The following is a 575,497-nucleotide window of genomic DNA, read 5'->3' as shown; positions in this document are numbered from 1 at the left end:
GCGACAGAGCAAGACTTCGTCCCAAAAACCAAAATCAAACAAACAAACAACAAAAACAGGAAGAAGAACATGATGAAGTGTAACACCAGTGCTTTCTGTTAGTGACTAGATGCATGCAGAATGCCAGAATTGTGGATAATCCTTATTTTGTAAAATCGTTTGATATGATTTTCTTAAATTTTCAAAAAATTAAATTAAAAACTTGAGCTTTATTTAAATAATTTTAAGATTTTGATATCCATTAATTATAATTATGTTTTCTCTTTCAATTGTAACAGAGAATTTTAAATATTTTAAAGAAGATTTCTATTGAAAGCATAAATTTTTAAAATGTTTTGATTCTATTTACCGTAATTTAGGGGTTTTGATAAAAAATAAATTCAAATTTTGTACACTTTAAATGCAGTCACCTTCTATTTTTCATTGTATAAGCTGGCGTTAGCAAACTTTTCTTTAATGGGCTAGATAATAAATATGGCAGGCAGGCAATATGGTCTCTATTACAAACACTCACCTCTGCCATTGCAGCATAGAAGCAGCCACGATAAAACATAGGTGATTTATGTGTCTATGGTCCAATAAGACTTTATTTACAAAACTATTTGTTTATATCTTGCTTCATGTGTAAAAACTTTTTTGATATTGAGAGTAATAAAAATGTTTGTTAATCACCTATGAATAAAGATAGAATGCCAAATCTGGCTATAGTGTTCACTGAATATTGATATTCAAAGAAGATCAATTTTGATGAAGTCTCTGGCAAACTTGCAGAAGTTAAAGCTCAAAATTAAAATCTGTGATGTTCTTGATTACCGTCACAGACCAATGTTTTTTGGTTTTTTTTTTTGAGACGGAGTCTTGCTCGTCGCCCAGGCTGGATGGTGCGATCTCGGCTCACTGCAAGCTCTGCCTCCCAGGTTCACACCATTCTCCTGCCTCAGCCTCCTGAGTAGCTGGGACTACAGGTGCCTGCCACCACGCCCGGCTAATTTTTTGTATTTTTAGTAGAGACGGGGTTTCACTGTGTTAGCCAGGACGGTCTCGATCTCCTGACCTCATGATCTGCCCGCCTCGGCCTCCCAAAGTGCTGGGATTACAGGCATGAGCCACCGCGCCTGGAGACCAATGTTTTTAAAAAAGATTCTTCCCTTTTTCAAAAACAAATGTGATTTAAAAGTATTAATTCATGATCTCTCTTTTGTACTGCATATTAATTTTACTTTTTATTTAAGAAAATGTTCAGCCAGCATGACATATATATTACATTTAGAAAGTTCACTAAAAGAAAATTTTCACTGTCTGTACCTCTTTGCTAGCCATTATTATTATTGACTTCATTTCATGGCGACCTTCTGAGACTCCTGTATATAATGGAAGGGATGTGAAAACATGAGCCACTCTGTGCAGTGGTGTGCTGGAGCCAGCTTGCTGTGGCTCATGACAACTGATGGTGAGGTCTCTTCCCAGTTCTATGTCCGTAGCTTGAAATTAGCCACAATGGGAGTATTTACACAGTGGAAATCTGCAAACACCACAAATGAGTGCTGGAGCCCCCAGAGAGCTGGTTGTTAAATATTTATCAGTCCACCTCTGACTCTGGTCCTCGACATGCCAGGTACAGGGTCCAGCCCTGTCTGGGTCCCTTAGGTAGTGACGGAATGCTGCAGGCATGCTCAGTCTTACTGTTTGGCGGAGCTGATAACACCCAGAGAATAAGGAGAGGTGCAAGGCCTCTCTGTCATCTGTCATCTTTTGGTCAGGTATGCAGTTTCTCTCTTTGGGCCCAGTATTCTTCCAGGAGCTAATTGACAAAAGAATAGGTGCTTACTGAACAGATCAGAGCTTTGCTCTGAAATGTTAGGGTTTCAGTTATGATATTCTATCAACGCTTTCAACCCGCTGACCTACTAAAGAAACTTAGCACCATTGGATCTATTGGGTTATAAGGCCCAATGGGGCAGAGCTGCTTGTAGCCTTGGCTAGCTTAAGAGCTTTCTCTTGCTGTGAGCCCCACCCAGACTGGGGAGTCTTATGGCTTACTCATAAATGAGTCGGAAGAACACAACACAACCAAACAGGGTGTGCTCCTTACAAAGTGTAAAGAGGTTCACGAAGCCTCATGCCTCCTTTTTGTACAAGGGGATAAAGTGAAACAGCTTCTTCAGTTTGGAGCAAATATCCCAATAGGCCCCAGACCACCAGAATCACGGAAACTTCAGTGAGGTGGCAGCCTTGTATTTGTATGGACTTTATCACCTATCTTACATCACACATATGCCTTACAAAGCATGTAAGTACATGTACTTTTTACTTTCCCTGGTTTCCTAGCTTGATGTCTGCAATGTAGGAGATGAGCATTGCATCATGGGAGATGGTGAGACAATTACAGTGAATTGTGCCACAAAGCCAGAAGCCTGATGTAATCGGAGAGCAGATCATGAAGGTGTACTGCTATCCTTTCCAGGTGAAATCAAACTACTGAATTCCTGATGCTTTTATGTTCATAGGAATTTTCTTTAAATGACCAACTGTGATGCCATGGGCTGTGTAAATTTGTAAAGGTTCCTCATCTTAAAATAACAGCTGCAATTGAGGTCACCACTTGAATACATTTACAATAATCTGTGGTTACTCTCCAAGATCTACCTGTCTTCTGTATCAACTAAACAGGCAAGTTATATGAGAACAAAATAAGAATCACTACTCTTGCACTTTTTTCAAATATTTTATGTTGGCACTAATACCTGAGATTCCCCAAAGGATTCGGAACTGTATGGACTAATAACTGGGTAGGGAGGTAGAATTCCAGGGGCTTCCATCTGGCCCATCCCAGTACTATACTAGGCCTGTGATAGCCATTATTCCACAAATCAAGGAGTCAGCGTAGAGATTCTGTCCATTTCTAAGCATTTCCAATTGTTCATGTGAAAATGGAAAATAAACATGGGATGGGCTTGGGTTCTCACTGCCTTCAGTTAGGTGAATTGAGTCAAAACTCCAATCACCCCCTTAGCCTCAAAATCCTCTGACTGATAGACCACAATGATGTTTTAAGTTTCCAGGAATTAGTCTTAGCTCAGAACCAGTGTTCAACAGTTCTTTCACCAGTGCAGAATTACCTGACAAATGGCCCAGGTCACTCTGTGTTAGACCTGGAGAAATATTCATGTTATTACAAGGTCCTGCCTTAAGGCCAATGGATTTATTCCTGGGGGCACTGAGTCTGGGAATTGAATCAAGCCTACCTAGGGATTGGTTGAAAAGCCATGATTTTCTATCATAATGACTCCAGTCAAATCCAAGGGAATCTTAGCAGGCTACCTATCTACTTCAGTCTTTAGGTTCCTAAAACCGAAGAGCCGTAACCAAGATCCACTTGGGTCAGACAGTTATCACTCCAGCCCGACTCTCTGGGATGGTCCCCTCTGATGTTCTCTGCTGCTGTCTTTGATGGTCATGTACCATTGCTTGTCTCTGCCCCCTAGGATCTTCCATCTTGAAATCAGGAGCCTGTTTCCACCACACTCTCTCTGACCTGCATCTCCAGCCCTCAGAGAAAGGCCATTATTCCACTTCCCCATGGGGCCAGCACTCTCCTCACCAACGTAGTTCTAGCGAAAGTTGTGTCCTCTTGGGGAACAAAATTAGAGAGAGCTTCATGCATAATAACTTCACTTCAGAACTATAATTCTAAAGAATTTCTGGTGTTTCAATGTAGGCCATGCCTGAGTCCGGGTTTCCATCACCCAGCAGAGGGAAAGACAAGAACGGCTCTCAGCTGGCCAAGGCTGCACAGTGAACCTGCATCTCTGGAAAGGACCCCGATACGGTCAATTTTACTTGCTCACAAGCCATTTGGTTTGGAAGGTGCTTAGAAATAGAATTGACAGGATTGGTGATAGATGTGGAGTGTGAGGAGAATAAGATTTCCAAAGTGACTCCCAGGTTTTGTCGAGTGACACTAGGTAGATGGTGAGGAGAATAAGATTTCCAAAGTGGCTCCCAGGTTTTGTCGAGTGACACTAGGTAGATGGCACGTCATCTAGTGACAAGGTAGATTTTCACACTAGGTAGATGGCGTGTTGCCTAGTGACAAGGGCAAAGCTACAGAAGCAGCAGTGGTGAGGTAAATGCTGGTGTGCCCACTTTGTAGAAGTGGAAACTAATGATTAAATGATTTAAGTGATGGGCCCCTGATCATACAGCTAATAAGTGGCAAAGTGGGGTTGAAGTCCATGTGTGCCTGGTCCCCGAGCCCATGCTTTTGCCACCTCACCCCTTCCAGCTCTCCTGCTTCCCCACTCTGCCTCCTCCCCAGCCCTGCCCATCCCAGATGCAGTCGCTGTGCCTCCATGGTCATTTTGAGCCTTCCATGCTAAGCCCTTGCGTACCTTTTCGTAGTGAATTCTCTCACCGCCCGTGTGTGATGGGTTCTGTAGGCCCCAGTATTACAGACGAGGCCGCTGAAGTTTGGGCATGCTAGTTAACTGTTTACACCTACCCAAGGACTGATGACAGCATTGAGACTTTATCTCACAGGGCGGTGAAGAGGATCAAAACAGAAAGAGTTAGTGAAAGTTATTGAAAAGTTAGCTGGGTATAATACAATATGACCTGTCTATAGTATGTCCTGTTGTAGTGTCCTGTTTGGTGACTCAGCAAACCTTGCTGAATGCCACATCCAGGGGGACCTTTCCTGGGGCTCAGGAATTGGGAACTGGGTCCACAGGTGAACTCGAGGAGGCACTAAATGCCCTATAGTGTGAAGAGAGGAGCCAAATAAGGAGGCCGGGCTCCTCCTCCCAGAAATAGAGCTGTAGCCTGCTATCATCATCAGCCTCTGCTCAACTTCTTCACTCAGGACAGCACCTGGAGATGGGGCAGGGAGCAGGATTGAGTGTGGCTTGTGGGAGGAAAGGTTTTGTGGTGAGAGCTTGCCCCCTGTTCCCGAGGGGAGGGGGGGCCACTTCCCTGCCTGACCTGCCACTGGCCATAGCATTGAGCCAGGTCAAGTGATGCAGGTTGCCAAGGGAGTCATCGGCGTTCTGCTCCCCACTTGTGGGCTCCTGCTGGCTGTTCATCAGCATGGAGCAGAGTGAGGGGCCACCTGTGAGAGCTGGTCAGGGTCCCAGCATTTCAGGAGGCCGTGAGCATAACCATGGCACTTTCTTCCCCTTTGGAATTTTCTGAAGCTAGGAGCTCCATGGGTGTAATCTCAGTAGTTGAGCAGAGAACCCCCTGCAGGCTGAGGGCTGAAGGGAGTGTGGGAAGTCCCTGCATTGTCCCAGACCCATAGAGCTCTGGCCAGGTGTGGAGAAAGATCCCAAGGGCTCCACAACTCCACCTGCAGGAGCACCAACATCAGAGTGGCTAGAGCTGTGAACTGCCTGGGTGAGGAGGCATCCCACCTAGACAGGGCCAGGGTGGAGGCCAGGAATGGGGACCACACATGATTGCCCCTTTGGGGGAAGATGTCAGTGAGAGAGGGTCCTAAGGTGAAGAAGAACATTTGTCCACGGGGATGAAGAGGGCACGTGGACTTGCGCCAGCCACAGACTGCAGTGGGGAGGCCTCCAATCACCGGCAAGGACCTAGTTCCCAGGACACAGCGTTTTCTCTCCTGCCCCATCCGTGCAGTAGCCAGATCCAGGAGGCAGGGTGGGGTGGGAGGTACCCTATGTCTCAGAAGAGACCACACCCTCCCATCTTACTTCAGGTCCTCCCCGCTATGGTGTCAAATCTGAGTAGGGGAGTGAAGGAAGGGATGATGCATTTGGGATGGAAGGTTTCGATCAGCCAGGTGTCTTTTAATAACCAAAAGCTATTTGATCCACTTGCCATGTTGTTAAGGATTTCACTTTCAAAAAGTTGCCCTGAACACAATGATGGGCTTCAGAGTGCAGCTCCTCTAGATGGAAACTCCTGGCGGAAACCACCTCAACTCATGAGGAATGCAGCCTGCCCAGGTGGACACTGCTTTCCCACGGCCCTGGACAGAAGGGGAAATGATGAGGAGTGAGTGCTGGGATCCCAGCTCCCCCGTGAGCATCCACTGTGACTCTGGGTCTTGCCGCCAGTGCAGAGAAGAGAGAAGGGGACTTGCTGCCAGTGCAGAGAGGAGAGAAGGGTACTTGCCGCCAGTGCAGAGAGGAGAGAAGGGGACACTGACTTGCTGACTCATAGCTCGATGACAGCACTCCCACTCTTGGTGACAGCAACCAGATGGCAAAGCCCTGTCCTGAGACCACCCAGTCCTCATAGCACAAACTTGCCTGTCCATCAGAAGCAAGCAAATTAGCCCTGCAGAGGCTGCTGTTTTCAGCCCAGCAGGTTGTTAGTTGAGGCAAGGTTCTTGTCCTCTTTATGGGTTATTAGTCCAGCAGAGATGGATTCAAAAAACAAAACAAAACACCTTACCCAGGAAGCACAGGAATAAGTCAGACATTGGTGGGTTGGGAGGACTCTGCACACTCCCTTTGGCACATGCCCAGGTTGCATGGCCAAATGCCCCAGATGGGCCCCAGCAGTCAGCAACAGGACTGTGACCACAGCCACCTGTAGTCAAAGCTTGAGGATGCAAACAAGGCCTCGGTGTTGAAGCACAGTGATGTCGGGCTGTAAGGAAAGTAATACTTTGTCCTCACTAGCTTCTAGCCCTTTCGGTCTTTAAGCTTGGTCTGGGATGGGGGCACAGGAACTGCACAGGCAGGGCCCCAGAGCTGCAGGCTTCTTCCTAGCTCTGCACTATGCTGGTGCCCAGCCTTTCACCCTCTGTAGGGCCTACACAAGGAAGGAAGTGCTCAAGGGCAGCCTGGGGCAGGCCCAGGCTCAGAGCAGGTATGGAACAGGAGAGGACGGGAGGTCAGAGAGAGTCTGGAGCCATCTTGGAGGATGTTGTGCAAAGGACAGTTGAGTCCCAAAGAATGAGAACATTTGGGGCAACTGAGGAAGTAAACAGGGCATCACAGGTGGGTGGTGGGGAGGTGTTAGGGGGTTGGCGGGACCAAGAGGGAGAGTCACTGATTTATTGAACAAAACCCCATGGAGGTATCTGGCATCAAGGCTCTGTGCTTCAGCAGAGAATCAGACCAAAAAGAGTCGGCAGCACTGAGCCCTCTGGAGCTCTCAGTCCAGGCAGGCACAAGGCAGGGGGCAGCCAGACCACGAGAGAGTCCTCACAAGGGTGTGTGCAGCTGAGGAGGGCAGAGGGCTCCAGGCTGGGCCATCTGGGAAATCTAAAGAGGAGAGAGGTTCTGGATGAGGCCCCCCCCCACACTTCTGGCTTGCCCTTGACCTTTCCATCCCCACCATGCCTGATTTCCTCCCGATCCACAACTTTGCTCCTCCGTGCCTTTGGCAGATGTTGTCCATCCCCTGGACCTCAATGCTCTCCCCTCTCTCTGCCTGGCAAACTTCTGCTTATCTTCAGCCCCCCTGGAAAGTGTTACCTTCCCTCCATCCCTCTACATAGAGGGCCCCTCCTCCAACTTCTCTAGGACTCTGAACTAGCTGTAATAAGAATATTAGCAATAATAGTAGTGATGGCCATGATCAATAACAGCAGGGAGAAACGGCCAAGCTTACCATTGCCAGTCACCTCTCTAGGTGCTTCACATCTATTAACTCAGGTTCTCCTCACAACTCCAAAAGGAGACATTATCATCTTCATCTTACAGGTGAGGACACTGAGGCCCAGAGAGGTTAAGTAAGTTTTCTATGGCAGAAAAGTGCCTTGCAATTATTTACAGTTGTGAATCTGCCCAGGGGGTGGGTCTCCAGGTGTGGGCTGGCCCTTCCCACCTGGCTATGACTTGCTTTTCTGGGCCAGAGTCCAGGGGGGTGTTTGTCCAGCAAAGAGTGACTAAAATCATTGCCCATGAAAACAAGCAGTCATCCCAGAACCCCTTGGTCAACTGCCACACCTGCCAGTTACATGACATCACCTCTTGGGTCCCTGGCTGCTACCCTCCCTTCCTAGAGAGAAGGGGAGGCTGGCATAGCCGCCAGCAGCAAGAAAACAAACACCAGCCTCACCACCTCCCACGTTTCTCGGAACTGGGGGCCCTTCGGACTATCAGGCGTTAAGGAATTCTTCCAGGAGGGACAAAAGAGGGTGAGAGAGATGTAGAAACACAAGTGACAATGGAAACGTTGGCCAGCACACATAAACCATGCTCTGCACCTACCCTCTGGCCACATGTTAACATCCACGATCTGCACCAGCAGACAGCCCTTCCATACTCATGGATGGGGAGCATCAGCCTCTCAGCCCACATGGCCTCCATCCTCAGAAGGGGCCAGCATCCCTGTCCCACCCCACTTAGGTCCCCAGTTCTCTTTCTTATGATGGCACCTTCCCAGATGCCTAGTTTCACAGAATTCTTGCAGTTAGGCGCTCACCATAGAGCCAATCTGATTTTAATCATATTTCTCCATAAGCCGGATGTCCCCATCTTGTCTTATTCTTATTTCCTTACAGATGGGCATACACAACTCGTGGGTAAACACACCCCCTTCCTCTCTCCAGCCTCTCCGCACACACATGCAGGCCCACACAGAGCCACTCAGGTGCACAGACACCCACACACAGCCTTGGGACTCCTGATTTCTCCCAATGCTTTTGATGGGTTCATTCTTCATGCAGAGCCCTGTGCAGCAAGATCAGGATGAGGAAAGGACTGTCAGAAGAATGGCTCCCCTGAGTCATGGGTGCCTTCCTCAGAAGTTGCAGCCTCAATAGACTCAGAATAACAGGGGAGGCTCAAGTTGCCAGCATCAGCAGGGCCATCATGGTCACAGTCAGTTAGAATTAGGTTCAGCTAATAACAGAGGCTTAAATCAGTGTTTCTCAAACTCTAATGTTCATACAAATCACTGGGGAACTTATTAAACTGTAAATATTGATTTAGTAGGTCTGAGTGCAACCCAAGATTGTACATTTCTAACAAGCTCCCAGGAGATGCCATTGTTGTCGGTCCTTGGAGCATACTTCGAGTAGCAAGCAGGTACACAAAATAGTTTATTTTTCCTAATGCTCTTGAAGTCCAGAAGTAGTCAGTGCAGGGCTGGCATGGTGCTCTGTAGTGTCAGGGACCCACATTGCTTCTACTTGTTACTCCCATGTGTGACTCCCATTGGACCAAGGTGCTTCCCAGGGTCCAAAATGGCTGCTGGAACTCCGGCCATTACATCTGCATTTCAGCCTGCTCCTTTCTCCAGAAGCCAGAACTGATAGCGGAAGAACATGCCCCTTCCTTCTAAGAATACATCAGAATTTGCACACTTCCACTAGTATCCCACTAGCCAGAACTCAACCACATGGCCTCACCTATGCCCCTCTGGAAAGGCTGCTGGGAAATAGCCTATTTTATAGGCAACATATGCCCAGCTCAAAACTGAGAGTCCTATTACTGAAGAATTAGGTAACGAATATTACCTAACCAGGGAGGCAATTGGTAATCCCCGGCACACAGCATGCTGGGCTAAGGGATGAGACCATACACATTCACGGACTGCCTTGTCAGCAGGGTCAGTTGTTTCAGTTTTCCAGGGACAAATGTGAAAATGAACCACATTTCTGGCCCTGACAGTTTTTGCTCACAATCCATCAGTACACCTTAAGGCAAGTCTTGTAAAACGACAAGCATCACATGCTCAGTCTCAGAGGTAGTGTATGGTGTGGTCTGGCTTCAGGCACTGGAGGCAGACTGCCTGGGTTCAAATCTTAGCTATACTCCCTACTGGCTATGTAATCTTGAGCAAGTTACTAGCTTCTCTCTGTGCCTCAGTTTCCCGTGTGTAAAATGGGGACCTAGTGTCTTTCTCAAAGTGTTGGTATAGAGATGAAATGAGACAAACTTGCACACCAGCCCTGAAGAATAAATGAGGCCACTTTAACACACTTTATCAGCCCTCCTTTGACCAGAGCCAGTCCAGCCTGTGTGTATGAAGGTTACAGGAGAAGGAGACCCAGGCCCATCTTGAGGCAGTGGAAAATCTATGGCTGTATCTAATTCTGAATTAATGACCTGGGAGCTGCACGTTAGAAAATCAGTCATTTATTTGGTGATAATCTCCATTTGCTAAGGAAATTTCAGAATGATAGTTTTTTCCCCCAAACTTTCTTTTAATGATTTTTTTACACAAGAAATAAATCATAACCACACTGTGATAGCTTTGTGAACTCTGTCCCCCAGAATTCCTTTTTTTGCATGTTTCTGATTAAGGTGGGCTAAAAGGGACGTTCTCATGAGAGATAATTGGAGGGAGGAAGGAAAGCAGCCACTGCTGTGTAGTACACAGAGTGCTGATCTGCTGACTTGCCTCACTGGTGTGAAGCAGCAGCTGGGTCACATAAGCATGTGTTAGATGAAGGGCCCCAGCTTCTGCCAGTTTGCCTTGTCACCAAGGTCAGAGGCAACAAGAATGGACGTAGGTTTCAGTCCATCCTGTGGGGTTCTAGTCCATCATGCTCTCGGGGTTCCAGCCTGCTTGAGGTCTTCCCTTCCTGACTGTTGCCCTGAGGACGTCAAGATCTAGCAAGTGACATGGAGACACTTAACCTGCCCCCACAATGGGTGTAAGCCAATTCCCTGTAATAAATCTATCTATCTATCATCTATCTATTTATGTACCTGTTATCAATCAATCTATCATCTATTTATATACCTGTTTATTATCTATCTATCTATCTCTATTTATATACCTGTTATCTACCTATCATCTACTATCATCTATCTATCTATCTTTCATCTATTTGTCTATCATCTATCATCTACTGTCTATCATCTATCATTTATCATCTATCATCTACTATCATCTATCTATCTATATATCCATCCTTCCATCCACCTACCTATCTAATCTATCTAAAATCTCCACCTTATTGTACTGATTTGCTCCAGTGATTTTGTGTTTGAACCCCTGGCTGATACACATACTCTCAGAAACATAGAAAAACTTCCCTGTCATCTGATCCCCTCTTTCACAGCTGGGCAAACTGAAGCACAGAAAAGTGGAATGCTTTACTTGAGGTCACACTGTGAGCTAGCGACAAAGGAGGAAGCAGAACCCAGCTCTCCTGATGCCTGGTCAGGTGCTGTCTCCATGGACACATCTCCATCATCGGCAGTCACCCACTCCACAACAAAAGCATCCTGGGACCCTCCTACCTAGCAGGTGCTGGGCTTATGAGACCCCCTACCTACTAGGCGCCAGGCTTGAGATGGAGACGTAGGGCCACATGTGGATCCTGCCCTCCAGCTGCCCAGGGCTGGTGGGGAGACAGGTAAGTCTGCAGACAATTAGGACAGGGGGTGGCAGGTGCCCCAGGTGGGGGCCAGCCAACACAGCAGCCTGTGAGGCCCAGAAGCTAGCCCTTCATGCAAATCAGAGGGGTCAGGGGGACAGGCAAGGTGGCTGCGAGATCTGCTCTGAGGCATCTCCAGAAGAGCCCTTCTCCAACACGGTGGAGAAATGAATCTATTGACCAAGAGCTCCTGGCAGTGCCAGCCCTGGACTGTCCTGGGGGTAGATGATGCTCCTCCTGTGCCCCTTGCTGTCCTGGGTCCTACTCCCTCTCCTGATGTAGGACCTGATCTCCTCACACCCTCCCCCTCCCATCCGTACAGCCTCCAGGAGGGGCTCCTGGCTGTTGAGAGCTCCCCAGTCTGCTCTCGGGGCCCAGGCAGCAGCCTCTGAGCCTCCCCTCTGGTGATGAAGGCTTTGTCTCTTAGTAAGCAAGCATGGGAAGCGAGGGGACTGGGGTGGGTTTCTGAAGGGGCCCCTCCCTCTCCACTGCCGGCTTGAGGTCTCCCCAGAGCGGGGGTTTCTGGGCCCTAGGCAGTGCTCTGTGTGAGACAGCTTCAACGGTGCTTTGCTCAACTAACCCTTCTCCAGTGCTGACCCTGTGTCCATCATCGCACTGGACGTTGGGGGTCCAGAAAACGCTGAGGCCCCAGGCCTTGCCTGCCCCCTAAGGCTGGCCCTGAAGCGTTCCAAATGCCCGGACTGACATCCCTAAACCTGAAGTCCTGACCTGGGGAATCCCGGAAACACAAAGCCCCCAGGGAACAGGCTGCTGTCACCAACCCAGGCTCAGGCCAAGCACTCTTTGGAGAACAAATGACACACTGATTTGGTGACTGATGAGCTAAGGAGCCAGGTAAGGGGGTGGCAGGGTGGGGAGGGACAGGGCTCAAGCTACTTGTCCCTGTTTACTCTCTGAACTTTCTGGAAAGCTCCTGGGACTTTGTTTTCCTGAAATGATATAAAAACAGGTCGGACTTCTCCAGTGTTTACTCGAAGACTTAATTACCTAAGTATGAGCTGGGCTGCCCGACACGCTGGCAGAGGTATGGTACGGTAAATACCTCAGCCTCTTGTCTGGCCCAAAGAAGTTCCAGGAGGTGGGCTCCCAACCCAGGATACAAGTGTCTCTGGGGAGGAGGCTGAGCTGGGGCTGGGAAGAGGCCCGGCTGTCTAGGTACAATGCTGTGTGGTTTTGAGCAGCTTACTTGACAGTTCTGTACCTGTTTTTGTTTGCTAAGTGGAAATAGCACTACTTCCTTTGCCAGGTTGTTGAAGGATTAGCACCCAGCCCTCCAAGTCCTCATTTGGTCAAGCTGTTGTGGGAGAGTGGCGGGGGTGCCCATCTATTCCGGAGACCTAGGTGCCACCCTCAATCTCCTTCACAGATGAGTGCTGTCCACACGTGTCCCCTCACTGCCCACCCGGTGCTTCCTCCCAGCCTCACTGCTGCCAGACATGAACAGCCCCCCTTCAAGATGTCTGGAGAGGAGGCTGGTGGGTATGAAATTGCCACAATGAAGTGGAAGTACTCCTGGCTGCTGGGAGAAAGTTCTTCCGGTTCAGCTCTGTGTGCCAGGGCTCGCTTCCCCCTGCTCTTCAGAGGTTCTCCAGGAGCCAAGCTCACTTCCTGCATCCCGATGGCATCCGGCTGCTTCTTTCTTCAGTTTCCCAAGACCACGAAAATGTTGCTGCTTGGCCCTGGCACCACGGATTGGAAAGAAATGCAGACCCAAGTACACTGAAATTCCTCATGGGGCTCAAGGCTCTGCAGATGGCCTAGAACATGTTTAAATGTGTTTTTAGACTAACATGAAAATGAAAACACAGCTTTTTAAAATTCTCAGAGAGAAGCTGCTGACCCAGTCAGAGAAATTCTGAGTTGGAATCCGCAGGCCCTGGTGCAATCCCACCCAAGCCCCTTCCCCACACGTGGCACCTCGTGCTCCTGCCCTTCTGGGCTTGCGGGTGGAACCGTGGGTGTCAGCTGGAGCCTGCTGGGGTGACCAGAGGGAGACCGCAGACGGTGGCCACATCCCTTACTTCTCCCTGACTCTAGTCAATGATGTTGCAGCACCTTCCTCAAGGGGGTCTGTTCCCAACTTTGAGTCCAGGCTGGCTTGAGGCCTTTGACAGGGAGACACAACAGAAATGAGGTGCTGGGTTTGTTGGAGCCAGGCCTTGAGCCAGGGTGGTGGGGTGGGGGTGCCCCTCTCTCGTTCATTTCCTCCTTTTAAGCCCAGTTTCCTTGACATTGGTAAAGTGACTCAGAAACCAGAGCTCTGAGCCCAGAGATGCTATGTCCCTTTCCAGAGCAAGTGACAGGCGGGCTGGGACCACCTCTTGCTCAGTCACTTCTCAGCCTCTCCCTAGGAAATAAATAAGGGCCCTGCTGCCAGTGCTGCCTCCTGCACCTCCCCATAAAACCCACAATAGCGTCAGTCTGAGGCACCGTCTTTGAGAGCCGAGGTCGTGTCTGCTTCGCTTCTCTGTCTTCCTGGTATCCAGCACCACATCTGGCTGGGGATGGGAGGGGCCCAGGACAAGGTTGCTAAAACAACAAAGGTTTTCTGATTTCTTATTACTAGGAGCAAGTTCAAAATCCCATGGCATGGCACATACACCTCTCCTGGGCAGTATTTTAAACATGTCTATAAGTAATTATTTCTGTATGTATATCTGTGAATAGATGCATGCATGTATATGAGGTAGACATGTGTCTGTCTTTATCTGCTTGATTGTGAATTCCCTGATTGCATTGACATGGACCATGAGGTAGACAGATAGACAGATGGGTAGATGGGTAGGTGGATGGGTGAATGGGAGATGATGGATGGATTGATGGGTACATGGAGGGATGGGGGATGGATGGGAGAATTGACAGATAGAGAAAGATGATGGATGGGTGGGTGAGTGGATGGATGGGTAGATGCACAGACGGATAGACGGACAGATCCATCCCTCAGATGCTAAGACAGTAATTTGTTCATAATGGGCTTAGTTAACACAGAAGGAAGAAAGGAAGGCAGGATCCAGGGCAGTTCTTTTCCCTAGGGGAGCACAGAGGAGCTGGGGAAGGGAGAAGGCACTGAAGAGCAAAGGTTCAGGCCTGGAAACCGGAGGGCCGAGTGTGGCCTTAGTGACCCCATTTGTTTGATTTTCAGTTTTCCTCTCGGTGAGAAGAGAATGGTGATAATAGGGCCTGCCTCGCAGGAGTAAGCAGGAGATGAGAGTAAGAGAGCACCCTGTAGAAAATTGCAGTGTGGGTAAACCAAGGGCCTTGAATTCAGGCAGTGACGAGGTCTGAGGTCCTGGCTCCACCACGTGTGGGCAGGTGAACCTTGAGAACATTTCTTGAACCCCCCTAAACCTAAACTACAAAATCAGGAGAGGAAGTTGCTCCTTGGCAGGGCACTGTGAATATGAAGAGATTCCGTGTGCCGAAGCCCACGCTGTGGCTGCTGGTGCTTGATGGTAACGGCCACTGTCACTGTGGAGCTCACCGCGCGTCACAGAGCTGCAGGTGGAGAGACGGTTCCGGCCGGTACACAGCGCTGCAGGGAAGGCCTGCTGGGGAAAGGCTCTGTGGGCAGCGCAGGGGTAGGGAGAAGGCGGGTGGTGGGGGAAGACTGGGGAGGTCAAGGAGCACTCCTTGGAGGAAGTGGGAAGGTTCATAAGGAAAACCCACCCCTGCCCAGCTGACGTCCAGAAAAAGGAGAGGGAGGAGGGGAGACGTTGGCAAGGTGAGAAGAAGAGAAATATTTTTAAAACACAAAAAATGACAGTTCTTGGGGAGATGCCAATATTTGCCACCAGTGGATGTGCTCCCCCAGGAAGGGGGTGGGACTTGGCCCCTGGAGACAGCTGCCAACACAAACAGAGGGAGGGGCAGGCTTTGCTGTGAACACAGGCCTGGAGCGAGGCCAGGTTTCAAGGGACCCTCGGGGGCTCTGCACCCAGGCAACTGGGAGTAGGCAGGAAGGGCCCGGGCATCCAGGGGTCCTGCATTCTTCTGAGCCTCGTGGGCCTCTTGCTCCTGCTCAGGCCTGAAATGGTTCACTGCCCTTGGCCACCATGTGCCCAGCTCCACACTGCGCTGTGCTTGTGCTGTGTGGGGAGGGGCTTAGCTCTTTCAGAGACATGGCCTCCTCAGCTCTCTCCCAAAGCTGCAGGGTTTGTCCAGAGCCTGCTCTCCTTCCCCTTCCCTGCCCGTGGCAGGAGCCTGACAGAGGGTGACCAACTCAGGCGTGGCTGCTGCCCCTCGGTGCTGTTTTCTGTGGATGTGAACTTGGAAAGCTTTTGCCAGCTCTCAGAGGAGATGAAAGGCTGGGTGTGAGGGCTGTGGTGCTAAGTAAAATGGTGAGGAGGGGAGGGGACGCAGGGGCTTTTTGTGGTGGACGCAGGAGAGTGGAAGAGGAAGGGTGCGAAGGAAGGAGGGGAAGAGGAAGGAGGGGAAGAGGAAGGAGAGGAAGAGGAAGGAGGGGAAGAGGAAGAGGACAAGGTTGCGGAGGGGAGAGATCCATCCACACCCAAAACAGCTTCCACAGGGCCCCAGTGTCGGTCCCCACAAACCTTACATTAAATCCCATTCTTTTTAAAAATGTATGAACTTTTTTTTTAGCCTTTTGTATTTTGAAATTTAATGCATAGAGAGAAATGTGCATAAAAATAAACATACAGCTTAACCAACGACTTAGCCAATTTCCAGGCCAGCTCAAGAGCTGGGAGACGGCACTCCCAAAGGCCCCTCAGCAGCTCCCCTTCCCCAGGCTGACCAGGAGTCCTGGCTTTTCTTTATAGTCCTATGCAGCCAACAAGGCACGCAACTGGAAACAGCACAGTTCATCCCTGCCACCTCCTTTAGCTTTACATAAATGGAATCATACCTACGTGTTCTTTTGAGTTTACCTGCTTTCACTTAATGTAAGTTTCAAGGTTAAATCCTGTTTCGCATGTAGCTAAGATGGTTCCTTCCAGTGCTGTACATGACTCCATTGTGTGACCACACTACAATGGACATGTCCATTCCATGGTTCCATTCCATCTATTCCATGGTTGATGTGCCTTTGGGTTGTTCCCAGGTGGGGGTGATTATGAATAACTCTTCTTGTGCTACCACAGTTTCCAAGAAGATGTCTGGTTTTTACCATCCAATAAGCAACTTGAACATGGGGACACCAGAGAAGTTGGAGTCCTACTGAGGGGCTCATTCCTGGGCCTCTCAGAGAATGGAGGTTCAGGGTCACGTAACCTTCTGGGCCAAGAGGTCAGCAAAGACTTTTTCAGCATCTGGAAAGTCTGAAGGAAGGGCATGCCCAGTACACAGGGGCCACAGGAGCATAGCGCCTCAGGCTCTGGGTCATGGAGGGCTTCCAGTCTTTGCGATGGGCTAAGGAGGAGGATTCGTTCAGAGGTAGTTGGAAATTATTTAATTCAGTCCTTTTTGTGAAAGTGCCTCCAAACACTCGAGTCTCCCGGTTTCCTTGTCTCCACCGGCCAGGCAGGTACCAGGGCTTCTTCTATCTCTGTCTAAAGAAGCACCTGGACTACACTTGTCTGGACATTGAAATCCAGTGTCCACACCTGGAGAGCAATGGGGGCCAGTACATACGTATACCAGACACTTAACCGCACAACTTATTTTTGACTTTGTATGTCAAGAACATCTTACTGGGTGAATACCTAGAGCTCAGACTTATAATCTGTAGAATGGATAGAACATAGCTTTCCAACCTATTAATGCACATACAGGTTGTTTTAGTTTTTTGCAAACAGTGATGTAATTAATAAACACCCATGGACATATGTTCTCATATTCAGCAGTTTTTAACACAGGTCAGCTCATGTCGCTGACTCCTTTAAGACAAAACACAAACTCCTTGCCTTTGGTATTCACGCCTGTGTGACCTGAGCCTGCCACGTGCTGCGAGCTCACAGTGTAACACCCTTTCTATGCTCATTTGGCACCAGCCATGCTGGCCGTATTGCAAGTCCTCAAAACTCACCAAGTCCAATCTTGCCTTCAGGCTGCTGCATGGCTGTTCCCTCTCTGAGAATGCTCTTCCTTGATTTTTAGAGACTACTTTATCCTTGGTTGGAGTTCGGGTTTTAAATGTCACCTCTTGGAAGAGGCCTTCCTGCCCATCCAAGTTTAAGTGACCATCCTCGCTCTCTTCTGTTCTCTAAGTTCTCTGCACAGCCTGGTGTGGGTTGAGTTGTGTCCTCTAAAAAGACATTAAAGTCCCTAGTACTTGTGAATGTGACGTTATTTGGAGACAGGGTCTTTACAGATGTAGTCAAGTTAAGATGAAGTCATACTGAAGTCATACTGAATGAATCCTAGTCAAATTACTTATGTCCTTATAAGAAGAGGTAAATTTGGACAAAGAGACACACAGAGAGAAGAATGTAATGTGACGACAGAGATTGGAGTGACGTGTCTATAAGCCAAAGGACGCAAAGGATTGCCAGCAACTTGCAGAAGCTAGGAGAGGCATGGAACAGACTCTGCCCCAGAGCTCCCCACAGGAACCACCCTGCCAACACCTTGGTTCCAGACTGCCGGCCTCCAGAGCTGTAAGGAACACGTTTCTGTTCTTTTAAGTCACCCAGTTTGTGATCATTCGTTACAGCAGCCTTAGGAGCCGAATTCACAGCCCTAATCCTGATGCAGCCATTTCTAGTTTCTTTCTTCCATTGTTGACTTGTGGTCTGCCTCTCACATGAGACCGTAAGCTCTGTGTGAGCAGGGCCTTCTCTGATCTGTCCATGGCCACACCTTCAGTGCCTGATGCAACAACACTTTTTGAATGAAGGGGCAATGTGTTATTTCTGAAGAAAATAGATTCCTCTAAGTGGGGTTGCTAAGTCAGAATGTCAGTGCATCTTACTTTGGATAAACTATCAGATTCCTTTCCCCAAAATGTTGCTGTTGCACTCTGACCAGGGGTGAGAATGCCCGTTCCCACATCCCTATCAACCCTAGGCAGCGTTAATTAACCTTTTAAATTCTAGCCACCAGGAGGTTGAGCATGAGATCCCACTGCTATTCCCAACTTCTGTTTTCCTGACTATTGGGAAAGTTGATCATCTTTTCACAGATTTATGTGCTATTTGTACTTTTGTTGTGAATTCCTTTTCCATAATCTTTGTTCGTTTTTCTGTTGGGATAGTGTGGCAGACAGAACAATGGCCCATCTAAATCATCCACATCTGAATCCCTGGAAGCAGTGACTATGTCACCTTGCATGGCAAAGGGAAAGTAAGGGAGCAGGTGGAAGAGAGGTTGCTAATCAGGTGACCCTGAGATGGAGATTTTTATCCTGGATGCTTGGGGTGGACCCGATGTGATTGCAAGCATCCTTATAAATGGACAAAGGGAACTACAAAGAACTAGAGAGAAGGCAGCATGGGCCTCACTTGACTTTGCTGGCTTTGAAGATGGAGGGAGAGGCCAAGAGCCGGGGATTACAGGTGGTCTCTAGAAGCTGGAGAAGGCAAGGAAGTGGATTCCCCCAGAGCTTCCAGGAAAAACACAGCCCTGTAGAAATCTTGATTTTCTAGCCCCGTGGGACCCTTTTGGACTTCTGACCTTCAGAACTACAGACAAATTTGTGTTGCGTTAAGCCCCTCGATTGTAATAAGTTGTTAGAGTAGCAGCAGGAAATTGGTACAATAAGTCTAGATTTTCTTACCAATTTTCAGAAGTCTGTTCCATATTAGGGATGTGAACTGTTCATTTTCTTACATCCAGGCTACCCTCATTTTCTGGTACTGGAATTATTGGCTTGTAATCTCCCCTCTCCTTGAGCCCTCAAGCATAGGGTCCATGTTTTATCTTTGTATTTCTAGTGAACCAGCGTGGAGGCGTCCCATGAAAGAGGGAACACATGAACTATGGGAATATCCCTGCAGTTTGTCATCTTGCCAACTGCATCCTCCCCATCTCAGCTCTCCACGAACACTGAGCCTTCAGATAATTGGAAAACATGGCTATCATGCCATCACTCAGCCCTGTTCCCAGCTTTAGCTTAGAGGAGAGTCCGATCATAGATGCGGCTGTGAGGGCAGACACAGACAGAGTGAGATGGTTCCTGAGTCCCTGAGTACACTGCATGCCACAGGCCACAGCAGGACATTTGCCCATGAGGATGAGATTGGAGTTGCTGTGACTTGGCTCTATAATTCAGCAAAATTGGAGTGGCCCAAAGACAGAGACCAGGACAAAGATGAAGACAACACAAGATGGAAGCCAGACCGGAAAGATGACACTACGCAGGGCCAGATATCCCACTCCAGGGCAGTTTTGGAGAGAAGAAAAGCCCAGGTTGGCTGAGATTGGAGGTCTTGGGGGCTAAACATAAATGGAGTTGACTTATTTTTAAAAAGTCACATCTCTTGCATGCCTGAGATTTGCTTCCACTTCAGACAATTGGAAAGAGATTGGACTAATGAAAGAGCCCAGTGGTATCAATTCTGTCCTGGAAATGGTCAGGAAGGCCAGCTTCCCTGCAGAGGCAGCCCTGGGGAAGAGCAGCACCCCAGTGGGGTCAAAGCAGGCAGGGCAGGGCCCAAACATCCACAGTGGAAATCTCTCCTTTCCAGGCACTGGCTCTAGGGTCAGACCCAGGCAGCGGAGTGGTGTGTGTGCGGGCAGCTGCAGCCCCTCCTCTCCTGCACACATCTGCTTCACAGGTGATGGTGAGGACTGACTAAGACTGGGGCTGAGAAGGGGCTTTGGGGACCACGAGCGCCCCACACTCACACTCACAACAGGAGTCTGCATCCACCCAGCATCCTGGCAGCTTCAGTCAAACCAAGCACACTCGGAGCCCAAATGTGGTTAGAGAAGTGGAACATAGCTAGGTCCATGACCTAGACTCGGTCAGGTCTACTCCAGCAGATATTTGGGTCTCCTCAGAATCTAGCGGCTTGGTTTACAGACAGTCATAACTTGCTGCATGTCTTGTTTTCTGATCTTTCACTTATTGAAAGTTCTAGATTAGAAGTGAGGGGCCAGGCACTGCCTGACCACTAGCTGCCTGATGCTTAAGAAAGAGAAGGAATTCCACTAGAAAGCACTTGAGGTCAGTTTAGAAACCATGGACAGTGCACCTACTATGAGCCGTGTGTGCTCCAGGTGGCAAGGCTCTGGCAATGAGAAAGCCAAGGAGGCGCACAGGGCCCAGTGGGAGTCGGAAGAAGTGGGAGGACACTTGGTCTGATGATGAGAAAGCTTTCTTGGAGGCGATGAGCCCTGAGCTCAGCCAGGAAGTGTACATGAGACTGGCCAGACTCTGGAGTGCAAGCAGGTCAGGGAGGGGAGCGGCATGGGCGAGAGCACGGAGGTGTGACTTAGCACACTTGGGCATGTGATGTACAAGGACAAACATCCTCACGCGCTTCCACAGGCCCCAGGAGCCTCACCATCCGGGCTGATGACCCCAAGCCGAAAGAGATGGCCATGTCCAATATGCTCTTCGTGTAAGAAAAACATTTGTTTGTTCAGACCAACATGCAGGCTTTGATTTATGGAACCCAGAGCACGCTGCGTGGGCTGTCTCTTCCCCTCTTGGCATTGGCCGGTAAGAAGCATAGGAATAAATTTAGCCCTTGATATGAAAGACTGTTTAAGCTTCCTGAAAAATGATCTGTTTTACTCCTTTTCTTTTTCCTTCTTTATACACCTTTTTAAGATTTTGTTGTGTGTATGTTTTTGATAAAAATAAAATCTTAAAAAGCTGTAGAAAGTGCCAGCTAGTTTTACCGAGTGTGTTAAGAAATATTAGTCACTTCCTGAGGAGGCGCATGAACTAAGTCATTACTTTAAAAGCTAGTAAAATAAAATGACAGAATCAAACATTTACCCTGTTTTTCCTAGAAGACCTCTATCACAATGTAGCCAAATAGATGAGAAGTGTCATTTTAGAGAAGTATTCTGAATAGGAAATGAAAGCCCAATGATAAAATTAGAGCATCACCCTCTAGTGAATTAATGAATCTAAGCTCTGATCAATAACTGCTAATATGACAAAATGAAAAACAATCCTGCCCAATAGGTCTCTTGATGGAAGAACATAAGATCCCCTATGATAAAGATCTGCCAAACAGAGACACTAACGCTGAAACTGATCAAGACTGCACTACAAGACTGCAAGCAAGTGCAGAGGACAGAGGAAGATGTTAGCCAAATTCATGAAGATACAATTAGAAATATCCAGCAAAAGGCTGGGCGCGGTGGCTCACGCCTGTAATCCCAGCACTTTGGGAGGCCAAGTCTGGTGGATCATGAGGTCAGCAGATGGAGACCATCCTGGCTAACATGGTGAAACTCCTTCTCTACTAAAAATACAAAAAATTGCCTGGCGTGGTGGCGGGCGCCTGTAGTCCCAGCTACCCAGGAGGCTGAGGCAGGAGAATGGCATGAACCCGGGAGGTGGAGTTTGCAGTGAGCTGAGATCGCGCCACTGCACTCCACCCTGGGTGATGGAGCCAGACTCCGTCTCAAAAAAAAAAAAAAAAAGAAAAAGGAAAAAAGAAATATCTAGCAAAAGCTGTAGGTAGGATGGCCTGTTTCAACAAACAAATAGCTGGCATGGAAGTGGAGAGGGATACACAAAAGTGAGAATGAGAACTAGAAAGAAAGAGAAAGATCCTTATTTGGATCTTGATTTAATTCTTTTTTTCTTTTTTCTTTTTTTTTTCTGAGATGGAGTCTTGCTTTGTCTCCCAGGCTGGAGTGCAGTGGCATGATCTTGGCTCACTGCAACCTCTGCCTCCCAGGTTCAACCAATTCTCCTGCCTCAGCTTCCTGAGTAGCTGGGATTACAAGCATGCACCACCATGCCTGACTAATTTTTGTATTTTCAGTAGAGATGGGGTTTCACCATGTTGGCCAAGCTGGTTTTGAACTCCTGACCTTAGGTGATCCGCCTGCTCAGCTTTCCAAAGTGCTGGGATTACAGGCATGAGCCACTGCGCCTGGCCCCTGATTTAAGTTCTAACAAACTTTTTGAAAAGGAATATGCATTCAAAAATTGAAATTTTGAACTGACTGGATATTTGATATGAGAGAAGTAATATATAAAAATGTATGCATGATATAAAAAGAACATATAGACATGACTTAAAGCGTTGACTAGATTTACTGGATTTGCTAAGAAGCTTTCTGCAGACCTCTTCCACTACCCTCTCCCATTCCCTTTTCACTACGTGCTGTCATGCCAACCCTTTTAGCTATTTATCTCTCCATCTCTACAAAGAACACGTGAGTATTGCTATTTCCTGATGCTTTCATTCTAGGCATTATCCATTGACCTCAACTCTGGGAGACAAGAAGACGTGAGTTTAGCTCTCCTCATCCATACATCGCCACCCTTTGTTCCCACCACACACACTTGCCTCTCCCTGAAACTCCCAGCAGAGATCTGTGGGATATTGGTTGGATAAAGGTTCAGTGTCTTTAGTGTTATGGCAATTTGTTCAGAACTGACCTATGTAATAAACTACATTTGTTTTTCCTTCCTGCACATCCCCCCTGCCACTACTGCAAGCGTTAATAATTATCTTGTTTTGTTTGTTTTCTATGTACTGATCACTAATTCAATACCAAACTCTCCATTGTCTAACTATCTTTGCATTTGTTCTTCCCCATCAGGTATTCTGTTCATTTTGTTAGCCTGGAGAAGACCTTCCCCAAGTCTTCTGACCTGCTGGGTACAAAGCTTCATCCTGCTATCTCTCTTCTCCATCATCTTGGGAAAATACCTCAGTCTCTCTTCTGGGGGAATCCCTCAATCTCTCTCTTGGGCTGGCTCTTCTGTCTCTTGGTTTACTCCCTTGTTTTGGTGGAGCCGGTCCTCAAGTAGCTTTCTTAAGAAGGGTGTTACAGAGGTGACATTTTTGAGACCTTGCATGTCTTAAAATACCCTTATTATATCTTCACACTGGCTTGATACTTTAGGCTGGCTATAGAATTCTCAGTTGGCATAGTATAGGCAGCCTTTAAAATGGCCCCAATGATTCCTACCTTCTGGTATTCACTCCTTGTGTAATAGTCCCCTGCACTATTGGTCTGTGACTACTAGGACATGGCAGAAGTGGTGGAATGTCACTCCCAAGATTAGATTGTAAAAGACTGTCTTGGGCTCCCTTGATCTGCTGGATCAGTCTCTCTAGGGGAGGCCACATCTGGAACAGCCCATGGATAGGCCAATGTGCAAGGATCTGAAGCCTCCTCAAGCACATGGGTGAGCTTGGAAGCAAAATGCTCAGCCCCTACTGAGCCTTGAAATGACTACAATTCTGCCACACAGCTTGACTGCCACTACATGGGAGACCCTAAGCCAGAACAGCCTGGCTAAGCTGCTCCTGAATTCCTGACCCTCAGAAATTGTGAGATAACAAATGTGTGTTGTTTTAAGCTATTAAATGTCAGAGCAATTTGCTATGCAGCAATAGACAATGGATCTAGTTGGAAATCCTTTTCCTTCATAGTTTTGAAAGCTTTATTCTAAGGCCCTCTAGCTTTCTGGGGCTGCTACTGAGAAAGTCAAACAATTCTGATTCCTGAATTTTTGCATGTGACCTTCTCTGTCCCAGGTGTTCTAAAAGTGCCCATTGGTTTGCCTTGTTGGGTCTGCATTTTCCATTTCCATTGTGCTGGGGCCCTGGTGGGCCATTTCAGTCTGGAAAGAGCTGTCTTTCAGTCTGGGGGAATTTTCTTGAATTGGTTTGCTGACAATTCCTTCCGCCTCTATTTCCTCTATTGTCTCTTTCTAAAATTCCTTACTCTTCACATTTTGGATTCTCTGGATGAGTTCTTACTTTCTTACTCACCATTTGATTTTTCTCTCCTTTCCATTTATGTGGTTTTTTTAACCTGCTTTCTGGGTAATTTCTTTATCTTCCCATCTTGTAATAAGATTTGTATTTCATTTGTTGTTCTGTATTTTCTGTATTCCCCCTTTTTATTCTTGCTTTTGCAGTGTTTCCTTTTGGTAGTATCTTGTGCTTATGTTATGGATGCAGTGTCTTCCCTTAGGAATCTAAAAATGTGAATACTATTGGTTTTGGTGGCTTTTTTTTTTTTTTTTTTTGGTTTATTTCTTTAAAAGTTTTCTTCTTTCTGCATAGTCTGTTCTTTCAGGTTGTTTTCTTTTGTTTATTTTCTTTGATCTATTTCTTTTATGTCAGAATTTTCCTCATGTGTCTGGCAATCTTAGTGTATGTGTTTCTATTTAAGAATGGAACAGTGGGCCGGGCGCGGTGGCTCAAGCCTGTAATCCCAGCACTTTGGGAGGCCGAGACGGGTGGATCACAAGGTCAGGAGATCGAGACCATCCTGGCTAACACGGTGAAACCCCGTCTCTACTAAAAAATACAAAAAACTAGCTGGGCGCGGTGGCAAGCGCCTGTAGTCCCAGCTACTCGGGAGGCTGAGACAGGAGAATGGCGTGAACCCAGGAGGCGGAGCTTGCAGTGAGCTGAGATCCGGCCACTGCACTCCAGCCTGGGCGACAGAGCGAGACTCCGCCTCAAAAAAAAAAAAAAAAAAAAAAAAAAAAGAATGGAACAGTGGAACATTGACAGGAAGCTCTTACCCTCCATTGGGTTGGATTTGTTCCCTGAGTTTCACCTGGGGTGGTGTGGGTGAGCCTTTGACATTTGTTCCAGCCACCTACCACTGTGGAAGAAACCACTCTAAAACTCAGTGGCTTAAAACAATATTTGTGTTGCTCACAAATCTGCAAACTGGGCAGGGCTTTGTGGGGGCAGCTCATCTCTGCTCCATTCAGCAGCAGCTGGGCAGCCTGAAGACAGGTGGATGAAGGCGGGCTCACTTGCCTGGTGTCTGGGCTTTGCGTGGCTGGAGCTCCTTGGGCTTCTCTCTGTCCCTGTGAACTCTCTCCACATGGTCCCTCCAGCATGGGGGCTTCGGGGCAGGTGGATCTCTAACACGCTGACTCAGGGCTCCCAAAGCGCATGTCCCAGAGAATAAAACAACCTGGGCAGAGGCCATATCAATGTTTATGACTGAGCATTGAAAGTCCCACTATTTCTTTCCTCAAAGCAGTCACAGAGGCCCACACAGTTTCACAGGAAGGAGAATAGACCCCACCCCTGATGGAAGAGTGCCGAAACTCTGGAAAAGCTAGTGGGACTGGAGATATTGTTACAGTCATTTTTGATACAAACTATCACAATACTTGAGTATGCCACATTCCGGAAAATCCATAGTATTCATTTCCTATTGCTGCCGTAACAAATAATCACAAGTTTAATGCTTATAAAAACACACACTTACTCCCTCACAGCTCTGAAGGTCAGAAGGCCAAAATCCAGAGGTGAGCTGGGCCAGGCTACTTCTGGGGGTGTGGGGGAGCATCTGTCTCCTTGCCTTTTCCTACTTCTAGGAGTCTCCTGTACTCCTTGGCCTTCCTCTGTCTCCAAAGCATGTCACTCCAACCTCTGCCCCTGTTGTCACACCTCCTTCCTCTGATGCTGACCCTCTCACCTCTCTCTAACAAGGATCCTCCTGATGACATAGGGGCCAGTTGGGTCGCCTGGGATAACCTCTTACTCTGCGAAGTCCCTTTGCCATGTAAGGTGACATATTCACAGGTTCTGCAGAGTAGGACGTGGGCATCGTTGATGGGGCCATTGTTTACCACATTCACGGAGGGGGAGCAGCTCATTCGCTAGTGACTCTGCAGCTCCTATGTGTGATTCCGGTGAGTCCTGAGGGGCTACTCCAGTGGCCCTAAAGACCCTTCACCCTTATCCCTGGGGTGCCCACCTACCTCTTACCCTCAGCCCTGAAGCTTCTTGCACAGTGTCCAGCCTGCCCTGGGGTCTCTAAAAGCTCCTGGCCGGCGTCAGCACTAAGGGCCCTTCTTCTCTCACATCAGCTCGCCTTCTGCCCCCGGAATTCTGAGCAAGTACAGCTCCGTGTTCCCTTGGCGGCCTTGACTAATCCAGAGATGCTGTCGGGCACCGTGGAAAGGTTCCGTTCACACATCTGGTGGGGACCTGGGCCGGATGCTGCCCGTCTTTGGGCTTCAGTTTCCATGCTTTTAACCTGGGAAGTTGGACAGAAGTTGAGAAGGGTGACCAAGGAAGGGTCACGAGTCCTTACACAAGAGATCAGCTTAGTCCTAGCCATGGCCATTTCTCACCCACTCATTGGTGACAATTGCAGCAGTGTTTGCTTCCAATTTTTTAGACACAAAAAATTACAGGTACATTTGAAGTCCCCTGTGAATCCCTTCTCAGTTCCTTTCCCCTCCCTACACTTAACCCCGCTGCCCCGGAGGAACCACCATCTCAACTCAAAACAACTGTCTGGGGTTTTATTCTTCCTACATATGTTTGTGACCATAAATAATAGATATGATTGTTCTGTTTTAAAAGATTAAATACATAAGCCAAAGCCATGTACACATTCGGTGCAATCCCTATTAAAATTTCAATCGCTTCTTTACAGAAAAAGAAAAGCGGATCCTCACATTCCTATACAACTGCAACGAGCCTCAGTCAAGCTACTCGGGAGGCTGAGGCAGGAGAATGGCGGGAACCAGGGAGGCGGAGCTTGCAGTGAGCTGAGATCCGGCCACAGCACTCCAGCCTGGGCGACAGAGCGAGACTCCGTCTCAAACAAAAAAAAAAAAAAAAAAAATGGTTGAGAGACTCACACTTCTTGACTTTTAAACTTACTGCAAAGCTACAGTAATTAAAATTCTATAGTGGGCCAGGTGCGGTGGCTCACACCTGCAATCCCAGCACTCTGGGAGGCCGAGGTGGGTGGATCACAAGGTCAGGAGTTCGAGACCAGCCTGACCAACATGGTGAAACCCTGTCTCTACTAAAAATACAAAAATTAACTGGGTGTGGTGGCGGGTGCCTGTAATCCCAGCTACTCAGGAGGTTGAGGCAGGAGAATCGCTTGAACCCGGGAGGCAGAGGTTCCAATGAGCCGAGATCACGCCATTGCACTCCAGCCTGGGCGACAGAGTGAGACTCTGTCTCAAAAAAAAAAAAAATTTTAATAAAAAACAAATAAAATGCTATAGTGTTGGCACAAGGACAATCGTATATGCAAAAACACTGTTAAAAAATGAAAGAATAGAGAGTTCAAAAATAAACCCTTACTTATACGGTCAATTGATTTCTCTTTTCTTTTCTTTTTCTTTCTTTCTTTCTTTCTTTTTTTTTTTTTTTTTTTTGAGACAGGGTTTTGCTCTGTTACCCAGGCTGGAGTACAGTGGTGTGATCATGGCTCACTGCAGCCTCTACCTCCTGTGCTCAAGCAATCCTCCTGTCTCAGCCTCCTGAGTAACTCGGACTGCAGTTTTGCGCCACCATGCCCAGCTAATTATTTTTTGGACAGATAGGGTATCATTATGTTGCTCAAACTGGTCTCAAATTTTTGAACTCATGCAATCCTCCTTCCTTGGCCTCCCATAGTGCTGGGATTACAAGCATGAGCCACTGCGCCCAGCCCGGTCTTAGTTCTTTAACTTGCAGAATTATAGGGTTTTTTTTGGTAGTAATCACTTCTTTTTATCTCTTAATATCTACATGATCTTCTTCATTGCTGATATTGGTAATGTGTTGTCTCTTTGCTTGTTTTTGGGTTTATCAAGTTTATTATCTTTTCAATAATCCACTCTTTGCTTTGCTAAACTTTTCTGTTCTACATCTGCTTTATATTTCATTAATTTTTGTTCTTATTTTTATTTCCTTCTGTCTTCTTTCCTTGGGTTTACGTTGTTATTTTTCTAGCTTCTTGAGCTAGAAATTTAGACACTGTTTTTAAACTGTTTTCTCCTATTATGTATGCATTTAAAACTACAAATTTCTAATCTCTGCTTTTGCTGTTTATCTCAGGTATTTGTATATAGTATTTTTATTTGCATTCAGTTCAAAATATTTTCTAATTTTCTGTTCAATTTCTTTCTTGACTGTAAGTTATTTAGAAGTGTTCTGTTTAACACACAAACATTTGGGGTTTCTAATAATCTTTCCTTTGTTCATTTCTTGTTTATTTCCACTTTGGTCAGAGATCATCCCTGCATGATTTCATCTTTTGAAGTTTGTTAAGACTTGCTTTACAGTCCAACACGTGTTCTATTTTGGTAAATATGCACTTGAAAAGAATGTGTATCCTCTAGTTGCTGGGTGTACTGTTCCATATAAATGTCTGTAAAGCCAAGTTGATTAATTCTGTTCTTCATCTTTTTATATACTTATTGACCTTTTATCTGATTTTCCTATCAGTTGCTCAAAGAGCTTTGTTAAAATCTCCAACTATGATTACAGATTCGCTTGTTTCTCTTTCTTCTATTTTCTGCTTCATTCGTTTTGAAACTTTCTTACTAGATACACACAAGTTTCTGATTGTTATGTCTTCTTGTTGAATTAACCCTTTTATCATCAGGAAATGTCACATTTCAACTCCATTACTACTTCTGGCACAAAGTCCACTTTGTCTGTTATTAATTTAGCCACACCTTTCATCTGGTTAGTGTTTGCACGATACAACTTTTGCCATCTTTTGATTGTTTACCTTTCTATATTTTTGTATTTAAAGTGTGTCTCAGCCTGGGCTTGGTGGCACGTGCCTGTAGTCCCAGCTACTTAGGAGGCTGAGATGGGAGGATGGCTTGACCCCAGCCAGGATTTCAAGACCAGCCTGGGCAACACAGTAAGACCCCAACTCTACTAAAATAAATAAATAAATAAAAATTAGCTGGGCATGGTGGCATGTGCCTGTAGTTCCAGCTACTCAGGAGGCTGAGGTGGGAAAATCACTTGAGCCCAGGAGTTTGAGGCAGCAGTGAGCTATGATTGCACCACTGCACCACAGCCTGGGTGACAGAGCAAGACCCTGTATCAAAAAATTAAATTAAATTAAAAAGTGAATCTCAGAGACAATATACAATTTTTTTTTCAGTCTAGCCTGTCAATATTGTCTTTTAATAGGAGTGTTGATTGAGGGCAGGTTAAATGTACCACCTTACTTTTAAAAAAATGTATCCCATCTCTTCTTTAAACTTTCATTCCTCCTTTTCTGCCTCTGGTTGCATGTGTTCCATTTTACCTCTTCTGTTAAGTTTTTGATTTTTTATAATTAATTTTTAGTGGTTTACTCAGAGACGCATCATTGACTTTTGGAGTCTACTTTAAATTGGTACTTTTACCGTTGCACAAATAATAGAGGAAACAGAATAGTTGACAGCCATGTGTCCCCATCCTGCCTTTGGCAATTCTGTTGTTGTATATTCTACTTCTACATATGTTGTAAATCCCACAAGACGCAGTTATTGTTGCTGCTTCAAATGATCACTCCTCTTATATCTGTTCACATACCGGCCTTCCTGGTGCCCTCTGCTCCATTCTGCGGCTCTGTGGCTCTGTGTTTGCATTTGGGGTCAGTTTCCTTTTGTTTCTTGCAGTGTGAGTCTGCCAGTGATAAGTTCTCTCAGCTTTTGTTAGTATGACAATGTCTTTACTTTGCCTCTGTTTTTTAAATTTTAGCCTTTTTTAAATTTTTGAGACAATCATAAAGTTATAGAAAAGTACAAAGTCCAATACGAAGAATTTTTTTAGCCCAAACCATTTGAGAGTATTTTGCCAGCCTGATGCCTCATCACCCTGAAGGCTATAGCATATATTTTCTTTAAATATTCTCTGGCAAACCAAGGTACAACCTTAAACATCAGGAAATTAACAGTGATGCATTATCATCTTAGCTGACACCCTGTTTAAGATGTGCCAATTGTTCCAATGATGTCTTTAGAAAAAGAATCGTGCTTTGCAATCATTCGGCACGAGTCACCATGTCTTTCTCGTTTCCTTCAGTTTGGAACAACTTTTTGATCTTTCCTGGGCTTTCCTGACCTTGATAGTTTTGAAGTCACAGGCTAGATACTTCACCGAATGGCCCTCGACTTGCAGTTCTCTCCTAATCTGATCTGCAGCATTATATTCAGGGAACGCGTCTTCAGCAGGTCCATCAGGGAAGGGGGGCTGCATTCTTCTCATTGCATCCTAGCAGGTATTGCACAGCAATTTGTCCCATCCCTGGTGATGTTTACTTTGATCATTTGATTAAGATGTGGTCGGCCAGTCTTCTCTAATATAATGTTATTCTTTTCCCCTTTAGAGATGCTTTTTTTTTTTCTTTTTTGAGATGGAGTCTTGCTCTGTTGCCCAGGCTGGGTGCAGTGGCACGATCTGGACTCACTGCAACCTCTGCCTCCCAGGTTCAAGCAATTCTCCTGCCTCAGCCTCCTAAGCAGCTGGGATTACAGGCATGTGCCACCACACCCGGCTGATTTTTGTTAGTAGAGATGGGGTTTCACCATGTTGGTCAGGCTAGTCTTGAACTCCTGACCTTGTGATCTACCTGCCTCAGCCTCCCAAAGTGCTGGGATTACAGGCATGAGCCACCATGCCTGACCTATTTTCTTTATAGTTGTATCAGCTCATGTTTTCCTGTTTTATTGAAAAGGTTATGATCCATTGTTACTATTTATTTTGATGTTCAGATTGTGCCTGGTTTGACCAGTAGAGGACACTTTGAAGTGGCTTCTGTGTCCTTTTGATGTGCCCCCATCCTTCTTTGGGAGCTTCCTTGCATTTTGGCACCAGGTATGGTGGACTCATCTTATACTTTCCCTGCCCCAGTCCTGAAATCAACCATTTATCCAAGGGTTTCTGGTTCCCTTTTAGTGAAAAATGTTATTTAGAAGCCAAAATCTGGGTAATAAGTATGTATGTGTAGGTGTGTATATTACATATGTGTGTGTATATATTTATAAATCCACACAGATATCCTATTCCAAACCAATATCACAGAGTTCTTTCTATTTTCTCCTTTATAACTCTCTCTCTGACTCCCCAAGTTGAACCTACTTCCCCTGACATGAGGATTCCCGACCAGAAGCGGTGGCTCACACCTGTAATCTCAACACTTTGGGAGGCAGAGGTGGGTGGATCACCTGAGTTCAGGAGTTTGAGAGCAGCCTGGCCAACATGGTGAAACCCCGTCTCTACTAAAAGTACAAAAATTAGCCAAGTGTGGTGCCACATGCCTGGAATCCCAGCTACTCGGGAGGCTGAGACAGGAGAATCACTTGAACTCAGGAGGTAGAGGGTGCAGTGAGTTGAGATCGTGCCATTGCACTCCAGCCTGGGCAACAGAGTGACTCTGTTTCAAAAAAAAAAAAAAAAAAAAAAAATGGATTCCCTCCTCACCCTGCTTGGGCCTTGACTCTCCACACCACACCAAGCCAGCCTCTCTGAGTGGATGCCCTCTTCATCCTGATGAGTCACTTGTATCCCACATTGGGCTGCCCCTATCTGTTTGACCCTGACAGCCTGCTCTGAGCTGTGGTGACTTCCTCCACTCTACCTACCCCAAAACCACAGATACTTACCTTGCTCTGCCCCATCTAATGACTTTAGAACTAGATTGATCAGGAAAGGAAGAAAAGGGAAGGCAATAGAAAGAGAAACATGAATTGCCCTCATTTTTTGAGATAATTTTCACTGGCTACAGAGTTTTTCTGCATCTAAAGATGCCATTCCATTGTCTTCTGGTTTTCATAGTTGCTATTAACAAGTCAGCCATAACTCATTGTCACTTCTTCAAATGTAATGTGTTTTATTTTTCCTGGTCGCTTTTAACATTTTCTTCTCGTCTTGGTTTTCACAGTTTGACTATGATGTTTTTATGTGTAATTTTCTTTGTATTTATTCTCCTTTGAACTTACTAAGCTTTCTAAATCTGTGAGTTGATTTCTTTATCTGATTTTGAAAATTCTTGCCTATTAGCTCTTCAAATATTACTTGCCTTATTATTTCTTCTTCCTTTCTTTCTAAGAACCCAGTTATATGTGTGTTACATCTTTTGATTATGTCCCAATATGTGTCTTTTACTCAGATATTTTATTTTCGTTATTTTCTCTCTCTGTATTTCAGCTTAAGTATTTTCTGTATACCTGTTTTTGAGCTCATTAATCCTATCATCTTCTGTGTTCAAGTTGCTATTAAATCCATTCAACTAATTCTTAATTTCAGATTGTTGTCTAACAACCCATTGTTGAACTATTTGAATTTTATAGATTTCAATTCTCTGTAGAAATTCTTTTTATTTATCTTGTCTATCTTTCTATATTTTATTTATTTATAATAGCTTTGTTCAGATTCTTTCATAATAATTCCAATAGCTGAATCATCTGTGTTGTGGTGGTGAGATAAACACCTTCACCCCAAATTTGGCTTAAATGTCAAGACTGATGACATCACACACACACACACCCCCCCCCCCCCCCAAGAGGATATGAAAATGTTATTCATATTTGAGGATTTCTGTGAAGAGCCTGGAAACTTCTCAAGAAAGACCAAAAATGGCTTCAGATAGCTGAAAAGGGAGACTGGCCTTGGGATTATTAGATGGTGGAGCTGAGGGTGAGGGTTTCCCTGCATGGACCAAATCTTGCATGGTTTAAACTTCCTGCTGAGGCTAAAGGAGGGAGCACCTGGGATTTCTTACTAGTTGGCCCAGATGTAAGACCTGATGTAAAAGAAAGAGAAGGAGGTGGAGCTTTAAAACTGTCAGCACTCAAATATCAAAAATGGAGTCAGAGTGGTTCGAGTTCAGTGGTATGTACAACTAATTGATCATAATCCATAACAGATTTACTTGCTCCTTCTCCACTGCCACTGCTTCTTTTGGCTAGCCATGAAAGAAATAAAGAGAGAGAGAGTAAGGGGCAGAGAGAGGGAGGGAGAGAAGGCAGGAAGGAAGGCAGGAAGGCAGGAAGGCCTGAAGGCAAGAAGGCAGGAAGGCAGGAAGGAAGGAAGGAAGGAAGAGAGGAAGGGAGGAGGAAAGAAATAAAAGAATAGAAAAGAAATTTTAAAAATGTTTAATGGAGTCAGACTCTTTATGACAATCTGTATTATAGATTGAGTGTTTATGTCTTCCTTAAATTCATATGTTGAAGCCTTAACCCTCAATGTGATGGTGTGTGGAGGTGGGACCTTTGAGAGGTAATTAGGTTTAGATGGAGTCATAAGGGTGGTGTCCTTGTGATGGGATTAGTGCCCTTATAAGGTGAGAAATAGACATCAGACTTCTCTCTATCCACCACGTGAGCACACAGAGAGAAGCTAGGAGGCTACAAGCCAAAATTCAGCCCCACACCAGGAACTGAATCTGCTGACACCCTGCTCCTTGCATTTCCCAGCCTCTAGAACTGTGAGAAACAAATGTCTGTAGTTTAAGCCACCCAACTCATAGGATTTCGTTACAGCAGCCTGAGTGGACTCAGACAAACTTGTAATCTGTAAGTTTATTTCTATTGTACTTTTTCCCTATGCGTTATGCTTTTTGGTCATGTTTTCTTATTTATTTCCATCTTGTAATTTTTAAAATGAATTTCTGACATTATGTATAAAAGAATCCTAGAACTTAAAGTCATTATTATTCTTCCACAGAGAGCGGTCACTTATCTCCTATTAAGCAGATCAGGTGAAGGTTGATCACTCCAATCCTATCAGGAGCTGAGCCCGGCTGGAGGTGGATTCTGGTGTCAGAGTCAGTCCAGCTCTGGTTTCTGATATCTCAGGAAGGAGGTATGTCATGGGCTCCTCGCAGTGTCCTCCTTCTAGTAGGACTTTACCTCCCAAATGCGAGTCTATGAGGTTCAGCTTCCTTCTCAAGCATGACCCTCCTGAGTTTTTGACTGTGAGACCAGACTTTGTCTCTTTGACCTTGAAAGTTCTGTTCTTCAACGGTTCTGAGCTTAGCTCTTTTGCCTCCTTGCACATGCAAGGAAAATAGCTGGCAAATGTTTTAAGGAGGATATTTATGACATGTTTCTTCAAGGCCTTTTACTCTAGTTGAATTTTTCCTTCCAAGGACTGAAAACTGTGCCTTGGTAGCCCAGACCCCAGCATCATTGTACTCCCATCCCTAGCACTCTGTGTTCCATGGGGACAGCTGGCAGTGAACTTGAGGCTCCACTGCTCTCTGGCCAGCCAGGCCAGTCCACATGACTGTCAAAATCTCTGCTGTTATCTCCTTCCTCCAGGAGCCCTCCTTGCTTACAGCAAGCCCAACACTCAGTCAGCAGATAGCCTCATGGAAGAAAAAGGACCAGTAATGTCAACTCAGCTAGCAATGCTTTTCCCATCTCTGAACTTTAGTTTTATCTTGCCCACTTAACTTCCACTGATCTCCAATGTCTTCAAAATACATTTTATGTAATATATTAAAATTTTTCTAGGTGCCAGGGCATGAGAAGAGGTTTGCTGCTACCTACTACATTCTACCCTAAAGTGGAACCTGTCTAGATGCTTTATCTTCACTGTGATCTATCACAGGACTATCCTTATTTATGTAGGAGGTGGTGAAATGGTGATAGTTGTCCAAACAATAACATAATTCAGCAGATGCTTTAGCTAGGTGAATAACTCTAGTGGAACTTCCAAACATTTTTTCTTTTCTCAATCATGCTATGGAATTATTGCCTTCCTCCCATACAGGGAAGTTTGCATTTTAAGATTCTCAGGGCTGAATGTTTAACCCAACAAAACAATCGTCAATGGTAGTGTTTCACCCATCTACAGTGAGTTGAAGGGGGAAAATGTATTTGGGGGCATAGGGCCTTATTGTCATTCCCCAAGTCTTTCTCATTCAGTAACTACTGACTTCCTCTATTCCTCAGACTGGCTCAGGATCTGAAGGAACAGTAGAATAACTGATTGAAAGAGAGTGCATTTGGAGTCAGGTAGAACCTTGCTCTTAAACCCCCATGCTACCTAAGGAAGTTCTTCAACCTCCTTGAGTTTGGTTTGCTCCTCTGTAAGATAAGGCAAACAATGCCTACCTCCTTGGGTTGTGGTGAGACTTACCTGAGATGTAAAGTTCCCCAAATACAAGAAACAGTACGTTGTCCTCATTGGTCTTCATTAGCCTTTCGTTTAGTCCTCTGCAAAATTAGGACGATGCCAACTTTACAGAATTGTTTTGATAGTGTAGTTAAATGAGACCGTGGAGGTGAAGGGATTTTCAGATGTAAAGGGCTGTGCAAAAAGAATATTCGGTGCCCATGTCAGTGGTGACTCTGGCACTGACTGAGTCGCCAAGTGACTGATCTCATGGGAAAGCCTATTCTGGCCAATTTTGTTCCTATGGCATCTTGGCTGTCAGTGTCACCCTAAATTCCACTATGTCTCCAAAGAGCAGGTGAGTGCCATCTCCCTGGGACGTCATTTCCCTGGGATGCCTCCTCTGAGCAGACCAAGCCGGTACCTAGTGTGGCGGTACCTCTGTGCACCCTCCGGCTGTTGTCATCCCTCCAATCCCTGGGATAGGCCCACCACTCCATTAGGTGCCACGGGGGTGCTGTGCTTGAAATCACACACAAGAGCGATCAAATCAGACCTCTGAATCGTGCTAGTTGTGTGACCGTGGGCAAGCGCATTAACTCTCAACCACCACGTTGCTCATCTATAAACCGAGGGGATAATAATATCTGTTTTGCAGGGTTGTCGTAAGGGCTGAATGAAGTAACGGGAAATCTGGGGTGCGTGGGAGATAGTAAATAGCAGCTGTCCCTGTGCGCCCTCTGACAGTCCTAGCCCTGTGCTGGGTCAGTGTCAGCATCCTTCCACGCGTGCTGTCTGCCACCGTACATCCAAAGACCGCGCTTCTCGCTGCTCTCACCTGCGGAGCAGCGGAGGGCGCAGAGCTCAGGCAGCTGCGGGGAGGGCTCGTGAGAGCCAATGAGAGAGCGGAAGGCAGCGAGCGAGCCAATGGACGCGGCGGAGGGGCCGGGGGCGAGGCCTGGGGCGGAAGGCGCTGAGTGCCCTCTCTGAATGCGGGGAGCGTCTGGGCCTCCCCGCCTAGCCCGCTCTTTTACCGCGGCGCCGGCCGCGCTCCAGGCCAGCCACTGGCCCCACCACACCCTGCTTCGCAGCCCGAGCGAGCGGGAATAAATTAAGCTATCTTGGTAGGGCCTGAAAAGGAGCCCTTTCTGACTACTAAAAAAACAAAGTTGCGTCCGTCTCTAGTTCTCAAACCCAAGCACAGTGATGTGGGTCGCCCGGTGCTGCAAGAGGTGGCCCGAGCAGCCGCCGGATTTCTGGGCTCCCAGAGGAGCCTCCTGGCCAGGAGCCAGGTGCTCTCTGCTCTGCTAAGCTATGGCGAAAAGAGAATCGGCTGGGTTGGGGCGAACCGGGATGTTGGCGGTAGGGAGCTTCGGCCCTTCTCGCGCTCCGGCCTCCCCAGCGCTCTCCCTGGCGCCCGAAGAAGGGACCAGGAGGCAGGACTGGCCCTGGCACTGCGGACGTCAGAACCTCTCCTGTAGTCCCGCCTTTGCTCCAGCTTCTTCAGGGCTCACTCGCCCACCTCTGCCCCTCCTGTCCACCGCCCACCTTCTGGCCTCCTTTCTGCACCCCAACCTTTCCCCACTCTGCTTCAGGCCTCAGGCTCTCCTCCCCTTCACTCTCTCTGCGTCTCCCCTTCACTCACTCTGCGTTTCCTTTACGGGCTAATGTCAGTCATGAATAATCATTCATTCATTCGTTTGTGGTCTACCAGCTAGATGCCAGCTCCACCAAGGAAGCACCGTGCAGCCTGTGCACAGGTGTATACCCTGGAACATAGTAGACGCTCAGCAAATACCTGTTGAATGAATGAACAAATCCAAAATATGGCACTAGGTGCCCTAGACCCTTCTGGAACCATTCTTGTTGCTGAGTGATGAATCTGACCAACAGCCTTATTCTCCATAGCCACCTGAAGGAAAATCCTCATTGATGGGGGGATATATGAAGGTGGGGTCCTTCTACTAAATGCCAGCCTGAGTGAAGCTGTGGTCTAAACGTGCTTGTGTGGCTCTTGCACACACCTAAAAGGAAGACGAGCTCCTGCCAACATTTCAGGCCTGGAGAATTTTCTAGAGCCTTCATGGTCTAGATGCCCAGAAATCCCTGAATATTATACTGATATCTTATCGAGTTAGAGAGTTCATGCTTATCAAATTCATAATCAAAACGGCTTTGCATGTTCCCCACACTGACGATAACCTCTACAGAAATGCCACAAAATAAATGATTCATCTCATTGAAAAGGACTCTAAGGCCCAAGGAGTTGAAGTGACTTATTCAAATTCACGCAATGAAACCACAGCTCAGTGACCTGCTCTGTAGCAAGCTGCTCTTCACACCCACTAGCTAAGCCCGCCCCACAGGGGTTGCACAACAGGCCCCAGAGACAGCAATTAATCAGGGAATTGGATGTCGAAAAAGGAGTCTCCAGAAGATGAGATCGTTGATGGAGCAGTACACTTGGCCCGAAGCATCACACTTCGGATTTGCTTATTTATTTGTTGAGCATCTGCTATGTGCCGGGGATACACCCGTGAGCAAGACAGCGTGTCCCTACCCAGGCCTGGTGGCGCTGACACTCTGATTGAGGAGTATACCATAAGCAAATGGATTCATAATTACCTATTGGGACGAGATCATGAAGGAAACATGCAGAATAACAGAACGGAGTGACAGGGAGGGAGAGCTCCCCCACAAAGGGGTGTTCCAGAGGGACTCTCTGAGCAGGCAAGAGGACAGGGATCTAGAGGACAGGCCTAGTGAAGGTCAGCACATTGCTCCTGAATTTCAGAATCTCACATATGGAGCCCAGGGCCCTCTGCTCAGGGCGGAGAATCGGGAAGGGGCCCCATCCCAAGCCGGGGTGTCTGCCACTTCCCTGCCACCTTCCCACAGTGCCCGGCACCGCCCCACACTTCCCCTGGGCTTCTTTATTTATTTTACCACATCTGAGGAGTTTTTAATGGGGGAAAGGGCCTAGGAATGGGGTTGTTTGAGGACAAGGAAATGAGCCACTTGCTGTGATGAATGTTCTTGAAAAGCAATTTATTTTTTCACGGGTAGCTCGCCGGGCTTGGGAACAAAAGTGCTTTGGCTGCCTATCAAATATGAACAGAGGCTAACTGTTTCTTCGGCATTTCTCTTTCCCCGCACACGCTCACCCGCGCCTCTCCCTATGCATGACAGAAATGACATCGGGTTCAAGGGCTCCCTGGGGTCCCCTCCTAAGATAAAGTGGCAGCTGCTTTCATGGGGCCTGAGGCCCCCTCACTCTCCCTTCTCTGCTCACTCTATTCCAAGCAGCAATGGCACTCGGAGGATGTTCTCCTTCTCATGGTGGGATAGGAAAGGGTGGGTGCCCCGGACATCAGAGGTCAGGTGGGATCCCTGAAAATGCCAATGCTGCCCACAGCAGCCAGGAGCCCCCTGTGCTCTCCCCACAGTTTAGCAAGAGAGGATATAAGCCTGCACCTTTGCCCCTGGTCTGCACCCGCATCCCCCACCGCAGCCACCATAGTCACATCTGCAGGCAGCTCTTCTGCCGGTGTTCTCAGTCTACCTGTGCCTCTTACCCATGCACAAACATTTCCCCCAAAGATGGGCTCTCAGGTGTCATGGGGCATCAATGGGGAAGACCTCGTGCATGGTGGTGACAGACGGAACACCGATATTCCTAACAATCTGCTGAAAACGTGCATTTATCAAGTGATGACTGTGCTTGGCTCTCTGGGGGAGTCCTTTAAGTCCCTGGGAATTTTGATGGCTAAAGCAAAATGAGGGATTCTGTTTTGAGCTGGGCCTGGAAAAATGATTGGGGAAAAATTACAGTGTTTGAAACTTACTATTATGAGAGTCTGAGTTTTAGCAGGAATTCCAGGAAGCCAGGAGTCTCCTGCTACCGTGAGCCTGGCAAGGAAGACCAGGCCAGCTCACCTCCGAGCTGACTCTTGCTTTTAGATTTGCCAAAGGGGCAGTTGTCAAAAATAAGAGGCCAGCTTTGGATGACTCTCAGCCTGGACAGGAAAGCAGATATCCCTGCTTAATTACAGCAGAGATGTATTTGGAAATGTGACTGGCCCTCTGAGCAAGAGGGATGTGGGTTTGCTCTTCTGAAAGGGTAGTGGCATTTTAAATCTCACTGTTTGTGTAACAGAAGCCTTTATTCTCTATAAAAAGAACTTTAGACAAGTAGCAAGGGGTGGACTTCCATTAGCCCATTCTGAGGACTCCAGTTCTGGAGCCTGGACAGTTCTTCATCGACTGAGACCCCCAAATCCAGCTTCTCACATGTTTCCAGAGGAAGGGCATGTTCTCTTCCTTCCTTCCAGGATGAAGATAGCTAGATTCCAAAGATGGTCATCCGAGGAGCTTAGTCTATTGGTATTCACTTTCATAGTCCCCTCCCCTCCAGCATGGATGGACTCACCTTGTAATTAGCTTTGGAACAGTAGGATGTCATGGAAGTGATGCCTGTGACTTCCAAAACTAAGTCATAAAAAGTCTTGCAACTTCTGCCAGGGTCTCTTGGATCACACATTCTGGAGGAAGTCAGGCTGCATGTGAGAAGCCTAACTACTCTGCCTCCACCATGCTGTGAGGAAGTCTCCATAGCAAGGACCCATGGAGAGTGCTACCTGGCTAGTCTCCAGTCCTCCCAGTCATCCCGGCTAGGGCGCCAGACATGTGAGTGACAAGCCATGTGGGAAGACCCGCCTGGGTAAGGCTCAGGACTTCAGCTTTAGCCACAGCCTAACTGCAAGTTAGCCACAGCCTAACTTTAGCCACAGCCTAACCAAGGGAAAACCACTCAGCTGAGCCCAGTCAGTCCACAAAAGAGCAATAAATTGCTAATGTAAGCCACTAAGTTTGCAGGGGTGGTGTTGTAATGCAGTGATAGAAAATTAGAACAGAGGCCCTGGCATGAGAAGCAAGAGGTTTTCAAGGAGTTTCCTGCCCAACAGGCCAAAACTTTCCAGCAGCGGTTTCTAAACTTAGCTAAGGAATCCTTTGCCCGCTGGAAATCATAATTAGATCTCTGATATGTCAAAGAAACAAAAGCACAGTGGTTCTCTTTTTGAAAAGGCGGGAGGCCTGACCAAGCTCTCCTTTTGCCATGTGCCCCTGCAGCAGTCCCTGGGAAATGAATGAGATCTCCATCTGATCTCCCAGATCTAACTCTCTCTCTCTCTCCCCCCTTCCCTAAAAAGAATCACAGCAGACTTTGTTCATCCACACTCCCCTGGTCCAGAGAGAATCCTGGTCACAGTGTGGAGTTGTGCTCCTAGCAGCCCTGAAAAGTTACATACTCTGAGGACCTTCCCTTCTTCAGCAGGTAGGCAAGGCCCTGGGTGTCCCCAGTACCCACATCCTCACTGATGGGCAACACTCTGCCTTCCTTCTCCAAAGGACAAAGGGTCATGGTTCAGCAGGCCCTCCTGGGGTGCTAAAACAACTTTTCTGCCAAGAGACACTGTCATCAGCCTTTGCTTCTGGCCCACCTTTTTGGTGGAGAAGGAAACTAGTATATATAAGCCCTGTTGTCCTGTAACGAAAAAAGAGACCCAAAGAGGTTCAGGCTCTCAGTAAAACAAGAGTAGAGATTTCTCCAGCCTCAGTCCAAGCCTATCTTCACAGCCGTTTCAGCCACTGCATGCATGAAGATGGTGTGGGAGCAGGGATACACATCTCTCTTCCAAGGCCAGGCCACGCTGAACCCCAACTCTTCCCTCAGACCTTTCCAGAGCAGAGTGACCTAACGTGGTCCTTCCCTACCTGGGTTATCCTAAGTGATGTGGAGACTGACTTGCTCTAGGTGGGCTAGTGTCCAAGAGCCACAGCTCTCCCCGTGGAGACGGTATGTACTGCGTAGCTCTTGTTTCCTTTTTGTCCTTATTACCAAATGCCCCCACACTCTGTTTTGCTCATCGTGCTGCCTTCATCTGAGGGAGAGCAAGGACTTGCATAATAAGCACTTGACTCTTCTCCAAAGCCAAGGTTTGTTCCAATGGCTTTGACTTTCAACCTCTCCACGTCTCCTTGAAAAGATGAACCGCACTTTTGTACCACAGGACACGCCAGGAATAGCTCACATCGAATGCTTTCGGGAGGGGCGCCCACGAGGAAGAGGCCGCAGGTCAGCCGGACAGCTCAAAGGTACCATTAAGATGATGGACGCCTTTTTCCATGGTGCTTGGGCAGGCTGCTGAGCTCCATTACTCATCTCTTCCGCAGGGAGGTCACCATGCAAAGGGGGCGTCTTGTGCTCCTCTAGCCAGGATGCAAGCCCTGGGGACCACATTCGCATCCTTGGGAACAGAGGATGTGGGAGCAGAACTTCAGATGCTCTAACTCGAAAAGAGCCCAGCTGCTCAGTGTATCCCTGCCTGAAAGCAGAGCTCAGGCTAAATGAACACAGGCCCCTTCCAGGCCACTGCAGGGAGTCACAGTCTCTCTCCCCACCACTATCACCTGTCCCCCAAACCAGCAGATTCTCAACAGCCTGCAACTTCCTATCAAGGGAAAACCTTCAAAGGCAAAGCCAGATTTCTGACCAATTTTGAAATGCCTGAACAGGCAAGGCATAGTGGCTCACGCCTGTAATCCCAGCATTTTGAGAGGCTGAGGCTGGAGGATCATTTGAGGCCAGAAGTTCGGGACCAGCCTGAGCAACAGAGTGAGATTACATCTCTACAAAAAATAAAATGAGCTGGGCATGATGATGCGTGCCTGTGGTCCCAGTTATTCAGGAGGCTAAGGTGGGAGAATCACCTGAGCCCCTCTCGGGAGGTCCAGGCTGCAGTGAGCCAAGATTGCATCACTGCACTCCAGCCTGGACAACATAGCAAGACCCTGCCTTTAAAAAATGCCTAAACACAACACACAAACAATACCAATAATAAGGGCCACCAACAACACAGTCACTATAATGACCAAGTGCTGTGCAGGGCACTTTACCCCACCTGCAAAGTAGGTTTGGCCACCTTGTTTATCCAGAGGCTTGGAGAAGTTAAAAAGTTTGTTACTTGGTAAGTAAGTGGCTGAGCTGGGAGTAGAAACGACGCCTGTCTTGTTCCCAAGCCCACCATGCTCTTTCCATGAGCAACGCTGCCCACGTGATTCAGAGGGTCAGAGTTTGCTGTGACAGAAACAAAACCCAGAGACTGGTTTCAAGGCCGGGGAGGAGCTGGGTCAGGCCTGAGCCAAATAACGGGTGGGCCACCTCTGTGCCTCCCGGGTGGTGTTCCTTGGCTGGCCTCCAGGTTGGGGGCAGGGCCAGGCAGGGGTGGAGAGTTTGAAACTGGGCGTGTCCTCGGGAAGCACCCAGCCCCTTCTTCAGTGACCCGCTGGGGAGTAGGTTAGGAGCAGAGGACCTGCTATATTTCAGGGCTGTCGCCGCAGGATCTTGGTACACCTTAGAGAAAGCCCATGAGAAAGCCTCACCCATCTCATAGTCGGGGAAACAGAGGATCACAGGACCCCAAAAGATATTCAGATTCCATCCCAGATGTGCTGACTCCACGGACTGTGCCTTCTCCCTGTTGCCGTCCCTCTGTGTGGAAGGAGCCTGCCTTTGACTGGTAGCCAGTGCTGCGTTATTAGCTGCCTGGGGCACTGACCGAATAGGCCTACATCCTATCTGCCTCATCCCAGAAGCCCCTTTAGGATGGTATGGGATCACATCTGTGCAGTTGTTATCAAAAAAGGACAACCAATAATTCTGTCATTATCCAGAAATGGGTTTGACTGCTGTGCTGGAAAAACCCCCCCTCCTTTGGTACATTAAACCCTTTCTTCTGAAATATTATAATTATCCTTGTTTACACAATCGACTAGCGTTTTAAGGTCTTTCTGTGTAAATACAGCAAAGATAAATTTCAGCCAAACTCCCGTCTGAATTATTCAAAACCCGAAATGCTGAGGGTCAGCAGCGCGAGTGGGCTTTGTGCATCGAGTTGTGAGAGGAGGAATACATTACCCCTGACCTTTCCAAGAAGAACGTGATGGTCGAGCCACGCCCACTGGGAAACAGCCCAATGGGACAAGCCTTTCTCAGACCCACGCGGGCTCTGCAGCGACCAAGGCTCCCTGCCAGAGCCTGGAGATGCACTGCGTGCTAAGTGGGGTAGGCACATGAAAGAATTCGCTCCTGGTCTGTGCTAGGCATCCACAGTTTGCAGCTCAGGGTCACTCTCCATCCACCTTGTTCTCTGCCCCAGGACGCAGACTTGGCTGGTTTGAACCAGCAGGCGTCCTGGCCCTCGGCCTCCCAGTTGGGTTTGGCCCTGGGAAGCCCCTGCAGGGATGGAAGGGAGAAGATTGATACTGGGGTCTTTATTTCCTTGGGGCCCTCTCCCAGCAGGCCCCAAGGCTGGCAACCCTGTCCACACAGGCTGCCACTCAGCCTCTCCCCAGCTTCTGTATCTGGATCTGCATTGTACTGAATCCCTTGGACTTTTCCTCTCCTCATTGACCTGACCTCCTTCTCTTCTCCTTCTGTCTCCGTTTCACAAAATTGTTCACATGGTTCTGATAGATTAACAAAGAACTCTGTCTGCATTTTAGACAAGGAATAAGGAAAATTCTCTAGAGAAATAATTCACACAAAGGAAATCAAGGCCATGTTGAAACCAACGCTTAAAGTAAAAAGCACAGTTGACCAGTGATTGAATCTTCCTTAATAGGCAAAGACCTGCACAATGTGAACAAAGGGCATTGGACTTGGCATAAATAATGGCTAACACATGCACACACTCATGCACACTCTCACGCTCACATGCACACACCTTACATTCATGCACACATGCGTGCATTCCCATATGCACTCTCAATAGCAGAAGCTATAATCAGTAAAATTATAAATGGACAAAACCAATCGATGAACTAGTTGCAAAATTTTCTTATAAAAATTAAGTAGAAAACTTACGTGATGAAAACCATTTCAATAAAATGTCAAAAGAAAGCATAACAGAAAGGGTAATCGTACTGTACTAAAAACCCAGGATTAAATTAGCATGGGATTTGGTTTGAAAAATAGTTTCTTCATGAGAGTTCATCTGTGTTGGCATCACCTATTAAAATATAAATATTCAAGTGGTTTTTGGGTCACAGCCTTGGCATCGAAGGAGCAGAGCCAGAGCAAAGATGGAACACCTCACCTCATCCCCTACTCTGCAGGACCAGGCAGCCAAGGGGCACGCAGTGTCCTGCACTGCCACTTTCAGTCCCAAAACTCCACCCCAGCCCATTTTCTGCCACTCAGCCTGTCTCCGACGCAGGCTGGGCCCCTGTGTGTGACCTCCTGACTCATTTTCCTTTCTCAGCCTCCACTCAGCCTCAGCCTCAGCCTCCTCATACACCAGAGTTCTCATGGCCAGGACCTGTCGCCCTTCCTGTGAGTGTGAACTGAGTTCTCTCTCGGCCTGTCATCACCCACCTCGCCAGGCCCAGACAAGCCCCAGTGACTCCTAGGTGACGTTAGTCCAGGAAGCATGATTTCATCAACTTCACCCCAAACAAAAAGGCTCCAGCCACTTATTACTGCCCCTAGAAACTTCCTGGACCTTCACACGAACAAAATCCCCAGGTTCCATCTCAGACACCAGAGCTCTGAGGAAGGAGCCAGGCTGACTAATTAGAACATCAACAGTAACAAGGTAAAAGTCGTGAGTACCTGCCACTTGTCAGACATTCTTAAGTGTATCACATATACAATTTCTTTTTCTTTTTTTTTGAGATGAAGTCTCATTCTTTTTGACCAGGCTAGAGTGCAGTGGCGCAATCTCTGCTCACTGCAACCTCTGCCTCCCGGGTTTAAGTGACTCGGCTGCCTCAGCTTCCCGAGTAGGTAGGGTCACAGGCACCTGCCACCATGCCCAGCTAATTTTTGTATTTTTAGTAGAGATGGGGTTTCATCATGTTGGCCAGGATGGTCTCGAACTCCTGACCTCAGGCAATCTGCCTGCCTTGGCCTCCCAAAGTTCTGGGATTACAGGTGTACAATTCTAAACCTCGAATCAATCCTGTAGAGCAGGCATTTCTCCTTCTTATGGAGTGATGGCTGGGGCTCAGAAAGTTTGAACAACATCCAAAGTTACTCAGTTATTGAAAGGTGGAGGTGAAATTTGAACTCATATCTAACTGGATCCTGAAGTCCATCATGATCTCTACTCTAGTGATAGCAGACTCCTGCTGAGAACCACCAGTAAAGCTAGAAAAATGGAAAGTAAACATCTGTGGAGAAGGCTTTGGTGCACTCCCAAGCAGTGGGGAATTGTAGTTGTAAGATCTGGGAGTGCAGAGAGGCCCAGGGTGCTGTTTCCTGCCAGTGGTTGCTTTTCTCCAGGAGCCCCTGAAGAAACTGAGGACAGAGATGAGAGGCTGACTTGGGCTTTTAGCAGATTCACAGGGATCTGGAACAAATATTGGAATTCAGGGCCCACTGGCAAATATAGTAGGCCTCCAGTTGAAACCTAAAAGGCCATACCACAAGAGTAAGAGTGAACCAAATACATTTCCCACTTTCACTGAGTCTGAAGCCCAACATTAGATTGGATTCAGGTGATCTAGAATTGTGGGACCCCTAGCCTAGTAGGTTGCTAGAATCAAGCATAAATCCTCTCTTAAAAATTATAACATCAACCAGGGGTTCAAATTAAACTAGAGTGTTTAAAATACAGTGTCTGGCATACAATCGAAAATAATGAGGCATTTGAAAAGACCAGATGACATAAACAAAAACTAGGAGAAAAAACAGCCAATAGAAACAACAGACCCACAGGAGATCCACATAGTGGAGTTCTCAGACACAGGCTTTAAATTCCTGTTGCACATGCTCAAGGAAATGAAAGACAATATTAAATTTTCAGCAGAGCATATAAACTATAAAAACTTCTAAAACAAAAAAAGGAAATTAAAAATTTGATGGATGCATGTAAGAGCTAATTAGGCATAGCTGCAGGGAGGATTGGTGAAATGGAAAATACATCAGAAGAAAATATGCAGAGAAAAGTCCAATGAAACAAAGAGATGGGGCAAATAGAAAACAGCATAAGAAACATATGAGATATGGAGAAGATACAATGCTTCTACCTGGAATCTCAGAAGATAAGAGGGAGAATGGAGCAGGAGCCCTATCTAAGGGGAAAGTGCTGAAAATTTTCCCATGTATGTGCTCTTCCCATTTAATCCATTCAAAATGGTTCAAGCTTCTGGATTCTTTTGTCTTTGCCTTCTCCATTCTATTTCCCATAATTTTTGTTCCTAATTGTCACTTTTACATTACAATTATGGTTCAGAGATTAGCCACATACAACACCAGTGAGACAAGAAGCAACATTTTGTGGGGGCTTCTGGAAACTTGGAAGGGATGATCTCATCTTCCCTGGGAAGTAGAATGTGAGGTCTGGAACTGCAGCAGCTATTTTCTGAACATAAAAGAGTAGCTTTGGGAGGAAGGTGACACCATAAGAGAGAGAGAAAGTTGGTCCTGTTCTCATTAGATCATCCAATTAAGGCATGCTATGAAGCCAATGATAGCCCCCGTTCAACCACGACCACCACCACCACACACACACACACACACACAGAGACACATACACATACACATACACAACTTTTTTGACTATTGGGACAATAAATTCCCTCTTAAGCCAGTTTGGAAATAAAATTGCTTTCCAGAAAATTGGCAGCAATCTATAATCTACCCTACAGTGACCACTCCCCTACAAGGACCTCTTTACTCTTTACTCTCACCAACATTCCATATTGTCATTTACAAATTGATTGACAGGCAAAACAGCACAATTTTATGTTTAGTTTTAATTCACCTAATTTTTATTTCCAGTGAGACTGAATTTTTAATGCATTTATTAACATTGAATTTCCTCTCTTATGTTGTTTTACTATGGCAGTGATTTACTAAGATGTTAGTTTTCCATTTCTTTCTTTGCTTCCTTTGTTCAATTTAATTCAAATAAATAAGCAGGTTTTTTTTAAAAGACAAACCTAACCAGACTGTGGGCCAGGCACTGTGCTACATGGGGCGGGAGCCACAGAAACGAATGGGACAGGCTTCACTCCTGGAGAGCCTGACCTGTAGTAATGGTGAGAAGACAAAGAGGCAAACATTGGGCCCACAACTCTGATACAGGCATGAAGGAAGAGATACGAGGCTGAGAACTATAGGAGATTTTATGAGAACTATAGGAGATTTTATTCATGGGAACTATAGGAGATTTTATCTGGAATTATTTCCATCACCTAATTTTGTGATTTCTTTATATGTCCTTTTCCATTGCTCATTTTTTTTCTTTCTTTGTCTTCATTGTATTAAGTTCCCTTAGTTCTTTTCTGTTTCCCCATTCCACTTGTTTGAAAGTTATACCTTCTATTTCTATTCTTGTAGTGCAAACTCCTACATTTTAACATGCATATCTAAGGCTAATCAACATCTTTATCCTTCAGCCAAATGATAAATAGGCTTTACAATTATTCAACTTTAATCATTCTTTTAAAATTTTTCATGTTATTCCCACATAGCATTTCACTTTCACCTGACTTTTAACTGTCCCCATAAATTAGTATTTTTTAAAACAATAAATGCTTATTTAGACTTACCAACATGCTGACTCATTTCTTTGCTTACTTTGCCACCTTCATCATATTCCTTCTTTCTGGGTTCAGTTTTCTTCTTACCGAAGAAAATCCTTTTCTAATTCTCCAGTGAAAGGTTATGAGTATAAATCCTTTCAATCTTTGTTTCAAAACTGTCTATTTCATCCTCATTCTTGAATGATTGTTTAGTGGACGTCAGTGCTCTTCAGTCAGATCTTTAGTTCTGTGATGATCTTATCCCATTGTCTCCTGGTATCAGTTGTTGCTGCTGAGAGGTCTGCTGTTGGCTTAATTATCTTTCCTTTTTCGTCAGCCTGTCTCTTCATTCACTCTGTCTGCTGTGTTTGCAACTTTATAATGATGTGTCTACCTGTTGTTTATATTTCACCAGCTTGGAACTTGATATGCTTATTTAACCTTTTTCCCCTATTCCCTCATTCTGGAGAGAATATACATCTGAACCATCTCATTCTGTCCACCAGTCTCTTCATATCACTGCCACATTTTCCATCCCTTAACTTTGTGTTTTGCAGTTTTTTTCAGATCTACCAATCAACTCCCCACTTCTCTCTTCGGCTATACCAAATCATCTCTTTAACTGATCTATTGAGTTGTTAATGTTATTTGTTTGTTTGTTTTTGTTATTTTTTGTTGTTTTTTTGTTTGTTTCTTGAAATCTGATTATTGTTCACATTTGTCTTTTATTTTATGATTGCTTTCTTAGTTTATCTTTTTAATGTTTTAATCATATTTATTTTACTATTTTTCTTTTACATTGTTAAATTCTAGATTGTTCAATCATTTCTAGTTCTTGGAATAAGAGTTTTCTTTTTGTTGACTCTATTCAAGATTGTTTTAATTGTAAGGAACAGAAAAGCCCACATAAACAGATCTAAGAAAAAGTGAATTAATTGTCCTAATAACCAAAAAGTCCAGAGTTGTAGTTATAGTTAGTCCATTTGATTCAGGACAAAAACCCGGGGCCTAATTTCTCTGTTTCTCCATCTCTTGGATCCACTTCTTCTGTGCTGGCTCTGTTCTCAGATAGATGACTCCTCATGGTGACAAAAGAGCTGCGGAAGCAGAGATTCTGCCCTCCTCCGGGTTCAAATATGGCCAGCAAGATAATTTTCTTTCTAATAGTTCCTTCAAACATCCTGAGATCAACTCTGCTTAGTCTAGTTTAGATCACATGCCTATCTCTGCACCAATGACTGTAGTCATGGGAATGAGATACCCTAGTTGGCCTTACCTGTGGTGGGGCCCCATCAGTCTGCTTGGTATGGAGGAGTAGGATCACCAAATGGGCCATTGGAAGAGGAAGGAACAACAGACGCTAGGGAAGTTTTGTTTGAATCATGAGGTCCCCCTCTATACCCTGTCCCGCTACGTACCCGCCTGCACATACACCAAGATGACTGGTCCCCAACAGCTCCATCAATGAGCACACTCGGCCCAGAAAGTTCTTTTCCTAGTGGTTCCCACTACAGCCCTGGGGCTAATTCTTTCTGACTAGATTTCCCTAAACTCAACATGGTCACTCTCCCTGGCCATGCCTGAGTCATGTTCCTTCTTTGCAGCCAGGGGGCAGGGTCAATCTCATAGAGCCACACAGTCTGAGAGTTGAGGAGGGATAGTCCCTAAGGAAGAAGAAGTGCTTACACCAGATAAAGGAGATGGATACTGTCAAGCAGAAAAATTTGCTGTCCTTTTCAAAAGGGAACCCACCTCTTCCTGAAAGCCTGTCTCTTCCTATTGGGCAGTCCAGCCTGCCAAGCCTTGATCAGTCTCCTTGTGCCTCCCATTCAGAATCTCTCCTTGCCACGGACATTTCATGGTCTCTCTGGTATCTCCTATCCCATATTTATTTGGAAACCTTTCTCTGATTTCCAGCCTGTACTATTTTCTATAATAGTGAGCTCCAAAATGGGTCATGCACTCTCTAAAATAGTGCTTTGTTATTTACTGGCCATAATTAATTCTCATCAGTACCTCTTTGGGAATCCCTGGTCTAGAAATGATGGATTCCATGTTTCTCTAATAAAATGTCTTCCGAATTCTTGACCTCAGGTGTGCCCCTCCTTTCCAGAGAGAAGCCCATCATTTGAGTCTGTCCTCAAGATACAGACCATCCTCCCATGACTACCGACCCTTGGCCAGTCCCTTCTGTAGCCCGACTTCTCACTCTGTTGTCACACAGACCCTGTCACTTAGAAGCTATGAGACTTTTAGTGAGTTACTGAGATTCTCTGAGCCTCAGTTTCTTCACCTGCAAGATCAAGATAATAATGTTCATCTCCCAAGGTCAGGAGGAGGTACTACTAAAGGAACCACGAACAGGAAGCTCAGGCACGGCACCTGGCTCAGAGATAGTCCTCCAAATGTGCACCCTCCCTTCCCTCCTCTTGCTCGCAGCTCCTAGCTCAAGGTACTCTTGGTCACTCTTCCTTGGTCTCTGGCCTGCCTTTGACAGCTGGTAACTGACCAGTCCTTGGCCTCTCGTCCTCAGCAGCCTTTGCCATGATATAACTTTGCGTCTGAGCCTTGATTCCTGACACATGGCACCTGCTGCCCCCACCCTGAGATCCACCATCGGCCCCTCCCCTCCTGTGATTCCTGCCACAAACTCCAGGCATGGGTGTGGCCCTATTGGAATGTGCTGGGGGAGAAGCAGGAGGCGGGGACAGGTGACATAGAGGAGGTGATGAAGGTCACACCAAGAGAGGTCCCTGGTAGTTCTTTTTATCTTGAGAGAACATCTGTGGCTTCCATGTTGTCACAAAACAAACAGAAGTGAGTTTGAAGTTTCCCAATCCCCGTAGCTGGTTTCATGGCTCTTTGACAGTCCTTTCATGTCCCTGACAGGGGTGAGCTTTTTCCCTTGGGAAGTTAGGGGGCCTGTGTTGCACCCCCGCAGCCCACCTCGCCCCGGTGACGTTATCCTGGCACTCCCAGGTTGATGACACTTAGCTGTCACCTTTCATGCGTGAGCAGCTGTTGCCACCTGTGTTTCCAGGTGGCCAAGCCCAGTCCCTGTGCCTCCCCTTCCTGCCGCACGGGGGACCCTCTGACGGGCTGGCTCACCCGGTTCTGCTGCCCACGGAGGGCTTCCCGCTCCTCTCTTGGGCAACCTTCCCAGTTTTCAACAAATGCCTTCCGCTCACAACAGCCCTTTCCTGGGGCGTGTAGGGAACTGCGGGTGGGGTGGGGGCGGGTTCACCCTTCTGCTCAGGTTTGAGTGACAGCCTGCGGGTGCCCAGGTCTACGCTGAGATCTCAGACTGTCCCTCAGTTCCAGGGCCATTTATGTTTCTGACGTTCATTTCTTCCTGCTGCCTTCACCTCCCCGCTCCCACGTCTCCTCTTTGACAAAGCCGTGATCAGCCCCCCAGCAAAGGCCGTGTGCTTCTTGCCCTGACTTTCCCATGCTGGGAGCTGGGCTTGCATTGAACCCCTCCTGCTCCCTCAGCGGCTGCGGCACTTCCCGTCCTCCTGCTCGCAGAGCGCAGGAGAACCAGGGAGAGCTGTGAGGCCAGAAAGAGCCCCCTCTCACAGCTGCAGACTCGAGTTGTCAATCCTCAGGCAGCTCTGCCCTTCCTTGAGCCTCAGTTTCCTCATCTGAAGAGTGCAGACAACCATCCGCCTCCTGCAGCGTGGCAGTGACAGCTCTGTGAGGAAAGGTGCCCAGAGTGGCGTTTAGCAGCACATCATTATTACACTACAGGATAAAACGGCTGCCGATACTACATGCTCACAGTATCCCGGGCCCACGGGGCACAGATCAACTCATCCAATCCGCGCTGCAAAAAACAAGGAAGATCCCACAAGAGGCCCAGGCAACGATGAGGAAATTGATGGGCCGAGAGACCAAGTGACTTTCACAAGGTCACACAGCTGGTCAGCGGCAGAGCTGGCTGCGATCCCAGGTGGGTGTCCCCCCCTCCCTCCAGGAAGAAGCCACCCCCATCCTCCAAGGATATTCCTTTTCCATGTTGAGGGTATCTGGCCTTCAGAGACTCCTCACTACCTGGGGGCCATTGCTGGGTCTCCCTGGGCCCCATCACCCCAGCCTCCAGCTCTGAAGGTCACACCGACTCCGGGAGTTTGTCTGGGGCGGGCACTACTCCTCAGACTGCTCTGAGTGCCTCTTCCATGGGGAGGCCAGTGGCTCAGGTCTTCTGGCCTCTGTTGATCAGGAGGCTGAGTTTTTTAGAAGGCCTCCCAGTCAGATCTGGGACAGGAGCCAAACAGTGGCTCTCTGTCCCCTCCTTCCCCAGACAGGGCTCTGGAATTGGGTGCCACCCCAGGAGCCAGCGAGGGGCCGCCATCCCTGTCCCTGGGCTGGCCCTGAGCCTACAGGTGCTCTCCAGGAGCAGGGGGAGGAGGGCAGGGCCTCGAGGACCGCAGGCAGAGCCCAGAAAGAAGGTGTCTGTTGTTTCCTTCTTCATCTCTGGGAACAATTCGCCTTTTGAGCTTCTTGGCTGAGCGAGTTGAGAGATTCTTTCTCCAAGGCATCTTGACAGAGTGATTTATCTGTTTCAGTAACTTGGCCTTCCTGAGAAAGGGTGCCTTCATGCCAGGGCAGGCGTGGGGCACCAACCTGGGGGACCTCCTCCGAGGACGGCCTTGGACCTCAGGCTGAAGTGTGGACCCCAGGTCCCTCTCCCTCCCCTGGCTGGAGACCGAGCGGGTGAGAAGGATTGCCAGTGGGAGCTGCAGACACCCACAGGCAGGCATTTCTTCACCCCCTCCTCCCGGGCCCTCTGCTCCCCAGGCGGCTCTTCCTGGACCCATCTTGTGACTGGGAAAATTGAGTCACTGAGAGGCGACTGCCCTAAGCAGTAGGCAAGAAGCTGAGATCAGACTTGAACTCGGGGTTCTGAGGCCTCCACACCTACCCTCACCTACCTGAAGAAAGAAGTTTGACCCTCGAACTCCAAGGAGCTGCAGGGCCTGGGCTGAGAAGGCCACGGCTGGCGGCCCTCCTGGGGCTCCTCCTGCCTCCTAGAAGGAAGGCCTGCTTCCTACCTCTGCTGTCCACCTGCAGTGCCCCACAGCGCATGGCTCACCTCTGTTGCAGCGCAGACCCCATCACTCACCTGCCTTCCCATCGTTCTGCCCACTCCGCCAGGCAGGGCGCCCAGGGCTTGGCACTGAGTAGGGGGCTAAATTGAGATGGGAAGGGAAGGAGGAAAGAAGGAAGTGAGACAGGGAGAGAGGAAGGTGAGGGGAGGGTCCTCACACCCTGTGGGTGTGGGTGATGCTCCAGGGGTCCTAGGGCCATTATGAAGTCCATAAGGCAAGCTGTGCTTTAAGAATTCAAGTGGATGGGCCAGGAGCGGTGGCTCATGTCTATAATCCCAGCACTTTAGGAGGCTGAGGCGGGTGAATCCCCTGAGGTCGGGAGTTCGAGACCAGCCTGACCAACATGTAGAAATTGCGTCTCTACTAAAAAATTACAAAATTAGCCAAACGTGGTGGTGCATGCCTGTAATCCCAGTTACTCGGGAGGCTGAGGCAGGAGAATCGCTTGAACCTGGGAGGCGGAGGTTGCAGTGAGCCGAGATCGTGCCATTGCACTCCAGCCTGGGCAACAAGAGCGAAACTCTGTCTTAAAAAATTAAAAAACATAATAAAAGATAATAAAGAGAATTCAAGTGGCTGTATCACAGTTCACTGTAAGCTTGAATTCCTGGGCTCAAGCAATTCCCGTCCCCGCCCCCAACACACACACCTTTGTACCCCCACCCTCCCACAGCCTGTTCTGCTGCACTGCACCACCTCCTCACCCCCCAGCACCCCATCACCCCTCCCACTCCATGCCATCTCAGCCTCCTGAGTAGCTGGGACTACCAGTGTGCCACCACACCCAGCTAATTCTTAAATTTTTTTGTAGAGATGAGGTCTCACTATGTTGCCCAGGCTGGTCTCAAACTCCTGGCCTCAAGAGAGCCTCCCACCTGGGCCTGGTAAAGCGCTCGGATTATAGGCGTGAGCCACCCTGCCCAGCCATTAACCATTTTTAAGTGCACCATTGAGAGGCATTAAGTACATTAGCACTGTTGAGCAACCGTCACCACCACCCATCCACAAAACTCTTCATCTTGCAAAACTAAAACCCTGTGCCCATTAAACACTAACTCCCCTCCCCGCAACCCCGGCAACCGCCATTCTACTTCCGGGCTATGACTTTGACTACTCCAGGTGCCTCATGTGAGTGGAATCATGCAGGCCGTGCCTTTTGTGTCTGGCTTATTTCACCCAGCACAATGTCCTTGAGGTTCATCCGGGTTGCAGCGTGCGTGAGCATCCCTTGCTCTCCAGGGCCAGCACTCCACTCTGGGCACTTTCCATGAGCCGTCCACCTCGCATGGCCCTCTGCATGACGTCCACGTTGCCGGGGGGCCCTGCCCTCCAAGTTGAGCCCCCAAGACCAGCCCACCCCCATCTGTCAGGCCCCAGTGTGGCCCACCCACCCCTGCCTTTCCCTGCAGAAGGGACGCTGCTCAGGGCCAGGCCCTCTGCCCCCTTGGCCCTCGGGGTTCCAGAGGAAGGGAGTGGTGGCTGTTTCAGGTAACCCACGGCCATGCTCCGCCTGCTGGCCTCCTTTCCCCGATGCTGCTGCCCCCAGGACCCTGAGTAGCACATTGGTGCCCTGATGCTTAGCTTCTCGGGGACACGCGCATGGGAGGAGGATTCAAGGAGAGGGCAGATGGGTGTCGTGAGGGATCAGTCTCTAATGGTGGAACTTCAGGAGTGCATGTCAGCCAGTGCAGGGCTCCTGGACCATGCCCTAGCGTCCTGCGTGGTGTGGCTGCCTCCAGCTGAACCTCTCCCCACATCACCACGCTGCTCCTGTCACTGGAGGCGGCCCCAGGTGCTTGGGGCAGCACTGACCTCACACCCAGTGGAGGGGCTCAGGTCCTGGCCTGCCATTTGCTGACTGCCAGTACTTGGCAAGCCCCTCCCAGAACCTCAGTCCTCCATCCCTCGAACAGACCAAGCTCTCACCCACAGGGTGGCTGTGCGGATGAGCCCACAGGGGTCTGGCTGGGCCTGGCCAAGCAAACGCCTGTCCACTGCATCTGAGCCTTCCGCTACCCAACTGCCTGGCTCCTCTGGCCCAGAGCGAGCAGAGCAGCCCTACACCTCAGCAGAAGGAGAGAGAGCACAGACCAGGACTCAGAACCCTGGAGGAGGAGTCCCTGAAAGCCAGGTCTCAGCTGTGAGGACTATGTGCATCCCAGGCTGGCGGCCCCTCCCCTGGCCGTGGATGCCAGGCCCACACTGGTGACAGGTTGTCAGTCAGTCCTCTGGCTTGCACATGTGCCCATTTCCAGCAGTCCCCAGATGTCACTGCAGGCAGAGCAGCAGCACAGTCTCATACAGCATCTTCACCACGGACCCAACAGCAGATGTCGCTGTAAGAGCACAGACAATGCAGAAAGGTGACCGGGAAGGACAGGGAGTGGAGTATTCACTACCTTTGTGTTTAATACAAGTTATTGAATCATCCGTTTGTAGAATTTAATTTGTAACAATGGCTATCAGCATGCTTAACGTTTAATGACAGTCAGTATTAGTGACCGCCGGCACACCACTGTCTCAGCCCCAGACCAGGGTTCTCCGGGCAGCACATGGGCATGGAGGGCAGCTGCTGGGGGCACAGGCAGTCCCTGACTCCCCAGGTATGTGGCAGGCCAGACCCAGGGCCTCTGGTGGCTCAGGCCTGCTTTCAACTTCACCCTCTTACGGCCTGTCCCGCAGACACCACTGATGACCCCACTGCGCAGATGAGAACCCTAAGGCTCAGAGAAGGGTACCACCTGCACAGGCCCCAGAGCCGGTGCTCTGGAAGGACAAGGCTCCCATCCTCAGGGCCTTGGGTTTGGGCGGTGTCAGGGGTAGGTCTTGCTGACATCTCAGGGGCTGTCAGAGAGCCCAGTCCGAGCAGCGCCTAGCACAGCCCTGGCTAGCCAGAGAGCAGCCCAGGCCCCAGGCCCCATGAGGCAGGGCTGGAGATGCGAGGGTGGAGGGGGCTGTGGGGGATTACTCCTTCCCCCTGTTCAGCCCACTCTCCAGGCAGCCTCTGTGTGGTGCCTCTCATGCTGATTTCCACAGAGGGCGAGGTTGTGCCAGCCAGAGACGTGGGTCTAGGATGCTTGTCAAATGCATTCCCTGCTGTAATTCATAGGCGGCATGTGGGGTGCACTTTGAGCCCACATTCTGGAAACCCTTGGGCCAACAGGGGACACAGTGCCTTCCTCCAGGGCACCTGCAATACTCACCTTGACTGATGGTTTTCCTTTGGGACCTGTCCGGCCCTGACTTCACAGGGTGTCCAAAGGAGGCAGGCATCAGCACACCCTTGAGAGAGGGCCACCACGTGTCAGAGGCTGGTGTGTGCCCTGGAGAAAAATGAGGTGAGAATGAAGTTGGGGGCTGCATGTTCAGTGATGTCCTGTGATCAAAGAAGATGCCTGCAACCATTTAAAAAGGGGGACTTCCCGCTTCTAATAGGACCCGGGACCATTTGGGGAGTTTCATTCTTATTAAATATGTTTACCTTTTTAATAAAAGGCACTCGCCTACAGAGGGGTCTGTAAAAAAATCACTTCTGTCCGGGCTAACTGTTAAGTCTAAGACGACCCCCTCACTGTCCTTTAAAAGCAAAGAGCTTCTCTTTATGACATATAGCCAGGCCCTGACTCACTTCCCAGCCCAGTCTGTGCCAGGCCAGGCATGGAAGAGGCCGGCGGGTGCAGGGGAGTGGAAGGAGAGGGGAGGGCCGGACCCAGGAACCTGGTGCCAGTGGAGACAGCCGCCCTCAGTCATGCCCGCTCCTTCCCTGGGCCCACGTGACCATCCTTCCCTGTGAGCTGGAAGACACCCCGTCAGCCCCACGGGGTGCAGTTTACCAAGAAGGGGGTGGGTACCCCTGCGTGGCAGACACCGGCCTGTCCCTGCGGCCATATCCAGGTAATGACCGAGACAAGAATAGTCGGAGAAGCGGGGAGGCCGCCAGACAGCCCAGCCGAGGCCAGAGCCGGTTCTTGGGGAGTAACACCCCCCTCTACCGGCCACCTGGGACATTACAGGCAGGAATTGCAGAATCCGTTGCGTTTTCACAACAGTAACTGAGACGTGAAAACCTCTCCTCCAGCTCCCGAAGACTGGAAAGGATGAAAACAAGGATGGCCTGACCCACCTGCTTTAAGGAATTAGAAACTCTGTGCAAATCCCCAGGGGTAGGTCGATACCCCAAAGTTCATCAGGAGGAAAGGAACCCCCATTTTAGACAAAGAGGCCAGAGCTTGTGCAGAGGGAGTGGCCCAGGGCTCGACAATATCTGGGAGCATGCTTAGCGTGGGCCCTGTGGACACACATTTGGACCTACACAAAAGTTATCTTTGCTTTGCCGAGGATCCCTTTAAATTCTGGGTCTTTTCCCAAGAAAGCAAACTTGACTCCCATCAAGCCTCCCAATCCAACGACTCATTAAAGAAAAGACAGGGCAGGGCGATGGGTGACGCTCCACTTTGCAGGTACAATCAGCAAAGCCCCAGCTGTGGGAAACCCCACAGGACAGACTGCCAGTTTCTCCAACAACTCAATTACACAGGGGAAATGGAAGGGTGGAGGGGAATATTTGGATTAGAAGAGACTTCAGGGTGGGGCGATTCCTAGATTATGTCGTTAAATACAAAAGCGAAGTGCAAAAGAATATCTGTAACATGCTACTTTTCATCCAAGGAAAAGGGGAAGGAAAATAAAATATACAGAACCTGTTCTTTTGTGCAGAAGAAACAGAGGAAGGATAAATCAGAAACCAATAAGACTAATTGCCTGTCGGGGTGGCTCCCCGCGGCGGGGGCATAGGTGGGAAAAGGGTGGATGATGGGAAAGATACAGAAGAAGTAGAGGGAGTGGCACTGTGTATACCTTTTGAATTGTTCTGACTTTTAGAATCATGTGCATATTTCATGTACTCGATTAAAATTTTTTTTTAATTAGAGGAAACCCAAAATAGAATACAGACAGAAATAAGTGACACTAACAGTTTTACAAATGATGTATATACTTCCACTAAAAAGATGAGGGAACTAACCTAAGAAACGTTGGAAAGCAGTGTTTTTATTGCATCCTCGAAGGCTGAAAATGAAAAGACCTATATACACATATCATACCGTCACTAGTAGGTCAATTTTTCACAAGGGTGTGGGTCACTGATTCTGAAACTATTTTACGTGCCTTCTGGAACTGAGCAAATCAGTCAATAGATGATGGATAAAGAGATCAAAGATACACCAAGACGGAGAACCCTGTGATACTGGATTGGAATTAGGGGTGTCAGTAAGAATTCATGGTTTTTAACTTGTATCCAGGTGTGTGTGTGTGTGTGTGTGTGTGTGTATTTTCTAGTCTAGCTGCTGGGAGGGCCTAGAGGTAATGAGACCCTGGTGGCAATGAGCACAGCCAGCACCCAGATCTTGATTTCTAAACACCAGTCTCAATGCAATGAACCAGGGCTTCCAAGAGAAACAGCCCATTCCAGGGCCTGGTCAGAGAAAGGAGAGGAGGAGCCGGCAGCATCTCTTGGTGCTATAGAGCAAGGAAGCTCCCAAAAATGATACGGCTGCGGCAAACCACACAGGAACCATGGGAAAGGGGTCCCCGAAAATGATACGGCTGCGGCAAACCACACAGGAACCATGGGAAGGGGGTCCCCGAAAATGATACGGCTGCGGCAAACCACACAGGAACCATGGGAAGGGGGTCCCCAAAAATGATATGGCTGCGGCAAACCACACAGGAACCATGGAAACGGGCTCCTGATGGCCACAGCTGGGACAATTTGAATGACAAAAGTCATGGTCCATAGCCATAGCCATAGAATAAAATAAGAATCCATAAGCCTATATGGATATGGAGAAATGAATGAATATGCACATGAGGCAGAAAGGAAAGCTTTTACTTGTAGAAGAATTTCACTAATGAAATATGGAAGGAATGCTGAACATAGAAAAATCTCTATTCCGTAAACACCTCAGCAATCATTGTTTTAAGCAAGAATCATGAATGGATGTTAAAACTAGTAGGCAAAAATATGATAAGAAATAAGCTACTTACATAGCCTTAAACTATCTCCCCACAGATACTTGTTAATTACAAAGGGAACGAATGGTTAAGTGTACAGTGGAGAAATTGGACGTCCCAGCCCTCCGAGAATGAGAAGGACAGCATTCTTTCTGTGAGATTCCTGCCAAAAATGCATAACCCAAATCTAATCATGAAGAAACATCAGACAAAACCCGATGGAGGGACATTCTACAAAATCACTGGCCAGTACTCAAAAAAAAAGATAAAGCGAGACTGGGACTCTTTCAGACTAAAGTAGACAATTAAATGGGTAAATCTAAATGAGATCTGTCAATGAGATCAATCTAGGTGAGATTCGTAGGTTTGGTGATAGTACCGTGCCCATGTTCCTCTCCTAATTTTGATCATTGTACTGTGTTATGTAAGATGTTAATATTTGAAGAATCTGGGTGAAGAGTATAATGGGAATTCTTTGTACTATTTTTGCAACTTTCCTGTAAGTCTGAAATTATTTCAAAATGAAAAGTGAAAAAAGAAAGAGAAGGAGAGGCTGGAGAGACCTCGCTCAGTCACTCTGGGTGGAGCCGGTATGGGGTCTGACTCAAGCAAACTGGAAAGGAAATTCTGCCAACCTCAGACGAAACATCTGGAACCTGAGCTCTGATGATGCTGGCCTGGCCCTGCCGCCTTTTAGAGACGTGTACTGGCGTATTTCCAGATGAAATGCTGTGAGGCCTGATTTTGCTTCTAAGTAATGCAGGAGAGGGGAGTTGGTGGGGGAGGCAGATGGGGCAGAACTGGCCAGGGGTTAGGGGGTTAGGGTCGGTGAGGTTAGAGGGTGGGTGCCCGGGTCTCATTATTCTCTTCTGTCCACTTTGGTGTAGGTTCACAATTCTCCAAAATAATTTTTTTGTTTTTTAGTACTGGCCAGTGATTTTGTAGAATGTCCCTCCATCAGGTTTTGTCTGATGTTTCTTCATGATCAGATTAGATTTGGGTTATGCATTTTTGGCAGGAATCTCTCAGAAAGAATGCTGTCTTTCTCATTCTTTAAAAAAAAAAAAAAAAAAAAATCCAGAACAGGCACAGTGATTCATTCTTGTAATCCTGGCACTTTGGGAGGCCAAGGCAGGAGGATTGCTTGAGGCCAGGAGTTTGAGACCAGCCTGGGCAACATAGTGAGATCCCATCTCTATGAAAACAAACAGAAAAAAACAAAACCCTCCAGAGGCAGTTCTTGGCCTGGTCAGAAGGGGAAGGAAGATGCCTGAGGAATGGCCAGTTCTACTCCCTGCCATGCCCCTCAGACCCTCCCCTCTCAGTGTCTGTCCTCACCAGGCCCTGTCCAGCCAGCCTGGGGCCTGTTCAGATTCCTCTCCAGGCTGAACCCTGATCCCCCAAACCCTGATTCAAGAGGCACATGCCCTCAGTGGAGGGTCCTTGTTTCCACCCACCTGCCCCTGCCCCTATGGGAGAAACAACCTCTAACCTGAGGCCCTGGCCACATCTCCCTGAAGCCCCTCCCCTGGGCCTGCTTCCTCTTCCTCCCCTGGACCTGCTTCCTCTTCCTCCCCTGGACCTGCTTCCTCTTCCTCCCCTGGGAGGGACGCTGCAGCAAGACAGGCGAGTGTCCTGTTGGCCCAGCCGGCTCCCGGTAGGGGTGCAGAGGAGGCCTTCTCTTTGTAGTTCTGATCTTCCTCTGTATTGCAGGGTGCTCTGCACCCCTGGACACCCCCCAAAAGCCGTCCACACCTTAAGTCGCGGGGACCACCAAAAATGTGTCCACACCATGGGGAACAATGCCGGCCTTTCCTGGTCTTCGTCTGCCAAAAATCTGCTGTCGCAGGAGGGAGCACGTACCTGGTGCAATAAAATGCTGGGGAAGGGGCAGCAGGAGAACATCAGCCTCTCCACCCTACTCAGACCCGACCATGGGTGCCCAGGCCGAGAATGAAGAGACAGGAAGGGTCCACAGGAGGAGGCGTGTGGTGGGTCCTGAGATGCAAAGCCCAAGATGGGCTTTCAGGACCCAAGGGCAGAGGGGACCTGAGCCTGTGTCCCATGGAGTGCCCGAGTGTCAGAAGATGACCATGGCACTGCAGAGATTCCTGTGCCATCAAGGGGCACGGGAGTCATCACGTGCTCTCCTTGCCCATGCCCCTAGGCTGGCCGAGAAGCTGCAGGGGAATTTCGGGGCCTGAAGGGCCCGTGGGCACAGCCACAGTGGAACTCATACACGGATGGATGCCTCTGAGGACATCCAAGACCAGGCCCTCACACACGCACGTGTGCTCCTCACAGCTCCTCACGCTCTGCGGCATCACCCAAGGCCCTAACCACAGAGCCCACGGCAGTGAGCGGCGGGAACCAGAATGCACTCAGGCCCAGCGTCTGGTGCAGCAGACACAAGAAATAGAATCCACGTCCAGCTCTGGGAGATACACAAAGTGCCCCCTCTGGCACACCTGCGTGTGTGCTTTCTAAAGGATTGGAAAGCAGGGGGCAGCATCTTGCCATGAAATGCCTGCCATGAAGCCGGCGGCCTTCTGGGCTCAGCACTGAGCCAGGAACACCAGACACACAGGCGACCAGGAAACGCAGGCCAGCCAGGGGCTCTCGGCCACATGCGCAAGGCAGAGGCTATGTAGGCAGTTTTTTGTGGGTTGATGTATGCAAATTTTGCTTGAAAAAAGGTTAAAGTGTGTTATGGGTTTTGGGGTGTTTTTTGGCATTTTTGTTTTTTGTGTTTTTTTTAACTATTTTTTCATATATTGTGGTTTTTGTGATTCAATATGTTTGGGGCAGTGTGGATGGATAAAAAGTGTTGAAGGGTGGGGATGTGGGAACACATAAACTGAACTTTTAAAATTAATTATTAAAGGAATAATTCCCACATTGTAAAGCCTTCCTTCTGTAAATTCCCATTTCCTGGAAAGCAACCAGAACATAGATCATTGCAGGTGAAGCCCCTGTACTCGGTGTCTGTTGCTGTGCTGGGTTCATCCTGACTCAATTCTCCAACACACCTGGGTTCTTGGACAAGGGCTAGGTCAGACACACAGGACCCAACTGTGGCATTGGGGCGCCACCTGGTGGTCAATATGCATAGTACTATTCCTCCTGAACCCATCTGCGCGCGCGCGCGCGTGTGTGTGCGTGTGTGTGTGTGTGTGTGTGTGTGTGTCCGTCCCCATTTGAGCTCAGTGGGCTACTGGCCAGGAGCAGCTTGGAAATGAGCAGCCTTTATTGCCTGGAAAACCTGATTTCAAATCCCAGCTCTGCTACTTAGTAATTGACCTTGGACAAGCGACTTAAATTCTATGAGCTCGCTTGTTCATCTGGACAATGGGCATAGTAGTATTCCTTCCCTCGAGCTGGGCACAGTGGCTCATACTTGTAATCCCAGCTACTTGTGATGCTGAGGTGGGAGATCACTTGAGCCAAGGAGTTTGAGACCAGCCTGGACAATATAGCGAGACCCTGTCTCTAAAAAAGCAAATGAACTAGCTGGCTGTGGTGGTGCACACTTGTCGTCCCAGCTACTAGAGAGGCTGAGGCAGGAGGATCACTTGAGCCCAGGAGTAAGAGGCTGCAGTGAGCTATGATCATGCCATTGCACTTCAGCAAGGGCAACAAAGTGAGACCTCATCTCTAAAAACAATAATAAAATAAATAATAAGAATATGCCCTCCCTTACTGGATTGTTGGAGGGTGGTCATAAGCTGAAACCACCACCGATTCTTCCACCAGTGGTCAGCAGTGCTGTTTTCACATGGGAGGCCAGCTCCTCCACGAGGGCACAGGTTTCATGATGGATGGCTCTTGTTTCTTCCTGCTGCCTCTCAATCATGTTCCTACCTCGCATGTCCCCCGACTGCAGTATTGAACTCACAGCAGGAGCTCGCTAGAGTCAGTGGGCACCCATCCTCCGCCCAGCACAAGCCCTGGCTGCTGTGCTTGGGCTAGTGCTTTCTTTGTTCATACTTTTAACTGAGGGCTGCAGTCTGTTTGGAGCTGGTTCCATACCAAACAGCATTAATGGAGGCTCGGCAGGATGGGAGCAGGGCCAGCTCAGGGTGGGGTCTGGTCCGCCTGAACAGGGCCTGGAGTGTGCCTTGAGGGGGTGTTCAGGCCTCTGCAGATGCACAGAGCAAGGGAAGGGTTGGGGAGCAGTCCAGGGGCTGGCCAAATGGGTCACTGCCAGCTATTGAGGGTTGGGCTGGGCTTATCCCAAGGGGCACAGCCAGTAAAAGTGGGCCCCAGTTGCAAAGCCCGGATGTGGAGTGTGCTTTCTTTATGAGCTTCAAGGCCCCCATTCCTGTCCACAATTATACCGCATTAGAAATGGATGAGCTGGCCAGCGGCTTTCAGAGGGCTCCAGGGGAGGTTTTCCCTGTGGTAATGAGAGTACACTTGCACACCAAAGGGAAGAAGGCAGGCGCCCCCGGAACCAGCCAACCCCACTCTACAGCTCAGGCCGCCCCACCCGAGCTTGCAAGAACTGCCCAGGAGGGGAGATTGGGTCCACACTCCACCCACCAGCCAGACCCATCCTGGAGATCTCACCATCTTCCACCCTCTCTCTGCAGCACCTGGTTGGCCCCATGCAGCGCCTGCTCACATCCTGAGCAGCAGGGAGGAGCTGCTCCTCTGCAGGACTCAGGGAGCTCACTAGCTGGGCAAGGCCAGGACAGGCATCCACAGCAGAGGAAGTCACGCGGGCCAACGCGGGGGGCAGAGGTCATGCAGGGGAACAAGGAGGGACTGTGGGCGCAGTGAGAGGCTGAAAACCTACCACCTCAGACACCTGCTCGGGGTTTCTGCCCTGATCTACCTGGGGGATAATCGGATGAGACCCCAGGGGTAAACTTGTTTGTGAATTGCAGACACTGATCAGTGCTGAGCGAGTATTCTAGCTCTAGCTCTGGTAGTGTCAGACCTTGGAGAGGTACTGATCCTCTCCTTTCTGTCATCCTCCTGATGCTCCCAGGCTAGGCCATCAGAGCATCATAGCAAAACTGCAGTTGCCTCCTGCTATCTTCTCTCTGGCCCTGCCTCGGGACTCTTGGCCTGCCCTGTGTCCTGGAGCTTCTGACCCCTCTGGGAGCCTATGGTGCCCTCCTCAGATCAGTGTGTTTAGATTCTGAAATGACACAACGACGGCAAGGGAAACCAATGATCTTCAGAAACAGTTGGCAAAATGTTTTACGATTGTGGCACAGACTTATATGTGCAAAGCAGGAAAACCACAAGTGGTATTCTGAGCCACCTAGAAGGATGATACTTTGAAATGAACCTCTTTGTGGTGGGAACAGAGCCGTGGGTACTGCTAATGAAACTGGTTTTGGCCTTTTTTCTCCCTTTGCTGTGGATGTCTGTCCTGGCCTTGTGCAGCCAGCCTGCTCCCACCTGTCCTTGCTTCCAACTTCCTCCCAGCTGCTAGAGATTTGAGGAGGTGTTGCGTGGGGCTAGCCAGGTCCCAGGGACAAGAGGCGCAGGGTTGTGAGGTTATGGATTGGTTTTGGTGATTGCTGATGGGGGTCATGCTCAGCTCCTACCACATACTCCTCCCCCCCCACCCCCCACAGGGCAGCTCCCTTCTTCACAGCCAGCAGGGCGGTCTCCCAGACTTCAGAGCTCTTCCTTCTCATCACACTCCCTTTTCAGTGCTCACCTGATTAGGTCAGGACCACCCAAGACCATCTCCCGGTTGATGAGCTCAAAGTCAGCTGATCTGGGACTTCAATTACGTCTGTGAGATCTCTTTGCCTTTGTCATATAATGTAGCCTAATCCCAGGAGGAAATCCCGTCATATTCACAGTCCTGCCCACACTTCAGGGGACAGGATCAGATGGGGCATGTGTACCGTGGACCATAATCTCGGAATTCTGCCTGCTCCGGCCTCTGCCTTTAACACCTCAGAATTGGAGACTCCGTGTCTCCCTTTTGTGAGTTAGGTCCATTTAATCTTTTCCCACTTTGTCAGCTCCCTACGCATCCAGGCCTGACTGCTGAACAATTCAGTTACAATTAGTTTCTTCTCCGTGATCTGGAGACTAGCGTGTTTTATTTCACAGGGATTTACATAACTTTCTGGAGAATCAGAAGCATAACATAACTGAACTGGATTGCATTATCCATCCTGCCAAAATCTCCACCCATTGCACAGAACAGCAAGTACCAAAAAAAAAAAAAAAAAAAAAAAGGCTCACTTTACACAAATTATTTCCCAACCTTCATATTTACAGCTGACGATCAAAACATGGGCCAGCATTTGGTTTATCTGACTTTTTATTTCTTTCACATCTGATGTGCTTCACTTATATTGAGCTATAAATTGTCATTTTTTCCAGGGTAAAAAAATCATTTCACGAATGCTGTGTTGAATAAAATCGGGCAGCATTTTTTTGAGTGAAAATGTTCACTTTATAAATGCTGACTTGTTATTCACGTGGTTGTTAACTCATGAAAATTCCCAGGACATTCCTCCTAAAAGGAGCCACCTCTCAGGCAACAGAAGGATCTGGCAGCAGTGATTCGGAAAGTTTTATGGGTCATATGGCTGGAAGGCAGAGCAGAAGCCACGCCACGCTGGGGTCCAAGTCTGGTCAGAGACGAGATTGCACACCCCAGCGTGACAGCACCTTTCCCGTCTCTCCCACCACAGGTCCCAGCACTGTAACAACACACAGGACAGGGACTGGGGGAGAGGCTGCAGGGGTGCGTTGGGCCGGGGGAGAGGCTGCAGGGGTGCGTTGGGCCGGGGGAGAGGCTGCAGGGGTGCGTTGGGCCGGGGGAGGGGCTGCAGGGGGGCGTTGCGCCGGGGGAGAGGCTGCAGGGGTGCGTTGGGCCGGGGGAGAGGCTGCAGAGGGGTGTTGGGTCCCAGGGCCGCCTCTCCCTGTGATCCTAGTGGAGTCAATCACCATCCATGACCAAGGCCAGGCGTAAGATTAGCTTGGGTTATGAAGGTCCCAGGCAATCTGCATTTTATACACAGGGAGAGAGCTGGGAGTGTGAAGCGGGCAGCAGGGGTCCCAGCTGAGGGCCAGAGAAGGCCCAGGCAGATGTTGCAGGGCACAGAGCTTTCCAAATCTTCTCACTGGGGCCACAAGCAAGCAAACCAGGCTCTCCCACGGCCCCAGCCTCTCCCACAGCCCCAGCCCCACCTCGAAGTGCCAGCCTGACAAGGGGTCTTCAAGTCTCTTCAGTCCATGTTCCAAGGCCACACCTAGAGTAGGGCCTGGCCCACGGAGGTGCTTGGCAGGTATTGATGGATGCCTGCAATGGCAGGCTTTTCGAGGCTCAGTCTGCTGAGAAAGCAGCAGAGCCACCAAGGGCATGGAGAGGAGTCCATTTCCAGAGCCCCACTCCTCGGATGCACATCAGATCCTTGCAGCCTCAGCTTCTCAAGTCTCTATTCCAATATCCTTCCACAACGAGTGCTGAAACCCCTTCCTGGCATTCGGCCACAGAGTTCCTCCCCTGTCCTCTGCCCTGTGGAGGGCCGGGCGGAAGGCATTGGCCCTGGAGAGAATGATCTGCCTTGGAGTTTGTGTCCCTCAGCATCTTATCAGCCTCACCACAGCCCATAAGGTCAATGCCATCACTGTGACCAGTTCACAGGTGAGGAAACTGAGCCACAGGGTGGTGACTGCCCCTGCCCAGGGCCCAGGCTTGCCGGCACGGAGCGCGAGTGGCACAGAGCCCACTGCCTCGCTGCCACTGTGCCGCTTCCCGCACGTGCCCTGGAGCCTATCCCCATTGCGGCACTTCCCTCTGACCAGCCCCTTGGGCTCTCCCTCCTGTCTGTCAACCCACCTGGGGCTGCTTTTTTAAAATAATCATAGACTGAGAGTGGTGGCTCATGCCTGTAATCCCAGCACTTTGGGAGGCTGGGGCGGGTGGATCATGAGATCAGGAGTTCAAGATCAGCCTGTCCAAGATGGTAAAACCCCGTCTCTACTAAAACTACAAAAATTAGCTGGGCGTGGTGGCTGGCACCTGTAATCCCAGCTACTCGGGAGGCTGAGGCAGAGAATTGCTTGAACCCGGGAGGCAGAGGTTGCAGTGAGCCAAGATCATGCAACTGCCCTCTAGCCTGGGCGACAGAGCGAGACCCCATCTCAAAAAAAAAAAAAAAAAATCATCATTTCTACCCTTTTCTTCTGATAACAAAACAAGATGGGGTCATCTGTGAAAAACTCGGATAATACAAAAGATGAAGAAGAACATGATAGTCACCATCGTTACCATCCCTCCTGCCACAGCCCATTCTTTGATGATCGTTTCACAGGCTGTGAGCACGGCTCCTCAAGTTTTTCAGGGGACATGATTAAGATCAATGTTTCCATCTTCAGACGTTCCTGGGAAACAGCACCCTGTTCATGGCTACCCAGTGTTTCATCATATAGAGTTATAATCTACTTATCCAGGCTCACCCTACAGGAATTTTAAATTGCGTTCAATGTGTCAGGAGTATAAATAACCAGCCCCATGTCTGGCAATACCCAGGGTGGGAGAGGAGGCCCTGGGAGGAGGGAGCTCGCGAGCCCCCTAGTGGGAGGGTAGATTCATGCAACTGCTTTACAAAGTGTTTGCACGTTTGCGGGTAGCTGAAGATGAACATCTGCTAAAACCTTAGCAAAACCCTCTCGTGTGCACACTGGCAGACAAGTGCCCAGATATTCAGAGCTTCCTTGTTTGTAATAGCAAAATGTTGGATCCAACCTAAATGACCACCATCAGTAGAATGAAGGAATACATTGTGCTGTATTCACACAACACATCGGTTCCGTTAGATTACTCTGCTTGTCACAGAAAACTAAAATGACAAACACTAAAATCAGATGGAAGTCTCTTTCTTTCTCGTAGTGAAGTGCAAAGATGAGCAGCACAGAGCTGGTAAGGCAGCTCAGCTCCAGCAAGTTTTCAGGACTCGGGTAGCTTTTCCCTTTCTGCTCTGCCGTTCTTAGGGTATCACCTCATGGGCCACATTGGCTGCTCAAGCACCAGCCATCACATCCACATTCTAGCATGTAGGAAGTAGAAAGACATCAAACAAGGTAAAACTCCTCCCTTGAAGACACTTCCTGAAAGATACATAGAACACTATCTTTTACATTCTGCTAAGCCATTTGGCCACACCAACCCTAAAGGAACTTTGGGTAATGTTCTGTTGTGTTTATTCTGGATCACCATAGGTCCTTCTGTACTGTTCACAGATCTTCATGCTGTCATTTGTGTGGGCAGGGTGGTTGCTTATTGATGGGCTATGGATTGGAACCCTGGCTCATTACTTTCAAGCTGTGACATCTTTGTGTGCCTGAAGGTTGTAGGAAGAACAAGCTAAGGTAACAGATAGAAAGCACTTACGGCAGCATGTACACACAGAAAGTAGCTGGGCTCCATTCCTCCAGCAACGGTGGATGCCCTGTTCTGTGGAGCAGCCTTTCCAACCTCAGCAAGCTCTGACTAGGAGAACGTTTTTCTTTATATTGAACCCATGGCTGTCACCCTATGCTCTCTGGTTCAACCCTGGGAGAAATTTAGAATGTGTCTAAAAACTAATACTAGAAACATAATGGTAGTTAGGCTTATTGAGCTCTTGTTATACACCAAACCCCATGCTGTGGGCTTAACCATCCTTTAGTTCTAAGAATTCAATCCTTACTTAGTTAAAGTGATGACCCAGAGGAGGAGGGGGCCATTGGAATTCTCTAGCCATGTGGTGACACCACATCATGAGAATGGGGCCATGTTCCCCTTTAAGGCTGACTTGAAGCAGAGATTTTGCTAGGTTCTATGAGTCTTCCTGTTGCAGGGTCTTCTCCCAGTCAGGCCCTCATGTGACCACCTTATACACAGCATGGGGAAGGGACATTTCTGATGTACCATTACATCCTCACCCCATCTACCAGACCACCAAAATGTCCTTGACACTAAATTTGGTGTTTGTGGTAGAAGAATTCCAGAGCAACTGAATTCCACACTACATCAATCAGGATTGGTTTCCTTCAGAATATCCAGTTTTGCAAGATTATGGCAGGAGTAGTTCAGACCATATGAAATTGTCATTTTTGCAGATCAGCAGTTGAGTATCGATAGTTCCATATGGTTCCCCTAAGAGCTACCAGACAAATGTCTGCCCATTCAAGCACTTCTGCCCTCAGGAGTCTGAAACCTACAGAGAGTGGGAAAGGGACTGATTCATGATTTTCTTGGTTCACCTCCATGCGCTCTCATTAATTTCACACCTCTCCAGCTGCAACACCTTCATTTCAGCACTCAGGATTCAAATGTTGTGAAGTTTGCATTGTCCCAGGACAGATGGAACTATGATATGTTTCACCAGCTACACAGTCAATTTCATGAACTTTTGCTGGTTCAATCATAAGTCCTACTGCTATGTTTACCACCACTTGGTTTACCTATTGGAGTGTTAGTCCATGAACGATGGGCTGAGGCTATCTTGGTCACAAGACCCCACCCTACCAGCACCCACTGTGTTTTATTTCCTCTCTTCTTTCCTTGGGCTGGGAGTGAAGATATGAAGAGATCTGTAAGGCAGGGACAATAACAAGCGAAGCCAATACAGAAGCAAATTTTAGGAATCTTTGTGGAAACCACACCAGTTCTAAGTCCAGGTTTTGAAAATTAAAGGCTTAGAGTCAGGGTAGAAGCCTAGAGGAGAGCACTGGCTGCTAACTGGACTGGGAGCCTCCTGTGAGCAGAGGCCATGTCTGGTTCAGTGATGGATTGCAGTGTCTAGCGTAGGACCTACCACAGAACATGGAATCCAGTTTAGTCAATATCAGCTCAACAAATATGGACGGTCTCATGCAATGTGAGATTCCATGACTGTACTAAGAAAGAGGAAAGAAGCAAAGGGCTGGATTTTTAAGCCTCCAGATTTGGATCCTGACTCCCATCAATGAAAAGTCCTGGGTAGATCCACGGCTTCAGGTATAGCTGGATCTGAGTGTACAGGTGGGTCAGGCACCAGCTCCGATTCTCTCCCCCTCTTGCCTCTGCTTTTCTCTGAGATGCCTTTGGTCTCAGGCAGACTCTTCTCATGAGGGATGAAGAAGACCCACAGCATCTCTTTGCTGACACCCCAGCACTCAGCAACCCCCGCAGAAAGAAAGCTGCTTCTCCCTAGAGTTCCAGAAAGAGGAAGAGATGTACCAGGAAGCTGAAATAATTGAGGTTCCCCCTGCAGATTTTTAAAAGCAGAAACTTAAGTCAATTTCCACAGGAAGTTGGACACATTGACAGTGAAGAAACCCTGCAAACAAATGTGTATTTTGGTCTTTTAAACATAAGTGAGTTAGGAGCCAGGGGCGGTGGTGCACACCTGTAGTCCCAGCTACATGGGAGGCTGAGGCGGGAGAATCTCTTGAGTCCAGGAGTTCCAGGCAAGTCTGGACAGCATAATGAGACCCTGTCTCAAAAAAGAAAAAGAAAACCCTAAGTGACCACAAGACTGACTGTCCACGAGAGCTGCTCACTAAGCTCATCTCACCACAGGGTAAGTGCTAAGATGGAAATGATGCCAAGAAACTTCATTGTGTCAGAGTCCCTCCCCCACAGCCCTCCCCCACACACCTCTCCTCCCTCCAGCCCCACCCCGGGGCACAGGGATGACAAGGTGGCAGACAAAGGCAAGGGGCTCCTGGTGGAAGGAGAGAAGCAACTCCGCTCCCACCCACCTCCAGGAGGCCAGAGTGTCAGGCTGGGGATGGAGAAGCATGCCTATTAATGAAAGTTTTACTCATTACATTGAACTGAACACATTCACGTTGAACTGGGTCTGTTTTGTATGACTTAAGGGAACCAGAGTACTTTTTATTACCTAAGGGTGACAAGAAGAGTCATGGGGAAATGCCCTGAAATTCACAAAGGGCTAGGCAAAGAATTGGCCCCCAGCATGGGTTTGGAGTCAAAAGGAGACAAAAATTGCATAGCGACCATTACACTGTTATGATTACATATATTCCATGATGGTTACATTGGAAACATGCCACTCCTGCCTGCATGAGGCTGCTTGTCCTAGCAACCATTCCAGTTTATTCCAGGCTTCCAACCCAGGAGCACTTGACTTCTGCTTCGTTTGCTTCCCTCAACTTGTAGACAGCCCACTGGGCCTTCCTCGTCCTGCACCCTTAACCATGTTGGGAGAGAGAGGCAGCTGCTGGGGCATCGCCGTTGGAAGCAGCTGCGAGGAAGGGCACCTGTGCCTTTGTGCTTGAGACCTGATCTGTAACGAGAATGGACTCTGTGCACATCTAGCGTGCTCACCCAACACGGAGCACAGCAGCCATCTTGGTAGGGACCACGATGTGTTTACTCCACCAGCCTTCCAAACCAAGCACTCACTTATGTTGCCAATAGTAGTGGGAGGGTGGTTCGACCTCTGTGGAAGGCAGCTTCAGGAATTAAATTAAATAACGCCTTTGAATCAGCATTTCAACTTGTAGGAATGTATCCCAAGACAAACTCTTATGAATGCACAAAAACCCATGTACAAGAATATTCATCAGAATACAGTTTGTAATAGCAAAACATTCAGGGAGCAGCCTCAATAGCCACCGATAGGGTGCTGGTTGGATAAAATTGGATAACATTTGGCAAGTCCACACAATAGAACCCTGCGGTCATAAAGAAGCTTGAGACGCCTCTCTGTGCAAAGACACAAAACAACCTCCAAGGTGCGCTCCTCATTGTAAGAGTGCTCCTCTCTGCTGGCCCTTCTGCTGGGCCTACCAGCTGTGGCAGATCAAAGTGGAGCCCCAATTTGTGTTGGCTTGGGACCCCTTCCCCTCCACGGAGAATTTTTGGCTCCCACCCTGCTTTTGTGAGTCCTAGAAAGCTGGTAGTGATGCTCGGACTTGTGTTTTTTGTTTGTTTGTTTGTTTGTTTGAGACAGAGTCTCACTCTGTTGCCCAGGCTGGCATGTGGTGCACAATCGTGGCTCACTGCAACCTCTGCCTCCTGGATTCCAGTGATTCTCCTGCCTCAGCCTCCCAAGTAGCTGGGATTACAGGTGCCCACCACCACCCCTGGCTAATTTTTCTATTTTTGGTAGAGACAGGGTTTCACCATGTTGGCCAGGCTGGTCTCGAACTCCTGACCTCAGGTGATCCACTCACCTCAGCCTCCCAAAGTGCTGGGATTACAAGTATGAGCCACCGCGCCTGGCCTCGGGTTTGTTTTGATGTCTCTTCATGGGGGTTCCAGCTGCAGGGGTCCCACGGGGGGTACCACCTCACCCCTCCTTCTTCTCTGACTGGCCCTGGACTTCCTCCCCAACCCACTCCCAGCTCTAGCACTGACCAGGAAGGGGTGATCATGTACAACCCACCCATCTTAGAGGCTGACTGAGTGGTACAGGCCCACGTTTCCTTCTGCACCAAGGTCTCAACCTCACAGCACCCCAGAGCCTTTCTCCCAGCCCTGCTCAGAAGTTAATAATTTAGACATCTTGCCACAGGCCCTATGGAGTCATCAACTTTGAAGTCAGGAAAAATCCCAAAGGTGGCGCCTATCAGCTCTCCCAGCAACTCCAGACCTTCTCAGACCCTGGTTTCTGACACTCAGCCAACACCTCTGACTATGCCCCTGCCCTGGATCACACACCCTCTTCCTTGCATACACATCCACTCCTGAGTTAATATACCCATTGCCCAGCTCTGTCTACTAGTGAGGGCCACAGTTAGTTCCCAGTCTTGGATTTTTAAATACCCTTCTCCACTCAAAGAACCAGGCCTCCCTGGAGAAATGGCTGGTTCCGGGTCTGAGCTGGAAGAGACAAGGCGAATCTTGGATGTCTGGTGCCGGAAACAAGGAGTATGTTATTGAAGACTAATCAGGGCCAGGACAAATGGACATAGGAAGTTGTCTGACGGCTCCCACTGACTAGTGCTGGGGCCATGAGGACATCAGAAACGATACTGATGGGGATGACACATGGATTTGCCTGCCATCGCCCTAACCAGGGTGTGTCACCCAGCATCACTGTTAGTCCAACAATCTAGCCTCATGTGCCTCTGAAGCTGTGCACCAAAAAGGACCCCACATTCCCCACATAGGATTTGTGCAGAAAACCTGATTCTAGTCATGAAGGAAAAAGACCCAACAGTCAAAGTGACAGAATGCCTGCAAAATAATTGACCTGCATGTTCTGAAAATGTCAACGACATGAAGATTTCTTTTTAAAAATAAAAAAGGCTAGAGAACACTTTTTTTCTTTTTTCTTTTTTTTTTTTTTTTTTTGAGACAGAGTTTCTCTCTGTCACCCAGGTTGGAGTGCAGTGGCACAATCTTGGCTCACTGCAACCTCTGCCTCCCAGGTTCAAGTGATTCTCCTGTGTCAGCCTCCCGAGTAGCTGGGATTACAGGCGTGCACCACTATGCTGGCTAATTTTTGTATTTTTAGTAGAGACAGGATTTCACCATATTGGTCAGGCTGGTCTCGAACTCCTGACCTCAGGTGATCCACCCGCTTTAGTCTCCCAAAGTGCTGAGATTACAGGTGTGAGCCACCACACCAGGCTGAATCCTTCTAAATTAAAGGGGACTAAAGATAAAAGACCATAACTGGCAAGTGTAATGTGTGATCTTGATCCGATCCCAGCTCAAAAAAACAAAAACAAAAACAAAAACAAAACGGCCATCAAAGACATTTAGGCAACAACTCTGAAAATTTGAAAATGGATTGAATATTAGATATTACTGAACTGTTGGTGACTTTCTTAAGTACGATAATGGTCTCACGATTACAGAGGAGAACATCCCTATTCTTAGCAGATGTCTGTTAAAGAGGATGAAATGTCACCAAGTCAGCAACTTTCAAACTGGCCCACACACATAAAAACAGGTGTGCATGCATGTGTGTGTGTATCTACATATATCTGTGTTACACCTATGGAAAAGGTGGAAAGGAACCAAGCATGGCAAAATAATAAGAATTGTAGAATCTAAGTGACATAGACCTGTTGTTTCAACTTTTCTGGATGTTCGAAACCATTCAACATCAGTTTTGGGAAAAGCCCAGCCTTCCTCTGTTTTCTAAGCAGCAGCTCCCAGAGGAAGCAGCAGCATTTATAACATCCTCAGTAATGGCACTGATTTCATTAATAAGACATCCTGGCGGGGAGGTGCTCTCCAGGCTGCCTGGAAAGGGCTTTTGACGCTGAGTGGGCTCAGGTAGGCAGAGAAGCCATGATCAGCCCCTCTTCCTTGGGCTGTACCAGGGTGTCAGGTTTGAGGATGTTCCTCCAGGGCCCCCCCGTACCCACACTCCCATCTGCTCCGGTGGCAGGGGCCCGGGGGGAAGGCCTTCCAGCCAGTACTCTGATTCAGGGCACAGACATCGCCCATGGAAGGAGGTGGGGACAGCCTGGAAATCAAGTGCAAGGCGCCCCGTCTCCTGCTCCCAACCATGGCTGGTCGCGCTGATGTCCTCACACTGTTCTTCTCACCACCTACTGCCCAAAAGGAATGATCCTACGAGGCAAATCACAGAGACCTGTTGGCTCAGGTCCAAAAGCTGCCAGGTGGCCACCCCAGAACACCCCAGGCTTATTAGATAACAGCATTCCAAACAGGACCCCAAAATGTTCCAGGCAGTGTTCCACTGCTGGCTCCTCTTGGAGGGTCATCCGTTTCTAAGAGGAAAGAGTGTCCCATCACTCCACAAGGTGTCCAAGTCCCCTGACTTCTGTTCTAGGGCATAAAGAGCCTAGGACCCATTGGACGGATTGGGGAGTTGGCAGAGCTTCTGTGATCTCGTGGAGAAGCCTCCAAACCAGGCCTCCAAGGAAGGCTGTTGCCTCTCCTAAGGGAGTAAAAGAGTGAGAAGCCCCCCATGGAGACCCGTCAGCCCCTGGAAGACCCAGGTTTCTTTTCTTTTTTTTTTCTTTTCTTTTTTTTTTTTTTTTTTTTTTTGACACGGAGTCTTGCTCTGTCGCCCGGGCTGGAAGGATCACTGCAAGCTCCGCCTCCAGACCTGGGTTTCTTACTCCAGTCCACGTGGCTCCTATCCTTCCCTTCTCTTTCTCCCATCCTCCTGAGCTCTGGGCACAGAAAGCCCGCTGGAGAAGAACACCCCAAATCTTCCGGTCCTGCAGCCTCACAGCTGTGTCTATTCCGCTGGGGAGCTTTCTGGGGGTTTGGGGAAACAGGAGAGTCCCGGAGTACAATTGAAATAACTAAGAGGGTGGATGGCTATAGGGTGTAACACTCTGACTCCAGTCTTCAAATTGCTCTGAGCAGGGCATTCAAATTGGATCCCAAAAGCGCATTGTAGCAATCCGCCACCAGGTGGAAGAGTCGAATTAAGAATAGAGTCGGTCCAGTGTTGTCCTCCGACAGCAATAGTCGGGACCGCAAAAGCGGTCGGGGAATAGACGGGGATCTGACCGTAGAGGGAGCAATGCGCTTTCAGCTTAGCGTCATATTTCCTGGAGTATTTTGGCCTTTGCACCCTGTGACCCTCTTTCCGTACCGGGGGAAATAACCCAGCATTTATTGGGCATCTACAGCATTTCAGACACAGTGCTGGGCCCCGGACAACTATGAGCACATTCCATATACAGCAGCCCAGCAAAACGGCATTTGGAAGCCTATGTTTGTGGCGGAGGAAACCAGGCCGAGTAACGCCCCGCCGCTCAGTGGCAGAGGCGGAATCGGAAAGCCAGCCATCTGCATTCGAAGTCCAAGCTCTGCCCGGCACACTTTGTGCTGCCTCCTAAAAGCACGAACTGACAGGGATTGATCGCCTTTCCCCTTCCGTGGTGGCATCAGAAACGGAGCTGCGACCCAGCGGCAGAAAGCAGCTAGGAGTGCAGAGGGATAAGCTGAAGCCTCTAAGGGAAAACACCCCAAAACGACAACTAACTGGCACACTGCAAACGACAAGGCTCACGTTGCATGTCATTTCAGCACTACATTTTAACTCCCTGTGGTCTCACCACCCCGTTGCTTCCTCTCATTTTGTGGAACAGCAAACTGAGCTCCAGAGTGGTTGAGTTTCTTGGGCAAATGCCTGAAATCTCACACTCAGACTCAAGCCTTCAACCCTAGCATCTGATTCGTAGCCTCAGTACTCTTGTTCTACACACTCTATTGCTTCCCTTGGCTGCTTACGTCAGTGTGGCCATCACTGAGTCCCACTAGAACCTGGTTCCGGGTTAGTGAATTCAGACAGGATGGGTGCCCAGGCGAGGCAAGAGAGATGGGACAGGGACTGGGGAAGGGAGAGAGGGGCTTCCCAGAAGAACTGGGGAATTTTGAGGGATCTTCAGTTCCAAGGAGCCCCCACTAGGAGAGACTGGTGATTGGCAGGCCTGGATTTGAATTCTGGCAACACCACTTACCAGCTTCTCTTCTCTTTAGTTTTATTTTTTCTAAGACTTGGGTTGATCATCATAGTAGGTATCTCAAGAGATTTTCTCAAGATCAAATATAAATAAAATACATTTAGTCACTCACACCAATTAAGATGACACATCAAAAAAGCAGAAAATAACATGAGTTGGCAAGGATGGAGAGAAATTGGAACTGTTGTGCACTATAGGTGGGAACGTAAAATGGTGCAGTTGCTATGGAAACCATATGGCTATTCCTCAAAATATTAAAAATAGAACTCCTGTCAGGCATGGTGGCTCACACCTGTAATCCCAGCACTTTGGGAGGCTGAGGTGGGCGGATCACTTGAGCCCAGGAGTTCGAGACCAGCCTGAGAAATATGGTGAAACCCTGTCTTTACTAAAAATACAGAAAATTAGCCAAGCATTATGGTGCATGCCTGTAGTCCCAGCTACCCAAGAGGCTGAGGTGGGAGGATCACCTGAGCCTAGGAGGAAGAGGCTACAGTGAGCAGTGATCATGCCACTGTACTCCAGCCTGGGCAACAGAGAGGCATCCTGTCTCAAAAAAATAAGAAATAAAAATAGAGTTACCATAGGATTCAGCAATTGCACTTCTGAGAATATACCCAAAAGAATTGAAAGCAAAGATAGAAGGGACGTTTGTACACTGGTGTTCATAGCAGCATTGTTCACCATAGCCAAAAGGTACAGCAACCCAAGTGCCCATCAATGGATGAGTGGATAAACACAATGTGGCCTCCCCATACAATGGAATATCATTTAGCCTTAGAAAGAAAGAAATTCTGACACATGCTAGAACATAGACCTTTGAGGCCATGATGCTGAGCGAGATAGGGCAGCCACAAAAGAACATATTCTGCCTCATTCCACTTGTGTGAGGATCCTAAAGTAGTTAACATCATAGAGACAGAAAGTAGAATGGCAGTTGCTGGGGGCTAGGGAGATGGAGAACCAGGTGTTGCTGTTTAGTGGGTGCAGAGCTTCAGTTTTACAGGATGAAAGAGTTCTGCAGATGGGTGGTGGTGACCGTGGTATAACAATGGGAATGTGCTTGATGCCATTGAACTGTGCAGTTTAAAATAATTAAAATGGGCCGGGCACGGTGGCTCATGCCTGTAAACCTAGCACTTTGGGAGGCCGAGGTAGGTGGATTACTTGAGGTCAGGAGTTCAAAACCAACCTGGCCAACATGATGAGACCCCGTCTCTACTAAAAATACAAAAGGTGGTGGCGGGCACCTGTAATCCCAGCTACTCAGGAGGCTGAGGCAGGAGGATTGCTTGAACCTGGGAGGTGGAGGTTGCAGTGAGCCGAGATCGCGCCACTGCACTCCAGCCTGGGCAACAGGGTGAGACTCCATTTCGGAAAAAAAATTAAAATGGTAAATTTTATGTTACATATGGTTTAACACAATTTTTAAGAATAAAATGATTTTTCACATTATGAGTAAACAATGAAAGACTGAAGAAAATTCGTCTTTAGGTAAAAAAATAATTTAATGGGGTGACTTAATCCAGAGCCGTTTGTTCTTCCTTTGTATGATTACAAATTCTTCGAGTGATCTCTACCCCCTGGAGCTTGAATCTGGATGGACTTGTGTGACTAATCTGTCACCCAAACAGTATGGTACATGTGACACAGAGTGACTTCCAAGCCTGGGTCCATTTGAAAAGTCCATTAGGCTTCTGCTTGTTTGCAGGGTCACTAGCTTTTGTGTCCCTGAGCTGTCAAGGATGAAGTCTGAGCGTCCCCCAAGGCGGCCATGCTGGGAGGATGCCCAAGTGTCACAGATGGCCCATGGGAAGATGCTCGACTCAGCAGCTCCAGCTCAAGTCCTGGCATGGAGTCTTCCCAGCTAAGGTCCGGACAGCATGGAGCAGTGATGAACCATCACCTGCTGGGCCCTGACCAACAGGGCTGAAGCCCTGACCAATAGAATCTGTGAGCATGTTGAGGGTTGCTCCAAGCTGTGAAGTTTCTGGGCAACACATTATGCAGCATAGTAAGTGGCACATGTAGGTGGAAATGGGTGTGGAAATGGGTGTGGAAACGGGTGTCCCTTTGAAATATCTCAACAGATAGCACGTTTTATCTCCCCATTCATGTCTCCTGGACTTACCTCCTCTCTTCTCGTTTTCTTGTTTTTGTTTTGTTTTGTTTTTGAGATGGAGTTTTGCTCTTGTTGTCCAGGCTGGAGTGCAGTGGCATGATCTCGGCTCACTGCAAACTCTGCTTCCCAGGTTCAAGCTATTCTCCTGCCTCAGCCTCCTGAGTAGCTGGGATTACAGGCGTGTGCCACCACGCCCGGCTAATTTTGCATTTTTAGTAGAGACGGGGTTTCACCATGTTGGTCATGCTGGTCTTGAACTGCTGACCTCATGATCCACCCGCCTCAGCCTCCCAAAGTACTGGGATCACAGGTGTGAACCACTGTGCCGGGCCTCTCTTCTCGCTTTCTACAGCGATAGATGAGAAGCAAATTTAAAATCTTTTTTAAGAGTGACCCAGATTGGATTTTCAAAAAACATTCTAGAATTCTCTGCTCTGGAAACATCCTTTGAGTCAGTGCTGGGAAATGAAGTTGGCCTTACTCAACTTTAAAGATGCTTTCTGGGGAAGGCTGTGAGTAGATTCAGGGCTCTATAATTTTCTATAATTAGAATCTTCTTTTCTCATTGATTCCTGTTCTTGTTTCAGAGCTGTGTTCTGTTCATTTGGCTTTTTCAGGTTAAGCTCTGTTGGACAATTATTTCTAGTAGTTTAAACATCCCTTACCCTTCCCTGGAAGCTCAGAATCTCTCTGGGAGGTGAGGTATGTATGACTTTGCTGCCAGGCCCAGAGAGAGTGCCATGGTTGTGACTGTGCTGCTCCTTCAAGGGGCTTGGATGCGGGAGAATTGTGGGCAGGGCAGGCACAGGGGCTTCACTCCTGCACAGTGGCTGTGTCATCCTGGGCAGGTCACTGAAGCTCGGCTCCTCCTCCTTGTGTGACAAAAGCCAGGACGTGGCACATACCAGCTGACTCACAGTAATTGACATCTGGTTATTCACTTGACAGATGTGACTGTTAACACTTAGGCTCCTGAAGGGGACAAAACAGGCCCAAACCTCACCCTCGTCAAGCTTGGGTGCTGGTGGGGCAAGGCAGACAACAGAAATCCATTGAGTAAATAAGTACATTCTGGAGGGATTTGTGGCATGAGACGTGCAACGGGAAAAACAAATAGGAGTGAGGCAGGGGCCCAGGCATCCTGGGGGTGTGGTCACAGCGACCCTTACAGAAGGTGATATTTGAGCAAAGACATAAAGGCAGTAAGGAAATTAGCAATTGACAAAGAGTCTTTGCTTAACCAAACTTCAGTCCATCTCCTGAACCTTCTCTGGGCCCGTTAGTGTATTTCTTTGTAAAATCCAGTTTTAGGAAGAACCGTGCTAACCTAGTTTAGCAAGAACCCCCACTTTCAATATATGATCTCCTTTAATATTCAGTAGGGTTCCTCCTCCCCCAGGTGATATCTGAAGGTGATATCTGATCACCTTGGCCTGCCTTCAGCAAGAATCCTGTTGGCTGGGTTTAGCCAGAATCCCCCTTACCCTTGAACTTGCCTCGTAGTAATTTTCCATCTGCTGACCCCACATGGCTCCTCGGCCACACAGCACCACTTGCCTGTGCTGCTTTCGGAGTTGAGCCCAATCCCTCCCCAGCTGCAGTGGCCCCTCTACCTCTCTCAGTGGTCCTGAGTAAAGTCTTCCTTACGGAGCTTGAAGAAGTGTTCTTGAATAAATTTTTTTCCTTAACACCATACAGAAATCTGTATATTTCCACTAAAATTTTGTTTGTTTCTTTGCTTGTTTTGAGACAGAGTCTTGCTCTGTTGCCCAGACTGGAGTGTGATGGTGCAATTATAGCTCACTGCAGGCTCAAACTCTTGGGCTCAAGCCATCCTCCTGCCTCAGCCTCCCAACTTGCTGAGAGCTGGGACTGTAGACACACATCATGACACGTGGCTAATTAAAAAAATTTTCTTAGAAAGGGTGCAGTGGCTCATGCCTATAATCCCAGCGCTTTGGGAGGCCAAGATAGATGGATTGCTTGAGCTCAGGAGTTGGAAACCAGCCTGAGCAACATGGTGAAATCCCATCTCTACAAAAAATACAAAACTTAGCCAGATGTGGTGGCACACACCTGTAGTCCTAGCTACTTGGGGGGTTGAGACGGGAGGATTGTTTGAGCCCAGGAGGTCGAGGTTGCAGTGAGCAGAGATCACACCAATGCGCTCCAGTAGAACAAGACTGTTTCTCAAAAAAAACAAAAAACAAAAAACAAAAAAAAAACTTACTTTTAGAAACAGGGTCTTGCTATGTTACCCAGGCTGATGTGAAACTCCTGGGCTCAAGCAATCCTCCTGCCTCATCCTCCTGAGTAGCTGGGACTCTAGCCACCATGCATTAGTTATTTTTAAATTATTATTATGAAGAGAAGTACCAGATGCCTTAGGAAGAGCCTGAACTAATCCCCCAACTCCTCTGCCAGAATCAAATCTCCCCTGGGGATTTAACCCTTGCCTTGTCAGTATTAATATTTTATTACAAAGGTAGAATAAAGTCGTGTCTAAATGATCTAAGTCTCCTAAAAATCTAAGTTGTATGTGGAGCCTGAGAGGGTCTCGCTGTTATCTGAACATTTGGACTCCCAGCCCGGTGGGGAGAGAAGGGGGTCACTTCTCAGCCTCCTCACCTTCTAAGGGAATTCCGGAGTCCTCACCCTCGGGTAACAGTGGCGGGGGAGCTGAAGCCAGCTTCTAACAGGTCAACATTGGGATCCCGTAGGTTTCAGCCCTCCCTGAAGTCCTGCGTCTGGCCAGAGGCTATCTTCCCCAGCTCTGTTGGTTAACCTTCTTCTGTGACTGGCTTGGGAATGAAAGCTCCAAAAAGCCCTGAAAGCTCCTCAGGCCTCTTGGGGACAGAATTGGGTCCAAGCTCTGCAGACAGAGCTGCTGAGGTCTGGGGCTGTGTGGCACCTCCATACAGGCTGCAACAGATAAGCTGGCCACATCACACTGCACGGGCAGCGCCCTGGTGTCCCTGCTCGGAGACTTTGGATTTTAGACCCCTCATTCAGATGGAAATCTTGTGGGAAGGAGGACTGGACTTTTCCCTAGCAGCCATTAGCACCTCATGTGAATGTAGCATCTCCCAGTGGGTATGACACACTGGGGCAGGGACTATTTGAGGGCTCTAGACCTGCATGTCCAAAAGGGCAGCCACCAGCCACCTGCGGCTATTTATGCTTACTTGTAAACTAATAGAAATTAGTGTAAAAATTCCACCATCAGCCCTATTCAATAGCCACAGGTGGCAAGAGGCTCACAAGCCAGACAGCCCAGGTATGAGACCTGCCTACCATCACAGAAACTTCTACTGGCCAGCACTGCACCCAGAGGAGCCCCTGACCATCCTGCAACCTGAGGATGGGAGAGGGGGCTGCAAAGGTCCCTTCCCTACCCTGCCTTCCAGCTGTTTCTCCTCCTAGGCTCACCCTCCCTGAATGGACAGAAGGTGGCCTTTTTGCCAGATTGGAATCAGCTCTTTCTAACTCAGGGTTTCTCAACCTTGGCACTACTGGCGTTGGGCCCAGATAATTATTTACAGTGAGGGCTGTCCTGTGCACCGTACGATGTTTTCCTGCATCTCCATTCTCTACTCACTGATGCCAATAACCTCCCTCTCCTGAGTTGTGACAACCAAAAATGTTTCCAGACATTGCCAAATTGCTCCGAGATGGGAGTGAGGGTGGGAGGAGCCAAATGCTGTGTGTGAGAACTACTGGTTTAACTACAGGCCTGTGCCAATACTGAAGACGGAACATCCCTGGAGGGGACAGGGTGCCATTAGCATTTGAGGGGAATTAATTGCTCAGTGGGTCTCTCCATGGACCCTAGCCAGGCCTTGAGGCCAGGGGTCCTTGCTTAGGTCAGCTTTGATGGAGGAGGGGCGGACGCAAAGGGCTTATCACTGGGGAGGGGCTGCTGTGTAGTGGGAGGGGATGTGACAATGGAAGCAGCCCACATTCCTGACCTGCTGTGGGACCCTGTGCCTGGCCTTGACAACTTCCCTATGGACTGCTTGCTCACAGCTCACCAGTAAAGGGGCAGTGTTGGTAGGGATGTGGGTGGCACCCCCAGGTCCTGGTGGCCTGCAGACCCTGACACATTTCAGAAGAGGAAAGAATGCAGACGGGCTCCAGAGTACCCAGTGACTTCCCCCTCGAGGGATCGTGGGCAGAAACACTCAAAGTTTCTGACAAACTGAATGCCGACCTCATTGTGCTCCTTCCTCTGCTGTGGTTGGTTCTGCTGCATCATATATTAAAGCAGAGGCAGGGGAGAAGTGGTTAATGTGCCCCCACAAATAATTCCCACATGTCCACTTTCTGCACCTGCAGAGCTATCATCGGCTGACACCACAATGGACGGTCATAACAGGAGGGCCTGAAGTGACCTGGGGGCCGAGCCACCACTGCAGAGTCGAGGGTGAGTGAGGAATGGCTCCTTTACAGCCTAACAATTCATGGAGTAATGACCTAACATCGCTCCTCTGGGAACTGGGCCCACGAAATATATTTTTGCAGGTAACGGCAAATAAGAGCCAACTCGGCAAAGAGGAAGACTGAATAAATCTCCCCGCCCCCAGGAGAATTCACACGTTTTGACAAAAGCAATCTATAAGCACTCTACTGAATCTGAAATGCCTGAGATGGGATTGAGAATGGTATTCATTGCCAGACTTATAAAGCCGAGCAGAGCCCAGGGGAGCCAGAAACCCGTCCTTCCCGGCAGACAACTCAAAAAGGCACATTCTTCTGCTCCAAGTAGGTGGGGGCCTTCGTCTGGGATTCGGGGGTCTCTTAAAGGCCTGCACAAATTTCCCAGCTGAGGCATGATGGGGGACAACTGAAGAGAGCGGTAGGAATAACATCCCTCATCTGGATCACCGGCAAACTCCTATTCATCCTTCAAAACTCTGCTCGTGAGTCACCTCCTCTGGGAAGCCCTCTGAGCCCTGGCCTTCCTCCCTCTGCAGCTGAGTCCATTCTGATTCCACCCTTCACCTCATCAGTTCTCTAGCCTTCAAGGCCATCCTTCCCTTTAATGCTCAAGGAGTAATGGGCTGAGACCCCAGGAAGGCCCACCGTTGCCTGGTTTCCTTTCCCCTGACTATTTCTGAGGACAGCTTCAGGCCCAGCTGCTGATACTGTCATTGCTGCTGTCTACATTACACATTGCTGGAGCCACCTTTTCGGTCCTGCCATCTCTCACTCCTCACTGTTCCTCGCCTCCTTGTCCTACTGCCACAGGTGGCTCCATGATTCCCCAAACATGGCAAGCACTAGACAAACTTTTCCAGAGGTTTGAGAATGGCAGGAAGGAATTACAGTGCAGAAGAGAAAAATCTTCAAATTGGACAGGGCCCCTGCTTCGTGGCCTGCTGGCCAGGCCCACCCAGCAAGCCCACGGGGTGCTCCCCAAGCTGGTCTGCTGTCCTGCACTGGGGCAGCCAACCACCTGGCTCACATCCCTGGGACCAGGATCCTGCCCTGCCCCGCCCCCGGCCCTCTCTCTGCCCATCAATGGCCATACATAGTGCCTACCCCATTCCCGGTGACAGGTTCTCCTCCCTTGTCATCAAATTCGCGTTCTTGGATCCAACAATGTTCCCAGTGAGAATGACCATTTACAGTGACAAACAGGACAACTGATCTCGGGGTGAAAACTTACAGCTTAGAAATAGGATTTCTAACTTTGACTTTTAAATGTTGTTCCCAAAGCAAAGAGCAATCTTTCCCCAATTAGAATCAGAAGCTGTTGGGGTCTGAAAATGGGCCTCTATGGCTTCAAAAACGCAAGGTCCAAGCTTATGCCAGGGACACGGCCCCCTCTGGGGAAGTGCATCTTCACTCTCATAGCTGCGTATCGGTCCCTCGGCTAAACTCTAGGCCCCTGAGGGTAGGACAGGATTAACAACTATTTATGTGTTTGCCAGACTCTAGTCTAAGCACATTACACATGTTAACTGGTTTAAGCATGGTGTACATGTTAATGCATTTCCTTTCAAGGAAACCTTAGGAGGTAGCTTCTAATATATCCTCATTTACTGGTGGGAAAACTGAGACAGAGAAATCAAGTGACTTGTCCAAGTCACAGGATTAGTGTATGGCCACGTTTGGCCCCAGAGGCCATGCATGGAAGCATTCCACCGCCTCCCCTACAGAAGCCTTTATCTCTGCACTCCTGGAATCCGGGGTTTCCGGCTGTGGCTCGGAACCTGGGCTTTTCGCTTTTCACTAGGCCACGCTGAAAGACACCAGGTCACCAGGATCTCTGCCAAGGTCTCTCAGTGACCCCACAGTGACTTGCTGTGCCCCTTGTAGGTCTGCTCTGTGCCAGGTCAGGCTCCAGTGTGGTGAGGGAAGGGACAGGTGAGTCCCAGTGGAGGCTGGTCTTCCAGCAGCATACACTCCAGGGAGCTAGCAGGTGACAAGCCTCCAAGGGTCACCTGCATTCGGAGGGGCCTCACGTGCTGACTGCCAGGACAGTGAGCATGAGTGGCTCAGCTGAAGACAGAGGTCAGGGCCCTGAAGGACTCTTCTGTAGTTGGACATCTGGAAAGACCTCTCAGGCCAAACCTCTGAGAGACCAGAGAAGGGTGAGGAGACTCCAATTAGACCTGGGTTTTGTTTGTTTGTTTGTTTGTTTTGTTTTGTTTTTGTTTTTGTTTTTAAGATAGAGTCTCACTCTGTCACCAGGCTGGAGTGCAGTGGCAAGATCTCCACTCACTGCAACCTCTGCCTCCCAGGTTCAAGCCATTCTCCCCCTCAGCATCCCGAGTAGCTGGGACTACGGGTACATGCCACCACGCCTGGCTAATTTTTGTTATTTTTAGTAGAGATGGGGTTTCACCCTGTTGGCCAGAATGGTCTCGATCTCTTGACTTCGTGATCCGCCCGCCTCGGCCTCCCAAAGGGCTGGGATTACAGGTGTGAACCACCGCGCCCGGCTGCTCCCTTCTTAAAGCAGCTACCTCTTGCAGGGCTGCTTTGAGCATTACAGGAGGTAATGGGCGCAGGGACCAGTTTGATCTGTGATGTCAGATAGGTTCTGCAACTGCATTTTGCAACATTTTTGCCGAGTAAAGTTGGAAAACCTCTGCTGTGTTTCCTGGGCTTTTGGTGGGCAGAGTGGAACGGTAGGGAAACCCTGATGCCTCCAGGCCTACTGTCCCGCCTGGCTGGTCCCTCCAGTGTCCTTTCCCTGCCCTTCTCCAAGGACAAATGGAACACACATCCGTGGGCCCAGCACTGCGGTGGCTGGCCGCCAGGAGCTCTTTTCCCAGCACTTGCCCATTTCCAAGGCCACGGTCATTTAATTCTAGCCCCACGCCAGGAACACGGGAGGAATTCAGATGATCCAGAGGAAATGGAACCCAGCAAGTCTACTGCCCAGGGTTTCCTGGCTTAAGCCAGTGTTGACCCCCGGGCTCCTTCCTCCAAGCCCGCAGTCAACTGGCCCTTCATGTTCCTGAGCAAATGTAGGTCTCTTTTAGTATCACAAACCAAATCCTGTTCCTTGACCCTTGCTTAAATTCTTCAGCGGCTTCTCAGTATTCTTGGGACGCTTTTCAAAAGCTGCGGGCCCTGGCTCTGCCTACCCTCCTCTCACTCCCCACATTCTGCACTTCCCACTTTGGGGCTAGGAACACCCTCTCCTTGCTGCCTGCCATCCCTCTTTTTATTTAATGACTCTGCATCCCAAAGTCAAGCACAGCGTCTGGCATAGGAAAGCACTCAGAATTGTTTTAGGGGTGAATGGACTGTTTAACGAACGAATACATGAATGCAGGAACATGAGACCCCAACACAGATATTCCGGGCTGAAGCCTTTGTGGCTGCCACCACCAGGGTCCCCACCTGCCACCTCCTTTGACCCACCGGCAGATTCACATGCACATTATCTGGGCACCTGCCACTTCCAAGGCCACAGAAATGACAAAACAAAACCAAAAGGCATTAGCAAAACCCCCGCGGGCCAATCAGCAAAACAAAGGGTTTTTCCATGAAGTACTAAAGGTCTTGGGTTCCTCTTCTAATCCCCATCTCAGTTGTACCCCAGCCCCCTAAAGACAGTCTTGGTCCTAAAGCCCAGAGCATCCCTACTAGGGGGAGGGAGAGGAAAAGTAACGGGAACTCAACCGCTAAGAGACACTGCCAACTAGCCCTCTCAAAAGGGGGTTCCAGTTTTCAATTCCAACAGGCGTTACTACTCAGCCTTGAAGTAGTGAAGAAGTGAAGGCCAATTCGCAATTGGTGGAAGTAAAAACAGGTACTTAACATTTTCGAGAGCACTTGGGAGTTGCTTTTCAAAATGTGAAGTGTGCACAGACCGCCTGACGCAGCAATTCGACCCTCAGGTTTCTATCCTAAACAATTCTCCCACATCTGTGCAGAGGTGTGCGCTCACCAATGGTCTTCGCAATATTCTCTGTACCAATGGACATAGAAACAACTGTAAGTGTCTATCAGCAGGGGAATCAGCCACTACCTCATGGTACTTTGTTTTCTGTGGGATACCAGGCAACTCTGAGGGGTCAAGAAAAATGTCCAAAAGAAAAGCAACTTTCAGAACAATACAGATAATGCAATCCAGTTTATATATTTTTTGAAAGGATGGGTAATTCTGGAAAGTGGAGGGGAAGACGATGGGAGCACTTAAAAGGTGAGGCTTCCAGGGATGAGTGGCAGACATCTCGGCTGATGCTGGAAGGGGGAAATGTGGAGGGCAGACCAGAGGATCCCGTCAGGGAGAACGGAGGCATGAAGCCTCTGAGGTGGGAGCACAAATGACCCAAATAATGGGCCTGGAGCTTGAGGTAAGAGGGCAGAGGCAGGAGAGGTGAGTGGGAGGGAGGGCTAGGATCCTATGGGACCTGTGTCTGCTAAGACCAAGATGGGGCTTTATAGAGATTGTAAACGAAGGGATGACAGGGTAAGATATAGAATTGCTGGTAGGTAGCTGGAAAAAAATAATGATAATCTCTCTTTAAAAGGAAAAGAGAAACAGAAGCGTTCTGAAGCCTGGGCAGGCTGGAAAGGCGAGCAGGAGCTGTCAGGAGGACAAGCTGCTCTGAAGCAGGTCCGGAGACCCTCCATCCTGCCAGGGCCACATGCTTTTGCTGCTGGTATAATGCCCGTGACCCTTGGGCCTGCGGTCAGGTCTGTAATGCAGGGACATCTTGGGGGCAGACTTTGTAGGACTTTGCAGACAGGACGTGCCAGAATTGAGAAAGTAGGGAGCAGAGAAACTTGTCCACTAAAACGAAGCTGGTGGTTCTTTTCCGCAGTGAGGCATTGCTCAAGCGAGGCTCTCCCCTCAGGGGCTTGCTTGACCCTTTCTCCATGACTCAACTGAGCTCTCTTGATCAGCTCAGTCTCCTGGGGCTGGAGCACATTTCTGCCTCTCTTGGAAGAGAAAAGACTTCCCTATCCTGACTCGTTATTAGGATGTCTTGATTTTCAGGGAGTGTGTGAGCAGATACTTTTTATACCGTAAACATCACTGAAACCAACTCATATCTCTTAGAGCACCTTTCTAAAGACCAACGCAGATCATCTGTGATCAGTATAGTGGATATTCAACTTGCCCCAAAGGAGGAAAAACAAGGATATTATTCCTGTACATTTCTGCATTAGTAGAAAATGGAGAACACCCAACACATCACAAGTGGTCACTACCCGGGACCCTGAAGGAGATGGAGGCCTGTAACCTGGTCACTTTTTGCAATGAGTGTGTATATTGCTTTTATAATAACACAAAGAAAATATGGCCAGGCATGATGGCTCACACCTGTAATCCTAGCACTTTGAAAGGCCAAGGTTGGAGAATTGCTTGAGTCCAGGAGTTCGAGACCAGCCTGGGCAACATAGTGAGACCCCATTTCTACAAAAAATAAAAAATTAGCCACACATGTTGATGTGCACCTGTAGTCTCAGTTAGTCCAGAGGCTGAGGTGGGAGGGTTGTTTGTGCCTGGGAGGTCGAGGCTGCAATGACCTGTGGTCACATCACTGCACTCTAACCTGGGCAACAGAATAGGGCTCTGCCTAAAAAAAAAAAAAAAAAAAAAAAAAAAACAAAAAAAAAAAAACAACAACAACTAAATAAAAATTGGGCCTGGGAAACCTGTTTTAGCACCACCTTTTCTCGCTCTTAGTCCATCCATGCTGTGCTGTCTGAAGCTCGTCTCTGGGACCCTAAGCCTAGTATAGCTGAGCATGTGTAAACACCTGCCTCCGGCGACGTGCCCACAAGCGCTGACAAAAACTTGCTTCTCACTCACTCCTTTGAACAGAAATGCAATTCAGTCTCACTTTGCATATGTGTTCCCTATGATTTGGGATTTGCACAAGGAATTATGGCACTCCTTTTCTAGTCCAGTACAAATGTGAGATTATAACAGTAGAGCTAATATTTAGAGGGGATGTGCCTGTGTGCCAGACACAGGGCTAGGTGCTTTTTGGTGGATTTGTGTGTTTAACCCTCATAACCATTCTTTGGGGTAGGTACTGTGATCTGCCCACTTTACATGTGAGTAAGCTGAGGCACAATGAGGTATTACCACTAAAAGTCTTTGACCTTACTTTTATTTATTGATTGATGTATTGTTTTGTGGGTTTGTTTGTTTGTTTGTTTGTTTTCTTGAGACAGAGTCTTGCTCTGTCGCCCAGGATGGAGTGCAGTGGCGCGATCTTGGCTCACTGCAAGTTCTGCCTCCCAGGTTCACGCCATTCTCCTGCCTCAGGCTCCCATGTAGCGGGACTACAGGCGCCGCCACCGCGCCCAGCTAATTTTTGTGTTTTTAGTAGAGATGGGGTTTCACCGTGTTAGCCAGGATAGTCTCGATCTCCTGACCTCGCAATCCACCCGTCTCGGCCTCCCAAAGTGCTGGGATTACAAGCGTGAGCCACCGCGCCCGGCCTATTGTTTTGAGACGAAGACTTGCTCTTGTCCAGGCTGGAGTGCAGTGGCACAATCTCGGCTCACTGCAACGTCTGCTTTCTGGGTTCAAGCGATTTCCGGCTAATTTTTGTATTTTTAGTAGAGATGGGGTTTTACCGTGTTGGCCAGGCTGGTTCCGAACTCCTGATCTCAAATGATCCGCCCACCTTGGCCTCCCAAAGTGCTAGGATTACAGGCATGAGCCACAGCACCTGGCCTCTTTGGCCTTATTTTTAAAACAAACAAAAATTTTCAAACCCCTGAAAGAATAGGATATCAACCAACACGGTACTAATCTAATGCTCAGTACAGAGTGTCCATGCTGGTGTCCATCCAACAGTCGATTTATTTCGGAAATTGCTTAGGACAATGGTTCTCAAACTGTGGATGAGCAACACATCATCCTCATCCCTTGTGAACTTTGAAATGCAAATTCCCAGGTCCCTCCAGCCCACAGACCTACTGAATTAGAGGCTCTGAGGGTGGGGCCCAGCAAGCTGTGCTTTCACAAGCCCTCCAGGGATTCTGATGCAGCTAATGTTAATTTTAGGACATCTGGTTTAGGCTTGAATTAAAAAAGAAAGCAAGCCATTCATTGTTCCTGTCCTGATTCTCATAGGATATTTCAGAACTAGGTAATTCCTCCAAAGCTGTAGGTTAGGACAGTGCTTCTCAAGCTGGAAGAAGCCTCCGGAGGGCTGCCGAAACAAAGACTGCTGGGCCCCACCCCAGAGACCCCCATTCAGCAGATCTGGGGTGCGGCCTGAGAGTCTGCATTTCTAGTGCGTATTCCAGGTGATGACAACACTGCTGTGGGCCAGGAGAACGTGCTTGGAGGAGGACAGAGGTCGTAAATGCCCAGATAGCACCTTGTCAAATCCAGAATGCCTCCTTCACACGAACCCTTCTTTATTTTTTGTTAAGAATTTGAAATTTCTGTCTGTGGGACGGCCATCTTTGAACTGAAACTCTGAGGCAAACGTACAATAGGATTTGATACCCAGCAGAGAGACGCTGCTCTCTGCCGAAAAGGGCAGGACGAAGATGGTTTTGAAGAACACTACAGAGCCCTCAATAAACAGGCAGGAACCCATTGCTTCAAGCGGGCTTTCCTCGTCATCCCACACACAGACGGCAGAGTGAAGCGGAGACAAATGCCTGAACAGGCCCATGATGTGTTAGCCGTGGAAGGACCACACAGGGCCCTCCAGTGTGATTCATGAGCATGAATCACACGGCTAAAATCACACAGCAGGGTCAGGCATGGTGGCTCACCCCTGTAATCCCATCACCTTGGGAGGCCAAGGCGGGCAGATCACCTGAGGTCACGAGATCGAGACCAGCCTGGTCAACATGGTGAAACCCTGTCTCTACTAAAAATACAAAAAAAATTAACTGGGCGAAGTGGCGCACACCTGTAGTCCCAGCTACTGGGGAGGCTGAGGGAGGAGAATTGCTTGAACTCGGGAGGCAGAGGTTGCAGTGAGCCAAGATCACATCACTGCACTCCAGCTTGGGTGACAGAGTGAGACTCCATTTCAAAAAACAAAAATCACACAGCAGGTCCCTGCTGAGGAGGCCTAGGAGCCAAGTGTCCTGGGAAAGAGAAGAGATGATAAAGAGAACAGACAAATGCTGAAGGCCTACTAAGCATCAGATGCTGGGACCTTGGTCCTATGGTTGAGGGAGGCAGAGCTGCCATTATCGCACAGCTGTGTGTCCCAGGGGATGTGCTAGAGGTCAGTACAGAGGAGGCAGTCGAAGGCAGAAGGGACAGGGGTGGCCGGGCCCTTGGTAACAGTGAATTTTTGAGCTGAGCTTCCTTAGAAGAAGACAGGGAAGGGGATTACAAACAGACAGGTGCCCTGATCAGAACTCTGGTCCTTGGAGAAGGTCATAAGCATTTCCCACTCTGGAGGAGACTGGGGCGATCATGGAGCTGGGGGCCTAGGCCAACACAGGGCAGGACAGACGAAGAGGAGAGTAACCCAGCAGCCGGGCTTAGGAGGAAGAGGCGCAAGGACTCTGGCTTAGTTGGATGTGCTGCATGAGGGAAGAGAAGGACACTAAGGGAACTCCTGGATTCACTGATCACACCCCGTCTGCTTCCTGAGCTCCGCATTGGCGGCCTGGGATTTCTAGGTTGGAAGGTTCCGCGGCTGCAGTCTGGTCCAGGGCTGTGGTTAACGGACCTGTCTTGAAGCAGATCCACTGTCTTCTTATTTGAATTGACTGTTTATTTGGAGGTAGGAAAGAGCACGGGGTGATGGAGAAAATGGATTCTAGACTCCCTCAAACTATCTAAAGTAAGCCCTCTGCTAGATCGTGAGATTCCCAAAACTTAAGACATTGCTCCTGCCCTCCAGGGCCCCACAATTTAGTAAGAAAGACACGCCAACAGATCATCAAAATGTAAAATATTGAATGCGTCAGACAGACACACACGATGGCCTGGAAGTTGTTGGAGATGGGCTATGATCCAGGAGATGGGTTGTGGTCCAGGAAGGCTTCCTGGAGGAAGTGACAATCCGTTAGTTAGTTTTACACCTTTCTGCCCAAGGCGTCAGGTGTGGAACTTGGCAGGTGATGGGGCCGTTTACTGAATCAGAGGAGCACGCTTGCGGAGGAAGATGTCAAGTCAGTTTTGTACAAGTTGAGTCTGAGGTTCCTGTACAACCCAAAGGAGTGATGTCCAGAACGTATTGCATAGAAGCATCTCAACTAAATACCCCACTGACAGTGACACAGCTGGCTGATGGCAGAATTGAGCTTCAAATCTGAGTTCAGTGGTATCAAAGGCTGTGAAGCTGTTCTGGGCCCTTGCAGAGATAGCCCTTAACACGTGCTTGCCAGCCTAACTAGCTTTGCACTGTCTGGTCCTTAAAAGCCTTCCAGAGAGCCTCTGAAGGTGATCCACAGAAGGGAGAGGATTTAATTGATAGGAACCAGAAGGGCAAAAAATGGCTTCTATTAGCATGAGCTCATGCTCTCTTGTCTGATTTCCTTCTGATGATGAGATAAGAAGGGAAAATGGCAGAAATTCAAGTTACACCCAAACCACCAAGAATCTTTCCGTCTCCAGCACCCACAGGCTGTTTCAGATCAGCTCCTGCCGTTCAGCCCCAAGCCTGCCTTTGCCCCCTACATCAGCCCTCCCCGCTGCCGTCCCACCATCACTCCACCCTCAGGGGCCTCCGCAGCCTGCTCCCCATGACTGGGGCGGGCAGGATCTCAGAGAAGGGCCAGGAGGCTCCACCCAACCAGCTTCGGTGTTGTGCCTGCCTTGAGGAGAGGGAACCTTAGGCCCAAGTTGCAGGGACTTAGGTTTGGCACAGCCAAGCCTCCAGCCCATCTCTTTCTCAGGTCATGAGCCCTGGATATCCAGCCAGGACAGAGCCACCACCTGTGCCAACATCCGGAGCCAGGTCATCCATCAAGAAGGGACCAGGGTTCAGGAGATGGCAGCATACGAGCTAAGCCTTTGGCCAAGTCAGAAATAGGAATTATTGTCTACTTAATTATTCCTCTCACGATGAATGTTTGGCTCCTAAAAAGTAACCTTCAATTTTTTAACAAAAACCAAATTTTTCATTTTCCCACGACTGTACTATAAAATTTTTTCGTCTCCATTTTTGCTAGTGGTGTCTGTCTTATTAAACAGGAATACCCTCAGGGGACCCCATTTGGAGCTGGCGTGTTGGCTGCATACCTGTCTTCAGCAGCAGGAAGCTGGCATCTCTGCAGGAAGCCCCTGCTATGCACTCATGTGAACCTCTGTCCTGCCTCAGTGGGCCACCCAGTCCTGCCTCCCTCAGTTGTGGGCAGAGGGTTGGTCAGGAGGATATTAAATGGGCAATTGCCTTGCCAACTTGAGCCAGTTCCCCACCCTGATGTCCTCTACCTGAACACACAGAATTCAGGGAACATTCCCAGGTTCTGATTCAGAGGGCGAGGGTGTGGCCTTTGATCTGCCCCACCCCCAGTTTCCCTGAGTCGTTTTAATTATACCCCCTCTTGGTATCTTCCTGCTCTGCTGGATAAGCCTCTCTGTCCTCTCCCCTGCCCCTTAGTTCCCGACACTAAGAGAAAAACTGAGTGCGAATACTTTATTTGTCAAGCTGGAAAACACCAGTGTGGCGGCTGAATTAGTAGGCTGGGGCTGCCATAACAGTGTACCCTAAACTGGGTGTCCTGACCAACAGAAATTTACCATCGGATAGTTCTAGAGGCCAGAGTTCAAGATCACAGGGTCGTCAGCATTGGCTTCTTCTGCAGGCTGTGAGGGAGGACCTGCTCCATGCCTCTCTCCTGGCTTCTGGTGGCTGCTGGCCATCTTTGGCATCCCTTGGCTTGTGGATGCATCACCCCGATCTGTTGTCATCTTCCTATGGTGTTCTCCCTCTGTCTGTGTCCAAGGTTCTCCTTTTTAGGACACCTGTCATACTGGATTAAGGCCCACCTTCATGACCTCATCTTAACTTTAACTGAGCTAATTACATCTGCAACAAGCTTATTTCCAGATAAGGTCACATTCTGAGGTGCTAGGGATTAGGACTTCATAATAGTTTTGGGGACACGATTCCACCTGCAGCAGGGGTGAGGGGAGACAGGGAGGGAAGGGAAGCTGGTGATGAGCTATTATCAAGCAAGTCTTCATTGTGGGCAGCTGGGATCCCAAGGGCAACTCTGAGAAAGTGAAGAACCCGAGCGGTGAGGGAGCCGATGTATTTATCTGCCAGCTCCCATGTGTCAGTGGTGGAAGCTGCTCCCATGAGACAATTCCCTGTGGCTTCCAGCTGGTGTGCAGGCAGAGTGGCCTCCAGTGTCCAGAGAGACCTTCCAGGCAGATACTTGGAAGTCAGACCCAGGCCAGAACGTACAAAATGGAAAAGGTCAGGGAATGTGGGCAGGGTACCCACATAGCACCTCTGCCCACTGCCCCAGTTCCCAAAGCTGTCTGGGTCATGCAAGTCCATGAATACAATTTAGCAGTTGAGACCACGACACTGGGCTCGAGTGATCATGAGTCTCACGGTTCCTCACCAGCCCTGTCCAGACTTGATCAATATTCACCATCAATATGGCCACAACTGGTGCTTGTGTCTCCTTTTGGGGAATTGCACTCATAGGGCACCCATAGGACTTCTGTCCCCAGATCTCCACAGAGGCCTTCCTGAGGCATCCCCTGGCCGTGGTCATGGCTAGCTGGCCTTCCTTGCTCCCATACATATTGTTTGACACTTGCCTTTCTTCTTGGATGCGTTTCCATATCAGCACATAGATCGGTACCATTTGTTTCAAGGGCTTTGTAATAACCTGCCCCGTGGATGTAACATGATGTGTTTCATTATGCTTCTGTTGAGGAACATATACATTGTTTCCATTTTCACTATTATTAGGAATGCCACAGAGGACACAAAGTACACTGATCCACACGACAGGTTTCCAGAGGTCCAACTATTGGTGAAATGACATCCACCTACTTTAAATGTTGAGAGAGAACCCCACATGGCTTTCTCCAAAGTTTCACACCCACCTGGAGAGTAAGGAACGTCTGCTGTGAGCACACAGCATAGGGAGAGGCTGTGGCTGAAGTTCAACAACAACCATACTTTTCCACGCTGCACAAGAAGCCGTGGCAGACACTGGACCCAGGATGTGTCCCCAAACCTCCCCTGTCATATGTGCCAGCTTTACTGTGTTTTCTCATAACTGCAGACCACCTGTGCACTTAGTAAACATCATATTGTTCTTTTAAAAGGGAAAATTCCTGGCCAAGGAAATTTTACATCACTTTTACAAAATGAAAACCAGCGTGAGATCCGAATCCCAGGTGAGCCGCCATTTACAGGACAGCAGGTCTGTGTCAGCCTCCGTGCAGATACTATTTTGCTTAATTTTCACCACACATCTCCAAAGCAGGGATTAGTATTCTTCCCTTTTACACAGACGAGGAAAGTGGGGTTTGGCATTTCCGCAGCCTCAGACCCCCTCTCCTGGAGTTCTGCCCAGAGCCCGGGCCTGGCCTCTTGGATGGTCACACCCCGGCTTGCTGCTGACTGCTCACCTGGATCTGCAAAGCCGGTCCATCCCTGGACAAACAGTTTCCCTGAGCTGCCCACCCCGATGGTCTGTGCAATGGATGTGCTCTCACACATGCCCACACGATTCACGTACTCATTTATTCATGCAGTGTTCACTGTTGCTTCTTTTATATGACAAGCGTTTCTGGCAGGCTCTGGGCTAAGCGCCGTGAACAAAGATAACGGGGTGCCAGCCCCTGCCTTTGGGGAGCTTGTGATCTGTGAGGGAGATGGATCCATGTAGGGGAAGCCGAGAGGGCATGTACGGGAACTTGGGAGAAGCATTTAACCTCATCCGTCCAGAGGGGAGAATCAGGGAGTCACCAGTGAGCTTTCCAGGGGAGGGGAATTTTGTAGGGGGTGAGGGAGATGCACCCCAGGCAAGTCGAATAGTGCACGGAAAGACAAAGAGAACGAAAGGAGTGCTGCCTGGTTGGGACGTGGAATGATGGGCATGTTTCCCATTAAGAGCAGGGGCAGGATGTGGGGAGGGGCAGATCCCAGCCGTTATAGCGTTGGGACTTTGCCCTAGAGAAGAGGAGGGCAGAGCCAGGGACCCTGATGAAGGCTGACCCCAGCAGCACCAGTCCCCAGCCTGCACAATAGCTCAGCTGAGCTCGCCTCCCCAGACTTCCCCACTCCCCAGCCGCCATCCCGGCCAAGCCTGCAGGGTGCCTCGTGAAGACAGGCAGGGGCAGGCGCAGGGGAGTCTAACATGCTGCCAGCCCCAGTTTTCTGATGGGGCCTCCCAGGCAGCAGGCAGCAGATCACGAACCAGCCTCCTGGGGGCTGCTGTCTCCTCAGGGCTCTGTCCTGTGCCTGACGCATGCCTGCTAGACTAGGAGGTGGGGAAACTGAGGTAGCCCGAAATCTCAGAGGCAGGCTGGGCTCCAGAAATCATTGGCAAGTCCAGCTCACTCCTGTTAGATGCAGAAACAGTCCCGGAGAGAGAGAAGGGAATTGCCTAAGTGCGTACAATGAATTAACGATTTGGTTAACACTATAATTAATAATGAAAAAGTTGACATGTATTGAACATTTACTTATGATATGCCAGGCACTGGCACATTAAATGCCCCTTCGTGATGTTCTGATTCTATCATTGTCATGACCCTCTGAGGTGGGTGCAATTTAGTATCTCTGCTAGACCCTGGGGAAACTGAGGCTGAGACTCTGGGATCTCACTCTGAGAAGGGGCCCACGCGCCTGCACGGGCCACCCCAGGATGAGGTGTGCAGCTTGGGCAGGGTGTGCAGCTCCAAGCCAAGCAGGCTTCCCACATTCTACCTTGGCTCAGGCCCAGCGACAGGAACAGACAGGGAGCACCGGGGGGCCTGTCTGCGAGGATCAAAGCGCTGGGTGGGAGGCTGCAGAGCAGGGCAGGGCGGCGGCTTCTGGGGCGCCACGGAGAGCCACCCTGCCTCCCCTGGCCCACGCCAGGCCCACCCTCTCACTCGGTACCCCAGCAAAGGTCTGGGAGGACAGTGAGGTGAGGCTGTTGAGCCCCAGCAAGTCTCTTTTAGGGACTCTGCTTGCTCAGCAGAAACCTGACCGCCCTCAAACTTCTACTTGTCCCCCAGCCCCATGCTCAAGCTGGCAGCAAACTGTGGGACAGTCTAGGAGCATCTGTGAGCAAATGTTGACCTTACCTTGAAGTGCAGGTGCAGAGAACTCAATGCTTGGCCAGACACCTGTGGTCAGAGAATGTGGCCCTTCCTGGCAGCTCTGGGACAGGAGGCCCTGGGCTCTAGTATTCTCTTGCCCCTGTCCACACCCCACACATCCCACATAATGAATAAGGCTAGGGATCCTGGGCTTTGCAGCAGGAAAAACCCCTCTTCTTCTTCAGATTTCAGGGCCAATGAGGCACACATGCAAAACCGAGGGTCAGAGCTGGGAGGAGCTAAGGGGTCACCCCACACCATGTAGAAGGAATCCCAAGAACCAAGGGCTCACCAAGGATGCACAGACTCCCAGTGATGGAACCAGGCCTGGATTTTACGTCCTGACTCCCAGCCCATGCTCTGCCTGTGTCTGAGTTCATTTTCTACAGTTGCCATAATGAATTACACAAATGTAGTGGCTTTAAATGACACACTTTTTTTTAATGTCACTGTCCTGCTGATCAGAAGTCCAGCACAAATCTCACCAGAGTAAAATTCAGGTATCAACAAGTGGAGCTTCGTCCCAGGAGCTCTGGGGGACATCCTGCTTCGTGTTCACGTGGGTTGCAGGCAGAACTCAGTTCCTTGTGGTTTCAGGACTGAAATCCTCATTTTCTTGCTGGCTGTAAAGTGAGAGCGGTTCCCAGCTGTCATTGATTATTATTATTTTGAGAGATAGATTCTCACTCTGTCACCCAGGCTGGAGTGCAGTGATGTGATCTCAGCTCACTGCAGCCTCAACCTCCTGGGCTCAAATGATTCTCCCACCTCAGCCCCCTGAGTAGCTGGGACTACAGGCACCCGCCACCACATCTGGTTATTATTTTTTTTTTTTTACTTTTTGTGGAGGCAAGGTCTCGCTATGTTGCCCAGGCTGGTCTCAAACTCCCGGGTTCAAGCAATCCACCCACGTGGGCCTCCCAAAGTGCTGGGGTTATAGGTGTGAACCACTGTGCCAGCCAGTTCTCAGCTTTTAGAAGTCACTGCATTCCCTGGTCCCTTCCTACATCTGCAAAGCCAACAATGGCTGCTAGAGTCCTTCTCAGTCGTATTTTCTGAGCCACTCTTGGGCGTGTGCTTCCACTTTTAAGGACTGAAGTGATTGGGTTGGGCCCACCCAGCGAATCCAGGATGCTCTCCCCAGCTTAAGGTCCTTAATTTAAACATATCTGCAAAATGCCTCTTGCCACATCAGGTAACTTAATCACAGGTTCAGGAGATTCAGGCATGGACATCTTTGGGGACCACTATTCTGGGGACCACACTGCCTTGTTCACTTTAAAGAGGGCCAAAAACAGAGTTGACTCCCAGCCTTACCAAACAGCTTCACGCAGCTGCACTGGGTGACACAGCTTGGCGCAGGACAGTGGCCACTCCTGGCTCTGCCCACATGGGTCTCCCTGGCCTTCACCAGGCTGCTTGCTGAGATTCAGAGAATGATTTTTTCCCATTATGAAAGAAGTATATGAACATTTAAAAAGTTTAGAAAATACACACACACAGAAAAAGCAAGAAAACATTTTCCAGCCCCCAAAACAATCACCGTTAGCATATTGCTGAATTTCCTTTGAGTCTCTTACTCTATGCATGGGTTGGTTTTTTGGGACTAGAGTTGTAATCACATTATAGAAATCAGGTTGTACTTTGGTGTTTTTTCACACAGCATTATATCATACCTACCTTGCCACATTGAAACAAATTATTTGTAAAACCTTTTAAAATGGCTACCTACTTTTCTGTCATGCAGATGGGACGGCTATACTCTAGCTGACTGATGACTCTCCTGTGGTGGGATCCTTGGGTCTCGCTCTGTTGCCCAGGTTGGAGTGCAGTGGCACACTCATGGCTCACTGCAGCCTCAAACTCCTGGGCTCAAGCAATCCTCCTGCCTCAGCCCTCTGAGTAGCTGGGACTATAGGCGCATGCCACCAAGCCTGGTTAATTTTTACAATTTTTGTAGAGACAGGGTCTCACCATGTTGCCCAGGCTGGTTTTGAACTCCTGGCCTCAAGCAATCCTCCCACCTCAGCCTCCCAAAGTGCTGGGCTCACATGTGTGAGCTGCCACACTCGGCTGTAAATGATACCTTTTTTTTTTTTTTTTTTTTTTTGAGACAGAGTCTCGCTGCATTACCCAGGCTGGAGTGCAGTGGCGTGATCACGGCTCACTGCAAGCTCTGCCTCCCGGGTTCACGCCATTCTCCTGCCTCAGCCTCCCGAGTAGCTGGACTACAGGCGCCCGCCACTGCGCCCGGCTACTTTTTTGTATGTTTAGTAGAGATGGGGTTTCACTGTGTTAGCCAGGATGGATCTCCTGACCTTGTGATCCGCCCACCTTGGCCTCTCAAAGTGCTGGGATTACAGGCGTGAGCCACCGCGCCCGGCCCCAATGATACTTTGATGGACATATTCTTCGTAAAGCATTCCCCAGTTTAGGATGCATTTCCTGGAGGTAGGATTGTTGGGCCTAAGAGTACTACCCATTTTAAAGTTCTTGTAACTTAATCATCCCAGGTTTTCCAGGACTGTTCCATTTACAAATGCTCTGCTGGCATCCTTCACGCTGTGTCCTAACTTGGATGATATATCATATGGTCATCCCACAATAGGCTGCCCTGGAGATTCAAAGGGCCCCTCTCCTCTGTGCCACCGCACTCCAGGGTGGGTCTCTAAGGCTCCGGCCACACTTCCCAGACTGCTGTGCTTCCAATGTAATGTCTAAACAGCAGGCACTTTGCCAGGCCGATAGCTGGGTGCCCATGAGAGCAGAAGTTGCACCTCACCCTGCCCACAGCCCCTACCCAAGGCCCAGCTTCTTCATGGATCCCACCAACCTCCAGAGGGCCTTTGTGGGGTGCCAGCACCCACCCTGGTGCTGGGATGCAGTGGTGAGCAGCCCAGGAAAGGCACACCATGGGGGGCTCAGGAAACCTCATCGCGTGAGTGAATGAGGCAACACCACCGCAGGGTGTGTGAAGGGAGCCCAGGGTCCTGTTCATGCCCCCATGGAGTTAAGAAGACCCTGATTACAAAGGGCTGCTGGTGGGATGGGCTCCTTTCAGAGACAGGCTCTAGATGCAACTCCTGGGTCATGGAGGCATCAGTGTTTTCCAGAACTAGGCAAAAGAGACATGTGAAGTGCAAAGACGCAGAAAGAATAGAAGGTTGTCTCAGCTGCTTAAAAACCGCAGACCAAGGCAAGAGACCCAGTTCTGCCACATCAGCAAGGAGCTTCTGTAGGGACCCGTTAACAAAGTCAACGAGATTTCCTGACTCTGTCCAAAGAAAAGAGTTTTTCATCCAAAAAGTTGAAAATTTCTTTCACATACATTAGCAGTGTCCTCTGATGTCTTGTAATTTACAATACAAGCCTCCCAGCAATCACTTTTGGCACTTTGGAAATGGGAGCCTGAGAGAAGTAGAGTCCAGGCCTGGCCACGTCCTTAGGGCCAGAAAGGGGCAGTCCCAAAGGGCACGTGGAGGACTGGCTCTGTACAGTGCATAGCAGCTCTCCAAGTGCGTCCTGCTGGTCCCAGGAAGAGCCCCATGCCAGGTGAGGGCTGGGCAATGCACTGGCTGAGTGGCTTTTCAGGTAGGCAATCTGGCTCCTTCTACAGGGGCGGGCACTTTTCAGAGCCAGCTGGGCGCTGCTATGCCGAGAGGCAGGCCTGGGATGACCACAGCTTTTGAGTTTTTCAGGGGATTAAAGAAATCTGTGTATGTGTTTATTCCTCATTTTTGAATGTTGTCAAGAAATTAAAAATAGAAGCCAGGCAAGGTGGTGTGTGCCTGTAGTCCCAATTACTTGAGAGGCAGGAGGACTGCTGGAGTCCAGGGGTTTGCGGCCGTAGTGAGCAGTGATGATGCTTGCATGCCAGCCTGGGTGACAGAGCAAGACACCATCTCTAGAAAAGTTCGTTTGTTTGTTTATTTTTTAATAAATTACAATTGTTCAGTGTTATTCAGGCCAAGCAAAACCCATCTGTGGGCCAGATTCAGGCTTCAGACAGCCAGCAGCCTGCGAATTGTCCCACCCGACTTGTGGTGTTACGGGTGAGGAAACCGAGGCCATGTGGGTGGGGACACATCATCGGAGTGCACAGCGAATTTTGGCATCAGAGCTCGGGTGAGCCTGGCCCAGGGCTCTCACCCCAATGCCATCCGTCCCTATCAGAGGCACCAAGAGGAGGAGAGGGGGGAGCCTGCACGCACCCTGTGAAGACAGACAGGCAGGGGTCTGCAGGGCCTGTCCAACTCTCTGAACAAGGTAGGTCCCTCTCCCTCTGCTTTTTCTGATGAAGAGCCCCGGGTTTGAGCGGGTGAAGTGACCAGATGCTGGTAACCAAAGTGGCCTGCTCAAGATCACTTGTCCGTCTCTCTGTTCCGGTCCCTTCCACTGCTGGCCATGGCTCAGAGTTCTGAGCCATTCTCTTCCAGATCAGTGTCAGGGCACTTCCAGTGTGTTAGCCTCCTCTTGGGATGCAGCCTCTCCCTGAACACAAGACCCCGGGGACTGGTCTGACAGGCAGAGAGGAGCAGGCACTCACTCCCCGGGGTCAGTTCTCTGTTTCCCAAGAGAGAGCACACAAACCATAGGTGGCAGGGGAAGCGACCTGTAGGTGTCCACAGACAAATGCTTTAAAGGTAGCAGTTTGGCCCTTGGATGTCTGCATGCTTCCTATTTATGACAAGCATTCTGGCCTGATCTAACATTTCCTTTACAAGGAACTGAGTTGACCTAAAAGTTACCAAGAGGCCGGGCGTGGTGGCTCACGTCTGTAATCCCAGCACTTTGGGAGGCTGAGGCGGGTGGATCACTTGAGGTCAGGAGTTCAAGACCAACCTGGCCAATATGGTGAAACCCTGTCTCTACTAAAAATACAAAAATTAGCTGGGTGTGGTGGTGGGCTCCTGTAATCCCAGCTACTCAGGAGGTTGAGCCAGGAGAATCTCTTGAACCCAGGAGGCAGTGGTTGCAGTGAGCTGAGATAGCGCCATTGCACTCCAGCCTGGGTGATGAGAGCGAAACTCCATTCTCAAAAATGAAATAAAGTAAATAAATAAATAAACAAAGGTTACCAAGAGCACAGGTGGTCTGCATTCATGGCAAGCATCATGGAGGTGGCCCTTGGAAACAGAGGTTTGGGATGCTGCTCTAAAGTGCAGCCCACCAGCTTTCATGACAGTGTTAAAAAGTCTGGGTTGAATTGAGAACACTCAGTTTTTCTCCGCCCGCTGCTACCTGTACAAGCATGGTGTTGAGCCAGAGCTCTCCATTCTTTCCTGATGGCGTGGGTTGTGTGACACTCAGAATTTTAGATTCTACTTTGCCAGTTTCTTCTTATTCTTCCAAGGTGATGGGTCTTTATCTTTGCAAATCTTGATTCTACATCCCAAGAATTAGATTCCAGCTTTGTGTCATCCCCACGTACAATCAGCAGTCTTGCTCTGTCTTCATGTAAGTCACTAGCAAAACTGCAGAACGGGGCAGGGCTGAGCAGAGTCAGGTGACACTCCTGCCTGGCTCCCTGGGGCAGCAATTCCTTGCCCAGCCCTCACCCACCTACAGTTGTTGGACTATCTCCAGTTACAGATCCACCGACCATGTCTCTCCCGATCCTGCCTGCCCCCGGGTGAGCAGCTCTGGGAGAGGCTCCTACACCATCCCCCATCCGGGACTTGCGTCAGGATCTACCATCAAGCAGTCTGGTTATCTGTTCTCAGTCTGCATCTTTGCCTCGTTTGAAGAAGCAGACAGCATTTCTCCCAGACATTTATTCCATTTTCTGGCCCCTCTCCCAGGCTTTGCACTTCCTGGGGAGTTGTAGGGTGCAATTCTGCATCCCTGCCCGTAAGTTTTCATGGTGCTCTGGACTGTGATTTATCTGGACGTGAGGAGAAGATATTATTCATCTTGGCTCAGTTCTCTGACGACCTTCTCAGCCACGATGAGGCCACTTTCTTCTTACTCCTATTTGTTCAGCCCCCTTGATGCTGAAGATCATTAGTATTGTTTAGAATGGTGCAACGTCAGAATCAAGTAATTCTCTCTTTCCTCTATGTCTGGCTTAACATTCCTCAGGGAGCACCCACTGGGGGTCATCCAGGAAATGACACAACAAAGATAAACGAGACAATGTTCCTGCCCTTGGGAACTGCTGGCCCCAGCACTGCCTCTGTCCCCCTGAACATGCTATAAAAAGATACTGTTCCCGGTCTTTGGAATTTCAAACTGTGGTCATGCCTGTGAATACGCCTAACAGCCAGGCTGTGAGGAAATGAAGGTTTCTAGACTAGAGTCAGGCGAGATGTAGCAGGGCTGGATGTGTTAAACAAGGCGCCGAAGGAAGTGGAAAGAAAGCTGCAGTGCCCTGCAGTCAGGACTGAGGGGCTGGTTAGAGTGGGATACCTGTTTACTCACTCAGCATGGACGGAGAACCTTCTGAGGGGTAAGCACTGTCCTGTAAGCTAGAGACCTCAGCAGAGATCTTAACAGGATCTTGCTTTCAGAGAGCAAGTGAGGGCGGCACCGTAGGGGTGGGGCCTCCACAGATCAACAATACATTGTCACAGCTGCTGCAAACTCCCTAAAGAGATAGAGTGAGGGACTGCCTCACTTTGTCGGGAGTAGTCAGGGAAAGCATCCCAGAAGAGATGAATATTGAGCAGGGTTTTGAAGGCTGCATAGGAGCTCTCCAGTAGAAAAGATGGTGAAGGGCCTTCCAGGGAGAGGCAGCATCCGTGCAAAGGTGTGGGCACAGGGCAATCACAGTGTGCTCCATGAGACAGCAACGCAGGACCCCATCCTAAAGCCCCTTGCATGCCTTCTAAAGAATTTGGAGCAGGGAAGTAACACTTTCAGGTGGAAGTTTAGGTCGCCAGGGTGGGGAAAGGTGATCCTGTGGCCAGGGAAACCAGTGGGCTGTTTACTCCAGAACTCCTTTTTAAAAATCTGATTCACCCATTTTCATTATTTATTTCATTTTTTTTTTAATTAAAAAAACTTCTACTATTGAAAATTTCACACAGGTCAGGCACAATAAACTGCATAAACGTATCACTCTGAATCAACCATCAGCTCATGGCTGATCTTATTTTATCTCTATCTCCATCACTCACTCCAAGATCATCTGGAAGCCAATCCCAGACATTATATCATTTCACTCATGAATATTTCAATATATATGGCTAAAAGATAAGGACTCTTTAAAAAAAAACAACACCCAAATATATGACTATCTTTGCTTTTGTGTTGCTATAGAAGAAAACCTGAGGCTGAGTAATTTATAAGGAAAATAAGTTTATTTGGCTCATGGTTCTGCAGGCTGTACAAGAAGCATGGCACCAGCATCTGCATCTGGTGAGGGCCTCAAGCTGCTTCCACTTATGGTGGAAGGGAAGATGAGCCAGCGTGGACAGAGATCCCATGGTGAGAGAGGAAGCAAGAGAGAGATGGGGAAGGTGCCAATCTCTTGGAAACTAACAGAAAACACAGCCATTACCTTTAGGAGGACTCCAAGCCATTCACAAGGGATCCACCCCCATGACCCAAACACCTCCCGCTAGGTGTCACCTCCAACACTGAGGATCTAATTTATTTTCTTTCTTTCCTTCTTTCTTTTTCTTTTCTTTCCTTTTCCTTCCTTCCTTCCTTCCTTCCTTCCTTCCTTCCTTCCTTCCTTCCTTCCTTCCTTCCTTCCTTCCTTCCTTCCTTCCCTCCCTCCCTCCTTCCCTCCCTCCCTCCTTCCCTTCCTTCTTTCTTTGTTTTTAATTTTTCCACTGACTTTGTTTTCCTGTGGGGGTCGAGTTTCAACATGAGAGTTGGAGGGTCAGATATCCAAACCATAGCAATGGCCACATCTAAAGAACCAACAATAATTCCTTATTATTGACAACCCTCCAGTCAGGGTACAAATTGCCCTATTGCCTTACACTTTTTTTCTCTTCAGTTCATTTAGTTTAAATGAGATTCATCAATGCAATTGGTTGCTATGTCTTTTAAATCTCTACATTTTTAGCTTTGCCTCCAACTGCTTTTTATGCCCTTGAAATTTATTTATGAGGAAACTGTATTGTGTCTCTGTGGTAGTGTTTAACACGTTCCTCTATCCCTTAAACTTCTACTAAACTGCAGTTAGATTAAAAGGCTCCATAGGATGACCAGAAACAAGTTTGCTTTTTTTCAACAAGAATACTTCACAGGTGTGCCGTCTCCTTCCGTCAGGAGATTCACAGGTCCCTGTTTGGGGGGTACTGGCAGCCCAGATCCATCAAGTCATTAGGAGTTGCAAAACGTCTGATCCTGTCATTCCCTCCTCATTTGTTAACTAGAATACTTCTTCTAAAAGAAGAAATTTACCTTTATCAACTATTTGGTTACTCTGAGGTACAGTTAGTAGAGGAAAATCAAGACAAACATTTGATTTTTCCACTTTATTTCTTACATGATAGCATCCTCTAAGACAACATTATGCAACAGAAATATAATGCCAGCCACAAACGTAATTTAAAATTTTCTAGTTGCCTTATGAAAAAATGAAAAACAGCTGAAATTAATTTTTTTTATATATATATATATATATTTTTTTTTTTTTTTTTTTTTTTTGAGACAGAGTCTCACTCTGTTGCCCAGGCTGGAATGCAGTGGCACGATCTTGGCTCACTGCAAGCTCCACCTCCCAGGTTCACGCCATTCTCCTGCCTCAGCCTCCTGAGTAGCTGGGACTACAGGCACCCGCCACCATGCCTGGCTAATTTTTTGTATTTTTAGTAGAGGTAGAGTTTCACCGTGTTAGCCAGGATGGTCTCGATTTCCTGAACTCATGATCTGTCTGCCTTGGCCTCCCAAAGTGCTGGGATTACAGGTGTGAGCCATCGCGCCCAGCCAATGACATATTTTTAACCCAGTATTTCCAAAATACTATCATTCTAATGTGTAGTCAACATAAAAAATGCAATTTTCCATCTTTTTTTGTATTCAACCTTCAAAATCTAGTATTTTACACTCAATTCAGATCTTAAATGTTCATCAGAAATAGTTGACTTGCATTCAGATTTCACAAAATTTATAGTGGAAAATGTAAAGTCATATACCCAGGTTGTTCCAAACACACTTAAAAGATTTTCTTTTACATTTAAAGTTTTAAATGTGGTTCTTCAGTTGGGCTAGCCACATTTGAAGGGCTCAGTAGTCATGCATGGCTAGTGGGTAATGAACAGCACAGATCCAAGGAAACCACTGAGAAGAACTTTTTTCCAAGTGGCTTTCTATGTGCATGGATCTAAAGACATGCAATGTGTATCAATCCATTGCCAAACTCATGTGTCCTACCTGTGGTCAGGGAAGCCTCTTTAATAGGCCCTGAGTCCTCTGACGCAACTCTAGTTGTCTTTGACAGCTGCCTTCCTTTATGGTATGACAGTATCAGGTTTTGTCTTAGTCACCTCTGGCTGCTGTAACAAAAAACCACAGGATGGTGGCTTAAACAACAGAAATGTATTTCTCACCATTCTAGAGCTGGGAATTGCAAGATCCAGGTACCAGCAGATGTGTTTCCTGCTGAGGCCCCCTTCCTGGCTTGTACACGGCAGCCTTCTTGTTGTGTGTGCACGTGGCCTTTCCTCAGTGCTTATGCATGGAGAGAGATGGAGAGAGGGAGCAGGAAGAGAGAGGGAGAGATAAAATCTCTTGGTTTTCTAATAAGGGCACTAATCCCATCATGAATCCCTCATCTCAACCTAATTACCTCTCAAACCTCCATTACCAAAGAATGTCACATTGTGGGTTAGGGCTTTAACATACAAATCTTGTGGGGAACACAGACATGGGTACATAGCAGGCTCCTCTAGGTTTCTTCCCAAACCTAGAATCAATCATTTCTCCAAGGAGCTCTGGTTCTTTATAGTGAGAAATGGTATTTAGAAACCAAATCTAGACTCTCATTGCTATTGGGTTGATCATTGTTTTTAAGACTTTTCAGTGGACAGGGCTCAGAAAAATAACTTTTAAAAAAGATAAAATACTCATGAGTTCATAATGATGTTTCCAATTCAAATTTAGAACCACAGAGTTTAACTTTATTGATTTTACTTCTCTATCTCCTTTCTCCTGTACTGAATGATTCTAATTCTCCATCATACTAAGATAATTACTAATTTGCATTGTTTCATACTATACATTCTTTAGCTGAGAATAATATCAACACTTTACCAACAATGTAATTACTGAAAACAGTTTGGTTCCCTCCTAACAAGTTCTTTTTGTCCTAAAAGCATATCCACAGGGATGTGCAGTCAAATTATTACGTCTGAAAGTCACATAGAATTTTTGTCCCTTTGTATCTACTAACTAGATGCACATTTATGCTCATTTGTTTCATTTTATTTTCACTTTTGGGGATTACTTTTAAAAATTAATCATATTACTTTTATAAAATAAAAATAATATATTGCCTTTATACTACAAAAAATAAAATTTTAGTATTATAATCATGTAAATTCTTTTCATGGTTCTGAAGTCAAGTCTAAAAACCCAAGATACATTCAAAGAAGTCTAGCTTCCATTTCTGTTCCTTCCATTTTATTCCCTCACTGCCCCCATAGATAATTTTTTTTTTTTTGAGGCGGAGTCTCGCTCTGTCGCCCAGGCTGGAGTGCAGTGGCCGGATCTCAGCTCACTGCAAGCTCCGCCTCCCGGGTTCACGCCATTCTCCTGCCTCAAGACTCCCGAGTAGCTGGGACTACAGGCGCCCGCCACCTCGCCCGGCTAGATTTTTGTATTTTTTAGTAGAGATGGGGTTTCACCGGGTTAGCCAGGATGGTCTTGATCTCCTGACCTCGTGATCCACCCGTCTCGGCCTCCCAAAGTGCTGGGATTACAGGCTTGAGCCACCGCGCCCGGCCCCCCATAGATAATTTTAAAACATTCTATGGTTTATCTACTTAAGAATATAAAAAAATCCTGTGTGTATAAACAGTAGTATATGGCCAGGCACAGTGGCTCATACCTGTAATCCCAGTACATTAGGAGGGCAAGATAAGAGGATTGCTTGAGTCTAGGAATTTGAGACCAGTCTGGGTAACAAAGAGAGACCTCATCTCTACAAAAAATTTAAAAATTAGCCTGGCATGGTGACAAGCCTATAGGCCTAGCTACTCAGGAGGCTGAGGCAGGAAGATTGCTTGAGCCCAGGAGGTCAAGGCTACAAGTGAGCCAAGACTGCACCACTACGCTCCAGCCTGGGCCATAGAGCAAGGCCCTATTTTTTTAAAAAAGCGCTAATATACTATATACTTTACCCCACCTTACTTCTTTCACTTAACAATACATATAAAGATATTTTCTCCTTTCCTTATACAGCCGTATAATATTCCAGTGTGAAGATATACTATACTGTAACTATATGGCACTTATAGTTCAATCTACCCTCACATGAAGATATTTGGGTTGTTTCTAGTTTTTTGACATTATGAGTACGGCTGTTATTAATAGTCTTCTCTGTATGACTTTTGGTATTGCATTTGAGGTAGATACCTAGAAATGAGTAGGTCAAAAGAGTAAATGCATAAGTGATTTTACTAGACTTGCTAAATTTCCCTTGATAGGCATTGTCCATTTTGCATTTCCACCATCAGTGTATGGGAATTCCTGTTTCCCTACAGCCTCACCAACAGAGTGTGTAGTCAAGCTTTCCCCTTCCCTTCCCTTCCCTCCCCTCCCCTCCCTTCCCCTCCTCTCCCCTCTTCCCCTCCCTCGTCCCCTCCCCTCCCCTCTCCCCTCCCTTCTCCTCCCTTCCTTTTCCTTTTTCTCCTTCTTCCTTCTTCTTCTTTCTTCTTTCCTCTCCTTCTCCTTCTCCTTCTCCTTCTCCTTCTTTCTTCAACAGAGTTTTGCTCTTGTTGCCCAGGCTGCAGTGCAAAGGTGTGATCTTGGCTCACTGCAACCTCTGCCTCCTAGGTTCAAGCGATTCTCCTGCCTCAGCTTCCCAAGTAGTATAGGCACCCATTACCATGCCCAGCTAATTTTTGTATGTTTAGCAGAGATGGGGTTTCACCATGTTGGCCAGGCCAGTCTTGAACTCCTGGCCTCAAATGGCCTGCCCACCTCGGCCTCCCAAAGTGCTGGGATTACAGGCATGAGCCACCACGCACGGCCGGGGTTTTCTGCATTTAATATGTGAGAAATAGTATTTTGGTCTAACTTTAATTTGCATTCCTCTTATGAGAAAGTGAGCATCTCTTCATATACAGAATAGCCATTTGTAGGTCTTTTTCTAAGAATTGACAACTTGTATAACGTTGTTAGACTTTTTTGTATTTGCAGAAGCTTTTTAAAAATATATGTTATAGTAACTTTTCTTTGTAATAAGTTACATATAGTTTTTACTAGTTTGTCATTTGACTTTTTACTTTTTTAGTATTTTTAGTATTTCCCATGAAGGTGTTTGCATTTTCTTTTTAAAAATGTAATCTAACATTAGTATTTTTCCTTTTATTTCTAGATTTTGAGTCATAGCTAGGAAAATTTTCCCCATTCCCAGGTTCTAGTAGAATTTACTCATGCTTTCTTCTAGTATTTGAAGTTTTTTTCCATCTAAATAATGATGACATTTGGAATTTATGCTGGCGTACAAGGTGATCTAAGTTTTACTTACGCAGGTGTACAGTGTGATGCAAATTGTGTATATGTATCAAAGTTTTCATTTCCATTTTGTTATCTGGTTATCCCAATATAGCTTACTAAGAAGCACGTCTTTCTCACTCATTCAGGATGCTGCCTTCATCAAAATGGAAATATCCATACACAATTAGGTCTGTTTTTGAATTTTGTGTTCCATTTCATTGGTCTTTTTATTCATTCGTCATTACCTAGTGGTTTTAACTACGGAAGCTTCATAACGTGTTTCAAGGTCTGGTAGGGCTGATAGGACTCTCCCCTCCCTCCAAGTTTCTTCTCTTTTGAGGAATTTTCCTGGATATTCTTCCTTTTTTCTTCATCCCAATGAACTTTACAATTAAGATATCTAGCCTACTCCTCCCCTCCAAGAAAAGATGGTATTTTTATTTTTTGGATTACAATCACTTATATATTAATCCAGGGAGAACTCCTTTATGATGCTGAATCTGCCTAAATAAGAATATATATCTTTCCAGTTGTTCAAGTCTACTTTTATGTGTTTCAGTAATGTGTTATCATTTTTCTCATATAGGTTTTGGACTTCTTTTTAACGAGTCTAGTTAGTTTACGCTTTCATTCTCTTTGCTGTCATAATTGGGATCTTCTATTTTATCTTCTAATTGGTTTTACTTATTAATATAAAAACCTTTGATTTATATGTTAATTTTAAGGGAGAACACTTGCTACCCAATACACTCATGTGGGCTAGCCTTAGCTGCAGACCAACTTCTGCCTTTCTGAACCAATGTTCTGCCTCTACTTTGCTATCTGGGACTCTTCCAGCTCGCTCTCTCCTTCTTCACCTTATTCAAAAGACAGTGAGAACTTGCCTCTCCCCATTTGATTCCCAGCAGAACAAAGCTCACCAAGTAACACAGACACAAAGCAAACCTCTGACACTGAACATTTAAGGACAAGTTGAAATGCTGATAAGATAATGAATAACAGAGGAGGTGCTGAAGGAGAAAAATGATCTATATAAATTTGGGGGAGGTTCCAATTTAAATGGCTTTAATGAAGTCCTCCAGCGACTTCCATGTTATCTTCCTTCTGCTGGAGATGAGTGGAGAGGATGGAACCCAAGTGGGAGTATTCGAAACAGACCATCTCCCACGCTGCCTCTTCATTGCTCCCTCCTAAGAGAGGTGACTCACTTACATGCAATTTGATACATCGCAAACGGGCAGGGAGTGGCTATCCTTAGATTCATGTGGTGGCCAGTCTAGTACCTTATAACTATTCCATCATGTTTTCAGTAGATGTTTCGAATTATTCCTTTTTACATTGTCTTGAAATAGTACCTGTCATTATCATGTGGTAGTGAGGACGTTGATATTTCTTAGAATCATTAGTGGCTGTGAGAAGAGGCTATCTTCTTCAGTTTTGTTAAGAAACCCATTGTATCTTGAGAACAGTTATTGGGATCTGGATCTCTGAGCCCTGCTGATTTTGCTGCCTCCCTTCCCCAGGACACCTGCTGCAGCAGTGTCCTCTGGCTCACTTCCCTAGTCCCTCCCACTTCTAATCTGCCCTCATGGCCCTTCACTCTGGACTGACAGAGGGGCCTGTAGGAATATTACCCAGTCAGGGGATTACAGGGTAGAGACACCATAGCTTATTTATTTATGTATTTATTTATTTAATTTTTTTGAGACAGAGTTTCACTCTTGTTGCCCAGGCTGGAGTACAATGGCGCGATCTTGGCTCACCGCAACCTCTGCCTCCCGGGTCCTGGTTCAAGCAGTTCTCCTGCCTCAGCCTCCTGAGTAGCTGGGATTACAGGCACACACCACCACACCCAGCTAATTTTTGTATTTTTAGTAGAGACGGGGTTTCACCATGTTGGCCAGGCTGGTCTCGAACTCCTGACCTCGTGATCCACCTGCCTCAGGCCTCCCAAAGTGCTGGGATTACAGGCATGAGCTCCTGTGCCCGGCTGATCTTTTTATTTCTAAAGTGCAAAGCACATAGTAGGAGCTCAACACAGATGGTTAAGTGAAATGAATGAATGCATGGATGCATGCATGAGTTCATTAGCCAAAGAGTTCTGGTACATCTGCACTTGACTGTCTCCCAGCTGTGTCCTCTAGGGCAATCCTGAAGAGGAAAGAGGTTTTGCCAGTTGCTTCTGTGGTGGGGTGGGGGTGTCCCTAACATCTTCCAAGTTTGCACAACTTCTTGTGTGTATCTCTACATTGCTTTACTCCACAAAGTTGTCTGTGAAAGGGTTGAAAATTCAGGTTGCAAATGAGAAATGCTTGTTGGTGTTTGGCCTTCCTGGCATCCTCCCTTTGTGTAACTGTCCCTGTAGTAGTGCCCCTGCAGGTGGCATCATCATTTTTCTTACTCCTTTAGAAGCCCACTCTTTGGAAAAGGTCTGGTAAATTTCCTCACAGTGGTAAGTAGTATCACCCAAAAGGTTCTGGGTTGCCCTTCCCAGATGTACTTGCACTGTGATAACAGACATAGCCTGAGACTAGTGGCTCCAGACTCTGCAGTCTGTGGGAGGTGGAGTGGAGGGTGAGACTGAGGGCCATCTCAGGAGCCCTGAAAGGACAGCAGGACAGGATCCACACTGGGGACTGGTCCTTATTTGTTGTATGGACACCCTCCCTGCCACTCTTCTCTGGCCACTGAGTGGCTGTTTAGTCCACCCTGTCCAGGTGGGAACTGGCCACCCAGCCCACTCCTCACTTAGTGTACCATTTCGTGTCCTTTAATTATGGCCAAATCTCTGTGTCTCTTGAGAGTGTAGATTCCTTAAGGGTAGAGATTGGGTCTCCTGATTCTTTCTAGTGCTCCTAAGTGCTTGCTATGAGGCTGCAATAGTCTGAATGTTCACGTCCCCATGGACTTGGGGGCATGTCCAGGGAATTCACATATTGAAACAATCCCCAATGCAATGGTATTAAGAGGCGGGGCCTTTAGGAGGTGATTAGCTCACGAGGGCAGCGCCTTCATATGTGGGATTAGTATCCTCACAAAAGAAGGTTCTTGGTCACCCCTTCTGCCACGTGACGACTCACAAGAAGGCGCTATCTACGAAACAGGGCAATCCCTCACCAGACACTTAATCTGCTGGCACCTTGATCTTGGACTTTCCAGACTCCAGAACTGTGAGTAGTAAATGTCCGTCATTTATTATTATTATTATTTTGAGACGGAGTCTCGCTCTGTCACCCAGACTGGAGTGCAGTGGCGCGATCTTGGGTCACTGCAAGCTCCGCCTCCCAGGTTCATGCCATTCTCCTGCCTCAGCCTCCCAAGTAGTTGGGACTACAGGCGCCGGCCACCACGCCCAGCTAATTTTTTGTATTTTTAGTAGATATGGGGTTTCACCGTGTTAGCCAGGATGGTCTCGATCTCCTGACCTCGTGATCCTCCCATCTTGGCCTCCCAAAGTGCTGGGATTACAGGTGTGAGCCACCGTGCCCAGCCAAATTTCTGTCATTTATAACTTACCCAGTCTAGGGTTATAGCAGCCCGAGTGAATGAAGACACAGGCTTTGTAGCCAAACCACGAAGCAGTACACCTATCTCAGAGCCTATCTAGTCTTCCACGGGTCTCCAGTTAGCCATATGTAGCAGACTGTGTTTTCCAAAAATAGCCACAGCAGCCTTTCTGCTCCCAGGTGCTTCTTCAGAATCATGCCACTCGCCATCAAGAGGTGGAGTCTGGCCGGGTGTGGTGGCTCACGCCTGTAATCCCAGCACTTTGGGAGGCCGAGACACGTGGATCACTTGAGGTCAGGAGTTCGAGACTAGCCTGGCCAATATAGTGAAACCCCATCTCTACTAAAAATTACAAAAATTAGCCAGGCATGGTGGTGCACGCCTGTAATCCTAGCTTCTTGGGAGGCTGAGGCAGAAGAATCCCTTGGACCCCAGTGGCAGAGGTTGCAGTGAGCCAAGATGGTGCCACTGCACTCTAGCCTGGGCAACAGAGCAAGACTCTGTCTCAAAAAAAGAAAAAGAAAAGAAAAGAAATGGAGTCTATTTTCCCTCCCCTTAACCTAGGCAGGTCTCTGTGTCTGCCCTGATGAATACAGTGCAGCTGAAATGATATGATGTGACTGCCGAAATTTCAGAGAAGACCAAAGGTCTGCTGCCTGGCTGATTCTTGTTAAGCTCACCCTGTGTATTAGTTACCACGGTGCTGTGAACAACCCCAACTATTCTGAGTAACGAGACCACACGGAGAGGTGCATGGAATGGAACTGAGGCCCCCCACCAGCCAACAGTCGGCACAGATCGCCAGGCAGGGGAGCCAGAGTCTTCAGAGGATCCCAGCCCTAGCCCTGAAGCTTTCCAGCAGAGGCCTGACACTGTGGAGCAGAGACAAACTGTCCCTGTTCTACCTCGTTCAAAATCCTGATGTGCAGGAGCCGCAGACATAAGAAAAGATTGTTTCCTTCTATTGAGTTTGGGGGTGATTTGTTCTATGACTCTAGTCACTAGAACACTGGGAAATAATGAAGAAGCTGCTTCTTTGTGGGCCTGGTTTTTCTCGTCATTCAGGTCCATTTCGCAGAAAGGGAGAAGAAAGAACTGGTACACTCCACTTCCCGTTCTCCTAGTCCACCCTCCCTCATTCCTCGTTCCTTCTTATCAGTGCAACCTCATTCCCCCAGGAAAGCCTTCTCCTTCTCTGTACCACTCCCCTCCCCAAGCTCACCTCCTAGCTTGCTCAGGTCTCCAATTACCGGCTCCCACAGCACGCTGGATTTTCCTTTACCCAGTTTGTGATTATATGTTTGTTTGTGGTTATTAATGAAACATAAGCTCCCCAAGGGGAAAGATCTTGTAGGTGTTGCTCACTGTGGTGTCGAGCCACTTAGCACAGTGCCTGGTACTGATTGAGTGAACCAGACTGGTCAAAGGTCATACACTTAGTACTAGATCTAGGACTAGAACCTGGTGTCCCAGCACTCAGTCGAAGGCTTCCCTGGCCACACCAGTTTGCCTCCACTCCAAACCTTCTGCTGCTTTTTTCAGTGCCCAAACTTCTGACCATCTAGAAATTCAGGCACGGTGTCTACAGAGTTCTCCTCCAACCAAAAACACTCTTGTCTTCATCTCGACAGCCATCTTCTTGCCAAAATAAGCCAGGAAAGGTTATGTGAGTGTCTGGAGTCCAGCAGGAGTTGAGCTGGTCTGAGAAGAAAAACAGAGAAGAAGGAAATATTCTAAAACGTCGATTTGTTTAAACTTCTTCACAAACTTTACAACACAAGGAAATCAACAGAGACAAGCCCGTAATGAAGTAATCAGCCAACGTGGCTAATATTCCAGCAACGAGGAATGATTCCCTACATGTCATGGGGCAGATATGAATAGGGTCATTAAAATATAGCCAAGTTGGGGAGCGAGAGTTTACTTTTTCTGTCTCCTTAGAGTCTGTGTTCTGAAAGCTCAGCAGGAATTTAAACAAATAGCACAGAGGAATGGTGAATCTGATCATACTTAAAGAAAAATCCCCTTTCAAACTTCTCTTTAAATCACTGGCTTCTGCATGTTTCGCTTTTTAAAAATGCTGCTGACTTTTTTCCCCAAAAACAAAATTAGCATCAAATTGTTCTAATATTTTTCTGCATTTTTTTTTCTCTAGGTCAAGAAGAAATTGTTGCTCCATCATATAAGTGAATGTCAGGAGGAGGAAGGAGGATGTTAAGGAATGAAGCTCTAATGCATCCTCTTTGATTAAAAAGTAAAAGAATAAAGTTAGCAGAGGATAAAAGGTACATGGAGAGAGCTACCCACGAAAAGGGTTGCACTGGTGAAATGGGCCTGTGTAGGTAGGTCATGTCCCCTCAGGAAGGGTAGCATTTGGTCCCTTGCATTTCAAATAAAATGCAATTTTAGGAACAGGGGCTGAAGGGAGAGACACTTCCACCACCTGAACAGGGCAATTTTTAAAAATTTAACTTAATTAATTAATTTTTTTGAGACAGAGTCTCGCTCCATCACCCAGGCTGGAGTGCAGTGGCGCCATCTTGGCTCACTGCAACCTTTGCTTCCCGGGTTTGAGAGATTCTCCTGCCTCAGCCTCCCAAGTAGCTGGGATTACAGGCACGTGCCACTATGCCTGGCTAATTTTTTGTATTTTTAGTAGAGACGGGGTTTCATCATGTTGGTCAGGCTGGTCTTGAACTCCTGACCTCAGGTGATCCCCCTGCCTCGGCCTCCCAAAGTGCTGGGATTCCAGGCGTAAGCCACCGCGCCCGGGCCAACAGGGCAAATTTAACTGAACTTACAGTACAACCACCCGAAGCTCTGGGAGGATGGCAGAGTGCTCTGACCTTAGACAAATTACTTCACTTTTTAAAGCCTCAGTCTTCCCACCTGTAAAAACACGAGAAGAGAACCTTCCTTACAGAGCTGTGAAAATCCAGTAATACAAAGAAAATATAACATCACCTGGCACTTGGTAGAGTGTTCTACAAACGTTAGGAAGACAAAAACCCGAAATTCCCCCCTAAGACCCTCTTTGGGTGAGACCCCGGGGGCCCTGGAGAGGGTGGCAGGCCCGGGGGTGTGGGGAGGACACTTTAGCCAGCTGCCCCCAATGCTCCTCCAAGCCTGGCAGCCCCGTTCCGGGCTGTGGTGTGACTTGAGGGCCCAGGGCTCCTCACCGAGTTTGCTTAAGCAAGTTCTTTCACACACAGCCCCACATACAGTTTGGCTAGAAAATTCAATGAGGAGTTTCTTTCTTCCTTCTTTCTCTGTTGTTGTTGGGTTCTGATTACTTCCATCTGGCTTCAGCGGCTCGAGTGGAGTCTTTAAAACACAAAACACAACAAAAACCCACCCTGCAGGACACATGCACCAAACCTAGAAGGGCTGCTTCGCTTCTCGCCAGCGTGTGCTCAGATGGCGACGAGTGCTAGCCGCGGCGGGGGGCGCCTCAGGACCCCCGGCACCTGCGCTCGCTGCCCGCGGGAAGAGGGTCCGCTTGGACCCAGCCCCCGCGTCCCCTCCCTGGCGTCCCCGGCTTCCGCGCCAGCGCCCAGAGAAGCGGGCGCCCTGGGAACAGCGACCCAGGCATCTCCCCGTGGAGGGAAGTGGGAGGTGGGGAGGGCGGGGGATTTCAGAGATTGAAAACAGAGCAGCCCTTGCGCCTCAGCCCCGGAGCTCATCTGACTTGAGTTAGCGACACCCCCAACCCCCCACCTCGTCGTCTAAAAAAAAGTGTCGGAGATTGGCGCGTCCTCTGGTTCCTTTCTCGAACTTTCCTTGTAGGTGCGTTTTCTTTCCTTGGTGCTGGGTGGGGAGAGTCCCTGTGATCCCCGTTTCCCCTCCCCCCGCCCCGGCGGCGTTCGGATCCCCCTGCGTCCCCCGGCACGGAGCTGGCGGGCAGGCGGGCGGGCTGGCGGGTTCGCGGGGCCCTGGTGTGCCCGCACCGTGCGCGCGGGGGCGCTGCGCCGTCCGGCGGCGCTGACGGATTGCGGGAGTGCCGGCGCTCGCCAGCCGAGGCAGCACGGCTCCGCGGACTTTTTTTCGAACTCCCATCAATGAGACTTCGAGGAGGAGCGGGCGGCGGCGGCGGCGATTGCGGGCGCGGAGGAAGGCCAGGAGCCGCGGGAGGAGCCGGAGGAAAGAGCGCGGGCCGCGCGGCACGCCGGTGCCTCGGAGAGCCGCCTGCTAGCCGGCGGTAGGGGCTGAGCGGCGCCCGCCCGCCTCTCGGTCCCCTCTTTCCTGGCTCGCCCCGCCCCGGCTGGCCGGAGCCCCGGCACAAGGCAGCCAGCCGAGGGTCGCCGCACCAGCCAAGGTGGGATGGGGGCCCACAGCCACCGCCCGGCGCCCGAGAGGCCACCTGCGTGCTAGAGGCAAACTTTTGTCTCCCTCGGTAAAGTTACATTGGTCTTCTTTTACTTGCTTTTCGTGGCGAAGCGCCTCCCACCTCGGCCAAGCGCGGGCCGACTGGGATGCTGTGCGGTCTCGGAGGGTCCCTCGGCCGGGCACCCGCGCCTCGGCCTTGGGATTGGGGCACTGGGCTTCGGGGGACTCGAGGTTATTGGGCGCGACCCCGCTTGGGGCTCTGGACAAGCAGGGCGGGGACGTAAGGAGGGTCCTGGGGCTTGGAGCTCGTGGTCCGGGGTCGATGTTGCACCCCCTCCCTACCTGGGGGAGAGCGCCACTCTTCTCGGGGTGCACAGCGGCCCGGCCTTCGCGCGCCAGCCGGGGGCTGTTTTTTCAGGGGGTGGAGGATGGGATCGGAGGCTGGGATGCTCCGAAGCTGGCGTAGGTGGGCATGGGAGCGTGTCTGCGGGCGTGCTGAGCGCGGAGGGGCTGCAGCCAGCCACTTGAGAACTTCGAACTCCACTTCTCCGCGCTGCGCGTCCCGAAGCCCTGCCTTTCTTTCTTCCTTCCACGCTCCTTCCTCCCCCTCGCCGGGCCCGGCCGCCCCCTCCCCCTCCGCTGGGCTCTCCTCCTCGGCACCCCCCCTCTTTGCCTCTCTCCTCCTCCTCTCCTGCCCTCGGCCCTGAGATCCGCTTGACTTCCCAAAGGGATCCGCACGTAATCCTTTGCCGGGTCCTCCGGTTCCCCCACACCACCTCACTTTCATCCCTGCCCCCCTACTCATCGTCTCCCCCCACCCCCGACAATCTCTCAACAAGTATATTTGCTGAGGAATTTGAAAAATCCACTACTGCAACTTGATCTGTATGTGATGGATGGGGAGAGGCGCGGAGAGAGTTGGGCGCCAATCCTATTAAGGGTTTAGAGAGGGGAGCCTTTTCCCCGGACGGGGCGGGGGCGGGGAGCTGGGAGGGAGCGTGTGCTTGCGTGTGTGAGTGTGAGTGCGCCCGCCGCTCCGGGGAGCTGGGAGTCCACCCAGCTCGGCGCCTTTCAGCCCGGCGGTAACTGCTGTCATTTCCTAGGAAACCTGACTTTTACCGCGTGGGGAGCTGGGGATGAAGCCCGTGCGCCTCACCCTGGGTGATCGGTCCCTGAGGCTCTCGGGGACCTCAAGCCCCCCACGCAGGGTGCCTCTCTCCACTACCTTCTCTTTTGTGTAATTGTTCTGTGGCTCCTAGAGTTGATCCCAGCTGGAAAAGTAGACCTGTCCCTAGTATCCGGTCCCGCGCCCTGGGAGTCTTGTAGGCGCCCCTCTGTCCCCCAGCCCGGGCATCTCACTCGATGCGCGATCTCTGGCACGGGCTTTGCAGCTCGGTGGCCGCAGCGGTGTCCCGGGCCCCTCTCCGCCGCCCTTGCCGGGCGTGTGAAGGTTTAATCCCGACAGCTTCAGATAAAGGGAGCAGTTGTAAAACGCTCATAGGCTGTTTGCAGATGAGGCTCTGGGGGATGTAGGAGAATTTGAAAGTAAACGTTTCCTTCGCAAGCGGCATAAAATAGTGTTTAAACAAATATTGTATTGGCATGCTCAGGGGGCTCGGTGCCAAAAAGTAAAGTAAATAAACTGTGAAATCCAAAATATACAGCGGGGAAAGCGGAGGAATAGGCGGGTTTGTCACAGGCCTCCCTGATGAGACCAGTTTGTTCCAGCCACCTCACCTGCCAGCCTTCTCTCCGCCCATTTCCTTACCTTGCTGGGAGTTCCCTTGGCTGGGTTTCCCTGTGTCTGGGGGCAGGCCCTCCCTGGGGCCTGGGAGCGGCTTTGCAGTTGCTTGTTTAGGGGGACGCTCACGCTGTGGCTACCTGGGCCAGACTCTGCAGGGAGGGGAGGACACCCTGGCTATGCCTGGCTTCTTTGAGTTTGGAGGCTCTTTATTTAGGCTTTTCCCAGCTTCTGGTCTGTCCTGGGGCAGTCATTCTAGAATGTGGAATCCAGATCCATCAGGGATCTTCTCTTCTCTTTGACTATGCTTCTCGTGCCTCTTTCTTCATCGTTCTTGCTTTTGTTTTCCTAGACTTGCCGCTTCTCTCTTGAGGGTTAGAGGAAATTGTGGAGATGTTTTCCCTGGGATTCAAATTCCACTCAAACCCAGCCATATGGAAAGTTGTCGCTTGTCTGATGAGTTTAAAGTTAATTATATTTGGTAAGATTTAGGGTGGTTTTATTTTCCCCTCTGCTTCGAGAAATATGCCAGTTTCATGAAATTATTTCGTGATTTTAGGGGGATTTAAGCTAATAAAGGGAAGATCCTACATTTGAAAGAGCCCAACTGCCCAGGAGGTATCCCTCAGGTGAGCCAGCCTTCAGCTGGGCTAGCATCTGAGTGAGCGACTGTGGTCAGAACAGTCTATTTGCAAAAAGCCTCTTGGAGATAATTAGAATAATAGGTAGAAAGAGCCTCCCAAGTCAGGGAGCCGGGCTCCCAGGCTCACCAAGGAACAAGGTAAGACTGCTAGAGATGGTTTTATCCTCTGTGGGAATTGACTTGACAGAATTTGCAGAGGGTTCAAATTCCTTCAGCAGAACCTTCTGGGCTGCTCCCAAACTCACTCTGCTCCGGCCTTGAAGGGAACTCTTGACTCGTGGCTTCCTTGGAGCTTGTGTGGAGTTAGTGAGGCCCTCGTGGCCAGGCAGCCTTGGAGTGGAGTGCCACCTCACTCTCTCAGGGATGCTCTGGTCCACTGGTGGAGAGAGCACTGAATGGAGAGTCAGTCCTTTGAGTTGCTTGGTCAGAAGAGGGGGCCGCAGGGCTTCTGGTCAGCAGCTCATTGCCTGGCTGTGGGGTTCTTGGGGGCTGTGTACTGTAGCTGGCTTGTTTGCACTGCAGACTGAAAAATACACAAATACTTCACGCTTTTTGTACTCCCACAAGTGCCCTGTACACAGTGCAGCCCCTGGGGCTGGATTAGCAAACCAGGGATTCAGCAGGCAGGCGGACAAAATTGGATATTTGCCTAATAAACACCCTTCTTCCATCGCCCCCCACCCCCGCCCTGGGGGTACTCCAGGGGAGAACTTCACTCACAGATGCCAGCAGTTCCCTTTAAATGGGGGTAGGAGGTTGTCATGTGCACTTTGAAAGCCTGTGTGACCCCCTCACACCCAGCTGCCTTGTTAAAGCCTAGAATCGGAGTCCTACATCCTTGTGTACTCTCTGGGTAGGGCAGCTGGCCTTTTCCTTGGGAAAGTGTGTTTAGCCCGGCTTCCTTTCATCTGCATGGCGCTTGCTGCAGGGAGGTGGAGCAAACCAGCTTTGCTTCTTAGAGGCTGTGGGGAGGAGAAAGGGTTTCTACCTGGGCCAGTGCCTGTTTCCTAGTGGACAAGGGGCAGCCAGGCCAGGTGGACCTCGCTGTGGATAGCTGCAGCTGTTCCCGCTGGGCCAGGGCCCTTTGAAAAGGAACCCGGGTGAGCACTTCCCCCCGCTTCTTCTTTTCACTAAGTGTCAGAGGCATGGACAAGTGAAACACGTGAAGAATGCCAAAGAGAAAAACAGTGTTCTCAGATTCCAGAAAATTCAGAGGCAAAATAGGTGACTGTACCAAAAACCAGAATGTACGGCGATTTCGGTTGCTCCTGAAATTGCTCCTGCACTTCTAAAGAAATCGGGGAGGAAAAACTGCTAATTGTTTCCTCAGGCTTGTTTAACAGATTTGAGAAAGGGTCATCGGACATTGATGTTTGAGAGTGTCCTTGGAAAAAGAATAGCACCTTCAACACTTTTCTGGTTTTCAAATAAACACACAACACCGGATTCAACATTAATCATTTTCTCTAAAATTAATTTGAGGGTTTGCTGTGGCATATCAATAATTAAAAAAAAATCATTGATTTTTTTTTTTTTTTGGTTTAGAGGATGACAAAAGCATCCTTAACCCACAAAACTGTATTTAAAACCTGGGAAAATGCACAGATGATAACAGTATACTTTCTGCACATTTAATGTCTTATTTTCTCCCCAATTCTTTCATCAGCACAGTAATTCTCAATAATCCTGTTTGTGTTGTTTCTGGTTTCTTAAAAAATATACACATGGGGGAAAGTAACTCATTTAAGATGTGACCAAAGAGTACTTATTAAACTGTTTTGGGGATTTGGGTTTAAATTGAATAATGTTTTGTGTGTGTACTTGCACATGTGTGTTGTTTAAAAAAAAAAAAAAGGTTGCTGGGAAGTGTGTTTTAACTGTGAGTGCTGGGTTTCAGCTATTAGCATAAGAAAAAGTTTTAGTGCGTTTGCCATTGTCTTGAATGAAGAGTTCAGCAAAGGGAAGGAAAGCCGCAAAAGGGTGATGGTCCATTGAGATTCTTCAGCAGCCCCGAGCTCGTCATCTGCCTCTGAAATCTGTGATCGGATATCACTTTTATCTCGCTTTTCCATTCTCTAGCCTTTTTCACACGTTCACTTTTGTCAAGGTTTATTATGTTTTCTTCTCTACAAATCTGTGGAAAATTTAATGAACCAAAAACAGTAGTGAAATAAAGGGGACTTTTTATTCATTAGCACGGGATTGGGACTGATTCCCCTCTTTGGGCAGCCGAGGGCCCCAGGCCTCCTGCAGGCAGCTAGAGGGAGGAGGGAGGGTGGCCCGGCTGCAGGCTGAGGCGGGGACTCCACAGGCCTATGGCCTCCAGGCTGAGCAGCACGGGCGCAGCCCTGCACTCCCGTCCCAAGTGAACTCTGAAAGCTTGTCCGCGATGGCTGTGCTGGTTGAACCACGCCGCAGCCCTCACCCGCCATGTCCTCCTGGATCCTGGCTCAGTGGGCTCGGGGGAGGTGGGAAGGGGGGTGTTGTTTGTATTTCCCAGACTTACAAACCATTTGAGTGCTGGGCCTTCCCTGGGACACAGTTAAGTATCTCCCTTCCTCCAGACCCAGCTCAAACCTGTAATTAAGCAAAGCCCCTGATGTGATTACGCTTTGCTGACTCGGCTGGGTTTGGAGCCATTCCCTCTAGGAAACAGGGTGAACTCTTGCTCTTCCCAGAGGCTTCCTGGGCAGTTTGTGGTGCGCCTCTATTGTACACATGTCCGCCTGTCCCCCTCCTTTGGCTCTCTTCCTCTCCCTTCAGCCATCCATTCTTTCTTTCTTTCTTTTTCTTTCTCCTTCCCCCTTCTCTCTTTTCGTCCCATCCCAATCCCCTCTTCTCTCTGAGTCTCTCCTTTCTCTCCCTCTCCGTTCACTCTCCCAGTCTCCTTTCTTCTCTCTCCCTCCGTTTCCCCCTCCTCCGTTTCCTCCGCCTCCTCTCTCCCTCTCTTTTTTGTCTTTTCTCATCTTTTCCCATCTCTCCCTCCCGTTCCCTCCGCCCCCTCCCCGCCCCCGCGGTCTGGACCTTCCCCTCCCTCCGCGCCGGCTTTTCCGCCCGGCGGAGCGCTGGCGGGCGAGGCCGCGTGTCCGGGCGGCGCCGACCGTGCCGCGGCCGGGGAACATTCCGTGCCCCGAGCGCCCCGGGCCCGCGGCTGCGGCCCTCCCACCTGCGCGCCGGCCTGGTTTGCAGCTCCCGAACAATGGCCACATTGTACCGGCCGCACACCGGCCGCCGCTGGCGAGTGGCGGGAGGCCGGACCTTGCTCGTGGCGAGTCGGGAAGAAAGCCAGCGGTCCAGGTCCCCATAGCCGCGCCCGCAGCGCGCGAGCGGCTCCCACCCGGGAAGGGCGCGGGTTCCCAGGGGCGCCGCGGGTCTTCCTCGACCCCTGCTTCCCATTGGCCAGCCCTCTTGCCCGCTTCCCCAGGAGGGGCTTCCAGTCGCCTTTACAGCTGGCGGAGTGAATGAGAGCACTCCACGGGAGCCGGGAGAGAGAGAGGCCCCGTGACCAAACTTTTGGTGGCGTCTGAAACTTTTTCTCTAAGGCATCTGCAGAGAGTAATCACGAAGGCCGCCTTGTGCCCTTGTCCACTCCCGGCGACGGCAAAGGAAGGGTGGTCCTCTCTTCATTCGTCTTGACCTGTAGGGATTCGAAACCTCTTAGCGCTCAGAAAAAAAGATCTTTGAATGCCTGATGTTAAAAGAGCATCCCTGGGTCCAAGCTAGCCCCTTCAGCAGACGCTTAGCAATGCTTCTTTGTGTGCTGGACAATGCAGTAAGTCAGCCAGACTTTTGAGCCACATTTATAAGGAACTGTAAGGGCCGCTCAAGTACACTTGTACTAAGTTGAATTGATTGAAATTTAATGGCGGTTAGTGGCGATGAATGGTAATGATTTTCCAGCGTATCTTTGGCATACTTGACATTAATAACTGGAGTGTGTGTGTACGCACGCCGAGAGCCCGCCACACACGTGAGGCCGTAGCATTATTCATTTTCCGAGATGCCAGTCCTTTCTCTCCTCAAATCCTTTCCCTTCTCACCATAATTCAGTTGTTAGGATGACTTTTTTAAAAAAAAAGGAAAGAGGGAAAGAGAAAAATCTTTCTCCGTTGAGCACGTACATCATGTCAACATAATTTTGAGCTCATGATTTCTTTTCAATTCCTACATAAATCAGCTTCTAATATACAGAATGTGATGAATTTGTTTTAGCTGCCACCATGAATTAATGTTATGCAAATAGAAGCTTTGCAGGTGAAATGATTTACTTAATAATTTCAACTTCTAATATTTAAACCCATTCATTATGTTGGAGTTAAAAAAAGCAAGTCCATATTTTTAAACCTGAGATGGGGAGATTCGTATGCAAGTATTTGCAGTGCAGCAGCTCTTGATGACCAGAAAATAGCTCTTAATTTGTTGATTCTCTGGGAATCTGCAGCTCACCATGCCAAGTGACCTAAGGAACAGGTAATAGAAGACTTACCAAATTTTGTCTGGGGGAGGACACAAATGCATTTACATAATTCCATCGTAACCATCAATGTACCATATCCAGTGGGACAGAACTTGCTCTGCTCTGGGGACCAAGGAAGTCTTCCCATTTGACCTGGTCTTGAAGAATACCTGTAACTGCCAGGTAGAGAAAGGTAAAGGGCTCTGATGTGCCGCCTCCTCCCTCCCCTTCCTGCTTTTATGTCCTTTGTCCTTTGCTAGTTAAGACCATCTTAACACTGTAATTCCAGGGTTTTGGGAGGCTGAGGTGGGAGGATGGCTGGAGGCCAGGAGTTCGAGGCCAGCCTGGGCAACATAGTGAGACCCTGTCTCTAAAAAATAAATAAATAAATAAATAATGATAAAAAAAGAAATCATCTTAAGAGCCAGTCATTAGATACTTGCCTGTGAAGATGACCATGGCGTAGAAAGTTGGGCCAGAGGACTACCCAGATAACTGTTAGGAAGACTTTCTTTTTTTTTTTTTTTGAGACGGAGTCTCGCTCTGTAGCCCAGGCTGGAGTGCAGTGGCCGGATCTCAGCTCACTGCAAGCTCCGCCTCCCGGGTTCACGCCATTCTCTGACCTCAGCCTCCCAAGTAGCTGGGACTACAGGCGCCCGCCACCTTGCCCGGCTAGTTTTTTGTATTTCTTAGTAGAGACGGGGTTTCACCGTGTTAGCCAGGATGGTCTCGATCTCCTGACCTCGTGATCCACCCGTCTCGGCCTCCCAAAGTGCTGGGATTACAGGCTTGAGCCACCGCGCCCGGCCCAGGAAGACTTTCTTATATATACCATCCTTCCCGGCTGTTTTCCTCTGAAAGAAGCTGAGGAAGAGCACAAGAGTGATGGATGGCTGCACTATAAAGATAATTAGCCCGAACCCCTTGGAGTTATCCCCAGGGACAGGGAGACCCAGTCACTCAATAGTTGGGTGACCCTGTGCAAGTTGCTTTGCCTCTCTCTGGGAGGAGGGGGCGCTTGGTGGATGTCATCTCTCAGGTCCTCCCAGCTTCAAAACCCTCTGAGCTAGCACACCCTGCCTGCTGGGGTCTCTAAGGTCAGACAGCAGGTAGGGTGGGAGGATCAGAGTCTGGAGAAAGGGAGGGTCTTGGGTACCCCCTGGGGAGAGTTGGGTGCCTCTCAAGGAATATGTCCTGCTGCTTCTTGCTGGCCACTCTTCCTAGCCAGCCCCTGTGCTCAGGTACCTCTGGGATGTGGTCACAGGGTCAGTGTAAATGGGGGTGGCCTTGGGGACATTGGCAGAGAGCCGGAAGCCCGTGATGGTCTTTTCAGACTTTCCTGAAGGCTGACGATCAGTGAAGGAAGGGCTGACACATAAATTTGTCTTGGATCTCTGAAGATGATAAGGGTGGAGTTTTGACTTCACTTCTCAAAAAATTGAGGTCGTTGCAGTCTGATGACAGGTTGAAGGTACATCACTCATACATTTCTGCAGACAGCTGTGGGTTGTGCTGTCATGATACATTGTGTGTGTCCAGGCAGTGACAGTATATTTAGGGCTGGCCCTCGCTGTCTGTGGAGATCAAGGTGAGGGGACATCTCTGGTACTCTTGGGCTTGAGAGTATGCATGTGTTTCCTTATGTATGACCTGAAAGAAAACATTGGACTTAGTAGCTACTCAGTTACTTCCATACCTTTCAGGTATGTGAATCAATAGTTGGAACAGGATTGTAAGGTTTGAATGTAATTCAGGTACATTCATCTACAGAAAATGTGGTACATGATATAGCAATTTACATACACAGTATAATACCTTAGATTACCCTTCCTGCTGTTCAGTGTGAATAAGGGATGTGCAACATGTATATTTATGCTGATTGACATTTATATGGCTAAAACTTTAACTGCCAGATTCCTTTAGAATTAGATTTTTTTCTTCTCCTAAAATCTGCTTGAACCCAAGAACTAGATATTAGTTAATAGAGGCACATCTGAGAATAAGGCCGCCAAGGTCTGTATGTGGGGTTTGTGGGCCTCCTGGATGGGATTCAGGCAGGAAGCTTGTTAAATACTGCAGAATCTTGGGTTCCCCAGGGAGAACCCATTGAATGAGAATTCCTGCAGAGTGGGTCCAGGAATCTGCATTTTATCCAGGATTTTTAGGGAGGGGTGATGAGGAATAATGTCTTTTTACTATGATGTCCCTCACTTCTGGGACAGTCCAGGGCTGGATTTTCAGCCAATTGCAGCACTTTCAGCTGCCTGGACAGCTGTTGCAGCAAGGAAACTGGCTGAAAACAGAGGCGCTTCTGCTCCAAAACAGCTCTGAGAAGTAGGCTCTAGGGCAGGGTCTCTCTTTCACAGGACAGTGGCCAAGACTGTAAGGTGGCTCTGGTGGTTACTTGCTTTTGCTGGCCTCCAAGAGAAACGAGAGAGTATATTAAGTCAACATGTTGGTTTATGTGCCGTGGGTTCTGTCCCAAGTGTCCCTGGGATGCCTCCTTTCTTTTTCCGTGTAAGGAACTGCAGAGCCACCAGGATGCTTTGTGGCTGAAGTGGGACCAGTTTGGCATTGGACAGTTTGAGTAGGTCTTTTGGAAGTTTGACCCCCACTTAGGTTTGGTTGAAGGGCCTACCTTGTGGACATCTTTATGGTGGAGCCTGCCCTGAGGATGAGCAGAGCCCTCACTCATGATCAGGGGCCTGGGAACAGGCTTTTCTTGTCACTACTGTCCTGCAGGCCTTGAAGACCTGGGCTCCTTCACACCCGCAGCTGTGACCATGTGGGGTGGCTTCTGAGGCTTTGATTTGTATAGTTCTGCACTGCAGACTTCATTTGCTTGATGCTAACATTACAAGTGCACCTGGGCCAGGACTTCAAGAGTGCATGGAAGAACACATTGGAAACATTTGAAATTGTGATGTGGGTGGATCCTCATCCACCCTGCAGCTGATTCATCTGGTGGCCATGTGGTGGGATTTGCTGGTCTGAAGAGGCTCAGGATTCCTTCTGTCCACATTTTTGAAGTTCTTCTGCACAGGCAGATGTGTACAGTAGATTGTAGGCTCTTGCTGGCACTGGGGGGCCCGTGAGAAGGGAGGTAGGATGTGGGCTGGTGCCATTTCCATCTCCTCTGGGTCTCTGGTGTGCAAGACCTGGGTGCCACATCCTTCTGCAGGTGCGGCCCTCAGCCCCTGGGCCCGCAGGACCTGGTGCTCAGCCCAGCTGTTTTACCAATAGCAGCGGAGGCCCCATGATCCAGTGCATTGCTTCTTCAGTGCCATCTCTCCGTCTTCAAGGGGCCATCTTGCATGGGTGGTCAGGAGAAGCTGGAGTGGGGCTCAGCTTACGGAAGACTGACAGCTCCTTTGGAAGCTTAGGTTGGCTGGGCTTCTGGGTCCCAAGCCTGCCCTGGTGGTGGAAGGCCTGTTCTCATGCTTATAGTGATTGTAGCAGTGAGAAGCGAAGCTCCCAGACCAGTGCCTGGCTGTGGGCATCAGGAAGGCAGCTTTGTGGAGCACCTGTGTCCACCTCGAGCTGCACCCCCCTGAAGCTGCCCAGCCACCTGCCCAGCCAGAACATAGAGGACCTAAGAGAGGCCTGGGTCTCTCCACTCCCTGGCCAAACCTCCTCCCCTGTGGGTGCCTCTGGTTTTCCCAGTGGCCCAGGGCCATGACTATCCCTCTTTCTTCTGCTTCTGTTTTCTTGGCTTTTCCTTTATTTAAGTTTGAAGATCCATCTCTTTGCTGGACTCTAGTCTCTGTATTCAAGGTCTGGATTCTGGTTTAGCACTTGGATTCAAGCAAACCTCTTTCTCCTCATGTAAAAATAGTAAAAACAGCAGCAAAACATTATTTGCCACCCAAGATCTTAAAACTAAGACATGCCTTTTTACTGAAAATGTAAAATAAGGAGAAGCAGAATTGGTTAAATTTCCTGCCGGTCTCTATTTTTTAATATAAAAATTTTTTTTGCTCTATCCTTTCTTATAAAATTGAGGTTACATTAATACAGTCTTGTAACTCCTGATTTATTTAACATTATATCATGGAGATCTTTCATGTTATTAATAATTTTTATTAGTGTGATTTTTATTGGCTACATAATATCCCTTTGTCTGCCTCTCTCATATTTTATTTTATCATCCTTATACCATTGGGCATTTAAATTTTCCTAGTTTTTGTTATTATAGATAATACTGGGATAGACATCCTTGTGTCTGAATGTTTACCTGAAATTCTGTTTCCTTAAATAGATTCCCAAAAGTGGAATAACTTAGCTAGACTATTTGGACAGCTGTTTTTCAGGCCCTTGTTAGGCCTTCATGGAGTTCCAGCAGTATGTACCTAACTTTGGGGAAGAGATGGGAGGTGCTAGCTAGAGGTTTTCAGAACAGCTATGCACAAATCAACGCAAGACAATTATTGAGTGCCTTCTGCATGCTCAGACACACGCAAGCCACTTGCCAAATAGGGCCTCAATTTGCAGATGGGTGAGCAGGGCCTCAGAGACTCTGGCGAATCTCCGTGTTCACCTGGGCAGTGGGGGCAGAGCTCTGAGCAGAGGCAGGTTTGCCGACCCCCAAGCCAGGACCCTCTCCCAGAGTTGGCTCCTGAGGGCTGCCCTGGGAGCAGCTGGTTTGCCTCAAGCAAGGGCTATAGCACTGATTTCTCAACTGGGCAGTGTCTCCAGGGGGCATTTGACCTGTTCGGAGACATTTTTATTTGTCACAACTAGGGGAATGCTATTGATATTTAGTGGGTAGAGCCCAGGGATGCTGCTAACCATCCTGTAAACCACAAGGCAGCCCACGACAAAGAATTTTCAGCCCAAATGTCAGCAGTGCTGCTCTCCAGAAACCCTGAGTGGGGGCACATCATAGGCAACCCCTCCCCTACTGACAAAACAGGACTCTGCCACTGGAGCTTTCCAGGGACTCCGACAGTGGGGCTGTCAAAGTAGGCAGCAGTAGTTTATTCAAACCTACTTCTTACACCAGGCCGGAAATCTTAAACCTTCTTTTCTGTGTCTTGAATTTGAAACAGTGTGGCAGGTGCCATCAAGAGGAATTCCTTGTGTAATCCATCAGTCAATCAGCCAGTACTTAATGGAACATCTGTTATGTGCCCAGCACTTATTAAGCTCACGGCTGTAGGCACACCTTGCTAACTTGGTTATGAAGCCGGCAGTCTCTGAAATCCCAGTAGGTTTCTCAAATGTGCATCTTCCTCTTCATCCCCCTTGCCTAGGAGGGAGCCTACTTTAGGAAAGGCATGATCTGGAAAGGCATTGTGGGAATATTGGCCAGGAGCAGGAATTGCCCCAAACTGTTTTCCCCAAGACCCTGGATAGGTCTGTTTTCCTATCTCCAGGCTGACAAATTTCCACTTCACAGTGAATTTTGTGTTGAGCTACGCCTGCAGCTACTAGTTAGAGAATGCAGAGTCCTGTCAGTGTAATGAAAAGCCCCAGAGTGAAGGCCTATGAGCAGTGGCTCTTTTAATTAACCAGTATGCCTGAGCAGTTTGGAAGGCTTCCTCCAAGAGAGGGCCAGACTGGGTCTTCCAGGAGGAGGATTTTGCCAGCAGAGGGGTCAGGGAAGGAAGGGCCATCTGGGCAGAGGACCTCATAGGGCAAGTGCTGGAGAGGGTGTGGCATTTCTGGAGCCTCTGGTGTGTGGGAGGGTCAGCGAGGGGTTGCCTCCAAAGGTGGCTTTGTGGTCCCCCGGGATGACTCCTCTGACTTATTGCCTACCCATGGTTTAGCTTCAGGTCATGGGACATAAATGTGCAGAGAGCCCAGGTTCTTTCCGAGGCTGGAACATTTGGGATCCTGATGTGCAGCAATGCAATTGATCATCATCTTTGCCTTCTCATTCTCCCCGTCTTTGGTTAGGGCTCAGTTTCTTTTCTTTTTTTTTTTTTTTTGAGATGGAGTCTGGCTTTGTCGCCCAGGCTGGAGTGCAGTGGCCGGATCTCAGCTCACTGCAAGCTCTGCCTCCGGGGTTCACGCCATTCTCCTGCTTCAGCCTCCCGAGTAGCTGGGACTACAGGCGCCCGCCACCTTGCCCGGCTAGTTTTTTGTATTTTTTTTAGTAGAGATGGGGTTTCACCGTGTTAGCCAGGATAGTCTCGATCTCCTGACCTCATGATCCACCCGCCTCAGCCTCCCAAAGTGCTGGGATTACAGGCGTGAGCCACCGCGCCCGGCAAGGCTCAGTTTCTAAAGTTATATCTTTCTGTCTGGTGGGTGGTGCTTCTCAGAATGCTCTCTACTATGATCCCCAATCAAGATTATAGATTGAGATTAAGATGATAGTGACCTTGCATTCTCCATCCATCCATCCTCAATCCATCATCATCCATCTATCCATCCACCCATCCACCCACCCACCCATCCACCCTTCCACCCATCCACCCACCCTTCCACCCATCCATCCATCATACATTCATTGACTGCAAGGATTGTAAAGGCCTTTGCTGTTGGCCCTTGGTGTACCCTTCCTCCCATTCATGAAGCCAAGGGTCATGTCCTCTGTGAAGTATTTCCTACCACAGCCCTAGGCTCTCACTTGTCTCTGGGGGTTCCCTTGCTTATAACCCTCATTAATACTGCCTTGCCATTGTCTGTTTATTTGTGTGTAACAAATGTTTGTTTATAAATAAATTTTGGGAATGTTTCAAGGGAAGACAATGGCATTTGTTCCATTTTCTTTGACATCTCTCTTAAAAAATATAAGTTAACCAGGTAGTCTCCAGATTGATCTCCTTGATTTGAGAAAGCGAGCACAATTGTTAATTAGCGATTAGTTTTAACATAGTAGAGCTGTATTTTTAAAAAATCTAAGCGTGTGTTATGGTTCATTTGGACCGCACACATAATCTCTTTGTACGACATTCTTATGCCCTTTGGAGGGATTTTAGGTAGGAGGCAGGCTGTTTTGGTGGGTGAGGAATTGGAAACTTGGTGAGATAACCAGAGTTCCAGGCTGGCTTTGCCTATGAGTTAACATGAAACCTCAGGCGGCAGGCCGTTGTGCCTCTCTGGTTCTCTGCTTATTCATTTCTCAGGACAGATCTGTTCTAGGACTCCGTAAGCTATGACCGTCAGAGCCTAGGATCACAATTCCTCTGTTCGTGATTACAGAGGGCTGTATTTGGAGTTTTTAGACTCACTGACAGTCATCTCACTGATGTACTTAAATAAGGCAGCAGCCCCTGACCTTAGCAGTCCCTCGGGAAGTGCTCTTGTCTTTAAATGTTGCTGTATCATCTCAAGAGAGGGGCCTTGGAGACCAAGTGCCGCATCAGCCCCCACCACTAGGTATAGGACATGTGTCGTGCAGTGGCAACAGCCTGATGCAGTCAGTATTATCACTAGCATTTTACAGATGCCGCTGAGACTTTGTGGTTTTATTGGAGTTGCTCTAAGTCCCAAAGATAGAACATCAACGTCACAGCTCGCTGTCCTCCCTGGGGTCGGTTTCTCATCCACCAGGATATCCACAGGGACACGAGGCTCTGCCGCATCCTCTGGGGGGAGGGCAGGGCGCAGGCTTTGTCTCAGCAGAGATACCCTCTGCCTGGGTGGCCCCACGTGACCCTGTCGTCAGCCTCAGCACTTCCCGCTCCAGGAGGAGGTCCACTCACTTGTTCCTTCTGTGTCCCCAGCTCTCTGAGGGAGGGCTGAGGCTAGTTCTTTCCCAGGCTAGCTCACCACCCCCTTCTGGGAGCAAGTTTGGGTGCTGCACTTCCGCACAAGCCAGCAGGGCATCAGTTTGGCCCCAGAGCCAGTGCTCCCCTGAGGAGGACTGTCCAGCTGTGGCACGGCCATTGGGAAGGGACAGGTGCATCAGCCCCTTCGCTGGGAAGATTCTGTGGAGCTAGGGGCTCAGAGCAGGCACTGGAGACAGACTGCAAATCCAGCTCTGGGCTGCCATTTTCTCATCTGCAAAATGAGGGTAACTCTAAGACCCATCTCAAAGGGTTAGAGGTAAAAGAGTTAGTATGAGACAAGTACCTGGTGCATAGTAAGCGCACAATAAATCTTGGTTATTATTATTAAAAAGGCAGTCTGTGTGGGCACGATATATTTGGCAGCTACCACTCAAGTGACTCATTTGGGCTCTCGTTAAGCTCAATCCTCCTTCTCATTTAGCACGCGCTGCTGGTCTACACCATAGTTCCCATCTTGCTGGGTCTTAACAACTCAGTGTCTGCAGAAAGACATCCTGGCAGGGAACAGAGCTTGCCCTTCCCAGAACCTGGGTACTTCTGTGCCCTTTTTTTTCTGTGGCCAGGAAAGGGGTCCGTTGTTTACCAGGGAGTCCTTCTAAGAGGTGCCTGGTACAGCATCTTACCTTTCTCACCTTCATGCTGCTGGAGGCTGCACTGGGCCGGAGGGGGATGCCCTGGTACCACCTGCCTCTGCCTTGCTCTGCAGAGGCCTCTCTGAAGCGGGCCTTCCTGCCAGATCCCTCCGGTAGCCAGGATGGTGGCCCCCAACTCTTGGACCCCCTCCAGCTGTGGAGACTGTTGCTGGTTGGAAAAGGTACCTGTGGCCTCCTGAGGGTATTGACTGTGTGGCTCCCACAGGGCCAGCCCCCTGCAGCTGCTCAATGCGAATTCTTAAGGATAGAACAGCTGGAAAGGGCGCCGGAAGGATCCCTTGCCCCAAATTGGCCTTTTCCCATCTTTACCCCAACTTAGGGATCATGATGGCCCAAATATTAAAATAACATTTGTTCTTATAGATTTTTTTTTTTTCTGTTTTATCTTTTGGGTCTGTTTAATTCTAGTCTTTTTTTCCTGTGAATATTTATCCTCTCCACTGTTCTCCCCTTCCCCCCAAACTTTACAGATTTTAGATTGTATGGTTTACAGTTTTGCATCCTGTACTTTTTTGCTTCAGATTTTTTGGTAAGCATTTGTCGTAGCCCTGACAAAATGATTACTCTATTTTGAACATAAAAACTAACTTTTCTTTATCATAAGTAATTATTCTCCAAACACCCTTGAGTACAAATACTCTGAGATTATTACTATGTATAACTTTCTCTTTTAAATAAAAACAGATCATTTATAAAATAATTATGAGAAAGTACTTTAAAAGAGGAACAGAAGGCCTTCTGGACTCCAGGCCCACGTTAGCGTTCTTTGTGGGTAATGCGTTAGCATCTTGGTGAGTTCCTTCTAGGCCTTTCTCTCTTTATGTTTATGAATACCTTCTGGACTCATGGGATCATAGCACACATATTGTTTTGCAATCTTAACACTGTATTAGTGTGCATGTTTTCCCACGGATATGTCTTTGACCACATTCTTTGAAAGCATTTCCAGAGGTAGAATTCTTGATCAAAAGTGAGATCATGTTTAAGAGTCTTTTTTCATATTTCTGGGCGAGTGATTAAAAATGTAACTACCCAGGGGAGGGCAGCCCGTGAAGCCAGTTTCTTTCTGATGCAAACGTAATAAAGATACAAAAGGTTAAACATGCAGAAATGTATAGTGTCGAGTGAGCAGGACCCACACTAGAGAGAACCACTGATAGTGGGTATGCCTGTGTCTCCATGTCTCAATTGATATAGACCAGTGTTTTATTATTATCGTTTATTTTTACACCAGTGGGATCATACTACTACTGCAGTGTTTGGCAGGTTGCTTTCTTTGTGATCATTTAGCGGTATGTCTTGGCATTCTATCCACGTGTGTACATGTATGTATACGTGTGTAGATCAACCTCATTCACTTTATTTCTCGCCTATCTTTGATTTTTTTTTTTTGTTTTTTGGAGACAGAGTCTCTCTCTGTTGCCCAGGCTGGAGTGCAGTGGTGCGATCTCGGCTCACTGCAACCTCTGCCTCCTGGGTTCAAGCTGTTCTCCTGCCTCAGCCTCCCGAATAGCTGGACCGCAGGCACATGCCACCACGCTTGGCTAGTTTTTTGTATTTTCAGTAGAGACGGGGTTTCACCGTGTTAGCCAGGATGGTCTCAATCTCCTGACCTCGTGATCCGCCCATCTCGGCTTCCCAAAGTGCTGGGATCACAGGCATGAGCCATCACACCCGGCCCTATCTTTAATTTGTATTTACACTTATTTATTGAATAGTAATACATCTAGATGGTTAATAGTTTCAGAAAGCATGAAGGTTATACATACATTATAAAGACTTCGTACCACTGCCATAGCCCAGCCACCCAAAACCTCTCAAGGATGCTAGTTTTTTTTTGTATCCTTCCTGAAATAAGTTTTGTGCAAGTGGCATGGAAATGAATATACAAACTTTTTTACTTTTTTGTACACAAACGAAAGCATATTTTACAGCCTGTATTGGAACTTGCCTTTTTCACTCACCTTTTTGTGTGAACACATACACAGCTTCCCCTTCCCTGTGTCTGGGTGGGATACCACTGTATGGTTATACCATCGGTTATTTTGTAGCTATTGATGAACATTTGCCACTGTAAACAAGGTTGCATTCAATAACCTTATGTCATTTCACATACATGAATATCTCTTTGTAGTTAAATTCCTAGAACTTCTGGGTATAAGGGTATGTGTTTTTTTTTTTCCTCTGTATTTTTTTTTTTTAATTCTTTTTTTTTGAGACGGAGTCTCGCTCTGTCACCCAGGCTGGAGTGCAGTGGCCGGATCTCGGCTCACAGCAAGCTCTGCCTCCCGGGTTCACGCCATTCTCCTGCCTCAGCCTCCCGAGTAGCTGGGACTACAGGCGCCCGCCACCTCGCCCGGCTAGTTTTTTGTATTTTTTAGTAGAGACAGGGTTTCACCGTGTTAGCCAGGATGGTCTCGATCTCCTGACCTCGTGATCCGACAGTGTCGGCCTCCCAAAGTGCTGGGATTACAGGCTTGAGCCACCGCGCCTGGCCTTTTTTTTTTTTTTTTTTGGAGACAGAGTCTCACTCTGTTACCCAGTCTGGAGAGTGCAGTGACAGGATCTCGGTTCACTGTAACCTCTGCCTCCCATTTCAAGGGATTCTCATGCCTCAGCCTCCCAAGTAGCTGGGATTACAGGCATCCACCACCACGCCCATCTAATTTTTGTGTTTTCAGTAGAGACAGGGTTTCGCCATGTTGGCCAGGCTAGTTTCAAACTCCTGACTTCAGGTGATTTACGCGCCTTGGCCTCCCAAAGTGCTGGGATTACAGGCATGAGCCACTGTGCCTGGCCTCTCTATGGATTTTAATCTTTGCAATTTGATAGAAGAAAAAGTCTGGTTGTTTCAATTTTCATTTTTTAGCATCAATAATATTAAATATTTAAATACTTTATTTTCCATTGTATTTCCCTGTGTGTTTATTAGCTGCTTGTGTGTCTTAGTAATTTTTGTTTCAATTTTCATTTTTTAAGTGTCAGTAATATTAAATATTTAAATACTTTGTTTTCCATTGTGTTTCCCTGTGTGTTGTTAGTTGCTTGTGTTTCTTAGCAATTTATCCATCAGTGTCTTTGTTTTTTCTTAAAGATTTGTGGGTTTATCATAAATTAAAGCTATTTCCTCTGCTTCTCACATGTTACAAACATTTTTGTTCTTTTGCCATCTCTATTAAAATTGTGTTTATTTTTCTAGATTTAGGGGTACAAGTGCTGTGTTGTTATGTGGATATGTTGCATAGTGGTAAAGTCTGGGATTTTAGTGTAACCATCACTGGATAGAGTACATTATACCCATTAGGTAATTTCTCATAAGGGTGGGTGAGTTTTTGTACTTTAGATAGATATTGGTAAATCACTTTCCACAGAAGTTTACACTCCCACCAGCAACGTACGAGAGTGCTTATCTGCCCATATCCACATCAACAGGGAGTGTTATCATACTTGTTGGTCTTTGCCAATCTGATAGTTGGAAGAAAAACTACGTTTCAGCGGAGTTTTAAAAAAAATGGACAGTTCGATAAAGTTTGACTTGTGTGTGCAAACCATCACCATAATCAAGATAATGGACATATCCATCATCCGCAGAAGTTTCCTCATGCCCCTCTGTAATCTGTCCCTCCACCCCACCCCCTGGCCTTCCTCAGCCACCACTGATCTGCTTCCTGTCATTTTCCAGAGCTTATAAAAGTAGAACCATACAGGATGTCCTCATTTTTGTCTGGCTTCTTTCACTCACCACAATTATTTTGGAATTCATCCATGTTGCTGCACGCATCAATAATTTATTCATTTTTATTGCTGAGTAGTAGTTCATCATATGGATATATCATAATTTGTTTATCCGGATGACTGTTGATGGACATTTAGGTTGTTTCCAGTTTCGGGTTATTACAAGTGAGGCTGCTTTGACCATTTCTGTATAAGTCACTGTATGGGCATATGCTTTCCTTTTCTCTTGGGTAAACATCGAGGAGTAGAATGGCTGGATCATACGGTAGGTGTGTCTGGCTCAGAGGGTTGGTATATTTAACCTTTTATTTTTTAAGGCGGACTTTCACTCTTGTTGCCCAGGCTGGGCGCAATGGTGCGATCTTGGCTCACTGCAACCTCTGTCTCCGAGTTCAAATGATTCTCCTGCCTCAGCCTTCCAAGTAGCTAGGATTATAGGCACCTGCCACCATGCCCAGCTAATTTTTGTATTTTTAGTAGAGACGGGTTTCACCCTGTTGGCCAGGCCAGTCTTGAACTCCTGACCTCAAATGGTCTACCTGCCTTGGCCTCCCAAAGTGCTGGGATTACAGGCATGAGCCACCACACCCAGCCTATTTAACTTTTATAGTAACTGCAAAACTGTTTAATAAAGTGGCTGTACCATTTTATATTCCCACCAATGGTATATGAGAGTTCCATTCCTACCACATCCTAGGTAACACTTGCAATAGTCAGTCTTTTGAATTTCAGCCACTTTTATAGGTGTATAGTGATATATTATTGTGGTTTTAATTTGCATTTTCTTAATGACTAATGATGTGATTCTTTTGGTGTGCTTTATTGCCACCTGCATATTGTCTTTAGTGAAAAGTCTAAGTGAATCATTTGCTCAAATTTTTTTTTTTTTTTTGAGACGGAGTCTTGCTCTGTCGCCCAGGCTGGAGTGCAGTGGCCAGATCTCAGCTCACTGAAAGCTCCGCCTCCCGGGTTTATGCCATTCTCCTGCCTCAGCCTCCGGAGTAGCTGGGACAACAGGCGCCCGCCACCTCACCTGGCTAGTTTTTTGTATTTTTTTAGTCGAGACGGGGTTTCACCGTGTTAGCCAGGATGGTCTCGATTTCCTGACCTTGTGATCTGCCCGTCTCGGCCTCCCAAAGTGCTGGGATTACAGGCTTGAGCCACCGCGCCTGGCCTTGCTCAATTTTTTTAAACATGGGTTGGTGGTTTTCTTATTGCTCAGTTTTGAGAATTCTTTATATATTTTGGATAGAAGTCTTTTGCAGATGTCCCAGCCTGTGGCTTTTTTTTCATTTTCTTAACAGTGTCTTTTGTAGACTAAATGATTTTAGTTTTGATGAACTCCAGTTCATCAAAAGTAAACATGATCTATAAAAGTTTTTCTTTTATAGATCATGCATTTGGAATTGTATCTAAGAAATATTTGCCTAAATGGAAGCAGCAAAGATTTTCTCTTATGTTTTCTTTTAGGTTTTAAATTTAATATATGATGTATATTACATTAAGTTAATATTTGTATATAGTACAAAGTATGTATCAAAGTTCTTTTAAAAAATTGTTCCAACACCATTCGCTGAAAAGATTATTCTGTCTGCATGAAGTTGCCTTAGCACCTTTGTAAAAAATCTGCTTCCCATATACGTGTGGGCCTATTCTGGACTTTCTGTTCTGTCCTTTTGATCTATTTGTGTATATTCACACTGATGGCACACTTTCTTGGTTATTGTAGCTTTATAACAAATCTTGAAGTCAGGTAGCTTAGCCCTCTAAGTATTCTTTTTCTTTTTGGGAGTTTGCATTCTAGGTCGTTTGCATTTTCATGTGAATTTTGGAGTCACCTTGGCAATCTCTCCAAAAACCCTGCTTTTAAGATTTTGATTGAGATTGTGGTGAATGTAGATGTATTTGGAGAGAATTGACATCTTAATAATATTGAGTAATCTGGCCCATGAATAAGGTATGTCCTTCCATTTATTTATATCTTCTTCATATTCTCCTAGCAATGTTTTATAACTTTTAGTGTACAAGTACTGTACATCTTTTTTCAGATTTATTCTAAGATATTTTATGTTTTTGAATACTGTTGTGTTATTTTAAAATTTCAACATGCTAATATTAAAGAATATAATTGGTTTGTATATATTGTTTTTGTATCCTGCCTTTTGTAGATTTTATCAGATTTTATATATAAGTGATTATGTCATCAGTGAATACAGATAGTTTTACTTCTTCTTTTATAATCTGAATTCCTTTTATTTAGTTTTTTGCCTTTCACTGGCTAGAACCTGCAGTACAATGTTGCCCAGAGGTAGTGAGAGTTCTTATTCTTATCTTGTTTTTGATCTTAGATTGGATAACATAATACATTTCATTAATTGGTTTTCAACTGTTAAAACAATTCTTTAAAATTTCTTTCGTGTATTTTGAATCTCTGTTATTAGGTGCATAGATGTTTAGGATTGTCATGGTATCAAATGACTTTCTTTATCATCTCTGCTAATATTCCTTCCTCTGGCTGCTTTTATGATTTTCTGTGGGTTTGTAGTTTTTATCAAATTTGGAAAATTTTTAGCTTCTATGTCTTTAAATATTTCTTCTTCCAATCCTTTATGTTCCGTTTCTCCTTTGGGGACTCCAGTTACATGTGTATTAGGCAGCTTGAAGTTGTCCCACAGCTCATATGCTCTTTTTTAATTGTTTTCCTTGTTTATAATACCGGATAGTTTTTATTGCTATTTCTTCAGGTTCACAGATCTTTTTTCTTCAGTGTCTAATCTACCACCAGTTCCACTTAGTGTATTTTTCATCTCTAGAAGTTTGATTGGGTCATTTTATATCTTCCATGTCTCCACTTAACTCTTTGGACACAGGAATTCAGTTATAACTACTCTTTTCACGCCCTCGTCTGCCAATTCTAGCATTTGTACCAGCTCTGGCTCAGTTTTGATTGATGTTTATTTTCCTCATGTACTTTTCTGCTTTTTTTGTTGGCATGTTTGGTAATCTTTGCTGGATGCTAGAATATTATAAGTTTTATCTTATTGGGTGTTGAATATTTTTATCTTACTATAAATATTCTTGAGCTTTCTTCTAGGATATGATTGATTTACTTGGGAAGTTTAATCTTTTTAGATTTGTTAGATGGGCCCAGAGCCTAGGGCTAATTATTCCTTGCTATTGAGGTAAAAATCCTTCAGAGTTCTCTACCCAAGGCTGTGTGACTTTTGAGGTTTTCCAGTCTGGCTGATGGGCATAGGCACTGGCCTTGTCTACACTGGGTACCCCGTTCCCTCTCATCCTCTCAGCTGGTTCTTTTCCTGGCCTTGGGGAAAGAACAGTATGTGCTGATTCTATTCTGCAATGCTCCAGGAGGGCCCCCTGCAAGTTCACCAACGCTCCCCTTCTGTTCAGCTTTTCCTGCTGGTCTGGTGTTCTGCCATGCAAAACGCTAGTTACCCTGGTCTCCCTCCCCTCCAACTCCACCTCCATCTCCTTAACTCGGGAATCCACCAGGCTCTGCTTGGGTTACCCCTCCCTGTGCCGTGGTCTGGAAACACTCTCTGGACAGGAAGCTGGGGCAGGCTAAGGCTCACCTCTTTGGTTTTCATACCTTCATTGCCTGATGTTCATTGTCCTGAAAAGCCATTGTTTCCTTGGTTTTGACTGGTTATTTAATGGTTTTGGGAGAGAGGTTAAATCTGGTCCCTGTTATTCCATCTTGGCCGAAGCAGAGAGCTTACCTTGTACTTTTCTCACTAGCAGGACCTTTCTGATTTTAAGTGGTGTAAGTGTTCCACTGTAAAGATAGTCCTCACCCCGATGTGTTTATGACCTGACAGGAGAGGCTGGTGTGGCCAGCAGGTGGGTGTGAGGAGGGATAGCTGGGGAGGGGCCTGAAGCTGACAGGGGCAGGGACATCTCACCACTTATCCGGGCCGCCTGGCCTTGAGGGACTAGGCCTCACAGAACATCTGTGTGGGCTGGAGGTTTGCATTTTACTCCTAGCACCACACACAATCTCAGCAGCTTTTCCGAGGGCTTTGTGCACAGCTGAGCGTGGGAGCTGCATCAGGACAGAAAGCCCCAGAGTGCTCAGGCTTGCCAGCAAAGGCACTCTTCCACGATGCTGTCATGGGGAGAGGGGAAAGCGGAAGTGGGAAGGGCCTGTGTGAATGGTGCAGGCTGGGAGGCCTAGCTTCCTCCCCCTGACCGGGCCTCTCAGACCTGGCTGCAGGACCCAGGACCCTCCCCTGTGAGGGAGTGCTGGGGCCTAGGCACAGATGTTCAGCCTGGGCCCCTGGCCTGCCTACATCCCTAGGAGAGGGGAAGCCATGGCCAGGCCCAAGGCCTAGACCTAGGGCTCCCTGTAACGTCTGAGTTTGGCTACACATGGAAAATGGAAAATATCTGCTGGGCCTGCAGCCTTGGGTGGGGTGGCCATAAATCATCCAGGAGGCTGTGAGAGCTGCCCTTGGGCCTCCTTGGCCTGGAGGTAAGGGCCGTGGGTGGGCCCTGGGGAGCCCACCATCCAAAGGTCAGGCCAGGCCAGCCGTGGGAGAGGCAGAGTGAGGGTCAGTGGGCCCCAGAGACTGGCCACTCCTACCCTCACGTTGCACAGAAGGGGAGGAGCAGTGGTGGTGACTTTTCCAGGGACATACAGCCTGATCCAGGCTGAGGCGCAGCTGGCCTTCCTCTCCCCACTGGAGGAAGGGGACATGATGACTGGGGGCCAGGCCCTTTCTGTGCTCAATCCTGCATGATCCTCCCTGCACTCCACCCCGCCACACACTGGCAGGTTTCCTTTTGCTCATGGAGATGTGGTTGGCCATGCGAGGCCACGCGAGCAAGTGCAGCAGTAGAGCTGGTCTGAGGATGTAGGAACAGACTCAGTTTTTCTTATGCTCTCACTCAGTCCACACAGAAAACATGCGTGACCAGATATGTGGGGGTTTTCCTCCATACCCATGGCCAGCAAGCACATCTGTGGTGAATACCAGCTAGGTGTCCTCCAATTCAATTCAGTTTTGACCCTGTCTACCTGGAGGCAGCATCAGATCCCACAGGTTGCCAGCTCAGTCCCACAAGACCGTCCCTACTTCAGATGCCAATCTCAAGTACAGGTTCTTCAACTACCTGTGCTTCTGACCAACCAGCTATAAATCTGGGTTCCCATGCCCCCTTCCTTGGGTTTGATTAATGTGCTAGAACAGCTCCCAGAACTCGGGAAACACTTCTATTTACTGACTTGTTGTAAAGGATATTACAAAGGATAAAAATAAAGAGATGCACAGGGTGAGGCATGGGGGTGGTGGTGCAGAGCCTCCATGCCCTTCTGGGTGCACCACCCGTTAGGAACCACATGCTCAGCTATCTGGAAGCTCCCGAACCCAGTCCTTTTGGGTTTTTATGGAGGCTTCATTACATAGGCATGACTGATTAAACCGTTGGCCATTGGTGATCAACTTAACCTTCAGCCCCTTTCCCCTCCCCCGAGGTTGGAGGCAGGGCTGAAAGTCCTAACCCTCTTCTCTGCCTTGGATTTTCAGGTGACCAGCTTCCATCCTGAAACTACCTAGGGCCTACCTAGTTACAGTCAACTCATCAGCATACAAAAAGACACTCATTTCCCTGGAGATTCCAAGGGTTTTATGCCAGGAAATAGGAGGAAGACTGAATATATATTTTACACTATCACAGCTGGACTGTTCAGCCTGTGTGTCCTCGGGTGAGAGACCCGTGGGAGCTCTTCGATGAAGGAGGGGCTTCAGCCCTGGGGCTGCCCCTTGTGAGATTCCCCAGTAGTGTCCTCCGGCCTCCCTCCCTGCAGTGTTGGGCCAACCTCCCAAGGGCAGGGTGATGGGCCAGCTCTGCCACTTCAAGGGAGGCCCTGGCCCCCCTGGGCCTCGGTTGCTGTCTCTGTCTGGTGAATGGGATGTGTTAGATAGTCTGGGGCCCATCCCAACTCTACAACTTCTCGGAGGTTCTCCCTTTTTCCTGGGATATCAGTCCTCCCAGGGATGCCAGGCCAGTGGGGTGGCCCTATGTGGGGTCCAAGGAGGTCTGGGGCCTCCCAGGTGCCATCGCTGTGCTTTTGAGGGAAAACTGAAAGTCTGAACCTTCCCAGGACTGGAAGGGACAAGTGATTTCCCAGGAAGTGGAGGCAGGGTGGACCCTCGCCTGGGCCTGGAGTGACTTCTGGAGGTTGCGTTAGATTTGGTGGACTCTTCCCCTTTGGCACCTGTATGTGGAGACACATCTTTAGATGTTTCTGGGGAGGTGACCACATTTGAATCATCACCTGGGCTCCTTGGTGACTTGTCTCAGGCCAGGGATGCAGCGTCCCCCTGTCTGCCTGCCTGCATGGTTGGTGCCACTGAGCCTTGGTTAGCTTTTGGACCACAGAAGTCAATCTTTTCCAGTGGCTTAGGCCACATCTCTGTCTCTTTTGGCTCTTTTTTCTCATGCCCCAAAGTTCGGTGTCTGCCTCCTTGCAAAAATCAAAACAAAACTGTCATAATGTTTTCAGGTCCTTGTGGAATGCCACCCTTTAATTCCTCTTCATTAGGCATGCTTTTCTCCTCCAAGCCTGTCCCGGGAAGGTTCTCCTGACCCTGAACGCCCTCTTGTGCAATCCTGCTGGGCAGCCCGGTGACTGTGAGGTCTGCTGAGGCGGGCCTTGTCCTGCACAGGAAAAGCGGGGCGGGAAGGAGAGGAAAGTGGCTGGGCCTGGACCACACCTTGGGGTTGCTGTAGTGAAAGCTGTGGCCAGACATTTCTTTCCATCTATGGCTGGTTTGGATCTTGGTGTAGTTTCACAGGTTTTCAAAATAAAGGGGAATGAAGTGGCAGGAGAAAGGCAGGTGGCCAGGGAGGAAGATCACCTTGTTTACCAGACTCCACCGGCTGTATTCAGGCTAGAATCTGGGCTAGATGGGAAAACTTGGGGCTTGACCCAGGGATGGGGACACATGGGCTGGGTGGGGACATAAGTGGACCTGAGTGGAGTGAAGAACTGGGAAAGCAGCCCTGGGCTTGTTGAGATCTCAGAGCCCAGGAGGTGAGACCAAGGATTCTCACGGCCCGGTCCAGGAGGTGAGACCAAGCCTTCTTATGGCGCAGCCCAGGGGGTGGCTGCTTCTCTCCCTTTCTTTTCTCCGTGCCTCAGATTGGCTCTAGACAAGGTGGACAGAGGAATTTGCAACTGGAACCCAGTGGGGGTGTGTGTGCAGAGATGGAGGGCGCAGTGGGATAGAGAGAGCTAGGAGGGGTGTGGAGGCAGAGGCGGAAGGGTCTGGGGGTCGGGGGTTGGGAGAGCACTTGGTCCCAACCCGGGAGAGCCACCTCCTCTGCCTCCCTCAAGCCGCCGGCCCGTCGTTTGCTCCTCCGGCTTCCTGCCTGCCCCATGGTGCCAGGCAGGAGCAGCTTGTGGCTTTCTAGGATGCCAGGCCCTTCTCTCCCCAGGGCTCTGTGTTGCTCCAGTGCCGAAGACAGCTTTCTTGGTATATGGCTTGGGACAGGGACAGGGACTCTGGGGAGGCAAGTGATTGCTTGTGGGGAGATTCTGCACCCTCTTGGTCCTTAGCCAGGGGGAGCAGCCTCTAGAAAAAGGTTGTTCCCCTTCTGCAGGGCCACATTAGAACATTAGGCAACAGAGTCATTAGAACATTAGAACAGAGTCAGTTCCTGGTGCCGCTTTGCTTCAGCACAGCTGATGGCACACATTCATGTAATGAGAGGCATCCACGGAGCCGGGCCGTTCTGGTGCCATACTCTGCTGGGGGCACAGGGAAGTGGCTGCCACCCATAACCAGGGACCTAATGAGACCGAGTAGCCTAAGCTGGTGGCAGTCATGGCCTCTAAGGAGGGGTCTCCAGCTTAGGGGTTTCTATTGGGGGAGGGTCCCTGGCTCTGGGGGATGGATGGGCCTGAGGCTGGCCTTTGCAAGGGGTCAGAGCTTGCTAGGGACTTTGCCCGCGTTTCTCATTGAGTGACCTCAGCACCTAACTTGCGTGGTGGTTACTGCTGGTGGACCTGTTTCAGAGATGAAAAAATGGAGGTGCCACATCCTTAAGGAACCCATCTGGGACCACACAGCTGTAAGCCTGCCCACTGGAATTTGCAGGCAGGTTGGCTGGTACCAAGGCTGGGCTCTCTCCCCAACACCAACACCAGGGTCCACAGTTGAGTGACTGAGACAGGCAGGAGGAGAGTCACAGGAAGGGACAGGTCCCAGGAAGGCACAAGCACACCTCTTCCTTATAGCTGGTGGGGAGCCCTGTCTCACCTGCAACAGACTCAGCCGTTCCCTTCCTGTTCCTCCGCGTCTCCCTGAGAAGGTCACAGGCCTCTGCATCGAGGGTGTCTAGGGCCTGCAGCTAGCGTAGACTCAGCACGAGCCCCCAGGCCTGGGTCCCTGTCTTTGCCCACCCCACCATGAAAGGAAGCCCTGCAAAGACGCGGCTGGGCCCGGCTGCCTTGGGGCTTGACGTCTTTCCCTTTAGTGAAGGCATGGGGCTAAGGAGACACCCGAGGGCCCTTGATTTCAGTGGACAGAAGTGGAGTCCTGAGCTGAGCGTTGTGAAATTTCAGCGCTGGAGGGATCCGAAGAGGAAAGGCTTCAGTGGCTGGGCACTTGGGAGGACTTTGAGGCCAAGGTTAGGGTTTGGCAGGATGAAGAAAAGGACAGGGCTTTCCAGATGGGGGACCACATGGGCAAAGCCCTGGAAGGTTCTGGAGCCTGGCATACGCGGACTGAGGGCCAGCCCTGCCCCTCTGTGATTCCCACTGTGCTCTGTTGTCACCTGGACTTGTCTTGGGTTCTCTCAATGTGCCCTTCCTGCCCCCACCACAGGCTCAGTTGACCATGCCCTTCCTTGTGCCTCCTTCTCCCCCAGGTCTGACTCCTATCAGATCGCTGCTATGGTTTTGATTGATTAACTGGCTCTCAGATCTCTGTGTTTTCTTTACCTAAAGGAGCCCCTGGCATCTGTCGTCCATTATCAGTGTTTGCTGATTGAACGATTGAATGAATGAATGAGTGGATGGATGGATAGATGGATAGATGGAATGGATGGACACATTTGTTGGATTGAGGGGACTTGAAGGTCTCCACAGCTGCAGGGCCACTGGGTAGAGAAAGCCTGGGGAAGTGGGGATAAAGGGAACTGTCTCTTGGCAAGAATCTGATCCATCACTGTGGATGGGCTTGTCCTGAGCAGCAGGCTTGGTGGCAGCCAAGACCAGGCATTCAGTGGGTGCTCTGGGGGGCTCACTGCTGTCTGGCCCTTGGGGAAAGCTGTAGGGGCCAGCTCAGAAACCCCCTGTGCTGCGGGTCCACCCACCCACTTCCCTGCAGATAGGGGGGCTGCCTTCTACTCACAGCCCTCTGGGCAGAATGACAAGGAGCCACGCCCTGTAGCCACTGTGCCCTGTTGCCCACGCCCAGAAGCAGTGCCGGGTTCTCGGGACCGACCGCTTTGCTGAAGGGGCGGAGCATGGACTGGGCCTGCTACTGATGTGTCTGCAGGTGGAGCTGTGAAAAGCAAGTCAGGACCAAAAAACAAAATTATTTTCAAAGGTTTTGGGGCAGGTTCCATCAAAGGAGTGGGTTTTGTCAACAAGTGGGCCTTTTATGCTTTCCAAGCCAGCCAGGCCTTTGCGAAACCAGTGTGTCCAGGGAGATAATTGCATAGCCCTGTGAGGACATCGCCCTCTAAGAACTTTCCTACTGGGTCCCAAGAAGAGCCACACTGGTGATGGGGGCCCTCCATGTCCCCCAGGCCTTGTGCGCTGGGTAGAAGCCCCCTGGGTTCTCCTGCATTGTCACCTGGACATGCCTGCTGACTATCAGGGCTTCAGGGAGGGTAGGTTCTGCCCTGATGGTGCTGTGCACAGAAGAGGTGCCAGCAAAGTGGCGTAGCTGACTGGCAGGCTCACGGTGCAGCCGGAGGCTGCAGGGGACACCTTCCACTGTGCTGGGGATGGAGGTCACAGGATCTCAAGACTGTCCAGAGGAGACCCAGAATTTGCCTCCAGACGGTCAGGAGCAGGGTTTCTGGTCGCAGCTTCTTGACACACTTAGGAGATGTGTCCCCAGCAATTTGCTAAGCTAGGTACACTTCAGGTGTTTCTGTGAATGCTTTAATTTTTTTAAAAAAACAACTGATGACTTCCAGGTTTGCCTTTTCATGTCACCCTCACTTGTACCCCTCACTTGAGTGGGAGTGAGGGTCCGGGTCACAGCTAGGTATTGGAGGGCCCCTTGGCTGCAGGCAAGCCTGGATTGGCGTCCTTTGCTGGGTGTTGTAGAAGGGAATAGGGTTGCCCAGAGTTTGCTTTTCACTCGCCTTTGCACAAGCTACTGCAGGTAGAAAGGGCTGGGGCCCATGTGAATTTGGGAGAAGCCACATGCTCTGTGGTTTTTCTAGATCTTTAAAGTGCATGTTGCTATTTCGAAGACTCTGAAAAGTCCTGTAGTCAAGAAACTTTTTGCCTATTTGCCCGGCATTTCTCAAATTCACATAATATGGAACATCTGACTGGGAACGGGAAGCTGCTGTGTCCCAGAGTGTTTCAGTGCTTGTCTAATGAAAGGCTTCTGAGTTAGCTCTAGTGTCTTTGTGTTCGCTCTGCCTTTGTGTCTCTTGAGGAAATGGAGAGCTGTAACATTTTGTTCATTTATTCACCCGTCCATTATTGCAGCATTTGCCCAGCAGAAGTGGCAGAGGTGGCCATCACTCCTCTTCCCGTTTGTGGTGAGCGCCACCTTAGTTCCAGGCACCGTGATTCCTGCCCTCCCTTCCTCCTGCCCGCTTCAGGAGGCTTTCCCTGAACCTCCCTCTGCCCCTGGGGTTGAGGGCTCCTCTCTACTGATTCCACTATCTCTCTAGACCCCAGTCTGGGATCCCTGGGCCTCTCGCATGGGCCCTCAGGGCACAAAACCCCACTTCACACCCTGAGCCCAGTCCTAGATGCCACTGGGAGAGGGCAGAAGAGCACCTGTCCTTTTCTCTTCACCTCTGGGGACAGAGTCTCCCTGGGCTGCATGGCCCATGGCTGACTTTGGTGGTGGCCTCTTCATGCCTTTGCATGAGGCCAAGCCTGGAGGTATGAATGAGTGGCTAAGGCTGAAGAGTGTCCGCGATCAACCCAGGGGAGCCTAATGCAGGAACTCGAGGCAGCAAGAAGGCCTGGCGTTGGGAGAGCCGGAACAGAGGGGCGCCACGGGACAGGGCCGGATGGCTTTGTGCCCAGCTGACTGGGCAGGAGGCTGGTCTGTACCCAGGCCAGGGCTGGAAGGGCCCCTCAGGATGGAGAGGAGCCTGAACCCTTTCCCCCTGCCTGCCAGTGACGCCTTGGAGCTGATGCCGCCTCCATCACAGCCCATTAGCGCATGTCTGGGGAACAGGCTTCACGGAGACAGGAGATTCTGCAGGGTGGGATGGGCCCCCTTGGCTTAGCAAAGCTCTGTGTCCATTGCATTCAGGTGGAGGTGAGAAGGGCCCATCAGGCGTCTCCGACACCACTGTCTCCTTGTGCTTTTGGAGTTCGGGGCCTGATTTCCTTTTGGCATACACTGAGGCGGCTGCAGGAGACTCGGGGAAGGAGATAGGAGATGTTGATGTGAAGAGAGAATGTGGAATTTAAAGAGCAGCAGGAAAAGCACTCCTCCTGGAATCCAGACAGCATCTGTCACAGTGATAACGCCTGTTTTCTAAACAAAAGTCCCTCTGTGGGCAAGGTCCCGGAGACGTCTGGAGCTCTTGCCCAGCTCCCCTCTCGCGTGGCTGGATCGCGTTTCCTTGCATCACGATGGGGAGGGTTCAGAGGTTCACGCGGCAAGGCTGGGGCTGGGATGAGTTATCCCTGCTGTTCTTCAGCATGTCTGCAGCCAGCTGACCCTCTGTGACCTCGCAGCCTTCGGTCCAGCTGTGGCGCCTCGGGTTGGACACATCAGTCTCTCCAGAAAATGCAGTGGTGAGCGCGTCACTTCCGTCCCCCAGGCAGTGTGAAGAGCGTCCAGCATGCCCTTGCAGGTCCCATAACGTGCCCACCTACTGGACGGAGAAGGCCTCATGCCTCTGGGGCTGACCCTAAGCTCCCCAGCTGTGGAGGAAAGATGGCTCCTGGAGCAGCTTCCTGGCTGGAGAGGATTGTTGGGGAAGCCCTTGAGTAGAAGGGTATGGAGGCTGCCTGGCGCAGAGAAGAAAAGGCAGTGGTCAGGAGGGACCACACCACAGAAATGGGAAAGAAAGGCCCTTCCCTGATAGCCTGAGGTTCTGTGTTCACCAGAAGCAGGAGGAAGCCGGGAGGTGGTGAGGACAGCTGAGGAGCATTAGCTCTATGCTCAGACTGGCCTGGGGGCATCCTGGCTCTTCTGTTTCAGCTCTTTATGCCTCAGTTTCTGCATCTGTAAAATGGGGACATAATGGTGAATCCTTGCAGGGTGGATTTTAGGAGTCACTGAGAAAACATGACATGAGAGATTTGACATTAAAGAAACCAGTGGCCATCATCATTATATTAGTATGTGAGTAGATTCTAAAGAGTTTGGCGAAATTCCTGGGACTAATTCCAGAGGCTGTACTTGGGGGAGTTCACTGTGGAGGGCCTGTTCCCAGGTCTGCAGTGACACTGGGCAGGGACCATGACAGGGCAGCTGGAGAGAGGCTGGGGAAACTGACAGGGTCAGACCAAGGCCACACACGTAGGAATGTGGGCACTTGGCTTTTGGTCCCCTCACCTGCCCAGGGCTATAATCATGCCCTTCTCTTGCGGCTTTTGCAAGTCTGAGATGCGAAATTGCCAGAAGGCCCGACAGACATACGGCAGGCTCTAACCAACAGACATACAGCAGTCTCTAACCGACCTCTAAATAACTTGTTCTTTTCTCCAGAGGGGCTGGGCTTGCCTGCCTTCAGGGCAGGGGCTGGGGCCCGGTGGAAGCCGCCCCCTTGCTGGGAGAGGCTGGGCCAGGCAGAGCCTGGGGCTCCTATGGAGATTTCTCCCAGCACTGATCGCTTCTCCAAGGGTAGAGCTGGTGAGAGGCCGGGCTCTTGGATATGCTGAGCAGGGTGCAGGGCTGGGTGCTGGCGGCTGGAGTCTGGCGCTGGGGGCGGGGGTGGGGGGCAAGCTGTTCAGCCCCTGAGGAGCCAAGCCCCCTCTCCCAGTCTGCCGCTGGTGAGACGGTCCAACAATTATGGGTCTCCTCATTTCCAAGCCAACTGGGAAATTAAGTCGCATCTCCATCAGAGCACTATTAGTAATTTTCAAGAAAGAGGTAATTGAAAAGAAACTTTTTAATACACTCACTAAATTGGCACAGGGGCACGGGAGCAGCGGGAGCATCTCCCCACCGTCTCCCCACACCCCCTACCCCCGGCTCTGAGAGGCCGTGCTCCTCTGCCCAGCCCCAACTGCCTCGCCTGGGTCACCCTGCCCCCGCCGCAGTGGCCTGCATGGGCTCTGGCCCCACCTGGGCGTCAACCCAGGCCCTTGTCCAGCAAGCCAGCTGTGTGACCCTTGGCAAGTTCTTCGCCTGTCTGTGCCTCTTGTCTTCATCTGGAGAAGCAGACATCAGTACCACTTCAATTCCCATGGACATTGTGCTGTGGGAGGGAGACAGTATCTAAGAAGTGCAGGCTCCTGTCAAGCACTTCAGAAGGATTCGATGCCTGGTGGCTGCCACCACTGCAACCCTCACCCCTCACCACGGTCAGTGCTGCTGATACTCCTTAGATTTCAGTTCATGTCTGTCCTGACACTCTTGGAACCTCAAATCCACCCCAGGCTCTTCCCCAAACTATTTTTACTCTTGTCTGAAGCTCCAGTTTGTCATATTTTTAAAATTAAAAGCTGCAGCATCTACCCTGGAATATCAGTATTTCTACTAGTGCTGATGATCACAGAAGCCCGCCTTTACCCAGCGTCAGCTGCCAGGCCCTGCGCTCAGAGCCCCTGTGCCTTTTCCATTCGATCCTCACAGCTGCCCTATGTGTGGGCAGATTTATCCCCATCTCAGAGGAAGGCACTGAGCCAGAGGAGAAGCGCCCTCAGAGCTGGGGTTCCTGGCGAGGCCACTGAGCTCTGCTTGTAAGACTTTCCATGGGAAGGTGGCTACTGTGGGTGGGCCTGTTGAACTGCAGGTGAGAAACTGTGCTTTCTGTCCAGCTGGCCTGCAGGCTGAGAGAGGGTGGAGACCACAAAACTCGATTCTGGGCTGCTGCTGGGAACAGAAGGGGCTTCGTCTACACAGTGACTTGCTGCACAATGAGGGGCCGTTCTCTCTAATGCCTTTGGCATGACCTGAGCACTCTGCCTGCCTCTGAGCTTGTTTCCTCAACTGTGGAAGGGAGGTCCTGTTGGTGCCTCACAGGGAGTCTCGAAGATGAAATAATAGTAGTGGCTTGGACAGCCCCTCCACCCCTGTCTTACCTGGCTGGATGAGCCCTGGAGCTCTTGCTCAGACCTCTGGTCCTGCTCCCAGGATGTCAGGGACTGGGTCAGCCTCCTCCTGCCTGAAAGAGGCCCCTGCCCCGTGTGTGTGTGTGTGTGTGTGTGTGTGTGTGCGCGCGTGCACGCATGTGCATGTGTGCACCCTGCCCCACCCCGCCTCACCAAAAGCAGGCAAGTTCTAGGGGTGGGCTCTCTGGAAAGGTGGTGGGCTGGCACTATTTGACAGATTGGTGGTGAACCTGGGGAGCTGACCGTTCTTTTAACTCTTCATTCATTCAACCAGGAACTTTGACGGCCTTCCCCAGGCTGGCCAGGCCCTATTCCTATGGCTGCTCAGTGACGAAGACTTGGACAAGGGTCCTTATTTGAAAATGATCCAACAGCAAGAGCATCTCTGACAGGAAGTAGCTCCTTCCTCCCAAAGAGCACCGCTCACTTCCTGAATCCACTCTCTCTGGAGCCCCCACTTGGTGCCCAGCCTGGTGGCCTGGCACTAGCTCCTGCCACCAGTGTTGACTGAATGAAAGGACAAAGCCGTAGATGGGAGGAATAGAGGAAAATCAGGAGAGGGCTAAAGCACACAAGCCCTAACTTTTTGGTGAGCCTATGGCCAGTGCTGGGCAGCGAGCACTGTCCCAGTCCAGTGGGCCCTTTCTGCTGCGGGATGGCGGATTCCAGGGCTCCATGGGTGCCGGGGCCTGGGGGCATCCCCTGAATCTCAGTACCCTGTGCATTGAGCCCCTTCTGTCCTGGAAGTTGTCTCTGCAGAAGGACCCCTCCAGGCCCTAGAGACCTGGCCCAGTCCTCCCAGCTACTGGGGGATTGTCCGTGCCCACCCTAGGTGACAAGGAGGGTTTAACACTAGGTCCTTCTAGGAAATAACTTACAGAAGGCAAGCTCAGAGTCTTGCCCCTGCAGTGCTCATGCGTGTGCGTGCGTGTACACATGTGCTGTGCGGCTGTGTGAGAGTGTGTGTGTGTTTGGGCAATTTGTGAATGTAGGGGTGTGTCTGTGACTGTGTGTGCATGTGCTTGCATCTGTATGTGAGTGGATTTCTGAGTGTGCGTGTGTTTGGGAGTGTGCGGTTCTGTCCGTTTGGGAGTGTGCGGCTCTGCCCGTTTGGGAATGTGTGTCTCTGCCTGTTTGGGAATGTGTTGGGAATGTGTGTTTGCTTGTGCATGGGCTTTAAGCGTGTGGAAGTTTCCGTGGACAGACAATGTGTATGTGTGTGTGTGTGTGTGTGTGTGTGCATGTGTGGGCAGAGCCTCTAGAAGGCAGCATGACTGGACAGGTCCTGGCTGACAAGTAGGTGCCTTCTGCCTCCTGTCCCCTCATTTTGGCCCTGCAGAAGGAGGGAGCTGCCTGGGTCCTGCTGACTGAGAGGAAGCCTGGTGCTCAGTTCTCCTAGCCCGAGCCCCTAGTGATACTCACTGTTTTCGGGTTGTATTCAGGGGTCCAAATCACATAGAATATACTTTGGCGGCTCCTAAAATTGAACACCTTGGTGGCCCCATATGAGGCTTCCATGTTCCCAGCACCTAGCTCCAAACACAAACGCATCCACTGTTCTCCCTGATGGCTGGCTTTCCATCCCCCACCCCCAGTCTCCGCCTGTCCAGGCCTTGCCTGGCTGTCTCCTGCTGGAATGCCTTGTCTGCCCCCATCTCCTCCCTTTCCATGCCCTGTGGTGGGTCCCTGAGTGCCGGGCCCAGCTTCAGGATCCATGGTGGTTAACTGTCTGTCTTCCCAGTTGGACCAGGAGTGCACTGAGGGTGGGAGCAGTGTTTTGTGTGTGTGTCTCGTCTTGGTGCCTGATGCAGGCATCAGAGGACCCAGGAGCTGTTGCTGATGACTGGGTGACACAGGGAAGGTGCTCTGTATTTGGGATTTGGGCTGCCAGTGCTGGACGACAGCCACATGCTGCCTGCTTCCTGATGGCTGGGAATGATGTGAGGTGGGACATGGGTGCAGTTTCTGGCATGCCTCTCTCCTGCTCTGAGGTCTTGGGCAAGGCAGTGAACCTCAGGGACCCTCAGTTTCCTCCTTGTGAATTAAGCTGGTAACACAGAGTGTTGTGCAGCTCAGGGACGGTCATCAATGGAAAGCGCTCGGCAGTGGGCCAGGTGCCTGGTGGGTGTTCTCAAAGTATAATGGTTATGGTTGGGCTCAGCCATCGGTGCTGACCACCTACCCTCCAGGCTGCTGGGACCTGGTGGACGGGGCCTCCTCTGCATGCCCACCACACCGTCCATGCCCCTGGACTCCCACCTGCCGAGCCTGAGTTAACTCTTTGAGCTCAGAGCCTGGTTATGACATCCATCTTTGCCCCACTTGCCCAGGCCCAGACTCACCAGGAATCTGCATTTTGCCTGGCCGCCTGTGGCTCCGTGGCAGCGAATCAGAGACTTTTGGAAAGCCTGCCCGAGTGAACCTGAAAGGCAGCCGTGGATACCACCCTGGGGTGTGTTGGTGGGCTCCACGTGTGTCCTGGCTTTGCAGGATCTCAGCCCTCTCCACTGTGCTCTGCACGAGGAGGCGGGCCGGCGCAGAGGGTGGTGGCAGCAGCTGAGGCAGGACCCTCCCCTGTGTCGCTCAGCCATTCGGCAGGTGTCCAGCACGTGCCGCTTGGGTTCTGTGCTCTTCTGGGCCCGAGGAATGAGAGCTATGCTGTGCGATTGGGGCAGACACTTGCTTTGCTCCTCACCAGCTCTGTGACCTCGGGCAAATGACTTCATGTTTCTGAGGCTTGGCCTCTGCATCTGTAAAATGACTGGTGAGGCTGGCTGTTTTTCAAGCGTCCTTCTTTCCAACTTAGAGTTCTTGATTCTAAGGGGTCGATCAAAGGCCTTCCTTCTCAAAGACTTTTGCCATCTTCTGTGAAGACAGGACATATGCTGTTGAACGCCACTGCTCTGGGAGAGTAGAGTGACTTAGTGTGGCTCTGACTGCCGTTCCAGTCGGGAGGCTGTGAGTCATTGGGTTGGAGCCCAGAGCTGTCTTAGGGGGCCTTCTGCCTGTCCCAGCCTTAGGCTTTCTGATACAGACCTTGTGGCCACAGGGGCTGTGACTAGCAGCATTCAGATGCTCAGCCAAGCACTGAGTCTTCTGCCTTCCAGAGGGGCCACTGGGTTTGCTGGACCAGGACTCCTCAAAGTTAGAAGGGGAGTGGATCCAGCGACTAAGTAGGTGGTGTGGCCCTCCCGCTGTTCCTCCATGGCCGACGCCCACGGTGCCTGCAGACTGCACAGTCATATTTTATGCCTCCAGTGCTTGGATTTGTATAACTCTCTCCTGACTGGCCTCCCTGCTGCCAGGCCACCCTTGTTGTCGGAGTGACCCCTGTCAAATGCTGTGAGGTCATGCCACTCCCTGACTTAGACTCCCATTGCACAACCTGCACAGATGGAGAGGGATGCAGGAGGATGCAGGGGATGTTTTGTCTCTGTGCTAGGGCAGTTTGATTGATAGAGATTGCCTGGGGCCCTGAATGAGAAGGACCCCAGGGGCTGCTGGGAAAAGCACTGTGATTGATTAGCAATGCCTGCCTTGGGCCAGGAGAGGGTAGAGAGTGCTGATCCTGTGCGAACCTCAAGACTGGATGCCATTCAAATTCTTGGGTAACCCGCAAGGTCTCCTTTCTCTGAGGAGCCTTCCCTCCCCATCTGCAGCTCCCCAAGACTCAGCACCCTGTTCTGCAAGTCACTGCTGGTCTTGTTTTCTGTTTGTTTCCACTCAGCAAGCCTTCGGAGGTCATAGAGCACACTTGTTTTGCTCTCTGTAGGGGCTAGTGTGGAGCCTCGCAGCCAGGGAGCACACCATCAATGGCAGAAGGAATGTTTTAGCTCTGAGTCCCCAGGAGCACCCCGGCTGCCCACTCCTGGCTGAGTGGTAGGAAGGAGCCCTGCTGAGCCCTTCACGCTTGGCCATGGGCCCAGAGGCTCCCAGTTCTGCCTGCCTGGGCCTTGGCCCTTGCTGGGGAGGGCGGAATGAATATCTTCTGCTGTGGACAAATGTTTTAGATTATATTTCTAATAATTATAAACAAACAATTTGTGCTCAAGGTAATAATGTAGAAAGTTCAGGAAAACACAGATGAAGAAGAAAGAAGCCATTGACCATGCCATTCTTCAGCAGCAATGCTGGTGAGAGGCGCATTTCCTTCCCGGGCCTCTTTTCCAGCATGCAGCCACCCTTAGGACAGCCCCCTGCGTTTGCAACTTTGTATCTGGGTTTCAAATTCTCGGGTAACCCACAAGGTCTCCTTCCTCTGAGGAGCCTTCCCTTCCCCTCTCCTTGATATTTTAGCATAAGCCCTTCCCATGTTATTCTATCAATGTGTAAATATTGCTCTCAATGTCTCATATCCCATTGTGTGGACATGCTGTGATTACTTAACCAGCCCCTTATTTTTGGCCATTTGGAGTTGTTTTCACTATTTGGACAGTATGTGTTTTCCTGTGGCACACAACTTTCTGGTGATAGCTCTTTTGAGGTCTCTGTGGGGTAGATTGCTCAAAGGGTAACAAGTGGGTCAGAGTGAGAACTTTGTTAAGCTCTGAATAAGTCTTTTGGGGAAAAAGAGGAGAAAGAGCCAGTCTTACAGCGTGGGCCCGTAGCATCCGGGACCGGGTGGGATATCGGTGTGCCTGATGGTGAGCGGCATTCTGAGACTCTGCTTTTCTGAGACGAAAGCCAAGCCCTGCAGCATGAGGGGGAAGAGTCCCGCACATCATGTGTGGCATCCTGTCACCCGCGGTGACAGTCTGGGCAGGGATGGGAAAGCCGCTGGGGGCTCCTCATTCAGGCAGTGCAGCCTGATGTGCTGATGTGGGCCTTGTCCCTGCTGTCAGATGCCGTGCTGGCCCCTGATGCTGTCTGTGGCTGCCAGCTGTGCCAGGCTGGGCATTGGTTGGTGCTGAAGAGGGATGATGGGCCCTGCACGTCTGTTGTGTGCTTGGGCACAGGAGCAGCACGGTATCTGCCTTCAGGTAGCCCCCAGTTGACTGTGGGGTGAGGGAAGTGATTGGGCCAGCAGAACTGCATGTGCATAGTCGCAGGTGGCAGGTGGCAGGTGGCAGGCAGCATGGCCTTGGGGCTCAAAGTGGGGCAGGATAATGAGCTCAGCCAGGCCACTTCATGGAGGGGGAGATGCACTTCGGTGGTGTTGGAGGCTCATTAGGAGCTTGCTGGGTTGGGCCTCCTGGCCAGGGGGACCTCACCTACCTACCTCTCTTCCCTCCCTCCCTGCCTTCTTCCCTCCTTCCCTCCTTGCCTCCTTCCCTCCTTCCCTCCTTCCCTCTTTCCTTCCTTCCTTCCCTCCTTCCTTCCTTCCTTCCTTCCTTCCTTCCTTCCTTCCTTCCTTCCTTCCTTCCTTCCTTCCTTCCTTCCTTTATCCTTCCTTCCTTCTTTCCTTCCCTCCCACCCTCCCTCCTTCTCTGGCTTCCTCCCTCCTTTCTTCCCTCCCTCCCATCATCCAACATCCTCCACTTACAAGCAACCCAATTTCAAGGTGAGGAGCAGGCACCCTGATAGGATGTGAGGATTTAGAAGTGCACTGGAGGCAATGTGGATGTGGCTGCCCCACTGTCTGTCCAGATCTCAACTCAGAGCCTGGCTGAACTGGGCCTTCCATTCGCTGATGACAAGTACAAGTGAAAGATGCTCTGCTGAGAAATCTGGCAGCTGTGGGTGGGTTTGAGGTAAAGACTGCATCCTCTCCCTGCTGTTTTTGTAAATAACTGCTTTATTGAGATGTAATTCACATACCATCAAATTCACATTCTTAAAGTGTACAATTCAGTGATTTTTAGAATATTAACAAAGCTGTATAACCACCACCACTATCTAAACCACTATCACCACGTATCTAAGTGTTCTAAACATTCTTATCACCCTCTCAAAAAACCCTATACCTATTAGCAGTCTCTCCCCATCCTGGCAGCCACTCATTTACTATCTAAGATGACACCTTCTTATGTATATTTATTTGCACAAATTCCTAGACAGGAAGTGGAAAATTGGTAACCCATGGCCTGGCTATCACCAGGCTGTTTTAATATACAGGAAAATTGAAATAAAACCCATATTCTTGACTTTTTTGAGGGTTTGGTTTACTGGGTCCTCATCCTTGTGTGGGAAAAGCTGGACACAGGGGAGCAGCATCTGTCTGCTTTTGACAAGGCCTGTGTGCTCCAGTTTGCCACAGTCCTCACCACTCTCTATTGCCCCAGGCTTGCCAGCCCTGCTGCGTGACTCCATTGGCATGGGAACTGGCAGTCCTTGGCTGAGACCTTTGCTTCCTCTGAGGGGTGGCACACTGTAAGCTGTTTGCCAGCCTTTGCACCCCAGATCCTATTCTGTGATGTGGCCCCCTGCCCAAAGCCCGGGTTCCCATGAGAGCCCACTAGACTCATGCCAGCCTTAAAACCTCTTTTCCCAAGAGCTAGTCCGTGTGGTTGGTCCAGGAAGCATCCTCCATGTCCATCTCCACACTTGGAAATGCTGCCCCTCGCCAGGACTGGTCGACATAGGGACATGGGTGTGCCGGGACCTCGTTGTCTTGCCCACTTTCCTGCCTGTCACCTCCCGTTCTGTGACAGCTCCTCCACTCCACACTAATTTAAGCTTTGTGTAGATATGGACCCGCTCAGCATTTCAAGCCATTTAACCTGCTGTGATTGAAGCTGTGGCAATTAAATTTTAATTGAGATGCACGCTGCTTAAGCAGACACAAGACAGCTACAGCTATTGCTAATTAATTTTCTTCCGAAATGACAACATTTAATAATTATGCTTCATGACGCGTGTGTTATTTATGTAGCCTCACCTCTCCCAGCGCCGTTCAGTGGTGTCCATCAGGGGTAGTTGGTGGTGGTCTCACGTGTGCCTGCTGGATGGCTTCTGATGCGAACAGTGCGCTAGTGCTCCCGAGGTGGCGAGACGCCCTTCTCTGCATTTGGAGGAGCCCCCCAGTGCCTGCCTCGGGGCGGAGGCATTTTGCTTCCCCATGCACTTCTCAGCAGAGCACTGAAGGGTTCTCACTAAGGAGAGTACCCCCCAGAGTAATTAAGGGCCCCTGGTTTGCTTAGTTAGGAATGGCCTTTCTACTTAAAAAACCGGATCCTCCAGGGCAGGAGAGCAAAGCGCTAGAGAGAGCCTGGGGTCTGGAACACTCTGTGGACTTGGGTTTGGAACATGAGAGTGGGCATGCTGTCACCGATAAGGTGGGACGGGGAGCTTTCCTCTGGGGGAATGTGAGGCTGGCAGATCCCTTATGCCATGTTGTACAGGGGCACAGGGGATGGGCAGGAGGCATCAGCCAAGGAGCAGCAGACCTGGCCTTCCCCTGGGCTCCCACCCCTTTGCGTTCTGCGGCCCTGGATCCCAGGCCTCCTCTAACGCTCTCGCCCTGGCTGGCCCAAATCCCTTGCCTGGGCTTAGCCTGCCCAGGGGCTGGGATGATCCCATCAGCAAGGCAGGGCCCCACCTAACCCTTTGAACTGGATGCTGTTTTTCCAGGGATGGAAACTCCTGAGCCTGGGCCACCCCCATCAGGTGCCTGGGCAGGTGAGGGGTGGTATAACAGGAGGCGATGACACGGAGCACCTTCTGGGCATTGGGCCTTGACACATACTGACACATTTAATCTTCCCAACATGGGACATGTGTTCCCGCTTTCTAAATGGGAAACTGAGGCTCAGAGAGGTCGGGTTGCACAGCTCGTAAGAGGCTCTATTAGCTTTGGAACCCAGCTCCTGACTCCTTCCTGTCCGTCAACTTCCAAGGGGAGGCCCAGTGGGCTCTGGGACGCCTGGTTGTCAGTGAGGTCCAGGGTGTGCTGAGTCTAGCCTGCCTGCTTGCTCTGGCGTGTTTGGTGGCTGTACAGATGCATGTTTTTCTTCTGGGTTCCCAGTAGACTCCTAGCCCTCCCTCTGCCTCGAGCCCCTCCCTTGCCCTAGACACATTTGCCTGGGCAGTGGAGTGGGGTCTGATTGGGTGGGGGCACCACAGGGAGCCTTGGGTGGAAGCTGGGGTCATCTCACTAGGAGGGTGGGATGCAGGGGGCCCTCGCCAAGATCCGGGACCCGGGATGATCCCTGGGCTCTGGTTCTCCAGTCCAGCTCTCCTTGTGAGGCTGCGAGGGCAGAGGAAGCAGCTGGGTGAGGGGGCTGTGGAGGCCTGGGGCTGAGCTGGGGCAGAGGCATCCTAGCCAGCGTTCTCCTGAGAGGAGCCAGAGGGCCAAGTAGGGGCTTGAGGGAAGGCTCCAGTGGGCTGGGGACTGCCTCTGAGCTACCCAGTGAGTGGAGCGAGCAGGAGGCCCAGGGGACTGCGTGGGGAGCCCTGGGCCAGGGCCACTCCCACCTGCAACCTCCCTCCTCTCACAGCTGGAAGCTCCTGTCTCCAGAAGGACCCACTTGCCACCTCCCCAGCAGTGAGAGGTGGGCACCTGACATGGGGCAGGGGACAGTGCTGTCCGTGGAGCTGTGTGCACGCGTGTGTGTGAGTGCATGGCTTTTTGAGTATGTGTATGATGTGCGAGTGGATGAATGTGAGTGGGAACTAGGCTGTGTCTTTAGGAACATATGACTATGCATGTGTGTGAAATTGTGCAAGTGTGTGTAAGCGTGAGCCAGTGTATGTCAGTGTGTGTGCTATGTGAGTTTGAGTCTACATGTGTGAGTGAGGGTGAGAGCGTGAGTTCCTGTGAGTCCAAGGAGATGTGTGAGAAGCCGTGTGTGAGTGAGTATGGGAGACGGAGTGGGTGTGTTTGGGGGTGAGGCGTGTCTGAACGAGATGAGGGACAGGGAGACGGTGGCACCAGTCCCTGTTTCCAGTGCCCTTTGGGCTACAGGCTCAGGGGGTGGTAGCCCGTGTGGATATGCAGACCTGACATGTGCACCCGCACAGCCTAGGGAGGAGCGCAGCAGGGAGGAGCATGGCAGGGAGGAGCGCGGCAGGGAGGAGCGCGGCAGGGAGGAGCGCGGCAGGGAGGAGCGCGGCAGGGAGGAGCGTGGCAGGGAGGAGCGCGGCAGGGAGGAGCGCGGCAGGCAAGTGCAGCAGCGACTGGAGGAAAGCTTGGGGGGTCTCGGCAGACATTGCCTCGGGGGGGCTACTTGTTTGGGGGGACAGTGATGAGTGGCCCAGGGTCTCTGCTGCCTGAGACTTGGCTGTTGAGGACTTGCATCTGGGGTGCAGACTTGGGTCATTGAATCCCAGGCTGGGGTGCAGAGCCCAGTGTGGTCAGAGTGGGAGCACGGAGACTCACTGGGGGTACAGAAGTTGCTGGGAGGCCATGTGGGGGCAGGCAGCCGCCACCCGGCTAGGCCCAGCTGTGCTGGTGGCGTCGAACATGGGGTTGGCAGCGTGCGGCTGGCTCAGCACGGTTATGATGGAGCAGGGCTTGTTTTTGTTTGGAGGAGGGAAGGTGGCCCAGTACCCACTGTAAACAGAGCCGCTGCCCCCCAACGGATGAGTTCTGCTGCTGAAGCCTTGCAGCCCCCACAGCTGATGGCCAAGAAAGTGGGGGCTGGCAGGGCTGTCCTGGCCTCCTCGCTCCCGACTCTCCTCCCTATGTTGTGAGATGCCTCATTCCTGGGCAGCCCCAGGCTTCCTGGCCCGCTCCTCCTCCTCTTCCTTTGTATCCCAGAACTCGACGTTAACTCCTCCCAGCGTCCCTCCTTTCCTGTGACTCAGAGTGCTCCCATCGTCGGTCCTGATTCAGTCCCTGCAGCTTATGCCATCACCCACACATAGCCAGAGAAAACAATTAGGGGCACGGTGGGTTACCTGCCAGGTTCCCAGGGCAGGTGACGTGGCGCAGGACTGTGTGACGTGGCGTGTGAACGGCGAGGGCAGGTGCTGTGCCCGAGTTCTGGGGCATCTGAGTGACAGGCAGGCAGGAGCTTCAGATTCCACGTGGCTGGTGGGGTGAGACAGGGTGAAGTCACCCTAGGACCTGTCTAGCTGTCTGTGCCCAGGGGGTATACAGCAGGCTGGGGGCCTGTGCAGGTAGGCAGGGCACAGAGACCTCCCACATGGCCAGGTAAGTGCTGGAGAACCTGGCACACCCATGGCCTCTGGCCCGCTTGTCTTGCTCCTGAAGCTGCGACAGGGAAGCCACCAGGTTGGCTGGCAAATACAAGAGACTTTGTAAAATATGCGTCCGGCTTTGCCGGTGGAAGTGCTGGGTTGAACCAGAGGAAGGTGTAACCCTGGGTTGATTTGGTCACTTGGGCCACCAGGCTTGCCTGGCAGATGGGATTGGGGATGCTTCAGGGGAAATCGTACAGTGGAAAATTTGAGTTAAAAGGCCCCAGCATGGCTGTCTCAGGAGCCAGGCTCTCAGGGCAGCGAAAGGAAGGAAGAGCGTAAACTTCTCCTCCCTATATACCCACACCATTCCCATGTAAAATAAAAACCAAGGTAATATCCGCTGTGCACTGTCATGAGCCTGCACTGCCCAGAGTACTTACGCACACCAGCTCATGGGAAACCTTTACAGACAGACAGATGGCCATCTCCCCATCCTACGAAGTCTGCAGTATCATCATTCCATTTTGCAGATCAGGAAACTGTGACGCGGGAGGTTTGAGCTGTTTTTTCAAGGTCCTATCTGGAAAGGCCAGCAGGTCCCATTGCCTCCTAAGACAGACCTTTGGAGTCCTGCCGACAAAGGATCTTACACAGGGTGTGTGTGAGCTCCTGGCCGGTGCTGGGAAGTAGGGCCAGGACCTCCTGCAGTTCGTTCCTGGCCTAACAGGCCACCGAGGACAGGCTTGCAAGGTGCAGGCATTGAGCACAGTGGTGCTTGACAGCAAAGGTGCCACAAAGTCCACACACCTGACTTGGAGAAGGAACTAGGGTGGATCTGCCGGTAACATGGCCCAAGAGATGGGAGCCATTGCTCAGAGGGTTTGGGCCTAATCCCTGTCCAGCAAGAGGATTTAGACTCTTGTGGTTCAGTCATAATAATGGTTGACATTTACTGAGGGCTTTCTCTGTGCTAGGCATGCCATATCCATTATCTATTCACAGGGAGGAAACTGAGGCACAGAAAAGTTAATTACCTTGCCCAAGGGCACACAGCAGATTAAGACAGGGCCTGGGTCAGACTCTAGGGCGGCCTGACCCCCTCAGCCTTGCTCCTAACCACTCCAGCATCCTGCTTCCCCCGGCCAGGACCGGCAGCCCCGGGCTCTGTTCTCCTTCCCAGCCCTCGAGAGCGCAGGTCTGAGCTGTGGCAGCTCAGGGAGTGTATGCGTGTGTGAGTGGGTGTTTGAGTGTGTGTATGTGTCACGGGTGTGTTTGTGTTTAGGCAAATGGAGAAAGAAAACAACACCCGCATTCTTTTGCAGCCCTGTAGACATCACTGCATGGTGGAGGAATGTGGATTCAGTGCAGCAGGTTGTTTTCTTTTTTTTTTATCATGGCACATAAATACCTTTGGGTTTCTCGGTTCTCAGAAAGGCATCTATTACTCAGGTCTTACTTAGCAGTTATCACTGAAGAGGGAAGCCTGGAGTGAGCATGTGGGCGGGCGTGCCACACACACTTATAACGCCCCCTTCAGCTGGAAGGCAGACTCTTCTTGAATTCAGATGAGCAGATGTCTTGTGACCAAGAAGGTCCACTTGCTGAGCTCCAGCTGGGGGTTGGGAGCTCACCCTGTCCTGGGAGCCGGCATCTTCCCCTCTTTCTTGCTGAGAAGCAGAGACCACCATTCCCACTGAAATGTAGGGACCCTTGCCCAACGTGAAAGGAGGAAGGAAGGGAGGAAGACAGGGAGGGAGGGAGGAAGGAAGGAGAGAGAGCAGCTCAGCACAGCTCCAGGCCGAACCTGTGGGAGTTTTTCCAGCAGTGTGGGGGTGTCATTTGCTCCCCTTCCCAGCAGGAGGAGGGAGTTTCCAGCAGGCAGAGTGGTGTGGGATGAGGGACATGGCTGGTGGGGAGGCCTCTGGCCCCATGGTGGGTGTCCTGTGCAATAGATGGTATCTGTGTCCACTACGCTACAGAGACACCAGCTGCAGCCTGGAGACCATAAGCCTGCCACCCAGGTTCCCAGCTGGTAAGTGGCAGAGCCAGTCCTGGGTCGTTTGCAGCCTGGAACTCTGGAGCTTGCCGGTCTGATGCATGTTTATGGGAGACATGGTTCTCTCCTCCCCCAGCGATGTCCTGTGAAGGCTCTCTGGGAGACTTTCTGTCGTGTTTCTGAGCTGTGTTACAGCTTCTGGAGGCCAGTGAGGTGACCCCACCCCACCTCGGTCCATGAATGTCAGGGTCATAGTCTTGGCGGCCCCAGCTGCTCTGGGGCTGCGACCTGGCTCACCTCTCTGTCCCCAGCATCCGAGCTCTGAGGCTTCACCACGTCAGCTCCCATATCTTCCACTCTGCATGGGCCCTGGGCATAAACCTTTCTTTGCCCTTGTTCCATAGTCTGTAAAAGGAGACACGAGCTGTCCTTACTTCTGGGCCTGGTGGGAGGCTGAGATGAGAGAGTAGGAGCCATGCCCCTGGCCTGCAGTTGCTGCCGGGCCTGGCCTGGTTCTGCTCCACCCTCACTGCCCAGCACTGAGGGCCAGTACTGTGAGTGGGGAGGGATGAAGAGAAATGGCCTCTGATAGGGTGATGGTCATCATTCCCAGGAGGAATGAGGCTGGGGCTTAGGGGCCAAAACCAGGTGAGCAGAGGCAGATTCTCCTCCCTCACCCTGCCGGGGTCAGACCAGCAGCCCCCTCCTCCCATTCTGAGGCCCGGGATGCTCCCCCGGGACTGGCGGAGCACACGGTCAACTTCTGAGATTTTTCCTACACTCTTTCCCTTCAGGTCAGGAGTCAGGCTAGATTTATGGTTTCTCCTGACATTTTCTCTATATTTATTAATAAGTAGCATTTGAATGGAAAAAGCAGAATAACCTTTTACATTAAAGAACATTACCGGCCAGGCTCAGTGGCTCATGCCTGTAATCCCAGCACTTTGGGAGGCTGAGGCGGATGGATCACCTGAGGTCAGGAGTTCGAGACCAGCCTGGGAAACATAGGAAAACCCTGTCTCTGCTAAAAATACAAAAATTAGCTGAGTGTGGGTGGCACACACCTGTAGTCCTGGCTACTCGAGAGGCTGAGGCAGGAGAATGGCTTGAACCTGGGAGGCAGAGGTTGTAGTGAGCTGAGATTGCACCACTGCACTCTAGCCTGGTGACAGAGTGAGACTCCATCCCAAAAAAAAAAAAAAAAAAAAAAAAAGAAGAACATTACCAAACTTTCTGGCATAACTCAAAATCCCATTATTCAAACACAATTTATTTTCTTATATACTGTCTCCCTTGTACATATAGTTCATTTTCCTAGTTGGACTTAGAGTGTGTGTGCAATTTTGTTTTATTTTCACTTACGTGTGATCTTAAACATTTCTGTATTTCTCGAAGTCTTTATAATAATAACCTAAAATAGGCACAGTACTGTCCCATTGTCTTGCTATGACAGCGGTATATTAAGAACTATTTCCCTCCTGTTAAACATGTGGGGTGTTGTCAGGGTTTAACGAGTGGACTTAACGCTGCAGTGAACATCTTACATGTTTCTTCTTACCTGTGACAGTGTCACTGAGGCAGGCCAGGGACTTAGCGGGTGTTTTATGGCAGGTGGTAGACTTCCTCCAGGGATAGCTGGAGTTCTACTCTTCAGTATGTTTTAAAACCAGAAACCCTTGAGCAGGCCTCCTTTGGTTTAAGTGCCTTCTGTGTGTGGGGTGCAGTACTAGATTTTTTTTTTTTTTGCCATGAACTCATTCATAGCAATCCTGGAACATCAAATTATTAGCTCCATTTTCCATGACAAGATACCAAGGTGTGGTGAAGCTGAGTCAGTTGCCCACAGTTTGCAGCAAGAGGCTGACCCAGGCTTTAGATGCAGTACGCACCACTGCCTCTTTACAGCTTAAGGTGGTGAGACCTCCATCCCCGGGAGGATATTCGCTCAGAGCCTGGATGACAGTGCCTAGAATACGCTGGGTGAGGGTTTCTCGACTTTGGCATCATGGACATTCTGGCTGCATAATTCTCGGTTGTGGGGACTGTCCTGGTCACTACAGGATATCTACCAGGATCCCTGGTCTCAACCCACTGGCCACCACTAGCACAAATTGGAGACAGTCAAAAATGCCTCCAGATATTGCCAAATGTCCCCTGGTGGCAAAGTCACTCCCAGTTGAGAACTGCTGCTGCAGAGGATTCCTGAGTAGGTCAGGGGGTTGACTGCAGGTTCTCTTACAATCCCTGGGACCTCCATGAGGCTCCCCTACCTGGCGGGCTCCCTTGGCAGACTGTCCCCGTCAGTGGGCCATTGATCGGAAAGACTTGTTGGGGTGGCCGTCGAAAGGAGAGGGGGAAACAGCAAGCAGCACACTGCAAAGACTCATGGGATGCAGGCTCGGGAGAAAGCCTGGAGCACCTCTTTCATACGCAGACGCAAATTTGGGGCACACAGCTTCACAATCATCAGCTCTGGGGCAGGGGACCTGGCTCCCAGTAATGACCTCGCCTAGCAGCCTGGTGGCCAAGAGACACCTAAACCTGTCACCTCCTCTGCAACTTCTTGCCATCTTGGAGGACTCTCTGGTGCAAGGAAATCTCATGTGGCACCCTGGCCTCCCACATGGGCTGGGGACATCCTTGAGTATCTTTCCAGGGACCGTCCTGGCCAAGGAACCCAGAACCAAGCCCACCTGTGGCACCTGGTCTCACAAAGCCAGGCCACAGTGGGGGCTGGCAGGGAGGCTGTGATTGGATTTGCAGGCTCCGTGTAGACTGGGCTTTAAAGAGCTTTCTCATTTCCTCTCCGGAAGTCTGCAAAAGGCCACAGGAACAAAAGAGGCTTGATTGATTGTGTCTTGGAGAGAGTCATCAAAAGGAGAGGGGGAAGAGCAGGCAGCACACGGCAAAGACACTTAATTCTGTACACAGTGTCATGCCAAGAAACCACGAAGTGCAGGAACAAGCAGCAGACATGCTCCTTTTATCAGTAGGGTATGTCCTTAGCGGACATGCTCCTTTTATCAGTAGGGTATGTCCTTAGCAGTAACAGCCAGGGACAGCTGGCAGGACAGAGTTTTTGGCACCTTGCTTTCCTCCTCCTGCTCCCTCCATCCCTCTCCATACTATCCACCTTGATTTAGAGAAAGGAACTTTTTAGATGAAAACCACTTAAAATCAGATCTTATTCCAGGGCAGTTTGCATTTCGAGAGGCTGTTCTTGAAAACTAGCAAGCTTCAAAGAAGTGACTCTCCAATGGTAGAATTTCAGGTAGGGAGTTGCGGTGATTTTTGTTTAGCCAATGAGATCTGACTGGTACCTTCCAAGATACCAGCCATGAGCTAGGCTGCAGCTTCCTGGGAGGCTCTCTGGGGTCAGTTAAACATCCGTTACCAGCTGTCTACTGGGTGGCAGCCATGGGTGGACATGATGTGTGGGGTCAATCCAGGAGACAGCTGACTTTAGAACACTGGGTTCACGCTGATGGCCCTCACGCATGGCATGCTTACTGGATGCCAACTGTGTGCCAGGGGCCTAGGAATGAAAGCCAAATATCTGAGCCATCCAGCGAAACAGGCAGTGAAGCACACTGTGGAAGCTTCACCCGGTGCTGTGCTGTGGGTCTCCCAGGCCAATACAGGGCCATGTGGGAGCACCAGGCCCTTGCCTGGGGCAGGAGGGCTGGGACACATGTGCTAGGGGGAGGAGATCCCAGCCTTAGCTCTTAGGAGTTCATTAGACAGGTGCTTTTTGAAGGGGAAGGGCATGAATGCAAAGACCTGACAGGCAGTGTCTGGGGGTTGCAGGCTTCTAGAACTAACATAAAGGGTGAGTCCTGAGTTGGTGGCAAGTGAGGCAGAGGAGGCAGGGAGGGCACAGGCCTTGGGGGTTTTGGGGGCCCAGATAAGGAGTTTGGTTGTCATTCTGCAGACAGTGGGGAGTCCCGAGGGGTGAGCACACCCTTCCAGTCTGCTGGACACTTGACTTCCGGGACTTAGAACCACAGGGTCCCACGCTTGCCCTGCCTCCTGCTCGCTGCCCAGACGCAGACTCCATCTGCTGTGGGCCTCTCTGCTTTAGCAGGCCTTTCTGGACCGGAAGTGTTCTTCCTTTGAAAATGCTCATTCATCCCTGCCTCCAGGAATCCTTCCTTGACTCCCTCAGGTCAGCAAGGTTGGCAGCCCCCGGGAGCCGGGAGGCTTCTTCTGGGTTGGCATGGCCTGTTTCCTCTGATGCCGGTCTCCCCACCCCACACCTGGACTGGAAGCTACTGGAAGCTCTGGGGTGGTAGTACTGTTTCCCTCACCTCTGTGGTCAAGGTCGGAGACTCAAGATGGGCACATAGTAGGCCCTCAGGAAACCTGTGCCACCCGAGTGAAGAACGTCGAGCTTGTCTCAAGTCATGGAGCTGGTCGAACCCTCCTGACCTCCTTGAGCCAGCGCATGTCCAGGCTGCAGCAGACCATGTTGTTGGATCCAGGGGCCCAGACACCTGGCTTGGGCTGCAATGTGGTGGCTGCCAGGAGGGAGGGTGGCTGAGGGCATGTGGCCTCCTGGGCATGCAGAGGAAGACCAGGGCCTGGGAGAGGCTGGACCAGGTGGGAGCGAGGCTCCCCTGGGGCCGGCTTAGCACGTGAGCTACCTCCTACCTCATCATGAAGATCCCAGCTGAAGGCAGGGCACTCCTGTTGGCTTCATTGCAAGGAAAAAGTGGTGTTCTGCTGCCCAGGGTGGTGCTGGCTGTTGGTTGCTGGCAGACTTGGAGGAAAGCCGGTGGCTGAGGCTGGCAGAGGCACAGACAGAAGGGCTGGGTGTAGGCATCACCCGGGAGGTGTGGGGAGGGTTGCAGCTGGGCAAGTCGGAGCAGGAGACCAAACCAGGAGATGCCAGGGCCACACACCAGCCCGGTTCTCCCTGGAGCCTTGAGAAGCAGAGCTGCCACCCTGGATGTGCAGTCAGCGCTCCCACCCCTGCCCTGCCCCTGCCCCAAGCCCAACACCACCCATGGAGAGGGTGACCTCAGGCCTTGGAGATTGTTGGCTCGTGGCTGCAGGTGGCTCGGATCCATACACTTGGATCCTGGTGTGCACCCCTCACATGTCAGAATTCCTGTTTCCATCCAATCATGGCATGACACTGTACTCCCCGGGGATCCAGCCTGCCTATCTCACACCCAGAGTTGCGCTGCCAGTCTGGGCTGGGATAGTGGTGAGGTTAACTGCAACCAGCTGCTGTGGTTATAAGCCAGGTAAGGGGTCCAGTGACAGCTCTGCTGCATCATTGGCAAGGGACTGCTTGGGGACTGAGCTGCCCGGGGGCTGAATGAGATGACCCCTGGAGGCCTTTCTGGGTGCCAGACTCTGGCATAAGAGGGAGAAGACAGAGGGGTTAGAAACACATGGTTTGGGCTTGGGGTGGCTCCTGGCAAGGCAGCCTCACAATCCCAGGATCCATAAGAGGGCAAACTTAGAGGAATCAAAATGCAGCTCTCCCCACCACCCTGGATGGGTCTCAGCGAGTGTCAGAGCCCATCCCCAGGTTCTGAGGAGCAGTGTAATGGGCCAATGAGAGGCTCCTCTCCCTGTAGCTTGCCCAGAGTGCTGCCAACCAGGCAGGGTCCCACGTCAGCCCAGCTCCTTTCTCAAGACTTTGTGACTTGGTGTCACTTGGATCACATTGTTTGGAAGAGGTGAGATTTGTTCTTGATCTGCAGACATCTCCCCCCACTGCCATCATCCCTGCTGTTTGGGTCCTAATTGGAAGGGCCTGGAAAGGCCACCTGCACCATTCCCCTGACCCCAAAATACCACCCCAACCCCAACCCCCACCCAGCCTGCAGTTCCACTGAGAAAATAGCCCTTTTGAGTGTGTCCGTGTTCAAAAAGCGCTTTTAAGAGATAAACACTTTTTAATTCATCTTGAAAATGGTTGTGCTTAGAGCACAGCAGGTACCCAGTTAATATGTATAGGCTTCAGTGCTAAGGACTATGCATGGCAAATCTTTTGCTCTCAAGGGGTTTACAATGTAAGGGAAGGAAGGCATTCTTATGCAGTGATGGCAAACACTGCCCATGGCAGACAGTACAAGCTGATTAGTGTGCCTCCTGCAGCAGACATTAGGAGTCGATTACTGCACTTTTCCTGACCTAAGAGATAGCCTGATGCCTTCTCCAACCCAGCCCTCCCTTAAGGGTGCTTGTGAATCTCAGGGTCTAGAAGCTGCTTACCACCTGGACTTTGTGAGGCATTGAAGCCTGAGAGGATGCTCAGAGAAGAAAAGGATTCTTGAAGACTTGAGTGCCTGAGAGCATTTATGTGTTCAGTTGGTCTCTGAGTCAGTCAACAAACATTGATGGTGTCTGTGCCTAGGGTGACCATAAAGGGAGACGGACACGTAAACATGTAGTTAAAACACAATGAGACAGGAGCCTTGACCTCGGTGGGCACACAGGCAAGACAGACGCCTGCCTGGCCTGGCAGGGGGTGGTCCCAGGGAGGCTTCTCTGAGGGGGTGTCATAGTGGGTATTGGGGAACTAGCATTCCAGCCAGAGGAACCGCGTGATCAGAGTCACAGACAGCATGACTGAGGTGGAATGGGGGTGGGGCAGGGAACCTGGGAGTGCAGATCCTGAGGCAGGGCCTTGGGGCCATGACAGCGACTTGGACCTTATCCTTTGGGCACTCGCTGCCTTTGTGGTCCTTTGTCCCCTTTCAGAGTCTGCTGCAGGGATTTTCCACCCTCAGTGGTCCTTGGTCCTTGCCCCCACACCCAACTCCCTGCCTCCTCAGCCTCGGATTAAGGGGACCTTGGCATGGGTCTGGGTGCCTGTGGCTCCCATGTGCTAAGCCTGTGGCTCCCATGTGCTAAGCTGCTGGGGTCTGTTTCTGATGTCTGCTGCCTCCCTGGGCCCCTGAGAGGCCTTCGCCCAGCCCGCAGCCTGCTCAGGGCAGTCTGTTTTCCCTCCTCAGGGCAGAGGTCAGCCTTGCTTTTCCTCCACACTCAGGAATCGTGCTTCAGGAATACACAAAGCAGCTGTTAAAATATCTGGGTCTGGCGGGCCCGCCGCACAGTGGGCCCCTTGTTCCCCTTGCAGACAGCGGCCTCAGAGCACGTCCCAACCCTCTGCTGGGTCGGGGGTGCTGGGGGAGTGGTGTCAGGGAGAGACCCTGGCCCTCTAGGCTTCAGGGCTCTCCAGGGAGGAAGGTGATGGACAATGGGGATTTAGAACCGAGTGGAACAGGCACGTTAGAAACAGATGCCAACCTGAGATTTTTGATGTCAGACTGTAGAGGCGCTGGCACCGGGGTGGGTGGAGGAGGGGGGCTGGATGTGACTGTCGTGTCCATTCTTGGACAGAGCCTTCTGTTGGTGGGGCAGCTTCCAGGCACTGCTCAGGGGCAGGCCTTCTCCAGCTGCAGGGATGATAAGGCCAGGCCTGTGTGTGCCAGGCCCCACGAGAGACATGCTGTTCATCCCCATTTAACAGATAGGGAAACTGAGGCTTAGGGAGAAGTCGATTCTTGTCGACAGCCCCTGATAGAGCTGGGAGGCGAACACGGCCGCTCCTTCTCCGGAGTCTGCACTCACTGGCCTCCTGCTGAATGTGCCAACCACTGACATGTGCAGAGCATAGTGTCAAAGTTCAGTCACAGCACAAAGAGGTTGGTGAGCTCTGTCTAGGACTCTGGGAAGAGGGTGTGAGAGCAAGCTCCCTGGGTTTTAAAGCATGGCATCCTCAGTAGAGCAGAGGGAAGAATGTTCCTGGCAGGAAGGCATGGGGGTTGGAGAGGGCCTGCTGGCTTTCAGGGAGTAAACCCAAGTGGAAACAAACGGAAGTCACGAGGCCGTCTCAAGTGTCAACCTCAAAGTAGGTCTTCCCCACAGCCTCCCAGAGGGAAAAAGCCCTCTTGATACTCATCAACTCTTATCGGAGACTGGCTGCCCCTGGAGGGGCCTGCATTTCCCATGGGGGCCCTCCCTGGCCCTTGTTCCAGCCCAGCAAGTCAGTGAATTAGGGCTAATTATCTGTTTTCCTGGACACCAGCAGGCCCAGGAGCTGGGCAAATTAGGGGAGCTTTTGTACTTGGAAAAACAAATTCAAGGAGCGATAAAGAAGCAGGTGCACCTGCTAGGATGGGGATTTTGCATGGTGCCCACCCCTGGCCACACCGGGAGGGTGAGGGCTTTGGCCACCCCCTCAACTTGTAGGCCCCTGGGCTGCATCGCCTGGAAGAGGTGGGGGCAGCAGGCACAGGCTGGGCAGGCTGTGCTGCAGAAGCGTGTCAGACACCCAGGGGCTGGAGGCCTTCCTAAACCTCAGTCTCCTTCTAGCCTGCCCTTCCCAGATACCCTCACGGCCCCCATGGTTCCCCTTCAATCTGGCTTATCACCTGTTTCTTTTCTTTCTTTCTTTCTTTCTTTGAGATGGAGTCTCGCTCTGTCGCCAGGCTGGACTGTAGTGACAGGATCTTTGCTCACTGCAACCTCCGCCTCCTGGGTTCATGTGATTCTCCTGCCTCAGCCTGCTGAGTAGCTGGGATTACAGGTGCCTGCCACCACAGCTGGCTGATTTTTGTATTTTCAGTAGAGATGGGGTTTCACCATGTTTCACCAGGCTGGTCTCAAGCTTCTGACCTCAGGTGATCCGCCCTCGTCGGCCTCCCAAAGTGCTGGGATTACAGGTGTGAGCCACCGCACCCGGCCTCACCTACTTCTGTCTCCCTGTGGGAACACTTTTTTTCTTGCCTTAGAGTGTGCCAAGGGCATCTCCCTCCCTTTGCTCATGCAGTTCCCGGACCCTGGAGTGCTCTTCCCTTTGTGCTGTCTGGGCCAAGTTCAGGATCCTTTCATTCTCTGACTGGAAGCCACACGGCAGACTGGAGGGTCACCAGGAAGCCTCCTCTGACCTCCTCAGGCAGCCCGCCCTTGTTTAACTCCCACAGGTAGAAACTCACTGCCGCTTCTTTGACATTTAGCATATACTGCCGTGGACTTTGAAGCACTCTCTACACAAGTGCCTGCCTCAACAACTCTTTACATGTGTGTCTAGAGCTGTGCTTTTGTACATTTTGACACCCCTATAATAATTCTGGAGCCTGGCACGCATCTATGCATACAAAGAAGTTGGCCATGATGGAGAAAGTAGGAAACTAGAATCCAGCAGACATGCCCTGGACCGCCAGCACTGCCGTATCTTAGCCGTGTGACTCTGGGGAGCTTACCTATCCTCTCCGGACCTCTGATTTTAAGTGAAAGCAAGGTTTGAGATATTGGCCCAGCAGGAGTAGCTGCTGTGAAAGGTGAAATTACTTGAGGAGAGGAGCTAGTCGGCTCAGGACACCTATGTGTGCTTGAAGGTTTTGTTGTCTTTCTCTGGTCATGGGGCTCCCAGTGTAGACTCATCCTAGGTGGAGGAGGGGGTCTCAGGAAGGACAGAGCAGTTCAAGAGGACCCTTCTTCCTCTGAGTCAGCGTGGGAGCCATGGATCCCAGGGGATTTTGGAAGAGTGGTTTATTTTCTTCCAGATGTGTCTCCCTTCATTGTCCTCACGGTCTACTGGGTACCAAGTGGAGTGGTGGGCCATGCACCAAATCCTCAGAGAAACAGGGGAGTCTGTTGAGAGCAGTGGCTGTGCACTGGTGCCTCACAAACATCGCCACCTTCCAGTTTCTGGATAACCTTGCTGGGGGTGCATCCCCCTCACTGTCTGGGGGAAGCCAAGGTCAAGGTTTTAGAGCCTGAGGGGCATGGGGCTGACCCCGGACCCCATGGCCCTGTGTCCCTACATCTGACCAGTGCAGGCATCGTTTGTAGGGTCTGGGCTCCCCTCCTGAGTTTGCCGTCTCCCCAAAGGACCCAGAGTGGAGGCTGTGAGCTATGGGAGTCCCTGGCTGGAGTGGTGGAAGAGGGACCAGCACAGGTAGGAGCTTGCGGTTCCCCTCCCGGTGTGGTATGGCTGGAAGAGGAGGAGCCGGGGACGAGGCCTTTGACACAGCTGCCCACCCCTCCACACTCCGGAAGGCCTGGCACACCTTCCTGAGCTCTGCCTGGCCCCAATCCTGGAGCTCCTTGTTGGTGCTGCTCTCTGGGGCTCTGCGGAGTGGTTATCCTGCTGGACCGTAATGAAACCATGGCAGGCTTCGGTTTCACGTACAGTGATGGGAAGGTGGACAGAGAAGGCAGAAACTGGCGCTGCCTAGGCCTCAGACCCCACAGGCAGGTGACCATCCCCCCAGCGCCCTGCAGGCAGGTGATCTTTTCTTGGAGAAGAAGAAAATGGGAGAAGCTGCCCATGTAGGGCAGCTGCTGTAACAGGTGTTCTGGGCCGTGCTGGGAAGGCTGACTGTCTTCCCACTCACCTGGGAAGGAGGATACTCGGCATCACTGGGAAGCAAACTGAGCCTCCGAGAGGGGAAGTAACATGGCCACAGACGCACAGTGGATGCAGACTATGCTGGTCCAGGCACACACACACCTCTCATTGTGGGAGAATTCAGTGCCTCATGTTTTAAAATAGGATTATTTTGCCACTGGCAGTAAAATGCCAGCAGTCCTGGGGAACCCTTACGTTCCCCACGTCCCTATCTCCTTCAGGGTGGAGGAGTGAGTGTCAATTTGTCTGGGTGGAACAGTGGGGACCGACCTGGGGAGTCAGAGCCCCCTGTGCTCCTAGGCTGCCAGCCTTGGCATTGTGGCATTGGGCTGGTGTCCCTGAGGTCATTTTCCCAATGGAGACAGTGATGTGAGGGGAGAGGAAAGGACTGGTGCCCAGCCCCTGGTGGATATAGGACCAGTCCTCAGGGCCTCGGGCCGTGAGTCGGCTGCTCCCCTTTTAGCTGTCATGAGGTTACAATGACGATTTCCCTTAATCCCGGCGGCTGTGTGCTCTTCACTCCAGGAGCTTTCACTTTTTATCTCATTGGATCTTAAAAATAAGTCTGCAATCAAGGCAGGGCACATGTTGATCTCTCGTGTATGTGCACGTGTTTGCCTGGGTCTGTGTCCTTGTATATATACATATGAGTGTTCATATACCTCTGCATGTAACTACATGTATCTTGTATGTGTGCATGTGTGTGGCTGCATATGTGCTGTGAGCGTATGTGTAGTGCATGTGACCATGTGTGACTTTGTATATGTGTGTGCCCATGCACACATTTATGACTTTAATGCGGTGTGCACGTGTGTATGTGGCCTGCGTGCATGTGTACGCATGTGTGTGGCTGGGTATGTGGTTTGTCGGTGTATGTGCGGTGTGCTGTGTGAGTATGTGAGCCTGCGTGTGTGTGTGCATCCGTGTGTGCCGATGTGTGTGTGTGGGTCCTGGGCACGCATGCCGCACGGCTGACATCACAGCACAGATGAGAACACCGTGGCTCTGTGGTGTCTGTGATTGCTGAGAGGCGAGGCTTCCTCTCTCTCCTGGAGATTGATTTTGCCTGGGGAACAATGCTCTAATTCCTGTGAGTCACTCGTTAGAGGAGTTCAAAGAAACCAGGTGGCGGGAGGGTGTCTGGGATTTCAGGTTTCAGGGTGATTCGCTCATTCTGCTCTGATTATTAATTTATTCGTCAAGCCAGTCCTTTAACTCAGAGTTCTTAACCTTTTCTGTGCCATGGGCCCCTTGGCAACCAAATGCAGTTTGTGGACTCCTCCAATAATGCTATAAATGCATAGAAGAAAAGACACAAGGACTATGAAAGAAAGCGATGATGCGATGTCTAAAATGTTCAGGGCACCGCATCTGTGATCAAGAATACATGTGCTGCTTTACCAATACATCAAAGGGCAAGGTCAGCGGTGGGGGCTAATGAATGGCCGGCGTAAGTCAGTGAGCATGGGCATATCTGCGACTCATGCCACTGGTAGCCCGAGGGAGACACCAACTTCAGCTCCAAACTAGCAAAGATAAAAATGTATTTTTTTAATCAGGTTAGACAGTCTGCTTTAACTGGAACGTGTAGATTGTTTGTTTATTTATTTTGAGAGAGTCTTGCTCTGTTGCCCAGTCTGGAGTGCAGCGGCATGGTCTTGGCTCACTGCAAACTCCGCCTCCCAGGTTCAAGTGATTGCCCTGCCTCAGCTTCCTGATTAGCTGGGACTACCGGTGCATGCCACCACACCCAGCTAATTTTTTGTATTGTAGTAGAGACAGGCTTTCACCATATTAGTCAAGACCGTCTTCATCTCCTGACCTCGGGATCCGCCTGCCTTGGCCTCCCAAAGTGCTGGGATTACAGGTGTGAGCCACCACGCCTGGCTGAACTTGTAGATTATTTGGAAGCCAGAAGGGACCTTATAAGTTCGGTTTTTCATATACCGATTCTGTGTCAGAAACAGTTGTAGAACTAACAGAAATGCAGCTCTTCTTGCCACCCCCTGCCTAGACTTGGGGAATCAGAATCTCCAGCGGAAGGTCCCGAAATGCTCTCGAAGCTTCTTGCTGTCACCAGTGCCCCTGCTGAGGCCCCAGAGAGCAGGTGACCTGGGTGAACCTCCTAATGGACAGGGGGCTCCTCCAGGCCCTGGGTCCCGGGCGCCCGCTCCCACCCCCTTAGCAGAATTTTGGAGAGTGTGGCTGTTTCCTTTGTGGTTGTTTGGACAGCGGCAGAGCCGTGTGTTTCGAAGGTAAAGTGAGGAATTGACTCTTCTCCTCCCTGTGGTAAGTGCTGTGACTCCCAGCCCCTCTTTTTCTGGAGCCCTGTGGAGCCTGTGGGAACCATCCCTGGAGAGACCCTCCCTGCTGTCGCCAGGCAGCTCCTGGGGACCCAGGCGAGACTGTCCGCTGGGGCTGCAGGGCTTGACGGGTCTGCTTCAGATGAGCTTTGGGGAGTGAAAGTGGCTGCCTGGGACCCTGGGCGCCTGGTGTTTACCTAGAAATTGTGCTAATCCCATTAATTCCTGTGATTTACACAGCCTCTTGGCTCTGTGTACTATCTTCTTCTCTGGGAAGGGGTGGGAAGGCGAGGCCATGGATGCAGTGGGCACTGCCTGGAATCCCCCTGCTGCATCTGCTCCCCACAGGCGTTCACGAAACGTCGGGTGCATCTGTGTGCACATCCTTTCCCCGAGCCACAGTCTGGGAAGTGGGCTTCTGAATAAACACCCCTCCTCCCTCACTACATTCACCCAGTTTCTGGAGCGACCACACCCTGAGGCATTTGGGCTGGAGGATCTGACTGTAGGCCTGGCCCTGTGCCTCCCTGGGGAGTGGCCTTGGGCAGCTCACTCCCCATGGGGGCCTCAGCTTCCTGCCCTATAAGAATTGGTGATGACATCCGCTGTGCTGAAGTGAATAGGTGGAATTGCCATGAGGAAGCTGCAGCTGCTGTGTTTTGGGTCTGTTCTTCATGGATGGAGCCTTCTAGTTACCAGCTTGGGCTGGGCCTGGCTATGGCAATGCTGTGCTGAACAGCTCCTGGCCTGAAGGTGATGAAAATAATCCGGGGACATTGAGTTAGGGACATGATCTGACTGCTTCAGGGCTCCAACCATGGGCCAGGAGGGGAAGGGGGGCTTCCTGGAGGAGGTGACATCTGAGTGGCACCTTGAAGGAAGAGTAAGAGTTCATCAAACACAGAAAGGTGAAGGGTTTCCAGTGAGTGGCATAGCTTGGGCAGAGGCCTGGCTCTGTGCAAGGGCAGAACCAGTTATCCCTGTTAGGAGGGTCACGCAGCCAGGGAGCTGGCAGGGAGAGGAGGCTGTAGGTAGACATGGGAAGACTTTACCTGAAGGCCAAGGGGCTCAGCAGGGGAGGGATGGAGTGATACCTGGTTTCTGGGAAGGTCCCTGGCTGAAGCGCTTGCAATGACCTGGAGTGGACCAGAGGTGTGAAAAGTGCCAGGACCCAGAGGGAAAGAGTGCCTGGCACAGAGCAGCCAGTGGGAGAGGCAGTGCTGGTGAGGCGTGCAGGTGCTGGGGGGTGTGGGGTGAAGTGATGGAGCTCACAGTCTTCGTGTGTGGGGGGGGGAGAGGAGGAGGGTGGCTCAAGGATGCAGCTCGGGTGACTGGTGTGGTGGTGCCTATGACCAGGTAAGGGGCAGAGGAACAGCAGGCACGAACCAGTGCATACTGCTGGTGGCCATTCAGATAGCCAGAATCTTAAGGGGCGGATTTAAAAGTAGGCTTAAAAGAGCAAGCAGCAATCCCTGAATTTCTAGGTCACAAGGAGGCCCCTGACTCACCAGCAAGGAGATTTTTCTCTCTCCCATCTTGACTTTCTTGGGCTTTTTGGGCAGGGAGTTTTGAAAGATTGTGGAAACTGGCCAGACTGGTGTGTGCAGATGAGCCAGGAGCTGACAGGAGCTGTGGACATCCTTCATGTGGCTCCTCCATTGTTCTTGTGTACTCATTTTTTTCTACTTAAAAAGATGTGGAGTATTGTGTGGATTTAAAAAATAAAATTCTAGGCCGAGTGTGGTAGTGTGCACCTGTAGTCCCAGCTGAGGCCGGAGGATCGCTTGAGCCTGGGAGTTTGAGGCTGCAGTGAGCTTTGATTGTGCCACTGCACTCCAGCCTGGGCGACAGGAGAGACCCTGTCTCAAAAAAGAAAAATTCTTGGCTGGGCTTGTTGGCTCACGCCTGCAATCCCAGCACTTTGGGGGGCCGAGGCAGGTGGATCACTTGAGGCCAGGAGTTCAAGACCAGCCTGGCCAACATGGTGAAACCCTGTCTCTACTAAAAAAATACAAAAATTAGCTGAGTGTGATGGCACACACCTGTAATCCCAGCTACTCGGAAGGCTGAGACACGAGAATCGTTTGAATCTGGGTGATGGAGGTTGCAGTGAGCTGAGATCATACCACTGCACCCCAGCCTGGGTCACAGAGTGAGACTCTGTCTAAAAATAAAAATAAAAATAAAAATAAACAAACATAAAGACAGAAAAGTTCTAGGGCCTACTAATGTAGATTTAGCTGAGGGCCCTGGCAGTGGAGCTGACCGCAGGTGTCTGCACAATGTGACCCCCGTCCCCACACTCTCTGCAGGACCTTCACACAGCTGCCCGCAACCTTTCTGCCCCACTCCTCCAGGTGTCCAGCCAAAAATGCCAGCTATCTTCCTCACCACCTTCTTTAAAACATCTGACCGGCCAGGTACGGTGGCTCACGCCTGTAATCCCAGCACTTTAGGAGGCCGAGGCGGGCAGATCACCTGAGGTCAGGTGTTTGAGACCAGCCTGACCAACATGGAGAAACCCTGTCTCTACACAAAATACAAAATTAGCTGGGCGTGGTGGCGCCTGCCTGTAATCCCAGCTACTCGGGATTGCAGGAGAATCGCTTGAACCTGGGAGGCAGAGGTTGCGGTGAGCCGAGATCGCGCCATTGCCCTCCAGCCTGGGCAACAAGAGCGAAACTCCGTCTCAAAAACAAACAAACAAAAAACAAACATGTGACCTTCAGATTTCTCTTCTGATATAAAGGCTGGATTGCCAGTGTCTGCTCTGACCCACAACCCAGCTGGAGACGGAAGTTGCCTGTTTCCCGAATCCCTCTGGGTGTTCCTCCCTTGCTCACAGCCACTTTCCGTCCCTCCTTATCCAGTCTGTAGCCCGGCCTTTTGGCTCTGCCTTCAAAGTAGGTCCACGTTTCACCAGCTCTACCGCCACCTGCTTAACCCAAACTTTATTGTCTCTCCCTGAGTCAATGCCGTAGCCTCCACTCCCCCGAAAAGCCTGTTCTCCGCACAACAGTGGAGTGATCCCTTTACACAGGGAGTCAGTCCTGCCCCTCCCCTGCTCAAGACCCTCTGACGCCTGCACTTCCCTTCTGGTCACTACTCAAAGAAGCCAGCCTCTTCCCACATGGCCCCTGGCTCCTGGCTTTGTCCTCTGGCTGCAGTGGGGTGGCCCCTCAGGCATCCCATCCCTATCCCAGAGAGGCCCAGCAGTGCTGCCCCACTGTGCCCCTGCAAGCCTCTCTGTCCTGCTTGCTTTTCCTGAGCCACCTCCCACTCACTGAAATTAAATCTACATTTATTTTCCCCTTGTTTGCCCCCAAGGAGAATGTAAACTCCACATATTGTATCTTCAGCGCCAGGCGTGATGCCTGATGCATACTAGGGGCTTAAAAATATGTTGACTGAGTGCATGTGAGTCAATAAAGGATGAACATTTATTGAATGAATGGGTGAAGGAATGAGCGAACATGCAGATGAATAAGTGAAAGGTTCTGGTGAGCAGGGAAGCAACCTGAAAATGAGGGCCTTTCTTTGAGGACCTCCAGGTCATTGTCACCATATTTATTTTTATTTTCCCCATGATTTGCAGACAGAGGTCGTTATTTCTGACTTTACTCCCCCATCAGAGGTTACCTGCCATTCGTATCGGTAGGAACTTGTTACTTAGATTTTTAGAATCTGGGTAGAAGATGATGAGAAGGGCCTGCAGTTGTCCGTGAGGTCGTTCAGAAGACCAGGCGAATCCCAGGACTAATAATTCTCAAAATTAATTAAACCCTCCTTCCTAATTATAAGAGAATTAGAACGAAGTTGGTTGCTTTAGAAGCGAGTGGCGGTGTGAATCTGGGTCGGCGTTTCCCGGCTGGGTTTGGGCGCAGTGTTGGTGAGTGTCTTTGTCTTCTCTTTTAGGGTTGCCACCTAGGACGATGAGCGGCTGAGATGGAGACGTCTGCCTCAGCCACTGCCTCTGAGAAGCAAGAAGCCAAAAGTGGGATCCTGGAGGCCGCTGGCTTCCCCGACCCGGGCAAAAAGGCCTCTCCTTTGGTGGTGGCCGCAGCAGCAGCAGCAGCGGTAGCTGCCCAAGGAGGTACTTTCTGTTTCGCACGCTTGGAGGGCAGCAGGGGTGTTTTTCATTAGCCCATTAGGATTTAATTAGAGTGGTGGCCTATGTCATCAGGGAGGCACGCTGGGTTTATGGAAGGCGAAGAGGAGGGCGCCTCTGCTCCCAGGAATCCAAGGCACCATGAAGGTTGCCTGTGAGTTTGCGAGGAGGTCTGGCCACCCCAAGTCCAGGGGGCAGAGCTGCCTCAGACAGCGGCGGGTGGGGCCTGAGTACTGGGAGGGGAGAGAGGGAGGAGGGGTGTGGTCGCTGCCAGGCAGCCCTGGGGTGCGTGCAGCTGGCACATTCGAGATGTGCCCAGAGAACTTCTTGCTTCTTGCCTGCCAAGGACTGTTTTGGAAAGTAATTGTCTCCTGATGCCTTCTGGCTCAAATTAGAGGGTCAGGTACGGCATTTACTATCTTAGGTGAATTTTTGGCCAACTTAATTATAACAAAAGAGACTACACGAGCCACAGCCTCTCATTTTACTGCCCCAAAGAGAAAGAGTCTCTGGTTTCCACTGGGCCGTCCGTGCCAAGCATCCCGTTGGGAAAGTTTGGCGGGAAGAGGAGACCTCCCCTGTGTCTGCACAGTCCATCTGGAGGCCACAGAACTATTTCTGTCTCGGAGGAATGGAGAGACTTCGATTTCTGTTCCTCCCTTTTTGTTCCAGTGCATTTAGTCAGGCCCTGTTGCTCTCACGGCTCAGGCACAGCTCAGAGAGCAGCCAGGGAAGAGAAAGCGCCTTTTCTTCGGCCGGCGCTCGGGTAGCGCCTCTCACACTTTGATGTATACGCAGTTGTGGGGGGCTTGTTTCGGTGCAGACCCCGATTCAGTAAGTTGGGGCGGGGCTGAGTTTCTGCATTTCTGTTGGGTGGCAAGACGATGCTGGGGCTGCTGGTTCACAGGCCACGCGGAGCGTGCTAACACGGAACGGGAAACGGAGATCAGGAACACGGAAAGACCCTCGGAGGGGTTTAGGAGTTGGTGTTTCTACGAGTGGACCTGAGGGTCTGCGAGGGGTTGTTACTATATTTGCTTTTATTTGTCCTGTGATTCTAAGTGGGAGGTCATTACTGGGATGTGTGGCCCATGTCAGGAAAGGGAGATCTGAGGTCAACCTTCAGGCCCCCTTGGGGAGGTGGCCTTCTGAGCTGGATGATGCCTCTCCACCCTGTGCCCCTTGGACAGGGACTTTCTAGGCCCTCCCTCTGTGTGGAGGGGCCGGCTGGGAGTGGAGGAAGAGCTCTTAGGTGGAGCGGGAGGAGCCAAGCGCACAGGGAGGGAAGAGCAGGTGGAGGGGCCCTGGTCCTGGGGCCACATGGCCTTTTCCTTCCCCTGGGTCAGAGCCATCCCTGGCCTGTGGGGACGCCCCAAGCTGCCCCTCTGTCCATGCTCTGAGGCCTTGTGAGCTCCAGGAAGCCTGGCCTCCGTGTATGTCTGGCCTGCCGCAGGGTTTTCAGCGGGAACCATCCCCCCATCCCTCCGCCCTGCACCCTGCCTCTTCAAGCCATGAGTGGATCATGAACCACCGTGGTGCAATTTCCTGATGTGTCACAGCAGTAGAGGACAGACGTAGGCAGTAATTAGACAGTAATTAGAATGTAATTGCGGGGGAGCCCCTCTAGTGTCAGGCTGAGTTGTCATTATTGGTGCAATAGCAACAGATGCTTGAGGGATTCTTGATCTGTGGCGGGAGTAGGGGCCAGGCAGGAGGCCCAAAGCTTGGAGTACAGCACCTCCGCAAAGGCCTTCACCTCCCAACGCCACCCCACTGCACCCCACCCCCGATGCCTTTCCTGCCCACCCCACAGTCTCTTGTTGTTTGACTTCAGGGTGAGTTGGCTGGTGAGGTTCCAGCAGAGGGTGGACCCAGCCTTCGTGAGCATAGTTGCCACAGGGCAGGTAGCCTGTTGACAGTCTTGGGCCAGTGTCTGCTGCTGGAGAGTCGTGAGGACCCCAGAGCCTCCTTACCCATCGCTGCTCCCTGCACCTGTCTGTGAGCAGCTTTTTGGGGAAGGGTCCTCCTGGAGTCACGGGAGAGCAGCTGTTCCTGCGTGGCACAAAGCAGGGACATTGTGGGCTGAGTCTCCTGGTGCTGGTGAAACGCGGCGGCTGCATTCGCGGATGGGATGGGAGGTGCGCTGGCCTGGGTCCCAGTTTTCCTAATCTGTGTCGAGAGTGGATTTGAGAGGTGTTGTCCACAGTCTTTATGATTTTGGAACTTCGGATCTTCCTTAAATGTTACTGGATGGTGGCAGAGGTGTGTGAGTGAAAATCCTCATGTACTTAGCAACCCTGAGTCCCCCAGAAGACTCCAAAGAGCCGCGGATGTGGGCCTCGCTGCCTGCAGGAGTAAAGACCTGTCAGCAGTTGAGGAGAATGTGTGGAAAGAGGTGCCTGGCGGCTGCAGGTGATTGGCAGTGGGTACCCCTCAGGGCAGGGATGCTCTTGCGCTCATCTCTAGGTCTCAGTGTCTGGTGCTGGACCTGGCATAAGGGGTACCCAAGGGTCTTCTGGGACCAGAATGGTGTAGGAGAAAGGGTGGCATTGGTGAAGCCTGAGGAGGTCCTCATGGGCCAGAAGCATCTGCTGCAGCCACTGAAGAGTTGGGCACTCAGCCTTCCGGCGCAGGGCTGGGTGTGGACAGTGGGTGAGGAGGGGCCGTGAGGGACTGTGCCAAGCCTGGGAGAGGGACAGTGCTGCAGGGTGCACACTGGGTGGCTGCAGGGGTGCAGGGAGCTGAGAATTCTTGCTGAGGGGCCTCTCTTCTCAAGTTATTTCTGGGAAAGACAAATCATCTTGGTCTGGGCAGCTTGTCTGAGACCTGTTTGCTGGGGGCAGGAGCAGACTGAGTCAATTCCCCTGTCGCTGCTCAGGTGACCACTTAGACACCGGCTCCTCTGAGGCCTGGCTTGTTCCTCCAAATCCCCTGACACTGTCCCCATGGTTCACACCGGGATTTGCTGTCTGGCAGAAAGGGATGATTTATATGAGCTTGGTGTTTCCTGACTTATTACACATCCGAGGAGGAGTGGGGTGGGTGGGTCCTGTCTGAGGATGTCAGGGGCACAGTGGTGAGGAAACAGCCAAATCCTGCAAGCTGTCAGGGGCTGTTTCCCGGCATCTGTAAGGTATCCAAATGTGGGGGCACCCTGCATTCCCCTGCAGCTCATGGCCCTTCATCCAGCCTCCCCCACCCCTCACTGTCACCAGTTCCAAGAGCTTCCATTCCATGGCTAGAATTGTATGGCTTCAGTTGGTTCATACAGTACACATACCTGCAGGCAGAAGGATTTCACTTTTTTGTTTGTTTGATTGTTTTTTGAGACGGAGTCTCACTCTGTTGCCCAGTCTGGAGTACAGTGGCATGATCTCAGCTCACGCAACCTCTGCCTCCTGGGTTCAAGCCACTATCCTGCCTCAGCCTTCTGAGTAGCTGGGATTACAGGTGTGCACCACCATGCCCGGCTAATTTTTGTATTTTTAGTAGAGACAGGGTTTCACCATGTTGGCCAGGCTGGTCTTGAATTCCTGACCTCAAGTGATCCGCCCGCCCTGGCCTCCCAAAGTACTGGGATTACAGGCATGAGCCACCGCAGGATTTCACTTCTGAGTTATTTATATCTGTGAAAAATTGAAGACAGCCTACCTGTTCATTGATAGAGGATTGGTTCATCTATGGAACATCTTGAATGGAACACGATGTAGCCACTGAAAATGTTAATTAAGACTTTTCAATTACAGGGTGGGAATATGCTTATATTCTAATATTAAGTGGGATAAAAAGACGGTGCAACTGATCTCAAGCCCTGCTAGGAATGAGATAGAAAGTGAAGGTTCAGAGTGAGGAGAGAGGACATGAAGGAGGTGGGAGACCCCAGCAGCAAAGCTCGGAAAACCCAGGCAGGAGCTCCTGGGTGCCAGGCTGGTGCAGTCAGAGCCTCTCCTTCAGTACCTCCTGTACTGTAGATGAGACTGAGGCCCATTTGGGCATGGGGCTTGCCCAAGGCTGCCAACTGCTTCAACCATGAGCTGGGTCCGGGGCTTGGGGCTCCTGCCTCTCACATGGTGAGAGTCTCTTTCAGGTATTTGCTTTGAGATTGTTGTTTAGCTTGCTGTTAGACTTGGGCCTTAATTTAGGTCCTACTGCTACCCTGGGGTGAGTGTCCAGCCTTGGTAAGCTCTCCTCGTGTGTTTTCGTGTCTCAGTTCCCTCATCCATCCTAGGCCCCGATGGCACCTGCTCTCTTCCAAACAGCCAGTTTGTTGAGGTCTGGGGCTGTGACCTATTTGCAAAGTCACCTACCTCGACTGGCCTCTGTTGCCTGACTTCCCCTAGGAGTCCATGAGGCTGGACCTGTTGGGGGCTGGGTGTTTCCACTCAGAGTCACTATTTCCCTGGGCCAGAAAATGCTTGAGAAACATATTTGCAGAGCAGAGCACGGCTGGGCTGGACCAAGCTGGACCAAAGGAAAAAGCAGCCCTGTGGTCAGACTGGGGAAAGGTTAGTTTAATCATCTGGCTGGAGCAGTTCATAAGAGCAGACAGCAGAAGCCTGGGAGGGCGAGTTCTTCCCCAGCCTCTTTTGCTGTTGTGCTAACACTTTGGAGGCCATAAATCTTTTAAAACACATTTTGGCCCAGAGGTTTTCCCCTCCTTTAACTTCTAAAATGGTGTAATTTTAAAAGCAATTTGATTCAGATGTTTCTCATTGCTTTATACTGAAACTGTCCAAATTCTGTTGTATTTTCCTCCTCCGCTGTGGGTTCTCTTTCAAAAATATTTCCGAACCTCTCTGTGTGCCTCACTGAGCACCAGGGACTACTCAGAGCCTCTGGGATGATATGAAAGGCGGAGCTATGAAACCCGGAGCTGGGTCTGATCTCATGAGCTTTGCTAGTTTCTGGAATCAAGTAGCCAGACAGACTTTGGACATCCTGGGATGTACCTGCCATGGCCAACACCCACCTCTTCCGTGGAGCAGCCAGTGTGTGCTGGGCCAGGTGTCCTCCCAGTGTGGGCCTCGCCAGCAACATCAGCATCCCCTGGGAATTGTTAGAAATGCTAATTCTTGAGCCCCACCTTAGACCCACTGCATCCGAGTCTGTGGGGGTAGAGCCCAGCAAGCTGTGTTTACACAAACCCTCTTGGTGATCTGGATACACTCCTAAGTAGGCGAACCACGTGTTCTGACTCCATGAGGTAGGGTGGATCTTTCCATATGTAAGATGGGAGTTAGACACAGAGCTGCAGTGCAGATGAAGCACTAGATGACTCTCATCTCAGTGCTCCAGTGTTCTAGGAGGCCTCTGTGCTACCTACTCATACTGGCAGCCCTCCTATCTTCTGCATTGGCCTTACTGGGTTCTTGGAAAGTTTTTCTGAGGCACAGTTTTGTAAGATGGGAGTTAGACACAGAGCTGCAGTGCAGAGATTTCTTTCAGGAGACTTCTGACGTACATACACAGGCCTGCCAGGGCACTTCTTGGATCGTAGCTGTAACACTGCCTCTCTTCAGGCAGTGCCAAGGAAGTAGTGAGAAGCAGCCCGGGCTCTGGAACCAGGCTGCCTGATTAAGTCCCAGTTCTGCTGACCTTAGGCAGGTCTGTGCCTCACTTTTCTCATCTATAAAATGAACATGATCTTGGTTGTGAGCATTCCTTGAGTTAGCACATGAGAAGTGCTTAGAAAAGTCCTGGGCACAGAGGTGGCTTTGTGTGAGGTCCAAGCTGAGTATTTGCTTTGTGAACTATTGCTATTCTTCCTACCAGTTTTCCTTTTCTAGATCTGCATACTGTGCCTGACTTAGAAAGTTTCCCTTTCCCTGGTAACCCTTGCCCCCTGACCCACAGCAGGTGGGAAGCCCAGGTTTCTGGTGATTTCCTACTTGACAGTGGTGGGTGCCCTGGGCTGGAAATCAGACCTGGCTTCCTGTCCTGCTTTGCTTTGCTCCCAGGGCCTGTCCTGGGTATCTGTCCTGAGTGGGCTCCTGGCCTGTCTGACCTGGTCTTTTCCCTAGCACACTGGAGACCAGACCAGACCAGACCAAAGGTTACTAAAGCTGGCCAAGCCGTAGACTCTCGTGACAATCACTGTATAAGTGCAGGGTCCAGGGCAGCCCCTGGGCTGGGGCCTGGGAGTATGTATTTTTAATACGCTCCACAGGTCATTGGGTGCAGTCGGTCCAAGGCATGAACAAGATCCTTTGGAGTATTAAAGAGTCTCAGGTTGGGAGACGACGGTTTGCAGCTGGTAGTACTGGCGGGGCTGTGACCAGGCTAGCATAGCTAGGGTCAAGCACTAGATGACTCTCAGCACAGTGCTCTAGTGTTCCAGGAGGCCTCTGTGCTACCTACTCATACTAGCAGCCCCTCCTATCTTCTTCATTGGCCCTTCTGGGTTCTTGGAAAGTTTTTCTGAGGCATAGTTTTGCTTAGTGGCGAGGCACGCATGTCTATATGGGAACGCTAAGCAAATACCAGAATATTTAGATGACTCATTTTCATTGAGTTGGCCAGAGCTAGAAAATCCCCTCCCACCACGTGCCTTACCGCACCTAGGAATCTGTCCAATACCCCTCCATTGATACGTACCTCCAAGTCCCTGGTGTCTTTGCACTCTGCCTTTTTCTGTGCCTCCAGGATGTCCATGTGGGCAGGGCATTGCCTCTTCACCACTGTCCCCACATCCGCCCTTGCAGCAGACATCCCATAGGTGACTATGGAATCTGATGCTATCATGCCAGAGGCGTTCCCGGTGGGCTGGTGTGGTCAGCTGTCTCTGGGTATATGGGTCAGTTGAGGCTGGCCCTGGTCTTTGGCTGCCCCCTCCCAGGCCCCATGGCCAGCAGGGAGCTGAGTGGGCCAGCTTCTCTGGCTTATCCGAGTTTCTTTGCTGGGGCCACACACTTTTGCCCTGGGCCTGAAGATGCACCCAGGTGTGACTAAGTGGGCAATTACTCTTATTTAAGTGATTTTCTGGATGGCTGTTGATGCTGCTGGGCTTGTTTTATGGCCCAGCCACCCAGAACAACCAGTTCTCATCAGACTTTGTCCAGAGAGCAGAGCTGAGTTCCCCTGACAGCCTGGCTCGCCCAGGAAGCGGGGTGCAGGCTGAGCACCCAGGTGTTTTTCAGGTGGTTCAGGAGTGTACTGCAAGGTTGGATGCCTGGGGTCGGGGGATGAGGTTGGAGACTTCTTCCTGTTCCCAGCAGAGTCTAGTGGGAAGAGCATGGCTTGGGGTCAGGCAGATCTGGGCTCTTCTTACCCTCTGCTTACCAGCCATGTGTTCTGGGCAAGTCACGGAACTTCTCTGAGATTCGTGCAATGGCAAGGGTAGCGGTCACTACTTCTGGCTGCCATGGAACTAAGCGAGACAACGTCTGCAGGGTGGCTAGCAGAGCATGTGGGCACGGAGGAAGTAAATGTCCACATAACGGAAACCTGGACATTCCTCTGGCCTGTCCTGGCCTCCCACTCACTGCCACTCGGAACGACTGCCGTCCAGAATCAGCCTGGCCGCCCCATTTCCCCCGGCACAACAGGTTTGTTCTCTGCTTCTGGCCCCAGCCTGGGTTCTGGACTCTGGGAGGCTCTCCTGGCCCCTGCCTGTTGCTCCTCTTGGTTGCAGAGACTGGCACACATGTTTGCACGTCCCCTCTGTGTCACTTTGTTTTCTGGCTGGTGCCTGTAAGCTGGTGAACTCTACCTGCCTGGAATGACAGCGTCAGAGGACAGTGCTGGTGGCTCCTGCCCCTGTGTGCTCCCTGGGGCCTTGGCCATCCATGCCTGGCAGGCACTCCTTCATTTCTCATGGTTCACTGTGAATGTTCAGCTGATGCAGAGTTGGGTGAAACTTCAAAGTCATTTCCACTTACAGAACTGGAAGAAGCTTTTGAAATCCTTTAATCTGAATCCGTTCATTTTACAGATGTGGAAACTGAGGCCCAGAGACACACACTGCAAAGGGTTGCCTGGTGATATTACTTGGACTGGAAACCAGCTCCCCAGGAACATTCTATCACGTGGGACACAGCTGTCCCTTAACCTGGCCCAAACCCCAACTTCCCAAGTGACTGTGTTTATGTTGGAAACATTTTTCTGACGTTTGGTTCTGTCAAAACTAATTTTAGCATTTCTAAAGCTTGGTGAAAATACAACCTCATTACTTTGATGTCAGTGCATAGTTTACTATTAGTATATTCTGGGGTTTATCATTTTAGTCATGTTTAACACGGCTGCACCAGGCATGCACTATTAAATCTGGCTTATTTTACATTCCTGTCCGGAATTATTTATTTGTAACAATTTCCTCTCTATCAAAAGACACAGCTAATGCTGTGTTTTAATGTGTTATTTACACACAAAATAACCTATTTACAACTCAGTATGCGCCGGAGGGAGAATGGATGGGCCCCCGTTCCCTGCGTTCTGTTATATCAGAGTTTAACAATCTGGATTGCTAATAGAACCATTTATCATTGCTTGGGAGGGGGGAAAACAGATAATTTATTTTATGTTTGTGGCCAGGTCTCACCGCCTCTGATCTTGGGACCATTTTGAGGATAATGAAATGAAGGCCTGCGTTTGGTGGGGGCTGTGGGGCGCCCGGGCCTGGGTGCCTGGGGGTTCCCTGCGTTCATGTGCACATCCTATAGATGGTCCCGAACTGTGGATCAGAGAGGTGGTGGTGACAGGGACGTTGCCTCTGCCTTCTAGGAGCTCCCAGTTAGAGGTGACACTCAGGAGATGGTGATGAATCCTGCCCATGGGGCTTCACGGGGGAGGCGGTATCTGAGCCTGGGGACATTCAGGGTTCCACCAGGTGGAAAGAGGAAAGGGCAGGTGGACCCTGGTGGAAGGAGGAGGAGCATAGTGGCCCCCTGGGAGTGCAGGGAGAGGGGATTGGGCGCCATCGGCTCAGTCCGTATGTCTCCTGCATGAGTCCGTATGTCTCCTGCCTGGCATGTGGGGTCTGAAGGACAAGGCTCCTGGTGCCCTGCAGGGAGGTGCAGAGGTGGCTGGCACCCAGGTGGGTGCATGGCTGATCCAGGGTACAGACCGAGGTCTCGGGGGCTCCACTGAAGTCTCTTTGAATGGACACTGAGGGGTAAGGAGGGAAAGCTCCATTTGAAGCTACTGTCCTCTATGAAGCTCTGTGTGGACACTAGAGGGGGATAGGAAGTGGGGGGAGATGCATTTAAGAAGCAGGGGCTTGTCCTGTCCCCAAAAGCTTGTGGTTCCCCCATGGAGAAACCAGACACCCTAGTTACGATGCTGGTGTAGGCATTGTCTGCTGCCTGCAGTGATCCAGGAAAACATTAGGGAAGGACTGTGGTCTCAGGACCTGGTAACGCTGCTGTGTACAGCCCTGTGACCTGGCTGCTCAGTCAGTCCCACAGAAAGCCACTGTACACTCAGATCAGGGGGCTGGGGAGGGGGTCACCAAAGTGTGATTGCAAAGTGTGGCAGGGCTTGGGCAAGCCCCCTGGAGACGATGCAGAGAGCCATCAGCCCCAAGATACTAGCATGGTCTGGGGGCTGGGGCCTAGGCTTAGACAGGTGAGGTCTGAACCCTTGCCCTGCCCCTTCTCGGTTGTGTATCCTGTGCTGATCCGAATCCCAGTGCCCTCATTTTAAACACAGGCAAAAATACGTATTTTTAGAGGGCTAGGGTGACCAATAATGGGACTCCAGTGCTTAGAGAGCCCCTGGCGCACAGTAGGCATTCTGTAAATGGTAGTGGCAACTGTTAGTATTATGATTCTTGCTCTCATTATGATTCTTCAAGAACTGTTTTCTAAGGGTAGTCGTACGTCCCAAAAAACAGTTGAGAGAGCAAATGAAGGAGCTGAGTCTCTGTAATGAGTTAGCAGTTCACCCATGATGTGCAAGGAGGAACCACACGCTAGCCTGAGGAACAGCATGGACAAAGGTCCTGGGGTCTGAGAATGGCTGGCGAGGCTGAGCGGAGCAGGAAGCACTGGCAAATGAGGCTGGTTCTGTCTGTCAGCCTCCTTGTGAGGACCCTCCCAGATCCCTCACAAGCTCACATCTGAGGCCGAGTCTAGTGGCCCCTCCTAGTGTCTGTGTCCTCCCTCTGCTCACGGCTACACGTGGACACTGGTGACTCAGCCAGGCCCTGTGTGCACGGCTTGCTTGGACCCCCACCCCCACCCCACCCAACCCTCAGCATCTGGCTGCTGCTTCTTCTGGGTGGGCAGGGTGGGGAGGGAGCCAGAGGGGCTCTGTCTTGAGAAGCCGCCCTTGGCTCTTTCCCCATGAGTATGTCCTGGCTGGCCCTGCTCGCGGAGGGCGTGGACCTCTGCTTTGTCTTGTGGAGGACTGTGAAGCCTGAAACCCTGGCACCAGACAGTCAGGCCTCTGGGCAGAGCAGGGCCTTATCCGCCGTCTGACTTTCCATCTCGTTTTCAGCAGCGATATTTGAAGGAGGTTTTGGTTTGGTGTGGAGTGGACAATGCTTTGCACCTTCTGTTATCCCTGCAATTCTAGAAATGGAAGGACGTCCAGGAGAAGCCCCTTGCAGGGCTGAGCATGTGGTCTCTGCATGGTGTGATGGTGGCCAGGGTGGGGAAGTCCCTGCCCCCGCCGAGTGCTGCAGTCCCACCATCAGGTGTTTACCCCCTTACTGTCACCTTACCTCTGGATTTGTGCAGAGGCCCCTGTTGTCCATCATCCTCCTGTGACCTCTCCCCAGTGGCTCCTGGATCAGCTGGAGAGGGCCAGGCTTCCGAGCACTGGAGTACCTGTGCCTGGGGAAGCTCACCCAGGAGAGAAGAGGGTCAGGGAGGGAAGAAAAACTTGCCAACGACACACTGTGCTGACTCGGTGAGTTGCTGAGGCTCGTTGTCAGCGAGATCTTTGTCCTGTTGCCAGTCCCCAGACTGTGAGGTCTCCACACTGGAGTCAACAGCCCTCCATGCCATGTTGGTGACAAGAAAAGCACCAGGCACCTTCACTTAGAGGACAGACAGGTGTGAGTTCACATCTAGGTGTAGGAGCAGGGGCCACCCTTGCCTTGTCTGTCTGTGAAATGGGGGTGACAAGGCTTCCCTCAGCCAACTCTGTAGGGCAGGGGGGCCTGGCATGTGGGCAGTGGGCTGCTGTTGTTATGGGATAGTGGCAACCCTTGCCTGAAAGTGCCTGAGGCTGTTTGTGTCGTCAGTGACTGGGGCACTGTGGAGCTTCCCAGCTGCCCATAGTTCTCAGCAGCACCCACCTGCCTGGCCCCCCGGATTTTCTAGCTCCAGGACAGCAGGGAGGGAGGACCCACCAATTCCACTCTTCAAGAACTACCTCGGATAATTGAAAACCTATGTGCACACAAAACTTTGTATATGAGTGTTTATGGCAATGTTAGTTACGATAGTCCCAAAATGGAAATGACCCAAGCGTCCATCTGCTAATGAATGGATGAGCAGAATGTGGTATGTATGTAGAATGGAATATTACTGGGTCATAAAAAGGGGTGAAGTGCTGATCAATGGTATACACAGATGAACCTTGCAAACATATGCTAAGAGAAAGAAGCCAGGCATAAAAGCACAAATATTGTAGGATTCCATTTCCATGAATTGTCTAGAACGACAAATCCATAGAGACAGAAGGGAGATGAGGAGGTGCCAGGGGCTGGGAGAAGAGGGAATGGGGAATGACTGCTGTGGACATGGGGTTTCTTTCTGGAGGGATGAAAATGTTCTGTAATTAGATAGTGGTGATGGTTGCAACAGCCCTGTGAATATACTAAAAACCACTGAATTGTAGACTTTAAAAGGGTAAATTTTATGGTATGTGAATTATATCTCTGTTTAAAAAAGAAAGGAGGGAGGAGAAAGAAAGGACAGAAAGAAGGAAAAGAGGAAGGAAGTGCCAGGGAGGGAGGGCGCCTGTGGCGGCATGGGGGCCTGGCCATGCTACTGCCCACAGCCCCTGGGATCTCCAAGTGCCTGGTGCACCGCTGCCCCTCAGGGAGGACCCTGCTTCCCCTGGCCAATGAGTAGCCTTCCCATCTAATGTATAGGCCCCAGAAGCTCTAAAAATAACTGAAGTGGAAGGAGGGTGTTTAATGACAAAGTAAATAATTACATTAAGCCTGTGAGTTTGGAGGGGAGCTGAGTAAATCACTGAGAAAGAGCGCCAGCCTCCAGCTACCTTCCACTCCTTTATCACCAGATTATGTCCTCTTTAGAACCGGAATCATTGACTGTGGCTGGTGGCAGGCTCTGCAGTGGTGGGGGCTGCAGTCAGATGGGGGCTGCAGTCAGGCGGGGGCTGAGAGAGATGCCCTGTGAGCATTTCAGGGTGACCCTGCTGGCCCTAATTCCAGGTGGATGAGCCCCAGGGGCGGGGTCCCTGTGCTGCTGAAAATTAACTCTGCTCGGGGGAGCCAGGTCTCAGGGATGGCCTCATAGCCTTGCTGCCCACAGCTGGAGGGGCCCAGGCTTCTGAGCCGGAGTGGCTTCAGTGGCCATTGGGTCCATTGAGGTCCAAGGAGGGGAATGGTCTTGCCGGTGCTACGTGGTGAGCATCTGCCAGATCTTGGTGGGAAGATTTCTGGGACTGGTGTTCCCAGTCCGGGTGTGCTGGGCCGTCTTCTGTGTTGACAGCAGCATCTGCAGTGGGCAAGCCCCAGGCAGACTGTAGCCCTGGGAAGTGGCAGCGTTGACCAGCTTTGGCATGGTGTGGGTTGGGGCTGTCTGGCACACCTGCCCACCTCCCCTGTCCTGGCCTGGAGCCCTCAGTAAGTCCCTTCCCTTTGCTGTCCCTCCTCCCTCTACCTCATGGCCTCATCCTGTCCTCAGGGAGGCCCAGCTGACGGCCTCTCTCTTCTCCCTCGCCCTGTGCTGCCCCTCAGGATGTGGAGGATGAGCAGGCTCCCAGGCTTATGGGATGCTCTAATAGGAGCGCTTGGAAGGGACGAGGATACAGGGAGACAGCAGTGCGTTGGCCTGCAGGGACAGATCTTCTCAATGGAAACTGAGTTAGGACGCTTGGTGCAAGCGACAGAAGCCCGCTCTGGCTCTCTGAAGCTTACGTGGGGTTGTGGTCCTCCATAACTCAGAAGTTCAGGGTTAGATTTGCTTTTAGGACTAGGTAAGCTTGAGGCTCCAGTGACGTCACTGGGACATGTCTCTTTCTTTCCGTGATCTCGATTGGCTTTCCGCTGGCCTGGTGTCCGGCAGCTGTGATCGCCAGAGGGTGGAGCTGGTGCAGGTGCACGTGGGCCTGACACCCGTGAGCTCAGATGGAGGAGTGTCTCATTTCAGGTGATTCCAGCAAAAGTCCTGGGGGCAACTTATTGGCTGGGCCTGGGTCCCATGCACCCTTGTGAACCATCCACTGTGACCCAGCCATGTAGTATTTTGTGGGGTCCCATGCATACCCGTGCAAAGTGAGGCGGGTCAGCCCTCTTATCTGCTGGAGCTGTGTGTAGAAGGGTGGCCCATGTGCTGCTGGTGAGGCCAAATACCAGTGTCTGCCTCCCTGAAGCCAGATGGCAGGAGGAGTGGGCAGGAGACGCAGAGAGGCCTGGGCACCTGTAGACATCCACTGGTGGATGGCAGGGTCAGAGCTGGGCCCTTCAGAAGCAGCAAGGAGTCCTCTGGTCATTCTGTCCCCCCAGCCTCATCCTTTGGGTTGTACCAGGGGTGCCCAGGCCTGTCCCCCTCCCCTAGTTGTCCTTTTGAGCTCCCAATAAGGGTACACACACTGCTCCCTGAGAAGCGCCAGACCAGTGCCTTGGAGAGGAAATGCCAGAAAGTTCCAGGGGTGGCATCGCTAAGGAGGGCTCCTTAAAGAATGAGAGAGCTACTGGGAAGGTGGAGGTGAGCAGAGGCTCAACGGGGAGTGGGTGACAGGGCACACGCCAGGGCAGGGAGCAGGGAAGGGAGAGGAGGCTTCATACTAGGGGTAGGAGGAGAGGTGCAGCTGGAAAGGGAGGTTAGAGTCGCTGTGGGGAGCCTGGGATACCCTGAGAGGAATTTGGACTGGGGGTAGTAGGGAGCCATTGAAGGACTTTGAGCAGGGGAGGGGCATTTAGAATCAGCCCGTCTCTTTGCTGATTGATTTAAAGCATTCCATACCCACAAAAGAAATCCTGCTGGACAGCTCTGCTTTTCAGAAGATTCTTCTTCCTCCCTCCCTCCCTCCTTCCCTCTCTCCTTCCTTCTCTTCCTTTTTTCCACAAGTGTTCACTGGGGGCCTACTATGCACCAGGCAGTGTAGTCCCTGGGTGCTAGCAGGGAACACACAGGCAAGGTCCACTTCTCTGGAACTGACATTCTAGTTAGGAGACATAGGCAAGTACCCAAATCAATGACCATGCGAAACAGGATGTAAGGTGGGTATTCCGGCAGGGAGAGATGGGGGCTCGGGGGCCTCAGCCTTCCTCGAGACAGGAACGCTTTTCCCAGGGTTGTTGAAGCCACTGTCTCTCTCAAATGTGCTTGTTAGGGCACAATAGAAAACCACTTCCTCTGCTGTGGGAGGAGAAGAAACTCATCCTGAAGCCAGCTGCAGGCTGAAGAGCGGGTTCAGGTCACCCCCCGTGCAGCAGGGCAGGGCCACACACACATGTCGTGGCCCGGTCCCCGCACTGCCTCTGGAGTCGGGCGTCCCCAGGAGCCACTGGATGGGCCCTTGTGCAGGCAGATGCCCTGGGTCCTGGCCCTGCTGTGGGAGCTGTGGTGGTTCCCGTGCATTCTTGTCTTTCACGGGGGAATGATGAGGACTTCCCCACTAGGGCCGTGGTCAGGGCTGAAACTGAGACGCAGGCCGGATACGATCCACAGGGTCATCCTCACAGGGGCTTTGGAAGGACTGACCGTGCTGCCACCATGGGGGACCTGAGGCTCTTCTTTCCATCACTGGGGTCATGACTCCCAGAGTGGTCTTCTAGGGGCATGTCTGGCCTCTCCCCACCCTCACGCCCTGGGGTGTCGTGGAGGATCCCATGGTCTCTGTCAGGGCACATCACCCTTCTTGTCATTCAGGCTGCCAGGGAGACCCTTTCTCCTGTTGCCATCCTTGGCATGCGGGCTCTGACCTCTCTTTTCCTGGAACTTTTTCTCCTGGGCTGTGTTTTCAGGTCTCTGAACCTCTGGGACTGGCCCAGGTGAGCGCCCCCTCCAATCTTGCCAGTCTGTGAGCTCTGTCCTCCCTCTTCCATGTGGGGGATGCTTCACAGCAGTGAGGGTAAGAGTCTTCTGTTCCTTCTGTGTGTCCCCACTGAAGAAGGTGGGGACACCTGGCCATGTTGTGGAGCCTTTCCTGGGTAGGGAAAGAGGGCTGGTCTGGGGTGGGAGATGGATGCCCAGCACTGCGAGGTCCCCAGACGATGGCTGTGAAAGGGTCCTGAAGAATTTTCAGCGTGCCACACACAGGATGTGAGGTGTTGGTGTTCCTGGCCAGTGCCTGAGCACCACTAATACGGACAATGTCCTGGCAGGGCTGGGGTGGCCAAGCATGTTCCTTTTGTGCATCTGTCCCCAGGGAGGAATTGGAGGCTTCTGAAGACTTAAAAACCACACCAAAACAAAATAACCAGAGAAAATGTTTCCCTGTGCTGTGGTTCTAAGAGCTGCATTGCTTTGGGGAAGAGAGGAGGGCAAGAACCGCCTTTGAAAGCTTTTCCCAGAGGAGGTGGGGGATGGTGTGGGTGCCTGTGGACATGCAGTCCACGTGATGGCTACCATCCTCATCCCAGAATGGCCCAGCTGCACACAGAGGAACAGCCTGGGCCCCTCAGCTGTGTTGAGTCTTGGGAGAGGGAGAGCCAAGCCCCAGGGGTCGATTGAAACTCTGAGTCCTGCTTGTGCAAGGACTTTGCAGCTGCGTGACTGCCCGGGGCAATGGGTGCTGCCGCACTTGTCTGCCAGGCCATTCTCCTGGCGATGTTGTCGTACATGCAGCTGTAGCTGGCCCTAGATCCCCAGGTCCCCCACCACCACCACGCTGGCCCCCCCCTGCCGGTTTCTCTGCCATCGCTTGCCATTCTTGCATGCAGTTTTGTCCCCAAGACAAGTGGGGAAGATGGTGCCAGCCTAGTGGGCTACCTTGTCCTAAGAAGGTCATGTTCAGCTTCCCCACCATCCCAGGGAAGTCTGTGCCCCTGATTTGAGGGGAAGATGCATTTCCTAAGGTTACTTCCATTGGTGGTGTCTCAGTTGTCATTCTTAGAAGCAGGTGCTTAAGAGAAAGATTGCAGTGTACCTGGTTTATTTAGAGTTGTAGGGAAGGGAGTGGTGAGATGAGATGGGAGGAAAGCACCCATAAAGGGAGCGCTAGGGAGTCAGCTGCCCCCAAGAACAACTGGACCTTCATCCCTGAGGGGATTCTGGGCGCTGGCATGGTTATCCCATCCCAGAGGAAGGAAGCAGCTCTAAACACCAATTGTTAGCAGTGTCCCACTGAGGGCTCCTCTCCCTCTCTAGGCCTGTTACACAGCTGGGCAAAGTGGGTTTTGGAGACAGAAAACCCTCAGTTTACCATGATGCTGGTGGTTGGAAAGGATGTGTGCACCAAAGGGGTAATACAGGCACTGGGATTTGAGTGGGAATCAACAAAGATGGGGTGGTAAGTACTGATCGCCATGATTTCTGGGGGCTTAGGAAGCCTTTTCTGTGTCTCTGTATGATTTTGTGGTTAAACATGAAAGCTGATGACTGAAAGGTGTGTGAGTGTGGTAAAATGGATACCTCTAGGTAGACCACCTGGCTGTCGTCAGATATCAGTGGCTCACTGGGAATGAGTTGATCAGATTTCATGTTAAGAGCAGTGTTGGGTAGGGTAGAGCAGGGGTCCAGCCCCCCGGCTACAGACTGGTACCAGTCCATGCCCCGTTATGTGCAGGCCGCACAGCGGGAGGTGAGCAGCAGGCATGAGGATTACCACCTGAGCTGTACCTCCTGTCTGATCAGCAGCGGCATTAGATTCTCATAGGAGCAAGAACCCTACTGTGAACTGCGCATGTGAGGGATCTAGGTTGTGTGTTCCTTATGAGAATCTCATGCCTGATGACCTGAGGTGGAACCGTTTTGGGATTCCTGCCCCCTGCATTGGTCCCTGGAAAAATTGTCTTCCATGAAACTGGTCCCCAGTGCCAAAAAGCTTCGGGACCACTGGGGTAGAGGGCAGGACGGAGACTGCCTCTTGGAGGATGAGGCCAGAAATGGGCGTGATGGTCCTGGAGATCCCCTGTGTGTATCCTCAGAGACAAGGGCCAGTGTCCTGTCCTGTCCTGTCAATGCCAGCGTCCAGGGGTCCTGAGACAGGGAGAGGGCGATGGTTCTCCCAGCTAGACCTTTTAGAATGGAGGAGACCCCAGACCCTGAGCCCCAGGGACGAGCCTGATCTATAACCAGTCAGTGAAAATATATACAGTGAAAGGGAAGTCTCTGCCATTGAGCAGGCTCTCGCTGACCGCTGTAAAGATAAGTAACGACAGTTTTCAGGCCACTTAAACCCTTACCTTTCGGGTATAAAGGGGTCTCTGCAGACAGTAAGTCTTTATTGGGAAATGTTTACTCGTAAAAAAACACAATGAAGCTGGGGAGAGAAAGCACCTCAGCCTTTATGGCACTGCAACCCATCTGTAACAGCAGCTGCAAATCACCTGTGGGCGGCAGACGACTCTGTCCAAAAAGTTGGGGGCGGAAGTGAGAGTAAAACCTGACTTGCTACCATGCAGACAGCATTGCCTGCCCCGCCAGCCCCCTCCCTCCACCGATAGAGGGACTGTGCTGCCCTGTGTGTGGCTCAGCCGTCTTGCTGTGGCTCCCAAGTACCACGGGATTGAGCCTGAGCTCTGTGTTCACATGCGCCCGGGCCCACCTCTCTGGCCCTTGTGTCTATGCACCTCTGACAGTGCTCCCCGCTTCCAGAGCACCTTCCCCTGCTTTTCTGCCCATGGGAGGGCTACCCAAATGCCCACCCCATACCAGTTACAGTCCGATCAGTGGAGTAGAATCACCGTGAGAGACTTGGAACCAGGGTGGTGATAGGATCAGCTCCTGCCCAGTCATGGGAGCAGTGATATCTCTGCAAAGCTATGGTCTCTGCATCTCATGCTGGGCTGAAGTCGCTGTAGGTCAGTGGCATTGGCAATCCGAGGGGGTGTTAGGTGTGACGTGGGGGAGAGCAAGGACAAGCTGGGACCCACCAGGACGGTTAGAGCTCACGTCTGCCTTCCTGTGCTTCCAGCTTCATGACAGATAGGTGGATGCACATGGGGTTGGAGGGGGGTTGCATAAGCCTCCCCCTTGGAACTGTATCCACTCCTGGCTCTATGGGAGAAAGAACTGGCTCCAACTCCCTTTGCCCCACAAATCAGTGATGATGTTTGGGGACTGAGGGAGCCTCTGGGATCCTACACTAGCAGTTCCAAACCTTTTGGTCCACAGATCCTTGTACACTTAAAAATTACTGAGGACCCCAAAGAGCTTTTTTTTTTTTTTTTTTTTAATGAAACTGAGTCTCACTATGTCACCCAGGCTGGAGTGCAGTGCAGTGGTGTGATCTCGGCTCACTGCAACCTTCGCCTCCCAGGTTCAAGCAATTCTCCTGCCTCAGCCTCCTGAGTAGCTGGGATTACAGGTGCCCGCCATCTTGCCCGGCTAATTTTTATATTTTTGTAGAGACAAGATTTCACCATGTTGGCCAGGCTGGTCTCAAACTCCTGACCTCAAGTGATCCGCCCATCTAGGCCTCCCACAGTGCTAGGATTACAGATGTAAGCCGCTGTGCCCGGCCCCAAAGAGCTTTTTTAATGTGGGTTATATCTATTGATATTTACTTTATTTGAAACTTTAAAAAATGAGAACTATTTAAAATATTTTGTCTTCAAATTCATTTGAAAATAACAATGATACAACTGTTATTTTTATGAAAAGAACTTTTTCAAAATTAAAAAAAAATAGTAAGAAGAGTAGGACTACACTTCTGCAAATATCCTTAATTTCTGTCTTCATGGAAGACAGCTAGATTCTCATGTCTACTTCTGCATTGAGTCTGTTGCACTACGTTGTTTTGGTTAAAATATATAAAGGAAATCCAGCCTAACGCAGATCTAGATATAGAAAAGAGAAGGGTATTTTAAAAGCCTCTTCACCTAATTTGGATATTCTTTGATGCTGCACCAAAACACAACATCATGGAATCTGAAACAGATCAAAGACCTTTCCATACTGTTGGTTAAAATCCATGGGTCTGTCTCGCACTTTGAATGGATATTTTTTTTACCCATGCGTTATTTTGTGTGACTGTGCATCGATCATTCAGAATTGAAAGCTCACAGAGTTGTCCGGATCTTCCAAAGCTATAGTGGAAAACACGGAGACAATGAGCGAGGAAGACAAATGAGGTTTAGGATTATTATGAAAATGTGACTTTGCCCATCTCTTGAGAGGACTGCTGCTCTATGCCATCCTTCCTCCTAATCCCATATAGATTTCTGCTGTGGCCAGCCCTCACCCGGAACCACACAGGGAAGTGCAGAGTGTCAGCTTGGCTAAGTGGCTTCAGTATGAAGCTACCCCCACCGCCTCCATGGGGTCTCTCCCCGAGCTCCCAGTCCCGCAGTCTGGCTGCGCTCGTGCCCTGAAGGAGCAGGCCGTGCTCACTGCCCACCTGCCACCCCTCCCATCACATGCCCATCATGAGAGGTCCCCCACTTCACCCCATTGGGCCCGCTGATGGGGTCGCTGTGGACCATCGGGGGTCCTCCTGCCTCCTTCTCTTACAGTCTCTTCACCACTCTGCCTCAGCCCTTTCCTTTCGTGGCTTCTAAGCTCCCCTTGTGTTCTGCCTGCCCCTTCTCCCTCAGTGGAAGGTCCCAGGCTTTGTCCTGCGTGCTCTTCTCTTCTCACTGGAAACTCATCGCAGGGGCACCTGGGCAGCGAGACCTGCTCAGCTGTCTCTGCCCAGGACCCCTATATCCATCTCATCAGCTCCATCGGCTCATCCAGTGGCCTGCCTGGTGCTGGATGTCCCAGGCTGTGTGCACAGTGCTCCCTCCCCACCCATCCCACATCACCTGGCCCCGCTCCAGGCTCCTTTGCGGGCACAGCATCCTCACCCACTCGCTTGCACGGAGCAAACTTAAGAGACCCAGCCGGCCTGAGAACCATGTGGCAAGGCTGAGGGGATGGATCCCCACGGAACCTTCTGATGACAGCTTCCTGCGGCCTCCATGTCCTGCCATTACACATGAGGCCCAGAAGGGTCCCCTGGCTTGCCCAGGGCCTCACATGGGATTTGATGGGATCCTGTTTCTAAACCCTGTGCCCCGCTCTTTCCTGTGCTTTTCCAGGCACCCTGCTCTTGGTTCTAGGGCCCTGTGGCCCTGTGCCTGCATCTGGCTGAGGTCACAGCTGCCTGAACCCTGGGGCCTTGCAGAGAGGTGGTGGGAGGAGCTGGAGAGCTCCAAGGAGCCCAGCGTTCATCCCCAAGGGGTGGCAGTGCCTGTTCCAAGCCTGTGGGGCAGGGGTGTGGAGAGTGAAGTCTGACACCAGGACAGCCAGTGGGTACATTTAGGGCTCTTGTTTGCCATCCAGGAAGAAACGTCCAAGAAGAAAATAGCATCTGCCTCTGTACTCAGCCCCTGGGAAGGAGTGCGGACGTGCCAGTGGCCCGAGACAGAGACAAATGGTGTGCACTGACCCTTTCAACTGGCTGGCCTAGTCTGGGTGCATTTAGTGCAAACAAAGCCAAGAGCTAGGGAAGACTGAACCAGACAAGGCCGAACTGGGCCAGGCATTGGCATTGGCTAATCCTTACCGAGTAGGCGCCGGGCACCACAGGGAGGAAGCAAGGGTGTGTCTCTCCTCCCCCCATCCAACCCCCCGCCCCAACACGAACCACTCCTGAGTCTTGAGAATCTTCCCAGTGAGTCTGGACCCCAGGCATGTCTCTCCAGGAACCCTCTAGTCCCCCAGTGTCTCCCTCCAGGCCCTCTGCCCTGCCAAATCCCAAGATTCCTTCAAGGCCAAATTCAGTAGTCAATTCTGTTTCATTCAAAAAGCATTTAGATGTTTATGAAAGGCCTACTGGTTAGCCTGTTGCCAGGGCCACCCGGCTAGGAAGTGATTTGAGCCAGGATTTGAACTTGAGTCCTTCTGAACCTCCCCCACCTTATGCTGATAACCTGCTTATCTGAAGCGGCCACAGCCCCCCACCTCCTTTCACTGATACTTCTAGGTTACGTGCTGGGAAACATACCATTTTGTTAGAATCGCTTCTAAACCAAGAATCCAGAGGCACTGAATAAGGGCCTAGGGGCTCTTTTATCATACACTCTTAGTGCAAAGCCTCCGACGTGTAGGTTTAGGGGCTCAGGGGCTTCTTGGCTCTTGTTGGGTTCCTGGCTGCAGCTGGTAGAGTTGCCTTTTAGAGGTGAGGGACCCCCAGATGGGTGAGGTTTGTGCTGCACTTTAAAAGTACTGATAGTAGATATTCAGAGTGACAGAGTGCCACTAATAGAGGTTTTTTTTTTTTTTTTTTTTTTTTTTTTTGAGATGGAGTCACTCTGTCGTCCAGGCTGGAGTGCAGTGGTGCGATCTCGGTTCACTGCAACTTCTGCCTCCCAGGTTCAAGCAATTTTTCTGCCTCAGCCTCCCGAGTAGCTGAGATTACAGGCATCTGCCACCATGCCTGGCTATTTTTTATATTTTTAGTAGAGATGGGGTTTTGCCATGTTGGCCAGGCTGGTCTCGAACTCCTGATCTCAGGTGATCTGCTTGCCTCAGCCTCCCAAAGTGCTGGGATTGCAGGCGTGAGCCACTGCGCCCCACCGGTTTTTATATTTTCTGTCCACCCTCCTTTTTATCTTCCTTTGCCATTCCTCCTTTAGCAGCTGAAAGCCAGTGGCAGGCACAGAGACTTCTATAACCTGAGCCTTGTTCTCAAGAATTGGAAATATGAAGGACTTTGCCACAGGCAGTTTATTCATCTACTTGCAGTCATTTACCAGTTACTGTGCCAGTCCCTTGTGCTGGGGCAAATACCCACTGGCCAAGCCCCCAGGGAGCTCACCGGCTGAGAAGGATTGATCAGTGCAGGGACAGCATCGTAGCGTGGTAACGACCCCAAAAGAAGTCATTTCCAGACACTTCGCCCTGCTTCTGGGGAAAGAGAGTCAGGGAAGACTTCTTGGAGGAGGCAAGACCCAGCCTGAGCTGGGTCTTGAGGGATGAATAGGGGTTCACTAGGCAGAAAAGTGGGGCCCAGAGAACAGAATATGAGCACAGGCAGCAGGATGGGCAGCAGCCAAGGCCAGGGGAAGACGGTTGGCCGCTTTGCTGAAGGAAACCTCCAGCAGCATCTACTGAGGCATCCACCCCAAGAAAGACTGAGGCTGATGAAGGCAAGTGAAGGAAAGGTCCAGGCTGGTCCCTTTTGCTTTCTGTCTGGTTTTCTCTTAGCTGATATAGTTCTCTCTGGCTCCCTTAAAATCTGGACAGTGGAGCAAAGGTGGGTTCGGGGGCCAATTTCTCCCCTTCTCAGGCATCCCAGGCTGTGCTTTCTTGCTGACTGTAAACTCTCAGCTGTCGCCCTCGTATTTGCTCAGGGGCCCCTATTAGGGGGACTGTGCACTTTCATCTGGTTGGATGCCGGAGTTCCCTGGAAGCCGAGAGGGTTAAATCACCAAGCCAGCTGGTGAGCATTAGTTCCCCCCTCTCCAGGCAGTAACGTCAGAGGCTGATGCTGGCTGGCGGCAAAGAAGCTGGTGGCAGGAAGAGGCGGAGAGCTGCCTTGAGGCACTCCGGGGGTGGGCTCCTGGCCTGGGACCCTGCCCCCCCCACCCAGGTAGGCTGGCTGTGCATGTGTGGGCTCTGGACGCCCTGCGAGGACGGCCGCTGCTCGTGCCGGCGTGTGGATGTGTGTGCACACCGTGTGTGTGTGTGCGTTTCTTCTCTTTGTGAGAGTTAGCCTTCTGCTGTGGCAAAAACTTCAGTGGAGAGGGAAAGAGTGAGTGCTGGAGAGGTAGCTTTTGTTTCTAGTGGGAAGGGGACTGACTTCTTTCAACAAACACTCAAGTGTTCCAGCGGCCACAGAGCAGGCAGACATGGCCCACCCTGCCGCTTCCAGGGGTGCTCTGTGCCACTCGGGATGCAGTCTTGAGTGACCAGAGGAGCAGTTTGCTGAGGTGGCTTGAGAACATGTTTTCTCATCTGTCCGTGACCAGGAGGCATTTCGAAGGGCTTGCCATGTGCCGACTCAGTAACTAGTGTGTGGCCTCCCCGTGGTTTCAGACGCCTTGCCAAGGCCGACCCGCCCCCCTCCTCGAGGAAATGCAAAAAGTGTTTCCAGGGCCCAGAACACGAAGCCTGGGATGATCTGCTCCTCCCTGACTGGCAGCCTGTCTTGGCGTGGGCAGCCGAGCTCACAGCCACCAGCACCTGATGGGGACAGCGTTTCCTGGGGCCTCTGGGCGGGGGAGGTTCTCTTGGGTTGCAAAGGTGCAGATGCGCCAGGGGAGTTCTTGGCTCCTAGGCATCAGGGATAGAGTTTACTAGGACAAGCAAAGGCCTGGTGTGTGATCTGTTTCCCTATTTGACTGGATGTTGGGAGAAAAATGTCCAAATTAGGGATGGGCCCGTGGCTCAGCTGAGCAGAACGTTGGGTGACCTTCTACTGTGAAAGAAATAGCAGATCTGGCGGACATTTATGGGCAACAGAGAAGGGGAGCTCAGCATTGGGGAGGGAGTTTGGTCTTGTTCTGGTCGAGACTGTCCAATCCTCAGATGGGCTTATAAACCAGCTCCTGGCCTAGCCTCATCAGATGTGAGCATGAGGAAGAGAGAACCTGGCGGGCCCTGGGGAGGGGACCTGCACTCTCAGTGGGACACCTGGTGCCCAGTAAGCCTGGTCCATTGCCCTTCCTCACCCTCTTGTCTTTCTAATAAACAGAGGGTAGGTGCCTGTGCATAGGAGGCTGACTTGGGGACTCTTACATTGACTCGGAAAGACCTTCTTTTCCCTTTTGCCCCAACCAGTGCTTTACGAGGTTGCCTAAGCCTGTGTTGCGACCCCCAGAGGCAGGTGCAACACTATTTTACAGATGGGGATGCCAAGGCTCTTCACCAGAGCTGCCCAGCTGGATGGCAGTGGGGTGGGTCACACCGAGCCTCCTTTCCCCTGGGCGGGGCTGCCACCCGAGGCCCCTAGTATGTGTTCCTGTTTGTCTTTGCCTCTACGGGGGCCAGGAGAAAGTGGCATTGGGGAAGCCACGAGGCTGCTTGTCAACTGGCCTTTGCTGTGTTCCACGCCTCTGACATGGAGATGAGGCTGTGGTGGCTAAGATTGGGCAGTGGGCTGAGTTCATGTTCCTGCTCTGCCAGTGACAGCTGGACGAGACCTAGAGCAAGGCCATGAACTCTTGTGGCCTTGGAGTTCTTGTCTGTGCAGCATCCTTTCAGGTGCAAGGATTGTCACACGGATTGAGTGAGCTGTTATCAGCGAAGCACTGAACAGTGCCTGGCAGGTGACAAACTCAACAAAGTGTCTCTGGAGTTAGGGCAGCCTCCTCGTGGTCCCTGGACCCGGCACTGTGCTATGGGCATAGTGCCCTGCACAGTGGGTGCAGCTCAAGGGACAGGGACAAAATGACCTTTTCAGAAGCGTGTTAGGAAACAGCCCGGTGGGCTCTGAGGCTCCAGAACCTTTGTATCCGCTGAATCCTGACCCTCACAGGGTCCTTGCGTGAACTTGACACAATTAATGCCAAGAGAGATGGTGCTGCTCCCATTCCACCCCTTTGCACGTGCCTGAAGATCACAAGAACAGCAAAAGAAAATGCCTCTGCAAATCACCTGTTCGCTATTTTTCTGATTATCAAAGTGATTGAAAATGTGAGGACTATGGAAAAGCCCAGTGAACATATCATTATGTTCTTCCCTGATTCCACCTCCCAAGGATGACCCTCACTCACGTTAGCATGTTTCTTTCCAGTTCTTTCTTTCCATGCAATACAACCCTTCCAATGGAAGGTTCAATTAAGGACGTTAAAATACAACAACAACAAAACACACAAAAATAACTCTCTGGGCTTTTGAAATTCAGAGCTTCAGAGGAAATGGTACGAATGCAACCCAAATGGCAAATTGCCCACCTGATTTTATTTTCAGTACACTCTGAACCCATCTTCTTCCCCTTACCCTAGCTCTTCCTCAGGCAACCGTGAGTTTCCTTCTCCAACGGGCGTCTCCCAGGGGTGTTCTAGGACTGGGATGCTGAGGGGGCATTGGAGGAGACACCTGGACAGGTGTGCACAGAGGCAGGTGTGAGAGGCGAATGAAGGACATCCCAACAGGAAACCTGCTCCTGCACCCCGCACCCCCGCCACCCGGCTGTGTGTTTCCCAGGCGAGGCTGTGTTTGACATGCAGCGGCCGCACACCGTCTTTGGTATGCCGTTTGGTCCCTGGACTTAATGAGTTCTGCAGGGACGCTCCACTGTAGCTAAAGATCATTTACCTGAATTGCTTTTTAATTTCTGCCGTGGGAAGCTGCCCCGGCGCGATATAATTACATTATAATTTACAGCAATCCCAAATCTATAAATTTAGCCATACGGTGGGGGAAGGGACTGGAGTTGTGTGTGGGGCTGGGGGAGAAGTCCCCCCATCATTAAGTAAACCCATGTTTCTGGGTGCAGGTTCCAGTCCCTGGGCAGGGTGGAGGAGACAGAGAGGGACATCTCTCGCCCAGTACACGCTGAAGTGTGCTTTAACACCACGGAGCATGTGGGCTAGAGCTGCTGGTGGGAGAGGATGAGTGGGTAACGTGACATTCTTTCTGATCTGCCCTCTTGTAGCGGTTTTGCTGTGGGATGTGGGGAGCACACAGAAGCAGGTAGCCTGGGGACGTCTATGGAATGCCTAGCATTGGAAGGCCGGGGTCGGAATGCTCCGCTGATTCTCTTATGGGAAGATCTCCTGGCTGCGGGCTGTGCAGAGGAGAGCTGGGCATAGGGTGGAGTCCTGGGGATGTCTCTGGGCAGATGGAGCCATTCCCTGGGAGCTTGTGGCATGTGCGGAAGTGAAACCCTGTGGGATTCCGGTAGGCCTGGGTGAAGGCGCAGTGCGGTGCAGGCCAAGGGAGGGGTTTCCTTTCTGCACCCACAAAAGGGTTCACATTCCGGGTGGCCCTGCCATTCCACGTCACTGTGTAATTTGCCCTATTCCTGTAAAACCATGCATGGACCAAAATTATTCATATTTTATAGGCACAAAGGCTGTTCATTAATTAATGGAATTCTATGGTGAATTAGCTTTATTTAACAAAGAAAAAAACAGGCTTTTCTGATTTGTCTGCTCTGGAGATCCAAACGTTCATATCTTGGGTGGATTCCATTGGGATGACTTTGTAGCAGTGGGAGGCAGTATAGCAGCCAAAGCACCGGTGGAACCTGGGTTCGGAGAAGCCAAGTCACTTACCCCACATCAAGTAGCTGGTGGAGGAGATAAAGACCCCATGAAGGCTGAGTGGAGTACTGTCCAATGGGAAAGGGGACTAGAGGAATAGAGAGGAAGAGGGAGGCAGCAAAAAATGTACTTGCTGTGTCGACCTTGACTGTTGCCAGTTTGCCCCTTAGATGGGGGACTGTGTGGAGTGGGGCTCTAGCAGCACCCTTCCCCCTGACAGGGGTGTGGGCCCCACCCTGACACAGGTGATTGTCCCTCGCCACCCCGGGAAGCTGGTTGTCCTCAGGTCCACCCTCTGAGCTTTGGCTCCTACGTTCATGAGCGCTAGGGCTCAGAGATGGCAGAACTGTGTCTCCTGAGTGTCCTCCCTCCAGGTAATCGTCGTTAGCCACTGCCTCTTGCTCCATCTCTGGCTGTAAACCCCTTTGGGCCCCCTTCGGGTCTCTACCAGCACCTGTCAGACTGACTCTGAGGAGGTCGGAGAGGGCCAGTCACGTACCCCAATGACACAGCTGGTCTTTGAGGATGTAAGCAGCCTGCCCTGGGGGCCTTGCTCTGAGATAAGGTGTTCCCACAGCCTGATGTTCCAACCAAGTGGCACATCAGGACCTGAACTCCCTTGTCAGTGACACACCTGTCAAAGGATGTCCCCGTGGCATTTCTTTGTTGTTGTTGTTGTTGTTGTTTTGTCTTGAGATAGGTTATTGCTCAGTTGCTCAGGCTGGAATGCAGTGACACAATCATGGCCCACTGTAGCCTCGACCACCCGGCTCAAGCAGTCCTCCCACCTCACCCTCCCAAGTAGCTGGGACTACAGGTGCCTGCCATCACACCCGGCTTATTTTTGTATTTTTTATAGAGACAGGGTTTCGACATGTTACCCAGGCTGGTCTTGAACTCCTGACCCAAGTGGTCCCCCTCCCAAAATGCTGGGATTACAGGTGTGAGCCATTGTGCCCGGCCCCCATGGTATTTCTCACAGCCATTGGCACTGCCATGATTTGGGAGTTTTGGGAGAATTGAAGCAAGTACTTAGAGTCTGAAAGAATGTAGTTCCTCTTTAAGGAGCCCACTTATCACTCAGGTTTTACAAATACATAAAACCCAAGGAAGGCCTGGCCCTGTCCACCTGTGCAGCCACTCACTGCCCCCACATTAAAACAGCCTCACCTGGCTGTGAGTACGTGCTTGGCTGTGAGTGCGTGCTTGGCTATGGATGTGTGCCTGGCTGTGAGGAGTGTGCACCTGGCTGTGAGTGTGCACCTGGCTGCGTAGCTCCTTCTGCCCAGATGGCTGTCCTTTGCCTACTCCCTCCACGAAGCCTGCCTTGATGACAGCCCTCTCTCCATGTCCCCCTCCTGGTGCTTCCTGCAGACATCAGATCCCTGTGGGTGTCTTCTGACAAGTCTTACCCCTGCCCCCAGGGCTGAGCCCAAGGCCAGGAGATGTTTGGATAATCTGGCCAGGGATCACAGGAGCGCTCCTTCCTGTGGCTGCTGGTTCGCAGATGGCCCTGCACAAGGCTTGGCTGCTCAGAGCTTTGCACTCCAGCTGTGGCCCAGCAGTGTCCCAGGGAGGGATAGGATGCTGGGTGAGAACACCACAGGCCCTTGCTGCTGGGCACGATGGGAGGCTGCCTGGTGACGGCCGCCTTTGTTATGACAGAGCAGAGCATTGGGCCATGGCCAGGCTCTGTCCAGAGACAGCTGCGATGCTTCCAACCCGGCTGGGTGGGGTGGGAGGGAGCTGTGGCTGGCATGCATCTGCATGCACCCGACTTAGCAAGTTCAGCATGGAGGAGAAAAGGAGAGAGGGGAGAAGCTGAGACAGAGCGGGGCTGAGTGCATGCAGCTCAAGTGGTGCCCTTGTCCCAGTCTGAATATGCCAGAGCCAAGTTGGGCGTGAGGGTCTGCTGTCCTGTCTATTTACATTCACTTGTGCCTTCTGTACTGCAAGCTCCAGAGCTGGAGTTTTTATTCAGCTTCTGATGTTTACGTACACAGTTTTCATGCACAGGCCCAGAACCCAGCCAGCCCCTCCCTCTGCTGCTGTTCGATTTGGGAGGCAGTGTGCGTCTCCACACAGAGGAGACCGCTGGACTGCACTTTGGAGGAAGTGGGCTCCCCTCCGTGTGGGAGCTTGCTGGAGGTGGGCAGAGGTGCTTTGGAGTGGTAGAGATTTTTATCTCATGTGTGGTCTTTGGTGTCTAATCTTGGCAAAAGATGGGATTCCCTGCCTTCCCGTTTTACAGATCAGGGACCTGAGTTTCAAAGAGAGCATGTGCTCTGTGTCACACAGGTTGGGAAGTGGCTTTGGACCCAGGCCCATGGGATTCCAAAATCCATGGCCTCTTGGCCCCAGGCCTTTTGGGAATGATTTGAGAAGCAGGCAGTTCAGTCTCTCTGTACCTGTGGTCCCCAGTGACAGCTCAGAGCCTGTTTCAGATCCACCTGGGCAGCCTGCCTGGCTCCCCCTTCCTCTGTCTCCCCTTCAAATGCTGGCACATTCTCCATTGTGACTTCTCAGCCTGCCACATCTCCCCACACCCCAGCCACGCATAACCAGTGGTGGCTCCCAGGACAAGTGGGGCTCCCACCATTTCGCCTTCACTGTGTGGTGACTCCCATGGGTCCATGAGGGACCGCTGTGTCCTCAGCTCCTAGAACAGGACCTGGCACTGCCAGTGCCAGTGGTTTGTTGACTAAATCCATGACCAGATGAGTGCTTCAGGGACCTCTAGGCTTCCCTCAGAGCCAGCCCAGAAACACAAACCTATGACTATGTTGCCCAGGCCTGTGGCTGTCTTCTTTCAGGACAGTGGAGTTGACACAGCCAAACCCGAGTGTCTGCTGATAGGCTTCGTGCTAAGTGGTGAGCCCGGCCTCTCTAAGTAGTGCCTCTGCCTGTGAGCGGGTGCTGAAGAGTCAGTGGGGATTCATACCCACCGTGTGAATAGGATGGCTACTAGTAGGAAAAACACTCAGAAAACAGAACAGGTGCTGGCGAGGATGTGGAGAAGTTGGCCTTCTTGTGCACTGCTGGTGGGAAGGCAAAATCGTGCAGCCACTTTGGAAGACAGTATGACAGTTCCTTGAAAAATGAAACAGAATTACCTTGCAATCCAGCAATTCTACTTTTGGATTTAGACTCAAAAAAGTTGAAAGTGAGATCTTGAAGAGATATTTGCATACCCATGTTCATAGCAGCCTTATTCACATTAGCCAAAAAGTGGAAACAACTCAAGTGGCCACTGATGGATGAATAAATAAACAAAATGTGGTGCGTGATACAAAGGGCTGTTGCTCAGCCTTAAAAAGGAAGGAAATTCGGACACAGCACGGATGAACCTTGAGGACATTGTGCGAAGTGAAATAAGTCAGTCACAAAAGGACATACACTGTTTTATTCCACTTACACACGGTCCCTAGAGTCATCAGAATCATAGAGACAGAAAGTAGAGTTGTGGTTGCCAGGGGCTGGAGGGAGGAAGGAGTGAGGAGTTCGTGTTGAATGGGTGCAGAATTTCAATTTGGGGAGATGAAAAAGCGCTGGAGAGGGATGGTCATGGTGGTTGCGGGACAACGTGAATGTACTCAATGCCTTTGAATAGTACACTTAAAAGTCATGAAAATGATAAGTTTTATGTTTTGCATATTTCCCTACAAGTTTAGAAAATGAAATTCTTCGAGAGAGCCTGGGGAGCAGGTCTAAACACCCATGGACTTCTAAAGCTTCCACGAACCTTGGGTCCCCCTGGTTCCACCACCATCCATGACCAGCACATCACCCCCGGTTCAGTGCACTCTTTATGCATAAGAGCAGCTTGCTGGGCCAAGGCCCCCTGGGCCAAGCGGCTTTTCTGAGGAAATGTTCATTAGTTCTGCCCCCTCTCTCACCAGAGAAAGCACCTGTGAGGCCAGCCTCTTGTCTGAGCCCCTGCCCGGAGACTCCTAGGACATTCGAGCTCTCAACCCCAGAGAGACGCTGAGGGTGGAACCTGTGGAAAATATGTTGGTTTTAGAAATTTAAATCTGATTTTTGTCTCCTCTGTGAAAAGAATCAAAATCCAGCATAAGCTTATTACAGGCGGACTGAGGTTATTTTGGGAAGTAGCAATTAAAGGTTTTATATTTTTCCTCTCCCTTTTGCCCTTGCAGCTTGCACAGGTCTGTGAAGCTATTAAACCTTCACCCAACCCACAGCCCGGAGGAATCTGCCCTGCCCCGTTTCTCCTCCAGTTCAGTGCCTTGGGAAAGAAAAGAAAGTTAAATTCATATTAATTACAGCCAAATCCGCTCAGTAAGCACTTGCTGAATATGCTCGAGGATGAGGTTTAAAGCTCTCCTCCAAACAAAACGGTAAAATGAAAGGAATAATTTATTTGGTCAGACACTATAATTTGCCACGTCATTCCATTTCTCTTGTTACTAAAATGGATTCTCTGCTGAGGCCGTGACTTCCAGCTCCAAAAAAAAAAAAAAAAAAATCATCCACAGCCACTATTCCTCCCAATTTCTCTGATAGGTCCTCCTTGCCCCACTAGGCTGAAGCTGGACCCAGGGCTCTTGGACGAAGCACACAGCATTCGCTCCTGCCCACTGACACACTCTGTCACCCACAATGACATGCTGTCACCCATACTCACATACCACATGCTCACAGTCACACACATGTACACACGCATGCATGCAGTCACGCAAGGACAGCCACACACATGCACCCATGTACGCACTCATTGTCACACACACTGTCACCACGTGCACACCCAGCACTCACATGCACCCTTCATACACTTACACACACATGCACACGTTCCCATGCAAATGCCTGTAGTCACCCAGTCACAGATACACAGGGACACGGAGCCCCACGGGCAGTATGCTTCAGAGCGTGTTAGTACTTCCATAAACGATCTCTTTCCACGTCATTTACAGAGTGGGTGCGTTGTGAGTGTCTTAAGTTTCTGACCACGGTTAATGGCTTTCTGAGGCTGACTTAGCTCAAAGGTAGTGTCGTGATTAAGATCTCAGGCCCAGGAGCTGGACAGTGCTAGGACTGGGCCCCAGCCCAGCTACTCACCAGTTGTGTGACATTCGGCAAGTAGGAGTTCCCCCAGCTTCAGCTTCCCATCTATAGATGGTGATGATGAAGAGTTGACCTCATAGGGTACATCTGAGGAATAAATAAGGCTGGGCCTAACAGCTGTTTCCCAGGAGGTTGTCATCAGAGTTGGCTGATATTGTCATTATTATTACCAATCCGTAATGCTGGTGTCCCATCCCTTCTCCAAGTGCTGACTTGGCTGGAGCTGTGGGCCCGGGCCTGGGAGAAGGGGACTCTGTCCACCAGGGTGGCTGCAGGAGGGGCTGTGTGGGCCTTGAGATCCTGCTTCCTGGCCAGGACCCATTCCCTCATGGGGCACCTTCCCCAGTTCATGGAGGGGGTACTCAGGGCTGGGGGCACTCAGAGGGAAGTGTAGGGCTGAGTTCATGTAAGTCCTACAAGCAGGTTCTGGTGTCTTTGAGTCAGCACTGTGCTGGGCGTTCAGAGAGGAGGGGACGCATGTTTTGGTAAGGGCAGGTGTGCCTGCGTGTGTGTGTGTGTGTGTATATGCACATGTATGTGTAAAGTTTGCTTAGAAGAGGTGGCTTTTGAGCAGAAGTGCCTTGGGTGAAAACTGTGGCGGGCTTGGTGGTCAGAGTGTGCTGTTGAGCGAATGGGAGTCTGGTGGAGGTGGTCTTTCTAACCGGCCACAAGACCCTGGGCCCGCTCTGCTCCTCAGTCTGAGTACCTGCCGTCCCGGGGGATGAGCGCTGGGCAGGCTCCTGGTGCAGCCACCTGCACCGTGCAGTGCCATCACCGGGTCTTGTCTTGAGCCCCTCCTTGCCCTCCTGTTTGTTTAAGTGGCCTTGGCCTAGCTCTCTCTGCCCTCAGAGGGTCTCACTGTGCCCCCTGCATTCTGGCTGTGCCCTAGCCCTGTGGGCATAGTGCCTGGCAAATAGGAGGCCCTCAGTCTAGGGCACGGGGGAATAGAGGAGGAGGTTGGCCCTGCCGGGGCAGCATGCTTGCCAAACCTGCGTGTGTGTGGGTTTGTGTTCATGCACCTGCTGGTGTATACGGAGAAGTAGGCACAGACACACACGGACATACACGGATGCCCACCAGGCCCCATGTCCATCCATGGGAAGGGCAGCACATGCTGGTAATGTGTTCCCCAAACAACAGCCTCTTGGGCTGCCTGAGCTCAGGCTCAGGGCAGAGCAGGGATAGGGGCCTATCTGTTGGGGCTCCGGCAGGGCAGGGGAGGGCAGGGCCTCTGGAGAATGTGCAGGTGGCTGGGGAAGTGCCCTTCCCAGAACCTCATGGCTGAACCTGTGAGACTCAGCTCCCTGCCGTCCCGGTCCCCACCATGTTCCCTCTGTTTTCTGGGTGGCTGTCTCTGCCTCCTTTCTCTGGTTCTCTCTGTCCTTCTCTGACTTTGTCGCTGTCTCTCTCCCTGTTTCTTTGTCTGTCTGTCCCTCTCTTCTCTCTCATTCTGTTTCCCTCACTGGGTCCCAGTCCTGGATCTTTCTGTGTCTCTGCGTCTTCTGTCTCTGTGTCCTGGTTTCACTCTGCCTCCGTATCTCTCTCTGTCTGTTTTTTTTTTTTTCTTTTTGTCTGCTTGGTCTCTTTGTTTTCCTGTCATTCTGTTTCCCTCATTTGGTCCTCGGTTTCAGCTCTGCCTATTTCTCCTTTCTGTTTCTGTCATTCTTTCTCTCTCTTTCTGCCATTCTCTCTCTCTCTTTTTCTGCCATTCTCTCTCTCTTTGTCATTCTCTCTCTTTCTGTGTCATTCTCCATGTTTGTCTCTCTGTTCCCTTTCCTTGTCTGTCTGTGCACACCAAGGTTGCTCCCAGATGGGAGGCTGGCCCTGTCCCGATGCCTGGCCCTCCTTCTGCCAAGGGCATCTTGGAAAGACTTGAGGTTATCCCGGTGCATTCAGTCCAGCACTTGATAATTTTACTAACTGGGCAATTGGCAAGTGCTCCTCCCAAAGAAAACCCTCACAGTGCAGGGTCCTCTGCTGTGGGCACCAGGCCTCCCTGGAGGTTGCAGGGCTCACAATGTGGGGACAGGTTGTCCAGGGGCAGCTGGAGTGTCCACTGGGAGGCTGATGCCAGGCCAGAGGGCACCTGTGTTTTCCTAGGTGACAGGTCACAAGCAGGACAGCTCACACCCAGTAAAATGAAAGCCAGGCTCAGAGCACTTGATTCCTTGTTATGGTTGGGGATAGTCAGTAAAATAGTAGATTCCATTTTGAGAGTAATGTCAGTGCTCTGGGGCCTGTGAAGAGAGCTTCGTGTGCTGTCTCTGGTTGTCACACAGCCCCCGATGGTGCAGGTTATTGTCGCAGTCTGCAGGAAGGGAGGCGCCTCCTGGTCTGGTGGCTGGGAGCGTGGCTTTAAACCAGTTCTGATTCTTACCAATTCACCCAACTCTCCAGGCCTCAGTTTCTGCGTTTGTCCATAGGTTGTTGTGAGGATTCAGTGAGGTCGTGCTGGCAAAGTACCTGCGTGGAGTAAGGATGAAATCAACGGCACTAGTGTCAGGGCTGTCTCAAAGATTATCACTTAGTCTCGGGGGCTAGAGTGCCAGTGGGATTACCTACGCCGGGCTGTGTCTGCTGCCCACCCATCGCTTCCCATATGGGGCACCGCAAGGTGAGGGGGCGGGTTCTCGGTTTGTTCTTTCAACCGGAAGTAAGCACCAGGTACACAGCATGGTACTTGCTTGGTGGAGAGGAATCAGCGTGGATTGGGGCCCCAGTCCATGCCCACCTGGCACAGGGTGCACCATCTGGTCCCATAAGGAGTCAGAGCCCCGGCCACTGAGCACTTTGTCTCTGTGTCTTAAGAGCTCATCGGTCTTGAATTTGCACTCCAGCTGCCCCTGCCAAGTGCTAGGGCTTCTACCCAGGAGACCTGGGGTCAATGTCCTGAAAATGAGGTACCCAGAACCCCATCACCCTACCCGACAGACCCAGAATTTTAGAGAGATGGCAGAGAGAAGAAAGGAGCTAGGAAGGGTTGCAGAGTCTGCCTAAGGCAGGGGGTGGCACCAGGGCCACTGCAGCCAGGCTAACCCAGGCAGCAGGGCCTGGGGCTGAGGCCCAGGCTGTGCCCCTTCCTGATGCGGCCTGAGCCTGGGCACTGGTCAGTCATCCCTGTGTGGTGGAGAACTCTAAACCTCGCTTGCTTCCCCTCTAGGCACACTCGGGCCCTTGTAAGGGAACAATATGTCCCTCTCCCAGCCCCAGCCCAGGACTGAGCAGGCCGCAGTCCCCTTGGGGCTGCTGCTTCTGCCCAGGGTGAGGCTGGCTGTGACACTTTTGGAGTGTGTTTGGGCAATGAGAAAATCTGTGACTTTCTGCTTTGAGAAGAGACAAAGCTGGGCTGGAGAGTAACTCTTTCCCTGCAGGCTGCGTGATGGGCAGGTCACTTCATTCCCTGAGCCTCAGGCCATGGAGTCTTCAGGAGCACAGGTGGACTGTTAGGTGGCAGCAGGCCCGGGAAGGGCTGGTCCTCCACGGGGCAGCAGCAGGTGGCTTAGGGGCTCTGCTGGTCTCATTCCTCTCTGAGACCCTTCCTCAGCTGGGTGCTGGCCGAGAACAGCTGGAGAGGACCCTGCTGCCTGAAGGATGGGGTGTGCTAGGGTGTGCTCAGGGACCAGGTCAGACATGGAGACTTGGGGCCTGGAGCCCAGGGGCATGGCTGCCCATGGCCTCTTACCAGCCTGGATTGCTCTGGAACTCGTCCTCTCCCAGCCCACCTCCAGGCTTCCTTCATTTTCTTCTCCTTGCCTTGCCTTTCTCTCCTGTCCACCCTCCTTCATTTCCTTTCCCTGCCCTAGCTCCTTTTCTTTCCTCCTTGGCTTGTGCCCTCCAGGGCCTCCAGGGCCTATGAGATGGTGTTTGCCTGCTGGGGATTCTCAGGGCCAGAGGCAGTGTAGCTGGGGGCCTGGCATTTGGGAGGGTTCCTAAGGGCAGTGAACCCCAGGAATGTTCCCCCTGCAGAGGGCAGCCTGCTCCCTCCCTGAGCTGGGTGAGGGTCTGCAATGGGGCCAGAACATGGGATCTATACCAAGTTCTGGGAACCAGCTCAGCAGGCCTGGGCCTGCCTCTCACATCTCTGTGCCCTGACTGTGTGACTCTCAGCGAGGCACTGCACCTCTCTGAGACTTGTTTCCCCATCTAGAGCACCCAGAGAATCAGGCTGCCTTTGCAGGGCTGTCATGATTGGAAGCCTCATCCCCCAACCTTGGATGAGCAGACCCCTCAAATGTGCAGCTACCCACAGAGATTTTGGCTTTCCATGGACTTTGGTGTTCAGACATCACAACAGCCACCTCCCATCACCTCAGGAGGTCAGCTCCTGCCACGCTGCTGGTCATCAACAGGACTGCCAAGACTCCTGGGCTGGAGCATCCTTTAGCTCCCCAAACGTGCTAACTGGCAAGAAACGTGGAGGCCATTTAGGGACATTCAGCATTTGAACTTGAGATTTGTTTTCAGTAGAACCCACAAACCAAGATTTAAAATTCAGTTGGACACCAATCCACAAGCCTTCAAAGTCATCTTAGTGTAGTTCTTCAACTTGCAAGGTAACACCTAGTTTACTAGGTCTGTTACTGGGGGTCTGTCATTGGCTTGTCTGGCTCAGCTGAAGTCAGAGCTCACAGCACATTGGCCTGACTCTCAGTCTGGCTTCACAGTAACCTGTGATGCTGCTGCACAGCTCTGGGGGTGCTCAGTCCCCCCCACCACATCATCTTGCTCAGCATCCTCTGCATAATGCACAAAAATGTTTTCAAATGCAGGTTTTAGCATGATTCAGGCATGGCGAGGCCAGTAGAGCAGCGGAGAGTTGTCATTGAAAAGATGACTTGGTACTCACACTTCCCAGTGTGGGGGCACCCCACACCGTGCAGGGCTACTTGGGGAAGCATCAGGGTCAGCCACTGAGGGATCGAGGGGAGAGCATGGGAAGCAGGCTTCATTGGGTTTTGTGGAAGGGCTGGCAAGGCAGGGCCAGAAGCTTGGGGTTGGCTGGTTTGAATGACTCTAGCCGTCTCTGGGCATAGGGGCCATCGCTCTTTGTCTGAGACCTGGCCCTGGGGTGTTAGGCCAGAGGCATCTGGCCTCCCAGAGTGTACAAGCCAGGTAGAGGAGATGGTTTGGAGTATGGACTCCGGATCAGTTGGTTTGCCCACGAAAAGGCTCACTCCTGGGTGAGTGCTTTGCTGTCACTCGGGTAGCCTTGGGAGGGGCTGCCTTCCCCTAGTCATCGGAGGCCCAGATGTGAGAGCATCAAAAACTCAGAAAACAATCATCAGGATTGTTTAATTAATCCTGATCATCAGGAGCTGTGAAATGGGATCTGGGTTCTTGCAGACCCCTTTGCTCACAGACCTTTTCCTGGATTTCTTTTGCACCCAGTTTCAGATGCCTGTGTCCCCTGCAATGATGGCTACTGTGTCATCCAAGTCATCACTAACTTTCTGTGGGGGATTATGCACAAGGCATGATCCTGGTGTTGTTCTGGTTTCAACCTGAAAGGTCGTGTATAAGGAAGGACCTTCTGGTGCACTCCTCATGTAGCATTTTAGGAGCTCCGCACCCCTGGTTCTCTGGGCTAAACCCACATGGGTCCTCACTTTTCAGCTAGTTTTCCACTGTTTGTGTGCGACATTTGGGTAGAGTTGTGACCAGGCAGCCTTATCATTTTTGGAGCAAACATTACTATTTTGATTAATTGACTAGTTTTTGACAAACACACCAAACTGAAAAAAAGACAGTCTCTCTGAGGGAAGGAAAGTGATCATCAAACAGTGAAGGCCAGGATTTGGGGATGGTATGGGTGGGGCCAATGGTCTTTTAGTGACATTGCTGTACTCATTTGATAGACAAAGAAGCTGAGGCAGGAAAAGAAGCTTAGGCAGTGCCCCACAGAGCTGCCCAGGAGCTGAGCCCAACCAATACCAGGCTTTGGTGGGAGCTGGTCAGATGTAGCCTTAGGGAAGGTTGGCTCCCATTGTTGCTCAGGTGAGGCGTCAGTCCTCCCAGGCCCCAGCCAGTCACAGGCACCAGAATTTTGTTTGTTTGTTTTGTTTTGTTGTTACTGTTGTTTGTTTGTTTTTGAGACAGAGTCTCACTCTGTCACCCAGGCTGGAGTGCAGTGGCACCATCTCGGCTCAGTGCAACCTCTGCCTCCCAGGTTCCAGAGATTCTCTAGCCTCAGCCTCTTGCGTAGCTGGGATTACAGGCGCCCACCACCATGCCTGGCTAATGTTTGTATTTTTAGTAAAGACGGGGTTTCACCATGTTGACCAGGCTAGTCTGGAACTCCTGACCTCAGGTGATCCACCCACCTCAGCCTCCCAAAGTGCTGGGATTACAGGTGTGAGCCACCGTGCGCTGGCCCAGACTATCTGTTTAGACCTTACATGTAACTGTGCTCTGGAAGTATCTTACCTTGGCATGTCTGGTCTTTGGAGAACACACACATGCACAGAAAGAGATGTGTGTGTGTGTGCGTGTGTGTATACATATATATTTAAATATTTAATATTTTAACCACACCAAAAAGATGTGACCAATACATGTACCTCCATGCAGCTTAACATTTTTTGGGGCCGTTTTTAGTCTGCAGCATGTCAAGATGGGGGATATTCTGCCCTGGGTGCAGATAGTAGGGAGTGTGCATTGTTTATAGAGAATTCAAAAGCAATAATCAAGGCTAACAGTTTACTATATATTAGTACTATGTCCTGGCAATTTTAACCTATGTCAGAGATAACACAGCCCCGCCTGGGGTAGTCTGATCCCATGGCCCTCCCATCTGGGCTGTTAAACCCTGATTTAAATCCCCATCTATTGCTTTCCCTTGATTCCATCACCCTCTTCTATCCCCTGCCCCTCAGGAGTAGCGTCAGACCAGAGAATGTTGTGTTTATCATCCCTCTGGCATATTTCTCCATTTTTACTATATATGTAAATGCCCATACATGGTGTGTTTTAAAAGTTGATTAAGATGTTATCTTATTACGTATGTGTATGTGTATATATATATATATTTTTTTCTCTGCACAAGATTATGTTTTTGAGATGTATTCGTGTAGTTACCTGAAGCTCTGATTTACTCATTGAAAGCTCTGTAGACGCCGCAATAAATGAATATTCCATAGCCGATTTCTCTCCTTTCCTGTTGAGGTAATTTACATTGTTTACACTTTTTTATTGTTGCAGACATCGTTGCCATGGGTGGCACACCTCCCTTTGTGTCCCTGTGGGAGAACTTGCTTCACATCAGGGGTTTATAAAATCAATTTTGTGGGAAACAGCATTTAAAAAGATGAAATAGAATATATAACAGTACACTGCGAGTAGTAAAGTTTTGTTAGACTGTTTTATTTGTGTGTGTGTGTGCCTGTGTGTGCGCGTGGGCACCCGGAGGACATTGTAACACAAAATGTGTTTCTTTCTCTGTATCACACTGCTCATTTAGAAGCCCAAGCCCTAGTGGAAGGATAGATGTGCTGGTCTGTTGGGTGTACACACTTTTAGCTTTGTGAGGTAGTGCCAAATTGCTCTCCAAAGTGGCTGCACAGTTTCTTCAACCTCACTTTTCGTGAAATGTATATTAGACTTGAATTTTTTCCAGTCTCATAGTGAATGATCTTAGTTTCATTTGCATTCTGCTCCTTTGCAGTGTATTAGACATTTGGGCTTCTTCTCCCTGATTTGCCTGTCCATCTCCTTTGCTTGGCTTTTTACTGGGTTGCTGTGTTTTCTGAAAATATTTTAAAGAGATACTAACCTTAAAAATCTTAATCTTGTTTAGACATGTTATAAACAATTTCTCAGTCTTCTGGTGGCCATTATCTTTGGGTATGGCATGGTTTATTGAGACAACAGTTGTACATTTTAACACAGTCAAGTGTATGATTCTTTTCCTTTGTGACTTGTATTTGTATTTCAGGAGGTTCTTTCTGTCCTTGAGGTCACACAGCTATTCTCCTATTCTAAAGTTTAAAAAATTGTGCATTTATATGTAACTTTTAAATCTAGCTGAGATTGTTTTTTCTTTGACATTATATAGAGATCAAATTTGTTTTATTTTATGTAAATAATCGTCTTAGTAGCAATTATTCTGTTTCCTAATTTTTAATGATTTTTTAAATGCAAAAACTGTCACATGTCAATTTTCCTTGAATGTGTAGCTCTGTTTCCCTACTTTGGGCTCCCTACTTTGTTCCTTTGGTCTATTAGTTTCTTCTGGTGCCATGTCACATTGTCTTAGCTCCTACAGCTTTCTATTAAGCATGGTAGGGAAAATCCCCTCATGTGTTCCTCTTTCAAACGCTCTTGGCTCTTTTTCTGCCCTTGTTCTACGTAAGAACTTTAGGATCAACTTGTTAGAGTCCTGAAAATCCCTGTTGGGGTTTTGATTAGAATTGAGTTATTTATGAATGAATTTGGAGAAGATTGCCATCTTTGTCATTTTTAGTTCTCCTATCCATGATCACGGCCTTTCTCCCTATATTTATTGGTTATTTTATGTCTTTTTGTTTTGTCATTTGTATCATAAGGGTCTTACACATTTTTTTTTACATTTATTCATAAGTATCCTGAAGTTTTCTTTGCTGCTGTAAATGTTATACACACACACACAAACACACACACACACACATATTACACACATACATATATAAGTTTAAAAATTACAGTTTCTAGTTCATTATTGCTGGCATCTAGGCATGTAGTTAAATTTTATATATTGATCGTATTTCTAGAAATCTTGCTGATCTTTTACTAGTTTTAAATGTATCCCTACAGATTTTATAGACATTTTATTTAATCTTGTCATTTACAAATGGTGATAGCTTTTTCCTTTCTGATTTTTCTCTCTTTTAGTTATTTTCTTGCATCTTACTGTGCTGTCTAGATTAGCGCTGTCTAATAAAAATATAATGTGAACGACATTTAATTTTAAAATTTCTGATAGCCACATTGTCTTAGTCCACTTTGTGTTGCTGTAACAGAATATCATAGACTGGGAAATTTATAAAGAAAAGTCATTTACACTCACGTACCCCATAACAATATTTTGGACAATCATGAACCGCATATAGGATAGTGGTCCCATAAGATTGTAATTCCATGTTTTTACTGTACCTTTTCTAGGTTTAGATATGTTTAGATACATAAATCCTTACCATTGTGTTACAGTTGCCTACAATATTCCCTACAGTAACGTGCTATAGCCCAGGGTCAATAGGTTCCAGGAAGAACCTATATCATATAGCCTGGGTGTGTAGTAGGCTATACGTTTAGTGATGCACCTAGTGATGCATTTCTCAGAACATATCCCTGTCATTAAGTGGTACAGGACTGTATTTCTCACAGTTCTGGAGGCCGGAAAGTCCAAGGTTGAGGAACCTGCATCTGGCAAGGGCCTTCTTGCTGTGTCATTCCATCAACAGTGAGACTGGCCTATAAATTTCCATTCTTCTCCTTATTTAGTTGAATTTTCAACTAAATTAACCTCATAACATGGCCTAAGGAATACTTCCCTTTCAATATTCAAATATTTGCCTACAGTATGGATTATCTTCAAATATTTTTATCTATTTGTATATGTTCATATTTGTATATGTCAAATATATGTTAAGGATTGTTGTCAAATATTTGTACATGTTACGAAGTTTGGAAAAACCCAAACTATAAAACCTCAGCCTGGGTTTGTTGGTTTCTTAACGTTTTTTAAAAAATTACTAATTCAGTTTATTTAATGGTTAGAGATAATTCCAGTTTTCTGTTTATTTGTGTCATCTTTCATTCAACTAGTCAATCTCCTTCTGTCTTCAGGATTGTGTTCATTTTTCTTGTTTTTAAATTTAGCAGCAGTGTTTATAACTATATCCCCTTTTCCATTCTTTATGTCATTTATTTGTCCCTTCCCTGTTTCTTGGTTAGTCTTCACAGAGTTTGTTTTATTTATTTATTTATTTATTTATTTATTTATTTATTTATTTATTTTGAGTTAGAGTCTCACTCTTGTCATTCAGGCTGGAGTGCAGTGGCACGATCTCAGCTCACTGCAACCTCCACCTCCTAGGTTCAAGAGGTTCTCCTGCCTCAGCCACCCGAGTAGCTGGGGTTACAGGCGTGCAGCACCATGCCCAGCTAATTTTTGTATTTTTAGTAGAGACGTGGTTTCATCATGTTGGCCAGGCTGGTCATGAACTCTGGACCTCAAGTAATCCTCCTGCCTTGGCCTCCCAAAGTGTTGGGATTACAGGTGTGAGCCACTGTACCCAGCCTTTTCACAGAGTTTTATTAATCCTTGCAAAGGTATAATTCAGGAGTTGGTTGATTCTCTTTCTCGTTTCTTTGTTTTCTGTCTTACTGGTTTCTCCTAGTATTGTCATTACATCGTTTCCTTTCTTTCTTAGGTGTGCTTTGACATTTTCCCAATTCCTTGAGTTGGGCAGCTATGTGATTGATTTTTAGCCTTCCTCCTTTTCTGTTCTTCTTGATATAAACATATCTCTAAGTTATGCTTCAGTTACATCCCACACATTCTGAAACATAGCAATTTTATTAAATTTGAAGCTTTAGGATCCATATCTTTGTACAGTTTTGAAAAATTTCCACCAACCATCTCTTCAAATTATGCCTTTCCCCTCTTCTCTCCATTCTCTCTTCCTGGAACTTTCTTATTCTATCTTCCATATCTCGGCACCTCGTTTTTATATTATCCATCTTTCTGTTATGCGTCTTCTAATCCTCTCTCAAGCTGACTTTGATAATGCTCTTTGTGGTATCTGGTGACTCTTGCATGTGTGTGTGGGTGTGCGCACACGTGTGCGTGTGCACTTTGTAATTTCAGATAATGAGTGGAGATTTATTTGAAGGAAATCTATGCAGCATGAGTTGAGACTGTCCTTTCAAAGTGCTTTTCTGTGTGACTACCAGGTTCTTCAGGAGTAGCATAGATGTGAGATCAATTTCGTATTCTTTTCATAGCTTGGGGGTCCTGGACCACATGGGGACTATACATTTGAACCATCACTCAGCGAGAAGGCAAGCATGTGGCTACAAACACTCAGACGATACTTTTTCAACTCCTCTGCCCATTTCCCAGCAGAGGCGTAAGAAGCCAAGCATCTTGGTGTGTCCCTGTGCTGGTGGCATTAAAGGGTGTCCAGCCTGTTAGTAGAGATGCAGCGATTCCATGGCCTTGACTGCATGTGGGGGTCTCGGATCCCACTTCTCGTTTCTCCCAGACTCCAGGCCTCCTGTCCTCTCACTGCTTGGTCACTAAAAAGAGACCCACTGGGTTACTGAGGCCAGCATCCACTCCCGGGCTACTTAGCATCGGCTCTCTGGTCCTGCTCTGGTCTTTGGGGTCCCTTTGTTGTCTGGCCCCAGGTGGCCTCTTTCCTTGCCAGCTGAAATGTGCATCTAAACAGATGTTCATTCTGTTTATTGAGCTGGAGGGCTTTTAGTTTACCTTGTTGATCGTATGGCTGAAACTCGAAGTCAGTATGTTGTTGTTTTTCCTATGCAAAATTAAAGGTAGAAAATGAAGTTGATGGAGAAAGAAACACATATTTTGAGAAAGAACTGTGTAATTATTATCCACTCCAGGCAAAAGACCCATGAAGTGGTCGGTTTTCAGAGGAGGAAATCCTCGGCGTCTGCCTTATTCCAAAATCCACTGGCTAAGTCACTCACCACCTAAGCCCTCTTGGACAAGGACCAAGGCTTATACGCTCCATACTAAGGCACAATGTGAGGGATTCTACAGAGGGCCTAGTGAAGAGAGAGGAGAGGGCCCATTTCATCTCACTTTGCCTAGGGCCATCCTCCAGGCTGCTCTGCTGTGTGATCTCTGCAGGACACTTGACCATTTTGTGAGCGCATCCTTATCAGTGAACTACTATTTTTGTAATGGCAGTTCCCCCTAGACTCTAAATGCACAAGCTGAAGGCAAACTGGTGTCAAGAGTGATAACTTCTTGACTCTTACCTTCTGGATTTTCTCTGTCTTCATTCATTGCAACAGTATTTACTGAGGGTCTTCTGTGTGCCCAGCATTGTCCTGGGCACTGTTTAAAACATTTCTTCATTGCCTGTGATATACCAGGTGCTGGGAGGACAGAGGAGAACTAGACTTGCCTCCTAGCCTGCTCAGAGTATCGTGGGGGAGAGGCCTGTCCCCAGATTCCAGTGCAGAGCAGGATGCATGGGCCAGCTGGGGTCTCTGGTTTCCCAGTTGGGAGGAGGACCCATGGCAAGCCAGTCTGGAGTGTGTGTGTGTGTGTGTGTGTGTGTGTGTGTGTTTGTGTGGTGCTGCTGCTGGCCTCTGGGAAAGAGAAATGAAGGCCCTTCTTCTTCACTCCAGTTCACTTTTGGATGAACTATTGGAGGTATTTGACTTTTGGTAAGTTTGTTTTTTTATTATTTTATTATTTTAGCTAGAGTAATTTACATGATTCAAACTCAATAGTTACATATTTGTCAACTTAATAAAAAGCAGACCTCTTTGCTTAAAGTTGATGAGATTGAAACCAAAAAAAAAAATTCAGGAAAGGTTCTATGGTGAAAAATCTCCCTCTCAGCCAGCCCACCGGTTCCCCTCCCTGGAGACAACCAATGTTCCTCGCCTCTCACGTGTCCTTTGCAAGAGATTCTAGGTGTGTACACATAAATAAAACGTTATTTGTGAATATTTATATATGTGTGCTTATCTATAAATTTATACACATACAAACATATATCCGTTTTTTAATGCAATTGTCAGCATCTTGCTTTTTTTGCGTGACAATGTATCTTGGAAATTGGTCCATATCAGACCTGAAGCGCTTCTTCATTTGTTTTTATGGCTGTTTGGTATTCCATTATATGGGCAGACTGTAATTTATTTAACGAGTCACCCTCTGATGGATATTTAGATTTCCAATCTTCCGCTATTTTCAAACAATGCCATGAGAAATCGTCTTGCCAAGGCGCGTCCCACATTTGAGAGCATGCTTGTAGGATGCAGGATGTAGCTTACAGGGAGCTCCTGGCATGCTGATGTGAGAACCAACCCTCCATAGCAAGGCTGACCCACGTGGCGTGGGCTGGCCTGGCCTCCGAGCTTCCTTTGGGCTAAACCTATAGTTACATGAATTTTCCTAAGCCCGCCAGCCACAGATGTGCAATGTGTAGTTTCTGAATGGGTGAATGAAAATACTTAAGAGAAATTGCCCTTAGCAGAAGGCGTAGGACGTAGTTTTATTTGTGAGACTTACAGACCATCTGCCTGTGAATTCAAAGAATAGTTTTCTTGTTGTTTTTGAAATGAATACATTCCATGAGAGCTGCTTACTCAGACCTTCAGTGGCCCAGCTGGAAGTCTGGTTGGGGAATCATTGCCTGGGTTGTACAAGTTGGTGCACCAGATTAAAGATAACGTCATTTATGATGACACTAAAATAATGTGAGCATCACATTTGGTAGAGACTTTGTTTTTGACGCAACCCAAGATAAGACCTTATCTGCTGTGTGTACTGGAAGGTGCCCTTCAATAAAGTCCTCATTTTCCCTTTAATATTCCAGAATGCAGTGGGAGTGAACGAATGCTGGCAGCCAGCCTTTACAGAGCTACCTCCCCATCAAGATGTTTCCACTTAGTCCTCCCAACCCTGTTGTTACCACCACTTTGCAGATACCTGTGGCTCAGGTGGTGAAGTCATTTTCCCAAGATCCTGTAGGCAGGATCCATACCAGGCCTCCAGCCCCAAGGTAGTAGCGTTCAGAGCTGAGCCCTTCACTGTGGCTACCCAGGCACACTTCGAACTTAGACATCGGGATCAGATGTGTCTGTACTTACAGCTGTACCCAGTCTGTGTTTTGGAGTTCACAAAAATAACCCCAAATGAGATTACAAGGGTAACTGAGGTGCCGCTTAAGGACATTATGTCCCCTGTTTCCTCCATGAGAATATTTTGAGAAAGAAAGCAAATACCCCGCTTTGGTTAAGGTTTGTATAGTGGATTGCAGGGCAGCTGGGACTCTGCAGGTTCCGCGGGCGTCAGAGGGGCTCTGGAGCAGGGAGGAATGTCGTTTATTGTTGTTGTTGTTGTTGTTTTGAGACAGAGTCTCACTCTGTCTCCCAGGTTGGAGTGCAATGGACGATCTCAACTCACTGCAACCTCTGCCTCCTGGGTTCAAGCGATTCTCCTGTCTCAGTCTCCCAAGTAGCTGGGATTACAGGCACATGCCACCATGCTTGGTTAATTTTTGTATTTTTAGTAGAGATGGGGTTTCACCATGTTGACCAGGCTGGTCTCGAACTCCTGGCCTCAAGTGATCTGCCCACCTCAGCCTCCCAAAGTGCTGGGATTACAGGCGTGAGCCACTGTGCCTGGCCAGGAGTGTGGTTTTGCTGGAACCTGCAGTGTGGTCCCTGGCAGGACCCATCTCTCACTGGGTCTGTTTCCCACCTTTTACATCAAGGCAAGGGTCCTATCTGATGTCACCAAAGAGCCCTGAGTAGCTCCTAGCAGAGGGTGCTTGACATTTTAGCCAGTTTGAAATCAGCAGTCAGCACTTGTGTCTGTAAAGGCCCAGAGAGTAAAGATTTCAGTCTTTCCAGGCCGTACATATGGTCTCTGTCACAACTACTCTCCTCTGCCACTGGAACTCAAAAGCAGCATAGATGGCATGTGCATGATCGAGCAGGGCTGTGTCCCAGTGAAATGAGCAGTGGACAAATTTGGCCTCAGGCTGTAGTTTGCTAATCCTTACTTTGATTGCCTAATGGCATTAGACGGAATCTGCATAAAATTAGTACATCCAGCCCTACTTGGGTACAAACTCCATTTCTTGTGTCTTTATAGTGGGTGCAGGCGAGACTTAGAGGGTCTCCGCCCCTTCCTGTCGCTTTGCTGGCTGGGAAGTCAGAAGGCCTACTGCCAACTGGCTCTGTAGCCTGGAGCAGCCTTTGTTGCTCTGAACCTCACTTTCCACATCTGTAAAATGGGAAGGTTGGACTATGGTTTCTCAAAGATTCTTTCCAGCTCCAAAATGTTCGAATTCTAGTTAGAAAGGAAATTAACATTTTCTTCCCTGGAGGTTGTGGTTTCAGTTTGTGTCTTTGTCACCAAGACAAAGTGGATAGAGTAATTTGGTGGTGTGATCTGCACCCCAAAGAGCACTTACTTTCTGGGGCACCCCATCCTAGCAGACACCCCTCAGCCTCAGGAGCCAGTTGGTTAGGGATAATCCTTATTGCTTTCTTGGCCCACATAATGTCCTGAAAAGAAGCCTTCACCTGTGAGTTGCTGCATGATTACAGGTGCGGACTGTTAACCTCTCTAGCCTCCTGGTCTCCACCTGGAATTGCCCCCGTGTAGACTGGGTGGGAGGAGCAGGTGAGGAAAAAGAGGAGAAAGAAGCTGGTCATGGTGGCTCGTACCTATAATCCCAGCAGTTTCGGAGGCTGAGGTGGGCAGATCACTTGAGGTCAGGAGTTCAAGATCAGTCTGGCCAGCATGGTGAAACCTCGTCTCTATTAAAAATACAAAAATTAGGCAGGCATGGTGGTACACGCCTGTAATCCCAGCTGTTCGGGAGGCTGAGGTATGAGAATCACTTGAACCCGGGAAGTGGAGGTTGCAGTGAGCCGAGATCACGCCACTGCACTCCAGCCTGGGCAACAGAGGAAGACTCCATCTCAAAAATATAAACTAAAAATAAAGGATAAAAAGGTGCTTTGGAAATGCAAACAGCACTAGGACTTCATTAAGATGATGACTTGTGGTTGTTCCAAAGGAAGACGTGCTATACGGGGAGGAAATATCCCCACTTGGCTTCAAGGAACGAGATCAGTCCTGGCTCAACCAAGGCCCAGGCACACCCACATGGGCCTGAACTTTCTGCCGTGCTCACATGCTGCAGCTGCCAGTTGGCTGGGGCTGGCTGCCTCCAGTCTCCTTCTCAGACACCCCGCCCAACTTTGGGTGGCCTGGGAACTGGAGAGGTGCTCCCTGGGAGACCTGGAAAACAAACTGCACAGCAGTTGGGAGCCCCGGTCAGCTTCTTGTGCTGGTTTGGCTCATTCTACCACTAATGAACTCGGGACACTGCTTGGACTCTTTCCTGATTGGAATCATGGGATGGGGTGGTACCTGCATGGATACTTCTGTTTCCATGGCAAATCATCTAGTTAGTAAATATTCATTACTTATTAGGTTCCAGGTATTGTGCCTGGAATATGTCATAGTATTATGTAGATACTGTTGCTGAGGTTTTCCTAATTGCCAGGCATCAGACTAAATATTACACAGGTTAGCTCATTTGATCTTCACAACAACCCTCTCCAATTTACAGATAGGAAAACAGAGGCTAAGTGGAATTATCTAAGTTAGTCAGCTGGTTAGAGACAGAGTCAGGATCTGGGTCTGCCATTGGACATCACTGGGGGCTTCTGCCTTTCTCCAGGTCAGCTGGGAGATGTCACTAGAGGGGTCCAAAGCACGACTAGACCTACTCGTGTGTTGTCATTTGAGGAGTGGGCCTGGTTTAGATCTCCCCCATTAGTCATTCTGATTTCTTGCTGTGCACTGGCCTCCCTTCCACCTTCTTCAAAGCCGTCCAGTTGGGGTCATTTTCCTGGCTTGCTGGACAGAGCTAATTACACCACGCCTCTGGTCCCTGGACTTTCCATGTGCATCTGTCTGGAGAGAGAGAGGTGGAGTTCTGGGCTCTCCGTTTCTGGCTGCTCAGCGAAAAATCACTCAGAAGAGGTTTTGTGAAAACATTTGTAGGCCTCAGCCATAACTGACTGGGACTGGGAGGTGCCCAGGTATCTGCATCATTAGAGCGAGCTCTCCAAGGGGCCTCTTCACAGTTGCTGGGTCTCCGGGCACTTGGTAGTTTGGTGTGGGCTGAGTGCACAGGTGGTGGTACTGTACCTGTTCTGCAGGGGTCCTGAGGGGCTGGCACCTCTCCAGGCTGTTTCCCAACAGCCCCTGGTCATGCCGAAGCACCTGTCTTGCCTGTGTGTTCCAGGCCACTCTGGTGTACCAGGTCAAGAGGCAGCAGTGTGTGGCTCTCCCCAGTGAGTCTGGCCCTGGCGAAACCATGGCTCAGGCGTGGAGCTGGGCAGCCCCAAGCTTGGTCCTCAGCCCTTCCCCTTCAAAGCCGGTTGGGTGAGTTCCTTGACCTCCCTGAGATTCTCTTTTTTCACCTATAAAACCCATGTTTCTAGCTGCATCTCAGAGTTGCTGTGCAGATGGGAGGGTCCGTGTGTTCAGAGGAGTGACAGTGACCGTGTCTTCAGCCCAGGCCTTGCACAGAGCGGGCACTGCAGCTGTCTGTTTGCAGGTCCTGGGAGCAAGCGTGGGTTTTAGCTGTGTCTTTCCAGCTCCTAATAAAGTCTTGGCCTATGGCAAGAGCTCAGCCACTCTGGTTTAGTCTCCAGGTTTGGGGGTTGTGATGGTTAGACTGTCGTGGCTGTCCGTGCTTCTTGGGGGCTCTGAGTCTGAAACAAGAGGTGCGGGGAGGGCAACCAATCATCCGGGTTTGCTTGGGACTTAGGGAATTCCTGGAACAGTCCTAGGAAAACCTGAGACTCTGGCAAGGAAGAACAGGTGCCGACTGCTCCCTCAGGCTCAGCAGGCACTGTGCTGAAGGCTCGTCATCCTGGGATGGGCCCCAAAAGTTTTAATTCTTTAATAATTGGAAGAAAATAAATGAATATAATCCAGCCCAAAAGCCTGGATTATATTCGTCTTTAAACCAACACATTTGTGAAATACAATTTTTAGTATGTCTTGTGGAGGAGGAGGTCCACACAGGCAAAAGCATTTAGAGCTATGAGAGGCACCATGCAGCTCTGGGAGAGACCGCTGCACCCAGGGACCACCTGCCCACCACGTCTCTTGAGGATCAGGAGAAAGAGAAGACAGCCAAAGAGAACTCCTGTGAGGCTCCTCCTGAGTTTCCAGCGATGGAAAGAAGTGGAGCAATGGCTGTTTCTGGGCCTGCCACCACCTAGAACTTGGATTAGGGGGTTGGTAAACTTGGATTGGAGTAGGCTGAACGTCAGCCCTGGAAACTGCCACTGGCCTCCCAGAGTGAGCTGGGAGATCCTGGTGTTCAGATGTTCCTGCCTTGGCTGCGTGGGGGGCAGGGGCGGGGGTGGGGGGTTCCTATTTGGAGCCAGGGAGTTGATTTAATACAGCTGAGGCCAGGACCCAGCATGGAGGCTACGACTGCAGCTGGATCCCTGCCAGCCCTCTTTCCCAGCCGCATGTGGCTCCAAATCCCAGAAAGGGAGAAACCCGCTGTGGGGAGGGGGTGCAGCAGATGTCACTGTCCCCACACGGCACTTCTTGTTTATCTTTTATTAAAGGCAGGCGCTTAGGCAGGGGCAGTGCTCAGAGCAGCCCTTGTGAGCGGGCCATGGTGGCGGCCTCCCTCAGAAGCTGTGGGAAGAGGGAGAAGGCATGAATAATGCAGGCTGCATCTTGACGGAGCTTGTTGGGCCCCCGCAAACGGCGCAGCACACACCTGAGCAAGCACTTTGAATGCCTCTGGCTTCTGAACTTGGGAAGGAAGCTCCCGGGATAGGACTGACTCTGCCGCCTGGTTGCAACAGCCCTGGAAGGGGCGGCAGAGCAAGCAGAATCTTCCTGCCGTGGCCCATGGGTTTGCAACAGCTAGAACGTGGGGCTCCTCCATTAAGAGCTCCATAGTGTTGGGAGCTACGCAGCCTCACCCCTCATCTTATCACACCAGGAGATCGGCGAGCAGAGTGGGGATGGCCACACAGGGAGTTCGCAGCAGGGTGGTGCTCTGCCTCCCGACTCGCCCCTGGGGTTGTGCCTGTCGCCTCAGCCTTTCTCTTTATTTTGGGTGGAGGCAGGGTACTCAGGACAGGGATGAAAACTTAGGTCTGTTTTTCATTGTTCATCCTATTCTTGGCAACTTTTGCAGAAGGCGCTGGCAGGAAGGAGACCCTGGCGAGGGAAGAGTTGGAGGAGAAAGAAGTCTCTTTGGCACCTTTGCCTTTCCTGCTAAAAATGGTGGCAGTTCTGCATTTCTACTAAAAATAGCTAGTCCTCTGTCAAGAAGGCCACCCACACTGGGGTGTGGGGACTGGGGACAGCAAGATGTGGGCCTTGGGCCACACATTCTGTGGAGAGGCCTAGAAGCTCACAGACAGTCACTTTTCTTAGGAAGAAGGAAGGAGTGGTGGGAAGGGGCTGGGATGCCATCTCTGGCGAGCTGAGTGGCCCTCCTGCCCCTGTGTGACAAGGACAGGACTGCACACTCCATCAAGTATTACTCTAAGTGGCTTTAAGATTAAATGGATGATGAAGGCAGAGATAAATAAACTGTGGCTTACCGTATAATGGAATAGTATTCAACCATCAAAAGGAAGGAAATTATGATACATGCTGCAACATGGATGAACCTCAAGGACATGTGCTAAGCGAAACAAGCCAGACACAAGAGGACACATCCTCATGATTCTACGTATATGAGGCCCCTAGAGTAGTCAAATTCAGAGAGACAGTAGAATCACAGCTATCAGCAGCTGGGGAAGAGGGGAATGAGGAGTTAATGTTTAATGTACACAGAGTTTCAGTTTGGGAAGATGGAAAAGTTTGGAAGATTCACAACAATGCGAATGTATTTGATGCCACTGAGCTGTACACTTAAAAATGGTTAAAATGGTAAATTATGTTCTATGTATTTTACCATAGTTTTTAAAAGATTCAGTGAGAGTTGTTGACTCCTCTCTTCCTCTCAGTCTCCCATATAGAATGACTAGAATCCAGGTATTTATCTTTTATGCCAATAGTGATGATGATGATGATCATGATGGCAATTGTGTTCTTTTGTAGAGAAATTAAGGTAACTCTCTGGGGTAACCAGGGCAGACCCTGTGGGTATTGGATCCCAGTGCCAAGCTTGGAGCACTCTGACATTTGGGGGTCTCCCTGTGGAATTGCTAAAGATACCATTGGACAAGCTCCACTCATCTATGCAGAACTTCCAACCAAGTTTCCAGTCCCTCTTCTTTAAATGTGAGTGGACTGACATCTGAAGAAAGGCTGCTACGTGAAAGAGCAATGTCCACATGGACTACTGGGAAAGCATGGTTCCCAAAGCAGCAGAATTCAGGAGGAAATGAAAATGTAAGCAGACAGATTGACCTCCCACCCATTGGTATCCTCAGAAAGGCCCAAGAAAGCATTGCATCCATAAAACAAGAACAGGATGCTATGAAATAAGAATATTCAGAGAACCAAAAAGAGCTTTAGATTAAAAATATGATAGTTGAAATAAAAAGTTCATTAAAGGGATAGATGAGATTTCATGAAAAGAAGAAGAAAAAAGCAAAGACTGGAACATCTGAAAGGAAAGCTGAGAAAGATGGAATACAAAGGCAGGTGATGGAGTGTTTGACTAATGGAAGTTCCAGAAACTGAAACAGAAAACAGATGGGAGAAAGTTATACAAGAACAATACAAGAAAATTGCCTGGATCAGAAGGACAAAAATCTTCACATTAAAACATCCCTCAGTGTGCCCAGCACTTTAAAAGAAAAAATAATAATAATAATTTAGACCTGGGATTGTGAAATTTCAAATAACCAAGAATAAAGTAATGCTTCTAAAAACTTCTAGAGAAGGGGAGAACAGAAAAGAACAAAACTTAACGAAACTAAACAACCTAGGTCATCTACAGAAGCAGGAGGACTAAACTACTACCCTTTTGGTCAACAGCAGTGAGTGTGTGAAGTCAGTGTATTTGCCCTGGGAAATTATCAATGAAACTATCAGACCAGCTCTCAGGCAGATGGGATGGGAGAATAAGGCTGTCTTCAGTCATATAGGAGGGACTCAAAGCATTTACCTTCTGTATATATTTGGCTTTTACTTAAGGATTCTCTCTTACAGTGTGAGGGAGTAAGTGAATGCAGGGAAGACCTGAGGTCCCAGCAGGGAGACCCCCAAGAAGGGAATGACAGCAAGGCTGGGGCTGTGCAGCTGCTCCCTCTCTACAGTCAGAGCAGGGGCCATCGGGCCTGAGGGATTCCAGGGGAGGGACTCCAGGGAAGGGCTGCAGCCCTGATGCCTGTGGAGGATCGGGAGCTGCTGTCATCACTGTGCAGGAGGCAGGGGTTGGCCTTATGCATCATTCTGTGTGTGGTGGGGGAGGTCCAAGTGAATTGAGTTGTCCTCTATATAAATAACCGATAAATCAGAAACATTAAGCCCAGAGGATTAAAGAATCAAAACGTGGTATTTTAATACCTTCCTCATATAGATCAGATAGCTGCCAGAGGAATGAAGAGCAGGAACATTTTTTTCGAAGTTAAAAGTGGTTGCCTCCAGAGCACAGGGAGGGGACTGTTGCCTTTCATTATAAGCCCTTTGGTGCTGTTTGTTCTTTAAAAAATCACATGCAGATCGTTTCTCAGCCTTTTGGCTGAGATCAAGTGTAAAAATCACATGCAGGATTGCTTAGATTTTTTTTAAAAAAAGAAAAAGAATCATGAAAATTAAAATGAAAGAACTTTCATGGGCCCCAGTTTGTAACAAGAACTCACTGGAGGTAGACTCAGGGCAGCGCGGAACAGGCCCCTCAGTGGTGCTCCTGGAACCACGGGCTGGGCCCACCTTAAGGATGGTCAGGCTGGGCTGACACTGGAGTGACCTCTCCAGTGAGGAGTTTTCAGTTCTTGTTGCTCTGTTTGGATTTACTTTTTTGGAAATATGCAAAAATGCAGCCCGTGGGCCCCCAGGGCCAGGGGACTGGAGGCGGCCCTTGCTCTTGGTGCCTGCAGGTTAGGGACGGGCTTGTCTGACATGCAGCATGACCAGGAAGGCTTTGTCAAGGCTGCTGTGTGCCTAGGGGTCGTTAGATCCGGGGATGACCTGCCAGTGACTTAGGCCTGGTCCCTGCCCTTGGGGCCCGGCTGGTACTGAACTGGAGCCTGGTGTAGCTCCAGGCAGAGTGAAAGGCCCCACCAGGGAAGTCTTCACACTGTCCCCGAATGCAGAGGAGACAGTGAGTGCCAGTTGGGCGTCAGGCAGTGAGCTTGGGCTAAGCCAGTGCGGTCCCCACCTCCATGGCGCTCCTGTTCCCATAAGGAGGAATAGACAGTCAACAAGTCAACACACAGGTGAAACACTTTCAGGAAAAGGTGCTATGAAGAAAATAGAGTGGGCATGAGAGGGTAACTAGGAGATGCCCCCACTGCGTACTGGGGGAGGCCTCTCCCAGGAGGTCCCAGTTTAGAGCTGAAAGCTGAGATAGTGTGAGCCTTAGGAAGGGGGTTTGCGGAGAATACAAGTAGTGCCGTCTGGTACGAGGGGGAGGCCGGTCCGCGTGGGGTGGCATTGTCACGTCTTGGAGAAATACACCAGTCAATTGAAGAGTAAGCGGAGACTGGAAAGGCAGGCCAGAGGTGGGACAAGGAGCCTGACTCCACACTGAGGGCGGTAAGTCCCAGGCCCAGAGTGAGTGGGGAAGGCCCTAAGGGAGTTGGAGGATTAGAACCCAGATGGCATTCGCTTGTGTGGAGGGTGAACCTGAGCTTGGATTCTTCAGGAATTGGAGGAGGACAGGTTGGAGCACCTGGAGTGATCCCTACCCTGCCCAGGCCTATGGATCGCACAGAGACGGATGGGCAGAGAGCCGTTCCCCGTGCCACGGGGCTCCTCCTGAGCTCCATTTTTGGGCCAGCTCTGTGCTGGGCTTGGGTGAGGCCACTTCAGGCCAAAGGACATGCTGGAACACGTAGTACTCCTGCCTACCCCCACCAGGGGTGCTGGGGGGACAGCTGGCTGTCCAACAGGACCCCCAGATGATATGTCGTGTCAGTGCCAATGAAGTCAAGGCAGGACTGAGGGACGAGTGTGTTTCTGAGGGATGGCATCCAGGACCAGTGCCAGCATTCCAGAGGCAGGGCTGCCTGTAAACACAGACAGAGGAGGTAGCTGTTTACGTGGTTGGTTTGAGGAAGGCTTCTCTGCCCACAGATACCTTTCCTGCCTCCCCAGCCCACTTTGGGATGAAGCCTAGAATTCCACCATTATAGGTTCATTCCTCTGGCTTGCAATACAAACATCCCAGCAAGGAGGTGATCCCTGAGCTGTCACTGGTACTGAGCACCCCGTATGCCTTGGTAGGTCATCAGGACCTTTGCCATTCAACAGAACAGCCAGCCAGCACTCGCTGTGGCCAGCGTGGTGCCACTGTGATGGTTCTGGGTGTGTGAAGAGGGTCAGGTGCTGTCCACCCACTCTGGGGGAGACAGACGTAGGAAGGGATATTGGGGGTGTAATGGATTCTGTGAGAGAGTGGCCAGGAACAGAGGAGCACAGAGAAGACAGCAATGTGCATCCTTGGGCAAATTGAAAATTCCAAATCCCCTACCCTCTCTGGCCCTCAACATGATCTCTCAGGAGACGGTAGACGACACTGTCTCTGCAAGGCGAGTGAGGAGCCAGCACCTTGCTGGTGCAGGCAGACCAGGCCAAGGAGAGAAGGTGCAGGCAGACCAGGCCAAGGAGGTGCAGGCAGACCAGGCCAAGGAGGTGCAGGCAGACCAGGCCAAGGAGGTGCAGGCAGACCAGGCCAAGGAGGTGCAGGCAGACCAGGTGCAGGCAGACCAGGCCAAGGAGGAGGTCGGCACAAAGGTATGAGGCATGGGGCTGCCAAAAGCAGTTTGATCCAGGACAGAAGCTGGAGATTTGAGTTCAGAGAATGACACCTCAGGTCACCAGGGACTGGGCCTGGGGAGAGAGGAGTCATGGAAGAGAAATTCTGTAACATGGTTCCACCATTGGTTCTGGGGAGAAGATTCTCTTGCAGCTCAGAGGGGTCTCCCTTGAGACCTGCCAGTCTGCAAGGGCTGGCATGGGATTACAGTGCTGGGCTTTCTGGCTATTTGGATCTGTTGTTTTTCTAAGTCATTAGTCCATTGCATATTAAGAGAAAGAAGAGAGGGAAACCCAAAAGATGGCATTGTCATGCTTTTCTTCATTTTCTGATGAAGGTCTTTGTTTTGCATTTTCAGATTGTTGCAATCAGGAGAAACAGGTACGTGGTTTCTGTATGACGTGTGTTGAGCCTCTCTCCTCACAGGCCCCAGGAGTCAGGTCCCCACCTGGGGACTTGCTTTGATTCTCGCCTTCTGGCATCTGTGCGGGGTGGTGTCTGAATGGCATGGTTACAGGTGCAGCTCGCTAGGGTGGGTCTAGGGGTCTACATTTGCACAGTGGTGGTAGTGGGGATGTGGGTCCCCTGTGAGATGGAGCAGCTTGGGGGTAGCAGCCAAGATGTACAGGCATTTGCTGTCCATGATGGCCTGTGGCTCCCCCGAGCCCATTTTTGTCTCCTCCTTCATTCGACCAGCATTTATCAAACACCTATTGTGTATCAGGGGCTATAATGGGAAATAAGACGGATTCCTGCCCTCCAACTGCTCACATTCTGGTGGGAAAAAACCAGCCAAGAGTGTAGGAGTTACAATGTAGAGAGGTAAGAGCACAAAAGGGCAGTCCAAGGGCAAGGCCAGGAGTCAAGGAGAACTTCCTGGAGGAGGTGACTCCTGAGCTGAGTCTCAGGGGATGAGCAGAAGTTTGCCAAAAGGTCCAAATTTTCTAGGCAAAGAGGACAGCAAGTGTGAAGGCCAGTGCACAGGCAGCGACCCTGGCAGGCCCTGGCAGTTCACCTCCATCCTCTGGTCACACTCGGGTCTCACGTTTAAGAGGGCCTGCCTGCCAGTTCCAGCCGAGCATAGCCTTCCCTTTCCTGAGGCCGACAGGATGTGTCATATCACCTGCCCAGTGCTACTTCAAGGGGTGCTGCCCCAGTCATCTGCGAGTGTGTGAGCAGTCCCCTCCCCTACAGGCTGTAACAGTCAGGTGAAATCAGGATCCCAGAAGAACCTTTGGAACCCCGAGGGGCTGCAGCTGCAGAAGGGGTCGTGTTTTATGTCACCCATTATATTTGGTCTGCACGATGTGTATGTTCTCAGGTTTTCTGTTTTTAGTGCCTGGGACATGCCTGACGATGAGGAGAAACCAGAAGGAAGGCATACACACTAGAATGGACTTCTTGAGTGCCCGCTGTTGGCTTAGCATGGAGTTCTCAAACTGTCAGGTGCATCAGAATCACACAAGAGACTTGTTAAACATGAGATTCGGCCAGGCACGGTGGCTCAAGCCTGTAATCCCAGCACTTTGGGAGGCCGAGACGGGTGGATCACGAGGTCAGGAGATTGAGACCATCCTGGCTAACCCGGCGAAACCCCGTCTCTACTAAAAAATACAAAAAACTAGCCGGGCGAAGTGGCGGCGCCTGTAGTCCCAGCTACTCAGGAGGCTGAGGCAGGAGAATGGCGGGAACCCGGGAGGCGGAGCTTGCAGTGAGCCGAGATCGCACCACTGCACTCCAGCCTGGGCGACAGAGCGAGACTCCATCTCAAAACAAACAAACAAACAAACAAAAAACAAAAAAAACATGAGATTCTGGGTTCCATCCTGAGTTTCTGACTCTGTAGGCCTGAGATGGGGCTTGAAAGTTTGCATTTGTAAGTCCCCAGCTGCTGTTGCTGCTGCTGTTGGCCCAGAACACACTTGGAAAGGCCCTGGCTCAGCCCAGGGCTGGGCACTCCGGCCTGTCCAGGGCCAGCACAGAGCAGGACCCCTTCATGGGCTGGCAGGAGCCCTGCACACCCTCCACACAGAGCAGGCTCCCCTCGAGGTCATTGTGGAATGACCCTGATTTCCTCGTCTAATTTGAGAGAAGGTTTATTTGGGCTAGAATAATAAAAAACACAGCAAATGAGCAGAGGAAAACAGAGAACCCACCAGACATGCAAACTCACAGAAATAAACAATTCGCAGATGATCAGGGAAGAGGCTACAGGAAGGAGTTTGTGCAGACAGCTCCTGTGAGAAAACGGTCCTTGGGAGGTCCCAGAGGGCTTCCCGGCTGCATGCTGATCCTGGAGGCGGCTGTCAGCTGTGGCACTGTGGTTGTTCTCGTGCTTGGAGCTGTCTTCAAAGCCAGTGAGCGAGCCACTCAAGAAACTTGGTTGGTCAGGTGGCTTCACGGGCACACTCTGCTTTTCACCCAAACGGTCTGCACGGTGCATTGTCCATTAGCATGTGTCCCCGGGGAGCGCTGTGAATTCAGGGCCCTGTGTCTCCAGTACTCAGCATCGTTACAGAATGGTGAAGGTGGAGGGAAATGACACTCTCTTCCCATCACTTAGGATATTCACAAGGTTTAAAAACAGTCCACAAAGCAGGATTCCCAAAGGCGCTCTCCAGAGAAACCGTGGAGCACCCCAGGGAAATTGAGATGATGAAACTACTGTGAGCTCACTTTTCTTAGGGTTCCAGGCACTGCTTGGTTTTCCACGCATTGGATTATTTAATCCTCCGACAGCCCTAGTAACAGTCCCATAATCCTCACTGGACAGTGGAGGAAATGGAGACCACAGAGGTGATGTGTGGGCCTGAGGTCCCACAGCTGGTAAGTGGTGGAGCAGCCTTCCAGCCCTGGCTCTCTGACCCTGGGCCTCTGCTCTGAGCCTCTGTGCTGGGCCTCCTCTCCATTCAGGAAGGCACACATATGTTCTATTAGGTTCATTAAGGAAAGTCAGTTACCTTGTTTAAAATACTGGTGGGCACCATTTGTGCAGCACCTACTTGGATTTGGGGACCTGTATTATCTCACGCCGTCTTGATAAAAGCAAGGTCACTGTGCTTGTCCTCAGTTTACAAAGGGGTCAACTGAGGCTCAGAGAGGGAGATGACTTGAGCAGGGCTGTACAACTGGAACTGAACCCTGGGCTGCTGACTCCTCAGCCTGAGTTCTCCCTGCTGTCCATCCCGCACTTATTTTCCAGCACCTCAGTCTGAGAAGCCGGATGAACACCTTCCTCCTGCTGCCTGTTCTACCTGCCAGCTTCTGTCATGATGCCAGCCAGGAGGGAGTGAGGGCAGGGGGTGCCTGCCTCAAGCAGCTCAGGCAGATTCTAATGTGGGCATTGGCAGCCTCCTTCTGGGATCAGAGCTGCCTTGCCGCTCAGCTCGCCACCCTTTGTTGCACCTTCTAGCTCCTTCCTGTGGGGCTCCAGGTTGGGAGTCAGGCCCCCCATTTATGGTAGGTTTGGGCCAACTATGCCCGGGCCAGGAAGCAGGACGTTCCCTAGGTAGAGATTTGGTTGGGGTTCTCACAGTCATGGGCCTCGTTTTAAAGTGGACCTGCCCACTGCCCCTGTCTCCACTGCCTGTAGACTTTGCAGTGCCTGGGCCTGGCTTTGACCTGCGACCAGCCACTGTGTAAGGGGGCTGACTCAGCTGCCTACAGAACACCCTCATGGCACCAGAACCTCCAGGGCCCCCGATCTCCAGGGGACTGCAGTCCCGAGCCCTGTGTCATTCTGCCTGCCTGACCGCTGCCCTCCCATGGCTCTGCAGACCAGCGCTTTCCTGGGCTGCTCTGTTGGCTGCCCCACTGCATTCCTCAGGGGCGCCTGAAGAAGCCTCGTGTGGCTGCAATGGGGATAAAATCCAGACGGAAAGGCCTCTGATGAGGACTTGGGCCTTTGGTGTGCCTGGCTCATTTTCAGGCCTGGAGGGAATAGCCCTCTCTGGGTTGAACTGGGCCCAGAGGCCCTCTGATTTCTATCAAGGTGGGAGCTGCCTGGGCAGGCAGAGATAATAAAGATGTGGGCCAGGGCTTACGGAAGATGGGGTGGAGGGAAAGCTGGGCAGAAGAGCTCATCCTTCCATGCCTTTCGGCCATGCTAGCCTAAAGACCAGGGGAAGGCTTAGGGCTTAGCGATGCTCCCAAGGCATGCAGGGCTGTGGATCTTAATCTCTGAAGCCACTGTCCACTCTGTGGGCAGCTGCACATCACAGAGATCTCAACCGAAATGGCTGTGGAGGAAAGAGTAGTGAGGTGGGGAGGAGGGTAGAGACAGAGAGATGAGAAGAGGAAATATCCTGACTAGAGAGCTTCCGTCCACTCAACCACCCACCTACCCATCTGCCCACCTCCACCCACCTGCCTACCCAGCTGCCCATCCCCACCCACCCACCCATCTGCCCACCCCCCACCCACCCACCCATCTGCCCACCCCCCCACCCACCTACACATCTGCCCACCCCCACCCACCCACCCACCCATCTGTCCACCCCCACCCACCCACCCATCTGCCCAACCCCCCACCCATCCACCCATCTGCCCACCCCCACCCACCCACCCACCCATCTGCCCACCCCCACCCACCCACCCACCCATCTGCCCACCCCCACCCACCCACCCATCTGCCCACCCCCACCCACCTACACATCTGTCCACCCACCCATCTGCCCACCCCCCCCCACCTACCCATCTGCCCACCCCCCACCCACCCACCCATCTGTCCACCCCCCCACCTACCCATCTGTCCACCCTCACCCACCTACACATCTGTCCACCCCCCCACCCACCCATCTGCCCACACCCCCACCCACCCACCCATCTGCCCACCCCCACCCACCCATCTACCCATCTGCCCACCCCCCACCCACCCACCTACCCATCTGCCCACCCCCACACACCCACCCATCTGCCCACCCTCCACCCACCCACCCATCTGCCCACCCCCACCCACCTACCCATCTGCCCACCCCCACCCACCTACCCATCTGCCCACCCCCACCCACCCACCCATCTGCCCACCCCCCACCCCCCCACCCATCTGCCCACCCCCCCACCCATCTGCCCACCCCCCCACCCACCCATCTGCCCACCCCCCACCACCCCACCTACCCATCTGCCCACCCCCACCCACCCACCCATCTGCCCACCCCCACCCACCTACACATCTGTCCACCCCCCCACCTACCAACCTACCCATCTGCCCACCCCCCCACCCATCCACCCATCTGCCCACCCCGCCACCTACCCATCTACCCATCTGCCCACCCCCCACCCACCCATCTACCCATCTGCCCACCCCCCACCCACCCACACATCTGCCCACCCCCCACCCACCCATCTACCCATCTGCCCACCCCCCACCCACCCACCTACCCATCTGCCCACCCCCACCCACCGACCCATCTGCCCACCTCCACCCACCCACCCATCTGCCCACCCCCACCCACCTACACATCTGCCCACCCCCACCCACCCACCTACCCATCTGCCCACCCCCACCCACCCACCCATCTGCCCACCCCCCCACCTACCCATCTGTCCACCCACCCCCGCCCACCCACCCATCTGCCCAACCCCACCCACCCACCCATCTGCCCACCCCCCCACCTACCCATCTGTCCACCCACCCCCACCCACCCACCCATCTGTCCACCCCCACCCATCCACCTACCCATCTGTCCACCCACCCATCTACCCATCTGTCCACCCCCCACCCACCCACCCATCTGTCCACCCCCCACCCACCTACCCATCTGTCCACCCCCACCCATCTACCCATCTATCCACCCCCCACCCACCTACCCATCTGTCCACCCCCACCCACCTACCCATCTGTCCACCCCCCCCACCTACCCATCTGCCTACCCCCACCCATCTACCCATCTGTCCACCCCCCACCCACCTACCCATCTCTCCACCCCCACCCACCCACCTACCCATCTGTCCACCCACCCATCTGCCCACCCCCCACCCACCCATCTACCCATCTGTCCACCCCCCACCCACCCACCTACCCATCTGCCCACCCCCACCCACCCACCCATCTGTCCACCCCCACCCACCTACACATCTGTCCACCCACCCCCCACCCACCTACCCATCTGTCCACCCACCCATCTGTCCACCCCCCCACCCACCCACCTACCCATCTGTCCACCCACCCATCTGCCCACCCCCCCCACCCCCCCCACCTACCCATCTGCCCACCCCCCCACCCACCCACCTACCCATCTGTCCACCCCCCCACCCACCCACCTACCCATCTGTTCTCCCCCCCCACCCACCCACCTACCCATCTGTCCACCCACCCATCTGCCCACCCCCCACCCACCCATCTACCCATCTGTCCACCCCCCACCCACCCACACATCTGCCCACCCCCACCCACCTACACATCTGTCCACCCACCCATCTGCCCACCCCCCACCCACCCATCTACCCATCTGTCCACCCACCACCCACCCATCTGCCCACCCCCACCCACCCCCACCCACCTACACATCTGTCCCCCCACCCACCTACCCATCTGTCCACCCACCCATCTGCCCACCACCCACCCACCCATCTACCCATCTGTCCACCCCCCACCCACCCACCCATCTGTCCACCCCCCCACCCACCCACCCATCTGCCCACCCCCACCCACCTACACATCTGTCCACCCACCCCCCACCCACCTACCCATCTGTCCACCCACCCATCTCTCCACCCCCCACCCACCCATCTACCCATCTGCCCACCCCCCACCCACCCACCCACACACCTGCCCACCCCCCACCCACCCACCCACCCGCCCATCTGCCCACCCCCCACCCACCCACCCACCCGCCCATCTGCCCACCCCCCACCCACCCCCCCAACCATCTGCCCACCCCCCACCCACCCACCCATCTGCTCACCCACCCACCCATCTACCCATCTGCCCACCCACCCACCTAGCCATCCATCCATCCACCCCCCCATTGACTGATCCATCTCACCCAAACACCCACCTACTCATCAACCCATCCATCCCACCCAAACACCTATCCATTCATCCACCCACCAGCTCACCCCCCATCCAATGCATTTTTCATCGATCACCTACTATATTCTAGCCATTTTCATCCAGGTCCCACCTCAGTGTAGCTCACAGGGGATCAACCACCCCCTCACCAGTTTCTGATCTCTTTTTGTACTCACAGCCTGATGATGGCCCTGGGCCCTTGTAAACCCTCCTTCCCATTTTCTGATACTCTGCTCGTTTCTCCTTGTGGCCCACTGAGATGGAAGCTCCTTCATTCAGAGTCGTGGTTGCTTCTAATTCCCTCACACCTTTCTTAGAGCTCTCCTTGGAGGAGTTGCTCAGAGCATCTTTTGTGAGTCGATGGAAAGGTTACTGGGAAACTTCAGTTGTTTGAGATTGGGGTCGCCTGGCTTCTGTGTAGGGTGGTTGAGGTGAGAAGGGAGCTCATGTTAGGTGAACACCTGCTGAGTGCTCAGAGGGTTGGGGAGAATGACGGCTTGGTGCTGGGGAAGGAGCCCATGTTTGGAGCTGGCAGGGGTGGAATTGGTTCCCGGGGTTGATGCCAGCTGTATGGCTTTCAACAAGTCACTTAAGCTTTCTGAGTCTCAGTGTTTTTATTTGTCAAGAAACAAAATGTAAACAAACCTGAGCAATTAAATGCACATGTAAGTACTCCTGGTGGAACTTGGCATGTGGCTAGTGGGCGATGGTCTCTCCCCATGCCGCTGCCATGTCCATAGATTTGAAGACTGATCAAGACCACTTTGTTGGGTTAAAGCGGGTGTAGATGAAGCTTGGCTGTGGGTCAGCGCCAGGCTAGTGAACAACAATGGGCAGCCTCTGATGTTTCTGGCGTCTCTTGCCTCCACCCTTGTCCTGTCTCATCCCCTTGGCCACTGGCCTGCTCGTCCCCCGGGCAGGATGGGGGAAGAGACAAGCTGCTGAGTTGCTGGCAGGCAGAATGGCTTGGATTCAGCCTGCTGCCTTGCTGTGGGCCCTGTGACTCGGGCCCTCTGTGCAGCCCAGTGACCGGAGGCTGGTTATCCATAAGCAGGAAATGGTGGAGGTGAACTGAGCGTGAGAGGACATCAGGAGGTGTGGGGCAGGAGGCTGGGCTCTGGGGAGCGCCTGCAGTGCTGCAGGGCACAGGCATTTAATCAACTGAATTCCCACTGTCCTCTCTCCAACTCCATTTATTACCTATTAAATAATTATCTCATTTGGAAAGTGTTTCTTAATGTAGGGCAGACTCTATCCCCGGGGCCATGGGTTTTGCAACGAGTTGTCTCCTGCGTGCGTGTTCCAGGCTCGGGCAGGACCAGAGCGTTCTTGCCCTGGCTGTGCCTCTGCCTGAGCCAGGCTTTCCTGAGGCACAGTAGAGCGGGTGCCCCCTCCCCTCGACCTGGCTAATAGCATCATTACAAGGGTTTTCTTAAGCTGTCTTCTGTCTTATAAAGGAGACTGCCCGGGGCTGGGCTTCTGAAGTTACTTGCTATTTTCTGGGACTCTGCCTTAGGATCTCCAAAACGTCTGAAAATGTCAGGGATGGGAGAGGTCTTTGTCATTTTTACAGGTGAGGCCACTCAGGCCCTGAGATCACACATGGAGTTGATGGCAAAAGCAGAAGCCTAGGCCTCCTGCCTGGAAATGCAGAGCTTGCTCTGCTTCATCTCCTTTTGTCTTGGAATGTCATTGAAGCTTAAGGGTGGCCCCTTCCCCTCTTGAAGGAAGGGCTGTTTCCTGAAACAAGAGCAGCGAAGCTGTGTCGAGTGAATGCAGCTCTGCCTCACAACAGCCCTACATACACTCCCCCCACTTTTTTTAGACAGAGTCTCGCTCTGTCACCAGGCTGGAGTACAGTGGTGCAATCTTGGCTCACTGCAACCTCCGCCTCCCAAGTTCAAGCGATTCCCCTACTTCGGCCTCCCAAGTAGCTGGGACTACAGGAGCGCGCCACCATACCCAGCTAATTTTTGTATTTTTAATAGAGACGGGGTTTCACCATATTGGCCAGGATGGTCTCTATCTCTTGGCCTCAGGTGATCCACCTGCCTTGGCCTCCCAAAGTGTGGGGATTATAGGCGTGAGCCACTGGGCCTGGCCTTTTTTTTTTTTTTTTTTCTGAGATGGAGTTTCGCTCTTGTTGCCCAGACTGGAACGCAATGTTGTGATCTCGGCTCACTGCAATATCTGCCTCCTGGCCTGTTGGTCAGGCTGGTCTGGAACTCCTGACCTCAGACGATCTGCCTACCTCAGCCTCCCAAAGTGCTGGGATTACAGGCATGGGCCACTGCGCCTGGCCAGTACTCCCTTTTTTGTTATTAATAACTTATACAGACTTTCTAGAACATGTGCAAACAGTACTGAAGCACGTGCAGAAACACAAGCCTTGCCCCTCTGTCTGCTCCCCAGAGGTCATGGCGGTGACCAGGCGGATGCGTGCCCTCCTCCTGGCTGTGTCATGTATGAGGGTGGATTGAAGGGGACCAAGGAGAGTGCATCGGAGAGAGTATCATTAAGGTCCTCTAGGCAAGAAGCAGAGGTAATGGACCGGGGTGGGCTTCAGATTTGTCTTCCAGTTTCAGGTGTTTAGAGTAAGGTCAAGCGGTCAGTACTACAGCATGCCCTGAGGATGGCTTCGGTCAATTCCAGTGCCCCCAAGGAGCTGCATGAAGGTCCTGTCTCATCCCATCACCTATCCTGGGCTTTTCATCTGCAGGGCAGGGCTCACTGTCCTCCGGTCCTGAGATTCTCTCAGGCTCCCAACACAGGCCCTGGGGCTCTCCATGATCAGGCCAGCTATCGGTGTCCATTGCAGACGTTCAGAGGGCCCCCTGGGACTCGGCTCCCTTTCGAGATTCTGGGAGCAGACTACAGCAGTAGTCACTGACCCTGGAGTGGTCAGGGGCCACTTTGAGGAGGTGGCTGAGTTGAAGGATGAATGGCTGAGCTGCAGGGAGAGATCTGGGGAGGGCATTTCAGGCAACGGTTCTGGTGGGTCAAAAGATGCAGGAGGGACCTCGGTGTAGCCTGTTTGCCTGTGAGAAGGCCCTGTGTGGAAGAGGCAGGGTTCTTTATGGATCCTGGGCCTGGCCCATTGTTAACAGGGAGCTGTCTAGGACTCTAGAGCAGTGAGGCAGCAGCCCAGGTACGAGACACATGGTAATGAGGAAGGAGCTAGGGTCAGACCCTGGCTCTGCCACTTGGTTTCCTGAGGCCCTGCATGGATTACCCCGTTTCTAATATGGCCAGGGTTAATGTACCTGGCCCAAGGATTGTTGTGAAAATTAGAGACCCGTTATGGCCAGCACACAGGAGTGTGCAAGGGTGATGCAAATGATATAAATTGTGATGAATGAGGCAGAAGCTGGACCACTCTGCCTTTAAAATCCTGAAGCCCTAGACTCCCACCCTAATCGTGATAGCTGTCATTTATTATGCAATGACTGGGTGAAGATTAGAACCCATTTACTCTCTGCAAGAGAGTCTCCATCACCCATTTTACAAGTGAGGAACCTGAGGTTCCTGATGTCTCTGAGGCCATGTAGCCCATGACTGACAGTGTGAAATCCATTCTGTGCTGTCTGTTCAGTGTGGTTCATATTCTACCAGGCTCCAGCCCTGCCTGTGAAACTCCATATGTAGTGGGTGTTGAAGTGAATATAAAATAGCAAGTGTGCTCCATGAGAGAAGCCAACTAGGCCCCTGCAGGCTTCCTGGAGGCACCTCCCGTAGTGTGACCCTTGGATGGGCCTGCTGCCCCTGTGATTCAGCTCCAGGTGGAGCCGGGGAAGGGTCCCAGTGCTGGGCCTGTGGCTGGAGTCGCCCACGGTGTAGCCATCAAGTCTGCTGTCAAGACCTTTTGCTCACTCAACTTGCTTTTTAAAACAAAAAAAGCATCCAAGGGGTTCAGTCTCCAAGCCTGGGCTGCTCTTGGACCCTCTTGAGAATTTGGACACAGGGGTTTGGTGATTGCCACAGCAAGGATTAACCCTCCACGGCCTGTGGCCTTCTCCCACCTCACTCACCCTGGGGGAGCCGGGGCCTGCTGAGCTGAGCCCTTTGTTAGTACAGACGAAAAAGGCATTAACCTGCCGGTCCTGAGGCTGCCCACTGCAGAAAGGTGACTTCCCTGCCTGCACGTTAAGTGCTAAGATGCTCACTCACTGGCCCGTCCACCCCGCAGACTCATTACCGCTTGACCACAGAAGAATCGCAGAGCCAGGCAGGGGTTGTGTCTGCAGGCTCTGGCAGCTTGGCGGATTTCAATGAGATGATCGCTTGTCATTTTTTATTAATGAGCGAGTGCCTGATTCATTATACATCTGAGGGGTGAACCACCCCAGATGGGGAGGAGGCACACGGAGATGTGCAGGCACCCCAGAAAGGGTGATGTGGCCCGTGTGTGAGTCTTTTCTTCCTCTTCCTTCCTGCAAGAAACAAATAAGAAAAGCTTTCCCGCTTTGGCAGGCAAGGCTCGGGTGATGGGCTGTGTGATGGTGAAGGGGAGGTGGCCCCAGGGCAAAGGGAAGTTATCACATAGAGGGCAGATGTCTATACAGGAGAGCTTCCAAGGAGACCTGGAATGAATGTGGGGTGAGCCCTGGCCTACAGGCATTTGCTAAATGTTTGTGGAACAAACAAATGCCTACACAGGAAATGCCTCCTAACATGAGGACGCAGTTCACCCACCATGCCGCCAGGCTCCTGCTGTGTGCCAGGCATTGCACGAGGTACTGGGGACACAGCAGGCCTTGCTGTCTGGGGGCTCCCAGGGCTCCTGGGTTATGTCTGCCCTGCCACTAAGGTATCTGTGTGACTTCAGGCACCCCTGTTTCCTTATCTGTAAAACATGCTGGGCTGTGCCTGACCCCATCTCTCTGTCTTCTGTGGGCTGGATTGGCAAGAGCTGTGGGAGCCGGAAGCCCCTGTGGGTCCATCGTGAGCACTTAGTGTGTGGGTGGGCCGGTGAGGGTGCTGAGCTGCGTAGGCGGGGGGCCATGCCGGGGCCGCCTCAGATCTTTGAGGAAATGCACAATATCTTATTCATTATCGCTTCACCGGTGCCCGTGCAGGGCGGGCACTCCGAGGTTCTGGGGGGTGAGTGAGTGTGGGGTTAGCAATACAGCCGAAGTGGAAGGCTGGCCCCGGCTCAGAGCGGGGCTGCTCTCGCCTGAGAGGGCAGCCTGCTCAGACCTCCAGCTCATAGGGCTGCGGGCAAACTGTACTTTGTGTTTACTGGTAGCATGAGATTGTAGCTCGTATCTCTTTCCCTCTCTGGCTCTCCAGTTGGAGGGAGCTTCCAGAGGCAGTGGAGCAGCCGGGGATCAGCTCTGCCCCTTGCCAGCTGCAAGAACCCAAGTCTCGCGTTTTCATCCACGTTAACAACATCTGCTTCATAGGGCTGCAAGGTGACCGGAGTGCCTGGAAGGGGCTCTTGCTGTGGTTGAGCCGTTGGAGGACTCAGCTTAGACAACTCACAACTTGGACTTATTCAAGACCAATGAGAGGACAACGTGCCTGCTGATGGACTGACAGGAGTTTCTGGGAGACCCCAGAAGCATGAAGCCCACAAGTTCCCCAGAGAGGAGCAATTGCAGGCATTTCTCCGGCAGCCGACCACTGCCCCTCAGGACCCTTGCATGCCTTGGTTCCGGCCAGTGCCCGTGTTGCCCCTGGTCAAGGGCTGCCTGACCCAGTCAGTGCTCGCCTCTTCCTGACCGCGGTCTCCACCCCGTGCCTGTGATTGCACAACCCCAGGGCTGTGGAATCCACCATGGGCGTCTCTCCGCTATGATAAGAGCCTGCCTTGCTTCAAGTACTAGGACTCCGTGTGAATAACACACAGTACTTCATTCTGTTCTAATCAGATGCTTAATGGTTTTCAGTCTGCTTAATTACTAGTATTGTATTTTTTAAATAGAGGTTTTAACTGCGTCTATGTAGTCTCTTAGCCACAATGTGGGTTTTCTGGGCCGTTGTGGGCTAACATGGAAAGCTACTCATATTATGTTACATTATTTTTTATGGGAAAATGCATTTAAGTTCCAAATCATTGATTTGTAATATGTCGACCTTTGAGAACGCAGCTCATTTGTAAGTGGGAATAGCCTGTATTCAGAACAAAATAAAGGGTCTGATATGTCCTGGGAACAACACAGATAAGCTGAGTCACGGGAGGGCGAGGCCACGGCAACCCTTCCAGGAAGCCTCTTGCTTGGAGGAGGAGTTGATAGGGCCGAGGCGTCAATGTGAACAGGAGAGAGGGTGGCGTCTGCTGTGTCTGCTGCGTCTGCGGGCATATTAGGGTCAATGGAATGGCCAGTTTGGCAGCAAAACGGCTTGTGGGTGGGGGGCGGCTGGAGAAGTAGACAGATTCCCGAGGGCAGTCACTAGACTTAGAGGTTACCTACTGGGCTTTGGTGGAGCCAGGGAAAGCTCTGGGTACGGGGAGTCCTGGTGGCAGCCTGTAGGAGGAGGCTCTGCGAGGGCCCATGTGGGGACACTGGTAGGATGCGTGGTCTTCCTGCGGGGCCGGCACACAGACGGAAGGGCTGCTTCTGGGAAAGGTGGTTCTGGGGGACACTGTCCCCCGGGAAAAGAGCACACAGGCTGGCCGTGGCTGTAGTTTTGTTGCCTGGCTGTGTCTGTTTCCCACCTGCTGTCTCTGACATGGGTTGCCCAGGGCCAAGGCAGCTCCAGCTGATCCCCTCTCCAACCTCTGCCCACTGCACGTCTTGCTCTGTGCAGAGCCCGTGTGTCTCGGTGGCTGAAGGTGGAGGTGGAATGGGGATTGGAGTGGGCTTCCCAGAGGCACTCCCACCCTCTCTTACCTGAGCAGGGCTTTGGCTCTCTGTGGGGCACTTGTATGTCATGGAAGGGCATTTCTTCACACCCCTCCTCCTCTAAGCCTGGCTGAAGAGAACCAGCTCAGAATCATCACTGCCTATGGAAGGCCTGGCCCAGACTGTAGTCACCTTGGGAAGCGGTCTCTCTGGAGATGGCTGTGGGGTCCAGAGAGCAGCCCTTTCTGTGGGGCATTTGCTGTTGGAGTCCAACCAGGAGCAGTGTCTTCCAACTTGGTAATGCCTCATTCTGAGCCTGAGCATTGCCCCAGGGAAGCTGAGGGGAAGGGCTGGTGATGGTGCCCTGGGATTCTGCCTGAGGCCTCACTCACTTCCATCGATGGGTAGTGTCGAGGCTGAAGAGCCTGAGCCGGGAGGGCTGACTAAACGTGGCTCGAGCGTCTGAGCGCTTGCCTGGGTCAGTGCAGCCCTTCCGCGGTTCCAGAGCGGCCACTGCATGGAGGAGCCGCATTGATGAGCTCACTGCATGCAAACAGTAGTAGCTGGGCCAGGTCCTACTGTCTGTGTAGACACCCGGCCCCCCATGTAACACAGTTGCCACCCGACTGCTGTCAGAAGGATCAGGATTCTGAACCTGAGGAATTCTGTCCTCGCCACTAGGAGGGAAGGGGTCCTTCTGGCAAGGGTCCCATCAGGAAAGGGTTGGAGGCTCCATTCCACCTGCGTCCAGCGTGGTCTTGTGCTCCCGCGAGGCTGAGGAAAAGTTTGGTTCCCTTCCTTTGTTTTCTTTTCGTGGCCTTTGCGGTGCCCTTGAAGGTGGTACCACCCAAGAAGGGGGTCTGCTTTTCAGTTTTGCTGACCCAGGAGCGTTGGGATTGAGCTTTTTGTGTAATCGACCGGGACAAACCCCTGATCTCTTTGCAAACCCTGTGACTCTGTAGAAGTGTCGCTGAAGCAGTGTCTGGTTTGACCATCTTCTCCCCATCCCAGGAAGCCACCTGACTCATCTCAAGGGCTGCCGTATGCTGTGGGGAGGGTATATGCGGTGCTCAGACGGTGCTGGCCAACGCCTGCTCATGCAGCCCCTCCGCATTCAAAGCCTTGCCATGAGTGCCGCTCCAGGTACCCCAGGCAGGCCGGACTCTCTCTCTGGACCTGGCAACCCCTGTTCAAGAGAGGGAAGGGCAGGCCATTGGCAGCCCAACACCCTGTGCCTGCGGGCAGCACTGCCCGGACTCGGAGTGGGGACGCAGTTGGTGTTTATGGCACTCACTCTTGCTCCCCATGCTGAGGGATGTCCATAGTTCCTTCAAGATTTGAGGGAGGCCTGTGCAGGCCTGAGCTGATTTCTTGGCTCAAGATGGAGTCCCACAGCCCCCCGCCTCCTGCATAAGAACCATGTGTTACTCTAGAGGTCTCAGCCTGCACTCTTGCAGGAATGTAGCAGAGGGCGTTGGGGATAGGGTAGGGCTGGAGCTTGGCCACAGTCAGAGGGTCTCGGGTAGGGACATGGAGACTGAGCCTCTGACGAGGAGAGCCACGGGACAGGTCAGGGCAAGGGAAGGGGGTGGCCGACTCTGGAGTGCCCCCCTCCTGGTCAGGGCCCTTCTTCCCATCCTGTCCTGGGATAAATGTTAAACGTCTTGTACTTTATGGTAAACCCATTGCTTAAGGTAAGATCTCTCTTTTGGGGACAGAAGAGCTGTTTTTCATACTCTTGATGCCTTGAGATCCGATGCAAAAGAGGGTATAGAATGTCATTGGGGTGGCAAAGGGTGATGATGACAATAGCAATGACCCCTCCCCACCCATTATGTCTCCTGCCATCCCCCACCCCCATTAGCAGAAAATGCAGCATCCTTGCACGTGGCACCTGGCAGATGGGGCGGGTGGTGAGTGGCTGAGTGGAATCGGCAGTCCTGGCAGGCCTCACCAGCGGGTCCGTGAGCTTTGGCGGTGGTGAGGTTCCCATCTTCTGTTTGATTGGTGCTCCTTGTCCCAAAGTACTTTTCATGTGTCCACTCCCTGTGGAAGGGAAAAGAGGGTGGGGGTGATTTTCCACAGCTTGATTCAAAGGACTGAAACTCGATGAGTGACACTTCAGGCTGGCGGGGGATGTGGGTTCAGATCTCCCCATGACCCCTGTGTGTGAGGAGGCGCCCTGCACCTGCACTGCCCGCAGGGACTCCACTTCCTGGCTCTGTGGCTCTCAGTGCCCTCAGGGAACTGCAGGGAGCCGGCTCAGAAGGTGGACAGTGGCCTGGGGGCCAGTCATATCTTTCACAGCCTTGTGCACCTTGGACAAGTCCCCTTCCCTTCCCGGGCCTCAATTTCCCCTTCTTACCCAGTGGGCTTTCTGGTCCACATGGCCCCTAAGATCCCGCCCAGCTCCCTCTTCCTCTGGGGGCCACAGAGTCAGGGGTTCGAGGCACCGTAAGCCCCAAGTTCCAGACCCTGGAGGGCAGCCGCTGCCCATGGAAGGCATGTAGACAGCAGCTTCTCCCAGGAGGAGGAATTCATGTGGGCTCCAGTCTGAGAAAGGCACCCGCACGGAGGACAGCACGCTGCCCGCCAGCAGTGGCTGGATCCTCGAGTCCAGCCACCCTTTCCAAGGAGTTAGCCAGCCTGCCAGCGCTCCTAAACCCTGGCCGGCGCCGGTTATAAATGATTCATGCAGCCCCGCCTCCCTCGGCGGCCACTTGATGTTCCCTGCGCTCCAGCCTGGCGGTCCACCGCCTCTCCTGCCGCTGGGCAGTGCCCTCCCCGCACCGCCGCCCCTCTGGGTGCTGCGTCCCTCCGCCCTCCCCGCACGCTGGGTAAGTTGAAGGAGGACGGCAGCTTTTCCTGACGCTCCCTGGAAAGCAGTGCCGATGAGGCCGCTCTTGTGTGTGCAGGCCTGGCCTGCAGCGCCCTTCTCCCACGTCCCTTCCCCTTGTCTGCTGCGCTCCAAGTTTGAAGCCAGCAAGCATAAGTAGGCGCCAAGGCAGGGAGGCTGTGCTGGGCCTCAGGCCGGGGGGGCGGGGGGGAGCTGGAGGGAAGGAGGGAGGGAAGATGGGGGAGGAAAGAAAGGAACTGGGTGGACACAGCTGGAGGGGAGGAGAGAGAGGGAATGTGCGGGGAGGCATGGAGGCACTGCTGAGAAAATGGAGCAAGAAAGTTAAGCGGCTCCCGCGTGGACTCAGGCGAGCGTGCGAGGGATTGGGGGCTCTGGAAGACTCACACCGTCAGCCGTAGGCGTTCTTTCCTGCCCACCCCCCACCCTCAACAGATGTACTCCGAGCCCCTCGAACTCTCGGGGTACCAGTGAGAACTTTGAACTGAGAGTTTCTTCTGAGATCCGGCAAAGCCGAGTTTCTGAGTGCTCAGTCTTCACCACTTCAATTCCCCGCGGTCTGAGCTGCAAGGAGGACTCCAGACAAGAAGCTTTATTGTCTGCGAGTCCCAGCTCACGGTTACTTAGAAAAACATGTGTGTGTTAAAACAGCTTCCCGGGGGACCATGCTGTTTTCGCTTGAGGAATGAATTTGGGGAAAGTTAAGAATAGGAGAGAAGGGAACAAAATCATATTGAACAGGAATGTTCTAGAGGCTTGGCAAAATCCAGAAGACACTTTATTTCATCGTCCTTTTTCTTTGTAACGTCTATTGAATCTTTCTTCTTTTGACTTCCTAAAGGGCCTTACCCAGCCCTGCCTTCTGGGCCCCAGAGGTCCTAAAAGTGGGAGGACTTTTTCCAGTGGGAGGTGATGCTGCCCCTGAGGCCTTGCAGGGAAGGAACAGGCAAGGGGGGTAACTGGCCCCGTCCCTCCTGGGTATGCTTGCATTTTCCCTTTGCCATTCAGAAATAAAGCTAGGTAAGGAGGTGAGACCTTCCTGGGAGCTGCCTTTGGGGAAGTGGTGATCGTGACCTCAAATCAAGTCAGAGTGTGACTTGCTAGAAGAGACATGGTCGAGGGAGGAGGGGGCGGGTGGCTGGAACCCTCAGGTAACAGGTAGGGATGCAGCAACAGTGTGCTGGAAAGACCCTTCTGTGCATTATGGATGGGAGACTTTCCAGGCCAAGGCAAGGAGAACGTGTGGCATCTTCTGAGAGGGAAGAAGGAGCTCAAGGAAGACGGGAAAGGTCATTGCCCTTGGACCTTGCGGGAAGCAAGGTATGGGGGCGGGCACATGGTGTTGGAGGTCATCAGATTTCAGATCCTCAGTGCAGGGGGAAGGACATGACCAGGTGGTCATGTGGGGACATCGCTGTAAATGCTGTCTTGAGACAGGACTGGGCCGAGAGTTCTCTATTCTGTTCCACTGGTCTATGTGTCTGGTTTTGTACCAATGCTGTTTTGGCAGGGAAGCCACAGAGGAGACCATTTCTGGGCCTGGAATTCATGAGAGTGGCCTGGCCTGAGTGGGGGCAGGGAGGGGAGAGAAGCAACCCTGGGGCACACTTCCCTTGCCAGTCCCATGTTTGTGAGACCCAGGAGGGCTGTGGTCAGGAGGCTGGGCCCTGGGACAACAGTGCCTTTGCATTTGAGTACAAAGTGCCACTTGGTATAATGGGCACAGCTCAGTCTTGGCTGTTCTTGAGTTTTAAACAAATCATGATCCCCACCTTCCAAACAATTTAGTGTTTTTCCCCTAGCTAGCCCCATCACAAACTTTTGAAGCATGAAATGAATTTTGCTGGCCCTCACCAATAGGATCCTGTCCCTAGATAATGGATTTTATGAAATGGCTATAATCCTCCTAGGTAATGAGCAAAAGCTACACTCTCCACTTGGACCAGCATTCCTCTTCCTGATTTATGATATATTGGTTAAAATAGTAAACTGATAGCAGTTGCAAAATAGTCATCAATCACCGGGCAATGTTGCTTAAACTACAGAAAGCTTTCCAGAAGTGAGATGCTGGAAGCCAGAAAGGGAACAATTTGGCAATCCCAAAGGCGTAAAGCACCAGTGAAATCAAATCTCTGTATTTGTATTCTGAAGACAGGGGAGTGGAGTGACTCAGGGTACTAAGGAAGGAAGGAAACGCAAGCAAACCCATTCCCCAAGGTCAAAGGACACCCCTTCCCAGGCTCCAGGCTGCAAGGGGTCCTGCAGAGGGACCTTCAGTCCAGGGGGTTCTTCACGGGGACGACAGAGCTCTCACCAGTAGGTTTAGTGTTCTGTTTCTCTTTCTAGACAGTTTTGGAAAGTTTTCCAGTTTCTAACATGTATAAATATTTTGGGCTAATAAACAGTAATGACATTTAAAGCAAAGTTTTTCAAAAATATAAGAGGATTGAAGTGCAAAGCAATCAAGGCCATGCCCAGGCCTCACCCGTGCTCCCTCATCCTCTTGCCCCTCTGTCTGGACACCTGGCCTGCCACACCCAGCCCAGGACGGAACTTTTCTTTCCTCCTGTATGGTCAGCTGTCAGACCATTAATGTTAATCATGGGCTGATCTGATAGTTGATGCTGGAGAAACTAATGTTTTAGGGGCCAGAACAAGGTCTGCAGCACTGTTTGCATGGAACTGCCTTAGTCTGGATGAGTAACTTCATGGTTATAGATTACTTGCATCATCAGTTCAGGAGGAAACATTCTCCTCCATTGGATGAATGGATGAATGAGTGGTGAGAAGCTGTAGAGATCTTGTGTAGTGTCAACACCCTCATTTCACAGGGGAGGAAACTGAGTCCCAAGCGAGGGCAGCGACTTGGTTCAGGTCTCAGGGAATTGGTGAAGGAGATTGGAGTATGGCCTTGGCCGAGATGTGACTTCCAGTGACAGCTGCCGGAATGTGAACTTCACGGATAGCTCTGGCTCACACCTGTGGTGCTTAGTGTAGGCTGCTGAGCTGACCACTTGCCCTTAATTCTTTCAAGTGGCCGTGCCATGTGCCACCTTCAGACCTGCTCCCAGATCGATCCCAGAGCCTAGGGTGGGACTGTGGTTGCTGTCATCATAGGTGTGTGATTTTCCACAGGTCATATAACCCTAGTGAGCCTCATCTTCCTCTTCTGTGACACGAGAGACTCTTTCTGCAGAGCCTGGCATGTAATACATGCAAGCTGCATGCCCACCTTCAGTCCAGCAAGTAGCCATTGGGCACCAATTCTAGACCAGGTCCTCGGCCACCCTAGAAACTCAAAGTTAGGAGCTGTGTGGGAAGGCAAGGAACACTCAGGATTTTGGACACAGCTGTCCACCCCTATTCCTAAATTGAGGAAGGCAAATCCTGGGACTTGAATAAATAGATTGGGAAGACTCATGGGTGCACTAGTTCATGAAATATTATGTAAAAGCAGGAGAATAAGGCAGTCCTTTTCTTAGCTCTGTTCTTTTCCAGGCCAGAGCCTGGGCTTTAACACTGACTCAGGCAGCAGCCCCTGCAGAAGCCACCCGCAGCCATGTTGGCCTGTGCTCCCAGAGCCCCTGCCATGGATGTCCACAGGAGCCTCTTTATCCCAAAATCATGGCTTCCTTCTCAAAGATAGGGCTGTACTTCCCTGCTTTCCCGGTGCCCACACTGAGCTGTGCATGGTGGATGCTCCATGAGTGTTTACTCACAATGATGACAGGAGCTGGCTGATGTTAAGAAACGGAGGTGAGACTTCATGGCTGGAGAACACAGCTGTCTGAACCCATGCCCAGGCCTCACCCATGCTCTCTCCTCCCCTCGCCCCTCTGTCCTGACACCTTACTGGCCACACCCAGCCCAGGACAGAACTTTTCTTTCCTCCTGTGCACCGGAGCTGTCAGACCGTGGGTGCTAATCATGGGCTGATCTGTGCTCTTATAGGTATGGTTTGCAAAGGACGTCTTTTGTTCTTGTTAGAGTAGCTAACCTCTAAATCTATGTAATACCCCTTCCCTGGTTGTCCATCATTATGACACATGATTTTCCAAAGGATTTACTATTAGTTAGCAGCACAGGGCTTTCTCCCTGGGGTAGCAGCTACTTGCAGTGAAGAAAATGCATGTTCAATGTAGCAATTTGTCTTTTTTTATATATTTATTATAAGAGTAAATGAGTTATTGTCGGAGACTTCAATATTATTGCAAATTAGGTGCTGCAAACAGAGCTGGGCCCATTTATTATGTTTCTCAACTCCCACAGCAAGCACACCAGTTCAGAAATCAGCTGAGAGTTGTGGCCCTTCCCAGGGTGAGCATAGAGGGACCCCCGGGGTCTGAGCATGACAACCACGACGTCACGTTGTGCCAGAGGCAAAAGAGACAGGAGCCACCTGTGTAGGCGGATGAGGGGTCCTGAAAGGGGAGCACAAAGTTTATTATGCCAGGTGGTCAGTGGCTGGTGGGCTGACAGCTGTGGTCGGAGAGCTGGAGGAGGTGGAGTGGCCTCACGCTGTGACACTTGCTCCAAGCCCATCGCTGTGGTCATGGAGCAGAGGTGAGGTGGTAGATGTTTCCAGAGTGGTCCCTAAGCCTTGAACTCACTTCCAAGGTATTGGCAGTTTCAGCCACAGAGGCCGGGCCTGGGTCCTGATTTAGGGTGTGCCCCATGAGAGAGAGAGTGGTGGCTGGAATTAACCAGCTTACAGTGGGGTCCCCTGAAATGGCGGACTCCCCAGTGAAGAACGGCTGTTGCCTAGTCCTGTCCTTTCGCCACCTGCCCAGACTAGGGGTGGACAGAGGGGCTGCAGGATGCATAGAATATTAGGGTCCTGTCTACCAGAGATGAAGGTCATACTGCAAAGTGGCATGCTGGCTGTGTGTGGTCAATACCGAGAAGTGGGCAGGCTGAGGCCCGGTCATACAGCCCTGCTCCATGGCTGGAGGAGTCCGTGGGGAAGACCACCTAGCCCAGTGATCTGGAGGCTTCTGGAGACAGGCCAGCCCAGATTGGAGTCCAGGTGTCATCTGCTGATTGTGTGATCGCTGACAAGATGCTGACCTCAGTATCTCTTCTGTAAAATTTTTTTTGCTGTAACCTCAGTATCTCTTCTGTAAAATGGGGCCGATAATCCATAGGTGTTACTGGCGTTGAATGAGCTCTTGTCCTTGAAACACTCAGCATAGTACTAGCCCATGGTAAGGGCTCAAAGGTGTCACTTGTTCAATGACTATTCAGTAGGCTTCTCTGAACGTGACAGGCTAAACTCAAAACATTAATTAGTCACTTCATTTGATGGCAATAGTCATATATGTGAGTGACAGCCATGAAAGAGGCTACCCTCAGTGTGTACCACCCAAGGAGAGCCAGAGTTAAGATTTTGGAGTATATGCTTGCAGTCTTCTGTGTTGTATATAGTGTATGCACAATTATTCACACACACATACCTGCCTGCTTTTTACAAAATGGGATTATATTGTGCTTGCTACCTCGTAACCTTTCCACCTGAGAAAGTATCCTGTTATTACTGATGCCTTTCCATTCAGGTTGCTCTGCAGCTGCAGTCTCAAACTTTTTGGTCTCAGGACCCCTTTATACCCTCAAAAATTATTGGTAGCTTCAAAGAGCTTTTGTTTTTGTAGTGTGTATTTCTTGGTATTTACCGTTCTAGAAATAAAAACTGAGAAATTTAAAAGGTATTTTAAACTTACTTAAACCTAATAGTAATAGACCCATTTCATGTTAATGAAAACAACTCATTTTTATGAAAAATATTCTCCAAAACAACAACAAAAATGTGAAAGACGGCATTATTTTTCGATTTGACGGACCTCTTTGCTGTCTGGCCTGGTAGAAGGATGCATTCTCCTAGCTTTTCCGCCTTGGGTCTGTTGCATAGCAGCCTCTGGACACCCACAGTGTCTATTCAAGAGAGAAGAAGAGTGACAAACACAAATCGTGTCTTAGTATAGAGACAGTTTTGACTTTGCCGACCCGTTGAGGCAGTCTTGGGGAACCCCAGGGCTCTGCAGGCTACATTTTGGTCCCCTTTTTAATGCCTACAGAATGTTTTTGACCTTCCCACCTGAGGCTGGGCTGGGAATATCCCTCCAGCAACCACAGGCTCCCTGGGCCTCCTCATCTGACCGAACCTGTGCCCACAGAGCGTCTGAGCTCTCCTCTCTATCACTGCGAAATGGACCGACATAAAATCTTGCTTGTTTGCAGAGTTTGTGACCACAGAGAACATTTCCATACCTTCTCACAATCATCTTTGGGGGAGACAGCCAGGAGACTGCACCACCTTGCCCAGGACAAACGTGTTGTGGCCAGATCCCCATGTCAGGAATCTGCTCCAGGGGCAATCTGCTGCCCCTAAGGCCTGGGGGTCCAGTTCTGTGGACTTTGCTCCTCTTCCAGGACTCTGGTCACAGGGGAACAACCCAACTCCTGCCTTGTCCTCGCCCCAGAGGCTCCCGGCTGCACACAGCTGGCTAGAGTGACGGTGTTCAACCGCCTGGTACCTCCTGTTCAGAACCACCCCTCCCAGCCAACAGAGTCCGGTCTGTGCAGGCTCCGTGGGTCTGTGTGAGAGCCCCTGTTTGCCTTGGCTTTGGCCTGGCTTCTCAACTGGCTGGCCGGCCCTTTTCAAAAATCGGCTGGGTGTTTTGAAACTTTATTTTCCAAAGAGAAAAACTTCTGGGCCTGTAGCAAGAGGGAAAAAAGTTATAATAATAATCAAAAGCACCAGCAGTCAAAGTAGAATGGTGAGGGTTTGGAGAAACATTGAAAGTTGTCACAAAACAGGGCAGCTCACCCATCAGCCGAAGCCCCCGTCTGTGTGCAGAGCCCTGGCCATGCTGGCTTCTCCCTGCGTCAGCGTTTGGGGAAAGACGGATGTGCCCGGAAGCGGGCCTTGCTCCTGTCTGTGTAGGCAGGCCGGCGTTGAATGTCTACGGGTGGCATCTATCATCTGTGACCTGTAGCATTTGTACTTGTTGTTTATGGTCTCTTGGCATGCATTGTTTTCTCGAGGCTGAAATATAGCACGCTAATGAGGTGTCTCTCTGCTCGGGAGGACGCAGGCAGCTCAGAAAGACGCCTCAGCAGCATGCTGACTAGTTTGTCAACAGCCACTCGCTGTGGCAGCTGCTGTCCCAGCCAAGAAGAAAAAAGAGTAGGAAATGCTATGAGAAGTGGCAGCTGGGGGTGGCGGATACTCGGTGCCTGGGAACCTCAGCTCAGTTGAGTGTCTGCCCTGCAGGTCACTTGATGTTTGGCCCTGGTGCCCGTCAGTTCTAGGAGGAATGCGACTTGGGGGTGTCAAGCAAACTAGGTTAGAGTCCTAGCTTCCCAAACACTTTCGGCCTGAAACGCTCGGCTCCTGGGAGCCTGTTTCCTAACCCATAAAACGGGGAGGTGACCTCTGGCTTTGTGGGTGTCTGAGACTTGGCGGTGGCCTGTGTTCTGTGCTGGGTAAATGGCATCAGGGAGCCTGCTGGTGGTGCCTGTGCCTGGCATGGGGCTACTTTGTATGTGTGGGTGTTTTTCCTAAGCTGGGACCCGGGGACAGGCATGTGCCACGCATGTCAGTACTCATTGTCTGAGCGGAGCGAGGCTGACTCAGTGTCTGTTGTTGGCTCTGGGTGCTAACAGGCACAGTGTGGACAAAGGAGCCTGGAAGTGGACTACATCTAGATGGAAGGCCCAGAAAGTGACCTCGGGCTGGCCATCATAGCCTAGGGATTCATGCTCTGGGAACGAGAGGGACCACGGTGCTGCTCACTTGGAGGAGGGTATACGGGGAAGGAACAAAGTCCTTTCTCTGTGGGGAAATGGCCCGTGAGGCCAGGCAGAGAAGAGAATGGGCTTGGAAGGATTTGCAAGGAGAGTTATGGTAGAGACAGCCTGTCCTGAAGACCCTGCCCTGCGCCGAGTGCTAACGGCAGTGCTAATAGCTGCCGCTGTTTATGGAGTACTAGTTGCAGCCAGGCCTGTGCAGACAGTATTCCTCTTCTTCGCCTCAGGACACCCTTGTGTGTGTTATTACCTATAAATTCTGGGCAGTCAGGCACGATCTAAACCCCAGGAGGATTCTAGTGGAATTCTCTAAGCTGACTGTAAAATTCACATGGAAGGCAACAAAACGCCAAAGAGCCAGGACTAAAAGATGACAGCGATAGGGAGTGAGGTGGGCGGGCTGGCCTAGCAGACGCTAAACCATACTATAAAGCTGTAGTGATTAAAGCACAGAGTTCCGGCCGGGCGCGGTGGCTCAAGCCTGTAATCCCAGCACTTTGGGAGGCCGAGGCGGGCGGATCACGAGGTCAGGAGATCGCGACCATCCTGGCTTACACGGTGAAACCCCGTGTCTACTAAAAAAAATACAAAAAACTAGCCGGGCAACGTGGCGGGTGCCTGTAGTCCCAGCTACTCGGGAGGCTGAGGCAGGAGAATGGCGTAAGCCCAGGAGGCGGAGCTTGCAGTGAGCTGAGATCCGGCCACTGCACTCCAGCCTGGGCGACAGAGCCAGACTCCGTCTCAAAAAAAACAAAACAAAACAAAAAAACACACAGGGTTCCAACAGAATGGAGAGGCCAGAAATAGAGACAAGTACAATTGGGGATTTCGTTCTTTTTTTTTTTTTTTTTTTTTTTTTTTTTTTTTTTTTAACCTAGGATGGCTGTTCAAATCGTAGCGAAAGAATGGACTGTTCAGTAGGCAGTGCTAAGACAATTGGTTATGGAGGGAAAAAGTTAAAGCTATGTCAAATGCTCCTTACAAAAATATTTGCAAATGGAATCAGGAGCTGAATTTCTTAAATACCCACAATGACGGCAGTGGGTCCTTCCACCCAGCTGCTCCAGCAGCTACGCTTCCCCCGGAAGTTCACTGATGTTCTCCCAGCAGCAAAGATAAATGAGATCAAATCTCACCAGGAGGAAGATTTTAAAATCACTTAATACAGTTTAAAATAGTCACTGGAGAAATCAGACACGTAGGGGATGGCAGAAGGCGGAGGAGGGGGACTTTTCTTGCAGGGGTTTGCCCCTGGTGGGGTTGGAGGAGGGACACAGGTGAGTCACAGGAAGGCCCTCTCGGGAAGGCCTGGCTCCAGTGGGGCTTTGCGTGCCAGCTCCCAGTGGGCCGGCAGGGAGGAGCAAGGTTCTGCTCGCCCTGCTGAGGCCGCCTGTGTCAGGGTCAGGCACATGGGGTCTGAGGCAGGTGGAGACTCATTCTGAAAAGACAGATGCACTTGGGGTATGATGTTTAGGCTTTGGGCCCTGTTTGCACGGCCCTTTCCATGTCCCTGTGCTTAACTGTAGGTTCATTGTTTAATATTCTTTTACTTAAGACATGCCCCCAGCTGTGTAAGCTTCAGGCCCCATGGGACCTAGGCTGGTCCACTGCTCACTCAGCAGGCAGCAGTAAGTGGGAAGACAAGAGGCCTGAGAAGGCCTGGGAGGGGTGGGGCCTTGGCCTTGGGTGGCTGGTGATACATTTGCATGGGGCTTGGCCCAGCTCCTCAGCATGACCTTGGGGTGGCTTTCCTGGCCTCCCCTCCTCCTCCAGCAGGTCCAGAGCCTGCCCCTGAGCACTGTCCCTGGAGCTCTTCCCAGCTCGCCCATCACACACCACATCAGTCTGAACTCCCTGAGATCAGACCGTGGGCCCAGTGCACAGACCCTGGGTTACTTATTTGTTTCCCCAGGGCCTTGCATGTAGATATTTGAGAAAGTTTTAAAGTGAACTATTTTGATGTGGCTTAAAAAATGGCCAGGCATCCTTCCAAAAACTTATGTGAATACAACGTACATAACCGAAAACTGCATGCATCTTAAGTGTAGGGCGTGGTGAGTTTTTGTTGTTTGAACACATCCACGTAACCAGCACCCAGATGAACAGACGGACCATGACCATGAGCTGAAGCCCCGCTGTGTCCACTCCCAGTCACTAGCCACCGCCCCCCTGTTTTGTGACAACCATATTTCGGACTTGTGAGAGCATAGCTTGGTTTTGCTTGCTTTTGTTCTTTGTAAATGGAATTATGCAGTGTGTGCACTTTTCTATCTGGTTGCTTTCTTACGTTTAGGGGATGCATTCGTGTTATGACTTGTAGTTGTGGTTTGCTCTTCTCATTGTTGAATAATATTTCTTCCTGTTATTGTGGATATAGCACAACACACCAACCTTTTCTAATGTTGATGGGCATTTGGGTTGTTTCCAGTTTGGGGCTATTCTGTGCTGCTTATGAACATCCTTGTACGGTCTTGATAAATGTATATGTGCATTTTTCCCGGGAATATACCTAGGAATGGAACTGCTGGGCCATAGGGGGCACATGTGCTCAGCTCTGATAAATACTGCCAGCTTTCCAAAGTGGTTGTACCAATTGCCTTAGTTTTGATACTGGAATTTGCTATTAAAAGGTTTCCTTAAAAATTCTTTTATGTAAACATCTAGGAAAAACTGTTGAGATCAAGATAGATACATTAAAGTGTTGACTGAGCCTGGGTCCCTGATGAGAAGCTGAAGAATTGTGAACTTCAGAAAAATAGACCTGCGGGAATATTCTGTGACTCGCTGACTCCCTCACTTACCTATTTGTTCTTCCTTCAGCCAGATATTCATTACGTGTATCCTCCCTCCCAGGGACAGAGCAAAGAAGTCAAGACAATCTTTCCTCCTTATGATACCACAGTCAAATGTATGAGTTATTTCTTGTTGCCAATAATGGCTCTAACTGAGGAAGCCCATCTATCTCTTTATACAAAAATTAGGTCCAGGAAGAGCTGCCTAAGCAGAATCATGGTTGTAGTAAAGTCACTTTATGGTGTTTAAAGACTTGGCTGAATAAAGGAGAAAGTTTAAATAAATTAGTGTCTAGCTATGGACTGAAACAGTATGAATCCACTAAAATATTTATGAAGAATCTTAATGACATAGTACAATATTAAAAGGAAAAAAAAACAGGATACAGAATTATATACACAGTATAAAAGTTATTTTTTTAAACTCTTACCCTGTCGCAAAAAGAAAAAAAAACACACACACACACACGCTTGGTCTCATTTTTCTGATTTTAAAAATCTTTCAGCCAGGCACAGTGGCTCATGCCTGTAATCTTAGCACTTTGGGAGACTGAGGCGAGTGGATCACTTGAGGTCAGGAGTTCAAGACCAGCCTGGACAACATGGTGAAACCCCGTCCCTAATAAATACAAAAAATTAGCCAGGCATGGGTGGTGCATGCCTGTAATCCCAGCTACTCGGGAGGCTGAGTCAGGAGAATCACTTGAACCCAGAAGGCAGAGGTTGCAGTGAACCGAGATCATACCACTGCACTCCAGCCTGGGTGACAGAGCGAGACTCCGTGTTAAAAACAAAAAAACAAAAAAACAAAAAAACAAAAAAAACTTTCTTCTGGCTGAAGTCCTCCAGCTCACCCCTTCTTGCCCAGTTCTGTTCTCTCAGCATCCTCAGAAGCTCAGTCTGCAAGCATGGAGGGGATAGTGTGTGTCTCCTCCGGCATTGCCCTGTGGGGTTTGGAATGGCACTGGCTGCCTGGTCCTGGCGTTAGCTCGTAGATCTCGGTTGCGGATCAGTTTCCTTCCCCAGGAGGGGCAGGGACTTCACTTTCTGTGGCTTCTGTACTTTCCTGGGTCCCAGCATGAGGCCTTTAGCCAGGCACTGTGCAACCCAGACTTGTTCCCAGGATAATGGGTGAGATGGAATAGGGCTTGGTACTAGTGGAGGCAATTAGTGACTGCAGCTGAGTGTTGGGAAGGGCAGGAGAGTCAGCTGCAGCCAGGCCTGGAGGGGCTGTTTGCCCAGCTTCAGAGCTTGGGTTTTGATCAGGTTTTTGTATTAGAATCCTCACTCTGGTGGATTGGAGGGAGCCCCAGAGTAAACATAGAGAGACTTCCTAGCCAGGCAGGAGATAACCTGCGATCAGGGCAGTAGCTCCTCACCCGTGCATAGGGAGACAGTATGAGCAGTTAGGAGGAGGACGGTGTCCACAGTGGTCGGATGGCACCCCAGCCAGGCCACGGCGGGCTGGACAAGCACTCTCAGGTGACACGTGGCCACCTGCCTGCCTCTGGCTGCGGCCCTGCCACGGGCTGGATGCCTGGATGAATCTCAGGCTGGAGTCACTTAACGGCTGGGCTGTCACCCTGCAGTAACCCATAATTACTACTTAGGAGTTTGTGGACGAAAAGCAGTAGATTCCAATTGAGTGTGTTAAACTCTGCATGCGCCTGTGCTAATGAGGAGCTTGTAACCTATGAGAGCCCGTTTGCGCGGGAGGCGGGCTCTTGAGTCAGAGAAGCCAGCCAGTCATTTTCTCCAGCCTCTAGCTGAGCCTCCACGGCCAGCCATATTTCAGCATCTAGGATTTTAAGTGCTGGTTAAAATGCTCATATAGGGAAGTGTGGATATTTTCATGTTTCTGCACATCGTGCTAGAGACGAGGGTAGGAATAAATTGGTGTGGCCAGAGATGCCACTTGAAGCTCCTTTATTCCTTCTCTGTGCACAGTATTAAACTGGGCCGTGTCTGACTTCCCAGCCTTCATCCTGTGGGGGGCTCTTATGGGGAAAAGAAAGTTGTCTTAAAGGACCCTGGAGTGTGAGGGATGGAAAAGCGAAAGGTTTCCCTCTGCAAACGGGCAGTGCTGAGTGGTCGCCAGCTTAGAGCTTGTCATCCAGACTCCTCGTTTTCTTTCTGTTTTACACGAATTTCCACGGCACAGCCATTGGGGTTTTGCTACTTGGGAATTTTAATTAGAGAATTGGGCAAACTTCATTACTTTTCATTCAGGTTTAAAGCAAGGGGGCTGATTAAATTCATCCATCTTGCCCAACCGAAGTCCAGCCTCTGAGGTTTAATCCTGTTGCCTGAAGTCTCCATCGCCCGCCATCCCGCTTCCTCCTTCCTGGCCTCGCAAACAACGGCTCTCTCTCCAACTCCACCACCTGTTCCGGCCCCCGGCTCTGCCCGCAGGAGGGGAAACCAGGTCACATCTGTGGTCATTCACAAACACACACAGCTCGGCTTTGCCCCACCAAGAGGCTGAGCCTGTGGTTTTTCTGTCCAGGTCCTGAAACACCCCAGACAGCAGGAAAGCCAGAAAAAAGCAGCTATGGGCTAGGTTAGGACAATTGAGGTATCTGCGTATGAGAGAGATGATAAATGTGTACCTCCTGGCTAAATTATGTCTTTCTCAAGCAGAATTGTGATTTGAACTGCTTTTGAAAATTAAAATTAAAATGTTGGTATGTGAGGTGAAATTGAGCTTAATCTGGGGTGTTGAATAATTGTTTTCAGCCATTGAACACAAGTCCCAGCATAGCATCTACCTAGCTACATGGATGGAAATGCAAATGATTTCCCCTGCCCCCGCCAGGGAGCAAACTGTGAAATTTGTCTTTCTTCTCAGCCATCCTTCGAAGGCAGCACCCCCTGTTACCATGATAACATAACCTTGTGCACCTCCATTTCCGAGTCGTAAAATGGGGGCAAATCACTAACCTTATAAGATGGTCAGTGGAATTAACTAAGCAAATTTATCTAAAGCACCTGACACATTTTCAGGCACACAGAGGTTCCAAGATCTTCAATGTGATGCTTTCAAGAAAGGCAGCTCCAGTTCAGGGCCTCTGAATCCTACTCCAGATGCCCTGTCATAGGCAACACAGCCCTGAAGTTCCCTACACCATGCCTAGAAGCACTGAGGCTGGCAGTATGTGCTTGTGAAAGGCCTGGCCCCCTTCCCCAGGGTTCCGCTTGAATGTCAGAGGACAGGTGGGGAGGAGGATGGGTGGAGGAGGACAGTGGCAGGGAGGACAGCAGGGAGCGGGTGCGTGGGGGGAGGGCAGTAGGGGGAGGACAGTGGCGGGGAGGGCAGGTGGGGGGAGGGCAGTGTGGAGAGGGCAGATGGGGGAGGATAGTCAGGGGAGGACAGTGGGGAGAGGGCAGGTAGGGGAAGAGCAGTAGGGGGAGGACAGTGGTGGGGAGGGCAGGTGGGAGAGGATAGTTGGGGGAGGACAATGGGGAGAGGGCAGGTGGGGGGAGGACAGGTGAGGGGAAGACAGGTAGGGGAGGGGAGGTAGTGGGAGGACAGCAGGGGTGGTGGGGGGAGGACAGATAGGGGAGGACAGTGGCAGGGAGGGCAGGTAGAGGGGAGGATAGTCGGGGGAGGAGAGTGGGGAGAGGACAGGTGGGGGAAGGACAGTGGGGGTGGTGGTGGGGAGGATAGGTGAGGGAGGACAGTGCAAGGAGGGCAGGTGGGGGAGGGCAGTGGGGAGAAGACAGTCGGGGGAGGACCATGGGGAGAGGACAGTGGCAGGGAGGACAGTAGGGGGAGGGCAGGTGGGAGAGGGCAGGCGAGGGGAGGACTGTGGAAGGTGGACAGGTTGGGGGAGGACAGTGGGGGAAAGACAGTGGTGGGGAGGACAGGTAAGGGAGGGCAGGTAGCGAGAAGACAGTGGGGGTGGTGGGGGGAGGACAGGTGGGGGAGGACAGTGCAAGGAAGGCAGGTGTGGGGAGGGCAGTGTGGGGAGGGCAGGTCGGGGGAGCATAGTCGGGGGAGGACTGGGGATAGGGCAGGTTGGGGAAGGGCAGTGCGGGGAGGACAGTGGAGGGGAGCACACTACAGGGGAGAACAGTGAAGGGAGGACAGTGTGGGGAGGATGGTGGAGGAAGGCAGGTGGGGGGAGCACAGTGGGGGGAAGACAGGGGAGGACAGTGGGAGGAGGACAGTGGGGGGAGGGGAGGTGGGGGAAGTGGGGAGAAGGTAGGTGGGAGGAGGACAGTGGGGAGAAGACAGTGGGGAGAGGACAGTGGGGAGAAGACAGTGGGGGGAGGACAGTGGGGAGAGGACAGTGGGGAGAAGACAGTGGAGGGAGGACAGTGGGGAGAGGACAGTGGGGAGAAGACAGTGGGGAGAGGACAGTGGGGAGAAGACAGTGGGGGGAGGACAGTGGGGAGAGGACAGTGGGGAGAGGACAGTGGGGAGAAGACAGTAGGGGGAGGACAGTGGGGAGAGGACAGTGGGGAGAGGACAGTGGGGGGAGGACAGTGGGGAGAGGACAGTGGGGGGAGGACAGTGGGGAGAGGACAGTGGGGGGAGGACAGTGGGGGGAGGACAGTGGGGAGAGGACAGTGGGGAGAAGACAGTGGGGAGAGGACAGTGGGGGGAGGACAGTGGGGAGAAGACAGTGGGGAGAGGACAGTCGGGGGAGGACAGTGGGGAGAAGGCAGGCAGGGGAGGACAGAGTGGGGAGGATCATGGGAGGAGGACAGTGGAGGGAGGGGAGGTGGGGAAAGTGGGGAGAAGGTAGGTGGGGGGAGGACAGTGGAGAGAGGACAGTGCGGGAGGACAGTGGTGGGGACAGAGAGGGCAAGGACAGGTGGGAGAGACGGCACGTGGGAAGCAGGGCAGGTGGAGCCGGTGGCATCATAAACTTGTGGAATAGCAAAGGAAGTTGGGGTTCTGAATGTCAGCCCAGCAACCAAAGATGGCTGGCAACAAATGGTCTGGGTCCTTTGGGATGGAATGTCACAGGGGACCACTAAGACCCTGTAGGTTCATTCCAGAATACACTATCCAGGTCCAGGGTGCAGGGGCTGTAACTTGCAGATCAAACAATTTGCCCCACTTCAGGAGTTGAACTTGGCTGTGAGTTTGCATCTGGTCTCTGGACCCATGTGGCTGCCTACGGTGAACTTGACCTTTCGGGGCTCTGGCTTCTTGAAGGGGGGAGTTCCAGGAGCCATATCCTCCTTCCAGGAGGCCAGGTCACATGGACAATGTGAGGGAAGGCAGCCAGGGCGTGAGGCCTTGGGCTGGGTCTCCAGGGCAACTCGCCACAGGCAAGGAGTGAAGGTGGCGAAGGATCAGCCGGGAGATGCTGCTGGGACTGGAGGGCACCCGGCTGCAGAATGTGATCAGTGCTCCTCACTTCATGGCCTCAGTTCGCCCGCCTGTGAAACGTAGGTGTGTGTCGCTGGAGTCCCTCTGAACCTCTGTGAATTTGTGGAACACAGATGGAGGGAAGGTTAAGCTTGGGAGAGGGTGGTGGCCTCAGCTGCAATGCAGAACCGATGAGCGCTGGTGGCAGGCCTGGCTGGGCTGTCTGAGCGAGGGTGTCTGGGCCCACCCTCCTCTGTCGGCTCGGCTCCGTTGGTCTTCTGTCCCTCATTGGATGTGGGGATCTGACTGCCATCTGGGACGTCCCCTCTGGGTCCTGCTGGCATTACTCCAGAACCACTTCGTCTTCCTTGCCCTCCAAGGCTGTGATAGCTGGTTTGGTCTCACATCTGGTCTTAAGTGGATCCTTTTTTTTCTTCTCCTTTTTTCTATCTTAAAATCAGGTTTATGAAGGTATAAATTACATATAGTAAAATGCACCCTTTTGAGGCACACAGTTCTGTTAATTTTAACAAATGTGTACAGTTGTGTAACCATCACAACCAAGATACAGAACAGTTCCCTCTCCCCAGAGTGGTCATCCTGTCCCTTCATAGCCGCTCTCCCACCCTCCTACCCCCCACAGCCCCTGGCACACTCTATTATGTTTTCCATCCCTATAATTTTGCCTTTTCCTGAATATCATGGAAATGGCATCATAAAATATGTTTAGCTGGGGCTTTTGAGAAAGAAGTGACAGGTTCCTTCAGTCCCGACAAGAGGTTTAGCCTTTTGTTTGCACCTGCGCTCATGAAAAGGCCTGTGCTTTTATCAAGCCTAGAAGATAACCTTGGCCGGGCTGGTGGCTCACACCTGTAATCCCAGCACATTGGGAGGTGAAGGTGGGCAGATCCCTTGAGCCCAGGAGTTTGAGACCAGCCTGGTCTGGAGCACAGACAATTTTCCTTGGAAGGGAGTCATGGCAAAACTCCATCTCTATTAAAAAAAAAAAATAGTCGAGCATGGTGTCCTGTGCCTGTAGTCCCAGCCACTTGGAAGGCTGAAGTGGGAGGATCACTTGAGGCCAGGAGGTCGAGGCTGCAGTTAACTAAGATCACACCACTGCACTCCAGCCCAGGTGACAGAGCAAAACCTTGTCTCAAAAGAATAAAACAGACAAACAAAAAAGCCACAATAACCTTGAGGAAGACAGCCTCACTGCAAAGGCAGCCCTGGTGTGTGCAGGTATTTGTAAAGCATTTGCTGCATTGACCCCGTAAGTCCCTACGGCAGTCTCATGCAGGCAGTTATTATTGTAATCCTGTTTAACAGATGAGGAAACCGAGGCTCAGAGAAGTGCAGTCATTCACTGTGGTCACACAGCTCAGATCTGAGCCCTCTTCTGTCATCCTCACTGTTCTGTGTGGTTCTTCGGCTGAGTCTTGGATGAGGGTTACTTACAGTGACAGGTAGCCTCTGGCCCCTGGTGGTGGGGGTAAGGAGTGGGAGAGTTGGGGAGGTAGAAGGAAGCCCCTAGATCCAGGCCTCTAGCCCCTATCTCTACTGGGGACTCCCTTCCAAGAAAAATTGTCTGTGCTCCAGACGCCCCCAGCAGAGGAGTGTGTGGAGGCCTGATTTTGGGGAGTGGGGATTTGCACCCTTCTGCAGGCCACCCCTGTGTTTCTGCTGGTACTTTTGCATAGCCACCACCTGAAGTTAGGACAGCCCCAGTCCTGGGGGAGACCTCAGGGACCAGGGGCAGCTCAGCGCTGGGCTCACAACCACAGAGCACCAGCTTTCCTGACCTAAGTCACACTTTGCCAGGCCACACCATGAAGGGGAGAGAGCGCCCACCCTTGGGGAGCAGGAGCCAGGGTCTGTGAGACCCAGGTGTGGGCTGCAGGGAGAGTGAGGTCGTCCGCACAGATGGTGGAGTGGACGGAGAGGCCAGCAGAGGCTGCACGCCCACATGCGGGCCAAGGGGAGAGCGTAGGTAAAGGACAGTATTACAGTCTTGGGACCAAGTGCCACTAAACCTTATGGGTAATGGGTTTTTCATCCCCTGGGTAATAGGAGACACCAAAAAATGAGGACATTACTTAGTGAGTCCCTCACCTCCCTGGCCCCATTCAGCAGACTCGGAGGAAGGACATTGCCCAGCATTGAGCCGTGTGTGGATTTAATGGGGTTTCCAGCTAAACCTTCCATCAAATTTACGGCTGTGCCTGTCTCCTGACCTTCCCCCTCACACATTCTTTTCGGAAATGAAGCTGTGTGCAGGCTGTGAGGTGTCACTTCCCCCACGTTGGAGATATACAGCTTGGGCCCGGGTTGCGATGGTGGATTTAATCAGGCTGGGTCCCTGCAGTTCACCCGCCCCTAAGCTGAGTGACATTAGGGCAGCCGTTGGAGTCCAGCTAGAGTGGGCAGCACGGAGCCAGCAAGTGTTTGTCCTGCCAGCCACAGGCCTCTGCCCAACCTTGCCTCGCCTCCTTGCTGGGAGAGTGGCCTAACATCTGCTCACCCCCTGGGCCGGAAGGTGGGGGTCTTCATGTCATCTTCTCCCACAGCCCCCACCTCCCACTATTGCTGCCATGGCGGGAGCATCATCACCCGGCCTCACTCCTGCTTTCCCCACTGTCCTAACAGCTGGGCTGCTCCCGGCTCCCTCTCCATTCATTTCTGGACTTCCATCTTGGCAGTGTTCAGAGTCTTTGCTGAATGCCCCCACCCCAACCTCACTGCCCCTCCAGAGCTTATTGCCTTTCAAATCCAGCTCAAATGTCACAACCTCCCGGAGGCTTTCCCCGATCTCATCACCCCCAGGGAAAAGATCTCCCTTCTGCACCTCATGCAGACCGGGTCCTAGAGGGCGAGCCTTTCTCTGTATTCCGGTTGTTGCTGGGCCTGGCCCATGGAAGACACCCAGTGAGTAGACACTGTCATTGTCACAGGGCTATGTTGTCAGATGCCTGCTCCAGAGAGTGAAGCTGCAGCTACATTGCCAAGCTCACTGGGCTTTGTAAATGGCCCCTCAACCTCAAAAGCAGCAGCCGTAGTCTCGCAGCTGGCCTCTGGGGAGGCTGCCCTCCGAGGGTGGCTCCCCTGAGCCCTGCCACCCCAGCCTCGGAAACGCCAACGAGGCCTTTCCACCCGTCCCTTCTGGGGAAGCGTGTGGTTTCATGGCCCTTCCCTGACTGATCCCGTGTTCATCTCACCGACTGCCTCAGAGGGCTGGGGGCGGGGCAGCCATAGCAACGGGCAGTGCCCAGTGCTCACTCGGGCACACAGGGCACTTGAGGCAGCTGCTGGCAGCAGGAGGTGTCTAGCAGGTCGGCAGAGTGACTCAGGCTGGAGGCCACGGAGAGGATTGAAAATGAAATCGCCTCTGCTCTCTGGAAGCCGAGGCCTCTGTACTTGGAGTTGGAGGATGACAGACACAGGAGGCGGGAGAATCGCTAGCACCAAACTCCACTCTACCTGGTCATGTGTGGGAGCGGGGCCTCACGTGTGAGACCCTATCATTCACATTCAAGTGACCATTGTTATCACACAGGGCCGGCAGAAGCCATACTTCTGTCACTCTTTGACTCTAAGAAAATGAAAAAGGGGAGCAACTCCATTTACCGAGTACCTGTTATATGCCAGATCGTTTTACACGCGTTAGCATGCTATCCTCATACCGGCCTCAGAGGTGGGAACCCCTATTCTCATTCTTCCAAAGTGTGTGTGTTGTGTGTTTTGGTTTTGGGGGGCTTTTTTGAAACAGGGTCTTGCTCTTTGCCCAGGCTGGAGTGCAGTGTCATTGATCATGGCTCACTGCAGCCTTGTCCTGCTGGGCTTAAGCGATCCTCCCACCTCAACCACTGGAGTAGTTGGGACCACAGGCATGCACCACCACACTTAGCTAAGTTTTTAAATTTTTGTAGAGATGAGGTCTCCTTATTTTGCCCAGGCTGGTCTCAAATTCCTGGACTCAGGTGATACTCCCACCTTGGTCTCCCTAAGTCCTGGGATTACAGGCATGAACCACTGGGCACAGTCCCAGAGTGTTCATGAAGGGGAGTGACAGGGTCAGACCTGTGCTCCAGAGAGCTCATACTAGCCTTCCTGAGGGGCGTGCGAGGGTGAGGCAGAGGTAGAAAGGCCAAGAGCCTGCTTCGGTAGCTGCTGAGACAGACAGGAAATAAAGGGGCCTGCAGTGGGACCGCGGTAGCCTGCGTGCTGGTCCCAAGCCGCACCTGGTTGGGGGACCCAGGGCCCCAAGGAACCCCGGACGTTGCTGCCTGGGTGGATGGCTGTGCCCTTGCTGAGGCAGGAGGCCCTGCCCAGGAGCAAGGACAAGGTGCTGGGAGAAGAAGCCACACTCTATGTCAGGCGAGGCACATCCAAGATGCCCGGGGCTCACACAAGGGCTGGACAGAGAGATCCAGGGTTCAGAAGAGAGATCCGGGCCCAGGACGCAGATGCAGAAACACATGGTGAAAATACGCATCCAACACACCCACGTTTTGCCTCCGTAGGTGCCAGCGACACTGTGGGAAGATGCCTGGCTTCCCAAGCACACCTCAGAAGCTGGCCCCCGATCAATGCCTGTGGTCCTTGAAAGCAGATGGCCAGATGCCCTGCCTGAAAACTCCCACATGGCAAGTGCTAGATATCATAAGCCACAGAGCACCCCCCGCCCACAAGATCCCCCAGCCCGCCTGTGGGAGGGAACATCCCATTCTGGTGCTTTTGATCTCTTCCTGCAAGTACGCAGCTCAGGCGACCTGGGAATATTCCCCCACAGTGAACCTGAATTGATGCTCACCAAATTAGATCAATTCCAGCCGGAGCCTGTGATTATCACCCTCTCACTGTGCTCTTTTCCTTGCTGGGCTGCGTGTTGGATTTCCAAAAGGCTTGTAATCAACACCAGAGAGAGCTATGTATAGTCCGCTCCCCGTGCTGGCGAAGCCGGGGAAGGCCACTGTTTGAGGTTAGGCTTGAGTCAACTTGTACCATGTACTTGGGAGCCATTCAAAAGAGGCGGTGCACACACAGATCATGATGGGGCTAATCAGAAGTTTGGGTGTTTAGTGGGATATGTACACAGCAATCATTGTTGGAAGCGCCCTTCTCCCACAGAGGCCATTATCCCGGAGCGGGGTGCTGTTTGCCTGGTTTTGTCCGGGCCACAATTTGCATTCACTTGATGGATTGTCAGGGTCGGGGGTCTCCTCCTTGGGAAACAGTGGAGTGGCTGCTCAGCACACTCTTAAGAGGAAGGGGAGTGCTAATACCAGCGTTTGCCCAGGTCCTTGAGAGGGCCCGGGGATCCTGACGCAGTGCTAGATCAATATGACAGGCGCTAAGAAGCTCGGGACATGCATTCACAAACCCCTTTTATTGCTCCACTCCAAGCCAGGGAGAGGGGAGCCGCGGCTTGGGCGCAGCTAGCAGGACCTGGTCGGCAGGCTCTTGTTTGTTTTGCCGGCTGGGGTGGCCTGCAGTTCAGTTCAAGTTTGCCAAAGTGATTTGGAGTGGCCTTCCCCAGCCGAGGCTTGCGTGGGCCCTCTTAAACCCCTGCTCCGTCACCTGCCTTCTTTCTGTCTGGATGCTGAAAAGAAACCTCCAGAGGGAGAAGGGAGTCGGAGAGGAGTGGAAGGGAGGCCTGCTTTGCCCACCGGGGCAAGGGCAGCTGTTTCTCTCGGGGTAAACACTCTTAGTTGCCAAAATGCCCTGCAGTTTAGTGGTGTTGCTTTCTCGTTTGGCAAGGCGAGAGGTGTTTGTGTTTTAGTTTTGGTATTTTCCTGGGACAGCTGTGACACCTGTTGACTCCATGAGTTCTCTCAATGGGACATGGTGGCTGAGCATTAGGAGCAAAGCCCGAGGGTTCCAAATTCTCTCCTTTTGAACAGCACTGCCATCACTTTTATCTTCTTAATTTTCATGGTGTTTTTTTTCCTCTTCAGACAGGGAAGACCCTGTGCAGTGTAGTTCAGGGGAGGGTGGGCACCAGTGAGAGACACACAGGCCATGAGGGCCATGTTCCCTGACAAGCCCAGGGTCTGGTGTCGACAGGGCCTGCTAGGTTGTATATATGGTTTGGGTGTGGTGGGTGGGGAGACGGTTGAGTTTTTTTTTATTGCTACCAGTATTCAGAGCAATCAGGGATTTTCTTTTCTTTCTTCGGTCAGAAACGTGAGGAAAGCTGCCTAGCATCGATGATGCTGGGTTTTCTCTAATGGGCCACCTATTCAGGGTTGCTGCTTGCAGGTTCCAGTTCTGGGTTAGGACTCACGGCTAGCGTTGGCGGACATCTCAATAGCAAGTCTTTTTTCCTGGAGAACCCAACACTGCAAAGGCTTGTCAGTTAGTGGTGGCTTAGTGTTTCTAGTTCTCCATGTTGATGGCTAAAATTGAGACAGCTGAGTTGTCCCCAAGACGGGACCAAGTCTTTCCTTCTCCCTGGGGATGGGGAGGGTAGAGTGAAGGGGTCCCAGGCTAGACGGCCATGAGGACTCTGTCCAGAAAGGGCCCCTCCGGCGAGGATGATGGGTCCGGCGCTGCAGGACACCGGAGAAACAGAATGCATCTTTTATCTGGTCCTCCGAAAGAAGGAAGTGCGGTGGCCATAGTCTCATCTTTTAGCCCTTTTCTGCCCGTGTCTCAGAAAAGGCTTGAAAGGGCTGGAAGTTCTGCGGGTGATATTAGCCTGCTGAGATGCTTGAGGAAACTCAAGTGGCTCTTTCTTTGTATCACGTCTTCCCTGTCAACTCATACCCCACCTTGAACCAGCCCTCCGAAGATGGTTGCAAGAAACACACCTTGGGCGGTAAAGGTGGAGAAAGAATGCTTTCCAGCTCAGACAGTGAGCTCCTCCACCGAAGAAGGATGAGAAATCACAGCCTTCAGGATCCCGGGCCAGGCACAGGACTCTTAGACTTAACACCATAAGCATGATTCATAAAAGGAATGATTGACACACTGGACCTTACCAAAATAAAAAATTTGCTCTTCAAAAGACACTGTTGAGAGGGTGAAGAGTCAGGCTGCAGAATGGGGGAAAATATTTGCAAACCTCATACCTAACAAGGGACTAGTACATAGAATATGTACTCAAAACTCAACAGTAAAAAATAAACAATGCAATTAGAAAATGGGCAAAAAAAACAGGAAGAGACCTTTCACAAAAGAAGATTATATAAATGGCCAATAAGCATATGAAAATGTGTTTAACTTCACTAGCCATTAGGGAAATGCTAATTACAACGGAGCGAGGTATTATACACACATCAGAATGGTTAAAAGAAAACGTAATGGTAGCGAGAATGCAGAGAAACAGGAGCACTCACACATTGCTGGTGGGAACGTAAGATGGTACAGCCTCTCTAGAAAGCAGTCTGGAAGCTTCTGATAAAGGTAAACATACTGCAAAAGACCCAACAGTTACATCCTCGGGCATTTATGCCAGAGAAGTGAAAATTTATATTCACACAAAAGCCTGTACACAAATATTTATAACAGCTTTATTTGTGATGTTCCCAAACTGGAAACAGCCCAGGTGTCTTTCTGCGGTCGAGTGGTTAGACAAACTGTGGCACATTCATACCATGGAATACTACTCAGCAGTGAAAAGGCACAAACCACACCTGTGTACCAATTTGCTGATGCAGGTACCAATTTGGCTGAATCTTCAGGGAGTTATGCTAAGTGCAAAAGCCAATCCCAAAAAGTTACAAACTATATGGTTCCATTTATGTAGGATGTTTGATGTGATGAAATTTTAGAAACGAAGAACAGATCAGTGGTTTCCAGGATTTAATGACAGTGGGGGTGAGGGAGAGGAGGGCAGCAGAAGGGTCCTCATCATGACAGAACTGTTCAGTATCCTGACTGAGGTGGTAGATATTGAATCTGTACCTTTAATGAAATTGCATAAAACTAAATGCACACACATTCACATACATACATGCATGCAAGTAAAACTGAGGAAATTAGAACAAGGCAGATGGATTGTATCCCTGTCAGTATCTTGATTCTGATATTGTGCTGTAGTTTTGCAAGACATGATTGGGGAAATGTAGGTAAATCATACACAAGATCTCTTCCTGTTACTTCTTACAGCTGCAATGGAATCTCAAATTAACTCAAAATAAACTAGGTAATTAATATATGCAGTGTGAATTAAGTCACGTGTCTCCACTAGCTTGTCCTCAAGTAAGCAAGTGTGCTGTTTCCCAAGGGGCTGGGCCTCCTTCGGGACATCTGTGCTTACCTGGAGGCTGGTAGGCTATAGAGAGGTGGGGGCATGGGTCCCCCCAAAAGCTTGGCTTCGTGAAGCTGGTACCCAGGTAGTAGGGAGGAGAGAGGATGCGTGTCCTCCACTTCTCCTGTAGTCATTTTCACCTCTTGGAGTTAATGCGTCTTGGGGATGGCTTCTCCTAATGCCTTCCCAGGATCCTGTTCATTCGTTCATTCATTCATCAGTCCATTTGTCAGCAGGAATTTCTCAAGGACCCACTGGGCATCAGACATGGAGCCCACAGAAATGAAAAGATGGACCCTTGGCATCAGGGAACTGATGGCTGGCAGGGAGCAGGCAGTGGCTTGAATGCCACACAGGAAGGTGCTATGGGAGAGTAGCAGGCACCCCTCACCCAGGAGTGGGTGACCGGGTGGGGGGTCCGGTGGAGAAAGAGGAAATCAGGGAGCCTTGCTGGAGGTGGTGATGCTTGTGTTGCCTGTTGAACAAGTGGGCATAGGCAGAGAAGGAATTTCTTGAGAGGCAGTGTCGCCTAGTGGTTAAGAGTTGGCTGCCTGGGTTTGAATTTGGTCTCTGTTTAACTTGTCTCCTTCACTTTCCTTTTCTGTGAAATGAGGGCAAGAAGGGACCTACGTTATAGGGATCGTAATGTGGATCAAACCAGTTCACATTTTTCAGGACCTGGCCCATGGTGAGTGCTGGGTAAGTGTTTGATAAATTAAATAACACAAATAGATGAAGGGGCGTACAGAATGTGATTGAAGCCTGGGCTATGCTGGGAGAAATCAGAGCCGGAGCACAGGCTGCGAAGGGAATGAAGAGTAGCAAAGGGCAGGACTTGGCTTTCCTCTGGACGCTCGTGGGCACCTCTCCTCTGGGGAGCGCTGGCTGTGCTCCTGGCTCCGGTGGCGTGGAGGGCACCACACGTGCTTTCTTTATAGGGGAAGGCGCTGTTCCCTTCTCTTCCTTACTTGCCCTTTCCATGCACCCTGACCCCACTGAAAAAGCAGCAGAGAGGGGCTTTGCACACCAGGCCATCCTCATTTGCTCAGTCCAGATACCTGGGAGATTGTGAGAAGCTGGATGCAGCTTCCTAGACCAGTGACCCCTCTTTCCACTGCACTCCAGGTGTGACCAATGCCAGCCTTCACTGAGCAGTGGGTGAAGCCCCCTTCCCATCCCACCCCACCTTGCACCTTGTGACCTCCTGCTTGGCTCTGCGGATTGTGGTCACCGCCTTGGACTACTTAACCCCGCACTTTGGACAAAGCTTGACGTCTGACCAGGTGCTCATTAAAAACATTGTCCCATTGTCGGGCCCCCATCCACTTCTCTCCCCAGTCAGCCAGGGAAGGGAAGATTTGGTCTCTTTGCTCACGTGACAGAGATGTCCCTACCTTCTTTTTAACCTGTTGAAGGTTCTTCTGGGTCACAAGGGAGATGTTTGTTTCACGAGAGGTTTCTACAGGTTGTGGCCCTGAGCCCCCTGCTCTGGGAGGGCTGAGGTCTGGGCTGAGGAACCACATGGTCCATTCGGTGGTGGATGTGGAGTTGGAAGGCCTTGTGGAACCTTGGGCAGGGCACAGGCCTCTGTTTGCCCCTTGGGAAAGTGGGTGCATAAATCCTGCTCTCTGTATGAATCCTGCTCTCTGCATAAATCCTCTCCCAGCTAGCAAGGGGCTGCAGAGGGGCGAGTTCTGGTGCTGGTCTGGTACCAGCTTGGATGGTCAGTGTTTGCGGCAGGAGCCATCATGCCCTGGCCCTCCTGCTGCCACCTCCTGACCGCTTTAGTGGATCCTGCACCTGCGTATTTGTGCCTGAGGGGCTTTCTCTTGCTGCTGCCCTGGTGGCAGTTTAGGGTGCCAGGAAGTTAACACTGATAATCAATAACCCTACTTAACAAATGTCTATGGCAGAACTGGTGTGTAAATACCCCAGCTCCCTCACCCCTCAGCTGGGTCTACTCTGGTTCTCAGAAGTTCCGTGTGGAGCTCAGCTGCCCTTGCTCAGAGTGGTAGGGGGTGTGCCGTTGTCCCTGATTTGCCACTTTCGGTCACTTGTCCCTGAGTAGTGTCTCTTTCTGATGTCCTCAGGTGCCCTGTCATCTCCAAAATGAACTACTTGCACTCACATCCTTGTCTCAGGTTCTGCTCCTGAGGGACCCAAACCTGATGGGGTTGATGCCACTTTTCTGATAGATGCTGTGTATTTGAAGTCAGGCAGGATAGACCACCGCTAACCCAAGGAGTGACCGCCAGTGTGAAATGCGGGCCATGACCCCTGCCTGGCAGAGCTCCTGCCCCCAGCATGCATAGCTATGAGTTATTTGACTCAGGTGTCTTGCCACAGCTGTCTGAAATAGCTCAGCAGCTCAGCCTGTCCTCTGTAGTTTGGGGGGAAGGCTGAATGGCCAGGAATAGCTGGGGCTTCTATTTCTTGTTTCCTGTTTTAGTTTTTGTCCTTGTTGTGGGATGACGTGGAGGGAGAAGGGTGGGCTCAAGGTGAATAACCAAACCCAGCCCCTGAAGGGAGAGTTCTTTTCAAACCCTGGTGGCCCCTGCCCCCCTCCCCCGGCGTCCCCTCCCCCACCTGGGGTATGTGTGTGGCTCTGGCACAATTAAGATTCTTGCTGGGTGCCCCCAGCCCCCGCTGGCCCCGCTGCTGAGCCTGTCTTGAAGGATCTTCTGAGAACGGGCTCCTTTTCTGGGAGCATTTATAAGAGATTTCTCATGGCTCAGTTCCCCTATAGAAAACCAGGAATTGTAAGTCTTACGTAGCTCAAGAAAGAAAGTGAAGGGAGTGAGTCGGAGCCGGCCAAGAATGAGTGAACAGGGTTGGTGGCAGTGTCTCAGGAGGAATTACCAAAAAAGAAGTAAAAGGAAAAAAGAAGAAAGAAAAAAAGGGAAAAAGAAAAGCAAAACCAAGTTCCCCCCAACTCCCGACAAGACATAAAAAAGAGAAACTTTTAGCACACTAAGGTGGACAGGGGCCTCTGAACTCCCTGGCAAAGCAGTTGGGCGAGGAAGCGGATGGTTTTCTGGGTCTTCGAGTACATTCTGCCGCCTTAGTCCAGGCCTTTGTGGACCTGGTCTGGGGGAATATTTAGCAAAGCTGTTTATTTTGCATAAACCCGAGTAATGACCCAGCCTGAGGGGAGGGAATTGTGTGGGGCTGACAGCAGTGTGATTTAAGGGGGAGCCACCTGACCCCTGCCCCTCCCAACGTCCCCTGCAGAATAAACTCGCTTTCTTCCCAGCCCGCTGCATGTTAATCACTGCCGAAGGCTGAGGCCCGAGAGGCCTATTGTGGGGACAGTCTGGTCCTCTTGGGGCTTTGTGGCAGCTCCAGCTGAGTTCCTTTCTCTCCGCTGCTAGCTCTGACTTGCCGGAAAGGCCTCAGTCTCACCCTGGAGCTCAGCTTGCTTTCCTGGTTCTTCCCAAGTGATTGTCCATCTCTCAGATCTGTGCACTTTTTGAAAGCAAAACTCATTAGTATATTTTTAAAATGTATTTTTGTGACAGATGTCCCTTAGAAAGGACACCCCTTAGAAAGGATAGCTGCCTGGGGCCCGCATGGCTGCGCTGACTCAGGCTGGGTTTCAGCTGTGCCTCTGGGGGACTTTAGCCTTGAGTATATGCAGCCTGGGAGTCTCCAGTGCTCAGAGTGCGTACTCAGAGTGTTCCCTTCTGAGCATTCTGTTCGCTTCCCGCTCTCTTTCTGGAGCGCCAGCGTGGGATCAGTTCTTACTACCAGGGGTGGGGGTTAGTCTGTGTCTTGTGTCCTTGAGGACCATAAATGAGGACATGCATTAATCCTGGATGGGGGTACCAGTGATTTCAAGCTGCCCCCCCCCCACATAAATCCCCCCACTTCCATTTTACCTCTTTCCTCCAGTATGGTTTTCTTTCTTTCTTTCTTTCTTTTTTTTTTTTTTTTTTGTCTTTTTTTGAGATAGAGTTTTGCCCTTGTCGCCCAGGCTGGAGGGCAGCGGGGCGATCGTGGCTCACTGCAACCTCCACCTTCCAGTTTTAAGCGATTCTCCTGCCTCAGCCTCCTGAGTAGCTGGGACTACAGGCGCCTGCCACCCACCACGCCCGGCTAATTTTTGTATTTTTAATAGAGATGGGGTTTCACCATGTTGGCCAGGCTGGTCTTGAACTCCTGACCTCGTGATCTGCCCGTCTCAGCTTCCCAAAGTGCTGGGATTACAGACATGAGCCACTGTGCCCGGCCCAGTATGGTTTTCTTTCTAGTGCCTCAATGGGTGCCTCCTTGAGGACCTGGCCAATGGGGAGGGAAGGGGCTCCCTGGCGGGGGCTTGGGCCACCAGGCTGTGGACACTGCATAGACCTCAGCCACCCCCACAGGCTGGCCTGGCTTCCCTCTGTTTCAACCTTTCCAGCGTCTGCAGCCAGCAGTTCTCTCCTTGGAAACTGGGAGGGAAAAGACAACAACAAGGAAAAAACAACAACGGAACTAAACGTGTGAACTTGGCTGAGCAGAAAAGTTTTGCTTGGAGGTGGCACTGAGGAACTGATGGAAGGAATAGTCCTTTGTCAGAAGGGGTGGAAGGGGAAGTGAAGTAGTCTCTCCTTAGAATTGGGGTGAATTGTTATGAATAAGAAATACATACTTCTCAGAGCTGGACACAGTGCCTCACACCTGTAATCCCAGCACTTTGGGACACCAAGGCAGGCAAATCACCTGAGGTCAGGAGTTCGAGACCAACCTGGCCAACATGGTGAAACCCCGTCTCTACTAAAAATACAAAAAGTAGCCAGCCGTGGTGGCGGGTGCCTGTAATCCCAGCTGCTTGGGAGGCTGAGACAGGAGAATCGCTTGAACCTGGGAGGTGAAGGCTACAGTGAACTGAGATTGTGACACTGCACTCTAGCCTGGGTGACAGAGCGAGACTCTGTCTCAAAAAACAAAAACAACAACAATAACAAAAAACATACTTCTCAGTAAGTTTCCCTGGGAGGGTGGGCCTCAGGGAAGCTAGTGGGCCTGGGAACCCAGAGACACTGCTTCTGGTCACTGGTCTCCCCTCGTCTTGTAATCCCTTCCTTGCCTCTTCTTAAAAGGCAGGATTTGAGCCCTCTGTGGTTGCTATGGTTTTCCAACCAACACCTTGATATTTGCAAAGGGCTCTGAAGTCATTAGAGCTGTTTCTTGCTCATCACCTCCTGGTGAGACAGATGCAACTCTCCCCTCCCATTTTATGGGTGAGGAAACTGAGATTGGAGAAGGCAAACAAGGGCCAGGGTGCCCTGGAGCTGTGTGAAGGTTCTAGGGTTGTGGTTCATCAAGCCAAGAGTTAGAACTGTCATAGTTTTCCTGTCCCTCTCTGTCTCTGAGTGATCTTGGGCAGACTGGTTCTCACCTGCCTTGTTGGTCTGTGGATCTCATAGCATTAGGTGTGGCTCAGATTTCTCCCTCCCTTCTTTCCCCCACCCTCTCTCTGCCCCACACCGAGGTCAGCCTGAAGGCAGCCCCCTAGCCCCACCCCAGGCCTAGTGGGAGACTCAGACACATCAAGGGTGTGGGTAGGCGAGGGTCATGACCCCGGAAGGCTGTTTGGGGTCCAGAGGGAGCCCAGAGGGACCCTGTCTTCCCTGCCTGAGGCAGGGTGGGATCCGGCATGTCTCAGAGATATGAGTATTAGCCAGGCCCACCAAGTTGGGGTGGAGGGGTATTGACAGTAATAAGGAGGTGGTTTCTGTTCTGAAGGGTGAAACTCTGAAGGCCCTAGTGCTGGTGTCATGGTAACAGCAGTAAAAGTTTTAGCACCACCACCAATTGGCATTTCGTTTTGAAGGTAGTAGTGTCAACAGGTCTCTACCATGGCTTGCTTTGAAAAACACACACATACATACACACACCCCACACACACATACACACCCACACACACCCACACACCCACCCACCCCCACACATACACATAAACACACACACCCCCATACACACCCACACACCCACCCCCCTACACACACACATACAAAGAGACTTCTTCTGAGGCCTAGCCCTTTTTCTCAAGGAATCCCCAGCTTGGGCATCAATCCCTCAAGAGTCACCAACAGTTAACTCTTGAGAAGATCATTTATTCATTTTCACCCTATGTAGTTCCAGAGGCAGCCTCCAAAAATGCATCGTGTGTAATAGGACTGAACAAAAAGTGGAGGAGATCAGGGGAAAGAAAAAAAGGGGATCGTGAAATAGAAATTAACAAGTGGAAGTTGAGGCCAGTGCTTGCCTGGGGGCGGGGAGGAACGTGTCCACCTCTGTCCCAGGTGGCCTGTGTGCGGGAGCGGGGCTGAGGGAAGAGACTCCTTCACTGCTCCCCATGGGGCTGCCTGCACACACATATGCCTCTCCCCAGCACCACCCCCACTGACACGCTCCAGCCACCGCGCCGTCTCTGTCACAAATGTGGCCAGGGCTCCTGATCTTGCCTGGGTCAGCCTCGGAAGTAGCAAACTCCCCGTGTTGACTTCCTGTTAGGGGAACGAGAGTTCCATCCTTTGGGTCCTACATCTCGGAAACAGCATGGGCCTCTGCTCCCTCGCTCTGCCCAGAGTTGTCAGAGATTCAGAGAATCATCTCTCAGTTTTGCTTAAGAGCCTGAACACTACCACTTTCCTGCTAAAGGCTAAAAAGAAATTTTGAAGCAATAAAAGTGATCACAGTAGAGACAGTTCTCCACTTACAGTGGCTCAACTTTGCTGTGTGTTTACTGGGGCATGGCAAGTTGAGGAGTATCTGTGTTACTTTGTAAGGAGGGCAAAGATTGTGGGCACAAGGTTTTTGGAGGCCAGGGGATTGATTCTGTTGGGTTTCTAGTCTCTTCTGGATGACATCACCAATCTGAAATCCCTTTCCTGTGTCATAACAAAGGACGCTTTATGTTATTTTCTCAGATACTCACATCTTCACCACTCTATTCTGGAAAAAAATACCCATTTAGGCCTTGCCATTAACATGTGTGATCTCAGAAAAGGCCTGAAGATCTCTTAGAGACTCAGTTTCCCTTTCCATACAATGAGTGGGTTTAACTGATACTCACGTTGAGCTGATATCTTTTATCCTGTGTTTATATAACATGGTCACCTCTTTAAGGTGCTAACATTTTAGGAGACTTTTCTCACCTAGTCTCATGATGTCATCCAATAATTCTACCCCATGAAGGGAGATTTTATTTCTCATTAGACATCAGAGTCATATTCAGCAAGACTCATCTTGGTGCTGACCCTTGGGAACTCTGCTTTTCTGCTCTCCACCATTCAGAGGAGTTGATGCACTGTGATTTTCCTAATGAGGACCGCTTCACCTGTCCTCTTTTCTTGTTGCTGTTGTGTGGAGCGGTTCCTATCCACCCCCGACTCCCTCCAAATTAGGGTAAAAATACAAGGGCATAAGGCACTGATATAGATTCACACACACACACACACGTGCACACACACACAGAGCACATGTATGCACATGCACACACACAGAGCAGACACATGCACACACACGTGCACACCCACGGACACACGCACACACATGCACACACATGCACATACACAGAGCACATGGACGCACACACATGCACACACGCACACACGCACGTGCACACACACACACATGATTGTCAGAAAGAAAATCATCGCAGTCCTGTGAGTTTGGGATTACATTTTCCCCAGACATTTGCCGTGTTTACAGAGAAAAATAAATATCTCTGTAAACATGTGTTGTATTTACAGTGAAAATAAATATCTAAATAAATATTAAGCTTCTAAAATTGGAGCACTCACAGAAGGAAATACAAATGGATGTGAGGGAGGGCTGCCTCACTTGGGATGTGCATGCCTGGATTCGTACTGAACTGGGGTGCGTTTGTCTGTCTCTCCCGCTCGGAGTACAGAACCATGCTTCAGGGAGGGAAAATGAACATTTATGGAGCATCCACTGTGGGCTCGTCACTTTACATAGAGAGCTTCATGTTATCACCACCTGGCCCTGGGTGGCAAGGCGTATCTGTGTTACTTTGTAAGGAGGGCAAAGATTGTGGGCACAGGGTTTTCGGAGGCCAGGGGATTCTGTTGGTTTCTAGTCTCCTCTGGATGACATCACCAACCTGAAATCTTACTTGTGTTACACTTACTTGTGTCATAACAAAGGACATTTTGTTATGTTATTTTCTTAGAGAAAATAGATGAGGAAACCGCAGCTCAGAGAGGTGAAGTGACTTGTCCAAAATGACACAGTTACCAGTTAGGGTAGCTGGCTGTTGTTCTCACCCAGAATGAAAGAACAGGTTATGGAACAAATCTCTACATGGCTGCTGGTGCTAACATTTTTCTAAACCCAGGACCAGGGTGAGAAAAGCCAAGAGCTGTGGCAATTGTGAGCACATGGCACCTCCAGATACAGAGAGAAACGAAAGGGTCTACGGTAAAGAGAGTCCGTTTTCCTCTACTCCCGCTGGGAGGTCCTGGCTGCTCACGCATGTACGCCTCTCTCCAAACACTGGGGCCTTCACTGGAAACTCCTCTGAAGGACAGCAAGCCTCCTGCACCCCGCCAGGACAGCTCTTTCCTGGAGATCAATCTGCAGAGAGCAGGCTCATTGTGAGCCAGGCTGCAGCTGGGCCTCATCTGTGCATTTGTGTTTTACAAGCAGGCGTCTTGGTGGGAGATGGGTTTTGCAGATCCCTGTAATACAGAAGCAAACACTTGAGGATGGGCGGGAGAGCACGTTTCTCACTTTAGGGGTTTGCTTCCAGGGCTTCCTTTTTTGGAAGTATATTCTTTCTCTCTCATACACACTTGTGTGTACACACACACACACGCGCGCGCGCACACACATTCCACCCCGCAGCCTGTTCCTCAGGCTGCAGCTTCCCCAAGGAAGGCGAGTGCCCGGAGCCTGCTCCTAGCTGAGCCTGCGGAAGGCCGTCAGCCAATCTTGTCTGGGTCGAAAAGGTCTCATTGGCTGTGTGCTGCAACTTGCAGTGAACTGAGGGTGATTGTGGGAGTCACAGCAGCATCTCAGAAGGCCCTGGTCAGCCCTGCCTGGGACCTGTATGTGACAGGGCTCAGTCTCACCTCTGCAGAGTAGGAATGGCAGTGCCCATCTTCCTCTTTCTTGTGGCTACTCTGAGGGTTAAGTGAGGTCATCGCTGATATCAATATGCTTTAGAAATGAGGTTTGCACAGCGAGTACAAAGGTAGGCTGTTTTGCTTACTGGTGTCCAAGCCAGGTGTGGACCTGCAGTAAAATGCAAATGACCCTGCATGTGGACAGGGGCCATTGTGACAGTGAGCTTTGTTAGGATTGCTGCATCACCCAGAAGCCTGTCACTGCTGAGCCCCAACTCCAGCTTCTGATTCTAAGGGCCTGGGAGGGTGCGGAGGATTTATGTCTCTAGCAGGCTCCCATGACATGCAGAGGCTGCCCAGCCCGGGGTCACACTAGGAACTGCTGGGGAAAATTTGCTTTACTTTGAGTTCTGAGACAGGCGAGGCGGAAGAGGCAGAATCTCCTGGGGGTGGGGAGTAGTTACAAAATGAGGCCCCAGCTTGTCTGCAGCCCCCATCGCCTCTTGAATGATGGATGTCCTGACTGCCTTGCTCTTTTCCCTTCCGTCTCTTTCTTGTTCCTTTTTTAACGGAATATATCCCTTAAACCAGTGCATCCCAAACGTCAGTGTGCAAAAGAATCAGCCCAGGATCCTGCTAAAATGCCAGCTTCTGAATCCACAGGTCCAGGGTGGGGCCTGGGAGTCTTCATTTTAAACACACACCAGGGGATGGCCACTGCTGCAGCTGCTGGGGAGCGAGGACCGAAACAGGCAGTTTCCAAATAGTAAAGTCACTTCCGTTTTGCTAACTCAAATGGCATTTTCTCCATGAAGCTCTCATTACCTAGCTTGGTGACCTTGTGCATAGGATCTGAGAACTCGCCGCCTCAGTTTCCCCTCTGCACCCTACCGATGTTAACCCTTGGCCCCGTGAGGGTTGTGTGGAAGAAACAAGATGAGGGGACAACACCCAGTTCCTTGTAGGCTCTAGATAAACATTATTTGCTCTGTCTTTTACTTTCACAGCTCTTGGGTAAAAATAGCCAAGGGATGTGCGTGGAGACAGACATTGTATCCGAAAAACCCAGGTCAAGTGATGTTGAGCGATTTGCTTAGGATGGTAGAGGCGCCTCTGGAGGTGGCCCCACATCTGCTGACTTCCATGTTCAGGTTCAGAGTTGTGGGTTCAGATTTCAGAATGCCGATCCATCAGAAAATCTATCTGGTCACTCACTTTCCTTTGCACTTTTCAAGAATTTGATCCTTTTTCTTTTTAAGTAAAGAGGGAGAACAGAACCCTCTTGGCTGGCGGGTGCGGGTCTAAATCTTCGCTTTGGGGGGTTTGTTTGTACCAGGGTACGTTCTTTCTCGCACACCCACATACTTACCCTCTCCCCCACTTGCATAGGTAAGCAGCTTTTAAATGTATATTTCCTTTCAAAATAAAGCCACTTAAGCTTTACCAAAATGCACCACTGACATGGAATTCACATTTGGCAAACCCCTGCCATCCGTGTTTTACTGAGTGCGGACTATTGTAAATTAGGGGAAGTCACTGTGTGTGTGTTTTTTCCTTCTAGACGGTTATGGAAGCAGAGCTGGTCCTAAGTAAAAGATAAATTATGGTGGGATCTAAAGAGGCATCATTTAAAAAGTGTCAGGATACAATTGGCTTCTTAAAAACCGTGCAGAGCTGCTAAATTCACATGAAAATTGAGTGGAGCCGGATTGCCTGGGGTGACAGCGTCCTTGGCATTGATTTATCCCATCTGTTTGGCCAGCCTGTATGACTTGAGGCCTCTGGTGGAGAGGCGGCTTCCGCTGGGCCGGTGCTGCTCTGTGGCCTCTGCAGGATCCTGGCCCCAGACGCCAGCGAGGCCACTGGGGAGCATGAACAGGTCCCGGGGCCTTCATAGACCACTATGGAGAAAGATACCAATGAAACGCAACATCCACAGAGGGCACATCCTGGGTTTCTTATTATTTGTGATAGAATCCTTGCAATATCATCTTAAAGACTGATTCTGGACTGAATCTGACCACATCCCCCTTGTTGAACTTTTAGATTAGATTACCTACAGTTGTTTGGTATTAGAAGTTTTACTGTGATTAAAATCTCCAACGCTGTTTACCACTTAGGAGGGAAAATGAGTCCCCCAGCCTGGGCTTCTTTAGGCTCCCAAGGAGAAATGAATTCTGTTGCCTTGATGGATCGGGGAGATCAGGTGGAGCTCTCAAGTATATTTGTAAGTTGGAGTAGATTAAGGAGGTGAGATTACTGACAAAGAATAACTGTTTCCAGCAAGGTTCTTCACAATACTCTTTTCAGCATTGGAGAGTCTCATTTTAAAAAATGTACTTGTAATTTTTTAGGTAGAAAATCATATTATTTAATTTGCAGGAAATTCAGATTTTGTTTGCCTTTTTTTTTAGTAAAGGAAAGATGGTTGTGGAGACTCAATTTGGCAGTAGCATGCTGGAGCCGGCTCACACCAGCTAGCACCAGCTTGTGAGAGCTGGTTCTATGCATCTCTCCCGACTGTATGCTCAGTGTCTTCTCCTTGGTACCTTGAAATCAGCCACAGTGAGAGCATTTACACCACGGAAATTGGCACACGCTACAAGCATTGCCACCCCCACCCCGACCCCTTGCCCCACTGCTTCCCCCAAAAGCTGCGTGTTAACATCTGTCAGCACACCACTGCAGCCATTTAACAACTGGCTCTAGGGGACTTGCTGGGAGAACACACAAAAATAAGAAAAGCCCAGGGTCCAGTGAGAGAAGAAGCAATGGTGGTTAATATTATAATAATTGACACTCTGTGGCCAAGGGCTGTATCTTTGCAGCACTCATTGGGTGTAGTAGGAGGGGAAGCAGTCCCTTCAAGGTTTGAGTATTTCAGGAAGGCTTTGCAGGAGAATTAGAGCTCAAGCCACATTCCCCAGAGTGTGCAAAATAGGAGGGAAGGGGGAGTGAAGGCTGGAGGCATGGTGTGCTCATGGGAATATCAGGAGGCACTCATTCCTCGTTGTAGATGATGGCTAAAATAAAAATTCCAGCTGGTGCTGTGAACCTGAGCTTTGACATTAGCCAGAGCCCTCCAGAGGCTGTGCTGCCCCTTACCGGGTTCCTCCTGGGCGATGGCCACGATGGCAGGATGCTATGCACCTCCAGTTCCTGGCATCTGGTTCCTATTTTATTAGAGGTTGGAGTTCACCCTCAGCAATCTACAGCATGCATGCATTTCAAAGGAAATGCTTAATTAGTCCCCAAGCCTGGGCTTCTTTAGGCTCCCAAGGAGAAATGAATTTTGTTGCTTGACGGATCGGGGAGGACAGGTGGAGCTCTCAAGTATATTTGTAAGTTGCAGAAGTTGTTCATTTGGAGACTATGTGTGTAATAAATGGTATGAGCTGAGGCAGGAGAGGGAAGTGAGACTCAAGTGATGAATGGGCAGAGGGGCATTTATTGAAGCCAGTTCTCCATGGCAGGATTTGGGGCCAGACAACATGGGGGAATAAATTTTTTTAATGCAATTCAGCGTCGGTCGCAGTGGGTCATGCTTGTAATCCCAACACTTTGGGAGGCTGAGACAGGTGGATTACTTGAGGTCAGGAGTTTGAGACCAGCCTGGACAACATAGTGAATAACCATCTCTAGTAAAAATACAAAAATTAGCCGGGCACAGTGGCAGGCACTTGTAATCCCAGCTATTTGGGAGGCTGAGGCAGGAAAATTGCTTGAACCCAGGAGGCGGAGGTTGCAGTGAGCGGAGATTACACCACCACACTCCAGCTTGGGCGGCACAGTGAGACTCCATCTCCAAAAAAAAAAAAAAAAAAAAAAAAAAGGCAATTCAGACAGTTTATTTAAACAGCCCACCAGCCTCTTGATTGTGGGTTCTGGGTGCTGGTGACCCTGCCCCTGAGAGCCCTCAGACAGGCCTGGGCCTCACTGAGAGAGACAAAGTCCCGCTCTCAGTTCTGACTGACTGTCCCCAGGACCCTCAGCCTTAGATCCTCGGACTTTGGCATAACCACAGGCAGGTTGGCTAAGGATGCCTGAGAAAAATTAGCCAGGCTCTCGGAGTCAGAGTTGGCTTGCTGGTCCTTTATTCCACATCCCGCCTTCACTTCCATAGCAGGTACTATGCGAGGTGGGTGAGTCTCTGTCCACTTGAGGTGCAGGGAGACCTACACAACACACAGTAACAACTGGGCGGTGACAGCCAAGTGACAAACAGCCTTCCCAAACCCCTTTGTGCTTCCTGCCTTTGGCTACTGCTGTTCTGCCCCTCTTTCCTGCTGAGCCCAGATGTGCTCCTCCCCAAGGATCCAGAGGGATGAAGACCAAGAACCTATGAAGAGGGCTGGTAGGAGATGTGCCCGGGCAGACAGAGCCTGACTGTGGTGACTTCACATGGACCAAGAAAGTCAGGGGTTCATTGCTTTCAGGAAGGGGAGGTTGGGGAGGGGCAGGTGGGCAGTGCAGAGCTTTGGGGGAATATGGCAAGCATGGAGTGTGATCTAGGGGTGGGAAAGAAGCTGCCCTCTCCAGCTCACCTCATCCCCAGGCATGTGTTTATCCCGTGAGGACAGCCATGGGCAGTGGGCATGGCTCTGGAAATGGTGCCAAGAGTGACTGGGAGGATGGAGACCCTTGAGTTCTGGAACATTCTAGGCCCTTCTGGAAAGAGCATTTGGAACACCAAACAGTATCCTTACCTGTAGGACACTGAGATGGCTGAATCAGTTCCTGTAGGTAAAATCGTTCATGGATTTATTCATTCACTCATTCTTCATTCCTTGAGCATGAACCTGTGCCTGCTGTGGGGCAGCCTGGGACCAGTCTTCACCCAGATGCTCATTCTAAATCCTGCCTGCTCTGATGGGAAGTCAGGGCCCTGGGCTCTGAGAGCCTGTTGGTCCCTGGCTCTCTGTGACCTCGTGAGCTCTGGGTTTTGGTTTTCTACCATCAAGTGGAGAACGTCTGCCTGGCACCTCCTGGGTGCAGGACAGGTTCCATTTGAACATGTGTGAGCCATGGAGCGGCCTGCCAAGGGAAGTGGCACAGTGACTGAGGAAGAACCCACCTTCCCAGAGGAGGCACAGCTGTTCTCAATGCCCCCTGCCCGATGGAATCCGCTGGGGAGCTTTTTAAAACGCTGGTGCCCTGGAGCCACCCCAGAGTCTGCTTCTGTACTGGGCTGGGTTTTGGCCTCTCTTGATTCCCTGGTGTTTCTCCTGTGCCTCCAGGGCCTGCGATCCATCAAAGTTGGGAAATAAAGGAGGTAAGGTGAGGGTAGACGATGTCTCCCCCAATTCTATTGGCCCCTGTGCTTTGGCCTCTGGCCCAGCAGAGAGAGTGGAGGGAGTTTGGGCCGCATGGGGCAGGGAGGCGGGAAGGACAGAGCGCCTGAGCTGCAGGCTTTCCCTCAGCCATTAAAGTTTATCGTTGCCACAGACAGTGATTGAAAAAGGCTTTTTGCAGGACTGAAATGTGAGCAATGAAACTTGCCAGTTGATACCGACACAGGGCACTTATCTCATAAAAATATCCTCCGTGTCAAAAGGTTTCAGTAAATGTGGCTGGAAGTATTAGCAGTCATTTCTGGCAGCCTCAGGCTCCCTTGGGGCCTGCAGTGAGGGGCTGTAAAAGGGGGCTCTCAGTTCCTGCAAAGAAGGAGGGAGGGAGGGAGAGAAGGAGGAGGGGAGGGGAAGCCCAAACTCAGCCTACTGCTGTGGGGAAAGTGCTGGATCCTCAATGGGGCGCGCAACAGCGTCACTGGGTGCCTGTCCATGTGCATATTCCAGCTGCTGACTTGGAGGGTGGGAAAACAGCCTACCAGAGGGGCCAGCGTGTCAAAGTCCAGCCAGCTAGGGCACAAGGTTATGGGTGTGTGATCCTGTTTCTGCTGACCTGCGAGGAGGAAATGGAGACTCAGAGAGGTTGGTTGATCTGCCCAAGGTCACCCAGCTGTTAAGTGGCAGTGTCAGGATTAGGAAGCCAAAGCCCTCCTCCTTTCCAGACACTCAGAGCCTGGGATGAGTTCTCTGTGTCTGGGAGCAGGGCGTTGCCAAAGTCCAGGCTGACCTGAGCAGGCCTGTGCCCACTGCTCAGTGGCTCCTCAGGGCTTGGGCTTGGGGCACAGCTCAGGCCTGCATCTGGAGGGCCCTTCAGCAAGAACAAACGTTCTCCAGGAAGGCCTGGGCTTCTCTTGTTCTTTTTATTCCATCAGGACCCAACATAGTGCCCAACACACCATAGCTGATGTGAAGCAGGTGTTGGCTGTTGCCCTGAGGTTACCAGGGGCTGACTGGGGGAGGGCCACACTGCCCACTGTCCCCACATGGGTCCCAGTGTCCACCCAGATGGTCAGTGCACTCAGCCCATCATGGGGCTCCGGTTACCTGCGTAGGCCACTCTTCGCCCAGATGGGACTATGCAGTCCCAACGAGGGCCGGCGCTTCCTGCTAAGATGGCATGCCCCGCTTGCCATGAGCACAGCCACCTGAGCCCAGCCTCCTGCCAGCAGCCGCACCTACTTAGGGAGCTGGGCCAGAGACCTGGTCTCAGCATGGTTGGGGGCAGGCAAGGTGTTCAATAGGAAGTCAGGGCCACTGGGGTGACCAGGACTCCTTGACTCTGACTTGAGGGGGTGGTGGGAGTAGGACTGAGGGCCACATCCCTGGAATGGTTTCCCCTCTCCCTGCCTGTACCAGCAGGTGGGTAATGAGGCCCACTCCACACATCAGGCCCAGATCCCAGGAGTGCTGAGTGTAGACCATGGAGTTCGCCCTCACCTGCCCTGGACTCCAGGCAGGCTCGAAGGGAGTGGAGCACCCAGGATCCAGATTCAGCTGGCAAGGCTGGCAGCTCCGGACTGTGCCTCAGGCTCAGAAACCAAGGGGCCAGGTGAGCACCAGGCAGCTCAGGCAAGAGTCCTGTCCCCAGGCTCTGGCTCCAGCGCACTCCCTCTTTTTACACACTGGCCGTGTACAATCTCATCCTCATTCAAAGTCGCAGCCACCACCCAATGTCTCCCAGAGGACAACCTCCCACCAAGAGCTGTGCCCCCAGCTCTGGCCTCCTTTCTGTAACTAGCCTCTGGACACAGCCACTCTGTGTTCCACAGCATCTCAAACTCAGCACTTTCTAGCCCTCAAAACAGGCCTTCTCCCCTGTGTCCCCTCTCATAGCTGAGACCACCACCACCCACTTAAAGTAGTTAGCATCCTTCCTCCAGAATGCTTGACTTGCCCTCCCTGCATCCCGGCTCGGCAGAATCCTGCTGGCCCTGCATCCTGCATTGAGTGTGAGTGCACCCCTCCCTCCTCACCACCTCTGCCCTTCCCGCTCTGGTAGAGGCCCTCCATCTGTCACCCAGTGGTCACAAGGTAAGACCAGCATCTTAATTCATCTCCTTGTCTGCAGCATTACGCACACACGCCACCGTCCACACCAACCTGGCCCTGTCACCCCCCTGCATAAACCTTCCTAATGTCTCTCCATCACCAGCAGACTCATGCCCAGCGTCCTTACACCAAACAAGCCTAGTCACGGCCCAGCCCTCACCTGCTGCCTTGCTGCTGATGCTGTGACCACACGGGGCTCTCGGAGTCCCAGGAGACTCCGCTGCTCCTCATCCCTGTGCCTTTGTGTGTGCCTTCTTGGTCCTTTCCTCGGCTTGGCTTCACCTGTTGACAGGTGTCTCCCCACTGCCCTGGGTGGTCCTTGAGACCTGGCGCAGCACTTTTTCCTCTGTGCATCTTCAGGGCAGAGACTGGGCCTGAGATCCTGCAGGAGGTCTGTAAACCAGAGAAACTTCCCTGACCTGAAGACATGGGCTGCTTGGTGGAGGAGACTGGACGGGGAGCCAGGAGACTCTGGGGCTCTGAGTGGCCGTGGCCTCTCGTGGGAAGATCCCACAGGGCTGATTTATCCATTACCACGGAGAGTGCATTTTCTGTGGTCAGGGGATTTTGCTTCTCCCCTTGTTCAGCCAGGCTATGTAATGGGAAAGAACAGTCACCATCTGCATGGCATCTTCCTCACCAGCCAGTGGGCAGGGCGGGTGGCTGCTTAAGCCTGCAAGCTGGAGAATCACCAACGAGGGTTCAGATCTTCCTTGACAGTTCCTCACTGTGTGGTCTCGGATGGGTCATGTACTCCTCAAGCCTTCGTTTCCTCAGTGTAAATGGGGGTGGTGATTATAACCCCGGCAACACACACATGCGTGTGTGCGCGCGCACACACACACACATACACACACATACACACACACGCACACACACACGGAGTTGAGATGAAGGGCAAATCAACACATGAATATGAAGTGCCTACAACCGTGCCCGCACTCGCAGCAGTTTTTGTCGTTGTGTGTCACTCAGTAGATACTCCCTGAGTGCTTCCCACCGGACTGCTGGGCGTGGAAAAGCAATCTTACTATCAGGAACGATGCAGCTGTGGCGGGTGCTGTCCTCATGGGGCACTTATTGACCCTCTTTCACCGCCTGGGGCGGGGGCTAGACTGTCCTCAGGAGCCCTGGTGTGGACAGCACAGGATGGCCTCATGCCCACATGGGGCGCTATTATAGGTCACTAAACCTGCCCTTGGCACTGTGGGGTCAGCAGGACCGGCTGAGAGTGAGGACTCTTACAGCAGAGGAGCTGTGGCCTGGGGGGCCTGCCACCCAGGGGTGACCCTTCATGCCCTGGTTTGGTGGTCTGTCCACTCAGCCATGCTTGGCTTTGACCTGAGTGGGGTTGGCCATTGGGGAAGGTGCCCAAGATTGTCCAGAGCATGGCATGGACGTGGGTTTCAGGGTGACTCATTTGTGCACACTTGGGTAGAACAAGAGAAGTGGCATCCCCACCTCCCCTCTGGTGGGCAGCTGTGCGGGGACCCCTTTCCCGAACCCCTTGTGTCTGGAGGCCCCATCTTCCGAGCACTGGATCTGCTCCCCCTGCAGACTCATGCTCTAGAGTCATCCACTGTGGATCCCTCTCAGCACCTGAAAAGGGAAAAGAAGCCTGGGTCCTGGCCTAAGAACTGTGAGGTGGGGCCCTGCAGCCATCTGTGATGTGGGAGAAGGCAGTTTCCCCTTGTTAGGAGGGACGACACTCCCTGCCCCCCCCCACAGACCTGGCCACTGCTTGGGCCCCCTGGCTGCAGCCCCTCCCACTGATGGGCCACACAGGGCATGTGCTCTGAAGCTGAAGCTGTGGTTTAGGGGAAAACCAATGTTATGGGAACAGCTCCCAGCTCTGGCTGGTGTCACTCCAGCCTGGAGGCAGATTCGGGGTGGGTGGTTTGGTTTGGGAATCTTATTTTGCCCAGAAAGGAAGAGGGGAGCCAACCACTAAGGAGAGTGCTGAATGGCTGATGGCTGGAGGACAGACGGTCTGCAGGAGTCAGATGCAGGCTGAGGAGGCTTCAAGTTAATGCCCAGATCACCCCCATCTCTGCCTGGGCCTGGAAAGTGCATCCCTGACCCAGGGTGGAGAATTGGGGTGCAGTGTTGTCCATGGCTTGTGCTGAGGAATTGACCTCCAGCAGAGAGGCTGTGAGGCTCCCCCAGGTCCCCGGTCCCCTGAGCCACCAGAAGCCATAGGATAGTGGCATGATTGTTGTCATTCATTGGGAATAAATGCACCCTCCGCCTTTTGGCTGGCATGGGGAGGGCTTGCTCCTACCCAGGGTGCTCTTCCTGGTTGGGTCCTACAGAGAGTTCACCTGGAGGTGCCTCCTACCCGGTGTTCCCTGCCTGCCTGGGCCCTGCAGCCTCTTCTCAAATGTGATCCTACTGTCTCCCTCCCCACCAAGTTCAGCTCCCCTCCCCTGCTGCCCTTCCCTCAGCCGCTATCTCTGGTCAGCTCTACCCCATATCAGCTTCCTCCCACTGCACCTGGTTCTGTCCCTTGCTGTGAACTGTCTTTTGCAAAGTGCCATCCAGAAGGAAAGAAATGCTCAAAGGACATTGATTTCATGGCCCCAGACCTGGAAACCTGATGCCCTGAGGTATAAAAATATGCCTGTGCAACTGTGGTTAGATCGTGCACACCCCCTCATTTATAAACCCACTTTACAGGTGCGGACCCCACAGCCCTGGGAACAGCAGACCTTTTCTAGGCCTTCCTACAGATTTATTCCATCAGGGACCCATGACTAAAGCCATAGCTACAACTTCTTCGTGTAGGGCCAGCTAAGGGTGGAGTGAGCCTCTGTCCAGCCATAGTTGGGGCTATGGGTCCCATTTCCCTCTGGGTCCCCTCCGTTTCCCTGTGCTGTGGTTTCCTCCTTTTAGCTGTCATGTCCCAGTCTTGATCCCCCTGGGGCATCTGGTCCACCCCTGCCCATGAGGCTTATGTCCATCCCACAACTTATAATGCTAACAAGCAGTTTGGGGCCTCCTAGTGGTCAGCAGGCCTGAGGCAGGGGTGACAGCAGGGCCCTCAGCCACCTGGTCCCTTGGCACGGTCTGTCAGGGCTTCTTGTCTAATCAAGGGATGGGTTTTAATTTATGCAAATGGGGGAGGGCTGGTGGCAGAGAGTCACAAACATCCATCACCCCATTTCCTAGCACCAGTCATTCATCAGTGGGGCCTTAAAGATAATACACTTTTTGTTTCAGGCAATTACTTAATCTTGACAAACTCCTGTGTTAAGCAGGGCTATTAGCGGGGTTCACCATTAATCAGCGCAAAACCAAGTGGGTGCTTTTTCTGAACTGCAATCACTCTTGGGGACCCGGGGTGGGCCCTTTGCCATCCTCACCGCCCTAATTACACAAGCAGCATGCTAACAACCAGCATCCCACACGTGCTGCAGGGGCGCCAAGCCACGGGCAGGAGAGGGGCCCATTTTTAACGCCAGTCAGAATGTTTTCGGAGCCAGGCAGAATGATCCATGGGGGTTATTAGCAGCCACCAGGAACACAGCTGGGGAAACAGATAACTCCCCTCCCCTGGGTCCCTCCTGGACTTGCCTCTGACTTCGCTGGGTACCTGGGCAGCACTGAGATGCCGCTGCATGGCAGACCCATTCTGTTTTAAGTGGTTACATTTCCTTTTGGAAAGACCACGAATGAAGTGGAAATACCAAGGCTGGCCTTGTGTTTCCTGGAGTTTCCTCCACCTCCTTACCAGGGCCTGGGTCACAGAGTGCTGCTCCCTCCTCCATCACACTCCTGTGACCCTTATTACACCATCGCCTGGCCCAGGGTGCCCTGAGGGGGAGTGGGCACCCAGGAGAACAGGGGATGAGTTGGGCAAAGACTGGGACCTGGGCCTCCCCGTGGCCTCATTTCTTCTTCCTGGTCCAAGAAGAGTTCACACTGGCCTACCCCACCCCACCCATGTCTGGAGTTTTGGAGAAATGGGTGTGAGGTCTGGCTGTGACACGGATGAGCCATTTGACTGACCCAGGGCAAGTTACTGAACTCTCCTGTGCCTCAGTTTCCTCATCTCTGAAGTGGAGATAATAGTAGCAATACCTTTCAATGGCTATGAGGATGAAATGAGTTACAAAATGCGACATGCTCAGGAAGGCTCCAGTGTGAAGGAAGCCCTGTGCATTGGCTGTCAGAACCACTTCGGCTTCCAGTCTCCAAGGAAGGGCCAGTGCGTGGCTGACTCCTGGGAACAGCAGTCTGTCTCCTGCTGTGGCCCTGAGCAGCATGGCTTTCTCTCCTCTGTCCTAAATTAATTTAGATTGACCGTTGGTAGCTACTGGCCACCCTTGTTATCCTCAGGTTCTGTTTTCCAGTAGTGGGAGGATTCACTCATTCATGTATTCATTCGTTCATTCGCTGTGCACATACTCCTCACCTCCTCCATGCCATGCACAGGGCTGGTCGTTGACTCGGAGGAAATGCTGTGGAGGGAGTATCGTCTGCCTGCAGTGGAGGGGTGTAGCAGAAGAAAGGTCCAGGAAGCTTCCTGGAGGCAGGCTAGTGTGGACTGGGGTTGCTGAGGGCAGGCTGAGTTGGCATGATGAGGATGAGGGGGTGTGGTGGGGAGGGGCTTCCTAGGCAGGGTGGAGGCAGGTTGCAGCCTAGGAGGCGTGGAGTCTGCAAGGCTGTCATTTGACCCTGGCGCTGGGAGAGTCTGTGGGGCAGGATCAGGAGGGTCCTGAGTGCCAGGCTGGGGCTTTTGACTCCATTCTGCTGGCAATGGCAGGACCTGGGGACCACCTGTCAGTCACTCAGACCCTCCTTCCAGTCCCCTTACTGGGCTGTGACTGGACCCATGAAGCAGGGCCTTTGCCCACAAACACCTCGGACGAGAGTGCACAGGCCAGGCTGCTGTTGGGTTTGCGGAAGGGCAGCTCTGGTTTCTCCGGCCCCGAAACACATTGTATTTGGGAGTTTTCCCCTAGATTTTAAACCCTGTTTATTTAGAAGGAAGTAGACTCCGTCTGCTTTTAATTCACATGCTTAGCTCATCAAAATATTGTTTTGCAAGAGGTTTTTTTTGATGTCAGAAAGGCTTTGGCATGTTTTCCTCCTCCCTTTCTTCTACAGTCTTATTCTAGGAAACGAGATTCTGGGCACCGCTCAGGGCTGGAGGGTTGGGTCATGAGACCACATATTCTGTGTCTTGGTTTCTAAACCAACAAAATAGGGGAGCAGGCTCTTCCCACGGATTCGTGGACTGGCCTCCAGTCCTGCTGGTGGACACCGCATCCCAGTAAAGAGAAATACTGTTTCCATGCGCCTCAATGGTTGTTGGTGGGGAGTGTGGGGAGGGTGGTGGGAATGGCATGTGCTCCAACCATCATCCAGTTAACTGGGTCCAGAATCACACGGGCAGGGAGCCAGGCATCCAAAAGTGTAGCATGGCTTACCCGGTGTTTCTCCACGGCTCTGCCGCACTGCTTCTCATGACCCCAACATGGGCTTTGCTTTCTGGGGACCCTCTTATTTGTCGGAAGGTCTCGGGAGTCCACACACCCGAGACTCCCGTGTTTGGGAACACTCCAAGCTTATCAAGAACGCAGCAGGCAGCAATCCAGGGCAGAACAAGGGAGGTGCTGTCGACCAGCTCTGTGCGGAGAGGTCAAGGGTGTGGAAGGGTGGGGAGAGAGGCACAGGCTGACTTACTTCCCTGGGCGGGGCACCGGCCTCACCCACAGAATTGCAAGTAACCCTCCGACGATCCTGGGAACGCTTGCAAGTTAAATGAATGGAAGGGAGGGAGGAAAGGAGGGAAGAAAAATAACTTGTTTCATCAGTAAATGTAAGCGACCAAATAGAAGTTTGTAGGAAGTTAAGATTCAGAAGTGAGGAAGGACTGAAGTTTGGGAAGAATTCTCATCCCCGTATTTTGTGTATCGATGGAACTTTACTAAGCTAGACTAGAATTCCGAAGCAGTGGAAAGTCAATAATGATAACGAGTTAGGCCTGAACTGTTCAGTAGGGTAGCCGCGAGCTGCGTGTGGCTGAGTGCTCGAAATGTGACTATCCTAACGGAGATGTACTGTGAGTGCAGCAGGTTTTGGCACCAGGTTTTGAAGACGTAGTAGGAATACAATCATATAACACATCTCATTAATAATTTTATACTGGTTCCATGTTGAAGGGATAGTATTTTTGATGTACTGGTTCAATTAAATTGTATTATTAAAATAATCACCTGTTTCTTTTTAGGTTTTTAAAAATGTGGCTCCTAGAAAATTTACAATAACATATGTGGCCCACATTGTTTTTCCATTGGCCAGGGCTGCATTGGATGAGTGGATACCTAGGGAAGATTCTGGTCCAAGGCAGAGAGAGTTTTAAAGGATCCCTTTGAGTCACGTAATTATTGGGACTGATAAGAGGCTCCCAGGAAGTGGTGCTTACGGGACCTCCTTGGATGAAGGAATGGAGAGCATTTTGTCATTTGCCTGTTGATTGCAGGAAGACAGTAAGTCCAGCCCCAGTGCTCATTTGCTTGTTCAGGTGGCTGATTCTGCTGCCCGGTTTTAAAGGTCATTGTTTGTCTGTGGCAGGCCCTGCCTCAGAATGCAGCCTGGAATAAAGAGGTGCCTTGGCTAAGCCTGGGAAACCATCACCAGGGTCTGGTGGAGACCAAATTTGGTGGCCTCACTGTCGTCTTGAGAGCTACGGCAGAGTGCAAAGCAGGGCTTGGTGCTCTCGGCAGGATGCAAGGCAGGGCCTGTAAGCCAGATCAGGAAGCCTCTTGTTGGGCTCTGCAGGGAAGGGGCTGGACGTTAATTAAGTACACAGAATGGCAAGTGACCCCTTCAGGATCCGTGGGGACCAGACAGAGGAGTGGTATGGTCATCCTCCTGAAAGGGCTAAATGCCCTATGACAAGTGGGCTTCTTAGATGGGGACCAGTCAGTATTGTCACTGCCAGCCAACAAGGTCCCTGCCAGCTGACTGGGTCACCAGTGTGTGTGGACAAGTGAGTCTGTCAAGGGACAGTAAGATTTTAGGGGAAAGCCTGAATCCATCCCAGGCCACCTGGTCCAGCCCTGGCCTCTGACAGGTGGAAGGAGCACTAGGGCCTGGGCACTGTCTCCTCCGGGCTCCTGGGCTGGATTCCTGCTTTCTGCATTGGATTCTGCAAGGTACCGGGTCCCTGGGAGCCACGGTCCTCTGGGCTTCAAATCTATTGCATTTTGCAGTGGGGAGGCTGCACATTACTTTTTTAAAGAAACATTCTGTGTCCAAGACAGAGTTTTCAACCTTAATCAAGCTTGACCAACCCTATTGTTTCCTCCAGCCCTAAAATTCTCTAATCTGGGACTCCACGTGTCTACCTAGACAGGTGGGCAGTCCATCCCATTCCCTGTGATGGTGGGGATCTCCCAAGTGTCCTTCTGGAGCTCACCCCAGTCTCTCACCCCTTGCTAAAGGAGTAGGAGCCCAGCAGAGGGGTCCGTAGGGATGGCCACACCGGCACCCTTCGGGGCCCTACTGCGTGCCTGGCCCTGCACAAGCTCTTCTCCACTTCATTCTCCCTTTGACATGGGTCCTGTCCCTATCCTCATTTTACAGATGAGGACACCGAGGCACAGGAAGGTTCAGTGAGTCAGTAGTCGAGCCAGACTTGGCTGTGGCACTGGCGGCAGCCTCAGCTCTGTCCCCCGGGACACTGTGCCGCCTCTTGTGGCCTGTCTCCTGGCCACCTCAGGGCCACTGTTACAGGGAACAGATCCCATGGCTGCCTGGCTCCCAAGCAGTGTGACCCACATGGCACGGGGCCAGCCTCTCCTGTGGCATTGGCTGGAGCACACTCCTCACCCTGGAATGTGCAGGTCCCTCTGTGTCCCTGCCTGCCCTCACCAGGAGATCAGTCTCAGGACTCTGTGCCTGGCGTGGAGTGGCTGTGCGGGCCCCAGCCCAGCACACTCTCTCTTTCAGCAGCTAATTTGTCAAGTAACACCTCGGCCTGGGGTGGGCAGTGTGCGTGGGCGGACCCAGCAGAGGCCATGGGTCCTGCTAGGCTGTGCCTGCAGGGCAGACCTGATTGCGTGAGTGGCCTGGGCCTCAGCCAGCCGGACACCAGCCAGCTCGTGGTGTTGGAATTTCCTGTCTGATTTTAATTCCTGCTCCAACTGTTTTCCCCCAAGTAAGACAGAAGCACTTTTTAGTTGCACGCTGTGGAGTGGCCATTCAGGAGATTATTCTTATTGAATGCTTCCTGTGGGGTGGTGGCTGGGCATCAGGAGGGCCTCTGGAAGTCTCCTGTCCTGTGGCTTATTATTGAAAATCATGATGCCATTTGCATAAGGCCCTGCGGAAGGAGGCTTTCCGTGATTCGTGCTCTTTTGGCGCTTTCTGCCTCTGATGCTTCGGCGAGTGACTTTGTCCTCATTTGCGAACACCTGGTCATCTGGGCTCACGTGGCTGAAGAGCTGGTCTTTGAAAGTGTCAGGATCTCAGAACAGACCAAGGCTCCCTAGCAAGGGGAGAAGGTTCCTGGCAGCCTCTCCCAGCCCTGGTGTGCACTTTCATTCATGTACCATCGAAAAGCACAGACCCCTGGATGCCTTCTAAACCTACATTCCCAGAGACACCCAGATGCCTTGCACCTGCTGCTCAGAAGCCCTGGTAAATGGTCACCAGGATTCACATGTCACTCCCACTCCTGCCTCTCTGATCTTCTGTGTCGAGTTTCTCCAGCTAGTACAATGCCTAGTAGGAGCACGGACATGAGATATGATTTCCCCTTCCTTACTGAGCAACTGGGAACTACAGAGCCATAGCAAGTGTGGAAATGCCAAAGGGCCTGTGAGTCTCCCAGGGTGGTCCCTGGAGCAGCAGGATCTGCATCACTGGGAACCTGTTAGACATGCCCAGGCTCCCTGAGGCAGGAACTCCGGGGACAGGGCCCAGCAACAGCCTGAGAAGCCCCGATATCAGGGCTTAGTGGGCGCTTCATCATGTTCCCCTTATTATGTGTATTATATCATGTGTTCCTCTCGAGGATACCAGCAAGAGATGTTCCTAATCCTGTATGTATAGGAGAGACCACGTGCTTTGCACCGGGGCTTACTCTTCACTCGGTTCAGTGTCAGGGCACAGCTGGGCATCCTGGGCTCACTGTCCGCACTGCCCCGAGCCTGAAGAGCCTGCCATCCTCCCGCTTCCTTCTGGCTCTGCCAGATCTGGCCTCTTCTAGGGAGCCTTCCTGGCTGCTTCAGACCTCATGGAAATATTTTCTTGACTTCGAGGCCACTTGGGCAGTTTGTGCTGCGTGGGCCTCGCTGAATCCCACAGGGTCAGGCTCTCCAGCTGTGGTAGTGGTTTACACAGCAGCGCCCCAGGGCACTCCCTGTGGGCGGGAATTGTGCCTCTTGTTCTCTGTGGCCTCCAGAGCACATGAGCAGCGTCCTCTTACATTCAGTGAGTAGGGGAAGCCTTGACCTGCAGCAGGGTGTGTGGTTGTGACTTCCAGCTGTGGATGGAGAACTCTGCTGTGGGTGGTGAGCAGCTCCGCCGTGGATTCCAGAGACAGCTGTGGAGCCGGGCTTGGTGGGGCCCAAAGCCTGTGTATGTCAAGGCCATATTAGTGGGGTGATGTGTCTGAACTACATCGTATCCCTAGATCAGAACTGGATGACTGAAGGAGGGAGCATCCAGCCTTTTCTTTGAAGCTGGTATCGTTATTTCTGGTATCTTCTGGGAAGCCTTTAGGTTCGACTTCCCTGGGGTTTGGGCCTGGGATCTCCGCAGGAATAGGAGAGAGCAGTCTTGCTCCATGGGATTTGTGACAAGCCCAGAATACATGGCCAGAAGAGACCTTCACCATGCAAGCAGCAAGCTGACATCCAGCATCATCGGGTGGGGTGGGGCGCTGGCCTTCTGGGGTTCATCACCAGAATGATGGTGCCGATCGCCATCCTTACCCATGAGATTAACGTTTTTCATTTCATAAGGTGTCTTCACATTCCTGTTTCATGTGGGATTAAACGGTTTAATTGACCAAATTGTACATTATGTGTGGAATGGAAAGTAGCAATCACTCTCACTTTCTTTCTCTCTGTTGAGAATGGAGAGTCATTGACGACAATGTAGCCAGTGGTGCATCTGTTCTTGTTTGACAACTCAGACCTGACCCAGGGCCCCGAGATGGCACCTGTGTGCATTCAGCCCCCACTCTGTTCTCCTGAGCCTGTGCAGACGCTTCATGGCACAGCCCAGAAGCAGCCTGAAGATGCAGTGCCCTGCCCAGCTTTGCCCTTCTTGCAGTTTTGTCCAGGCCATCCATGCGCCCCCTTTCCTGGAGGGGAGTAGTACTGGGTTTGGTGTAAAATAATTGAATTGTAGAGGGGATCCCATCCTCTGCACTGCTACCTTGCAGCACACAGGAGGAGCCTTCATGAGATGTCGCAGCCTGGGACCTGGTTACATCCCTTCTGCCTTGGGCTTCTCCTGCTGCTGAATTTCCCAAGAGGGGAGTTATTGCTACGCCATGGGATATGTGGCTGAATGCGGACAAGAAGAGTGGGAGCCCTCCTTTTAAACAGAATTCACAACAGTGTTCACCTGAACTCCCCGACCACCTTGCAAGTTCCCTCCCCTGCTTATTTTCTCCGGGCAGCATGGACACAGACACTAGGGAAAGAATGGTGGGAAACACGGGAGCTTGGAGTAGCCTAAGCCTCCCAGGGACTGGTCATCTGGGAATAGGGATGGGCAGACAGCAGGGATTAATTTGTAGAAGAGCTTTCCTGCAAAGCCATGGCTTCCGTCAGTTCCTGAATCCTCACTCTGTCAAGCAGTGAGTTTGCAGAGTGCACATCTGTGCATGGAGAACTCTGCCCTGGGTGGTGAGCGGCTCCACCGTGGATTCCAGAGACAGCTGCAGAGCCGGGCTGGGTGGAGCCCAAAGCCTGTGTATGTCAAGGCCATATTAGTGGGGGGATGTGTCTGAACTATGTCGTATCCCTAGATCAGACCTGGGTGGCTAAAGGAGGGAGCATCAGTGGATGCCGTATATGAGTTTCTGTCTGATACATCTCAATGCCCCTTATACTGGGAATGGAGGAAAAGTTCCCTTCATTACCATAGCACTGGGACCCTTGTCACATCTGCTCAGAGATGGGGAAGGGCATTATCACTTATTAGGTTTCTACTCTATGGACACCATAAATATTCTTTTTTTTTTTGATAAGGAACCTCTGTCTTCCAGGCTTGAGTGCATTGGTGCAATCTCAACTCACTGAAACCTCCACCTCCCAGGTTCAAGTTAGTCTTCTGCCTCAGCCTCTCCAGTAGCTGGGATTACAGCAGTGCACCACCACACCCGGCTAATTTTTGTGTTTTTAGTAGAGATGGGATTTCGCCATGTTGGCCAGGATGGTCTCAAACTCCTGACCTCAGGTGATCCACCCACCCCGGCGTCCCAAAGTGTTGGGATTACATTCGTGAGCCACTGCGCCTGGCCCACCATGAATATTCTTCGCGGCAGTTGGGTTGATGTCATTCTTGTTTTACAGATGATGAAACTGCAACTTGGAACGCTTGTTACTTGCTAGCGATTGACAGTGTCGTGGTTCACACTCAGGTCTGTCTGGATTCATGGGTCAGGTGCGTTCTGCTGCTATCCCAAGCTCCTTAGACAAGAGGGGTAGGTGATATCCTGTAGGACTGTCCTTTGGCTGATGTGTGATGCTGGAGCAAGCTGGACTTCACTCTGACTGTAAAGGTTACCTTGACTTCCAGCCTGCCCCTCTACTGCTTTTTTCTTTCCTCTACACTAGCGCCTTCTTTGGCCAAAGATATTGGTGTATTTTGTGCCAAGGTCCTTCCTTTAGGAGAAAAGCAACCAGTAAGCCATCTACACTTCAGTGTGAATTCATTCCCGTGACTCCCAGGTTCTGTTTGCTTCTAAGAAAATAACACTGTGCTGGATATTACTTAATATGCAAGGAATTCTAAGTTAAAGAAACATGAGAAATTAGTCATTAACTGGAGAATCCCAAAGTCCCCCATTAGTGAGAACAAAATTGGATGTCAAACAGTCCTTCCACAGTCATCCCAGAGCCACGCGAGGTAAGAAAGCCTCCACTTCAGCTGATTGGAGTCCTCACGTAAGAATGCCCGATGCAGAGCAGGCACCCCAAGAGTGCTTTGTGTGCGAGTGCTGGCCAGGGTCCTGCACAGATCAAAGGCCTCCCGGACTGAAGGCTGTGAAGGTGTGTGTGGGCATCCCAGAGGCCACCTGAGTGTGGCCGGTGGACAGGGCATGGGGACCTGTGGTCCTTACCCAGGCCCGCCCAGTGGGTGCAGCATGGCTGCTCCAAAGGAGTCTCTCTCCACGTGGCTCCAGCACTGTCCCCTGGGATTCACACCCGCAGCGTGGGAGCCAATCCCTGGAACCCTCCACAGCAACACTCAGCATCACGGGCTTCCCCATCCTGGCCACAGTCAAGGGGCTGAGGGCCCTGGCATTCAGAACCAAAGGCTCATGTGCCCTTCCTTGATCTCTGGTCACGGATGCAGCTACCGCACTGGCCTTCTACATGGTGACCCTGGAGTATGGGCCAACTGCCCAAGAAGGATGGGGATCCGGGCCCCAGCCGTGCATTGCCTTCCTTCCCGGGCCTACAGGCTACACTGAGATGTGTTTGTGCTGCCTCGTCGTAACGCAGACCTGTATCGTGCAAGGTTGGGCCTCACCTTCCCTCCCTCAGTGCCGGGGCAGCTCGGTTTCTCTCTGAAACTCGTTTCATCTCTGGTCCAGGCCGGCCTGGTGCACAGCGGCCACATGCTTCCAAGCTCATTCCCTCCCGCAGTCTTGATGGAAGAGACCGTGGTAACTGGAGATGGTGCTAATCTCTATCACCAGACGGCCCAGAGGGCCGGGGCGTCCCCAGCACAGCCAGTGTCTCCTGGGAGGTGGCTGCTTTCACCCCCCTGGCCTCTCTGCCATGGAACAGCCCCTCGGGCCTCTCCGGGAGCCCAGCCTCGGGGCAGTGCCTCTGCACTGTGGCAACACATGACTTCATCCGAGGAGAATTCCTCCGGCTGCTGACGGAGGCCGCCCGGTCATGTTTCCATGACCCAGTTTTCCCGATTCTTTGTCTGAACTCTGCAGACCCCTACCTCCTTCTCTCCCCCAAGAATCCACAGGATCATTTATAATGGGGCATTAACTTGAGCCAGGCTTTCCGGGGAAGGGCTGTCCTTGCCCCATCACTGCCCTCCTCACTGACACAGGACACTGCCCACACCAATGTCCCCTCACCCTGGGACCGCCAGCAGGAAGCATTTGGTGTTGAAACGGCAACATAGAAAAATTCCAGGATTTTAAAGAAAAAGCTGTCACTCCGCCACCCTCAGCTTCTTAGGCTGTTGGGCTTTCTGTGTAGGATCAAAAACAAATGTCCATTTTTTTTTTTTTTCCCAGAGTGGAGTGGTGATCCATTGAAAATTCCCATCTTAGAGTTTCTTCCTCAGAAACTTAAAAAGAGAATCATTTCTTTGAAATGGCATATGGGGTGTGTATGTTTTGGGGGGGATGGTGTGTCTGTCCCTCTGCTGGAAGGACATGATTAATTTTGGATTTCTTCTTTTACATGAAAAAAAAAAAAAAAACCATAAAAGCCAACAATGAAAGCCGTGTGTGCAAGGGCCTGGCTCAGGATGTCACTCAAGGCAGCGCCTGTTCTTCCCACGCATCTTCATGCTCCTCGTGGGCTTCTGCAGCCTCTAGATGCAGTGGTTTCTTGCCAGAGTTGGAAACAGAATTTTTCTCTCCTAAGCCTGGCCAGGGGACTCTGAGCAGAGCATTCACTTCTGAATATTTCCATCAGGGCCTGTGGGATAATCCGTGCTGGTCCGAAAGAGACCACTAATGAGTCAGGATCAACCTTTATCCCTCAGGTTACTTGGGATGAAAAGTTGGTCTGTAGAGGCTGTGTGTGCACGTGTGTGCCTGTGTGTGTAGGGAGGTGTTGGGGTGTCGTCCTACAACTGGGCTCAGAGGACTAGGGCTGGGGCTTGGTGTGTCAAGTGGGTTAGAAGGGCCGCTGGGTCATTCATTATACATACAGGGCCACAAAGATGAGCCAACACCTGCACCCAGAGCCCCAGTCTGGGCCTGCTCAGGGGGTCCCTCCTGAAGCCTTGGGATGTCACTGGCTGGAATAAGCGAGGCCCTGTGCCTGGCAAGTAGGTAACCATTTACAGATAGCAGGAATGTGCCTGTAGGAAGGGACCTCAGAGCTCCTCTAATCCCTGTTGTACAGGGAGTGTGAGACCCAGAGAAGGGACATAATTTCCCCAAAGTCCCATGGCCACCTAGTGGCAGGGCCAGTCTGGGATTCCTGGCGGATGGGCACCGCTGTCCCACAGCACTGGACCCTCCTTGTATGACATTTTGAAAAGTTTTGTCAGAGCAGGTGACTGCCTGCTCTGGACCTCCCAGGAGCTTCCCAGATTGCTCAGAAAAAAAAATCCCAAGGTTCTTCCCACAGCCTGGCCGGTACGATAGGACCTTCTCTCCTGCCTTTCCACTTCCATCCATCCTTCTGTGAGTGCAAATTAGCCTTCTTGCTGAAATCACTGAGTTCTCCAGCCACCTGGCCTTTGAATTTGCTCTTCCCTCTGCCCCAAGCTCCTTCTCCAAAGAGGCTGACTTACCTCCGCGCCTCATCCATGTTTCCTCTGTTCCCTCTACCTGGTGGATTTCCTCCTTAGCTTCATCCCCCTGTGACACTATGTTATAAATATATTTGCTGACCTGTCCACCACCTGTCTCCTCCCACTGGGCCATGGTGTGGGCTGCCTTGTCACAACACTGTTCCCAGGGCCTAGAGCAGTGCCTGCTGCATAGCAAGTACTTGATACAAGGTAGACGTATGCATGCATAAATAAATGAGGGAATGAATATTTCTAGATGACAGCTATTCATACTTCACAACTGCTGATGTGAATAGATGGGGTTTTCTCTCTGAAGGTGAGCAGAGGGGTCTGGGCAGCTCCCTGATCTTACTCCTTGCACCTTCCCCCACTAGCTGACCTTATGCATCCCTGTCCATCCTGGGGCAAACGCCGCGCTACTGTATTGGGATAGCAGTGCCGGAGGCCCTACTCGCTGAAGGCCTGCTGCATGCTGGGTGCTGGGCTGGGCTGTGTGGGGAAAAGACTATGAGACCACCAGTCACTTACCGCCCGATGGATCATTGCTCATATGGAAGTAGAGTCACACTACCCTGAGCCTTGATGTTCTTTCCTGAAAAATGGGAATAAGAGCAAGGTTAATGGTAAAACTAAAGGTGCTGTCAGCAAAGCCCCATGAGGCAGTAGACGTTGCTGGAGACGAGGCCCCGCAACATCAACCCTGGTGGGCACATTGCCACTCTGCCCTGGCCAACCTCGCACATCACCGCCAGGACAGGAGGACCCACTAACACGTGTCCCCAGGCCCCTCCTGGGGATTCCAGGGGTGAGAGAGGGGTGCACGGTGCAGCCTGCACATTCCACAGGTGACCCAGCTCCTAGAGAGCAGCAGAGCTGGTAGGAGGTGCCACCTGCAGCCCTGCCTACCTGGAGAAAGAGAAAGCGCTTCCCCTGTAACCTCCACAGCCTCCACCCCGGGAGCTACCAGAAAACAGAGGGCAGCCCCCACTGTAACAGGACTCTGTGGGACCCCTCCCCAGGCCTCTTTCTGGAAGCCTTAGGCCCCTCCTCCAACACACACAACATGCACATACACACAGCAATACACACATACACATACAGCACACACACACATACACACATATATATAGCAACATACACACACACACCACATGCACATACACACAGCAACACACATACACATACAGCAAACACACATATACACACATATATACAGCAACATATACACACACACCACATGCACATACAGCAACACACATACACATACAGCACACACACACATATACACAGCAACATACACACACACACACCACATGCACATACACACAGCAATACACACATACACATACAGCAAACACACACACACATACACACATATACACAGCAACATACACACACACACCACATGCACATACACACAGCAACACACATACACATACAGCACACACACATATACACACATATATATAGCAACACACACACACACACCACATGCACACACACACAGCAACACATACATACAACAGCACACATACAACAGCACACACATACACACAGCAACATACACATACAACACACATACATACACAGCAACACATATGTACACATGCAACACATACACACACAGCAGCACACACATACTACACACAGCATATGCACATATGGCAACACACATGTATATACACAGCAACATGCACGTACACACAGCAACACATACAACATACACACATACAGCATACACATGCATATATACACAGCAACACACATACACATATAACATCCATGCACATGCACACAGCAACACACACACAGCACATATATGCACACATACACAGCAACACATACATACACATACTACACATAACATCCACATACAACAACACACACATCACATGCACATACACAGCAACACACATACACATACAGCAATACACATACACACAAAGACACATACTACAACAGAGACACACCACACACTACACACGTATGCACAACTGCATGTACTCACACATGCATGCACAGCACACACATATACATACACCACACACGCTACACTTAGACACATACCACACACATATGCAAACACACCCCACACACGTACTTACACACACACACACACACACACACCCCACGGCTTGGTCTTGTGGGGCAGAGGGGCAGCCTCAGTGTTACCTCTACTTCATGTTTGCCTGGTAAACCCCTGGAGCTCACAATGTTCCATAGACTTTATAGACCTGGGTGAAATTGCCTGAATCCTGAATCCTGAGCAGAGCATGTCAGCTCATAGCTGGCAGTAGGGTGGGGTGGTCTGTTCTCTGACGGCATTAGGAGACCCCTCTGCTCAGCCTCTGTACGAGCAAGACTGTAAATGGTAGGCACACCAGGATGCTGGGGGATGGCCTGTGTGAAGACCAAGGAATCCTGGACTGCATGCAGCTTCCCGGGGTCTCTGGGAAAATCCAGGAGCTGGTATTTGCCAAGTGCTGAGAGCAGAGCTGTGGACTGTGTGTGCGTTTGTTAACTAAAGTACATAGCAATGTAGGGACATGGTGGGGCGATGGGGGCTAGGATCACCCTGGCGCTTGGGAGCTGCCTGTGAGTGTCATTTAGGCTGGGTGGAGGGAAAAGCCATTCAGAGCCTTGGATTCTCCCCTGGGCACTGTCGTTTTTCAGTCCTGCGACTTTGGGCAAGGCCATGAATCATTATTGGCTTCTTTGTCCTCATCTCTTTAATGGGCGTAGTGACACTAGTTGCATCAGGGGGCTTCTTGATGTGCAAGGAAACATTTAGAAATACACACCACACACACGCGCGCACACACACACACACATTTTTATTTTGTTAGTAAAATACTGGAATCTGGTCCGCCCTGCCATGTTTTTAAGGCCCTTTTCTACACATTTGGGAAAGCGGTCACTGTTTCCCTGCTGGCTCCCTGGGGATCCAGTGGTCTCTTTGTGAGTAAGCAGTGCTTGGCCCCCCACCCTCCCTAGGGCTTGCACCCAGTATGAGCCACTTGTCCTGTGCCTCACATAAGTAAATTCATAGTTTGATGATGGACTTTGGAGGCTCCAAACATGAGTGCCACTTGTCCTTCTCAGCAGTGACACTTGTTGAGTGTGTCCTCTCTGCACAGGCTCTGGGCGAAGCACCTCCTCTGTGTGGGTTTTTTACATCTTCACAGCAGCCATGTAGGTAGTTACTGTTATCCATTTTCAGATGAACAAATGGAGACTCAGAGAGGCAAAGAAACTTGCAAAAGTCATGCAGCAGGTGAGCGAGCTCTGACCCTCAGGGTCTCCAGCCTCCAGAGCACCTAGTGGTCCTGCCACAGCGGCCTTAGTCACAGCCACATGCCCAGCTCACCTGTGTGTGGCCAGGGCCTCAGAGAGAACGTGGTCCTTCCAGCACTCGGGGGCTCTGGAAGTCATAGCTGGGCCAGAGGCTTGGACCACATGCCTGCGACCAACTCCTCTTTGAGTCTGAGTTGGGCAAACTGATTGAATCAGGGTGAGAAGATTTGCTTTTGTTTTTCCTGGTCCCCATGGAAAGTGCCAGTATTGTGAAATTATGAAGATGGAGTTGAACATGTAAAAACTAAAGTTAAAATTTCAGGAGAAAACTGTCTTCCCGTTAAGAATCCATTGTGTTCAACCCAAGCATCCATTGACAGAGGGGTGGACAAAAAAATGTGGTCTATCTAGTACAATAGATTATTATTCAGCCTTAAAAAGGAAGGAGATTCTGGCACAGGCTGTAACATGGATGAACCTTGAGGACATTATGTGAAGTGAAATAAGCCAGTCTCAAAAGAACAAATACTGCGTGATCCTTCTTGCACGACATAGCTCGCCTGGGAAATTCATAGAGGCAGGAGGAAGAATGGCGGATGCACGGGGGCTGGGGGAGAGGAATGGGAGTTAGTGTTTCGTGGGTGCAGAGTTTCAGTTGTGGAGATGGATGGTGGTGATGGTTGCACGACAATGTGAAGGTGCTTAATGCCACTCAACAGTGCGTGTAAAAAAATGGTTTAAATGGGCCGGGAGTGGTGGCTCACGCCTTGTAATCCCAGCACTTTGGGAGGCCGAGGTGGGCAGATCACGAGCTCAGGAGACCGAGAGCATCCTGGCTAACACGGTGAAACACCGTCTACTAAAAAAAATACACACAAAAAAATTAGCCGGGCGTGGTGGCGGGCGCCTGTAGTCCCATCTACTCGGGAGGCTGAGGCAGGAGAATGGCGTGAACCCGGGAGGCGGAGCTGACAGTGAGCCGAGATCACGCCACCGCACTCCGCCTGGGAGAGAGCGAAATTCCGTCTCAAAAAAAAAAAAAAAAAAGAAAAGGTTTAAATGGTAAATTTTAGGTGTCTTTACTACAAGAAAAAAAAAAAATGGAATTCATAGTATTTATAGTATTGTACCAGAATCTGTTTGCACAGAAACAGTTAGTAGCATTATTTTTCTGCATTTTTTGTTTGTTTATTTCTTTTTTGTTTTTTTGAGATGAAGTTTCGCTCTTTGCCTGTAATCCCAGCACTTTGGCAGGCCGAGGCATATGGATCACCTGAGGTCAGGATTTCGAGACCAACCTGGTCAACATGATGAAACCCCGCCTCTCCTAAAACTTTGCATTTCTTAGCCTAGCAGTCAGCTGACCTGTACATACCTATCACAAACCCATCCACATTTCTTTAAAATATTAGAAATCCAAACTTAACCCTGCTTTCCACTGGCCTGTGGCCTTCAGATTGAAGGAGAGTCGACTAAGAAATCCCCACCTTTTCCCAGTATAACTACTTTGTTAAAAATCTGTATTTTCCTAAAGCCTATAATTATGTTTGCCTCCAGGGTACCCAGGAATTTTTTTTTAATAAACAAAAGAGCATCCTACAATTATCGTGATGATTTGTTGAGGGCAGGCCAAGTTCAGACAGGAGGCTGACTCAGCTCTGGAAACTGACACACACGTGCTAGCGTTTTCGATCCTGGGGGCACCCGACAGCGTTTAGGGGTCAAGAATTAATATTAAGAGCTGGAGAACTAACAGATCCACATAGATGTCCGCTTTATACTGCCAGCAAAACGGGACAGCAGCTGGGTGGGATTTGGCCTTCGTGAGGCTGGCGGCACCATCTGTGGGCCCTGCCTTCACGAATGACTCTAAGTAAATACCTCCAGCCTGCGTGCACTGCAGCATCCGGATGCCGTAACCTGGTGCTGCTGGAGCCACATGCAGCCGGGGCCGGCGTGGGCAGAAGCCGGCGGAGTTGGAGCCTGTCGCTCTGTCAGCCCTGATTTGCGGGCTGAGCCCAGTTTCGTGGCCCTGCCTGTAATCTCCCCGAGTTCAAAGAGTGCTTAGCTGCTTGTCTTTGTCAAGAGCGCAGTTGGGGATCTTTTATGTGGAAGATGTAGGATTCTCGGGCGGACTTTGATTATTTATTCATCCCCCTTCGTGGGTGTGTGATCGCGCAGGCACCACGGAGCCCCTTGTCCTGGCTGCTCTTGCTATGAAATTCATTGAGCTTTAAAGCCCTTTGAAAGTAGCTTTTTGAGGGAGGGGAAAAGTTTTTGAAGTCTTGTTTCTCTCTCCCCCTCTGCAGTGCCGCAGCATCTCTTGCCACCCTTCCATGCGCCCTTACCGATTGACATGCGACACCAGGAAGGAAGGTACCATTACGAGCCTCATTCTGTCCACGGTGTGCATGGGTAAGTCCTGCCCTCTGCCTGCTGCTCCTGGCGTGCAGTCATCTGCCATGGCTGAGGCCACAGCCTCAACCACATCTCCTGCCTCTGTCTGTCTTTTGGGGGTTCCTGATCTACATTGTCCTGAGCGGGCGATCACCTTTGCCATCATGGCCTGGGACCCTGTGTGAGCGTGTGGGTGGGCAGCATATAAACTCCAACCACCCCCAGCCCACATCACCATTTCTAAGGCTCTGGGCTTCCTTGGTGTATCTATACATGGTTTGGAGCTCTTTCCTCATCCACGAAGTGGGAATCCTCTCTAGGTCTAAGATCCTGTGTAAGTAAAGTGATCTTAGGTGTATGTTGTTCCAGCATAATAATTCAGAGCATCCTTTTTCACTTCGTCAAGTCTCCCCCTTTGACTAGTAAATTGTATAGTCACCGTACTTAAAAGGACAAGCTCAAAGTGATGCTTTGGGGCCCTTCCTGTTCCTAGCTTTGAGGTCCCCAGATAGAAGGGGTGGGGTCACCGTGTGGTCTCCACCTGCCTAGCCCTGTCCCCGTCATACCCACCTGGGGCCTCTAAGCCCATTGGCTGGTGTCATTTTCTTGACCTTTAGCACTCAAAATCTTGATCCCTGGCTATCCTTCCAGGAAATAAGGCCCCTTCTTCTCCCTACCCCCGAACTCTCCGCTGCTCCCCATACCTGCCTCCAGGATAGCTCTTGCAAAGGTCAGCCAGCCCTAAGACCCCTCTCAACCCAGCATCTTCATGCCCACACCCTCCGGCCCCCTCACCTGTTCATGCCAAGCTGCTTCTGTGGTTCTGTCCCGTGTCTCTGTGCCTGGGGCTGGTTGTCTGCCCAATGTGCCTGGAACCTCCCCCTATCAGGCCACCTCCAAGCCTCAACTAAGGAGTCACCTCCTCAGGGGCACTGTGATCCTTCACACTGAGTGGGGGCTGCTGCCCTGGATCCACAGGATCATCATCCATTTTTGCGCCTGTCTCCCAGCCGGCTCCGAACTCTCCTCCCACCTCTGTGTCTCAATGGCTGACATGAATAGGTGTACAACCAGTACTCGCTGAGTGGAGAGAGAGCCTCTCCCCGCCCGCCACCTATGAAGGCACATCCTCCTGCCTCTACCATCTCCCATCCCAGTGAAGTCAGTCAACACTCGCTGGGCCCTCACTGTGCTCACAGCATCGTGCCTGAGCAGAGTCCTGTTTCAGGACACCCACTGCCTCCCCAAGACGGAGCAAACCTGGGACTTTTCCTTTCTTTTTAAAAATTGTTTTACTTTTAAATGTTTTACTTTGAAATAATGAAGGTTGTACAAAAACAGTTCCAAAAACCATAAAGGCTTTCTTGTATATACTTCATGCAGCTCCTCAAATGTTGGCATCTTACGTAACCCGAGATGGACAGAATGCGGTTAACTCACCGGCAGAGCTTATCCACATTGGCTCAGTTGCCCGCTAGTGTCTTTTTTACCCAGTTCAAGACCCAGTCCTGGACCCCACGTGGTACTTGGTTGTCGAGACTCCTTCATCATCTCCTGTCTGGGACGGTTCCTTAGTCTCTTTTGTCTTTCATGACCTTGGCAGTTTTAAAGAGTACAAGCCAGTTACTATATAAGATGTCTCTGGGTTTGGGTTTGCCTGATCGATGCTGTTTCATGATGACATTGGGTCATGCATTTTGGGAATAATACTGTAAAAGCGATATGTGTCCTTTGCAGGCGTCCTGTCAGGAGGCCTATGATCTTCAGGCTTCTCATTGCTGGAAACGTTGATCACTTGGTCATGAGGCTGTCTGCTGGCTTCTCTGCTTTAAAGTTGTCCCATTCGTAATCAAGAAGTATCTTGTGGGGTAATCCTTAGAGGATATGGAAATATCCTTTTTCTTATCATATTTCCACCCACTCACTTACACATCCATCGATGCTTCTTGCCAGAAACAGTCATTACTAGTGTTTGCCAAATGGCGATTTTCTGTTTCTATCATTTTGTCCACATTTAGTGGTTGGAATTCTCCTGTAAGGAAAAGCTGTCCCGCCTCCCACATTTCTTTATATATTTGATTGTCTATTGTTATGCAGATGGTGCATGGTTATTTATACTCTGTGATTATCACTATTTATTATGTTGTTCCAATTGTCCCAGATTTGGCCATTAGGAGTCCTTTCCAGTTGTCCTCTGTGTCCTGTTGACATGTTGGGAGCTTTTTGTTTTATTTCAGTGCGTGTACCTGGTTCTCACTTGACTAGGATCCGCCACAGCAGCCTTGTGTCTGCCCGGTGGGTGTTGGGGTGACTTCCACCCTCTGCTCACCTCCAGGGCGCCTCCACCTGCAGGTGACTGAGGCCACAGCCGGAGAAGCCTCTGGAAGGTGCCTGTGTTTGGAACTAGTTGGGCCACCCAAAAATTGCTCAGTCGGTGGCGTCTGAGACTCCTGGGAGCACCCAGGGAGCTCGGTCCCTATTTGGGAGGGGGTTGCTGTTGCTGATTCTTGCTCACGAGTCATGTTTGGCTGTTTGGTGACACGGATCCTGGGCAGAGCAGGCCTGCCTCAAAGTGCTTCCGGCACAGGATGTTGGTCAGGAGACCCGGGCAATACTGAGAGCTTCGTGCAGAGAGAGTCCATGCTGGACTGCTTCCCCCTGCAGGTGAGTGTCCTGACTCACCTCTCCCTACACACCTGAAGCGTGTAGAGGCACCACCCGAAGTGTAGGAAGACCCCAACAGTGATGACCACCATTCCTCATCATAACTGACCTTGTGAACAGGCCCTGCTATAAATGCTTTTATGTGTTCATGCCATTTAATCTTCTCAACAACCCAAAAGAGAGTCATTTTGTGTTTTTCCATTTTACAAATGAAGGAGCCAAAGCAGCACAGAGTGGGTAGATGACTAACCCTATGGCTCACCCACTTTGGAAGTTAGAAATCAAGTTCCAGCCCCCTGAGCTCAGGCCCTCCATTGCATGCTGACCTTCCTTGTGGGAGCATAAGTATGGACCACGGGTCCCTCGGGTGAGTCCAGCTGAGCCCTTCTTGACAGCACCTCAGCTCTTCATTAGGGCACTGCCCCGAGTCCAGTCGCTCCCAGAACCCCTGGCCAAGCAGCAGCAGTGCCCCCTGCAAGTCTGTTGTGGGTAATGCAGATCCTCAAGCCATAGCCCCGTCCCACTGAGTCAGAGACTCGGGGGAAGGGGCCTGTGTCTATGTATGCCATGCTTTGCAGGTAATGCAGCTGCAGACTCTGGCTTGAGAGCCCTGGCTGCAGGCAGAGCCCCCTCTGAGAAGAGGGACCCTCAGTGCCATCCTTCCGTGTGCAGGTGGGAGCCCTCAGCCGGGAAGGGGCCTGGGTCTTCACCAGGCTTTGCTATGCTCCAGCTTTGGGTAGGGCCTGCTTCCTTCCCTGGGCAGTGAGGGTTGGGTGTGAGCAGAGTACCTGGAAAAGGGGGCCATGGATGCTGGCATGCAGCAGGGAGGGGTGGCCCAGCCAGAGGCCTGCAGGGACAGCCTTGTCCCTCCTGGCCTACTCAGCTCTTTCACTAGTTGGATTCCTGAAGAGATTCCTAAGGCTGCTGTAACTAATTACCACAAATTTCATGGCTTAAAACAATGTAAACTTATCCTCATATCGTTCTGGAGGTCGCAAGTCTGAAATAAGTCTAATGGTGCTTAAAATCAAGGAGTTGGCAGGGCTGGTTCCTTCTGGAGGCTCCAGGAGAGACTCTGACATTTCTAGGTTCTGGAGGTTGCCTGCATTCTTTGGCTTACAGCCCCATCCTCACACACGTCACCTTTTCCCTCTTGCTCTGTCCTCACCTCACCTTCTTCCTGGTCTGTGGGAGTTTTCTCCCCTGCTTCTCTCTTCTAAGGACACCTGCCATTGCCTTTCGGGCCTGTTGGGATAATCCACTTGTGGCTCCCATTTCAAGATCTTTAAAGTAGTCTCGTCTCCAAAGTCCCATTTGCCATAGAAGGAAACACTTACAAATGCCAGGGATTAGGGTGTGGGTGTTCTTGGGGGGCGTTATTCAGGTTATTTGGGATCACTGAGCCCCAGTGTGGAGTCTGGCATCAACCAGTAGAATACAGTAAAGCATATTTATAATTTGCATGAGTCTGCAGCAGGCCAGGCATGGCCCTGGGCCCTGGTGTATTGTACTGGTGAATCTTCCTGATTGCTCTATGAGATGGGAATTAAGCTTCATCTTGCAGATGCAGACATTGAGGCTCAGAGAGGCACAGTGACTTCTATGTGACATCCCTGCAAGGTAGTTACTTCTGTGAGGGCAAGGAGATGAGGCTCTGGGGTGCAGATCTCCTCCCCAGCCAAGGAGGGCCTAGTCTGGTTAAGCCCCAGTGATGGGCAGCAGCATGGTGTTCCCAGAGCCCTCCATCCCTACCCCGTCCTGCTGGGGTGGGCTGCCAGCAGCTCCATACTATCCTCAGGACAGTTGATTCTGGCCAGGCCGGATGGGGGACACAGCAAGACCCTCAGGGCTGGCCCTGGGCTCTGGCAAGCCCAAGCCCTCACCTCCTCCGCCCCCAGGGCCCCGGGTGGGAACCAGGACAAAGCCTGTGAGGAAAATGGCCCCGTGGCTCTGCTTCCATGATGAATGTGGTTGGAGCCTGGTGGAGCATCCCGATCCATCAAGCCCGTGTTGTAGCCCGCTTCTCCCTGCCAGCACCAAATGTGTCTAATTACACAGATGTTTGCACAGCAAATGAGGTGCGGTGTCATCTCATTTCGGTGTCAGCTGAGCCTGAGCCTCTGCCTGCTGTCCTGAACTGGTGACCATTTCGTGGGTGTGCCCACCACTCAGCCCTTGCACCTCCTGCTTTCCACTGTTCAAGCATGAAGACCCCCTCCCCGTTCCCTCTCAGGATCCTGATAGCTCCAGGGAGGGTGCACCTGGTGTGTGCAGGCTCCAGAGAGGTGTTCCCCTCACTCTCTCATTCTGCCCTGACCTCTGCCCCTCGGGAGTACCTTGGTTATCACCCAAGAGCCTGCCATCGTCAGTTCTCAACCCGCCAGGCTACCCTCCCTGGGACCCATTGCTGAACCCCATAGCCGTGGTTAACATGAATTAACTAACCTCAGCTCTCTCATGTGTAGAAGGGCCAGATTCGCTGAGACAACCCACAGAAACCAGCCAACTGAGTTATTTTGAGAAGGAAACAGGGTAATGTGAGTAAAGCATCTAGAACACTTTGGAAACATGCAATGGATATGAGCAACAGTCATGATCATTGTTGTTATCCTCCCTTGCTGATTTGAGAAAGGGGCCGTGGCAGGCTGGGAGACTGGGTGGCAGAGGCCGGCCACAGCATGTCCTTGGGAGAGTGGACTGTCCGGGGGCTGCAGCGTGGAAGGTGGGGGATGGGCTGAAGGAGTGTTGTGGTGCGGCGTGGGGAGGGGATCTTTCTTTCCACCCGTTGAGGAATTTGGACTTCCTCCATTTGGCAACCAGGAGCAGCAGGGAGTGGTCAGATTTATTTTCAGGCAACTACAGGAGTAGTTAGGGAATGGACAGGAGAAGGATGGGAGCTGTGGTGAGAGGACCTGCCAGAGCTGCTACAGTGGCCCTGGGGAGAGGGGAGCAGGACCAGGGCTGACCACCCGACTGTAAATAGGCAGCCGCACGTGGGGAAGGCAGGGCATGGAGGTTGGCGTGAAGATAGCCACGCAGCCCAGCCCGGCTCGGTGGTCTCCTCACAGACACCCACGCCCACTCCTCTACAGAGCACCCTTCCCAGTCACTTAAGGTTCAAACTCACAGCAGGCTTGCATGGCTTACTGATGCTCGCGTGGTTCCGGGGGAGGAAAGTCGCCGCCCGTGGACTCCTGCTGCAGTGTCTTTGGGCTGCGCAAACCACAAGGGATGGGGAGACAAATGGGGCAGGGGTGTGATTGCTGGTCAAGTAAAGTTCTCTTGAGACTCCCATGGGGACATCCCTAAGTCTCCAAGAGTCCACACAAGGGTGAGAAGAGAAGGCCGGCTGTGAATAGAGACAGACACCCCCAGCAGGCTCTCCAATCTTGTGATGCTAATAGGAAAGAGAAACTCTTCAGACGACCTCTGGGCCCCCTGCCTCCCAGAAATAGGCTTGCCAGGGTGTCATGGGGAGCAAGGCTAAGGTGTGACGAGGAAGGGTCCCCTAGCTGGTGCTCCCCATTTCCTCGGTGTATGTGGTCACACAAACATGAGTCCGGCCTGCCCTGGGCCAACATTAACTTGTGTCCTGGGGGGGAATGTAGAAGTCCATGCTCCTGGTTCGGGAGGGTGGGGTGGACCTTCAGCTCCCTATGTTGCTTTTGAGGACCTTTCCAACCCTGCCCTGCCCTGCCCTTCCCTGGGGCTTCAGAAAGGACCAATTTCAGCTGCTTTCCGCCCAGAAGGGCGTATAGAAACTGCCCCGTGCTGCGGTTCCCAAACCTGGCTGCAGATCTGAACAAACAGGGTACATCTTAAAGATGCCCATTCTCAGGCCCTGGCCCCAGGAGTGCTTGTTAACTTTCAGACTAGGGTGAAACCCAGAAATCTGCTTATTTACAGGTACCCACAGGCCAGCGTTTGGGGACCGCTGCAGGCCCCCCAGCTTGCTTGACCTTCGGGAAAGCAGGCCCAGAGCTGCTTGTTGTCTTTCTGGACTCATCACTGACAGTGCCTCACCGCCAAAACACGGATTGTTAAAAATCCCCTGGTTCCTCATGATAACCCATTCACAGACAAGTCCCTCCATGTTGACCTAAACTTATTCATATTCTCAGCTTGCAAAAGGCAGTGAGTGTATGGGGTGGGAACAGCTGCAGTATCTCAGCCTTCCTTTCTCCTCCTGCCTGGCACCCTCTGACCTCTGACATCCATGACTCCACCCCCAACCTGACCACTGCTGATGGCTTCCTGCCGATCTCTTGATCCTGAGCTGTAGTTGGTTTGCATTGCATTGGCAGTCACGGCCCAAGGCCACCCTTCCCGGAGGAAAGACGAGAGGGCTCTTGCTGGCACAGATGGCTCAGGGTTGTAGCTATCAACCCAGGCCCAGGTATGTTAGGGCAAGAGAGTGAATGCCAGCTGGTGGGCATGGGGGCCTCACCTCCCTTTCATCCGCACGCTTGGTCACGCACAATGCACATTACCCAGGGCCTCCAGAGACGGCATTAAGAGTGTCTGCAGCCCCACTTGGTCCCCGAGACTGCTTGTTAATGGGGATGTTTAGCCCGGTGTCGGTGTGCTTCAGTTAAGAGAGTAGTTTCTTTGCTGCTACAGGGCTGAACTCATGAACTTTCCAGTCTGGGGGGATTTGAAGATTGCTTTTTCCAAGGTCAGTGTCCCATAAAGACTGCACCATTCGCCATGAGATTAATGAACACAGCAGCCTGCTCAGCCTGTGACTCACCAGTGTCATCCTGGGCCCTTATGACTCTGTCCTCAGTCATTCACTGAGGCGGGTGGGTTGAGCAGAAAGATATTTTCTTCTTGATTCTTGGCACAGCACCCGAGGTTCACGATTCAGAGGATTGGCTTTGTTTGTTTTTTGGGAAGAACCTTCTCCTCCCTCTGCAAACATGCTTCTTTCTTTTCAGAGCCTAGAGGAAGGAGGAGACTTCCGAAGGGCATGTCCACCTGCCCCCTGGGATGAGATTGCTGGGTGGGCCCAGCGTCACTCACCAGGCAACTTGTCCCTCCTTTCCACATGGGTCCACACTGCCTCTCCATCTCCAGGGAGCTCTTCCTTAAAACCAGCTGTTGTTGACCGCTTCTTCAGAGCAACTGGACAGCAGGTAGACAGGGAGCCCGGAAACCCTGGGTCCAGGCGATGTGTCGGGCAGCAAACCCTCCTTCCACAGCTGTCTGAGGGTAGACTGACTAGATGTGGAGCCTTGGCTCACTGTGATGTAAACGGCCCTGAGACCCCATCAGGCAGGCCCCTTCCCCTCTCTGGGCTGTGGGATGCTCGGGTCAGACCAGCAGAGAAGCAGTAGCAGGAGTCTGTGCCCAGCCCCCGGCTCATGTCATGTCACCCTCCCTGCAAGGAAGGCAGTGCTCTCACTCCCACTTCATAATTGGGGAAACTGAGGCTTGGGAAGGCTGACCGCCTTTCCAGTGATACACTCCTGGTGAGTAGCATAGATTACTTACTGGGCATTTTGGTCCCCCACCCCTTGCTAAAATCTTCCCCAGCTCTGAGAGCTTCAGATTCCCAAAGCCAAGAATGCACTCGCTGGGCTGCGTGGGACAGACGCTCATTTATAATGGAATCTGGTCTGTAAAAGTTTAACGAGGAGCGTGTCTGATAAGATGGCCTGGTCTTTGATCTTTGCTGAATGCCAATCCCTCACAGAAGAGGAGCTGCCTGGCTCTGGGCTTTGGAGAGAGCCGTGGTGGTCAGCCAAGAGCAGGAGGGGCCGGGGAGTGGAGCAAATCTTAATGTGCTGGCCGAGGCGGGCGTGCAGTCGGGGAGGGGCTGCGGCAGATCGGGATGACCTTTTCAGTTCTCTCCTGTCCCTCAGGGCCCCCACTGTCGGACATTTCCCCTCCATACCCCCAGGATGTAGACAGAACAGGGTTGAGGCCTGGGCTCACAACTTGCCTAAGCTGCTTATACTCTTTTTTTTTTTTTTGAGACAGAGTCTCGCTCTGTCACCCAGGCTGGAGTGCAGTGGCCGGATCTCAGCTCACTGCAAGCTCCGCCTCCCGGGTTTACGCCATTCTCCTGCCTCAGCCTCCCGAGTAGCTGGGACTACAGGCGCCCGCCACCTTGGCCGGCTAGTTTTTTGTATTTTTTAGTAGAAACGGGGTTTCACTGTGTTAGCCAGGATGGTCTCGATCTCCTGACCTCGTGATCCGCCCGTCTCGGCCTCCCAAAGTGCTGGCATTACAGGCTTGAACCACCGCGCCCGGCCTAGCTGCTTATACTCTTTACATCCTTGGGCTTGCTTAGCCCCACAAGCCTCGGTGGCCCCATCTCTAAAATGGGGACATAGTGGCTCCCTGTGTGAAATGGTTGTGAGGACTAGATGGGTGTCTGTGAAGCATGTAGAACCACACCTGGGACATACCAAGTGGCGGACAGTGCCCTGCTCTCATCACTGCCCTGCTGACATTAGAAGGAAAGCCACGTTTCACTGCAGACACCCTGCAGGGTGCTGGGCCAGTGGTGTCCTATTCAGTCCTCCCAACACCCTGTAAGGTGGGGGATTTTCTCCTCGATTCATAGAGGAGAGAACTGGGGGTTCCCAGAATTTAAGAACTCCCCAAGATTGCTCAGCTTGTGAGATCCCACCAAGCCAGAGCTCTTCCCTGTGCCGTGATTGTCCTCAGAGAAGAAAGAGAGTCTCGCCGTGCTTCTCAGGGCTGCAGTGTGTTGCTTCTGTCTGCAGACATGGAAACAGAACAGTAATCAACCCAAAGGAGTTATTCACTAACAGTAAAGTTTTAGGCATTGGTGGGGTGGATTGGCCTTTGAGGTGGGGAGTCCTCTTAGACTGCGCATGTTCAGATTGTCCGCTCAGTGGAAGCTGATGCCACTGCCAGATGCATTCATTTATTCAGTGTAACTCATGGTTGCTGGATTTATTGTATTCCAAGTGCTGTCACTTGAGACCACTCCTGCCAGCCCGAGTCAAGATGTGTTGAGGGAAAATGTGAGCAGTGCCCTGCCCCTGGGGCACTGCTTGAAAAGGTTAGAAATTGCTGCTGCCCTCAAGCCTCTCTCACTGCAGCCAGCACTGCAGCATTGATAGCATGTCTGGTGCCCATCAAGAAGTGTGCTGGACATGTCAGGAGCCCCATCCCTCAATCCTCTCCTTCCAGGACTGCACCTCTGAAATGTACACTTGGCCTGTGCTGCCCAAACAAAAGAGCAAGAGTTCAGAGTTGCTTAACGCAGTGGGGTATGTTCTTAGTACTCGTTCCTCTGAGGACACTCACCCAGGGACCATGTGTGCCAGCCTCATGCCAGGCACCGGGGATGTGGACCCAAGGAGGCACAGTCTTTTTTAATAGAATTTTTATTTGTATAAATGTATGGGATGCAAGTCCAATTTTGTGACATGCATGAGTTTTGTAGTGGTGAAGTCAGGACTTCTAGAGTATCCATCACCTGAATAGTGTGCATTGCACCCACTAATTTCTCAAACTTCATGCCCCTTCCACCTCCAGGAGGCACAGTCTTGCTGCCCACATAGACCCCATGATCTGGTTGGGGAGAGGGCAGAAATTGGGCAAAATGACAGGGTGGTATGCTGGAAGAGGGGTTTGGGGAGCCCAGAGCACCAGGAATACAGGAACAGAAAGCATTTATCAGCAGGGAGGCATGAAAGCTCCCCCCACCTCCCAGCCTTTCCCCAGCCCCACCCACCAAGGGCCCCACCACCTTCTTAGGGTTGCCCTGTTCCAGTGAGGGGCCTCCACTTCCAGGCAGACACCAGTGCCGCTAAGGAGGGGAATCTTCTCAAACCACATTCTCATGAAGGCTTGGTAAAAGTAGCAGCATACCCGCCTCTAAGAAGAGATACATCTGAGCTGCTCAGGATTCACCAGCTAGTTTTGACAGGCATCCAGGAAAGGAAATTCCACACACCACTTTGGCAGGCTGGGCCAGAGTTTAAGAATCTCACTGTGGAGGAGTTTCTATCCAGCACGCCGGCCACCCAGGCCCTTTCTCATCGCTAAAACCCAGGCCTCTAGCAAAATATAATGAAATCTCTCCCACTAACGAAGGCCTCCCCCACAACCCCCACTCCCAAGACTGCACATCTTACTCTCCTGTTTCCTTCTTCCCACCCATGGCTTTAAACCCTTGACTTTCTGGAAGATTCGGTTCAGCAGTGCTCAGCCAAGGGCGGCTTCTGGTACAGACAAAGGCCCCGTGTACTCGGAGGTCAGTGGCGCTGTTCACCTGGAGAGGGCCTAAGCAGGACCGACTCCCCCAGGGCCTCCTCCCCGGACCCAGACACATTCCTGGTTCCACTGGACAGAAGGAGCAAACCCAAGGCTTCCTCCAGACCCCGCACCTCACTCCTCCCCTCCCTACCCCGCTCCAAAGTCTTCACTTTGCTAGGAAAAAACGTCTCCCTGATAATCCCCTCTTATCTTTTATGCTTTTTGAGTTTTCTGTTTGCAAAAGCTGATAACCTTCTTATTCTGCTCCCCGGGGAAAGCTGATAAAGGGTGAGTGAATGAATCAACTGTTGTGGACCATGTGGCTCGATTGTAACCAAGTCTATCTGTATTACCTCCTTTGTAGGCACAATTTTATAACTTAATTTCCCTACCAAAACGTCAGTGTTTACTTAGTAAGAAATCTGCTCTTTGTCAACTGAAAACAGTGATTTCTTTATTACGGCTCTGCGTAGGGAGTGACAGCTGAAAGCTGGCCAGGTCTGGTGTGGTGTCCGGGTCTGTAATGGGAATGGGGTGAGTACAGGTCGAATGTATGGGATGGTGTCTGTTGCAGACGGGGCTAGGGATGGCCTGGAGGGAGCCTGGACAACAGATAGATGTTGTGGCCAAGAGGGCCCATGGAGTGATCATGTAGACGACTGAGTCCCAGATGCTTTCCAGCAGTCACACACGTTCACCACCACCATCAGCCCTGAGTTCCCCACCACCACCAGCCCTGCAGCCGTCCTGCTCCCAGAATCCCTATCCACTCAGCCAACTTAAACCGGAGCCTACTTCTACCCAGCCATCCTTTTAAAAAAACAAATTGGTCTTATTAATTATTGAAAACACGCAAAAGAACAACAAAAGTGGCTGGGTGTGGTGGCTCACGCCTATAATCCCAGCACTTTGGGAGGCTGAGGCAGGGGGATCACCTGAGATCGGGAGTTCGAGACCAGCCTGGCCAACATGGCGAAACCCCGTCTCTACTAAAAATACAAAAATTACCCGGGTATGGTGGTGGGCACCTGTAATCCCAGCTACTGGGGAGGCTGAGGCAGAAGAACCACTTAAACCCAGGAGGCGGAAGTTGCAGTGAGCTGAGATGGTTCCATTGCACTGCAGCCTGGACAACAAGAGCAAAGCTCCGTCTCAGAAAAGAAAAGAAAAAGAACAACAAAAGCATGTTTAAGATATCTGAGTAATTATGACATATACACCCTTACTGTATCCCCTGCTCACTCTAAGTACTGGGGACATGCCAGCATATTTGAGGTCCCATGTGCTCCCCATTCTCCTGCCTCAGGTCCTCCCCACCCCACCATTCTTTGGGATTCGGAGTTTATCACCCCTCACATCTATGACAGTTTGACCTTGTGTCTGACTCCCCTAACAATATATTAATTCGTTTTGCCTTGTCGTGCTTTATATACATGGAATCATTGCGGAGGTATTCTTCGGGAACTTGCTTTCACACTCCACGTTGTTCTGAAGATTCTCCCGCTAATGCATGGGGCTCTTCATTCATTTATTTGGGCTGCTCTGAAGCAGTCTGTGTTGACTGGCATTTGGGATGTGTCTGTTTTTGCTAATTTGAACATGACTGCAGAAACACTTTTATGCCATCCTCTGGGCCCCAAGTGTGGGGTTATTTAAAGTAAATGCATGTCTGGGAACGGAAATGCTGAGTCACAGGGGATTCATGTTCTCACCCTCCCAGACATTGCCAGACTTCGCCCTCTGGTTTTGCCAACACTCACTCCCACCAGCAGAGTTTGGAGCTGGCCTCGCCCCGTATCCTTGTGATATCCTTGCCCCATCACTTTGGAGGTGATAGCCTCTACATTTTCATTTTTGCCAAGATGACTTTTTTCTGTGATTCTAATTTTCTGTTTCCCTTATTACTAGTGAACCTTGAGTGTTCGTTCACATGCTTATTGGCCACTAATGTTTCTTCCTGGGAAATGCCTGTTTGGCTATTTTGCCCATTATTCTATGAGGTCGTCTTTTTCCCATATTTGAATAAGTATTTTGCACACTAAGGTTACTCCTTCTGTGGTTAGCAATATGTGCTGTGAATATCCTCTCCCAGTTTATGCCTGGTCCCTTCACTCCCTTGATGGCAGGTTTGGGTGAAGAGAAGTTCCCATTGTAAAGTAGCTCAGGTAGGTTACCGACATTTCTACTACGGTTTTCCCTACATGTTCTCCTCACACCCAGATGTCTGGTCGGACCTTCAGCCTCTGGACTATGGTGGCTGTTCCCCAGTACAACATGCCCTTGTTCAGCTCTTCTCCCATCTCAGAACACCAGGCCTATACTACTCACCACCTCCATTCCATTCTCTTGTAAGAGTCTGGGCATTGTTCAAATGCCACCTCCTGCAGGAAGCCCTCTCAGATTGCACCAGCAGAGTGGGTGAATTCTTCTCCTCCCACCCCTCTCCCTGCTCCAGCACCCTGTGTACTGTTAGAAGCCTGTAGTCAGTGTCCATTCTCTCTCTGTGACCCCAGAGGTCCTGGCATGGTGATTTGGCCAAAGCACCATTGTGAACTATGGGATTGAGGGCCCGTGATTTTCTGAGCTCGTGGCTGGTCTTGGGAGTGCCTGCCAAGCAGCAGCAGCCTGTCTTACCATCACCATGGCTTCATGGGCACTCACGTGGTCTGCTGAGATCTGTGCACTTGTGGATTCAGAGTAGACCTTGGGAATGTGGGGCATAACACTTGTCAGTCAGTTTGCAGCCACCTGCTCCCTCACTACCTGTGTGCATGTGGGGTCCTGGCCAAGTCTACCTTAGACCCCCAGCTCCCCACCATCAGTGCCATCAGAGGCCCATGCTCAGTAAACATCGGCTGATCGGGGAGAGTGATATGTGGACCCAGACACATATCAGCAATGAACGTCTGGACACTGTGGCCTCAGCTCCCGTGCGCAGAGCGTCCCCATGAGGACAGACTGCCACCAGACACGCAGGAGAGTGCAGAATGACAAAAGACATAGGCTGCGCTTCAGTTTGAGGAAGGGACAGTTTTCCATTGTTTTCCAAAAGAATTTGCTATACGGCTCTTAAAAAATGCAAATCCCCTTAGTACTTTTTGGAAAGGACTTGATTTCTAGAACTTTTTTAACAAATATATGGGAAACAGTAAGCAAGCTTGCCAATGTACAGTTTCACCTACAAAACACAACAACAAAACCCAAACCAACAAACGAAAACCCTGGGGAGGAGATTGAATTCCATCCAGAGGAACGTTCTGGAGCTCTCTTTCTATTTGTCGGTAGAGCCGAGGGTGGCAGGAGCTGGCCTTGCTCTACAGGGAGGCCCCGGGAGAGCAGACACATGCACGCCCTGTCCTGGCAGTAAGAAGTTCCAGTTTGGGGAGGAAGAGAGGCAAGGCGAGCTTTGGGGACTCCAGCTTCCTTTCCAGCAGGTCAGTGGGCCCTGAGGACACCTGCCCAGCATTTCTGAGAAAGTGGGCACCTGGTCCTGAGCAGCTCAGCAACAGCAAAAAGGTCCCAGCTTCTCCACTCTGGAGCTCCGTGGACCCCACCCATGGCCCTGTGATCCTGGTGGATGGTAGGCATCTTGGTCCAAAGGCAGGGCTGGTATACGCAAGCCAGCGGTTCCGAGGCAGGAGGAAATGGCGTGCCGGGGCTGTGTGCTGGGTGGGTTCTGGCTATGGGGAGTCAGTGACCATGAAATCCAGGCAGTGGGTGGGAAAGCCTGCTCCAGAGCCCTGTGCACATGGGAGTAGGAACGCAGGGCTCAGACACCTTCCTCCACCCCAACATAGGAGTTCCCCTTCCCTGCCAGCCTGCGTCAAAGGGAGCATCTCCTAGAACTTGGGTTATTCCTAGCAAATAACATAGGAGCCCTGCTGAGAGTTTAGTCTCAGAAGAACGATGGCAACAATGACGGTGATGTCTGCCACCTCCCTCTAGGCCAATGCAACATGTTTTCCATGACGAGTTCATTTCCTGGGGCTGCTGTAAACACAGTCCCAGAAACTCAGTGGCTTCAAACAATTGAAGGTGTTCTCTCAGTTTTGGAGGTCACAAGTCCAAAATCAGTATCACTGGACCAAGATCGAGGTGTCACCAGGCCGTGCGCCCTCAGAGGCCCCCAGCGGAGACTCCGCCCTTGCCTCTCCCAGCTTCTGGTGCTGCCAGCATTCCTCGGCTCCTGGCCATGTCCCTGTAGTCTCTGTCTCCCTGTCGCATGGCCATCTCATCGTCTGTGTCTCCGATCTTACTCTGCTCTCTTAAAAAGACCCCATGATGGTATGTAGGACCCACCCAGGTAACCCATAATCTCCTCATCTCCAAATCCTTGCCTTAACCACATCTGCCCAGTCCCTTTCCCCAGTAAGTTCTCGTTCACAGGTTCCAGGGGCACAACATGGACATATCTCTGGGAGATCTCATGAGCCCCCCACATGCCTTCCCTCTGCTCCTCAGACAGATTTGTAAGATCACTATTATAACCGTTCAGTGAGGGCACATGCATGCTCCCAGGCAGGAGTGAGCCGAGCTGAGCTGGGACCCACGTCTTCCGAAGTAGTGTCTGTGCTCTTCCCTAGACACACTCCCTGCTTTGTTCATTCATTCATTCATTCATTCATTCATTCCTTCATTCAACAGACATGTATTTGAGCATGTTCTATGTCCCTGGCATGTGCAGGGCCAGGTACAGGGCCAGCGAGTGAACAGAAATGGATACAGGAGACAGGGCGCACGTGAGCTCTCAGCTGAGGACATCTGGTCATCAGCTGAGATGGACGTGCTCAGGTCAGGGGAAGGAGCCACCGAACACAGAAGCACTGCAGGAGGATCCTGACCAGGTCAGGGGAAGGAGCCACCGAACACAGAAGCACCGCAGGAGGATCCTGACCTTGACCTGGGGCTAGGGAGCGCCTTGGGTGAGAGGTCCCTGAGCTGGCACCTCTGGGAGAACAGGGGTTAACTGGGGTAAGGGATGAAGAGGAAAAGGGCATGACTGGAAGTGCAGACATCAAGGGGCAAAGCTGTGAGGGTCAAGCATGGCCTGTGCCAAGGACCAGAGAGTGGCGTACAGGACATAGAGGGAAGAGGCAGGCCCTGGCCACATGGGATTGTGGCCCCTCACCTGCTGCCACTGAGGTCATAAATCACCCTGAGAAGCAGGCACGTGGTGAGGTTTGTAGGCTCATACCCCCAAGTGACTGGACCTCCTTTTCTCTTCATCAGCAACAGCCCTTGGACCAGTCTGGGGGCACCTGGGTCCCTGTGTTCCCACCTGCTGCTGCCGCTGGCCTCACCATGGCCATGCCACTGGTGCTTTGGGACTCAGCAGCGCTGTCTGTTAAATGGGACATGAAGGACCAGTTCCTGCCTGTGTCTGGCCCCACTGACCAGCACAGATCTCAGAGCAAAGCCATCTCTGGCATGCCAAGGGTGGGCTCCTCCTCTGGCTCCGACCCCCTAGTGGGACAGCCCGCCCTGATGGCTGGTGCTGAGTCTGGGTGAGTCAGCAGCCCTCAGCTCCACATTGTTCAGCTTCTCTAAGCAGGCACCAAGGCTGGGGCGTGGGGGCCCCAATCCCTGCACTTCCTTCCCTTTCTCTCACACCTTGAGGAACACGCCGGTTCTTGCCCCCGCACCTTGGCTTAGGCGGTGCTCAGGCCAGACGCCCTCCCTTCTCCCCAGCCCTCAAAGTCTTACTCGTTTCTCAGGCAGAAGCTACACACCCTCCAGATACACATCCCCTGTCATTCTTGCTCCCAGAGGAGCACCCACTCTGAGGGTCTGGCATGCTCGCTTAGGCCCAGCCAGCTGCATGCTGAGTGACACATGGCTATGCAGGGTGCTCATTACCTTGACCTCTTCTTTTCTCTCCCACCAGAAATCTCATGGCAGCAGATGGGGAAGGGTCCTAGGATTTGATGCTGAAAGGTGTGGGCTGGGTCTACCCCACTCTCTGAGCTGCTTCCATTTGCTCATCTGCTAGATGACAGGGGTGAGCACTAACTGAGCACCTACTAAGTGCCTGGTGCTACACTGCATGCTTTCCATGCTTGGCTCATCCTACCTCAGAGCTGCCCCACCTGCAGGCAAGGGATCCTGAGGCTCAGGGCACATAGCACTGAGGCTGCAACCACACCAAAGCCGTGATTCAGACCCAGATCTGTGACTCCAGGGTCCAGGTTCTACTTACCAGTGAGGGTGGCCCCCTCAGCCTGCACTGCCCCAGAATCACCTTGGGGACCAGCTGAAGCTTTGCCTGCCAGGGGACCACCAAGCCAACCTTCTCGAGAACTGAGACAGCAAGGGCGGAGCCAGCACCAGCCTGCATCTGGGTGGACCATTAGAGATGTCAGTGTCCCCGATCCGACTTCACAGAGGCAGAGGCTGGCCTTCTCCTCCGGCTCTGCCACCTCTAGCTCTGCAGCCCTGGGCAAGTCACATGACTTCCTTGAGTCTCAGTTTCCTGGTCTGTAAAATGGAGATAATGAAATCTGCCTTGTAGGCTTGCTGGATGTATTGCACACAGTAGGTGTTCTTTAAATGCTGACGACTTTGTCAGCAGCAGCAGCGTCCCTGTGGCAGCATCCACAGGGTTAACACAGCAACCGTCCAGTGACACCTCAGTCTACTTTATCCATTCTCCCTTTTCCCCTCTTCCTTACTTCCATTCTTCCTTACTTCCATTCTTCCTTACTTCCCCTCGCCACCATGCTGACCCTTGGGCCTCGTCCTGAAGTCCCATCCAAGGGCTTTGCCAGGGATCTCCCACTAGGGAGGGAAGGAAAGAGGGAAGAGGAAGGATCCTGCTAAGGAGAGGCCTTTCCTGGCTCTGCCCGCAACCTCCTGGGGCGAGGACCCAATCATGGCCAGCAGGCCAGAACCAGCATCGGGAAGAAGCACAGGCGTCCTCCACTGCGGCAGAGTCAGCCGCGAGGCCGGGCTCCTGCTCTTTGTTGCTGCTGCTGCTGGTCACTAACACATGCACAGCGCGCGCGCGCACACACACACACACACACACACACACACGAGGAGGAGGGGCTTTGATTGGTTGTCCTACTTACCCAGAGTCCGCTGTTGTGCCTCATGCCCAGACACAGAAGGACATGCCCAACTGCACCCTCCAGCCTCGGCCACTGTGGGCAGGATGTCAGGGACCCTTCCCTGTTCTGCAGGTGGGTGGATGGACAGGTCCGAGCAGCTATGGCTGGGGTCTGCCTTGCAGGGTGCCAGGCCCAGGATCATTCTGGGCAGCGGGAGGCTGTGTGGGTCAAAGCCTGCCTTGACAGGCCTTGGCAGTTCCCTAAGACATAAAAACTTAACTCCAAGTGATTCAAACAAACAAACAAATGTCTTAGCTTATGTAACTGAGAAGGCCAAGGATGCTAGCTTTAGGCAGAGGGGCTCAAATCAAGACACTGGCTCTTCATCTCTCAGCTCTGTTGTTCTCTGTGTCATCTTCCTTCTTGGGCTCTCCCCTGATGGCCTCCAGCAGCCCAGGCTTGCACCCTACCAGCTCAGCAACCCTTGCAGACAGAGAACCAAAGACTCTAGCCAAAGCTGCTGTGGGATACGTTGGTCAGCTGGGCTCAGGTCACGTGTCCCCTGCCCAGAGCAGCAGAAAGGAAGTGGGTTCAATATAGACCCAGCCCAAAGCACTCTGTGGGCTGTGCCCTGTCCCTCAGGCATAACCTTCATACACACACACACACACACACCCCACAGCTCTGTGCTCCAGCCTTTCTTTGCACATGCTGCTTCCTTTGTCAGTAATGCACTACCTCGTGAACTCCTATTCATCCCTCAAGACCCAGCCCTAATATCATCTTCTCTGAGAAGCCTTCCTGCACCCTTCCGGGCAGAGTTAGAGAATCACTCCTCTGCCGGAGCCCTTATCATACTGCCCAGTAAGTGCCTGATTTCATGGGTCTGCCGCTTTCCCCCTGGGCTCTGAGCTCCCTGCAGGTCATTAGGCACAGCCCTGTTGGGAGTGTGAACACATATAAGAAGGAACAACCGATGGCTCAGATGAGCTCGGAGCTGGACTGAGGGGAGAAGGCAATGCATAGGAGCAGTGTCCTGAGCTGAGAGTCCTGCAGAAGGGCTGGCTGTGCCGCTGGTTGATTGTGCCATGGGAGTGTGTGAGGGTGTGCACATGTGTATCTGTGATGTAGGAGACTGTGGCCATCTTTTAAATTGAGCTCATGCAGTTGGCTCCTCCTCCCATCCTAAAGGTTGTCTCTTTGAGTCTCTGCCCAGCTGTCAGAATTCAAGGCCTGGTTGGCCACGGCTCACACCAAGGCTGGGTCCCTGCAGTACAGCAGTGTGGAAATGGAAGAAGAAAGGGAGGTTGCTGCTGGGGTCGGCCTGAAGCGGTGGCTCAGACTTTACCAGCAGGCGCCTTTCCTGGTGAAGTCTCCATGGCTTGGTCATCTGTTCACCAGCGCTAGCAACACCCAGCATGATGAGACCCTCGGCTGCGGCCTGGGATGGGGGCAATTGTCCAAGAAAGAGGGGCGCTGGACCCTGAAGGACCTGCTGTGTGGTTTGGCAATGCTGGCGTGTTTCAGGGCTGCTGGGAAGCGCCCTCAGGCCCCACATGTTGTGTGATGCTGGCAGTTCTGCCTGTTCTGGCCCGTTCCTCGGGCTGTGTTTGGTCTGTCAAAATGACCACCTCTGGGAACATGTGTGCCCCTGGATCCTTAGTGGTCATCACAGCACAGTGGGGTGGGGGGTTCCAGCTCCCAACCAGAGCAGGGTGGGATTGTGTGTGATGACCAGGTAGGGGTGGGGTGGGGAGGGGACCGGAGGCAGAGAAGGAGCTGAAACAATGGGGAGAAAGCTCTCCTGGCCTCCCTGATCCTGCCCACACCCTGAGCCCTGCTCGCCACCAACCAGCGTCATCAAGAACAACCACTTCCCTGCCAGGGCACAGGCAGGGGCTCCAGCCCAGCCACCTCTGGGTTGGTTATGGTTCTACCACCTGCTATCTGAGCACCCTTGGCCAAGGGACCTGGCCTATCTGGGAGAGTTCCCATCTGCGAGATGGGCATGAAGTGCCTGTGTTGTGAATGTTTTATTTGAATTCATAAAGGAAATATGTGCATGTGCCCTGCCGATGGCTGGCACACAGTCAGCCCTACCCTGGGGAGATGCCAGATAAGAGCATGGCTGTGATCTTACTGGCCCTATGCAAAAGAGACATCTCGGGAGGCTTCCTGGAGGAACTGTCTAGACAGTCATAGATGGCTACGTTGGCCAATGGGCCTGTTGTCTCAGGTATTGTGTGCCCTGGGTTCCCCAGCCAGCAGACACTCTATATTCCAAGTTGGCTTGTTGCTGAGGAGGGAAGGAAAGGGAGTTAATGTATATAAAGCCCCTACCAGGTACCCGGCCCTGGTCTTTTCACACTACCCTGGTGAGGCACCAGAGAGGAGCAGCATTCTGGCTGAGGCCACACAGCTAAGCGGGAAGGATTAGCGAGCCAGCGCCCTCGAGGGGACAGGCAGTGCCAGGTGCAGTGTCCTGCCCCACCCCGCTGCATCTCGGTAGCGTTTGTATCTGTCTCCAGGGGATGGCTCTATGACTCAGATCCCCCTCTTCCAGGCCTGGCACTGCAGCCTTCCCTGGCACAGGGGAAAAGCAAGGGTTGCTCCGTACCCTTGAGTTGGACCTGTTGTGGGGGCTGGCCTGTGTCTCCGCTGCCCCTGAGAGAACCTGTTCTGGGGTAGGACAGTGGCCTCTCCCAGTTTCCTGTCTGGTCACACCAAGGGAACAGGCAGTCCTGGACAGCGGTGCTGTGATGGGGCGGGCAGCGCCTGGATGAGGGAGTCCCAGCCCGGGAGTGAGGCCTGCTGGAGGGGCCTCCTGCTTGCCTCTTACTGGCCGCACAGCATGGAGAGTGACTCCCCTGTCTGGACGCAGTGTGCTCGTGGTCAAGTGCAGTGGTTGGTGCCATTTTTCCATACCCACCTGTGGGGCACACAGCCGGTGCTTACTTCATGGGGACTGCCATGAGGATATAGTCCAGGCGCCCCTGCAGAGACCCCTGGACATCCCTACAGAGCCCAGGGCCTGGGACAGGAAGAGACTGCCCTGGGCTACACCTGGGCTCCTGATTCCCTTGGTGATGCACGTGGTGGGAAGGGGGAGGTGGAGTCTACCTTCCCCGAACCATGGCAACTGCACTGTGGAGACAAAAGTCCCAGTTCCTCCATGTGTGACCCAGGCCCCACCTGCCACCTTCAGGCCCAGCTGCCTCCATGGCAGCCCCAGACAGTGGTGTGCATGTGGCCGTGACAACACCTCACTCCAGGCCTCTCAGGGGAGGCTCACCTGGCCAGTGGGATCTGGGTCACCTTGGCCAGACTGGGCCTGCAGTGTGGCCTCACCAGGTAGCTTGAAATCCCCACGTGATCACTGGCTTTCGCAGAGGGACTCAGCTGTGGTTGGCACACCCCACAGGGCAACCCTGGTGCCAGGGAGGCTGGCATTCCTGGGACCTAAGAAAGCCACCTAGGGCCACCGGCATCTGATCACAGGCTACTGTGACCTCAAACCTTGGCTGGCATCCTGCAGGCTCTGGGAACCTGCTCTGCCTGGAGTGTCTGGGGAGGACCGAGGAGTCAGGACAGGAGGCACCTCAGCTATTCTCCCAGCCTGTAGACACCCTACATTGTGCTGAGCCGCACTCAGCCTTCCAGAACTTGTATCCTTCAGCCCAGGTCCGCCCCCAGGAGCCATACAGAGGTGACGTCCCAGAGCCTTCTCTTCACAACCCGCACATCCCGTGGCAGGAGTGAGTGTCATCCTGCTGCAGTCACAGGCCGGAGCCCACAGGACCTGCCCTGAACCAGGGATGCGTCAGCCTGGCCCTACTTCTCCTCTCCCGGGCACACGTAGCAGCCCCTTCCTAGGCTAAAGCTATCTGTTAAGCCCCCCGCATTTCATTCCGTTCCCATGCACAGGCACCCGCCTCTACAGGCAGGCTGTGAGTGAGAACACCTTGAGGTTGTGACTTGTGACTTATTCCACAGTCTCCCTCCCATGGTGCTCAGTGGCTGGCACACAGACATGTGGCTGTCACTGATTCTGAAGGTGCCTCTGAGCACCTGCATGGCACCAGTTCCTTGCCAGGTGCTGAGCATGCAGAAGTGCCTCGGACATGCCCTGCAGAGCCCGGGAACCTGGGAGATGCACCTGTCAGCCTAAGCCTGGAACAGTGCTCCCTAGGGGAGCAGAGAGAAGGGATCTTGAGCCAAGAAAAGGGGCTTCAGGAAGGGTGCCACCTGCTGGGTTGACAGGGATGAGGAGTTTGCCGCCACAGTATAGGGTGCAGGAAGGCATTGGAGGCCGAGGATTGGCGTAGGCAAAAAGACAGAAGCAGGTTCATGGGATCTACATGAGCAGAGCAGTCACGTCTGCTGAAGCTAGACAACCAGGCCGCGGAAGACTCCCTCCAGGCCCGGTGCAGCGGCCTCCCAGGGGGAAGTTTGTGAAACCCAGATGTGAGGACATCTGGATGTCACCTGTTTGGGTCCTGGTTTGTACTGTACTGTAAGCCCAGTTTTCATGCACTATTGAGCATGATCGGTAATTATCTCTGGTCTGCTCAGCCAACAGACAAATCATTTCCTCCCTGAAATAACCGATCCCAGCAGTGCCCTTTCACACGTCCAGCGACAATCCAGTGTGAAAACTGTGAGGACCTCCCGGGCACTGCTGGGTTAGCCCTCAAAGTGTGGTTCTAACCCTGTAACAGTAGTTCTCCTTTCATGACTGCCTGCCGTGTCGCTGGCACAGTTCTGGGGACTTTCATCCTCACGACAACCCTATGAAAAAGACCCTACTGTGATCCGAGTTCCGCAGATGAGGAAACTGAGGCTCGGAGAGGTTACGGTGTGATTCGGCTGGGATTCTAACCCAGGCTTGTCTGATTCTAACACACTCTCTTTTCTTTGCACAATATCAAATTATGGACTGAAGAAATCAAAATGAAATCTTGGTAAATGTGGTTGCTGGTGACTTAGCTGTGGTTTCGCAGCTGTTTCACCGTAAAGTCTGATTCATCTTTAATGAGTGAGTTTTGGAGTAGATTACCTCAAAATACACCTACAGCTGCGTAGAGGCCCCAGGTCAGCAGACCTGACATAAGGGCCCGAGGTCACATTGAGTGGATTCCATGACTCTTGGTGGGCCATGCCAGCCCAAGCCAGGAGCACCAAGCCACATGCACACCTGACTGTTGGGGCATCTGAGAAGGGTGGCTTTGTTAGCGCTAGGAGGAATTCCATGGCGAGGAGATATTCCAAGATTTTAGTTGGGGCTCACCAATTTCAAAACTCGCCTTGAATCCTCACCCTGCGGCCGAGTTGGTCACACCAGCAACCAACCATCCAACTGAAGTCAGAAATTCTCCACTTGCAGGGCATCTCCTGATCCCCCTGTCTTTTTCACATATCCTGTTAGCAGTATGAGCTCTTTGCGTTTTACCTGTGGTATTCGTATTTTCATATTCTTTTTCATACGTGTTTCTAGCATGCAGGCCTGTGCCCAGCCCCGAGGAGGCACTGGGGAAGCCACAGTGCAACTGTGACGTGTGGGCGGCCAGGTGTGCCCGTGCTCCAGCAAGTCCAGTCGCGGGTGCGAGGTCCATTCTCCAGCGTGGGACTGGCGGGGGGGCGCACGCACCAGCATGGAGCTTTCAGTCTGCATTCGCGGGCTGATGCTTGAGAGTTCGGACTCTAATTCACAGATGACCAGGGGATGTCGGTGTAGCAAATAATAAGTGCAGGTTGTTCCGGAAAGTCTTTCCAGGAGAGACAAGGACTGTCCATGTCGGTTTTGGGGTCCTGGTGGGGTTCCCTCTGTGTCCTCCTTCTTAGACGGCTGTCCATTGTCTCTGCAGGCCCCCCGCCCTGAGCGGCAGCCCTGTCATCTCTGACATCTCCTTGATCCGGCTTTCCCCACACCCGGCTGGCCCTGGGGAGTCCCCCTTCAACGCCCCCCACCCGTACGTGAACCCCCACATGGAGCACTACCTCCGTTCTGTGCACAGCAGCCCTACGCTTTCCATGATCTCTGCGGCCAGGGGCCTCAGCCCCGCTGACGGTGAGTAGGGTCTGGGGATGGGGAGGGGCGGCTAGGGCATTAGGACAGGGCACAGCCAGCCTCTCTCGCACTAACACTGTCAACTCCCCAACCTTGGTCTCCTTGAACAGTGACCAGGCTCGCGTTCCTTCACACTACTTCCAAACAACAGGTTTTTGGGTTTTATGCTCATTAAAGAGCACTTGGTAAGCACTCTTTTGCATGCAAACCATATATGATTTACCGTAATGATAACAGTAAGGGTCTATCCAGGTAGGTCCGGTGTAGCTGAGAACCGCTGGTTGTAACCAACCAAAGTCTGCAGGAGCTGGTGTTAGGAAAGGGGATGTTGTGTTGGGCTGTCTCATGCAGATGGAAGGCAGAGTGAGCTGGCTGCTGCCTGCGTCTCTGTTAGATCTACCCCTTGCGGGTTAACACAGGAGGCCTCCAAGTGGCAGCCCAGGCCCTGGGGCTCCGGGGATGAAGCTGTGGCATTGTGTCTTTCAGCTCAGATGCTTGACAGAGAAAATTGATTGGCCCGGCTCAGAGATCAGATGGCCACCCCTGGTGTGACTAATTTCAGCCAGAAAAGGGCAGGGTCACATGGTACAAATATGTCTTTATATGTATAAAGCAGATCTAACATGTTATACTTCTAGTCCCCACCCACCCCACCGACAGACGCATGCAGACACATATTAGTAACCCAGCCATTTGGGGGCCAGTCCCACCCATGCCATCTCCCTGGGAAGTGCAACCCCACCCATAGTGTGGCATGGCCCTGTGCCACCCCTGACAGTGCCGCTCGCCACTCATTGTCCCCATCCTTGAAAGCAACCCAGTGCGTCTTCTCAGAATACACGGCGCTGAGACTTGACCTCTCAGGCTAGAGGACATCTGCAACTTGAACTTGAGAGCCCCATGGGCAGAGGCTCTGGGAAATGTGGTCCCAGTGAGTCTCTTATCACTACCAGCATTGTCCCCCAGGGGAATGCGTCCTCTTCCAACTGGTGGGTGTGACCGTGAGTTGAAGCAGAGGCCTGGCTCTGAGAGTGTGCAGGCTGGAATCTCGCGATGAAAAGGCGGCTTCCAGTTTTCAAATGTGCAGAAAGCCTCCGTGAAGCGTTGACTCATCTTCCTGGCATGGAGGTTTCCCCTTTGCCTGGTCCTCACCGAAGAGAAACCAAACAAGGCAAATGGTTGTAGCCAGGGGGCTTGAAAATGGCTAGCCGGATTGTGGCACCATTCTGAAACGGCCCCTCAAAGTCAGAAGTCAGCCCTGAACTCTGCGTGTGTCCCCTGTGTGGCCGTGACCAAGCTGGGGTGCCCTGAGGCCTGTGCTGCCTCTACGCCCGGCTGCTGTCTTGTGGACAGTGGGCCCAGCCCCATCCACATCACCCCTGAGGTCCCAGTACTGGGATTACAGGCGTGAGCCACCGTGCCCGGTCCGTGACGGGCTGACCAAGAGCGAGAGGACACAGCTCAGGCTCCAGATTCTGCCTGGCTCACACTAACACTGTCAACTCCCCAGCCTTGGTTCCCTCAGACAATGACCAGGCTGGCGTCCCTTCATACTACTCCTGAACAACAGGTTGATGCTCACACCTAGTATGGCAGCTGAGGGGTGCCACCCAAAACACAGGTCCACAGCCTAACCCCCAAACCTGTGGGTATTCCCTCATTTGGAAAAGCGGTCTTTGCACATGTCATTAAGTTAGGTCTCTTAAGCTGAAGAGGTCATCCCAGATGATCCACACAGGCCCTAAATCCACTAACTGGTGTCCTTACAAGAGACAGACAGAGAAGGCAGACACATTCACGCCCATCCAGGGACACACACAGAGTCCCAGAGGAGAAGGCCATATGAAGGCAGAGGCACAGATGGGAGTCATATGGCCACAAGCAGGAAGCTGGCAACCAACAGAAACTGGAAGAGGCCAGCAACCATCTTCCCCTTAAGCCTCTGGAGGGAGCGCGACCCTGCCAGCACCTCAATTTCAGATTTCTGGCCTCCAGAACTGTGAGAGAATAAAGTTCTGCTGTTTTAACAACAGTTAACGCCAAGTTTATGCTGATCTATTACAGCATTTACCCCGGGAAACTAATACACATGGTAACAGGGCTTCCAGGGAAGAGGCAGATGGAACCTGGCTGCTCTCCCAGGGCCAGAGTCATGAGAGATGTCTGTGGGAGAAAGGAACAAAGCACCTCCTGGAGATGCTCAGGAACCAGGGACACTGTATTCCACTGACTGCAGTGTCGCCCATGAAGAGCTAGGTGGGCTGGGCACAGTGGCTCATGCCTGTAATCTCCGGATTTGGGGAGGCCAGGTGGGAGGATCACTTGAGCCCAGGAGTTCAAGGCTGCAGTGAGCTAAGAGCGCACCACTGCACTTCAGCTTGGGCAACAGAGTGAGATCCTGTCTCTAAAAAAAAAATTTAAAAAGAAGCTGGGGGTGGTGAGACAGAGCTGCCCCTGGAGGAGAGGCCCTCGACCGATGGAGCACCATGCTATCTATGCGTGAGTTCAAGATAGACACTGAGGTAGCTCCTGGAACACCCACGTACCCACCCACAGCCCCGCGACATAGCAGGGACCTGGCTAATTTACATGGCCCTGGCTCCCACAGGAAGTAGACCAGATACTCCGAGGCCTCATCAGCCCTTGGGCTACTAAGTGACCAAGGATGGCAGATTAGGCTCAAGAGCAGCTGGCAGGAGGTCTGAATTCGAGTCCTGTGTGCCCTGCTCGGTACCAGCCCCAGAGCCTGTCGCTTGAGGTTTGGAAGCTCATCGGCGATCCGAGGCAGTGTTGGCCAGACCATGTGTGACTGGGGTCGAATGGGATCTCCAGGGAAGGTTTTGAGGGAAGGTGGGTAGGCAGGAAGGAGCAGGGGAGGGAACTTTGGGCATGAACAATGAAGGCAGAGGCTGTGGGCGATCAGCCTGGCAGGAGGCCTGAACTCTTGGGAGATGCAACAGGAGATGGCGAGAAGGAGGCAGAGGAGGATGGCGGCTTCCATGGCCCGGTCTCCTCTCTCTGCAAAGCACCTAAGAGAGCTCTTTTGGAATTTGTCGAGACTGCTGACAGAAAGGCTGCAGTGCACAGTGGTTAGAAGTTTGCTTCCTGGATTCAGACTGCCCTCTTTGCACACCTGTGGACTCTCAGTGGGGGTGCTAGGTTTCCAAGCTCCCATTCGTTTCCTGACACCATCCTGCTGAGGGCCAGCCTCCCTTGGATGCTCTGAATTTCATCCTCACTGCCTCTTTCCTAAGCCCTGGGCAGGGCTGACCTCAGGGTTGAAGCAGACAGCCCCGAGGCTCTGTGCTGCAGGGATAAGGATGTGTGCAGGCCAGGAGCCTTATCTGGCCAGGCCTGGTGCCCAGGCAGGGATCTCACCCTGAATGTTCAGGCACAGACTGACCTGGCCCAGCCGCGTGCCGCCGAGGTGCCTCTGTTTGCACCTTCTTTTAACTTTGAAGACTCTGCTGGACTATGGATCCTGTTGACCTGGGGCTCTGGGATTCTGAGGGGCATGGAAGCAGAGTAGGGGAAGATTGTTTATGAATCTGATGAAATGGGGGAGTACAGAGGTCGGAGTTGGGCCTCCTTCAGCAGCAACACCGCAGCTCATGCCGGCCAGGCCCAGGCCCAGCACAGCGCAGACAGTGGGGCAACGGGGTTAAAGTGCCAAGGAGAGAACCCCCCACACCAGGTGTGCATTTCTCTTTGCCTTTTTTTTTTTTTGGCAGGAAAAGCGCAGCCAGTGCCAGGTTCTGACAGCTTCTTTCTCTCCCCTCTGCCCACAGTGGCCCAGGAGCACCTTAAGGAGAGGGGACTGTTCGGCCTTCCTGCTCCAGGCACCACCCCCTCAGACTATTACCACCAGATGACCCTCGTGGCAGGCCACCCCGCACCCTACGGGGACCTGCTGATGCAGAGCGGGGGTGCTGCCAGCGCACCCCATCTCCACGACTACCTCAACCCAGTGGACGGTGAGTGACGGCCCCGAGGGGCTGAGGATGGGGCTAGCGTGTCCCCTCTTGAGGCTGAGAAGGTCACTCGCTGTTTCTTTTGGGGACAAGGGCCCTTAAGGAGAGGTCGGGCTGTACCCCGATGCCTTGCAGAATGGCTGTCCACAGACACTGAATCTTTGGACAACACTTACTGGGTCACCACAGGCCAGGAAGCATCGTAAGCATCACAGACACCACAGCAAACGAAGCTGGAACTTACAGTGTGATGGGGAGAAACAGATGCTAAGCAGCTCTAGGAATTACATATGAAAGTAGCCAATTACAAATGGACCGGGGAAACAAAGCAGGGGCAGGGGAGTGAGCACTGGGTGAGTGGGGTGCAGTTTGGAATGGGGAAGTCAGAGGAAGCCTCACTGGGAGGTTGACATCTGGGGGCGGGTGCTCCAGGCAGAGGAAACTGCAGTGCAAAGGGCCTGAGGCAGCAGTGGGCCTGCCGAGCTCAAGAAACAGCCAGGAGGCCAGTGCCAGCCGTGAGGAGTGGGACTGGGGCTGAGGCCAGAGTTTCCAGGTGGGGTCTTGCCAACCAGTGCACCTCAGAAAAGACTGGCTTTCACTGGAGATGAGGCTGGGCAGAGGAGAAAAGAGAGCTGACGGACTCACACAAGGAATCGCCTTCCGTGCTCGTGTGAGAATTGATTTGGGGGCAAGATGGAGGCAGGAGGTCCAGTTAGCAGAGGTGGGGAGAAGGGGCCAGGTCTCAGGAAGACCGTGAAGGTAGAACCACAGGATGTGCTCCCAGCTAGAATATAGAGTTGAGAGAAAGAAGGGAGTTGAAGTTGACCACAGGGTCTCGGGCCTGAGCATTTGAAGGATGGAGTAGTAACTGAGCTGGGAGGCTATATGGGGCCCTCATAGAAGGGAGGGAAGTCAGGTATCCTGGGTAGATGATGCTTTTGGTGCCTGTTAGACAGGAAGTCCTTCCCACCCACCAAATGCCATCCTCACAGCTGCTTTCACAGGGACACCTGTGACCCTCTGACCATGAGCCCTGGGGTCAGCATGGAGCCTGTCTCAAGGAATAGTGGAGGGGGTGGAAGGCTTAGCGCCCCCTCCCATCCCCTAGTCAGTGGCACTCCACCTGCAGGCCCTGGAGCCCTGGCCCGCGGCACACAGGGACACAGGGCAGCCAGTAGAGCCGGAAGCCACCGCCGGGGACAGGCAGACGCCTCCTGCAGAGTCAGCCTCCTCGAGCCCTGCCTGGGGTGGTGGTTTCATTCCCTGATAGCCCACAGCAGGGAGACCGTCCTGCAGGGGCAGCCCTGGTGTCTGCAGGGCCGTTCAGCCTGTAGCAGGTTGGGGATTGGCTGGTGGGAAGTCACGTGGGACCAGGCAGGGCCTTGAGATTCAGGGTGGGCTACCACCTTTGCTCACCCCGACCCTCCCCCAGGGCTCTGTTCCAGGAGAGCCCTTCACTTCCCTAAGGCCTGGCTGAAATCTCGCCTCCTCCAGGAAGTCTCTCTGGAAGCCTCCTCCTTCGCTTTCCCCTGCCCTCTTCAGTCACTGGGACAGCTCCCTCCTGTGGCTCCTACTTCATTCTTTGCCTGGCCCACCTCATACTTACAGCAGCCACCTCATATGGCTCCTCAGCTATCTTGAGCATCTTCTGCTTCCCAGGAAGAGTTCTGCTGAGAAGAGGGTGGCTGACCTCTGACGCTGGCCCCCTGGATGTGGTCCTCGCCAGGCCCTGATGGGAGGCCATAACATGCCTCAGTGATGCCACCAGAATTTGGTCCCTGTGTCTGTCCCATTCTTCCTTGCCTTTCCCAGTATGGTGTTTAGTCCAGGATTAAGCACACCATCCAGATGTTCAATAACACCTCTCAGCTCTGCAGGACATCGACGTCCCTCTGAGTACACACACGTCCGTGTGCTCTGTTCCCCTCTCCTCTCAGCAGCCCTACATGGTGCTCCCACGAGCCACAGTGAGGTGTCAGAGGTGCTGAGAGTAAGTTGTGTGCTAGACATGCTCCTTGCCAATATTAGAAACCAAACAGCAGCAACCGAGTGCATGATCATGTGCAAATTGTCACACCCAAATGTCAGCTTCTTCCAAGCAGGACCCTTCTTCCAAGGGCCTGAGGGTGGCATCAGGGCAATAGGAAAGTGGACGAGGCAGAGAAACCATGGCCAAGAGAGGTAAGATGAGGCAGGTGTCTCCACAGGGCAGGAAAGGCTAAACCAGGCAGCCAGGAGTCATCCAGTGATTTGCAGCATGAGCGTCTGCTGTGTGTGTAAGAGTGTGTGTGTAAGTGTGTGTGTGTGTATGTATGTGTGTAAGAGTGTGTGTGTAAGTGTGTGTGTATGTGTAAGTGTGTGTGTATGTGCGTGTGTGTGTGAGTGTGTGTGTATGTGTAAGAGTGTGTGTGAGTGTGTGTGTGTAAGTGTGTGTGTAAGTGTGTATGTGTAAGTGTGTGTATGCGTGTAAGTGTGTGTAGTGTAAGAGTGTGTGTAAGGGTGTGTGAGAGTGTGTGTGTGTGTGTGTGTATGTGCACGCATGAGAGACAGTGAATTGGAATGCAAACTGCCTCTGTTCTGTGCATTTACACACATTCTTCCATGTAACTCCCTTAGCCACCTTCTGAGGCTAGAAATACGCTTCTTACTCTAAGATGAGCCAATGGGCTCCCCAGCATCTAGGCTTGCCCCAAGCCTTGCTCTGTTTGTTATCAGCACCGTCTCCCCTTCCCTGGGCTGCAGTTTCCAGCAGCACATGCACCTGACCAGCCGTGAGCCCTGGCCCCAGGGAGGGCCAGCCAGGCCAGGTGAACTTGGGCTCAGCCCAGAGAAGCTGGGCCAGAACCAGAAGGGAGAAGTAGTACAGCGAGTGCCAGGGCAGCCCCGGGTCAGGCCTGGCTGCACGGTGTCCTCCCTGTGGTAGCTGGGCTCAGAGGTGGTGACAGGACGGAAGGGCTGTGGAGTGGCGATCCCAAGCCCTGCGAGCTGTGTGGATTAAACACATGGACTGAGATGGCACGTGTGAGCCTGGCCCAGTGCCTGGCATACAGCAGGTGCTGGAATAATGCTGGTGCAGGTCTCGTTCCACCAGTATATCTTTCCCTCTTTCAATCCACTCCCCCTTGCAGGATTCTGTGTCTTCATTGTAGGCGGCTCTGTCCATCTGCTGCCTAAACCCAGGTCCCAGGTCCTCCCAGACCTTTTCCTTACCATCTCCCATCCATGCCATCCTGTCTCCCAGGCCTCCAAGTGTGGCTTGTCACCCTTCCCGGGCCAGCCAGTGACATGTCGCCCTCATAGCACTGCTCCATGGCTGCTGCTCAACCAGCATTCCCATCTTTATCGTCTCCGCCATCCTGTGATCAGTCCGTGCCACTTCTAGCCCCCGCAGGATAAAATTCAGACTTTAGAACCCCCATCTAGAGGCCTTCCTCTCCAGCTCCTCTCTCCCCCCCTGCACTGTGGTCTTGCCATGCACTGCCCCACCTGCAGGTCCCCAGATACCTCCCTGAGCTCGTCCCTGCACAGTGTCCTATGCGTGGGGCCCTAGGCCTTCTCCTGAGAACCCACAAGAATCCAGCTCCAGGCCTCTCAAGCCACCAACTAGCTCCACTGTGCTGGTGGGACTCAAGGTGCCCCCAAGTGGAACTGGCTGGGACATCTCCTTACATATGGCCAGATGGCCGGCCGCGCCAGGTCTGGGAGCACATCTGGCAAGGAGCAGGTCCTCTGTGGTGTTGGGTGAGTAAGTGAATGAGTGAATGGCACTTAGAAAAGACCCTGGAATGGAAAGAGACGCTCCAGCTAAGGAAGGAAGCACTCGAGGAACGTAGCTGTTGGCTCACAGCGGGCTGGAAGGGGCTGGGGAGTGGTGTTGCCTTCCGGTCACTCAGCATTTGGCAGCCCCTGGGGCTGAGCATCTCTGGGAAGCAGCAGAGGAGCGCAGAGGTGAGCTCAGCAGTGGGCACGAGAGCTCCCAGCCCTCCAGCGGCATCTGGTTAACTCATCACACCCCACCCACCGTGCCTTCTCCGCCTCCGCCTTGGGAACACATCTGGCTTCAGGACGCGGGGGTAGCTGGGAAGCATCACCAGATTCCAGAGCCGGCCTGAGCAGGGATATGGGTTTCTCTGGCTCCAGCATGGGCTGGGCGTGGGGACATTTTTCCTATCCATGGATTTCAGGAGCAGATGACTTCTTTCCCTTTGTTCCCAGTCAGTTACAATCCAAGAAAATCAGAGTAGTGCAGGATTATCCCTGTTTTTATTGCTACTTAATACATTTTTTTCCAAAACCAGTTTTAACTAGAACCAGAACCTTCACTTCAACTTTTAAAAATGCTTTCCGCACTTCCACTCAGCTCCGACGCCTGCGTGGACGGTTTCTCACGTATGTCTCTAGGAGACGCGGAACACACCACCAGCACTCTTGGCCAGGCGGCTGAGGCTGGACCTGTCTCTGGGGTGTCCCCCGGCCCCTCCCCTCCCGTGAACCGTGGGAGCCAGGGAGGTGTTTTCGGTGGATGCCTGTTCCATGGGTCTGTGCCGGTCCCTCCCGGAAAGCTCCAGACCACCCAACAGAGAATGTGATTGAGTGTTGCCACCAGGTTTCTTTTTGCCCAAATTCTCACTGAGAAAATTGTGTAGGCCATCCTTGGCGCCAGCAGTGCAGCTCAGGAGACCTGTGGAAGGGGCCTGGCTCTCTCTGAGGAATATATGCTCCCACCAGGAAGCCCCCATACACATCGTCTTGAGCACGTGAGCTCTGTGCAGGCGCAGGGGGCCTGGAGAGCTCATGGACAGCCAAGGAACACAGGCCTTCTCTCTCTGCCTTTCTCTGTCTCTGTGTCTCATGCACACACAGTGGGTGATTCGGCAGGTATTTATTGGGCACCTTCTATGTAGCAGGCGGGTTCTAGGTCTAGGGATGCAACGCATCATGAGCAGCACACAAGCCCTGCCTGCCTGGTGCCTGAGCTCCAGTGCAGCCCCGTGTGCGCTCCCGGGCGGGACCAGGAATACCTGTTCTGACCTGATGCCCCTCCTACCCCAGCCTCCTTTCTCAGCACCTTCATTCATGGTCCCAGAGGAGGGAGCACTGTACGGTAGAGAACTTTCCAGAGGCTTTGAATGTCCAGCCAAGGCATGGAGAGGGCTCTGCCAGGCAGCAGGGCGAGCAGGGAGAGGTGGGTGGGAACTCCATGTGGGTCCTCATCCTGCAGGGCCTTGTCCCCAGTACACCCGTTTGCAAACCACCAGCCCAATTTTTACCTTAGCTGAGTGCCACCTGCACAATTGTGTATTTAATAATATTTTTTACCAGACTCACCTTTTGGGGTTAAATAAATGGTTCTTGAAATGGAACTATGTATTTTTTCCTGAAATGAAAAATCTAATCCCTGTCTGAGGAGGATGTTCCTGTCTCTGTCTCCATCAAACCTAACATAGCCTCATCTGGGCCATGTGTGGCCCTACATTTGGGAACACACTGCAGTGCTGGAAGAAAGGCCAGAAGCTAGAGAGGACTCTGTGAGACTCTTGTGGGATTGAAAAGCCAAACCCTGCGTTCCTCCTGGGGCACTGAGGCCAGGGTGCTGGCAGGACAGAGGGACTTCCCAGGCTCTGATGAAAACCCACCCTCCCTGGTCTTCCAGTGGTGGGTGAAGGCCCATTTCCTCTTGTTCTTAACGGGGTCCTGATTTACAGCAGGAAGACAGGAGCGCGGCTGCGTGGGAAGGTGATAGAGAACCAGTCGGGGAACCGAGGTCATCATTCTGCTGAGCCGCTCCCTGGAGAGCGGGGAATTCACCGGTTGTCACCCAGGCCCTAAAATGGAATTTTCTCATGTTATGCTGTTGAATATTGGTGATTTAACAACAGAACAGCCACCCCCTCCCGCCTCCACCACATTGAGAAGATTGAGATGTTTCCGATTGAAATGTTGTCTGTTTACAGCTCATACTTCCTCCAAGCCGTGCGTTTTATTGTCATATTGACACTAATTTGGCTCGGATGTCACCTCCATTCTGATGCCCGTTCTTTATGCTGCCTGTGGATCCGGGGGTTTTTCAGAAACCAATTACATTGATCAAACCCAGAGAGGCAGGAGGAGCTGGTGGAGGGGCTGCCAGAGGCCCGAGTCAGGCAGGGATCCCTTGCCTAGCCCGAGACAGGAAGGGGAACCGAGGCAAAGGAAGCCAGACTGCAGGTCCCTGCGTGAGGTGGTGGAGCTGTTATATACAGGCACGGGCTAAGCAGTGTCTGTGGGTCATCTGGTAAACCCACACAGACTGTCCCGCCACATCAGCTTCACGAAGCTGCTTCATGGTGAGGAGCCTGCAGCACAGCCTGGTTCTCTGTGTTCATCACTTGGCTAGGCCGTGGTCCTGGCAACGCTGAGCCTGTCTGCTCCGTGGCCCAGACTCTCACTACTCCCCCATCAGAGGGGGTGAGAGGACTGTGGATGGCTAGGTGTGGGGGCATTAAGGTCCTTAGAGCATCTCCTCAGCGAGCCAGAACATATCTGGGTGAGGGAGTTGGGCTATGCAGGGAACACATCTTAGCCAGTGAGGATTCAGGGTACCCGAGCCCCACCATCAGGCTGTGTCCTGCTGGCCTCGGTGACAGCACGTCCCAGCCGCGGGCTGAGGATGGCATCTGGCACAGAGAAGGCTCCTGGGAGCCAGAGCCAGGATGATGCTCTTTCTTCCTGCCCCTCAGTCCAGGCTCCTGGGCACGCAGGCCTTGGGGGGATTCCCAGCCCCTCCTCCATGGAAGTCCACTCACAGTTATAGATGATATGCCGGCTATCAGCCCATAGCACTCCTGGGGTGGGTGCTGGTAGCCCATCTTCTGCATGAGGCAACCAGTGATTGGCCCACAGCTACCCAGTTCAGTGTGCAGGCAGCGTCGGAACCTGGGTCTGCCTGAGTCCAGGGCCTGTTCTTGCATCTCCTGCCCTTCCCACTGCCTCAGGAAAAGCACTGATCTCCCTCCTGAGCACCTTGGGATTCTCTAGAATAATCCTGCTTAGATGGCACTTTGCAAATCCTGACTGGTGCCTTGGAGTACCGTCTTCATCTCTCTCCTACCTGGTGAGCTCCATGAGGGCAAGGTCAGAGGCTTCCCTGCCTGGAGTTCCCATGATGTCCCATCAATGCCTGGCATACTCTCAGCACTGCATGAGGGGCTGATGGATCAATGAATCGACACAGGAATGAGCAACAGAAAGCGCTAGTGGGTGAAGCAAGGTCCAGAGGCAGGTGGTGTCGGCGTCCGCCCAGGTGAGGGTGGGCAGGTGGCCAGTCACCCGTGGCTGACTGGCATTGAAACGGGCTCATCCACAGATGAATACTCCAGGTTCCCGGTCATAAATCACAGGAGAAACCACGGGAAATGAGTGCCAGGCTTTTCTTTCTATTTAGTAATTTATCAAGGGAAGAGGCGCATTAATAAACATATTTCCCATGAGAGGCGGGGATAACAGAGATGAATATCACTGTCAGATTTGGCCTGTTTCCTCTTGTTAGGGGCACACAAGAGGGTGGGAATCCAAATATTAGCAGCAGAATCTTTTTTTAAAAAATGTGTTACAAAGATGTGTGTGTTTCTTACTGTATATCATGTTAGATGGTTTTTCCCCTCACATTACAGCATTTGCCACTCAGTTTGTAAGTAATAGGAGCCTTTCAGAGAATTCACTTTAGCATCTTTCTTTGAATTTCCTTTGAAGTGAAGACTGACAAGGAGTGGACTCAGTAAATAAGAACCCAGAAGCTGAGAGGATACCGAATGCAAGCCCATGAGTGAATGTCTAATGACAGCGGTGTTGCTGCGTGTCCCAATCATCTTTCCTGGACTTGCTGCCCTTCACTCTATTATTGACTAGAGGCTTGCCCTGCCCCTTGGAACAGTCCTCCTAGCCCTTGAAGAAGCCACATTCATTAGCAATTTCATGTTGGAATGCCTGCTGGGTTTTAGGCACTATTCTTGGCGTTCTGTGTGTGTCTTCACGACAGCCCTGCAAAGCAAGCCACACGGCCCTGATCGTACAGATGGGGAGAGAGAGGTTCAGGAAAGCTGAGTAAATGTGTTCCGAGGAAGCCGCAAAGTGACAGGCTTGGCAGGGACGGTGGCAGAGGCTGTCTCTGTGTCTCTGCATCGTGTGTGTGTGTGTGTGTGTGTGCATCCACCTGGGTGTGTGTGTCCACCTGGGGTGTGTGTGTGTGCATCCACCTGGGTGTGTGTGTGTCCACTTGGGTGTGTGTGCATCCACCTGGGTGTGTGTGTCCACCTGGGGAGTGCGTGTGTCCACCTGGGGAGTGTGTGTGTGTCCACCTGGGGTGTGTGTGTGTGTGTATGTGTGTGTGTCTCCACCTGGGGGGTGTGTGTCCACTTGGGGTGTATGTGTCTCCATCTTGGGGGTATGTGTCCACCTGGGGAGTGTGTGTGTGTATGTGTGTGTGTCTCCACCTGGGGGGTGTGTGTGTATGTGTGTGTGTCTCCACCTGGGGGGTGTGTGTGTGTGTCCACCTGGGGGGTGTGTGTGTATGTGTGTGTGTCTCCACCTGGGGTGTGTGTGTCTCCACCTGGGGTGTGTGTGTGTGTATGTGTGTGTGTGTCCATCTGGGGGGTATGTGTCCACCTGGGGTGTGTGTGTGTGTATGTGTGTGTGTCTCCACCTGGGGTGTGCGTGTGTGTATGTGTGTGTGTGTCCATCTGGGGGGTATGTGTCCACCTGGGGTGTGTGTGTGTCTCCACCTGGGGTGTGCGTGTGTGTATGTGTGTGTGTGTCCATCTGGGGGGTATGTGTCCACCTGGGGTGTGTGTGTGTGTATGTGTGTGTGTCTCCACCTGGGGTGTGCGTGTGTGTATGTGTGTGTGTGTCCATCTGGGGGGTATGTGTCCACCTGGGGTGTGCGTGTGTCTCCACCTGGGGGGTGTGTGTGTCCACATGGGGTGTGTGTGTCTCCACCTGAGGTGTGTGTGTGTGTCCACCTGGGGCCTCCTCCCATGCAGGGGGCCCTCCCTGTCCCTTCCTGCGGTCATACTCCCTGCCCCCTGAGACACCACTCCTCTTCTGCACCCTGGACATAGGCCCTATGGCAGGTGGTTTTGGTGTCCCTGTACCTTGGGCAAGTTATTTAGTGTCCTTTGTTTCGTCTTCTGTAAAATGAGCATAACAGCCCCTTCTTTATGGGGCAGTCGTGAAGATTACATTACTTAACACTTTAAAGTTTGGAGGAGTCCTAGCACGTGTGATGATAGCATTGAGTACGTGCTGTCTTTAGGTGACTGTGAATCTGTTCTTCTTCAACACGTTCTGTCTGTGCCGTGGGTCAGCCCTTGGCATCTCCCACTGGGCTCGTGGCTGTGCCATCTGTATTCGAGTGTTGGGGATGGTCAGGTGGGAAAAAGGATTTGGGTCCCTAATGCGTAGTGAGAAAGACAGGAGCAAGCAGATAACCGCACAGTGGATGAAAGCTCATCCCCACCCTTGTTTGGAGAGAGAGACTGAGCGTAGGGAAGATCTGCCCAACTCCAGGAGGTCAGGGAAGGCATCCCAAATGAGGTGATGACTTGGCTGAGGTCTGAACAGAGAGGGCGCCGCAGTCAAAGGAAGCTGCACGTGCGAGTCCCTGTGCAGGTGATACGGAGGAAGGGCTGGAAGGAGCCCCGGTGGCTGGAGTGAGGGCATTCCCCAGGGCCACCGCCTAGGCCTTGTTTGTAATAGCAGTGGGGATTTTTGGAAAGTTTTGGGGAGAGGGCAGGGACATAATCCTATTTCCAAGTTGAACATCTCTGTCTTTGCAGTGAGCACTGTGGATTGGATAGCTGTTAGCTGAGGGCTCCAGAATGATCCAAGTGAGTGGTGGGCTGTCCTGGGGGTGGAGTTCGAAAGGAGAGATTTTGAGGGGTGTTCATGAGCCCACACATAAGTGGGCTCCATTGTGGTGGAGGGGAGGAGGGAAGGCCGACTCCCGGGTCTCCCGCTCTGCCACTGGGCAAGTGGCAGGCACGTGCTGTCGAAGAGCTGGTCCAGGCACAGGTCAGTAGTGTGGGGCAGGCTGTGCTGAACTGGAGCTGCCTTGCGGACAGGAGGAGAGGACGAGGAGGCAGCTGGCTCTGAGAAGGTTCACTCTTCAGAGCCACTGAAAGTGGGAGGTCGAAAACTGTTTGTGGGAGGGGACGTCCTCCTGGCCCTGGGCTTCTGCTGACCTCTCTGAAGATGGACAGAGAGGACACAGAGTCCTCAGAGAAGTCCAGACACCAGGGCTCCTTTGGACCTGGGTTCAAATCCTGCCTCTATAGTTCTGTGACCTTGAGCAAGTCACTAACCTCCAAGCGTAACTGCCTTACTGCTTATCTGCTGCTTACCTGGTTTGCCTGGAGGATGGTGATAGCTGTTAAGTGAGTCAGTGGGTCTCACTAAACGGTGGCTGTCACTGGGTCATTAATTGCATAAGAATTCAGAAGCAGACATTTTTCCTGGACTAGAGGGGCACACTCCAGCCAGGATGCAGACGCTGCGCTAGAGGGGCACACTCCAGCCAGGACGCCCCTGTTTGCCCTCCAGGATCCCTGTTTAGAGTGGGTGGTCACTGGCCTGCTTCATGGGCCTCCCTGCCTCTTTCTGTCCTCAGGCAGGTGGCCTAGGATCCTTCCTGGTGTAAGAGAAAGGAGGAGTTGTCTGAGTGCGTTACCTGCTCTGCCCTGGCTCCTCTGTGGGGTCAGAGCAAATGGGCATCACCAGAAGCATCTATGGAGCGTCTTCTGTGTACCCGCTGCAGCTCTGCTTACTAAAATATCTGTAAGCCCCAGTCTTCATAGCCCAATAGAATAAACAGCGAAAGCAGAAAGTTTAGCTGACAAGGATGTCTAAAGAAAAGAATGTTCTGATTAACTCAACTTCATTTTCAACTGGGAGCTTTCCTAACATCACTTAACTCTTCTTGTTGAAAATAAAGTATGCCAAGTGTTGGGCCGCATGAGCATCTCAACTGCGGCCACTCTAGAGTGGCCAGGCCACCTCCCCATCCATCATCCTATTGGGTCACAGCAGCCCCAGAGCTGGCAGGGGGCTTGTTTTATGCTGGTGTCATTGATGACGACCCCGAGCCTGTGACAGGTAAAACAATTTGCCCCAAGCCATGCAGCTGACTTATGGCCCCAGCGCAGGGTAGCCAGTGTTCAGCCCCCACTTCACCCCACTGCAGGTCACTGTTCCAGTCCAGGTCTCCGTCCCTCTGCCCAGAGTCCCTTCGTCCCAGGCTGCTGGCTGTCTACTCCGCTCTGTGGCCTAAGACTCCCCTCATCCCATGGAAGAGGCGGTGAGGAGAGAAAACCCTGGAAGCCCCTTTCAGCCCAGCGGTCCTGGATGTCCTCTGTCCCCTCCATGCCTTGGAGAGGTGGTTCTCCTGGTGGCCTGGCCGGAAAGAGCCTCCCCAGGGATCCCTAGGTCTCCGCAGGGTTGTAGCCAAGTGTGGGGCTGGGCCGGGCATGGTTGACCCCGGGGCCCAGCGTGGATCCCAGGGCGTTCGGCTTGTTCTGTAGGTGGGTGTGGGCTCTGCCTTCACGCAGTCTTCTTGGGGACTGGAGAGTATGGAGTGGGGTTGCTCAGAGGCTCATAGGCCCTCACCCCCTGCCCTTGGTGCTCCTGCAACTGTGGAGACAAGGAACTACCACGTGCATGTTTCAGAGTGGCCCTAAAGTCAGTGGTCAAAGCCGTCAGAAAAGCTTCGGGAGTACCAAGAGGCTATCTGGACTGTGAGCAGGAGGCCCACGGAGCCAGACCGTGCAGTCAGGGCAGCCTGCCTGGAGGAGGGGGCAACCAGGCGGGGTCTCAGCCGGTCTGAGCAGGCAGAAGGGAGGAAAGCAATTATCATAAGCCTAGGAACAGCCAAGCACTGACGTGGGTGTGCTTGAGCAACCCCCAGCATCATTTACGGGCAACACTACGAGCCCACGGGGAGCCCGGAGGCCTGGAAAGGATGGGTGGGCCGTGGCCAGCGGGACATGAGAAGAGGCTGCTCCATGCAGGTGTCCAGAAAGTCAAGGACAGGCCCAAGCATTTACTGCGCCCTGCCGTGGGCCAGGTGCTCCTCACGCATCGCCTAATTTACAGCTCACGCCAGCCCTGGTGCTCAGCACTATTAGAGCCCTTTAAAAGGAGGAGACTGGCTCTGGGAGGGTCTGGACAGGGCGGGAAGCTTGGCTTATGGAGAGTCATCCTCAAGCTGGTTCTTGAGTGAGGAGGCCACAGTGATGGTGGGGCTAGCAACATGCTCATCCCTGTCCCCTGGGCAAGGTTCTCTCTGTCCAGGAAGTGTCAGCCTAACAGAGCCCCCAACCCCCCACCCCCACCTCCTTGTCTGCTCTCTGTTGCAGCCCAGCCTTCACCTTCCCCCATCCCATCTACCCCATGGCCTGCCAGCAGATTCTGAGCCAGCAGAGGGGTCTGGAGTCAGCCTTTGGGCAGTGTTGTCAGACCATTTCTAGGCCACCGTTTGTGCAGGGCAGAGACCTAGAATCCTGATGGGGGCACCGTGAGGGGGAGCAGTCTAGAACCACAGTGGAAGAGCCTGTGGCCCTGGGGTGCAGGGTACTCTTGTCTGGGGCAAGCCCTCTTCCCTTCCGCAGTTATGTAGGTGTGTGACAGCAGCTGGTGAGGGCTGAGGACATAGCCATGCGTCCACACGTATGTGTGCATATGCATGTGTACACATGTCTGCATGTGGGTGCACACAGGTGTGTGCGTGCAAGGGCGGTGTGTGCACCCGCGTGCATGTGTGCCTGCATGCATGTGGTGTGCACGTTCAAAGCAACAGCTTCCCAGAGCCTCAGGCAACTTTAGAACTGAGGACCTCAGTGTGCAAGAACACCTGCCTGTGTCAGGATGCCTCTCTCTGCGCTGTCCTCGTGTCTGTCCTGCCCTGTTACAGCAGGCTGCCCAGCAGGCTCTGGAGAGAGCCAAAGGCCCAGGTGTCGAGAAGAGTCTGGGGGCCGCCATCCAGGCCTCTGCTTGGCAAATGCCCTATCAGGGGGCATTTTAGTAGTGATTTCAGGTACAATATGACCCATGACCTTGGAGCACATACTTCCATTCACTGTCTTCCCCATGGAATTCTCCACAGCAGTGAGAACAGGCGAGCTTCTGCCACACACAATGGCATGGAGAAATCTTACAAACTGACCAAGTGGATGAAGGAGGCTAGACATAAAAGAGTATTTAAAATTCCATTTACACAAAGCTCAAAAGTAGTTAACACTAAGCTGTGTGTTAGAAGCCAGGATAGCAGCTGCCCTTGGGCTGGAAGGTGCAGGGGGCTTGTGGGCACTGGCCAAGCCCTGTTTCTTGACCTGGGGCTGGCTTCCCAGGTGGACTCACTTGGTGAGAGGCCACTGAACTGTTCACTTACGATTCGTGCACACTCCTGTCATGAGGTAAGCATTGGCAGATTCTAGCCCTGGTCTCTGCACCTATGCTCATTGCTCATATTCACTCGCCCAGACACCTTACATGCACTTCTGCAGTCCTCACCACACCCTGTGCTGCTCAGTCCATTTTACAGATCAGCAAACTGAGGCCGAGAGGTGACATCCTTTGCCCAAGAGCGCACAGCTGGAAAGTCAGCTTAGCTGGGATACCCATCAGACCATCCTCGCAGGCTCTTCCTGTCCCCCACCTACCTGTCACCCCGCCCCCCATCCCCAGTGATGCTGACGTGTCTTGTGTTGACTGTCCCACAGTGTCCCGTTTCTCCAGCCCGCGGGTGACACCCCGCCTGAGCCGCAAGCGGGCGCTGTCCATCTCCCCACTCTCAGACGCCAGCCTGGACCTGCAGCGGATGATCCGCACCTCACCCAATTCGCTGGTGGCCTACATCAACAACTCCCGAAGCAGCTCGGCGGCCAGCGGCTCCTACGGGCACCTGTCGGCAGGCGCCCTCAGGTGAGTCCCGCCTGCAAGCAGAGGGCTGAGAACCGGAGCTGGGCTGAGGGCCCCGTGGGGAGGCGCTGGCTTTTCAGTGGGTGCTTTTGACCCCAGGAGAAAGACGGGACTAGTGGCATTTGTGAATCCACATACTCGCACCTTTTTTATGAATTCAAAACCAATAGTGATCAAATTGAAATGAGCCAATATCTGAGTACATCCTCATGGACCAGGCCTGTCATGAATGACTCAAATGTGAAATCAAAGGTGTTTGAGGTCGAAGATGGTTTTCCTAGTATTTCACTGAATTTGGTGGAGCAGCCAAGTATTGGCCAACCTTGGAGACCACACAAAATGTGATGTTGGCATGGCCCGGGCTCTCAGGAAGCCTCTGAGCTGCCAGCAGCTCTCCTCCCTCTGTAGCCGCATCGTGGCACACCCACACCTCACTGACACCAGCCACCCTTCTCCCCTCTGTGTGGCTCTAGACTGTCTGAGGACTGAGACCCCAGCCGGCTTGACTGAAACTCACATGCCTCCCCAAAGCCTCCGGGCGAGGCCAGGAGGTGTGAGGAATGTCAGGAGAGTTTGTCCCAGCGACCTGGAGACAGAAGGAATAACAAGTGTATTTGTTATATTTTCTTTTTTTTTTTTTTTTTTTTTTTTTTTTTTGGACGGAGTCTCACTCTGTCGCCCAGGCTGGAGTGCAGTGGCCGGATCTCAGCTCACTGCAAGCTCCGCCTCCCGGGTTCACGCCATTCTCCTGCCTCAGCCTCCCTAGTAGCTGGGACTACAGGCGCCCGCCACCTCGCCCGGCTAGTTTTTTGTATTTTTTAGTAGAGACGGGGTTTCACCGTGTTCGCCAGGATGGTCTCGATCTTCTGACCTCATGATCCACCCGTCTCGGCCTGCCAAAGTGCTGGGATTACAGGCTTGAGCCACCGCGCCCAGCCTGTTATCTTTTGCTGCCTAACGAATTGCTCCAACACGTAGCAGTTTAAAACTACAAACGACTGTTATCTCACCCCATTTCTGAGGGTCAGGAATTTGAGACAGGCTGAGCTCAGGCTCTCTCAGGTGGCCACAGTCGGTGTCAGCCAGTGCTTCATCCCGTTGAAGGCTTGGCTGGGCCAGAATGGCCCCCGCACAGGGCTCTCAGCAGTACCCTTTGTTCCTCCTCTGTGAGCCTCTGCTTAGCGCTGCTTGAGTGTCCTCACAACGTGGCGGACGGGTCCCAGCCCACCTTGCAGCATGTGATGCGAGAGGAAGCTGGAGGAAGCTACGGTGTCTTTTATGGCTCAACCACAGGGGTCGCCAGTCTCTCCTCGGTATCCTGCAGTGTGAAGGGTGGCTCTTACGCACGTGGTGTGACAGAGCCTAGAAGTGCAGTAAGAAGAGGAGAATAATGAAGCTGGAGGGCTCAGGGCATGATTCCCGGATGAGGGGCCATTAGAACAGGATTCAGAGGCCTCATGGGTTTCACGTAGTCAGGGAGCAGTGATGCCGGCATGCATTTAGGTATCATTACAGCAGTGGAGGGGCTGGGGTGTGGGGATGAGATGGAGCCTGGTCCCTGCTGGGGCCAGCCTGCCAAGGGTGAAGGCTGCATCCTGAGGCAGAACCCGGGAGCTGATCACAAAAGGTGAGTGGCAGACAGTAGGAAGCCACAGCTGGTTCCTGAGTGAGGAGGCCACAGTGATGGTGGGGCTAGCAATGTGCTCATCCCTGTCCCCTGGGCAAGGTTCTCTCTGTCCAGGAAGTATCAGCCTCACAGAGCCCCCAACCCCGACCCCCACCTCCTTGTCTGCTCTCCATTGCAGCCCAGCCTTCACCTTCCCCCACCCCATCAACCCCGTGGCCTACCAGCAGATTCTGAGCCAGCAGAGGGGTCTGGGGTCAGCCTTTGGACACACACCACCCCTGATCCAGCCCTCACCCACCTTCCTGGCCCAGCAGCCCATGGCCCTCACCTCCGTCAATGCCACGCCCACCCAGCTCAGCAGCAGCAGCAACTGTCTGAGTGACGCCAACCAGGTAGGTGGGTGCAGGGGCCAGGATGGCCACTGGGTACTCATCTGGACGCATGAGGGCTGTTCACTGCCAGTTCGTGCTAAGAACTTGTGGAGGGCCTCTGGGCTCACGTCTGGCCTCTGGGGTGCCTTCTGGGCAGAGGCCACGTTATGGAAAGTGCGAGACCTGGGCTTAGTCCATGGAAGCTCCCAGCTTCTTGATTCTGCTGTCTCCTGTCCAAGAAGCATAATGAGTAGATGGGGAAAGCCTCGAGTTCCCAGGGCCTGGCATCGTGGAGGTCCTCCGTGCCCAGCACATGGCATGGGTGGGTGAGTGAATCATTATAACACTGCAGTTTCACTGTAGAGCGTGCATTTACAGCAGGCTTCACACACTGCCTCATTCGACCCTTCCAACAGGCCTTGAGCATGCCTGGACATCCTAGTACGGTGCCTGGCACGTCCTAGGTACCATTATTATTTGGCAAATGAAGTGTGCTTTCACAGATAATGACATAGAAAGGCACAGGCCTTAGCATCAGTCAGACCATCTTTGGGATCCTAACTCACCTAAAAGCAGCAAATCTCTTTCCCTCTCGCAGCCTGAGCCGACTTATCTGCTAAGTGGGGTTCCTGACGCCTAGGTGGGGTCACTGTGTATGTAAACGAGCTCGTGGGTGCAGAGCCCGCATAGGCTCTGATCCTGGGAGCACTGACAACGATGATGCCAGAGGTGAAGGGACCACCCCAGGCCACCCACTGGCAAATGGCAGAGCGTGGATGTGGCTACACCTTTGGAAGGAAGGCAGGACACCATGTCCTCTAGAAGAGTCTCTGTTCCAGAATGTCCTCCCTCTCCACCCCAGGGCTCCTGGTGGGTCCCCAGAGCCTCCCCATGACAGTGGCTGTCAGCTCTAGAAATAACATCACCTGATGCTTCAGCTCTAACCCCTTCTCCTGAGGAACCAGGCTCTGGCCCGCTGTGTCCTGGGCTGGCCAGGCCCTGTTCTCAGACCCACAGTGAGAAGTTGAGCCTGGTCAGAACAGGGGCAAGGGCACCCCGCATTTTCCAAAGAGAAGGTCTCTTTCCCATTTCCCAGAAGTCTTGGGGAGGCAGAGATGGAGAGATGGGGGTTGGCATGCCCAGGTCTGGGTGCTCTCCTGTAGCAGGACATGTGTCCCTGGCAGGAGGACTGAGCTGGGGACTCTCTTTCTGATACTTAAACACAGGGTTAGCCCAGATGGTCTGTGCGGAGAGATCCTAGAGGTAAAGTCCAAAGGAATTTGGGATATCCCTGCCCTGACCCTGAGTAACAGTCTGTCCTCTGCACCCTTCCTCAGAACAAGCAGAGCAGTGAGTCGGCCGTCAGCAGCACCGTCAACCCTGTCGCCATTCACAAGCGCAGCAAGGTCAAGACCGAGCCTGAGGGCCTGCGACCGGCCTCCCCTCTGGCGCTGACGCAGGTAAGCTGCTGCCAGCTGCACCACCTTCCTCCAGCTAGGACCAGGCCTGTGGGCTGCCTTGGGGCTGTACGCTTGGTGGTGAACGGATGGCTGGCTGGCCGCATGGATGAATGAGTGACCCAGGGAGGACTGGGAGGGAATGCTGAGCTGTGACTCTCTCACCACTGTGTTCCCAGCACCCTGGACATACACTCCCATCACACATGGTGAATGAATGCATGAGCGAATGAATGGGCTTCTGCCTAACCATCCCTCTTGTCTCAAGCTGCATCTGTCTCTCTCCCCACACCTGACCTGTGCACAGCACCAGCCACAGCCTGGCTGAGTTACTCACATCTCCGGAATGGCTCAGGCCCCTCTAGGCTACTCTCTCTTGGAACTCTACCCCACCCTGGCTCCTTCGCTGCCACTTCAGCCCTCCCTGATTCTCCTGGGTAAGAGGACTTAGCTCCAGGCCCACACACCCAGCCTAGCTCAGAGGTCACTTCAGGGCATGTGCTGTGTGCACAGCTGTCTCCCCATCTGCACTCTAAGCTTTGGAGAGGTGACACTGTGGGAGAAGGGCCTGACTGGGTTCCGTGCCACCAGGGTTTGCGCAAGTGTGCAGTCACTGACATAGTATTTTCCAGTGATTCAATGCACATTTGAGTCAGTGAGTGGCATGGTGAGTGGGGAAGGTAGGACAAGTTCAAGTGGGGAGAGAAGAGCGGGGCAGCCCACAGTCCAGTGCAGGCCTGTCGTGTGGCCCCGACCCTGCGCTGATCCTTTTGGAAACCTTGCCACTTATTCTTCTGCTCCAAGACAGCGTGCAGGCGGCCCCCACTCCCGGACAGGGGCCTGTCTTGTAAAGGGCATGCCGTGCCTGTTGAGCTGGTAAGTAAGCGCCTGGTCCCCCAGGCCCTCTCACGGTGGCCCAGTCTTCATCCATTACTACAGAAGCCGCGGCTTGGACACCAAGGATGCTCAGGGCCTCCTATCCCCGTCTCTCCTGCATCTGCCGACTATCCTTTATCAAAACTGTAAACCATCAGGCATGCTCTGGGCACTTAATTTTCATGAAATATTGGCTCCTGTTATTGTCAGGCAAACAGAGGGGTTGGTGACAAATTCTTCTCCCCTTGCTGACACCCAAGCCGGTCTCAGCATGATGCATGGTTTCCACGAGGCCGAGCATCATCGGGGGCCGATGAAATTGATGAGGACGGCACATATCCAGGGAAGACAAACACGCCAGAATGGTGAGGACAGGGCCGGCAGGCAGGCACTGAGCACCTGGGAGCCCCATGGCCACACGCCAGTAGGGCCCTATGCCCGCCCTCCAACCCAGGTGGGCCACACAGGGCCTCCTGCCTGTCCAGCCTGGCTCTGCACACGTGTCAGTGCAAGGAAAGCTGTTTATCATGAGGAGGTTGTCCCTTGTCACTCAGTGTCCTGATTCACTGACCAAGGACTCCCTGACTCATTTGTAAGGTGGATGGCTGGGCTTTCTCTCTATTGGCAGAAAATGCAGCCTAATGAACCCTCTCTACTGAAGCCCTCAAAACTGCAGGCTAGAGTGATGCCCAGTGCAACCCTGAGGCCCCACCTGCCTCTGTGCTACCCTCTGATTGGAGTGTGATCTGTCAGCTTTCCAAATCTTCTCTGGAGTGACCAGGGCACGCAGCCGGTAGAAATAATAAATTGACTTCCAGGTTTTCTCAAAGAGTGGAGAGGGTGATAGGAGGCACTCCGGTCCACTCTCCCCATGGTCTCACCCCGACAGCCCCCAGACAATCCCGTTGCTAAAGATCTGGAAAGTAAATGCTCCCACACCTTCCTTTGATTTGGTCCCAGTATAGCCCCTGGAGCTATTGCACATGTTGTTGCTTTTCCTGTTCGGAACAAGTGGATTCATTGAAAGATCCTCTGAGGAACAACCAGGAGCCCTTCTTGAAGAGGTCTTTGTGGCTCTTATGGAAAGTCAGGTGGGGTTTGAGTCTCCACTGACAACACGGCGTCCTGAGGCTAATTTCTGCCACTCCCAGAAAGGAACTCAGCACTAGGACTGAGATCGTGACCTGGGCAGCTGTGGCACCACCCACTGAGTCCCTGGAGCCAGTGGGCATTAGGCCTTTTGACTATGGGGCGAGATCCTTCATCCCGCTGAGCCTGACTATACATGTTTTCCCCAGAGGCTATTTTGAAAGACCACGTTTTCCTGCTGTTTTTGGAGAGAGTTTGAAATGTGAAGCCAGTCTTGGTAGCATCTGCCTCTTTGCTTGGCTTTGCTCCCAGCCTGCCTAGCAGAACAGTGGAATACTGGGGAGTCCTTGGCAGCCCTTGTAGGCCCTCTGCGGACTTTCCGTCACTACTTGGGGTATCTGAGCCTCTCCCTGTGCCCCGATCCCAGGCAGGTACCTCCTGCCTGTCCTCATGTCCTCTGCTCAGAGGGTGCCCCTGGTTAGCATCAGTGAGGGAAGGGATGGTCTTGTGGGTTAATTCTCAGTCTGTTGCCAGTTTGAGAGAAAAACACTTTGTCCTTTTTGACGGAAATTTCAGGTACCTGTGATCAGGTGAGGGAATTTCAGGTATTATGATCAGGTGAAAGAATGTCTCAGGGGACTTTCCTTCACCTCATTAAAATGGCCACATGGGCCCTAATGTGGTCAAGAAACTCAAGTCCAGACCTAGGCTGCCTCGAACTCACTGTGTATTCATGAGGAGGGCCTCAGATCCTCCCTATCGTACAAGAATGCAGATGCCCACGCGTTAGGGCTGTGGCAGGGAAAACTGGTTCCCCACAGCGGAAATCAAACCGAATAGACAAAAGTCCCTGCCCCGCCTTTCTCCGGTTCTCCTGGCTTGGAGGAGACCCAGGGTGTGACAGAACACCTTGATGATGACAAGTGGGCACTGGAGAGAAAGGAGGAGGGGCCCCAGGACAGGCCATCTGACAAGGAGAGCTGTGGACGGGGCTGAGTTGAGGAAAGGAGCTAAAAAAGCTGATGAGTGTGTGTGTGTGTGCGCGCGCGCACGTGGTGTGTGTGTGCACACATACTTGCATCCACACCTGTAACAGCCCAGGGTCCCAGGGTCCTTGCATGGGACTAACAGCGACCTCTTTCAGGGCCAGGTGTCTGGACACGGCTCATGCGGGTATGCCCTTTCCCTCCCCCAGGAGCAGCTCGCTGACCTCAAGGAAGATCTGGACAGAGATGACTGTAAGCAGGAGGCTGAGGTGGTCATCTATGAGACCAACTGCCACTGGGAAGACTGCACCAAGGAGTACGACACCCAGGAGCAGCTGGTGCACGTAAGCGTTTGAACCCCAGCAGCCAGCCAACCAGGGCACGGCCCAGGCCATGCAGGATGCTGAGCCTTCCAGGGCCTCTACTAGACAGAAGGGGCTAGAGGAAGAGACCCCCAGAGATGCCTGGGCCACATCCCCTGCAAGTGGGAGGCATGATTACTTATGTGTGCCCTGCCTGTTTTCAAGATGGTTTCCAACGCATATGTAATACAAGAGAGATTAAAAGAAAAAATAAGTAAATGAGACTGTCAGGGAAAAGAGAACAATAAAGTGAAACAAGGAATAGAGTTAGTATTAAAAACCAAGTGCTTTGAGCTATATTCTACATACACTTTTTTTTTCTGAGATTCCTAGTAGCCAGTGCAAAGAGGGAAATACGATTAAACCAGCCAGTATCTACACGATAATAAGTGAAAGAAGCTTCTCCCATGAAGGAAGGAGTTGATTCTGTCCTTTAGGGACTCTTCACAGATACCCAGTGGATATGGGTGCAGGTGGGCGTCTACACCCAGATCAGAGAGGAGGCTGCTTAACAGTGCCTGAGTAGTGACAGCTCAGGTGATTAGAGAGGACCATGGGAACCGGTGAGCCCTTCAGGTTCACCTCTTGGTCCTCACTCCAAACTCTCATACTGCAGCATCCCTTATGTGGCAGACAGGGTTGATGTGTGCCGTGTGCAGAGCAGAGGCTTGGCACGGGAAACACCTGGCTCCAAACCTGTCCCCACCACAACCAGCTGAGTGCTTCTGAGCCAAGTGACTCCACCTCTGCAAGCCTCATTTTTTTTCCTATCAAGTGGATTGATGCTGCCCCACAGGAGGGTCAGTCATATTCATCAGCACCTAGTGGCTCACAGGCATTCCACACCTAGCAGCTCCCTCCTTCCTCCTCCTGCCTGTTCCCCACACCAGCCCTGAGTGGTTCTCTCTTCTCCATCCACAGAAGAACTTAAATTCAAGAAAGCCCCCTCCCAACTCCCCAGCACACACTCCTTGGTGAGTGAGTGTCTGTAAAGATGAACCCACTAAATTAGTAGCTCGATTGCTGGGAAGAGCAGACACACACGCACGTGCACACACATGCACATGTCTCCTATTCATATTCAGAAGCTGTCCCAAAGGCACTTGCTTCTCCCCAGCTCTGTGAACTTAGCATTTAGGACACGCCGACTCCCTCTTCTTCTTCCACTTATGCAACTTCCTCCCAAATACTGTAGGTTTCTTTTGTGTTGGAGTTTTCCCTCCCAAATGCAGTTCTCACCCAGAAGACCAGAACTTCCCAGCAAACGAATGCAGCTGACATAGAACTGGTGAAGCAGGGTCTTATCTAACCCCTTCTGGATCTCAAACTTAATTTTTCAACTTGTACCACCTCTTTGGGGGTACACAAGCCCTAGATGGAGCAAGGACCGTGGAGCTGTGAGTTGCAGAACAAATCAGTTAGATGAAAGGAGGAGAGAGGGACAGCCTCTCAGGCCAGGGGAAGGCCAAAGCCAGAGCATGCAGATGAGGATGTCAAAGACGTGCTCTGTGATAAGTGGGTCAGCCCCGAAGAGCAGACACAGAATTCCTCAAATGAACGCCGAGGGTCCCCAACCTGGAAGGAGGGCTTTAGCCAGGGGCTTCCGCCTGTGCCCTGGACTGTCCTGCAGCTATAGGTGGCCACCTCCACCAGGCCCTGGAAAAAACAGACCCCTTCACCCAGCTCTGTCTGTCTCTCTCTCTCTCTGCTCTCTGGAAAGATGGATGGAGCAGGCGCACAGGCGAGCTGCAGCCCCTGGTCGATTATTAACAATTTGTTGCTAAGTAAACCAATAAGAAAAAACTGAAAGGCATTGTCAGAAAGCATTTTTATCATTTGAAAGGCTTTAAAAATGGAAGGTGAGGCTAATAGGATAAGATTTCCCTGGAAGTTCAAAGTGCTGAAGATTTCACATGCTCCAGCAGGGGCATCTGTATGCCTGACACTTGGGCCAGTCGCACCGGGCATGAGGGCCTGGCAGTTTTCTGTCTTCTGGGGCAAGGTGCTGCCAGTGTCTGATGCCCAGCTCTCAGGACAGCCTTTTCTGGTGGCAAAGGTCCACAGCAGAATGTCCAGCAGAACAATACAGCAGGCCACAAATGCCAGCCACCCATGTAATTTACATTTCCTAGGAGTGCATTTAAAAGGAGTAAAAAGAAATAGGTGAAGTTAATTTTAATATTTTTATTTAACCCGATATGTCTGAAATATTATCATTTAGCAGGTAGTCAATAGAAAACAAAATTATCTAAATATTGTATAATCTTTTTTTTTCCATTCTAAGTCTTTGAAACTGGTGTGTAGTTTGCACTTCTAGCCCATCTCAGCTCAGGCCAGCCACATTTCAAGTGTGCGAGAGTCCCATATGGGGCAAGTGGTCACTGCATTGGACAATGTGGGTCCTAGAGGATCTGGCTCCACCACACCGACTGCCAGGGCCCTGTGCAGGCCACTGAACTCTCTGTGCCTTTGTGGAAAGGGGACAAAGCCGTTATCTCATGGGTCAATGCCAAAAATAGAGATAAGCATGTGTTATTTTTCTATTATAACAAAAGACGTTATTTACAAACCTCTGAAACAGCAGGAGCAAGCTTAGGAGAAGCTTCTCATGCACCCACTATGGGTACGTTTGCCTCGCTGCAGTTAATTAGTGCCTACTGTTTGCAGCCTCGGAGCATCATCACACCAGAGCCCAGAGCCCAGGCTGGGGTACACGGGATGGCTTTGCCCAGTATAGATGGTAACTTTGATGACGGATTGGAAAATGCAGGGAAGATAAGCGGCACGCAGTAGGCCTTCATTTAAGGGCAGCTAGTGATGCTTCATGAGGAGGCGCGGCCTGGCTTGGAGGGGTGGGCTTGTTGGGTCAGTGGTCTGCATATAGTAGGTGGGATGGGCAATGAGGAGCATGGTCTGAACATAATAGGCGTGGTCAGCAGGGTGGGCGGTCTGCACACAGGTCCGGGAGGGCTGGGGGGGTGCTGGGGCGGGTGGTCAGCTGACGGCAAGCGGAGGTCTGTGGGCCTCCTGGGCCTGCTTACCCCCTCCTGGGCATGTCCCTCCGCAGCACATCAACAACGAGCACATCCACGGGGAGAAGAAGGAGTTCGTGTGCCGCTGGCAGGCCTGCACACGGGAGCAGAAGCCCTTCAAGGCGCAGTACATGCTGGTGGTGCACATGCGGCGGCACACGGGCGAGAAGCCTCACAAGTGCACGGTGAGTGGCCTTCTCCCCACCCACGTCGCAGCGTCAGGACCGGCCCTTCAGCCAGGCCAGGGGGATCGTGTTTGGAGGTGGCTGGCCACAGGCACACCTGGGTGGAGCAGGCCACAGCAGGGGCTCTGGGACCGGAGCCTGTTCCCACCCTGCCTGCTTGGGTCCTGGAGGCCCCCTCGCCTCATGGCATCCCAGACCTTGATGGACTTGCTGTGTGGGTGTGAGCATCTCGGTAAGCACGGCAGAGGTGTGTGGGTGTGTCTGTGATTGTGAGTCCAAAGGCATATCTACATCCTGAAGTTGGCTTGGCTGGGTGACACTGGGCAGAGGGACCGCTCCATAGCACTCTGCAGAGAAAAAAAACATCCTTGGTAATTCAGAGCTTGAGCAATGATGGGTTAAAACTCATTTGGGTTGAGGGTTTTTTTTGTTTGTTTTTTGAGACAGTCGCACTTTGCCACCCAGGCAGCTCATTGCAGCCTCTACCTTCTGGGCTCAAGCGATCCTCCCACCTCAGCCTCCTGAGCAGCTGGGACTACAGGCACATGCCACCACACCAGGATAATTTTTGTATCTTTTTGTAGAAACGGGGTTTCACCATGTTGCCCAGTCTGCTCTTGAACTCCTGGGCTCAAGCAGTCCGCCTGCCTCGGCCTCCCAAAGTGCTGGGATTACAGGCTTGAGCCACAGCTCCTGACTGAGTGTTTGTTTTGTTTTGTTTTGTTTTTTTAATGAGCTCAAAGATAAGACCTTTTCTATGGTCTCCTTTAGAGGTCAACAGGATTTATGACTATTAGTTGGAGAGACTATTTTTTAAAAACACAGAAACTGCTGCCCCACAAAAGCAGACGTGGTTTTAGCTGCAGCTGAAACATCTGGGAACTCCTCTTTGTGAATTCTTGTTTCATAGATTCTAAGACATACATTCTGTTTTCACCTTAACATCTCTGAAGTCAGACTGTCTTAAAATCAGTGGTGTCCGGGATCCAATGAAATATGCTACCTTTGTTGGCAAGTCAGTTTTCTTATTGAGAAATAGCTGACATACCATAAAGTTCACCCTTTTAAGAAAATGTACAATTTAATTGTTTTTAGTACATTCACAGATTTGTGCAACCATCACTACTAGTTAATTTCAGAACATTTTCATCACCCCAGAAAGATACTCTGTACTCATTAGCAGCCACTCCTAATTCTGTCCTTCCCACAGCCCTGGACAATTACTAATCTGCTTTCTGTCTGTATGGATTTGCCTCTTCTGGAAATTTCATAAAAACTGAAATCATACAATATGTGCCTTTGTGTCTTGCTTCTTTCAGTTAACACGTCTTCAAGGTTCATCTGTGTTGTAGCATGCACACGTACTTTCTTTCTTTTTGTGGCTACCTAATATTCCATTATATGGATAGACTATGTTTTGTTTATGCATTCATCAGTTGATGGATATTTGCATTGTATTTACTTTGAGGCTATTATGAATAATGCTGCTATGAACATGTGTGTTCATGTTTTTATATGGACAGAATGTTTTCACTTCTGTTGGGTATGTGTAACTACGAGTAGAATTGCTGAGTCATGTGGCAGTTGAGGAACTGCTGGTTTGTTTTCCAAAATCAATGCTCCATTTTACCTTTCCACCCACAATGAATGAGGGTTCTGATTTCTGCAAATCCTCACCAACACTGGTTGTTACCTTTTTTATTCTAGCCATATCCTAGTGGGTGTAAAGTAGTATTTTATTGTGTTTTTGATTAGCACTTCCCTAATTAGTGATTAATAATGTTAAACACCTTTTCAGGTGCTTATTGGCCATTTGTGTATCTTCTTTGGAGAACTGTCTACTCAAATATTGCCCATTTTGAAATCTGGTTGTCTTTTTGTTGTTAAACTGTAAGAATTTTTTATGTATCTGGTTACTAGACCCTTATCAGATATATGATTTGCAAATAATTCTCCCATTCTCTGGGTTTTCTTTTCATTTCCTTGATACTTTAAAGCACAAAAGTTTTTAATTTTGAGGCTGTACAATTTTTTAATTGCTTGTGCTTTTAGCGTCATAGCTAAGGAACCATTGCCTAATCCAAGGTCACAAAACTTTACCCTTATGTTTTCTTCTAAGAGTTTTATAGTTTTAAACTTTTATTTATAAAAATATTGAATACTGGCACTCTGAAAAATTTAAAAAGTAAAAAAAGAAAGAAATATATGTGTGTATAGAGAGCTTTATAATATAGCTCTTCCATTGTCACCCAGGCTGGAGTGCAGTGGCGCCATCTTGGCTCACTGCAACATCTGCATCCAAGGTTCAAGTGATTCTCCTGCCTCAGCCTCCCGAGTAGCTAGGATTATAGGCGTGCACCACCACGCCTGTCTAATTTTTTGTATTTTTAGTAGAGACAGGGTTTCACCATGATGGCCAGGCTGGTCTTGAACTCCTGACCTCAGGTGATCCACCTGCCTCAGCCTCCCAAAGTGCTAGGATTATAGGTGTGAGCCACTACGCCCAGCCTGGAGTTAATTTTTGTACATGGTATGAGGTAGGGATCCAAACTTACTCTTTTGCATGTGATTATGCAGTTGTCCAAGTCCATTTGTTGAAAACCTGTTCTTTCCATTTGAATGGTCTTGGCACCCTTGTCAAAAATCAATTGACCTTAAGTGTCTGGGTTTCTTTCTGAACTGCCAGTTGTATTGCCTGGATCTCTATGTCTCTCTTTATGCCAGTACCACATTCAGTCTTTATTACTGCCAATTTGTAGGAAGTAAATTGGGACATACGAGTTCTCCAAATTTGTCCTCCTTTTGCAAGATTGTTCTGGCCCTTCGGGGTTCATTGCAACAAGTTATTTTCTTAACATCCTCAGTACTGGCAAACCATAGCCCTTTGATGATATGAGCTGTGAGTTGCGGAAACAGATAAAAGGCATTTGGAGCCAAGCGTGCTCAGTCAGACTGGTCAGGAATAAAGGAGAGGATGGGAGGAATGAGACAGCTCCTGCCGGGGTGTACGTGTCCTCCTGAGGGCGGTTTTCATACATCCATTCAATGCAACCGCAGTATCTTTGGAATAGCTGCAGAGTTTCCTGCAATGATCTCTCCTTCCTTCTCCCCTTCCTCCCTCCTTCCCTCTCTCCCCACCTCCTTTCCTTCCTTCCTCTCTCCCTTGCTCCCTCTTTTCCTCCTTCCTTCCTTTCCAGAATTGTTTCTTGAGTGCTTAGGTGCTAAATATTGGGAAGATAGCAATGAACAAGACCCAGAAGATTCCTGCTCTGTGGAGCTGGTATTCTAGTAAGAAAGCTGGGTAACAAAATGATTCAGATCATTATAAATCGAGCCAAGGGGTATAAAGGAGAGAAGACAGAGTGTTGTGATTGAGAATATCAGAAAAGTGCTCTCAGAGGAGATGACCTAAAAGATTGAGAGGGAGGGACCTGGGCCAGGAACCGGATTGGGAGGAGCCTGCGGAAGATTCCAGCCAGAGGAGTCAGTGGTATGCAGAGGCCCCAAGCCAGGAAGAACTTAGTGGAGTCAAAGAACTAAAAGAGACCAGCGTGTCCAGAGTGAAGGTGAGGGTGGCCGACTCACTTAAGGACTTGGAAGACTGAGTTTTATTCTCAGCACATTTTAGTGCACAGAAAAATTCTAATTGAGAGTGGTACTGGGAAACAGTTCAAAGTAATAGTTTAGAGTTTAATGATATGGGAATATGCTGCTGATTTAAAAACTGGTGACTGAATACTTGATATGTTCCCAATTTTGGTTTTAAAGACATAGGGAGATGAATGGCAGAGTCACCAGACATGAAACTTACCACATGTCAGCAGTGGCAGCCCCTGGGCAACCGGTGGTTTTCGTTTTTCTCTTTGTACTTTTCAGCCCTTTCCATGTTTTCAGGAAAGGAAAGTAATATCCTTAAAATGCCTGCTTCTGAGTGCATTGATGGGGTGGAGCAGAGCAGAGGAGGGGGTGGGGAGGAAGCAGCAGCCCGCCTCTAGGTTGGCCCCCCTGGGGTGCCTTGACTGACTGAACCACCTCCTTCTAGTTCGAGGGCTGCTCGAAGGCCTACTCCCGCCTGGAGAACCTGAAGACACACCTGCGATCGCACACCGGGGAGAAGCCATACGTGTGCGAGCACGAGGGCTGCAACAAAGCCTTCTCCAACGCCTCGGACCGCGCTAAGCACCAGAATCGCACCCACTCCAATGAGGTACCCCCGCAGGGCATGCACTGGGCATGCACACGGGAGCCCCACTGACACCCCATGGCTTCCAGGCGTCTGTAGGCCAGTAGATAGCCAGGTGCCTGGTGTCTCGCCCCCACCACTGACCAGCTTTACATCCTCAGACACAGACCAGGACTCTGAGACCTGGACAGACCGGTCTCTTTCTCTGTGCCACATCCTTTCCTCTAAAAGATGCCCCATGAGGTCCCATGGAATACTGACCCTCTCTGTGCCTCAATTTCCTTATCTCTGTGATGAATATAATAGTACCCTCCCCAAAGGCTGTCATGAGGTCCTCGGGAGCCGAAGCTGAGGCAGGGAAGTGGCCCCTCTGATCTCAGAGTGTTTCACATGCATCTGCCCCTGTTACCTGGGGCTGCTGGGTGGGTTCTGCCTCCCATCCCCTAGATGAGGAAACTAAGACTCAGAGATGAAGTGACTTACCCCAGTGCCAGATGAGTGATGAATCCTCTGCAGCTGTGAAAACACCCTGGGTCACTGCTTCATACCCCCAAATTCCCTTTCCACCACAAGCAGGTGTCCCACTGGGGAGCCGCTGCCCCGCTGCCTGGGGGAAGCAGAGCAGTGCTGTCTGAGTGCAGCATTTGTTGGCAGCCCCCTGGCCTGTTGGCTTGGGCAGCCAGCAGTGACACGCTCCAGCTGTTAGCGCTGCCTGGGCCTGCCGTGGCGGTCAACCCCAGCAGATGGGGCATAGAGTAGCCTCTGCCACCCTGGGTAGGCAGAGCCCCTATCTGGGCTGAGAGAACCAGGGAGAAAGCGGGGCAAGAGCCGGTGGTGTCCTGGCCCAGCCACACAATTACTGTCGCTCAGGCTTACTCGGAAATGTATGTTTTTAAAAGCTTAGACACATCCTGGACCCCAAAGGGAATTTGCTCCAATGCTTATAAGAAGTGAGAGGAATTTTCTTCTTTTTCCTTTTTTTTTTTTTTTTTTTTTTTGACAGAGTCTCTCTCTGTCACCCAGGCTGGAGTGCAGTGATGCGATCTCGGCTCACTGCAAGCTCCGCCTCCCAGGTTCACGCCATTCTCCTGCCTCAGCCTCCAGAGTAGCTGGGACTACAGGCGCCCGCCACCTCGCCCGGCTAATTTTTTGTATTTTTTTTAGTATAGACGGGGTTTCACCGTGTTAGCCAGGATGGTCTCGAACTCCTGACCTCGTGATCCGCCCGCCTCGGCCTCCCAGAGTGCTGGGATTACAGGCGTGAGCCACTGCACCCGGCCTAAGTGAGAGGAATTTTCAAAGGCATCTGAACCCCTCAGAGTCTCTATGGGCAAGAGCCAGCCATAGAGGGGAGTGTGTGTGCACATGTGTGTATGTGTGTTTGTAAGTGTATTATGTATGTGTGTATAGATGTGGAGGGGCAGGGGTGTGGGTATCTGTATGTGGATATGAGTGTGCACGTGTATATGTGTGTTTGTAAGTATGTGTTTTTGTGTAGACATGGTGTGGGGGGGGGGGGGGTGTGTGTGTTTAATGAGTCCAGGACTGAGGTTCAGAAATCCTGGGTTTTTTCACCCCATTACTGGATGACTTGGAACCTGTTCCTTTGCCTCCCTGATCCTGCCTTTCTTCATCAGAGAAATCAGGGGTGCTAGTGCTGTCACAGGGGTACACTGAGCTCGTACACTTGCTACTTGTACTAAAAACCCCACTGCCCTGTTCACTGAGAGGCAGCATTGTGATTACACGAGGCATGTGTGTCCCCAGCTTCTTGTGGCAGGAACCCCCTTGGCCATGTGCTTAACTGCACGAACAAGTGCCAGACAAGCCAGGCTAAGGCCAGGCTCCTGCGTGGCACCATCCACAGAGCACTGGCTGCCAGTTCGACAGAACACCTACTGACGTTGCCAGCTGGGCTCTGCTGAGGGACGTGGGTAGCTTCAGGAGAACAGGGAGAGCGCCCCTTCAGAGTTGATCCTTGTACCCCCATCCATGACACGGGCCTGCTTCTCTCCCCAGAAACCCTACATCTGCAAGATCCCAGGCTGCACCAAGAGATACACAGACCCCAGCTCTCTCCGGAAGCACGTGAAAACGGTCCACGGCCCAGATGCCCACGTCACCAAGAAGCAGCGCAACGACGTGCACCTCCGCACACCGCTGCTCAAAGAGAATGGGGACAGTGAGGCCGGCACCGAGCCTGGCGGCCCAGAGAGCACCGAGGCCAGCAGCACCAGCCAGGCCGTGGAGGACTGCCTGCATGTCAGAGCCATCAAGACCGAGAGCTCCGGGGTAAGCGGAGCTGGGCAGCCCAGCCATGCAAGGTGACTCCATAGCCGTGCCCAGGGCCACCCCGACCACAGTTGTGGGCTCTGTCCTAAGGCCCCACTCTAAGGGCACAGCGATGTCCCTCCTCTCTCCACTTGGCTTTCGCCCTTCACCAGCTTGGGCCTCACGTGAAACCTATCTTGTCCAGGTCCCATTCTGCTCTGACCAGGCTCCTGCTGGGTGTGTGCCAGCACCCTCAGTGACAGGGATGCTGCCACATACGGTGGGCCTGCACAGGGTGGGGGCGGCCCCTGCATGTCTGCCTTTCCAGCCAGCACCCAAGTGCCGCTGCCAACCCCCACCCCTCTGTCCTGTCTCTGCCTCCCCACCCCTCTGGCGTCCACTCCTTTTGTTCTAACCACCTGTTCTTTGTCTCCATCTCTTTTTCCCGACTGTACCTCCCCTAAGGATAGACGGTACTGAGGTGAGCCAAGGAGTTGGGTGTGTGTGGGTGGGATGAGGGAGTGAGGGTGGCTGGGGAGCCGGTCCATGCTGCTGCCTGGCAGAGACTCACCTGTCAGTCCAGGCCTCCTAGGCCCAGGCAGGTGGGCCCGGACAGGCACACACGGCAGGGCCCTGCAGGTGGGGCCATTGGCCTTGGCAGCCGGAGTGGAGCTGGCAGGTGTGGGGAGCAGGGGCGCCAGGCTGTATCAGGGACAGAGTGACAGGGAGGCATGCGTCCAGGCTGCAGAAGGTCCTGAGGGCCAAGCAGAGGAATGTGGATGCCACCGTGGACAACACCTAGAAGATCCCTGCTCCCATGAAGCTTGTATCCTCACGGGAAGGAAGATCGCAGCTTCCCAAGGAAGCTGAATTTGGGCCATTTGGCCTAACAATGAGCCCAGAGGTGGCGCATCTGGTGCAAGCCTCATCTGGGTCCAGATCCGAGTTCTGTGGATGTCGTCCTAGTGGATGTCGTCCGAGTGGATGTCGTCAGAGTTCTGTGGTATTCTGCACTGTACATGTGCCATGAGTTCCCTGCCCCACTCTACCTAACCCAGAGGGAAGGCTGCTTTGGGGTGGCCCTTTGCACAAGGGCTGCATCCCACAGGTCCCCCTCCCTGGTCATCCTTTCCCTTTCCAACAATCTGCCCCTGGCCTTTTGAGATCATCCTGTCTGGTTGAAGCCACCAAGTCAGCAGGTTTTCGTTCCTCACCTCATCAGGGCACATGGCTGTTGTTGGCAGTGTTTAAGTGCCTTCTTTTGTGCCATACTGGGTGCCTTCTGCATGCTGCGTGCTGTCCATCCATCCACTAACTGCACTGGAATCAGTTCAGGTCCATCTCTTAGTTGGAAGCCAAGGTTAAGAGAAGTGAAGTGACTTGACCATTTTAAGCAAACAGACTCATGATGCTTTACATGCCTCCAAGGGTGTGGTGCCCGTGCAGACCCTCTGAGTCTGTGCCTTCTTGCTTTGTCCCTGCAGCTGTGTCAGTCCAGCCCCGGGGCCCAGTCCTCCTGCAGCAGCGAGCCCTCCCCGCTGGGCAGTGCCCCCAACAATGACAGTGGCGTGGAGATGCCAGGGACGGGGCCCGGGAGCCTGGGAGACCTGACGGCGCTGGATGACACACCCCCAGGGGCTGACACCTCAGCCCTGGCTGCCCCCTCCGCTGGTGGCCTCCAGCTGCGCAAACACACGACCACCATGCACCGGTTCGAGCAGCTCAAGAAGGAGAAGCTCAGGTCACTCAAGGATTCCTGCTCATGGGCCGGGCCGACTCCACACACACGGAACACCAAACTGCCTCCCCTCCCAGGAAGTGGTGAGTGAAGGCCCGGGGTTTGCAGATGGGGCAAGAGCGAGTCTGGGGCAGCACCAACTAGGCTGGCACCCACCAAGCACCAGTGCTATCTCACTGGCTGCCTACAGGATCTTACCAGCCCAGTACAGTAAAGGAAACTGAGGCTCAGAGAGGTGAAATGCCTTACCCAAATCAATGGCAGGGGTGAGATTTAGCCTAGGTCTGTGTGGCTCCAAAGCCCATGCTCTTTCAACTGCACCATGCTGAGTTCCTGTAATCCCCCAAAACAAGCAGACCCTGGGCACATCATCCTCGTCCTCACCCAGTCATTCATTCACTGACTGGGCACTTGCTGTGGGCACCATAGCAAAGGCCCTAGGCAGGAGAGCCATTTAATTCCAGTCCCAAATAAGTGTATGGTTAGAAGGCTGTGCCACCAGACTCACACTCTACTGCAGAACGAGCCAGGTACCACCAAAGCCAGAGCTTAAGGTAGAGCTGTGCAGAGGAAGGAGAAAGCACATTGAGCTGGTGATGAGCCGGGAGGACTTCATGGAGGAGGTGGCGCTGTGCTCAGCCTCAAGAGGTGTTGGCCAGGCTCTGAGATAGAAGGCGTCTTTAGCGAGCATGTCTTGGGTACTGCCTCTGTCCTAGGATTGTGCCGGGCTGCCCACTGTGGTCGACACTGATGTACCACCTGCTCTCACTTGAAGGGAGGATTTGTTGTCCCAACTTGTGGGGACTACCGGTAAATGGCCTTGAACTCTCAGCCCCCTACAGGGATCTCCTGGGTTGCAGACAGATGCCCCACCCAAGGTCACCCCTTCCCATCAGGCCCACATGCAGTGACTGGTCTCTACAGAAGTGTAAAGGCCCAGCCATCAAGATGAGGCTCAGAGAGGTGCCCAACTCAGGGCAGCACTGAAGAGCCATTGGAGGTCCTGGGCTCCCTGTGAGATCCTCCTGGGCTCACTTCTCCTCTGCCCACTCTTGCAGCCTGTCTTTCCTTCCATGGGTATGGACCTCAGGGTACTCCCTGTAATAGCCTGCTCCTTAAACTCCATCTCAGGAGAGCCCAGGTGGCAACACCTCCACGGACTGTGAGATTACAGTGCCAGGAGACCAACCTGGGCCTTCCTGAGCTGCTCATCCCCTCCTCTGTGTAACTCAGTCCTATGGAGAGACAGATTTATCTACAGCTGGAGAAACTGAGGGCCAGAGAAAGGAGAATTCAAGGCGAGACAGGTAATGGTAAAGTTAAGATAGGGACTTAGGCCTCCTGGCTTCCCCTTGCCTACCCTTTCAATAAGTGCCACCATTTGTTTACTTATTGCTTTTTCCTTCTCCTTCTTAATTGAAAAGCCATCTGCTCACTGGGCATGGTGGCATACGTGTGCCCTAGCTAAGCCTCCAGAGTCTGAGGAGGGAGGATCCCTTGAGCCCAGGAGTTCAAGGCCAGCCTGGGAAACCCTGTCTCTAAAAAGAGAAAGAAAACATGCATCTCCTGAGTGTACTGTGTTCCAGGCCCTCTTCTCGGGCTCCAGGCCCAGTGCGATGACTGGGCATGGTCAAAGCAAGCAGCCACCCACCCTTGTCCCAGTGCTGACTCCTCTGCTTTCCCGCAGGCTCCATCCTGGAAAACTTCAGCGGCAGTGGGGGCGGTGGGCCCGCGGGGCTGCTGCCCAACCCTCGGCTGTCGGAGCTGTCCGCGAGTGAGGTGACCATGCTGAGCCAGCTGCAGGAGCGCCGCGACAGCTCCACCAGCACCGTCAGCTCCGCCTACACCGTGAGCCGCCGCTCCTCCGGCATCTCCCCCTACTTCTCCAGCCGCCGCTCCAGCGAGGCCTCGCCCCTGGGCGCTGGCCGCCCGCACAACGCCAGCTCCGCGGACTCCTACGACCCCATCTCCACGGACGCGTCGCGGCGCTCGAGCGAGGCCAGCCAGTGCAGCGGCGGCTCTGGGCTGCTCAACCTCACGCCCGCGCAGCAGTACAGCCTGCGGGCCAAGTACGCTGCGGCCACGGGCGGACCCCCGCCCACCCCGCTACCAGGCCTGGAGCGCATGAGCCTGCGGACCAGGCTAGCGCTGCTGGACGCGCCCGAGCGCGCGCTGCCCACCGGCTGCCCACGCCCGCTGGTGCCGCGGCGTGGCAGCGACGGGCCGACCTATGGCCACGGCCACGTGGGGGCTGCGCCTGCCTTCCCCCACGAGGCTCCAGGCGGCGGAGCCAGACGGGCCAGCGACCCTGTGCGGCGGCCCGATGCCCTGGCCCTACCGCGGGTGCAGCGCTTCCACAGCGCCCACAACGTGAACCCCGGCCCACTGCCGCCCTGTGCTGACAGACGAGGCCTCCGCCTGCAGAGCTACCCGAGCACCGACGGCGGCCTGGGCCGCGGCGCCTACTCGCCCCGGCCGCCTAGCATCAGCGAGAACGTGGCGATGGAGGCCGTGGCGGCAGGAGCCGACGGCGCAGGGCCCGAGGCTGACCTGGGGCTGCCAGAGGACGACCTGGTGCTGCCCGACGACGTGGTGCAGTACATCAAGGCGCACGCCAGTGGCACTCTGGACGAGGGCACCGGGCAGGTGTATCCCACGGAAAGCACTGGCTTCTCTGACAACCCCAAACTGCCCAGCCCGGGGCTGCACGGCCAGCGCAGGATGGTGGCTGCAGACTCCAACGTGGGCCCCTCCGCCCCTGTGTTGGGAGAATGCCAGTTAGGCTTTGGGGCGCCCTCCAGCCTGAACAAAAATAACATGCCTGTGCAGTGGAACGAGGTGAGCTCCGGCACCGTGGATGCCCTGGCCAGCCAGGTGAAGCCTCCACCGTTTCCTCAGGGCAACCTGGCGCTGGTGCAGCAGAAGCCTGCCTTTGGCCAGTACCCAGGCTACAGTCCACAAGGCCTACAGGCGAGCCCTGGGGGTCTGGACAGCACACAGCCACACCTTCAGCTCCGCAGCGGAGCCCCCTCCCAGGGCATCCCCAGGGTAAACTACATGCAGCAGCCGCGACAGCCAGTGGCCGGCAGCCAGTGTCCTGGCATGACCACCGCTCTGAGCCCCCATGCCTGCTATGGCCAAGCCCACCCCCAGCTGAGCCCCAGCACTGTCAGTGGGGCCTTCAACCAGTTCCCCCAATCCTGCAGCAACATGCCAGCCAAGCCAGGGCATCTGGGGCACCCTCAGCAGACAGAAGTTGCACCTGACCCTACCATGATGGGCAATCGCCACAGGGAACTTGGGGTCCCCAATTCAGCCCTGGCGGGAGTGCCACCACCTCACCCAGTCCAGAGCTACCCACAGCAGAGCCCTCACCTGGCAGCCCCCATGAGCCAGGAGAGCTACCACCAGGTCCCCAGCCTTCTGCCTGCCCGCCAGCCTGGCTTCATGGAACCCCAGCCAGGCCCGATGGGGGTGGCTACAGCAGGCTTTGGCCTAGTGCAGCCCCGGCCTCCTCTCGAGCCCAGCCCTGCTGGCCGCCACCGTGGGTTACGTGCTGTGCAGCAGCAGCTGGCCTATGCCAGGGCCACAGGCCATGCCATGGCTGCCATGCCATCCAGTCAGGAGACAGCAGAAGTTGTGCCCAAGGGAGCAGTGGGCACCATGGGGTCGATGCCTCCCCAGCCGCCTCCACAGGACACAGGTGGGGCCCCGGCCCACAACATGCTCTACTACTATGGCCAGATCCACATGTACGAACAGGATGGAGGCCTGGAGAACCTTGGGGGCTGCCAAGTCATGCGGTCCCAGCCACCACAGCCACAGGCCTGTCCAGACAGCATCCAGCCCCAGCCCTTGCCCTCACCAGGGGTCAACCAGGTGTCCAGCACTGTAGACTCCCAGCTCCTGGAGGCCCCCCAGATTGACTTTGATGCCATCATGGATGATGGCGATCACTCAAGTTTGTTCTCGGGTGCTCTGAGCCCCAGCCTCCTTCACAGCCTCTCCCAGAACTCCTCCCGCCTCACCACCCCCCGAAACTCCCTGACTCTGCCCTCCATCCCCGCAGGCATCAGCAACATGGCTGTTGGAGACATGAGCTCCATGCTCACCAGCCTTGCCGAGGAGAGCAAGTTCCTGAACATGATGACCTAGGGCCCCAAGCGCCTGGTGCTGAGTGCACCCAGAGGGGTCATCGCTGCCCAGAGCCTGGGGGTTCCAGCTGTTTTGTCTTTTTCCAAAAAAGTGTTAAATAGGCTTGAGGGGTTGTTGCGCAATGGCCGCTTCAGATGACAGATGTTGTAAGAGAAGGTTTATGGGCATCCTCTCTGGTCTTTTGGATTATTCCTCAGAACAATGAAAAAAGTCTCCATAGGACAGGAAGGAATGCAAAACTCATTCACACAGTGCTTTCCAGCCTTTGGTGCTTACAGGACCCGTCTGTTCTGGCTTCTTCAGGGCTGACAGCTGAGCTAACAAGGGATTACTTTGGCCAAAGCCTTTCCAAGGATATGCAGAAAGACGGTAGGGAGCATTTGGGTTTGAATCTGAACGCCATACTGGGTACTCTGCTCCGGAAAGATGAGCTGCTGCTTCTGCTACTTGGAAGGAGAAGGAATTCCTGATCCACCTGAATTCCTCTATGATCCTAACTCTTGGGGTCTCTAACGTCCCTTGTCATAGAGGAAAAACACAGATTATACCTGGAGGATTCAGAAGCACATTCTGATTCCAGGTTTGGTAGAGCTGGCTCTTCTACCCCATAAAGCCGAGTCTGGGACTGGCAGCCCATCCAAGTGTATATGAATGAATAAAGTATGTAAGTATCACCAGAAAAAGGAAAGAAAAAAATGTACTCCTCGGGACAAGCCCAGAAGCTGCCCTGGCCTCTTCAGACCGTGTTTACAGTGTTTGCATGTAGAATGTAGCCCTTCCTGAAAAGACTTGTTTCTAAATACCTCGGGGCTGCTGGAGCCACTGTGGGTTAGGGATAGACTGAGGCCTCGAGAAGTGAGGGTGCACCGGGGACCCAGCCTCAGGCCACCCTGGGGATCTCCCAGTAGGAAGAGGAAGTTGCATGTTTACCCAGTCCTGTTTCTCCAATGCAGTGTCCACCCACTTTACCACGAAAAACTCCAGGGCCTGACGGCAGCGCAGGCTCCCCTAGCACTCACCAGCAGCCCAGTGTTCTCCGCCAAGCCACAGTGTGCATGCCTGGTATCCTCCGGATTCCCTTCCTTCTGCCCACCAAGTCACTGGGCAGAGAATGATGACGTGTGGTAGTGTGATTGGGGGTAGAAAGGGGAAGGGGTTGATCCTCAGGACTCTGAGGGAGCATCATTGAATTTTCCTGTTCAGTGTGACCAAGACCCACCTGGAAATGGCTTCAGGAGACATCATTCCTGAACACACTGTAGGGTAAATTGGTGCGTCTTCCCCACCACACACACACACACACAGACACACACACACACACACCCCAAACATTTTCATGGGGAATGTGTGGCAACCTTGCCAAACAGCACCACTCAGAGTGTGACTCTGAATGCGGAACCTTTTAGGACAGTTTGAGGACAAGGCCAACATCATTATCTGGGCCCCCTGCGTCCCAGCACATCAAACTCTGTCCAGAGACAAGGCCAAGTGCAAATGAAAGCCAGGGAACATTGCTAAGGGTCTGTGGCTCTGTGGTGTGGTCATTACCTTCCTGAGATAGGATTTCCCTTGCCAGTCCCAACCTGTATCTATTCTGTACAGAAGACATCCCTGAATATACTGCAGGTGAGTCGTCCAGCCAAATTTATATCTCCAAAACATTTTTAGCTTTTTCTACATGCTATGAATTGAGATGACATGTTCAACTTGTAAATAAGTCTTTTTGTACATTAAAAAAGTAATTTTTTCATAATCTATCTTGTCTATCTGCTTTTCCCTTGACAGTAGTTAATGAGAACCTGGGCAGTAAATTTGCTGCATTCGAGCAGAAATTAGGCTGTATTTTTTCTTAACAGTGTCAAAATTGACTATCCCGCCTTTGCCAAGAAATGTTTAATGCTGAGGCATTTACTGGCTGTTTGTTTGTTGTCTCCTTGGGACTGGGCAGGGTCTGACATTTTACAGTGAATATCTGACTGCTCCCCTGGTGAGCTGCTCTGAACATCTATATGTATTGCAGACCAGGGTATAGACCCAAACACTCCTGGGGTCAGAACCCTCCCTTTGGTGGGTGCTCTGATGGAGCACATTTCATCAGGGTGGGGTGGGGTGAGATGGGCAAACCCCCAAGGCTCTGGTGCAGGTAGAATGAGTCAGGGTAGGCAGGTGGCACCTCCAGGATGCCCATCAGTTGGCTTTGGCAAAGGGGCCCATGGGGAGCAACCATGAGCAGGGGCTCTGAGCTCTAGGGGGCTGCCCAGCAGGTGGACAGGGAGAGCCTGGGTCCAGCGGGCAGGCCAGTCAGCTGGTGGCCCCTGCAGTAAACCTCAGGGAGCCCTTGAATGAGTCATGAGGCCCCATCTAGGGGTAGGGCCAGAGACAGGGAGCAGGGAGCAGAGCCCCAGGACTGAATTAGAGGGGTAAGAGGGCACCTTCTAAGGACCAGGCATGCTGGGCCTCTGAACACCCAGCCCAGACCCCTTTATCCTCTCCTCTCCAGGAGAGAAGCCTTAGCACGCAGGTTGGGCAGTGTGGACACCAAAGCCACATGGGACATCATCTTTGCCTGGAAGGCACGAGACACATGGACTGGGGAAGGGTTTTGTGGTCAGACACTTGCAGGAAACCCCCAAGGAGAATAGAATTGAGCAGGTTTCCTTTCCACAAGCATCCCACAGCCTCCACTGTGCATCAGGGAGCCGCCACTTCTCTGGCCAACATTTCCTAGCGGAAAGGCCCCTCTCCCCCGTCTCATCCCCAAGGAGCAGTGTCGCTCAGCGAGCTCCTGGGGAGGAAGTGAACGCGCACAGCTCTGCCCTTCCCTCCTCTTCTTTCCAAAGCCCACTTTCGGGGCTCACACCTTTTCTGCCTCACCACTTGTTAAGCCTCTGGAAGCAGCTCTGCCCTACTTTGTGGCGAGGGTGAGACCTCATGTTGTTCAGTGCCACCTGAGGTTGGATGAGCCACAGTGTTAAGAAGGTGGCCATTCAGACAAACCATCTCCTCTGGGTCAGGTAACGACGTCCACAGTCGCGCTGTGTAACGACATCCGTGAAACCCCAGCACCGTATAACAGTAAGCATGTAGTTAGCTCACGAACCCGAAGGTCTGAAGGTTGGCTGCCCCGGGCCGGGCTTGGCTGGGCTGTCTCCATCTGTGACTCAGCTGGGGTCAGCTAGTCTAGGTGGCTTGGCCTTGCCCAATGTGACTTGCATCTTCCTCCCAGGACCAAGACACTAGCAATGACAGAAGCACAGGAGGGCAAGCCAGCAGCCGTAGGTCCCCAAAGCAAGTCACGTGGCCAGAGCCATCACCTGTGCAGTGGGGAAGGGTCCTCCTGTGGAAGTGAGCGGAAGAGAGCAAATAGTTCCCAACAGGAAGCCAGTCTACCACAGCCTGCCTTCCTAGAGACAGTGATTCATGTTCCACATGCAGAAAATACCCAATCAACACCCCCAGGAAAAACAAAAAAAAACTCTCCGGTCAGACTTAGACTTCAGGCTTAAAGCCCAGGATCTTGTGGTCTATGTCTGGGTGTGGTTTGTCTCACCAGCTAAAAAGACAAGTTTTCTGCCCCTCACATCCTGCACATACACCCAACATACAGTGGTGGACCAGGGCTAGAGTAACACCAATGAACACTCCCATCTAGAAAGGGAGATTGAGGCACACAGCAGTCCCTTGTTCAGGCATCTGAAATCCTGCTGGACGAATGCTGCAACGCCCCTGCTCTGGGGGTGGGATGTTCCCTGAGTGGCTCCCAGGCCATCATGATCCACAGTTCTGCCTTCCCCCGCTGGGGCCTTCTTCCTTTTCCATCATCCTTTCAACTTCTGATGAGGATGTTGGAAAATAGTCCCTTTGGCAGTGGAGTAACTTTCAGCGTCTTCCTGCCTGTAGGAAGTTGGGAGCCTAAGGTTCTTTAGGTTCAAACCGTCTCAGTTTTCTCTGAGTCCTGGGCGATGCCTTTGCCCAGGGCGATCTCTCAGGCATCTCATGAGTTTTCTATGTATTTGACAGCAGCCCACTGTGTGTCAGAAGCCACACCCAAATTCCTTTAGCAATATGCCTCTCTACATTTGACAACGTGTACCCCCACATCAGCCTGTTGTGGGCCACACCCTGATAGTCTGCAGACACCCTGTCGTTGTTGAAAGGATATGCTTGGTGCCACCTTATTCCTTGCAAGGACCTGATGACAAACAGCATTACCATTAAGGGCACATCCCTGATGTCATCTCAAATCTGAGACATGCTTCACCAACATAGCCCTAGATCTAGTCTTTGCCTCCCAGGCCAGATATGAGGTTGGTGCAACAATAATTGCTTTTATGCTGCAATTATTATGCACCAAACTAATACTAATTTGAGGACGTTTTACTGGCTGGAGAGCCTGGAGATGGGAAGTGATTTTGTTTTCTAAATTCTGCTTGTACACTGGCCAGTTCCTTTCTGAACTCGTCTTTTACTTGTAGAACCTTATCATTTGCAGCTCAAAGAAGCCCATGTGTACAGTATTCTGCCTGGAAACCATCCTGCCCAACTCCACTAACTCATAGTACATTTTCTCCCTCCCAAAGTATCATAGGCAATAATTTTACCAGATGTTTCTCCACCACATAACAGGTCACCATTTTTCTTGCCATTTTTCCCAACCGCCTCTGTATTTCCTCACTGCCCAGTTCCAAACCTCTGCTACGTATTTTAGGAGCAGCAGCCTCCGATTCTAGGTACCGATTTCAGAATAAGTTAACTGCAGTCCAGTAGTGCTGTCTAATAAAAATGCTTACAGGCCGGCTGCAGTGGTTCATGTCTGTAATCCCAGCACTTTGGGAGGCTGAGGCAGGCGAATCAGAAGGTAAGGAGTTTGAGAGCAGCCTGGCCAATATGGTGAAACCCCGTCTTTAATAAAACTACAAAAATTAGCTGGGCATGGTGGCATATGCGCCTGTAGTCCCAGATACTCAGGAGGCTGAGGCAGAAGAATCGCTTGAACTCGGGAGGTGAAGGATGCAGTGAGCCGAGAGCGTGCCAGTGCACTGCAGCCTGGACGACAAAGCAAGACTTCAAAAACAAAACAAAATTTAAAAAATGCTTACAACAGGAGGCATCTGTTTAGTTCCTAAGTCTGGGAGTCAGCTGAGGTGGACTTAGCAAGGCTGGGCTTGCTGGAGCAGTTCAGCTGTGCTGCTGTGCCACTCCTCCCCCAGGACCAGAGGATTGCTCGGACATCCATCAGTGACAGCAGAAGGACAAACAGGCAAGAGATAACACAGGAGGCCTCTTTGGGCCTAGGCTAGGAACAGGAAGCAAGGCATATGGTTAAGTCCCAGGTCGGTGGAGCTAAGAAGCTCACTTCTATACAATGAGGGGAGACAGGTATCTGAGCAACAATCCAGACCAGGCATAGTGGCCCAGGCCTGTAATCCCAGCACTTTGGGAGGCCAAAGGATTGCTTGAGCTCAAGAGTTCAAGACCAGCCTGGGCAAAATGGTGAAACCCTGTCTTTACAAAAAGAAAACAGCTGGGCATGGTGGCATGCACCTGCAGTCCCAGCTACTCAGGAGGCTGAGGTAGGAGCATCACCTGAGCCCAAGGAGGTGGAGGCTACAGTGAGCTGTGATGGCACGACTGCACTCTAACCTGGGCAACAGGGTGAGACCCTGTCTCAAAACAAACAAACAAACAAAATCCAACCTACCACATCCTCAATCCAGCTTTTATAACAGTAAGACCAACATTGCACCCTCCATCTGTCTGCTGAGTCTGTATTTTAGATGGTTCTAAACCCAGAAGAAGTTAGCTAGGTGTAGTGGTATGTGCCTATAGTCCTAGCTACTGGGGAGGCTGAGGCGGGAGGATTGCTTGAGCCCAGGAGTTCACGGCTGCAGTGATTGGGCCACTGTCCTCCAGCCTGGGCAGCAGAGTAAGACCCCAGTTCTATAAAATAAAAAATAAATACACCCAGAAAAGGATAACAGTAGGGGGGTTCTTTTTTCTTCTTCTTTCTTCTATCTTCTTCTTTCTCCTTCTCCTTCTTTTTTCTTTTTCCCCTTCCTCTTATCCTCCTTCTCCTTCCCCTCCTCCTCCTTCCCCTCCTCCTCCTTCCCCTCCTCCTCCTTCCCCTCCTCCTCCTTCCCCTCCTCCTCCTTCTCCTTCTCCTCCTCCTTCTCCTTCTTCTGCTTCTTCTTATTCTCTTCTTATTGTTGTTCTTATTTCTCTCTCTCTCTTTCTCATAGGAGGGAGTGATCAACTAACGGGGAAGGGATGAAAGCTCAGAATGATTTGAATAAGAAAAAATATCTGGTTGGGAGGAGGGAGAGGATCAGGAAAAATAACTGAAGGGTACTAGGCTTAATTGGGTGATTAAATAATCTGTACAACAACCCCCCATGATACAAGTTTACCTATATAACAAACCTGCACTTGTACCCTTGAACTTAAAATAAAAGTTAAAAAAAGAAAAAGGATCTGATTTAGGTTTTAAAAGATTAATAGGAGTTCATCTGAGGGGACTGGAGATTTCTCATCAGAAACTATGAAAGCCACGAGTAAGTGAAATATTTTTAAAGTGTTGAAAGAAAAGAACTGTCAACCCAGAACTTGTTATTCATGAAAATATCCTTGGTAAAATAAACACTGTGAGATAAATGGACATTCTCTGATAAAGGAAAACTATGAGGGTTCATTGCCCATCGACCTACCCTAAAAGGCAAAGGGAAGGGATCCCAGAAGGAAACGTGGAGCATCAGGACTGGAGGAAGAGCAGCAGAAGTGGTAGGTGTTTGCATGAATACAGTAGACTACTCCTACCTCTTGGGTTCTTTAAAATATGTTCAACAGTTAAGAGGAAAAAAGTACAACATTGTTTGATGGAGTTTTCCATGCATGTAGGTGTCATAAAGACAAGTATTACATAGGTGGAGAGGGTTAAAGACCTGTATGGGGTTCTAGAACTACATTCCACTTGAAGTGGGAAAGTATTCATCTGCAGACTGTGCAAAGTTATATATATTCTAATCCCTAGTGCAATCAGAAAAAGACCAAACAAACTTTACAAAAGGATGTAGGCAAAACCACAATAGAGACATTGAAATGGGATACTAAAAACATGTTCAAATAACCCAAAAGAGGGCAAAAAAGGGTAACAGGAATAATAACAACAAAAAGAAGCAACAGAGAAAACAAAGAATGAAATGGTTGACCTAAATCCAAACATATCAATAATTACATAAGATGAAAACGGCCTAAAAGCCTCAATTAAAAGACACAATAAAGCACTCACACAATCTGCTTTTAAGATGTACTGTAAAGCTGCCATCATCAAGACAGGGTGGTATTGATGATGAGAAGACGCAGCTCAATGGTACAGAGCAGAGCAGGGTCATGCACTGTAGCCCAAAGGCAAAATCCGGCTGATATGGTTTGGCTGTGTCCCCACCCAAATCTCATCTTGAACTGCAGTTCCCATAATCCCCACATGTTGTGCTAGGGACCCAGTGGTTCCCACAGAGCTAATATAAAATATAAAACCGAAACATTTTATGGTAATTGAATCATAGGAATGGTTATCCCCATGCTGTTCCCATGATAGTGAGTGAGTTCTCACAAGATCTGATGGTTTTGTAAGGGACTTTTCCCCCTTTGCTCAGCACTTCTCTCTCCTGCTGCCTTGTGAAGAAGGAAGTGCCTGCTTCCCCTTCCACCATGAGTGTAAGTTTCCTGAGGCATCCCCAGCCATGCAGAACTGTGTGTCAATTAAACCTCTTTCCTATGTAGATTACCCAGTCTAGGGTATCTCTTCACAGTGGCATAGGAATAGACTAATACACACTGGCCATGGTCTCTTTTTGTATGAGCAATGAGCTAAGAATGGTTTTTACATTTTTAAAGGGTTTTTTTAAAATAAAAGCATATGAAGCAGAGATCATATGGCCCACAAAGCCTAAAACATTTACTATTTTACCCTTCACAGAAAACATTTGCCAGTCCCTGGAATAGAGAATCCAGAAATAGACCCACAAAAATATGACAATGGATTTTGAACAAAGGTGCCAAGGCAATTCAATAGGAAAACGATAGTCTTTCAAACATATGATGTTGAAACAACTGGCTATCCATAGGCATAGGCAGAAAAAAAATGAACCTTGACCTAAACCTCATACCTCACAAAAATTGCCTCAAAATAAACCATACAGCTAATATAAAATATAAAACCATAACATTTTTTAGAAGCAACCATAGCAGGAAAAATCTTTATGCCTTGAGGTTAGACAAAAAGTTCTTATACATGACACCAAAAAACATGATCCATAAAAGAAAAATTTGGGAAATTGGATTTCATAACATTTAAAAATGCTCTCTGAATGAGACAAGAGAATGAAAACACAAGCTACAGCCTGGGAGAAAATGTTTCATCACATATCCAGTGAAGGACTTGTATCCAGACTATATAAAGAACTCTCACAATCAACAGTAAGAACACAAATAAACCAGCTTAAAAATGGGCAAAAGATGTGAACAGATGCTTCATAAAGAGGATATATGGAGGCACATGAGCACAGGAAAGGCTGCTCACCATCAATAGCCACTAGGGCAATACGAATTTAAGCACAATTAGATCCAGCCACCAGGCATCTGCATGGCAGCAACTCTTCCCTACACTGGGAAGATGAATCTTCACTTCCTTACAGAGCTCCAGGCCTGGGTTACGGGAAGTGACAAGGGGCCTTGAACCCCACTGTGCTCATCTGTGAGATAGGTTTGATAAATTGCCCATCCCAAAAACCCTTTCAAGGGTGAAATGAGACCAAATATGTAATATTCCTCAGCCTTAGTGGATATTCAACAAGCTTCCCCTCTTTCTTGTGTCAAGAGACATCATCGTCACAGAAATACTCCTTTGGCTAATAGATTTGGAACAGAAATACTCCTGGAAAAGATTACCCTCAGTCCCACCATTGCAAGAACTCATTTCCTCAGTAACTTCATTCCTAAAAATTGGTCTGAAGGTATTTTTGAGGCCCAGTAACTTTGCAACATGTCAACTTGGCTGGGCTGAACCATGCTTCTCAGAATTCCTGCTCCTGGGTATTTCTGTTAGGTTGGGTTACAAGAGAGATTCTTGTGGGAGACTTGGGGGGTGAGGGCAGAGGGATGCAGCAGGCATTTCACAGCCCATTTGTGTAGTCTATTACCTGCGGGCTCTGCCCATCTTTGTGGGGAAGCCATGCGGGCCTCCACCCCGGCTCCTCCTTCAGCTGCCCCACCTCCAGGCCAGGTGTGTATGTTTAGTGCCATGGTGGGGGCCCTGGCTTCAGAAAGACATTCATACCACCAAGGCCAGAAGCAACAAGCACTGACAGCTCTCAGTCTGTCCTTGTGGGCTCCAGCTTGTCCTTGCTCCCCCAGTCTACAGGTATCTTCCCTTTCTGACTATCTGCCTGTGGACTTCGAGTTCCAGCATCAGACACAGCAAAAAGGCCTTACAGAGACTGCTTGACCAGCCCACATGATTGTGAAAGGCCAGGTCCTTGTAGCAGATCCATTTCTATATCTATCTATCTATCTATCTATCTATCTATCTATCTATCCACCTATCTATCTACCTATTATCTAGCTAGCTAGTATGATCTCTCTATCATCTATCATCTATCTATTCACTCACCTATCTATCTACTTATGACCTAGCTAGCTAGTATGATCTCTATCTATCTATCTATCTATCTATCTATCTATCTATCTATCCATCCATCCATCCATCTAGCATGATTTCTCTGTCTGTCATCTATCCATCCATCCGTCCATCCATCCATCCATCCATCCATCCATCCATCCATCCACCCACCCATTCATCGCCGTGGTCCTGTGTCCCTGCTTAAGCTGTGGCTGATAACATGACCAGGGAAGGAAGGCAGCTCTGAAGGTATAGCAAGGCTGTCAAGGGCCAGCCTGGTGACCTGCCGCAGCTACTGTGGACTGGTCACAGTCCATGTGTTTGCTCTGTCCCAAGCACTATGCCATACACATTACTTCTCTTGGGCAGGTTATATTGCTGCAATAATGTTGGAGCCAAACCATCCCAAAACTCACAGGCTTAAAGCAATGATCATTTGTTCTCACTACTCCACAGGTTTCCCAAGAATGGGCTGGCCTATGCCAGGCTGGGCTCAGGGGCCCAGCTCCACATTTTAGAGTCCATAGGGAGAGTCTCCTTGTGGGGATGGCAGAAGTTTAAGAGGACACAAGAATTTTCCAGGCTCCCTAAGGCCTAGGTTCAGAACTGGTCCACTGCCACTTCCATCCCTTTCTCTTGGCCAAAGCAAGTGACATGGCCAGACCCAAAGTCACAGAGGCAAGGAATTTCATCCCACCCTTAAGGAGGCAAGGCCAGGGCATGGACTCCAGGCAAGGTGATGAACTGGGACCAGTGATTGTGTCTACCACTCAGTGTTTACTCTGTGGCAGGCACTGTGATAGACAGTTTACATTAATGGAGTTCTGTAATCCTCACAACAACCCTACATGATAGGTAGGAACTATATTACTTCTAGTTAGGTTAACTTGTCTGAGATTACTTTGCCACTGAGTGGCTGATGGGGATTTAGACTCAGGCAGTCTAACCCCCATGCCCTCACCTCAGTGTGATGGGAGATTGGTGAGCAAAACAAGGCTTGTTGACAGCGGGGGAAAGTGGCATTAAGCAAAAAAGGAGAACTGCAGCTCTCAGCGCCATGAAGGCTCATGGTACTGTAAGACAACATAATAGGCAGATTTGATCGAGTCAGGAAGTTTGGAGAAGACACCTGAGAAAATGGTGTCCGAGCCTCGGTCTGAGAGATGGCCATACAAAAAGGACAAGGAGAGGTATTCCAGGAAAAGGGAAGAGCATGTGTAACGGCCCTGAGGGAGGAGTGGGGAGCATGGTACCAGTGAGTAAGTAAAGAAAGCAGGCGTGGCTGGCAGAGGGTAAGGGGCTGAAGGAGTGGGGATGAAGGCCAGTAGTGCAAAGTCTTGTAGGCTAGGGTAAGCTTAAGCTTTCTCCTAAGAGCATCAGAAAGCATTAGAGCAGTTTTGCATGGGAAGGAAATGATAAGGCTTGCATGTTGAAAAGCTCTGTCTAACGGCAAGGCGGAGAAGGACTTGGCAGGATGTCCAAGGGAACACCACCTGGCATGTGGCATCCAGGGAGGGATGGTGGAGAAATGGAGTCATGGTGGATTCAAGAGCTACTTAGGGCTCCTTTGCTCCCTCTTACCATATGATACAGGCTTCCTCTTTGCTTTCCTCAATGACTGTAAGCTTCCTGAGGCCTCACCAGAAGCAAATGTTGGCATCATGCTGCTTATACAGCCTGCGGAACTGTGAACCAAATAGGCCTCTTTTCTATATGAATGGCCCAGTCTCAGGTATTTCCTTATATTATAGCAAGGGAAATGGACTGACACAGAAAAACGGTACCAAGGATTGGGCCATTGCTATAAAGACCTGAAGATGTACAAGTGGCTTTGGGCTGGGTACAGGCAGAGTTTGGAAGAATTTGGAAGGCATTCCCTTATATTATAGCAAGGCAAAATGGACTAATACAGAAAAATGGTACCAAGGGTTGGGCCATTGCTGTGAAGACCTGCAGATGTACAAGTGGTTTTGGGACTGGGTACAGGCAGAGTTTGGAAGAATTTGGAAGGCTTAGAAGAAAGGAAGATGAAGGAAAGTTTGGAACTTCCTAGAGACTAGTCAAATGGTTGTGACCATAATGCTGATAGAAATATGGACAGTGAAGTCCAGTTTGATGAGATCTCAGATGGAAATGCGGAAGTTATTGGAAGCTGGAGGTTACCCATGTTATGGCCTAGCAAAGAACTTGGCTGCATTGTGTCCATGCTCTAGGAATTTGTGAAAGTTTGAACCTAAAAGCAATGACTTAGGGTATGTGGTGGAAGAAACTTCTAAGCAGAAGTGTTCAAGAAGTGAACTGGCTACTTCTAATGATCGGGCACAGGAGCAGAGAAATGACTTAAAGTTGGAATTTATATTTAAAACGGAAGCAGAGCATAAGGTTTGGAAAGTTTGAAGCCTGGCCATGTAGAGAAGGAAAAATCATTTTCAGGAGAGGAATATAAGGGAGCTGCAGAGCAACCACTTGCTAGAGAGATTTGCATGACTGAAAAAGCGACAAGTGCTAGTAGCCAAGACAACAAGGGGAAAGGCCTTGAAGGCATTTCAGAAGTCTTAGGGCAGCACCCCCCCCATCACAGGCCCAGAGGTCTAGAAGGAAGGAATAATTTGTGGGGGAGGGGGAGAGTGTCAGGCCCAAGGCCTTGCTGCCTTGCACAGCCCTGGGACACTGCTCTCAGGATCCTGGAAGCTCTGATTCCAGCCGAAAGAGCTCCATGCGCAGCTCAGGCCACTACATGCTGGCTCCCATGTAGTGTTAGGCCTGCAGGTACACAGAACGCAAATATAAAGGAGACTTGGCAGCTTCCACCTAGATTTCAGAGGATGTATGAGAAAGCTTGGGTGCCCAGGCAGAAGTCTGCTGTGGGACAGAACCCTCACAGAGAACTTCTACTAGGGCAATGTGGACGGGAAATGTGGGGTTGAAGTCCCCATCAAGGTACTACCTAATGGAGCTGTGGGAAGGAGGCTGCTGCCCTTTAGACCTGAGAATGGTAGATCCACTGGCAGTTAGGACCCTGAGCCTGGAAAAGCTGCAGGCACTCAACTTCAACCTGTGAGAGCAGCTTTGGGGGATGCACCCTGCAAAGCCACAGATTTGGAAATGCCCAAGGCGTTAGGAGCCCAGGACATGGAGTCAAGGATTATTTTGGAGCTTTAAGGTTTAATGTCTGCCCTGTTGGGTTCCAGACTTGCATGGGTCCTGTTGACCCTTTCTTTTGGTTGATTTCTCCCTTTTGGAGTGAGGACGTTTACCTAATGTCTGTACCACCATTGTATCTTGGAAGTAAATAACTTGTTTTCGATTTTACAGGCTCAGCTGGAAGGAACTTGCCTTGAGTCTTTAGATAAGACTTTGGACTTGGGACTTTGGACTTTTAAGTTGAGGCTGGAACAAGTTAAGACTTCTGGGCACTATTGGGAAGAGATTATTGTATTTTGCAATGTGAGAAGAACATGAGATTTGGGGTACCAGGAGTGGGATGATATGGTTTGGATATGTGTCCCCTCCAAGTCTCATGTCAAAATGTGATCCACAATGTTGGTGGTGGGGCCTGGTTGGAGGTGTTTCGGTTATGGGGCCGGATCTCTCGTGAGTGGCTTGGTGCCTTCCTCATAATGACGAGCGAGTTCTCCCTCTGCTAGTTCACGTGAGAGGTTGTTTAAAGAAGGCTGGCACTTACCTTCTGTCTTTCTTGCTTGCTCTTGCCATGGGATATGGGCTTCCCCCTTGCCTTACACCATGACTGGAAGCTTCCTGAGTCCTCACCAGAAGCAGATGCTGGCACCATGCTGCTTGTACAGCCTGAAGAACTGTGAGCCAAACAAACCCATTTTCTTTATAGATATCTTTTTTAAAAAAGAGCTACTTAAGGTGTGCAATGAACAAGACTCAGCAAGGGTTCCACATGAGGAATAAGAGAGAGGGAGGTGGTAGGGAGCACACCCTGGTCTCTGACTTGCCTGACCTGGTGATGAGGAGTGTTGGACGAGAGCCAGTGAGATTAGGTGGGGATGATATGGGGCAGGGTGGATGGAGGGACATAGTGAGTTCTGATTTGGACGTGTTGAGTCTGCTGTGCCTCTGAGATACCCAAGAGGAAAGGCCTGGGAGGCATTAGGTTTGGTGGGTCTGGAGTGAGCTCAGGTGAGAGCCTGGGGTCATGGTACTTGCCTGTGAGTTGGAGCATGGAAGAGATGCTGGGAGCTGTAGGTGAGCTCACTTGGGGCAAGGTGGAGCTCCAGAGAGGAGAGGACCTGCTCAGGAGCCTTGGGAAATGCTAGCAATCAAGGGCCAGGATAGAAGGGTACAGCTGCCAGGGACTTTGAGAGGAAACCATAAGAAGAAGGGGAGAAGAACCAGGGAAGCATGCCCCAGGCTCCAAGGAGAGGGCCTTTCCAGGAGGGTTGGCAACAGTGGCTGGCACCCCGCATCGCCATGCAGTTGAGCAGCCTTGGGTCAGCCTTGCCCATTGCTTTCTCTCATATCCCACATCCAGTCTGTCAAGAAATCCTTTTGGCTCTAACTTCAAAGAATATCCAGAGTCTATTCACTTTTCACCAAAACCCTGTGGGCCTCCATGGCATGCTGGAGCCCGAAACCATGAAATGATCAGATCAGGACTCTCTTTGCCCATTCTGGGATAGGTGGTTTAGCAGCACTCTGCTCCCCTGCTGTATCCTCCTCTTATTCTAAACTCTTCACCAAGCCTCCTTATGGGTCCACCTTCCTCCGTCCTGGTCTTCTATAGCCTTTGCTCAGTCTCCAGTCGAAGCAGTTCTTCCAAGTCACGTCACTCCTCTGCTTAGCACTGATGCTGTGCTCCTGTCCCTCCCGGCACACAGGCCCCCTCAGCCCTCATTCCCCCTCCTCCCCCATCACCTCCTGGTTTACCAGTGCTCTGTACCACTGCTATGCTTCACATCATCCGCTTGGCTTCCTTGCTTCACCAGGCATACTCCAGGCACACCCTGCCCCAGGGCCTCTGCACTGGCTGTTCCCCAGGTATCCACATGACTCACACTTCATCTCCTTCAGGCTTTGCTATCCTAACCACCCTACTTAAAATTAGAATACCAACCCTCCACCCCCATCTCCTTACCAGCTGTATTTTTTTTTCACAGCACAAATAAGCTTCAAGATCACTGTGTAATTCACGCTTGCCAAATGAGCTCATTGGTGACAGAAGCAGGTGCTGGGTTGGCACATGATGGAGCAGCGTCAGGTGGGAGAGAGGCAGGGAGAGCCAGAAGTGGAATCGTGTAGCGACCACTCCTTCCAGAAGTTTCCCAGTGAAGGGGTAAGAGAAGAGAGAACAATAGCAGGAGACGTTTTGTTTGTGATTTTTTTTAATAGGAAAGATTTAAGCATGTGGAGGGTTGCTGAGATGATCCAGCTGAGAGGGAGATGCCAAATACATAGGAGGTGGAGGGTGAGATAACCAGAGTGCGTGGCAGGAGCCAGAACATGGGAAGGGGTTGGGGAGGGTTGGCCTTAGACAGCAGGATGGAAAATGCCCCTATTGGAACAGGAGGGAAGGAAAGAGAAGAGGGATGAATGGAGGTTCTTGTAGGTTTGGACTGGGAAGAAAAAAGAGCTTCTATCCTAGCCCTTGATGTAGGCACCGAGGTGGTCTGCTGGGAGAGGGGTAATCGGAGCCCCAAGAATGCTGGAGAAGGTTTGGGACAGTTGTTATTGGGGAGCCACAGCAACCTTAGGGAAACAGAAGAGGCTGACGATCCAAGGACGTCACTGCCCTCCTATTTGGGCATTTGTGATTCCAGCGCCAGGTTGAGCGTCAGACACAGTGCCTTTTTCAAGGAGCTGCCTCTCTCCCTAAAAGAAATTGCTCCTGGGCGGGGGAGAAATTATGTCTAAATGTAATGCTTTACAAGGTGGGGAGAGGAGAACCCATTAGGCCTGCTGCCGGTGTCCCTGCAGCGCGGCCAGCTGCTGGAGCTAGAGGTAATTCCCCCGTGCCCTTTATTGCCTCCGCTCGGCGGGAATGACACCGGGCCCTGCTTTACGAGCTGTCAATAAGGGCTGTGTTTTATATCACGGGCAGGACAATTCATGGGCCGCCCCAGCACTCTGCAGACAGCCATTTGGCCAGGGAGGAAAATGGCCTCATACTTAAGAAATTTGGAAGCCAGAAAACAGCCTGAGTCTATGTGTGCCTGTGCTTGTGTGCATGCATGTGTGCACGTGTGTATGTGTGTGTTGCATGCATGCACACATGTAACTATGTGTGTGCTCAGTTTCGTCTGCTTGACTTACTAGTATCGAAAAACAAGAAAAGCTCCATTAAATAGGCTGACTACCAAAATGAAATGAAATAAAATGACTCATTTCCTTCTGGATATGGCCTTTGCAACACATGCTGACAACAAGGTTTTGGAGGAAGGGGCAGGTGACCAGGGGTGGTCAGTCCTGTCAAATCCACATGGATTCCTTTCTGCTTGTGTAGGTCTAGCTCTCAGCAGAACAAATGGTAACATCTCCCATGAGAGAATTTGCAACAGTTTACTGAAATGCCCGTTTTCAATCTGTCTTCACTGTAGACTCTGTGCTCCTGGAGAGGGGGGCCGTGTTTCATCTGGCTGCATTCCTAGGCTGCCTGACCTCAGCCTGCACCATGGCCAGGCTCAGTCTCTGGTTGTGGAATGAATGCTTAAATAAGTGAGAGTTAGCTACCTGGGCATGGAAGGGCTCTGCCAAGAGTTCATCTCTCCATTAGACTGGGACCCTTTTGCTGGCAGGGCCCTGTCTTTTTTAGGCAGGCACTGATATATAGGAGGGTCTTAGATATGTGTATTGGACTGGTGTGGACTGAGCAAGGCAGGGAACTAAGGTTAGATGACTGTATTCATCCATTCCCGCATTGCTACAAAGAACTACCTGAGGCTGGGTAATTTATAAGAAAAGAGGTTTCATTGGCTTATGGTTCTGCAGGCTGTACAGAAAGCATGGCTGGGGAAGCCTCAGGAAACTTACAAATATGGCAGAAGGGGAGGCAAGCACATACTATATGACTGGAACAGGAGGAAGACAGCTAAGGGAGAGGTGCTGCACACTCTTAAGCAGATCTCACTATCAGGAGAATAGCAAAGGGGAAATCCGCCCCCATGATTTTATCGCCTCCCACCAGGCTCCTCCTCCAACACTGGGGATTACAATTCCACATGAGATTTGGGCAGGGACACAGATCCAAACCATATCAATGACTGCCGAGGTAAGTAGATTTACAGCTAGTAGATCCCCCATTTCAGGCAGTGTTGAGAATGAGAATGGGTGAATGGGCTGGCTCAATGCCATTTCTTTTGTGGTCCTGTTGCTGGCCCTCCCTCATCCCACTGCCCTCTGAGTGGTGGAGTCTCCCAGGTTCTGTCCTCAGCAGATCCTCCACATTCTGTCCCTGGATGTGCCCATGCAATCCCAAGGTTTTAATACCACCTATGTGCTGATCGCTTCCAAATGCATACCTCCCCCATGACCTTTAGGCTCTTATATTCAACTGCCTGTTTGACACTCCCTTGGAGGTCTCATCAGCACCCCCAATTTAATATTCATCCCCAAACCACCTTCTCCAGTCTTCTCCATCTTAGTAAATTATACCACCATTTGGCATTTGACTAAGGCAAGAACCCAAGGGCCAGTTGGGATGAATAATCTTAAGTGTCAACTTGACTAGGCCACGAGGTGTCCATATAGTTGGTTAAACGTTATTCAGGGTGTGTCTGTGAGAGTTGGTTTCTGGGTGACACATTTGATTAACTGAATAAAGCAGATTGCCCTCTCCAATGTGGGTGGAGGTCATACAAGCCATTGAAGGCCTGAATAGAACAAAAAGATGGAGTAGGAAAGAATTCTCATTCTCTACCTGACTGTCTGCAAGCTGGGACATCAGTCCTCTCCTGCTTTTGGATTTAGATTCGGACTGGAACTTGCACCATCAGCTCTCCTGGTTCTCAGACCTTCAGACTCAGCTCGGAATGACACCAGGTCTCCAGCTTGCCAAGTGCAGATCTTAGGACTTCTCCACCTCCATAATCACATGAGCCAGTTCCTTATAATCAGCCTCTCTCTCTCTCTCTCTCTCTCCCTCTCTCTCTCATATACATACATACATAGTAGTACCCCTTATTTGCAGAGGATGCATTCCAAGACCCCCAGTGGATTCCTGAAACTGCAGATCTATCAAACTCTACATATGCTGTGTTTTTTTCCATACATACCATACATACATACCAATGATAAAGTTCAATTGATAAATTAGGCACAGTACTCGTGTGCTTTGGGGCCATTACTAAGCAAAATAAGGGTGACCTGAACACAAGCACTGCAATGCCACAACAGTCGATGGGAGAACCAAGATGGCTACTAAGGGACCAAGTGGGAGGGCAGCACACACAGCATGGAGGTGCTGGACAAAGGGATCATTCATGTCCTGGGGATGATGGAGCTGACAGTGCAAGATTTCATCACACTATGTAGAGAAAAGTGCAATTTAAAATGTATAAATTGTTTGTTTCTGGAATTTTTCATTTAATATATTCAGATCATGATGGACCATAAATAACTGAAACTGCAGAAAGTGAACCATGGATAATGGGAGACTACTGTACACTACTGCCCTGTTTTTCTGGAGAAAACAGATTAATATACCATCCTTTACTATTCTCTTTCAGTCCCATTCTACATCCAATCCACCACTGAGTTCTGTCACCTATATACCAAAAATATGTACAAAATCTGATTGCCTCTCTTTGTTTCTAGGTCAAGACAACCCCAGCAGCCTTCTCACTAGTCTCCCTGCCTTTTCTTTTCCTCTCTACAACCCATTCTCCACAGAGCAACCTCCTAAGACACTGATCAGGTGGCATCATTGCCAGATGTGGTGCCCTCCTGTGGTGCATCTTCACCCTCAGAGCAGACCCACACTCCTTGCCTGTGGATCCAGCCCCACCTGTACTGCTGGTTTCCTCTCCAGCACCCCTCAACCCCTTCACTCCCGCTAACTAAAATAACCTTTGTGTTTAACTTTTTCCACTGAACCAATTTTAGACTTACAGAAAAGTTGCAAAATAGCACAGATTATTCTCTTCACCTCTACTTGTCTACAACAACTATTACTATACTTTATGCTTTTTCTTGGCTCCAGGCATTTACAGAAACACTATGAAAACACCAGTTAATCACCAAAGTAATGGAACACAAGTATCAGTGGTCACACATGATAAAGAATTCAGACTTTACGAAAATAGTGTAGAAAATATACTAAACAAGCACACAACAACAACCCACAACAAGCAGAAACAACTAATTCTGAGAATGGGGAGGAATCTGGCTTCCAGAATTGCCCTATTATAATATTCAAAATGTCCAGCTTTCAATAAAAAACTATAAGGCATTGAAAGAACAAGAAAATATGGTACATTTGTATGAAAAAATAAATTTATAGAAACTGTCCATGAGAGAGGCCCAGACATTGGACTTACTAGACAAAGATTTTAAATAAGAATACTCAAAAGGCTAGAAGAAATCATGGAGACAGAACTAAAAGAAACCAGGAGAGCAATGCTTCACCAAATAAAGAATATTATTAAAGAGACAGAAATTATAAAAGGAATCAAGTAGAAATTTGGGTGCTGACTTTTGACACTAGGTTTTGCTTTTCTCCCCTGGAGTCATATCTCATGATTTCCACAGTTGTTGTATTGGTGTGGAGTTTTCTGAATTGGCATAAGCTGATAACGTAATAGAGGTTTATTTTTATGATTCTACTTAAACGTGCATACGTAATTTAAAACCTGCATTGGGATCAGTTGGAATATTGTCCTAAATTAATTAAATCTTGCACTGTTTTGAATGCATCTGCTATTTATACATCTGTAAGTGGGTATTTCCTAAGGAGTCTGATTATCTTTAATTTAAAATGAATAGTTTTTCCTTTGTGTTTAATTTTGTTTTGTTTTTATAAATGTTTTGTATTACAACTGATGTAGATGATAGTTTCAGTCTTTGTGAGATTTAAAAAAATAAAGCACTTATTCTGAAAAAAAAAAAAAAGAAATTTGGGTGCTGAAAAGCACCAAATGAAAAATTTGCTAGAGGGGGCCAACAGCAGATTTGAACAGGCAAATGATAGAATCAGTGAACTTGAAGTTAAGTCAATTGAGATTATTTAGGTTGAAGATCAGAAAGAAAAAGAATGAAGAAAAATAAACAGAGACAGTCTAGGAGACCTGTAGGATACCATCAGTCTTACAAACATATCATAATGGGAGTTCCAAAAGGAGAAAAGAGAGACAGGAATAATATTAGCAGAAATAATGGCTGAAAACTTCCCAAATTTGATGAAAGACATGAATCTACACATCCAATGTGTAGCTCAACAAACACCAAGCAAAATTAACTCGAAGAGATCCACATTGAGATACACTATAGCAAGTTGACCTAAGAGAAAGACAACATCTTGAAACAAGAGAGCAGAGACTCATCATAGACAAGGGATTCTGAATAAGATTAATAGCAATTTTCTCACTGGAAATCATGAAGGCCAGAAGATTATATATTTAAAGTACTGAGAGGGGAAAAAAATCAACCAATAATTCTATATCCAGAAAATATTCTGAGAGCATAAAGGAGAAATTAAAATATTCCCATATAAACAAAAACTGAGGGAATTTGTCACTAGCAGATCTTCCCTAGAAGAAATGCTAAAGGGAGTCCTTCAAGTTGAAATGAGACCAGACAGTAACTCAAAGCCACAGGAAGAAAGAAATGATACCAGTAAAGGTAGCTAGTTACATAGGTAAATATAAAAGTTAATAGTATTGCAATTTTGGTTTGTAGCTTCTCTTTTGTTCCATATGATTTAGAAGACAAATGCATAAGTCAATAATTATAAATTTATGTTAATGGACACACAATGTATAAAGATGTAATTTGTGAAAATAACAACATGGGGTGGGGAGACAGAGCTGTGAAAGATCAGTTTTATGTACTATCAAAATTAAAAGTTGGTATTAGGCCAGGCGCAGTGGCTCACACTTGTAATCCCAGCACTTCGGGAGGCCAATGCAGGCAGATCACCTGAGGTCAGGAGTTCGAGACCAGCCTGACCAAAATGGAGAAACCCCATCTTTACTAAAAAAATAAAATTAGCCAGGCATGGTGGCACATGCCTGTAATCCCAAATACTTGGGAGGCTGAGGCAGGAGAATCCCTTGAAGCCGGGAGTCAGAGGTTGTGGTGAGCCAAGATTGCGCTATTGCACTCCAGTCTGGGTAACAAGAGAGAAATTCTGTCTCAAAAAAAAAAAAAAACAAAAAATGGTATTAATTCAAACTGGATTGTTATAAAGTTAAGATGGTAATTGTAATCTCCAGGATAACTACTAAGAATGAAACTCAAAAACAGAGGCTGAGGCAGGAGGATTGGTTGAGACCAGGAGTTCAAGACCAGCCTGGTCAATGTAGCAAGACCCCATCTTTACAAATATACATATATTTTGAATTAACCAGGCATGGTGGTGTGTGCCTGTTATCCTAGCTACTCAGGAAGCTGAGGCAGGAGGATCTCTTTAGCTCAGGAGTTTGAGGATGCAGTGAGCTATGACTGCACCACTATACTCCAGCCTGGGCAACAGACTTGAGATTCTAGCTCAAAAAAACAAAACAAAACAAATATATATTTATACACATATATATATATGTATATATATAGAGTACACTAAAAATTACTTAGTCACAAAAGAAGATAGTAGTGGAAGAACTGAGAAATAAAAAGTTTAGTACACCCAGAAAACAAATAGCAACATGGCAGACATAAGTATTTTCTTACTAGTAATTATTTACATGTAAATTTCCAATGAAAAAGCAAACTTCGGCAAAACAGATTTTTAAAATGATACAACTATATGCTCTCCCCAAGAAACTCACTTTAAAGACACAAATAGGTTGAAAATGAAAGGATGGGGAAAGATACTACATAAAAATAGTAACCAAAAGAGAGCAAGTATGGCTATACTTATATCAGACAAAATAGACTTTAAGATAAAAAATATTATGAGACAAATATATTGATAAAATAGTCAGGCTGTCATGAACATGAAACCATTATAAATATATATGCATCTAATAACAGACCCCCAAAATATATGAAGCAAAACTCAACAAAATTGAATGGAGAAATAGGCAGTTCTACAAAAATAGTTGGAGACTTCAATGCTGTACTTTCAGTAATAGGTAGAACAGCTAGACAGAAGATTGAAGAGGAAATAGAGAACCTGAACAACACTATAAACCAATTAGATCTGACAAGCATATGTAGAACACTCCATCAAACAGCAGCAGAATATACATTCTTCTCAATGCACATGGAACATTCTCCAGTAAAGTTAAAAAGATTAAAATCATACAAAGAATCTTTGCTGACCACAGTGGAATGAAACTAGAAATCAGCAAAGGAAAGAGAAATGGAAACTTCACAAGTACCTGGAAATTAAACAACATACTCTTAAACAATAAGTGAGTCAAAGAAGAAATTACAAAATAAACAAGAAAATGAGATGAATGATAATTAAACAACACACCAGAACCTATCAGATGCAGTGAAAGCAGTGATAAGAGAGAAATCTATAGCTGTAAATGTACATATTCTGTATATATGAAAAATTTATATATATAGTATATACATATATATTTTTAAGACCCCAAATCAATAACCTAATTTTATAGCTTAAGGAAACATAGAAGATAAACTAAACTCAGAGGTACTAGAAGGAAGAAAATAATAAAGATTAGAGACAAATGAAATAGAAAATAGCAAAACTATGGAAAATATTCAGGAAACTAAAAGTTGGTCCTTTGAAAATATCAACAAAATTGAAAAAAAATTTAGTTAGACTGACCAAGAGAAAAGGAGAGAATACTCGAATTACTAAAATCAGAAGTACACGTGGGGAAAAATAAAAAAGTCAATCCTATCACTCATACGGAATTGTAAGGCACCCGCAAATAGCCAAAACAATCTTGAAAAAGAAAAACAAGGTGGAGGACTCATATTTCCTGATTCAAAACATATTACAAAGCTACAGTCATCAAAAGAGTGTAGTGACGGCACAAAGATAAACATAAATGGAATAGAAGTAAAGTCCAGAAATAAACAAATTTTCAACAAGGGAGCCAAGACTATCAGATGGGGAAAGAATAGAGTATTCAACACATATAAAAGAACCAAGTTGGACCCCTACTTCACACCTTACACAGAACTTAATACTGATGAACAAAGACCTGAACGGAAGAGCAAAAACTATACAACTCTTAGAAGAAAGCATAGGGGTGAATCTTCATAACCTTGGATTTGCCACTGGACTCTTAGAAATGACACCTAAAGCATACACAACCAAAGAAAAAATAAATCAAGCTTTATCAAAATTAAAAAATTTTGTGCTTCCAAGGGTACTATTAAAAAAGTGAAAAGACAACCCACAGAATGGGAAATATCTGCAAATCATATACGTGATAATATTCTGTAATTCAGAATATCTGATACTATTCTATAATCCAGAATATATGAAGAACTCTTACAACTCAACAATAAAAAGGCAAGCAACCTAATTAATTTGTTTGTTTTTTGTTTTTGCTTTTTTTTTTTTTTTTTTTGGAGACAGGGTCTGGCTCTGCCACCCAGGCTGGAATAAATGGTGCGATCTTGGTTCACTGCAACCTCGACCTCCCAGGATCAAGCAATTCTCCTGTCTTAGGCTCCCATGTAGCTGGGACTACAGGTGCACACCACCACACATAGCTAATTTTTGTATTTTTAGTAGAAACAGGGTTTTGCCATGTTGCCCTTGCTGGTCTTGAACTTCTGAGCTTAAGGGACCTGCCTGCCTTGGCCTCCCAAAGTGCTAAGATTACAGGCATGAGTCACTGCACCCAGTCACAGCCCAATTTTTTAAAAGGGCAAATGACTTGAATAGATATTTACCCAAAGAAGATATACAAATAGGCAACGAGCACATGAAAAGATGCTCAATGTCATTAGTCATTAGGGAAACATAAATCAAAACCACAATGAGATACCACTTCATGCCCACTAGGACAACTAGAATAAAAAAGGTGGCCAATAACAAGTGTTGGCAAGGATGTAGAAAAAGTGGAATCCTTGTACACTACTAATGGGAATGTAAAATGGGGAATTTGCTGTGGAAAACAGTTTGACCATTCCTCAAAAAATGGAACAGAGTGTGACCGTGTGGCCCAGCAATTCCAATCTTAGGCACATACACAAAACAACTGAAGACAGGTATTCAAAGAAACGCTTCTACATGAATGTTCGCAGCAGCATTCTTCACAATAGGTAGAAGCAACCGAGATTTTCGTCTACTGATGAAGGTGTAGAGAAAGTTGGCATAGCCATACAATAGAATAGTATCTCACCACAAAAAGGACTGAAGCATCAATATATGCTACAACATGGATGAACTTTGAAAACATCATGTTCAATGAAAGAAGCCAGACACAAGAAGTCACATATTGTATGACTGCATTTATGTGAAATATTCAGAACTGTCAAATCCACAGAAATAGAAAGCAAATTAGTGGCTGCCTGGGACTAGGGGAAGGAGAGACAAAGTGACTGCTTAATGGGTATGGTTTCCCTTTCAGGGGATGGAAATATTTTGGAACTAGACAAAAGTGATGGCTGCACAACATTGTAAATGTACTAAATGTGCGCTGGTTATTTTCATGTTATGTGAAACAACATAAAAAATAGTTACTTTTAAAATAGTTTAAGATAGTTATTTTTATGTTACGAGAATTTTACCTCAATAGAAAAAGCCTGACTTTCAGTTCCCAGCTCACACCTGTGGAATCAGATTCTCCAGCCTGGGATCCCACGTGATTCCACTGGGCAGCCAGGTCTGGGCTGTGCTCCCTGCAGGGTCGCTGGAGCCGGGAGTGTGGTGCGGAGAGTGGAGGTGAGTTTGGGAAGGCAGGGAGGTCCAGCATGTGAAAGTGGCTGGACTGTGTTCTTCAGCTGCCCTGGCTTCTCCTGCTCTCAGAAAGCCAGATTCTCCTCCTCTCTCCTACTCCTCCAGTCCCTCAAAGGCTCCCGTCACTCTTCACGGGGCTGCTTCTCCCCACAAATTGTGTGACGTACAGAAACCGACTTCTCTTGACTGCACACCAGCCATGGGGCTGGGACTGGGCTCTTGGCATGTGTTATTCTATTTAACCCTCCCCACAAACTTCAAAGAAAGTTATTATGATCTCCTCCTACAGCTGAGAAAACTGATGCTCAGAAAGGATAAATATTTGCGCAAGGTCACCTGGGTAGAGAGTGAAGAAACCAGACCTGCCTTACGTCAAAACCCAAACCCCACACCACAGCTCTCCTGCCAGGGCCTGGGTTCCTGTTTGTTACACTTGGCCAACTGGAGTTTGGAGACTGATCGCCTAGGGGCTCCCAGCAGCCTTGTGAGTGGTCAGAGAGATCAACTGAGGCCCAGAAAGGTCCCTGGGCTTGCCCAAGGTCCCACGGGTGAGCACAGCCTGATTGGCAAAGAAGAAGTGCTGAGAGCATTGAGAGAACGGCAGGTCATTTATAACACACTCTCCCCTAAACAACACAGTCACTTTCAGGCCAGGAGCACTGGCTCATGCTTGTAATCCCAGCACTTTGGGAAGCTGAGGCAGGGGAATCTCTTGAGCCCAGAAGTTCAAGACCAGCCTGGGCGACATAGGGAGGCCTCATCTCTACAAATAATTTAAAAAGTAGTCAGATGTAGTGGTGTGTGCCTAGGGTCCCAGTTACTCAGGAGGCTGAGGTGGGAGGATCATTTGAACCTACGAAATTGAGGCTGCAGTGAGCCAAGATCACACCACTGCACTCCAGCCTGGGCAACAGAACCTGTCCAAAAAAAAAAAAACGCTTTCAGTAATAATCATGTAATGGAAAAATATAAATAGCCAGAAAAGAAACACCCCCAGTGAAAAACATATAATGTTCAATTATGATTATATATAATCACAGCATATAATATTTGTGTATTATTTGGTATGTTATATAAAAATACACTAATGTAATATATTAATATTAACTATATATTTATATATAATATAGTATTTATACATATAATCATTCAGGTAAAGACAATTTTTTAAAAAGTAAAAAGAAAGGAAAAGAAAACAAAAATTACAGTACCCAAAAGGAAAAAACTCAACTATTTATTCAATACTTTTTATATCTACCCAACAGTTTGAACTTAAATCCTTTAGTTCCAGGGTGAGGTAATACTAACTTGTGTAATTGTCTCATAACTAATAAGTTAATTTTAACAAAACCAAAACATCTGCGACGTGCACAATGTAGGCACTTACTAAACCATACAAAGAGGTAGTGTTTTATTTTATTGACTTAACGAGTTTTAAAATAGCCAACTAACATAAAAATATACATTCGGATTTTAAAGACATTATTCAAATTCTGCCAAATAGTTCATGTATGAGCTAAAACCTGCGTTTACCAGACAAAAACATTACAGCCAGCAGTTTGCCCTGCTTGGCTGTTCTCCGTTTTGAACACTGATTCACGCCCCAAGTTCTGCGTCAGTCTTTGCAGCCACGGTGTCTGAGCAGGGTATTGCAGCAGCAGCTGGAAACACAAATTGTGCCAGAAAGGAAGTCCAATGATTCCAGGACATCTGAACATGGCTTGCAATGGGTGTAGCTGGGCCAGTGAGTGACAGCGGCCAATTGTTTAACTCGGAGCCCTCAAATTGTCTTCTATGTAGAACCCAATGTTTATTAAAGGGTAATTTTAAAAAAGTATGCTCATTTGAAGCTTACACATATGCATTAATAAAATTCAACCAGGGAGGCCGAGACGGGTGGATTACAAGGTCAGGAGATGGAAACCATCCTGGCTAACACGGTGAAACCCTGTCTCTACTAAAAAAATTCAAAAAAACTAGCCGGGCGTGGTGGTGGGCACCTGTAGTCTCAGTTACTCAGGAGGCTGAGGCAGGAGAATGGCCTAAACCCGGGAGGCGGAGCTTGCAGTGAGCTGAGATCCGGCCACTGCACTCCAGCCTGGGCGACAGAGCCAGACTCCGTCTCAAAAAAAAAAAAAAAAAAGAAAGAAAGAAATTCAACCATAGCAATTATTTACAACTTAAACCAACAAAATATTTTTTCTCAGAGGAAAATCTTACTATTGACATTGTTTAGTATGGCTGGTGCAGGTTACCAATAAAAACAGACCAATTATTAGTCTGTTTTATTACTCCTTTATTTACTTATTATTTGTTTATTTTTAAATTGAGACAGAGTCTCACTCTGTCACCCAGGCTGGAGTGCAGTGGTGTCATCTTGGCTCACTGCAACCTCCTCCTCCCAGGTTCAAGCTGATCAAGTGATTCTCGTGCCTCAGCCTCCCGAGTAGCTGGGAATACAGGCACGCGCCAACACGCCCGGCTAATTTTTTTGTATTTTTAGTAGAGACGGGGTTTCACTATGTTGGCCAGGCTGTCCTCGAACTCCTGACCTCAGGTGATCCACCTGCCTCGGCCTCCCAAGGTGCTGGGATTACAGAGGTGAGCCACCGCGCCCGGCCTTATTACTACTTTTAAATTTGCCAGAGCTCCTGCACCTGCATACTGCCTGTCCTCAGAGTGGACCCCTCCCGCCACCTGCCCGCGGTCCTGGGGTGGCCTCAGGTGACTTTTCGGCGTCTTCTACTGGGGGCGGGTAAGATGAAAGCAGGGGCCCTTCCGGGCCTTCTAGAAGCATCAGCTTTCTGAGAGTCCTGCTCCTCAGCACAAACCATTCTCAGGACCCCTGGGCTGTCCGTTCAGCTCGTTGCCTCCCCCGCTATTTAAGACTCAGCTCACCTCCTACCTCCCCAAGATGCCTGACCACCTCCTGCGTCTCCACAACGGGGTGCATAAGGCCCAGCCGCCTGTGTGCCTTTGGGTCCTGCTGGGCTCCTCAAGGGTCCTTACTGTCCACCTCCGGGCCCATGACGGGTATCTTGGGAGGTGCTCGGCGTCCCGCTCTATTCCCGCCATACCCAGCAGAACACTGTGGTCCCTCAGGGCTGCTGAATGAGGGGGCAAAGGTAGCAGGAAGAACAGTCAGCCCTCGTGAGAGGGCCACAACCAGGCGACAGGAGACCACACGACAGCCAGACGCCCCATTGGCCTGGCAGGTGCCGTCTAGCCCTCCCAGATGAGTGGGGTTTGCGGCTCACCACCGCAGGCAGCCCCTGAGGCTGGGAGGTGCGGGAGGGACTGGAGCCTTCCGCCCTCGTGCTCACCATCCTAGAGCCTGGCCCTGCGCAGGCATCACCTCACCTCAACCCCACAGCAGCCTTGCAGGCCGTCCTGTTTGGGTGGGTTCAGAGGCGCCTTGTCCCTCCAACCAGCCAGGCACGAAGGGGGCCTCGGGAGGAACGTAAGGCTCTCAGGGCAAGCAGCCGCCCTCAAATCGCCTGGAACTCCACAAAGGCGGTGTTCCGGAAACCTCGCGGCCTCCTCCCAGCTCTTCTGCGGGGGTTTCCCGGGAATCTTCCTCGGGAAGCTAGTAGCCCCTACCCTGCGGCGCTCCAGCCTCGCCCGGTCTGCTTGCACCCTCTGCATGTCCCCAGCGCAGCTTCTCTGCCTCGAGGCCCCCAGCTAACCATCAGCTTCTCCTACTGAGAGAGAATCCGACAGCAGCCCCTGCCCCCTCCACCCAGCCGTCTCCCTGGTCCACGCTCCTGCTGTGCCCAGGCTGCTGCCTCTAGGGGACCGGGGCCAGATTGGCACAGTAAAGGTCCATCTAATGCAGAGATCTCCTGTTCTTCTTATGTCCCTCATTTTACAAATGAGGAGGTCGTGGAGAGGCCTAATGATGTGCACCAGGGCCTGCAGAAAGCGCTTCTCTGAGCACCGAGGCTGGGGAGTGGGGCCCTGGAAGGCAGTGGCCGCTGCCTGGCCCCTGCACTGGCGAACTGCTGGGATCTACTGCCTGTGGCGAGACTTATTAAGCTATTTGAAGCCGTCAAGGGAAACCTGCTATGTGTAAATATCAACCGTCTGGCAAAATACCTGGAGTGGGATTTTATTTCTGCTGGGCATTATTATGGGTATTGATTTGAGAATCTGAAAATTCAATAAAACAGATTAAACCTCCCAAGGAATGAGTATGTGGACCATCAACTCATGTCGCCCTGGGCGTGAAGTCTTCGTGTGGGCAGGAAGGAGTCGTCAGGCAGGCATCTGAGTGGGGCGTCGGGAACTGCAGGCAGGCTGAGCCCAGCTCAGTGGGAAACACCTCCCCAAAGGGACTGACCTCCCAACTCATCAGCCCAGGCCTGATCTCTGGGGCCCCCAACACGCACTGAGGATATAGGGGTGACACAAACACGGTCCCTCCTTCTGCAGGACATCTGGCCTGGCTCCTTGGGAAGCTAGTAGCCTCAGAAAAAAAGGGGGGTGTTGTGTATTTTAGATACAAGAGATGAAAGAGACCCAGCGACCAAATGTCAACCTTGATTGAATCTTTGTTCAGAAGAAAAAAACAACTATCAAGGACAGTCCTGGGACAATCTGTGAAATTTGAATATGGCCTGAGTGTTAGAAGATATTAGAGAAACGATTGATTTTTTAGGTGTGATAATGGTTTTGTAGGAGAATGTCGTTCTTATTAGGAGATGCACTCTGGCTGAAGTATTTAAGTGAAAAATGTCATTATGTCTGCATCTCACTTTCAAAGGGTCAGTAAAAAAAGATCGATTTATGTACATATGTTGTCAGAGCAAATAGGGCAAATTGCGAACAATTGTTGAATCTAGATGGAAGGTTTGCAAGCGTCCATTGTACTATGAACTTTTTTCCTCTGTTTTTAATGTTTTTAATTTTATTTTTAGACAGGGTCTCACTCTGTCATCCAAGCTGGAGTGCAGTGGCACCATCTTGGCTCACTGCAACCGTGATCACCCTGGGCTCAAGTAATCTTCCACCTCCCTGGGCTCAAGTCATCCTCCCACCTCAGCCTCCCGAGTAGCTGGGACTACAGGCACATGCTACCACACCCGACTAATTTTTCTGTTTTTTGCAGAGATGGGATTTCACCATTTGGCCCAGGCTAGGCTCAAACTCCTGGGCTCAGACGATCCCAGCCTCAGCCTTCCAAAGTGCTGGGATGAGAGGTGTGGAGTCACTGCACCTGGTCTTTAATTTTTAAAAATAGTAAGTTTGGGAAATAGAAAGATAGAATCCCTGTCAAGAGACTCACAGTCTAGAGAGTTTAGTTAAACACACCTATACAACCAGAGACCAGTAGGTTTATCCCTGGGGGTGCCCTGGTGGCAAGGCCAGGAGCCCCTCCTGCGGCGGCTCTCTCTGACTTCACACACATCTCTCTAAGTTTAGGATACCAAACAGCAGCTTCTATGGGCTGGCTATTCTGTGCTATCTAATAGGCCAGGAGGAAGGGAAGGGACTGTCACCACGTGATGCCAAGGGAGATGCCACAGGGCAGAGGAGTCCTCTAATGTATAGGCTCTTCCCTATATCCAGGGTTGAGGGTGTCCCTGCGAGTCTTGGTGCCAGCCCCTAAGGACCCAGGGCCTGGTTTAGTTGGCCCTTTGAAGGGCTCCGGGAAACAAGAGAGTCATAGGGTGAGTCCTTACTGTTAGAACACTAAAAACATCAATTCCTCCCAAAACTACCCCAGCCAGGAGAAAACGGCAGTAGACTGAAGTGGAAGGGGCAGGGCAGAGACAGGGTGTGCTGGGGGCTGATGCGCACCGGGGTGGGCTCAGGCTGCTGAGTGCAGGGTTGTTGGACTGAGGCTCATGCTAAATGGGTAGGTGCCTTTTCCACACAGTCTTAGGAGACTGCTTCCCATTTTGAAGCCGGGAGCATTTTAACATACTTGTTTTCACGGAGTTCTTTTGATCCACCCTAAAAAGTAAACATTAAACTTGCAGCTTCCAAAAATATTACCAAGCATGATGCAAAACAGACATTGGCTCACCCCCGGGCAACAGCCTCTTGGCCACACCTACCCACAAAACAGGGGACAGATGCGAACCGGAAACAGAACCAGACTCAGGGAGAACCGGTGGAGAAGGGGAACTGTAAGGATGAGGTGAGCTTAGGAAGAGCGCATAGCTCAGGGATCCCAGAACGTTACTGGATGCAGCTGAAAATTCTCGATGTTACAGTTGGCCATAGCTTTATTAATCAATCTGGGTCACAACAATGGTGTCAGGCTCCTTGGAGAGATGGCTGAGGCTAGGGCTGGGGCAGGAAAGCTGCACGCTGTGCCAGGATCGCTTGCTGCGGCAGGAAGTGAGAAAGGGCTCCAGAAAATGAAGGGGCGGGCCAAAGGGACACAGGAGTTTCCTGAAGGGGTTCCTGTTGGCCAGACTGGGGACAACTCGAGCACCAAAGCATCATAAACCACTAGGAAAATAGGAATCCGTGAGTCTATACCAGTGGCTCTTAACTGGAGACAACTTTGGCCCCCAGGGGAGATTTGCCCATGTCCACAGACATTTTTGGTTGTTAAGTGAGAGGAAGGTATGCTACTGGCATCCAGTGGGAAGAGCCCAGGGATGCCGCCAAACATCCTGAAGTGCACAGGACAGTCCCCACAACAGGGAATTCACTGGTCCAAAATGTCACTAGTGCCCAGGTTGAGAAATCCTCATTTATAGTAATGGTACAACTATAAACAGACAAGTAACTAAGTGGGAGCTCTTGCTTACAGTAGAACACTGGGTATTGAATGGTAAACGTAGAGGGTGCACCCGAGTCGAAAATTATCATTTTGATGGGCATGGTGACTCACACCTGTAATCCCAGCACTTTGGGAAGCCAAGGCAGGCAGATCACCTGAGGTCAGGAGTTTGAGAACCAGCCTGGCCAATATGGTGAAATCCCATCTCTACTAAAAATACAAAAATTAGCAGGGCTTGGTGGCAGGTGCCTGTAATCCCAGCTACTTGAGAGGCTGAGGCAGGAGAATCACTTGAACCCAGGAGGTGGAGGTTGCAATGAGCCAAGATTGCGCCACTGTGCTCCAGCCTGGGTGTCAGAGCGAGACCCTGTAAAAAAAAGAAGGAAGGAAGGAAGAAAGGAAGGAAGGAAGGAAGGAAGGAAGGAAGGAAGGAAGGAAGGAAGGAAGGAAGGAAGGAAGGAAGGAAGGAAGGAAGGAAAGAAAGAAGGAAGGAAGGAAGGAAGGAAGGCGAGAAAGAAAGAGGGAAAGAGAGAGAAAGAAAGAGGGAAAGAAAGAAAGGAAGGAAGGAAGGAAGGAAAAGAAAGAGAGAGAAAGAAAGAGAGGAAGGAAGGAAGGAAAGAAGGAAGGAAGAAAGAAAGAAAGAAAGAAAAAGAAAGAAAGAAAAAGAAAAGAAAGAAAAAGAAAGAAAAAGAAAGAAAGAGAAAGAAAGAAAAGAAAATTATCATTTTGCAGTTATCATCGTAGAGATTGGTTCAGGCAAGAATCATCTGGATCTGGATGCTAAATCCAGGGGATGGATTTGAGCGATGAGGAGGCAAATGTGCATGTTCCAAAGTGTCTCCCACAAAATGCTTATTTGTTGCAAGGGAGGAAAACTCTGAAAAGGGGAGAATTGAGACCACATCTTAGAGTGATCAAAATTAATGTCACCATGAGAAGCAGATGGACAACATATCCTCCAGATGAAAAGTCCTAAGAAGGATACAAAGTTATTAGTGTAGTATTCTAGCCAGAGTTGCAGAAAGCTAACCCTAAAATGAGTACATTCTTTTTATTTAAAGTCCAGTACTTTTTTTTTTTTAATGTTAGCATCAGCCAGGTGCAGTGGCTCACTCGTATAATCCCAGCACTTTGGGAGATCGAGTTGGGGGGATTGCTTGAGCCCAGAGTTTGAGACTAGCCTAGGCAACATAGTGAGACCCTGTCTCTACAAAAAGTAAAAAAAAAAAAAACAAAAAAAAACAAAAACCAAAACCAAAACTAGCCAGGCATGGTGGTCCTTGACTGCAGTCTCAGCTACTCGGGGGTGCTGAGGTGGGAGGATCACTTGAGCCTGGGATGTCGAGGCTGCAGTGAGCCGAGATCATGCCACTGCACTCCAGCCTGTGTGACAGAGTAAGATCCAGTATCAAAAAAAAAAAAAAATCAACATTGCAATAGGCAAATAAAAGCTGAGGATATTTTTCAGATTAGAGATAAAGAGATGTGACAACTAAATGCCTTATGTGATCCTAGGCAGGATCCTGTACTGAAGGAAACATGAAGCTATAAAGGGTGGCATTGGGTCAGCTAACAAAATTGGCACATCACGGTAGAATAATAAAGTATTGTATCTACTTAAAATTTCCTGATGTTGCTAACTATACTATAGTTATATAAGAGAAAGCTCTTATTCTTAGGAAATACACGCTGAGGTTTTTAAGGATAAAGGACATGATATATGGAATTTACTCTCAAATGGTTCAGGGAAAAAAAAAACTATGTGTGAGTATATGTGTGTGTATGTGTGTGTGCGTGTGTATGTTTGTATGTATGTGTGTGTGAGTATGTGTATGTGTGTATATATGTGTGTATGTGTATGTATACGTGTGTGTATGTAATATAGTGTATGTGTGTATGTAGGCTAAAATATCCACATTCTAGTCCTCCAAACCTGTGGATGTTACCTTATATGGCAAAAGAGACTTTGTAGATCTGATTAAGTTTAGGATCTTGAGATTGGGAGATTGGGAGGTTAGCCCAAATTATCCAGCTGGGTCCTAAGTGTCATCCCAAGGATCCTTCTCAAAGGGAGGCAGTAGATCCGAGTGAGCAGTAGGAGATGTGACAAGCAAGATGTTGTAGTGATGGATGTGAGGAGCTACAAGCCAAGGCATGCAGGTGACCCTCAGAAGCTGGACAAAGACAAGGAAATGGACTGTCTTCTGGAAGCTTCAGAAGGAACAAGGGCTGACACCTTGACGTTAGCCCAGTGAAGCTGATTTTGGACTTCTGGCCTCCAGAACTATAAGAGAGTAAAGTTGTGTTGTTTAATGCCACCAAAGCTCCGGTAATTTGTTATAGCGGTAATAAGAAATGAATGCCTATGCATATACCTGTATATGTGTGTGTGTGTATATGTGTATATATGTATACACACACACACATATATATAGGAAATGAATACCTATGCATACACACATACAGGTATATGCATAGGTATTCATTTCCTACATATATATGTGTGTGTGTATATTCACTGGCAGCATAGTAGTATATGGTAGTAGGGGTAGTACATACACAGACATGCACACACAGAGTTGATCATCATTGTTCTTGGATTCCATATTTGCAAATTTACCTCCTTGATGAAATGTCTTTGCAACTTGCCAACATGTGCAGCAGTGACAAAAAACTGAAGTCACCTGATGCACACGCTCCCAGCTGAGGCAGAGCAAGATGACACTCCGTCTTCTTGTTTCAGCTCTCATCCTATAAACATCTGTCTTTTGTGCCATGTTTTTAACGTTTTTCTGTGTTTTGTTGGTGATTTTGCCGTTTAAAATAGCCCCCAAACATAATGCCAGCATGCTTTCTAATGTCCCTAAGCACAAGCAGGCTGTGATGTGCTTTACAGAGAAACTGTGTGTGTTAGGTTAGCTTTGTTCTGGCTTTGAACTCATGTTCAACCACGAGTTCAGTGATTAATAGTATGTATCCATGGATAAATAATACATATCAAAAAGGTGTTTTTAAACAGAAACAAGGTTATGTATAGATCAGTGGACAAAATATCATGACCAGAAGCTTAGGGGAACCTAACTCTGTATTTCACGTAGGAGCAATGGATCTGTACGTGCCTTCACAGGTCACGTGAAGTTATAGGATGCCACTACTGAGAATAAAGAGAATATATATGGAGAGAGAGAGAGAGCACAAGTGATAAAGCAAAGGGAAAATGTGAGTCTGGGTTTAGGGCCTATGGGTGTTCTTTGTATTAGTCATGGAACTTTTCTGTAAGTGTGAAGTTATTTTCAAATAAAATGTTGAAAGAAAGAGTGGCTGTGTCAAGCACTTGCATCTGAATGTCTCATATTAAGTCAGCGGATCAGCGCTCCATGAGGTGCTGGTGTTAGGAACAGGGTCTAGCTGGCTCAGGGCAGGCCCCAAGCAGGGAGTTGACAGGTGGGAAAAGGCGGAGTGGTCTCCATGGTGGCCACGTTGTGAGTGGGCCAGCAGCAGCTGGTGAGAAGCAAAGGAGCAGGGTACAGACCTGAGCACTGGGCTCCTGGTGGAACCAGCAGCTGGCTGCCTAGAGCTGCATCTCAGCTGAAGGCAACTGTGACACAGAGAAGTGGGAATGCCGCCCAGCAGTCACTGTGTGTGTTCCCCTGGATGAGAGAGGTAGGCAGATGCCCCAGGGAGAACCACATCACCCTCCTTCTTCAGTCCATCTAAGTGAAGGGCCTCTTCAGCCACACAGTCACCCAGGCCGGAACCTTGGCCCTTATCCTTGTCCCTACATCCAGTCACAAGCTCATCCATCCTTCCCATTGCCCACAGGCAACTGCCTGATTGACATTTTACCGGGCTATCTCATCTCAAATATGCCATGTGCACAAGTGAATTCTTGGTTTCCCTCCAAACCTGGCTCCCTCCCAATTGTCCTCAGTAGTGTAAATAATACCATCACTCACCTAGATGCCTGTGCCCAAAGGGTGAATGATTCCCTGGCTTCTGTTTGGGCTTTTTTTTTCTATTGTGGTGGTAGTGGTAGTAGTTTTAGTTTTGATATTTTGCTCTGTTTTGCTTCTGGTAAAATTCACTTACAGGAAATTGTAGCATTAAACGTTGAATTTGATATGTTTTGATACATGCATATACCTGTGTAACTAACACCTCAGTCGCTATATAGAATGTCTCTATCACCCCCAGAGAGTTTTCTTGTCTTCCCTTCCAGTCCCTTGTTTGATTTTTCAAATGTAACCAATCTTGCAGTCCTGTTTACATTACACTTAATGTGATTACATAAATTACACTTAATTGTGATTATTATCTTTTAATATATTACTGGCTTGAATTTGCTAATATTAAATATTCTATTAAGGACTGTGGTTGTCTGAATAATGACCCTGGACATGCTCATGTCCTAATCCCTTAAACCTGTGATTGTGACTTTCTATGACAAAAGGGACTTTGACGATGTGATAAGTTGGAGATCTTGAGATGGAGGGATTAGTCCTGGATTATCCAGGCAGACCCCAAATGTACTCACAAGTGTCCTTATCCCAGGAAATAGAGGGAGCTCTGACAGGAGAAGAAGGCACCGTGATAACTGGAGCAAGATGCTTCAGCTGGGTAACTTTGAAGATGGAGGGGTGAGCCCGGGGCTCCAGAAGTTGGGAAAGGAGAGAGCATAGATTCTCTCCCTGGAACTTCAGGGAGTTCGGTCCTGCCGGCACTTTGATTTCAGCCCAGTGAAACTGATTTCCAACTTTGACTTCTAGAATCACAAGAGAATAAATCTGTATTGTTTTAAGCCACCAAATTTGCGATGATTTGTTATAGCAGCAATTAGAAACAGGTACAGGAATTTTTGTGTTTAAATTCATAAGGAAGATTTTTCTGCAATTTTCTTTTATTTTCATGCCAAAATGTCAGGTTTTGTATCAGAGAGATTCTGACTTCATAAAATAAGTTAGAAAGTGTTTCCTGTCCTGGTTTCTGAAAGAGCTTGTGTCAAGTTAGTATTATTTCTTTCACAATTATTTGATAGAATTCACCAGCAAAACCATCTTCACCTAGAGTCTTCCTTATGGAGAGATTTTTAAGTTATAAATGTAATTTAAAAAATAAACATAGGGCTATTTATATTTTCTATTTCTCAGTCAGTCAGCTTTGATCAGGCATGCTATTTTAAGAAATTTGCCCATTTAATCTAAGTTATCTGAGTTTATTGGCATAAAATTGTTTATACTATTTCCTTTTTATTTTGTTAATGTCTGTAAAATATGCAGTGCTATTTCCCTTTTCATTTCCGATAATGATATCATTATAATTTTTCATTATAATTCAGTTCAAAGAATGTGTAATTTCTCCTCATGATTTTTTTTTCTTTGACTTTTAGGCTATTGGATGTTTACAAGTATATTAACATTCAATACTTGGGGATTTTCTGGGTTTTTTATTCCCAAGTAAATTTTGTTGTTGTCAGAAAATACATTCTATAAGGTCTTAATCTCTCGAAGTCTATTGAGAGCTATTTCATGGCCTATCTTCATAAACACTTCATAAGCATTTAGGAAGGCCTTGTGTTTTGCAGACTACCCAGACTTGAATCAATCCAGGCCTGCTACTTACTAGCCATATGAGTTAAGCATATAATGTAATTTCTCTGAGCCTCAGTTTCCCTCAATGTAAAATAGAAATGGATGATATTATTGATCTAACAAGGTTGTGGTGAGAATGAAATAAAAATCTCTTAGCTTGTGGAAAGTCCATTCAGTGTTAGCTATTGTCCCTCTCCTCCTCTTCCTTCTTCTCATCACTATTTTATCTGTTATGGCCACAGCCATTATTTTTCCATTTTTGTTATTACATAGTTGCAAGCATCTTCAACTGAACTTCTGAGGTTGCTGTTAAACCCTGCCTGCCCCAGGAGGGGAGTTTCTAGTGGACTATTTTACAGTCAGTTACAGTTATTCTCACCAAGATGTCTGTTCTCATCCTCATAACTAAATTGCTTTACATTTCAGGCAGAGGCTCCCATGGAGGAGGCACCAGCCCTGCCATATTCTTGAAGCCTGGTGCTGTTAGGCTTGTTGAGGTGACAGCCTGGTGTTTGCTGATAACAAAACTTTCTTGAGTTCTTGACTTGAGTTCTTGACTGAGAAACAGAAAATCTAAATAGCCCTGTGTTTATTTTTTTAATTACATTTATAATTTAAAAATCTCTCCACAAGGAAGACTCTAGGTGAAGATGGTTTTGGTGGTGAATTCTATCAAATACCTGCGAAGGAAATAATAATAATTTGACACAAGGTCTTTCGGAGCTGATTTTGGGGTGGCCTAGAGAGTGTGTTTTCAGCAAACTGTCTTGGTTAGGGCACCCTCTTTGGAGGTTCTGGAGCTCTTGAGTATCAGAAGGACTAGTTCAGTTGTCTTTACTCCTGGCAGGTGGTTGACCTGGGTGTGATGACTCGGGCTTTGCAACTTCTCCAAAATCACTTATTCGTGTTTTAATTGCCTTCTGGCATTTGAAACAGCAGAAGAGAACTCTGAGGCTAGCCCAATTCTTGTTCCTTGAGATGTAACTGGTAACACTTCCTTTTCTGCCTAGCTGCTTAAAATTTTTTTTCTTTATAATGTAATCCCAAAAGTTTTGCAAAGTGTGAGCACAGGTTGAGTATCCCTTATCCAAAATGCTTGAGACCAGAAGTGTTTTGGATTTTTCACTTTTCTGAATTTTGAATTGTTATTTCAAATACAACTGGTAATTATAAACAGGTCAGCATCCCTAATCAGAATATTCAAAATCTGAAATGCTCCAACGAACATTCCCTTTGAGTGTCGTGTTGGTACTCAAGAAGTTTTGGATATTGGAGCATTTCAGATTTTGGATTTTCGTATTGGGGATACTCAATCTGTATAAATACCTTTCTTGATTGGTTTTTGTTTTCAGATTATCCTTTTTGATCCACATACTCTTTAGCTGAGAATTTTTTTTAAAATAATGTATCTGATTGCTACATCTACATGATTTCATTAATTCAAAATCTTTATTGAAAACCTCCCTGCCAGGTACTGGGGATAGAGTAGTGAGTAAGAAAAAATTTCTGCCCTCAGGCAGCTTGCATATTAGTAAGGGAAATGGTCCATAAGCAAGTGAAAACAATAAACTAGAACTCTGTAGTAGATGCTGGCAGGGCCCCGGAAAATAATAGAGCCATGTGAGGGGAGGGAGAAGGCAGTGGGTGGGGAGGACCTGACTTTTGGGTAGGGAGCATTTTGGCAGCAGCCTCTTCCTTTCTCAGAAACAGTTGTTCTAGATGTTTATGAAGGAAGTGGATCTGTTCTCTGCCCTAAGTATGCAGTATATTAATTTTCATCATTGGTATCTATTTTTTTCCTTTTTCTCAGCAATCTGGGAACACATGCCAAGTATGTCCTCCATGTCATCAATTTGATTGGTCACAGCCCCTGGGATTCTTTCCTGCTGTGGTGAGGACCTCAGTTCTTCTCCTACGAGTGATTCCCTCATCACCCTCCCTCCCATTTCCCTCGTGCCTCTTTGGCTTTTCAGCCCAACTTCTTCCCCTCCAGGTCCTTGTTTCCTGGACACCCTGTCTTCTTGCATCTTCTTCAGGCTGCCAAACAATTTTCTGAGGTTTCATCCGGACTCTTGCAATGAACCATTTTCAGGAGTCTTTTCCCTCAGAACAATCTGCCTTCCTCTTGCTCTGCAGCATTTTCCGTAGGTTCCATGGAGAAGTTTGCTTTTCTCAATTCACCCTTGGGTGTGGGTTATGAAGTCCCCTTGTGTAATAGTGAGTGGGCTGGATAGCAGCACTGGGCTGCAGCACTGGACAAATTCCTTTGGGATGACTTGCTATGCCTGGATGCACAAGCACCAGGGCAGCTGTCTATCTGTCCATCTGTCTGGAATGCCATTGCTCTTCTCCACTGCCTCAGGCCCAGTCACACCAGACAGAGGGAGCGTCTGAAAATACCCAGCCTGGAAACCACTGGCCATGTAGGGCCTGGAAGACATAGGGCCATGGTTCCTGCGTCTGCCTCTGCATCTAGTACTTGATGTGTGCCAGAGAATTTAGAGGAGTAGGTAACTGCAAAAAAATCACAGACTGCTCTGCCTTGAAGTTTCTCTTCCCAGAGCTCCCAGAAGCCCCACAGCTGGAGAGTTTATTTATGTTAACCTGCTCTTTGGAAATTAAGCTCCGATTTGGAAATTAGGGACTGTAATTTAGCATTAACCCAGATGTCAAGATGTAATGAGACACACTGTGGGGGAAATTGAATTCCATATTGCCAAAGACCCATTTTATTTATAATAACCAGCCACTCACATCGTGCCAATATTGATGGATCATATGTTTAAAATTTTGATAGCTCATTCATTTCTATAATTACATTTATTTCAAATTAAATTAAATAAGTCTCACACACCCTTGATATACAAAGAGACAAAATTAATTTGTGGATCAGAATTAACCTGCCATTCAACCCCGGGAACTGTCCTTCCTAGCAGGCCTTGGAGCGCGCCTTGCTGCCATTTCAGAGAGGAAGGTTTGCCTGTGCACATAAACAACTTTTAACCTGGGAAGGGCTCATCCTCGGGCTTGGAGGGCACTGTCATCGCAAAGGTGATGGGGTAGGAGTGGAATTGCTCCCCAGTATGTGCAGATACAGAGACCAGGCCATCTGCCACCAGAGCTGATCTTCCCCGAAAACTGCAAAGCAATCACAGGGGCAGCAGCCTGGAGTTTCGGGAAACTGTGTAAGTGCTGGTATTTGTCTCCAGGCCACTGGTCACTGATGAGCAACCTTGGGCAAGATTCATACAGCTGCCTTTCCGGAGCAGGGTGGTAAAAATGCTCACCACTCCCTCCACAGCCACATCCACTGCCAGGGCCCTGTCTCCTGGCTACTGCAGGCTTGTCCAAGAGTGCCGTCATGGGCAAATGTGGCCAACCAGATGGGCAGGGGAGCCAGAACAGCTGGGCCATGTGGGTGATGTGGAGAGGGTTGAGAGAACTTCCTGACTGGTCAGCCAGAGTCAGCACTGTGCATGCTATGGAAAAGCCTGTCCACAGAAAGAATGCACCTGCCTTGTAGAGTCAGACAGAAGCGGAGAGCCGGCAGTCCATCATGGGAAGGAAGGGGTGGTGTTTGCCCTTGAATCTCTGGTGCCCTTGCCTTCTTGGTGTCCTGTGGTTGTCAGTCCAAGCTTGCCTCTGCATTTGCTCGGTATACCCTTTCGCAAGCCAGGAGGCTGTGGCAGCCGGGACTGAGAGAAGCGTAACCCCACAGGGCCTGGCAGGACAGCAGAATGCAGAAGAGTGGCAGGTGTCATGTAGGTCTGAGAGGGCCTACATGACAGAGGAGGTCCTGCTTGTGCAGTGGTGTGGCAGGCCCTATACATTTTCATGGACCTGGAGTGGGGAGCTGAGGTTGACTGTAGGAGCAGGCCTGTGAGAGAGCCAGGGGTCTTGGATCTGGAAATGTCCCAGAGATACATGTCTGGGAGCCGGGATGGGAGCTCAGCTCTATCCAAGACTTTAGTGAAGGGTCAAGTTGAACCCCACAGAGAGTGGCAAGGCAGTGCTCACCATGTCCTAAGCCGAGGCTGGATGGGACATTGCACGTCTTGGCTCTGTACAGGCCACGTGACTACTGAGGAGTGGAAACACCTCTACTCAGGGTATTTGCCTAGTACCCCGTCCTCCTCCTCCACAATTATCTCTGTCCCAGGGGATAGAGGATGGGGGGGGGGGGGGCTTCTGAATCGATGGAGTTTTAAGCCCACAATGGCTAAGAAATCCCTGCATTTGGCTCAGTTTACTTATAAGTAATTAGGATTCTTTTTTGGTGTCAAACAGAAGAAGGACTGAGCATCAGAAATTAAATCAAGTGACACCCAAAACAGAGATTTGCTTTCGCGTACTTGAATCTGTAGGCATGAAATGTAGCCCCTGGGACCTGCATTTCACAGCACCCCCCACCCCTCTCCCCCAGGAAGATGGGGAGGTCCTCAGACCACACTCATGAACCGCGCTTCGCAGGAGAACACTGCACAGAGGCGGGGGCTCTTCTGAGAGATGCAGCGGCGGCACGTGGCAAAGGAAATAGGTGCCGCCTCTTCAGAGCATCTGGGTGTTAGCAGTTACAGGAGCCGTCTTCAGCTCGGCCGAGAGAAGGGTTTCCTGACCACTGTGTTCTCCATCGCTGGATGAATGTCCTGCCCCAGGATGGAGGGCCACGTGTCAGGGGCTGCAAAGAAGAAAGATGCTCTGGTAGAGTTAGAGGTTGAGCACAGGGCCTTCTCATATCCTCTTCTCACTTAAAGATCGACAGCTACTTACACTGAGCTCCTGCTTGTGCATCTCTAGAATGAATAAGAATGAATAAATCTAAGACCAGACCCTGGGGGCTCCCAGTTACAGATATGAAAAAGTTAAAGGGGCCCCCAGCCCTGAGCCCTGCAGGAGGTGGGGATTAATAATCCCTAATTAGCCCATGCAATTACCACAACAGTCCAGATTTTGAAACTATTATCCTGATTTTACAGATGATGAAACAGATTCAATGACAGTAATTAAGCCACCCAAGGTTATGCAGTTAATAAGCAGCAGAATCAAAATTAAATCCCATCTCTCATGCCCTTCCCAAACATTCCAGGCCTCTTTAAATAATCTTTAGTCTAAGAAGGACATTTTCAGAATATCAAACGTTTACAATCTTTCGATTACACTCTGTGGACCTCAAAGGGACTTCGGTGTCAAAATCAGCTCCGATAAAGCCTCAACTGGTCATGTGCAAACTTTCCATTATTTCTGCCTATTTTTTTCCACACCTGAAATTCAGCTCTCTTTGCCTTTCCTCCCCAGAAGTCTCCTGCTCTTGTATTCGTATAAATATTTCAGACCGTCTGTGCCTGCAGAAGGAAGAGGAACAGAGCCTTCTTCATGTATTTCCCTGCACAAGTTCTGGGACTCTGTGGAAGGGACGCTGGGGACATCTCACCTGAGTACACTGCCAGGCAAGAGAACAGTCTCAGTCAGCAATTGATCTGGGCCTCCCGCCCTGTCTCCTGGGGTGGCTCAGAAAGAACCGAGGTAGTCCACTGGGTTGAAACTGAATTGAGGGGGGCTTGCTTACCTGTTAAGGCCCTTTGCGGCTGTTACTTAGAGATGTCATTTAAAATTCAGTGTTCACTGAGGACTCCATGCGTTGTAGACTCCTAGTAAATGTTGCTTATGAATTCAGGAGGGGAAAGTGGCAGCATGTAGGAGGTATTGTGCACAGGAGTCTGATGCAGAGAGCCCTGGGAGGGGCCACAGGGCCATGAGGACACCACTGTGACCCCGACCTGCCGCCCAGCCACCCCTCTATTTAATGGGGCCACAGACCTGGGTGGCTTAAATAACAAACACTTATTTCTCACAGTTCTGGAGGTTGGAAATCCGAGATTAGGGTGCCACCATGGTTCTAGATGAAGGCCCTCTTCCTGGTTTACAGACAGACATCTTCTTCTTGTATCTTCACATGACGGAGAGAGGAGAGAGAAGACGCAAGCTCTCTCCTGTCTCTTCTTGCAAGGGCACTAATCCTTTTCATGAGGGCTTCACCTTCATGACCTCATCACCTCCCAAAGGCCCCACCTCCTAAAACCATCACCTTGGGGAGTTAGGGTTTCAGCATGTCGATTGATGGCGGAGGGGCACGTTCAGTCCATAGTACCCAGTAAGGTCACATTCTGAGGTGCCAGTGGATATGAATTTTGGGGGACACTGTTCCTCCAGTTGCCTGGAGGTACAGGATGGCCACAGTGGCAAGTCGGGATGCAGGTCCTGCCTGACATCCAAGTCTCTTTCCCGACAGTTGAACAAAACCTCTAGGGTGGTTATTGTGGGTGTTTCACCTCACGCCCTTGGATCCTTTTTCCTGATTCTCTGTCCCTTTGCTTTGCATTGCCTGCACCTAACACTGTGTCTGGAGGATTGCCCTGAGGCCACTGGAGAGGTTTATGCAAAGAACTGGAAGTATCTGAATCTTAATTCCCAGGGGCAGCCCTTACAGCACAGCTCCTGGAACTCCCCTATAGAACCAGCTACCCTCTGCAGGACCTTACCTGAGATCACTCCCTGGGAGCACTTTCTTCATAAGGCCTTTGAATGGGATTCCTTGTTTCAGAGTCTGTGTCTGGGTAGGGTTGCCAGATTTAGCAAACAAAGACACAGTTAACAATAATACTTAATAATAAAAATTAAAATTAAATAACAATAAGCAAAAGCCTAGTTAAATTTGAATTTCACAGAAGCAACAAGTAATTTTCAGTATAACTATGTCCCATGCAATATGTAGGACATAATTGATAGTAAAAAATATTTATGATTTGTCTGAAATTCAAATTTAACTGGACAGCATGTTTTTGTTGTTCTGTTGTTGTTGCTGTTTTTGGTTTTTAGCAACTCTACCTCTAGGAAACCTAATTTAAGACAAACTTTACTCTGATTGGACCAACTTAGGGTACTGTCTTGTCCCTAAACACAGTGATGTGGCAAGATGGTTAGGATAGGGATTTGATTAGATCAATCAAGGTCCAACCTTGGGTCTGAAGGTACCATCAAGTCCACTAAAGCTTTTGTACTGGTTGCTTCACATGAGGAGGGTGGTGTGGATTTGGGGGAGACAACCACATGATCTGTTACTAAATATAACCAACACAGTTTATTCACGATACACAGTAGTTGTGTCTACAATGTCATGATAGACACCAAAGTAGCGCATACTGAGCCTTTGCCCCTCAGGGAAAATACAGGGTTAGATTCCTTTGAACCTCTTGGTTACAACATCTCTGCCAACTAATCAATATAGAACCTCGTTCTTTGAGTGCTTCTATGTAAAGACACCTTGTTTAATACATATTGTTGATTCACTGACGTGGAACTCACAGCCAGGAGCACACAACTCATGCCTGAACGAAGCTTACCTAACGTACAAATTTTCTCTGTGAGGCACATCACAGCCTTCTTGCACTTAGGAACACTAAACAGCACTTCAGCACGAGGTTTGGGGCAATTTTAAATGGCAAAACCACTGACAAAAACACACACACGAAATGTAGAAAACGTGGCACTAAATAGACTGCAGAAGGGACGCATGTTACGGTATGAAAGCTGGAACAAAAAAGCAGAGCGCCGCCTTGCTTGACCCCGGCTGGGAAGGGACGCATCGGAGGACCCACATTTTCCGCCACGCGCATGTTTGCACATGGCGGGAACAGCACTGTGTGTATGGAGCTGGGGGTCACAAAGAAATGCTAGCAAGGAGTCAAATTCACAAATATGAAATCTGCAAATTCAACCTGTAAAAACCAATTAGTGGCTGTATTTGCAGAGCCGCCAGGGCTTGTTTCAAGTATACTCATATTACATTTACATTTCAGAGAATCTCCTACTACCAAAATACAGGGGCTAGCTAGATAAATACAGAACTGAACAAACAGCCTCTTACGAGGAACTCTGTTTGCCTAGCTATCAACATGTAGCCTTTCCTTGCTATGTAACTATAGTAGCTAGTTATGTATTTACAGTGTTAACACAAATGACTTTGTACAAGACACCATATTTGCCTGGCTGTTTCGTACCTGTATGACATGAAATTCCTGAATCAGCCCTCTAGCCGCGTAATCGGTCAATAGGGTGCTTGCTTTTTAAAGAAACGAGCAGAGGGAAAGGCCATGCACTAAGCCACTTTACAAGTTGCTGCTACTGTTTACACAGCCACCTGCTATCACACATCCATGGCCCTGCCGTGGGACTGTTTAACCAAGGGTGGTTATTTTAAGTGTTTGGAAGAGATCATCCACCAAAGCCTTTCTTTATCTCTTGAAAGACACTTATCTCTTGCATAGATTGACTGTTTGCCCGAACAATCAAAACATCAAAACGGTTTTGTTTCTTTTTTTTTTTTTTACTGGAGCTGGCAGCCTGTTCTGGGGATAGTTCTCAGCTGTCCATCTATACTCCCAGGTGCAGGAAGCATCGCTTGGAAGAATTGCATGGGAGGGAGGAGTGTTAATATGATCTGATATTGTCATGGCAGGCCTCCTACAATATGACATTCACAATGTTTCATTTCCCCAACTTTTTGTTTTAATTAATTTTCTCATTTTAGAATTAACTTTATTTACCAAAATTATACAGTATATGCATACAGTTTTTGGATCAACTATGACTAAAAGGCTTATGCAGGAGCCCTCTAAACCCTTTCCCTGCCAGCATACACAAAGTAAGGGCTTTTTGGTTTTCTTCAGACAGGTTCTCTCTCTGTTGCCCAGGCTGGAGTGCGATGACGCGATCATAGCTCACTGCAGGCTCCAACTCCTGGACTCAAGCAATCCGGTCGTCTCAGCCTCCCAAGTAGCTGGACTACTGGTACTCACCACAATACCTGGCTAATTTTTTACATTTTTAGTAGAGATGGGGTCTCTCTATGTTGCCCAGGCTGGTCTTGAACTCCTGGCCTCAAGTGATCCTCCCACCTCCGTCTCCCAAAGTGTTAGAATCACAGGTGTTAGCCACCACACCCGGCCCTGGATTTGCTTTTGATTCTTGACTCTTTTAGTTGTTTCTTCTCGTGCTGACCCTGGCTGTGGAGTAATACTTAATGTCTACTTTATCGATTTATCCATTTGAGCATTACCTATTGATTTCTTGTTAGGATGGCTGAGGTTTTAGTTCTCTTCTGCCCTCATCCTCCCCTCCCTCTCCTCCTTTCATGATTGCCCATGATGCTCCATTGGTTCTCAGAGTGATAGCCATCCAGTGGCAACATGACAAGGCCCTGCATGGCCTGGCCCCTGCCAGCCTCTCCAGCTTCCCTTGCATCCCACCATCTCCAGTCACGTTGTCCTTCTTGTATTTCCTGGGATGCCCTGAGCTCTTTCTACCTGGGGCCTTTGCCCATGCTGTCCCTCTGGCCAGGGGCCCTCATTCCAAGTCCTCTGCCCAGGCCACCTGCTCATCCTGCACTCTCAGTCCAGCGGTCACCTCCTCAGGCTGTGCCCCGTCGTATATTCTCACAATGTGCTATGCATTTCCACAGCGTTGATCACAGCTAGGAATCACATATTTATTATACATTTCCATATTAACTATGTATGTTAACAGTTACCTTCTCCATCGAGTCTACTCATGAGGACAGAGATAGTCTCCACTGGCTGGTCATCATTTCCAAGAGCCAAGCACAGTCCCTGACTCCCAAGGTGGCACTTGACATAAGTTTTTTAAGAGAATAAAAGAATGTCCCTGGGCGAGTCAACATCTCTGAGATCCAGGTGTTTCAGAAGGAAAGTAGGGCTGATGACATCCACCTTGCAGGGCTGCTATGAGGCGGGAGGGTCCTGGGCCCGTGCGTGGCCTGCAGTGGGTGCACAGGGGCACGGCAGGTGCTGCTGGCGGTTGTCCATGGGCTGACTGCACAGGCTGCATGTGCTCCGCCCTAGGGTCCTGCCTCTCTGCTGCTGAAAGGGTCTGCGGGTCTCTTTGTCTCCATCCCTTGTCCATAAAGCTTCTCGCACATGAGCTCTGTCCCTTGATCATTTCCCCATGTCTATCGCGGGTGTGGGGCTAGCACAGAGGAGACCCTCAGTGTCTTAGGGAGGGCTCCCCAGAAACAGGCCTTGGACAGGAGCCCAGAGCAGAGGCTTTCCTGGCATTTCCCCACGAGGAAGCTGGACAAGGAACGATGGAAGGGGAGGGGTCCGAGCCAGGTTGGAGCTTCAACCTCACCCATGGGGACTCTGGTCTTGGGGGACTCTGGAGGGTAAGCAGTGCCTCATACTTGCCTCTCCTAAATCCGAAGAGCTGGGCTTTCTCTCCAAACATCCCTCAAGGGTGGAGGGCAGGGTAGGGAGTCAGTTCCAGGCACTTGATTCTCTGCACCTGGCGCCCCCTAAAAAGAGCTGCAGTTGTGAGGGTACACTCGAAAGTACACGGCAGGGGGCACAAAAGGCCTGAATCAAGCATCCTCATCCCCTACACTCAGCAAAGGCTCCACAACTTTGTTCCAGAATCCAAGATGGGTTCTCCTGATGACGGCAGAGAAACAGCTCTATTGCTGGCATTTCTGCTGGGGTGGCTGGCAGGAAAAAAAAAGAGCTCTGCTTGGCAGTGAGTCAGCCTGGAGCCCTCTCAACCTCCTGTGGGGACATCTGCCAATTCCACTTGCCCCTGAGGCCCCACCTGGTCTCTGCTGGCTCCCTGGGTCCTGGCAGGTGGGTGGGGAGAAGGGCAGAGAAGCCCAGCCTTCCCCCTACAGCCTGGGAAGTACCCATGGCTGCTTAGGTTGGAGAGGCCTTGGCAGGCCCTTCTCTAAGACAGTGTGTAAAAAAACAGATGGAAAATCCTGACTTGGCCAATTAATACGAGCAGCAGGAAAATCCCTAAATTGGTTCCATAACAACAAATCTCTGTTTTCAGGTCCACAGGAAGACAGAAAAAAAATGGATCCCAGGTGAAGGAAAATTGAAGTGCAACCAAAAGTTCATCAATACTTTCCTGTCTTTCCCTCACCAGGTCCCGGCCAAAGCTGTTAGAACATGCCTGCCTCCCTGGTTAAGCGAGGTAATTTGATCTGGGCAATAATCGTCATAAATATTCATGGTTTTGCCTTAACATTAGGATAACATCTGTTTCCAAACATCTGCAATCTGTTTTCAATGCTTCAGTAAAATGTAAATTAGCTATAACTAATACAATAAAGCACTAATGAGGGCGGTGATAATGAAAGATGCCCATTAGGGCTGGGGTCCAGCTTAGTCTCCAATGGCCAGTTTCCTGGAGTTCTCCAGAACCTTGCTTTCTACCACTTCAAACTTCCCCTAACTGAAAGGGGCTTTGAAAAGCCTGCTCACCTCTTGGTTTGCAAGCATGTCACTAGACAGGGTGTCCTCCATATCTCATCCTTCTCCAGAGGCAGCACACCAATCTTTCTAGAAGTCAAGGCTGCCTGGGCAGGTCCCACGCATGGAATCTTCCACTTCTTGCAGAACAAAGTCCTTTCATTAACCCATTTGTCCTCTAAGGCTGGGTTATTGGCACTGTCCAGATGCTGCCTGCAGCACAGTGTGGCTGAGACAAACTGGCCAATTAACAGACAGAGAGGAGCAGGGCATTCATTCACAGAAGAAATGCTGATAGTCAAGGATTATTTGAGGAGTTTCACTTTCACGAGTCATAATTTTTTTTTTTAAGACAAGGTCTCACTCCAGGTTGCGTGATCTTGGCTCACTGCAATCTCACCTCCCAGGCTCAAGTGGTTCTCCTGCCTCAACCTCATCCTGAGTAGCTGAGATTACAGGAGTGTGCCACTACTGCCTGGCTAATTTTTGTATTTTTAGTAGAGACAGGGTTTCACCATGTTGGCCAGGCTGGTCTCGAACCCCTAACCTCAAATGATTCACCCACCTCAGCCTCCCAAAGTGCAGAATCACAGGAATGAGCCACCGTGCCCGGCCTCACTAGTCATAATTAAAAGACAAATTAAAACAATGATGAACAATACACAATACTATAATTTTAACAGCAGAATAGCTAAGTTGCGAAAACAAAAATTCGTGTAAGATGACACTACTCTTATTTGTTAAAAAAATGCAAACTTATTGGGAAAAAATCTGGAAAAAATATAGATACACACCAGATTGTTAAGAGTTACCTTTTAGACACAGGATTAGAGAAGATGCCTTTGTTTTATTAACTGGATTTGTTACCAGGACTATGTCTTGGTTTTTGTTTGTTTGTTCAAATGAAGCAGTGGGAGTGGAAAAGGAACAAAGAAATCCGTAACTGGCTGTGATCAGTTAGTTGTAAACACCACTGCCCTTGGACCAGCCTTTATTTTTTTTAAAGCGCACCCACTGATTAATTTCAAGAGGAAGCCGGGCGCAGTAGCTCACGCCTGTAATCCCAGCACTTTGGGAGACTGAGGCGGGTGGATCACCTGAGGTCAGGGGTTTGAGACCAACCTGGCCAACATGGCAAAACCCCATCTCTACTAACTATACAAAAATTAGCCGGGCGTGGTGGTGGGCACCTGGAATCCCAGCTACTCGGGAGGCTGAGACAGGAGAATTCCTCGAACCTGCGAGGCAGAGGTTGCAGTGAGCCAAGGTTGCGCCACTGCACTCCAGCCTAAGTGACACAGTGAGACTCCGCCTCAAAAAAAAAAAAAAAATATATCAAGGGGGAAAACAGTAAGTTTATAGTGGAAAACTCTGGAGGATACCATCTTAACCAAGTTATCAGAATGAACATTACCCTCAGCGGGACAAATGGATGTCCCATGTCTCCTCATGAGACGTGCTGAGGAGGACGTACCTCCGTTGTGAGGGGTTCCTGACAAATTGCATCACCTGGCTGGAACTCTGCGGAGACATCACCAAGCTCAGATCAGGGGACCCTCTACACAATCACTGGCCTGTCCTCTATAAAGTGAGAATGTCACAAAATGCAAAGATGGGCTGCATAACTGTTCCAGGTTAAAGAATACCACAGAGATGGGATGCGTGGTCCTGGATTTGCATTTGCTTTGAGGGGCATGATTGGAAGCAGTGGAGAAATCCGAATGAAGTCCGTAGGTTAGATAATAATGTTATATTAATGTTTATTTCCTGATTTTGATGATTGTACTATGCTTATGTAAAGGAATATTTTTGTTGTTAGTTGATGTATTTAGTTGTAGTTAGGTAGAGGTAGGATATGGCAAATGTGGTTAAATATTAGTATTGGGGGAATTTAGATGAGGCCGTACGAAATTTTTCTTATTATTCTTGCAACTTTTATTTAAGCCTGAGATTATGTCAAAATGAAACAAAAAAAAATTTAGAATCAGTTTAAAAGTGTCCTCCTCCAGGAAGTCCTCCTTGACTCCCTCAGGAAGCCCAGCAGCAACCTCATGTGCTGTAATTACCAGTTCACTCTTTTGTCTCCCCTTGCAGGCTGTGAGCTCTTCCAGAGGAGAAATTGTATCTTTTCCATGTCATACGCACCGTGCTGAGCACGGCCAGCCCTTACTAAGCAAGTCTGTTGAATAAACGAAGGAGACCTACCAAGCTTATTCTTCTGGAATGTGGTGAATGTGACAGGCCACTGTGGAGGGGCCTGGGCTGGGTGCGGTTGGGGAGGACTTGGGTGTCACGGCTGCCTGTCACAGTCACTCCTGCTGGGATTTGAACGCAGCCAGGTGGAGCAGTTGTGCCCCTTCTCCAAGATACACAACCGCTCCCTGATGTTACTCGGGAAGAAAAGGCCTGGGAGCCTGACCCTTCTCCAAAGGCTTTTAAAGAGGCAAAAACATGCCTGATTGACTAAGGTGGTTGTGCTCGAAGCCAGCTTCCAGGAACCGGCATGAAGCCTCTGAAGGAAACACACCTTAAGGGAAAGAGGAGCCCAAGGTCTGCTGGTCAGGGGAGACTGCTGGGGCTGGCCATGGGTCTGTGGGTGATTTTGGAAACTCCCAACCTTCCCATACCTCCTGCCGTGGGTTCCAGGAAAACGGCTGCTTGTATATAGGCAGAAAGAGTTAAAACGTGTGGAGTCCTGAGTGTAATGCAGACAGAGAGAACACCCACGATGGCTCAGATTCACCAGTGGGCCATACCTGGGACCCTGTCGTGCCCTTGTCTCAGATAAACTAGCGGGCCACACCTTGGTGCCTGTGTCACCAAGCAGCATGCCTGCCTGCCAGGGGCAGCATCCGCCTGGGAGGCAGGGGCCTCAAACAGAAGAGGAACCTTCTGGAAAAGAGGATGGGATTTCTGCAAGAGAAGCGGGAGAGGCCTGGGGCCACCACAACAGAGCCTACATGGTGAAGCAAGGATGCGGCCCAGGCCCAGAAGAGTGCCTGCATACACGGGAAGGCCTGTCTGTCACTAGGCCTGGGGGCCCACAGCTGGCCTCCCCTCCGACCAGGTGAGGTGATGCTGGGAGGGTCCCTCTAGTAAAGATGAGTTGGGGGTCGGGGCTGGAATGCTGGCTGTGGGCTTTTACCCATAGGATGCTGCCTAAATCATCAGAACAGCAGTCATATAAATCAAAATCCTTTTTAAGTGATTGCACCCTGCCAGGAGTTGGGCAGAATGGCTGTTGTATGGGGGGCCTTGGCTCTGCCTGGTTGGGCTCTCAGGACCTTTCCAGAGCTGTCTAGGGTGGGGATACCAAGGCCATAGGCTCACACTTCTCACATCCTCAGGTGTGTAACTTGCAATGTGATTGGCTATGACACCCCCCACCCCACCAGGTGAGTTGGATTCCAGGAGCCCTGGCGTCTAGGGAGAGAAAGACCCCAGGTGACCCCTGAAGGGCAGGTCAGGAGGCAAGTGCAGCTGTGGCAAGCGTGTGCATGTGCAGATAAGTACGTGCTTGCAGCCCAAGAGGGGCTGGCCCCAGGCAGCCTGTGCTTCACACTCCTCAGGGGTACCCTGGACATTGGTCATTCTACATTTGTATAGTGAGGCTGTGGATTGAATTATGTCCCTCCCAAAACTCATATATTGAAGCCTTAACCCCCAGTGAGGCAATATTTGGAGATAGCACTTTTAAGGAGGTAATGAAGGTTGAATTAAGTCATAAGGCTGAGGTCCCAATCTGATAGAACTTGTGTCCTTCAAAGAAAAGGAAGAGATACCAGAGCATTCATTTGCATTCCATCCCTCTCTTTCTCTGTGCACACGGAGGTTAGAACACAGCAAGCAGGTGGCCATCTGCAAGCCAGGAAGGGAGCCCTCACCAGAAACCAACCCTGCTAGCACCTTGACCTTGGACTTCCAGCCTCCAGCACTGTGAGAAAATAAATGTGTGCTGTTTAAGCTTCCCTGTCTGTGGCATTTGTTACAGCAGCGTGAACCAACCAACACAGTGAATGCTGCAACCTCCCCCAGCAGGTGGTGGTAAAGGACATAGGAAGAGTACTTTTTTTGAATTGGCCCAGACTGTTGGGGCTGGGTGAGAGATTGCCCTGTGTGGGTTTCCCCATACAGCTTCAGTACCCGAATGGGAGGCTGGGGTTCCAACACTCACCTATGTCTTTCATACAAGTTAGTATATGCCTTTGATGAGAATGCCATCACCTTAGGTGTAAAGCCTTTGTGCAGTACACAACCAGAACATCTGTACATGGCGGACTGCCCCATCACCACCACCACCAGGGGCTGAGGATGGAGCAAGTGCTTTTTTGGCAGCAATGTTATGGTAGAGAGCAGCCACAGTCATGCAAGGCTGTCCAACTTGCAAGGCACACTTTCAACCCGACCAGAGCAGGCTCTAGGGAAGCCTCTGGGAGCCTGGGGAGGAGGGCTTAGCAGGAGACCCCAGAAAGGAAGAAGTATAAACAGGGAGACCTCGGGAAGGGAGGAAGGGAAACGGGAAGTGCCAGGGGCCAGGAAGGGGGCTTTCTAAGAGACAGCACCCCCAGGCCCCAGGAGTTCCAGGGCAGTGAGAGAGGCTTCGACACTTGTGTAGCCCCAGAGAGAAAAGTTCATAGCTTGGAACAGCCTTGGCTCTGCCACTCACACATTCCTTCCTTTGGGTCCCCTGAGCACTGGCTTCTGGAAAAGACTCAGGAAGCACCCCAAACAGGCAGAGAAGCGGTGTACCCCCCCACCAGGGCACAGCAGGGCAGCAGCTGACCCCCCTCAGCTAGGAGCCCTCCCCACAGATGGCCGCATCATTGCCTGACCTTCACCTCCCTTGCAGGTGGCTGGAGATACTACTCACGAGGCAAGAAAGGGTACCCCCTGCCATGCACAAATGCCCACGTCACACGGGCCCCAGTGAAGGAGTCACTGGGACACGTGAGCATGGATCCCCACACAGGTAAGGACCTCACCGTGTCTGAGAAACAATAGTGCCTGGGAAAATTTGTTGTTCTTGGTGTATTGTTTGGGGAAGCTGTGTGGCATGGGAGCTAGTTTCCAAGGGGAGACAGGAAATGCTTCCCTTTTGTCATTCTCCGATGGGAAGAGAGACTCCGTCACCTCCTGGCCAAGTGGGCTTCCTCCGTGTTGTCTTTGGGACAGGCCCCCAGCAGATGCCAGAGCTGCAGGCCCCCAGCCCAGCCCTGAGTGTGCCACTGAGGGTTCTTCCAGCTGATTCTGTTACTGGAGGATATATAGGACCAGACGAAGCCAAGGTCCCAACCCTGGGTGCCCACCTCTGCTTCCATACCAGTGTGGTAATGCACCCTGGGCATAGCGGAGCCCAAGTGTGGGGCCTCTTTTATGGCGCTGCTGCCAGGCCTCAGAAGTATTCCTGCCTCAGAAGTATTCCTGCCTCATAAATACTCTAGTTACACTTTAGAGAGGAGCACTGAGGCCACAGGGAATCAGCAATCCTTTGTCCCGGGACCTCCAAGCTCCACAGAGCCGTCTCTGTAACGTGGCCACCCACTTTCTGTGCCCGGATTTAACCTTTGAACAGTCAGGATTAAAACCAGTGAACACAAAAAGAAAACACCTGCTCAACCCACCAGACAGCGCTGTGGTGAGGGCTGCAGGGACCGCAGCACCCAGAATACCAGGATGGATCGAGGGCCGCCTTTCACCCCCCACGGCCGGCCGGGTTTGGGGTGGTTTGTCATCAGCTCTCTTGGTTGTCAGGCACCAGGACCTCAGATTCATTCCTGAGATAAAGGACTTCCTGTGCAGTGGCTGCCCACTGGCAGAACATCCGGATCTCTGGGGAGGGCCAGGTCACTGGATCTGACTCCTCAGTGCTGGGACGCTGGTGTCCCTACTCTTCCCAAGCCTGGCATGGACAGAGTGGTGGGGCAAGGGCACGCTGGGCCACAGACCCCCTCCGCTCCCGCAGGGCAGTGGGGAGCATGCGCGCCCAGAGCAGAGTGGGGCTGGCCTCCCTGGCTTTCCATTTTCACCCTCCACACGGGGCTGCCTGAGCTCCACTCTGCAAAATGTTAACCTGGATCCACCTTTCTGCACTGGAAAGTTCCGCTTCTGACTATGGACATCCTTTCTCAGCCTCCCATGGGAGCACTGCAAATCGTCTGCAGAAAGGGCAGGGCATACAGGAGGTGGGGGAGACCTGGGCCGTCGCCCTCTGACTCCTCCCACTGTCCTCGCTCTGACAGCTCTGCCAGGGGTTTCTGCTCGGACCCTGGCAGTGGGGAGCCTGTGGGCGGAGGGCATTGGCCAGCCACATTCTTCCAGGGCACAGCTGGAGTGAGGGGCCGCACCAGTGGGGGGCCGAGGAGCAGACCCGTGTAAGTTGGAGCCTGGTTTTGGCCCTCGTGGCTGCGGTGAGGAAGGGCTAGTTCCTGAACATCCCGTGACCCGCTTTCCTCGCAGGCTTACATGAGTTTGGGTCTACCAAGGTGCCCAGCACAGTCCCTGGCACATTCAAGAATCTCCACAACCCCCTTTTCTGCCCCTTATCTCATCTCCTTCTCTGATCTAGAATCCCCAGAGCAACCCAAATAAGGATAGTGTTGAGTCAGTTGTGTTTGAATTTTAACTGATTTAAATCATTGTTAAAACTTCTGCTCACTAAGGATAGTTGTTAAAACGACGGAAAGATGTGGTTAAGCGCCAGTCATCACAGGCATGACTGAAATCGGCACAATTTTCCAACCAGTCGGATGCCCATAGAACTGAAGCTTGAGAAACTTATGCACCCACTGCCTGTTAACCAACGCCTCTTTCTGGCCACCCCCTCATTCCTATTTTCCTGCTTGTGGTTACAGTGAGACGCTAGGCCCCTCATTCGACCACCTGTTGCCTGTTGACCAACCCCTCCTCCTTGCTCCTCCAGTTTTCCTTCCAGCTATATAAACTCTTCACTTTATTTTTTAATTTTTATATATATATAGATATACATATTTTTGAGGCAGAATGTTGCTTTGTTGCCCAGGCTGGAGTGCAGTGGCCTGGTCTCAGCTCACTGCAACCTCCGCCCTCCAGTTCAAGCTATTCTCCCGCCTCAGCCTCCCGAGTAGCTGGCATTACAGGCATGTGCCACCACACCCGACTAATATTTTGTATTATCAGGAGAGACAGGGTTTCACCATGTTGGCCAGGCTGGTCTCGAATGCCTGACCTCAAGTGATTCGCCCACCTTGGCCTCCCAAAGTGCTGGGATTACAGAAACCCTTAACTTTAGTTGGAGGGGAGGGATGAATTTCAGACCTGTCTCCCGTCTCTCTGGCTGACATCACCTGAATAAAGTATTCTTCTCTGGCCGTACTCTCAGTGATCGGCTTTCTGTGTGGTGAGCTACAGGACCAAACTCAAAGCCCTGGCATTCGGTAACATTACCAGCATGTCAAGTGGTGCATAGACCTAAGTCAGCCACATTACCTGCCTGACCCATACCGTCAGCCATTGTTTCTCTCCAGGTACAGGGTGCTGGGAATCTTGGTTCACTGTTCAGGCTATGAATGACATATAACTGGACTCTCCTGTATCTAAACTCAACTTCTGTTTAGACCCCCTACTCCACTATGGTCATTTCAGTTTATGCAGAATCCCCCAGCTTTGTCCTGGAAGCACGAAGCCGCCACAGGCCCACTCCAGCCTTGGCAGGGACACCCTCACTCTGGCTGTCATTGGTTTGCTGGCCTGGCCTCTATCCAGCCCCTTCAAATCCCTTCTCCAAGGGCACCTTGTCACCAGGGACCGGGAAACCCCCGGGCTCACCCAGGGCTCGCTTGCCCCTGTGACCTCCTGAGTGGCTACTTCTTTCCTAGGCCTTGCCACCTCCCTGGAGCTCTGCCCAGGACCGGGGGCCCTGGTGGTCTCTGGCTCTGAGGGCCAAACATTTCCAACTCTCCCTCCAGGCTCAGAGCACCATGGCTGAACCCCCTAAGAGTTCAGCATGGCCTGTGACTTGCTCTGGCCAGTGAAAAGAAGCAAGTGACAAAGGGCACCTCTTGGCAGAGGCTTTGGAAGCCAGAGTGTGATTTCTTTTGCCATGGTGACCGGTGTGATGCTTTAGGTGGTGCCTGCTCTGCCAGCTGGGTTCTCGGAGGTGAGAAGACAGCATGGGGCCCTGCTGATTCACAATGGATGTGGAGTGACAGTGAGAAATTCACCTTACTTTGTTAAGCCACTGCAGTGTGGGGTTGTTTGTTATGCAGCCAAGCCTTCCACCCTGACTGCTACAGAGACATGAGTTTCTTCTACTCTTGACCTTCCAGATCAACCTGAGGTCTAATATGCCCCATTGCTCAGCCAAGAAGGAGCAGAGTGGGAGACCCTCTTCTCGGGACACCTGCCCTCCCAACCAGGGCGAGTTTTCTTTGATGCTGGCCTGCCTCTTGCCATCAATTTTCCATTCCTAGCCTGTCGTCCATTGCCTCAAGCCTAGGCTTCCAACACTTGAAAGGCAACAAATGACTCCACTTCTTCTACTGTCCTGCTGTCCTTCTCTGAGGCAGCACCTGAAGGCTGCCTGGGGCAGGGGAGGGAGAGGAATGCCAGGGGTAGCATGGGATGGAAAATGGGGAGTGGAGTGGCTGGCTGGATAATAGCCCCCCAAGGATGACCATATCCCAAGGCCTAATCCCCAGGACCTATGAATGTTACCTTACATGGCAAAAGGAACTTTTCAGATGTGACTAAATTAAGGATTTTGACCTGGCACGGAGGCTGACACCTGTAATCCCAGCACTTTGGGAGGCTGAGGTAGGAGGATCGCTTGAGGCCAGGAGTTCGAGACCTGCCTGGGCAACAGAGTGAGACCTTGTCTCTGCCAAAAATAATACAAAGAAAAATTCACCATGCATGGTGCTATGCACCTGTGGGCCCAGATCCTGGGGAGGCTGAGGCAGGAGGATGGCCGAAGTCCAAGAGGTCGAGGCTGCAGTGAGTTGTGGTGGCACCACTGCACTCCAGCCTGGGCAACAGAGTGAGACCCTGTCTCAAAAACAGAAAGAAGAGAGAGAGAGAGAGAGAGAGAGAGAGAGAGAGAGAGAGAGAGAGAGAGAGAGAAAGAGAAGGAAAGAAAGAAAGAAAGAAAGAGAAAGAAAGAAAGAAAGAAAGAAAGAAAGAAAGAAAGAAAGAAAGAAAGAAAGAAAGAAAGAAAGAAAGAAAGAAAAGAAAGAAGGAAAGAAAGAAAGAGAAGGAAGGAAGGGAGAGAGAAAGAAATAAAGAAAAAATTTAATTAAGGAGGTTGAGGTGGGAGATTATTCTAAATTATCATGCATCAATGCATCATGGGGTCCAGCCACGGGGGAGGTAGCAGGCAGGGTCAGAGAAGATGTGACGACAGGGGCGGAGGTCACAGTGATGGGCTTTAAGGACGCACACAGAGACCATGGGCGAGGAATGCAGACCGCCGGTGGGATCTGGAGAAGGCCAGAGAATGGATTTTCTTGCGAAGCCTCCAGAGGGAACACAGCCCTGCAGACGCCTTGCACTCAGCCGAGTGAGATCCTTGTTGGCTTCTCACCTTCAGAGCAGTAAGAGAATCCAATTGTGCTGGTTAAGCTGCCAAGTTTGTGGTCATTTGTGACAGCAGCAATAGGAAACTGGCACTCTTAGTGACTAATTAAAGAGTTCTCCTGTCACATCTGCAGGCCACCAGGGTGTGGCCTAACATGAATTTTTGTCCCCTCCCATTGCTGATGTCATACAAGCCTGGCTGTGGGTCCCCCAGACTCTGCTCCTGCTATGCTCCCACCTCACTCTTCCCTGATTTCTCCTCCTGGCATTCCAGCCTCCTGGACCCCAGTATCTTCTTCAGACTAAGGATTTGACTTCTGCTTGGTCTCCTAGGGTGAGCCCTTGCCCCTGTATCTCCTTTAGTTCTAACACACCAGCCACTTCAGAGAAGCCCCTGACACCCCTGCCTTGGGAGTCCTGCTCCCTCTTCAGGTGGCTCTGCCGGTCTCTGCTGCTTTCTCTCCAGGCCCTACCAGATCCAGCCTCGAGCACAGCTGGGAAGTCAGGGTGCCTGGCTTTGCCTTTCTGGACACCCCTCACAGTGCACTGTCCAGTATGCTAGCCACTACCCCATGAGACTAGGATGAGACTTAGTAAATTTAAATTTAAATTAATGAAAAGTGAACATTAGGTCACCAGGTCATACTAGCCATATGCCAAGTGCTTCGAGGCCACGTGGGGCTGGGGACGACTGTATTGGATGACACTGACATGAACATTTCCATCACTACAGAAAGTTCCATCAGACAGCTGTGCTCTAAGGCATTCTTCCATCCTTTTAATGCTCTTACAGTCCCACCCAGCTTAGAGAAAGGAGCTCCCATGTGCAGTTCCATGTGGGCGTGAGGAAGCTGTAATCCTTGCATTCTCTCTCCTTGGAGCACGTCGTGTATTTGATGCCTCCTCTCTGTCTAGGGAATGGCTATTTCTGGCCCATAACAAAGAAAGGGTCATCAACAGGACACAGCCATGAGCCTCGGCATTTATTTCTTCCTCTCTGGAGTGCCTCCCCCTACTACAGAGATTTGAAAGCTTGAACTACATTTCCCACAGTCCTTTGCAGTTAGGGTCCTGGTTACAAAATCAGTTCTGCCAAAGAGAAGCACCTACATGACATTAGAAGACAGAAGGCAAATAAGAAAGACCAGTGTCCAGCCTCCTGCTCCAGTTGCAGCAGTGGCTGGATTCAGCATCCCCATGGCCAGCCATCAGCTTCCTGTGTCAAAAGGCAACTGTCTCTATGACTGAGAATTTAGGCCCATGGGCACTGGCAGCTCCCTAATCCCAGCTTCCCGATTCCCTGGGTTACAGCTATGACGGTGTGTTCCTGGAGTTAATTTCCTGTTCCTCGGTATTCTGGTAGTCATTCCTGGAGACCCAGACTAGAATTGAGCCATCAGCCTCTTCAGATGATTTTGTAAATTTTTAAGTGCCTGTACTAAATCCCTTCCTGCTTAAAGTACCTGGCATGGTTTCTGTTCCTTACACTCAACCTGGACTAGCAAGGAGTCAGTAACAGCTGGAGCAGGTAAATCCTAAGTTAGAGCAACTGTCTGGGCATCTCTAAAATATAAATAGCCCCATGGTCTAAACAACTTGTCCTGGAAGTAGAAGTTTTCAACCTCAATCACCACTGTTCTACAGAGCTGGACCAAGAGACACCTGCCTTCATTTTACGTGACGGTCTTTATACACCAGCTGTTCAGAATTCTTGAATTCCAGAACAAAGGGTTTAAGGAGCCTAGATAATTTCAAACTGGCTAAAACAATAGGTTTTTATTAAGGCTGGTTTTTTAAAAAGCAGAGTAACAAGGTGAAATGTTATGTCCAAAGTGTGATTGAATTGTCAAAGGTATGCAAAATCAGCCACATAAAATTGCAAAAGACAAGTCACATAATATTTGTTCTGAGGAAGTGAAAAAAAGAATTTTTTTCCATCAAGCTAGGAAAATGACAAAAATAACAACACTAAGAATGCCACAGCAATAAGACAGTATCACGGTCCCATGTGTCTCCTGCCACCTCCACTCAGCCGCATCCTGCTGTCCTGTCCTCAAAGTCAAGTGCTCCAGTTCATGCGGGCACAGCATTGCTTCTTTGATTCATGTGCACCTTACTCTACACCCGTAGTTCAATAATTCCAGCACAGCAAACTGTGGCTTCTTCCCAAGGATAGCAATTATTTGATATTATATCCCAAGAAGCTCATTTTTATCTCCTTGGCAATCTCCTCATAGCAAAGACTTGCCAAGAACAGAGCCTGTGCCCATCTGTCTCTCTCACTTGTTTACCAAATATTTATTGGGCACTGTTATGGATTGAATGTTGTCCTTCCTTCAAAAAAGATACGTTGAAGTCCTAACCGAACAATACCTTAGAATGGGAACTTATTTGGAAATAGGGTCATTGCAGATATAATTAGTTAAGATGAGGCCGTAATCTTAAGGTGAGCCCTTAATACAGTATGACTGGTGTCCTTTGAAGGAGATTGCCATGCAAAGACAGGCACACAGGGAGAATGCCAGACAAATATGTAGGCAGAGATTGGAGTGATGCCACTGCAAGCCAAGGAAGGCCAAAGATTGCCGGCCGCACCAGAAGCTGGAAGAGGCAAGGGAGGATTCCTCAAAAGGTTTCAGAAGGAGCACGGCCCTGCCGGCACCTTGATTTCGGACCTTTTTGCCTCCAGAACTGCAATAGAGTACATTTCTATTGTTTTAAGCCATCTAGTTGATGGTACTTTCTTGCAGCAGCCCTAGGAACTAACACAGGCACCAACTCTGCACCAAGCAGGATTCTGGGAGCTGAGGTTACAGTGGAGAAGGAAACAGGTATGTCTCTATCTGAATAGCTCACAGCCTCCCGCAGCGTACCCATCCCTCTCAGACGTCCTTCCCCCGTCATCCTGCAGCCTCCTTTCTCAACCTCTGGGGAACGACTGGACTGGCGTTATCAGTGCCTCTGGGTTACGAAACCAATGAACAAGCTAATCAATCGTGGCCAGCCGGCGCTATTGATTTGGGACCTTGGCCACAGCACCTGGCTCTTTAGTTAAGAGCATGACATTTCAGTTGTGCTTTGATTCTAATCAAGGCAGCTAATTTTATATATGGGGAAACTGAGTCCTGGGGAACTGAAGAGATGCCCGAGATTGGGGTAGTTCATGCTAGACCCAGATCTAATGCTGAAGTCCACAGATGCCCAGTCTCCATGTCCTACCCCCTCTGAGGCCCAGCTAGAGCCAGAAGCAAAACTTCCCTCTTCCCAAGGAGCCTTGGTCCTGGGTCAGTAGCTCAGTCTCCAGAGGATCCCTCTCTCAGAGCTGTGTCTCACCTGTGACAAGCCCCACCTTGTTTCCATGTACCCGGTCCTGTCCCCACTGACCCCTGAAGCAGCCCCAAATGCACTAGTTTTCTCTGATCACTCACTCTGGGGCCTCTGGGACTTCCATATGCTGAGCCAGGCCAGTCCCACCGGATGTGAGAGCTTGGGGGCGGGGCTCCCAGGCCTGCATCAGGCACAGCACGCAGTTGCACACTTGGGTGACGAGTGCCTTTGTTTATGCCTCCTCTAACCTGCTATGAACACCTGCATACAATATGTCAGTGTTTCTTGGCCAGGATGAGGTCACAGGCCCTGTAAAAATCTCATGAAGTTATAAATCTTCCATAAAACTTGCCATTCAGACTTACACAGAAAACTTTAAACAATTCTTCAGGGGGCTCACGGGCCACCAAAGCCCGTCTGTGTCCTGAGAGGCCCATAGACTCCAGATTAAAACTCCAGGCAAAAGGTACACAGGTTTGTGCATATAGATGCAAGCAATACCTGCCAACAGCTATATTAGTGTATAAATGGTGTGGCATGCATTTTAGGTGATTTATTTTGTTTAAATACCTGATGTCAAATATATGTAAGGTGATGTAAGTTGAGTAGAGTGGAAGAACACAGACTTTGGTGTTCCATAGGTCTCTGTTAAATTTCTACTTTGCTACTATTCTAGCTGCACGACTTTGGGTATGTGAATTTGCTTCTCTCAGCCTCAGTATCTTCATGTGTAAAATGTGGATATGCATGAAGCTATGAATCTAAAATATCTAGTAAAATTGTAGCTGGCACTTTGAAATTTACCTAAAAAATTATTACATAGCGATCCCTTTTCTCCTTCTTTATTGCTTCCTCTCTGTCTATATATGATATACCATGTCTATCTTAAAAGATATTTATCCAAATGTTACCAGTGCAGGGGCTTGGATAGATGATTTAATGTATTTTTTTATATTCAACAGATAACATTCATTCTTTTGGTATACAAAAGAAAACAACAAATATTTTTAAAAATTAAATGCCTACTACAGTATTTTTTACAGAATAATTATCAATAGTAACACTTACTGATACCTTTATGTGTAACATAAAGCATGTTCCATATCACATGTAATACAGCATTACAGAATCACTGGTGTTCATCTGATACAATTTGGATGTTGGTGCCCTCCAGATTTCATGCTGAGATGTCATCCTTGGTGTTGGAGATGAAACCTGGTGGGAGGTGTTTGGGTCATGAGGGTGGATCTCTCAGGGCTTGGTGCTTTCCTTGAGATAGCGAGTGAGTTCTCAGGAGACCTCGTTGTTTAAAGTGTGTGGCACCTCCCCCACCCACTCTCTTACTCCTGCTCTGGTCATGTGACCTGCCTGCTCCCACTTCACCTTCCTCCATGAGCAGAAGCTCCCTGAGTCCTCCCCCAGAAGCCAAGCACATGCCGGCACCATACTTCCTGTACAGCCTGCAGAAGCATAAGCCAATTAAACCTCTTTCATTTGCAAATTACCCAGCCTCAGGTATTTCTTTATAGCAGTGCAAGAACAGCTTAACATACCACCCATCCGTAAAGCATTTGTGGAGTACCTACGACATGCATAGGCCATGACATAGGTGACCTACGACACCCAGGGGCCAGGGGTTGCAGAGAGGAAGAGACCTGGCTTGTGCCCTCTGGAAGCTGATCCTGAGTGGGGAGTGGAGGCATTGTACCATTTCAGCTGGTCTCAAAGTTTTGAGGGGAGTTTTCCAAGGAGGAGATGAAATGGTAGAGGAGCTGCTGTGGGGAGAAGGTGCCAAGTGGACGTGGAGAATGGAGAGGGGCCAGGAGCAAGCGAAACCATCCAACTTGGGGACACAATGGATTGTGAGGAAGTGTGGCAGATGGCCACAAGTGTCAGGCCAATGCATTTAGACTTCATGTGGTGGAAGACAGGCGTCCCTGTGCTGCCTCTTGAGCAAGGAAGTGGCCTGATCAGAGTTTCAGTTTTTGTTTTCAATTAGGACCAAGTAGCAGAAACTGGACTGCAGTGCCTTAACTAAATAGGAAATTTATTGTTTGTTTGTTTGTTTGTTTTTTGTTTCACAGACCATGGAATCTGTGAAAGGAGGTAGAAAGTCCAGATCTGGCCGGGCACCATGGCTCATGCCTGTAATACCAGCACTTTGGGAGGCTGAGGCAGGTGGATCACCTGAAGTCAAGAGTTTGAGACCAGCCTGACCAACATGGTGAAACCCTATCTCTACTAAAAATACAAAAATTAGCTGGGTGTGGTGCATGCACTGTAGTCCCAGCTACTCGGGAGGGTGAGACAGGAGAATTGTTTGAACCTGGGAGACAGAGGTTGCAGTGAGCCGAGATTGTGCCACTGCACTCCAGCATGGGTGACAGAGCAAGATTCTGTCTCAAAAAAAGAAAAAAGAAAAAAAGAATGAATAAATATGCAGGACCCTCCAAAGGGAGGGCTCTGAGGATTCCATGATGTCCGCAGGGAGAGGGCAGGTGTCATGCGGTCTGTTTATGATGAGTAACCCAGGCAAGAAATGCCTTTGGCCCTCCCACATGTTCCAGATGTAGAGATGGGGTCCCATCCCACCCAACCCTGGGTCGGGGAGTTAGGGGATCTGCACACATCTGGAATTGGGAATGTGGTAGTGCTCTGTACCGACTGCTGGCAAGGATGCTCACTGACTGTGGGACTGGAGGAAGGAGGTCCAGGCATCTGGATTTTCCATCAGGAAAGGCCAGGTTATGCTACAGTAACAACCCCATTATGTAGGTGGCTTACAACATCAAGGGTTTGTTTCTCGTTGCATCTGCTCCTGAGTCACTTGGGAACCCAAGCTGATAAAGAAGCCACCGTCTCCAACATCACTGCTCATGGTGGCAGATGGGAAGAGAGAGACTGAGAGTGAGGGAGGGGGCTCCCAGCAGCAAATAAGGGTTCCAGCCCGAAGCGACACATCTGACTCCCACAGACAGCTCAGCGGGCAGAATGGTTTGTACGGACCGGCCCAACTACCGGCGACACACAGTCGTCATCAGCGAAGAGCTGAAGTCAGGGTGCTTGAGGAACCTAGCTAGAGAAAACTGGAAGCTTCCGAAATTGTGTCTGTGAATATGAGCCCCTCACCTCCCGCAGCAGCCGCAGTCTGTGCCCCACTCCCGACTGGCCATGGCTTCCTGGGTCCTGGGGAGGTTGCCCTGGAGTCATCCCACAGCAGATCTGTCTCAGGCTGAGGAAGGGATGCTGAGACACGGACCCTGGGGAAACTATTTTTCCTCAATGGGGCCCAATGATTTCACTACAGGGGGTAGGTCTGAGACAACTGAAAATAGACATCCACCAGACATCCATAGCAGTACTATTCATAATAGTCAAAAGGTGGAAATGATCCAAAGGTCCACCAACAGACAAATGGAGGAGTAAAATGTATTTTATCCATACAATGGAATATTATTCAGCCATGAAAAGGAGCAAACGTGTTACGTGTGATGAACCTTGAAAACATGGTGCTGACTGAAGGAAGCCATTCACAAAAGGGTGCATGCCGTATATCCTACTCACATGAGTACCCATGCCAGGGGAAGCTAGAGAGATGGAAAGGTTAGTGGTTGTCAGGGGCAGAGGGTTAGGGGGAGAAAGGCAATATAGAGGTGATAGTTAAAGCATACAGGGGTTCTTTTTGAAATGATGAAAACCTCAAATTTGCTGTGGTGATAATTGCACGTACCTGTGCATACACTAAAAACCATTGAGTTGTACATTTTAAAGGGATGACTTGCTTGGTGTATGAATTACATCTCGATAAAGGCCCCTGCTACTGTCTGGCAGGGGAGCAGCTGCTCTGTCCCATTAGGTGGCGTAAGTATGGAGAACAGGCCCAGACTCTTCCTAACAGCCCACGGGAGCCAGCAGGAGCCAGCAGGAGGCCAGTGGGGATGGGGACGGGATAGCACAAAAGGAGGGCAAGGTCCGGCAGGGGCTGGGAACATTGAGGCAGCCGCAGACTCTACAAGGTCTCCAGGTCCAGGTGAGATCCAGATGCAGCCAGATGCCTGACTGAGTCCTGCTCCCACCTCCCTCAACCTTGCTCCCGTTGCCTGACAGCCATTCATCCATTTGTTCATAAATTTGCTCATTCATTCAGTGATTTCTTCACTTAGCAAACACCCATTTGATATCTACTTTATGCTTCCAAGATTTTCATTCAGCATCCACGTAACTGTCCTCTCATGATTCTGTACACTGATTTCTCAACGATTTAATGAGCATCTACTATGCACCAGACACTGCAATAGGTGCTGGGGTGCAGGTGGACGGCACAGACAAGAATCTCTGCCTGCTCACCAATGAACACCGCAAAAGTAAAAACATTCAAGTATCTTACATTACAGTTATTATAATGTTTTTAAAATAGGGGAGCATCTAACAAGACATAAATTTTTTCTTACCGAACTATATAGCCCAGATGAGTTTACAAATGTAATCAAGTACAACCGTAAAATCAATGAAAATGTCGGTGTTCTGTGCCTATGTTCTGTCTTGCAGAGTGTGGACCGTCTGAAGTCAGGCCTTCCTCCACAGTTTCTGTCTGAAATCCTGCTCCATGGTATGTTCAGGCTTTCATGTAGCACACGCCCCTCCTTGCTGGACACACCAGCCAGGCTTTGTCATTTTATCTTTTTTTTTTTTTTTTGGTCAGCTCATGACAATAACAGTGGTGTCATCAAAACCAACTTTGGCATTCACACCAGCACCCATCTGGGCACCAAAATCTCGAGGTGACACTTGGCTTTGAGGCCAGCCTCCCACATGATTCAGATCATGCCCCGTGAGTGACCTGAATCTGCCTGCTGGCATCCTCAGGTGGAACGTGCCACCACTTCAGTGTGTCCTCTCGTGTGTTCTCCAGCCCGATCACATTCTGGTCCACTCCTTCCAGGCACCCCGGAACCCCGTCAGACAGCACCAACCCACGAGATGTTCCAGGACCACGGAAGTGCTTTATGTCTGTGCTGTCTAATAGGGGAGTTATTGAACACTAGAAATGTCGTCAGTGGGCTGTCGAACTGAACTTTTAATTGCATTTAGTCATAATTCATTTAAGTGTAAATCATCACTTGTGGCTCGTGGCTTGTTACCTTACTGGGCAGCACAGCTCTACAGGATCTAGGTCAGCCTTCTTAAAAAGATTGAAGAGGTTGGACGCAATGGCTCACACCTGTAATCCCAGCACTTTGCGAGGCCGAGACAGGTGGATCACGAGGTCAGGAGTTCGAGACCGGCCTGGCCAACATGGTGAAAACCTGTCTCCACTAAAAATACAAAAATTAGCTGGGCGTGGTGGTGGGTGCCTGTAATCCCAGCTACTTGGGAGGCTGAGGCAGAGAATTGCTTGAACCTGGGAGGCGGAGGTTGCAGTGAGCTGAGATTACACCACTGCGCTCCAGCCTGACGACAGAGCGAGACTCTATCTCAAAAAAAAAAAAAAAAAAAAAAAGAGTCTCTTCAGCAAAATGAGTTCTTAATCATTTATACTGTTTTGTTTTGTTTTGTTTGAAGCCACGATTTATTCAGCACCCACCCTATGCTAATCACTGTACAGGGGGCTGGGACCTGGGGATGACTAAGAGGATTTCTGCCCAAGTCCTTGGTTGGAATACTTACAGGGACTGACTCTCCTGGCCAAGGAGGGATGGGGAACAGAAGGCCCAGAGCCGAGCCCTGACCCTGAGTGGGTGCCGGGTTCCTTGGGTGGATGCAGGGAGAAGGCGTTCGCTCGGGTCCAGACGCACGCACACGTGAAACCACAGGCTGGGCTGGAGCACAAAGGAGAGTGGAGGAGCCCGGTATGCCTGAGGCCAGGGAGGCTCTGGCAGTAGGAGGAGGGTGGCAGGAGGCAGCCCCTGGAGGGCCCAAAAGTCTGATTCTGTTTGGCTCCTGAGGAGCTTGGGCACTGTCCTGTGAGTGGCATGGAGTCCCGGAGTGTATGTGGAGGGCAAATGGCCAAGGTAGGAGGTTGTGGGTACCAGGCTGAGCACAGGAGAGAGGCCCAGGTTGGGACCGATCTGGGTGCCAACAGCGGGCATAGCAAAGCAGAGGGTAGTCGATGCAACAGGGGCTCCTGACAGATAACTGCCTCGCAGACGTGCCTCCCCCCAGCAGAGGAAAGGACAGACAGACCTCAGTGGTGTCAGAGGAGGACACGCAAGGCTGGAATGAGGTCCCCCACCATGGGCGTGGAACTCTTGAACCCCGACACCCCTATGGGCAGCCTTTGCTTGTTAGACAGGGGCCTTGGGAGGAGGTGCAGACCCAGCTTCGGGGATGGGCTCAGGCCCAGAAGAAACAGATGCCCACCTTCCCAGGCCTGTTTTTCATTCTGGTGCCACCATAAATTGCCTGGAGCAGCCCCCGCCCTCCCCCGGCCCCTGTTTTGCAGTCGGGGAGTATCAGTCATGATAAGACATTACTTAAAGCAGTGGTGACAGGGCCTAATCAGTCTTGTGAAATATAGACTTCTCCCCACACTGCGGGCAGGGCCAACATTAATACACATTTATGCAAAGCAAGAGCTGTAGCTGTCGGGGGCTAATCTTTACAAGTATGATAAATGATGTTTATTTTCAATGATGGAACGAAACACCCCAGCCGACAGTAATTGTAATAAAAAGGACAGATCAACTTCTATAAAGTGATTGAATTACCCAAGGATTGCATTAATGTCCACACTCCGGTGTGTCACCAGCTTCCTTGAGGTTCTGAGGACAACGTGCAGGACAATTTCCCCTTCAAGTCACCACCTGCCCTTCACCTGGGCTCCTGGGGCAGAGGTGGCTACAGCTGGGAGTGAAGCTATTGGCGGACTCCAGCCCAGATTGTTTTCATCTTGTGTGGAAGGAACCCAGGCTGGGTGGCCGGAAGTGGCCAGGCAGTAGGTGGGAGGGTGGGGGGCAGCAGAGGAGGACCCTGCCTCGACCAGCCTTTTGGAGCAGAAAATACACTCTTATGTCTAATTCTCCCCATAATGCTGAAGGCTAGCAGCTATTATTATTCTGTTTTTGCAGGTCAGGAAGTGGAGGCTCAGAAAGGTTAAGTGGCTTGGCCAAGGTGACATAGCTAGTGTGTGTCCAAAATGAGACTCACTCCCAGAAGCATTTAACAGGATGCTATGGAAGTGCCTGCGGGGACCCCTGGCTCCCAGCTCTTCCTCTGATGGTGACCAGGTGCCTCGCTGTGGAGGCCTGCAGAGGTCTGGGTACCAGGAGGCCTGGACCAGAGACTCTGGGCATCCCCTTCCAACACCATAGGCCAGCACAGTGTGCCGGGGGATGTGCCTGGCCTTGGCAGGCAGATGGACCTGGGTTTGAGTCTGTCTCTTGAGCCATTGGTCTCCTGATCTGTAAAATCAGGGTCAGAGAAGCAACCACCTCACAGAGGTGACGGCTGATCAGTTTAGGAGGGTCCACGCGGGTCTCAGCTGGGTCCTCCCCAGGCTCAGACAGTTCTGGGAGGTGCAGTCGCCTTGTGGAGGTGAGGGGTGTCAGTGGGCCTGAGCTAAGGGGATGACACTGGGAACTAGAATATGATCCCCACAGAAACCAGGGAGATCTTCTTAGAAAGTCAATGGTCTCTTGTCGCTCACTCGCCTAAAGCTGAAAGCCCTCCAACGTCTCCTATTGTGTTCAGGATAAAATCCCAGCTTCTTAACCACACAAATGTGTCCCGGTGTGCATGCAACTTTGTTGGAGCTATGAAAATGGCAAATAAGAGCTTCTATTTGTAGAGCCTCATTCTGGGTACTCCTCACTGCAGCCCTTTCCAGATGGGGAAACTGATACTTGGAGAGACAGAGACTTGCCCAGGGACAGACAGCTAGTTAGTGACAGAGCCAGGCTTCCAGCCCAGAGTAAAGCTGTTGGTCCCTCTGCCCCCTGATGCCTTGCCCCCCACCCCCTGCTGGCTAATTTGACTTTGTGGGGGACAGAATGTCCACTCTGAACTAACAAGTGGCCTGACCCAGGGGAACATTTTCAAAATGATTCACTTTGACTACATTTAAGCTTAAATCACGACACATCCAAAATGTTTCTGAGCAGAGCCCTGCGAGGCACTGCGTTGGATGTGAATCTGCAGGTCCGGATGCTCTGTCATGAGCTGTACCCGTGGGTGAGCTCTGCGGGTGTCTGAGGTGTGTGGATGGAGGTGCTGGGGGGGCAGTGCACACTAGGGGAGAGAAAGGCCCCCCCCGCCGGCGCTTCAGTTCTGGTATCGTAGGGTGGTGGTTCCCAAGCTTGAGTGTGCATCAGAATCACCCGGAGGGCTGGGTTTTTGAAATCACAGATTCATGTGGTCTACACAGCCCATAGACTATTATTCAGCCACACAAACGACTTCAGGGCTGATGTGGCTCCAACATGAGTGAACCCCAAGAACATGATGCTAAGAGAAAGAAGCCAGGCACCAAAGGCCACACGGTGCATGATTCCATCTATAGGAAATGTCCGGAATAGGCAAATCCATACAGACAGCAAGCAGACTGCTGATTGCCGGGGGCTGGGGTTAGGGACCTGGGGAAACCCCACTTAATAGGAATGGGTTTCCTTTTGGGGTGAGAATACTGTTTGGGTACTAGAAAGCTGGGGGTTGTATAACATTGTGAGTTCACTAAATGTCACTGAATAGAACAATTTAAAATTGTTAATTTCATGTTATGTGAATTTCACCTCAATTTTTTTTTTTTTTTTTTTTTGAAACGGAGTTTCGCTCTTGTTGCCCAGGCTAGAGTGTAATGATGCGATCTCAGTTCACTGCAACCTCCGCCTCCTGGGTTCAAGTGATTCTCCTGCCTCAGCCTTTCGAGTGGCTGGGATTACAGACATGCACCACCATGCCCGGCTAATTTTGTATTTTTAGTAGAGATGAGGTTTCTCCATGTTGGTCAGGCTCGTCTCCAACTCCTGACCGCAGGTGATCATTAGACCTGCCTCGGCCTCCCAAAGTGCTGGGATTACAGGTGTGAGCCACCGCACCCGGCCAACTCACCTCAATTTTTTAAAAAGCAAAACAAAACCAAACAAAATAACAACGAGAAAGCCCCACATCCTGTTGGGCTCACCCCGAGCCTTGGATTCGGAGTTCAAGTTTCTAACCAGTTCCCAGGTGCTGCTGCGGTTGCTGGTCCCAGGAACACACTTTAAGAACTCCCTAGGAGGTAACCAGAACCCACGGGAGGCCCCGCCGGGATCAAGCCCAGGCTGGAGCCATCTGCCAGTGGGAGGCTGCGGGAGGCCTCTGGGACATTACATTCACGGGAAGGGGGTTGGCTGCAGCCTCACATTCATACTTTTTGGCTATGTTTATTCCCCTTTCAAGTTCTCATTCCATGTTTCTGTTCAAAATTACTTATTTTGAATATCCTTCATATTTTAGCTTAAAAAGGGCCATCTCTTATGGAAGTGTTTTTTAAACAGGGTTGCTTGTTTTCAGAGCTGGTGTAGGATGTGCTCCTCTCCCTCTCCTCTTTCTGGAGGTCAGAGGGAGGTGGGGACGAGGCTCACAGAGAGGTGGAGAGCAGGCAGGGAGTATGTGGTGCCCCCGGAGCCCAGCCCTCAGCACCCTTTCTCCATGAACCCCTCCTGCCTTCTCCCCAACTCCCAGCCTCAGCTCAAGATGCTGAGCAGCCCCGCAGACTCCTGCCCTGGCTTTCCCATCCATCCCTTGTGGAAGTCGGCATGTCAGGGGGCGTCCCTGATGCTGCCTTTTCTGGAATCTCCCTGGCCAACCCATCCACCAGTGAGGCAACGCCACTGCCTCTGTGCTTCTGACTGCCACCCTCGCCTCTCCCAGGGACAGGTAAACAGTGCCCACTCATCCTCCGCATCCACTCTTGGCCCTCCCATCGCTCTCTGCCCTACAGCCAGGAGATTCAATCATGTTTCCCATGCACCCATGACAAGGACCAGCAGTTATTTGTCACCCATGGGCCCCAGTTCTATGACCCCTGCGATCCCTCTGGCTCCTGTCTCACCACGCTGCCAATCTTACCAGTTTCTCCATTTCACACGTCTCTAGCTGGCCCCAGGAGCTTTGCTCAAGCAGTTCTCTCATCCCAGAACCTCACTCCCTACTCCCACTGCTGTCCCTCTCCCGCCCACTTGGATAACCCGAGCATCCTTCAGCTCTTACATCCGAAGTCACTTTGTCAGAGATGCCTTCCTTGATCCCAGACAAGGCCAGGCCCCTGCTGAGTGTTCCCATCACCCCGGTACTTGCCTCCGTAGCACTTGTCCTGGTTTCTAATGATACTTTGCTTTGTGTGCTTGTTTAAGGCCTGGTTCTTCCTCTACCCTGGAAGGCTCACAAAGGCCCAGCCAGGGTACACTTTGCTCATAGTTGTACCAGCCCTTAGCCTGCTGCCTGGCCAGGGCAAATGCTCAGAGAACACCTGCTGAGCCAACGAATGAACTTCTTCCTGTTCTTTGGGAGGGCAGGTGCTTTGCCACAGAATAATAGCGAGTATTTAAAATGCTTTTAGTTCCCGAGTCCTTGCTATGTGTGTGTGCACATGTGTGTGTACCTGTGTGTGCGTGTGTATGTGCTTCTACTGACCCTGGGATGGAGATGACACAGCCAGGACAAACACCCCTGGCACTGCCCCTGGCCACACAATCCTGCTAGAGAGGAGTGGTGAGAGTTCAGGTCATTCTGGCATCCCAAGGGGGAAGGCACTCTATTCACCCAGGGCTAGCCTGGCCTCTTGTACCATCATGCCCGGCTAATTTTGTATTTTTAGAGATGAGATTTCTCCATGTTGGTCAGGCTCGTCTCCAACTCCTGACCACAGGTGATCCTGAGACCTGCCTCGGCCTCCCAAAGTGCTGGAATTACAGGTGTGAGCCACCGCACCTGGCCAACTCACCTCAATTTTTTTAAAAGCAAAACAAAACAAAACAAAATAACAACGAGAAAGCCCCACAGCCTGTTGCGCTCACCATCTCCATGAAGGCACCCTCATCTCCAAGTTCCTGGCTGCCTGCACGCAACAGAGCACCCTCTCTGGACTCTTCCCCACTTCCCTCCCTGTGGGGAGGAAAGGGAAGATTCAAACCCTTCCCCACTTTGACTGGGACATCCGAAGTGAAGAGGGAGCCCTGACCCCTATCCCACCACCTTCCGTCACTCAAAGACTGTGCAGATGGAGAAATTCTACAGAAAGCCCGGCTGCTCTGCCCGCAGCCACACTGCTGCCTCAGCCTGGAGGGCTGGAAGATCGTCAGCCTGCAACTGCAGCAGTCACCCTTGGGCTGCGGCCATCGTCATGAGAGTACGAAGACTTTGGCTGTGTCTGTTGTGGGTAAAGCCAAATGCGACTAATGTCTTCAGAGGGAGAGCGTGAATGACCACCCTCCACCTGGCTGATGCTGGGAGCTCAGCTTCGATCCTGGGAACCTTTATCCAAAGGGAGACAAGAAGAAGAAGATGTTAAAATTCTGTTTATTGGGCAGCTTATAGCTCTCGTCACTCATTCAACAGGCTCGAAATGAGGCCCACTCGCTGCCTGGCACTGAGCTCGGCCCTGGGAGGCCGAGATGAGAGCCTGTCCCTGACACACAAGTGAACAGCAGCAAGAGTGCCAGAGGAGCGGCTGCAAGGCAGGCTGTGGGAGCCCAAGGGAGGTGCCTACCAGGCCGCCCAGGGCTGCGAGGATAGGCATCCAGAGGAGGGTGCCCAGAGCTGAGTGTGGGGATACCAAGAGGGCTGGGCCACACAAGCGGGTGGGGTGAAAGGAAGGACATCCCCGGGGTAAGGACAGCTTGGACCCGAAGGCACAGACGGGGTTCCTTCATGCTTTTGGGAGTAGAGGTAGAAGTGGTTTTGGTTTCTGACTACACCACCTCTAAGCCGCCTCTCCCAAAGTCCTTGAACTCCCAGGAAGCACCAGCAGATGTTCGTTAGCGGGTGGAGAGCAGGAGGACCGGAGGAGATTGCCAGGGCAGCATGCTCGGAATAAATGCCTGGGCAGCGCTGCAGAGCTTAGCACCTGGTCTGGAGCCAGTTTGGATGGAGCTGGAGTGATCGGCGGCAACGGAAAGGAGCCTAATCGTTGTTCTTAATTATTATGATGACTTTTTATTAGGAATCCCGGCTGCCCAGACCATAAGGACATGTGCCCCCCACCTCCGTTGGAGCATAATTAGGGGGAATATTTGGGGGAGACTAATGAGGTTGGCTTAGGTAAGGAAGGGAAATAAACAGGAGAGGGCTGCTTGGCACAGGGGGCTTTCGGGCCAAGCTTGTATTTGAGGCAGCATATTGTTGCTAACTGAGGTTCTTGTTAACGTGCCCAGCTGCTCTGGGCTTTGGGGGCTGAGACGCTACCATTTGTTATGAGTATGAGGGCCATGATGTGGGGACACTTGGAATTTCCACCCTGATAATGAGGAAGGCGGCCATGCCACTCCTGGGGTCAGTTCCCATCAGCTGTGCAGGATGATTGTGGCTGAGGCCCGGACCTTGATTCATACAGGACATCACCCTGCCGAGTCTAGCCATCCAGAGACAAGAAACTATTTTTCTATATGAAGACTAGAGCAGCTATAGAACAAGACCACTATCTTAACCGGAAAACCCAGCCCTACCACCTCCTACAGGAAGCCTTCCTTGATAAATATGCACATTAACATCCATTCTCCCTGTTCTATCTGTGTAACTGTTAATACTATTGCTCTTGGCATATGCTAGTATCATTTACACTTCACTTGCTAGTCCCTCTGGTTAGATGTGAGGACCCAGAGAACAAGGACTGTGTCCTGGTCACCTCGACCCTCCCAGTGCCCAGGACAGCCTGACATCCCAGATTCTCAACTGTGTGTTCAGTTGAGTTGACTCGAGCCTGAGTCCACTCACATACCACTGACCATAACCAGTTGTCCACAGGTGGGTCACAGAGGCTAGGGGGCAGCAAAAGAAGAGACTGAGGGTCAGGCAGGCCTCAGAGTGAGCACACGAGGCAGTGGCCCAGGGACAGGTCCCGCGGTGGCCGAGTCTGCCTCCCCAGAAGTTGGCTGGTGTACTTCTTCCGTGTGACTGCAAGAGCTCTGTGACTTATCACCAGGTCGATAGGACAAAGTCCCCAAAGTACACCAGAAGAAAGCTGAGGAGCCTCAGGGCCTGCTGCAGGTCTGTGTGCCACCAGCAGGCAAGGGGCGCTTCTCAAACCTGCTCTCCTGGTCTGGGTGGCAGGGGAGTTGCAGGGGAGAGACAGGGTTGGAGGTGGGATGGTGCGGAGGTGTACCCGGCAGCCAGGTAGGTGGGAAGCCATATTAGGGACATTGGCTAAAGACAGGGGAGAGGGCTCTGTGGAGAGAGGATGGTGGATTTGGGGCCAGCCACCTTGACCACACCAGAAACACTCTCTTAGCTTCTAAGTCCTCGTCCATGGTGTGGGAGGATGGCTTCTCCTTTCCCACTGCACAGGCCTGGATCCCACAGACATCCCCTGGTGGGGAACTGCTTTTGAAGTCCTGAGGAAGGAATGATGACCTCTAGCTGGGACAGTACTGAGGACCCAGCAGAAAGGGCAACCCATGAGGCTTCAAGGAGGAGGTGGCTCCTGGGCTGGCTGGAAGGAGAAGTAGGTTTTGGCAAATGAAGCTGGCAGGACAGTCAGACAGGCAGACGGAACTTGGTGGCAAGAGCACGGTGGTATGGCACGGGTAGCACATTGACGGCCTGTCCGGGAGCCTGGCTTGTCCCTTCTCTCTCCTCTGTGGGGCCGAGCAGGGCATCCTGCTGTGGGCTGGAAGCTTCCGGTGGTGACCAGTTCCCCCAAGCCTTGCTCTGCCCTGTGATATCTACTGCAAGAGGCTCTCCCGCCCTCCAGCTTTAGCGGGACTCAGACAATGGGAGCACAGGCAGGTGAGGGAGGAGGCCAGGGCGCTTATTCCCCAAGTCTGACCATTTGGGGCTGCTTTGGGGTTCACTGTGTCCCCTCAGCCAGATGACTCTTTTCAAAGCAATTTTTTCCATCTGGCATCCTTGCCCCTTCAGGCAGAGGGGTGGTAGCAGCAAAGCTAATCATGGAACATTGCACCATCCCTCGAATCACCCTCGCCTGCCAGTACCTGTGTGTAGTTGGTCCAATCCTTAAACCTCCTCAAGTATCCCAATATGAGAGTGCTGATACATCCCGTGTGACTGCACGGTAGGGGAATGGGATAGGGAAGAGAAAGAAGCGTAGGCCTGTGGGTTAGAACCGGATATGAGATAGCCAAGTTTGATCAGTTATGGGGTGCCCGGTACCTTTGCTGAAGAGGACTCAGAAGCCACATCCTGGATTAGCAGGAGGAGTGTGCTGCCATTGATTAGTAATGTCTGCCCTGGGAGCGAGGGTTGGGAGCAGTACTGTAAGCCCCAGGCATTCCACTCTCCCAGGACTGATCACGGAGGCCTTCGGGCTGCAGGAGAGGGAACTTGGATCTGATCCTATAAGCACCGATAGAAGGAAAATATCATCAAGGTCATTCTGAACAGAGAAGTTCAATCCCAGTACTTTCTCTTTCCTGGTGTGGCTTTGTGGGTGGTGGATGGAGAGGAGACCAGGAGACCAGCAAGGCGCACCCTGGAATGAACAAAAGGGAGGTCAGAGATAGGGAAACACAGGCAATGGAGAGGCTGGTGAGAGGGGTTAGGAGGTTAAATTCTTAGGACTAAATGTCTTGTTGGCTAGCAGGAACAAATCTTGTAATCAAGACACTGGAAGGATGTAGATGACATTATGGGCAGGAGACCCTGAAGGAGAATGGTGGAGAGGAGGTGGGGCAGAGGAATCTACAAGGGGTAAGATGTTCTGTGTCTTTAGAAGACACCCAGGGCTCTAATGCACTTTGAAGAAGGAGGCCTGGGTGGAGGTGGGGAGGAGGGGCACAGCACAGCCCTTGGTGCCCCTCCACTGGGCAGTAATGGGGACGCCTCTAATTGGGAGCATGGTGGCTGGACCGTCTGGCATCCAGGAGCGAGTGTCGGTGGGGAGGAGTGGCTGAGCAGTGGGGCGAGGAGTGTGCACATGCCATGCATGCAGTGCCCTGGGGTCTCTCTGCCCCTGGGGCCAGTGCAGAAGCCACACTGGGAACCTGGCCCTCCCGCAAATCCTCTGTCCTGGTCCCCCTAAGCCTGGCTCCACCAGAGCTAGTCTTTCTGACTAGTTTTCTTTACTTTCCCTTTTCCCTTCTAAGTTTAGAATTCACATCTGCACATTGCAGAAAATTAGAAAAATATAGCTCATTATTAAGAAGAAAAGAAACATTACCATCCTGCCACCTGCAGAGAGAATTGCCGGTAAGGGTTGGTGCAATCCCTCCAGGCTCTTTTTTTCAATTTTTTTTAGCACTTTTAATGGGGAGACCTCTCGGGCCACCAGCTTGGGCCTGGAAACCATTAGGTGTGGATTCTGAGCTTCCCCCCAACCGCTGGATGGTCCCTGGTTCTGAAAACCACACAGTGCCAAGGTGTGTTGGATGGGGAGGGATGTCAAGGGGCCCTGGGTCACCTGTCACTTGTGTTTGTCCACATAGGTGACTCTGGGGAGGAACCGTGGCTCTGCAGGGGGGTGTCCCTCTCAGGCATGGGGGTCTCAGGAGAGTTTGGAAACTGGCACCTGTGGAGCAGCCCCCAGAGACCCACGGACCCCCCTCTTCCCCAAGGCCAGCCCAGGCCCGGAGAAGCCCCTGAAAGTTTTGGGGAGCCCTCCCCAGCTCCTGCTTCTCCTGACATTCTACCTCTCCCTGCCACACTTGCCTTTCCCTAAAGGACTTGGAAGGCCACAAAATCCAGAGCCTGGGTCCTTTGTAGCCAGAAGCCGGCTCCTCCCACCCCGAGGGCAAAGAGGGCTAAGGCGGGAAACCCTCCGAAGGTGAAGGAATGTTTGTCAAAGAAGAAGAAAAAGGACAGAAACCGACATCATCAAGAAAGCCCTCGGGGCAGTGGTGTCCTGACAAACACAGACACACGTGCAGACTTCGCTCACAGAATCGAGATTACAAAGCACAGCTTCGACTGCTTCTTAGCGTTTCACTCCGTCTTATGCCAGGAGCGTTTTCTCACGTCATTTGAAAACGGGATTTCTGAGGGTAGCTCCCAAGGGTAACTTAGTAAATGAACCGAAGCCAGGGGATGACACGGGTGAGAGACCAGTCGTGGATGGGCACAGAGACTGGCATCTAACCTGTCTCTTTCATTTCTACCCCTTCCTCAGCCCATCCCTAGCCTTCCCTCACTCAAGAGGCTGCTATGGCTCCCTATTTTTATCACATCAAGTCTAAACTCCGGCTTTCAAACCAGGCATAACCTGGCAGGCTCTTCTCCTCTCTGTAAGTGAATGCCCCCGACCCTCGCCACGGTACCCATTCTTCTCTTCTGTCTCTTGGGGTGCCCCCACCCCACATAGCACTCAATCCTGCGTCCTTACCCTGCTGAGCAACTCCTTCCCTCCCTCCTCCTCTCCTCAGTCCCACTCATCCTTGTCATCCATCCCCTACCCCCCGCAAGCAGCCCTGTAGTCCTCTCTAGAGCCCTCTCTCATCTCCTTTTCTGCAGCAGGTCCTGGCATCTCCATGGCAGGTGGGATTTGCTGCCACCCCAGGGGGAATACTGGGCTCCTCAGTGGGCAGGGCCTGAGGCTTCATCCCTCCTCCTCTGGAGCCCACTGCCTGGTGCAGCAGGGCTGAGTGGGCGGGGCCAGTGAACCTGCACTTCTCAGGAGGGAGGGCTTTGCACACCGCCGGCCTCCAGGTGCCCGGCTCTGGTTGGGACTGTTTTGCTGTTCAGTGCCAGACAGCAGCCAGGCCCAGGCACAACCTGCCCCAGGGATCTGGGTTGGCAGAATGCAAAGCATAGCCTCAGCCTCTAACTTCTCTCCTGAAAGGAGAATCTGCCAAATCCCCAGGGGTTCAGAGGACGGGCCAAGGACAGCAGAGGAATTCTACAGACCCGGTGGGCCCCGGCTCCACCCTTCTGCCAAGCTGTGCCGTCCTAGGCGGCTCCCTTAACATCTCTAATCCACAGAAACTTCTCTTGGGGTGTGTAAAGCGTTAGTGGACAGGAGGGAGGTACTCGATGAATAGTGACAGCCAAAACCCTGATAACAATGGGCGATGTCATTTCACATTCACCGTCATCTCATGGGGCAGCCACTATTATTCCCCCATTTTGCAGATGAGGAAGCTGAGCTTCCAACTTGCTCCTGCAGGTCCTGCAGAGTTCAGTGGTGAAGTTCAAGCATCATTCGGTCATTGCGCCTCCAGGGCCAAGGTCATTTGCAAAACTCCTTCACATGACCATACTGTCAGCTGTGACCACAGCCCCGTGCCTTGGTGAAGGGGGTGGGGTACAGCCATCCCACACTGGGAATCAGGAACCCAACCTCAGCTGCCCCCGTCCTTGTGTCCTGTCTGCGGTTCTGTGGTGGAGGATAACTATGTTTTAGTTAGCATGGATCCTGCACCTGTGCTGGAATATTCCATCTTCTGCAAGCATTGAAAGGACAGGAAATCGAAGGCTGGGCCATTCTCACACTGGGGGAAATTCACAGACATTGTGATTAAAAACAGCAGGATGGTAAATATGTGCCCAATTAATGCCTTTACTAACATAGAAAGTCCCTAAAATATTTCTGAGCAGGAAGCAGAATGAAGAAGGCCCCCTGCCCCCACCTCGCACCCTTTTCTGTCCCCCATTCCCGAGAGCAGCCCGATTTGTCCCCAAGATGCAGGAAATCTTTCACGGAAAATACTCTTCAACTCTGGCTCCACTGCGGTTCAAGGCCAACCAATGGGGCAGGGTGGAGGACAGGTGCCCTGGAATTCCTTTCATGCTTATTAAAACCAACAAATGTCAGACCGGGCACGGTGGCTCACGCCTGTAATCCCAGCATTTTGGGAGGCCGAGGTGGGTGGATCACTTGAGGTCAGGAGTTCGAGACCAGCCTGGCCAACATGGTGAAACTCCGTCTCTACTAAAAATACAAAATACAAAAATTAGCTGGGCATGGTGGCTGGCGCCTGTAATCCCAGCTACTTAGGAGGTTGAGGCAGGATAATTGCTTGAACCCGGGAGGCAGAGGTTGCAGGGAGCGGAAATCGCACCACTGCACTCCAGCCTGGGTGACAGAGTAAGACTCCGTCTCAAAAGAGAAATCAACAAATGTCAGAAGTCAGCATTGCCGGCCCAGTCGACAGGGATCCCAGAACCGTCCCTGCCCCCACACCCCGCCAGGATCTGGCTACTGGGTGAGACCCAGGCCCAGCCTTCAGCTGGGTGGCTGGAACCTTCCTGGACTCCTGAGTTAGTTCTGAATCCCAAAGTTAACGGTACATTGGTCACGCCTGTAATTCCAGCACTTTGGGAGACTGAGGTGGCGGGATCACTTGAGCCCAGGAGATTGAGACCAGTCTGGGCAACAAAGCAGGACCGTGTCTCTAAAAAAAATCACAAAAAATCAGCCGAGTGCAGTGGTGTAGTGCAAGCTACTCGGGAGGCTGAGGTGGGAAGATTGTTCAAGCCCAGAGGTTGAGGGTGCAGGGAGCAAACGTCACACACTCCAGCGTGGGTGACAGAGAAAGACGCTGTCTCAAAAAAAAGGTGCATTGGATTTCTCAAAGAGACTGTTTCAAAATCTGTTTGAAAATGGACCCTACAAGGATGATTTTTAATTGGAAAAGAAAAGAAAAAGAAGGACGAGAAGTGGGAAAACAGAGTGCAAAAGCCCACCAGCGCCCCCTGCTGAGAGAAGGGCAGTGGTGCCCAGTGCCGACCACCGGCCTAGGGCAGAGGGGAGGAGGGGTCCCAGTCCCAGCACCACCTCCCCTCCCCTCAGGTCTTCCCCCAGACAGCCCAGGGGTTCCAGCCCAGAGGCGTCAAAGCCCTTGCCCGCCCGTTTCCTGCCGATCATCCAGCCTCAGCACTTCACACAGCGGGGAAAGCGGCTTGCCCCTGGTCACAGAGTCCATTTCCGGAGGGAACAGGCTGCTATGTGACTCTGTGGCTGGATCACCCACCCTCCAGCCAGCCAGAGACTGGGCTCTGGGAAGGGCCTTGCGCAGGCCACACTGCCAGACAGGCTGAAGGCACCGGCGCCCCAGGTTGTAACACCTCAGAAGTTCTGGGTTTCCAGCTGAGTACCCAAACATGGAACAGAGCCCTGGTGCCCATCAGCACCAGCTGGGTGCACAGCCCGTTGTCCTACAGAGGCCAAAGGAGCTCTCTGGACTGTACATCAGGCACGTCCCCATGGCCGCGGGGCTCTGTAGTCCAACCCAGCTATGTCCCTAGGTCACCTTTTAGGGTCTCCTCTGCTCCTTCCGCATTAGCGGGCCTCCTTTCCGAAGCGCTGGACTCACCCCACCCCAGGGCGTTTGCATTTGCTGTTTTCTTCTCTAAAAGCATGTGCTTCCAAATGTGCACCTGCCTCCTCCTCCGCGTTCAAATGTTGTCAAATGGCAACTGCTTTAAGAGGCTGTCCTTGTCTTCCTGGGCCAAGGGTTCCTGGTCCCCGTCACTCTGCCCTCTCAGACTGCTGTGATGGATCTCCATGGAACTTATTACCAGCATTACATTACACAGTGTACGAATACTATATATTAATATGTGCTAGGATGTCAAGCTCCAAGACGGGGGCAGGGGGCTGCCTTGTTCAGTTCTGTGTCCCCAGCCCCATCCAGCCCCGCACAGCCTAGATGCTCAGTAGCTAGTTACTGCATGAAGGAATGAGTGGCATTTGAACACTTATGAGGGAGGATTGGTGGCTGCCTCCCCTGTTCTCCTCCAGTGCCTGCTTTGTGGCATTTATGGTATCATCTTGTCATTTACCTCTGGGTCCATCTCTTTCAAGGTGGTGAGTTCCCAAGGGAGGGAGAGGTGCCCAGGGCCCGCGGCTCCTTGGAGCTCAGAGAAGGTGCCCCCCTGTGGGTCATCTCGCCCAGGCACCACTTTCTCCTTATCTCTGCACAAAGGATGGACTTGGCCCCACGTCCCCTTCCCCTGGCACTGTTGCTGGGCAGGCATCTGGAGATGTGGGCTCTCACTGGCTCTTGCAACTCACTGGGTGACCTCAGGCAGGGCCCATCGTCTCCCTGGGCTCCCATTTCCCTGAATGCACAATGGGGGTCTTCTGAGGGTAGCCAGCTCAACCCCTTGGAGTTGGTAGAAGCCCAGCTACCCTTCTCTGGCTGTTTTGTTTGTTTGTTTGTTTGTTTGTTTGTTTGTTTGTCTCAGCACCAATGCTTGGAGTTTGGGAAAATACACAGCTCTCCAGAGCGATGGGAGAAGGGCTTCCCCGACTCAGTGGGGGCCAGTGATACCAGCAACCATTTTTTAACTCAATCAAGAGCATGACGGCTACAACCCAGTTGTTGTCTCCTAAGGGGCAGGCCGCTCCCGCCTGGTTGTATCCCCATCAAGGAACTAGGTCAATGCCATCCAGCCCGTGTCAATTCCGTCCCTAACCCCTGCCAGCCTGGAGTTCCAGGAGGCATCACCCTCTCTCATCTGCAGCAACCACGTGGTGCCTCCTGCAGGAAAGCCCGGCCTGGCTCCCACTGCCCACAGCCGGGCTAGGCTCCACCCAGGCAGGTCTGCTTCCTCTGCAGACCTTTTCTCTTCTGGGCAGGACAGGAACCCATGGCTCCTCAGGCACTGTGCCCCACTACCCCCTGGTCTTTGCACATGCTGTTCCCTCTGCCAGGATCACTGGCTTCCACTTTCCCATGTAGTCTGCAGAACCCGACCAGACAGCTCCCATCCTTCAACGGTTTCCCATCTCCTCCCATTCCGTTCCTACAGGCTCTGCCACCTGCGCCAGTCAGAGTTCAGAGAAGTGGAACATTGGGATGTGAACCGATGTGCACACACACACAGACACACACACACAGAGACACACATACACAGACACACACATAGACACAGACACACAGACACACACAGACACACACACACACACAGACACACACATAGACACAGACACACAGACACACACACGCACATAGACACAGACACACAGACACACACACACGCACACATACATACACAGAGACACACATAGACACAGACACACACACACAGACACACACAGACAGACACAGACACAAACACACAGACACACACAGACACACACAGACACACACGTACACACAGACACACACATGCACACACACAGACACACACAGACACATGCACACACACAGACCCACACATGCACACATGCACACACACAGACACACACAGACACACACAGACACACATGCACACACACAGACACACACAGACACACAGACACACATGCACACACACAGACACACACAGACACACAGACACACATGCACACACACAGACACACACAGACACACAGACACACATGCACACACACAGACACACACATGCACACACACAGACACACAGACACACATGCACACACACAGACACACACATGCACACACAGACACACGCACACACAGGCACACACATGCACACACACAGACACAGACATGCACACACACAGACACATGCACACACAGAGACACACACATGCACACACACAGACACAAACATGCACACACAGACACACAGACACACACATGTACACACACAGACACACACATGTACACACAGACACAGACATACATGCACAAAGACACACACACATGCACACACAGACACAAACACACAGACACACACATGCACACACAGACACACACACGCGCACACACACACAGACACAGACATGTACACACACAGACATACACATGCACACACACACAGACACAAACACGCACACACAGACACAGACACACACATGCACACACACACAGACACACACATGTGCACACAGACACACAGACACACACAGACATACACACACAAAGACACACACACATGCACACACATGCACACACAGACACACACAGACACATAGACACAGACACACACATGCACACACACAGACACACTGACACACAGACACACTGACTCACATGCATACACACAGACACACACATACAGACACATACAGACACATATACACACACAGACACATACACACACAGACACACAGAGACACATACACAAAGACACATGCACACACATACACACACAGACACACACACAGGGATACACACAGACACACACACAGACACATAATACAGAAACACACAGAGGCACACATACACAAATATACACACACAGACACACAGACACACACACAGACACACAGATACACACACAGACACATAGAGACACACATACACACACTCACAGACACAGATACACAGACACACACACAGAAACACACAGACACACACAGAGTCACACACACAGACATACAGAGACACACACACACACACACGACCTATTACAGGGACTTGGCCTTGTGAAACCTTGGGCGCTGGCTACCCTGTGTAAGGGAGCTGCTGCTTCTCTGGTGCGTGGAGCTGGCAGGATGGGCATGGGGAAGAGGGGATGACTGGGAAGAGGGGACGACCATGAAGTGGGGTAGCAAGGACACGCGGAACCTGACAGGCTGAGCTGGAACTCCCACCAAGAAGTACCGGACCCCACGTTAATCTGTCCCCTGCTCTAAGCCTATGCCTTTAAGGGTGGGTGACCCGTGGAAGAAGCCAGCACCTTCATGAACTACGCATATACCTGGCCTGGGAGTCAGGGAGGTCACAAGAGGCTCTGACTGGGTGTGAAGAGCTATGCCCCAGCTGCCTGGGCACCAAATCCATCTCCTGAGATCAGCAGCACCTGCGAGTCCTCTGGGTGCTGGGAGGCACCGGCCCCTCACGCCTTCTGGGTGTAAAAGGAAGACACGGCTGCTGCTCCCTCTGCCCCCACATCGCATGCAGACCCACCCCTGGGGCCCGAGATAATCCAAGTCTGTGCAGGGAAGGGCGTTTTGGGCGCCGCAGTTCAGCTCAGCTAGGCTGCCAGATGCACATCTGTCACATCATCCCAGAGCCTGACCCGTGCCAGGTCCTGGGGCTACTCCCAGTCATGGCCACACTTCCTGCCTCCAGGAAATCCATCATCTCCTGGGAAAGACCAGTCAAGAGACAAAAACACCACTGAATATGCACGGTAAGGTGGGCAACAGCCATGCGGGTCTAATGGGGAGAATGTGACCCCATACCAGGGAAAGCCTGCAGTGGCCCCCAGGGATGGAAAGGGCCGAGGTCCCGGGAGGAGGCAGCTGTGCCAGCTCCAGCGCCTTCACTTCTGGGCCTTGGGCTGACGATGCTCCCCTGGGGAGGGTGAAAGGGAGGCCAGTGAGGAGCAGGCTTTGGGTGGGACCAGCTGGGAACAATATCTGTGTCTGCCTTGAACCTGGGGCGAGGCCTTGACCTTGCCAGGCCTCACAATTCCTATCTAGAAAATGGGGTTGTTGGGAGGATTGAAGATAAAATATATACAAATATTGCACCGTACCTGACTCTCCCCACCCCAAAGTTGATCATTCCCAAAATTGACAGTGTCGGCCGGGCATGGTGGCTCACGCCTGTAATCCCAGCACTTTGGGAGGCTGAGGCTGGCGGATCACAAGGTCAGGAGATCAAGACCATCCTGGCTAACACACTGAAACTCCGTCTCTACTAAAAATACAAAAAATTGGCCTGGCGTGGTGGCGGCACCTGTAGTCCCAGTTACTCAGGATGCTGAGGCAGGAGAATGGCGTGAACCCAGGAGGCGGAGAGCTTGCAGTGAGCCGAGATTGCACCACTGCACTCCAGTCTGGGCGACAGAGCGAGACTCCGTCTCAAAAAAAAAAAAAAAAAAAAAAAAAAAAAATTGACAGTGTCGTTATTTGGGTCCTAAAAAATCCGAGAGAGAAATGAGATTTTCTGTGTCTTCCCAGCGCAGCTACACCACTGCTCTTGAACTTGGGAATTGCCACCAAGTGTAGGGGGCAGGGTGGACACTGAGCTCTGTAGGGCCGAGGAAAACAACACGACACAATTGGGACCTTCCAGGGTCTCCCCTGACCCCTGTTCATCCCGCCTGCAGTACCTCACTCCCCACGAGGGCCTGCAGCCAGCTCCTGCCATCTGCCGTGATTTATAGAAAAGAGGCAGTGATTAATCAGCCAGTCAGCGCCGAGTGCAGCCATTCTCTTTCATTTATCTGCCCCCTGACCCCCAGCACAGTCCAGGCAGCACCGGGAAACTGTATTAATCATGCACTTTAAAAATATTTAAAGGAGGAGCCGAGCCTGGAGCAGAGTCTCCTTTAATGGACTCGTTTTCAACTGAGGGTGAATATGCTAATTAGGAGATAAAACAAACGGGCTGTTTGAAATGCAAATGAGCTGCTGGGAGCGCTTCTGGTCCCTTCCTTCCCCGACGCCTGTTTGGGAGGCTAAATCTTACTTCTCCCAGCCGCTTCCCGCCGTCTATTTCTAACCAGGAAAGATAGTGGCCGATTCTAAAACTGAGAGGTGCTAGGTCTTGTTTTCACCCCCCACTTCGCCCTGGATCAAGGAGCAGAAAGGACAAAAGTTGCCCCAACTCCAACTCCAGCATGAAAAAACCCCGGTTGGGAGAGGAGGCGTGGCTGCGCTTCCCGCCTCTCCTGGCACCCACCCAGTCCTCCCCATGTCTCGCCAACTCTGCCCTCTCAGTTTCTCTCCTCTCCTTTTCCTCTGCCTCTGCGCAGCTTGGCGTTGCCCAGCTCGCCTCCCTGCCCACCTCCTTGCCTTCTCCATTCCATCAGCTGCCAGCAGGAGCCTCAGGCACAAATCCAGAACCTTCCTGGCTGCAGCCTTTCGTGGGGTCCCAGGCACCACTCCCGCCTACCACCCAGTCTAAACCCTGCCTCCTGTCCCCCCTGCCCTGGGACCCTCCCCACCCCATCAGAACCACACAGCTGCTATTCCCTCCTCTGGGCTTGGGGAATCCTAGTGCCCCTGCTTGGAGCCTTCCCTCCCACCTCCCGTGGCTGGCTCCCCAACCCTTCAGGACTCAGGGCACATCGCCTCCTCAGGGAAGCCCTCAGACCTCCTTAGTGCCTTTGTGATTCCTGGATCTGGCACCTCTCTTGGGTGTGACAAAGCATGTATGTGTTTGTGGATTTGTCACCCCTCTTCCCAGGACCTAGGGCTCCTTGGCACGGGAGCTGTTTTCTTCCCTGCCATGCCATGTGCCTCCTGGCACACGGCTAGCATCTAGTGAGTGCACGCTGAATTGAGTCGATTGCTAGGAGGCCCATGAGCTCCCTGTATCCAGTGACAGGCACTGCGCCAGCCCAGGGAGCCCTGGCAGCCCGGGGTGACCACCTGCTGTAAGGCAGGTCTGGAGAGGCAGAGAGGAGCATTCGATCCAGGGGTCACCTCATTTAAGATACACAGTGTTCCACCTGGAAAGACGGCTCCAAGTCCACCCCTGCCAGTGGGGCGTGTCCCACTGCAGCGTCTGCTTATTCTATGAGACAGGAAGAGTGACCTGCACTGTCAGGCAGGGTCAGACGCTGCCTCTTAACTTCGCTGGCTCAGACTCTTGGCTGGTTCAGGTGCAGAGCCTCCAGTCCCAGTACTACCCAAGCAGTCCCCTGGCGTCTCTTCAAGATTCCCAAATCCCAGGTGGTCACAGTCTGGCTTCCATCTGTCCTGGGCACAGCGGAGCAGGAGCCCGATAATAATATTGGGGCATTAAATATTTAAACATTGTCTTCGGGTAACCGCCTCCCGACCCCAGTCTGAACTCTCTCCCAACTCGGTCCAGTTCACTGGCATTCTTATTCTCCAACTCCTCATCCAACTGTGTCTCAGGTTGGATTGTCTGGGAAGCAGGCGCTGAGAGGGAGTGAGGGGTGCAATTAGTGTATCGGAGAGCACCACCTGCAAGAGAAGAGGGAAGAAGCACGGTGGGCGGGGCCGGCCATCCTGATGCATCCTCCCTGCACCACCTGCGCCCGCCGGCAGAGGGCGCCGGAGCAAAGCGCGCCCGTCCCATCTCAGGAGGCCTGTGGCCGCGGAAGGGGCTGGCATGGGGATCCCTGCCCTGCTTACTTCTTGCTGGGGCCACCCCAGAATTGTGTGCCTTCAGCTCGGAAACAGGCAAAGCCAACACCTGGAGCCCTGTTCACAGCTGGACATCAGTCCTTTCTTGAAGTCTAAGCGGCCATCTCCTTGGGTCTTAGCTTGGGTTCCCCTGAGAAAAAAAAGCCTGAGAACGCAATCGGGCTTGTGCAGGGAACAGGGAGGAAAGCTGGGGGAGACCTCCCAGAGTCTAGGATGCATCTCAGAACCATCGGCCTGCGGGTGAAGGAGGGAGTTTCGCCCAGCTGCTTCTGCCCCTGCCGCTCGAGGGTGGCCGGGTGGTGCGGCCCCACACTTGCAGAGACACAGGCGTGTGTGCCGAGCAGTTCCACCATACCCCACATGGGCCGGGTGCAAGGTGCTGTCCACCCCAGCTGTGTGAGGTTGGCCAAAGCCACGTGGAACTGGTCAAGCAGCAGACAGCAGGTTGAGGAGGAGTCGGGAACCTCGAGAGTTTGGTTGGGAACCCCATTAAAGTTGAGGTGCTTATATAAACATCCAATCGTAGAAGGATGCATAGTTACCACCCTGTAGCTCAGGGAGCTGCCGGGCTGGAAACAGACACTTGGGAACCACCCACTTATGGACATGAAAAGCCATGACCTGGGTTAGTTCACCTAGGGGCAGAAAAGAGAAGGGGGTTTGGATGGAGCCCTGAGAACCCTCTTAAGATAAAGAGAAGGGAAGAATAAACCAAGGAGGTCAAGGCGGCCCTGCGGGGATGGGAGGGAAGCCAGGGGCTTGGCAGATTATGGGATGGGCTAGAGTGCAGGGAGGGCCTCGGATAGGGGCCTGGACAGTCTGTCCATCGAAACAGCAGGGAAGACGTGGCCCTTCCATGGACATATTTGCTCTGATGGCTCTTTCCCCAGTGTACTCGAAGGCAAAGGCATCAGCCCGAGAGTTTGGAGAAAGAAGGGGCTGCTGGGGCTCTGCCAGGAGAGTGAAGATGAGGAAAAGTCTCTCCCGGAACACTCTGGGGGCATCTTGGGATTTTTCCCGCAATCGGGCTGAGCATAGGTTCCGGTGTCTCACCTGCTCAGGCACCCCCAGGCTCCCAGGATGTACGTGTGTCAGGGTGAGCAGCCAAGGTCTAGAGCACAGCCCAGGCTTGGGGTCAGGGCGGAGGTAGGGCCTTATCATGAGGCTCAAGGGTAGCGTTTCGTTCCAGAGTGAGCATCTAGGGTGACATTTAGATGTGACTATGCTTTGAAGTCACTGGGTAGACTTGGACAAGCCCCAACTCACCTCCGGATGCCCCTGTTTCCTCACCTACAAGAGGCGTGTGTTGGGCTAGGTGAGTCTGTTTCTATCTTTATGTGTCCAGGAGACTGTTCCTTAAGCTACAGGGACACAATGCCCAGATACTGCCCTAGTCTGACCATGAGCAATGCTGACTGCAACCAGCTGCGACTGCACGGGACCTATTCCTGTCATTTCAGACGCTTCCAGAAAAAACAGAATCCATTCGATTTTAGGGTGATTGTCGCTGCAAAGCTCCAATGTGTAGGGACTGACAAGACGCCACCACTGACAGCGGAGGCCGCAGCTTCCTGTGGCTCCTCATTGAAAGCATGTCCAGCTCCGAATGCAGCAGGTCCACGGTCACAACTCGCTGTCCTGGGGATGGCGGCCTGACTGGTCCTGGTTGGTGAGTGGTCTGATTAATTCTGGTAAAGAAAGAGACCGCTTCAGTTTGCACTTCGAATTTTCCCTCCTACTGCTTACAGCTCTGGTGGGACAATTAACCGCGTGCTGTGTTTGCTGAATGTCCCTGTGGCACAGTGCCAGGCACTTGCAGTAGGGGTTGGGTGCTCACTGGTTGTGTAGCCGAACAAGGGCAAGATGCCTGGGTGGTGACTCTGAGAACTCCCTGCTTTGTCCCCCCACCTGCCCCCCTTGTGTTCTGGTCCTTGCAAACCCATCCCTCCCCATCCCTCTGATAAATGGCCAGGCCCCTTGAGCAGAAGGAGGGGCATTTTCAGTACACTGCAGGGAGCTGTGTAGGGCCTTGTTCTGCCTGACACCTTTATTAATCGCTCAGCCAGGAAGATAAACAGATTGTTAATTAAATTTGCAGATGTTGCTAAATTGGGTGGTGTTCTGATCGTTCAGTCCTGGAAGATAGAATGGTCCCACATTGGGCCTCTGAGAGGTCAGCCTGGGCTGATGCTAGACCACAGGTGCTTCAATGCGTGGGTAATAGCAATACACTGATCACGGCCAGCATTGGTTGAGCATTTGCTGTGAGCCCAGAAATCATGAGTCTGGATTTCAGCTACTCACATGCTGGGGGCTTCGAGCAAGTGTTTTGCCTTCTCTGGGCCTGGATTTGTTCATCTGTGCAAGACAGGGGTCCCTCACAGCTGTGGCATTCAGAAGCTTCGGTGTCTGGGACCTTGCCAAGTGGAGGCAGGGGCCCTGTTTTCCACTTCAGAGGGTGGTCAGCGCCCACTTCCCCCACACTAAGCTCTACTCTTTTGGGAGGTGGAGAGAGTCTTGAGTCCCAGATCTTGGGGTGGGGGGATCTGGGGGATCTGAGGGGTCTGGGGAGGCCTGATGCCTGAGGATCTGTATCTGTGTGCAGAGTCCAGGGGTCTAGTGGTCTGTGGGTCTAGAACATTGTGGGGCTTCGGGGCTGGGATGGTTCCTAGGAGTCTAAAAGTCTAGAAGGGTCTGAAGACCAGGGGCAGTTTGTAGGGGTTTGTAGAGTCTAGGGGTCTGGTCTGATGGTCTGCAGTGTAGGAGGGTTAAACGGTTGGGGGTCCAAGGACTAGAGTTTGGGAAGCTGGAGGTATTGGGGCCTGGGGGGTCTGGTTCTGAGAGTTTTGGAGTCTTGGAGGTTAGGGAGTCTGGGGGTTTCTGGAATTCAGTCTTAAGTCTGAGACTCTGGGATGGTTTGAGGACTTAGAAATCTATCATATGGAAAGTCACGGGGTGGGGGTACAGAATTGGGAGATGAGGGGTCTAGGAGACAGGAATTTGGGGAGAGTCTGGAGTCTCAGTCTTCGTGGTCTTGGGAAATCCGGAGCTCTGGAAGTTTGAAGGTCTGGGATCCGAAGGAAGAGAGCCAGGAGCTGAAAGCTGAATGTGGCCAAATAGTGCCACCTAGTGTACTTTCCTCCACATTACAGCCAGAAAGGAGGTGGCCGGGGCGGGAATTTCTGGAAACCCTGAGGGCAGCTGTGCAGGGAGGGGCTGAGCAGAATCTCTACCCTTACAAACTTGCAGTGTTACGCCCGCTCCTGACGAGGAGTGTGTCCATCTTGTTCACTGTGACCCAACACGTAGAATAGCACCTGACATGTCCTGGATGTGCAATACACTCTTGTTGAGTGAATAAGCAAGGGAAATTCAATTTGAAAGTAGTTCACCTGACAAGGGCAATGCTTAACACACACCCCAGTGTGAGCATACAGACACGCATGCCCACCAGCAGCCAGCAGTCACGGAACACTTATATTGCCCCAAACAGCCCTGTGATGTAGGAACTGCTGCCATCACCCTTTCACTGAGGAGGCACCTGAGACTTCCCACATGAACGCCGTGCCCTGAGTCCAGGGGAAGTACAGGAAGTCTAGACCTGTGCTGTTCCGGATGGTGGCCACTGACCAGGTGCAGCCAACAGTGGCTGGTTCACATGGAGATGAGCTCAAAGTGTAAAATACGCACCGCATTTCAAAGACGGTATAAATACAAGTGAAGAACCACATTAATAAGTGTTTATGTTAAATGCATGTCTAAATGATCATTTTTGGATATGCTTTGTTGAATAATCAGTTTCTTTTTACTTTTAAAAATATGGCTTCTAGAAAATTTAAAATGACTTCGACTGCTGGCGTCCTATATGTTGGATAGCGCTGGTTTCAAGTGAGTCACTGATCACCGGTGAGTAAGACTCAAGTCTTGGGGGTGGGTGGGTGGGGACAAATTTCTCCAGGGGTGCCTGGAGGTAATGGGGGAAGCTGCCTGGTGGATCTGCATGTGGGGGAGAAATTAGTCCAGGGGACAGCTTTAGCCAGGGAATGTCCCACAGAGTAGAGTCCTTGAGGGACCAGATGTCACCTCTTAAGTGACTAGAACTTAGGTAATCAATACAATCTAACACTCCCCTACCCCCTACGTCCTCTCCCTCTCCCCTTACTTGGGCCTTGGGGATAGGCAGAGAGTTGGGCAAGGAAAACTCATTCCAGGCAAAGATGTTGGACGTGGGGAGGAAGACATGTTGCTTAGGAGAGGGGTAAGGATGCTGGCAGCTCCAGTGAGTGGAGAGGGCGGGGTGAGTGGGGCAATGAGTGTGGCAGAGGACGCGAGGCTGGAGTGCTGTGTAAAGAGGTCTGACTGGGGGCGAACGCCAGTGGTGAGCTGGGGCTGCGTCTGTGGTCTGCAGGCAGTGGGGCCACCTCCTGTGTGCTGCGCTAGAGCCCAAGCGGGTCCCCAGTGCACAGATCCACCAGCCAAGCTGGTCCTGGCTCGGTCAGGCAGGGCTCTAGATGTCTGTTTCCGAAGTCAGGAGTTGCACAGTTGCTGCACTGGAAAGGGACATTGGAGACACTGCCCCAAGTAAGAACAGCACAGAGGTAATGCGCACTTCCACACCCCCCAGGCTGTTTGTGTCCAGCCGAGTTCAAGCCTGTGGCACCAGCGTCACTCACTTGGTGCATCTGGGGCTCCGCTGTGGCTTCCTGAGCTCATCACCTTTGTGGGATCGGGGCCTCTGCCCTGCAAACCCCAGGATGAAGGCAGACCTTGGTCCTGTCTCCGGGGAGCTCACCTGCCAGTAGAGGAGACAGAACCTTCACTCATGACTGTCCCCACACTCCACGTGACCGGGGCTGTAACACAATCACACTTAAGGCACAGTTTGTCTTAGTCTGTTCAGCTGCTAGAACAAAACGCCATAGACTGGGTGTCTTATAAACAACAGAAGTTTCTTTCTTTATGACAGCTCTGGAAAGTGGAAGTCCAAAATCAAGATGGCAGCTGGTTTGGTGAGGACCTGCTTCCTGGTTCACAGACGGCTCCTTCTCGCTGTGTTCCATGAGGTGGAAAGGACAAGGCGGCCTCTGGGGCCTCTATTATAATGACACAAATCCCGCTCAGGAGGGTGGATCCCTCATGACCTCATCATCTTCCCAGGGCCCCACCTCCTCACACCATTGCCTTGGGGGCGTTAGGTCTCAACATACGAATTTCCAGGAGACACAAGCTTTCAGACCATGGCACAGGTCCATTGGAAGAGAGGGGATCCGGGGAGATGTTCCCTGCAGAAGTGCAACATCGAAGTGAGAATGCGAAGTTCAAAGAGAAGCTTGCCAGACGTCCAGGGTGGGAAGGGGTGAGCTGGGACCTACAGGAAGCTTGGGGAGGGATGGAGAGACAGGGAGAGGCAGGGGCCAGGCTAGGGCTAGGGGGATGGCTATCTGGAGGCCTAGGGTAGGGCAGGGTCAGGTTCGCCTCTCAGAGAGTTCCTTTGGAAAGCGTCCTGTGGTTGCTGGGTGCAAAATGGACCAGAGGGAGGCTGGAGGCATGGGCCAGCAGGGAAGCAGCAGCACTTACCTGGAGACAGATTATAAAGGCCTGATGATGAAGAAGAAATCACATTAATAGAAATGCTGGCCAGGCATGGTGGCTCCCACCTGTAATCCCAGCACTTTGGGAGGCCGAGGCGGGCAGATCATGAGGTCAGGAGTTTGAGACCAGCCTGGCCAGCATGGTGAAACCCCGTCTCTACTAAAAATACAAAAAATTAGCCAGGCATGATGGTGCGCACCTGTAATCCCAGCTACTCGGGAAGATGAGGCCGGAGAATCACCTGAACCCGGGAGGTGGAGGTTTCAGTGAGCCGAGATTGCACCACTGCACTCCAGCCTGGGCGACAGAGTGAGACTCTACCTCAAAAAAAAATAAAAAATAAAAATAAAAAGAAGAAGGTCCCGCCCTCTACTGAGATCAAAGGCCCCCTCTTCCAGCCCCCTAGATTTACAGGGAAAGCCGTATTTTATAGAAGGGAGTGGGGCAGGCAGCCATCTCTCTGTCATGCCAACAATTGGTGGATGATTAAATTTCTATAGGTGTGAAGTGTAAAGTGCAAGTTAATTTCCTCCAGGAAAGGAAATCCTTGACACTTCAGCCAAATGATGAGTGGGAGCTCTAAATCCCCAGGAGGAAAAGGGGGAGTGTGAGCTATGAGGGCAGTGGCACCGCCAAGGGGCACGCTGCTGCTGCCTCAGCATTTGGTCACGGCCCAAACAGACTTTTCAAAATGGCCGCACATGGTGGATGAGCTGACCCCTGTTCTCCCCGCCCTTCTTGCGACTGTCATCAACCCTCAGCGAAATGAAGTGACTTAGCCACGTTGGCTCTGAACGGTGGATGGAGAGGAAGCTGCTGGGTTTTCTAGTATGTAAGAAATTCGAGGTGTAACAGCAAGCCAATCTCACATGGAAATATTTGGGGAGAAAAATATCAATATTAAGAACTTGTTAGCCAGGTGCAGTGGCTCACACCTGTAATCCCTTCGCTTTGGGAGGTCGAGGTGGAAGGGTTGCTTGAGGCCAGGAGTTTGAGACCAGCCTGCGCAACAAAGCAAGACTCCCATCTCTACAAAAAAAAAAAAAAAAAAAAAAAAAAAAAAAAAAAGTTGTAACAATAAGCTGGGCATGGTATGCATGTTTGTAGCCCTAGATACTTGGGAGGGAGGCAAGAGAATCCCTAGAGCCTGGGATTTTGAGGCTGCAGTGAGCCGTGATCATGCCACTGCACTCCAGTCTGGGCAACAAAGAGAGACCCTGTCTCAAGAACAACAAACAAACAAACAAGAAAACCAAAAAAAGAACTAGTCGATGTGAATGCACTGGAAATGTTTTAAAAATGGACCTTCAAAGGAAAGCACATTATTTCCTTCATGGAGTATTGCATACAGTATTCCTAACTCCAGTGACAAGTCCTGGTTTTTTTGGACCACAAACCGCTGTTCAGACACTTCCAGGAGGAGGTGAAATGCTCCTGTTTGCGGTGATGGTGTGTGTTGCTGTGCCCTGTCACTAGAGGGTGGCATCAGCCAGGATAAATAATCCTCATGTCTCGCCCTTTGGTCCTTAGTGGGGGTGGCAGGGTATTGGGCGATCTTTGAACGGAGGGAGGTGGTTAAAGCATCTTGGATACCAGCTTTACTTCATCTAGGCACCAGAAGCTTTAAAATCTCATTTCAGCATCCTTACAAGCCCATGAGGAAGGTATTTGGAGGCTCAGAGTAGTTCAGGGGTTTGCCCAAGGTCACGCAGCTAGTGACTGACAGAGCTGGGGTTTGAACCCAGGTCTATCAGACTCTGACCCTGGAGCTCTTCATTACCAGGGCATTCTGCCTTCAGGGTCAAAGTCAAAGCCGAGATCTGACCCCAGGGCCCCTGACTCCAGGGCCCAGTTTGGTAGAACCAACAGATCCCTGAGGACAGAGGAAAGCCATAGAAACTTGCATCCTGTGGGCTGCTGCTCTCTGACCAAGGGAAGCAAATGCAGTTCCAGGCCTTTTCTTGTCCAGCAAGCCCGCTGGAACTCTGCCAAAGTGCCACTGGCTTTGTGCACAAGGATTTTAGACTGCGCTGTGCACTACATATGGCAGTCACCCTTGCCTTGCCTTTCCTCTCATCAAGGGTGAAGGCTGAGCCTCTTACAGAAGGTGTCAGAAAAAGAACGGGTGCAGCTCCCCCAGGAAATACTGAAATGACATCAGAGCGAGGGAATTCCCCTTTAAGGCTGCTTCTCAGAATTCTTCAAGGGGTCCCTGTTTCTATTAAAAACAGCCTTGCCCCTCCAGCTGGGTCTGACCCACCTGGTGCCGCGAGGTGAGGGGCAAAAGGAAGGGGGAGCTGGCAGAGTCGGGGTAGACGTTCAGCTCCCCCTCTACCCCATTCCCCACTCCAGGCGTCTTGGATTTGGATGAGGTTAGCAGGACTAGGGATTCCAGGAAAGGAAATGAATAAAAGGCAAGGAAGAGATGCCAGAGTGGAGGAGGAGAGCCCTGAAGAAGAGGGCGTCCCACTCCCCAGCATATCAGCTACTGCTTGCTGACCCTCCGTTGGCTGGCAGTGAGCTGGGCTCTGAGCTTGATCTCCTCTCCCCAAAACCGTGTGATGTATTGCCCCCATTTTACAGATGGAGGGCCGAGACTCAGGAAGGGTTATTACCTGCTCAAGGTCACATAGCGGGCTGACGACACCAAAGCAGGGTTCATATGCGTGCTGCAGCTCCCTGTCCCCCGTGGCCTGAGTGCACCCCCCGGGTTCCTGCATGAGGCAGCCTCCAGAATGGCCCGACTCCATAGTCACCAACAAAGCACAGCTCACATGCCCCTCTCCCAGGCTGGGCACGGCCAGTGCCCTGCAGTACATGGACTTGGGAGTTGGCCAGACCTGGTCACATCCTCATTTTGTCTTTTGCCAATTGTGGCCTCTTGACCTAGCATTTCATTTCCCTGAGCTGCAGTTTTGTTATCAGAGTCATGGGAGGAACAGGGGCCCTCCCCACAGGGTCAGGGATGTAGAGGGAAGATGGGTAAGGTGGCACAAAGCAGTGTTTCCCACACTTAGGGGGGCACCTGGCCCTTCACTGAGGCTCTGCTCAGTGATCTGGAGCGGGCCTGGTGCCATGCTCCCCAGGAGTCTCCTTGATGCAGCAGATCTGGGCCTCCTCCTCCTGTTCATCTGTCCATCTGTCTGTCCTGGCCTCCACCCCCTAGGGGTCACCTCTGTGGGCTGTTCTTCCGGCCAGAGCTGGGGCTGCCCCTGAAAAAGGCACCACATCTTCCAACACCAGGCCCACATCACACGGCAACTCAATGGGATGCCAGCTCCTGAAGCCACATGGGAGGCCACACTTCAGGGTGTGGGCACGTGTGGGTGAGGTACCACGGCCACCATGGGTGCTTGGAAGGATTGGCCGCCACTGACCACTTTCTCAGGTGAGTGCACACAGGAGGGTCACAAGTGGGGTGACCTGGAGCTGCTGTCTCCCACTCTCCTCTCCAATCTGCCCAGCCTGTTGTTCTCCAGCCAAGCAAGGGCAGGGTGCTCTCTCTCCCCTTAGGGTCAGTTATTTTCCAGAAGAGTCCTCCATCCTTTATGCAAGTTGATTCTTGGTAGGGACACCCCATTCATACTTTAAACACCCCAGAACATCCGCAAACCCAAGGAGGAGGGATATAGAAGAAGCCGAAGCTGGGACTCCTGCCACAAATCTCTTTCCACTTATCCTAGCTGCTCCCGGCAGGGCTGACCCCATCACAAAACCCAACCTGCTTCCTGCTCAGGTGTGAGCTGCCCCAGGGGCTGCACCTGCAGCCCAGGCTACCCCAAGGTCTAACAAGCCCCATTCTGAGGCTGAGGGACGGTGGGTTAGAGGAGCGGTGGCAGTAGAGAGGGGCTCAGCGAGGCTTGGGCACAGGGACCAGGGTTCCATTATCGCACTTTAAGTAGCAAATATCACATTTGATGACTGTATTGGTGTAAATACAAATATAATTAGGCTGGGTTCAGTTGCATATATTCATTACCATATGCTTTTTTCCTTTGATTTTAAAAGATATTAAAATTAAACCACTTAGGCCTGGCGCGGTGGCTCACACCCATAATCTCAGCACTTTGGGAGGCCGAGGCAGGCGGATCACGAGGTCAGGAGTTTGAGACCAGCTCGGCCAACATGATGAAACCTGGCCTCTACTAAAAATGCAAAAATTAGCCAGGCATGGTGGAGAAGGCCTGTAGAGCCAGCTACTGGGGAGGCTGAGGCAGGATAATTGCTTGAGCCTGGAAAGTGGAGGTTGCAGTGAGCCAAGATCATGCCACTGCACTCCAGCCTGGGTGACAGAGTGAGACTCCATCTAGGGGAAATAAATAAATAAACAAAACACTTTCGGGGCCCCGAGAGGGGTCATAGTCCTAAGCCTATGTGCCCAGCTGGCCAGGCCCCACGTTGTGAAGGACAGGAACAGAGGCAGGAGTGATGAGCACGGTCGGGGCCCTGGAGACCAGGCTGGGTGGCAGCCGCGCGGCACCTCCCACCAGCTGTGCGGGGTGGGCACATCACTTATCTCTCGGAGCCTCAATTTTGTGACAGCCACTTCAGTATGCCTACGGGACAGAGAAGTGGTGGAAGGGATGGGCAGGGGCTGAGCACAGGGGGCTCGATGCCTTCCAAGATCCATGTTCTGTCCCCAGGAGAGGAGGAAAGAGGCCGGAGCCGACAACATCCTTTCTCGGCACAACGCGGCAAGCTTGGGTGAGGCAGGTGAGCTCCTGGCAGGGAGAACGGCACACACCACAGCCCGCCAGGCTCCCTCCTCCTGCCTCCCTGAGCCTACCTGTGCCCCCCCACAGATGTCTGGGCAGCTGTTTGCAACTTTTGGCCACCCCCCAGGAACTCCCAAGGGGCTCCTTGGAGTCAGCCCAACTCTTAGCCAGATTTCAGCCGGCTGTAGCTTCATTCATCATGCCACTCCATGATGCAGGCTCAGGGCTGTCCAGGCCAGAGGCCCTGGGGCAGGCTGCTGTGGGAGACTGAGGGGAGGGGAGGGCTTGAGGGCTGCCTTCAGAGGCCCAGGCTCAGGGAACCACTGACCTAACGCCAGTGAGCTGCCCATACCTGCCTACCTCTATCCTGCAGTCAGGGGACCTCCACCCCCTTGACAGAAGCCTGGAGCCTAAAGCCTGGGCAAAGCCATGCAGACAGCCCTGCCGAGAAGGCAGGTGGGGCGGAGACTTGGGAAGGAGGTGTTGGGGGTCCTGCCAGATGCTGCAGTGAGGCCTGAGTGAGGCACCTTCAGGAAGCCACTGGAGCACGTCCCTGCAGGTGCAGGCTCTGGCCCAGAGTGGGGACACAGTGGGCAACTCCCCTGCCCCAGAACCGCCTCTGAGTCAGCCCACTTGGCAATACCCAGGGAGGCCTCTGCAGCAGGCGTGGAGATGGGCCCCGGGGTGCATACGGCAGGGTCATTGCTCCTAAGACGTTTACATGCAGGAAAAAGTAGAGGGCAGAACGAATCAGTTGGTTAGAAATCAGAGATCAAATAGAGGGTCCAGACAGGCAGTGAACTGATAGTAAAAAGAATCACTGCTCCATCTTCATCATGCGCCGTGTGCCAGGCAGTGTGACCAACAGAGGGTATCCAAGTTCCCTGCGGCGAATCCGTACAGGTCTGCCGCAACCTCAATTCTTGCCTCCTCAGAAGAAAGAAGTCGACTGAGGGGCACAAGGCAGAAAAAGAGACCAAGGCAAGTTGCAAAGGAGTGGAAGTTTACTTTAAAAGGCTTTAGAGGCCAGGCGCAGTGGCTCACGCCTATAATCCCAGCACTTTGGGAGGCCGAGGCGAGTGGATCGCCTAAGGTCAGGAGTGTGAGACCAGCCTGACCAACATGGTGGAATACCGTCTCTACTAAAAAAGTACAAAAACTAGCCAGGTGTGGTGGCGAGTGCCTGTAATCCCAGTTAATTGGGAAGCTGAGGCAGGAGAATCATTTGCACCTGGGAGCTGGAGTTGCAGTGAGCCGAGACTGCACCATTATACTCCAGCCTGGGCAACAAGAGAGAAACTCTGTCTTAAAAAAAAAAAGAAAAGAAAAAAGAAAAAAAAAGACTTTAGAACAGGAGAGAAAAGAAAGTGCGCTTGGAAGAGACCCGAGCAGGCACTGAAGTCAAGTGCGACTTTTAACCTTGACTCTAGGACTTTATTATAGACTGGCCCCTTTCCCATGATTCTTCCCTTAGGGCGGCCTGCCTGCATGCACAGTGCCCTCCTTTCCCTTGGGAGGTGAGCATATGCAGCATGTTTTGGAAGTTATACGCATGCCCATCTGAGGCTTTCTTCCCTCTTCCGGTGGTGTGCCCCCGGAAGCTCATACTCTGCCATTTTGTCTCTTAATGCGCATGCCTGGGAAGTTGCTTCTTTCAGGCTTATGCTTTAGTGCAACAGGTGTGGACCATAAGGAAATGGCCTCTCCCTGGCACTGGCTGCCAATTTATCAGTTTTAGAGAGGCAATGTGATCATCGTGGAACCATCACCCCACATTCCTAGTGGGTGGGGAGAGCCCTCTCCTGCCCGGCTCATGCCTGTCTTAACTGCCTGTAACAGCAGTGCATCGCGCACGCCGCGCGTTTGCCCTCATTTCATCCCGATTGTAGCCCTCTGAGGAGGAAGCTGGATAGAGAGGCTCATAGCACACCTAATAACCAGCCCTTCTTGGTGGGCGGCAGGGCCAGGATAGTCCCAGGCTGTTTGTTTGCACACCAGTCCCTAACCACTGTCCACATTGCCTCTGCCCCTCACTCTGAATCGATGCTGTCCACGAGCCCTACAGGGAAAGAGACAGAGAGAAGGAAGGAGCCAAAGGAGAAAAGGCAGAGAGAAGGGGGAAAGACCAGGAGAGTGCAGTGGCCACACGTGAGCAGTGCTGCCAAGAGACCAACAGGGCCAACTGCAGTGTCTGCAAGTGCACTGGTGTCCCCGTTAATCCTCTGTGACCAGACTCAAAGTCAGGGGAGGCAAGTCCAGGTGGAGGAATCTCACTAACAATGGCATAGGGTCTACAGAGTTCTCAAAGGTGAAGAGAGGCCAGAGCACTTTCCATTCAAAAATGCTGCACCAGGCCAGGCACAGTGGCTCACACCTGGAATCTCAGTACTTTGGGAAGCTGAGGCAGGTGGATCACTCTAGCCCAGGAGTTCAAGATCAGCCTAGGCAACATGACAAGACCAGCCTGGGCAACATGACAAGACCCTGTCTCTACAAAAAACAAAAACAAAAACACACACACACATAAAATTATAGTCCCGGGAGGCTGAGGTGGGAGGATCGCTTGAGCCTGGGAGGTCGAGGTTGCAGTGAGCAGCAAGTGTGCCACTGTACTCCAGCATGGGTGACAGAGTGAGACCCTGTCTCAAAACAAAACAAAACAAAACAAAACAAAAGCTGCGCCATAGCTAGAGGACGGGAGGATGAGCAAAAGACAAGTAAACACCACATCAGAAGAGGAACCTCCCAGTGACCCCTGGGAAACAGAGTAAAGGAGAAATCAGATACACAGTTGTTCATGTTCAAAACCAGGAACGATAACATGGCTCCTTAGGGGAGGAGGCTTGAAGTAGATATGAAAGAGACTGGGGCAGAGATAAAAGATTACATCCTAAAGAGGGTGAGGGTGAACGAGAAGAGCTCGGGAAAGGAAAAGAAGAGAGGGTCCGGGGAATGGCTCATGCCTGCAATCCCAGCATTTGGGAGGCAGAGGCAGGAGGACTGCTTGAGACCAGGAGTCGAAAACCAGCCTGGACAACATAGACCCTGTCTCTTAAAAAAGAAAAGTGCTGATCATAGGGTGCACACCTGTGGTGGCAGCTACTCGAGAGGCTGAGGTGGGAGGATGGCTTGAGCCTGAGAGCTCAAGGCTGCAGTGAGCTATGATATGTCACTGCATTCCAGCCTGGGGTAGAGTGATACCCTTTCTCTATTTTTTTTTTTGTTTTAATTTAACCAAAGAAGTGAATCAAAATGAAGAACTCTAGAATAGAGAAGCTTGACAAAATACCGTAGTCTGGTGGTGGCTTACACCTGTAATCCCAGCACTTTGGGAGGCTGAGACAGGCAGATCACTTGATCCTAGGAGTTTGAGACCAGCCTGGGCAACATGGTGAAACCACATCTCTACCAAAACTGCAAAAATCAGCCGGGCATAGTGGTGTGCCTGTAGTCCCAGCTGCTAGGGAGGCTGAGGTGGGAGGATCCATTAAGCCCAGGGAGGTCAAGGCTGTAGTGAGCCACTGCAGTCCAGCCGGGTAGCAAAGACTCTGTCTAAAAACAAAACAAAAGCCAACCAAATAAAAAGAGCAAAAAAACTCTGTGATCCATAGTAAATAATTTAACCTTGTCCAAAAAGAGGTCTGGTTTTTGCTTTCAGCTTATGGGAGGGAATTCCTAAGCTCTAAGACTATCAGGCCTGATAGGAGTGTCTTTGTTTTCTGTGGGTCACACTGAATAGCTAACAATGTGATTTCAGGTAGGGACTGGTCAAACTGGAAAGTCCAACAATGTAAGGTGATGGCTTTGAGTGACACCCAGAGGGGCTGCAGGCTGGAGATGAAGACCAGCATGTGAACCATCTGTCATACTTACATGATGAGGCCCAAGAAAAACTCTGGACACTGAGGCTCATGTGAGCCTCCCTGGTTGCCAGCACTCCTATGTTCTGCTACACATGGATGCTGGGAACAGGAGGCTGACCCAACAGGGAGGACCACAGCAGCTGTGCATGGGGTAGGCCCCAGACACACCCAGTGGGCATCCTCCCTTGGCTGATGGTCATCTGTCCCAGAAGTATAAGATGAGTCTTGCTGGGTGTGGTGGCTCACATCTGTAATCCCAGCACTTTGGAAGGCCAAGGGGGGTGGATCATGAGATCAGGAGTTTGAGACCAGCCTGGCCAATATGGTGAAACCCTGTCTCTACTAAAAATACAAAAATTAGCTAGGTGTGGTAGCATGCACCTGTAGTCCTAGCTACTAGAGAGGCTGAGGCAGAAGAATCACTTGAACCTGGGAGGCAGAGGTTGCAGTAAGCCAAGATCACACCACTGCACTCTAGCCTGGGTGACAGAGCGAGACTCCATCTCAAAAAATAAAATAAAATAAAATTAATAATAAAAGGATGAGTCCAACAGATTCCAGTTAGCTCTGTGAGTCTTTCTAGCAAGTTATCAAAACTGAGAGTGGTTTGGGGAAGCAGTGATCAGAAGAGGTGGTCTTGGGAACCCCTAAACTTGCGATTGGTATTGGAAGTGAGCATGGTCTTCTGTGTCGGCTGTGTTCCCTCCAACTTCACAGTTGGTTAAACTTCACATGTGGCAAACATTTGAACATTTAAATATAAAATTAGGACCTCCACTTCTAGGCTGGATGTTCTGGGGGAAGAATAAACTCCACTACAAATACCTAGACATGTTGATTGAAACAAACATCTTTAAATGACTACCTGAATGTGTAAAAAAGTAAGGAAACTCACAAAGACCAAAACCAAAGAAGATGCTGAAACCAGAATGGTAAATGACCCCTGATGCTGTGGGCTGCCCTAGAAGCACCTGGAAATATCTGAAACCTACGGTCACTGATTTTAACAGCCATACAAAAAAGAGAAGGCAGGGCCCTGGGCCCATGCAGGCAAGATGGGGTGTCAGGACTGAGACTCTTGGAAAAGCTAGAATCCTTGAAGAGCTAACTCTTGGTAAAAAGGTGGCATAGAAAAAGAAACTAACAAGAAAATGTGTCTATCCTGGCCTCAGCTTTGGGTTAAAAAAAGAGAAAGAGAGAAGGAGGAGGAGGAGAAGGGAGAAGAGAAGGAAGAGAAAAATGAAGACAGATATTTCACTCTTCCCTCCTCCTGAAAATGTAAAGGCCGTTCTCACATGGATTTCGGGTCTGGATTTACACTCCCTGAAGAATATCCAAGCGGAGAAATATTTTAGTGTGTTTTCAAGATGGAAACAAGCAGTCCAGGGCCCCTGACAGATCTCTCCAGAGGACTAACCCTCAGCCCAGGCCTCTCAGGATTCCCACAGACTGAGATCTGCAGAACATGAGCTCACCATAAAAACTGAGCCTGCACAAGAGAAACAATCCATCATGAGCAAGTGTCAGCAGGAGCTGTAGATGTCAGAATTAGACCACCAAAGATGTCACATTATGGGATTATCAGGAACAGGATTCCAAGTTGTGTTTTCAATGTTTACGGGAATAAAAGGGGAAATTAAACACACATGCAGGGAACATAAAAGTATCCAAGATGACCAAACAGATTTGACACCAAATACATAACAAAATGAAATGTATAATTATTACATTTTTTTAAGTAAACAATGGCATAAACATCAGATTAGGCACATTTGCAAAGGAATTCATAAATTGAAAAAAAAAAAGTTGAGGGAATCATCCATAAATGTAGCTCAGAGAGATAAAGAGATGGAAAATGAGTCAAAATTCCTCTCCAGCCCTTCTGGAGAAGAGCCGTGAGCTGGATCATGTCCCGCAGACAGATATGGACGGAAGAACAGACACTGAGCTGGAGGCGGCAGGGGTACTCCCTCTGCCCAAATGATGCTTCCCTCTGCCCAGCCCTTGCATCATCTTTGAGAGGGAATAGGGGATAATGGGGTTGGGGTGGGGGGCGCAAGGCTGTTCTCTGGGATTTCAGTATCACACTTCCCCTTAAAATTGTCAGAATGGGCCAGACACAGTGGCTCACACCTGTAATCTCAGCACTTTCAGACGCCAAAGTGGGTGGATCACGAGGTCAGGAGTTTGAGACAAGCCTGAGCAACATGGTGAAACCCCGTCTCTACTAAAAATACAAAAATTAGCCCGGCGTGGTGGCACTTGCCTATAATCCCAGCTACTCAGGAGGCTGAGACGGGAGAATCACTTGAACCTGGGAGATAGAGGTTGCAGTGAGCTGAGATCGCGCCACTGCACTCCATCCTGGGTGACAGAGCAAGACTCCGTCTAAAAAAAAAAAAATGATTCTCAGAATGTCTGTCAGCTAGGAATTTTCCTCAACCTAAGCCTTTTGGGAAGAGATTCGGTTTCCAGTTTGTTCCCTGTGGGCAAATCCTTTCTCCCTCTTGGACTCATCTGTGCAGTAGCTGGGTCTCTAAGGTCACTGTCAACTCTAATATTCTATTCCGTTATGACATCTGGAGGTGACAGGTATGATATGTGCCCTACTGACTCACCTCTATACCCAGGGCGAGTCAGAGATCCAGGGATGCTTAGGAAGAGCCCTGCCTGTCCAAAACACAGTTTCAGCGCACAGCCTGAAACTCCACAATTAGAGAGTCATTTATCTGGAGGTAAACATCATCCTAATCAGATTCCTTTTTTTTTTTCCCTCAGAGGGGCTGGGTAAAGGATAAAATTAAAGTCATCGTCAGTCATAACACCTCCATGTGAGTTATTTTAACAGTCTTTTCAACAAGGCTACAGCATGTGAGATGGATTTGCCAGGGGGAGCAGAGGGGAAATGTGGTGGGTCAGTCACACCCCAGGGAGTGGGCCCTAGTCCTGAGTGCAGGAGAGGCAGAGCTGGAAGGTGAACCTTCCACAGCCTCCACCATCCCTCCTTCCTCCAGCCTCTCCACAACTCAACACCTGCTGGCCAGCAGGCGGCAGTGCACGGATGAAAATGCACATCTCTGCTGGATTTCCCAGGAGCTCCTGGAGTTCACATGACTACTTTTTCTGGTAGCCTGAGTGCTCAGTTTGGAGAGGCGGGCTGCAGACACCGGGGACAGCGGGATGTGGGATGCATTTCCCAAGCCTCTGTAAGTCCAACCCTGGTGGTGGCCCCAGAAGCCAGGCAACTGGACTGTGAGGGCCGCCTGGAAGATGGGGCACATTCAAGGTTTGTCCTGCCTGACTGGGGGTGAGGGGACATTTGAGGATGAAATGAGACGTCTGCGGTAGAAGTGTCCCTAACCCTGCTGGGGCTGCCCCCTATGAAGTCGATGCTCAGTCTCTATTGTTGCGGGGGCTGGAGGGTAGAGGGCACTGCAGGGGGTGGACAGTTTCACATGTCGGAGACGCTGGAGTGCAGGTGTAGCCCCTGAGCTCTGTCTGGGCACAGTGGCATGTTCATTGAGTGGGGAGGTGGCGTGGGTCCAGCTCGGCCTGGGGAACCAGTCTGAGGCTGGGTGACAGAGCCCTTCACTCTCTACGCCTTGCTTCTCAGACCTGTCGAATGACTGTGAGCACTCCCGGGGGACTGATCCCCTGCCGCCGTAGCTCTGTAGAGGTGAGTTCAAAGTTCAGAGGGACAAAGTTGCATGCGTCCCATTCCAGAGTCCTCCCATCCTGTTAGAAGTCCTCCCATCCCTTCCCATTTGGGCGGCTTGTTAATGCTTCCGGGGTGCTGCAGGGCAATGGGTAGCCTGGCTCTGTATTGACGCATGCAGCAGCGCCCTGACTCAATGCTCCTTCCTTTGCCTTCACCTGGCCCAGGTAACCCTCTTGGGCAAGGGAGAAAAGTGATCTGCTGAAAGAAGATGCTTGCATCAGATACAGGAAAGCAGACGCTTTCCATTCCTGCAGGAACAGGACTCCATCAATGTGGGGAGCCCACAGAGGCCAAGCCCACAGACTGCATATGGAACCCTCTGACTCCATCGAAGGGGTGGGGGACATGTTCCCCCACATTGCCTTCCTTTGGATTCCCCATGCCCACCCTGCGGCAAGGAATGACGAGCAACACTGTGGACGGTTGCAGCATCTCCCAGCTCACAAATTCTCAGCTCACAAGGATCTCTGGGTGCTTGTTCACATTCACATTCTCGTTCCAGGGGAGAGCTAGGACCAGTGTCTGGCAAGCACCCTAGGTGACTCTTATGCTTAGGTCAGCTTGGGGCCATGTCCACCTAGAAGATGAAGGAAGAGAAGGAGCCTGGAGCCGTGGGGGCTTTATGTCCACACAACCTAACCGGAGGCTGCCAATGGAGACTCAGAGCCAGCCCAGGAAGGAAGGAGGTAGGTCTTGGTGGACAATGAGCCAGTCTCAGTCCCATGGCCCCTGCCTGCCCTGGCACGCTCTCTCCCGCCTCTTGCCATGACCTGAGAGACCATGCTTGCCAAGGACTCTGATGACCCCTGTGATCAGGTAGCTTGCCTGAGGCCTCTTTTCCTAACCCACAGGGTGATTGTGGTAGGAAGAATGGCCCCCAAAGCTATCCCTGTCTGAATCCCCAGGTCCTGGCATATGTTACTCTGCAGGGCAAAAGGGACTCTGCAGGTGTGATCAGATTAAGGACCTGGGGATGGGGGGTTGTCCTGGATTGTTCAGCTGGGCCCAATCTAATCACAAGAGTCTTTGTAAGAGGGAGTCAGGAGGGTCAGAGAAGGAGTTGAGGACATCACGCTGCTGGCTTTGAAGATGGAGGAAGGAGCTGTGAGCCAAGGGATATGGCCTTTGTTGCCCCTAGAAGCTGGCACAGCCAGAGCCAAGGAAATGTATTGTCCCCCAGAGCCTTCAGGAGGAACCAGCGTTGCCAACACGTTTGTTAGAGATGCAGGAGCATAGGAGAACCAGGGTGACACCATTTTAAAATCAACTCCATCTTGCCTGGATGCAATGGCTCATGCCTGTAATCCTAGCACTTTGGGAGGCTGAGGTGGGTGGATCATTTGAGGTCAGGAGGTCAAGGCTAGCCTGGCCAACATGGTGAAACTCCCTTTCTACTAAAAATACAAAAATTAGTCGGGTGGTGGTGGTGTGCACCTATAATCCCAGCTACTCTGGAGGCTGAGGCGGGAAAATCCCTTGAGCCTGGGAGGTGGAGGTTGCAGTGAGCCGAGATTGTACCACTGCACTCCAGTTGGGGCAACAGAGTGAGACCCTGTCTCAAAAATAAATAAATATAAATAAAATCAACTCCATCTTAAAACTAGCAAGGCATATCCCTTGCCAGCCACAACCCATGGTCCTAAGATGTTTACAGCTAAGGAAGCAGCTTGGTAATGCCTACAAAGACACACTCTTCCAACAACAGAAAGTCCAGATGTCCCGATACCCTTAACAGTATAGGCTTTCACAAGAATTCTAGTTATGCTCTGATGTGCTGATGTAGGAAAATGTCAAGGATAGCTGTCTTTACATCAGTAGAGTAATAAATGTCATGCTGTCAACCCACCAGCAGGAAGGCACAGCTTTGGTTCAGTCTTTACAGAGGAAGATCGCTATATAAAAAAAACTTAAAGCAAAGATGGTGTGTTCCTCTGTTTGCCTCCTGAGGGCATTCTACTTCGTAACGCCGCAGTTTCTAATAAACTTGCTTCTTTCCCTACACTTTTCCACTCACCTTGAATTCCTCTCCTGCACACAATCCAGGAACCCTCTCTTGGGGTCTGGATGGAGACCCCTTTTTCCAGTAACACCTTGATTTCGTCCCATTCAGACTTCTGACCCAAAGAACTGTACGATAATAAATGTGTGTGGTTTACAGCTAGTGAGTTGGTGGTGATTTGTCACATCGGCAACTGGAAACTCATGGTGACTTGGTTGGAAAAACTTGCTCTCGTTAATCGTCACTGCTGAGTATGTGAACACTGGGAGGCAGCAACAATAGCAGCAGCTTAGAAGCCACGGGCCCCCTCAGCTCATACCCTACTCCCTGTGTGACTTCAATCAAGTCCTTCTCCTCTCTGAGCCTCCACTTCCCCATCTGTAAAATGGAGATGGCCATTGCATCCACATGACAGCCTGCGTCTGGGAATTAAATGGTTTGCCCAGATAACTTCTTCCACCTCCACCTCATTTTTTACCCACCTGAGACTCAAAGTGCCCTGCAGAGAGACATAAGGAGGATGGGGCTCCCTAAGACCTCAGACCCAGCACACAGCCTCGGCCCCAATCTTGCCCAGGGGCACTCTAGGGGCACATTGACAGAGCTGCCCTTGGATTTCCTGCTGTGGCAGCCCAGCTGCAGGATCGTCGCATCTGCCACCCACATCCTTGTGGCTCAGCGTTAGCTCTCGGGGAACGGTGGATCACGGCATCAAACCGTGGTTTCATGGAGCCATGGTTTCCAACATTTACCTGGTGTCTCCAATGCACACAATGTTCTGGAAATCATTTACATTTTTTCCTTGTTCCAGAGCTAACAAGCCTCTGAATGAAGAGGGAGGTGACTCTGTTCAAAGAGGCTTTCTGGGCTGGGAGCAGGATGGTGTGGTCAGGGAGGTTCAGCCTTTTGGCCTCTGGAGAGGAGGGTGTGGGCCGAGCCTGGGAGAGGGGCTGGGGACAGGCTGGCAGACAGGCCCCACCACATCCTCTCAGAGGGACTACTACCCTCTCCAGGGAGCCTGCCGTCAAATACGCACCATTCATAATCAGATAGAACAGCATTGCAGCTCTGAAGCCAGGCCTATCAGTGCGCAAACTCTGGTGGTGTCACCTGCCAGCTGGATGGTGTCAGGCGAGTGACTTAAACTCTCCGAGCCTACACTTTCTCAGTTGCAATTTTGTATAAATGCACACAAGTCCCTCTGTTTCCTGTCCCGAAAAGAACTGGAAATTGAGACCTGCCCTCCGTGAAAGGGCTTCTGATCTCAGAGGAAGGTTTGTGCAAAGTAGCAGAGACCATTCTCTGAGGGATGGCTCCAGCCAGGCGGCCTCCTGCTCCGTCTGCCAGTGAAGCTGGCTGAGGGCAGCATCCCTGTGGCACTGAGGCCAGACATCCCGCAGCTCCTGCCTGGCTCCTGATGCCTTCTGCTGGCATCATCAGGAAAGAAGGCGGCAGGTTGGCAGTTCAGGGTCAAAGGAGAGTTCCTGAGGCTTGACATGGCCAGATCTTTTCCCCTGGGACAGAAGCCTGAGATAGCCAACTGTGGTAAGAAATAGGGACCAAGACTCCACCACTACACACAACATCCTTCCCTGCCGAGCAGGAATCCTGCCGTCTCCCTACAGCCACCCATTCAGCCTGCCCTGACATCTCTCCAAATCTGCAGCTTCTTAACCCAGTTTCTAGAAATGCGCATATTGGGAGTAGTGTGTGGAAAGGGTGGGGTGAGCCCCTTCCCTCTCTCCAATCTCAGTGTCCCAAAATCACTAGGCCGAGTCCGTGGGTGTAACCGAGTATTGGGACTCTGCTCTTGGGGGAGGCTACTGCTCAGAGGGAAGTGATTTGAAAATCAAATCGGTGAGGCCAGAACATTCCATTCTTCAGCTAAGCAGTTTCCAACCAGGGCATGCAAATGAGCCGTCTGAGGCATAAAAGCCCCTGGAGGCTTGGTCTGGGGGCCCTTGGCAGGGGCACTGTCCTAACACTTGCTAGTTGTCATGAGAAGTGAGGCTAGCCAGGCCTCTTCTGCTCAGCCGGAAGACAGCAAGTGTTTATGGAGTGTTGGCTTTGTGCTGAGCACCTTCCTGTATATTATATCAGTTACTTTTGCTGACCAGCCTGTGACTGAGGTATTCATAGCTCTGTTTTGTCGATGAGTAAATGAGGCTCAGGGAGGTTAAGTTAATGGTCCAAGTTTCCGCAGTCTGTGTCAAGTGCAGGCCGTCCGGCTCTGAAGCCCCCATCCTTCCACTCCCCATGCATGTCCGTCACCCTGCCCTGCCTCTGTCCCTCTTGGCATCATCCTGCTATCTCAACACCACACTGCCCTCCTTTTTCAACAGTGCCAGGCTCCCCTTTCTCTCTGTCTCTCCCTCTCTCTCTCTTCTCTCTCTTTGTCTATCTCTGTCAATCCTAATCTCACTTGCTCTCACTCTTAAGCCACCTGCCCCCAATTCACACACAGCAAATCCTCCCTGAAATGGAGGCATGGCTGAGATTCTTTCTAGCTCTAAATTTATACAAATCCCCCTCACACTCTCTCTCAGCTTGGCCCTGCTACATGTGCAGTCTTGAGAAAGTGCTCTTGTTGTCCCCTGAGCCCCTGTTTCCTCCTCCGTAAGAGGTTGCAATGATGCCTACCTCTCAGGACAGTCACCAGGAGCAATGGACATGAAGCCCCCAGCCCCAGCTGTGCATCTCAGGGCTTCATCTCACTGGCTCCCTGTCCCGAGGGAGTCATGGTGGTAGCTGGGTGGGGCGCTGGGGCCACAGCGGGCAGGGCAACACCTGTGGATGAGGAGCTGTCACCCTCCACCCGATCTCCAGTAGGTACATTCACCTGTGCTCTGCAGCAGCCATGCGTACCCAGACAGTGACAGGCGGTGTTTGGGATGTAAAGTTGGCGCTGCCTCCAGGGAACTCACACACAACCACCTATTTCCATAGGGGTGACTCCCACGGAGACACCCGTGGACACCAGGACCTGGTTTGTAGTCATTTCTCTGGCCCTAACAGCACTGCAATGTGGAGCGTCTGTGGGACTGAGACCCTGTAGAAGCTGTGCCTGGAGATTCACAGGGCAAACTGAGGAGAAGCTTGGTTTTTCCAACAGATGTCCAGCCCAGGCTTCTTCCTTCTTTTGTGCCCTCACCCCATCTGCCACAGGCTTGGGCCCCTGTAAATGTTCACTCCCAGACCCTGGTCAACCCCGAGGAATAATCAGTGATTATCATCTCTGAACAAAGCTGTTTACCATTGTTTTATTTCCCAGTATGAAAAGGGGGAACCCACCTACGGTGCAGAGGGCTAGGGAGAGCTAACGCCAGTCACTCTGCGTTCTGGGACACGCTGGACAGAAGGGTCGGCTGGTGCATGAAGGGTGAGCTCTCTGGGCATCCCGGGGTAGGGAGGGCTCCAGCCGAGGTGCAGCTGGATGCATTGTGGGGCTATAGGCCAGGAGCATCTGCTTGGATTTGTCATTTGTCACCACATCCCAGAAAGCAGAGAGATATGCTGAGGAGCTGTAGCACCAACAGTCTCTGCTTACCTGGTTTATCCAGGTTTTCCTGCACTTGTTCAGTATCATTGACGAGGTGGAATAGAGGGGTTAGCACATCTCTCAGGATTTTCTTACTGACTCTGGTCACAGACACAAAGGTAGACACAGGGTGTGGTGGAGAAGGAATTGACTCCAGGAGCTGGTGGAGAAGGTTGGAATGAGGAAGGATGGAAACGGCCTCTGCCCTGCTTGCCGGTCACTATGCTGCCCACAGCCGCAGCTTTTGTTTTCTTTCTGCAGCTCTGTGAGGTTCGACCACATGGTATTTAAGGTTTCTGCCAGCTGTAAAGTTCTGTGACTTGGGGAATCACTGAGAAGCAGATAGAAAGAAGGTGAAGCCAAGAATCACCCAGGAGTGCAACTAATGCAACAGTGATCAAAATTCTCAGGTTTCCCCAGAGCCTGGGAAGATACCCTGAGCTGTGTGCTCTACAAAAAGCCACGCAGTAAGGCCTTCTGGTTGGGGATTTTTCCATATGCCTTATCTTGGAAGCTGGAAATAGCATCTGTACCTGGAAGCAAGCAAGTGAATGGTTTATGGGCGGACCCGGCTCCTACAAGGTCCTGTTGCTGGTTCTCTGGCAGGTGGCTGGAGCCTGAGTCACCCTGGTCATGTGTAACGGGCAGGGCTGGAGGATACAGGGTGGGGGGTGAGGTCTTCAGGCTCAGACAGTTTCCAGGGGCTTGAAGTCCGTGAATAAACACATCTCTAATCATTCCAGACTTTGCATGATGTAGTCGTCTATTTTAAGTGAAAAAAACCCAAAAACCAACCAAACAAAAAAACAGGTATAGTGTAAAGAGCTTTAGCCAAGGTTCAGTTTGAACACCTAGGCCATCTTCAAAGCCGCTGCTCAGCTGCTGCGCTGCGTCAGGTATTTTCCTTGTGGTTGTGTGACAATCTCTTTGTGACACTCTTCCACCAATACTGTCTTCCAGTAGTCTGTCCGTGATGAATCACACACACCAGCAGCACCAAGACCGGTGATGGCCTGAATGACCCCTGTTGAATGTACTCCATTGCTGTGATCTCCTTCCTACCCTAATGACCTAATGATTAAATTCACTGTGAGAAATTTATTACTTTCTTTAACAAGTGAAACATTGGCAAAGAAAATTATATCTCATAACATTTGCAAAGCAGCGTACTGAAAGGGTGCTTTGGCCATAATTAGGTATAAGCGAAACTGGATCTATTAACCAACACTTAGACTATGCCCTTTTACATTCTTTGGTGAAGGAAAACTTTGGTCTACTCCCTCTTTCTTTTTGGTCCTTCTTTTTCCAAAAATAATGGTAAGATTTGCTTGCAGCTTTGGGAGCACCTTTCTGTCTCATTCAGTGTGTGCATATGTGTGTATGCGTGTGGGGATATGTGTTCAGACTCCTTCCTGATTCTAAGTCATGGACCATTAATAATGTCTGACTGCAAAACTAAGGAGCCACTAAATATTCTGCTATTTATAAGTAATCTGTTGCCCAAGGCATTGCGCTACTTAATGAAACCTTGAATTAATGTGTAACTTAAGAAATAGATCATTCTACAAATATAGGCTACCAGAAGCATAATTTAAGCTGTTCTATTTACTTCACTACTTGGTTGGGGATAAGAGAAGGAGCAACTGAATACAAATAATAATACATAAAATACATTGAGCCAAGCACTGTGCAAATTACATCTTATGCATTATCTCCTGTGGCTGTTATAATAAACCCATACAATTATTACTATTAATATTCCCATTTTATAGATAAAGAAACTGAGTCTTAGAAAGATTTATGTAGCTAGCCCAAGGTCATGCAGTGGAATTCAAGTCTAAGTGCACGTGGCTCTTAGAACCACTGGATACTGCATCTTTGGGGTAGAGAGAATGAGGGGAAGGGTGGACTCCTGTGCTAGGGTAGCAATTCATTTGCCCAATGCGAATGTGGTTTGTTTGCTTGATGGGCTAATACTGATTGGCTGGAAAATGCAGTGGGTAAGGGTGAAACTGAGAACTATGCCGGTTTTATGTCAAGGACCTTGGGAAAGACAGGTGAACAGCCGAGTGCTAAGTGGGCTGCTGCCAATGACTGGTAGCTGGGATGACCTGTTCAAAAACTTGTGGGGCATGGAGAGAGCCCAGTTTGGGGGATTCTAGGTGGATGTATGGTTTCTAAAGGGTGCCCAAGCCAGGCACATGAAGACTGTCTTGAACTTTTATTTCAGGGGGATCCTCCCAGTTCATCCGGGCTCACCCTCGAGGGCCATCTGATGAGCATCATCCTGTGTAGCCATTGAGGGACGGCTGAGCCCTGCCCGTATTCAGCCCCAGAGCCTGGGGTGAAAGACAGAGCTCTGTTCTGTGGGCCTCAAAGGCTTCCTGGTCACTCTGGGAGAACTATGAGCACGTACAGAGCCTGGGAGTGAACTCTGCCTAACTGCCTCCTACCACATGATGTAAGGCATTAAAGCTGCAAGAGGCAGAGACGATGTCAGGAACATGCTGGGTGGATGGGTGGATGGTCAGGCCAGGATTCAGGGGAGGAGCATGTGAAAGGGAAGGGTGCAGGAGTGGGCAAGGAGAAGGCCGGGGTTCAACTTGAAGCCAAACCGGGCTGCATTTAGAAGCTCCGGTCTCTGTGCCTCGTTCTTCTGCAGATCAGACTCATCCTGGGAGAGTTGGCACAGATATTCAAGATGTAGTCCCCTGGAGGAAACTGGAGCCCATGATCATTACCCTCCTGGCTCACGCCCCTGGCCCGTGATGGCTCTCATAATTCCTGGCATCTGATCATTCCCCTTCTTCTTGGATGTATTCAGCCAAGCACCTGCCCTGTGGCTAGCACCATCATTTTATTCCATGGGCTTAAGAGCTGAGCTCAGGTACTCCCAAAGACAGAGGAGTTCAGTCAGGGGAGGGCCCAGAGGCCTTTATTTATTTAGGACCAGGGGCTGCAGACTATCTTCAGGATTCTGGAGCCCCTGGGGCCTCAGGTTCTAGGGGCCTTGAGTTCTAGACTGAGGGGTTCTAGGATCTCATGTCTGGGGGGAGGGAGGAAACTCAGGTGAAGGGGGCTGGCTCCTGGGATTGGGGATATTCTTCTCTGCCTCTGTCTTGGGAAGGATGTGCCTGCCTTCCTCTTAGCTGCTGGAGGCTTTTCCAGGGCCCCTGTAAGAGCCTGGGAACTGTCCAGCCAGCAGTCTGCTGAACTGCAGGGGTGGCCACCTTGAGTCAGCCAGTTGGAGAAGGCCTGTCTCTGGTCAGTGGAGATCTGCGCCTGGAGGAGGAGCAGCAGGCCAGGGGCCCAGGGGAGAGCCGGTGCTTGACCTGTTAGCATTTGCATTCCTGAAGTAGTGGTTGGTTAATTAAAAATAAGCCCCAGGGCCTAAGGAGGCCCACAGTGGGGTGGGAACGTCTCCTTGATGCAAAGAGATTCCAAGTTTCCAACTAAAGTCATATAAAAGGGTGAAAGGGACAGGTTGTTCAAATACCTCCTATTGTCGATGGGAGCTGGGACGCCCTGAAAGGTATCGGGGCTAACCGTGGTCACGAAGCTGGTTGAGAGTGTGGTCAAGGGTCAGATCTAGTCCCTACGGCAGTCCACTCTCTACAGACAGTGGTTAGTCCAGATTTAGGTGTAAACGTTTTTACCATGAATGGCCAATGGGTAGGATCTTTTTCTCGTTTTAATGTTATTGAGTGCTGAATCTGTGCCAGTGCCTGTTCCAGGTGTCTCATATGTATTATCTAACTTATTTCATCCTGTCAAAAATCCCTGAGGCAGGAATTTTACCATCCCTATTTCCCAGATGAGAAAATGGAGGCACAGAAGGGTTATGCGATTTTTCCTCAGTTGGTCAGTGGTGGAACTGGGACCTAGACTCAGGCAGTCTGACTCTAAAGGCCCCCTCTTGACCACTGCACTGTTTGGCCTCTTCAGAAATATTTGCTTGAAAGGCCAGGGTGCACACTTAAGCTTTTTATATTTTTGAGATGGAGTCTCGCTCTGTCACCCAGGCTGGAATGCAGTGGTGCAATCTCGGCTCACTGCAACCTCCACCTCCTAGGTTCAAGTGGTTCGCCTGCCTCAGCCTCCTTAGTAGCTGGGACTACAGGTGCTCACCACCATGCCTGGCTAATTTTTGTATTTTTAGTAGAAACGGGATTTCACCATGCTGGCCAGGCTGATCTCAAACTCCTGACCTCGTCATCTGCCCGCCTTGGTCTCCCAAAGTGCTGAGATTACAGGCATGAGCCACCGTGCCTGGCCCCACTTGAGCTTTTATATTTGCAGAGAGTAAAAAGAATGAAGGCAGGAAATAATTTTGTGAAGGCAAAGGTGGTGGATGGTTTCAAGTGTCCACCTGGAAACGTTTAGCTTTTGATTCTTGCATGAGTCCATTTTCACACTGCTATAAATAAATAAATACCCGACTCTGGGTAATTTATAAACAAAGGAAGTTTAATTGACTCGCAGTTCCGCATGGCTTGGGAGGCCTCAGGAAACTTACACTCATGGTGAAAGGGGAAGGCGGCACCTTCTTCGCAAGGCGGTAGGAGAGAGAATCGAGCAAAGGCAGAGAAAACTGCCTTATAAAACCATCAGATCTCATGAGAACTCATTCACTATCATGACTGTCCCGCCAGCAGTCTGCTGAACTGCAGGGGCGGCCATGGGAGAAACCACCCCAATGACCCAACCACCTCCCTCCCTCGACACGTGGAGATTACAATTCAAGATGAGATTTGGGTGGGGACAGAGGACTATCCCATATCAATCCTCTTAGTGAGAGAGTCCTTGAAAGACGAACAGCACCCCATCCCAAAGAGGAGAAATGCAATAGCTCAGTAGACCCTGAGAGCTTGGGGCTCAGCCACTCTTAGCTGCCAGGCTCTCAGACCCCTTACCCTGATAGTGAAGGATTCTCAAGTGTGTCTCTGCTGGCTGCCCTCCCAGAACAATGCTTCCGTAGCTACTAGGAGACTTCTAGGATAGAAAGAGGCTACCCTGTTCCTACAGATAAAAATCAGCCATGTATTAGTAACTGTTTCAGTTGAGAGATGGCTACAACAGGATCAATGACCATTCTTTCTACTTTTCTATATTTTTTAAATGTTCTATCATAAAAGGTTTTTAAAAATATAAATAAAAGAAGACTGGGCACAGGGGCTCACGCCTGTAATCCCAGCATTCTGGGAGCCCAAGGCAGGTGGATCACCTGAGGTCAGGAGTTCAAGACCAGCCTGGCCAATGGGCGAAATGCTGTCTCTACTAAAAATACAAAAATTAGCCGGATATGGTGGTGCATGCCTGTAATCCCAGCTACTAGGGAGGCTGAGGCAGGAGAATCGCTTGAACCTGGGAGGCGGAGGTTGCAGTGAGCCGAGGTCACGCCATTGCACTCCAGCCTGGGTGACAGAGCAAGACCCCGTCTCAAACAAACAAACAAACAAATATATATATATAATGTCTTGTACTCAGGAAAATGCCAAGGAGTTGACTATAGTTTGGGAGTAGGAAGGTCTGCAAGATCGACGGTTCAAGAAGATGATTTGGGCAGTTTAAGTTAGGATTCTTTCTGGTGCAGGGCAGGAAAAATTATCTTGCCTGAAATCTACTTAACCAACCAATGTCCTCCATTTCTGCCCCCAAAACATGCAGTGGATGCCCAGGGCACACCAAATGTCATAGCGGACAGGCCACTCTCTAGAGCAGGAGTAATCAGACTCCCACACCTGGTTAGCCCACAGACCAAATTTGATTTTCTTGGACACAGTTACATATGGCCCGTGACTGCTTTCCAACCACCGTGAGAGTGAAGTCGTTGTTATAAAGACCATACGACCTACAAAAGCCAAAAATAAGGTACTACGTGACCCTCAGAAAAAGTGTCCTGGTCTGCTCTAGAATATCACATCCTTCTGCTCCTACCCACTAAGTTCTATGATTACCAATTACCTGAGGAGCTGTATGTCTCCAAACCTGGTTGTGGCAGTTGTATTTATCATTGCAAGTATATGATTTAATTAATTAGTGTTTAGGTCAATGAAATAAGAGTGTAACAAGTAAGCGCTATTTCTATGAAAATTAAATTGCCCTAGAAAAACTTAATAAACACAAGTTACTAAAAACCATTGCCATTAAATTGAGTATAGGCAAGAGAGATATATAGGCTTGGGCTGGAAGGCATTGTACAAATCTAGAGTAACTTTGCATTCAGAGAATTTGTAAACGTCTTTAATGATCATGCTAAAGATGTATAACTGGAAGTTGTATACAATGTCCAATAAGTGTGGTCTGTGTGTGAAAGATGATATAAAACTTCACAACAGGCTGGGCACAGTGGCTGGTGCCTGTAATCCCAGCACTTTGGGAGGCTGAGGTGGGCAGATCACGAGGTCAGGAGATCGAGACCAGCCTGGCCAACATGGTGAAACCCCATCTCTACTAAAAATGCAAAAATTAGCCGGGCGTGGCGGTGCATGCTTGTAGTCCCAGCTACTTGGGAGGCTGAGGCGGCAGATCTCTTGAACCCAGGAGGCAGAGGTTGCAGTGAGCCGAGATCACGCCACTGCACTCCAGCCTGGTGACAGAGCTAGACTCCATCTAAAAAAAAAAAAAAAAACTTCACAACAGACCCACGTCAAAGAAAAGGCCTTAGCCCTACGTCAGAATATTAAGACATAAAGGTCCAGCTGTGTTTTGAAAGTTAAATAAAATATTTAGAGAATACACCCATGCACATGGTTTTCAAGCCATATTTTATGAATCCCTACTTGAGCCAGCTTTAAAAAAATGCCCCAGTTACTAATCTCAATAGTGTCAGATACAAGGGCTATGCTATAACAGAAAGCCCATCCTAAAATTGCTTTGTAAAAAGAAGGCCCCCCTTCACATCATTCTCTTCTTTCCCATATCCCTTTCCTTCCCCTAGAAGCATGGAGATGTCTGTACCTGAGAAAGCAGAGGAGGAGGGAGCGGAGGCCTGCCTCAGCCTCAGTGTTCCGTGCGCTCTGAGGACCTGGGGCAGAGGTGACAGGTTGTGAAGGTTGTGTTATCTGAGCAAACAGTGAACCAATTAAGCAAATAAGTAAATATGCTGAGGATAATGGGAGCCAGCTTTCTTACTGTCCGAAGAGGGATTTAGAAACATGGGATTCAGGAAGGCTGGAAAGAAGAGTGAGGGCTTGGAATGGCATTGGAAGGGTCAGATGAACTCTTGGGTGTTTAAATACATTGCCACAGATAGATATAGACACAGTCAGAGATACATGCGTAGGTGCATTCTGCTTCATGCATATGTTCCCTGAGAGAATTGAGAAGCAATGACACTCAGGAGCAATGAGCACAACCTACCAAAGTAGGTTCAAAGTTCAACCTACCAAATAAAATAGGCATCCACGAGTCCACACTGATACAAATACATATGTACATGAACAAAATGGGAGGCAAGGTCTTCTTTATAAGAGAAGGCAACTAACAAAGTAGAAGGACCGACAGAATTAAGCACTCACATTTGGCAGCCATTATACCAGTAGCTCGTATCAGCAGGAGTCATCAGGCTGATGAGCACAAGTTTGACGAGGAACAGAATATTGGCATAATATCAGACTATCTTCCTACAACATACTAATCAAATGTGGAGGAGAAATGATGACTTCACTGTGGAGAAACGTAGCAGGCACCGGTGTGACCAGGAGATGAAAGTGAGCATCACCCAGGGAGGGATGGGAGGACATAAAGGGTCCTGGGGAGGCACTGAGCAGGCATTGAGAAGGGCATGGCATTGCCTCCGTAGCCACCTTCGAGACCAGACAGCCGGAGTCTGGGTATGAGTGAACACTGGGGGGTCTGCGGGTGAGATGGACCTATGGAATGAACTACCTCGTTTCTCTAAAACTGTCCACACAAGGGACACAGGGAAAGGCTGAGAAATTATTCCAAATGGAAGGAGACTGAGGAGACAGGGCAACTAAACACAAGGTGAGATTCTGAAACAGATCCTGATCCAACCCCTGCCCTCAAGAGACATTTATGGGAGAGTTGATGGAATGTGAATGAGATTTCTGGATTGGATGGGAGATTTGTATCAATGTTAATTTCCTGATTGGGAGGAATCATTTTAATGTAAGGAACCATCTTTATGTTGGGAGAGCTACACCTTGGAGTATTTAGGGATTATGGGAGAGTGGGACAGGGAGAGACAGAGAGAGAGAGAGGTGGAAAAATGAAGCATTGCAGTAAAATGTTAACAACTGGGAAATCTGAATATAGATTATGAAGGAGTTCTTTGTATCTTTTATGAAGGTCTAAGACTTTTGAAATAAAAAAGTTACTTAGTTACCAAAACATTAAAATAAAATAAAAAAGATTTATTGGCTGGCAAAAACCAAAAATTCCAGAATCATGCAGGCTTCAGGCATGGTTTGATCAGGGCTCCAGCTCACTATTTTTGCCATACTCTCAGCTCTGCTCTTTTCTATTGATGTTATCTTCAAGCTGATTTCCTCTTGATCTCAAGGTGACTGCCAACAACAGGGACTATGGGCCTTCAAACTTCAGCAGGGGAAATGAGTTGTGCTCATTGGATTAACCCAGTCTGGGCCCACCCTGATGCTGGATGTGTTTGAATCCCACCCAAACCATGAAGTTGTTACATCATGGTGAACAGTAGCTTCTCAAAGGAAATTATGCATGTGTTGGGCAAGAGGGAATTAACCTAGGCACTTAACCAATGAAAGTCCAGCACACTGTGACATAGTGTAAATGCCCAAGAAGGTGAATTGGTGGTGCAGGTTCAGAGGATATGAGAAAACAATTCCACCAAAGGAATTGGAATTATTTTCCAGGGAAATACAAACTATTCAAGAGAATAAGAAGACAAGTCATAGACCGGAAAAAAACTTTGCCAAAAAAAAATAATATCTGGTAAAAGATTGTTATCCAGCATATACAAAAAAACCTCTTAAAACTCAGCAATTAAAAAAAGAACAAATGAACAACCAGATTTTAAGATGGGCAAAAGAAGCTAGGTGCAGTAAGGTGTGGCTACAGTCCCAGCTGCTCAGGAGGCTAAGTTGGGAGGACCACTTGAGCCTAAGAGTTTGAATCCAGTCTGGGCAACATACTGAAATCCCAATCTCTTTAAAAAATGGGCAGAAGATCTGAACAGACACTTCACTAAAATTATATGGGCAGCAAATAAGCATATGAAAGATGGTCAACATATGTCATTAGGGAATTACAAATTAAAACAAGCAGATACCCATACACACCTGCTAGCATGTTTAAAATCACTGACAACACCAAATGTTGGCAAGGTTGTGGAGCAACAGGAACTCTAATTCATTCCTGGTGGAATATAGAGTGGTACAGATACTTTGGAAGACAGTTTAATAGTTCCTCACAAAACAAAACATACTCTTACCATATGCTCCAGTAATCACACTCCTTGGTATTTACCCAAATGAGTTGAAAACTTATGTCCACACAAAAACCTGCATATGCCTGTGTATAGCAGCTTTATTCATAAGTGCCAAAACTTGGAAGCAACCAAGATGTCCTTCAGTAAGTGAACGGATGAATAAACTGTGGTGCATCAGAAAATGAAATATTATTCAGCACTAAAAAAATGAGTCACCAAACCTTGAAAAAAACATGGAAGAAACTTAAATGCATATTACTAAGTTTTAAAAGCCAATTTGAAAAGGCAACATACTGTACGATTCCAACTCTGTGGTGTCTGGAAAAGACTAAACTATGGAAACAGTAAAAAGATCAGTGACTGCCAGGGGTTGGGGTTGGGGAGGAGGAGGGATGAAAAGATAGAGCATGAAAGATTTTTAGGACAGTGAAACCATAACTGCACCAGATCAATCTAGTTCAACCTTTAAGTAACAAAGTTGTGAGTTGCTTCTCAGTTGCCATAAACCACCCCCAGGTCACATAACTGGAGCATGCCTGGATGAACCAAGCAGGCAACATGAGTGGAACTTAAGTGCTGGACAGAGGAACAGGACTGAATTAAGAAATGGACACAACAGGCCGGGCGCGGTGGCTCAAGCCTGTAATCCCAGCACTTTGGGAGGCCGAGACGGGCGGATCATGAGGTCAGGAGATCGAGACCATCCTAGCTAACACGGTGAAACCCCGTCTCTACTAAAAAATACAAAAAACTAGCCAGGCGAAGTGGCGGGCGCCTGTAGTCCCAGCTACTTGGGAGGCTGAGGCAGGAGAATGGCGTGAACCCGGGAGGCGGAGTTTGCAGTGAGCTGAGATCCGGCCACTGCATTCCAGCCTGGGCAACAGAGCGAGACTCTGTCTCAAAAAAAAAAAAAAAAAGAAATGGACACAACATAGCAGGATCCAGGATCCAATCAGATGGAGCCCTGGCATCACCCTGTGGCAGGATCCAGTGAGAGCACACCGCCTGGCATTGCCTCATTGCAAGATCCAATCAGATCACACCTCATTACCCTCTGACTATAAAACCTCCCAACCCCCAGCTCAGGGAGATAGATTTGAGTGTTTCCTTCTGTCTCCTTGCCAGGTGACTCACAATAAACCTCTTTCACCACAGAAACATGGTGCTTCACTGTTTGGCTTTCTGTTGCACAAAACTACTCTGTTTACTGTTATGGTGAATCCATAGCATTATACATTTGTCCAAAGTTACAGAATGTGCAACACCAAGAGTGAACCCCAAAGTAAATTACAGACTATGGGTGATGATGATGTGTCAATGTAGGTTCCATTATAATAAATGTAACACTCCGCTGCAGAGTGTTGATAATAGGGGAGGTTATTGAGTGGTGAAGGGACAGGAACCCTCTGTAGTTTCCACTCAATTCTGCTATGAACCTAATACTGCTCTAAAAAATACAGTATATAGCCAGGCATGGTGGCTCACACCTGCAATCCCAACACTTTGGAAGGCCAAGGTGGGCGGATCACTTGAGGTCAGGAATTCAAGAACAGCCTGACCAACATGGAGAAACCCCATCTCTACCAAAAATACAAAATTAGCTGGGCATGGTCGTGCATGCCTGTAATCCCAGCTACTCATGAGACTGAGGCAGAATAGCTTGAACCCAGGAGGCGGAGGTTGCAGTGAGCTGGGATTGCATCACTGCACTCCAGACTGGGCAACAAGAGCGAAACTCCATTCCAAAAAAAAAATACAGTATATAGATAGATAGATAGATAGATAGATAGATAGATAGAGATATATAATTGCCTATATACTGTATATATAAATATATATTACATATACTCTCTATATAAATATATATTATATATACTCTATAAATATATGTGTATATATTTGTATATACAATTATGTATACAAGTAATTGTATATATACAATATACAATTATATACAAGTAATTATATATACAAGTATATACAGTATATATACAAGTAATTGTAAAGATAGTCAAAGATCTATACCTCAAACGACAGCAAGCCCAGGCAGTCTTAGAGGCAAATTCTTCTAAGCTTTCAAAGAAGATACAATCCCTGTGTAATACAAACTGTTCCACAATTTAACAAAGATAAAACTCTTCCTGCCTCTTTTTATAATCCTGACATGCAAATATCTTAAATTACACATTAGCATAGTGAATTGACTATTAAATTAAAAGAATACATTGTGACCAAAAGAATTTTTCCCAGAAATGCAAGGAATGTGCAAGACTGATATAAAGAAAACTCTAAAACTAGATAGAAGGATAGAAAAGTCCTGAATAAATGGAGAGACATTCAATGTTCTAGGAAAGGAAAACTCAATTGGGTAAAGCTGTTTCTTCCCAAATCAATCTATGAGTCTATGAACGCAATTCCAATCAAAACACCAACAGGATAATTAGAGAAACTTGACAAAGTTACTCTTTTTTTTTTTTTTTTTGAGACGGAGTCTTGCTCTGTCGCCCAGACTGGAGTGCAGTGGCCGGATCTCGGCTCACTGCAAGCTCCGCCTCCCGGGTTCATGCCATTCTCCTGCCTCAGCCTTCCGAGTAGCTGGGACTACAGGCGCCCACCACCTCACCCGGCTAGTTTTTTTGTATTTTTTAGTAGAGACGGGGTTTCCGTGTTCGTCAGGATGGTCTCGATCTCCTGACCTTGTGATCTGCCCGTCTCGGCCTCCCAAAGTGCTGGGGTTACAGGCTTGAGCCACCGCGCCCGGCCCAAAGTTACTCTTAAGGTTCATCTGTATTAGAAAATGCATGAGAACAAAATCAATTTTGAAAAAGAATAATAATCCGTATGTTACGAACTGCCATATATCAAAACACATTTTAAAACTGAGGAACTCAGCTGGGCACGGCAGCTCACACCTGTAACGCCAACTCTTTGGAAGGCCAAGTTGGGTAGATTGCTTGAGCTCAGGAGTTTGAGACCAGCCTGGGCAACATGGTGAAACCCCATCTCTACAAAACACACAAAAATTAGCTGGGCATGATGGTGTGTGCCTGTAGTTCCAGCTACTTGGGAGGCTGAGGTGGGAGGATCGCTTCAACCTGGGAGTCAAGGCTGCAGTGAACAATGATTGTGCCACTTCATTCCAGCCTGGTCAACGAAGTGAACCCTGTCTCTAAAACTACATAAGTAAATAAATAAAATAAGGAACTAAAATACTGAGGTCTTGGTGCATTGCAATCAAGTCATTCAGTGAAACAGAATAAAGTACAGAAATAAATGTGATTATTAAAATATTTATTCATCCAACAGATATGTATTTAGTTAGTTATTTAGTTTGAGACAGTCTCACTCTGTTGCCTAGGCTGGAGTGCAGTGGTGCAATCTTGGCTCCCTGCAACCTCTGCCTCCCGGGCTCAAGCAATTCTCCCACCTCAGGTTCCCGAGTAGCTGGAATTACAGGCACGCATCACCATGCCTGGTTAATGTTTGTATTTTCAGTAGAGATGGGGTTTCACCTTGTTGGCCAGGCTGGTCTCAAATTCCTGACCTTGTGATCTGCCTGCTTCGGCCTCCCAAAGTGCTGGGATTACAGGCGTGAACTATCGTGCCTAGCCTCCAACAAATATTTATTGAACACCTACTATGTGTCAGCACAGTTCCAGATGCAGATGATACAAGAATAAGCAAAACATAATGTCTTCGCTGTCTTGAAACTTACATTCTAGTTGTGGGAGACAAACAAATGAACACACTAATAATGTTATAATATAGCAGATGGTGCTAGGTGCAGCTCCAACCAGGGAGTCAGCAGTGGAGGGGGTGAGAAGGAGTCAGATTCCGAATATGGTTGGATGATAGAGCCAGCAGAATTTGCTCATTGATCTTGATGGAGGGTGTGAATATGAGACAAATCAAGAGTGACATCCAGGTTTAGGACTTAGCCACCAGAGGAACAAAGAATTTGTCTACTGAGACATAGAAGACTTTGGGAAGAGCAGATGGGAGGGAGTTCATGAGTCTGGTTTTGCTCCTTTGGTTGGAGATGCCCACCAGATATCCAGGAGGGTATGTCCAGTAGGTAATTGGACTGGAATTATACGGGTTTGGAATTAGGTGAGAGAATTGGGCTAGAGACATTAACTTGGATGTCAGTCAGTGTATTAGGCCATTCTTGCATTGCTATAAAGGAATACCTGAGACTGGGTAATTTACAAAGAAAATAGGTTTCCTTGGCTCACAGTTCTGCAGGTTGTACAGGAAGCTCAGCATCAGCATCTGCTTCTGGGGAGTCCTCTAGAAGCTTCCAATCATGGCAGAAGGCAAAGCAGAAACTTGCACATCACATGGCGAAAACAGGAGCAAGACAGAGAGGGAGAGGGTTTCACACACTTTTAAACAACTAGATCTCACAAGAATTCACTCACTATCTTGAGGACAGCACCAAGGGGATGGTGCTAAACCATTCAAGAGAAACCCATCCCCATGAGCCAATCACCTCCCACCAGGCCCCACTTTCAACACTGAGGATTATATGCCAACATGAGATTCGGGCAGGGACACACCTCCATACTATATCAGTCAGCGTGTAAATGCTATTTAAACCCATAGACTGGATGAGATCACTTAGAGAGACTAGACAGAGATGAGCATGACTGAGCCTTGGGTCCTCCACGAATAAGCCATCTGGAAGATGAGGAGTAATAAATGAGAGGGGCTGAGAAGGGGTGGCCAGGGAAGTAGGAGGAAATCCAGGCAGGTCGGGGGCCTAGGAGCAAGGCAAGGGGTTATCCCAAGGAAGAGGGAGTGGTCCACTCTGTCAAGCCCTGCTGAGCTGCCAGGGACCACTGGATCCAGCATATGGTTTATGGTCCACGCAAACATGCTCACGCAGTGAGTGACCCACTGCAATTTCGGGATTGTATGGGAAAGAGAGGGCAAACTAATGGTTGGGGGTTAGCTTTTTACATCACATTCTCTTTCCTTTTTTATTAAGTAAAACAGAGCTCTGAAGCAAATATCGTAAAATTTATTTACTGTTAATCTGGGTATTGGGTTCAGAAGTATTAGTTATATCATTTCTTTCATTATCCTATACATTTAAAATGTAGCATAGTAAAAAAGCAAAACAGTTTCTTCTACGTAAATATTTGAAACAAATATGCATACATTATTTTTAGAATGACTCCCAAGAAGGTGGAAACTGACTGGCCCTGGCAGGTTGCATGCATTGTGGCTTCATAGGCCCTGGGTACTTTTACCTCCACCAAAAAATATTTCAAATGATACTTTATAACTGCCTTGTCTAAAGTCAAATGTGATCCAGACTGGATGCATTATTATATGTTCATTATGATTATATTTATTTTTCCTTTAGATTTTATTTTATTTGTTGATTTTAATTTTTATTTTTGGAGACAGAATCTCACTCAGCTGTCAGGTTGGAGTGCAGTGGTGCGATCTTGTCTCACTGCAACCTCCACCTCCCAGGTACAAGCGATTCTCCTGTCTCAGCCTCCTGAGTAGCTGGGACCACAATGGTGTGCCACCACACGCGGCTAACTTTTTTGTATTTTAGTAGAGATGGGGTTTCACCATGTTGGCCAGGCTGGTCTTGAACTCCTGACCTCTAATGATCCTCCTATCTTGGCCTCTCAAAGTGCTGGGATTACAGGTGTGAGCCACCATGCCCAGCCTTTCCTTCTGATTTTAAGATAAATTAAAATGAAAACATTTTCAGAGGCCCCTGACAGTGCCGTATCCCTGTGCCGGTGGAGATGTTGGGCAGCTGCAGCAAACCCGGGTGTGGTGGAGTGCTCCTTTTTACACTCAACTCAGCACCTATATGAACTGCCATATAGCAAAACACATTTTAAAACCAAGGAACTAGGCTGGGCTCGATAGCTCACACCTATAATGTCAGCACTTTGGGAGGCAGAGGTGGGCAGATTGTTTGAGCTCAGGAGTTCGAGACCAACCTGGGCAACATGGTGAAACCCATGTTGTTTTATTTGAATTTTTAACATTGTTAAAATTATTTTTCTTTTATTTTAAAAGGAGGCAAAACTTCCAAATGAATAATTAACCTAATAGAAAGTAGGGCAAGGATGGAAAGAGAAAATTCGCAGCTGAGTAAATACAAATGGCCCAAAGCCACAAAAAGATGCTCAGTGGTGGGATAGTCAGGGAAATGTCACTCATGCCACAAAAAGTTTTTAACTGGCAAAAATGAAAATAACTGCTATTGTGGGGTGTTGACATGGGCATGGGGAAATGCACTCTCACAATGTGGAAAGAGTGGTAACTGGTTTAGTCTTTCAGGAGGGCAATTTATCGGTGTTTATTCACACATATAATGCAAATACCCTTTCACTGGACAGTGTTATTCCAAGATATCTGACAAATAGAAATACTCTCGCATAAGCAAAAAGATGCATGCACAGATATATGCTTTGCAGCGTTTTATTTGAGTGGGGAATTAAAAATAACCTAAATGTCCATCATAGGGGAATTAATAAAGAAATTATGGTGTATACATTCTGCAAAAAATGTAAATTAAAATGTTAAATGCAATTAAATAGATTGACATGCGGCAACAGAATGTCTACCACATTGTTATGTGAAATAAGTCAGTGTGTGTGTGTGTGTTTGTGTGTGTGTAAATAGAAGCCATCCTTCTCTGGATAATGCTTATCTCTGGAGGAGAGATTGATTGAAGTGAAAACATAGTGGGTGGGGAAGGGGATTTCTCTTTTTTTTTTTGAGACAGACTCTTGCTCTGTCACCCAGGCTGGAGTGCAGTGGCACGATCTCGGCTCACTGCAACCTCCGCCTTCCAGGTTCAAGCAGTTCTATCTCAGCTTCCTGAGTAGCTGAGACTACAGGTGCACCCCACCACACCCGGCTAATTTTTTGTATTTTTAATAGAGTGGGGTTTCACCATGTTGGTCAGTCTGGTCTCGAACTCCTGACGTCAGGTGATCCACCCACCTTGGCCTCCCAAAGTGCTGGGATTACAGGCGTGAGCTACCGCATCCAGCCAGGAAGGTGATTTCTTACTCTAGATTTTATATGCTTCTGTAGTGCTTTATTTTCTTACAGAGAGAAGGTGTTTCATACAATACTTGCATAATTTTTTTAACAATTAAAAAAGCTTAACAGTTGAGGCTGGAGATAGCTCTTGCTGACCAGCTTTTGCTGGTTGAAACGAAGTTGATTGGGCCTGGGGGCAGCTGCAGTTTAGGATTTAGGAGTTTCAAGTTTCCTGAGCTGGAAAGGTCCTGGGTGCCCTTGATTGTGCAAAGATCCATCTCAAACACATCAGCCGCTGCCTGCTGTGGCCCAGCCTGTCATGGGCACAGGGAGGTGTCCTTTTTCAACCCCACCCTGTGAGGGAAGTGTTTTCCTTCCCACTTCTGTGATGGAGGCCCTGAGACATAGGGAGCTCACCCAGTGGGAAGTGGTAGCATTGGCTTGGAGCCCAGTCCCAGGCTGGGAGGAGAGAAAGACTGTGAACTTCCCAGAACACTGGCTTTCCCGTTGAAGGAGCTCTCAGGAGAGGCCTCGCCAAGCCCCAGGGCAAACAGGAACAGGCCAAAGAGCATAAGGGGAAAGGTCAAGGAGAGACACTGGCTAGGCTGGTCCCATGGGCCTAAGAAAGCAGCCACAGTCCTGCCCAGATCCCCCCAGGGCACAGCCTGTGCGTAGAGTCCCTCCTTCCACTAACCCTTAATGGTCGCTGGTCCACCCTGGCTCTGCTCCGTCCTCCCTCATCTGAGAACGATAGGCTTGGCTGGGGAATCTTGTCCTCATTGTGCCAGCAGCCTGGGGACCTGAAAAAGAAAGGTCTCGCCTCCTCAGGCTCATCTCCCTCCCCCCAGCCACTGCCATCCACTCCACCATTGCTGAGGCCGACTCCTGGCAGGGACCACACGGGCTTCTCTGTGGCCATCCTCACATCTCTCAGGGGTTCCCCCATACCCACTGTCAGAAGAGGATGCTGCAACTCCAAGGGTTTAGTGGATTGAATAATGGCCCCCAAAATCCACATCCAAGTCTGAACACCCCAGTATCTGTGAACGTGTACTTATTTGGAAATAGGTCTTTATCAGTGGAATTGAGGTAAGGATCTCGAGATGGAATCATCATGAATTTAGGGAGGCCCTAAATCCAATGACTGGCTTTCCTGTAAGAGAAAGGAGGGGGAGACTTGTGACCCAAACACAGTGGAAAGACAGAGAGTGGAATATCGCAGCCCCAAGCCAAGAGACATCCGGGTGGCCAGTAGGTGCCAGAAGCCAGAAGACTGGCATGGAGCAGACTGTCCCTTGGAGCTTCCAAAAGGAACCACCCTGCCCTACTGTATTAGTCCATTTTCATGCTGCTGATGAAGACACAGCCAATGCTGGGAAGAAAAAGAGGTTTAATGGACTCACAGTTCCTTGTGGCTGGGCAGGCCTCATAATCATGGTGGAAGGCAAGGAGGAGCAACTCACATCTTACATGGATGGCAGCAGGCAAAGAGATCTCCTGCAGGGAAACCCTCCCTTATAAAACCATCAGATCTCATGAGACTTATTCACTATCACGAGAACAGCACGGGAGAGACTGCCACCATGATTCAATTGTCTCCCACCAGGTTCCTCCCACAACACATGGGAATGACGGGAACTACAATTCAAGATGAGATTTGGGTGAGGACACAGCCAAACCATATCACCCACCTTGATTTCAGATTCTGGCATCCATCACTGTGAGATAATACATTGTTGCTTGAAGCCACCCGGTTTGTGGTGCTTGGACAGAAGCCCTAGGAAGCTAACATGGAGGGTTATGAGGTTTTCCCAGGGTCACTCAGCTGGAAAGTGGGGGGCTGTGAAAGGAGGTCCCTCCTGGCTGCTTGCAACTATGATACACTGATGCTAGGTGGTGACAAAAGCCCTCTTTTGGCCAAATTCTAGCCAGGCTCTTCTGAGCCCTTTCTTAACTGGGCCTCCGCCGTGGCCTGTAAGAACTTGAACAGAACACTGTGGTGCTGAGGCCTCACCGCACCTTGTAGGGCTGCAAGAGAAGGGAACACCCCCCAGGACATTAGTGAGAATGACCAAGAATGTCATATTTTTCTTGTTCCAACTCTTAAGAAGTCATAAAATTACACAAATGGAGCCAGTTTCTGAGTAAAAGGGTGAGCGGTGGGGTGGTTTTGTTTGGTTGTTACTGAGTTTTTTATTAAAGCAGCCCCTGTAGGATGCCATAGTCCCCTGCCCACCATGCTCCCTCCCCCAGTTCTCCAACAGACAACCAGTTTCTGGTCTTAGTTCTTCCAGCCATTCCCTCCTGGGCTGAGTTTTCTCCACATGCCCTCCGGGCCCCATCTCCGACTTTTTCCCTGCTCTCTGCCCCGGGAGGCCAAGCGGGCTGAACGCTGAGGTCTGCAGCAGGGTCAGCCCTGTGCCCTCTGGCTTCCCACGGGACTGGTGGAAAGGGAGGGCAGGGAGATGGGGGTTTATTTTCCTGGCACCTTGCTGCCAGGCCCGGGTATGGACAGAGGCTGTGTGGCCAGAGCTCCTGCTGGGTGGACCCTCTGCCCAGCACCAGCTCCCTGCCAGGCTTCTGAGAGGCTGTTTCCTGGGCCTCCTGCCCTTTGCTGGCCCCTTAGCCCTGCCCACACCTCTGCCACACCTCTAGGAAATGTACTTCTAACCTTGGTATGAGATGAGATTCCTTCTCACCCCCATCTTGGCCCTGCTTCCACGGCCTAAGGGGACATTTCAAACCTTCTTGTCCTCTGGAGACATCAAAATATAGCTATTAAAGAGGCAACTACTCTCTGGACCCATTAAGAATTAATGCAATGGAAAAAGTCACACACGTCTGATTTTGCATCTTTGGGCATAACCTGTCTGAGTCTCTGTTTTCTCCTTGTGAGATGAGGATACTTCTTGTTGAAGTTGCATCTCCAATAGCAACTTCTTGGAGCGTTGCAAAGCATTGAACTGGACCAGCACCATGCCCTGCACATGGTAGATGCCAGGAGCAGAACTCTAGGGAGTCTAGCATCTCCCTGAGCCCTCATGACCCCACACAGGAGTGGGCAGTCAATGTTGCCCCCCTTACAGAGCAAGTGAGCCAAAGAGCACGTTCACGCAGCAGTGAGGGGCCTGGGCAGGATTAGGACTCAGGTCTCCCAACACCCAGGCCAGGGACCTCTTGGATACACTGAAGACCACTTCCAATGCTTTTAAAAATGCTTTTGATATTTATGGGTGAAACAAAAGGATATCTGGGGTCGACTTTAAAATACTCCAGCAAAAAAAAAAAAAAAAAAAAAAAGTTGGTGGGAAGAAGAATAGGTGAAACACACGATTGGTAGACGGGTAGCCCCTGGTGCTGGTGACAGGTTCTGTGTATTCTTTATGTGATTCTCTTTGCCTTTGGGTATATTTTCAGTTTTCCACAATAAAACATTAACCTCCTTATGAATCATCATTAATGACTGATGAAATAGTTAATAAGAAAAGCAAAATGCAGAATTGTGTAACTCCCAATTGTGTGTGTGTGTGTGTCTGTGTCTACCCACATAGGTGCGAAAAGATCCCTAACAAATGTGTTAATTCAATGTTTATTTCTGGGTGGTGGACTGATTATTTTTGTTTCCTTCTTTTATTTGTATGTATTTTCCAAGGTTTCTAAAATGAGTTCATGTTACTTTTTTTTGGAGACATGGTCTTGCTCTGTTGCCCAAGCTGTAGCACAGTGATGTGATCATAGCTCATTACAGCCTCAAATTCCTGGGCTCAAGTGATCCTGCCACCTCAGCCTCCTGAGTAGCTAGGACTACAGGCGCAGGTCACCACGCTTTTTTCTTTTTGGTAGAGGTGGGATCTCACTATGTTGCCCAGGCGGGTCTCAAACTCCTGGTCTCAAGCAATCCACCCACCTTGGCCTCCAAAAATGCTGGAATTACAGATGTGAGCCACCACACCTACCCTATGTATTACTTTTGTGTGTTGGGGGGTCAGGGGACAGGGTCTCGCTCTGCCGCCCAGGCTGGAGTGCAGTGGCATGATCTAGGCTCACTGCAACCTCCCCTTCTAGGGCTCAGCAATTCTCCCACCTCAGCCTCCTGAGTAGCTGGTACCTCAGGCATGCGCCACCACACCCAGCTAATTCTGCATTTTTTGTAGAAACAGGGTCTCACCATGTTGCCCAGGCTGGTCTCAAACTCCTGGGCTCAAGCGATCCACCTGCCTCAGCCTCCCAAAGTGCTGGCATTACAGGCGTGACTCATGCTTCCTGGCTATATTACTTTTATAATCAGAAAAACAGCCACTATTAAAACGTTTAAAGTATAACTTTGCCAAATTGAGCCATTGGGGCAGGAGATGCTGGGAGTACAGAGCAGGGGGTACAGTGCAGCTGGGGGTCCCCACAGCTGCCTGACTGAGCCTCACCAGGCAAGATGGGAATGGGGATGGGGATGGGGATGGAGATGGGGATGGGGATGGAGATGGAGATGGAGATGGGGATGGGGATGGGGATGGGGATGGGGATGGGGATGGGGATGGGGATGGGCATGGGCATGGGGATGGGGATGGGGATGGGGATGGGGATGGGCATGGGGATGGGGATGGGGATGGGCATGGGGATGGGGATGGGCATGGGGATGGAGATGGCGATGGGGATGGGGATGGGGATGGGGATGGGGATGGGGATGGGGATGGAGATGGGGATGGGAAAGGCAGGTGCTCTTGCTTCTGCAGAGAGGAGGGAGTGGTCACGCACGTCCCCCTGCATCTTGAGGCCTCTCAGGTTCCTCTCCCCCCAGTGGGTGCCAGTCTCAGGAGGCCTAGCCATCACGCATGCTGCCCAGCCCGGCCCTGCCTAGTTGCCTTGGCCTTGCCTCAAGGGCTGGGTGCCAGGGGAGGTGAGCCAGGTGTCAGAGCCACAGGCTGCATCTGGGGGTGGGGTGGCAGAGAGGAACATCATCCTTGTTTTCAGAGATGGGATCTAGTTTCATCATCTGATCCCACCAATGGAGGGCAGTGGAGCAGCTGAGTATGGCAGGTGGTGCCAACCAGGCCTAGCCAGTGTGATGCCAGACCCCTCCCTGGCTTAGCGGGCAGACACAGAGACTGCCCCTGTTACTGAGGACCTACCATGTGCCAGGCATATCCCACAACCTGGAGAAGCAGGAATTGCTGTGTCCATTTCACAGATGAGAGAGGGGTGACTAAGAGCTCCATTCACCTACTTGAAACCCTCCAGCATTTCCTCATTGCCCTCAGGCTGGGTCTTAGTACCCCCACCCTTGTTTCTGCCACTCTGAAATATTCATTGTGCACCTGCTTACCTCCAGCCCTGTGCTTAGGGTCTCCCTTGCTGTATCAGCTCTCTCCTCATTCCGTCATCATCATGTCTCAGTGGCAATGCTACCTCCTCCAGGAAACCACCCCTGATAGGCTCAGGCTGCTGGGACAACTCTCCCGCTCTCAGTGTTCCTCTGCATAGCCTTATTGTGTTGTGCTGCAGGCACACTTCCCTGTCACTTCTCCCTCTGGCCCCTGACCAGAGTCAGGGCCACCATACAGAATCACTCCTCCAGGGGGCTGCAGCTCCATGCCACTCCAGGGTAACGGTTTCATGAGTGTTCCCTTGACTGGTGTCCTTGTGCAAGACGCAACCTGCACAACCGCGCATAGCAGCCCTGGCTTGGGTCTTACTCATCTCTGCGCTGACACAGAGGTTTGTGCACGTGGAATGAGTGAATGAATGAATGAATGAGCAAGTGGGTGGATGAGGGCGTTGCCCAGGTCTCCCAGTGGCACAGTTAGGGTTCCATCCTTGGCTGGAGACACTCTAGATCTCCTGCTTTGCATGCCTGCTGGAGGACTGGACAGCTTGGGACCTGCCCAGGCACTGGGCTGAAGCTGGTCCAGAAGCCTGAGCCGTACCCAAGAAGGGCCTCTGGCTGAGGCAGGCCCCTGGGGCCTCCCTGGGATGAGCACCCCAGTGGGAAGGATGTGCTGCTGGAGAAGCCAGATGGGCCAGGTAAGGCTGATGCCCACAGGGCATGTGGAAGCTGATAACGTGAGACAGTCACTGTCCTGGTAGGTCTGGGGAATCTTTGCTCAGGAAGTGGCCTATAGACTTGGAGTGGAGCCTACCTGTACCATGAGGGCTTCTCCAGGGAGCAGACAAAGCCAAGTGGAGAATTCAACACAAACCTAGTGATGATCTATTACGTGTGGGATTCTGTGCTGTGTCCTGGGGCCCCGAATGCTAAGCACAGTCCCTGCCATCAGGCTGCTCACAGCCCACAGGCAGATATGAGAGCATCACCTCCCCTTCCCCAGGTCCAGGGTGGCTCCTGGCTCAGAGAGCCTGGCCCTAATTTTCCCACGGAAGGTGCAGAGGCGATGGAAGGGGAGACAGGGCAGAAGGTTGGGGCACCAAAGGAGGACCCCGCATGGCCGCTCACAGTTACCCTTCAGAAGCTGGGTTCGTGGCCCAGAGCGGTGGTTCATGTCTGTAATCCCAACACTTTGGGAGGCCAAGGTGGGCAGATCACTTGAGCCCAGGAGTTCAAGACCAGCCTGGGCAACATGGCAAAAGCCTGTCTCTACAAAAAATGCAAAAAACTAGGTGGGCACGGTGGTGTGCGCCTGTAGTTCCAGCTACTCAGGAGGCTGAGGTGGGAGGAGGCTGTCCTGGGTTCTCCCACAGCTGCCATAGCTTATCCATCTGAGCCTGGGAGGCGGAGGTTGCAGTGAGCCGAGATCACACCACTGCATAGACTGGATGACAGAGTGAGACCCTGCCTCAAAAAAAATAAAAATAAAAAGAGGAAGAAGAAGAAGGAGAAAAAGGAGAAGAAGAAAAACAAGAAGGAGGAGGAAGAGGATGAGAAGGGGAAGGGGAAGAGGAAGAGGAACAAGAAGGAGAAGAAGGAGGAAGGAGAAGGAGGAGGAGGAGGAGGAGAGGAAGAAGAAGAAGAAGAAGAAGAAGAAGAAGAAGAAGAAGAAGAAGAAGAAGAAGAAGAAGAAGAAGAAGAAGAAGAAGAAGAAGAAGAAGGAGGAGGAGGAGGAGGAGGAGGAGGAGGAGGAGGAGGAGGAGGAGGAGGAGGAGGAGGAGGAGGAGGAGAAGGAGAAGGAGATGGAGAAGAAGGAGGAGGAGGAGGAAGAAAAATAAGAGGAAGAGGAAGAAGAGGAAGAGGAAGAAGAAGAAGGAGGAGGAGGAGGGGAGGAGGAGGAGGAGGAAGAAATAATCAGTAGCAGCAGCAGCAGCTGGGTTCATGCTTAGGCTGTTCTTAGATGTAGTGATGGAATAGAAAGGAGATGGGCTTTGGGCCGGGCGTGGTGGCTCATGCCTGTAATCCCAGCACTCTGGGAGGATGAGGTGGGCAGATCATGAGGTCAGGAGATCGAGACCATCCTGGCTAATGCAGTGAAACCCCATCTCTACCAAAAAAAAAAAAAAGTTGGGTGTGGCAGCGGGCGCCTGTAGTCCCAGCTACCCAGGAGGCTGAAGCAGGAGAATGGCGTGAACCTGGGAGGCGGAGCTTGCAGTGAGCCAAGATCACATCACTGCACTCCAGCCTGGGTGACACAGAGCGAGACTTCGTCTCAAAAAAAAAAGAAAGGAGATGGGCTTTGTGGCCGACAGAATTGAGATCAAATTCTGGCTCTACCCCTTTGCGGCTTTGCGACATTTGTAAATTACTTAGTACCTGCGACCCCCAGTGTCTGCAAAACGGGAATGATGGTAAGACCTGTTGGTGCAGGCTGCCACATAGATGAGTCTTGGGGTGATCACGCCCAGGGGAAGAAGGCGGGCAAAAAAAGAATACCTACAGTATTGATTCTCTACCTGGACCTATTACCAATTAACGCAATGGAAAAAGTCACACACATCTGATTTTGCGTCCTGTGTGACTTCGGGCAAGTGCTCCCAAGGGCAGAGCAATCCACATTGGGAGAAGGCAGATCAGCAGTTGCGCAGGATAGGGGTAAAGTGTGAGGACGAATGAAAGGATGACAAAGGGCCACTTGGAAGCTTCTGGAGGTGAGAGACATGTTCATTATCTTAACTGTGATGATGGTTCCATGGGAGTGTATGTATGATAAAAATTAAGTAGTACGCTTTATATCTGTGCAGCTTATTGTATGTCAATTATATTCCAGTAGAGCAGTTTAAAAAAAGAAATCCCCTTATTTCCAAAATGTTTTCAAATTCAGTGCCTTCCTCCTGGTGAGTGTGTCACAGGTTGAAGTGACTATGGTGAGCACCTTTGTTGGTGTCTGGATGTAGCACATTTTGTGACGGTTAGATCCTTCCCCATCCTTACATGATCACGTTGATTATTCCCTGATGCATTTGTTGAAAGCACATCTAGTGAGTTCCAACAAGGTGACGGATGTGTACTGAGTGCTGGGGCCAGAAGAGCTAAGTCCTGCCCTCTAGGAGCTTCATGCCAAGGGGCCGGGAAAGACCTCTAAGCAGGGACCACACAGCGTGGTTAGGCCTGTCTGGAGAGGAGCCCAGGGCAGCCCCCTGAAGCAGCCAGGGGGCCCAGAACCCCAGGTGGTGATGACCAGTTTCTTCTGTTCAGACTCCTCTGTCAGGACCCACTGCTCCCCAGTCTGGTGGACCACGTTGGCCATTGGAAGAAGGGCAGGCTTCAGGGCACGCTGCCGGCGCTCCCTGACTGTTCACATGTGTGTGAGTTTGACGCACCTGGGGCTTTTCAACCTTTAGTGCATGTGTAAGCAAGTATTGCCGTCAGATTTGGGTTACTGGTTTTCTGATTTTCTTTTTAATTATGATTCCTTTTAGCCAATGAGTCCTTTTCTGAGCTATAACGGCAAAAAAATTCAAAACAAAAATGTCCAGCAATATGGATTTGGTTTAATAAATTAGACTGGGTTTCAAAGCAGCAGGTAGGACATTGTGGTGTGGTGTGGTGGTGTGTGTGTGCATGCACGCTCATAAGCCGTGAGGTGTGAATAAGAATTTCTCTTCTATACTCTTTTGCCGATTGACATTTTCTATGCTTGGAAATGATCATGTACCACTCCAGTACTAAGAGGAAAATACTGAAATAAATCACACCCAGAAAGAAGTCCATGGAACCATATCTGTCCACCCCCAGCTCAGATCACCATCATCTCCTCCATGACTGCTGCTGCCCCGGCCTCCTGAATGCACCCCCCTCCTACCCCCCCATCTCCAGGTCTGTTCTCTACCCCGAGAGATCTTCACAAAATGCAAATCTGATCACATCCGTCTTCTGCTTTAACGCTGCCTTCTGGCTTCTCTGGCCGCAGAAGAGTCTCCTCCACTTGTGTGGTAGACCAAGCCTTACCGACCATCCCTTCCCACATCCGAGCTCAAGACCTCACAGCTCGCCTGAGCCCAGGCTCTGCCTGGAACATCCCAGCCTCTTTCTGCCGCATGTGCTGAGTGCTGAGGGCTTTGGGCGCTTGCTCTGCTGGAGCTGTTTTCCTGCCCTCGCCCTCCCTCTGTTCTCAGCAACCAGTTCCTTGCCCTGCAGCTCTCAGTCGAGGTCACTCTCCCTTGGCGAAGCTGCCCCTTCTGCCCTGGGTGCTCCCATGGCTACCATAGCCCATCCACCTGAGTGTGCAACCTCTACCTGTATTCCCTGCCTCCTTGCCTGGTGCCTCCACGGGCCTGGGAGGGTCTCACTTGTCCTTCCACACACTGCTGCCTAGGGGATGGGGCTTATTCACTGCTGTCTTTCTGCACCAAGCACAGCTCCTGCACTAGAGAAGGTGGCCAACAAGGTGCTCCTGGGGAATGAAAGAATAAGGAACCCCTAGGAATGCATCCGCATGAATCCTACTCGAATCAAGTCCTCTGCGTTGCAGAGTTGTTTTTGTTTTTTATTCTGTTTAACTCTTTAATCCCCTGGTGATCTTGCCCTCTCCTAAACTTTTGTAGGATCTACTGAGATACTGCTTATTTGACCTTTTCCCTACACAGGTGATTTTAAAAAGGTGTGTGCATAAGAAAGTAAGTGAATGGGGGAAAGGGAGAAATGAAAATTTAAACTGAAAACAGGACATAGTCAACACATAAAAGCATGCATTGTAATGCTAGAAGTGGGCTACTTATGTGATCCTGAGCTTCCTACTGGTCAAAGCAAAGAGGGAAAATGGCCAGCCTCAGGGTGCTCAGTGTCTATAAGATATAAACAAGCCAATTATTTAGAAACATAGGCTTTCCTGAATCTGAAATCTGAAAGTAATTTCTCCTGTGGTTTCAAATTAAGGTGGTCTCGTGGGATGAGGAACAGTGTCTTGACCACACGGTGAATTTCTGTAGCTCCTTCTTAAACAGCATCTTCAAAGCACTTGGTTGGTATTGTGGCAAAATGTAACAGCAAACTCACCTGTCCAGGCAGGGGTCAGTCTAGGCAATACTGGCTTATCAGAAACAAGGTGTGGTAAAAGGAATGAGCTCGTAGACCCATGCGGAAGCTCCTTCTCAAAGAAAATCCAGGAAGTTGCTGACAGCAACCATGACAGGCGCCGCTGGAGGCAGTATTGCCCATCCCTAGAGGGGAGATGCCTGGGAGGAGGGGCAGTAGGCATTTGGATGAGAAGGTTCTATTGTGTCTATTTTCTTAAAGGAAGGTCTTAGTTTATGATGCTGTGTCTTGTATCTGGGCAGGTGCCTGTTCTGCAAGTACAGAATTGCAGCACTGCAACTTTGCGGCTTGGGCAAGTTACATTGACACTGTGAACCTCAGTCTCCTCTGTGGAGTAGAGACTGGTGAAAATTCTCGCTATACAGGTTGTCTGGGAAATGCTAAGTCTTACTCTCATGAAAAGACAAGAAATTGCAACATGAATCTGATGGTGAAACCCTGGCCCATGTCTCTGGCGTGGACACAGGATGCTGTCTCTGAACCAGCGTCCCAAGCGCAGTCCCCATGATTCTTCAAGCCCTCCTGGGTCTCAGGTAGGAAACCAGACATGCAGCCTTCCCTAGGCAGTTCAGGGGCCTGCCTGTCTTGATTGGCAAGCCTGGGATGGAATTTTAATTGAGGTTCATTAACATTTTTCTCCTACTTCTTGAGGATTTGCTTTGCAAGTTTAGAGGAATGTTATCTCTGATAAGATGAAGACAGGGCCTGTGGACAAACTGAGCTCCCTTGCTCTGAGGGATCCCCTGTTAGAAGCTAAGCATGTGCAAACCCCCCAGCTAGTCCCTGCACCCACTTCTGACCCAAGCTATTGGGGCTGTTGGTTCAGGCCTCCTAAAAGCTGTCTCCTTGGTGCTTCTTTGAGTTAGAGGGGTGGGAACCTCAGTGCTGGATCTGTCTGTGGCCACCTGTGGCTATGGAGCCACATTTGTTCAACTCCTGATCCATCTGCTAGCAGTGAACCTGCTGGACACCACCTGGGCACTTATTCAGGGTCACAACCCTGTGAGGTCAGCATCGTGCTTTCCTGGATTTTTCAGAGGAGGGAACTGGGGCCTGTCTGTGGCCCAGACCTCAAGCCCAGCAGGTGACTGGAGGTTCCGCTGGCATAGCCACTCGTCCTCATGCTGGCAGCGGTGGGGTGGCCTGCGGGGTACACTCACATCGGCACAGGTGGGTCACAGCCATCGAGCAGGTGAGCTGGCAGGTTCCTCCAGGCTGCTGGGCTGTGTCTAGAGCCGCACCAGCGAGTGTGGCAGCTGCTAGACTACACACCAGCCCTATTCCCAGCTCTCTGTAGCCACATCTGTCTACCCTGTCCGACAGTGCAGATGTGGAACATGTATGTCCATCATGGCAAGAGGTTCCGATGCACAATGCTGAGTAGAATGCTTTTCCACTTGTTGGGGGAGGATAAGGGGCTTGGTGACCAAGGTGTGAGGGGTAGGGAGTGGCACACACCTCTGGATGCATCCCCAAATGAGGGCTGCTGGACCCTGGGCCTATCTGGACCGACCCAGGCTGCCTCAGCATGGCTCCCCCGAGCCAGGATCACCCCCAAAGCCCTGTGCTTGTCCCCTGTCCTCAGGGAGGTTGGAGTTGAGCAACTGCTTGCAGCAATACAAGGTCAGCAGTTTCCAGCCAAGCAGGTCTGGGCTGGCCCTCCTGTTTGCAGATCTTAGCACCCCTGTGGTCCCATGGCCAGCTGGGCCTTCACCCTCCAGATGCAATCAGGCACCGCAGCCCAGCACCTTGGTTCTGCCTGCACATTTGGGACCCTCCTCCCACCTCTCAGCCAGAAATGGGCAGCTGATAATGAGGACAGATCACAGAGAGCCTGGCAGGGCCCCTGCTTCTGTCAGAGATGGCTCTGGGCATGGCTTTCATCTTCCACAAGCATATGGGTATGTGTGTGTGTGTGTGTGTGTGTGTCTGTGTATGTCTAGGTTTGTGTGTGCATGTGTCTGCATGTATCTCTGTGTATGCACATGTGTGAGTGTTCCTGTGTGCATGTGTGTGTGCATGTGTGTCTCTGTGCCTGTCCGGGGCAGGGGCTGTAGGCTGAGGACATTCTCTCTCCTTCCTCTTCAGTATGTGTTAAGGGCAGGGGAGCCTTTGCATCCCAGTCTGTCCTGCAAGCAAGGGCTGTGGCTTAGGAGTTCCTGCATAGGCCGGGCACAGTGGCTCACACCTGTAATCCCAGCACTTTAGGAGGCCAAGGCGAGAAGGTCACTTGAGTCCAGGAGTTTGAGACCAGCCTGGTGAACACAGAGAGACCCAGTCTCTACAAAAATGAAAAATAAATAAATGAGCTGGGCACAGTGATGTGTGTCTGTGTCCCAGCTACTCAGGAGGCTACGGCAGCTGGATGGCTTGAGCCTGGGAGGTAAAGCCTGCAGTGAGCCGAGATCATGCCACTGCATTCCAGCCTGGGTGATAGAGAAAGACCCTGTCTCAGAAAAAAAAAGTTCATGAAGTAACCTCCAGTATGTGAAAGATGATAATCCTGGCCTCAGGTCCAGGTAGGCCACGTAGTAAAATGGTGACAGTATAAAGATGTCTATTGCATAGGCCCACTGGGGGATGTAAAGCACTTGCATAGTGCTTGGCACATGCTCAGTAAATCTTAGCTAGTGTTGTATTTTAAGATCTCCCATCGTTAAATGCCACTAGGAGCTGGAACTCTACAAAACACTTTATGCACATTCTCTCCTCTAATCCTGCCTGCACCGTAAGAGGTGCGTGTTATGACTGCCTTGGCCCCATTGCCGTAGGTTGATTTCTCACCCTCGGCACTCCCAGATTCCCAGGGGACATCCGTGGCCCAGTGGGAAGAAACTTGACCGCTGGGCAAGGAGAGGGAGCTCAGGGGTGTCCCTTTCTCAGTTCTGTCACCACCACGCAGCGCCTACTGGGTACCAGGCCTCCGGGGCTACGTGCAGGAGTGGAGGAAGAGTAAGATTCCGAGAGAATGATTCCAGAGAGGTCCCTGCTGAGAAAAGAAGGCAGCAGGGAGCCGGCCAGGGCCACCCTGGCCACAGAGGCCAAGACCAAGGACTGCTGGGTCCACCTAGTAAGAGGGAGCAGCTGGAGCTTTGGGACCAGGCAGGGCAGAGCGTGTGCTTATATGACGCTAGGGCTCCAAATACCCTTCCTCTCTGAAAAATCCCCTACCTGTCAGCTGCCCAGGACCCAAATTCCACCCCTTAAAATGCATCCCCCCTTAAGGTTGGGGAGTTCTGTCTCCAGATGGCACCTGTCTCTGTAGAAGGCAGCTGTCTTAGATTGGAGGGAGCTCCCAGCAAGCGGCGATGCCATCGTCGTGGGGAAGAGGAGACCCCGATGGATGGCGTTGATGAACTGAGGGAGAGAAAAGGGTGTTGATGTCAGGGTGTGGGGCTGATCCCCGACTGGGACCTGGTGAGACGGCCACAGTGCCCCCCAGGAGCTGTCCTTCAGACACTAGGGACTCAGGCAGCAGTGCTGGCAGGTGGCAGCGGCCAAAGCACAATGACTTCATTTTCAGATTATTATTATTTAAACACGGAAAAACTGAGAAAGACAAAAGAAGTTTGTTTTGGCAACTTGACTTTAAGCTTCAGGAAAATCAGCGGGGCCCTGGGTCTGGGACCGGCTGCCTCAGGGACCTGGCTGTCCGTGGGGGGTGGGGGTGCAGGGGAGAATGGGGCCAGCTAGGATTGGATGCAAAGGGCAGGATGCAGTCACATGATCACTTGTTTTGCCCACAAGATACTAAATGACTGGGGTGACTGATTTTTTTTTTTTTTTTGTAACTTCACTAGCTGGTGGACTGAAATATTGCTTTGGGTGTTTTTTTTTTTTCCTTTTTTGCTTTGGTTTTGCTTTGTTTGCTGTGATTCCTGGTGGAAGCACGCTGGTTCTAGCTTTGGTTCTGCCATCCCCGTGTGGTGTGTGGGAAGCAACGCGTTTCCCTCTCTGGGCCTCATCTCCTGCCCTGTGCACGTGGAGGGCTGTATCACAGACTCTCAGTCTGTCACTGCAGGATCCGCCCAGGCTCAGCCACCCCGACCCCAGCTATCAGGAGGCGCCCTCATCTAAAAGGACCATTCTCCCACCTCCTCACCTTCGATTCTGATGAACACATGTTCCGAGGTTTTCCCCAAGGCCTCCCTTCCTCAGAGAGCTGGCCTGGACCCTTCCAGCCACTCACCATCCGGATCGCTCCATTCCCTGCCTCCACATTTCACAAGCAGCAGGGGAGAGGGTTGGAATCCAGACCCTGTCTCTTACCTGCTGTGTGATCCAAGGCAAGTCACTTGCCCTCTCTTAGCATCAGTCCCTGCAGCTGAAGACTGGGGCCGTGTCATCACCATGAAGGTGTGTGACCTGGGTACGTCCCTGGTGCACCATCAACCTGAAATTGTCAGCTCTGGGGAGCTTCATCCCCCACCTGCCTCTCCTTTCCCAGCTGCCCTGCTCTGCCCTACAACTCAGGCAGAAGCTCCAGGGCAGCAACTGTGTCTCCACAGAGGAGTCAGTGAGAATTCTTGATGAGTGTTTGGGCAGGGCCAGGACTTGGCAAGGCAAGGGAGGGGCGCTGGGTGTAACATTGAAGGAGGTGCCCACTGTGGGGCTTAAGCAAGGGCAGGGTCAGCTCACCTGCCTCACCTGATGTGGCCCTGCATGTGGGACCAGAAAAGGAGATGCAGCCATCTGCTGCGGTCGCTCACCATGGCTCTGCCCCGAGGAACGGGGGCGGAGGCGCCAGAGCCCCTGGCTCCAGTTGGATGGACTCATCTGCTCATCCACCCGTGGCTAGCCTGTTGGACCTTTGAGAGCAGGCGCCCATAGGCTGGCTCTCCACTGCATGGCGGAGCCTGGAGCAGAGCCTGCACATAGTAGGTGCACAATGAACAGAGGCTGAGCCAGTGGGTGGATGAGTGCACACTTACTGTTCTCAGGCGCATCTGTCCATCCACCCACCCGGTCAGCCACAGCACGTGCCATAAAGGCCCTACTGTGTGCTGAGCACTGTGCTAAGTGCTGGGAAGACACAGAGAGAATATAAGGGAGACCTGCCCCCTGGAGCCTTCACAGCAGAGAGAGAGAGAGAGAGAGTGTGTGTGTGTGTGTGTGTGAGAGAGAGGGAGCTGTGAGTGTGTGTGAGACAGAGAGCTGTGGTGTGTGTGTGTGTGTGTGTGTGAGAGTGTGTGTGTGTGTGCGCGTGCACGAGCTGTGAGTGTGTATGTGAGACAGAGAGCTGTGTGGTGTCTGTGTGGTGAGAATATGAGAGTGTGTGCATGAGAGATAAGGCTGTGAGTGTGGTGTATGTGTGTGTTTGAGAGTGTAAGGGTGTGGTGTGTGTGTGGGCGTGTAGGTGTGGTATCTGGGAGTGTGTGTGGTATCTGTGTGTGGTGTGTGTGTGAGAGACTGTGTGGTATGTGTGGTGTCTGTGTGTGTGTGATTGTGTGTGTGGTGTGTGTGTGATTGTGTGTGTGGTGTGTGTTTGGTGTGTGGTGTGAGAGTATATGTGTGGCATGTGTGGTGTAAGTATGTGTGTGGTGTGTGTGGTTGTGAATGTGTGGTGTGTGTGGTGTATGTGGGGTGCGTGTGAAAGTATGTGTGATGTGTGTGTGGTGTGTGTGGTGTGTGTGTGATTGTGTGTGTGGCGTGTGTGGTGTGTGTGTGTGGTTGTGAATGTGTGGTGTGTGTGGTGTGTGTGGGGTGCATGTGAAAGTATGTGTTATGTGTGTGTGGTGTGTGTGGGGTGTGTGTGAAAGTATGTGTGGTGTGCGTGTGTGAAAGTATGTGTGATATGTGTGTGGTGTGTGATGTGAGAGTATATGTGTGGCGTGTGGGGTGTAAGTATGTGTGTGGTGTGTGTGTGGTTGTGTGTGTGGTGTCTGTATGTGTGGTGTGTTTGTGAATGTGTGGTGTGTGTGATGTGTGGGGGGTGCGTGTGAAAGCATGTGTGATGTGTGTGGTGTGTGTGGGATGTGTGTGAAAGTATGTGCAGTGTGCATGTGTGAAAGTATGTGTGATGTGTGTGGTGTGTGTGTGGTGTGAGAGTATATGTGTGGCATGTGTGGTGTAAGTGTGTGGTGTGTGTGTGTGGTTGTGTGGTGTCTGTGTGTGTGGTGTGTGTGTGAAAGTATGTGTGATGTGTGTGTGGGGTGTATGTGAAAGTATGTGTGGTGTGTGTGTGTGGTGTCTGAGTGTGTGTGTACCTTGCTCACCCCCCACTGCCCCACACAAAGGTGACCTGACCGCCAGGGGCCCGGCCTCAGGCGGGTCCAGCAGGGAATGGACAAGGTCAGGCTGCAAGATGGAATTTCTCCGTAAGTCAGGAGAACCCAGGCAGTGGGTCGGGTCAGAGCCGGTTCTTTATCTGTCCGGAGCATCAATGAGGAGGGGCCTCGTGGGAGCAGATGGTCTTCAGTCTCCCAGAACTAAGGGGCTGTGAGGAAGGCGCACGATGGCTGCTCCCCGTGGGGTAGAGGAGAGGTGTGAGGGGCTTGAGACTTCACCGCTGTGGCCTCAGTCTCGGCAAAGCCAGTGCAGAGGCAGACGGCGGGTAACAGGGCCACCTCAGCCTGCAATGGGGACACACATCCACCCTCAGAATCCCCAGTGGCGAGGAAGCAGGAGACTGGTATGGTCAGCGTGGAGCTTCCTAATAATAACAAATAATAGCATGAGCTACATAGATTGGGTGCTTACTATCAGCTATGGCCGAGGCTGAGTCTTGCCCATACCATGTCTCATTTAATCCAATAACCATATGAAGCAGGTACTAGTCTCACCCCCATTTTACAGATGGAGAGACTGAAGCTTAGAGGGGTAGCCCTCTCCTGAGAGCCTGGGCCCTCCCGCTGGAGGTGCTCCTCTTTTTGCACCAGCAGGATGATCTTGAGCTGAGTGCTCACCCTCTCTGAGCCTCAGTTTCCTTGCTTGCAAAAGAAAACAGTGATATCTCCTCTGAGAGGCTAATGCAAGAGTCAGGGAGGATCTTGAAGCACTTGAAAATGGCTCAGCCTAGGGACTGTCGTGAGGCCAAATAAGTCAAAGGTTTTTATGTAGGGAGTATCGGCTCAGTGAGAGACAGTGGCAATCTTCGACATCTTCCTTTGAGACAGTTACTGCTATGGTCTCCAGTTTCAGAGAAGGAAACTGAGGCTCAGAGGCTTTGAGTAACTTCTCCAGGTCCCACAACTAACAAGTGGCCAGCCAGAATTCAGCCCCACAGTAACTGCTGTGCTTAGGAATGCTGTTAATTGTTAATGCCGTGGTCTGTTTGTGTCTTCCCCAAATTTGTATGCTGAAATCCCAACCCCCAAGGTGATGGTGTTAGGAGGGTAGGGGCCTTTGGAAGGTAATTAGTTCATAAAAGTGGAGCCTTCATGATGGGACAAGTGTCCTTATAAAAGAGATACCATCAGGTAAGAAAGAAACTATTAATTTGTATTTTAAAATTGAAAAGAAAACAGAATAAAGAGGTACCAGAGTGATGCACAACAGGCAAGCCCCCAAACTGGGGCTTAACCTGGGAGAGTTCTTGGCTTTGCCCAGGAAAAATTCAAGGAGAAGCTGGTGGTGTTAGCAACCTGTATTGAAGTGACAGTGCACAGCAGCAGCAGAGGTGCTGCTCCTTGTGGAGCAGGGCTACCCCAGAGTCAGTGTGCCCAGTGCTACCCCAGAGGCAGTGTGCCCAGTGCTACCCCAGAGTCAGTGTGCCCAGTGCTACCCCAGAGGCAGTGTGCCCAGTGCTACCCCAGAGTCAGTGTGCCCAGAGCAGCAGCTCAGAGGCAGTTGGCACTCACATATATACTCACTTTTAATTATATGCAAATTAAAGGGCAGTTTATTCAGGGACAATTTCTGGAATGAGGGCAGTCACTTCCAGATTGTTGCTGGGTGGTTGCCATGGAAAGGGGTGGTAACTTCTGGGTGTTGCCATGACAATGGTAAACTGGCATGGCACATGGATGGGTGTGTCTCGTCATGGGGACAGGTGCTCCTTCCCCAGACCTGTTTTAGCCAGTCCTCAATTTGGCCCAGCCTCTAAGCCACGCCTCCAGAGTAGAGTTCTGCCTCCTACCTCCAGGGATGCTTCTGACCTTCCACAATGTGGGTCACCTTAAGAAGGCACCATCTGTGAACCAGGAAGCGGGCCCTCACCAGATACTAAATTCACAGTGCTTTGATCTTGGACTTCCCAACCTCCAGAACAGTGAGAAATAAATTGTTGTTTTTAAGACACCCCTTCTATGGTGCTTAATTCTAGAAGTCCAAAGAGAGTAAGACAGTGAGAATCAGTGTGTGGTAGAGGGTGCGGGAGGTAGGGAGAGAGTGCAACATTGGGAATAAGACAGCTCTGAGTTCAAATGCCACCTCTACCACCTATTACCTATAGGACAGCAAGGAGGGGACCTTGCTTCAGTTTCCTCATCAGTCAAATGGGGCTCAGAATGTGACCCTTGAGGAGAGCTGTGAGGACAGAGTAAACTAACAGGGCACGGGTCCCTGCACAGGAAACTGTTAGCACTGCATTCAGCTGCGTGGAGCAGAGATCAAATTAAGTGGCTTAACTGAGTGGATTTTTTTCTCACTTATCAACAAGTCCAGAGGTGAGCCATCCAGGATCAGCACAGTGACCCCAGCACTTGCGGGATACAAGGCCCTGTGCTATTTCCCTCTGCCCTCCCAAGCCTCTGGCATTTTCCCTCCTCCAGGTGTGGCATCTGGCTCCACACAGGATAACTGGGGAGGCTGAGGAATTAACGTGTGTGGAGCAGCTGGCACTGTTCTTTGCATCAATTTCTCCTCTGGCAGGAGCCTGGTTACTACGAACATCTAAGATTGGCAGTCTCAGTTGGTCCTGATTTTCATTCAGAAAATGCCTGCTTTCCCACATCCTACACATGTGGGAAATGCACATGGCCAGAACACACTCCCTTTCATGAAAGTGTTCTGATTGTCACACAAATTGTGTTTGCTTTTTCACAAATGTCAAGGACCTTCCCTCACACACTGGACTCCTGAATGTTCCTCTATCTCCTGACACTCAGACTGTCCTGACTCCCACATTTAAGTGCTTTAGACCTGAGGACTTGCAAAAGCTTGAGGATCCTTCTGAATAGCCGAGAAAGGCCATAGTCATCCCAATGACAAAACCTTGCATCTTGGATGTCTCAGCCATTCACAAACCCCTTTCATTGCAGTCGCCATCTCTCAGGCCGGGGGTCTGAGTTGTGTAGGGAAACAGATGTGGGTTTCAGATACCAGGCTAGGCTTAGGGCATTTCATCCAACCACAAAAGGGTTGCTTTGAGGAAACTGAGGCTCAGAGAGGTGAAGACACTGTCGCAATTGCTTTGGTAGGAAATGGTAGAGCCAGGATTCAAACCCAGGTTGGGCAACAGAAATCCCCTTACACCTCTGCCCGTAAAACCATCTGAGCATCTGGATTAACCCTCACATTGGACAGATCAAGAGACTGAGGTCTGGAGGTGGGAGATGACTTAGCTGGATAGGAGTTCTACTTGACAAAAGTTTTTGGGCAAAAGAACTTCGATAGGGGCCTCTTGGTTTTAATAATCTCAATTGGTTTTTTAAAAGAGAAGAGGAGAGGCAAGAGGAGGAGGAGATGCGTCTGAATCTTGCATAATACTGCCAGATGGAAGGAAGGCTTGCTGGTTCTTCTGCATGGATTGTACTTCTTGCAAACCTTCACACACTCGCTTCTTCATGTCCTTGTGCCACTGTTCAAACACCACCACCCAGCATTTACCTCCTGAAACGGCTGCCCACTGCAAGACTTTCTCTGTTTATTTTCTTCTTAGCACCTATAACTAACATTTTTTAGTTATATAATTTTAATTTATAAGATTTCATTATAATTTTAGTTACATCATTCTATTATATATTGGAGTATTTATATGTTTATCATTTTCTCTCCCACTAGAATGTGAGCTCTGTGAGGCAGGGGACATTGTTTTGCTGTCCACCATCTCCCTAGTTCATAGAACAGTGCCTGGCCCATAGCAGACCCTCAAAAAATATTTGTTAAATGATCAGAGTGGAATCTTGCCAACCCATGGAAAATCCTATGCCTTCTCTGGAATAATTGATGACCACCACGATCATGTCTGCAGCTCACTAAATTTCCCCGTACTGTCTTTGGTTGTAAAACTGGGCACAGAATATCCTCAAACTTCCAAGTTATACTTAGCTAAATATATATATAATGTATTATATATAATGAATACATATATAATATATATCATATACAATTACTGTCTTCACCTCTCTGAGCCTCAGTTTCCTCAAAGCAATCCTTTTGTGGTTGGATGAAATGCCCTAAGTCTAGCCTGGTATCTGAAACCCACATCTGTTTCCCTACACAACTCAGACCCCCGGGCCTGAGAGATGGTGACTGCAATGAAAGGGGTTTGTGAATGGCTGAGAAGTCCAGGATGCAAGGTTTTGTCATTGTGATGACTGTAGCCTTTCTTGGCTATTCAGAAGGATCCTTAAATATATAATATAAATATATACTATATTATATATAATATAGTATAAATATGTAATATATATTATATATAATAAATATATAATATAAGCAATTATATTATATATAATAAATATATAATATAAGCAATTATATTATATATAATAAATATATAATATAAGCAATTATATATAATAAATATATAAGCAATTATATTATATATAACAAATATATAATATAAGCAATTATATTATATATAACAAATATATAATATAAGCAATTATATTATATATAACAAATATATAATATAAGCAATTATATTATATATAATAAATATATAATATAAGCAATTATATATAATATGTCATTATATTACATATAAATATATAATATAAAAATATATATTGTATATTTATTTATATATATATGGAGAGAGTTAAGCTGTTCTGATACAATGTGTCATTTCTCTTCTCTTCAATTACATTTCCGCACTTCAGACACGTTTCTAAGAACTGTGGTAGGATGTACCCCATAGGCTCTTCACTTTATGTCAGCAGTTCTCAGTTGGGGCCGATTTGGCAACATCTGGAGACATTTTTGATGGCTGCTCCTGGAGACAGATGCCACTGGCCTCTAGTGGGTAGAGCCCGGCAACACTGCCAAACATTCTTAATACCCCACACCAAAGAATGACCTGTTCTGAGATGTCAGTAGTGCAGTATTTAAGAAACCTGCTCTACATTAACTCATAGCAGTTTTATTGAACCTTTGGTGAAAAAGACTGACTCAGTCAGACTCACGAAAGAACGCATGAACATTTATTTAACTCTGTCTCTATGCCAGGAATTGTGCCAGGCATTGGGGGAGGCACCATAAAAGAATAATACACAGTCTTACCCTGGAGAAATTCACCAACTCCCTATCTGGCTAGAGATCTGAAGTCAGATCTTCCTATTTCTACAGGAGCTTTCTGTTTGTAGGGCAATTGTATCTTGTTTTTTGGATAAAACAGCACCATGTTTTTCTTTTAAAAATCTTTCCACATGCACTGATTTTTGAGCTGTATCTGATATCCATCATGCCTCTGCCATCTTGGAAAATGGCAGTTACAATGGTTAATATCTCAGTGTAGCTCTAATGCATCGTATCATTGTTCCCAATTTTCCACACCTCCCTCTACCCATCCTCTTTGCCGGGTGACTTGTGCTCATTCCCTCCATAGAAAGGATATTTTTCCCCACCCTACTAATGTTAGGCTTGGCCAGGTGCTTTGGCCAGTGACATGTTAGCATATGTGATGCAAGCAGAGGCTTGAAATGTGTTTGTGCAACTGGGTTTTTTCTCTTGTACTTCTGCCATTGCCATAATGTGCTGGCCCAAGAATTATGGGAGAACAATACAGAAGACCTAAACTCCACCCTCAGCTTAGAGCCAAGTCCAGGCAGCCCACAGCCTGGAGCAGAGCCATGCAGCCAACCTCAGCCTAAGTCAGCCGAACCTCAGTCAACTGCAGAATTGTAGCCATGCGAATAAGTACTTGTTGCTATAAGCCACTGAGTTTTGAAGTGGTTTGTTACACAGCATTGCTGTGGTGAGAGCTGACTAATACAGTAGCTGTATTCACCCAAGGTACTCTGCACTTTTGTGAGTCAGAAACATAAACAAATGTCCAGATTATCTGAGCAGCTTTTCTGAGATAGTAAGCCTACCTTACATTCACAGAACACAGTGTAGTTAGTTTTACATGACATGTTATTGGTTTGCACCAAACACCCACAAGACAGGAAATATTTCCTCATATTTACAGATGAAGATCATATTATTCTTAGAAGATACATTACTGCCTGAAATCACAACGCTTTGCTTCCTTGCAAAAGGATCAGGTATATGAAGAAGACTTGCATACTCTTTCCACTTTTTCCTGGAGCTGAAGCAACCCCATTGCAACCATTAGATACGTATCAGTTAGCTATTGCTGTGTAACAAACAACCTCAGAATTTGGTAGCTTGTAACAATAACCATTTATTATTGGTCACAAGTCTATGTGTGAATTGTGGGTTCTGCTGACATGGTAGGCTCAGCTGATCTCGACTGGGCTCATGTATGCATCTGTGGTCAGTTGGCAAGTTGGCCAGAAGCTGGCTGACTTAGAGTGGGTGCACTCACGTGTCTGCTGGCTGGCTGTCTGACAGGTGGGACAATAATGAGTGTCTAGGTCACTCACCTGTCATCATTCAGCAGGCCAGCCCGGATTTTGTCCCATGGCCTGTGTTCCAAAAATAAGAGTGGAATCACACAAAGACTCTCAAGGCCTGGGTTTCAGAACTCCCCATCAATGTCACCACATTCTATTGGCCAAAGCAAATCATAAGACCAACCAGGATCCCAGAGATGGAATAATAGACTCCACCTCTCAATGGGAAGAGCCACTAGGTCATGTTACAAAGGGCTGAATGAAGGAGGGGTGGAGGCCTGAGGTCATTTTTGTGGTCAGTTAATCTGTGACGAGGTGTCGAGCGTGAGCAGGATATGCCAGCAGGTGAAGGCTGGTGGCACACAGAGGCAGGAAGAGTGTTTGTGAGTGACCTGAGACTTCCCGCTCTGTTCCTTAAGTGCGTAATCAATAAGTGTCCTAGTGGATTCAACCTCTGCAGGATGGGTTTCCTGTAACTTGGAGCCAAAAGCTTTCCTAACTGACAGAGTGAGGCGTGTGGTAAAGGAATGAGGAAGCAGCGATTAGAGAGGATTCAAATCTTATCTCCACCACGTATTAATTAGCTGTATGACCCCTAGCCAGTTACTTGACCTCTGTGACCTTCAGTGTCCTCATCTGTAGAGGGGCATGGAAATACCTAGCAGATGCTTGCTGGAGGGACCAGAGATCAGGTGTGCAATATATTCCAAGGAGTAATAATAGTAGCTTAGCATTAGGCAAAGCCAAGCATGTGTTATACATTTTAACATTTAATTCCTTTAACAAACTCCTTACCAACTCCACTTTTTTTCCTCCAAGAAATATGAAAATCAAAGAGTAAGTACGAAAGGATTTTAACCCAAATAGTTTAACTCCAGAGCCCCGTTTCCTACCCACGTTTCAATACTGCCAGCCACAACTGGGACCTGCTGATTGACAGTTTAAAAAAAAACAGCTATCCAAACAATGTCCAAACAAACTGTCCAAAACGGTGGCTAAAACCAAAGAAATCTGACCCTTCCAACTGCTGGCAAAGGTAAAGAGAAACTGGAATTCTCCAGTAATTATGGTGGGAATGCAAAATGGTACAGATACGGTGGAAAACAGTTTGGCACTTTCTCAAAAAGTTAAACATACACTTAACTCTATGACCAGTAGTCATCTTTCTGGGCACTGACCCTAGATAAATGAAACGATGTTCACCCAAAAACCTATTTGGTACACACGAATGTTGAATAGCAGCCGTATTCATAGTCACCAAAGGCTGGAAATGACCCAAATATCCCTCAACAGGTGAAGGACGACCTGGTACAACCACCTAAATAAACACTACTCAGTAATACACAAGAATACAGAAACACAGATGGATCTTAAGAGCCTGATGCTAGAGAAAGAAGCCAGGGGCAAAAAGCCACATGCTGGATGGCTCCATTGACACGGCATTCTATGAAAGGCAAAATTATAGGGCCAGAAATCAGAAGGGTTGGTAGGAGGTGAGGGTAAGGGGAGGGTTTGACTACTGAGGGCATGAGGGAACTTTTAGGGGAGATGAAAATATTCTATATCTTGATTGTGGTGGTGGTGGTGGTTATATAAAACTCATAGCACTGCACCCAAAAGGGTGAATTTTACTGAATATAAGTTATACCTCAGTTAAAAATAATAACTTCACACATGTCCCGTTCAAATACCAGGGGTTCAGTGAGTCCACTGCTGTAGCTTTCGATTCAGTAGCTAAGGAAAGGAGGCTCAGCTGGCCGGGGGTGAGACTGGAGCCCAGGCCTCTGGCTCCAGGGCAGAGCCTGCTGCCCTGTTCTGCTCCACAATGGGTTTCAGTAAGTGTCTGCAGCCATAGTCATCGGGCTCTGTGCCTAGGCCAAGAGAAGATCCACAGGTCAGCAGAGCAGTCCCTGCCTGCACCCAGGATGGGTCTGACCTGCCAGATCAGACCTAGTCAAGGAGATGGACTGAGTTTATGCTGCCCAGACAACCCCATCAGAGCCCTGGAATTGGTACCTGGGACCCCAGTCACAGCTGTACCCTGCGGTTGCTGGGAGGGGGTGGCCCATCTGTCCCCTTCTCCTCTGGCTCTCTCATCCACTCAGGAGGAGGCTTGTTTTGAGTCGTAAAAGCAGCGTTCTTAAGGCTGGTGTGGGCAGCTCCTTTACACACTGTATTTAGTAGCAACAGTGGCCCTGCACAGGCAGAGCTAGCTCCGTGTTCCTCCATCCGAGGAGGAGGGCCCCAGATGCCAGGTCCAGATAGCACAACAAAGAAATGGAAACACAAGGGGCTCCAGGTCTGAAAACAAATACAACGGTGACACAACAATGTCACCTGGAAAAACTGTTGGGAGTTGCTATAAATGTAATAAAATTCTTTAAAGAGCAGATGACCGCTTATTGAGCCATAGGCATATTCGGGGCAATGGTGTGCCGCAGGTTGGGGCCCCGTCAGGCCTGGTGGCGTCTGAGCCTGGTTGTTCTGATTGGCATTTGCTTCCTTCTCTGGATGGGGGTAAACACCATGACTGAGGAATACATGCAACGGCACATCCAGCAGGCCCAGCACACCCTGGCACATCGCAGGTGCTCAACAAACACTCATTTATCCAACAGGTATTTATGAACAGTCTCCTGTGTGCCCGAAACTCATCTGGGGGGGTCAACACATTTGTGAGCACAACATAGGGGAGTTTATATTTTATTGGGCAGAGTGAGTTGATGAAAATCAGTTCAATAAAGCTCAGGTGGAGATGAATGGTGAGGACAAGGGGAGGGACAGTGATGGGGACGGTGGTGTTTCAGATGAGGTGGTCAGAGAAGGTGGACCATGATGACATTTGGGCCCAACTGTCAAGAGATGAGGCCCAAGAGGAGGCCCAAGATAACATTTGGGATGTGCCCTGAATGAAGCCAAGAAGCTTGCTGTGTGAATATCTGGGGGAAGCCCATTTCAGACTGAGAGAGCAGGAGGCACCGAGACTGGGGTGTGCTGGGTGTGTGTGACGATCAACAGGGTACAGTGAGGCTGGAGCGGGGAGGGTGATGGAAGAGCAGTGGGGGTGAGGCAACAGGTCATAGTGGACCTTGTAGATCACAGAAAGGTTTTGCATTTTAAGCCAAGTGATCTTGGAAGTCACAAGGGGGTTTTGAGCAGAGAAAACAACATGCTTGCCACTGCGTGGTGATGAGATACGGGGCCAAGGCTACTGAACCTCAGTGCTGTTGATGCCTTTGCTGGGAGGCTGTCCTATGCATTGCAGGATGTTTAGCAGCAACCCTGGGCTCTACCCAGTGGGTGTCAGTAGCACCCTCCACCCAGCTGTGACAACCAAAACTGTCTCCAGACATTGCCCAGTGGCCCTCAGCACAGAATCGGCCCAGTTAAGAACCACTGCAATACAGGGACAAAGTGGGAAACAGGAAAGGGTGTCCACAACTGTACACAAAGGAGGAGGCCATGGCTTAGACTAGGGAGGGTGTTGGGGAGGCAGTAAGAAGCGATAGATTCTGGGTTTATTCTAAGGGTATTTCACACCAACAGGATTTGTTCCTCTTCTCTTTCCTTTGACCAAATAGTATAGCTCCTGAGAATTTAGCCTGAGGCAATGATTCAACAGAACAAAAAGCTGAGTTCACTGAGAATGCAGTGTCACGTATCCACAGTCAATTACTGGAATCAATCCCTGACTCCGGTAAGTGCACTGTGGCAAGCCTGAGATGCAGGAGAGCTGACCGTGCAGCTCCAGCTCAAAGGCAATCTGCTAGAGAAAATGCTTTTGCTCAGGGAGTTTGATCTTGCTCTACCCAGGCCTTCAACTGACTGGATGAGTGCCACAAGTTAAGAGGGCCACCTCCTTTACACAAGGCACACTGATTTCAGTGCTAATCTCATCCCAAACAGCCCCCAAGTTGATACAGAACTAACCATCCCACAAAGATCTGTCTGAGTCCCCGCTTTCAAATTTTGTGTGTGTGTATACCTAGATGTGGAGTTACTAGATCAGATGGTAATTCTATGTTTAATTTTTAGGAACCATCATACTGTTTTCCATAGCAGCCACATCATTTTACATTCCCTCCAGAGTGCTTGAAGGTTCCAGTTTCTCCACATCCTTGCCAACACCTTCTATTTTCCGTTTGTTTTTTTTTCTTTTAATTATAGCTATCCTAATGAGTGAGAAACAGTGTCTCATCGTGGTTTGGGTTTGCATTTCCCCAGTGATTAGTGATGTCGAGCATCTTTTCTTGTGCTTATTGGCCATCTGTATATCTTCTTGGAGAAATGTGTTCTCCAAGAAATTCAAGCCTTTTGCCCAGTTTTTTTGTTTTGTTTTGTTTTGTTTTGTTTTGTTTTGTTTTTTGAGACAGACAGAGTGGCTAGAGGACAGTGGCAGGATCTCGGCTCACTGCAACCTCTGCCTCCTGGGTTCAAGTGATTCTCCTGCCTCAGCCTCCCAAGTATCCTTCAATGCACAAAGCATTTTAATGTTGATGAAGTCCAATTAATCTATTTTTTCCTTTCTTACCTGTGCTTTTGGTGTCATACCCAAGAAATCATTGGCAAATCTAATGTCATGAAGTTTTACCCTATGTTTTCTTCTAAGAGTTCTATAGTTTCAACTCTGAAGTTTAGGTCTTTGGTCTATTTTGAATTAAATTTTGCATGTGGTATAAGGCAAGGCTTCACCTACAATTTTTTTTTTTCATGTGGATATCCTGTTTTCCCAACACCATTTGTGGAAAACTGTTTTTTCCCCATTGAGTAGTCTTGGCACCATTATTGGAAATCATCTGACCATGTGAGGGTTTATTTCTGGGCCCTGTATTGGATTGCATTGGCATATATGTCTGTCTTTATGCCAGTACCATACTGTTTTGATTACTGTAGCTTTGTAGCAAGTTATCAAGAAGTATGAGACCTTCAACTTTGTTCTTCTTTTTTCAATTTTGTTTTGGCTATCTGGAATCAAATCTATTTTTTTTTAATTTTTTAAATAAAATGCATTTAAAAGAAATACAATGTTTCTGCACATTAGAATATGTTATATTTCATAATCAAAGACATAATTATGTCTTTTTTTACTTTAGTAAAACATTTTTTTCTTTTTGTAAAATGCCACTTTATGTTTTAACTCTAATTTTGGAGGGGGTTGATGCAAGTAAATGTTATCTACATGTCTAGGCCTGATGGTCACAGGCCTTTTTAGTAGAAAAAAAGACAAATCATCCCAAGAAACTTTTGGCACAGATGTTGGCAGGTAGAAGTAAGAATGCCAGTTTCCCCAAATTATTTATAGTTTTAAAGCAAATTATATCAAGATCCCTTGAAAGATTTTTTTGTAAATATAGACAAGCTTCTTCTAAAATTTATATGGAAAGATGAAAGAACTAGAATGACCAAAACTGTTTTTGTTTGTTTGTTTTTGAGACAAGGTCTCACTCTGTCACCCAGGCTAGAGTGCAGTGGTGCCATCTCAGCTCACTGCAGCCTCAACCTCCCAGGCTCAGATGATCCTCCTGCCTCAGTCTCCCAAGTAGTTGGAACCACCATGCCCCATTAATTTTTAAATCATTTGTAGAAACAGGATCTTCCTATGTTGTCCAGGCTGGTCTTGAACTCCTGGGCTCAAGCGATCCTCCTGCTTTGGCCTCTCAAAGTGCTGGGATTATAGACATGAGCTACCATGCCTGGCCTAAAACCATACTGAGGATAAAGAAAAGGATAAAGCAGAACAAATCCCTCTGCCTAATTTTAAGGCTTACCACATAGTGGTGCTAATCAAGGTAGTGTGATATTGGCAGAGAGATAGACACAAAGATGGAGAACCTAGAAATAGACCCACATAAGCACAGCCAACTCAGTTTTGACAAAGTTGTAAAAGTCCAACAGGGATAATCTTTCCAACAAATGGCACTACAGCAACTGGACATGGAAAGTATGAAACTTGACCCAAATCTCACACTCTAGACAATAATCAAAAGGGACACTGAACTGAAGTGTAAAACTGTAAAACTTCTAGAAGAAAATAGGAGAAAATCTTTGAGACTGCAGGCTGGGCAAGGACTTCCTAGATAAGATACAAAAAGAATGATTCATAAAAGAAAAAAATTGACAAATTGGACCTTATGTTTTTCAAGTAAAAACCCTTGCTCTGCTAGCAATGCTACCACTACTATTAGCCCCTTTTCTGCCAGAACAAGTCCCTGGAGCACATTTTAAGGAATATCATGAATCACATACCCAACTTGTATCCAGAATACATAAAGGACTTTCTAAACTCAACTGTAAGAAACCAAATAATCCGGGCCAGGCGCGGTGGCTCACACCTGTGATCCCAGCACCTTGGGAGGCCGAGGTGGGCAGATCATGAGGTTAGGAGACTGAGACCATCCTGGCTAACACAGTGAAACCCTGTCTCTACTGAAAATAACAAAAATTAGCTGGGCATAGTGGCACGTGCCTGTAGTCCCAGCAGCTCGGGAGGCTGAGGCAGAAGAATCGCTTGAACCTGGGAGGCAGAGGTTGCTGTGAGCCAAGATCACTCTCACTGCACTCCAGCCTAGGCAACGAGAGCGAAACCCTGTCTCAAAAATAAATAAATAAATAAATAAATAAATAAATAAATAAATAAATAATGAAGAAAGTAGATCACCTTCCATAATCTGCTGGGTAGGTGGGCCTCATCCAATCAGTTGATGACTTTCAGAGAAAAAGACTGAAGTCCCCCAAGGAAGAAGGAATTCTGTTTCCAGGCAGCCTTTGGACTCAAGCTGCAAATCAACTCTTCCCTGGGTCTCAAGCCTGCAGCCTGCCCTGCAGATACTGGACTTGCCTATTCCTGCAATTGCATGAGCCAATTCTTTAAAATGATTCTCTCTCTCATATGTGTATATATACAAACACGCTTGTATACATACATACATATGCCTTTATACACACACACACATACACACCTGTTGTTTCTGTGTCTCTGGAGGACCCTAACACAGATCTCAAGTTCAAGTAAGAAAAGACAGTCTCTAAAGGTTACATACTGTATGATTCCGTTTATATAAGATTTCCAAAATGGCAAAGTTATAGTGAAGGACAGCAGATTGGTGGCTGCCCGGGGTTGGGGACACAGGGAAAGGGAGGCAAATGAGTGAATGATAAAGAGGTGATGGGATAGTACTGATCCTGGTGATGGTTATGCAAATCTACACTTGTGATGAAATTTCATACACACCTATACTCATAGACACGAGAGTACATAAAAATAGTGAAATCTGAATAAGTCAGTGAATTGTGCCAATGCTGATATTCTCCTTTTGATATCATTCTAAACCCACGTAAGATGTTGCCATTAGAGAAAACTGGGTGAAAAGTACAAGATGTCGCTGTACTATTTTTGCAGCTTCCTATACATCTATGATTATTTCATAATAAAAAGTAGTTTTTAAAGGGTGATGGGAAAGGTCTTTCAAGACAGAAATCTTGTATCATTGACTGGATGGGAGCTCCCAGAGGACAGAAACCTTACAAGAAACCCTGATTTCCCAGGGCCTCCCCTGGGGCTGGCCACACCACTGAGGCCGGTCACTCTGGGAGGAGATCCCGGCTGAATTCACAGGACAGCAACATGCAGATGTCCTCAGTCAGTGAAGCTGGACTGGGAGACAGTGGGGATGGGGAGGGAATCAAGTGAAATAAAATATGTGGGCCCAATACCTCTGAAATATGCGTGTAACTGATGAGTGTGTTTCTGTGTTAACAGCCAAGGGTGATTTTTTGGCAATAGTTGCTCAGTTCCAGTCAGAAGAGCCAAAGTGAACATGGATGAATTCAGAGCAATGCTAAAGGTGGACAGTGAGCGGCACTTCCCTACAGAGGCCAAGGGCCTTGAGCCATGAGGGTCGTAGGTGTGGCTGGGATTCCCAGAAGACCAGCAAGAGGTGTGGGGAGGACAGGGCACCCAGCAAGTGGTCAGCTGTTGCTGCACCAAGGACTCCCCACTCAACTATCTTCCTGTGCTTAGGAAGTAAAGTGCAGGTAAAGACACAAAGGAAGGGGCTGGGAATCAGGATGATCCTGGTGCACCTCTTGGGACTGGCTTCCTGTGCCCTCTTCCAAGGTGGCAACGAGAGCTGGGAGAAAAGCCAGCAGGGAAGGAGATCAACTATAAAAAGCACAGACAGGAGAGCAGGGCTGCTGCCCCCCGCCACCCTGTGGGACTGCAGAGAGGCCTCTGAGCTTCTGTGCAGGGGAAGAGAGCAGAGGGCGCTGTCAGCCACATCCGTGCAGCTCAGCAGCTCTGGCAGTGGGAAGAGAGGGCAGTAGACCATCAGCCACCCTAGACCTTCTGAAGTGACGCTGGATTTCCAGTGATCTTCAGGGAAGTAGGTGTTCACAGGCCTTGGAGAGAAAGCTGCAGTAACCCCTGTTACAACCACGGCTGCCTCACCTCCCAGCCTGGTACCTCCGTGAGCAGCTCCATTTTTGTTCCGCCACCTTTCCCTGTGTGCTTTCATGGCGCACTGACCCTGTGCTGGACTGGACTGTGCTCGAGTCAGGGCACACGTGCTGCCTTTGAGCCCTCGTGCCATCCCTGTGAAGCAGGAGCCACGGCTTGCCCACTGTACAGAAGAGGACCCTACATACTCTGGAAGGAAAAGCGACGTGCACATCTTCCCGCAGCCAGTTCACAGTGGCTGGGATTTCCGCACAGGTCCATCTGATTCAGCATCTGGGCTTTAACCACCCAGAACCCCTCAGCACCGCCCTCCCTCATCAGGAAATGTGATACCAGAGCTCAGAAGTATCCAGGTGTGGATCTGTACCTTCAGGCCCCTGTCACACCATACCACTGCTGGGGCTACCTTCCAATTTGTCCCATCCTTCCGGTTCAGGCTCAGTCCCAACTCCTCCAGGAAGCCTGCCTTGGCTGTTCTAGCTCAGGTGACCTCACCCTTCTCACAATGTCTCCAGAATGCCTGTTCCTGTGTCCCCTACACCTAATGCCTTATCTTGTTAGAGAGGCAGGACATGACGGGGATAATGGCTGCCCCCAGAGCCAGCTTGCCTAAGTCAGATGGGGTAATGCCAGGTGCAACTAAACACAGTACTTGGCAGAGGAAGCACTCAATCAACACCAGGCATCAGCTGTAATTCTTAATATACACACACACTATATATACACAGCCACATATATATACACACACATATACATATGACATGTACATAAAATATATATCGTACCTTAACATGAAAGCAGGAATTAGGTTAGAAAATAACCTTTTGGTATATGTGACTCTTTCACACTTCTCTGTATTTTTCTAATTATCGAACCAAACATATCACTTTGATGTTGTGGAAAAAATGAAGTAAAGGAGGATTGAAAATTTTCAGCTCGGCCAGGTGCAGTGGCTCATGCCTGTAATCCCAGCACTTTGGGAGGCCAGGGTGGGTGATCGGTGGGTGAGCTCAGGATTTTGAGACCAGCCTGGAAAACACGGTGAAATACCACCTCTACCAAATATACAAAACAAATTAGCCAGACACAGTAGAGCATGCCTGTGGTTGCAGCTACTCGGGAGGCTGAGGCACGAGAATTACTGGAGCCCAGGAGGCAGAGGTTGCAGTGAGCTGAGATCATGCCACTGCACTCCAGCCTGGTGACAGTGAGATCTTGTCTCAAAAAAAAAAAAAAAAAAAAACCAGAAAGAAAAAAAAAAGAAAAATTTCAGCTCATCTAGGTACAAGAAAGAAAGAAAGAAAGAAAGAAAGAAAGAAAGAAAGAAAGAAAGAAAGAAAGAGAAAGAAAGAAAGAGAAAGAAAGAAAGAAAGAAAGAAAGAAAGAAAGAAAGAAAGAAAGAAAGAAAGAAAGAAAGAAAGAAAGAAAAAGAAAAGCAATATACACTTAGAAGCAAACAAATGATTCGGTAAGAAATGCACGCATGCTCACTGAGCACCTTCTGTGTGCTCCTGGTGAGGTGCTGCAACCCAGAAAGCAATAAGGACTGACCTCACCCAGCAAGCCCCGGATGTGTGGGGAAGCACCTTGCCAGACCAGTCTCTGAGTCTGTTTCTGGAAGGCCACACCCTGCAAAGTGTGCTGAGAGCCCCAGGGGGTGCGAAGGTTTATAAAACTCATTCCTTGCTCTAAACACATTTGTAATTGAGTAACATCTTAAAACTACATTGCCAATCCTCACAGCAGTCCAGGACCCTAACGGGGTACCAGAAAACACCACAGACACTCTGTCCCCAGCTCAGCTTCACAGCAGCCCTTAGTTCTCGCTACTTAAACCTTTATTAAGCACCTATTATTAGCCCAATACACTGCTAAGCCCTCTACGCTCTGTTCGTGCACCTTTGTAACAGAATTTGCCCCCTTGACAGGTGTCCCTGTGACTCAGAGAGGCATCAAGGGCAGAAATGCAGCTGAAATGCATGCACAATCACATATATACTAAGTGTCTGTGATGGGAGCTAAAGTTTTGGGGGTACTTAGCACAGGCCAGTGCTGCTCTACATGTGTGACCTTTACAAACTCATTTAGTGGCCGGGTGCAGTGGCTCACGCCTGTAATCCCAGCACTTTGGGAGGCCGAGGTGGGTGAATCACCTCAGGTCAGGAGTTTGAGACCAGCCTGGCCAAAGTGGTGAAACCCTGTCTTTACTAAAAATACAAAAATTAGCTCGGCGTGGTGGCGGGTGCCTGTAATCCCAGCTACTTGGGAGGCTGAGACATGAGAATAGCTTGAACCCAGGAGGCGGAGGTTGCAGTGAGCCGAAATCTCACCATTGCACTCCAGCCTGGGCAACAGAATGAGACTCCATCTCAGAACAGAAAGACAACAACAACAAAGAAAGAAACTCATTTAGTAATCACAGCAATCCTAGGAAGTAGATGTGATCGTTCCCATTTTACAGATGAGAACTCTGAGGCCGAGCGAGATGCGGCACTTGCCTGAAGTCACAGAGCGCACACAGTCTGACGCTGTGGACACTCTGCCTCTGCCCAGGGATAGCGCCTATCCCCACCTCTCCACCTGCCGCCCTCCTTGCAGGTGCACGTCGCTGTTCCTGCTTGTTAGGCCCCCTCGGTGCTCCCACCACCCCTGTGCTGCTGGTGTGTTTGGGGTCTTTTGTCTCCCCCTAGACCACACACTCCTGGAGGCTGCGGCCATGTCTTGATGTCTCCGTGTCCCTCGCAGCCCCCGGCCTGGGCATACGTGGTGAGTGCTGGAGTGGTCTCAGTAGGTGTCCTGGAGATGGGACAGGAGGGAATGGATGTCTCTGGGGTGGTCCTCGTGGAGGTTTTCTGGGGGAAGCAGGGCTGTGGGGCAATCCTAAAGTTCCATCTCGGCCTGGTGCAGTGGCTTACGCCTGTAATCCCAGTACTTAGGGAGGCCGAGGTAGGAGGATCACTTGAGCCCAGGAGTTTGAGTCCAGCATGGGCAGCATAGCGAGACCCCATCTCTACAAAAAATGAACATAAAAAAAGCCCCATCTCCTCTTCATCTCTATGGGGACAGCTGTCCGGGCATTGTCCCTACCCTGGCAATGGAGTCAGGGCTCCCAGGTGAGACTGGCAGTGCTATCTATGAGAAGCACGCGGCCTGGGAGTCAGGGCCCTGCTGTGTGGCTCTGGGTAACTCACTGCCCTCTCTGAGCATAGTGAAGGCCCACAGGGAGGGGATGGCCCAGGGCCCCTCACTGGAAAGACTGGGCCAATTCCTTATGAAGATCAGCTCTGGGGTCGTTGGACTGTCTGGTTTGTGTCCACTCAGAGGCACAGGGGCTCGGGGGCAAAGGGGCGGTGTTGACACAGGTGGCGTTGGAAGAGGTCAGTGAGGGGATCCTGGAGGGAGTGGACCTTGAGCTGACTTTTGAAGAATTAGATTGAAAACGCTATGTGGAGAGGAGAGGGTGGGGCCGGAGAAGCACCTCTGCTGTGTGAAGTGGGGACAGCCAAGGCCTCTGTTCCAGGGAGAGGAGCTTAGGCTTCCTTCTGGGGCCAGTGGGCAGCTCTGGAGGGGCCTGGGCGGGTGATGCGGTCTGATTCCCTGGCCACCCAGGCTAAACAGCTGCCTCTCCTCCACCCTTTCTGGGCCTTCCTCTGCTTCATCTCCTTGGATCACATTAAACTCACATATGGCCATATCTCATTCATTCATCATCTTTATCCCTTGCCGTCTCTCCTAGAACGGGAGACCCATGAGGGCAGGACTTTTGTCTGCTTTGTTCTCTGCAGTAACCCCTGTGCTCAGAAGGGTGTGTGGCACATAGTAGGTGCTCAACAAACACTTATCGAATGAATGAACAAAACACATTAGAAAGTTTACCCTCAGCCTTGTGAAGCCTCAGCGCAGGGTGGCCTGGGAAGCAGGGGGCATCTAACGGCAGAATCATCCCCCTTCTCATGGTTATGGAACACGGGGGAGCCCCAACTTGCAAAAGACTTCAGTATGGCCACATAGAACTTTCTTTATAGAGCATCATCTCGCGTAATTTCTTTAAATTGCTTTAAAAGGATTCACTCTCAGCTACAAAAACCTCATGCACAAGTTAATTAAATAATGAAATTTAAGTTTCAAAAAGGAAATCCCCAGACCTCTCCCTGTGTCCCCAGCGCAGGGCCAGGACCCTCAACAGAGTCCCAGGAGGGTGTTCTAGGATCCCCTCGTATGGGGAAGGTGCAGCTCAGAGAAGGACAGGGCTTTACAGGGGCCACACAGCAAGGAGGGAGGACACCCAGAGTCACAGGTCCGCCCCTAAGCCCACTCCTCCCCTCTCTCTGGGACCTCAGAGGCCCGGGTTCCTCTCTATCCCCGTTGACCCGCTGGGTGGCCACGGCCAGGGCGCCACCTCACCACACATTCCCCTTTATTGGAAAATGACAAGGTGGCACCAGCTCCTTCCCCAGGTTCCTCAAATTCCAAGGCCAAAGTCTTCAGCAGGGCCGCCTCCTAGTGCAGAGGATAAGGGGGCTTGGAGGCTGCTGGACTGGGGCTGCCACCTAAGGGTGGGGTAACTTCTCTGACCCTCAATTTCCTCATTTGCTAAGAGGGGCAATGGGACCAATTTTGTAGACTGTTGCCAGGGCTAAATATGATATTGTAGGTAAAATTGTTGGCATGGCAGTAAATGGCAACCTTTGTAATAACAATAGTAATTATTATGTATTTATTTTTACCATTGCAGATGGTGGGGTGGGCAAAGTCACAGGACAGAAACTGGAAACTCCTATGGACAGTTTTCCTCCAAGCCCACTTCTAGCGCTGGGTCCCGCCACCCCCCCAGGCCCCTCCCCAGCTGGTTGGGTCCACAGTTCCCCGAGGACGACCCTCCCCAGTTCCTCTTGTTTGTGAGCCAAAATAAGCTGTTTTCTGAAAGAAGTGTCAGCCTTTATTGTTCACAGAAACCTGCCCGGGCTTGGAGAGGAGACAGAGGGCAGGGGTGGAAGGCAGAGAAGCAAACAGAGCCAGAGCCAGAGCTTGACTGAAAAAGGCCGCAGAGGAACAGAAAGGGGACAGAGAGGAAGAAAGGGGCAACATGGGCAGCAGACAGGGAAGAGAGAGAAAGAGGGGCAGGGAGAGACAGATGGGACAGCCAGAGACAGAAGGAAGGGGAAGACAGGACAGACAGCTCAGGACAGAGACGAAGTAAGCCCGAGAGGAGGGGGACAGGGCAGATGTGGCAAGAGGAGGGGAGCAGGTGCCCTGTGCACACAGGACAGCTGGGTCCAGCCAGGCCCTGCCAGCCCCACTCCCTCTCAGTCCTGGGAGCCTCTGGCCAGGTGAGTTGAGCATGTTTTCCTAGTGGGAACAAACACCGCTTTCAGGCAGCCTGTTCTCTGAGTGTGGCATGGAGTGGGAGTGGAGGGGCAGGTCTGCCCGAGCCATAGGGCGGGATTCTGTGGAAGCTCTGCCAACCCAGAATATTCCCTGTGAGGAGGACTGGATCCCCAGCCAGGTTCAGGGCCCAGAGCGGCCTCTGTCATCAAAGCTGGAAAGGGGCCAGCCTGGGATGGGTTGAAAGATGTGGACTGGTCCCTGCCAGGTGTGAGCCTTCACCAGGAGCCGGCCCAGCCAGGCGGTCAGAGGGATGAAGCCACAGCACGCTGTCACCTGCCCAGTGCCCAGTGGTGGCCCGGGCCTTTAGCTCATTGCCCTGACTTATGTGCTCACATTGGAAGGGCAGGGCCATGTCTGTGTCGAATCACTGGAGAAAACATCCTAGTCTGAAAAGAATGTGGAGCTGTGGAGCTTCTCTCTAGGACAGCAGAAGATACTTTTTTTTTTTTTTTTTTTTTGAGACGGAATCTTGCTCTGTCGCCCAGGCTGGAGTGCAGTGGCGCGATCTTGGCTCACTGCAAGCTCTGCCTCCCAGGTTCACGCCATTCTCCTGCCTCAAACTCCTGAGTAGCTGGGACTACAGACACCCGCCACCACGCCTGGCTAATTTTTTGTATGTTTTAGTAGAGACGGGGTTTCACCGTGTTAGCCAGGATGGTCTCGATCTCCTGACCTCTTGATCTGCCCGCCTCAGCCTCCCAAAGTGCTGGGATTACAGGCGTGAGCCACCGCGCCCGGCCGACAGCAGAAGATACTTTGACAAACAGCCCTCAAAACCCCCATTCTGTGCTAGTGGGTTTCCGAGACTCTCCCCAGGTTTTCTTCATCTTCCCAGAAGGTTTGCCTTCTCCAGGTCACCTGTGGCTCCAAACACCTGCTCCCACCATGTCACTACTGTTTTGGGGATCACCTTTGTGCATCATCGTCATCGTCATCATGTCTCTATGTAGTACACAAGGACCTGAGGACCCAAGTTCGGGCCTGACCCAGCCCAAACTGAATGGGAAAGGCTCTCTCGTACTAAAGAGCCTGTAGGTGGGGAGAAGGGGTGAGCGATGAGGAAGCTGTAGTCATGTCACAGGGAATGTTGGACAGTCCTGTTTCCAGGAGCCTGCCGGCCCCTTCCGCGTCAAGAGTATCCCATAGCCACTTCCTCCCACTCTGGCCTCAGGCTCACACCCCAGCCCCTTTCATCTCTTCCCCTCTCCATCTGCCCTGCTAGTCCCTTTTCTCCTGGACTTTCCTGCCCGTCCCCCCAAACCCACATTTTTTGTCCTGGTCTCTCAGGGAGGTTTCAGCTCCCCTTAGTTCCTCCCTCACCCTCATCGTCCCCTGCTTGGCATGTGCCACCCACACAGTCCTCAGCCCAGTAGAAGACACCTCCCTTCATCACCATCCACCCCTCTTGGAAAGAAGCTGGGGTTTTAAATAGCAAAAGCCTCCTTCTCCAGAGTTCTGAACAGGGCCAAATCTACAGTCTTCACATCCAATTCCATAATAGGGTGGGTAATTCAGAGGCAAGCCCTTGAGGAAGGAGCCAGTTTGCTCATCCCCAGATTCCCAGCCAGGGTGTGCACATCTGTCTGTAAAGTGTGTTAAGAAAATACCTAGGCCAGGTGCAGTGGTTCACATCTGTAATTCCAACACTTTGGGAGGCTAAGGCAGGAGGATCACTTGAGGCCAGGATTTCAAGGCCAGCCTGGGCAACAGAGCAAGACTCTATCTCTATAAAACATTTTTTAAAATAAGCCAGGCTTGGTGGCACACCCCAATTCCAGCTAGAAGACTGAGGTGGGAGGATTGCTTGAGACTAGGTGGTCTAAATGTGAGGATGTGAGATTTGGGAAAGGCCAGGAGCAGAATTAAATGGTTTGGCTTTGTGTACCCACCCAAATCTCATCTTGAATTGTAATTGCCATGTGTTGAGGGAAGGACATGGTGGGAAGTGATTGGATCAAGGGGGCAGTTTCCCACATGCTGTTCTCATGATAGTGAGTGAGTGAGTTCTCATGAGATCTGATGGCTTTATAAGGGGCTCTTCCCCATTCGTTCACTCTCTCTCTCTTCTGGTGCCTTGTGAAAAAGGTACCTGCTTCCCCTTTGCCTTCTGCCATGATTGTAAGTTTCCTGAGGCTTTCCCAGCCATGCAGAACTGCGAGTCAATTAAACCTCTTTCCTTTAGAAATTACCCAGTCTCTGGTATTTCTTTATAGCAGTGTGAGAATAGATTAATACAGGAAATTGGTACAAGGAGTGGGGTTCAAACCTATGCAGACAGATGTCCATTATGGACATGCTTGTCTTTCCCAGTAAATCATGAGCACTGGTCAGATACAGCAAACTGAGAGAAAAAACAACACCAGTCACAGAAGGAATGAGAAAGAGACCAGAAAATGGGACAGTGAGAGTTGAGCCTGAAGCCAGCACTCTAGTATCGATTCTCTCTTGCTGCCTTTAAGATCTGTTCTTTGCCTTTAGTTTTCAAGAGTATGCTCATGATGTGTCTTGGTATGAATGAGTTTCTCCTCTTCGGAGTTCTCTCAGCTTCCTGAATATGCAGGTTTATGTCTTTTTGCCAAATTTGGGAGAATTTCAACCACTGCTTCTTTGAATATTTTTTCAGCCCCGCATTCTTAGTCTTGTCTTTCTGAGACTCTCATGACATGAATGTTAGGTCTTTTGTTGTGTCCTACAGGCCTAAGGTTCTGTTCTTTTTTTCAGTCTCTGTCTCTTTCTTGCTCAGATTGGGTGATTTCTGTTGCTTTATCTTCAAGTTTCCTGATTATTTTCTCTGTCCTTTCCATTCTACTGTTGAATCCATTCAATGAGTCTTTCAATTATTTTTAACTTCTAAAATTACCATTTGGCTCTTCTTTATATCACTATTTTTTTGCTAAGACTTCCTATGTTTTCATTTGTTTTCAGTGTGTTCAGAATTGCTCACTGAAGCATTTTCATGACGGCTGCATTAAAGTCCTTGTGGGATAATTCCAATATCTCTGTCATCTCAGTGTTGGCGTCTGTAGATCGTTTTTTCTTATTTGAGGTAAGAGTCTCCTGGTTTTTGGAATAAAAAATGATGCTTCCCTATACCTTTGTCATTTTAGACATTATGCTATGAGACCCTGCTTCTCATATGTATATTTTCTGGCCTCCTTCTTACACGGAGGAATGAAAGTCCCTGCTATCCCACTCACCTTATTTGATGCCACCACAGCGAGGACTGTGAGCCTCCTTCTAGCCTGGATGAAAGTCTCAGCTCCCACTTGGCTTTTGCTGAAGATGGTGGGGGTGGGGGCCACATTTTTTTGTGTGTGTTTGACTGGAGTCAGGTGATTCTCTTCTAAATGTTGTCTCTTCCACTAGGCTGCCTCTTTTCTGGTCCTTTGGCTACAGAGAACAGGCTTTTGTTGGGGCTCTCTTTGGTTTGTTCTTCCTGGTTTTTCGGGTTGCTGGCAATGCCAACATCATCCAGGGTATATTAGGCAAACAAACAACCCTGGGACGTTTGCCTCTGAGGTCCCTAGCCAGGCTGCTTTCTTCTTCCCACTCCAGGGTCTTCTCAGATTGTTTTGTGTATAATGCCCAGAGTTTCTAGCTGTGCCTGGTGGGAGCACTAGGAAGAAGCAGCTAGCTGGCAAACTATTCCACGTGCCCCACACAGCGTCTTGCTTGCTGAGTCCCAGCCTTTCCGCATCATTAAATGCTTTCCACACCCCTTTGTCATTCTCCACCTTGACACACTCCCCTGCCTCATCATTCCTCGGAGGAGTTGATGTTGGGAGGCAAGGACAGGAAGGATATGTCTACAGTTTGTTTTTAAGAAAAAGAAAATGGTACCAGCCCCTAAACACCTCACCCTTTCAGAGCCACCAAGTTTCCTGGGAGAAAACGAATCCCAGAACCACACGGTTGGGAGCTCCATAATGTACATTTGTTTTTGCTTCAGAATTCACTGGCCAAGGCAGTGTGCAAGTCCAAAAGCGATTGTCCTGCTCTAAGCCATTGGGTGTGCAGAAACCTCTGATGGTTTCATTAAGTCTTGAAGAAGATAGGCCAATGGAAAGGCCTGCATTGGCATCCTCAGACAAACCCTTGGCCTAGCTGGCTTTTCACAGGCAGGGGCCTTTGTACTGACCAGTGTGGAGAAGCGGATGTGGCCATGGACAAGTGTCTCCCAGTTTAGCTTCTGGCCTCTGGCTGGCCTAGCTGAGCAGTCCACAGAGCAGGTCCTCAGGGCCTGCTCGAACCCTTCAGTGCCCCCACTGCTTGTCTCAGCATGGCTCAGGGTAAGGAGGAGAGGGTTCTGTTTGGTTTCAATCTGTCTTAGGTGTAAACTCCACTGAGGCACTCAGTAGCTAATGTGACTTTGGCCACATTCCCTAAACTCTCTAAATATCTGTTACTTCCTCTATAAAATGGGAATGACAGAAACTAATTCATAGGCTTGTTGTAAGGAACAGAAACAAGTATGTGAAGTTCCTGGCACATAATTTCCATTCATTCTATCAGGCATTATCATCACAGTTAAAGAATTCCAGGGTAAATAAAAGGTCTCCAGTGTAAATATTGCAGACACCATGAGAAGTGTGTATATGTGTGTATGAATGGTTATATTTCTTTAGTTGGGGGCACTGGAGTTCACCTTGCATTCCACTGTTAATGCCATGGAGGTCCTACTTACTCTACCCCAGCTACTGATTTCACCCCCAGCTCCTGCCACGAAACCTTGAGCCAGTTTATTGACAAGGGTATATTGTCCTTATTTTTTCCACATTACATATTTAAGATGCTTAAAATTTCCTATGCCAAAGGAACATTCTAATCTCACAGCACATAGCCAACCCCTGAGACACAGGAGCGTGTTAAAAGGACTTCTTCAAGCTAGGGGTAAGTTTATGTAGTGCGGTTCTTAGCTAACCATGGATTAGAAAGTGTGAGGTGAGGATTAGCACATAAATCAAAGACTTCTTTGTCTTTATGCTCACTCTAATGTCGCATTTTCCATTCACTTCTCTTAGGGGAGCTGTAGGCTCCTGGACACGACCGTTCAGACTACATGGTTAATCTGAGTTTAATTGTTCATAGCTCTTGGATTCCATGTCATTTGGCCCTAAGAGAACGGAAGAATTCAGGCATATCCACAAGTCTAGGGATGGTGAATAGTCTCATCCCACAGCCTCATTCCAGTTGATTGGAATGGGTGCCTTGAGTTCACTGAGACAGATTCTGTGGCCCAGTGGAAGCTCAGCTCAGAAAGACGGTTGTGATGGATTAGCCGTGTCTGCAAGGAACTCAAATATGGAAGACTGCTATGTGTGCTGGGTATTTGCCTGCTTACACTGGAGCAGGAGTTGAAAAACCTTTCTATGAAAGGTAAAAATAGTAAAGTGAATATTTTAGGCTTTATGAGCTAAATCCTTTCCCTATCACATCACCTTCCTCCTTCTCCTCCTCCGCCTCTTCTTCCTCTTTTTGTAACATAAATATTAGGGAATCAATGTCAGCAAGAAACAGATAAAATCATGGAGCACAGCTGAAAGAAATGTTGCCCTCACACGCCAATACCATCCCATTCATTGAAGCCCATTTCTCTGTGTACGTATGTTGTATCTCTCTTCCTTTGATGCAAAAAACAAGCACACACACAGAAAACAACTGCATACTCTTTCAGTCATCTGGCTTTGGGCCTCCACAGTGGACCCTGGTTGATTTCTGGCTGTAGCTTGAAAACTCCTTTGACATCTAACTTGCTTAAAATTTCCTACGCCAAAGGAACTACCATGAATGTTTGCGTGCAACAGTTTGCTACATGAGACATCACTTGAAAAACTCCATTTGACTCAAAGATCAAGTTCTTCCAAAGAGAAGCTTGTCTTTCTGTTTTCTTTCCCCTCATAATTAACACAACAAAAAAGACTCTATGATTTGGGGATAGCTCACAATTTATAATTCTCCATGGCTCTCATTTTTGAATCATCATAATAAAAATGATATAACTATGTAATTTATATTTTATGTAAATAATTCATCAGCTGAACAAATTACTGAATAGAAAGCAAACCCATTCTTTCCTCTCTGAGCTGCTTCCCATTCACCCTTAATCTTGATTTCTGCTTCAACTCTGAGCTACAGAGAGAGCTGTCTGGGTGAGTTACCTCCAAGCAGTATAATTTACCCCTCCACACACACAAAATTTCTGCCACAAACTGTAGGTGAAGCTTTGCTTTGTCATGTTGAAGTATAAATAAGCCTTTCCAGTTTTTTTTTTTTTTTTTTTTTTTTTTGAGACGGAATCTCGCTTTGTCGCCCAGGCTAGAGTGCAGTGGCGCGATCTCCGCTCACTGCAAGCTCCGCCTCCCGGGTTCACGCCATTCTCCTGCCTCAGCCTCCGAGTAGCTGGGACTACAGGCGCCGCCACCTCGCCCGGCTAATTTTTTGTATTTTTTTTTTAAGTAGAGACGGGGTTTCACCGTGTTAGCCAGGATGGTCTCAATCTCCCGACCTCGTGATCCACCCGCCTCGGCCTCCCAAAGTGCTGGGATTACAGGCGTGAGCCACTGCGCCCGGCCGCCTTTCCAGTTTTGTAAAGTGAGTTCTGGAAAAGTGGAACTGAGCCGTGGAGGTCCTTGAACATTCAGTGAGGAGACTGAACTGTATCTAAGGGCAGTGGGAGCCCACGAGGATTTTTTTAAAAATAGCTTTCTTGAGACGTAATCAATATAAAATAATCTTCACATATTTAAAGTGATAATTGTGATAATTAATTCAAAACATAATTATAATTATGTTTTTACTTGTATGTCCTCAGAAGCCATCACCAATCAAGTGCACAAACACATCCATCACCCACAGATGTTGGATTCTGCCCCTTGGTAACACTTTCTTTTTGCCCCTCCCCTCCCATGGCAACCACCAATCTGCTCCCCATCAATACAAATTAGTTTGCATTTTCTAAAGTTTTTCACAGATGGAATTATACAATATGTATCCATTTTTTCTGGCTCCTTTCATTCAGCATAATTACTTTGAGATTTATCTGTGTTATAGCATGCTATCAGTATTTCATTTTTTATTGCCGGGTAGTATTTCATTATATGAATACATCACAATTTATGTGTCTATTCACCTTTTGCTGGATGTTTGTTTGCAGTTTTTGGCTTTTACAAATAGGCCAGGCATGGTGGCTCATGCCTGTAATCCCGGTACTTTGGGAGGCTGAGGTGGGTGGATCACTTGAGGTCAGGAGTTCGAAAGCAGCCTGGCCAACATGGCGAAACCCCATCTCTACTAAAATACAAAAATTAGCCAAGAGTGGTGGTGGGTGCTTGCAATCCCAGCTACTCGGGAGGCTGAGGCACAAGAATCACTTGAACACAGGAGACGGAGGTTGCAGTGAGCTGAGATCATGCCACTGCACTCCAGCCTGGGTGACAGAGCGAGACTCAGTCTCAAAAAAATAAAAAATAAAAGAATGAAGTAACTGCCATGAATGTGTGTGTACAAATCTTTGTATGGATATGTTCCCTCTTTTTTTTTTTTTTTTTTGAGACAGGGTCTCACTCTGTCACCTAGGCTGGAGTGCAGTAGCACAATCTCATCTCACTGCAGCCTCAACTTCCCAGGTGTAAGCAATCCTCCTGCCTCAGCCCCCTAAGTAGTTGAGACTACAGGCGCACACAACCACACCCAGCTAATTTTTTTGTATTTTTGATAGAGTAGGGGTTTTGCCATGTTGCCCAGGCTGGTCTTGAACTCCTGAGCTCAAGCTATCCTCCCCACCTCAGCCTCCCAAAGTGCTGGTATTACAGGCATGAGCCACCAGGCCCTGCCAGACATGATCCCTTTCTTTCCTTGGTAAACACCTAAGGAGTTGAATGGCTGGATCATATGGTAGGCATATGTTTACATTTTTAGGCAACTGTCAAACTGTTTTCAAAAGAGGATCTGTGATTTGTCATTCACCCCCAGATATGTATAAGAATTGCCTTTCCTCCACATCCTCACCAACACTTGGTATGATCAGTCTTTCTAAAATTTAGTCATTCTAATAGGTGTGAAGTGGTATCTCATTGTGGTTTTAATCTCCATTTCCCTAATGACTAATGAGAATCTTTTCATGTGATTTTTCTGCCATTATATATTTTTTGGAATGAAGTCTCTGTTCAAATCTTTGCTCATCTTTTTAAATTGGGCTGTTTTCTTATTACTCCCCTCCCATGGCAACCACCAATCTGCTCCCCATCAATACAAATTAGTTTGCATTTTCTAAAGTTTTTCACAGATGGAATTATACAATATGTATCCATTTTTTCTGGCTCCATTCATTCAGCATAATTCATTCAGCATAATACTGATAGCTATCAGTATTTCATTTTTTATTGCCGGGTAGTATTTCATTATATGAATACATCACAATGTATGTGTCTATTCACCTTTTGCTGGATGTTTGCAGTTTTTGGCTTTTACAAATAGGCCAGGCATGGTGGCTCATGCCTGTAATCCCGGTACTGCCGGGTAGTATTTCATTATATGAATACATCACAATGTATGTGTCTATTCACCTTTTGCTGGATGTTTGCAGTTTTTGGCTTTTACAAATAGGCCAGGCATGGTGGCTCATGCCTGTAATCCCGGTACTTTGGGAGGCTGACGTGGGTGGATCACTTGAGGTCAGGAGTTTGAGAGCAGCCTGGCCAACATGGCAAAACCCCATCTCTACTAAATACAAAAATTAGCCAAGAGTGGTGGTGGGTGCTTGCAATCCCAGCTACTCGGGAGGCTGAGGCACAAGAATCACTTGAACTCAGGAGATGGAGGTTGCAGTGAGCTGAGATCTTTATATATTCTGGGTACAAGTTCTTCACAGATATATGTTTTTGCAAAGATTTTCTCCTACTCTGTGGCTTATCTTTTCATTCTCTGAACAGTGTCTTATGAAGAGCAGAACTTCCAGCTGTCAGGGCCCGTCTCACCACAGCTTTCAATTTGGGCTGAGTCCAATATATTAATTTTTTTTCCAATGAATTATACTTCTGGTGTGATATCAAAAAAATATTGTTTAAACCAATGTCACAAAGATTTTTCTCTTGTGGTTTCTTCTAGAACTTCCATAGTTTTAATAGTTTAATGTTTTGGTCTATAATCCATCGTGAGTTCCTTTTACATATGGTTTAGGAATATAACTTATCTTGAGTTAATTTCTTATATAGTGTAAGGTATGGGTCAAAGCTTATTTCTTGACATACAACTATCTAGTGCCATTTGATGAAAAACTATCCTTTCTGCACTGAATTGACTTTACATGATTGTCAAAAATCCATTTTCCTTATGTGTGGGTACATTTATGTACCTTCTTTGCTGTTCCATTCATCTATTTGTCTGTCCTGATAGCAATACCACATTGTCTTGATCAGAGGTCTGCAAATGACAGCTCATAGGCCTGCTGCCTGTTGTGTAAATAAAGTTTTATTGAGCCAGGCATGGTGGCTCATACCTGTAGTCCCAGCACTTTGGGAGGCCGAGGTGAAAGGATCGCTTGAGCACAGGAGTTCAAGACCAGCCTTGGCAACATGGGGAAATCCCGTCTCTACAAAAAAATACAAAACTTAGGCATGATGATGCACACCTGAGGTGGGCGGGTCACTGGACCCCGGGAAGTGGTGGCTGCAGTGAGCAGTGATTGCACCACTTCACTCTAGCCTGGGCAACAGAGTGAGACCCCATCTCAAAAAAAAAAAGGTTTTATTGAACAGAGACACACCTATTCAGTTATACACTGTCTGTGGCTGCTTGTGCACTACAATGGTGGAATTGAGTGGTTGTGACAAAAACCACAGGGCCTGCAATCCTAAGATATTTACTATTTGGCCCTTTAAGAAAATGTATGCTGATCCCTGGTCTTGATTACTACGGCTTTATAAGTCTTGAAATCTGATAGTGTTAGTACTCTAAATTTATTCTTATTTTCCAAAGTGATTTTGGCTATTCTGGGTCCTTAGCATTTCCGTATGAATTTTAGAACCAGCCTGCCAATTTCTGCAAAAATAGTCTGCTGGACTTTTTGTTTTTGTTTTTTAAATTTAAAAAGTTTTTTTTTTTAGAGGCAAGGTCTCACTCTCATTCAGGCAGGAGTGCAGGGCGTCATCACAGGTCACTGTAACCTCAGTGTCCTGGGCTCAAGTGATCCTCCTGCCTCAGCCTCTCAAATAGCTGGGACTACAGGCACATAGCACCTCACCCAGTTAATTTTTTTTAATAGGTGAGGTCTCACTATGTTGCCCAGGCTGGTCTTGAACTGCTAGCCTCAAGCAATCGTCCCACCTCAGCCTCCCAAAGTATTGAGTTGACAGTTATGAGCCATGGTGCCTGGCCCCTGCTGAGGTTTTGATTGGGACTGCATTGAATTCATAAGTCAATTAGCAGGAGAATTGGCACCATAACAATATAGAGCTTTCCAGTCAAAGAATAAGTTATGACATCATTTATTTAGGTCTTTAATTTCTCTTGGCAATATTTTGTAGTTTTCAGTGCAGAGATTTTTACATATCTTTTCATTTTAGTTTCTGGTTGTTTGTTGCTGACATCTAGAAATGCAGTTGATTAGTGTATATTGATCTTGCACCCTGCAACCTTGCTCATTAGGTCTAGTAACTTTTCATAGATTTCATCAGATTTTCTACATAAACAATCACGTCAAGGGCAAATAAAGAAGTAGACACGTTTACTTCTTCCTTTCCAAAAGGGATGGCTTTGTTTTGTTTTGTTTTTGCCTTATTGCACTGGTTAGAACCTCCAGCTGAATAGACATGATGAGAGTAGATATCACCTTCTTGTTCCTGATTTTAGGGTGAAGGCATCAGCCTTTCATGATGAAGTATGGTGTTAGCTACAGGATTTTTGTAGATGCCTTTTATCAGTTTGAAGAAGCTTTTTTATATTCCTAATTTGCTGAAAAGTTTTTATCAGAAAAGCATGGTAGCTTTGTTTCAAATATTTTCACTGCATCTGTTTAAATGACCATGTTTTTCCTTTTAAATTTGTTAATATGATGGATTACACTGGTTGATCCTGAATGTAAAATTAAATCAACCTTGAATTCCTAGGACAAACCCTACTTGCATTATCTGTTTTATATATTGTTGGATTCACTTTGCCAATTTTTTGTTTAAAATTTTTGCATATACTTATAAAAGATACTGGTCTGTAACTTTCTTTCATTAGGAAAAATAAAAGGGGCCAGGTGCAGTGGCTCATCCCTGTAATCCCAGCACTTTGGGAGGCTGAGGCAGGTGAACCACCTGAGTCAGGAGTTCAAGACCAGCCTGGCCAAGATGGTGAAACCCGGGTCTCTACTAAAAATACAAAATCAGCTGAGCATGGTGGCACATGCCTGTAATCCCAGATACTTGGAAGGCTGAGGCAGAAGAATCGCTTGAACCCAGGAGGCAGAGGTTGCAGCGAGTCAAGATCGCGCCATTGCATTCCAGCCTGGGCAATAAGAGCGAAATTCAGTCTCAAAAAAAAAAAAAAAAAAAAAGAGAGAGAGAGAGAGAATAAGAGAGAAAGGAAATGTAACTTGATTTCATTTCTTTGGTTTTTTCTTTTTCTTTGCTTTTATTTATTTATTTTTTTGAGACAGGATCTCACTTTGTCACCCAGGCTGGAGTGCAGTGGTGCAATGTCAGCTCCCTGCAGCCTCGATCTTCCAGGTTCAAAGGATCAGCCCCCAAGTAGCTGGGACTACAGGCACGTGCCACCACACCCAGCTAATCGTTTTTTTAAATCAGTATAATGCTGGCCTTGTAGAAAGCATTGGTAGGTATTCCCTCTTCTTCAGTTTTTTGGAGTAGTTTATGAATTGGTATTATTTCTTTCTTAAATATTTGATAGAATTCACCAGTGAAACCACTTGGACCTAATGGGTATTCTGTGGGTAGCTTTTTAACCAAAAATTCAAATTCTTTTATAGATAAAAGGCTATTCTGGTTATCTGTTTCTTCTTGGGTGAGCTGTGGTCATGTGTGTCTTTGAAGGAATTCATCCAGCTCACCTAAGTTGTTTAATTTATTGGCATAAAGTTGCTGATAATATACCTTTTTATCTTTTTAATATCAGTGCAAACTACAATGATGGCACCTCACCTCTGTCATTCCTGATATAGGTAAGAGGTATCTTCTTTTATTCCTGATCAATTCAGCTGGAGGTTTATCAATTTTATTGGTTTTCCCAACAAACCATCTTTTGGCTTCACTGGTTTCCTTCATCTGTTTTTTATTTCATTGATTTCTGTTTTGGTCCTTACTATTACCTTTATTTTTCTTTCTCTGGGTTTAATTTGTTGGTCTTTTTCTAGTTTTTCTGTTTTTTTGGTTTTTTTTGGTTTTTTTCTTTTTTATGAGACGGAGTCTGGCTCTGTTGCCCAGACTAGAGAGCAGTGGCACGATCTCGGCTCACTGCAAGCTCCGCCTCCCAGGTTGATGCCATTGTCCTGCCTCGGTCTCCCGAGTTTTTCTTGTTTTTTAAGACAAGAGCTGAGGTTATTGATTTGCTACATTTTTCTTTTCTAACATGAGTGTTTAGTGCTATCAATTTCCCTCTCCATACTACTTTAGTGGAATCCCACAAACTTTGATATTTTGTTTTCATTTTCATTCAATTAAGAATATTTTATAAAATTCCTTTTTATTTTTTCTTTGAGCCATTAATTATATTATTTAGTTTCCAGACATTTGAGGATTGTCTATTTGGTTTCTAATTTAATTCTAATATACTCGTATACTGTATTAGCTTTCTAGGGTTGCTATGACAAATTACCACAAATGCAATGACTTAAAACAACACAGATGTTTTACCTCACAGTTCTGTTTAACAGTTTAGCAGTCTGACATGGACATCATTGGGCTAAAATTGAAGTGTCAGCGAGGCTGTGCTCCTTCTGGAGGCTGAGGACAATCTATACCCTTGGCTGTGCTCCTTCTGGAGGCTGAGGACAATCTATACCCTTGCGTTTCTCAGCTTCTAGAGGCTGCCTGCATTTCTTGGCTCATGACCCTCTTCCCCGACCCTCAAAACCAGAAATATCGGGTTGTGTTCTTTTCATGCTACCATCTGTCTGCCATCTCCTCCTTCTTCCACTTATGAACACCCTCGTAATTACATTGGGCCAGGATAATCTCCCCATCTCAATGTTAGTTGATTAGCAACCGTAGTTCTCCTTTCTCATGTAACCTAATATGTTCAAAGGTTCCGGGGAGTCGGACATGACATCTTTGGGAGGCCATTGTTCTGCCTACCACACATGACTTGAATTCTTTTAAATTTATTGAGACCAATGGCAAAAAAACATGGTGTGTAAATTATATCAAGTTGGTTGTTAGTGTTCATTGGAATTTCATAACCCTACTGTTTTTTTGGTCTACTTTTCTATACATTATTGGGAGAGCAACATGGTAAAATCCCGTCTCTACTAAAAATACAAAAATTAGCCAAGCGTGGTGGTGTACGCCTGTTGTCCCAGCTACTCGGGAGGCTGAGGCAGGAGAATCACTTGAACCCAGGAGGCGGAGGTTGCAGTGAGCCGAGATCGCACCACTGCACTCCAGCCTGGCGACAGAGTGAGACTCCGTCTCAAAAATAAAAATTAAAATTAAAAAAACTTTGACAATAATTATGGATTTGTCTATTTCTCCTTGCAGCTTATTAGTTTTCATTTTGTATGTTTTGTTCTCTTACAAGATGCACAAACATTTGGACTGTAATGTCTTCTTGATGAATTGACTCCTTCATCATTATGAAATGACCTTCTTTATCCATGGCAATGTTCTTTGCTCTGAAATCTATCTTCCCTGATATTAAAATATAGCCACTCCAGGTTTCTTTAATCTAGTGTTAGTATGGCATACCTTTTTCCATCCTTTTACTTTTAACCTTTTGTGTTTTTAAGTTTAAAATGTTTTTATATGCAACATACATTTGTCTTCCTTTTTTATTCAACCTGATCGTGTCTGTCTTTTAACTGAAATGTTTAAACCACTTACATTTAACGCTATTATTAATATGTTTTGCTTATATATAACATTTTATTATTTCTATTTGTCTTATAACATTTTTGTTCCTTTTCATTCTTTTTCTGATTCTTTAATGTTAATTATTAATAAAATGATTTCATTTTATTTCTTTCGTTGGCTTATTAGCAGTAATTATCTGTATTTGTTATTTTTATAGTTGTCTCAGGGCTTATAACATGCATTTTTAACTTTAAAAAAAAATCTAGTTTCAGGGGACATTATACTACATATGTAGCATAAGAATCTTATGATAAAGTTTTTTATTTCTCTCCTCCCAGACTTTATGCTATTATTGGCATGTATTTTACTCCTGTATACGTTATAAACCCTACAATACAGCCGGGCATGGTGGCTCACACCTGTAATCCCAGTACTTTGGAAGGTCAAGGCGGGCAGATCATGAGGTCAGGAGCTCAAGACCAGCCTGGCCAACATGGTGAAACTCCAACTCTACTAAAATTACAAAAATTAGCTGGGTGTGGTGGTGGGCACCTGTAATCCCAGCTACTTGGGAGGCTGAGGCAGGAGAATCGCTTGAAACCAGAAGGTGGAGGTTGCAGTAAGCCGAGATCGCACCACTGCACTCCAGCCTGGGCAACAAGAGCAAAACTCTGTCTCAAAAACACAAAAAAACCTACAATACATTATTTATCTTCATGTACTAATATGTGTTCATTATTATTTTGTCAGTTTTCTTTTTAAAATATTTAAATAATAAGAAAAAGTCTTACATATTCAGCCATGTGGTTACTATTTCTCATACTCTTCATTCTTTTGTGTGGGTTCATATTTCCAGCTGGCATCATTTTCCTTCTGCCTGAAGGACTTCAATATTTCTTGTGCAGGTCTGCTGGTAATACATTCCTCCAGCTGTTGTATATCTGGAAAATCCTGTATTTCACCTTTGTTTCAAAAAGATTTTTTTTTTTTTTTTTTTTTTTTTTTTTGCTGGGTATAGAATTATAAGTTGCCTTTTTAGTATTTATTTTTTATTTTTTGTTTTTCAGTATTTTACATCATGTACTTAAAATAGCCTTTGGGCCCGGCCCAATGGCTCCATGCCTGTAATCCCAGCGCTTTGGGAGGCCCAGGCGGGCAGATCACCTGACGTCAGGAGTTCAAGACCAGCTTGACCAACATGGTTAAACCCCGTCTCTACTAAAAATACAAAAATTAGCCAGGTGTGATGGTGCGTGCCTGTAATCCCAGCTACTTGGGAGGCTGAGGCAGGAGAATTGTTTGAAGCCAGGAGGTGGAGGTTGCAGTGAGCCAAGATCGTACCACTGCACTCCAGCCTAGGTAACCAAGTGAGACTCCAACTCAAAAATAAAATAAAATAAAAATATCCTTTTGTTGGCTTTTTTTCCTTTAAGTAATCTGCTGTAGCACTTGCCCTTGCTCATATGTAGCATGACTTATTTCCCTGGTCACTTTTAAGGTTTTCTTTTTATTAATGGTTTTGAACAATTTGATTATGATGCACTTTGGTGTGGCTTATTCATATTTCTTGTGTTTGAGGTTCATTGAGATTCTTAGTTTGATGAGTTTATACCTTTAATTAAAATTTCAAAATCTCTGGCTATTATATGTTCAAATACGTTTTTCATTCTCTTCTCCCATCCTGGAAACTTCAGTTACACTTATATTAGTCTACTTGAAGTTGTCCCACAAATCATTGATGCTCTTTTCAAAAAAAAATTTATTTTTATTTATTTATTTATTTTTAGACAGGGTCTTTCTCTGTTATTCAGACTGGAGAGCGGTGGCGTGATCTCAGCTCACTGCAACCTCCGCCTCCCACATTCAAGCAATTCTTCCACCTCAACCACCCAAATACCTGGGAGTACAGGCATGTGCCACCATGTCCAGTTAATTTTTGTATTTTTAGTAAAGACAGGGTTTCACCATGTTGACCAGGTTGGTCTCGAACTTCTGGCCTCAAGTGATCCACCCACCTCGGCCTCCCAAAGTGCTGGGATTACAGGCATGAGCCACTGCACCTGGCCGCTCTTTTCAATTTTTTATTCTTTTTTCTCTGTGTTTGATTTTACATAATTTCTATTGCTATGTTTTCAAGTTTACTAATCCTTTTTATCTGCAATGTCTACTCTGTTGCTAATTCTCCACTGTATTGTGTATCTTGGACATTGCAATTTCATTTCTGGAAGCTCAGTTTAGGTTTCTTTATATCTTCCATATCTCTACTTAGCTTTTCAACATATTGAAAACAGTTCTAATAACTGTTTTTGGGGAGGTGGTGTGGGTTTTTTTCTTTGTTTTTTTTTTTTTTCGGTTTGTTTGTCTGTTTGTTGAGATAGGATCTCACTCCGTTGCCCAGGCTGGAGTGTAGTAGCACAATGAGGGCTCACTGCAGCCTCCACCTTCCAGGCCCAAGTGATCCTCTCATTTCAGCCTCCTGAGTAGCTGGAGACCACAGGCACACACCACCATGCCTGGCTAATTTTTGTAGTTTTTGTAGAGATGGAGTTTTGCCATGTTGTCCAGGCTGGGCTCGACCTCCTGAGCTTAAGCTATCTGCCCATCTCAGCCTCCCAAAATGTATAAGTGTTTCAACATCTTCGTCCGCCAATTCTGACATCCGTGTCAGTTTTAGGTTGATTTCAATTGATTAATAGTTCCCTTCATCACGGGTTGTATTTTTCTGCTTCTTTGAATGTCTAGTAAACTTTGGTTGACTGCTATACAATGTTAACTTTGCCTTGTTGGGTGCTGGATTTTTAGTATTCCTGTAAGTATTCTTGGGATGTATTCTGAGATGTAGTTTAGTTACTTAGGAACAGTTTGAATCTTTAAGGTCTTGCTTTTATGAGTTTCAGATGGAGTTCTGTCTAATTTAAAAGCTAATTGTTCCCCACTACTGAGGCAAGTCCCTCCTGAGTATACCCAGTGAGCTGTGAATTATGTTTTCCCACCTGCCTGATAGGTGCACACATGATTCCTGACTTTGCATGCATGCTGGGCACTGTTACCTCTAACTCTTTTCTACCCTTGGATCATTTCCTCACCATCATTCATTTATCTGGTGCATACTCCAAGAGGACCCTCTGCAGATCTCTGGGGTTCTGTTTCTGTGTAGCTCTCCTCTCTGACACTCTGTCCTGTGAACTCTAGGGGTCTTAACCTCCCTGTATCCTCAGCCCCATCTCAACTCATGGAGTCCTAGGGTCTCTCTAGGTTTCCTCTCCACATCATGGCCTGGAAACTTATAAGCTGGGGCAGTTGTAGGACTTCATTTGTTTCCCATTTCTCAGAGATCACTAAACTGCATTGCTGGATATTTATTGTCTTTTAAACTGTTGTTTCAAATACTGCTTTTTTAGGTAATTTGGTAAGTCTGGGCCCTGCTACTTTGCCTTGGTCCGAAACAGAAGAAACTCCACATCATCTTCTTGAGCAGAAGAATGGTGTGATAAATACAATATTTGAAAAAAATTTCAGCTGGTGACTCTGTGTAGGATACCCAAAAAAGGAGAATAGAATAGGAAGGGAGAGAGGGGGACCTTCCGGATCATAAATTGTTGATGTTTAAAGTCATTCTTCTCCCACTGGGGTCCTCCCACCTGTGCTTCTGAGGAGTCATGGCGCACTTACTAAAAGCAAGTGGTTTCTGTGGTTTCTGTCTGCTCTGACTCTGGGCTCTTCACTTGGGTAAAACTCACCATGTACGACAAGGCCATACCCCAAAGAAGGACCCTATTGGTGAATAAAGCCTTAGGCCCTTCTGCCACCTCCCTCCTCAGCATAGTCCTGCACCCACATCTTGGACCATATTCATCTTTCGTGGTGAGCTCCACTGTCACCTCCACCAGAGAGCCCTTTGTGACCTACAGCTGAATGAGGAGCCCCTCCTCTCTGCCCCTACAGTTCCTGTCTCACTTGATCATGGCACTTATCACATATTATTGTATGATCATTATCTGTGGGCACATCTGCATCACCAACCAGACACAGAACTCTATGATAATGGTAACAGGGCTTCATGGCCTCCACCCCGAGCACACAGCCAGTCCAGAAGAGGCAGCAGGAAGGATTCACTGGATGGCTTCGTGAAAGAATGAGTGAAGAAATCAACAAGGGAGCTTGGCCTCTGGGTCTCCTTGAAAACTCTTTTGCTCTACCCTCTGGCTCCATCAACTTCCGTGGCTCAGGGTAACTTACCTGTCTGATCTAACCAAACCCCTGGGACCTGATCCAGCCCCTAAGGTGGAAGGGAAAACCAAACAATCCCTAATTTCAGGAAGGTGACTGAGTCCTAGCTGACTTTCTCCCTGATAAGATCCTCCTGGAAAAGATGGAGGCGGAAACATCCTGGTTGTCAGTTCTCTTCTTTCCCCTCCCCTTCCAAGTCTGAAGTTCCAATAATGATAGAAAAAAAGGACATATGATTTGTTCCCATCTGAAACAACAAGAGAGGAATAGCTTCTGTGGCCACAAGCTTGTGTCTTCCCAGCCATGTGTTTCGTGGCCAGTGTCTCATTCTGTCCCAGCACCCCAACAAGCAGGTAAGAATAAGGAAACCACAGCTCACAGCAGTCAAGTCACTTGCTGAGGGGCACATGGAAGCTCAGGAAGGGATGTCACTAGAACCTTCCAATCTGCAGCTCCAGGCTCCCAGCCTGTGGGCCATGGACCTCGGGGTATAGCAGTGTAGGGTGCACACTCAGGCTCTCCTTGTGGCAGGGGAACTAAGACTAATTGCAATTGGCCTCTGAATCCATATTTGCTCTAGCAACTGTCTCTACTCTAAATAAATAACATCACACACATCTACTTTTTGCCATTTTTTTCCAACCAAAGTAGTTGAATGCTACTTAAGTGAAGTACAAATACATTTAAAAGTATGTATGATTACATACATGCTTTTTCAATTTCATTATAGATTCTATCAAACCATGTGTACAAAGAGCCCAGCTGCTGTCATGGCTCTTGACATTTTGTTGATGTTCTTTTCTTTTTTTTTTTTTGAGACGGAGTCTCGCTCTGTCGCCCAGGCTGGAGTGCAGTGGCCGGATCTCAGCTCACTGCAAATTCCACCTCCCGGGTTTACGCCATTCTCCTGCCTCAGCCTCCCGAGCTGCTGGGACTACAGGCGCCTGCCACCTCGCCTGGCTAGTTTTTTGTATTTTTTAGTAGAGACGGGGTTTCACCGTGTTAGCCAGGGTGGTCTCGATCTCCTGACCTCGTGATCCGCCCGTCTCGGCCTCCCAAAGTGCTGGGATTACAGGCTTGAGCCACCGCGCCCGGCCCTGTTGATGTTCTTAATGGGGATTTACTACTTACAATTTGGAATCTTCTGAGCTCCAGACCTGAGTGGTGCTCTGGGATTTGAGGTCCAGTCTTATTTAATCATGTCTGCAGTAGGAGTATAGGAAGTAAGAGGGAGTACAGCCACTCCCGGGTTTGTCCTCTAGGATGAGGGCAGAGTGAGACACAAGGGCATGGGGTGGGTAAGAAGTGGGGAGCTGCCATCCCTTCCCTGGGGCTCAGACTGACTCTATCCAGGCACTGTCCCCTCCCCACCTCTGGGTTGTTCAGCTGCATCCTCAGCCCTGTCCATTCATGCATCAGGAAAACCACAGACTTGAGTCTCTTCCATTTTCTGGTGGTTTGGGTGCCTTGGCTAAGGGCCTATTCTCCCAGCTTTCTCCATTTCACCAGGCTGTCATCGAACACCTGGGGAGCTGTCAGGATGCATCACACTTGATACTCTGGCTCTTCCAGCAGAAATTCCTGACCCTGTGTCCAGGAGGTGAAGGGTTAAGAATGGATCAAGTCCAGGCTCTAAGAGACCATTCACAGACTATCCCAGGAACAACATGGAGTCCTGTTGCCACTCCCTTCCAGATCTGGACCCTCTGGGGCACCAGGATCCACACTCAGGCTGGGGGATGTGGCAGTGGGGGAAGGGATTGGGGGTCTGATCGAATCCTCACTGTGCTGAGGGGGATGTATCCCTTAACCTCGCTGAACCTCAGTTTTTTCATCTGTAAAATGGGGATAACAACATACCTACTTTAATGGGTCATGGTAAGGACTGAAGAAAAGCATGTCAAGTGCCTGGCTCTACGTCTGCCAAGTGACTGCCTCTTATCTGATGTCTGTTCCCTGTGTCTTACTTTGCAGAATGCATCCTGAACATGTCTTGACATACTGGGTCCACTGAGCCACACGTTTGCTAGTGAAGGGAGGGACACCAAAGGGGAGCAGGGAGATAGAGGTGGCTGCAGAGTGGGAAATGAGGATGACCGTGATTGTGTATGCAAGTGTGCATGCACGCACATTACATGTGTGCACAGAGGAACCAGGCCCACAGGATACGAATCAAGGGGCTCAAGAGAGTTTTTGCTTCATTTAATACCTCAGATTCCACATTGCTACATAAGCCTCCCAGAACCTAAACGCAGCCCTAGAAAAGGAAAATGATCCCAAACTAACTGTGATCCATTACGCCTTTGGTCTCCTAATGAAATGAGTCTCAAAGTAGAAATCAATGTGAATTATAGAAAATTCAAGTCACATTTTTTACAAACCTGGGATTCAGGACATGAACTCCATGCCTGTCCCATTTTCTTACTCAGCTATGGGCTGTATCTTGCACTTGACCCTAAGTTCTCTACGTGTAGCAAAGTTCCCTTTATAAGCACCGTATTTCCACCAAAAGCATCATGTCTGACACATACTACGCACTCAATAAATATTTTGGGGGGTGGCTACACAAGATGGATGAGCAGCAGCGAGCTCCCCTGACTCTATAAGCCCACCACCCCACCAAAGGTCTCCTGTCCCTTGGCACAAGTATTCCTTCCTTCAGCACATGAGACAGACATGCCCTAACCCCCACCCGACCCGTTTTCTGGGAAGCTGACACAGGGGCTTGGCCCGGCCATGGTGCCTGAGGCCTCTGAGAGGCAGGTAACGGCTTGGGCTAAGCTGGTCTCTTTGTTCCCAGCATCAACACAGGCTGAGCGGATGCTTGGCAGTTACCACCGCCAGACTGGGCCTGCCAGAACAGGGGGTGAGGCCCAGCCAGGGAATGTGTCAGGAGAGATTCCAGGGCCGGGGGAGCACAAAGAGGGCACTCTCAGGACTCCTGGGAGCCTGCCCGGGCTCCGGGGCTGCCAGTGTCAGGCTGTGCTGCCCATTGAGGCAAGAGCTCTTTACCAAGAGCAAGGAAGTGACAGAAGGAGAGTAAGTCGGCCCCACTGCAGCCCTAGAAATGAGCAAAGAGGTCATAAAAGCAGCCAGCACTTGCACAAGGCTAGGTGGTAGAGTGGCGAGTGTGAAACTTGAGGCAAATGTCTTCAGCTCTCTGAGACTCCATCTCTTTGATGCCAAAACCATGTTGCAATCGACGTTCCTACATTGCCATTGGGCTCTATATTAGTCTTAGCCAATAGGGGGCGCTAACCGGAAGCTCAGTGCTGGGCCAGGAAGACAGGGCTTGGCCCTGCCAGTCTCCTTTCAGCTCAGGTGATTGTAGCCCCAGCCACACTCCTTCCCCTCGGCAGCAGCAGGTCCCTCTCGTAGCAGCAGCTGAATCTAGTTTGCAGTTTCCCAACCTTCACAGAACCAGCCTCGTGGTGCTGCATCTCAGAGACACCAGCCCCAGAGTAGAGGAGCAGGAGTGTCTCCTCTTCCTACCCCCACAGGTCTGAGTTTTGGCTCGAAGGGGGCTTCTCCTCCAAGCTCTTAAATTCTAACAGTTCTAATCTCTTCCCTAGTCCCCCAGCCTTGCGGGGTGGGAGCTGCTTCTAGCAGTTATTACCTCCACAACAACACAGTTTCCTTCCTTCCTTCCTTCCTTCCTTCCTTCCTTCCTTCCTTCCTTCCTTCCTTCCTTCCTTCCTTCCTTCCTTCCTTCCTTCCTTCCTTCCTTCCTTCCTTCCTTCCTTCCTTCCTCCCTCCCTCCCTCCCTCCCTCCCTGCCTCCTTCTCCTCCTTCTTTCTTTCTTTCTTGACGAAATCTTGCTCTTGTCCCCCAAGGCTGGAGTGTGATGGCGTGGTCTCAGCTCACCGCAACATCCCCCTCCCGGATTCAAGTGATTCTCCTGCCTCAGCCTCCTGAGTAGATGAGATTACAGGCATGTGCCACCACGCCCAGCTAATTTTTGTATTTTAGTAGACACAGGGTTTCCCCATGTTGGCCAGGCTGGTCTCGAGCTCCTGACCTCAGGTGATCCACCCGCCTCGGCCTCCCAAAGTGCTGGGATTTCAGGCGTGAGCCACCGTGCCCAGCCAACAACTCAGTTTTCTTTTTGCCTTTTCAGTTATCTAATTACCAACTTTATACCTCGCTAACGCTTTTTATATTAATGCTCTTTGTAAAAATAATGGGTATGTGTTCTATCTCCTGACTGGGTCCTATCTCATCCTTCAGGCTAACAACATGTGCTTCTTACTGTTTTCTGAGGATGAAATTGGATGGTACCTGGCATGTCCAAAGCCTTCAATTTGTGTTAATCCTTTTCCTTCCCTCTCGAATACCCTTAGACTCCTAAGGTACCAGCTTTTCCAAAAATCTTACATTTTTCCTACTGGGATGTATAAGAGCACAGATTTAGAGACAGAGCTGTGTTTGAATCCCAGTTTGGCTACTTACTAGCTGTACAACCTTGGACAACTCGCTTCACCTCTTGAAGCGTCATCTGTCAAGTGGAAATAATAACAGCACTTACCTCCCAGGGTTGCTGCAAGGATTACACAAGATAATATAGAGAGACAGCATCTAGCAGCCCTCAGAAAATTATAGCTATTAACTCTTATTTGCTTATTATTTCATGGATACATCAGTGAATCTTATAAAGTAAATCATGACTTATTTGAGAGTAAAGTTGTCACTCTTGCCTCAGAAGGAAAAGAAAAAAAAAAGTGGCTGGGTGCAGTGGCTCATGCCTATAATCCCAGCGCTTTGGGAGGCCGAGGTGGGCAGATCACCTGAGGTCAGGAGTTTGAGACCAGCCTGGCCAATGTGGTGAAACCTTATCTCTACTAAAAAATACAAAAATTAGTCGGGCGTGGTAGCACGTGCCTGTAGTCCCAGCTACTTGGAAGCCTGAGGCAGGATAATCGCTGGAACCTGGGAGGCAGAGGTTGTACTGAGCCAAGATTGTGCCACTGCACTCCAGCCTGGGCAACAGAGCAAGACTCCGTCTCAAAAAAAAAAAAAAAAAAAAGAAAGGAAGAAAGAAAGAAAGAAAAAAAAAAGAAAAGAAAGTCTGTCATTTAGTTTTCTATAATCCCACAACCAACTTTAAGCCTCAACACCACCTAGTACAATGCTAGGCATCTCTTTGAAGCTTAATAACACTACTGGCTCCAAGGCGGGGAAAGTCCAAAGCTTGTCTTAGAGCTGCAGAGACTTTAGAGGTGATTAGTCTAACTCCACTGCTGTTGTGTCATCCTTAGGGCGTACCCATCAAGCGTATGTACAGCCTCGAAGTGGAAGAAAAAGGTTCTTCTTCAAGTCCAGTGAATATGTGTCCCCCGGTGGTGTCCACCCGTGGTTGAGGCACTACTCTTTGGGACCACACAGGCACGGCTATTTGCTTTTCTCATTATCAAATATTTGAAGGTGATGGTCACATTGCCCCCTGAGATGTTCCAGTAGTTCCCTAGTAGTTTCTTACTACAGTAGCAAGATTTCAAAGGGCCTCGCCTTCCTAAACACACTTCACCAATGAGTGTCTGTTAAAATGGTGGTGCTCAGAGCAGGATGCAGAGTTGTGCTGCACCCAAGGGCTGATATGAGAAGAGTGGGTAGGATCATCACCTGCCATGGTTTAAATGCTCTGCTGTCTTTGACGTGGGCTGAAATGACAGTCTTGTGACCGCTTTATAAGGCAGCCATGCCCCCACTCCTTTTGTGATAGTCAATTAAACCTCTGTATCAGTCCAAGTTCTGTCTTGTGAACAGTAGAAAATATCTCTAGCTGAATTATGAAAAAAAAAAAAAAAAGTAAATGTACATTGGATTTCTGGTAAGATGATGGTGGAGTTTTAAATAGTCTCAGATTATCCCATATAAACAAACAGAGTAACTAAGATAGCAAAACTAAAGACCGATGGACAGGATCTACCACAAAACTCGGCAATACGGTTTCCCCAAGACTTTCCTAAAAGTGGGTGGAAACAAGCCATTGGCAGCTAAAGGACTGCAGGTCCTACGTCTGTGCAGTCGGAAGGTGCCTGGGCTTCTGATGGTTGCAAGTGAAGCGGCTATGGTGTCTGGGGTATATACCCTGGGGTTCTTCCTGGCAGGAAAATGTAGGACACAGACACAAGAGGAGTTTAGGAGTGGAAGTGTAAGGGCAGAAGAGAAAGAAAACCCTCTCTCTAGAGACAGAGGCATCTTCTGAGCAGAAGAGACCGGCTGGTGGTGGATGTCCCAGATTTTATAGCCCAGCTTGAGGAGGCAGTGTCTGATTTATGTAGGACTCACAGATTCGTTTGATCAGGTATGATGTTTATATAGCGCTGGAAGGCTAGTCACCCACCCTGATCTTGTTAGGCAAATGAACTCTCCTTGACCAGCGCCATCTTGTCTACTCCTTACCGTACACGTGGCTGTCAGAGAAGGAAAGATGGAGCCGCCATCTTGGACGTGTCTGGTCCGGAGTTCCTGCCAGTACTCACCTATGCAGGCTCCCGGTTTGCTTGTCTGCCGCTGGACTTTGCAGGCTGCCCTTTGTTAGAAAAGGATTTGGGTTGCTTTTCATTAAAGAGAAAAGCCTTACCGAGGACTCTCATGCCTTTCTATCTGCCTAAGTGATTTCTTCTTAACTCCTACATCACAAGGATAGAACAACCCCAAAGTCACCAGTATGAACTAACTGGAACGCACCGTGGGCCATTTTGAGAAGAACAATCAGAACTGGGAAGGTTTTAAAAGATGCAGTACATGGGTGAATGCAATGAGGCCATGATATGATGGATCTGATGGCACTGAGGCACCGTGGGCCTGATAACCCCATGAAATGAACAAATCAAAGCTCTTTCCCCAGACAGAGATCCACATTGAGAAGAAACAGATGGGAGTAGAATCCAAACTGAGTAGGACAGGGACAATAGAAGCAATGAGAAAAGAAAGTTTGGATTAAAGTAGAGGAGGGGTACAGAGTAGGCAGAGCTCAGAAAATATGAGGCGACATTTTAAATTACTTTGTGATTGTGAAGCCGGGCGCAGTGGCTCGCGCCTGTAATCACAAAACTTTGGGAGGTTGAGGCCAGGTGGATCACCTGAGGACAGGAGTTGAAGACCAGCCTGACCAACATGGTGAAACCCCGTCCTGAACACTTGAAACCAGGAAGCGGAGTTTGCAGTGAGCCAAAATTGCACCACTGCACTCCAGCCTGGGCTACAGAGTGAGACTCAGTCTCAAAAATAAAGAAAGAAAGAAAGAAATTTGTTAGAAAAACCTAAGAGGAAGCTTTGGCATGAAGCTTAAAAAGCTATCCTAGCATGCCTTTCCATCCTAAAAACAAAGAAAATTCATTGCATATGCAAAGTGAGCAACAGAAAATAATCACAGTCAAATCCCATAGGAAGTTTATCCTGAGGAAATAAAAGAATAGGGAGTACTATAAGAATATGTAAGAATAAAACAATAGGCTGGGAACGGTGGCTCACACTTGTAATCCCAGCACTTTAGGAGGCTGAAGTAGGCAGGTCACTTGAGGTCAGGAGTTTGAGGCCAGACTGGACAACATGGAGAAATCCATTCTCTACTTAAAATACAAAAATTAGCCCAGTGTGATGGCACATGCCTGTAATCCCAGCTACTCGGGAGGCTGAGGCAGGAGAATCACTTGAACCCAGGAGGCAGAGGTTGCAGTGAGCTGAGATTGCACCACTACACTGCAGCCTAGGCGACAGAGGGAGACTCCATCTCAAAAAATAAAATAAAATAAGGGCAATAAATGTACCCAATATTGAAATACACAAAGCGATGAAACACGTAAGACAGACATGTATGAAAGACATGTATGAAAGACATAAAAACTAATTTTAAAAACAAGTAAAATATATTATGAAAATGACAAAAATTATTAAAGAACAATATAAATTAAAATTTTTAAACCTTATAAATGAAGTGATTGGCGAATAGGAAGATTTGAGATGAACAGAACTCAGGATATAATTAGAAAAAAAAATGTTTTTAATGGAGATTATATTAGAAGAAAACGAGAAAGAACAAGTACAACGATGCCTTAAGATAAATAGAATGTAGAGAGGAAAATGTTTTTAAATATTTTAAAAGAGATACAAAGGATTCCAAGAAAGTAATTGATAGGCAAAGATTTAACATATGTAATCAGAAGCTTTCAAGAAGAACATGGGGAATGGAAGACAGCAAACACTAAAATCTGTAATTCAAGAAAATGTTCCTGAAAGAAAAGATTTTGTAACTACATAGTGAAATAGCATCCCGCATACTCAGGAAAAACAAAATATATGGCCAATATCAAGATATATTCTAGCAAAAATATTGGACTTTATGAAAAAAGTATTTTAGGCATCTTCACTAAAAGCTCAAATTGCTTCACTTGTCCACGGAGACAGAAAGTAGAATAGTGGCTACCAGGGACTGAGGGTGGGAAATGGGGAGTGACCTCTTAATGGGTACAGAGATTTTTCTTGTAGTGTGATGAGAATGCTCTTGAACCTGATGATGGTCGTACATCACTGTGAATGTATTAAATACCACTGAATTGTACACTTTACATGGTTAAAATGACGAATTTTGTGTTACGTATATTTTGCCATAAAAAAGCAAGACCCGACAATAGCCTGTCTACCAGAATTGCACTCTAAATATAAAGACACAAATAAGTCAGAAGCAAAAGGATGAAAGAAGATATACCATGCTAACACTAATCAAAAGAATACTAGAATGCTCTATGAATATCAGAAAAAAAGGGATTTCAAAGCAAATCATATTACTAGGGATAAAGAAGGCCATTATTTAAATGACCAAGGGCCCAATACATCAAGATTACATTATCATTCTGAATATGCACCTAAGAACAGAGCTTGAAAAAAACATAAAGGAAAAACTGGTAGAACTTAAAGAATAGACAAATTCACAATTATAGTTAGAGATTTCAATATCTCTCTCAATAATTAATAGAACAAGCAGACAGGAAATCAGTAACTCTATAGTGACTTGAACAGCACTAACAACTACACTAATTGAACATTCCACCCAACAACAGCAACAAGAAAATATGATTTTTTTCAAGTGCCCAAGAATCATTTGCCAAAACAGACAATATTGTAATCCATAAAAGAAGTATCAATACACTTAAAAGTTTTCAAATCACACAAGGTATATTTTCTGATCGTAGTGATATGAAATTAGGAATCTATAATAGAAAATTTTCTGGAAAATACTCAAACATTTGGAAACCAAACAACACACTTCTGAATAACTCATGGGAAAGGGAGAGACCACAAATCAAATTAGGAAGTATTTTTAACTGAATGAAAGCATAGAATATTAAAACTTGTGGGATGCAGCTAAGGTAAATAAAATATATTCCCTTCACCTTGCCCATAGGGAGACTGAGTGATTTAATCACACATGCCAGTAAAGTTCAGCTATGCTTTGTCTTTTGTGTTTCTTTGCTTGCCAAAATACTGAAAGCCTCACGTGAGCAAGACGAGCCGGCAGAGGAAATGAAGGAGGAATGTCATAGAATTCCTTCTTAGCTATTTCTCTTTTCTCTTCATTTAGGTTATAAACCTGGACATCAGAGCAGAAAAATTACCAGAACAAAGACAAGGCCATAAATAAGGAGTGAACGAGTAGAACAAACCAGTGGATGAATGAGGGAATGAATGAACAATGAGTCTGGGCTGGGCTATAATCCCAACACTTTGGGAGGCTGAGGAGGGAGGACTGCTTGAGGCCAGGAATTTGAGACTAGCCTGGGCAACACAGCAAAACTGGCTTTACCTAAATCTTAAAAAGTGAAAGAAAAAAGGGAGAAAAAATTAGTCTGAACACTGCAAAATTGCCCCTAGGCCAGGTACATGGTGACATTGGCTGTATCCTGGCGTAGTGACAATTTTTGTTGCCGTAAACATCCCAGGAAATTTTCTCCTCTCTGCTCTTCAGGAAGTTTGACCACTCCACGACACAGGGGGACATTTCCAATGTCAAAAATTATAACCAACCATAAAACGTTTTTAATCCAAGCTACAACTATCTCTGTTGTATAAACATGCCAAGAGGGAAAATGACTTTGCCCAGGGACCATGGCTGTAAAACCCAGGGGCCACACCCAGCTCTACCCAGTTCTGTTGCCTGCCCCAGCTCCCATGAAGTCCTTCAACCTCCCCTGCATTAAGGCTTTGCAAGAGTGACTCAGATTCCCATCCCTTGCCTCAAACCATCGGTGCTGAAAGATTGAAGTCCTCACCCTTGAACCCAACTGTGCCAGACTGCAAGAAATTATTTACCTCCCCACCGCTGGGGAAATCCAAAAACAGCAAGTTTCCTCACCTGCCATGTGCCACGTGCCGAAGCTTTATTTTTGCCCCAAATAAATGGGTGGAAGTCCAAACATAAGGAACAGCCATCTTCTGAATTAAGTAACTCAGGCTCCCAAGGGGTGTCCACCACTGCAGCTCCATCTGACCCCTACACTGCCTCTGGTCACACCTTATACTCTACAAGTCCTCCTACCTGTCTGTGAGTGCCCTCAAGACACACAAAGCTGAACAATCCTGGACTCTGTCAGGCACCTGTCCCCCAACTCTGTCTCATTTCTTAAAGATTTATTTCATATCTTCTTTACTTTTGTGGGTGTTTGAACATGTCCTTTTAAAAGGGTGGTTTTTTTAATTTCAATTTAAGCACCTCCTCTTCCAGGAAGGCTTCCTTGACTTTTCTGGCCAATTCAGGTATTCCCTTCTCTGGGTTTCCTGAACACGGAGTTTGTCTCTATCAAGGTAGCACAAAGCAATGGTGAGGGCAATAGATTTGGGGATCAGGCACACCTGGGTTCAAACCTTGGCTCCACTATTTACTTGCTATTCGAACTTGGGCAGGTCCCTAAGCCTCAGATTCTACTTTTATACAATCAGGTTGATAATAACACCTACTTCTGAAGAGTTTTATGACAATTCAATGAGAGAAGACATTTAGAGCACTTGTGTAATACCTGGCATAAGGGATAGGCTGAACAACAGAATATATGCGTTCCTAAATACTCATTTAAACACAGATGCCTCTGCAATGACAGTAAATACCTACCTACCTCCCCACTGTACCACGGGCTCAATTTTATCCCCAACTCCTGCAAGATGCTGGGAACATACAAGGGAACTGAATTTTTACAGACTCTTCCTCTTCCGATAAGCCATTCCGTCAGCAAACATCCTTTTTGGAAAGTCCAGGAAGCAAGAAACCTACTGAACCTGCAGAATTAGAATCTGATTAGTAAATATGTATTAAGTAACTACAATGTACTGGGTGCTGTGAGGGTACAAAGATGAAAATGCAAAGTCTTGTTCCTCAAGGAGCTCATGTTTCGTTTCAGGAGAGGCAATATAAACCTTTGGAAACTTCCATCAACAACTAGATTTAAATAGCAAACATGGCAAAGTGGAAATCTAACAATGAGAAAAATAGAATTAATTACCAGGCACCCTGCCTCTGCCCACCATAGGCCCTCAAACCCCCATCCTGGAGCTTCACCCTTGCCCCCATCCCAGTCCCCATTCCCAGACCAGCCCCAGCATGAGAGCTGCTTTATGAGCAGCCTAAATTCTGTTCTTTCCTCTCCCCCACACCATCACCATCACGATACTGACGTCTGCTTTCTTAAGTCAAGATCCTAGGAAGTAGGTGCCCATTTTACAGATGAGAAAACCAAGGCTCATGGAGAGTAAATAACTGCTCAGAGCCCCAGTTTGGTAAATGATAGAACCTGGATCCTATCGTATGTGTGTTTGGCAGCCGAGTTCAAGCATCCCTCTCCAGGTGGCCTGCACCAGGAGGCACTTACTGGGCGGTACACCACAGTGTAAGGCAGCATTTCTGCCCCCAGGCGGTGACGTCTGGTGGGGAAGATTATTTGCTCACCTGGAACAGCTGGTGTTATGCAAAGGCAAAAGTGCATGTTGTGTGTGCAAGCAACAGAAACCCAACACTGGTAACTGAGGAGCTGAGAACTGATAGGAAGGTGGGAGAACGGGCTCAGGAAATGGGCAGCCACCAAGGGAGGCCCAGGGTAAAAGCTTAGCCACGGTCACACCTGGAGGTCTGTGGGAAAGGCCCACCAGAAAAGCTCATGCTCCCACCGTGGAGGGACACCAGGGCCACGGCTGCCACCTGTGGACACTGCCACAGGAAATGGCATCTCACGCTCCCTCCACTTGATGTCACCCACCTGAGTCTGAATCCTGGATGGAAGTGTCCTTTTAGCCACGTCTGGGTCCATTTGGCCAGGAATGAGGTGAGAGAATGCCTGCCCCTTCAGCCTCCACAGTGGCAGGTTTATCTCCTGCCAATACTCACATCATGGGGCCTTATTCTCAAATAAGAAGGGGGTAAACATGCTGGGCAACGCCCTCTCCATCCAATAGCAAATGTCCCCTGCCATGGTTAAGAGCTAAAAAGAATGGAATAGGTGACATGGGATCTAGAAGCTTGGAGGAGGGGCCACAAGGAGAGCTGGAAGAATTTAAGAGGGGTCCTTGGAAGAGGTGGGTGCTGACTTTGGCCTTTATGCACAGAGAGGATGTGACCCTGGCTCTGTCCATGATGCTTGGCCTGACCTGGTCAGGCGCTTTGCAAGGGGTCCTCTGAGGTCGTTCAGTGCCTGGACCATGGCAGCCACATTACAATTTTTGCCCCCATGGCTCTGTGCTAAGACCCAGGCATGCAGCTACAACTTTCCCAACAGTCCTGCAGGCTAGCTTCTCTGACCCATAGCTGAGAGAGGTGACAGGCCTTGATGGAAAAGGCTAGCATGTGGACCCAGGCCTGTCAGACTGGGAAGCCCACGCTCCTTGCCCTAAGCTGGATGTCTCCCGTTACAATTAGATAAGGAGCTTTAACACCATGTGTTTTACTCCTGCTGGCTGCTTTTCCCAGGAATCTTAGTATCCTTCGGGCCAACCCTATGAGATAGCGAGAGTTGTAGATGTTCACCCCTCTTGAGTAGTCGAGGAACCCAAGGCCAAGGTCACCCAGCTGTCAGGGACTGGAGTCCACACGGGCCTGGTGCCGCCTCTTCACCCAGATCCAGCCAGGCAGCTGTCTTCAGCTCATGACCCAGCAGCGGGAGGTTGTGGGGCGGAGCAATTTGAGGAACAGATCCCATTAAGCTGTGTCCATCCACATGATGTAAACCCACACCTAGCCATCCCTTGGAACACAGTGGCCAGAAGTGCAGAGGGAACATTCGTCTGGGAGAACAATGGGTATTGATTCCTCTGGCAGCTGCGGCTGGCAGGCTCGGCAGGCGGTTTGGTCTGGGGTTTGGGGTGGTGTTTATTTGGATGCCATAGCCTGGTTACTCATCATTCTTGCTCTCCCTGGGCCCCTGGGCTGTCTGAGGACTCAGTGGGAACAGCTCAACAGCCCAGGGTGTGTGCTGTGTCACTGTCCCCTGCTTCCCCTGAGAGTGACTGGCACTATGTCCTGGCCTGGACTGGGCTATCCTGGGATGGGGGCCTGGACACTCTGGGCTTGGACTGGCAGCCCTGTGGCCAACCTTCTTTATACTGGGCACACATGCTCCTGAAAACTTACTAGACAGGACCGTGTCCATGCTGCATTTCCTGGCCACCCGCACATCACTCCAAATACTCTCCCTCTCCAACACACACACACACACACACACACACACACACACACACACACACACACACACACAGGCGGACAGGCCGCTGCCTACCTCTCACCACCACAGTCACTTCAGTGACCTGGGAGGAAGGTGACCTCGAGCAGTTCCCCGTTCAGACACCAGTGCAGGGCCTGTCACAACCTCTCAGGCCTCAGTGCCCCCAGCTGCGAGATGCAGCTCCACAGCAAGCCCTCTGCGCCTCACCAGCATCCTGCTCCAGCCGCCTCTGTCTGCAGACATTTCTGTGTGCATGCTCATGGAGCACACCTGCCTGGGCACCACACATCACCACCAGAGAGGCAGGAGCACGGGGACAAAGTCTCCTCCCACCTCCCCCAGGATGAGTTTGTGCAGCTTCTGGGAACTGGGGCCCAGGGCTGTCCACCAGTGCCATCTGCCATCAGTCCTCCTTTCTCCAGCTTCGCTCCCCTGTCCATCGCTCCATCCCCTGGGGTCACACGCCCTTAAGTTTCCATGCAGAAGACAAAAGTCTCAGGCTCCCTGAATTTCAGGTGAAGACAGTGGATGTGAGAACTTTTCAGACCTCTATTCTGTGACATATGAAGGTATGAAGGGTGTTTGTTTATTTATTTATTTGGTGACATTTGGAGGTATGAAGGGCATTTATTTGTTTGTTTGTTTGTTTGTTTTGAGACAGAGTCTCTGTCACCCAGCCTGGAGTGCAGTGGCGTGATCTCAGCTCACTGCAACCTCTGCCTCCCAGGTTCAAGCAATTCTCCTGCCTCAGCCTCCCAAGTAGCTGGGACTACAGGTGTGCGCCACCACACCAGACTAATTGTTGTATTTTTAGTAGAGAAGGGTTTCCACCATGTTAACCAGGCTGGTCTCAAACTCCTGGTCTCAAGTGATCTGTCCGCCTCGGCCTCCCAAGGTGCTAGAACTACAGGGATGAGCAACTGTGCCTGGCGATATGAAGGACATTCTTTAAAAAAATAATAATAATTTTTTTTTGAAGTCCTGGGCCATATTCATCTCACACCCAGCTGGCATCTCTGCCTCCTTTACTCCTTGGATAACTAACTCTTATTTCCCTCCTCTGTAAAATGAGGCTGACCCCTTGAGGAACTTCTCCAAGGATCAAGGTGCTCAATAATCTTAACAACCAGCACAGAGGCCTGAATGGGGCACGGAGGGGCAGTGGCTGGAATCGGAACACCTGGCAGTTTATAGCTGTCCCTCAGGAGGCGCTGGCATCCTGGCTGGCCATGGCACTGGATTGAGCCACATGCACCCAGAATCTATCCTCCACGAGCCCCGAGATCCAGCCTTTGCAGGCTGGGTGATGCACACCCTGGGTCCTGAGCCCAGAATTGGGGCCAAGATTCTGGGAGGCGCTCAAGATCAACAAGCTCCGGGTTTCCTGGTTGAGGTCCTGCACGTACAACATGTTCCCTCTTTCCAGAAGGGGTGAGGGTGCAGCCCAGAGGACCGCTCTCGAGCTTCTCTGACACCCTGACTCCCTGACCCCGAGCCCTCTGCCTTCAATTTCCCCCTGACCTGCCTCATCCCATCCACCTGAACAAACGCATGTGGCTCAGAGGCACTCATCGATGCAGCAGGTTTCACCTTAGCCTGAAGATCTTCGGTGCCTCCACTCAGTACCTGGGGCTGGCATTTCAGCCTGGGTGTCACATGGCCTTTACACCTGCAGGGCTACTGACAGCGTCTTCATTCATCTCCAGCTGCTCTGGGGGCCCAGGCAGGGTGGGAATCCATAGTAGGGTGAGAGGCTGGCCACAGCCTGCTCCCCCGCCATGCACTAGCACTGTCCCTGGCCCTCTGGCTGAAGCTGCAGGTTGTCCAACACAACCCTCTAGAGCCATTGACCCATGCGGGTCCCTGAGTCAGCTACAAATTCTGCTCAGCCCACACATGCGGCTCCCCAGGACGCCCTCTCCCACCTCCCTCCTTGGCAGCTGAGGACTTCAGAGGCCACACTTCGCTGGGGGACTTTGGAGTCAGAGCTGTGTGGATCACATCCTCAGGGCATGCTTGTCCTGCCGCCTGGCCTCCACCACAATGCCAGACCCAAGCTCGCCCACCCTACAAATCTCCAGGATGATGGCTGTGAAACACGACTTGCATCGGGCGATCGTTTGATCAGATTCCTTCGGTGGCTGCCCAGGCTTTCAGGATGAAGTCCTCCAGCCTCTTGCCTGCCTGGCAGCCCAGCCTCACCAGCCACCTTGCCATCCCCATGCCCGCTCTGTTTCCCAAAGGCTGTCCCACACTCTCGCCGTGGGCCTTGGCACGTTCTGTTTCTGCTCACTGGGATGCTCTTCTCTTCTCTGATAAATGATCACCTACTCATCTTTCAAGACTCGGCTTCAACCTTAGAAAAACTCGCATGATGAAGATGCCTCCGGGTGAGGCTGGGTGTTGTCCTCTGGGTCCTACAGAACTTGAAGCCTGTCTGTCCTATTACACCCACCATCTGCTTGCTGTTCTGATTCCATCTAGTGATCACAGTCTTGTGTCTCTTTCATCCCCTGTGGG

General features: G+C 50.2%; 1 protein-coding gene and 1 long non-coding RNA gene across 4 annotated transcripts; one reads left to right on the top strand and one right to left on the bottom strand.

Annotated features, from left to right (window-relative positions):
• Positions 1-111,047: 111,047 nt before the first annotated feature.
• LOC103216906 (uncharacterized) lies at positions 111,048-118,180 on the bottom strand. Of its 3 annotated transcripts, none has more exons than XR_490760.3 (4): positions 117,902-118,180; positions 116,413-116,557; positions 116,035-116,122; positions 111,048-114,934 (listed from the first exon to the last, which is right to left on the bottom strand). It is a non-coding gene; the product is annotated as an uncharacterized lncRNA (long non-coding RNA). The 3 variants fall into 3 exon arrangements; XR_005237045.2 differs by having other exon boundaries at positions 116,456-116,557; XR_012094161.1 differs by having other exon boundaries at positions 116,035-116,557.
• Positions 117,138-378,701, top strand: GLI2 (GLI family zinc finger 2). Its single transcript, XM_007964688.3, has 14 exons — positions 117,138-117,626; positions 179,603-179,780; positions 312,596-312,701; positions 336,496-336,698; positions 340,487-340,672; positions 354,418-354,619; positions 356,422-356,635; positions 357,952-358,074; positions 361,232-361,366; positions 364,452-364,601; positions 368,644-368,808; positions 370,804-371,076; positions 372,540-372,876; positions 374,481-378,701. The coding sequence occupies exons 2-14, from the start codon at positions 179,633-179,635 to the stop codon at positions 376,946-376,948; spliced, it is 4,710 nt and encodes a 1,569-aa protein (XP_007962879.3). The 5' UTR covers positions 117,138-117,626; positions 179,603-179,632; the 3' UTR covers positions 376,949-378,701.
• The last annotated feature ends 196,796 nt before the right edge of the window (positions 378,702-575,497 follow it).

The sequence above is a fragment of the Chlorocebus sabaeus genome, chromosome 10 (genome assembly GCF_047675955.1).
Source record: "Chlorocebus sabaeus isolate Y175 chromosome 10, mChlSab1.0.hap1, whole genome shotgun sequence".
Classification (NCBI taxonomy): domain Eukaryota; kingdom Metazoa; phylum Chordata; class Mammalia; order Primates; family Cercopithecidae; genus Chlorocebus; species Chlorocebus sabaeus.
This window is presented reverse-complemented; position numbering and strand designations above follow the sequence as displayed.

Bases quoted from the DNA above. Each gene is read 5' to 3' on its own strand.
- GLI2 (XM_007964688.3), top strand. From the start codon at position 179,633: ATGGAGACGTCTGCCTCAGCCACTGCCTCTGAGAAGCAAGAAGCCAAA. The intron at 340,673-354,417 runs GTGAGTGACGGC...ACTGTCCCACAG, and splicing joins CTACCTCAACCCAGTGGACG to TGTCCCGTTTCTCCAGCCCG. The intron at 368,809-370,803 runs GTACCCCCGCAG...TTCTCTCCCCAG, and splicing joins ATCGCACCCACTCCAATGAG to AAACCCTACATCTGCAAGAT.